We start from the raw sequence: 475,320 nt of genomic DNA, 5'->3' as shown, positions 1-475,320 counted from the left end.
CAGAAAAGGTAGGAAATCATCAGCACACAAATATGATATCAAAACCAGAAATTTTGAGAAGAGGAGAGCACAAATGCAGGATATTGGAAATGCATTTGAAGTTAAGACCAGCAACTTTAAACAATCTTGTTTATATATAGACTGCTATATCAAAACCTCATAGTAACTGCAAACTGAAACTCTACAATAGATACACACACAAAAAAGAAAAAGGAATCCAAACACAACACTAAAGATAGTTATCAAATCACACGAGGAAAAAAAGGGAAAAAATAAAACTTACAAAAACGAATCCAAAACAATTAACAAAATAGCAATAAGAACTTACATATTGATAATTACCTTAAATGTAAACAAATTAAATGCTCCAACCAAAAGACACAGACTGACTGAATGGCTACAAAAACAACACCTATAGATATGTTGTCTACAAGAAACCCACTTCAGATCTCAGGACACAAACAGACTGAAAGTGAGAGGGTGGAAAAGGTATGCTATGCAAATGGAAATCAAAAGAAAGCTGAAGTAGCAATACTTACATCAGGAAAGATAGACTTGAAAATAAAGGCTATTACAAGAGACAAGGAAGGACACTACATAATGATTAAGGGATCAATCCAAGAAGAAGATATAACAATTGTAAATATCTATGCACCCAACATAGGAGCACCACAATATATAAGGCAAATACTAACAGTCATAAAAGGAGAAATCAAAAGTAACACAATAATAGTGGGGGACTTTAACACCACACTTTCATCAATGGACAGATCATCCAGACAGAAAATCATTAAGGAAACACAAGCCTTAAATGACACATTAGATCAGATGGACTTAATTGATATTTATAGAGCATTCCATCCAAAAGCAGCAGAATACACATTCTTCTCAAGTGCACATGGAATATCCTCCAGGATTGATCACATGCTAGGCCACAAAGCAAGCCTCGGTAAATTTAAGAAAATTGGAATCATATCAAGCATCTTTTCTGACCACAATGCTGTGAGATTAGAAATCAACTACAAGAAGAAAAAACTGTAAACAACACAAACACATGGAGGCTAAACAATACACTACTAAACAACCAATGGATCACTGAGGAAATAAAAAAATACCTAGAGACAAATGAAAACAAAAGCACAATGATCCAGAACCTGTGGCATGCAGCAAAAACATTTCTAAGAGGGAAGTCTATAGCAATACAATCTTATCTCAGGAAACAAGAAAAATCTCACAGAAACAACCTAACCTTACACCTAAAGCAACTAGAGAAAGAAGAACAAACAAACCCAAAGTAAGTAGAAGGAAAGAAATCATAACAATCAGAGCAGAAATAAATGAAATAGAGACAAAACAATAGAAAAGATCAATGAAACTAAAAGCTGGTTCTTTGAAAAGATAAACAAAATTGATAAACCTTTAGCCAGATTCATCAAGAAAAAGAGAGAGAGGGCTCAAATCAATAAAATTAGAAATGAAAAAGGAGAAGTTACAATGGACACCACAGAAATACAAAGGATCATAAGAGACTACTACAAGCAACTATATGCCAATCAAATGGACAACCTAGAAGAAATGGACAATTCTTAGAAAGGTAAAATCTCCCAAGACTCAACCAGGAAGAAATAGAAAATATGAACAGACCAATCACAAGTAATGAAATTGAAACTGTGATTAACAAACTCCCAACAAACAAAATTCCAGGACCAGATGACTTGACAGGCGAATTCTATCAAATATTTAGAGACGAGTTAACACCTATCCTTTGGAAACTCTTCCAAAAATCTCAGAGGAAGGAATACTCCCAAACTCATTCTATGAGACCACCTTCACCCTGATACCAAAACCAGACAAAGATACCACAAAAAAATAAAATTACAGGCCAATATCACTGATGAACATAGATGTAAAAATCCTCAACAAAATACTAGCAAACTGAATCCAACACACATTAAAAGGGTCATACACCATGATCAAGTGGGATTTATCCCACGGATGCAAGGATTTTTCAGTATCCACAAATCAGTCAGTGTGATACACCACATCAACAACTGAAGAATAAAAACCATATGATCATCTCAATAGATGCAGAAAAAGCTTTTGACAAAATTCAACACTCACTTATGACAAAAACGCTCCAGAAAGTGGGAATAGAGGGAACATACCTTAGCATAATAAAGGCCATATATGACAAACCTACAGCTAACATCATACTCAACGGTAAAAAGCTGAAAGCATTTCCTCTAAGATAGGAAGAAGACAAGAATGTGCAGTGTCACCACTTTCATTCAACATAGTTTTGGAAGTCCTAGCCATGGCAATCAGAGAAGAAAAAGGAATAAAGGGAATCCAAATTGGAAAAGAAGAAGTAAAACTCTCACTGATTGCAGATGACATGATACTATACATAGAAAATCCTAAAATACTAGAGCTCATCAATGAATTTGGTAAAATTGCAGGATACAAAATAAATACACAGAAATCTGTTGCATTTCTATACACTAACATCAAAAGATCAGAAAGAGAAATTAAGGAACCAATCCCATTTACCACCATATCAAAAAGAATAAAATACGTAGGAATAAACCTACCTAAGGAGGCAAAAGACCTGTACTCAGAAAACTGTAAGATGCTGATGAAAGAAATCAAAGATGACACAGATAGAAAGATACACTGTATTCTTGGATTGGAAGAATAAATATTGTCAAAATAACTATATTACCCAAGGCAATCTACAGATTCAATGCAACCCCTATCAAATTACCAATGGCATTTTTCACAGAGCTATCAATAGAACAAAAAATCTTAAAATTTGTATGGAGACACAAAAGACCCCCAAAAGCCAAGGCAATCTTGAGAAAGAAGAATGGAGCTGAAGGAATTAGGCTCTTTGACTTCAAACTATACTACAAAGATACAGTCATCAAAACAGTATGGTATTGGCACAAAATAGAAATATAGATCACTGGAACAGTATAGTACACCCAGAAATAAACCCATGCACCTATGGTTTAATCTATGACAAAGGAGGCAAGACTATACAATGGAGAAAAGACAGTTTCTTCAATAAATGGTGCTGGGAAAAGTGGACAGCTACATGTAAAAAATGAAATTAGAACATTCTTTAACATTGTTCACAAAAATCAACTCAAAATCAATCAAAGACCTAAATGTAAGACTAGATACTATAAAACTGTTAGAGGAAGACATAGGCAGAACACTCTTTGTCATAAATTGCAGCAATATCTTTTTCAATCTGTCTCCTAGAGTAATGGAAATAAAAACAAAAATAAATAAATGGGACCTAATCAAACTCAAAATCTTTTGCACAGCAAAGGAAACCATAAACCAAATGAAAAGACGACCCACATAATGGGAGAAAATATTTGCAAACAATGCAAAAAAAACAAGCAGCCCAATCAAAAAATGGGCAGAGGACCTAAATAGACATTTCTCCAAAGAAGACATACAGATAGCCAAGAGATACATGAAAAGATGCTCAACATCGCTAATTACTAGAGAAATGCAAATCAGAACTACAGTGAGATATCACAATGAGATACACCAGTCAGAATGGCCATCATCAAAAAGTCTACAAACAAATGTTGGAGAGACAAATATTATATGATATTGCTTATATGCAGGATCTTAAAAAAAATGATACAAATGAACTTATTTACCAAACAGAAACAGACTCACAGACTTAGGGAATGTACTAATGGTTACCAGGAGGGAAGGGTTGGGGGGTAGGGATAGATTGGGAGTTTGGGATTGACATGTACACACTGCTATATTTAAAATAGATAATCAACAAGGACCTACTGTACAGCATAGGAAACTCTGCTCAATACTCTGTAATAACCTAAAGGGGAAAGAATTTGAAAAAGAAAAGATACATGTGTATGTATAACTGAATCACTCTGCCATACACCTGAAACTAACTCAGCGCTGGTTGTTGTATGTATGTATGTATGTATGTATGTATTTATGGCTGCACTGGGTCTTCATTGCCGTGCGCGGGCTTTCTCTAGTTGCAGTGAGCGGGGACTACTCTTTCTTGCGATGTGCAGGCTTCTCATTGTGGTGGCTTCTCTTGTTGCGGAGCACGGGCTCTAGGCGCACAGGTTTCAGTAGTTGTGGCACATGGGCTCAGTAGTTGTGGCTCATGGGCTCTAGAGCGCAGGCTCAGTAGTTGTGGCACACGGGCTTTTGTTGCTCCGTGGCATGTGGAATCTCCCGGACCAGGGATCGTACCTGTGTCCCCTGCACTGGCAGGCAGATTCGTAACCACTGAACCACCAGGGAAGTCCCCTCAACTTTGTTAATCAACTATACTCCAATATAAAATAAAAATTTTTTAAAAATAAATAAAACACACACAAATAATAATGAACTTAAGCAGGGAAAATCAAGAAAGGATAAAACAAACAGAATATGTGATGGAATCTGGTTCACATGAAGTCGCTAGAAGATGCAGTTGACTTCCCTTCATTTTCCCATCAGTCAGTGCGGTGAGCAGCGCTCTCACCCTCCTGATTGGCAGTGTCCTAATGACGCTTTCAAAGTCCATGCTTAGAGGAAACACAATTCTCTCCACCTCTGAGAAAAACTTTTCCCAGAAGCATCAAAGATCCTGTGTAAAGCACTTAACTTTTTCAACAACATTTTATACTACATCACATAGGTTTCATCTTGTATGTCAAAACATCTCAAAAATGACAATGATAGAAAATTAAGTTTTAGGAAAAGTGTTCCATGGTGGTGTCAGAAGGCTGGTTCCTGGTTCATTTCTCCTCCAGATTAATATGAGGATCCAATTTGAGCATCCAGGTTGATGGACAGATTAGAGCACTTCAGGTCTAAGTGTACCATTTCAATCAATTAGTTTCTTTGGTAAATTTCAATGAACCAAGTTATATTCACTGATAATTACTGGAGTGCAATTGTTCTATTTTATCCCTTGCAAGTAGATTAGACCAGCCAACCAGAAGCAGAATTTCATTCTCTGTCAGGAGAAGACTTTGACAAAGCCACAGGCTATGTATAAATTAGCCTTCTACCTGCCCATGGAGGACTAATAGGCAGAGCCTACTAGTGTTGGAAACTAAACACACACACACACACACACACACACACACACACACACACTTAGAAGACTGAAACCTCAGAACTCGATGTTATAAAGCATAGCCTTGGAAAAGTTTGGAGCAGATTACAAAGGCCATGAATCTCTGGATAAAGACCCAAACAAAATAAATATTATTATGTAACAAAGATTAACTGTATGGAAACTATATCCTAGCCTGTAGCTCTCTTGGGCTTCTAGATTTCACAAATCATTAAAGGTACACACACACACAGCATGCATGCATGCTCACATGCAAATAAACATGACAGCCACATACTCTTATTACCTTTCATTGCAAGTTAAAGCCAGGGAAGGTGCCTAAGCATCCAAACATACATGTGCACAGCACACTTACACTCACACACACCTCACACTGGCTCCCACTACCATTTAAACATGTGAAGGTTATTTTCATGAATCCAAAGGGCCAAATTATTTTAGTACCAGAGGATGTCAGTCTTAAGACAAATTCCACAAAGCAAAGTTTCCTTATTTTTCTGAGATGAATTTAAATGATTCGTCACAGACTAACGCAAGTGTTTGGGCCAACATTAAGGAAGGTCTGTCCTAGGTAAGTGAATGAGTGACTTGGCTGGATGGGATTCAATGAATCATTTTCAAGCTCTAGCCATGAAAGAGATCCTGCATTAGACACAAAACACTAAGAACTGACAAATAAGCCTGATTTCTATCCAGAGGTGTAGACATGACACAGATCATCCCACAAATGATATTGAAACTTCACTTCCATCAAGTTCTGTGAATACAAAGTTCCAGGTGTAATGAGAATTCATGACAGGAACACTCCATCTGCTTGGCCCCCTACTGCAGCATACAGATGAGCTGCCCAGCAGCAGGGAGAAGTTCTGCTCTGTTCCTGCCGTAGTTATTTGATCCAGATCAGACCTTCATTCAGTGAGTCAACATAGTTCTTGAGGACCTAGTGTGTTCTTGGGACTTTTCCTGGGTGTTCCAAATGATTTTGATATTCAATGACAACCAGATTAGCCAATGGCATATTTATTATTGCCTCAGTCTTCCCTAATCTCCAGGCTGTGAATCTCCTTTCTTTTTCTCTCTCTCATTAAATGTCTTAGAGAACACTCTCCAGTTCTATCCAGCAGAAATGGCATGACATGGCTTCATCAAAAAAAGAGAGAGTTGCTAGGTTACCCGTACATTCTTAGTTCAAAATGATCCTGTCTCTATTATATGTAGCAGAAAAGCCTCAAAATTATGTAATTTTACTTCCTGTTAGCCTTAATGTAAGTTTACCTGTATTCTTACCGTATTCTGAATCTGTTTTGGTAATATCATCAGGATATGGGAAGTACTGAAAACAAGAGGGGAGGTTAGAGTCTCACGTTGGCTTGACATTATCCAAAATAATTCCACACAAAAAAAATATAGTTAATGGAAACAAAATATTCAGGTTTAAGAATTATAGTTAATGCCTGATTTTAAAATCTTTAAAATTTAAAAGCTCAGGGAACTTCATGAAAGTTCAAATATAGACATAATCCAGTCTTGGGAGGTGAATTTAACGGTCTATTTCTCTTTCTCTCTCTCTCTCTACACAAACACACACCCAGTAAAGAGGATGGTAAATTGAAAAAATGACGTTTTGTTTTTAAGGGATTTGTTTTATGGGGGACTGCTGTCGTTGTGTTATTCCTTATAAAACTGATAAAAGATAAAATATAGAAGTATCCAGTATGCCAAACTATGGTTTGTTTTTCCCAGCTATCTCTTGAATATATATTTTTCTAATTCATTAAGGATGTTTCTTTGCTCACTTCTGCTCACAGTACCACGTCTGGTGTTTTGCAGTTGCCACACCTATGGAATCTAAGCTTTTAATTACAAACTTCACATCCGTCCAACGAGCGTAAGTTCCCATTAGGATTAAGCTTAAATTGTACTTATACTCAAGGCCACTCCTTCCTCTCAATCTTGCCACATACCTTACACCATTGTGAAATGGCTTTCTCCATTTTTGTCCCAGTATGTCCTCTCTCCATAGACTTCCAGCCTAAAGCCATCCTTGGGAAGACCCTGCTATACTTTGGTCACTACAGATCTGGAAGGTTTAATCTCATGGGTAGACCCAGGTCACATTCAATGGCCTGATCATTTGAGATCACCTTTAGTAACTATCTCGACTCTCTGTGTTCTTACATGATCTCCCTTCTTGTTTTGACTACCTCCTTCTTGACCTAGGAAGAAGTCCTACTTTTCATACTATTAACCTCCAGTCATGATCTGCTCAGGGAATGAACTCATCTTCAAAGTTGAATAGAAAATAACCATAAAGTAAGCAGAGGGGAAAAGTCAGAATGTATATACTTTGCCCTTATACCTTTACTTGAGACTGTGTCTGTATTAGCTATTCATTGCTGCGTAACAACTTGCCACAAATATAATGGCTAAACAAACACCCATTTACTATCTTCCAGCTTTTGTGGGTCAGGAATCTAGGCACAGCTCAACTGAATCCCCTGCTTTGGTGTTTCTCAAAAACCTGGCAATCAAGTTGTCAGCCAAGGTCGTGGTCTCATCGGAAGTCTCGACTGGGAAAGAACTGGCTTCTGTGCTCACTTATGTGGCTACCGGCAGGATTCAGTTCCCTTTGGTCTGTTGGGTTGAGGGCCTCAGTTTCTGGCTGGCTGCTAGCTAGGAGTTGCCCTTGCTGTGTGGGCTTCTCCCACATGGCAACTTGCTTCATCAAAGCCAGCAAGAGAAAGCATCTGCTACTAAGATGTAGGTTAGGGACTTCCCTGGAGGTCCAGTGGTTAAGAATCCATCTCGCAATGCAGGGGATGCTGGTTTGATCTCTGGTTGGGGAACTGGGATCCCACATGCCGCAGGGCAACTAAGCCCACATGCCACAACTAGAGAGCCCGAGTGCCGCAACTACAGAGCCCATGCACTCTGGAGCCCGCACGCCAAAACTAGAGAGAAGTCCACGCACTGCAACGAAAGATCTCACATGCCACAACTAAGACCCAACGCAGCCAATAAATAAATAAACAAACAAATAAATAAATATATAACACAAAGTTAATTCAAATTTAAAAAAAGATGTAGGTTACATTATCGTGTGATGTAATCAATTACAGAATGTACTTGGGAAGTGATAAGCCATCACCTTTGCCATATTCTATTGGCTAGAAAATTTCTAGGCCAGTCCACACTCACAAGGAGGGGACCACACAAAGGCTTGTACCTGAAGGCAGGGATCACTGGGGGGGTCACCTTAGAAGCCAACTATTGCAGCATCAGCATAGGAAAAAAAAGTGTCAAAGACTTCCATGCCCACTAACAGCTATGGGAGCTTCGTCCATGGGCAAGTGACTGTTTTCACACAGAATAATATCTGTTTCTATAGAGGCTGCAAGCACAGTCTGGACCTTACCCAAAATGATAATCTTTTATTGGTTTGTCCAGTCTTCCTAAATTGACCTGGCTAAGGCAAGAGTTAGATTTCAGGGAAAACCTTTCCACATAATGGCTTTATAGCTATGTGAAAGGGTAACCATGGGCCTATAATTTATTCTTCCCTCCTCCGGGGTCCCTGAAGAAGTTTGACCCTGACCAGAATTCTTTGCAAATATCGACTGATCGAACATACCAGCTAAAAGATAAATGAGCGTCCTGAAAGGGTTTGCTATGCACTGATTACTGATTTAGAAATGATGTTAGCATTATAACCTGGTCCATCTGGATGGTTTATATTAAATTATCCTGCAAATCATGGGCTGAAGCTGTGCTGAAGCTATACAGAGAACCAGAACAAGGTCGTGTGTCTAGAGAGAGTCGGGAACCCAGCTGTTTCCCTGGTTAACCTGTCACATGTGAAGTCAGTTCTTGACAAACTCCAGAATATGTCCTGATGTGGGAAAGGACACTCAGAAAGTTGTATCTGCAGGTTTGGAGCCTCCCAGATGTTGTGTGTGTTATCTCTTCTGTCTCGTATCCATTGATAAATATGCATAAGCCTAGTGTTGGGGAAGTTGGTAGCATCTTTCTGAAGCAGTGGGGATGACAAAGGTGAAGGCATTGGAGCAATGTGTCTACTTAACAGCTTTCTTGAGATGTAAGTGGCATACAGAAAACTGCGCGTGTTTAAAGTTTTGGCAGATGTATGCACTCTAGAAACCATCCCACAATCAAGATTATGGAAACATCAGATTCGATGCTGACCCGAACCGTGATACATGCCATGATTGGCGGTGCTCCTCAAATCTGGGCTCCCCATGTTATGCTGCTGTCTAGGGATCAAGAAAATCCTCAAGGGTTAGTAAGCTCAATTATTATGCAGGGAATTAAATGGTAGCAAAAATGTTCTTGTTACCCAAGGGAAAGGTGGTACTAAGGGGGAAGATTATAAAGACGAAGAATGAGGTACTAATGGACTTATTCGGCTGGGATTGTTTCATCGCTGTTGAAAAGCAGGATGGGAAAGGAAGAAAGAGACAAGACCATTAGTGGGTGTTGGTGTCATAGTCTTGTGGCTTGAGAGGTGAAAAACCATCTTCATCTCCAGCTATGACAACCACAAACCTTCAGAAGCCCCTTAAAATTCACTGCATATCACCTAACATGGATGAGCACAAATAATCCGATTATGGAGATCACGATTCAGAACAGAAAATACTTAAAGAGGGACTGAATTCCTTCTCTCAGCTAAAACCATAACATTTTTTTTTAACATCTTTATTGGAGTATAATTGCTCTACAATGGTGTGTTAGTTTCTGCTGTATAACAAAGTGAATCAGCTATACAGATATACATATATCCCCATATCTCCTCCCTCTTGCGTCTCCCTCCCACCCTCCCTATCCCACCCTTCTAGGTGGTCACAAAGCACGGAGCTGATCTCCCTGTGCTATGTGGCTTCTTCCCACTAGCTATCTACTTTACATTTGGTAGTGTATATATGTCCATGCCGCTCTCTCACTTCGTCCCAGCTTCCCCTTCCCCTTCCCCCATGTCCTCAAGTCCATTCTCTACATCTGCGTCTTTATTCCTGTCCTGCCCCTAGGTTCTTCAGAACCTTTTGTTTGTTTGTTTTTAGATTCCAAATACATGTGTTAGCGTACGGTATTTGTTTTTCTCTTTCTGACTTACTTTACTCTGTAGGACAGACTCTAGGTCCATCCACCTCACTACAAATAACTCAATTTCATTTCTTTTTATGGCTGAGTAATATTCCATTGTATATATGTGCCACATCTTCTTTATCCATTCACCTGTCGATGGACACTCAGGTTGCTTCCATACCCTGCTTATTGTAAATAGAGCCGCAATGAACATTGTGGTACATGACACTTTTTGAATTAAAAACCATAACAGTTTAAAAATAAATTAACTAAGGGTTTGGGATCTGCTCACCCAACCCTCGGGAGAGTAATCCTAGGAACCAGGAAATGGGGTGGGTGGAATGGCCTCTGGGTAATAATGAAAATACTTGGAAGGTTCGCTCTTGGCACCCAGTGTACCATAATTCCCACGGCGGGTAGAGGAGGCACTTACGGAGCCTCAAGGTAAAACTCAGAGGCTATCAAGATGCTGACAGCTAACACCAATACAAAGGTTCATCCCTAATGTAGAAAACATGACAAGAAAAACTGCTCTCTGGTTGCACTGTCTTTACTGAAATGCATGATTGGGATGGACGCCATGTGTGCATGGAAGATGATGGTCCTACATTCATCAATTACATGTGTTCCATGTCCACCCTCCACCTGGTTTCAGCTGAAATGCTAAATGAGGATCTTTGCAATTCCCAAACCCCCCCCACCCCGCTGTGGAAAATATTAAACAATATAGAATTCCAGGAGTGCAAGAGGAGATTAATGCTTTAGTTAGACCAACGGTTGCAGTAGGGATATTGATCTCCATTAATTCTCTTTTTAACAGCACTTTCAAGCCAAAAGGCAAAGCAGATGATTTACAGATACTGATAGCGAACTTCTGGGAATTTATCTAGGTAGACCCATCAGTCGCCTCAGATGTGCTGTAGATATGTTTAAAAAACAAAAACAAAAACAAAAAACTGCACCAAAAGGCAACGGCCAAAGGAGACTAGTGAGCAAGCAGGGCAGAGTTAGCTCATGCTTTCTTTTCTATTCCTATTTCAGAAGCCAGTCAAGAAGAGTTTGTGTTGATGTGGAACTACCTCTGGGCTATTTTAACTGTTTACACAAGGACATTTAAGTTCACCAGTTCACTGTCACAATCTAGGGTGGCTTCATTTGGTCTTAATAACCATTAAGGGTAAGTTGATAACATCAGTGATACGTTGTTGCCTCCTCCGAGGAAAAAGCACAGGGGTATTTAGAGACTGTGATCATCCAACTTGCCCACAGAACATGGCAGATAAACCCCATTAAAATGCAAGACTTGCCCCAGTCTGAAAATCTGGGGAACAGGCCTGTGAGAGGCCGTCCTCAGAGGGTGAGAAATAATTTATGATCTAATCTCGACCCCACCACTAAACAGCCCAGAGACTGGAAAAACCATCTGAGTTACGTGTGGCCAAATCCCATCTCCCATTTGGGGATATTGTTAGTCCTACTCACAAACTCACCAGAAAGAAATCTAAGATTGAAAGGTGCCCTGACAGAAACAAGCAAATAAAAGATTTATAAAGGGCTGTCAATGGCAGTGTCTCTTGAGCCTCATGACCCCAAAGCACAAATGATTGTAGAAGTGTCAGCAACTAGACCACACACAGACTAGAGCCTTTGGCAGAAATCAATATAGCTCCTCACTGGAGACAGCGGGAATTTTGGACTTGAAAGTGGTCTGATGCAGCTGCTCGATACAGCCCTTTAGAAACGTAATTGTCAGCTCGTTGTTGGGTGTTGGTAGAAATCACTCCTACCGTATGAAATCTTCAGACAATCCTGAAACCACAAACGCCCATCATGACTTGGGTGATGGCTGTCGGAGAAACATTCAAACTGAGGAAGGATCTCCATGAAGCTCACTGATGAATGGAAATGGTATACTCCTGAGGACACTTTAGCTGAGGGTTCAAAAGAAGTTCACTTCATTTATGCACAGATTTTTTCACTGCATTTGGAGCCAATGGTAGAACCCCTTGAGGACCTCTCTGCTGCGATGGCTAGATTGTCTGAACCCTAAAATTCTCCCCTAGCGATGCAAAATGCCTGATGTCTACTGATTGGGTTTCCTAAACTGAAAGTCATGAAGCTGTTTGGAAATCAGTTCTTACATGGTCTACATATGTTGGAAGAAGGGAGAGGCTGAAATGATATTTTGAGAAGTTATCCATTAGGAGGACAAATATTTGCTAATCCAAGTAGGGACACTAGAGGGAGCTCTCTTTCAGGAGACTGGCCAAGGCTGGCAATCAACTTAGAGACATGGCAAAGAAATCTGAGAACAGACGGTCTGTATTACTAGACTCACACATCAATCTTGCCAGCAGTTCTGGGAAAGAGTATCTGCCCTTACTCAGGGGACATGTTAATAACAATGAAATCAGATCTATTAAAGAGACAATGGTGCTAGTGGAAAAATGTCACTAAGACGGGGCAGTCCAATAAGGTAGCTGCAATTGGCTACTGAAATGTGGCTAGACCAAACAAGAGGCGTCATAAGTGTAAGCTACATATGGGATTTCAAAGACGGCACAAAAAAAGAATGTAAAATACCTCATTAATAATTTTATTTTGATTACATGCTGAATAATTATTTTGGATAAATATATTATTAAAATAATTAATTTCAACTTTTTAAAAAGCTTTTTTTAGTGTACCTCCAGAAAATGTAAAATTATATATATGGTGTACATTGTATTTCTTCCCAACAGTACTCTTCTCGTTTGCTTATCGTAAATAACCCTGTAATTTGTGGACTGCAGTTGGGCCGAATAATTGAAGGCACACTTGTAGCTTGGATAGGGCTACAGGAAGATCAAGATGTAATATGTAAACTGACAGACACCCAGGTTTGGCTATTTCCCTGTGATAACTGGTTCTACACATGCTCAGCTCTTGTCACTACAAAACCAAAATATTTACTGATTTGGAAGAGGGGACTTGGAGAGATGTAGCTGTCCGGTCCAGGACCTCCTGGGTAGTGACATGGAGTATGTATGCATTGTATGTGCTTCGTGTCCTTTGTTAGTTACGGTAAATCTTCACACTAAGACAGACATGTTTCCGGTGGATCCAACTGACAATCTGAGCTTTGTATCTGCACAAAGGTTAAAACGATATTTGTTGTTTTTACCATGTTTTTTTAGCAAGGTCTGCAAGACATTACTAATGCTAGGTCTTGGAAGACAGCATTATTAGGCCACCTGAAATCTGTTCATCTTCTGCAGTATTTGAACAATCTACAGAACTACGACATGGGTCTGTACAAAGACCAGCCCTGAATTCATGTGGTTTGTCTGCAGTCACCTCCCAGGACATGACCCAAAATTGTCTACATGACCTCTGATCACACCTCTTCGATCTAGAAACCTAATTCTCCACATAAGGAAACTGTTTTCCATACAAAAGGAGGACAATTTTTTATTAAACAAATACAAATAAATGAGATCTTTTATTAAAATAATAGGACATTTTCTTATGTGGAATAAAAAGTTGATGAAATTATTGTAAAAACTAAAGGATGTCTACACACTATGTTGTGGACCAGGAACTGACATAGGATGGTAGGTCAATTATAGTTCAGAAACAAACTCATAGAAAAACAGATCAGATTTGTGGTTACCAGAGGTGGGGGAGTGAGGAAGCTTTTTAAAAAGTTGAAATTAATTATTTTAATAATATATTTATCCAAATATAACCAAAATAATTATTTAGCATGTAATCAAAATAAAATTATTAATGAGGTATTTTACATTCTTTTTTTGTGCCATCTTTGAAATCCCGTATGTATCTTACACTTATGACGCCTCTTGTTTGGTCTAGCCACATTTCAATAGCCAATTGAAGGTGGGGGGGAATTGGATGAAGTCAGTGGAAAGATACAAACTTCCAGGTGTAAGATAAATAAGTATGAGGCATGTAATGTACAACATGACAGATACAATTAACACTGCTGTACGTTATATATGGAAGTTGTTAAGACAGTAAATTCTAAGAGCTCTTATCACAAGGAAAATTTTTTTCTATTTCTTTAATTTTGTATCTATCTGAGATGGTGGATGTTCACTAAACTTATTGTGACAATTATTTCATGATGTATGTAAGTTAAATCATCCTGCTGTGCACAAACTTCTATTCAATACTGTGCTGTACATCAATTACATCTCAATAAAACTGGAAGAAAAAATAAAAATAAATTAAAACAGGGATATTTCTTTAAAAAAAAAAACAACTGAAGGATTTCTAGATAGGTTTCCTCAGAAGGGCAAGGAGGGAAGGACCTGGCCTGCTTAGAAAAACACAGGCTTTACTCTCACTGTCATAATAGGAAAAGCAGACTTTGAGAATAAATAAAGTGCAAAAAATTGTTTTTTTTTAAGAAGAAAGAATAAATTAGAGGAAGAATAATGTAACTCAGGAGAAACTTTAGACCTTAAAAACCAAGATAGACAGATAGAAAAGGGGAAAAAAGATGTAACTGGGTCCGTATGCTCACAAAAATATGTAATAAAAGTAGAGCATGTCCCATAGTTTCTAACAAAAAAAAAATTCAGGTGGACACAACGGAAATACAACAGAGAAAGGGAGGCTGTCTCAAAAATCAGAGTAGATCAACACCTTCTCGATTAAAGGCCAGAAGCCAAGAAGCCACTGAAAGGAGGTCTCAACTCTATGAAGAGAGAATCTCAAAATATTAGAAAGATTTTAACAAGTGGTTACAGGAACTTTAGACAGATATGAGAGTAAGATCCATATGCAGATATTATTATGTAATGTTAGAGCAATGTATTATTTATCATTAGAGATTGCTATATTACTTGTTCCTAAATATACTCAAGAATTGGTAAATTAGGATTTTGAGAGAAAACACAGCAAAGATGAGACATTTATGGGGTGTCAGCCAGGGCCATCATAGACCCAGTCAAGATTTGTGTTGATGCTGCTCTAACAGGACGTCACTTGGATGGGATTATTTATATCGACAGGATGAAGATGGTCAAGATTTATGGGACTTTATGTCAATTGTAAAAGCTTACTTTGTAGCGCTGGGATTTTTAAATGTCATACCACTATCAAGACTTTATCTAAAGGAAAAAGTCAGGGAAAACTCTGGTCCAGAAAGCAAAGAAAAGAAAGGGAAGAAAGGGACTCAGTTCCAGCAAACGTTATTAGACCTTTATGTAATATTTACTATAAAGAGCAAAATTGGAACACAGGTTGAATTGTTTAGACCAAAACAGCATTCTAGAAAATATTCTTGAAACAGAGAAGGAAGGAAGGAAGGGTGGGGAGGGAGAAAGCAATCCAACCAGGGTGATATTCAAACTATTTAGTAACCAGTTAGAGAGAAACTAGTTTTGATTTCACATTAAGAGTAAGCACTGGCCAAGAAAACAGGCAACACACTCTGACCACAGCAATAAACAAGCCTGTGTCTGTGTAATCAGCTGAGAATAGGCATGCCCTTCAGGTAAAAAATAAACATAATGAAAGTTAGAACAAACTAATAATATTTCTTGAATTAGGACACATACACACACTTACACTGAGATTGATAATTAGAAAAATTTGCAAAACCTAGTCATAAAAAAATGAGGAGATGAAACGCCAAGATGTGAAAAACATTCAAGCCACAAGGGAAAAAAATAAAGAAATTTTACAAGTGTCCAATCATGAAAACTAGGTTAAGTTAATTGAATGCAAATCAGAATGGCTTTAATTTCCTCACTAAAACAGAAGACTTTGGAATAATTGACAGAAACATCAGAGGAGAAGACATGCTAAAGTTATAAATGGATATAATTTCAATGCTAAATCATAATGGAGAGCTAAAATAAATTATTAATTGATGTGTGACTGATTTTAAGGCACATATACTACTTGCTACCTCTGACCAGTGTAATTAGGGAGAATGTAAAAGACGACTTCCAATTTTTATATTTTGCATTTTTTTTTACAATGATTATGTTAGAGAATGCAAGGTAAATATATATGTTGCTCTATAAAAACAACCAAGAACTTGAAATTAAAATAAGAAGAATAATACACCTCACTATAGCATCAAAAGCCACAAAATACTTAGGACTGGATTTAAAATTGGTAAAAGATATGTACTTTGAAAACTAGAAAAAGAACAAAGCATAAAAAAATTAACGGAGATGAAAATAAATGGAGATATATAATGTTCTCATGAATCAGAAGGCTTAGTATTGTTAAGAACTGATTTCTCTATAACTGATCTTTATATTCAGTACAATCCCATACAAAAAACCAGCAGGCTTTTTAATAGAAATTGATGAGCTAATTCTAAAACATATATGGATATTCAAAAGACTTCAAAAGCCAAAAAACACTTTTGAAAAATAAGAACAAAATGAAAGGACTCATACTATCTAATTTCAAGATTTCTTCTAAAGCTAGACTAATTAATATGGTGTAGTATTCGTATGAAGATAGAAAAGTAGATCAATGGAAGAAAACAGAGTGCCTAGTAGACTCATATGTATAACAAGAACAGATTTTCCACGAAGTTGCCAAAGTCAGTCAATGGGGAAAGATTTTCTTTTCAACAAACAATGTCAGAATAACTGGATAATCTATATTAAAAAATAAAAGAACTTTGTCCCTTTCTGGATATGCACAAAATTAAATCAAAATGAATATAGTTGAATACTTACAAGGTGAAATTATGAAACTTTTAGAAAAATATCTTTATAACATTCACAAACTCAATGAATTTTATATAGAACAACCACATTATTAAGACACGATATTGAAAGACATGAATAAACAAATGAATCATAAAATTAAAAATTAAATTTCATCAAAATTTTGTCTTCAATAAGATAATAAAAATCATATAATTGGACTCATATCAAGAACAGATAAATAACCCTAACAACTCAATATCAAGACAAACAAGCTAACTTAAAAATGTGCAAAATATATGAACAAATCATTCACAAGACATAAGTAGTTAATGAATGCATGAAAAATTATCAATATCATTAGTCATCAAGAAAACGCATATTAATATACTAAAAACTCTCTAGGAGAGCTGAAATTTAGAAGGCTGGCAATAGGAAGCTTTTGCAAGCATGTGGGGCAACTGGAAATCTTGTATATTTCCTCCGGGGATACAAAATTGGATAACTATTTTGGAAAACAGTTTGGCTTGCCAGTTCCTTACACATATGCTTACTACGTGCCTCAACGGTTTTATTTCTAGGAATGTACCCAATAAAAATGAAACTTATGTCTACACAAAGACTTCTACATAATTGTTCAGCAGCTTTATTCATAATAGACCAAAACTGGAAACACTTCAAATGTCCTTCAACTAGTAAATGGATAAATAAATTATGGTATATCTATGCATAGAATACTATTCAGCAATACAAAGGAATGGGCAACTGATACATAAAAGAACATGGGTCAATCTCAAAAGCATTATGCTGGAAAAAAGAAGGTACACACAAAAGAAGTCCCTATTTTATTATTCTATGTATATAAAAATGTAGAATAAGATAAACTAACCTATAGTAACAGCAAGAAGATCAGAGCTTGCCTACAGCCAGGAGTTAAGGGGGTGACTTTTAAGTGGCAATAAAAAACATTCTAAGGTGGTAGAAATGTTCCGTATTTTGATTGTGATGATGACTATATGGGTGTATACTTTGTCAAGACTCATCTAACTGTATATTTTAAATTAGTGCATTTCATGTAGACTATGCGTCAATCAACTTAGTTTAAAAATACAGATGGTAAAGGTAGTAGATGCTCTATCAAACGGATTGGATAGAGGAAATAGCTCCCTCCCCCATCCTGCAACACCAAGAGGAAAAGAGACCCTACCTTTAGTGCATAAACTGCTTCAGACCTATCAGTTATTGGAAATATTTGAGAATGAGAATCTGAGGAAATCTTTGACTTTCTGATAATAAGACAAGTGTATCTTTATGCTTAGAGATTTAGAAACTTGCTATAAATCTAATAGCAGATGGAACAGCTTCACCAAATCTTAGTACATTAAGAAATTGTTAATGTCGTAGATGTTTTCTTTTCTCTTACTTGTTAATAGTATGTTTGTTCATAGAAAACATTCTCTGTAAATTGCATTTCAATTTGAACCTGGTGTTTCCTAGGCCAAGTGCATTGGCATTCTGAGGTGAAGCTTCCTGTCTTTTCCCTAGTGGTGCCAAGTTATTTCATGCCTCAGTTCTTTGCATTTGTGTTGCTTTCCGGGCCTGGAATTTTGTTCCCTGCTCTCTGTTGGCTGGCTCCTACTCAATCTTCCAGACCCAATGTAAAAACTACTTCTTAGAATCACCATTCTGTTTCACTGAGGTGTTCTTTTTTAAACTTTCTCATTGCACCACATTCTACTCCTTCAAAGCATTTGGATCTTATGTATTAATAAATAAGATCTTTTGCTTTCTATCTGTTCTCCCTCTATGCTACGTTCTATGACCCCATTCCTTTCAGTACATAGAAATGCTGTTGATTATTGGAATCGTTCAGTGCTTTTGGATCCTAGAGATGATTAAAGCAGAGTCAAGGTTTTCATACAAAGAGAATGTACCATTTTTAAATATGTGCTTTATGTAATCACTTGGTAATGTGACTTAATCTGGAAGTAAACTGGGAGGATTCTGAAGGCAGGACTAATACTGTGAACTTTACATTTCTTGTTCCTAAAAGAGTTCTGGAGAAAACAAACAAACAAACAAAGAACAGTAACAGCAGCAACAAACCATCAAACAAACAAAAATAAAACAACAAAAACTAATTGGTCATCTTTGGCGGATGATAAGGAAACAAGTCTTTTTTTTGGAACAACAATAGAGGCCAATATATGTGAAGAAAAAACTTACGTATTTGAAAAGAGGGGTACTTCAACAATAACAGTTGAAGAAATCAATATCCCCAAATGAATAGAAAAACTAGTCAAATTAAAACTACAATGACATAAAATAACAAATGTTGGCAAGAATGTGGACAAATTAGAATCTTGATATGTTCCTGGTAAAATGTAAAATGGCACCTAGATGTTCTAGAATTAGTAGTGATGGTTGACAGATTTATAAATATGCTTAAAATCACTGAATTGTATACCTTAAAGGGTGACTTTGATGGTAATGTGAATTATATATGCTAATAAAAATGAAGGGAACTAAAAAGTGAATCAAAACCATGATACTTCAGTATTTTTAACTTAAAACTCAAAAAAAAAAAACGTATTTATTACTAATGTTTGCAAAGAGAAATGAGTGAATATAATCCAGCGATCGTCCTTCTGTGTAATTTTCTCACAATCCACACCCATAATGCATCTTTTTAGAAACTTAGTTTGAGGTTATTTCAAATTGAGTGAGAAATTAAACATTTTTTGGATCACTCTGAGGGCAGAATCTGTCTAAATATTTTCCCAGTCTTTTACAGTTACCTCATCAACACCTAATTTGACAGCTATTTTAAAGCTACTCTTCTTTACTGAGTCTTTCTAAAGCCTTTAATTTAGCTCAAATTGAACTCCTAACTTTCTCTACTTTCAACTTATATTTCAACAGATTTTTTTTTTTTTTTGGTATTTCATTAAAACATATAAAGAGAGTAACAGCTACAAGTGACAAAAGTAGTTTTGAAAGGAATATAACTGATTCTTGACAAGCATGCAATTCAGCTGGTATAAACAGAAAGGTGAGGGCAGGCAGAAGTAGCAATGTCATGGCTACAAGCCAACAGGTAGCACAAAATAAACAGTGGAGATTCCAGTTAGTTCCAGGACAATGGTAAGTGGAAATTACCTAAAATAATTTCTACTATATTTAAACATGATATTCCCAATACATGGGAAGGTCATTGCATGCACACGTAGAATAGCAAGGGCAAGAGGATAGACTTTTGGAAACATAAATGAAGAAATTTGACTAGTATTTATACACTCATGCATGAATCTGTGCCCTTAGTTGAAAATATTCTTCAGTCTAGTTTTTAGGACATTTACTGCAAAGAGATGGTGATAACCAAAATTTGATGAATATGAGCATCTTCTCCCATTAGAGTCTCACCTCTCTGTCTTTACTCTGTATGGATTTCTAATTACTGACTTGGAGAAGATTACATGGACGGGGTTCAAATCCTTTTTACTCTCTAGCTTGGGAAATGGCTTTCCTCATCTTTAAAGTGGCTATAATGATGGATGTGTTAGGCAGAACAGTGGGTGCCAAAGTTTCCAACACCCTAATCTCCTATAAACATGGTATCTTACTTTGCAAAAGGGACTTGGCAGATGAGAGTAAGGTTAAGAACTCTGAGATGAAAGATCATCCTGGATTATTAAAATGAACCCAATCTAATCACATGGGTTCCTCAAAGTAGAAGAACAGGCAGATGAGTGTGTCAAAGAGACACAAGATGAGAACTTGACCATCTCTAACTGGCTTTAAAGACAGAGGAAGAGGCCATGAGCCAAAGAATGTGGCAGCCTCTAGAAACAGAGGATGACCCCCAGCCAATAGCCAGCAAGGCAATGGGGACCTCAGTCCCACAACCATATACAACTGAATTCTGCCAATAGTATGAATGTATTAAAAAAAAAAAGAAAACATTCTCCCATAGAGTTTCCAGAGAGAAACACAGTCCAGTAAAACCTGCACTGGACCCCTGAACTATAGAACTATAAAGTAAATGTGTGTTGTTTTAAGCTGCAAAATTTTGTGTTAGTTTGTTATGGCAGCAGTAGAAAACTAATAAGATAGACTCATCCTTATAGAGTTGTGATCAATTTAAAATTAGATAGTCCATATAAAAAGCAAGCTTGGATAGAGCCTATCACTTAGTTGTTAATAGTTTTAGCATCACTATTTTTGTTATCATTAGTATCACAGCACTTATAACACTTGATGAATGTTTTATGGCTATCTTTTTAATAACAGATTGTATGCCTCTTGGTGGCAATAGTCATTCTAATTTATCTTGGAATACTCAATTCTAGCAAGATGCCACACCATGGTGGGTGCTTAACTTCTTTTGTGTGTGTGATATAAAAAGAAAGAAAAAGAATTCAAAGTGCTAGAGTCTGAATTTCAAACACTTTGGAATTAAAATGAAAGTAAACTTATCTGTTGTAACTGAGTCTTAAATAGGCTAGGACATGACCAGTAAAGATTGAGGAATGGAAAACACCCATAAGACTAAATGTTCCGCCCCACTGTTGACTGGGTTTTGACATGGTTGTTGTTAGAGATGATTTGTATGAATGACAAAACATGTGTGGAACCAAAACATAGATCTACATTCATTGCTGATGCGGTTGTGGCATCAGAAGTATTAGGAGTTTTTATTTCCCTCAGATTCTGCTCAATAAGGCTTAGTAGAAAAGATGAACAACCAACAGTAAGAACAGCTCTGTGATCTCCTCTATAAATTTCTGGCCAGTCAGTATTCAAATTGTTCCAAATTGATGCCTGTTTGTGTTACTGCATGCACAGAATACTCATCAGGGATTATACCAAGGGATATTAGAATAGAAAGAGGCTTCAAGAAGTTGAATTTAATTACTAGAAACTCTGTCACCAAGACAGATTTTTTTTCTCCTAAGCTTCTATTCTCCTTGCTCACAATGACATCCCCAGAGCTTCTGGGGCACAATTTTTACTGCTTTGGAAAATGTTGTTGTATTTTCTACGAATCAACTAGGTTTGGATAATTACTTAGTTGAAGTTTACAAACAAAGCTTTTAACATATCAAAAAGAAACATATAAGGCAGGTAAAGACAAGAAAGATATAAAATATCATTGTTTCATGTTAGGTATCACTCTATTCTTAAATGCTTGAGAGTAGGTAGGAGAAACGTAATCTCCCAGGAATGGGAATTATCTTCGTCTCTCTGTGACGGCATGATCCCCACCTCCTGGTACTTATACATCATCTCCTCTCCTTGGATGTGGACCAGACTCGTGACTTCCTTCTAAACTTTAGAATCAGCAAAGGTGACAGGCTATGTCATAAGATTGCAAAAATTGTCTTGCTAGAAGACATTTCCTCCTTTTCAGCCTTTGAGGAAGCCAGCTGCCATGCTGTGAGCTGGCCTATAGGGAACACCATGTGACAAGCACCTGAAGGTGGCCTCTGTCCACTAGCCAGCAAAAATTGCAACCCTCAGTTTGATAACTTGCAAAGGGACTAAATTCTGCCAACAACCACATGAGCTTGAAATGGGATCCTTCCCCAGTTGAGCCTCGGATGAGACTGACACCATGGCTCACAGATTGACTGCGTTTAAATGGAGGAGCCAACTAAGCCATTTCCGGGCTCATAACACGGAAAACATGAGGTAATAAATGTATGTTGTTTTAAGCAATCGCTAACAAATATACCAGGTTGCAAAGCCAACCGTTTACCTGTGAAGGCTGAGAAAAGTTGCCTACTATTAGGTGTTATCTCCTATTTCCTCATTAAATGCTAAACCAGAACACGGTATCTGTTGACTCATTATAATACTACATACATCAAACGGGCTGACAAGTGGAAGCCAGCCTTGAATTCAACTTCAATATCTGCATTATTTAATTTGTTGTAAAGAGTCCTCATCTCTTTCTTCTTATCTTACCTATATCTAATCCCCAAGTCAGGCCAGTTCATGTCCCCAATATTTCTAAAACTCTTCTGGTTCTTTTCATTCATAGTCCCAGGTCCTGATTCAGGTACCAATATCTCCCACCTCTTGAATGTATCAATTTCCTTCTGGTCCAACCACCACCTCACCCTCACTGCTGTTTCCTCCCTTCATTTCACCTGTAGCCTGTGCAATATCTCCTATATAAACATGTGATTATGTCAACTAGATTCTTTAAATCCTTTCCAAAGCCTTTGAACAAAGGCTAAACTCCTCAGTATAATTCATATTATGCCCCAGATTTTATTTATTTTATACACCTAGCTAATAAAGCACATTCTGCTTTCCTAAGGGTAAGATTGTGTGTGTCTTATCATTTTATTCTCAGCTTCCTGCATGCTTGATTCAAGCCTGAAACAAATTTGGCAGTTAATATTTGTTGAAGGAATACATGAAACAATAAATAACATACTTGTAAAAGTTTAGATCTCATGTTAAGTGTTCTTACGCCCCCTCACACACACACACACACACACACACACACACACACATGAAAGCTAAGCAATACAAAAAATCTTTTGGAAGTGATGGTTATGTTTACTACCTTGATTGTAGTGATGGTATAATGAGTATATGTATATACCCAAACTTGTCAAAATGTATATGTTAAATATGTGCAATTTTTTGTACATTAAGTATACTTCATAAGGCTGAAAATAATTTTAAAGGATTAAAAAGTTTAAAAAATTAAAGGTACTTCTTTAAAAACTAGATCTCATACATTTTGTGCATTTCCTGAAATTGGTATTTATTCATTATTAAAACTTTTTCTGCAACAACCAAAAGGCATCTGTGTCTACACAGCTGATACTCAGGTATTTATATATGTGAACTTGTATCTCCTTACATACATGCCCCAATGGGAAGGAGAAGAGGTGAGAGGAAGCAGAGCACAGATACAGCCAGGTAGTATCTACCATTGAGTGAGATAATGATAGTGTCTGTACTCTGTAGGAGTCTGTACTGCATAGTTTGAACTAATAGTTAGCTTCCCAGTGGCCACAGACAATTCAAAAAGCACATGTTTTATACATATATTACCAAGTAAATGCAAAGCTCTGAGAGTTATCTACATAGCTCTCATTTTAACAGAAAACCTTCGGCCAACACAACAGAAAGAGACTGGAGAGCCACCCAATGGCAGTTGACTAACCAATCGTGAATTTGCCACTCCCCATGGTTTGCACTGTTTGTAACTTTGGCCGCAGATAATACATTTACAGACACTGCATGCAGATATGAACACACATGTCTCTTTGGCCGTTTCCATATAGTGAGTGATTAAATTGTACCAAAGAATTTATTCAAACATTTTTGTTCAGACTCTTCCCCGTCTTTCCGCCACTCTGAATGATACACAAAGAAAATGAAATGAACAAGTCACTGATCTGTATGAGAGTAAAAAGAATTTCCAGCAAATGTTAAAAAACAGGGCTTTTTTGCAGGCCACGGATGGAATTTAGGCAGAGAGAACGCTGGCAGAGTGGTGACTCCACATTCCTCATAGCCAGTCTTCATTTAAAGTGATAGGCTCTGTACAACTTTTTCTGCGCTGGTAGTTTGAGAAGACTTGAAAAGCCATTGAGTGATTCTCTCCTGAACCCAACCATCAGTCTCTTAAAGCATGAAAATTGAGAGTATCTGAAAGAAAGTGGTCTCTTTATTTCCTTTCATGGCTCCATTTGTGCTATCCAGTATGGTAGCCTCTGCATTTGTCGACCGAGGGTATGAAATGTGGTTAATCTAAATTAAGATGTACTATAAATGGAAAATACACACTGAATTTTGAACACTTAATGAGTTTAAAAGAATGTAAAATCTCATTAATAAATTTTACATGTTTATTACATATTGAAGTAACACTGTGGATATCTTGGGTTAAATAAAATACAGATGGCCCCTGAATCTGTGGATGTAGAACTTGCAGATACAGAGGGCTGACTATACTATGCCACTTTATGTAAGGGATTTGAGCATCCCTGGATTTGGGCATTGGATTGGGGGGGGCGGTCCTAGGACAAATACCCTACAGATACCAAGGATGACTATATATTATTAAAGTCAGCTGGATGCATCTATCTCACCTGTTTCTTTTTAGTTTAAATGTGGTTACCAAAAATTTTAAATTATATATGTGGCTCACATTGTACTTCTATTGTTCAGGGCTGCTCTATGTAGTACTAACTTCAGTAGTGAAAAGGGAGAAGTGAACAGTGCTTCTCTCAACTTTCTTACATTTCTCATGGACATGGAATCCACCTCCTCTGGACTTCACAAACTCTTATTCAGGCCCAAGGCTATGGAGTGAATGGTGAGCCTTTTTAAGTGCTTCCTAGTTCCTTTAAAAAGTAGTAGTGTATCCCTTTAATTATAATGTTTAGCTCTTTGCTCTAACACTACTATTACTTATCTTGCAAAACACAAGCTGTAGCTAATATTTGTTGGGTCCATTTTCTGATCATTAACTTGCATGTGCAGAAGTCCACTGTGCTATATAGTATCTCGTCATTTTGTTGTTTTATCAATAAAACTTTTTGGTCGCAAACAAAAGAAATCAACTCTGAATAACTTAAGTAGAAAAAGACTGCATTGGAAGGATATGTGCAAACCATGCCTCGGAGGTGGGAGAATAAGGTTCAGTAAACTAGCAGGAACTGAGAAGGGGACAGGAGTGGGAAACACAATCAAGCCCACACCTTGTGTTCTGACACCCCGTCCACTAAATAAATAATTAGTGATGTCAATGTTTCTACTGTCCCTGTACTTATTTATCTTCCTCAAATCTTAGGTGGGAGCATTTGATTGATGGCGCCCAGCAATCCACGCCCGTGCCCTTCCCACCACAAGAGGCTTAACTTGACCTCTTGCATGTTGGGAGGTCCCTCCCCCCCACCAAGACTCACGCACGCAAGGGGGCCTGCCACAAACTTGAGAGAGGTGTTCAGAATCTGGGTAACTGTAAAATGACAACTATCCCCATAAATCCTTCCAGAAAGATCACGTCTGCAGTCTATCACAGCGGATAGTAAGTTTGGCAATAGAGTTGACACAAAAATTTGAACTTTATATTTTTAGTGAAAAAGATGCTAGTGTATTACAAACAGCATGGTCTTAAATGCATCAGTGTATAAAGATACACTTTGTGATGTAACAAAAATTTCCTGTGCTTTCCAAAATTAAATTGGCCCTCTCAATGTGTCTCTAATGAGGATTGAATCTTAGCTTCAGAGCCTTTCAGTTTTTTCTTTTTCAATCTACAGACATGTATTGACCTATTAGTCTTAGTTCAGCCTCTAAGAATGAAGGATCAAGGAGCAGTAGATAATTGCATATAGACATTTCCATTAAATGGGATGAGGCAGGTCTTTTTGCAGTTGTTAATTATCTGCTGACTCTCACTATGAGAGTAACTCTTTATATTCCTGTTTTATATGGAGCTATGCCTACAACTAGCTATTCATAGCTTGGGGTACTCATTTAATTGAAATTATCAAATTAAAAAGTCTCCTTTTATTTACTGAAAAACTTATACCCATTAAAGCAATCCACGTGCATCTAAAAAAAAATAAATAGGACTTACATTGTAAAGCAAAACTCGTCTAACCTGTAATTTCTTGCCCTTAGTCCTGCTGATTTTAACTATTTTTTGTTTCAATTATGGAGGTTTTGTTTCAAATCTGGAGGTTATCCATACAACTTTAAATAAAGTATTCATACTATAATTTAAGTCTGTCATACAGAGGGAAGTAAGTCAGAAAGAGAAAATTACATATCGTACATTAACGCATATACCATATGCGTTAGACACAGATGTAGAGAACAAATGTATGGACACCAAGGGGGGAAAGAGGGGATGGGATGAATAGGGAAATGGGGATTGACATACATGCACTATTGAGACTATGTATAAAATAGATAACTAATGAGAACCTACTGTATAGCACAGAGAACTCTACACAATGCTCTGCGGTGACCTAGATGGGAAGGAAATCCAAAGAAGAGGGGATATATGTACATGTATAGCTGATTCACTTTGCTGTACAGCAGAAACTGACACAACATTGTAAAGCAACTATACTCCAACAAGAATTAAAAAAAAAAATCTATTATTTGTACCCAAGGCACTGAATGACAACATTCCCACTTCTCATTTCACAGTCTATTGATTCCATAACACCACAAACAATTGTAATTGGTAAAGACAGAAAAGGAATTAGAGGACGCACAATGGAAAATAAAATACACTGAACCACAGGTTTCCAGTGACCATATTTGAGACTGGTTTTGCCTTACTGTCTCTTAATGCAAGGGAAAAATTGGGGGTAAATTGTCAAAGATACCTGGGCTTTTATTATGTGAGCCCTCGTATGGGAAGGCAGAGAGCCACGCCCTTCCTCCCAGACACATGATGTGGAGGCCTGAGCTTAGGTGTGGGCGGGGGGGCGGGGGTGTTTTGGGCTCTCCCTGCAAAACCACCCGAGCAAGAACCCCTCTCTCCTCAAACTGGGTATCCTCTGTGTTAGGTGTGTTGATAGCTCAGCAGCCAGAATGCAGCTGCTATTTCCAGCTCTGTTGTTTTCTTTTAACGAACTCAAGCCAAGAGCAAAATATTAAGGAAGCAGAATATTTATTTCTGGCATTTGCTTATTCAGGGCTTTAATGTCATAAGTTAGAAGAATCTGAACATCAGGACATACCAAGCACCATGGTGTGTGTGTCAAAAATCAAAGCAAGGGAGTAGTCATCTGTTATTTGAAGTGAAAACTAGAACTTCTCTAATTCGAATTGCTTTTTCTTGTTGCATGCGTGTGTGCGCATGCGTGCGTGTTTCAATGGCATGCACACACAAATATTATTGGTGGAGATAGTCTTCTAATTAATACGTTTTGTAATACATTGAAAAACTTCATAAATGAATATGGTTTCCACATATTAAACTACCTACATCATTACCTAAGTGATAAAGGGTATAAATTTTACCATTATCCAAGCTTTAACACAAAACCTGGTTTCTTGCAGTATTTCCCATCTTAGTTAATGGTAATTCCATTCTTTCTGTGGCTTGGTCAAAAACTTGTAATTATCCTATAGTTCCCTTTGTTTGTTTTGTAACAAATCACAACAAATCCATCAGTAGAACTGCTCAGCTGTACATTCAGAATATGTTCAGATTCCAATCACTTGTCAGCACTTCCATGACTACCTTCTTGGTCCAACACCATCTGTCACTGATTTTCACAGTAATCTACTAGCTCTTCACCCTCCTTCCACCGAGAATTCTTTAAAATTCCTGGTCTGATAATCTAGCATCCCTGCCATGCCTGATTCTGATATCTGCTTTACGTGTTCAAATTGTGTTTCTGGCCTTTTGGTATGCTTTGTAATTTTTTTTTTTTTTTTGATAGCCAGACATGATGCACCAGGTAAAAGGAACTGCAGGAAATAGGCCTTTAGTAATGTGGTGGTGAGGCGTGAGGGGAGAGGGGTGTTCCATAATCCTGTGATGCAGGGCGCAGTATTTGAGCTGTGCCTCTGGATGTGAACTTCACAACTGTTCCTCTGTGTTTTTCTCCCCGCCTTGGGTGAGACATGATGACTCAGCTGGGCTCGGGTTGCATTTTTCCCTTCTCCCACTTGGAAGGCTAAAGGCAGCTAGAGTTGGCTATTTCTTTCTGAGGTCAGTCAGGCTCTGATAATACCCAGCAGGTTAGGCTCTGGTTAACTAACTTCTCCTGAGGGCAGGCCTTGTTAAGAAGAAAGGAGTGTCTGGGCAGATTTCAAAATGATTCCTCGTCTCTTCCCCTCTCAAAAGCCTGGGGGTATTTCCCCCCTATGTCTACTAGGGGAAACTGGTCGAGTTCCCGGAGGGAAATCTCATAATATTGTGGGTCCCCCACCACCATGAATAGGTCCCCCTGGAGTTTTCACCTCTCAGATTTGTCCACACTGAATCACTGGCAATTCAATCACAGGTCAGGTTTTCCTACCCTAGCACTGGTTCCCGAGGTGGTGTCTGCTCTTGAGTCTCTGCCCTGGGAAACTGCGACCCCCTGTATTTGCCTCTTGGCCTCTACAGTCTTGGGGGCAGAGGTTCGCCCTGTGCCCTGCCCTCTCTTACAGATCCAAGATGAGCTGCTGATTGTAAGGCTGCTTAGCTTGTCACTGACTGTTAGGAGGGAGTGGCAACTTCCAAGCTCCTTACGTGCTGAACTGGAAACCAGAAATCCCCTTGGGCAGGGAAATACATTTAAATTTCATACACTCTCTTTCAGTTGAATGTCCTAAAGCCCATGTGGCACTAAAGCTTTGGTGACAGTTCTGGGCCCTAACTCATGACCTTACCATTCAAACTAGTGCTCATGTATTGATGCTGGAAGAGCTTCCTGTATTTCTTTATTCATTCATTCATTCATTTTTTAAAAAATATTGTGCTTCTCCTAAAGGCCAAATGTTATTCTAAATTCTGGGTGGAAAACATGAATTAAACACGGTTTCTGTTCTCAAACCACACGCAACTGGAGGTAAAGTTCAGGGAAAACATTTCATAATGTAACCAACCCTACCATCTGCTTGGACCCTCTTCTGTACAATGGGGAAGGAGGATTGTGTGGAATTTTTACTACTTAGGAAGGAAAAAAGATGATAGTGGTGAACACAGTGCAGCTCCAATATATTTGCATGTGTTATTTATAATACAGTAAATGTATGACTCCAGACATCTACTTTGGATTTTTTTTTTTTTTGGTCATACATTATATCCTAATGCCAGAAAATAGAAAATATACTTTCTAGGTGCTTAATTGGATTATTTTATGACCACGATGAATGGTTTCTATACGTACAACAGCAAATACAGTCTTTAGCAATTCTAGTTGAATCTTTAGTTAATGTCATAAGACAGTTCCTCCATCCTAGTACATGTCTGGTGGAAGCCCTAAGTTGGTCAGTGAATTTTCTTTTTAAATGGATATTAAATTTAAAATTTCTTAGAATTATTCTTGTATGATGTTTATGTTGGCATATCACATGAGCTTAGAGAAAATTAGCTTGTTATACAAAATAATGCATTTAAGTGTTTGAAAGATTTAATAAATACGGTGTTTTAAATATTCATAAAATCTCATTATAGACTCAAAGTTTTGTAAAGGGAGTAATTTTTCTAAGTAAATATATGATAAAACATTTTTCACAGCACATCAATAGCAGAGTTCAAGGTAAAGAATGTACACTAGATGTGTAATTGCCATCAAACACTACTCCTTCTACTAGACTTCACTCATTCATGCATTCATTCATTCATTCATTCAACAAATTTTCTGGTAGAACCCTCTGTGGGTTAACCGTTACAAAGTGCCCTAAGAACTTAGAGATATGCTTAATAAATATTTTTGAATCAACACTGGATACATGGAGGAACAAGACACAGTACTTTGTCTCTGAGCTCTTCCAGTCCAGAGAAGAGTACAGGTAAGACCCAGTCTTAACATATACTACACTGAAGGTCACAAGATGCTGTGAGGGCCTGGAGGAGGAACCCAGTTTAGGCAGTCAGAGAAATGTTGCTAAAAGAAATTGTCTCTCATATGAGATTTGAAGGATAAGTATTGAAACAGAGTTCATCACTGGCCTGATGTGTGATGGATGATTGGGACATTTTGGGCACTTGCTCCTCCTTGGGGTAAGGGAAGATGTGAAGCGAGAGGGAAGGGGTCATTAATTACTCTCCTAGCACTGTGATTGCAAATGCTCTGCTTGTGGGTTGACTAGTCTCTGTGTCACTGCTCTCTCAGGTGACAATAGGGAGTGTAGGTGATGATAGGGAGTGTAGGTGATGAGGCGGTTACTCTGGGAGACTTTAAGCCACGCTTTGGGGAAAGTTCAACCTCATAGCTCTATGGAGCCACTTGGAAGCTGGTTCTGGGGCTCCTTCAGAGGATGAAAGTTGAAGAGCGAGTTCTCTTGGGTTTTGGGTCCCTCATCTGTTCACTATCTTGTATCTTTTTTTCAACTTAATCATTCCCATCAACATTCCAATGCACTTAATTCTAACTTTACAAGAAATCTTTTAAGTCCACACTCCACCAGTTATCATTCTATCCTCTACTTCCCTTTATTCATAGTTTCTCAAAGAGTTGTCTACACAAACTGGTCTCCATTTTCTCAATGTTCACATCCCACTCCAATCTGGCTGCCAAATTCAGACACCCATTTTGCAAAATCCAATGGGCATGTTTTAGTTCTTATCCTACGAGACATCTCAGAAATATTTGATTCAGTCACCCCCCCAACCTCCTCCTCCAACTTTTCTCCTGTCTTGGCTATTACATTATCACCTTAACCATTGTTTCTGAAACCGAGTCCCCCTAAAACCAAATTCCTCTGTGGAGTTTATGGTGAACCTCTCTATCCAAAACTTTATTCTCTTTCTTGTCCTGCACCTGTTCTCTGTCAAGATTGAGGAGTATCAAAGAAAAGGGGGGGGGGGATTGAAACCAAGCAGGACATTGCAGGTCCCTCCCAGATAAAAAACCCTTTCTGTGTCCTGTGTTTCTTGTTTGTAGGCCTTCCCTGAGTTCCAAAGGGAAGATTCAAACAGTTACTAATTAGGGAAGTGAGGGAATGCAGAAACAAAGGAAGAGCAATCAGGAAACAATAGTGCAGTGATAAAGCAGACTCCTAGTTCCTCCTCAAGGGATGTATATATAAATCCCTTTGATACATATCTCTGAGTTTTTCTGATACATATCTTTGAGTTCTTCTACAGGAACTAAGGCCCCCACCCAGATGGAGGATGGTAACTTCAGGCTGAACACAAGGACTGGACCCCAGACTGGCTGGAACCAGAAGGCTGGTGATTGAGATTCTTGAAACAGCACCCATTTACCTCACCACCAACCAATCAGAAGAAAGGTATACATCCAGAAGCCCTCTCCCCAAAATTTGCCTTTAAAAACTCTTCCTTAAAAACCATTGGGGAGTTTGGGTCTCTTGAGTATAAGCTCCCATACTCCTTGTTTGGGCCTTGTAATAAACCTTTCTTTGCTCCAAACTCCAGAGTTTCAGTTTGTTTGGCCTCACTGTGCATCAGGCACATGAACTTGGGTTCAACAACATTTCTCCTAAAACTGAAATACTTCTGTCTTTGTTTCAATTTTCCCTTTTTATGTGATCTTTTAAATATAGAGTTTTCTTTTAAGACTCAGTCTAAGATCTTCTCTTTCCACTCTTTATTCCATTCCTAGATGACCATGACCATTCCCACTGTTTTAAATACTACTCATATATCAACAGTTCCCAATTTCCATTTCCAGCCCTGATGATCTCCATACTCATTTAGCCAAATGTCTACTCAACAATCAGATATGAATAGTTCACAGGTAGCTCAGAAATAACATGCCCAGAACCCACACCTTCTGACATTCATCTCAATAAAAAGAATTTCCACCCACTCAGTTGTTCAAATTAAGGAAAAAAAAAAAAAAAAAGATTTTGAGTTGCACTTTTTTTTGGAGCAACTGTGGTGATGGTTTCATGAATATTTAACTATCTCCAAACTCAGTAAGTTGTATACATTAAATATGTACAGCTTGTTGTATGTCAACCATACCTCAATAAAGTCGTTCAAAAACAAAAGAAAAAAATCATAGTCAGTCTTCACAGTTCCCTTACTCTCAAGTCCTACACCCAACTAATCAGAAAAACCTTGTAATTGACATCTAAAGTATTTTTCAATCACCTGATTCCTCCCCAATGCAACATTCAATCAAGTTGTCCTCATCTCAACTGTTCTGGCCAGCCATAATGTACTTCATTCCAGTCTATTTTCTCACGTATCACACAGATCAAAATTTTATATGTGAACCAGGTATATCATTCAGCTGCTTAAACCCCATCATAAACATCCTATTCCATCAATGATAGAATGGCTGTATCTCTCATGTATATTCATATGATGCAGTACTACAGAGCAATGAGAGAAAATCAAGTCATGTTATATGTAACAACATGAATACCTCGCAGAAATATCATGTTGAGTGAAACAAACCAAAAATAAAAGAGCCTTTACTTTATAATTCCATTCATTTAATGTTAATAAAAGAAGTAAAGCTGATCAATGGTAGAAGTCAGAATAGAGGTTACACGTGGATGAGTAATCACTGTAAAGAATTAGACTGGAAATGTTCTATGGCAGCTACCTGCATGGCTTCACTTTTGTGAAAATTCACTGAATTGTATAGTTCTAACTTGTGCATTTTTCTTTGTGAACATTATGCCCCAATATAAAGCTTACTTTAAAAACCAAATGAAGAGCGTTTGGGTCTTTCATAGATCAATTTTTTTGATTTACTAACCACTCTGGGTATGTTAAAACTAAGAAATAGAAATGGCAGAATTTTCTGCTGGGTAATTATTGTGTATTTAGAAAAATGCCTAATTATACATTCAACTGACACACTAGAATGATTTCAGAAAGCCTTGGCTAATACGAAAAATATGTGTTCTGAATAAATAATACCCTGTTGTTAGAAAAGTAAACATCCAGGCCTATGATTAAATAATGTTAATACAACTATGGTAAAGAAAGAAATTGAAAAACATAAACAAAGTCTAGAAATACAAAATTACAAGTTCTATTCTCGTTGTTGGGTTGACAGGAATAGAAATACAATTTTTTGAGTGGGGGAAAAAAGACACAGGAGCTATAAGAATCCGTACTTTAGAAATCATATTTAAAACATGACTGCTCCCTTTATAATTGTGAGATTACTTTACAAATACTCAGGGTTGGTATTTTTATCTCAGGTGTCTAGCGGACAGAGCTAGAACACTGATTTCAGTTCTAGAACTTTGGAGTTACTTGTACACATATTTTTTGAGAAATATAATAACAGGCATTCATGAGTAAAAACTATCAAAGCCAGTACATAGGACATAGTCTGTTTGTAATAACACACAGTAATAAATTGGTATTACCTTCTTAGCTTGTAAACTCAAAATCAACTTTCAGAATAAATGCTATCGCTTGAAACTCCTCCATCACAAAGTATATGGTAAAATATTGAAACTGAGCAGGACCCTTTGGGGCCCTCCCAGGTACAAGTCCTTTCTGTATCTCCCATTTCTCATTTGTAGGCTTCATTCAGCCTCCATGACCTTCCCTGAGTTCCAAAGGGCAGATTCTAACAGTTGCTTATCAGAGAAGGGAGGGAATGCAGAAAACAAAGGGGGAGCAGTCAAGAAGCAATAGTGCAGTAATAAAGCAGGGTCCTAGTTCCTCCTCAAGGGATATACATAACAATACCTTTGAGCTCTTCTGCAGGAACTAAGGCCCCCACCCAGGTGGAGGATGGTAACTCCAGGCTGAGCACAAGAGTCCTGGAACTTCGCTCTGTTACCTCACCACTAACCAATCAGAAGAAAGTCTGCACACAGTGGAAGATAACGAAGACTTTGATCCCCTCCCCAAATGGGTAACTGTGATTAATTTCCCCTTTCTCCCTTTAAAACACTTTCATGGTTGAGCAGCATCTTCAGAATTGGTTCTTGGACATGAGTCCACCTTCTCCCCAGGTTGCCATCCTCCAGAATAAAACACCCGTTCCTTTCCCATCAACACATGTCTCTCAAGTATTGGCTTCTAAGCAGCCGAACCTGAGCTTGGTAACAATACAAATCAGAAATAACAACTTAACAAGTAATGTAAATTATAGCATTAATTACGTTCTTTCAAGTTCTTTCAAGTTATGTTTACCTAGGCGAGAAGAAAACGCTGAAGACTAATCCTTTGGATATATGATGTGAAAATTATTAATATGGTTAAGTGGTTCATTTAAAATTTATAAATCATTCACTCCCCCTGAAAACTCAGTTTTCCTAAATCATTAAAAGTTCCATATATTAAAGTTATGGATAATATCACAACCATATATGCTATAGATGTTTTCTGCTTGGTCATCTTTTTATTGGAATGAAAGATGTTAAATTTCTATATTAATGTAGCTTCCCTCTTACCCCTATTTAATTATTTTTCATAAATTTTTATGATCATTTTTGCAGAAAATCAGAATTTTTACCGATTCTCTCTATAGACTTCTTTACACGAATTCACACATATTCTTAAGATATATTTACATACAGTTTTTAATAGGTAAGATTTTGTAATATTTTAATGTTCCCAGTGGGGGGAAAAAAGTCTCTAAAACGAACGGGAGTTTCATTACCAGTCTAAAAACAACTTCATTTTTCTATTCTCAAATGATTAACTCCATTTTACAACATCTGATAAACATCAGACTGAATGGTCTCTTTTGTGCAAGGATGGGGGGCTGGAGAGGGAGTTGGGCAGATGGATGTTGAAGTTAGTCATGAATGGGAGCACGACCCCTTCAAATTCCATTTCACGACTCACTTCATGTTCAGAGCTGAATTTGCATGAAAATCAAATTCATAAATTCAGCCACAGCTTTGATCAGGAACTTTGAGGTTGTTATTGTTCTCTTTGAATTGTTGTAAAAGTCATGGCAGATGGTAATGTTTCTTGAAATGTCTGTTAACACTCGTTTCCTTTCCTCTCCCAGCACAGTACTAGGAAATCTTTAGTACCTTCAAAGGATCAGCCCATCTTAGACCTTGAATGGTCCTTAGATCTCAGTCCCTCATTTCAAAAGCTACAATCTGAAACAGGCCTCTGTCCTCTAACTCTTACCCCGGGGACCTTTCCAACATTCCAGTATGGTTTCCAAGAAAGTGAGCACCAGAATCTGGGAAACATTGTAATTACAAACTCTGCTATAGAAACAATCAAGGGAAAATAAAGCAATCTACATATATATGTACACACACATATATGTATACACATGCAATTGCTATTATGCCTTTATATGGGATATTTATCTATCTATATTTATATTTCTATATATATAAGAAAATTATAAATGGAAATCAATTCACAAATACTTTATATTTCTTCTATATATGATGCATATTTATACATTTACATATGTCCCCATAGATGATATTTATAATGATTAGCTCAAAGAACACATTGATTGAGTAGAGTTTGGAAATCAGTGAACATCTGAATCCCAGATCTGCTGCCTAATAGCTATAGGACTTTGGACATGTTATTTAACATTTTGTAGATTTAAATATATATATACGGGATTGTTGTGTGGATTAGATAAATGAATATATATATATATATATATATATATATATATATATATATATATATATATATATGCTTACCACAATGCCTGACGCATGTCAGTTAAGATGCTTTATTCAAGTTTCAAAGACATTATCTATGTGTGCCTGGAAGTGCACTATCCCATGCCATGTGCCAGGAAATAGGTTAATTGCTTCTCGTGCGTAAGCATGAGCATCAAGCTCTTCCACTTACCATGGAAGGCTGGTATGACTGATACCTTGGTTACAAGTGAGGGCACAAAACTTGGAGGGGTACAGTGGCCTGATCAACATCTGATGATGGTGACGGATGCAGCTCTTCTCTACAATACCGCCACACATAATTTCAACTTAAGCCACACAAAGTTCTAACTCAAGGACTGCAAGTGTGTTGATTTCAATAGCCTAGTCTCTAAAATTAACTTCATTCTCACAATTTTCTGAAGCATTAGAAGACATTTAAAATAAGGCATTTAAAAATTTCTATTCTGATACATTTTGCCCAAATCTGTATAGTATCATCATAAAATTATACAAAAATTTTTCCCTTCTAGTCTGCTTTTTCCTGATCTAAGACATAACCTATAGGTGGATTTAATAACAACAATCACCACCACAAGAAAGAGAAAATAGACACCTGTTCTTTGGAACTCTAACCCCACACTGTGTTGTGATCTGATATCTCAATAACCATTAATAAATTTCTGGGCTAGGACCCAGGACTCTATTTAGTAATAAAATTTTAAAAGCATCTCTTTTGCATTCAACATGTAGGCAATAGGCCAAGAAAGGAAACAAATTATCTTGACTTGTTTGCCAGCTGGTGCTTTAGACCAAATGGCCAACCAGCAAAGAACCAAAGAAACACCATTCCTCCATCACACAGGAAAATGAATTTCTTGCTAAGCATACATACTTTGACTACTGAAAAATTATCCTGAGAAAAAAACGAACTGCCACAGTAAAACTCAATTTCCTCTCACCCGACATGCATCTGGAAACTCAGAGAGAGACAAATATAAAACTGCTGTTAGTAGGGGTTTTGGATTAATACGGCTATTGGTAAATGGCTGTTAATCACCTTTTGTTGAAATTGTTTCAGTATAGTTTCCCATCTCAGTGTAAATATTTTGCTTTTATTTGCTAACACGAATCTTTAAATGGGGAAATCATTATATAGTTGTGTTATATACGCATACATATAACACAACTATATAATGATTCGTGTGTGTGTGTGTATATATATATAATGTTCTAAGCATCTAAAATATATATTGTAAAATAACTTGACAACCCACAATGAATAGTCTCTTTTATGATATTATGCAATCGTAATTAATAATTCCTGGTCATTTTTATTATATCATTTATTAGTGTCAGAGATATTTAGAAACACATGAGACTTGCTATTGAAAACGGAATTTGAGATTGGATTGATGGAGATGAAACACTAAATTTTAGCCATATTCACATGTAAAAAAATGTGAACTGGTTAGCGATTTTCTGGCTACCACTAGTTACCCAATTATCATTTCAAGCATTTAGCACAAATTTTTCTCCAGAAGATACGCCATTTGGAATTTCTTGTCCCTTCCTACTCTCTATATCATTTAACCTGAAGTTTGGAAAGGAGCACAAACATAGCAAATTCCATACCAGCAGATATTTAAAGATGGGTAAAATCTTGTGAGATAGCTTAACAATTTTCAAATGCACTAGTTACTATACAGCATATGGCGCAGCAACATCCCTCCCATGGAAACCTCGTGTCTTATACTCCACTGACTTCTTTGGAATGTCCACTTAACTCTTAAGTAATTACTTGAGCTGTAAAGAGATGCAGCTCCTGAAATTCCACTGCATGATAACACTGTTGGTAAATTCTGCGAGATTACCAAGTAGAAGAAGAGCAATTTGCGAAAATCTTGGTAAGAAAAACATGATCAGAAATTTGAGATTTCTAATGAAAAAAATACAGACACCTGTGTATATTAGGCATAATTTCCTATTTAGGCTTCTTTCCAGGTTACTAATAGGTGTCTGTCAGTTGTTTGTTAAACCTCTATTTTATTCATGTAAAACTGCATAGTTTGGAAGAACGTAACAGAAGTGGCTATGTTAACACTGATTATAACTAAGTCTGACAAGTTCTGCTGACCTACGGAAATAAAATCATAAAACTTCCATTTCTTATGAAAGGAACTGAAACCCTAATTTGAAGAAATGCTCTATTTGCATCTGCATGCAGCTTGATGATTTAGAGAGTTTTCATCTGAAATAGAAAGATGCCTCTTTAGGAGTTATTATATAGTGGAAATGAAATTTCCTAACCTATTTAGATGAACCAGGTTGTGCATTATCTTTCACACTGCTATCTCACTGCCTTCATTTCAATAACTACTCCTGCTATTCTCTGCTTACTCTGGGGAGAAGGAGATAAAAAATACGCTATTCCATGAAAATGGCAAAATATCTGATAGTTATTATATTCAGATAAAAATCTACTTGAAGAATAAGTTAAAAATACATATAATGATTCTATTCCTGAATTATTATGTATTTTGTTGCAATATATAGTGGTGGGGGTAACATTTTATTGACTGCATCCCTTTATATTAGTGATATTTCTATATACAACAACTGAGGACAAAGAAAGAAAAAGAGGATTTTGAAAGTTATGTAATGGGGAGCAAATGCCACCAAGGTTTACCAAGTTTCAAAACAACCGCCTCCTGTATTGATGAGATTCTCTAAGTTACTAAGTGGTCTATTAGTACTTAAAGGTATTCTTGCGATGGCCAACTACTGCACATACAAATATACCATTTGGTGGGTCTTATTTTTTTCTGCATCGTCATTTTAGAGACTTCATTTATCTCTTACAGTGTGATTACAATAAAAGATAACTAGTATGTCCAATGAGAAAACTTTGGAGATGTTATCTTTAATTACTCTAATATAAATCAAAATACGTTTTGATTAATTTTTAAAATTTTGATTTCCAAGCTCCTGTTGAAATTGGAAAATGAAAAATCACTCACACTGGAAAAATCTCTATTTGAGCTGAAACGTCTCCCTGTCATAAATCATAAGGCTGCATGTAGATGCAAATGGAGCATTTCTTCAAATTAGGATTTCAATTCCTTTCACATTATAGCACCTGCCCATGCGTGACCTTCAGAGAGAGGGTTGTTTGTTTTTTTTTTTTCTCAAAAATTTCCAAATGTGACAGGCAGGGTAACATCAAGGAGATGCCGTGCATGTGTATTTTATAGGAATGTGTCAGCCAGAGTGCGTATGATCGTCAAGTTTCAAGGTTAGAAGGGAAGGTAAAACGTATTTAGTTCAACCATATGTTCTGATTCTCGAAGCATCTCCAGACGGAGGCTGACTGAGTTTGACCACCTGGGGTTTAATCCCAGCTCCTCCCTGTCCTAGCTTTTGGCATGAAGTCAGTTACTTAACCTGTTAGTGTCTCATTTTCTTCGTGTGTAAAGTAAGAATAATAGTAATAGAACCTCTCTACAGCATCACCATAAGGACTAGATGAGTTATTGTGCTTGGTACCCACCCAGCCCTCCTCACCTCCCGTAGTGAGTCTCTGCTCTTAGCTGGGTAACCTCCAGGGAGTTTCTTATTTGGGGGCCAACATAGATTGTTGATGGTATATTTCTTGTATTGAGCCCAAATGCATCTGCTTGGAATTTCTTTTCATTGTCCTAATCCCACCCTCCAGAATTATGCAGCAAAAGGCCTCATCTCAACTTCTCTTGAATTATCTTCAAATATGTGAATTCAGCATGGGCTCCAAATTGAGACTGGGTAGGGATGCAGAAATTTACGGCAGCTAGTAACCTAGATCCTGTAATACCATGTTTCCTTGTGGCTTGAGAGAGACAAGAGACAGAGACAGAAGGAGGTGGGGGAGAGAGCGCGCGCGCAAGTACAGTGGTGTAGGGTCAAATGAATATAAGTGCTTAGAATTTAATTTATGGTGATAATGCTAATGACGATGATGATGGTGAAGATGCTGTCTCATACTAGGTCAAATACTAGGTACGCTGGACAAACTGTTTGTTCAGAGCTTCTTTGTATGTCACTGAATACCACAGTTATCACATGATTGCAAAGTTACCGTCATGCCTATAATCCGAATGATCACTGTCGTGGATGAATTCTCTTCTGTAGTTCTGACAATGAAATCATCGTGGTAATATGTTGCACCTATTTCATTGGCCAAAACTGCCCTAGAGTGGTTGCATATCTTATCAAGATCTGAAATTTTCCCTGATACAGAAACACTACAGCCAATTATCTAGAAATTCTGAGTCAAGACCTTTATTTCCTTTAGTTGCAATGCCTGTTAGCCCCCATGCTATATTCCTCAATTCTATTTACTTTTCATATTGAAAAAAGGCATCCTTCCTGTACAAACTTCCTCCAATAGAACCATATTTCTCTCCATTTTAGGCAATTTTTATTCATGTTACGGTTAAATATTTTTCCCTCAATTGTTTATATGGTGTGTTTTCTAAGAAATATTTTAAAAATAAATTTATTTATTTTATTTCTATTTATTTTTGGCTGCACTGGGTCTTCGTTGCTGTGTGCGGGCTTTCTCTAGTTGTGGCGAGCCGGGGCTACTCTTTGTTGCGGTGCGCAGGCTTCTCATCATGGTGGCTTCTCTTGTTGCAGAGCACGGGCTGTAGGCGCGTGGGCTTCAGTAGTTGTGGCTCGCAGGCTTCAGTAGTTGTGGCACACAGGCTCAGTAGTTGTGGCTTGTGGGCTTAGTTGCTCCACTGCATGTGGGATCTTCCCAGACCAGGGCTCGAACCCGTGTCCCCTGCACTGGCAGGCGGATTCTTAACCACTGCGCCACCAGGGAAGCCCTTCTAAGAAATATTAAGGGTGTTTATAAAACAAAGCATCACCTTCCCTCTCACTAAGAGAAGGATGATGGCCTTATAACTACATGTGTGCTTCCCTCATCCTTCTCTTACAATCTCAACACACGGTCAGTCATCTTTCTACGACGTCAATGTTCCCTTCGTTGATTAAAGTCTTCTACTGCACAATATCACCTACAGAATGAGACGTCTTTTCAAGGCATCCAAAGCAAGCCCGCTATTATAGGAGCATTTATTTTCTCACCAAATTCACTGTGTTAAATTTCTTGCATCTCACACCGCCTCTGTAGCACTACCTGGTATTTATCCAATTATTTCATGCTGCTTTGGAGCTTCCTCACAATTATACCTGATGTTCCGGCTACATGGAAATGCTACCACCCACACTTAAACACACACACACACACACTCAAACACACGCACACCACGTACACAGCTGTTTAGCTTAAATGTTTTCTCCTCTTTGAAGTATTTCCCGTTTCCCTTCTTACTGATCCTGCTCTGTAATTTGCATGTGTTACCCTGGATACAATTGTCTGATTTACCTCCCTGTCTCCTCTGCTGTGAGACCTTTAACTTGCAGAATCTATCTTTTGCTCTGTACCTTTGGTCTACTGTAGACCAAAACTTAGAGTGAGCGGCCCACAGCAGCTATACATGCAGAATCCATAGCCAAACTGTGTGAATACAATTCATCTCCCCTGCAGTGCGACTTGGAACAACTTCTAAATCCAGCTTATCAGTATCTGACTCAAAGAATTAATTTGAGGAATACATTAAAATGCTTAGAATAGTTTTTGGCATTTAGTAAATATTCAATTAGTGTCTGTTATTAGGTATTTTTAAATTATGGGGTAGTATATATAGACAGGAATATAATACTAATTAAAACTAAAAGTGAGCTAAGTTCCTGGGCATTAAAATTTTTACGTTAAAAAATTTAAAATAGGAGTAACGTCATTTTATTCCAACCTCATTCCGATTTTCAATGATAAAGGGATAGGGATTTCCCTGGTGGCACAGTGGTTAAGAATCCACCTGCCAAATTCAGGGGACATGGGTTCCAGCCCTGGTCCGGGAAGATTCCACATGCCGCGGAGCAACTAAGCCCGTGCGCCAGAACTACTGAGCCTGCGCTCTAGAGCCCACGAGCCACAACTACTGAGCCCACGAGCCACAAATACTGAAGCCCATGCACCTAGAGCCTATGCTCCGCAACAAGAGAAGCCACTGCAATGAGAAGTCCGTGCACTGCAACAAAGAGTTGCCCCCACTCGCCACAACTAGAGAAAGCCTGTGTGCAATGAAGACCCAATGCAGCCAAAACTAAATAAAATAAATTTTAAAAAATGATAAAAGGATAAAGGATAAATTGTTCATTATGTGAACAATATTTAATATTTAGTAAACAATCAATTAGTAATAATCACCAAGTATTTTAAAATACTGGAGTAACCATTTACATATAAAAATGATAGACAATATTTCTGATATGCAAAAATGAAAAAAAATCAATAAATTTCCAGAGAGAAAAAGTAGCACACATGCAAGTTATGATACCTGAATTCTGTTTTTTCTATTATAACCCTGAGAGTTCTTTACATTTGGGGCTTCAGTTATAAAGTAGTGTGGTTTTTTAAGGACTGAAATTATGTTTTTATATTTTCTTAACTTTAGAATTTATTTTTAAAGTAGTATTTCTTATATTTAAGCATTTGTAAATAACTGAAATTTTCTTAGTTTGTCCTGCTAATTTTTCACTTAAAAATAAATGTTAAGGGCTTCCCTGGTGGCGCAGTGGTTAAGAATCTGCCTACCAATGCAGGGGACAAGGGTTCGAGCCCTGGTCCGGGAAGATCTCACATGCCGCGGAGCAACTAAGCCCGTGTGCCACAACTATTGAGCCTGTGCTCTACAGTCCACGAGCCACAACTACTGAGCCCATGTGCCACAACTACTGAAGCTCACGTGCCTAGAGCCTGTGCTCCACAACAAGAGAAGCCACCGCAATGAGAAGCCCGCGCACTGCAACAAAGAGTAGCCCCCGCTTGCCACAACTAGAGAAAGCCCACACGCAGCAATGAATACCCAATGCAGCCAAAAATAAATAAATTTATAAAAATAAATAAACATATTGTATATATAAACATTAATTTAAAAAGTTACTGAACATAAGTAACTTTATTTGCTTTCTTCTTCCTGGAGCATGAGAATAACATTTTGTGTTGGGAGAAAAAAACCTTTTTGATCACAAATTGTACAGTTTACGTTTTCTATTACTTGTATACATTATTTTTTAATAAAATAATTTCATTTAAAAGTATAGATTTTTAAAATGTACTTTAATAAACCTATCATCTTTCTACCTTTTTATTGATACTTGTAATATGTGCTTTAAAAAGCAACCAGAATGAGTTTCACCAAATGTAAACAATGATTATTTTTGGATGGTCAGATTTAAGAAAACGCTTCATTTTTTGTGTGCTTTGTTGCTTGAATTGAATACATTTATCACTAAAAATAATGGTAGACAATATTCCCTAGATGGAAAATATTAAAATTTTTAGGTTTTTTTTCACATTTGGAGGGAAAGTAGATATTTAAAAACCAACAATATGGAAAAATAGAATGGATCTGCTGATTACACATTAAATCCTTCTAAAGGTCATAAGACTGAAGTTAAGTAAGCAACTCTGTATAATTTTTAGAATTCATACATCCATTTGGCATACATTACAAAAACCCAGAGGGCATTAAAAGGAGGAGGAATTTTCCACATTTTTAATGCCATTATGGTCTCCCTACCATACAAATGAATCAAGAAATAAAAATATTCATTATGTACTGAAAGCATTTATGTAATATATAATTGTGAAGATATTATGGAAATTGCTGTCTAGTCAAATGTAAAAGGAACTGCTGTGTTTGCATGTCTAAAAAAAAAAAATAACTGTACCACATAAGCCTGGGCATTCTTCACACTTTGCCATAGGCAAAAACAATTATGGTAATCCCTTTTATAGGTGCTTACAGTAGAAAATACGTTTTGAAGAATAAAGTAAATTAGCTAAACGCTCCAGAGGCAGAGAATATTGGGGTGATGCTGAGTGGCTCTGATTTGGCTGTCATTTCCAAAACAGGGAAGAGATAACATTATTTTAGTTTTTAATAGCTGGTTAATATTTGGCTCGTGTGAGTTCACAGACAAAAATATCAGCTTCATGTCATCTAACTACATCTGATTTCAGGCAAGGACAGAGGATCGATCCTCTGGATGATGGCAGAATGCTAAATTGGCTCCTCAGAACTGGTTTGCCAACATATTAAACCCTAAATATCTGCTTGCTGGCAGGTGATCTTCATTTCAAGCCCTTTACTAATGCTTCTCTGCCTTTCCTCCATTTCTTCCCCAGAGCATCTGTTACTGCACACATCACAGAATACACAAACAGGGTTTTCCCTTCTCATTCAATAAATAATCGACCAAACAAAAAAACCTAAGCAAAGCTGAAAACAAAGAAGAAACAAAAATAAAAAATTCTAATATTCAACTATTTGCAGGAAAACTATATTATTGGTCTGATTTACCCAGATAATTCCTTACTTTTATTGTACCATAAATGTGTAAATTCTAATCCAGAATTGTCTGATAACCACAGTTGAGAGATGAAAGCAAAGGTGAAATAGAGACACCTAATAAATTTTAAATGCTCTAAGTAATCCACTTGGTAATTTCCTTAAATGTCTAACACATACATGTGTATTCAGCACCAGAGGCAGTAAAACATAAGCCTCTATAAGTGTGTCAAATATGTGCGTTCAACTCACTTCCTAACAGTAAATCCTTGGACACAATACATATTCCCTCTAAAACTGAGTTTTCCTACCTTCAATTTGGACATGATAATAATAGGTAATTATAACAAATAGTAACAGTACCAGTCTCACTGTGATTTTGAGGCTTGAATAACGCATATTGATTTCTAAACAGAGCACCTGGAAGTAAGCGTGTGGTAGAAGTGATAATTATTCATTCCAAATACGTTATATGTAAGCATTCTTTTTAAAGGGGCTCTTCAAAGTCTAAACTTGACCCCCAGAGAAGGCTGAAAGCTGATTAGCGTATTTAAGCACTAATTCCTACAACCCAGGGTCACGGCACCTTAATCATCCCCTTTGATGGATTGACTGAGCTGAGCCTCTGCAATAAGTTTTTAGGCACCAGAACTCCCAGGATTCCTAAGTTTAAATACTTTGTGTCTAAGCTTAAGAAAGAACATGATGAAAGCAAAAAAGGTCAGTATATCCCATGCTCCCTTTAGATGTTAAAGATCCAACAAAAGCTAGTGTTACAAGGACAGTAGCACTAAGACTGTCCCTTGAGATGTCAAGGCAACGAGCTCCCGCCTGAGGACTGTCTGTGCCACTGGAGTGGAGCTTATGGTGGCCGCGACCCTCAGCACCAGTCCCTGCAGTGACTTCAAACTGGCGGCTGCTGTGACAGCTCTCAGTGCCTCTCAGGGCCCAAGTTCTCTGGGGGACCCTCGTGCCCCATGTTTACCCAAAAGTGTCTGGCTTTTAGGAGAATCGATAACTCTCGATTGGCCTGTCAATACCACCTCCCGAGGGCAAGTTAACTAGTATTTCCATGAGTGAAGGCACACTTCTATGCTAGACTTTCTTCCAAAGATGTCCCTTGGAGAAGCTGGTTGATGTTCCAGAGAGCTCCTTTAGAAAACCAAGGTGACGCACTGGTGGAATCACAAAACTAGTTGACGCTGCTCCCATCCTTCTGTGACTTAGGGAAGATGCAGGCTCACTGATCAAGCTAGGCAGGACCACCCCTTCACCACCGCCTTGATGACAGATAAAAGGGACAATCTTATTTGCCTGATCAGAGCTATGTATGTATACATTTCAGTATGTGCTTGCAGGATCACCTCTTTCCCCTTCGGCTGGCTCCCATATTCCCACAGATCCTGAGGTCTTCGCAAAGACGTGTTCAGAATAGGCACTGGGGAAATTTACAACAATGAAAAAGAGAACCGTGAGTGGCTAACTCAGGGAAATACATATAAATGGCAAGACCGTGGTTTTTTGACACCCAAAGTGCCATCAAAGAAGGAACAGAAATCTCTTTAAAGAAATTAGGGGAGGGGCTTCCCTGGAGGTGCAGAGGTTAAGAATCCGCCTGCCAATGCAGGGGACACGGGTTTGAGCCCTGGTCCGGGAAGATCCCACATGCCACAAAGCAACTAAGTCCATGCACCACAGCTACTGAGCCTGTGCTCTAGAGCCGGCGAGCCACAACTACTGAAGCCCGTGCACCTAGAGCCTGTGCTCCGCAACAAGAGTAGCCACCGCAGTGAGAAGCCCATGCACTGCAACAAAGAGTAGCCCCCGCTCGCCGCAACTAGAGAAAGCCCGCACGCAGCAACAAAGACCCAACAAAGCCAAAAATAAATAAATAAATAAATAAACAAAATAAATCTATTTAAAAAAAAAAGATGTTCCTTTAAAAATAAAAGAGAGATTAAGGGGAAAAAAATGTTAGATTTAGGAGAAATAACAGTAACATTTACAGGTGAATCAGATGGCTATATAATGGAAGCTGAATTGGACCTCTGTGCCTGCATTCTTTTAAAATTTGCTTGATGTTAATATAAATAATAAGAATTGATAGTGAATGCTACGTTTTGCCATTTCTAATAAAATTTTTATAATGGAAAAGCCATTATCACCTGCCTAGTGTGTTAATCTATTCTCTTGATTTCCCCACACACAGAAGTAGCCTTTGCCAAATGATTAATAGTTTTTATGGTCACAATTAACTGTTATTGAGGCCATGAAACTCATGAGGAAATGAGAAATCCCTAAAAGGCAGCCTTAAAGCCCATAAAGAGACAGTAACACACTACATATTGAGTCCACTTAGACTCTGAGCGTGCAGATTAAGGCTCATTTTGTGGTCACCATTAAAAATATAATGCTACAGGCATTCACTTTTAAACAAGGTTTAAAGCAGAGGTGTGCTGGAGACAGCCAGCTTGTACCAGCTCACAAGAAAGCCAATTCTGTGAATTTCTTTTCAACTCTTCATTCAGCAATGTCAAGTTGGTATGTTGAAATGGACCATGGTGGGAGTATTTACACCATGGAAATCGGCAAAAGCTACAAATCAGGACTGTGTTCCTCTCTCTGTTTACCAACACATCCCTACTTAAAAGAGCAAATTTTAAATGATCATAGAGTTATTCCCCAAAAGACATTTTGAGATTAAAAAAAGAAAAAGACTGAATAAATAAAACGATTCCCTGAATAAAACACTGCTTCTCATTCCTTAATTTCTTTCTTACTTTATTATTTTATCACCTATAATCTCTGCTTCCTAAAAATTGTATTTTCTCTCAGTCTCATTTCTTAAATTCCCTGTTGTCTACTGCATTTTATACATTTATTACTCTTTTCTGAAATATCCGATTTACCTCTACTGATATTTACTTCTTGCTTTTATTAACAATTATTCATAATCAATTACATTAGATGTAAGTAAGTTCCCCTAAAACAATGTTTCCCATTAAGAGCCTAATGTGGAACAATTTAGCAAGCACACTGTGAATGAGAAAATGAGTAGTGCTGGTAGAAAAAGGAATGAGAGGACTGAGGCATAACAACAATAGTAATAATAGGTACCATATTACCTATCCTATGCCAGACATTGATCTTAAAACTTTTCATTTACTTTGGTATGGATATAATTATTCACCAGCTAAAAGCAGTCCCTCTAAGATCAGGAACCAGACAATGATGTCTATTCTCGCCAACTTTTATTCAGCATAGTTTTGGAAGTCCTAGACAAAACTATGGAATTGCTGTCCTAGCCACAGCGATTGGAGAAGAAAAATAAAAGGAAACCCAAATTGGAAAGAAGTAAAACTGTCACTGTTGGCAGATGACATGATACTCTACATAGAAAAACCTAAAAGCCTAAAGAAAAACCTAAAAACCTAAAGACTCAGTAGCATCTTTACTGAATCAATGAATTCAGTAAAGTTGCAGGATACAAAATTAATATACAGAAATCTGTTGCATTTCTATATACTAACAACAAAATATCAGAAAGAGAAATTAAGGAAACAATCCCATTTACCATCACATCAAAAAGAATAAAATATATAGGAATAAACCTACCTAAGGAGGCAAAAGACCTATACTCCAAAAACTGTATGACACTGATGAAAGAATCTGAAGATGACACAAACAGATGGAAAGATATACTGTGTTCTTGGATTGGAAGAATCAGTATTGTTAAATGGGGTTATAACTTTTTTTTTGAGGTTGAACTTCATTTTTTATTTTTTTAAATTAATTTTTATTGGAGTAGAGTTCCTTTACAATGTTGTGTTAGTTTCTACTGTACATGTGACACAGCAAATGTATGGTCGAACAAAGATTTGAACCCAGCTTTTCTTTATGCTTTCTCCAGTGATTATGATCTCTAGTGATGTGATTGAGCAGATGTGTTATTGCTGAAGGGCATCTCAGTGGATTGTAATACGTGAGAAGAAAGGACATATAAACAGAGAAAGGGTGGTTGACTGCTTTTAAGTGAAGGTAAGATAAATATTTCCTGAACTAACCAGAGGAGAGGAAAAACATGAAAGAGGTGCAGGCATTTTTATAAAAAGATGCACTTTCTAATCTGAGTCCTGGAAGTTATTTCAGACTTTGTGGAGCTTTCCAGCAAAAATGGTTCAATTGCCAGTCTAAAAAAATTGGATTTAGCATTGAGTCAGTGTCAGGAAAAGATGGCTCTGAGAAATTTGGATCCCCATGATAAATCAATTATTTGGATTTTTATTTCACTTATTAAGTGTCTGGGGTTCAGTTACTAGAGAATTATGACCTCACAGAGCTGTTAGAATTGTCTGGAATGAGAAAGCTCTAAGCCAGGATCTAGATTACCCTATGTTCCCTTTCTGTCTCAATTTGGGATCACATCCTCCATGGGGCAACTCCCCAAGCCTGAATTAAATATTTCAGCTATGTGGAATTCCTGAGTCCTAGTACTTATCACACTATTGCTGGGCTCCCTTAAATTATAAGACCCATGAACACAAGAGAGCTATCTGTCTTGCAGATTACTGCATCTGTAGTACCCAGTACAGTGTCTCAATGAACCAATTTTGAATAAATGGATGAATGAATGAATAAATGAGGTTTCTGGTGGCCACAAAGTTACTATCTATTATTGTGCTGCAAAACCCAGTTTGGTTGGTCACACCTAGACCTCCTTATACTGCTAATTTCAATACTATCTACTATTAATCACAAAATTTTGTTAGAGGCAAGTTTAAATAACGAATAGCCTTCTTCAAAAATCAGTTAATTTTATCCTGGCCATTATAGCCATAACATATTTTGGGGGAAACAATGGTATTAAGCATATACCGATCCTCAGTACAATTTCAGCCAGATTAAAAACAGATCAAATATTAGAAAAGAATGAGTGGTTTTAGAAAAAGAACTTTCCCTAATTCCATTCTATTCTTTCTGACCCCAAAACATGGCCTCATCTTAGTTGTCTGGTCTCCAACAAGAGACACTTCATGTAGCATTGTTGATTCACATAAATGCTGCAACATTACTTCCACAGAAAGGCAGCACACTTATTAGGGTATAAAAGTAATCGCTGATATTGATCTATTTTTGGATATACAAAACAAGAAGAAAAATAATATGTTAAAAATCCCCCCCCCAAAAAAAATGAAAAATAAATTTGAGATTTATCAGGAAAAAAAAAATCCCACTAATTTAACAAGGCCTCATTGCAAACCTGTACTTGTCTTCAATCAGCAGATTTGAATCCCCCAAAATGGAGGAACAGATAGTTGGCTAGATGGTGCATAGAGGTAGAGAGAATAATGGCCCCAACAAAGTTGAAAATTAGGAAAAATGATGTACCTGCAAAATTTGGTCCTGGATAATTTAAGCTGGATTGTATGGCCACCACAAAGAAACTCATAAGGCCAGTAATGGTAAACAGTGAAACTGATATAGATAAAAAATTTTCTATTTTGAATCAACCGTGTTGTGTAACTACACAGAAAAGGTCTTAATGAATATACTTTCAGTAAGATATAAATAAAAGGAGAAAAAATGAAATAATTTCACATCACTCCATGGAATATCACTTGGTGAAATAAACTACATTAATGAAAGTAGCTCTAGAAAATATTTTTCTTGACAATTTCTGTCAACACTGGTATAAACTTAATTATTATGATTGTATTTATAAGTATATATGCAAGACTCAGGAACTAAGTGATCACTTCATGCAGAGATGTAGAACAACTGTATTTCTATTCTTAGAAACAACAGGAACTTCATTTTTCATTTTAGTTGATGACAGCAAAATTCTTAACTCTTCTGATCTGTAGTTTGTAAAATAGGCATACATATTAAGTTGGCCAAAAAGTTCGTTCAGGTTTTTAAGATGTTACGGAAAAACCTGAATGAACTTTTTGGCCAAACCAATACTTGGCCAATATGTACTGGGTTATCTGAAAGTATTACTGAGTACTGGTACCCCAGTGTATTATATAATTGATGGGGTAGTTGTGTAAATTCAGAGCCAATTATTTTGTTGAAAGATGATTTAATAACACATGTGGACTTTTCCTCTTTATTGGAAGTAGTAGATTTTGATAGCATCTATCTTTGGTAGATTAACGATAGTGTGAAAGTAACAAGTTGTCCTTGAGGAATCACTCAGATTTGTTGATAAAAGCCCTCAATGGCTCGATCCAGAGATCTAGTATTTCCGAACACATTTTAAAAGTTGAGTTTGTAAATTCACTTAGAGAGTCACGTGGTTGGAGCTCTCCTTGGAGAATCTTAGAAGCCATTTGGTTCTGTGACGTGCTCCTTACAACCTGATTGACCAGCGACTGCCAGTAACATTTTTAACCCACACAAACAACGTCCATGTGAATCACAGTTCATAAATGTAACGCTAGATAACACCTATCAAAAAAGCTTTGAAATAGTTAATCTTATTTTACGAACAAGTGAAATGAAGCAATTTGCCTCAAATCACTTAATTTTTTAATGACAGAACCAACACTGGAATTCAGTTATAGTGACTCTTAGTCATAAACTCACTTCAAGAAAATCAATTACATATTCTAATTTTATAATTTGTTTTTCAATTTTTAATACATTTGCCAGTAACTGTTAACTTATAAGTCAAACTCCATCTTCTTTCATAGCTCACCTCCAGATGATGTCACTACAGAATTCAGAATTGAGTAGGAAACTTGCAAGTGCAAAATATATTTTCAAAAAGGGATAAATCATTGAGAGAGTAATGTATCTACTATACCATCACTATTTGCATTTTGGAAAAAATGGGTCGACCCTTCTTTTGCTTGCTTCTTTTGTTTTCCAAATGAGTTAAAGAAAGAGAGCTTCTCTGAGTGAGGCAGGTCAATTCTATCACGTTGTGGAGACTGAGACTCTGCATCATCAATCACCTTAACACTCCCACCTCCCTGAGTCTTTCAATTTCTCCTTCAAGATGTAAGGGTATTTTTACTTCACTTGTTTGGTAGACTATCGTTTGATCTAGGCTCCATGGCACCATCAAAGAAAATTATTAGGATCAGCTCCAAGTATTTTTACTAAAATGTTAACTCTTCAATTATGAGAGAATTCGTATCGATGAATTCTGTCATATTCAATCTTCTATTGCACACACACAATCAGTCTAAAACTGCTAAAAATCCACTTGATCCGTGTATCCCTGGTTCTGGTTGACATATTAGCAACGTCTGAATCTGAGAAGCTGTGTTGGATCTTTTTTCCCTCAGGAGCAGGGCTCGTACTTTGTCATTCAGGAGATACTAAGAACTGACCCTGGTTACTGACTTGGAGGCAACAAGAGGCAGAAAACCCCTGCAAGGCATCTGCTTCAATAAGGCCTTCACTTGGTCTCCAGGCCAGGGGTAGCTAATCTCCTCTGGCAAAGAGGGACTCAGGGACTCTGAAGACGAAAAGGTCTTGTACTTAAGCACCCATTCCTCCCCAGGCAAGTCTGAGGGACTATTTTTTTCCCTCTATCAGGGCTCCGATTTTGACATAGGAAATCTACGGGGACTGCACATTTAGTTTTGTTTGCAGCTTTGCTATGTTGTCATCAGAGCCTGACTTTCAGCACGTTGTTCCTTGAGGCTGCACGAGGTACCCCTCAAAGCTGCATCTGAGGCCACCTGGCTTCCAGAACATGTCTTAAATTGGCAGTTGACTGCCCGGAAATTGTCACATCTTTCTGTAAGTTCCATCAGAAGCCATGCTACTTCATTATCCTGATGTAGAGCAAGAATGCCTTCATCTTCCAGGGCAGTGCCATGAGCTAGTACCTCCTTCCTGGTAACCCAGCCACTGTGTGCTAGGGATTATTGCCACCCTACTTAATGATTAGTAATATGGTTACCATTACTTTCATTCAGACAAGCAATCCAAATCCTAAAACCCATCTTGAACACCTGTATTTTTAAAATACTTCTAGTACAAACTGTCTTAGTCCATGAGATTTAGTAGAAAATAAAGCCTGAGGAGAGGATTCAAGTGCTAAAACATTATTCGGGTGGTACAAGCCCAGAGAAGAGGAAGGAATGGGAAAGCAAGTGAGGCCGGGGAAGATGTTGTGCACTGAGATGCCTACTGCTTCGCACGGATGCACGGAATGACACAGCAGATCACAGCAATGTTCGTTCACCACTCGGAAATTCTCAAAGTGTTGCAAGGAGGAATCTTATCTTGCGGAATAGAAACGAGGAGGAATCTACCTCCTTGGATCCCTCATGTTTCCCATTTCCTGTTAATTGCTTCCCTTTGGGGAGAGATAATGCCCCCAGACCCTTCAACAGGCACAAAGAAACCCAAGTCTCACACCTTGAAGTGTGATGATTCACCGCACTTCAAGAGTCTGGTGTAGGTGAGATGACAACCAAGAAAGAGAGAAAGAAGAAGGCATGTGTGGGAATCTGAGAAGGTCGATGAAGGCTTTGTCCCCAAAGAGTCCACAGTTACCTCTCATTCACCAACCCACCCATGCCCTCCCATCATCAACAGACCTCACCACACATATGGGACCTCCACTTTGTGCATGAGAAAAACAGATGCAGAAGAGAGACAATTCATGCCATGGGGCTTTAGAATCTGGTTGAAGGGAGTAAAAGAATTAAGTAGGCCTGCAGTTTTAGATGATACATAAAACAGTATAGATAGAGAGTGAAGGGGTCGTGAGAAGTGAGGAGTTTATTAGGGAAAGGTTTATGAATGAAGATTTGATGGGTTTTGGTCTACACTTTTTTTTAATGCAAAACTTACAAATATGCCTCCTGCCTCTTGTATGTCTTGGTCCCTTCACATCCCACTATGTGTGTGACACAATTCTCTCTCATATTGTATCAACATGACCAACCACAGTTCAGCCAGTTAATTCAGCAGAGTCCAGTCATCCCAGCATGATTACACATCTTAAGGGTTGATACAGCTGGAGAAGTCTAACTCATTTTTTTGAAAGCTACGTTATTTAGGTTCTCACTGACTCTTCTAACAGTCTTAAAGAGAGTCAAAGGTATCAATGAATGCAGAGATTTATAGAGAAATTTTTAATGAGAATAAAAACTGCAAGAAAAAAAGGTAATGGACAGAATTGATCATGCCAGGGAAAACATTACCTTCACAATTTATGTAACTGTGAAATACTTCATTCGCATTCAAATCACACTTTTAATTCATAAACACTGAACACAATTTATATAAACTGAATTTATATTAAAATATTATAATGCTATTAATAGACAAATTGGTTCCCAAATGTATTAAGTGCATAAAGACGTTCACTTTCCTAAAGCGGATCCATAACAGATGATGCAAAGATTCTTTATTCCATTGCTTCTTGTAAATTTTTCTCAACAAAATGGGCTTTATTAATGTTTTGAATGTACAATATTTGAAACCTACAACGTGTCATACCCAGATGAAGATCACACACTAATGGAAGATATTTACTATGAACACAGTATAACAATTTATAATCGTTTTGAATAGCAAATATTTTGTGCTTCTATTTTGTATGACTACTCTACACTCATGCATGCACACACACACACACACACCACCCCCTATACATCTGTATGTCATAAATCATGAATTGTGGCTGTGTTTAATAATGCCAACCTGATTGCGGGATACATTTTTTGGATCAGTTAATTCCTCTTCTTTTTGTAAAGACAATTAATATAAATAGAAACAATCACATTTCAATTTAACACTATATGAGTTAAATAATGTGGCCCCAAAGATTACATTTCTATGTGTTCTACATAGTGACTACATGCCAGTTAGGCTAAAACAGGTAATATACATGATACCTTGTATTGTTTAAGATTCCACTCTGATAGTTAAGCTCTCTTTTTCCAATTGATTTTCAAACAGTTGTTGGTCTGACTTTTGCCACTCTGTGCCAAAAAGATTTAAGGATTATTTTGGGACAATTTGGTTAATAGAAATATGTAGGTGCTCTCTAATATGTATGGTTTTAAGCCTTACTTATACTTAAGTGTAAATCTTTATTGGTTTGTAAGTACAGGATATTTATTTCTATCTCTAACCATTTTCTGCTCTCTGCACTGAAATTTCTGAACCTTGATAAGGAACCCTCCTACATTGTTTTGATCAATTTAATTTCTACATTTTAAACAAGATTTTTGTTGTTGAAAACAACTGAATCACTGACAAAGCCTTCCAGCAAATTCATCTAGAGTGGGGGCTCTTGCCCATGCTGGGTCAGCAGACCCCTTAGGCAGACTAGTAAAGTTTGTGGCTTCCAACAGAGAATAATGTTGATATACAGATATCAAAATATTATATAAAAATGTATGTTTATTACATTAAATAACAAGCTTTCATGGCAGGCTAATAACTACTGTAAATTTTAGATAGGAATATAAACTATATTTTGAGATATCTATAACAACTATAATGTCACATGAAAAATAATCTGGTCTCTGTTGGTGCTAATCACAGGGACTGTTGATACTACTTTGGTTAGTGGTCAACAATCAGAATTAACAGAAAAGCTGCATGATTTCAATTAACTCAGCTATAATCCAGTTTGCCTCCATCAGATTCACTAATATATCATGAGAATTTAGTAAGATGTCTCCTGAAATTATGTCTTTCAGTGGAGATTTGGTTTCTCATATTCCACAGGGAATTCTGGAGAATAGAAGACATTCGATGTATTTTTGCATGCCTGTGTTCTGTGGAGGAATTGTTACCTTTCAAACAACTCCAATTTGCAAGTTGTAAAGGCTTTAGGAAGAATATGTGTGATAAGATTACTTCTGCTTTATGCAAACTGTAGCAACATGGTACTTAGAAAACAGGATAAACACTGTTCATGAAACACATAAATACAAGGCTTCTATGACAAAATAAATGTATCCTTCGGTATTAACATAACATAGGTGTAACCACAAAATTATAGGTGTATCTAATATTATTGTGTAATTTTAATAAATACAAGTCAAACTGGCAGTGCTATTTGTCTTTTAAAATAAACATTAACTTTACAGGCTCAATTTCCAAGTTTCCCCAGTACTAGTCCCTAAGTGCTTACATCATAAAAATAATTTGATTTATATAAAAAAAGTAACCATCCAACCAGCTAGTATATCAGTGTTACCCAGCCTGTGAATCACTGAGACATATTTCATTTGAACATACATCCATCAAATTAGCTCCATATGTCAACGCAAGAAGCATTAACTTTCACATGGAGAGAAGATTCTATAAAACCATCACTGACAAGGTAGTTTTACAGCTCTTATTTTTATGTGAAGCTGAAAAGCTAATTTAAATGAATACTAGAGAAGCTTAGTTTTATTGAATATGTGTGATATATAGGACATACGGCTTTAGCCTAACTTCCAGAATGGGTAAAAACAAAAAAAGGGCACTACTTATATTATCCCCATTACTCATAATAATTTTAATTACATGAAATATGTAGTTTTGAACCAAGCAAACTTTCCTAAGAAGCATATTCAACCTTAAAGTGCATGTGTAGTCATGCATGAGTATGTATGAATGCATGTACAGACATATGTTCACAGGTGAGTGCATGTTGGGAGTACACGGAAGTGCAGAGGTCTGTGTCTAATAGTGAGTGCATGTGTGACAGTGGGTGTGTGTAGGTGTCTCCCGGTGGGGATGTGTGATGGAGAAACTTGCAGGAGATACATGAGAGGGAGAGAGGCATGAGGCAGGGGTATTCACGATGGAAACTTCGGAGAGGGATGAGGGAGGGAACTGCGGATTTATGAGGGGGGCATGTGAGAGAGGATTTGAAAACTTGTGAGGGCCACAAGTAATGAATACCTACATGGAAATTGAGGGATGAGGGGGACGGGGAGAAGGGGGGGCAAAAGGTGTGTGTGGGTGAGAAGGTGTATATGGGGGGAGAAGGTGTGTGGGGCGGAGAAGGTGTGTGTGGGGGGAGAAGGTGTGTATGGGGGAGAAGGTGTGTGGGGGGGGAGAAGGTGTGGCGGGGGAGAAGGTGTGTATGGGGGAGAAGGTGTTGGGGGAGAAGGTGTCTATGGGGGGAGAAGGTGTGTGTGTGGGGAGAAGGTGTCTATGGGGGGAGAAGGTGTGTGTGGGGGGGAAGGTGTGTGTGGGGGGAGAAGGTGTGTGTGGGGGAGAAGGTGTTGGGGGAGGGCTGAAGGGCGGTGTGGGAAGGAAGTTGTGGCGGTGCAGAAGGTTTGGGGGAGAAGGTAGGGGGAAGTGTGAGTGCCTGTGTTGTGTTGTGCTTGCATGGGTGTGTGTTGTACACCTGGGCCTGCCTCAGCAGTGATTATTTAATTCTAGTGGAGAGGAATTCCCAGCTTAATTGCCAAGGAAGTTGATGGGAGAGATTGGGATGTAGGGCAAGTACCAAAGAGAGTTTCAGCAGCTTGAAAACTTCATCTGAGCCTGGGTCTCCATCACTCCTCACCTTGAATTTACATGCTTTATCTAGCACCAGCACTAATAACCTGTCCTCTGTTTAAAATCATAAAATATTAAGGATTCAAGGTCATTTACTTCAAATCCTCAGTTTGGCAGTGACGTGAACGAAGTTCAGAGAAGTTTTAGTTTATGACTCAAACTTTACCTTTTCCCTTCAGACTTGGTCGATACTTGTATTCTGTGTGATCTTCATCAGGTACCACTGACCACTGACGACTATGCATTTGTGGGAAGAAAAATAACTGTATCCCAGAGAAAAATTTCTGGAAGATAACCTGCCATAGGAGCTGAATAAACTTCAGATCTGAGAGGGTCACACAGACAGAAGACATAGCCATGGGCTGCAGATAAATAGGGCCCTGTGGGTTTTTCAAGATAGAGAATTAAATCAAGCATATCAGCTCTTTTGACTCTAATCCCTTGCTGTTTTCAACTGACTTCCCTATATTTTGAACTCTTGAATCTTTACTTTTCACCCTAAATTGTCAATCTTGATAATATTTGACTTGTGGACTCTAGGTAGTAAACCAAACCTTAATTAATCTCAATACAACTGCCCTAAATGCAATTTTAGAAATATTTTACCATTTTCCATTTTTTATTTTATGCTTATAAACATATTTATTTACAAGCAACTCATTTTTATTAAGCAATTTGGTGGCTTAACCTATGTCCTTAAAAGGAACAAAAGAAAGCACCCCAGACTCAAACCTCATTTCTTTTTTTATCGACTCTCCTTCCTAGGTGATCTTATCCAGGATCATGGCCTCAACTATCACCTCCTGATTCACGACTCCAAATACTATATCCAGGTTCATGTATCCTCAAACTCAGTCTCTGATATCTCCTACTGAATGTCCAAATGTTATCTCAAACTCGGGCTTACATGTTCAAAGGGAACAAAAGAAACTTGAATAAATAATCATCTGCCTCTCACCCTTCCACTGTCACTCGAGCAAATTTTATCCTTCTGGAAATACATGCATGCAACAGGACACACACACACACACACACACACACACACACACACACACTCACTCACTCACTCACTGTGGTAGGCAGCCTCTATGATGGTCCCAAATGATGCCATCTTCTGATACCCAAAGCCTTTTGTAATTCCCACCACTTGACACTCCTGTTTCTAATAAATGGAACACATCAACTTTAAAGACGCTAACCTGGGTTTTGCTAGCGGACTCTCCCTCTTGCTGGATTTGATGACGCAGAAGGAGAGAAAAGCCATGTGACCAGTAGCTGAGGGCAGTCTGCAGCCAACAGCCAGTGAGCAGCTGAGGCCCTCAGCAACCCTTGAGCAGGTGAATCCTGACAACAGGCTTGTAAGTGAGCTTGGGAGGAGATCCCTCCCCAGTGAAGCCTTCAGTGGAGACCCCAGCCCTATTTGGCATCTTGACTGCAGGCTCGTGAGAGACCCTGAAGCAGAGAATCTGTATCCATATTCCTGACTCACAGAAACAAGCTAGCTGCTTAAAACAACAAGCAAATGTTAACTTTGAGGGTGATTTACTACGTAGCAATAGATAAAAAAGGACACATGTACATGAGTTAGCATAAATTTGAATATATTTTATGTACTGTTCTGTACTTTACTTTCATTTATGTAACATATTTATTGAGGATTAAGTGATAGAAGTGAGAAAAATTACATGAGTTCAAAATAAGTATGCTAGCCACGGTAGCTAACTACGAATAGGTAGCCTCAGTTCTGTTACCACCTCCACTGTCCCCATGACACCTGCTGTACCAATGGTTCCCACAGCTGTCACCATTACTATTGGGTTAGCCAAAAAGTTCATTCGGGTTTTTCCATAACATCTTCCATACAATGGCTGTGCCTACAACCAGAACTTGGTTAGACCCATTCCTGCCTCAGGGCCTTGGCATCTGCTCTTCTATTGCCTGGAATTATCTTATTAGCCCTGGAATTATCTACATGGCATGTTGTCTCATTTTACTCAGATTTCAGTCCAAATATCAACTCTTCAGGGAAGCCTTCTGTCCACCCTATCTACAACAGCACTGTCACTCTAATATCTGTGCCCTGTTTTTTCTTTTTTTTAAATTTCATACTGTATGTCATTCATTAGTGAGAAAGTTAAAAGCAGCCCCTGACTTCCAAGAGCTGGTCTGAATTCACAGCTGGGCCTTGATGATCCCCTGCCCAACATCAACTATCTCACAGGACACCAACCTCACACAAGGCCACCTCGTGACTGTGACAAAATGTGACCATCCCCCCCCCCCAATACTATTTTATAATAGTGCCTAAGCACGGGCAGAAAACACTGCGAACCAAAAAAATCCCCAACTTCCCTCTCTCCCAGCTGAAATCAATGACCCCTGCTGCATTACCGATCCCAGCACTGGCCTCTCTCTGCTCTTCACTCCCAGGCAAGATTAAGATTCACAACCATAGAATTCCCTGCATTTCTTGACAGCATCCAAGCCAGAGCAAAGCCCTGCTTTCTGGAAACTTCCCCCAAATTATCTAACACCAACTCAAATTCTACAGTCCTTTCTGACTTCTTGTTACTGAGACACGTTGTTTCCTTATAGAGTGTGTGTTGTCCTTTGTTGCAACGAGTGATAAATCCAGCTTTACTTAACTAACGGTCTGTTGGTGGTGGTATGTAGTTAGAGGACATTGACATTAGCTAAGGTAGCTATTACACTTAGTTATTATTGGTTAATTGTAAGCTCTGAAAAGGCGGGAACTTTTTGCTTTGTTTTCACTAACACTATCTCCACTACCTAAAACAGAGCCTGACGTGGGTTCAGTGATCAATACCTTTTTGCTCAGCCATTGAAAGAAGTACTCCTCCCCCTAAAACATGGGTTGTGAAAGAATCAGGAATGAACAGAGTTTGGAGGACCCCTTATCTCTTTTGGATAAGGTCCCTTCCCAACTGACTTTGTATTATTTAACTCAGAAATTGAGAAACTAGGGTAGATTTTCTTCTTAGGTATAAATCTATTGTAGGGACACAGAAATTTATCTCTTCTTTAACTTCTCTTTAAAAGACAGTAGAAACAAAAATATCAATACAAAGCAACAGTTTTTGGAAACAAATAATGAGACCTATGGGCAAAAGAGGTACAATTTGCTTCCCAGATAAAACTGAAATAAAGTTATGGATTCTACCATGGATCATGACCTCCTTTCAAACGTGAACAACAAGACTGTAATTATTCTGGGGCTACAAGTTTCAAATAGTTTCTACTAACAGTACTGGCAACCGTGGTAATAGATGGCTTCATGACTCTCAAGGGTTTGGAAGCATCAATAATTCTTTTTCCTTAGTCTATTTCTGATGAAGTCCCATACTTTCCTTCTCAAGATCTTAATTTAGACATCAACCCTACTGTCTTCATTAATATCTTCACTATTGCAAGGCACTTATTTACATCTTATGATATAATTACAGCTGATGTTCTCTTCAGCTTATCTCTTTATTTTTTAAGTTGTTAAGATATTCTATAGGAAATTGAAGTAGCTTTTGATAAATCACAGTACTTTCTTCAACATCAGTTAGATTAGCAAAGAAGAGATTTCACTGAAGAGAAATGGCACCTACAGCTGAGTATTAGTGCCATGAGCAAGGACCCTGTTTAAGTGACGTTCTATCTTCTGGCACTGTCTACTACCCCAGGATCACACTGCCATTACTACACCACACTGCCCTTTACCCTTGTACATGGCACAGTGAGCGTCGGAAAATAGTGGTACAAATAATTGTAGCCATCCAGGACACGTACAAGATGTTTGAATTTTTTCTTGGCATTGAAACCCAAAGTGCTGACCAAAAGACTTGAAAAGCTACTGTATGACATTTCTTAGAAGCTCATTTATTTTCCATTTCATTTGTGGTTGTAAGTGTACTATTGGCATTCATTGTGATAAAAACACACACACACACACAACAATAACAAGCATGCTTACTTTCTTCTGTTTTTGCACTTTAAGTCTGAAAGGCAGATTTTTATGCACCCCCATCAGAAACATTTACCCCCTGCGCTGGGGATGCAATTTCTTGGTTATTATACAGTTTCATCTCCTTTGTTTCCACTGCGGTAACTTCTAGCACACTGAAATCCTAGTTACATATTGCATTGCAGTAACTAGGAGATGCCAGGCTGGAGAGTTTTTAGCGCTACCATTGTTGTCTTGGATTACACCATGAATGCCAGACCATCTGTCAGGGAAGCGCTGCCAAGCGTGGATATTTATCTGGCTTCTCTGTCAATTTAAGAGGACTTAGCAAGTTGGCCACCTGCCAGCAGCTACAGAACCAACCTTCGGAGAGATGGCTGCTGAGGAAATGACTGAAATTGTACAATTTTCATCTCCCTTTTCATTTCTCCTATTTTTCCACGTCTGCACATAATGAAAGGGGAACTGACTCAACAACCCATGCCCTCCCCCTCACCGCCCTGGCTCTTCCACGTTCACTCCTGATTCTCTCTCTTTCCATCACTTTCTTCCTGTCCAAATCCCATCCATCCTTCGAGGCCAGCTGAAATTAAAACCACCAGTGGAATAAAAAATATCTCCTCTACCTTCTGTGTTCTTCTTGGCCTTTGGCCCAACACATTTATCAAGCATCTATCACGTATCATGTTATTGCCAGAAACCTAATAGATTGTGCACAGCAACATATCAGGAATGTAAAGCCTCTGTAACTCACTAATCTTCTAGCAAGTGTCTAGCCCATGATATCCACTAAGTAGTTATTGTAAACAATTGGAATGAAGAGGCAAATCTCTAACCAAATTTAGGGTTAGTAGAAATGCTCGTGAGAAGCACTTGCTGAGATTTTCCGAGCCGACCACCCTTGCAGATATAAAGACAAGTCAGATGCAGGAGATTAAAGTCCAGCATGAGAGTCAGGCAATCCTATCTCAGTGTAGTAGGTTTATTTCCAATGAGCAACAGGGGAAGGTGTGGGAAAACTTCCAAATAAATGATTTGAACTAAGGTGCATAGATGAATTGCTTATTTTTTTCTCACGAAACACACATAGAAAAAAAAAAAAAGTTACCTTTAACTAAAAGCCTCACAAAATGGTCCTAATTTAATTTACTCTAGTGGGCAAAAAATGAGCTACAGTTTGTTTTTCTCTGGGATGTTCCTGCTACCTTTGGTTGAAAAATATGGCTGTAATTTTGGCACAGTGTTTTTGGCAAAAAGACAAAGTTCCAAAAGAAAATGGAAGACAAGAGACATTAGATTTGTTTTTATTATCTTAGGAGAACAGCTTTCCAAATGTCCCCTATTTCACCTGAAAACTTGGAGCCTCTCTCTAGGGTTAGGTAAATGACTGCAGAGGAATAGGAAGGGAGGTCAATCAGTCAGGAGAGGTCAAGGGTTGTCAGAAATTGTAATGGCCACTGCGGGATCCAACTGGCTTGCCTGCTGGCTGCTCAGACAAAGCCCATGTTGTCAGCTTTGCCTGTGGTTCAAGAGATTCTGCATAGGACAGTCACTGTGGCCAGTATCAACAGTGAGGTCATGTGTGTGTATGTGAGTATGAGCGTCCCTAAGAACACGGGCTGCCATACTTGACTGCATGTTGGAATCTCGCAAGGAGTTTTTAAAAATACCAGTTCATGGGTCCCACCCCAGGGATTCTGATTTGATTTTGATTGGTCTAGAGTGCAGCCTAAGCTTTTGGATTTTTAAAAAGATCCACAAAGTTTTAGAAACACTGCCATAAAGATAAAATGACTCGACATAGTATTAGCGACAGCCACAGTAATTGTGAAAACAGATCAGAATAGAGCACAAGTTGGGAATCCCAGGATATCAAATTTGTGTGGAAAATTGAGGTGCAAGAATATACAGTTGTACACAACCCTGTAAAACGACTATACCCCAATTAAAAAAAAAAAGAATATACAGTTGGCAAATAAGTCTCCCTATGGAATTTGTAGAGGACTTTTAAAAGAGGGGGATATGATATTTGTCTTTGTCTGGCTTACTTCACTTAGTATGATGATCTCTAGGTCCATCCATGTTGCTGCAAATAACATTATTTCATTCTTTTTTATGGATGAGTAATATCCCGTTGTATGTACATATATATTACAAATATATAATACATATATACACAAAGACAAATATATGATATCACATGTGGAATCTAAAAAATGATACAAATGAACTTATTTATGAAACAGAAATAAACTCTCAGACATAGAAAACAAACTTATGGTTATCAAAGGGGAAGGGGGTTGGATAAATTGGGAATTTGGGATTAACAGATACACACTGCTATACATACAATAGATAAGCAACAAGGACCTACTGTATAGCACAGGGAACTACAGTCTATATCTTGTAAAAGCCTATAAAGGAAAAGAATCTGAAAAAGAATATATACATATATTATATATATATATATATGGATCACTTTGCTGTATACCTGAATTACTGTAAATCAACTATACTTCACTTTTTTAAAAAAGCAACATAAATAAATAATGATAAAAATAAAATAATTAAGGGGTGGATAAAATACCTAAAAGAGTCATGGTCAATCATGGAGAAAATACAGAAGGTGTGCAAGACCCTGTGGCCAGGAGTTAAGAACCGGAATGAGACTGGTCAAAGATTTAAGAAAGGACAGCTGTGAAGGGCCCTGGGAGAAGTGCACCAGTTCCTCACTGGTAGCAGCATGGGGTCACTACTTTATCAGACTTCAGGAGTATAAATGTATCACACAGGTCTCTCGGCAAATATACCCAGCCATCACCTACCACCGATGTCACTGAGTATTTCTTAGCTAATTACCTGTTAGCTTGTAAAGTCCTAACTTAAATAATTCTTTGAGAACTGTTAAGCCAGATATACCTGAATCTTATACATGGCCAACCTTTGGAAGGTCACGTGAAAAAACCATCCATTCGAGGACTATTATGCTGGTCATACCCAGATGGAAAACACTACACAAATGTCAGGAAATCCTGCCACAGTTTTAGACCACAAGGACAAAGGTCACTTCATGTTAAGACACTGGTTTACCTTTTTCACTCTAGATACGTTTGTAAAAATCTGCACGTTTACCTATGAATTTGAGGCTTCACAAGAGAATGAACATTTGTAAAGATGTCCATCCAGTAATGACCAACAATGAACTAAGACTCCAACTGAAGGAGGTTGAAGCTCTGTAACTGAGACTTGGGTTTAGTTTTGGCAGAAAAAAAAAAATGAAACATATTTTTTTCAAAAACATAAGTGTTTAAATGTCATAAAACGTCAAGACTTTTGCAGCCGTTTGAACCATAACATGCAATTTGCTGAGGAGACTTGCTGTGTTCTGTCTCCCAAGCAGAGAAAATATACGGCAAGAGCAAACAAATAAGCCTACAGCAGAAACTTCCCATCGCGTGAAATGATACACATCCCTCCCAAATTCATTCCACCCAGGGATTTCCAAGATCTAAAATCCCAAGGAGTTTTCGTCCAAATATTTTAACACGTTTAGTTTAAATTTTCTTTCCCCCCATCGGCTGGATTACAAGACCTAGATGTCAATCAGGACTCTGCGCTCCCTCACACAAAGCCTCGTGGGAGAAGGGACAGGGCGTCTCACAAAGGATTTACTTCAATAAAATTCTCTATTTGTGCAGTGTTGACAGGATTCTGATATTTCTTTGTGTTCCCTCCCAACTGGTTGTTCAAAGAACAGTCGTGGGCGTGTACACACTCAGTTTAAAACCTCACTATACAAAACGTGGTCCATGAACCAGCAACACAGGCATCCTTGGCAGCTTGAGAAATGCAAACTCCCAGAGTAAACCTCGGACCGGCTGAATCAAAAAGGGCTTTAACAAGATTCCTGGTGTTCTGCGCCCAGGTTCAAACGGACAATCACGGCTCTAGACAACTTCCCCTTCAGTTTTTCCTGAGCACTTACCATTTGCTGATTTCATATATTTAAAGTTTGTGTTCATTTTTTTTTAAGTCTTCACTTCACCAACACTGATTTTTGGAAAAAAATTCACACTAGGCAAAGCAAACAAACTAATAAATGATTTCCAGCTGTTCTATTTCTGTTTTATCTGCTGGTTATCTCACACAGCTCTCCTACTCCCCTACATACCCTCATATTCCCCTACAGTCTATCATTCTCATGAAAAAATTATCTCCCTTATCACATCGCCATTCTCACCACTCTCAATACCCAGTTTGACATTTAAAACATACTAGGGCTGCCCGGGTGGTGCAGTGGTTAAGAATCTACCTGCCAAAGCAGGGGACACGGGTTCGAGCCCTGGTCTGGGAAGATCCCACATGCCGCGGAGCAACTAAGCTCCTGCACCACAACTACTGAGCCTGTGCTCTGGAGCCCGCGAGCCACAACTACTGAGCCCACGTGCCACAACTACTGAAGCCCGCGCACCTAGAGCCCGTGCTCCGCAACAAGAGAAGCCACTGCAGTGAGAAGCCCGTGCACCGGAACAAAGAGTAGCCCCCGCTTGCCGCAACTAGAGGAAGTCCGAGCGCAGCAATGAAGACCCAACGCAGCCAAAAATAAATAAATAAATTTCCTAAAAATCCCATACTTATTGGATTCTTTCATCATGATTGACTGACAGCAATTAAAAACCAATTGATCTAAAATTATCTTCTGCATTTAAGACGCTTTGGAATAAAAAGAATAATTACAACAAAAGAGCTTCTCATGTGATTCTAATGACCAGAACACTGATAAATTCTGAGCATATTAAACATTTTTTCCCCTCCTTTTGAAATAGGCATCCAAGTTTTTGAAATAAGTTACCATTAGCCTCAATGTGTATTTATGTTACATCTCAACAGATTTCTTTACAACACATTTTAAAATTCTCAGTTGGGTGGAGGTGTTTTTTTCTTGGCAGGTTGCAGGGGGAACCATGTTTTGGCAGGCTAACAAGTACATAGATTTACCCCTAAATTAAAAGTCAGAAGCCCTATAGGTTCTAATTTATGTTACTGAGAATTCCAATTTTCCAAATAACTTTGGAAAACATATTTGGATATTGGACTTTAGCTTCTTTTTTAAAATGATTTTTTAAAAACCTTATTCATTGTGCAAATACATCATGGTAAATAATTTAACTGCTTAATTATAATAAAAAATAAATATTTTGCTACTACACCACTTTGAGAGCATATTTGCCTCCCCAGGTGAAAATCTTTATTTACATTCACATTATTACTACTTGTATTTAATTCCCAGAGACTAAGACATTTTACAGCTCAGAGGATACTCAACTGGATTGAGTATCAGCCTACTCAGCACATTAGGCATTTGCTCATGAACTTCAAAAAGAGTCAGATTATACTTGAAATGAAAGCAGAATGGTACATTATCCCTCTTATTCAACTTCAGAAACAGAGACAGGAGAGAGAAAATGGTGTGCAAAAAAAAAAAAATCACTTAAATCATAGACAAACATGGACCCATGGTTTCTATCCACATCACAAGCCAAAAATGAGTAAGTCCAGTCGCTTACATTTAGAAGAATTAAGTTGAAAATTACCATTGATTTAAAAAATAAAATTAGATGTTAACGTTTTAGCTTTTTCTTTGGTGATATGGTGCAGGGTGGGTACTTGTTTTGCAAACACACATTTAAAGTGTATTCCTTTTCCTGAAATCAATACTGAAATGACTTACTTGTCAATAACTGCAACACGGAATCAGATGAGGTCATATGCAGAGGCTGGGTGGTCTCTGGTTTACTGAGGATGAGAACTCGGGCACTCAACACGCGTCCCCACGGAGATTCGGCTTCACCAACTTCTGGAAGTCGCCAGCTCACCGGGTCTGCTCCCACCTCGGGCTGCGGCTTCTTACGCACAAGCGCAAATCCTTTCCCGGCAGCCCTCCCGACCTGCGTCCGCCGAATAACAAGCAAAGCCTAAGAACAGCTCTCGAGCCATCGCCATCGAGTCTAACGCAGTCTTCTACCAGCTCCGAGATGTTGATTAAAAGTGGAAATTCCTGTTGCTCGCACTTACCAGAATCACGTGACTGGGTCTGGGAAACCACAGCTGAGATGAATTTTATTTCACCCAATGTTGAGAACTACGCCGTCTACTACACAGAGAATGTTGATTGAAGTCACAGACACCCCCAGTGTCCCTATCCTGTTTTGCCAAGCGGTTTGGAAACTGCTTTGGAAAAGATTCTTGGAATTTATGCTTTGACTGTAGTAAAACAATTAATGTTCTCCTATTTACATTAAATATTGCGTGAAAATTATGGCCTATGTATTACTGATGAGTCAGGCAGTTGTCTGGATTCAGGTGAAATGCATAATAATTAACACCTATATAGCACTTAGTATATGCCAAGCTTATGTGTCCTGAGTGCATTTACACAGGTAATATTGAAAGTTACTTGCAGTGTTAGGATTTATAAGACATCTTCCAGGAGGCTGTGGTGAGAAGGCTTTGGAGTATATGTTGTCAAATAAAGTTAATTTGGAAGAGGGAGGCACTTTGAGAATTTAGTAGGCCAAATGAGTCTGCAAAGTTTTTACAATGTATCCTTTAACCATGTCCCTTGGAAAGTAATCTAGCTGCCTTTATGAATTTCCAACAAAGTAGATTTTTAAAGTGTCTTTTATAATTCAGGCAAGTGACTGTAGAAGAAAACATACACAGAGTCCATAAAACACAGAAGCAGATACACACAAGTGCCTAAATGACACAGGCATACATATACATATATACAAACATATATACTATAAATACAAATATTGATATTTTATCTATCTATAAAACACCAAATATATATACGGTGTTTTACATAAATGTTTCCTAGAGGAAAATTTTTGGTCTCTTAAATCACGTTCACAAAATACACTGTACCCTCTGTGACACTGAGGAGGTAGGTGGTCTGTGGGTGTGTGCATCTGCAGCCGGGGAAAGCCTGGGAGGCATGTCTGCAGGGCTCTCTGTGGGGGAAACACTCCCACAGGCCATGACCAGCCTGCGTGAGGATGAAGTAAAAAGCTCTGTGTCAAAACAGACGTTCTTAAAAACAGATTCCGAAACTTCATAGCTCTAGTGTCTGCAGAATAAAATCATAATTATATTTTTGCATCAGTGAGACTCAAAACAAATAAGCACTAACAAAAGGACCAAGAGCCAGAGGATGTAGTGACAAAGATCTCCTCCTCGTCCAGGCTCCTCTGACTAGGGCCCTCTTCTCGACTAGGCCTCATCCCTGTGCTAGAAAGACCTGAACCAGCACTAACAAAGTTTCTAACATCCCGAGGATGGCCCTAGCTTCCCTTAAAGCGCCGGCCTGGAAAAACTCAAGGCTGCCGAAACAGTTTACTGTTTGTTGCAGCCAACACCTGAGGAAAGGAGGGTAGAAGCCTAGCTTCCGTAATTGCCAGCAAGCCTGGCAATGCCTACACTGACTAACCCTTGGTCATTTTTCCCTTCCCTGACTCTACTGAGCCCCTGCTCACCTCCTCCGGCCTCCCCCCCCTCCCCCCTTTAAAATGCCAGTCACCTCCGTACAAATCCAAGTTGAGTTCAGCTAATGCTCGACTCTTCCCTATTTCAATATTTATTACTAACTAAAATCTGTCCTTACTATCTTAACGAGTAACTGACTTTACCTCTGATAACAGCAATATGGACTATTTAAAACAGCCAAGTCAAAGGAGAGATCAGAGGCTTCCTCTTTAGAGAAGAGGGGGAGGGAAATCAGACTTAAATTGAACTGAGCTGTGCTTATAACTGAGGTGTAAAGAAAATGATGTTTCACGTGGAAAATTATGGTTATTTATTTTTGCTCCATTAGGCATTTTCTGCTAGAATTATACAGAAGTTAAGTATTTGTGATTAGTTAAGTATCAGGATCAATACTTTAATTTCTTTGATTTTTTTTTTCTTGACTTCTGACTGGTTGTTTACTTCTGTATTTACTTTCTTTTAATTGAAGTATAGTTGATTTACAATGTTGTGTTAGTTTCAGGTGTACAGCAAAGTGATTCAGCTATACACATACATATATTTTTTCTATTTTCAGATTCTTTTTCCTTATAGGTTATTACAAAATATAGAGTATAGTCCCCTGTGCTATATAGTAGTAGGTCCTTGTTGGTTATCTATTTTATATATAGTAGTGATTTGATCATATGAACCTCTGTGACCATCCATAAGCCTCACCTGGGGGCCGTTACCAAGGAGGCCAAATATAGAACAATCTGAGCAACAAAGCAAACAGTCATGGGACTGGATTATGACCCACTGAATAAAACAAATAAGCATGAGTCCATAGTAACATCAATGAATAATTCAATAAACACTTAAATGGTGGAGAAGCGTAGCTCCTCCTTATGGAAAAATCCAAGTTAATAAACGTGTAAGGAATGAGGGAAATACAAAGCCCCATAAGGCAGACATCACAGCAATAACTGCAGGAGGCAAGATGTGCTAATGGATGCTGAAATCAGTGGGTGAGAGTTTAAGGAGAAACAGGATATCAGCCTAGGCTAAAGGTAACTTTATAAAGGAGAAGGCTGACAGACACCACACTGACCAAGAATCCAGGGTCCACATCACAAGTAATGGGACATACTGACATCATGTACCCCATGATACTATGAACTGAGCAGGACACAACATCACTTCTGCGGTGTACTTGTCAAAAAATGCATACACTCAATTTAATCATGAGAGAGCATCAGGAAAACCAAAATTGAGTGATATTCTACAAAATGATCAGTTATTGTAAGAAATCAGAAGCGTCAAGGTCATGAAAGATTAAAGGCAGACTAAGGAACTGTTCCAGATGGAAGGACATTAAAGAGACACAGCAGCTACCTGCAATCAGGAATCCTGGATTAGATCCTGGAACAAAAATAGGATATTAGGGGGAAAATTGGAAGAATTTGCATAAGAATCTGTAGGTTAATATCCAATGTTAATTTCCTGGTTTTTAATCATTGAAGTATGACTGTGTAAGTTGTTAATATTAGGACGCTGAAGGAAGGGTAAATGTAGACTCTCTGTCCTAGTTTTACAACTTTCCTGGAATTATAAAATTATTTCAAATAAAAAAGTTTTTAAAAAGACAGAAACCTAGCATTTTCATGTTGACCCATCCTTTCTTGCAATATTTCCAAATTAAACCCAAAGTGCTATCGAGACATTTAATTTCCCTCCTGGTACACATTTCTGTTTACTCTTCTGAAAGTTGCTACTGATGTATGAATGGGCACATCCCCCCATGCAAAGTGCCAGGTCTGTTGATCAGTGAAAGTCCAGCTTGATTAGTAATAAAATGCATTTACTATAAATGCAGTCACACTCTTTCAACATTACAATAAGTAAAAGAAAATTACTGATGAATGTAGCGTGCAAAATGAAATGTTAATTGCCCATAAGTGTTACTGTGGGTAAATTGGTATTGAACAAGGGCACCATTTTCAGCACTAATGTATATAATGTGACTCATTTAAAACACATTTCACTACCTCAGAAATACAATTTAGCAAATTTAGGGCATTGAGTAATTGGCTTTCATTAAAGTTTTCTTAATTGGATACTTTTGAAATAGGTTTATTAGTGATCACAAAATGAATCTATAAAGCAACCTGTAAAAATGGAGAATTTACCATGTAATGGACACTGTATTCATGGTTATTACTATCAGGAGAAGGGCATGTGATAGATAAGCTACATTTTGCTTAATGTTTGCTTTGAGGTATTTTATCACTCTAAATAGGTAGTAAATGTCCATTTAAAAAGAAAAACAATAGTCAGCAAGCAGCATAAAAAATAACTGGAGGACTGTCTATGTTTCTACCAGTTTTAATCAAGTAAGTGAAAGCAATCACCCTCAATCATCCTACACGCCAAAGTCACTGGCAAATGAAGCCATGTTGATGCCTGTGTAAGCACAAAAGGGCTGCTGCCATCCAGCCAGTGCACTGAAGCAACTGGAAACATCCAGTCCAATCAAAGAGTATGTGCTTGCTTGCTCTCCTCCGCTCCCACCCCACTCCACTTGGATTTCAAGTGAAACAATTTTCAAACCAAACAGAACTATATTAGAAAATATAATCCACCCAACAAATTACAATATCGAAAATCCCCATTTTCTTCTAATTCAAACACACCATCTAATCTATAATGCTCAAACCATAATCCTTTTCTTTTAAACTAATCCAAATGCTCATAACAGTATGCATATATTATATAGTTGTGAGCACATATTGTATGCATCTTACATAAACTCAACAAAAGAAAGTTATAGATCAGAAAACTGTGGAGAAACTAGCTTTCAATTTTACATAATGGCATGAATAATACTGAACAGAGAGAAGTAAATGATGGACTGTGGCAGCACTCTTTATAAAATATAAAAAAGTGGGCTGGAGGCTAATGTGTTTCATTAAGAGCAAATAAGAGATAGAAGGACTAGACAATGTACGAATTGCAACTTGTAGAGAACAAAGTTTTCAGCGCACAGATTTGTCCTTTATTTGTTTGCTTGTTTGTAAGACAGTAAAAGATTGATTTTAGTAATGCAATATTAACCAAGATGCTGATTAAAGATGCTTTATTGATAAGTCCAGTGGCATGAGGGGTGGGTTAATCTGTTTTGCTAATATTAGAGGCTGCATTTAAACATCACTAGTGGTCTTCAGGTTCTGGAGATAAATTATTTACCTTTGCAACAGTCTTGACTTCTTATGGGGTAGTCACGAGAAATTGACCCTTCAATTATGTCAGTTATATGTATACAGAAAGCAACCAGTGCTCAGTCATTATTTACTTAATCTATATTTATTCAGTTAACTCTATTGGGTGGCTGTTAATCAGGCCCTGGGTTGGTGGTTGGACTGAATGTGAATGAAACACAGGGACACATCTCTTGATCTCATGGTGCTGTGAGTCAGGTGTTTTCAGTAGGAGAATCTGACGCAGCAATGGAGACCACGGAACCTTTGCTGAGAAAATGATGCTCAAAATGATGGAAATGAGTTAACTAATTGATTTGAGGAGAGAAGAATTTACTGCAAAGGAACTGCAAACTCAAAATCTGTGTGATGGGGGCAGGGGATAAATGGAAAATAAATGGAACTGAACTAAAAGAATCTTAGTGTGGGGTATCCGTGTCTGATCTGAAGCTGGGGCCAGATCATGATTATGTTCAGGTCAACCACATAATTTATCATTAGAAATGTAACACTCTTGATAGTGAAATATACATTCATAATTAACCTGGGACACTAAGGGTAACCCATATAGAACATACGATCACCATGACCTTCATCTTCAGAGCAAAGAAAGAGAAACTTCTAAAGACGCACAGTGAACGTGAGATGACATACAGAGAGGTTTGCAGAGTACGGGATGGCCAGGAGGTTCGGGGGTTGTGGTCCTCATATGATAAACTAATTAGGAGGCCACTGCAGTGGACTAGCCAAGTGATGACAGTAGCTTGAGCAGGGTTTCTGAAGAATGAGACAAGAGGATAGGGTTATGATACAGTTAAAGGACAAATGGACACATCTTGGTGATGAATCAAATAGGGAGTGTGAAGAAAAGGGGCTCCTGGTTTGATTTCAACTTTTGGCAGGTAGGTGGATGGTGCTGCTATTCTATAAAACTGGGAACACGGGACGAGGCCAGCGGCAGGGAGATGCAGATCGATGCACAGTTGGGATGAAGTTTAGAGCATGAAAGATGAGGCTAACCTTCACGTTAACCCAGCGGTGACTCCATAGAAGGTACCAGAGAGACTATGTCAAAATCCTCCACCTGGTACTCTGCAAGGATGGATATTCTATACACTAGGAATTCACTGTCAAAACACTTTAACTGTCCTGGCAATGACTTGGAAGCTAGACCCTATTCTGTGCCTGAAGTAAAGGTTTCTACCAAATAATATGAATGTCTTTCATCCTGGGGCAGAACGAAATCCAGTGTCGGCAAGGAACCGCACTTCCCTTTGGGCTGTGGTCTTCATGTTTTGGGAGTGGGAAGGCAATTGTACCACGTTGGGTGGGAGGGCAGCAGTACAGAAGAGGAACTCACTGAAAGGGCAGGATTGGTGGACCCTAGGAACTGTAATAATCGATACCTGATTGAATTCAGTTTTTCTGCTTTGGGAATATTTTATATTATTTCCAAGATGTCCATAATTTTTTTTCTTAAACGTTACTTTCCTCTCTTCTCTGTATTTAGTGAATTAAGCGAAAAGCTTGGAGTACATTCAGAAGCTGGTTGTAAAAAAAGAGAGAGAATCTACTTAGCTTACACTAGACTCTAGTTTGGTCACTAGAGTAATGGTCTCATGTGGGCAGCTGGCTGAGTAACATATAAGGACCAAGACAGGTTTGTAGAATATGACACCATTCCTTCAGGGACTCCAGAAGACCCTGGGGGGAGGAGGTATACACTTAAAAGATTCAACTTCCTACAGTCCTGAGAGAAGAGCTCAAACTATTTTTCCTTGGGTATTCAAGGAAAGGATGATACATGAAGGTCACAGGAACTAGGTGGAGGTCTCGCTTGGTTTCCCTGAGCTGTCTGGAAGCCAGTGGGAGGTTCTAAACCTCTTCCCATACCTACTCCTTCAGTGCAAAAGCAGTCACATGGCAAAAAAATAGTTGCATGTGTGTAACTATAATTTTTTTAGCAATTTAGTAGCGATTTTGTTTGTACAATATTATAACTCAGAAAATATTTCCCTTCAAATTAAGGATTATAAGAGTAGACTGACTCTATGTTTATATTATGATTTATAGCTTAAATTCTACAGCTAAGCTTCAGTTTCATGACAGAAGCCAACAGAAAAGTAGAAATTGCTCAAAGAAAATTTTAGAGGCATTTTATCACCGTATTGATTTCATACATCATGAAATTTCAAACATGATAAGGTCGAAGTGCACTAAATTCCGCTAAGAAAGTCGACAGGAAATATGAGAGATTTTCTTTCCCTTATACAAATTACAGGTAGAAAAAGAATGTGTGGACATGTGACACCATTCAGAAACTATCAGCAGTATTGGCACCACTACAGTTCTTAATAGTTGAAATTAGTTTGGTCAGTGTTTGTTTTAGTTTCTGATTTTTTTTTTTTTCTGGTATGATAAAATGTGGTGTTTTGTTATATTTGGTTTATTTTCCTTCATAGAACTACAATACTGTTCCAGAAAATGTCATTCTACAATAATTTATTTGGTACCATAGACTTCTACTAAGAAAAGTTTGTCAGATATCTTAAGCAAATGAAAAAAATTATTGCAAAGAGTCTCTTAATCATCCTAGTCATTTGTAACCATCGTCTTTTAATATGTATTTTGGAAGAACAGGTCATTTGACCGCTCAATTAAAAAATTAATCTGTTGCTTAGGGAGGATGGGAGGAAGGCTCAGGAGGGAGGGGATATGGGGATATATGTATACTTATAGCTGGTTCACTTTGTTGTATAACAGAAACTGACACAACATTGTAAAGCAATTATATTCCAATAAAGATATAAACAAAAAGAATAAAAACATGAAAAAAAATTAATTTGTTCCTGTTGAAAATATGGAGAAGCACAAATTCATTCACAGAAATGTAATTTATCAGAAAGTTTCTCACATGAACAGCTTGGAAGCAGATATGTTAGTTCAATGGGCACGAAGCCATGTCTAGTATCAGCACATTGAAAAGGAACATTATTTTATTACGAGCAAACACAAATTAGTCTGGCATGACACAAGGAATTATAAGAACTGGTCTTGCTAGTTTGAGGCTTGATAAAATAGATATTACTAATTTAATGACTTTTCGAAAAATAATGGTTAGAGCTCCTAAGAGGCATATGAAGACAATGAGCAAGTCAAATTGTGAGAATTTCCAATCTTTTCTCAGGAGGAGGAGCAGGAAGTTAGAGCCAAGGGAGGAGCCCAGAGTCCACTCGGGCTAGATTCACTATTTGCATTGCATCCATACATGGAAAGTGAGACAAATTCATGCAAAGAAATGGACCAGACATTCTATACCTAACACAGGAAATATGGGGACAGACAGTGCTCTGGTCTCCCAAGCATTTTACACAGAGAGGCATACAGGACACCTGAATACAGGTTTCTCTCTAGAAAAGTTCAAACAAAAAGGATCTGGAGTAAAGGATATTTGGCTAGTTGGATGAAGAAAAATACAGTAAATGGGGGTGTGGTCGGCAAAACAGAAACAGACTCACAGATATAGAAAACAAACTAGTGGTTCCCAGTGGTGAGAGGGAAGGGGGGGTAGGCTTCATTGGGTTCTAGAGGCAGCCTTTTCCACACTGGGGAATAGAACTGTGACCATACATTGGGTAACATGAAAGTCCTCTAGTTTTGAATGGGGCTCAGAGCAAGAAAGGGTTTTACAGTGGGTCTAGACAGTAGACAAGTGGTCCTGCCTGTTGGACCATATAACTCTGTAGACCCTATGCTCTTAGTGGTATCATTGGTTGAAGAAAATGCCATGCAGACTTCACTGGCAGTCACCAATGGGAATAATACACTGCAGAAATTCAAGATTTGGAAGCAATGCCATGTCATCTGCAGCAGAGAAATACCCAACTCTCTAAAAAATCCCCTGGCACGCTACTGAGCCCTGCTAGAGATGAAGTGCCTCACGCTGGGACATTAAATGTGGTCAAAATTGTCCATAGTGATCTGGGTTCTGTCAGAATCACCAAGTCACAACGTTAGCAGGATGGCCAGCGTAACTACAAAATGGTGCATCTGGGATCAAGCATTAGCAGGCACAAGCCATCTGCACAAGGCACTAGCCCAGACCCCCATGTTCTCCACTACTCTTCCCTGGCACGTTTCCCTTGGCTCACACTTAGGGTTGCATGAATGGTCCCTTATTACCAACTGCTGAAGAAGGTAAAACGGTGAACTTGGTGCATGGATGGGATGATTTAGAATGTGGGTGAAGCTGAAATTGAAAGGTAGCACCACTACAGAGTCCCAATCAGGATAGCATAGAAAGACAGTGGCGAGGAGAGACCCACTCAATGAATAGAACTTTTGGATGGTGGCCCCGGTCACTCACTTGGTATGAAAGAAATGGCCCAAGGGTATAATATATATGGACTTACAGACAGTAATTTGGTCAATTTGTCAGGACCTAGGAGATTTGGAAGATCAGAGACAAGGAGGTCTGAGGTAGAAGCATGTGGATGGACCTATGGGTAGGTGGGCATGAAATGTCGAGATATTTGCCCACCAGAAAGCTTATGCTGCTGTGGAATAATCACTAACAACCAAGTAGACAGGAGGACTTAGCCAGTTGGTATCAACCACTCAATCACTGACCACTGAAGTGCTAGTACAATGGGTGTATGAGCAGAGTAGCCACGGAGGTAGGAATGGAAGCAATGCATCCTAAGTAGATTAGCTCCCATCCATCAGGACTGTTGTCACTACTACCACTCCTGAATGTTCAAATGGTCAGCAGCAGAGACCCGTGCTCATTCCCCACAAAGATTCCCCTCTACAAGGACACGAGTTTTGCGGCCAGCTGACTACATCAGATCTTTTCTACCCTGAAATGGACAGAGATTACTTTTGATTAGCATCATTACTTATTTCAGGCATGGGTTGCCTTTACTGCCTGAAAGGCATCAGCCAACACCACCTTTTGAGTGTCTACGCAGACCTTCTGATGGTGTGATATGGAAGGACCAGCATATCCCACAGTATATGCTCACTCTCACACATCCTTTGCTGTAACGCGGATCTTTAGCTAGTGCAGTGTTACGTGGGAGGCTACATCAGGGGGAACTGTCCTGATCAGTTAGTAATAGACAGAGCTGCTGTTACGCTATGGGGGCAGGAAGAATATGTTTGGCATGTAGATACCCCTTTGACCAATTTTAATGGTAAATGCAAAAGTACAGCAGCTACAGCCTGAAAAGGTCATACTAGACAAGGGTTCAAACTCTTTGCAGAGTTGTCAGCTCGCGATATGGGAGTCTGGTATGGGTTGTAGAGGAGGGAGAGAATGAGTCCCAGTTGCAGCCAAGAGACCCCCTGCAGGGGCAGGGTCTGTGGTCTGTTCTACCCTCTTTCCTGTTGTAAGTTTCCCCAGGGCAATGAGGCCCACCAGAGTCCTGAAGGAGCGGCTCTCAGAACTCACAGGAAGCAGGTGGGTCTGAGCTGCACAGGGTAGACCCTCAGGGATGGTACACTGTGCCACCCAGATCCCCCAGATGCTGAGGAGGTCTATCCTCCCTCTTCAGGAACTACCTAAGCTGAAGAGAGCTGTTTGTCCAAGTTCATGCCCTGGTCACCAAGCAGTCAATGCCCAATGCCTGGATGATACAGGAGTAAAAATGCCCGGCCCTCTCACCCCAATTCAGGACATCTTTAATGGGCCACATCAACAGGGTTGGCTGAGTCTCTGTTGTGATTGTACCAACTTCTCCATCTGCCCCATTTTCCCCAACAGATGTTGATCTCTACAATATTCCCTAATAAATTTCCTTCACAATAATCTCTGTCTTAAGACTCTGCTTCCCAGGGAACCCAGCCTGTTACAGCATGTAATTAAGAAACATGGAGATAGCTAAAATGAGACAGCTAAAGGAGCTGAAAGTGATATGGCAGGGGATATGGCAATGGAGAGCTATTTTTCCTTGTAATATTTCTCGTATTGAATACTATTTAAATTTTTAAATATATGTATGTATTTTTTAAATTTAAATATAACATTATAAATAGGGAAACGAATAAAAAAATGATTTCACCTGAGAAGCCATTATAATTGTGGGTCAGGTTGTTTTCCATCCCATTTTATTTGCATTTGCAAATCTTCAAAGCCAGGCTCCAGGGAAGCTACTGATACACCAAAAGTCCAAGTCTCTTACCACATTATATGCAAAATGTTCATATTCCCTTGCTCCTCATGTTGTATTCCTTCTTGTACACGTGCATGTGCTCACGCACACACAATCCTAACACACAGTCGGCTGCTAAACTTTTTCTTCCCTGTTATCACTCTCCATCATCCCAACTTTGGAAAAGCAGAAGACAAGCAGGACTTACTGAATGCATCTGTAAAATTGCATTAATTCGTCATTTAGTTGATACATGGATTGGAAAGTCAAACAATCAACTACACATTTTAATATGAGATGTGTCATCTTCTATCATGAGGAAAACATTTGATGACTCAGTCAGATCTAACTCACGTTGAGTATTTCACAAAGACTATATGTGTTTCGATTAAAATGATCTTTCCTAGAGTCAAGAACCATAAGCCTAATAAATATGTTTTTTTAAAGAAAAATCTGTCAACAGCACGACCTACCAAATAAAGGTTTATGTTCATTTAAAAAAGGATATGGAAAAGATCTAGAACTATAGGTCATTCTGGACCAAAAGGATACCAAGATCCTTTCTACACCACTAAATAATTGTCAGAACTCCAGGTCTTAAAGGCACTAATGATCAGCAAAATGTGGGGTGAAAATGAAATTCTTGTCACAGCTTCGTCGCTTATTACATACGACTACATGTCCCCTTGGGAATCTAACCTCATAGATATGCGTCTCAGACATTTCATCTGTAAAACTGAGCTGTTCACACTAATATATCAGCGATTGCCAGTTGCACGATGGACTGTCGCAAGGCTCTGTTATAGATGAAGGACAGTACCATCTGATGAAAGGTAATTTGGAACGCTTGACTTCTGTCTGGTTGGTTGTCTAGATAAAGCTTCTTCTCTGGTTGTTGTCTTTAACTTACCATCTGAAGAATTTATTAAATTTGCTTTAAAGAGCAAGACTTGGGAAAGGATTTTTAAAAATGGAACTATTTCCTAGAGTGGACATGGTTTCTGCAAAATTAAGATGTCATTTCCCATGCATGACCCTCATTTCCTATGCCACCCTAACTCCACTTTATTTGCATATTGCACATTTGGATTTAATGAGATTTGGGAAATGTTAATTACATATTGTTTTCATTTTTTTTCACTTGAAATCACCAATAAAGAATTTTTAAACTTTTATATTACAGCAGTGTGTGCTATATGCTTACGTATAATCCCGTGCATCTATACAGGGCTCACTGTATAGATGAGCCAAGTTCTTGGCAGAAGTAAAAGGATATCACCCAATTTAAATATAAAATAACCTTTCAGCAAACAACTGCTAACAGTCAAATCATTGTTCTCTGGCAAAACTTAAAATCTAGTTTAACTTCCTTTACTTGTTACAATCAGTAAACATCTTTCTATTTTTTCTTTCATTTCTGAGTCCAGTTAAAAGGAAAAATTATAAATGCAGCTTTTGTTAACAATTCATAATAATCATGGGGTGTACCAAAAGGTTCAAAAAAAAACCACAAACACCAGTAAAGAAGGCATACATCTACGCATCTTTTTACTCTTTTGAGAAAAAAAAAAATCCAGTATAATTCCCTCATTTTAAACTTTTATACAACATCTCAAAATATATTCTGCATTTTACTTCAAAAGTGCATTTTATTAAGAAAAAAGAAGGAACAGATTACAAATCAGGGAATGAAAGTCATGGCATATGACGCATCAGTGCGTTTTGATGTTATAATGTTGAAGTTCCTAGCCGGCAGACCACAGAGTATTGCGAGGCTTTACCATCTATAAACCTGTTTACATTCCAGCTCCCAACCAGGTTAATGCTGCTACTAAATAACAAGAACACGTGTGAAAGATTCAGAGCTGTTACAGTGTTTGTATTCAGCTTTGCATTAAATGAAAACTACCATTTTCATGTTCAATCCTTTGATAGCTACCACAAGCCTTTCAACAACAGCAAAAATGCCATTTATCCATATAGGTCCTTCATAAACTACTGTTAATTCATACCCTTGAGATTTAGTCGGGCATTTACAGAAACATCAAAATGGATATAGTGCTGTGAGAAAAGACAGGCAGGTTTTGTAAGGTGCGTCAAGAGGGAAAATAAAGAAAAATATGTTAAATTTACATATTTCCAAATTGTTCTGGTGTGAACAAACTAAGGAATCCAATTTTTCCTTGGCAGACACCTGGAAAGTGTGAGTGTAAATTCCAAAGTGCCTCTGCTATATAATTGGCTTGTGGAATTCAAAGATAGCTACATGCAAGCATCTTGTTTACATGGCCTCAAAGGTAATTATTGCAAGTTTCATAAAGTTATTGATAATTATTTGAACTTCTGGTATGTATATACCTCCTAATCAAAATGAACTAGTTAGTAAGTTATATTGATTTTTGGTTCTTTTTGAGAAATATACCCCATCATCGTAAATGAGAAGTAACTAGAACGACAGACTTAGAATATGACATGTAGTATGCCATCACCCCTTAGGAGGAGCATTCTTGAATAACTCTACTGGATTTGCAAAAAAGGGGGCATGGCTGCAGCTTATATTTCAAAAAGTACGTCCTGGAGGTCAGTGCACAGCAAAACATATGCCTGAAGGGGGGGATACAGTTTAGAATGAAGAATGGAGCTCTACACTTCAAATTGTCTCCTTTTTCTAATACGTAAGAAGACGCTCCATGGAATACAGTAAAGGGAGATCAAAGAAAAGTGGGTGATAAACTTTAGGAAAACAGAAATAGAAACCTATAAAGAAAACTGACATAAGGTTTGGGGGAAAATATTCTCGGAAGTATATTTCATTTGAGATATTACAGTTGTAAATAAAAACAATTCTTTGAAGTGTTAAGAACTGTGTTTTTTATATCGAGTTTACTTGCCAACATTTCACACTCTTTGGGAAACTGGCATTACCCAGGGTCTTAACTACTGCCGATACCGAACCATGAAAGCAAGTTAAACAGAAGAGTGTTAAAGGCAAGACATCGCATACTGATGACCAATGCACTTTGTAGGTCTTGTAACATATGAATTGCATGTTCAGAGCTGGAGCCTGACACTCAAAACCTAAAGTTTTCAAAATCATCGAGAAGAGTCAAATAGAAAAAGAGCAATACAAACAAATCAGTGACAACAAAACATATTTCGACACTACTGATAAATTGTATTGAATGCAATACAGAGAAAGGCAAAGGGGTTTATATACTTTTGGCCACTGAAGATGCAAACACCAGCCAAACAGGATCTTAGAAGCATTTCCAGGTCTATGAACAACACCATGGGGACACTTAAAGCAAACACAGCATATGTTCTCAAATAAAGCAAGGTCATTATAGTCCAATTTTGACTTTTACCTCTCACACAACTTAGGTATCACTTATGGCTGAGAGGCCAGGGCTACACTTTTCACATTGAAAAACTGTAGCTCTCAAGTGGGTTAAACTTCTGTTTTAGATCATATCAGAACAGTTGGAAATTAACATCAATATCTAAAACTCCTTGTTATATGGAATGACCGCTACGGGAAGTATGTCACTGGATGAGGCCTCCTGGAGCTGTCTCGAGTCTGGACGTGGCAACATGGCAGTGCCGCAAATCCATTGCCTGTACATTCAGTGTAAGAACTTTTTTTTTGTCCCTTGAGAGCCCCTAATCAGACTGCTGTAATTATAAGGTAAATCACTGCTGCCTATCAGAAGAAGTACTCTTTCTGATTTTCACTGACTGCATTTTGTATATTAAGCTCACTTTTCAAAACAGCCTCGGCACTGGCTACATTCTCTGACCTTTTTGCCTCATCTCTTCTGTATAACCTTTTCTGCTGATAAATGCAGACAGCTATGGCAGCGATGCAGAGCAAGATAAAGATCACAACAGCTATCAAACCTAGTGAGAGAAGAGAAAAGAAACACAAAATCAGAATTGTTGTTCAGGTAGAAACTGTAGACTTCACTGTTTAAGAAGTCATGATAAAATGATTTTCTACTGAAATCAAGCATCTAATATATATAAATTGGAAATATCAATTTCAAATCAGTATCAAAACCTTAGGCATTTCTGGATCAAGTAGTATCAAGATATGTTCAGTTTACTTCTGAGTTCTAGCAGTCTTGTAGGTTCACCTTCATTTACTCTGAATGCATATTATACTGGATTTATTCAGTGCATTTATATGTACAATATGTTAATAACACAAGGTATTACCTACATGTCTCTAAGACCATGGGGTCACTTCACATTAATACCCAGACAAGTTTGAATTATTTTGAAATTATAGAGTAATAGTAACGTCATAAAATAATCAAATGTGTTTTTAATACTTAAATATGTAAACATTTTTTATTATTTATTTTATGTTATTATCATTATTATTTTTGGCTGCACCATGCGGCATGTCGGATCTTAGTTCCCCGACCAGGGGTAACCCATGCCCCTGCAGGGGAAGCACAGAGTCTTAACCACTGGACCTCCAGGGAAGTCTCTGCAAACATTTTTTAATTAAAGTATAGTTGATTTACAATGTTGTGTTAGTTTAAGGTGTACAGCACAATGATTCAGTTATACATATATATATACACATATATCTATTTTTTCAGATTATTTTCCCTTATAGGTTATTACAAAATATTGAGTATAGGTCCCTGGGTAAACAGTATGTCCTTGTTGTTTCTCTATTTTATATATCGTAGTGTGTATAGGTTGATCCCAATCTCCTAATTTATCCCCTTAAATGTAAACACTTTAATGAAGTTGATTATCAATAATTTGTTATATTGTTAAATAGCAGGAACAAGTTATGTATATGAATAATCTTGACTAATGAAATATATCGATACTAATACATAGAGTAATTATATCTATATGAGGAATACTGATTTTTTGAAACACCTGATTGTAAATAAAAAATTTAAATACCACAACTGTTAGCTATGTCAAATGGTTACCAATCCTGGCATTATGTTAAGTCAGTCTTCTTCAAAGTGTGATCTATGAATCCCTGGTGGTTCCCGGGACACTTTGAGGGGTCCACAGGGTCAAAACTATTCATAATAACTCTAAGATGCCTTTTTCACTGTGTTGTAATATCCACCGATAGGACAAAACAAGGTTAGGTGAACTTCTTGGTACCTTAGCATGAATTAAGGCAAGGCCACCAAACTTGAAAAGTGGTCACTGAATTCATAAAGCAGAAAGCAGGCATTGCACTACCAGATTCATTTAAGAATATCCTTGATGAAGCACTAAAAATTACGCATTTTACCAAATCGTGACCTTTGGCCGTAAGTCTTTCTAACATTTTGTGTGATGACATGGGAAGTATTTGTAAAGTACTTCTACTGCAGCGTGAGGTATGATGGTTGTCTCCAGGAAGAATGCTAGTGTGAACATCTGAGTTGAGTTGTGAACTGAACTAGCTGCTTTTTCCTTTAAAGAACACTGTTTTTACTTGAAAGGATGACTGACAGATAAACTATGGTTGTTTTAACTGGGATATCTGGCAGACATTTTCTTTAAAATGAAGTAAATCTGTCACTTCAAGAAAAACAGGGCTTCCCTGGGGCGCAGTGGTTAAGAATCTGCCTGCCAATGCAGGGGACACGGGCTCGAGCCCTGGTCCGGGAAGATCCCACCTGCTGCAGAACAACTAAGCCCATGTGCCACAACTACTGAGCCTGTGTGCCACAGCTGTTGAGGCCCATGTGCCTGGAGCCCATGCTCTGTTGGGGGGGGGGCACCGCAATGAGGGGGTCCCCGCACTGCAGTGGGGACTGGCCCCCGCTCACAAGCCCATGCACAGCAATGAAGACCCAATGCAGCCAAAAATAAATAAATAAAATTTTAAAAATTTATTAAAAAGAAAAGAAAAGAAAAACAACTGACAATGTAGGATGCCAATGATAAAAGCCAAGTTTTCAAATGAAAAATAGAATTTGGAAAACTGTTGTCTGTCACCATGAGTTTGAGAGTCCCCGTGTACTTAGACTTTTCTGATGAGATCAGTGGAGGTACTAATATAGTGTTTTCAGGTGAAAATAGGTACAATGAAAACAGTGATGTGGATGGAGTCTCATATCGTAAAACAAGGACTCTTCATCCTAGTTTAAATTAGGTATAAACAACTCTAACAAATCCAACTGAAGCCAAAACTTTGAAGGTCCTCATCAGTCACAATGGATTCCACAGCACATGATCTGACGGGCAGATTCACTACAGCCAATCATAATATTGCCAGGGGCTAAGCCGATTTTTGGCGAGGTCAGCCTTATCTGAGAGGGACAGCAATTCCTTGCTGATAGATCCAACATAAACCTGGTAACTAAATTCTGTACTGTACTTGAAATCTGAAGAATTTACTAATGCATATGGTTTTTCATAATTGGTCATATTAATAAAGAATAATTTAAATCAGAATATCCATTTGATGTTATATATTTTGCCTCTCATCTTAGAAAAGTAATCAGTTGAGTTGCTATAACTACTTCTATTGTCTGGTTATAGGCCTCTAGTTTAAAGAAAGAGATTCTGAACAATTTCAGTGTGGAAAGCTGATGAAGTAGACACAGAGGGCAGGCTACTGCAGGCCCAGGCAGGACGTCCAGACAGTCAAAATCACGGGTGGACTCTGGAAATGGTTTGCTCCATGCGTGTGATTTCCCTTTTAACTGGAGACAGTGTTATGTCAGGGTTTGTCATGTCCACGAAAAACCTTGATCTAACCTGTTATACAAAAAAAAAAAAAAAAAAAAAGGAAGAAAGGAAAAAGGATACTCTAAATGACATATGGCCATCTACAGCACTCTGTGACACTGCCATCTGAAGCTCTGGGTGAATGTGTTTTTTTGAGGAAATTATGTAGCTTTCTGTCTAAATCTGAGAATTCATATCTGTGTATTCTGGCCAGAAACCCTCTATAGTGCCTGAGTCACCAGTTTTAAATATCTTATTAAATCAATTTTCCCATCTCACACTATTTATTTATTTACTGTTTGCAACTGAAGAAAAAGATTACCTAAAATGTAAAACATGGGGGAATTAGCCAATTGGAAACTACTTAAATGGATTAATTATTGTTACACAGTGGGTGCAATTTATGAGTAACGAGAAAACAAATGAAGAACTCTACCACAACGCTAGCAGATGGAGCAACACGCTAGAGAATGGAATTCCGTGATTTAGCCGAGAAACTGCGCGTGACCCCAGGCGAGGCCTCCCGGGCTTAGATGGCCACGATCAGCTGCTCTGATCCTGAAGCTCAGTCTGCAATGATCAAAAGCAGACACTCCTGGATCTGTAGACCCTGGCGAGACCCCGAGCAGCAAATCTTCCATAATTCTTGCTCTGCTCTGTGCATTTGAGTCAAGTGAGAATTTCACAGGTCACCTATTAGTTGTTTCCATTGTGTGTTCCATTCCAACACACAATGACTTACAAACAATATTCTAAAGATTAAATACTTGCTGTAACATTAGCTTGACTATACAATAACTATTTATATCTAAATCTGTATATTTATCTCCCTATATCCTTACTATATATCTATACTAGTTAAATGCACAGAAAAAGCACCATTATGAGACTGAGACAATTTGTTTGACTAGGAATCCCAACAATTTGCAATGTTGAGCACATTTTAAATGCTATAACTTCAAATGAGTTTTTACCATGGATTGTATTAATACTATATTGATATATTTATTTTAGACACGCAGTTATTAACTACTCTTCTAACAGGGTTTTAGTTTTTGTTTTTCACTTGTTACATGACTAAATGAGGAACCTATTTTATGCATCTTTAATTTATACCTCATTAATCTGATAAAAAGTAAAGCAACTGAAAAAGCAATGGGGATGTTAATATTCTCACAAAGATTTGACCAGTACTCTTCTCTGTCTAAATAAAATTCTAAGTTCTTAAAGGAAGTCAGTGTCTACATGAGTAAGGGTGTAAAAATAGAACCAAATGAATCAGGTATAACGCCCACTTAAGTTGCTCAAGTATATGACTAATCACGTTACCTGGCAATATATTGATAATAAAATAATTGTTTACTTTTTATGTCCATATCATATGCAGAGTATGGAGGAAAGGTGAGCCACTTAACATTTCAATAATCTGATTAATAACATTCTTTAAGACCATTAATCAGTAAGGAAAAGGTTTATGTAGGGGGTTGGTTTTGAATAAATTATGTCTCAGAGAATATGTTGTTTTACTGCCAGGAAGATATATTTAAAATTTTTTGTGTTAATTTTGCAATTTAGAATAAGTATTGGGACTTCCCTGGTGGTGCAGTGGTTAAGAATCAGCCTGCCAATGCAGGGGACATGGGTTCGATCCCTGGTCCGGGAAGATCCCACGTGCTGCAGAGCAACTAAGCCCGTGTGCCACAACTACTGAGCCTGTGCTCTAGAGCCCATGAGCCACATCTGTTGAGACCTCGTGCCACAACTACTGAAGCCTGTGTGCCTAGAGCCCGTGCTCCACAACAAGAGAAGCCACCGCAATGAGAAGCCCGCACACTGCAACAGAGTAGCCCCCATTCGCCGCAACTAGAGAAAGCCCGCGTGCAGCAATGAAGACCCAACACAGCCAAAAATAAATACATAAAATAAATAAATTAAAAAAAAATAATAAAGTAAGTATGAACCACCCTTATTCCATTAGTTTTGTATTTGATAAAATGCAAATAAAAATGTAATATTCATTGAGAGGAGCATCTAAACCATGGAAATATCCACCTTTATTAAGCATTAAGGCAACATTAAATATATGCTTCTAATGTTAATCTCAGGTTTTTCCTACTTCTTACATAAACCCTTGCAGAAGCAGTGATGTGTCCAAGAAGGCAAAAAATGACACTTCCTCAAATACAGTCAGAACACCCTAGGGAATGTAGATGGCCATTATCAAGCTAAATGATATTCATTAGTACATAGTTTAACAACTAATCTTTGAGTGTGAGGTTTCAGTGAATTATCAATTATTTACACTGAAACTCTCCAAGGAAGCTGGGAATTCCGGATGACTCTATAAGACAATGAAGTACAGATAATAAAGCACCCCACTGACCTCAGGATTCACTGCCTAACTCTTGGGCCATGTGTAGATTCTGCACAGACAGCTTCTCTAGTGCTAACTACCCCATCATTAGCAATGATAGGAAGAGCTCGCTCATGCTTTCTACTACCTCCAATTACTGCAGAGTCACTCTTGATTGTGTTAGTGACGGGTTCTCTGTCATCTCTTGTTCCAGAATGATCTGCAGTTAAAGGACAGAAAAGGGGGGAGAGGGGGATATCGGTGAGTAAAAAGAAGAAATTTTTAAAAATTCATAAACTTTTAAAACCAGAACAGAATTATAGAGGTCAATGTGGGATGTCTGCAATTTTAACCTTAAGCAATGCCCACATGCAATGGTCCACATGAATAAAGAACTGAGAGTCTAGGAAAGAAATGGGAAAGGACTGAAAATTAAACAAAACCAATTTCAAGAAACCATCTCGAGAACATAGAGTCGCAGCATTAAAAGATTTTAATATCCAATGGACAAGCTGTGTTTGTGACTGGGTAAAGGAAGAGCCATACGCCACCTGCAAAGGAGTGTGTCCTCTCCCTTGACGTGGCATCAGTGCCAGCCTGGGCCACACAGCTGGACTCCGTCACGTGTCCTGAGATGGTGATGGGGGCTGGGCGGCTGTGGTGCAGAGCGGCCTTCAGCGGGACCACGTGGCTGACCTGCACAGCAGAGAGACAGCCCAGGAAGCCCTGGGCACCTGCCAGCGCCGTCTCCTGGTCCACATCACTGTGTTCTGTGAAGCCAAAGAAACACCGCAGTATTGACGACAGCAAAGGTGCAAACGGGCAACGCCACAGTGGAATATTCCAAGTCTTGACAACACAACAGCAATACATACACAGCTGTTAAATTCCTTTTGCTTTTGTCTTTACTACAAGAGATCCATTCAATCTTCCCACAACTACTGGTGAGACATCCCAGGTTAATAAAGACAAGTTTTTAAGTATGGCTAATTAAATATACTGAGAGCTCTCTGGAAATAATGAAAGTCTCTAAAAGAATGGGTCAGATAATGAACTGATCAGGGTTCTCGCAAGATGTTATCATGTTAGAGGTTGTATCTCAAAAGCTTTTAGAGACTCTTAATTCTTCACGTACAGCAGTGAAAACCTTCACACCTCACTGACTTTTCTCCCTGTTTCACTATCCACCTGCCGCTCAGACTGAGATATGTGTGTGCCCCCTATGCATAGACAACCCCTCCCCCCATTTTAACGAGCATTTAGTTAATATGGAACTATTGTGGGACAGAGATTGGTTTGAGTGTCAAAATATTAATTCATAATTTTACAGGGAAGAAGATATTTCATGCTTGGCAAGCATGAAATCTAAACAAGGGGAATTAATTGTAGACTTTTAACGTTCAAATGTTATCAGACTACAATGCACCCACCCATCCTATATGATCATAAAGCAGCAAGACTACTTTCACCTGTGCTGCACATACCGGGACACCAACATTTGCATTTTGGTCTCTTCAAAAACTAATATAATAAATATTGTATTTATTGAATGCTTATTATATGGTAGGCACTATTCTAAGGGATTTGCATGCTTGTGTTTAAACCTTACAGTAGCCATGAGTATCCTATTCTAGTCACACAGACAAGACCCTTTAGGTTCAGAATTTTAGTGATTCGCCTGAGGTTACTCAGCTGTTGGCATTGTGCACTGGACTCCAGGCCTGTTGGACTCCAAAATCATAAGCTTCTTTTGTTTATAACTGACACATTCTTTCCTTCACTCCACTTATATCTTCTGCGGTGCATTTTTTTTTTTTTTTCTGGCTTGAGATCTATTCTTGAAATGACTCTGGGCAACTCCGTTCTGATTGAGGTTGTCTTGTCATATCAAGGTTTTTGAAGAACACTTCCTTCTGCCCCATTTTCATTCACATTTTATATCTTTTTAATAAAAATACTGATTAGATGTTTAGCATCATGAATATCACACTTCAAAAAATCTGAAAATTAGAGAGATTACATCACTTTCCTGTTGTGCTGGGGGATATGGTATTCAGACCCAGGTATCCTAGCTCTGGAGCCTATGTTCTTACCACTAGGCTGTCCTGCCTCGTAGCACAAAGAGCCCTGAGAGGCTATCACTCTGCTGCTCCGTGAGCGCACAGGGAACCCTCAACACCCAGCACCACGCAGTTACATAGGAGGCGCTTCATCAACGTGTATAAAGCAAAGAACTAACTTAGTCCCACCACACAGCAGTCACTCATTTGAATGGATGGAGATACATTCAAATATACGTATTTTTAGAAAAAGACAGCATTCTTGCTTTGGAGTTTTTTGGTTTATTTTATTTTTTTTACTTTAACAAGAAATAAAAAGGAATATACTTTAATAGCAACATAATCAGAACAGTGCTTTTCATATTTCTTCTACAAGGTTAAAATCTTGAATAAAATTTCTATAGACCTTAAAAAAAACTTACCTTTTGAACAACAACAAAAAAAGTAAATAGATAAAATTCACTTCTTTGGTAAAAATCTGATATGAGGCAACTTTTTAAAACCCTACACCTTTAAACTGAAAATATTTACCTGTTATAAAATATTGTAGAAAAAAGCTTTAAATTCTAAAACTTAAACTAGTCTGTCAATTAATATTTGTTTTAAGAGCTAAATATACAGGCAACACATTCCCTGCTGTTTGAGCATCTTACATCCTAGCAGGGGAGACGGACAATAAACATGAAACAGGAATGGATGAAAATTCTGGAGACTGATAATGCTATGAAGAAATAAATTAGAAAATGTGATGGAGTGTATCTGGAACAGAAATTTATCTTGATGGATTAGGGGATTTTTTTGTGTGTCTATTTTAAGGATGACTCTGCCCAGCCCTATTCTCTTAATCGCCTGTAGATATCACTCCAGCATCTTCTGGCTCTATCACTTCTTTCTTAAACTTTGTAAGATTCCCTGTGATTTAGGAATTTTTATCAGATTGTCCCTGCTGTTTATCTTCTCTCATCTATTACGCAAAGACCACGGTGGCCCCTTTTAATCTGCAGACACAAGGTTTTTCTTCAGCTTGGAAAATTTCATATGCTGTGCAAGCAACTACTGTTTCACTTTCATCCTTTTTATCCTTCTGGACTGCCGAGTATTCACATTGGGTCTCCTCTGCATACTCTTGAACTGCTTTTAATCTCCCTCCTGATTTCTATCTTTTAAGGACTTGTTTTTTGTGTGGGTCAAGTGCGTCACTCACTGGCTCTTCCAGGGGATGATTTCAAGTATCCACAAAGATCATTCATTTTTAGTCTGGAAAAATCATACTTTTAGCTCCTCTAGGTCTTTTTGTTGCTTTGCTAGAATTTCCTTACAATGCTCTTACTCAATTTCATTCAGGATGGGCTCTGTCTCCTTGAATAGCTTAATTCTGGTTGTTTTGGTTTCTCTCCCACTTGACTGCTGTTGAATCAAGGGTTGTATATAGGGCTGTTTTTCTCATCTGCTAGTTGATTCTGTCACTGCCTTCCTTAGGTGGCTAACAGAGAAGGTAGACAGCGTAGCAGCTGTCCTTGTCAGTGAAGCTGCCATCCAAATGCCCACCCAGCCTCAGGATAGAGAGGACATGGTCCAAATTTCAGGATTCAGGAAATCCTCACATTCTCTCCTCGGCAAAGAGGGAACACAGAAGCACTGAGTTTTCAATGCTGCCCTTTCCCCATGGGGTCCAGGGCTCTCTGCAAGCCAAGCATTTTCCAGGATCCACACTATTCAGGGTCTCCCTTAAGACTCTTCTAGGCTGGTCCCCAGACTCCCTTCCAACCAGAAGCAGGGAGTCTCACAACACTGTCTCACTGGCAGCCCCCAGGCACCCCCCGCCCCGGCCGCGCTAGACCGTCAACTCCCTTGTTTCAGGAAAGTCAATGGGTCGGAACTAGAATCTGGAGAGAAAGGGAACTATGGGACTTTGCATCCATCTTCCCAGAGGTGAGTCCAGATGAAGTTAACAGCTATATTAAGTTGCTTATAAGCAGTACATAGTATCAGAGAGCTGCACTGACAACCGTGTTCATAAAGCCAGTGAACAAAAACATTTATCTTTCCTATTATCTGACTCCTGAAATGCCAACAACATGTAAGGGTTAGAACAGGACAGGTGGGGGAATTGAAGATAAATGCCTCTTACTTCATTGAAATCCTGATAAGACAATTATGTTTGGGATGTTTCCAGTTAGAAAAATTCTTAACTGACTCAGATTTTGCAGGTGGTCTTGTCTGTTAAAAAGTTAGCCTCAAGTGTATCTTCCAACCAAGGGAATGGCTTCTGCTTTTGCACAGAAATCTACCAAAAGTTCTACAAGAAAACAGAGTAACAAGAAAGTAAAATTCGTACGAAGCGTCTTTCTATTTATTACCCAGAGAGAGGACTGCTTCTGGAAAGGATATGAAGTAAATGAAGAACAATTAAAAGAAGAAGTGCTTCATGAAACTTCCTGTGGCTGTCAAAACAACAACAACAAAGATAAACAAAACAAAACAAATAACTCAAAAGAAACCTAAGTAGTTTGGCCATACCTATGGAAAAGGGGCCACCTTAAAAAAGGATCTCAATACCTTTAATCCATAAAGATAAAGAAAGCTTGCCAGAAAATGGTGCAATGAATCAGAAGAGCAGTGCTAATATCCAGCAGGACATTTCTACCATCATAGGCAATTACAACAAGGATTCAACAACAACAAAAGTTGGTGGAAAAGTCAAATGGCAAAGCGGACAGCAAATACTGTGTGGATAAAGGAGCAGGTTTTTTTATAAACAGTATTTATTTGCCAACCAAGCCTGCTGCTCTGAGATACAACCTTGAGAACCTGATTAATGTACAAACTATTTATAGTGAGGCATCTCGGGGTAACCTGAGCTTCTCTTTTGCTTTCAGCATGACCTGTGTCATCTGAAGTGTCATTTGACTGGACATTTACAAAATCACAGTGTCCTTAAGTAACTGAATTAAACTTTCTTATGTACCCTTTGGCTTTGAAGCAGGTTTTACATAAAATGTCCCTGAGATTGAAGTCCGTTCTTGAAGCTCTTCTGAGGAGATGCCGTTGACATCCTCTTCCCTCTGACCACATACTTTATTTACATCTGGCCTAGATCTCCATTGCAGAAATCTGAGTTACTTCCTGGCTCTGCAGCCTCAGAAGAGATAAATGATCCCGATGTGGTCACTGCCTTTAAATATACCAAAGTTACTGCTCACAATGAGTGAAAACATCTTCAGGCTTTTAGAAAACTCTTCTAACATAAAAAACAATCTGTAAACACAACTCAGAACTTAATCTAATGAGTTTTGGATAAACAAGGCAAATGAAATGCAGCCTATTAATTAGGGAGGAATATGAACCCAGTTTATCTGATGCAACCTGGCTCTTCCCACCATGATGCACCCACCGATTTTTGCTGTCAGTGTTCTTGCACCATTACATACCTGACATAAAAAAGTAATAAATAGTCGTAAACTTCACTCAGCCTCTGAATAGTAATTTTCAGTCATTTTGTAATAGGTTAAATTATATCATTTTTCAAAATGTGGGCACATTTGCTATGAGAGGCTTTATGCAATTTCAAGAGTATGCAATGATCTTAATTGAGATTTTTTTTTCATGTGGTGGAATTGTGACCCAATAAAAGCTTAATGAATTAGCAAAACAACTTTATACCTGCATACCTCCTTTGATTAATTACATAATTACATCGTAGAGAGATGTCTCTTTATATAATCTTTGAGTAAATAGGTCTCTTAAAGGAGCCGATTGAGGAATCATTCACTTTGGCCTCAGTACTTAACACATTTTGAACATGCTTAACAAAGAAATGACATCAGGCTGCCTGCGTCTTCAGAAGGAAGAATAGAAAGAGAGGAATTGCTTTCTCTCTGTCCTCCAGTACTCATTTCTACAAATGAGAATGGACTGTAGGAACACTTTTTGGCTTCAATCATCGTTAACAAGCATTACTGGCAGCTATCAAGCAAGGAGGATAATTTATAGGTAACAATATCTTACTCTGATGACATGGAAACCATCACTAACCCTCTTTTATACTTAACAGACAACACGAGCAGAATTCACATTTCACTGTCTTTCTTCTGACTAGTGCTATAGACCATCATTAGGCTGGCCGGTCCAGTATCTCTTTGCCGTGGCTGTGCCCTCTCTCCACCCCAAAGGTCCTGTATCCGTACCTCCTGTCAATTCCATCCTCTCTCTCTCATCCGTCAACGCCTGGTCTTTAATAAATTCATGCACACAATAATGTAAGTCCCTGATCATGGCTTTATTTTTTACTTATTCCTGGTGCAGGTACATTTTAAAGCACGTCAGTAATCAAAGAAATAAACGATTGCTTTCTCCTTTTTATTTTAGAAATTATTTGAGTTTTATCGTTGTATGAAGGCTTCTAGATTGTGACAGCTGATAAATATATAATTTGGGATTTGTGACTTTGGCTTTTATCATTTAGCATTTTTTGCAGTGTAAGTTGAGCTCTGTTTTACGATGTTTGACGGCCAAGTGAAAGTGATGCAGGTGACATCCTTGTCAAAGGCGTACACTTGCCCGTCCCACCTGGAGCGTGTACTCATGATTATACGTGCCTCTGACAAAATCCCACTGTCTACCTTATCATTTGCTCCATAATTAAAATCAGATAATATGCTTCAGCCTCACGAGTGCTCTTTGCCTTTGGAACATGACACTTCTGATCGATGCTCAGGTATCACGATGAGGAGAAAAGCTGTTTTTAAGTTTCTAGGTATGGCCAATTCAAAATGATACAGCTGACTGTCTGGAAACGATTAAAGCCGCCACAAGGATGAAGTTATGCTAAGTACTGAAGATGGTCTATGACATTTTAATTATTAAAATATTCAAAAATCAACCTGATGAATACAAAAAAGTGATTTTAAGTAGATGCCTTACTTTTCTTGCTCTAAACTATACTTCTCTTTTAAAACGTGCTTTTAAAATAACGCCTCCATTATCTTAAGAGACGTTTCACAATATATTTACAAAATTGCAGTGCCCTTGGGTTACCTGGCTCATGTTTTTTCCTCACGTCTGGGCTCTTAAGTGAGTTTTACATGAACGGTTCCTGACACATTGAGATTGTTCTCAAAGCTCTTCATCGGAGACTGAGTAGATGTCCTTTCCTAGCTGACTACAGACTTTATTTACATCTGGGCTAAACCTCCACTGCACTAATCTGAGTGTACTCCCTGGCTCTATGGCCTCAGAAGAGAGAAATGATCCTTAATGGTCATCAGTCACCTCTAACATACAAAAGCTACTACTCAGGATGAGTGAAAATAATCACCCAGCTTCTACTCAAATAAATCATAAAACGATTCTCACATACAAAAGTATCCAGATGCAGAATCCAAAGTTTAATTTTATAGTGAATTTTAAATATGAAAAGCAAATTTAATGTACTTTATTGAATACAGGAGTATCTAAATTGAGCTGCTTGGCAAACAGCTGGATCATCTCACCCCGGCTCCCAACTACTAATGATTATTAATGCCAAAGTTATTGAGTCTTTAAATATTTTAAGTGTAGTAGGGAGTTAGAGATGGTTTCCATGTCATCATAGTACAGCTTGATATTATTTCTAAAATTTACCCTCCTTTTCAACATCTGCTAGTAATGTTGATTAATAGTGACAATAATCCAAAATTATTCCCATGATTCTTCCTAAGTTTAAGAAATGAGTACTGGAGAAAAGTGAAAGAGGGGAAGAATTTCCTTTATTTCTGGGTTTCCATCTAAAATGGCAGTGGGGGCTTCCCTGGTGGCGCAGTGGTTGAGAATCTGCCTGCCAACAGAGGGGACACAGGTTCGAGCCCTGGTCTGGGAAGATCCCACATGCCGCGGAGCAACTGGGCCCGTGAGCCACAACTACTGAGCCTGTGCATCTGGAGCCTGTGCTCCGCAACAAGAGAGGCCGCGATAGTGAGAGGCCCGCGCACCGCGATGAAGAGTGGCCCCCGCTTGCCGCAACTAGAGAGAGACCTCGCACAGAAACGAAGACCCAACACAGCCAAAAATAAAATAAATAAATTTATAAAATGGCAGTGGATGGTCATATCCTTAAGTCTTTGGTTGAAAATAGGCAAATTATAACTCCAAAAAAAAAAACGGGTCAATGGTTTTTTCTGCTCCCTTAAAAGAAATATTCAGAAATTATAAAACGAAACAAGTATTTAAGTTTTTTTTTTTTTTTTTTTTTGGCTGTGCTGCCCAGCTTGCGGGATCTTAGTTCCCTGACCAGGGATTGAACCCGGGGCCCAGCAGTGAAAGTGCCGAGTCCTAACCACTGAACCTCCAGGGAAGTCCCACAGTATTTTAATTTATTTTAATTTGGAGGATAATTTGGAACTATTTTATCCCAAGCAACATAGGGTACATTACACTCAATTAGATACACAGGAACATTTTGTATAATGATTATCTGTATGCCCACTAACCATAAATTCTGTGAGGGCAGAGGCAGTGTCTGCCTTGCTGAGTGGCATTCTCTGTGTACACAACCGGTGATCACAAAGTATGTGCTAAATGAACAAGGAAGCCAAACAGACTTACAAAAATGAAAAACATAGTTGATAAGTGTGGGCACATGAGAATGTGCCTTGCAGACCTCCAACTAGATGAGAGGAATTGACCAAGGGCCCCAGCTGCTGGGCTCTGAAATCCATCCTCTTACTTGGGCTGGTGCCTTGCTTCCCATGGGCTGTTCCCAGCCAACAGCTGATCATAGCAGGGACTCTAAGGCAGACCCATCCTTGGAAACATGGGACTCCTCTGATGGATGACAGACTCATGGGCTCCCCAAAGACTGTTTAACCTTTGTTGACTGCACGGTAGTCTAGGATGCTTCTGTCTAACTTTCCCTCCCTCTCTCCTTCACTTGAAGGCAGAGCTGCGTGGCATCTGACGGCTCTGCCAGTCTTGGCAAGCTCTCTCCCCACGTTCTCTTTCACAAGTGTCCCCTTAATAAAATCCTCACATGGTTAATTTTGTCTTGGCAATGGCTTCTTGGAGGACCCCGACTAACATAATAAGAAACTTCAAGACGGAGTAACTCTCTGGAAAACTACTGGTTCCATTTTAGCATCTATTTTGCTATAAATTAACATACCATATTACAAGATAATAATATAGTACATAACATTTTGTTGTAAGTTCATATACCACACCATATGACCATAAATTATTAGTCTCCTTTGAATTACAAATGATTTGAATGTAATATTAGTCCTTGGTCAAGATCCACACCTTAGGCACGTACCAAATAAATTCTTACTTTTGAACTTTAATCTTAATTTTCAGCACGAGTGATATGCATTTTAATAATACTCTGTTCTTGAATGAAAACATTAACATCTTTAATTCCTTATTAATCTGCGATATTCGTTATAAAAAGGGAAACAAATATTTATATAATGAATGCTATTATTCTACTGTTTGATTAATATAATCCTCGTCATAAAATGCAGATCAGTTTCCCAATTGTTTTATAATATATTTGACTTATTTCTATTCACACAAAATATTTTCATCAGCAACTCTGGCATTAAATTTGAACATGTTATTTCTTCAAAAATATGATTTTATCAACATTATGCATAATTGTTAGAATTTTCTATCTTGTATTTTACATTTTTATGTAAAATGCTTCATCTCAGACCTTGCTAGACTGAGGAGCTCTTGAAATCGGGATTTGCTATAATTATCTGCTTTTTAATTACTGTAGTTGAATTTATGTAACTTATACTATGAAACTCACTTGGGATATTCCAATTAAGCTTCCAAATATCTAAGTAGTACTTTGCACATATTTTTTATCTCTACTATAGCATACTGGAAGAACAATGCAATTGATATTTCCCCTGCTTGTTTGGAGAATAAGAGCGTACAATACTGGTGCTTATCATAGTACTAGAAAGCCTATAAGTATTTACAAACTTAACTATTAACCTTCTCAAGGGCCAATATTTTGATCATTCACCCATAGGTTTGATCAAACATTCTCAAGATTCTGAGATTATGTACAGGGAATGCAAGAAATGATATATCAAGGTATAAGTAACTGAAAAGGTCAAAAAAATAAAAGATTCCATTTATTATCTTGGACAAAATATTCGAGGTTAGTGTCAAATATCAAACTAGGAATAAGAACCAGACTACAGAAAGTCTCCCACCCCCACTTTTATAACTAAAAAGAAAATCCCTTTTAAAATGTACTGCCCCTCTTTCCATTTAGTCCTTGCTGGCAAGTATAAAAAAAGCGTACATATTTTGATGTTAAAATGGCAAGAGTATGTTTCTACTTCAGTGCTATTATCAGAAGTAACTAGTGGATAGAAATAAGAATTATAAGGCATTTAGATAGACACTGGGTTATACGTCATTGGGTTCTAGCAGGAGTGGCTGACCACTGCATCTCAACAAGGCAAACAGGATCCAGGCCACAACCTAAAGCATATTCACTAAGCAGCAGAAAAGCAATTGCTTTCTCCTCCATTTTTTTTTAGATCTAATCCTAGTTTTATCATTAGATAATGGTTTATATATTTGGCAGCTGACTGATACACAGCCTGTTATTTCTACTTTTATTTGATATTCTTGAAGTGTGAGGGCAATACCGTGTTTCATTATGCTGGACTGATGCATGGCACACGCCAGAGTGGCATAACTATCAAAGTAACATGCTTGCTCATCTTGCAAAATGTCCCTACTCACAATTACATATACCCCTGAGAAAGTACAGCTTCTGCCTTGATTATCATTCACTTCAGAAATGAAATTACGCAAGAGATTTCTTTTGGCATGATGAATTTGCATGTGGCGTGTGTGTGTGTGTGTGTGTGTGTGTGTGTGTGTGTGTGTGTGTGACTCTGGCATACGACTCTTCTGGTCCATGTTTATGCATCATGATTAGGGGAAAGGCCATTCCTTTTACTTACCTAGAATCCTGCCCAGTACAAGGGATCTGACCGCACTGAGTTCTGTACCTGATGCAAGGTGGACTTGTCTCCTCGCTTTCTCGTCAATCTACAAAATTGTTACATGAGATGCAAACATCCAAACGGATGCCGTTGTTGAGAAGAGGCAGGAGGCAAAGGAAGACAAAAGAAAATGATAAAATAGGCAAGAGTTAATATGGCCCCAAAGATTTAGGAAAACAAAGTTTAAAGAGTTAGCCATTTATACAGGTGAATATTATTTTCTAAACTATTTCTATGCACCCTCAGATACCAGTGCACCCCACCTTCTATCCCCTTATATCACTCCATTTTTCTCCACTGTATAAGAAAGCCAAAATGGGGAAAACCAACAAAAAGATACAAGCTATTCTCATCTTGATATTTTTACTTAGCTGGGTATTTTCACTTGAGTCATTCAGCTAAGAAATTTTCCTCTATCTAGAGGGCTGAAACATTAGTGCTTTTCTTCAAAAGCTGGTAGAGTGAATAATTCATCTTTCTCTGCTGTAATTCACATCATTTTAAAATTTATTCTGATGTTGCAATCATTAATTTCTGTGCTAGAATTATGGTTGCATGTACACCCATCTGAAGTAAACTGGTTTCATTAGAGTAGCAATGGTCCTACCAATAGCATATTATGCTAAACTAGAAAGCATTTCCCTCCTGAGTAAAGCAAAACAAATAGGAAAGTTTGGCAATTTTAAGTATCAAATATTAATAATATTTTGGACAGAATCTTATTGCTTAAAAAACCTGAACACGTCTGATGGTCTATGATCTATGCAAAAGCAGCAACTGAAAGGACATCTTTGTTTAATCTATCCATTATCCAATTTCTGCTGTAGGTCCGTCTTGCTGGGGAGCATAATTTTACCCATTGCTTCTGCTGCATTTTCTCTATTACCTCCACAAAGACCACTGCTTCTTCTCTGTTAATCTTTATGTGGTGAAGCTGCCCATCAGCCATGTTTTTGAAATCAAAGTTAACAACGTCGGGTTCTTGATATCTATTTAGCTTGTATCTGATCTGCAAACTTCCTAAAGTAGGGGGGAAAAAGTTATATTTTAGTTAAAATTGTATTTTAAAAACTACTTAAAAAAACTCAAGAATCCTTTTTTGTTATTTATTAATTTCTGGGGGGAAATCCACAGTAGTTCATTTGGATGTACACTTTCCTCATAATCCCTAGAAGTCAGTTTCCATGTGAAAGTGCACTATTTTCAAAATCAAGAGCAAATACGCTGCGAATAAGCAGGCTCTTTCTTGCAAAATTTTAATTTGTCAAATATGTGATTAAGCATTTGCAAATCTCTGTACTAGCCTCTAACTTAAAAAAATAAGATTTCGTATATTATGAAGTGCCAAACTACTGTGGAATATTGCAATAACGTTGTTTCTATAATCTCATCTTTCAAAAAAAATGTATCTACCATTCCTGAAATGCAACTGATGAATGGAATGATTATAAGCAAACACTACTCACTTAATTGCCTGCAAAGATGTCAATAAATTTACTTCACAGGATATCTTCCAGTTTAACAGAGAAAATGTCCTAATATATATAGATAAGCTTCAAGCTCAAAATGTATACAGTGAGGAGAAATATACTTATTGAACAATATTATTTTTATTTTGATGTTCAGTGCCCTTGGGCCATATTTGATTTAGTTGAAATAATATATTCACATGTTTGTATGTTCGTTTGTTTTCCTCACCCAGAGGATTTACTCATAAAATTTTTATCTCTAATCCAGATAAAGGGAAGAGAACAATAACAGTAAGTGGTTTTCTGTAGCACACACGTCCTAAGCCACATACCATTACCCTGCGTCGATGTACTAGCATTTCCCATGACTACTTTATTGCCGAAAATCAGAACCAACAGGTTATTTTGTGGACGTTTTCTTATACATAATGCTAGTTTGTTAACATTCTCTCAAAACTTCTCTACTTTGATTCAAAGGAAATTATTTGTTATGTACAAATAGGCATCCTATTTCAAAATGAACCACAAAACTGATACTGATATTCACATGGAATAGGAAAGTGATCCTAGCAATGATAAAATATAATAAATATTTTATCTACATAAATTAAAAATTCACACTGATTGTGTTAAATTACCAAAATTATAAAGCGATAAAGGCATTTTAAGTATTTTAAATAATCCTTTTAGATTGAGTTGATAGGACAGTACCGAAAAAACAAAACTGAATACACAGGACAGGCACACTTTTCTTCCTGTTTGTAGTTTGAGAAGTGGGAGCATGAGAAGGATTCAGATCGTTCCTGACCTAGTGTTCTAGCCGTTTTCTCTCGTCTGAACAGCACTCACCATTTTTGGCAATGATAACGGAAAGGTATTCTTTATAAAAGGAGTTGACGTAGAGCAGCAAGCTCGGGGTCCGTGTGGTGCGGAAGCTAAACTTGATCGTTTCCCTGCTTAGCCTCATGTCACCATGAAATGAAGCCGCGTGGGAGCTGGAATTTTTACTTAGGGAGTAATTTTCTTGAAAATTGTAAATCACAGATGAGCCAGATCCAAAATAGGCAGAAATCTCTGAAATGATATGCACATTTTACGTTAAAAAATTTAAGAAAAAAGGATGTTGTCTCAGTTATACTGATACTTTTTAAATTAAAAAAATAACTATCTAAACTTTTAGAAATCATTTTACTTACACGAGATTAATATCCTAAATTCACACATAAACACACACCCCCCCCCCCAAATATATTTGTATAAAAGTGAAGAAGATGGTGGGAGAGGTAACTAGCTCGGGATCCCAGAACTCTGCTTTCCCCCATTACTATACAGGGCACTTGTTGAACGTGAGCTTCAGACGATGCTCACGGATAATGTAGCAACATCTCCACTCCTTCAGAGCTTTAGATTTTTGTCTGTTTATTATTTTTACTATCTATAGATACACGTTTTAGATACTACATAACATGTGGATGCAGAATAATATTCCCGATTACACTTAGCAAGATGAACTGGAAATCATTTAGATTCAGAAAATAAAGACATCCTCTTATAAAGACATGAGGATGCAAAGACAGGTCTTAGTTCTAACTTTAAACGTGAGAAGCATAGAATGGTAGCAGCAGTGATTGATTACCACAGGTTGATTTTAAATGATAACTTATTCCTGATAAAAAGTAGATGACTTGAAGAGTGCACTTTGGCCAACTTTCCATTAAATAATCTCAAATGCTTTCATTGCAAATCAGGGACTGCTTCAATTTGCAGCCAGTTTTCGTTAGTAAAGGTTCAGTCGCCCAGAAACACTTAAATAAAGCAACTGAATTAAACCAGTTGACATTTTTCTATGAGGAACTACAGCAAACGTTTGTCTATTCACGGAAGTCTGTTCAGAACGCTGAATACTACACTCAGCTCGTTCCTTCTTCCATGACATGGATCAGTGAACAAGACCAGCTGAAAAAGAGTCCGCTGTTTCACTTCACCAACAGACAGTCGACATTTCACAGAGCAAAACGCCCGAGCATCTCTATTTTGTTACACATCAATACTGAATGCAAACGTTATTTATATTCCTGGAAATAATATTTGTTTGGTAAAACAACAAAGCTTCCTAAATGTCTTTGCATTGTTGACCATCTTCAAAAATAACAACAATGCTTTTAATGATTTGAAAAATGAGAACTGCCCATGGGACTGCTTGTTGACACCCATATTACTTAAGAGCATTAGCTGTAGATAGAAAAGTGCAGACTGAGCAGCCAACACTCTACAACACCTAGAGGCGACGATTAGAGGGTTTACCATCAATAAACACAGTGTTTAAAGAACCGCGGCAAATATTTAAGTAATGAAATGTCATTGGCATAAAATAGGCAATTTGCCAAAAAAAATTCAGAAATGGAAATACTTTTGTTTCAAATAGCTACAGAGAAAAAGAACTGCAGGAGGTTTTATTCACGTTGGATTGTCTTGCTGCTGGGGCACCCGCGTCACACTCACCATCTGAGCAGAACGGCCCTGCGAATGCAGAGGAGGTGCAGTCACAGGAGAACCCGCTGGGCTTTTCCCTGCACTTCCCGCCATTGTGGCACAACCTCCCGTAGCTGCTGCAGTGCCCTCTGCAGCCCGGCTCCACTCCGGGAGTCACCTTGGCTCTTTCTTCCAGGTCCAGGGCCATTCCGTTCAACTGCAGAGACCGAATGCATCCCAGAAAGCCCCTCTGTCGGGTGGCCGTTCCACCTAAAAGGGAAATACTGCAAATGCAAACACGTTCCTAGGTGTTTTGTTCAGGATTTTAACACCAAACAAAACTGAGGCCTCATGGAGGGCGGCCAAAATCATGACCTTAACAGAGAACCGCTGGAGTCTGAAGAGCCAATATACTTTTAGAAGCACGATTTGTGACAAAATAGAAGAATTCAAAAAGATAAAAGATAAAACATTGATTCATTTTTTTCCCCAAAGGTTGAATTTGTTATAGATTTGTTTTCTAAAAGGGTGTTATTAAACTTTAAATTGGAGACTTTTTTTTATCAGTCTCTTTATTTTAAAGAACAACTTAAAGGCTCTTTCATTCAAAATAACAGTGCTATGCATTGATATTCTTATGTAGAAACTAATCTTTTTCTTGCAATTTTAAATAAGCATATATTTGTGGGTAAGTGTGGTTTGTCCTTCACATTGAAACCTGATCCTAATGCCGGGACAGTTTTAATTTAGTGAGAACTATGAAGGAATCCTTGACTTTTTCTAACTTGACTGTGCGTTGATGTGCTCTTTTGGTTGTTATATTTTCATCAAAAACACACAGCATCAGATTGAGCACCAGAGTATTTGCTTCTGTCAGGCATATCTCCCAGTGGATTTTTTCTAAGTGTTGGACCAGTGTTCATTGTTTTAAGCTTGAAAAGATTCTCAACGAAATCGGGAAAGGGGATTAATGAGGACACACAGTGGTGTAACATTTATTGAATAATATATAACAACATGTATTTACCAAGTCACCCTTGAAGAGGTTTACAGTGTTTGGGTAGAATCAGACCCTGCTATTCTAAGGCAGAGGTTCTCAAACTTTACGGAATATGAGTACTACATGGAAAGGCTTCTTAAAATACAGGGTCAGGGGCTTGTCCCAAGAAATACTAATTGTGTGGGCCAGAAAAAAAGGCTGTGAATCTAAACGGTCAACAAGCACACAGGTGAACCTGATTCAGACAGTCACTTAAAGCACTATCTTAAGGGGAATGTAAGCTCTGGGTGCACTTGCACATACATTGGTGCCCAGGAATACCATAAATTAATGCTCAGAAATTGAAGTAGGAAAATAGTGTCCTAATCTAAATAATCTGGGCGATTTACCCAGAGACAATGAGGTGGTCTTGGGGCCTCTGAAAAGGAGCTTCATCTTTGAACAGATGATGCTGCCTCACCTCCAGGATCCTATACCTGCTCTGTACCTGTTCTCTCTTCCCAGAACGTGTTAACTCGCCCTACCCACCCCCCCCCTCCACTTCATTTAGCTAGTTCCTAATCTAGCCTCATTTACCTAAGGTCTCCTATTCTCAGATTAAACAGGTTTTCTGTTATTTTTTTGTATTTCAGAACCAAAATTTGGCCAGAAAGACCCTAAATAAGTAAGTCTTTATCATCATCTAGCAAGCTTTACTTTGTACAATTTTCCTTGTATATTATCAGTGTATCTCCATCAAAATACACATTCAATAAGGGCTGTTTCAATCACACTATATCCCTAGAACGAAGAACAGTGCCTGACACATAACAGCTGTGCAATAACTATGTATAATTATAACTAATTATCAATTAATATTGATCATAACTATTAATTCTCAATTAATTTACTGTTAATAAATAATTAACACACTCATTCACTAAACCGATTGTACCTTAGGAGTAGGAGATGGGAGCTTGGTGCTTCAAAAGTTGAAGAGAGGTACAGCCTTTCCTCACAGGGATGTTTGGGTCCCTGGGACTTAGATTGTCGATAGAACTCAATGACTATTTCTGAATAAATTAATTCTATGTTTTTGGATAATGAAACACCATGAAGAGGACAATAAAAGAATTTCTGAGAATTTTGAACTCATGGTACTAATGCTATTTAGTCATATATTTCAAATGACTGTATTTAAATATCTGTATTCAAATGGCTTCAGTTGACATAATTTGTGCCTTTTCAATGAAGAATATGAAAGTTTTAAGGGTGTGGGTCATATTTTCTATTTATAAATCCAGATGAAGTATGGTATGGAGCCAGACATCTTACAATTCCAGTTTATGTGGGCAAGGAAGAGAGGAGTTGCTTTTATCCCAGAGTTTCAGAATTGCTGACACAATTGTTTCATTCCCGCCTACATTTACTCAATCTCCTGCCATCCTTGAAGTCTCTCTTCTCCCCTTACCTTGAGGACATCTTTTCTCTTCCTTCCACTTCAAAGCTGCTGCTAACTCAACTCAGTAAGAATGTCTAGGGCTCGGTCAAGTTTGTGACAGAGATTCTTTCAGCATCCTTGCTGGAGTTTTCTTTCCTGGGAAAGTAAGGCAGCCTGCAGCCTTGGTTTTAGCTTTGGCCCAGGCACTCTTTGGAGGAGGGCCAAATGCTGTGAAATCTGGATTAGAGGTGTATTCCTGGTGTATTTCACTGGCTTCATGTTACAGTATTTTAAATCACAGTGTAGAGTTTATAGTACACAGTAACATTAAATCATGGCCTGTTATGCATTTGTCACTCTGAAACATCTATAGTCTCTCTGATTTAGGGGTTTGTCTCAGTCTACCAGTGACATAATAATAACTAAATAACCCAGAGTCCAACAACTGAATAATCCATTTTCATTGGTTCCAATTCATTCATTCTTGTTTGTTTTCTGCTGTTTTATTTCAGATGGATGAGGAGCTAGAGGCATAAAAAAGTCCAGGGACTAGCCCATGGGCATAGCTGAGAAATTTTAGAATAAACACATTTAGTCAGAGGCAGAGTTAAGACTAAAATGTACAGTTGGCCTTTTGCTACAAGGACGCCCCTTTCCTCTCCACATAAGAATATGGTCAAAGAAGAAAACTTCCATTTTCTTCTCCTCAGATCACTTTTGGTTTGAATGGCATTTCAGTTCTGCAAGCTTCACTTAGCAGCTCTTTCCTGGACACTGTCTGACTTTGGAGGTACAGAGTTATACGCAACAAATCGTGGTCTCAGAGATCTCACAGTCTAGTAATGGATTTAGACAGAGAGACGTGAGCACAACATGATGTCAGTGGCAGAAATAGATACCCCGTGGAGAGGAAGGTCAGAGGATGGGGATATTAACAGGTGAAAATACACGTGTATACATGTGAAATATATGCCTAAATAGCATTCGTAATAGTGAGACGAAAATCAACACAGTTTTGTAAACAGGACTTAATGCTGTACTTTTAAAGAGTTAATGCTTGCCTAATCAAACAGTTTTAAGCTACATTTTTAAATTACCAAGAAAATGTAATGTCTAATTAGATATAAACATTTGCAGCACACATATACTGAAGATTCTTACTTTACCATTAGGTTTCAAGTTAATAACCTTTTATTTTAAGATGTAACTGTTCAGGAAAACACGACTAATGTAAATAGGATTGGGCTTGAAAGCTTAATTAAAGATTCCAATGACTTTTCCAGGTTAGAGTATGTCCAATTAAAATGAGTTGCAGTTTGATTAATTGATTCTGGATGTTTCTGCTGAGTTATTGTGTTTGGAACTGCCTTCCAATTAATTTTCTATCAATTTATCTGCCATATTGTATCAGATATAATGGATTCCGTAACTTCACAAACACTGAGTATTCTGTGAAACAAATACCCAACGTTTCTATGTGGATGAATATAACTGAATCTGTTCCCTTACATAACAGTATTGGGATACTGCACCTAGATAAGTGCGCAAGGTGCTGAGTAGAGACTGAGCCCAATCCCTTTATCACATTCCACACTCTCAGGAAGTTAGACTAAGTGACAGATGCTATTGTCACAGAGTACAAGCTGGCTCTTTCCTATGCCAATTTTCTACTACTTTTGTGGCAGGAAGACCTTTCATTTTTTAATGGCAAATTATTTATGTGCTGTGCTTGAATATTATTGAGGATTAACTGGGAACAACTGTGTAATTTGCCCAGGGGCCTTAGAGGAAAAAAGAAATCAAGATCCCCACACTTCTCTTTAAAAGCCAAAGTTACAGAAGCTTGTCAGAGTACAAGGGTTCTCTGTGACCAGGGTGCTGTGCAGAGAAAGGCAGGGAAGGCCCCGATCATGGGTCACCTGGGGACAGGGAAGTGACTGGGGCATGAGGGCTGGGCCAGGACCAAGTCAGCGGACTGACGGGAAGAGTGGTCCTCTGTACATCACGCGTTGGACCTTCAGTCCCGTCCTTCCCAGCCATCCCCTAGGTCTGGGGAAGACGCAGCCCTGCAGCAATGATGGTATCAGTTAGTGTAGAAAGCTGTGAGACTGGAAGCCCAGCTATAATTTTGCCATGGAATGTTCCTCACTGAGCAAAGCCCTGGGCGGGCTGGGAAGAGGAGGACTGTTCTCCCTCACGTTTAAAGAACGATCATGGTTGAAAGAGGCAGGTGGTGTAAGCAACCGTGTCACAGGCAGAAAGTTCAGTCACTTTTCCCTGAACCAGAGTCAGTGGTGCGCACACGTCCCAGTGGTAGTGGCAGCAGGGAAAAATGGGTCTACTCAGACTTAAGGCCACAGCAATGTCTGGTTTGACCGTACTAAGGTCTATTCCAAAGAAATGAATGTTGGTGGTATTAGTCATATTCTCCGATTTCAAGAGATCCCATCTGAATTCTGATTTTAGTCAACAGTCACTCAGATTTGCTCGCTAGACACAGAAAAGTACACCGGGAGCTTCTTTGGCTGATCATGAAAAAGACATCTCAAGGAGGGGAGAAGAAAATAATTGAAATAAATGATATGATTACATTAAAGAGAAATGTGACTTTTATTGCACTGCACTTTGGTAACGAGGGAACATATTTACGACTACAAAAGAAAATTAGTCTGTAATAAAAATTTTGCAAACATAAAGTTTTTGGTATTCTCTTCCTGTAACTATATTTTAGTCTATCAAAAACAAACCGAAAGCAAAAAGACAAAAATCTAGAATATATTATAATTAAGAACTTCTGCTCATCAAAAGATACCATTAACAAATGTGAAAATGCAATCCACAGAGAGAAAGGAAAATATCTGTAGTGAATTTATCTGAAAAGGACTCATCCAAAATATATAAAGAATTCTACAATTTGTTTTTAAAAGAGGACAGCCCTGTAGAAAATGGGCAAGAGATCTGAACAGCCACTTCATAAAGGCTGCTGCCCAAATGGCCAACAGAGATTTGGTAGAGTCTCCTGATGCTTGGCATACGCTCATTCCTGTGACCCAGTAACTCCACCCCACGTACACACCCCACAGATATACAAGCATATGTTCACCAAAAGACCAGCACAACGATGTGTTTGTAATATGCAACTTTGAAAGTACACAAATGCCCATCAACAGTAAATAAATATCTTTGTACTGGTACTGCCAGGGTCCCAAAAGCTCCCCAGGCCATATGAGTGTATGACTAGGTTGAAAACCAGCTTTCAGAGCTTCAATATGCTTAGAGTTCAGCATTAACCTTTGAGTATGGCATTTAGAGATTGTTTGCTCTTGATACTTAATAAATATTTGTAGATTTGATGCAGTTCAAATGCAATGCAAACGACTCATGAGTGTACATCAGAAGTCCCTACTTCTCCTTCGGGCCCTGGTCCCAAAGTATCGAAATGAAGTTTGCCCCATTTAAAAACCTGCCAGTGAAAAATTTAGGCTGCAAACAAAAATTTTAGAGCTGGTTGAATGAAAATCAATTCAAGGCTAATTTAAGATGCTTCTAAGAAAAATGCTGAGTTTATAAGCCAAAACAGAAAGTGACCACTGTCACAATTCAGCTTAAAAAAATGACTGATTCTTTTCTCTGCCTCATTTCCGTGGTTGGAGCATGTCTGTGGGTGTAAAATCACAGCAGTGACTCTCAACATTGAGTCCTCAGTGTTTACAACGTCAAGGGCATGTGTTAATTACACCAATCAGCATCATGTTGCTAAACTTCTTTTTTAAGGTAGGGAATAGCACCTCTGAATAGGACTAGTTAACTAAGATATGTCATAAACCACACACATACAAAAAAGGACAAAGTGAGAGAACGTGAAAAGGTCGGTAAAGACCCAGTGCCATAATTTAGAACAAGAATAGAGAAAGATGGGCTACAAATAGGAGGGGAATCATCATTTTTACACCGAAAAGCAATGTAATGGTTGAGATTATTTGGGGGAAGGGAAGATGTTCATTGCATCGTTGTTATTGTTTCTCATCTGACTATCACACTACATTAATGTTAACATTTTCATACAAGGATTTTTGTTCATTACTTTATTACTCCTTCACTTCGCATGCCGTCCTACAGTTTAGATTAGTTGAAGATAGTTGTGCCAATATTGGGAACTGCAGGGATTGTTAAAGTCTTTCTGTTATAATTCTGTGGTGTAGGCTAACACTAGTTGAATCTCCAAAACTACCTATCATTTCCTTATTCCTGTTTCAGTTGCCAATAGTTGTTGCCCAGCTGAATCACGTTTTTAGTCATGCTTTCTATTTATTTTTACTGATTTTGCTCAGAAGTTAAAGCATTAGTCTTGCCTCAGAGTTTCACTCTGAGATGTGAACACACTTTATGATTGGTCTTTAGGGGAGAGAGTGAAGCAAGCAATGGAGAAAATACATTGGATTCTTTCATGTTATCCTATTGCAGCAGTCACTTCTGAGAGACTGCCAAAAACTCTAATCTCAAAAAAAAGTAACATCGACAAATATCATCAACATGGGCCTGGCTATGGTAGCACAGGGAGCTTGAGAAAATAATTTAATTCAAAATTAACATATATTCAAATATCTGTAACGTTCTACTTGTAGGTAAAAGTGTTAAAGATAGTATCTCAAACAAACAAATATCTACATTATCGAAGTTTCTACTGTTTCATATTTGTAGTGCTATAAAATAACTTCATTTAGTATTTGAAATATTCCACAACAGGTTTAATGTTTTGTGCTATATTTGTTTACAAACAAGAAGGTGAATTTTTGGTAAAAGCTGCTAAATGCTGGGGTAATAACATAATCTAACTTTGACAGACTGATACTAACTTGATCTTTCAGTTTTGCCCTGTATTTATAAAAACTGTGTTTCCACAACATTTAAAACATCATCATCATCATCATGTGTCTGAATTTAAACATTTTTATTAGGGAAAAGAAAGTGATGCTGAAAACTGTAGACTTACTCTTTGCAATTATATCTATCTCATTCATTTGTCCTGATACCCAAATACAAATGACAGTCGTTATGCACGGTTGAAAATACTGATTAGTCATAATTATTTTTTAATATGCATGGGTGAGCTACAAATTAAACTCTTGAACCTGTAAGTAAGGGAAATGAAATTGCCCTTTAAAATTTTAACCAGAAAATCAATTATATTGGCTTAAAGCAGAGCCAGTCACCCAAGGATCACTGGCTCTGAGAGCAGACTTAAGTCCAACAATTTGAAGGTATTAATACACGGGGAAACAGTTTCGAAGAGAATGTCCTTCTACATCTGACACGCTGGCACAGAACATACGAACAAAGCAGCCAGGTTTCCTGGTGAGAGTGTGATTATGGGGCGGGTGGAACCTCATTGAAGGAGGGGGGATATTTTCTCTGGACTATGAGGAATAAGCAGGGTCTTTTCCAGCCTGGCACAAGTGTGGTCTGTATTGTATATGTGGGACCGGGGAACAGCTTTAATCATGCTACAAGTTAGGATTAAGGAAGAAAACAAGAAAAGTTAACTTCAGGTGAAATTAAAGACTGAGAAATGATGTGAGTAACGCAAGTATCCTTGCCGAAGGATATTAGCAGGAGTAAAAATAGTGAAACACTAACAGCGATAACCGACTCACTAGCAAGTGCTGTGCATCTCCATGTAAAATATGTCCCAACTCTCTTTATCACCATTTCCCCTTTAGCCCGTGCCACCACGATCTCTCATGGGGACTAATGCTGTGGCCTGATTCTACCCTTTCCTTCCATCCATTTTCCTCACAGCAGTAAGAGAGAACGTGGAAAACGTAAATTAGACCATGCCACTCGTCTGATCCTTTAGAACGAAATCCAAATTCCTCACCATGGCCTTTGCACCATCCTCCTCTCACACCAATTCTCTCCTCAGCCACCACGACTTACTCCTTAACTCCCGAGAAGCTCATTCCCACCGCCTGGAACTCTCTTCCTTCGGATATTCCCAGGGTTCCCTCTTCTGCTTCATCTTGCCTCTGTTCCAATGTAAGGTCCTCAGAGAGGACTTCCATGAACACCCTACTTGACATAGAAGCCCCCCAAACCAAACTGTTGCCTGACACCTTACTTTACTTTTTACTTTATTGTATTTATCATTATCTGAAACTTTATATACACACACACACACACATACAGACATATGTGTGTATGCATGCCTGTGTATATGTAAATTGTTTTTATATATATTTATATACATATTGTTTTTTTATTCTGTCTTAGTTTTTACTCTTTTATTGGCTGCCTCTTGTCTCTTCCACTGAAACATACTCTTACGAAGGCCGAGAACTACTTTTGGTCTCGGTAGTGCTACATTAAACTAGCTGTAATTATTACTAGTTTTTTACTTCTTTTCACCCACTTTGTGCTAATTCAGTATAATCTTTTAATTATAATTTAAATTCTATTGAATCTTCCTACAGGGGAAAGGTATTTTCATCTAGAAATTTAAAAAAATGTTGATTTGTTTGACAGTAATGTTGTAAATTGACAAATTACTATTTTGTCTTGTATGTATTATTCTATTAGCTTGGTTGGGGCCCTTTCCTAAGAGTGGTTCACTCTTGCAGTAGAGGTGAAGATGAAAACAGACCCTTATGTGGCCTCTTGACAGCCAAAAATGTGCCTCTACCTAAGGCTGCAAGCCTTTTTTTTTTTTTAACATGAGTCCGTCTTTAATATTATCACATTAACCACTTCAATTTACTCAGTTACCTATGAGTAGGAAGGAGGGCACTGTATAAAGAGATTTTTATTAATAGATGTAACCTTTTTTTCAGAGATCTTTCTTTCTGCCTTTCCTTTTTAATTTTCAACAACTTTGACTTAAACATAAGATAGATTTCAGTTTTTAAAACTTTCAAGTAACACAATCATCCTTGAATTTAACACATGTAGGAATGTCAAAAGCCTAATCAACTGCCTCCATAAAGATGAAATCTCTTAGATCTTATTAAAATTATAACACATGACTGATGGCAAAAGACTCAAGTCTGTTCGAACACACAGTTGTGTGTCATAATAGTACTTCTATTCATTACAACTACCCGAAACCAAATAAGGCTAGAATTCCCATCAGACACAATATATAGTGACTCCATTTCTATGAAGTTAAAATTCATACGAAGAATGAAAGGTCATGCACAGGCAAACTGCAGCAGATTTCACTGAAAAATTCGAGGACTGTTTCAGCCTTCTCAATTTCTAAGAATAGTAAGGCAATTTCCTAGATCCTGACAGATTTGAAATTGCCATACCTTTTGTTGTGGCCATCTCTTATTTTTTGTAACTCAAGAAATATCTGTGTCAATTTCCTGACTGAGCTCCTAGCATGTTATTAAAAGAAAAGTTATGTATTTCTTTTCATGGTTTCTTCATGATTTCCATACCCTTAAATAAGTTTCATCCTTCGCAGTGAGAGAGAATAAAACAAGGCAGTTAAGCAAGAGAAGATGTAATGGGGACCTGATGAGAATTCTGTCCTAAAACATAACTCTTACAAGTGCTTGAAATATAATTTCTGATAATTTACAATTTATCCTGCTTGACAGCGTTGCTGTGTCCTCATTTACACTAAAATGTATGAAAAGTGATCAAGACATAATTCTTTGAACTTCATGGTCAATAAGTTCTGTTAAGTAATTAGCAGAGATGTAAAATAAAACAAACACACCCAGGAGGATTCTGCTATCAAGTCTCTAAAATAACAAGTGAATGTATTTAGAAAATAAAGGAACAACGTTTGGATATAAATATGAAGTAGGTGGTCACAAGACATGAGAAAAACAGGGAACATAAGGGACGCCAGAAGAACTGGTGAAACTGGTCAATCCTACACACTTTGCTCATGCTTTTTTTTTTTTTTTTTTTTGCCCTGCTATTGGCCTGTTTTACACAGGGGTCACTGGTTGGCATCAGCTGGATTTACAAGGAGGGTTCTTCCACTTCCTGGGGAGAAGAGGTAAACATTTCCAATATTATATTAAAGATATTAATATTAAAGAAAAACTGAAACAAGTCACATAATCTAATAATAAGAATGTTTATGTTAAATTTATACAGTGCTGTATGTCAATTATATCTCAATAAAATGGGAATGGAATAAAAGAATGCAGGTTTAGGAATTAGTCAAACACAAATTTGAATTTCATTTATTAGGTGGATTTCTGAAGACAAGTCATTTCAGCTCCCTGAAACTCAGTTACCTCGTCTGTTAAACAGGGATAATACCCATTTCACAGGTTGGTTACGAGGAAGTAATAAAACACCTGGCGCAGCCTGGAACATAGGTTCTCAATAAACGGTGATTTGGTGGTGGTGTTACCGTTATCTTATAGTTGGTGTTATTTTATTTTGGCCCATCTCTGCACTTACGCCATGCAATTAAAGACAAACTGCCTAAAAGCAGGACTTACCCACAAAGAGCTGACTGTTGAGCTGTAGGAGGACATGCCCATCAGCCGGAGCAGGCTGCGTCCTTGGTGAGAGCTGATCCACTTGAACGGATGCCTCTTTCGTGTTCCTCTCAACCCTAACGTGGTGCCACTGGTTGTCGCTGAAGTGAGTGGGTGACTGCACCGAGATTTCAAAAGGCCCATTCCCCACATCGAATGAAAACGCCACGACTGCAGGAGCTGGAAATGTCAGACATGAAGATTGTTCACGTTAGTCCCCGTGGTGGTCAATACACTCAGGAATAGCACCATAGCATCAACGGTCACTAAACATGAAGACAATGGTTTGATCTCTATGGAAGGAACCATTGATGTCGGCACAGAATAGATGTGGAATGAGACAGTAAAATACATTTGTATTTTGGGGAAAAAATGGATTCTAAGAAATTCATCACCAGAGTTAATTTTTCATGGTGATAAAAATGAAAGCTATTTAGCCAGGGCAAGAAAACTAAATAGCATCTGGCATTTTATATAAAAATAATTTTGACAGTGATTCAAAGTTTATTTAATTTCAAAAGCATGCAATATGCATTTCATATCAAAATACTAATAGTAGTCTAGGAGGATATCAAAACAATACAGCTGGTTGATTTAATTAAGTAATTTTGAAATTAACTGAGAATTTGGATTTTTAAAAATTTTTAATTTTTTGAATTTAAAAGACTTAAGTTGGTTCTAGAGAAGACTAGTAATTTCCCCAAATTATTATATATGTTAAATATCAAATAATTTTCTTGCAAAAACTCTATCTTAATATCATAGTTTTTTTCAAAAGGACACAATGAAAAGATTCAGCTGATAAAGTAGAAACATAGTACTTTAAAAATTAGTTAAAGAATTTACTCCTAAATAGAATCCCAAAGACTTCTAAGGAAAAGAAGACTTACAGCGTAGCTCTATCCGTATAAAATCAGTAATCCCCAGGTTCTCTAAAAATACCCCAGATGAAGCTGTTGTCTTAAAAAAGAAAGATACATCTGCACTAAGTTCTCCGTGGAAAGTAGGAAAATGAAGGTATGAAGCCTCAGTATTGAAGGAAGCTGAATTCCAAAATAACCCTGTTTTTTTTGGAAAGGGAAAGATAAAAAAGGAAAACAAATTCATAAAATAAATGACATAACTATATTTTCTATTTTTTTTTTGCAGTTTTACTCTTAAAATATTGCTAATTTATACAAACATGCTTTTCTTTTGTCTGTTAATTATACAGTATACAAGACATGAAAACATGATTGGAGATTTTACAAGGTTGAAATTGTGGATTCCTTCCAACATAGGAGAGGAAAGATCACTGCAGTAACAGTCTGAAAGTTATATTTCATATAAGAAAAATAACCTGCAGCCTAAATACCAAAGCATTATGATAAGATCTGCCAAACATTAATAGACATTTTTTTTATAACTTGAAAATTTAAACACCTACATTACTTTGAATAACAAAAACTCTACAGAAGCTCAAAGTGTTTTTTGTTCTAATACTTCTAACATACCTTACAGAGTTACACCCCCAACTAACTGTTTTCATTAATGGGCTTTGTGATTTTCTAAACTGAGATTGGCAGTCAAAATATTCTCATCTAATTAAAGATCAAGACACTACTTACTCTGTGCTATGCTGATATTCTCATGAAAATGCTCTTTTCATTCAAAACTATCTTTTATTTTGCTTGTAACAGTGAAGTAGGAAAAGGGTTCTCAAAATTTGTTTAAATGCTCAAAATAAGGAGCAAATGTTTAAAAATTGTAGTATAAAGTAAGACATCTGCAAAAATTATGTGGACTATAAAGTAAATTATAATTTCTGTCCAAATACAACTTCTTATTTTCACCTTCCCATTCATTTTTTTGGTTACATCTACAAGTTTCCACAAGTTTTCTTTTGAAAAAAATATTCTCGGTCTTATAAAAACAAAGCATGGAAAAGAAAATACACATGCAGTGTCATGAAGTGATGGAAGTGAAATCCAACTGGATACGTGTGGTTGATGAGAAGCATTATTGGAGAAATGAACTACGCATTGCCGCTGCCACCAGCAAGTTGTCGACACATCAAAAATAAATAAACATCTTCAGTTTTAAGCAACTGCCATCATATGTACTCACAACACTGAATGAAATTCTACTAAATTACCTTCCTGGAAGAAAGATGTATTGATCCTCTGAAGTAAGAACACAGGAATTTCAAAACAACGTTTTGTTACGTTAGCAGAGAACGGATACCTCGTTAAGTTAAAAGTCACGAACTTGACTTGGCTTCTATTTGTTCCTTAGATTATAATTTATTTTCTATAAATTCTGGATCCAAACAAACAGGGTTTACTTATATCTATTGTATTTTCTCCTGTATTTCCTATGGACCTGATTCAAAAGTCAATCCTCAGCTCATATGTGGACAATTTTAGAGCTGAGTTTATTCAGCTGAGAATATACTTAGAGGGCTTTTTTTTTTTTTTTTTCTACAGCCAAATGAAACTGTATATTTTCTGAGTATGTCAAACTTTGCCCTTATTTCCATTTTGCAGCTATTTCTGTGCCTAGACATTTTGCTCTCTACGAAAGACAGCAAGAAAAGCAAAATATCAAGCCAGGGGTAATAACACATTAGTGTTCTTAAAAGTTTTTACCTGACCTATTTTTAGAAGGAATTAAATGCTTTTCTGTTGAAATGTATGAACATTAAAAATAAAGCTGTAACTTTAAATTATGGAATTTTATTAAACCTTGCTCATTTGGAGTGATTACTAAGAGGAACACTCAGAATTACTTAAAGGTCTAAATTAGATATTATTACTATAAGAACATAATATCCCATTTTTTTCATTTTTATATCACAACTAACCCAATAAAGCATCATACAGAGGGCTTCAGGGAACTGGCTGAAACAGAGGAACAATTCTTTGAATTGCTGCTATTTTTACAATGAATGCTTCTACAGTAATGAAAACAATTTATTACCTTAGGTAGTTTAAACACTCACACACACATAGTACCACATTTATCTAGTTAGCAAACCTTATTTTACAGACTCACAATAGGTAAAAAATGAAGTAAGAACACTTTATTGAATTAAGAAATTGCTGCTAATTCACAACAACTATAAAGACAAGAAAGGCCAATATTTCCAAATGATAGCTCAGCTCTTTACAGACTGTGCCAGGAAGCACCCAGGAGGATCTGGTCTGCCTCTGAGAAAGGAGGGGCAAGAAAGAGGAAGCCGAGCAGAGCCCAGCAGGCAGACACCAGCCAGAAGCGGCAGGTCTTTTAAAGAGAGGATTTCATGGCTGGGGTGGATTAAAAATCCCTAAGCTACACCTGGAGAAGACCAGAATGCAACCACTTACTATATGAACGCTCTTTATCATCCCAACAAAATGCCATTTGCAGCAACATGGATGGACCCTGAGATTATCACACGAAGTGAAGTAAGTCAGACAGAGAAAGACAAATATCATATGATATCACTTACATGTGGAATCTAACAAATGATACAAATGAACTTATTTACAAAATAGAAACAGACTCACAGAAATAGCAAACAAACTTATGGTTACCAAAGGAGAAATGTGGGGCGGGGGAGGATAAATTAGGAGTTTGGGATTAACATATACACACTACTATATATAAAACAGATAATCAACAAGGACCTACTGTATAGCACAGGAAACTCTACTCAGTATTCTGTAATAACCTATATGCGAAAAGAATCTGAAGAAGAATAGCCATATATATATATGTTAAAAAAACCATGATGCATTATTCTAAGTAATTATTACTAATAATTAATAAAAGTAATTAATAATTAATATATTCTCAATTGCATTCAATATAGGGTAGTAGAGATTTGGAAAGATTCCGTCAGGGATGCCACTTACTTATTAACTTTCCAGAATTCAAAAGAAATTGTAATGAATAACGGGATCCATATGGTTTTTTACATAGAAAAGGAAGATGTACTAAGTATTTAATTCCATACATAAAGTAAAAAAGAGCCCGTAGAGGAAAATTAACTTAGTAGAATATTAAGATTACAAGTAATTTTTAAAATACCTGTTTTGCTAAACTTTTATTTATATCATTTATTAATGATAATGATTCTCCTTTTAAAAGTAACAGATTTATAGAGACAGAAAGTAGACTAGTTGGCTGGGAAGATGGAAGGATTGAAAGATGACAAGGGCTAAGAGGTGAAGAGTTCTTTTTAGGGTAATGAAAATGTTCTAAATTGATTACAGTAATGGTTACACAATGTTATGAATAGAAAGCTTAGAGTAATCACTCCCAGTTTGGTTGTATCATATGTATCTCATACATATACTCAAATTCTTTGGTAAACATGTAGAAAGAGGAAGGTAAAGAGGGGAGACCGCAGAGAGAGAAGAAAGAGGAAAAGCAAGAAGAGGAGGGGGTTAAAAGGGTGGAGAAACTTTAAGAAAATTAAATAAAGGAAACCCAAGGAAAGAAAAAAAGAAACATAAGAATTAACATAAAAAGAATTTATTAATGGTGAAGGTTATCAGATATAGTGGAGCTTGCAAAATTATATGATTATCTGTTAAAATGGAATTGATCCTCATTCTTTTTAATGGTTTATATGTAGTCTGCCAAATGGAATAGAACTCTGTCAATGCAAGAGAAATTAACCAAATCACTAGTCAATATTGTTTTCCAGTCTAAGAATACAACTTCTGCAAAGTTATTTATTGCCTACATGCACTTTTGATTATTTAATGCATTCTGGGCAGCTGTGATTTCTCAGACAGCTGAACAAGTCGATGCAGGCAAAATGAAGAAACTAATTTCAGTGACAAGTCTAAGAAAAAGTAACTTAGAACAATCTTTTCTAACCATGTAGGTTTTGAGGGTGCCTTGGTTAGACATAAAATTTCAACACAATGAATTAACTGAGAAGAAATACATTTCATAAAATTGGCTGAAAAATTCAAATGCCAAAGAGTTAAAAATACTACCTTGTCCAGATTAACAAATTGAGAGCAGAAATTTAGATCATGCTTACAATTCTTTAAACCGATTATAAAATGCAGGTATCCATTTTACCACATCACAGCCTATTTCAGGAAAAATTAATACCAGCGCACAAGACTGAGATGCATCCTTGTTAAGTACTGACCTATAAGGATAACTATTCCTTAAATTATTCTGTCAGAAAAAGCAAATCACCTCAAGCTGGAAAAGTCAGTTTGGCCTCAGAACTTCCCACAGCAACATTAAAAACTAGAAGATACAGGAGCACTGTCCACAGATTTCTGAAAGAAAATGTTGCCAGCCTAACTTTTTTTTTAAGCATTAAGGTAACAGGTAGACCTTATCAAATTTGAAAGAATTCTGAGAATAAAGCACATACAAACTCTTTTGGGGAAAAATAAAAATAAAGCATTCCTTCATAATGAAATATAGTCCATCAAAAGATACCTAGAAAAGCTATAAAAGACAAAGTTGACTGCATCTCTTAGTACAGGTAGAGTAGAATATTATGTACAAAGTGGTGAAAAGTCACAAAGTGTGATTCAAAAATACTATACCAGTTTCTAAAAAGGTTAATCATAGGGTTACCTTTTGGTCCAGAAGTTCCACTCCTAGATGTATACTCCTAAGAGTGGAAATATACATGTCCAGAAAAACACACCTATACACAGATGTTCATAGCAGCATTATTCATAACAGGCAAAAAGTGGAACCAACCCAAATGGCCAACAACTGATAAATGGATGAACAAAATGTGATGTATCCATACAATGGAACATTATTTGGTCCTAAAATAATGAATATTTGATACGAGATGCAACATGGATAATCCTTAGCAAAGTGCAGGCTAAGTGAAAGAAGCCAGTCACAGAGATCACAAACTCTGTTTTCATCTATATGAAATGTCCAGAATAGGCAAGTCTGCAGAGATAAAAAGTAGATCCACGGTTGACTAGGGTTGGGGTGGGGTGAGAGGAAAATGGGGAATGTCTGCTAATGGGTACAAGTTTCTTTATGGGGTAGGAAAATGTTCTAAAATTGATTGTGGCGATGGTTGGACACCTCTGTGTAATATGCTAAAATGATTAAATATACTAAAATACCATTAGATTGTATACTTTAAATAGGTGCATCATAGGGCACATGAACTATATCTCAAAAAAGCTGTTACCAAAATATAACATAAGGTTAAACCAGCCAACTTTGTCTTAGAGTTCTGAGCCAACAAATACTCTCAAGCATTTGCCAACTCAGGAAATAGCAACAATCATGGGTCTTTCTGGAGGAAAAAAAAAAAAAACCACAGAAAATATCAATTACCTGACAATGCAATCCAAGAATAAATTTAAAAAAAAATCATTCAGGAATAGAGAGGCTCTGATGATAGGACCTGTGGTTAGCATTCAAAAATAAACAACCATACAAATAATGGCATAACTAACAAAAATTGGGACGTTGGGGGAGAAAAAGATGAGGAAGGGACAGGTGAGTGCTAATTTTCCCATTTTTCAGAATAGATCAATGCTATCTAAAATTTAAAACAACTTGAATATAAAACCAAGTGACTCTATAACCTTTAAAATTTTTATAATTTTTTTAAGTTTAGCAAGATCATACAAGTTGAATATATATTTATTAGATATATAAATAATATAAAGCAATCCCTACAGCTTCAATTTGTTTCTTCTTTCTCTGTCAACTTCAGTTAATAAAGTTTTGCAAATTTATTTCTAAATCTCTTTTTCTATTCTTCTGTCTAGAACAGTGCTTCTCAATCTGGGGCTATTTTGCACCCCAGGGAACATCTGGCAATTTCTGGAGACATATTTGGTTGTCACAACTGGGGAGGGTACTACTGGCACCTAGCAGGTAGGGGCCAGGGATACTGCTAAATGCCCTACAATGCACAGGACGGCCCCCGACCATCACAAGGAATTACTCAGCCCAAGAGTGCCGAGGTTGGGAAACCCTGCACTAGCAATATTTAGAAATGTCTGGAATAATGCTCACTGGTATAAATCATTATTTCTGAGTTGTGTGACTCTTGGTGATTACTGTAGTCTTTTCTTTGACATTTCTGTATATCTTAAAATTTTAGAATGACTTCATATCAATTGTCATTAATATTTAATATTTAAAACAATGAATAGAGATATATACATGTAGAATCTTGTCACAAAAGAATATTATTGTAGTTCTGAGAATTATCAGGATTCCAAGTCTCAAAAAAAATGGAAATCTTTTGAAAGTGTTAGAAAGAATGTTTGTTGCCCCACATTTGGGAAGTTTCTTGAATATCAGTTACTAGCTAGTAATGTAAATCTTTTCAAAAGAATAGAAAACAAAAAGCAAAATAAGTCATAAGATATTTTTCTTTCTTCAAGAAGTAGATAGTATTTCAGTTTTATAAAGACACTGTCTTATTAAAAGAGTGAAAAATCAAAAGTATTAAGTAAAATCATGTGCTTATTTGAAAGCACTTTCACTGCCTCAAGCCCACGTACATGAATGAGAAATGGCTCAGGATGGTACTAAACGTCCTTTGTACTTTGTGATTTTTAAAAATCAGAATAAGTCTTTCAAAATATAAACTCCTTTAATTAAAAGTATATATTTGCATATCATTTAATTGCTTATACAATAAAAAACTTATTCCTGTTCTCTCATGAGTAACTCCAAGCTATAGGTTTCTCGAGCTGTATGAGAGATCATTCTCATTCTTTCATAAGCTGCTATTTATTGATTATCTTTCATGTAACAGGTAATGTACTAGGTGTCAGGAATACAATAATAAATGAGCAATGGACCTGCTCTTGAGAGGTTCAGAAATAATTAAAAGCCAGTATGAGAAGTATATCTTCGTAATTTACTGAACATTCTTTGAAAGTGTAGGTAAAGTCCTCTAGCGACCTGTGGAAGGCTTCATGAAGGAAGGGTGTGAATGTGAGTGTGAATGGTTTCAGTAAAAGGATTGGGGGTGTGTTGCAGATGAAGGAAAGAAAGCAAGTGAAGAGGAAATGGAGCCAGATGCCATCAGTGGTGGATGAATTTTCTCTGTGCTGCAGGACCTACAGAAATAGGGGAAGTTCCGTGTAGGTATCTTCCTGATTGATGACAAAAAAACATTTAACCCTGGGGGTCAATACTACTACGCTTTCTCATTAGTGTGAGGGGAGAGTTCTGAAGATAACACAACTACAATTGGCATGCTCTCCAATAATGTTTAATGCATGCTGAAGTTGAAGAATTACTGGTCTAGAACAGCGGTCCCCAACCTTTTAGGCACCAGGGACTGGTTTCGTGAAAGACAATTCTTCCACGGATGGGCAGTGTGGGGGAGGGACGGTTCAGGTGGTAATGCAAGCGATGGGGAGCGATGGGGAGCGGCAGATGAAGCTTCAATGGCGCGCCTGCCGCTCACCTCCTGCTGCGCGGCCTGGTTCCCAACAGGCTGCGGACCAGTATCAGTCCGCGTCCTGGGAGTTGGGGACCCCTGGTCTAGAAGACTTCTGATGGCACCTCAAAAATGAAGATGGCCCCACTGCTCCCAGGAGAGTGAGCAGAAAGGAAAATATATGTACGAGCCCTCCTAGTTATAATCTATTAACTGTAAACCCAGATGTTTTCCCGTGATTCTTTCCTTTGACCCTTTGTCTCTAAAGTTAGTAAAAGTCAGAAACATATTCAGTAAGATCCTAGGAGTATCCTGGAGAATACCCATGTTACTAAAATCTTTACTAGTCAGTTTCTTTGTTTTATTATTTTTTTACAATTTCAGCCATTCTAATAGTTATATATTGGTATCTCCTTGTGGTATTATTGTACATTTCCCTAATGACTAATGATGTTGCAAATCTTTTTATGTGTTTATTTGGAATCTGTATATTTTATCTGACAAAATGTATGTGCAAATCTTTTGCTCATTTCTTAATCTGAATTTTGTTTTAATTGCACTGTTAGAAAGTTCTTCATATATCCTGGATACTAGCCTTGATCAGATATGCGCTTTGCAAATATTTTCTCCCCATGTGTGGTTCTTCTTTCCATTTTTTAAAAATTAAGTTATATTGGAGTATAGTTGATTTACAATGTTGTGTTAGCTTCTGCTGTGTCGCAAAGTTAATCAGTTATACATATACATATATCCACTCGTTTTTAGATTTGTTTCCCATGTAGGTCATTACAGAATATTGAGTAGAGTTCCTTGTGCTACACAGTAGGTTCTTATTAGTTATCTATTTTATCTATAGTAGTGTGTATATGTCAATCCCAATGTCATTTTAAAAGCAGTTTTTAATTTTGGTGAAACCCAATTTATCATTAAAAAAATTTATGGATCATGCTATCGATGTTGCATCTAAGAAATCTGTGCCTAACCCAAGGTCACTATGATGTTCTTCTATATTTCCTTAGAGAAGTTTTATAGTTTGTGGGTTTACATTTAAGTTTATGATTAATTTGAGTTAATTTTTATATGCAGGTTGAAGTATGGGATGAAATTCTTTTATTGTTTTTGTTTTTGCAAATGGATTCTAATTGTTCCAGCACTGTTCCTTGAAGGGGACTATTCTTTCTCCCTTGAGTTGCCTTATGTGTATATGTATGTGTATACATATATCTATTCTACTCCATTAATTGATTTGTCTATCTTGATATCAATGTATACTGATTTGAATTGTGTAGTTTTGCAACAAGCCTTAAAATCAGATAGTTAAGTCTCCAATTTTGTTTTTATTATTCAAAATGTTTTAGCTAATCTAGTTTCTTTGCTTCCCCCTATACATTTTAGAGTAAGCTTGCCAATTTCTGCAAAAAAAAAAAAAAAAAAAAAAAAATGCCTGCTGGATTTTGATTGAGAGTGTATTAAATCTGTACAACAATTTGGGGAAAACTGACATCTTAACAAAATCAAATCTTTCAATCTATGAGTATTACATTTTTATTTAGTTCTTTAATTATCTCTCATAAATGTTATATGTTTTTGTTATATTTATACCAAATTATTTCATTTTTTTGGTGCTGCTCTAAAAGGTACTTTTAAAATTTCAATTTAAAGTTTTTCATTATTAGCATATAGAGATATAATTTATTTTTTGCATATTGACCTTGCATCTTGTAATCTTGCTAAACTCACTTTTTTTTTTTACAAATTCTTAAGAATTTTCTACCTAGAAAACCATGTCATCAGTAGAGACATTTTATTTCTTCCTTGCTGATCTGTATGACTTGAATTCCTTTTCTTGACATACTACATGTGCTAGGACCAACAGTATGATACTGAATAGGAGAGGTGAGAACAGACATCCTTGTTTTGATCCTGATTTTAGAGAGGAAGCATTAAGTCTGTGACTATTCAGGATAAATAGTCAAATTTTCAGATTTTCACAGATGCCTTTTGAAACACTGAGAAAGTTTTTTTAAGTTCGTAGTTTGCTTAGTTTTTATCATAAGTAGGATGTTGAATTCTGCCGTTTACTTTTCACGTATTTTTCAAAAAAATTATTTCCATATTCATAAATAAATTCTTTAAGGTCAACAATATTTACTAAGTTTTATATCTGCAGCACAACTTTAAAGGGGACTTTATCATTCATATCTTTTGTGCTTTTGGTAAAACACCTAACGGTGTTACCTATGACTTCTGACATTAAGCAATAATAGCAGTAGTAACACAAAATTTTATACCCATCTACATTTTAAAAAATGAAAAGAAAGACCTGGAGTTAGGAGCAAGCTCCTATCTGGTACCTGTAGGTCTCACTCATTTTTATTTGTCCTGCTTTCTCAAGGCTTCTGTCTTCTTTCCTAGAAAAACATGGCTAGATATGAAATTTTCAACATCTCTGGTTTGTGTGATAAATCCAAAATATTATTTTTTTATTTTCATCTTTCCATTTTTCTGTTCAAAGAAAATCTAAAAATTCTGTGTCTCAATGAAGGGTACTAAGCGTTCTTATTGTCTCAACAAACGGTGCTACCTTCTTTACTCAAGTCAGGAAGCTGGAGACCACCCTCACGGCTTTTCACCCTCACTCCTGTCCAAATCATATTGAACTTACCTCCCTAACTGAGCCCCTTATTTAAGCCCCATGACAACTATTGCCTAGTTCAAGCCTTCAACATTTTCCTTGTCTTACGTCAAAGGTCACCTTCCTGCCTTTAGGTTTGTACCTGATCTCCATGCTTTCAGTTGGATCATAAGAATTAAGCTAAGTCTTAAATTATCCCAGTCCTAACTAGTGATCCAGTCCTAATGCCTTCAGGATAACATCCACATATCTTTCCTCTGCTTATAAGGCCCACTGTGCATGATCCCGTATCTAGAAGCCCTACATCTGCCCAGTGTATCTCACTTGGAAAGGAAAAAAACTGTGTCTAGGGCATTGCACCTGCAGAGATACAGTCTGCCCATACAGAGAAAACAGGCGCATTCATTACTCTGCCACCATCATTCCTCAGACTGAGAAAGTTTTTAAAAAGGGCCCTTTATGCAGAAAACGCTCTATGACCTTATGTGGGGATGAGCCTCAACCCTAAAGCAGATATGGGGGACAAGAAGGCCAAGGAAAGCTCTCGGTGATTGTTTCATTAATAAGTCAGACGTTAATCAGCAGGTCTCTAAATACTTCAGGATTCGTAAATCCTTATTCCTAATGTTGTCAGCCTCCTTCTGCATCCCCGTGGTCACAAAAGTTTAATGCTCTAGTCTCCCAACCTTAAGACTATGGACCTTTTGGACCAGATAATTCTTTGTGGTGGAGGGCTGTCTTGTGCACTGTAGGATATTTACAGCATTTCTGGCCTCTCCCTTTAGATGCCGGTAGCATAAAACCCCTCACAGTCGTGACAGCCAAAACTGTCTCCAGACATTGCCAAATGTCCCCTGAGGGAGCAAAATCACCTGGGATGGAGAGTCACTGCCCTAAGGGAAAAGATGCTGTGTGCTTCAGTTCATGACAGGAAGTCTGAAAGAAAGAACCCCTAAGGGACAGAGTTGGGAGTGACCTTAGTCAAAGCAGAACAGTTCCCCAGGGATGGTGGCAAATGGAGGAAGCCGGCCTGAGCCCCTGAAGGGTTAAGATCAGAGCCAGCAGTGAAGAGTGCATGCGATGTACAGAACAATTTCTCTAAAGTCACGCAAAATCATCGCACTCCTTGGGATGCATCCTGCGTTTACAACCTCATCTCTTTGCACATAACTTTTCTCTGCATGAAATATCCTATGTCATCTTTAAGTGACTGTTTAAGGCCTACTGGCAGAACAGGAAGTAGAGATGATAAAGATTAGGGATGGTAGGTATAATGGCAGACCGTTTTTTTTTTTTTACAATGCATATACACATTTTTATAGGCCAGTATCATCTTTGCTTTCTTAACTAAGCAACTTCTGCTATGTATCTCCATAAATCCAATGCATTGTCAGATCATCTCTTCCTCTTTTGATCCCCTAGAATAAAATTTCATTTTAGGATATACTTTTAAGGTAAATAAATATTTCTTCTATTTGCATTTTAAGTTCTGGAAATAACTAAAAGCAAAAATAATTGACGCATCAGTCTCTAACCTAGCTGACTTCAGAGAGGTTATAAATGGACATGTATGCTAATTTCATTCCCTGCTGAAAATATGTATTTTCTATGAAACTATATTTTAACTAAAAAATTCCAGTTTAGAGTGTTAATACATTGAATATACAAAACAGCAGGACCCACTGATTTAGACTAAAAACACACACACACACACAAACTGGAAAAAAAAAATGAGATTAAAAGTTGAAATGTGTTTGATTAAACTAACATTTGATTCTACTGATGTTCTAATTTCACCCCAGGCCCAACAGTATAAAACTCACCATACATTCTTGATAATTTTATGTAGCACTGAGGCCTTCCTTTATAGACAATGGCATGCAGACATTTAGGAATGATGGAATGAGCTTATGAACCAATCAAATAGAGATGCTTTGTGGTTTCTTTCTCTTGGACTCTTAACAAGGTTTGCTGTAACAGCATTTATTGCCGGGCTTTGCACTCTATAGGGGCGCTTTGTTGATTGACTAAAGGAATGATTTCAGACACTGCTTATGAGTTTTCACACGAGAAGTCTGATTAATTATTATAAGATAGAAACATGGTTCTTAAGCGACATCACTTTCCTCAGACATGTTTACGGCACGTCGCCACCACTTACTGTCGCCCCGGCAGAGCAGAGGCCCTAGTTTATAGGCTGCTGCTGAATGTGGTCGACCGGTGTCTGTGATCACAATCTTAGTTACTGGCAGATGTTCTTTATAAGAAAGGAATCCAGTGTCATTGGTCCTAAAAAACAGTAACAACAGCAAGATTCTTAAAATTATTCTGATGAACATAATTATAAAGTAAACAATAGTCCTTATTGCATTTCAAAGCCAAGATGTTCTGAGCTAAATTTGCACACACAGAAGAGTCAGGATCAAATTACTCATCTGAGGATGGAAAAATATGGCAACATTTTAGTGTCCCTTGCAGATGGAATATAGTTGGCGATTTTTAAACTCTGTTGGCCATTTTCTACCTTTTAAATGAGATGGTTAATCCACGGCCATTTAGTGTAATAATTGGTAGTGTGTTTTCAGATCTACCGCTTTGATATTTGTTTCTTATTTTTTTCCCACAGGGTATCTTGTATTTCTGCTCCCCCTTTCATGACTCCTCTTGGTTTACTTCATATTGTTTTGCATTCGATTTTATTTTTCTACTCCCCCTTTAGTTATATGACTGTTTATTGTATTATAATATTTTCTTTATAGATTATAAGACACATCCTTAATCCATCACACTCTACTTATATTTTATGTTGTATTACTTAATATGTCAGAAGCCTACCATGGGATAATTTTTAACATCCTTCCTGACACAAACACCTGTTCTTTGTGCTATGGTTGTAATAATATATTTTAAATGCAGATGTTATAAACTTTATAATTTAATTTACCTAATCAAGAGAAAAATTTAAACACTGGCTTTTACATTTACTGACATATTCATGATTTCCAGTGCCCTTCATTCCTTCCTGAAGATCTGTGTTTTAATCTGGTGTTAGTTCCGTTTAACCTGAAGAATTTCCATCAGTATTTCTTACGGTACAGTTCTGTTGACAACAGATTCTCTGAGCATTTGTTTAATCTGAACAGGAATTTATTTTACTTTCATTTGTGAAATGTATTTTCGTCCTATATAGAATTCTAGGTTGACAGTGCTTCCTCCTTCAGCACACTAAAGGCATCATTCCATTGTCTTCTGACCTGTGCTTCTGATGAGAGGTCAGCCTTCATTTGTATCCTTATTCCCCTGTATGGAATGTCTTCTACCAGATTCACCCAAACTGGCTACTTTGAAGACATTCATCTTTATCACCGGCTTTTAGCAATGTGAACAACAAGCCCAGGTGTGCTTTTCTCTGGTTTTTATTCTGCTTGAGATCTTCTGAGTTTCTGGAATCCATACATTGAAGTTGTACTAGTTATCTACTATGGCATAACAAATTATCCCAAAATGCAGTGACTTAAAACACGACTTTTTATGGTCTGTGATTCTTCTGATTTATGATCCTCTGTCTCAGGGTCTCTCCCAAGGCTATACTCAAAGTGTTGGCAAGGACTGCAATCAGCTCAGTACTTGAGTGGGGAAGGCTCTGTTTCCAAGCTCACCCTGTGGCTGCCGGCAGTACTCTACTCCTTGCTGGCTGTTGGACTGACAGCCTCAGTTATTCACTGGCTGTTGGTTGAAGGCTACCCTCAATTCTTTGTCCACGAGAGCTCATGACATGGCAGACTGCTATATCAAAACAAGAAGGCTAGAAGACGCAGAGAATTTTGAGCAAGTCAGAAGTCACAGTCTTCTGTAACCCAATCTCTGAAGTGACATCTCATCACCTTTACCATATTCTGTTCTTAAAAGCAAGTCACAAGGTCCATGTGACATACAAGAGAAGGAAATTACACAATGGTGTGAATAACAGGCAGTGTGGAAAACTGGGGGTCATCTTGGGGGCTTGCTTCCAGAGATGTTTATTAAGCAAATTTGAGAAATTTTCAGCCATAGTTTCATCAAATATATATATATATTTTGCCTCATTTTATTTCCTGCCCTTCTGGGACTCCAATTTCTTGCCTGTTAAATCATTGATATTTTCCCACAAGCCACAAAGGGTCTGTCAATTTTTCTTTCAATCTTTTTTTTTTTCCTATGTTCTTCAGACTGAATGATTTCTACTTATGTATCTTCAGGTTTACTGAAGATTTCTTTTGCTATTTCCCGTAAGAGTTGATGTCTATCCAGTGAATATTTTACTTCTGATGATGTTGTACTTTCCTGTTCTAAAATCTACATTTGCTTCTTTTTTTCTTTTCTTTTCTTTTTTTTTTTTTTGGCTGCGTTGGGTCTTTGTTGCTGTGCGTGGGCTTTCTCTAGTTGCAGTGAGCAGGGGCTACTCTTCGTTGTGGTGCATGGGCTTCTCATTGTGGTGACTTCTCTTGTTGTGGAGCATGGGCTCTAGGTGCATGGGCTTCAGTGGTTGCAGCACACGGGCCCAGTACATGTGGCACACGGGCCCTAGAGCACACGGGCTTCAGTAGTTGTGGTGTGTGGGCTCAGCAGCTCTGCAGCATGAGGGATCTTCTCAGACCAGGGATCAAACCCATGTCCCCTGCGTTGGCAGGCAGGTTCTTAACCACTGCACCACAAGAGAAGTCCCTACATTTGCTTCTTTAATAAAGTTCTCATTTATCTGCTTAGAATACCCTTTGTTCACTTGTGATTATTTTTACCTTTAATTCTTCATACGTTTTTTAACAGTTGCTTTAAAGTTTTTGCCCGCTAATCAAACACCTGTGTCCCAGGGCCTGTTTCTAAATGGTGCTTTTATTTTCTTGACTTTGGATCAAAGTCTACTCTTTTTTGGAATAAGCAACAATTGTTATAATGTTCTGGATATTATGGGTGATACATTGTAGAGACTCTGGATTCTGTTATCATTCTCTGAAGACTTCTTCTGTTTTCACAAGCAGTTAAATCACAACCTTATCACAATAATGGTGGTTCTACTTCATCAGGGTGGGCCTGTGTCAGTTTCACTTGTAGTTTTCAATCATACTCAGTTTTCGGACATCGACTTTGCTGTAAAGGCAGTGGACCTTCTGTCATTTCTATGCAAAGCTGAGGGCTTTACAAAGCCCATCTCAATTAATGAGACTTAAGCTCTAAATTCTGTCTCCCCTCTGGTGGTTGCTGCTGAAATTCCTGTGTAGCTTGTTCAGTTTCCCAGCTGCATCTCTCTGCTTGGTTCCTAGAAATCTCCCCTGTGCATGTGCAGCTCAAGGGTCAGGGGTCTGAGAGGAGTTGATAGAGTGGTCTCCCCTCAAGTGGTTTTCTCCTTTCTGACACGTCCAGAAATCAATTTCTAGTCATTCTGGCTGCTCTGAACTTTCCTCTGATACCCCCAGCCAAAAAAAATCTAGTATTTTCTCTGAGTTCTAGCCACTCCATGGCAGGTGGTCTGGTGAGTAGCCTCAAGGAAAAGGCACGTAAACATAAATCTCACTCACTTAAGTTCCCTTCTTTTAAGGTTCGAAGGCTCCCAACCCTGGTAGTTTCTGCCTACATTTGGTTATTCTCCACTTGCTACAAGTAGGTGTTTTTAATAAATAGTTTTCCTGGGATTACAAATGTTATCTGGGGTTAGGTTAGTTCTATGCAAGTTACTTAAGCATAAGCAGAATTTAATATGAAAAATTTCAAAATCTTATTTTTAAAAATTATATTTGATGAATAAAATGTCATGCAGACATTGGAGAGTTATTGGTGATTAGATTAGTTTAAAATTTTTTAATTCACATTTTAAAATACATTATTACTGTGTGGGCATTTTCTGTGAAGGCAGTGAGAAAAAAAAAAAAAAGCATCTCCCAAAGGAGTAGAAATTCTGAAAAATTTTGAGTAAGAGAGACAATATTCTTCATATTGAACATATAACAATAAGAGTATAATCATGACTCCATATAGATGCCTCCTTCAGGGTATTCTAAAATAATCTGGTTTTTGATATAACAGTCTTTGATGTTTGACAAATGAATAAATGTAATGTCAAATGAATAAATGGAATATTTCAAGCTCGATTTTCAAATCCCTAAATATTACAGATTTCTTTTTTCAAAATATGATAAACGGAATATTAGTTTTTCATAGCATAGTGAATCCTTTAAGAAAATAAAAGAGCTACATGTTTAAATAATTGTGGGAAATTCTAAGTTTATATATTTAAAGGTTTTATAGGCAGATTATTGAAGAGATGTGTTAGTAATTAGAGGCTGTAAATATATTTTGAGAATAATATAATTCTTAATTATACTTAATTTTAAAGAGAATAACTGACTTAAAATGAAAAGCAGACATGAAACAGATGCCTCTGTTTCATCATATTACAGAAATAAAAGGTGTACAACTCATGATCCATTACCAAAAAATTCAAATAAAAAGATAGTGATCTTACCATTTAGAATTCAGATTGTAACAAATCTCATCAAAACGTACCTTTAATTTCTTCACTGTACTACCTTGTTCAGTATCTGCTTACCTATATATGTTTTGAGTGATTCATTTAAAAAAATAATAAACTTGATTTTGCATAAGGAAATCATATGGAAATCACCATTCATTCCGGTCAGCATCACAGTTGCAGTAATACTGAGAATCAATGCAGTTTCCCTCTAATCCACAAGTACATTTTTGAGGATCAGGTAAAGAACCTCCCCAATAAGTCTGTGTTTCATTGGTTCTTCCAACCCACCAGCTCAGAGGGGTTCCATCTGAAAGACAGAGGTGAGAAATGTGACATCTGCTCTATACCCCAACCCTTCCATCCAGTATAATTCCCTCCTTCCCAAATCATTAAAAAGAATAAATGGAGAAAGACTGATTTGATGTAGTGATATTCGCAACACTGTAATTGATGGCATTTCCTTAAGAAAGTTTTTAAAGAAAATATTTCATTATTTAAGCTTAAATGATTGATATATTTTTCTTTGAGTAGAAGAGAAACCAGCAGTTCCTATTTAATTCAGGCTAAATAGTAAAAAAAAAAAAAAAATGTATTGAGAGCAGATCACATATGCAATTTTGTTAAAAATAATTTTTCGAAACAAGAAGGCATCAAATTATAAACCACAGTAATTAACATATGAGAAACAAAATTGATTTGAGATCATGAAATGCCCATTAAAACATTATGAAATGCTATGTAAAGTTAGTGATTTATCTCAATATATTTATTGGCTAAAAATAAACTAGGTGTTTATTAAACACTAGGCATATTATGGCACTCCCTTGCTATGATTTAAGATATATTTGAAAGTGTGTATTTTTTCTTCCATTTACTGTCTTGGCTACTTATTTGAAGACTACAGAAATAACATTATTTGAAGACTACAGAAATAACACTGAAAGATCTTTAAGCCCGAAGCAGATACTCCACTCAAAAACAAAGTTTCCCTTAACCAAATGCATTTATTTCTATGATGAATGTTCAGCTACCAGCTCCTTCACAGAGCTAAGACTAAACATGACGCCAAGGAACTAGAGCAAAGAATAGACAGAACATTTAGATGCGGCATGCAGGCAATCTGTCTTAGGAAAAACAAGTTAGAGAGGAAAACTCATAGTCACTTGAGAATCACGGCATGAGAGGAAGGTGACATCAAATCAGTCAGCTCCTCAAAGGTACTTGATCATTTTTCCATTGACTTACAAACCTTTTAAGTTGCTGCCATTAGCCCTACTTTTACTAATTTCTCCCTTACTTACAAATGCCAAAGCTCATAAAAACTTATTAAATTGGACCTGTGCTGATGCAAACAGCCTCTCTCCCAGTGTTACTACACATTCCCGTCCACTATGCCGGGAAAACAAGGAGTTGTTGGAAGCTTGTGTTATGCATTAATTAATATCAAGAATCTTCATCTTCTTTAATTGCATGATTAACTGATCAACTGAAGGCGAAACCTACTTGAAGCACTTAGTAGATCTATTTCAACACACTGCTTAAAACATTGTGTTCATAGATTTAAAAAATAAATCATTATTCCTAAATACTGAATAATATTTTCACATCTAAATTTGCTATCTTCCTGGGACTTCCCTGGTGGTCCAGTGGTAAAGAATCTGCCTTCCAATGCAGGGGACGTGGGTTCGATCCCTGGTCAGGGAACTAAGATCCCACATGCTGTGGGGCAACTAAGCCCGTGCGCCACAACTATTGAGCTCGTGCACCTCAACTAGAGAGCCTGTGTGCTGCAAACTACAGAGCCCACGCACTCTGGAACCCACACCACAGCTACAGAGCCCAGGAGCCCTGGAGCCTGCGTTCCACAACTAGAGAGAGAAAACCCGCACACCACCACTAGAGAGAAGCCTGTGTGCTACAACAAAAGAGCCTGCGCCGCAACGAAAGATCCCGCGTGCCTCAACAAAGATCCCGCGTGCTGCAACTAAGACCCGACACAGCCAAAAATAAATTATAAATAAATAAATAAATAAATTTGCTATTTTCCCTACAAAGTAGAAACCACTTAATGTTTTAAAGATACCAAATACCTTCGGTTTCCTTCAAGACTTTTTGAAGTGTCCTAAAGAATTTACCTAAGTATAAGGAAGAATTAAGAAAAGCATGAGAAAATTTTAAAGTTGAAATTAAAATGATGAAGTATCAGAGATCATGGTAGATCACTTCTATTCTCATGGTTAAAATCCCAAATGGCTTGAGTTTCACATTGAGCATCCTTCCAGTGTGCTGAGCTGCAGAGCCACAGGTTGCTGGAAACATTTTCATACACATTTCACTTTATTCATCCACAATCATGGCACCATTATTACTTGAAGCTGCTATATTCTCAAGATCTGAAACTGTAAAGTCAACTTGTCTGACACCACCTTCCTGATCTTCCCCATACATTTCTTACTGTGATCTCGAAATCCAAATTGTTCCCTCTTTTCCACCTCAAATCCATTCTACATGAATTCTAGGGTCACAGACCTGAGGAAATCTGTGTATTTAACAGTTATCCTCATCATCTGTTCTACAGCCTTCTAGAGTTTACTATTCTCTTCACTAGTGGTTCCCAAACACCTGGGGGCCCTGAAGGTAGGGACTCCTTCACACTCCATGTCGTCCCCTTGACTTCGGGTGGTGCTCGCTCACTAACATTCTTGGGGATTCTGTGTTCTGGGTCTTTTAGAGTTTGACTCATTTGTGACTTTGATGATTGTCCTTCCTTTTCTTTCTTCTCTAGTTAAGCAACTCAGTTCATTTTGTTCCATCACATTCATTTACCCTTCTAAAATTATGGTTCTCATTCTTCTTAGAATACACTTCTGTACTTGCTTATCTACTTTTCTTTAGATTCCAATATCAATATTCACTAATAATGAACAATCAGTTGCATACTGAACTGGCAGGTTCACTATAACCACGATGCACTGGAGAGCTGGGAAGAGAGGAGCTCACTTCATGCACTTTGTATGTGTTATGCCACCCAGCCACGACCACGCCCCCCTGAGGTTGGTACGATTGGCCCCAATTCAGTGAAGAGAAGACAAAGACTGAGAAATACTCTTCTAGCCAAGTTCTGTACCTAATCAACAAGAGACCTGGAACTTGAACCCAGATCTCTCCCCACCTCTAAATCCTATGCTCTTTGCACTACAACTATCTGATGGTCAGTCTCAGATGGGATTGAGGTTTCAGGGGGTTAAGATTTGAGGGGATACCAGCAAGATGAGAAGAGTTAGGAGGAGTTAAGAGGCGGAAGGAGAACATTCTGAAAAAGAAGGAGGAGGAAATGGAGGAAGAGGGAGTGGAACTCAGGCATATGGGAGAAAATGATCAGACTGTATTAAGTGGGTGGAAAAGTAAATAAGATTGGGGCTTAACTGGAAACAAAAGATTCAAAGGTCATACCAGGAGTTCAAAGTTTTTCTACATGACCCATATAACACATGATATTCACATATGAAACACATTTTAAAGTTCTTGTCATTCTGTCTGGAACGCCAACCTCTCTTAAGATGACAAATGAGAGGGAACAAAGCAGCTTTATTGTGCAGATGTCTTAGAATCTTCTCTGACTACTGAAGAAAAATACACCTGATTATTGCTGCTAGAAAACAGTGTGCTGGGGAGCGGCATGAAGGTTCATAGGCAAGTGGGTCCAGAATACGCAGCTGAGGTGTCCAGACAGAAGAGTCTGTACTGGACAGAAGAGCTAGGAAGGCACTGGAGCTTCTTAAACAGTAAAGTGTTGTGATGGAAGCAGTGTTTCTTACAGGAGAATTCTCTTCATGAAGATTAATCTTTTGGATGATACAGTGGGTGGGCAGGAGATATGGACTGATGATCAGCTGAGAGGCCAGTAGGAAAGGTCTTGCAGTAACTTCATAAATTAGGTCATTAAAGCCCACACTAAGGCAGAGCTGGTGGGACTCGAGATATTGTCACATAATGAGATGCTCTAAAGGGGGAAAACACAAGACCGGAACCATAATTTAGGAGCAGACTGGTTATTAAAAGTAGAGTAAAAGAAAGAGTTAAACATGGTTTTCTGATTCCTCTTTGAGCTACTTAAAAAAAAAAAACAAACTGTGTTTCTAGCAGACTGTTCTAATTTTCAGTTATACCCAGAGGGTAACTGTCAACAACCCGTGAAAGAGTCACGCAGAATAGTCACTTTCAGAAAACGAATTCATATTTTTATTAGCTCTTTTCCATGGCAAAAAGCAACCGTATGTGTCACTTGCCCTTTATGAGGGATCAATGGTGCGCATTCATCGAGTATCAGAACAAAGTCCTTTTCTGTGCAGTTCTCTGATTAAGGGCAGGCAGAGACTCTAAAGACAATCACGGCTTTGCACAAAGCTCAGCGTGAACTGACCTTGTTCTTTTCTTCAGGCAACAGCATCTCTGTGACTTCCAGACTGTGACACGTTTGCTAAAGACGCAGGGAGCACACACCCTCGGCGGCTCTAGGCCTCCACCTTGGCCGACTTAAAACTCTGCAGGAGCTGGTTAAGTAAAACACACTGTGCGACGTGTGTAGGGGGACAAGTGCCCCAATGTACGTACCTTCTTTATTGACCAGTCGTGACTTCTTACAGTAGTAGGTCAGCTCCTGTTCGCAGTGCTCCGCACGGTTAACTGTGGCCTGGAGCTGCTCCATGCTGGCCACATACTGGAACAACCCAGCGTAGGGGTTCTCCGGATTGGCACTGCGGACTCTTGTTACATCCGAGCCATTGTGCTGGACGATGGCCCACGCAGTTTCTTGTATGCAGAAATGGGGGAAGAAAGAGAGGAGACCATCACTAGTCTGCAAAAGTTAAAATAAATAAAGAAAATCAAAATCACCTTTTATCTGAGTCAAATTTTTCTAGTCATCAAACCTCTCTGAGAGGTAGAATCAACACAAATGGATTCTTAAAACTTTGAAAGTATAGTAAAGTGATTTTTTTCCCTGAAATTTATACGATTGCCACGCATGTGCAGTGTTTTTATTCTACTTTTTCATATAATTCAGCCAGAAATTATTCATGGTGAAAAATATTAAGAAAACTGATTATTAAAATTTGTGGTGCATTTCATCAAATCTGACATTCTGCTTTTAGAAGATGCATCATTATTTTTCTTCAAGAAAGAAAAAAATGATGCTATTATAACTGTAAAACATTGTTGATTGTTGACACACCCTGAATTCAGAGATGTTACAATATGAAAAAAAAATGTATCTTTGAATTTGTAAAATATTTTAAATGACATAATGTAAACAATGATTTTTCTAGTCTTATTGTATGCTGCCAGTAAAAAGAAAGTCAAAATTTTATGGTCTGTATATATACCTCCCTTCAGACAATTTTTAATTATGAGTGTACATCTATTTCTTTTTTACATCAAGTTTTGGATAGAGGATTTTTTCATAACATGGGAAAATGTACAAAATATTTAAGTGGGGAATGCAGGATACAAAACTATATATAATATGATTATGATACATACACAAACACACACATAAATATATATTCATTGGACACAGATGTTAGGAAATTACACCAGAAATACATCTATTTCTTTTAAAATCAAATCTGAAATATTCATCTTGGTATCATGTGATCTGCATAGTTATGCAATGCAAATAGGAAGTTACTTTTTTGAACACGCGATACAGCATCAGCAACTCAACTAACACAAGAAATAATATATCTTTGAGTAGGTACTAGACCTATCACTATTAGCATCTGAATGCCTGTAAACATTTCAATCATACCAATTACCAAAACCATTTAGATGAAACAAAAATCCGACAAGGTTTGTAACAGAAGATGGCATATTGTATCTATCCTTCAACTTTCCCAGCAATAAATTTATTATATTTACTGTGATATACGCAGGCCCAAGAACACATTAATCAAAAGGCCTCCGATTTAATAGGTGAGAAACAGATTGGAAGTTGTCAAAACTCTGCTAAAAATGTGCTGTTAAATCACATAACTCTTCTGTATTAAGAAGAATATTCCAAATTGGAGGAAAAGAGTAGGTAGAAATCCCCGCCAGCCTCTTTTTAGCTAATACATTCACATGGATCAACACAATCAAAACAAGACATTTCAGTCCCACCCGTCTCCTGGTCATCAGAATTTTGAATAGGGAGGCCTGTTAAATAAATGAGACAGGAGGCAAGTTTGACAGCCTTACTCCCCTCCACGCGTGGATCATTATTTTCCTCTGAAACAATAGCTGTTACTTTTATTTCCACCTTGCATTTCAGCTCACTGACGCGCTTTAACAGTAAATTATTTTCCTCAAAGAGGACATGATATATAAGCTCATGAAATTAATTATGGATGACCAGACAGCAGTACAGTGGAGAGGTCATCAGGAGACCTGGGTTGCAGATCTGGCATGTGTCTGCGCCCTTAAGAAAGTCAGGCGAAATCTGAGCCTCCATTTCCAAATTTGGAGAAAAAAAAAAAAAAAAAAAAAAGGCAGACTATAGGAGGCAATATATTAAGTCTGAAATTCTATCATGTTAGCCACACAATCCTGACTATTAGAAATGTAAGATTATTAACCAGGCAGATCTGTTAGCCTAGCCTCTGCTGGACTCTGCTTTTATTATCTGCTTTTATTATTCAGCGGAATGATTCACCTTTTCTTGTGGGGAATCAGTGGCGTGTATGAAGCAGCTCATCTCCGGCTGAGTAGCTGCTGAAAGAGCAGGACGATACACCTCCTTGAGACCTTTGTCTCTTTGCTTTTTGGGTCACCCTGAGAGGGACTTCCCTATCGCTTAGCATCCACTGGGTCATGAAGAACACACTGTGTTCTTGTAAGGTCTCTTAAGGTATTGTAAGCAATCCAAGGCCACAGTGCATGACAGCTGTTAAAGGGCAGCTCATAGAAATGTTTCCTTTTGAAATTCTAAAATTTCCATACTATGATAGTTTCTGTAAGTGATTTCATGTTTCTAATATGAAGTGCTACAAAGGAGGAAGTTACTCGGATGCCGTGCTTATCAGATAATCAAGATGTCCAGGGCAAAGCAGAGACAATAAAAGCATCACAGTGGATTCTGAGCAATGGAAATGAGAGCCCAGCATCCATGCTCCGAATCGCATGTGCTTTACTAACAAGAGGAACGTCTGCAAACTATTATACTGTTCTTTCGGACATGATCGTGTTATCTGATATTTCTACAAATATCTATTTAGAAATTACAACTATAAAAAAAAGTAGACTTCACAATGCGTAATTCAGTATTTTGTGATTTAATCTATCGGTTTTTCCATTATTAGAAGACTGACAGGTTCTGATTTGCTAACTATACTGCTAGGTTCTGATTTGCTAACTATAGTATCTCCAGCACGTAGGCTTGGCACGTGCTGAAAAAGACATTAGTCACTGAAGGAATAAACATGTGAATGAATAAAAACAAAGCCTTGTCCAGACTAGAGCACAGCCTTCCAGGTTATCTGGTTGTGATTCTGTGGTGGCTCTGAGATTTTCATTGCGTTTTAACTATTTTAGAACTTTGTAAATAGGATACATCCGATGCAACTGCAAAATAATGATAAGGCTGAAACTGTGAAGGGTATGAGACATCCCACTTGCAAGCTAACAAGTTATCTTGCCTTCTATACAAATTGCATCTATTTATCTTTAACTCTCTCTCTCTCTCTACATACAGTGAGTGCCAGATGCACCTAAGCCTACTGGAGTTGTACCACGAGAGAGGGACCCCCAAATTACAAGACTTGGAGCTTAGAGAGGATGGCTGGCACATCTCCACCCCCCCAAAGAGTGAGAGAGAAACTCTGGAATTCAACAAATCTCTGAGGAGAGGGTGGTCAAGTTCATAGGTTTTACAATGTAGGTAAATACCTCTGGGGGAGATAAGCTTCAAATCCCTCCAGGGAAATCCACTATCTCTAAGACATATTTACATTAAATTATCCGTTAACACAGACTTCCAGTTTTTTTGCTATTTGTTTTGCTTAGCAAGCAAGGCATTGTTGCCTTACAAGTAATTCTGTCTACAGACCAGCAAATTCAACCTGGTAGAGGTCGATGGGCGCCTCCACTAGGGAAGAAGCCAGTTTTGCCTCCCTCGGCCCAGTCACTTCAGCATTACTGATGTATGGTACGTCTGTTCTTTGAATCCTCTTCGAACTGACTGCAACATCTTACCAGTTTCCTCAGGAATAAGGTTAAACGTTAAACAAGATCTTCAAAACGTGTTTTTTAGCTTTTCTTTTTCTATCTGTGTAAGAGTTGTGATGTTATTTTTTTGAAAATTATCCTTTACCAAGTGCAAAGAGAGTTGTCAAGGTAAGGAAACACAGGGAAATGAGTAAGAAGAGATAGCAGAAAATCTATGAAATTAATATATATACTAAAACATTGAAAGGCAGTTTGGGTCTACTGGTGTCTCTCCCTGAAAGTGATTTCTAACACATAGATTGTATGTAAAGCAACTGAGTGATTAAGAACTTGATTTATCTTGGGCTGACTGCTATTTTCTAGTGTGGTAACAGTGTAAAGAAAAAACATGCTGTTTAAGCAACACAGTTGCAGAGTATGTGTTCCTTCAGGATTAATAGCTGTGGGTGATAGAGGTGATAAAGACTGTAAGAGTGGGTAGGAAGTGCTGTGTTAAGGAAAGCTGGGAGATGAAAGAAAAGCTAGCATCCTGGAGCAAAACTTGATGTAAACAAGGCTGCATTTGAATGACGACAGCGAGTTATTAACTCTCATAGCTATTAAGAAGGTCTTTACTATTGAAATCCCTAAAGTAAAAATAGTTTTGCTTTATGTCTTCTTTTTTTTAATAAATGTATTCATTTATTTTTGGCTGCGTTGGGTCTTTGTTGCTGCGCACGGGCTTTTCTCTAGTTGCGGCGAGTGGGGGCTACTCTGTGTTGCGGCGCGCGGGCTTCTCATTGCGGTGGCCTCTCTTGTTGTGGCTCATGGGCTCTAGAGCGCAGGCTCAGTAGTTGTGGCACATGGGCTTAGTTGCTCCGCGGCATGTGGGATCTTCCCGGACCAAACCTGTGTCCCCTGCACTGGCAGACGGCTTCTTAACCACTGCGCCACCAGGGAAGTCCCGCTATTATATGTCTTAACACTCTCCAGACTTCTCATGAAAGGGTCTCAGGGGCCCCTATCTCAGAATCACATGGGGAGCTTGGATTTAATAGAGTAGACCTTGGTCTCTAAACTTACTGAGTCAGTGAAATTAAATCCAGGAGTCTTGGTAGTGGGGCACTGGGAAAAGGTGACTTTAAACCATAGAATTATTATTTTCACAAAAGTTAAAAAGCCACGGCTATACCTCTCAGCAATTTCTCTGCACTGAAACAACTGTCCTTACAGTATAATATTTGATGCTGAGACATTTCTTGAACATAAAACTATTTCCTTACAGAGAAAGCAATGGCTTTAGTGTATAAGAAGAACAAAAAAGCCCTATACATTTCAACAGCGACAACCACTGGGATTCATATTATCCTAATTATTTAAAAATTATATTTAGAATACTCTGTTTAGAACGAATTTTCAGTTTTTAACATAGTTTAGGAAATTATCCATTCAAAAGGGATTTTCTTTGTATCTTTTAGCTTGTAATGCTTAAAGATATTTAAATCCATGTGGAATCACCTGTTGGACAGCAATTCTAGACTAAGAACTTTTTTTTTTTTTAGTTACACTATTTGCAAGCTGCCAATTCAGCATTTTGTCTTGCCTTCGTAATTGGTATACCTGATTGCTGTACCTTGAGGATATGTCATTGGCTACAAGCAATGAGACATTGGTAGAATGTAGCCTTTTCTAGTGGAAACATTTTCAGGCTGGGAGATGGGACCAAGGTTTGATGTCTTGATCTATCCCTAATGATATTCCTTAGTCTGCCTCTGTCAACCTCCTTGAGTCTTGGTTTCCGCATTTGCAAAACCACATCAGTAAGGAAAGTTTCAAGTTGTAATGTGCATTTTTCACTGGGTTGTTACATTCTGGGACTGTCACTTTTGTTTGAATATATTTCAATATTCCGGAGCTTCTGAAGATACTTCCCTGTTTCCTAACTGGATTATCTGTGTCTCTGTCCTCCACTGCTTGCTCTTCAAATGGCTTTAAGTTTTGTGAATGTCCTCTTTTTCATCAATACTTTTTGATAATTTTGCTAAAGCACCTTTAACCTCTGTGTGTGTATATATACATAAATTTACTTCTTCGAATTGTAGAGTTGAGGTGTGAGACTCAGGTAACTAAAACAGGCATATTAGTAATATGACAAGGTAAATGTTGATTTAATAGAAATGAAATAATTCATTCAATAAAGTGAAATTAATAATTTCCTTACCATTTAGATGGTCATGAAAATGTACATGGCCTATAAATTACTGAATTATTATGCATAATGAACATAATGTAGGCATGCATGTATGTGTATACAGTCAATCTTCATTATCTGCAGATTCTCATCATTTGTGAATTTGCCTACTCACTAAAATTTATATGAATCCCAAAATCAATTCTTGAGGTGCTCTTGTATGTCTAGACACAAAGCAAAAAAACTGAGTTGCCCAATATGAATTTCAGCTGCCCAGCTGAAGTTGAACAGAGCCACGCTCTGACTCCTTGCTTAGCTGTAAACACGTATCCTATTTGTGCCATGTTCTTTGTGCTTGGTGATTTCACTATTTAAAGTGGCCTCCAAGCATAGAGCTGAAGAGCTGTCCAGGGTTCCCAAGCCCAAGAAGGCTGTGACGTGCCTTCTGAGAACACATGTGATACAAAAGCTTCCTTCAGGTAAGAGTTCTGGTGCTATTGGTTGTGAGTTCAATGTTAATGAATCAACAGTATGCATTAAATAAGGTGTGTTTAATCTGAAACACTAGTAAAACAAGGTTATATATTGATCAGTTGATGAGAATACTATGACCAGAGGCATGCAGGAACCTAATCTTACTGTAATTCCCTGGGAGCAATGGTTCTGTATTGACTAATTCAAGTGTCTGGGGTTACTTTACAGAACATTACTATCACAGATAATGAGAACTGTGTGTGTGTGTGTATGTGTGTGTGTGTGATATTACTTAAAGCTTTAAAGATTACAGATACTTAGAGGTATCTAAATCGCAGAATCAAAACTTCATAAAGCATGTGCATATGAATAGTTCAGGGTGCTTTTGTGGGAATGCAGGATTTACAGGCATGCAGTGAGAGACTGTTAAATCTCGCTCACAACACAAACAGAAAAAATCAAAAAGTTATTTGACACTTAAATTCATATCTCTCATTTGCAAAATTTTCCTTTTCTCTCTGTGAAGTCTTCTCACATTTATTATGTTCAATTCTCACATAATAGAGTGGGGTGTTCTCTAAAGTTTGAGAACCACAGGTCGAAAACAGCCAATCCCAAACCTGGGTGCACAAAAGCATCAAATGGGAAGATTTTTAAAAACACTGATTTTATCGTCTCACCCCAACCCTCCTGCCTCAGGGTGCTACCTGGGAGTCTGTACTGTGCAGACTGGGGAATTTCATTGAGGAGATAAACATGTAAGAGTCATCAGATGTCTTAGGTTGCTTTGGCATTTGGAACGGTGCTATGGTCTGAATGTTTGTGTCCCCCACTAAAATTCATATGTTGAATCACTAACCCCCAAAGGTAATGGTTTTAGTAGGTGGCACCTCTGGGAGGTCATGAGGTCAAGAGGGAGGAGCCCTCATGAATGCGATTAGTGCTCTTATAAAAGAGACCCCACAGAGCTCCTTCTATCAGGTGAGGATACAAGAAGGCTGAAATCTGGAAGACAGCCCTCACCTGACAATGGTGGCACCATGACCTAGGACTTCCCATCCTCTAAAACTGTGAGAAATATTTCTATTGTTTATAAGCTACCCAGTCTGTGGCCTTCTGCTATAACACCAAACAGACTAAGACAGATAGCGTTCTCAATGATGGTGACAGCAAACAGGAGCCACCTGGTTGTGTTATATGATAAACCTCTAAGACACATTCTACAGTAATTTTCCCGAATATTTGTGGCCAAGGTTTTACCACTACCCTGCAGTTTTCAGAATTACACATTAATACAAAGGAACTGTTGCTCCACATTCAACTGCCTTCTCAGTATCCCATTTGAATGTGTAACAGACATCTCAAACTCAAAATGTGTAAAACTGAGCTCATTATCTTTCCCTTCAAACCTTCTCTGAGCACATCTCAAATAATGGCAACTTAATCACTCCAACTTGCCCAAGCCAAAAATGTGGTGTTATTTTTTTGGTTCCTTTTGTTTTCTCATTCCTCACACATATTCAGTGAGAAAATTTAATCTCCGTCCACCATCTACATTGTATCATCCAGTACAACCCACCATCTCCAGCTCTTGCCTGGATTCTTGCATTACTTGAACTTGGTCTCCAAACAGACTTCTAAACTCCTATTATACATATACATCTTATCTATATGTATGTACGTATTTGATACACACACACACACACACACACACACACACACACACACACACACATTTTCTAACTCCTTTCTACCCCTGCTCCTAGATAGGCATTTCCCAACACAGGAGCAATCATGATTTTATTAAAGGAAGTCAGATTGCATCTACCATTGCTTAAAACTCTCCAATGTCTTCTCAGCTCGTTCAGGGTAAAAACCAGAGACCTTACACGTTGTAAGGACCCATGACTCTTCCTCTCCTGCCCCCGCCCACTTGATTCCCTCTTGCTCTCCTACTACTCCCAGATTACTCACCATACTCCAGTCACACTTTATCTGCTGCTGTTTTCTGAACACACCTGGTAAGACCACCTCTCTCAGGACTTAGCACTTCCTATTTCCTCTGCCCGGAAGGCTCTTTCCCTAGATATTCACTGCCAGATTTTAAGTAGTAAATCCTCCTCTGCCATGCCTCCTGCTTCAATTTCATATTTCCTTTTTTCTGCTTATTTTGCTCCATGAAATGCTGACTTCCTGACACAGCGCTATCCAATGTAAACTTTTTCCAATGATCGAATAGATGGCTATGGAGCAGTTAAAATGTGGCTAGTGAGACTGAGGAATTGGCTTTTAATTTAATCTTATTTTAATGAATTAATTTAAACTTATTAAATTTGTTTCAAGTCATTTAGTTATATTAATTAATTTTAATTAAATGTGAATCTAAATAGGCATTTGTTGCTAGTGGCCACTACACTGGACTGCACGATTCATCTAGAATCTATTTGTGTTTGATGGTGAAGGGATCAAGAGTCTTTTTTACAATATTTACAGACAGTTTTCCACAGCACCACTTGTTGAAAAGACCATCTTTCCTTCACCGTTCATCAGTGCCACCTTTGCAATGAATCAATTATCCATATATAAGGGAGTCTGTTTATAGATTCTCTATTTTGCTTCATGGGTCTATTTGTTTATCCTTGGGTCAATTACATGCTGTTTTACTTAGCCTATCAATATAATGTCTATATTATATCTGGTAGAGTTGAGTCCTCCAGCTTTACTCTTTAAGACTGATTTGGTTCTTCTTGTCCCTTCAAATTTACTGATAAATTGTAGAATCTGCTTGCCAATTTTCACCAAAAAAATTACACCAACCAACAAACACACTGCTGAAATTTTAATTAAGGTTTGCATTGAATCAATACCTAGTTGGGAAGAACTGACATTTATACCACCATATTGAGTTTTCTAATCAATGAAACTTTCATATTTCTCCACTTATTTAGGATTTAATTTATCTCAAGAGTATTTTACACTTATCTGTATAAAAGTTGTGCACATCTTTCTTTAGATTTATTACCATGTATTTGAGGTTTTTGATGCTACTGAAAATAGAATCTTCTAAAATTTCATTTTAATTGCTGGTATACAAAAATGAAATTAATTTTTACATTAACTTGATATCTAGTGATAATCCTAAATTTTAATAGCTAGTCTGTAGATTGTTGAGAATACTCTCAATACATAACCTGGACATCTACAAATAATGAGAGTCAGAGTTCTTCCTTTCCAGTACATATATCTTTCATTTCTTTCTCTTGCTTTATTGCACTGGCTAGGACCTCCAAAACAATGGTGAACAGAATGATAATAGCAGGCATCTTTGTGTTAATGTTGGTAACAGGGGGAAAGTTTTCAATATTTCACAATAAACTGTGATATGTGCTGTAGGTTTTTTTATGGGTCCTCTTTAACAAATTAAGGAGATTTTCTTCTATTGGTAATTTACTGAGTTTTCATTTTCTCTTTATCATGAATGGATGTTGAATTTAATCAAACACATATTCCAAGACTATTAATTCCTCTTTAAGTTTATGTAAGTAAAGAATTAAAGAATAAAATTCATTTTTGCCCAAATTTAAAAAGTAAATATTTTCAAAGCTTTCACATGTATCAATCTTTTTTCTTTTCTTATTATTATTTAAAATATTTTTCCACTTTATGTTGGCAAAAATTGTATATATTTAAGGTATGTAATGTGATGGTTTCATATGAATATACATTGTGAAATGCTCACCATAATCAAGCTAATTAGCATCCATTACCACACTTGTTACATTTTTCTTTTCTTTTCATCCCCCTACTCCCCTCCCCTTGGGCAACCACCTGTTTGTTCTCTGTATCTGTGAGTCTGTTTCTCTTCTGTTATGTTTGTTCATTTGTTTTGTTTTCTAGATTCTACTTATAAGTGAAATCATATGGTATGTATCAATCTTCTAAGAGGAATACAGTCTATCCTTTTTGTTTTGGGACTTAATAAGATACATTTATTATTAGATGTTCTACACAGATACCATATGCATAGAAAATAATGACATTTTAAATCACTACCATTAAACTATTTTTTAAAGATTTACTTTAAGTTCTTCTACTGAACAATATACATTTTAATCAAGTTGCAAATTATGTCAACCTCTTACTTGTTTCATTTTAATTTTGTGTGTTTAAAATTTAACTATTAAATGAAAATTGATTAACTCACCAGTCATATTGCAATATAGAAGAAATGGTTCCAGGGGACCACTTCCATCTGCATCTATATAGTAAAATCCTGAAGTATTTCCTCTATGCTTATAGGCTTCACATGACTGCTCATAGATAGCTGTAAAAAAAAAAAGGATCATCATAAGTAAAATAGTATAAAATTAATTTCTTTAATTTTAATTTGGACACAGAATACTCCAAGTCTTGAAATTTGTATGTACATTACTGACCAGGAGAAAAGGTAACACACACTTTAAAACAAAACTCATTTTTTTAAATTAATATGGTTGAAAGAAGGTTAGATAGAAAAAAGGAAGAATGAGATTCTATTTTATGGCATTTCTTTTTATCATTAAACGAATATGAGAATGAAATTTTAGTTTATTTTTACATTAGGTAAAACAACAAAAGAGATGGTAGGTGTTTTAAATGTTAAGATCCTTATAAGTATAATGTGACTTCCATTTTGGACATGCATCCAAGTGGATCTTTTGACAACCATTCTGGAATTTCTAATTCTAGTATCACCTTGTAATAACCTAACATGTGAAGCACAATAGTGTAATCTCCTTAAATAATCTGCTGTTATTCAAAAATTATGCAATAGAAAAATTTTAAATAATGCTTTAACTAGTCTCCTTTCTCACATAAAATTATCTATAGATAAAATCCTTTTTTCCATAAAACAAATATGATTTACAAAGCTTCTCGTGAATAATTTAAGAAGTAATTTACATAAGAAACTCTCTCTAATGCTCTGTAATGAGAATTTAAGATAATTAAAATTCAAAGCAGAAGAAATATAAAATATATGCCCTCAAGTGGTCTCAGTGTGTTTTGATCCATAATTGGATGTTTTTAATTACACAATTATATATTTGCCATGTACAAGGTTTGATATTAACAACTGTATATGATGCACTCATCTCATTGAACACTTGGCCAAATGTAATGCTGATTTCCATCAAGCTTTTAATTTTGTGAAATGACAAACAAACCATCCCCTGAATATCATTCCTTGATCTATTCTAAATTTTCAAAATTATGTTTATGAGTTTTTAGACCATATGAAATAATGTAACTAATTTTCTCAATGTTACAGAGATTTCAGATAATCATACATATTTACTTCTCCACTCCTCCACAATTTCTTGGTTTTATTTTATTCCTATTGTATATTACACAGACAGAAGTATAAGATGGATTGGTTTCTAGTCACATTTGTATTTTGTGTAGTGAAGTGGGCATATGAAAATGGTTCATTTATATATTACTATACGTGCATACATGCGTTGATAAATTCTTTGAAAGAGGCTGGGATATAAACATAACTTTGCAGAGAGGGCTGGTATTAGAAAGGACGCACAACTGCATGAGGGTAATTGGGAGTACTTTTGCTTTATGTGTATTACTTGGCTTTTTATAACATGACTGTTTAACATATTATTTTCTAGTAAAACCTTTTAAAAGACCCCCATCACTCACCCTCCCTCAACTCAGGCTAACGATACTGATGGCTTCATTATAATTGGGTTTGTCATCCTGGCCCCATTTCCCAGAATGGTCACTGGCAAAACCCTTCGGCTCCCTTTAGACTACCTGCTCAAGAACCTAATAAATTAACTCAATGATTGGATCAAATTGTGGGCCACAGATGAAAATACGTTATTCACCGTCTGATTTTTTTTGGCTCAGAGATGTTTGTGTTTATATTTAGATTTAGTCATTGATTAACAATTGAAAATAAACAAATAGTCAATTAAAACACATTCTATTAGCTTTCTGTTTTGAGTTAGTTACTATAATTGGGATGATACCGGATATGAAGAATTAAAATACACCATCCCTTTGCTGCTGGTGACCTGGGACAAGTAACTTGGCCCTGGCTTGAGCGACAGCAGGCGTTCTTCCTGTTCTTATGAGGCACTCCAACCCACACAAGCTGATGCCCCAGGAAAGACTGGCTGCGGTGGTGAGGGCATGAGGGTGAGGCCAGAAGGTCCCGCCGCCCCTGCTCACGCCCTCTCCAGCCCTGAGTCAGGACTTCTGAGGGTACCTTGTGGAGCCTCCAGGGCTGGGAGCCCAGGATTCCAATCTCAACTCCAGCAGGAGTACAAAGCAGTGCACAGTGAAGAGACAAGAGTGGTGAGGCTGAGGACTGCACCTAGCGCCCCTGCCTGAAGTCATGGCTACGGGCCAATAGCACTAAGAGTTAAGTTGCCCAGCAGTGTCAGCAACAATATGAAAAAATGGGAAGGAAAAAAATGGGCATTTGGGTCTCCCCATCCCACGTCCTGAACAAGTAGACAAGAAAACGACATGAGTCTTACGACACATGCAAAACTTTTCACCAGGAAAAAAATGAATGGCTTCTAACACAGGAAAAGAGTATTTGGTTGTGGTCCCAGCCTCTGGAGCATAATTGCAAGCGTTCACATTCTCACTGTGCCTCAACTATTTCAGGAGCTTCTGGGCATGGTGATTAATCTCTCTCTGTAACCTAGTAAACTAGGGATAATAACAATGACTACACCCACCTACTAAGGTGGTCATCAGAATTAAATAAGTTGGAACATGTAAAATACTAGAGCAGTACCTGCCATTTAGAAAATACTCAATAAAATTAACTATTATGATTAATTCCATTTCTACCATCCTTATTCTCATCATCCTTATTAATGGAGTTGCAAGAGAACTGAAGGATCACCTATTCTGCACTGTATTTTATGCTTATCCTTAGCTACCTTTGTTTTCTACACATGTTTTCCCCTTGCCAGCTCTCCTACTCTTTTCTGTCTTGCTTTATTTTATGTGCTTCTGTAAGCTACCTTGACTACTTTATGAAAAGAAGTGTGGACTAAAAATAAACTGGAAATCAACTGAATGCTAATAAGATCCAGGGTTGCACACACATGGACATATATACACACAAGAACAACAAAAGAGGGAAATAAATAAGGGAATCAGGACAGAGGCAAGAACCACAGGTGTGTGTGGCTTACAGTTGTGGCAAGTTGCTCCCCTGTATCCAGTGTTTGTACAGTTGCAGTGAAAGGTGTCCCAGGACTGGGAACATTGACCACCGTGTTCGCAATAGTTGGGCAAACACCTAAAAGAAGGTGCAGATACAATTACTACTATTCATTTTGAGAAATCACAAGATACTGACAATTTATACATGATCATGTGAAAGAAGAATGTCAACAGTAACCTAAAGAGTAAATACAGCATGACTAATGGTCATTCCATTTGTCGTTATGGTACCTTAATCACAAAACTAAACCTTAGATCAATAAATTCATCAGGTTTCAACCAATTCTCAGGTAGCTGTGACTGCTTAATTTTCAACATGTCCTACTATATCATAGCCCTTTCTTTTCCCTAGTGACATAACACTAATTCAATATGTTGCCAGAAACATCAATAGTTTACATAAAATAACAACATTTAATCATACTGATTTACTATAGTGAATATTTAAAGGAAGCGGGAATAAAGAAGAGAGAAGGAAAGAAGGAAGTGGGAGGGAGGGACATCTCTATTCACTTGGTGTATACATCCGGAAATGCTGAAGATGTACAGTATAGATGCACAAACTCCAAGCAGTGGGTCAGGGTGCATTAGGATGCTGAATCAAAATCACAGGGGCTCCCAGGATATTTTAAATTTTTAAGAGAAATACAGGCATACTCAACATCTGTCAAGCACTGTGCAACTTATTAGCTTGAGGTAGTTAAATTTCAACATTAGATAGTAATACATTCCACTTAATCATGTCCTATCTTTGAGAAGCTGGAGTCTTAGTAGTTGTTAAAAAGTAACACCATATGAAATCAAGTTGAACAAAAGTAAGGGTAGCAGTGTCTGATCTGATCCCAAGCTTTGAAAGGTTGTACACTACATTAAAAATAAACTTAAAATATTTTTCAAATTTTATATATATAATTAAGATGTATATATAAAAGTAATATATGTATAAATTACTTTTTCAAAGGTTTCTAAATTGTTAGGACAGGGCTTCCCTGGTGGCACAGTGGTTGAGAATCTGCCTGCCAAGGCAGGGGACACGGGTTCGAGCCCTGGTCCGGGAAGATCCTACATGCTGCAGAGCAACTAAGCCCGGGCGCCACAACTACTGAGCCTGCGCTCTACAGCCCGCGAGCCACAACTACTGAAGCCTGCACACAGAGAGCCTGTGCTCTGGAACAAGAGAAGCCATCACAATGAGAAGCCCGTGCACCGCAACTAGAGAAAGCCCACGCACAGCAACGAAGATCCAAAAATAAATAAATTAACTAATTAATTAAAATAAATAAATAAATAAATTGTTAGGACATAAACACTTGTAAAGTTGCCTGGAACTAAGCCACTGTTTAAATGAAAACGTTAGTTATATATTTTGGCTTAGGACACTGTGAAAAAATTACTGAAATATATTAAGGCACCCTGGACAAAAAAGTTGAAGAGCTTCTGGTATCAATTCAAATAGCCCTGATCAAATAACTGATGCCTTTTTAGAATTTAAATTGAAAGTTATATTGAGACCAATGCTCTCATTCACCCCAGAATAAAAAAATAAATAAATTACAAAACCTGTCAAGAATATATTCTTGATGAAGTTTCTGCCACCTCCTTTTTAAAAACTAAGACTGGGAACTTCATGTTTTGCTTTTAGGATTTTCCCAATTTTAACTGAAAATAATGTTACTGTTTTTCCTGATTATAAAAAATAGATATTCACTGTACAGAAATCAAACAATATAGGAAACAATAGAGAAGAAATATAATTTATGATTTTAATATATAAAAATTACCACTATAAACATATATGTGTGTGTGTATAATGTATTATGTTCATAAATGTAATCATAAAGTACACGCTACTTTACAACCTTTTTAAGGATTCAAAAATAAATAATGGGCATCTTTCCATGCCAATTAAATTTATATGTATTTTAGCATTTTTATAGATTCACAGGAATCTATTCAAGGAATATTTAAAGAGGTATTTAATTTTTTAAGCATTTCAAATCAATAACAATCTAGAAGAAAGAGGGAATTTTTAAAATAAAATTTAAACAAAAACAATTCTAATTGGTAATCAGAAAAGAAAAGGACAGAGAAGGCTATTCTTTAACAGACCTTGAACAATGTTTTAAAAGGGGGCAGATATAAGTGACTACACCTAAAATCCTAAAGAATGAATCTATTGTGATACATGTACTATTTCTATTTGATCTGCTGCGAAAGATACTGTGTCCATTTTCCTAGATTCCTGTTAGACTTGACTTTTCATATTTTTTAATTACAGTGTGAAAGACTGGATTGTGGATTTTATTTAAATTCATCATATAGTAGTTCTGTTTGACTACTAGTAACCTATGGCAAATTACATTGTATAGTGAAGTACTGATTGTCACTAAAGGTTTTAAACAATTATCTTTTATACTTTTCTCCCTGAGAGTCATTTTGATACAAAGTAGAACATAAACAAATGAATATATCAACATGCCCCAAACTGAAGTGACGTCTATGATTTTATTTATTTATTTGTTTGTTTGTTTGTTTATTTATTTATTTAATTATGGCTGTTTTGGGTCTTTGTTGCTGTGCCCGGGCTTTCTCTAGTTGCGGTGAGCAGGGGCTACTCTTCGTTGCAGTGCGCGGGCTTCTCTTGTTACGGAGCACGGGCTCTTGGCACGCAGGCTTCCGTAGTTGTGGCATGTGGGCTCAGTAGTTGTGGTGCACGGGCTTAGTTGCTCCATGGCATGTGGGATCTTCCTGGACCAGGGCTCGAACCCTTGTCCCCTGCATTGGCAAGCGGATTCTTAACCACTGCACCACCAGGGAAGCCCTGACATGTATGATTTTGGTTTATCCTGATTTCTAGTCGATTCCAATTTAAATTCTAAAAGACTTTCACACAATGTACAACTTGGCTAGAATTAAAGATACTAAAGTAAAAATCTATACAACATTATCACATTTAGGAAACATAACCAAAATTAGATATGTATGGGTCCTGGGAAAATGGTGACCACCTGAATTCAAATCTCATATCCTTCCTCAAAATATGAAATCAACAAGAACCGGCCCTTTACCCCACAAATAACTTCCTCCCCATGAAATAAACAAGCCACCCCTTCAGTATCACGGGAGACAGAACAACACCATGACCTTCAATCAACCGTCAGCAGAGGAATAAACACAACATGTGAACATAAGGAAGAAGGAACAAGGGGAGGTTTAAAGGGCTCCTCAGAGGAGAGGAGAGGGAGGGTGGGGGACTGGAGGGAAGATGGTGCCATGGGGGCCCAAGCCCAAGGACTGGGTGGTGGGAGTGGACTGGGAGAACGCAATGATGGCGGTCCAAAGGTTGCAGGTTGGGGAAGCCAGGAGGCAGGAGCTGGGCCTCCCGAGGTCGCCATGGTGAACGGTGTCACACGGTGGCCTCTTAAGTCTTGTGAGGAGTCTCTGTCGCCTGGTGTCATGGAGACCAGGGACACACCACACCCTCTGCCTTACTGCACTCGTGAAGGGTAGGTGATGTCAGAGCTGAGATGGACCTTCCCCAATCAGTTAATATTCTTTTTATTTATTTATTTATTTTTGGCTGCCTTGGGTCTTCACTGATGCACACGGGCTTTCTCTAGTTGCGTGAGCGGGGGCTACTCTTCGTTGACGTGCGCGGGCTTCTCATTGCAGTGGCCTCTCCTGTTGCGGAGCACGGGCTCTAGATGTGCAGGCCTCAGTAGTTGTGGCACGCAGGCTCAGCAGTTGTGGCACACAAGCTCTACAGCGCAGGCTCAATAGTTGTGACGCACGGGCTTAGCTGCTCCGTGGCATGTGGGATCTTCCCGGACCGGGGCTCGAACCCATGTCCCCTGCATTGGCAGGCAGATTCTTAACCACTGCGCCACCAGGGAAGCCCCAGTTGATATTCTTAAAAAGTTGATAACAAAAGATTTCCTTAATACTATTGCTTAATAAGTGGTTTAGGTCCAAGCAACTTAATAAATATTTATGTCCTTAACAATTGTCACCCTTACCCCACTCCCACTTGGGTTTCTGCCCCAAGACATGAGGACATGGAGGACAGCTCCCTTTGCAGTTCTGTCCTCACCTCCATCGAGGGACTGATGGCCATCAGCCTCAGTCAGCCCCCACCCAGATTTCCTTGCAGGTCCACAGAGGACAAGGGGAGGGCTTCTAGATGAGTGCGTGTGTGTGTGTGTGTGTGTGTGTGTGTGTGAGACTGTGAGTAAGAAAGGTGTGAGTGTGTAAAGAGTATAGGAATGATCTTATGAGTGTGCAGGTGCATGTGTAAAGATGCTATGGGTCTGTGAGAGTATGTGTGTGACTGTGCTTGTGTATGGATGAATGAGTGGGGAGGTGTGTGTGTGTGTGTCTGTGTGTAGACTGTGTGTGACAAGTGACTTTGAGATATGTGAGTGTATGAGTGTATAGATGTGTGTGGGAGACTTGTACAATGACATTAGTTTACACATAAAGAATGTGTGTAAATGACTGTGTGGGTGTGAGTGTGAGCATGTGTGTAAATTTATGAACACCTTTATGTGTAGGTTTGATCCAACTTAAAGTTAGTTACAGTAAAAAGAGAACTACATTGTTTAAGGTTCTGTCAGATGTTTTTTTTTGGCTGTGCCTCATGGCTTCCAGGATCTTAGTTCCCCGAACAAGGATTGAACCCGGCCCTTCAGCAGTGAAAGCGCGGAGTCCTAACCACTGGACCGCCAGGGAATTCCCTCTGTCAGATTTTTAAATATATTTTTAATGTTCCTGTTTGTTTTAATTGCAATTTATTAAGCCATAAAATTCTGTGTTTAATCTACATAGATAAAGCATGAACCGCAATACATGTTGACGTGCACCCAGGGAAGCGGTACAACACGGCAGGTAGCATGCAGGGGGACTTCCTGGCACCAGGGGGCTTAGATCCGATGCTGGGCTCTGCCTTTAGCCGTGTCCTCTCAGCCAACTTACGTAACCGCTCTGTGCATCTATTTCCATGTTTACAAGAAACAAACACTCTAAGAACAGGTTCTAAGGGTTTTTGTGAAGATTAATTTAAATACATATTAATTAATTTATTTAAAATAAATGTTAGAACAGAGTCATTGCACAAGTCTCTCACACAATGCATAAGCTCACTCACATATCCAAAATCGCCCTACATACTCATACAAGTCCTGACACACACAATCACACAAGTCCTCAAGCATTAACCCATGCATGTGTACACTCACACATGCACACGTTCACACACAGCCACACCATCCCTACACACACACTTGTAAGGTCATTCAGACACATTCCCAGGCCCCTCACTCACTCACATCACCCTACACAAGTCACTCACACACACACACAAACCTAAATACTAATTCATGTTAAGTTAGAATACAATCTAGTAAACAGATTTTTTTTTAAGTCTCTATTTAATAATGCTTTGGAAGCTATGTCAACAGGTATAGTATATAAGACCAAGATAGATGGATACATATTTTCTTCTGACTATAAGAGAATGGAATGAATTTAGAGATGCTTTTGGAAGTTTAAAAGGTATACAAACATAAAAAGTACGTTGGTTTTTGATATTATTTTTAAGATTTCTAGGGTTACCATTAGCCTAAAATTTTCTTTAAAAAATGTATAGTCAAGATCTATCCATAATTTGCTACTTCTGAAAAGCGTTTTTAAGGTGTGGTACCGAAACCATAATTCTCCTATTGTGCTGTATCATGTTCTGTTTTACAAGCGTGCACCTCCAGAAAGCAGACAAGACGGATTCCTTGTATAAAATGGCAGCTTCAGAGAAACCCATGTTGGAGAGGTGTGGGTCTACTTGTACCAAAAGAATGTTCTGCGATCTGAGATGGTCAAAATGACCATCACTCATAGTGTGGATGACCGAACCTCCCCACCCATTGAGGGTGAGGGCTCCCTGCTTCTGTGAGTGAGACCCACCTCAAGAGAGCTGGCCCAGGGACCCTTGCTACAGGGCTTCCCCAAAATCAGGATTAATGTTCCTGAGCTGGCGTGGCTGTAATTACGGAGATGGTCACTGTCATTTATTCCCCAAATCAAGCCAATTGAGGTTTATCGCCTCAATTCTCCCTTTACATATCATCTTTGATTATAGAAAGTATTATTTTATCTACAAATTGAGTTAAATAAACACATATTCATAGAGAGGAAATGATGTCCTTCTAATCCATTGCTAAATAAGATTATAATTATTTTTTTCTACACAGAGAATAATATCTACTAGTGTTCAAAACAGGATCAACAGACATTGATAAACAGTCTTCAGATATAATAGATGTGTGTTTATGTTGATAAAATGTTGCATACAAATAAAAAGTTATTTTTAAAACTCAGAATTTGGGACTTCCCTGGTGGTGCAGTGGTTAAGAATCTGCCTGCCAATGCAGGGGACATGGGTTCGAGCCCCGGTCTGGGAAGATCCCACATGCCACGGAGCAACTAAGCCCGTGCGCCACAGCTACTGAGCCTGCGCTCTAGAGCCCGCGAGCCACAACTACTGAGCCCGCATGCCGCAACTACTGAAGCCTGAGCACCTAGAGCCCATGCTCCGCAACAAAAGAAGCTACTGCAATGAGAAGCCTACACACCGCAACGAAGAGTAGCCCCCGCTCGCCACAACTAGAGAAAGCCCGCGTGCGGCAACGAAGACCCCACGCAGCCAAAAATGAAAAAAAAAAAAATGTTAAAATAACTCAGAATTTATCTGTTTGCTCAAAATATATATTGAACACTACTACACGGTTGGGGTTAAGTTTGTCACATTGCTTAATTTTTTTAAAATCTGGAATGGCCATGACATTTCATTGAACTCAATCATTAAGAATAACTGCCTTGATGACTGGCAAGATTATTTGGTTACAGTTGCCCATGCCTAAAAATACTTTAAAATTATTAACTATCAATTATTATATTAAAAGTTACTTGTCCTCTGCAATGAACGCCCAAAGCTTGCACTAGCATGCCCTGTACTGGAGTTCCTATTGAAGCTACTGGATCATCCTGACACTTTATCAACACTACGGCTCCACACTTTTTCACAGGGAGTTTCCTCTTCATTTTTCCTGCAGAGAAGACAGTAATGGGTTCTTAAAGGTACACATCAGGACCACAGCAACCAGTTAAATTCCTATGCCTCTGAAATATTATTCAGCTGTCAGGGAAGCAAAAGCCAGTTTGATAACCGACCACATAGGTCTCTGATTTACTGGTACCTCATGGTCTAGATTACTGTCAGGGTATCCTAAGCTATTGCGTTTAATGATATATTTTTGATACATTTATACCCCTCTAAAATTATAGCAGCATCAACATCACCTTTTGTGAATTGGTAGCTATTTGTACATATAAATAACATGGTCACGTGTCTTCTAGCTAAATTTTATCACTGGAAATATGAAGTATAAAACTAGAAGAATATTTTCTTATTTCTAATGTGAATATTATCTCTTTCCCGTGGAACAGATGATGGTAAGAAAAAGGAGAGAAAAATGTTTGTTTTCCATACAAATTTCAATCTGCTGCCAAAAGTTTGAAAATGGACAGGTCAAAATAAAGAAGTGAGATTGCCTTTACCTGTCTGTGATTCCACATGAGTCTATCTGAAGGTCACTGAAGTTCCCAAGGGACTCCTGCTGAACTGAAATCAGATCTACCATCTTGTGACTGACAGAAATGAGTCTCATACATCCCTGAAACCCACCAAGTGGACTTTTACATTTGGATCCAAAGCTGTTGTCAGGACAACCTGATAAAATCAAAACAAAACAAAGTTGATCAGGATACATCATAATGAATCAGGACTCAGTATCTTCACTAAAAAAATTTTTAAAATAGGCATTTGATTATGAAATTAAAATGGAGGGGAAAGCCCATCACAGTCATCATTCATTTGATCTAAATTACAAATAGCAATTCATATAAACATACTTCTCCTTATTACCATAGGATTCATAGGAAATTACTACTGTTATAATAATTATGTGCAAGGATACTAACTTGATCTCAACTTTAGAAATATACAGATCAGCTTCAGTATCCTGAACATGTCAGCCAGCAGTATTAAATTATATATAACTCAAACACAGGAACTTAGTCTTTTGGTTTGCAAAAAGAAGAGCATAAAGGATGAAAACACGCACTGTAGATAAGAAAAGATAAATCAATAATGCTGAAATACCTTTGTGTTTAAGGCTATTTGGAAAAGGAGTTACGATGACTTGGAATAAAATTACAACTATTTATGTAATTAAATACTTTTCATATGCATATAAGAGCCACATATACATGCATTTTAATAAATCATAATGGCTAAATGTCAAAACAATTTCATTGTTTGACTTTATTCTCTGCCTCATAAAGGAGTGCTCCATTTATATTGATTTTTTTCCTAACATTTATCTAAGACCTGTTTCTAATTATTTAAATAATAAAGAACTATAATATTAACCATTTTTGTCTGGGGTTTAATGATGTTCTCAGTGTTTCTCTATCCAAGTGAAATAAACAATTTTATGGAGTATGAACACATATATTATACTTATGTATTTTTCATTAATCTTTCTTTGCTGTTATGGTTGTCAACCACTAATACAATTTCAAAGAATAAGAAATGAATCAGCAATTTCCTAATTCCTGTACAATCCATGCTAGTTTTCTACCTGGGAATTTCCATTATAATTAAATATTGTGACTGAGGATGTTTCTCCTTAATGCTTTGTTTTCCGAACAAAATACTTTTACCCAGAAAGGAAAGGCCAGGATTCATACTTAAAACTGTTATCAGGCACATTGAAATATTATATTTTAAGCAATAGAGACTGAAATTTAAAATTTAATATATCAAGAAAAGGGGATGAAAGTTTTTTGAGTATCAGTTAATTGTACATGGTTCTACACACACTTTCAGTGCTTAAAATTCTTCTGTGGTATAGGATACAGTTACCATAATCTGGATGTGTTTTCTAGATGACTTATTAACCAATTAAGAATGTTAAAATAAAAACCGAGAGGATAACAGTTCAATAATATTTGGGGGCAACTACAATATGCCAGGAATATAAACAGCGCTGCTATTCTCCTTTTCTCCAGGTGGTGTTTCCTGACACATTTCAAACTATTTCAGAATAAAATAAATTGTGCGGCATGCCTCTAGGGAACAAAACTAAGCAAACTCACAGTCACAAGGAGAGGTCATGGAACTTTACAGAGAGCACAGCGGTCATATTATGAGGCCCTTCACATTCCTGGCTACAATGTTTAATAAGCAAGAGATTCTAAAGAACAAAGTAGGGTTCAACCCAGGTTAGTCTCATTAGCCTATGATACCAGACATCCACAGGTTAATATAATGCAACAGCAGAGAGAAATTCAGCACTGAACTGGTTTGAGATGAAAGTTCTAAAATATGAAGATTTCTAGGGAATACTTCATGCTGAATTAATGGATGGATCCATTACTAGAGGCAGGCAGCATGTTAAGCACCTCGGAGATGGCAGATAAATGATCACTGCATGTACCAGAAGTAAGATGTCGGGTTTGACTTCAGGGTGGTGTAGCCAGTTCACTGGATGGATAATGTCTGATTTATACACGCGGGAGCGTGAAGATTCTGCACACAGTCTAGTATCTCTAGCTTGTGCTACACGGTGCGCTATTCAATCGCACAAAGATTGCATAGGGGAATACACAGAAGTTAGACTTTCCTCCATCCTCCATCTGGAGAACCCAGATTTAAATTGTATAGTTTATAAATGACAAAAGCTGACCTCAGTAATTTTTTGAAAGGCATACATTTGAGGAGGGAGAAAACGTAAACAATGATGGGCAGAGAGTGGCATGTGGCAGTATATGCAGAACGCCGTGAGTTCCGGGCAGCCCACTCTCTCAGTAGTCACACTCAAGACTGACACAGGAAACAGATACAACCCAGGCTGGTGGGACAGACTGCCCCTTTGCATGGGGGCACTGTAGCCAGCTTATAGGCTAGACTGATTGCTGATAAGATAACTGGAAACTGGCAGTTGAATTTAGAGAGGACCAAAGGGGAATGGATGGGAAGTGTCTCAGAACGTAGGATGTTTATTTACTTGAAGACAAACTGGCTGAAAAATTAACTACCTAAAAAAAGCCCTCCATCTAGATAAAACAGATCCTAGGAATAAAGGGGACTCTCATCCACACAGCGGAGAGGGTTTTCTAGGATGACCAACCGCCAAGTTTGCTCTGGGGGTGGGAAGCAGGGAGGCCGCTCCCAGGACTCCAGGCTTTCAGTGCTAGAACGGGACAGTTGGTGGTGCAGCAAAAATAGAAATGAGACTTCTCTTAAATAAAAATGAGACTTCTCTTCTCTGATAAACAAGGAAAATAAGGAAACAATGAACAGGCTGGAAAACAACATAAACAGGCCTGAAAGAGTTAAGCAGTCTTGGTTATTCTTTAGCTGTTACTACTAACCAACACTTGTAGCTGGGCTTCTCCTTCACAAAGGAGACTGACTCCGTATGAATTACACTCTGCACCTGGCTTTCTTCTCCCCTTACACTCCCTTGTTAGCATTCTTTGTTTCAGAAAGAAGGTCACCGGCCAATAACTTCAGAAAAGACCAACCCCAGTTACCAAGTTGCCTGATGCCAGCTGTGGCTGTTTTGAAATTTTGCAAAAGAAAAAAAAATGCAAGACCTTCATTAAGATATAAAACCTCTCCCTATTCCCGGGGTGGGGGTGGGGGTGGGGTAGCCTGCTGTGTCCTCTCTTTGCCTGGCAAAGAATAAAGCTACTTTTTCTCCTTCCTCCAAAACTCTGCCTCCGTATTTCTTTTCGGCATTGGTGCATGGAGAGCCAAGATTTTGGCATCATTGGTCACCCCATTGCCAGTACCACTCAGACAATGAGCCCCAGAGCCAGTCTGCCCTTTAGGGGACCCTATTCTAACCCTCCTCCAGCCATGATTCTGTCCATGGCACCAGGGGGTCTCACAGGGGAAGGTGATGTGCCCACTTGGAAACTGCTCCCCTCTAGCCCATCCCAGAATCCAGAATTCCCACCCCAGAAGCCCTACTTGGGCTTCCAGAAGGATGGACCTCCTCTACCAGGTCCTGGAGGCGCAAGGCTGGGAGGAGGAGGGAGAAATGTGGCAGCAGGAAGCCTCCTGCTTTCCTTTGGACCCTTGCTCGCAGCCCTGGAAATGACAGGGTGCCCTGGGGCTTGCAGGGTATATACTTAGTGATTAGTAGAATCTCATGACAAGATCAAACATACTCTGGTACTTAAGGATACCAATTGAGAAGATGATTGAATAAACAGAGATGTTGCCTAAGTAAACTTAAGATTGGTTATTTAAATAAAAGCCCTGAAGTTGAAATTTTATTATGGAAGCTTTCACAGTATATTGTTTAGGGACTTAGGAATACCTTAAAAGATGTCAAATCATAAAGAACATGACAGGAGGCATAAAACCCCAATTCAAGACGATGGTTACCTGGGGAGATGAAGAGGTATGATCATGGAGTGACAAATGGATATTGGTAATGTTATCTTTCTTAAGCTGGAAAATGCATGTGTAGATGTGTATTTTAAAAATAATAATTAGTATTCTTTAAATTGTATATATGATGTAAGATGTGAACAATACGAAGTAACTGGGTGTGGGCTATTTGGCAACTCCCAGTGTATCTTTGCAACCCTCTGGTAAATTTAAAACTATTCAAAAATTATTAAGTTCACTTAATTAAAATGGTGTATATCATATGCATCATAATAAAAACAAGCAAAATTACAGACTGCTCATGTGATATATTTCATTACAAAATATTATAGTATGAATAAAAATCAATCAAAATTTTGTACAAAAAATAGGTAGGCATCATTAAATCTGAACATGAAGGGTGTAAAATAATTTAAGAATGATGATTCTATTTTCATTACTTACACTTTTATGCAGTCTGTTATTTTTATCATCTCTTTTTTGCATCATTTAACAAAATGTTTGGGTTTTTTCTTACCTCTTTTGGTGCTTCTAAATCTTTTCCTTTGAAGTGAAAGCTCTTGATTAAGTTGTTCTACACAGATCTTCCTTGACTTACAATGTGGTTACATCTTGATAAACCCATTGTAAGTTGAAAATATCCTAAGTCAAAAATGTGTTTAATATATCCAACCTGCCAAACATCACAGCTTAGCCCAGCCTACCTTAAACATTCTCAGGACACTTACATTAGCCAACAGTTGGGCAAAATCACCTAACACAAACCCTACTTTATAATAAAGTGTTGAATACTCATGTAATTTATTGAATACTGTACTGAAAGTGAAAACAGATTGGTTGTGTGGGAACAGAATGGTTTAAGTGTATCTGTTGTTTACCCTTGGGATTGCGTGGGTGACTGGGAGCTGTGGCTCGCTGCCACTGCCCAGCATCCTGAGAGAGTATTATTCCACATGTCACTAGCCTGGGAAAAGACCAAAATTCAAAGTACGGTTTCTTTTGAATGTGTATTTCTTCGCACCATCATAAAGTTGAAAAGTCCTAAGTCAGGGACTGTTTGTATATCTTACCATGTATTAAAGGAACATGTTCCTATGGACTGCTATAAAATCAATCATATATTCCATAAGGTTTTATAAACCACTTGGTTTATAAATGAACAAATCACCCTAAAGGAAGCAATTATATCTTTTAAGATTGTTGGCATTATTCTGCCTTTCACAGTAATGGATTATGTAGGGGTTTTTTGGTTTGTTTGTTCACTCTTAATATAAGATGAATGATTCACGGTCTGTGTACATACTGTCAATTCTTAGAAAGGAATTTGTATTTTATTGATGAATAATGAAGACTGGGCTTTCAACCAAATTCAAAAGTGATTCTAGACAGAAGTCATGATTACATTTCAAAATAACAAGAAGAAACAACTCAAATCATGATTAAAAATAAGTCTTACTACAAACAGTTTTACAACTTTGCCTTTCTAATTAATGTCAAATATTGTCTTATTTTAATTTTCCAGTGCTAAATATTCATTTCCACTTCCAAGGTTTGCTTTTTGAAGATTTTAGTTCAATCAAACATCCACTGGACAAGTAAACACTTCATTTGTTTTTGTTCTTTAAGAGAGATGGCCTGGTGCTGAAGGCTGATGCCTTCATTTTATCAACTATATCAGTGTATTATTACTTAACATTGAGAAGAGGCTTCTGGGGCTAATTAAGTTAGATTATTTGTCCATTGGCATAATATTGACCTGCACTGAGCAGCAGAAAAGCAATAAGAATGCTCTAGAAAAGCTAAGAGGCATGATCAGGAAACCAGTGCAATGAAATGAGCCCATAAAATCTGAAAAAGACATACATGTAAGGCCATTCAACATTAGGAAAATATAACAAAATTTGAAAGTAAGAAATGAAGAGCATGGCCTACTTGCAAGCAATCTCATTATAGAAATCATAAACATAAGTCAGTCCACCTCAAAGAAATGCATTTTAGGTCATAATTAATCATCATGATCTACTCAACATTTCCATGTTCAAAGAAAGTGAGAAATGATTCCATAATATTGACACTGGTTAAAACACGATGACTTTAAGACACAGGGGTAGTAACTGTGAACATGGTTCAACTGCCCATATGGAGCAACCGTTTCCCTTACCTCCAAAATAATAGGTGCCCCCTGAATAAATCTGCTCAGGCCCCAGGGAAGGAGATGCAGAAGCCACTTGGCCATCCACCGCCACGCTCAGGTAACTCCTTTTGGCAGACAAAGAGATGGAATGCCACTGCCCATCATTTAATCCAACACCTGGGGGAGATAAAATCAGTTAAAAGAGATACCTCTTAACAGTGAACATTGTAAGCAGTTGGTTAGAAATAGCAATGTACACATCACTCAATCAAGGGCAGCACTCACAACTATTAATAAAAGAAAAGAAGGAGGGAGAGAGGAAAGGGAGGTCAGTGGGCGATCAGCACCCTCTACGTGGAAATAATGCATGATTATCTTCCTTTCTTGGGGCCTCAATAGAGAGAACAAAATTCGAACTCAACTTTGGACAATCCTGAATGGTTAAAATCTTTCAGTGGTTCAAATCTTATTTGGCATGGACTAATTTTCAGCTTCCACCATGTAATTTACCTTTTAAAAGGAGGGGTTTGGGAAGAGCACAGATATTTTCCAAAATTCTAGGTTCTACCCAATAAATGATTTATCTGCTATTTTACACTTTGGTGTAGTCATTTTTTGTGAGACTAGAATATTTAGTAAAGTATATGAAGTCAATCATTACAAAAATATTTGAAGAGATTATAATGCATGCTGAAAGCATACTGGTATAATGCAAAGTTAAAAAATAAAGCAGTGTGTAAAACCATATTTACACAGCTGATCATAATAATTTTCAGATTTCATATTTGCAAGTTCAACCAGTTGCCATAATTTATTGGTAGCTGCCAAATCAATACTCAGGGCACTTTTGGGGTCAGGCATAGAAATGCACAGAGCAGAGAAAAATTTGAGTTGACTGACATGCATGCTTCTAGCTGAGGTCAAGTAAGGCAAAACTTATTTCAGCTCTCACATGTAAACCTGTCTTCACATTTTTGTGTTTTTTGTTGGTGATTTTGCTGTTTAAAAGGCCCCCTGGCACAGTGATGAAGGGCTGTCTAGTGTTCTTAAGTGCAAGAATGCCATGATTTGCCTTATGAAGAAAATACATGTGATAGATGAACTTCATTCAGGCATGAGTTATAGTGCTGTTGGCCACGAATTCGATGTTGGTGAATCAATAATAAATACTAAATAACGTGTCTTCAAACACAATCATACATACAAGGTTGTGTTGATAGGTAGACAAAAATGTTGCCACCACAGGCTAACAGGAACCTAACCCTGTATTTCCGCTGGAAACACGGGAAATACCAAATGGTTTAGTATTTGCTAATTCCATGTTCACGGCAACTTCAGAGAACATAACTATTGCAAGTATTGAGAATCGACTCTATACATACAATTCTAATTATATTCCTAATTTTACATAAATATGGGAAAGGGCTGAAAGGAAATATCTCTACATATAAAGAGTAATTTTTGCATAAAAGAAAACTGGTTTTTACTTCTCTTTATAATTTTTCTGTATTTTCCAAGTTTACATATATAATAAAAAATCGCTATAATCAAAAATCAAGGTTTTCTTATCACCTATAGAAACAGTCAGTAGTCCCTCCTAAGGCGGTCCCAGAGTCATGAATCCAGGAGATGGTGGAGCCTTTCCCTCTTAAAGGGAATTAAGTCTACAAAGGTTCTGTTTTGAATACTCAGCAGACAGGTGGAATCTAAGTCTCTCTATTGTAGGTAAACCAGTAAGGTTTACATCCACCGAATACTCAACTCTGTATGATTTTGCAGATCAAATTACTGAGCAAAAATATAAGTACTCTATTAAATCTAAAAGTCATGGGCCTCTTTCCTGATATTACGTGCGATTTCTTTATTTCTCCAGCTATTTTTGACCACAAGCTTTCAGACAGAAAATGCATGGAAGCTCCGTTACATGCTGAAGCTCTTTGCCCTGTACTCATTTAGTATAACACAAATTCCAGCCTGGGCACCAAAGCTTATTTTTAAATTATATCCATGAAGCAAAAAAGATTTCCAAAGACCCAATTCTGATTTGGTTTGTGAAAGATAATGAGAAAGACCTAAAAACTGAAAAATGAAGAATGTAGGCTAGATACTTTTAGACACATTTTCTAAGAGTGGACTCTGAAATAGATGGCTGAATAGAGTTATGTAATCCCTGACGATATGAGACTGGACTAAAATAAATCAAATGTCCCAAATTTGTCATCCTATGCTTCCTTTAAGAGGATACATTTAGAGTGAAAATCCTTGTACTGAGTTTTGCGTCACACGGATGAACACTTCCCACCCTCCTCACCCCACCCTGCGTCTCCCACCATCTCTTCCTCAAAGCTCGGATGTGCCTGGATACAAGGCTCTGCTTCTGTTATCTCATCTTAGGCTTTCCATTGGCCTGGGACGGTGCTAATCAAACTACCTGCGGTTATGGACATTTTCTTTTCTGATCTACTGCAGATTGATACTTTTATAAAATTCAATAAAAATGAATGACTGAAACATTAAAGAAAGAAGATATATAAAATACAAGCCCACTGACCATATGCTTAGAAGTTGCGGCAATACCTTCTTGCTCTAACGGTTTCTAGGAGCTTACTCTCAATTTTTGTACTTATCTTGGTAATAAGTATTTCACTGAACCAGTATATTCCAAGGAGCACGCCCTGAGTAGCAGTGCTCCAGGTAGCTGCTGGGGAGCTGCAGCAGGATAAAGTCAAAGGCTTGGGGACATCTTCTGTCAATACAGAAGCTAATTTAGATTAAGAACACAAGTCTGTCAGGACAGCCATTCTGTGACTTGACACAGTTAAATGCACCCATTTGCCCAGCTTGTGGGTTACGAAGTTGTACTATGTTTGTGGGGGAAACTTCAGAAAGCTATTCTTGAGCCTCATTTGTAATAGACATCGCTTGCTCATGATGAGGAGACTTTTATTACCTGTCAATGGGATTTATTACTCAAATTAAATAATGAAAGACCCATTTAATTCATTTCACCTAACTCTACATAATAAAAAGGATAATTTTTAAATTGGATTCTATTTTACTTTTAAATCTACAGCTCCTTCCACTTTAATGTCTGATGAGAAGTGAGCCCCTTTCCACATCACAGTGAAAGAGGGAAAGAAAAGGAGGAATTGCAGAATTTGTATTTTTTCTGATTCATGGTATAAGGTAACTAAATGCTAATTCTAGTACACGACTCCCACCACTCACAACTTTCGAATGTAGGGGAAGGGATATGTTGTTGGTATAATAATAATAAAATAATAACGGTTTTAGTGACTATTATTCATAACAGGTACTGTGTGCTTTATATGCGTGTCATTTAATCTTCAACATTACTATTGCTATTCTCATTTTAAATATGGAGAAAATAAAGCTCAAGAGGAAAAACAAATCACCCAAGGAAGTATCCAGCTGGTGAGCTGATTCCAAAACCCACACTCTTCTCGGCCTGCACAACAGGGGGTCCCCTTATTGTTTTGCTCATGTTAAACAATTAACTTTGAGAAAGAAAAAAGCAGCCCCTAAGAGCTAGGAGCTAGTGGCCTGGTACTCTCAGGGAGGCCTTGGTGGTGGGAGATGTTGGTGGGCATCCAGAGCTAGGCCCTGGTGTTCTCCCACTGAGCATAAACAAGCTCACAGAACATCAATATTAGACAAGGTCACTCCGTCACTACAATGAAACGGGACCAAAAAAAACCCCCAAAAACAAACCCCAAAAGTACTTTACAAACTGGTTTAAGCACAGACAAAAGCAAGGCTACTGTGCAAACCACAAAAATACCAAGTCCTCTCCTGGATAATATGAATAATAACTGACTTTTTAAATCAATTACAGAGTTAGCCTTATTTTATTCCTCCATCCTTCTAAATAATATTTACAAAGATACTTAAGCACACAGTTACCTTCACCTCCTGGCAGCATTTAATCCCAAGCAATTTTCCATTTCCTTGAAACCTCCACACAAAACAGCTAACTCAACCTAACATCCTATGACAAGTCATCCTTAACACCTTTGTGATGAGACTCTTCCATGGTTCCCCTGGGTGAGGGTTCTCCTTGTTGCAATAAGCAACAAACCCAACCTGGTTGATTGCAGGTATGATCACTGTGGTCTCTGGGTAGAAACCATTGACAGCTCCAGCTGGAAGAACAGAAGAATAAATGGAAAGGTTTGCAAAAGTGCAGGTGGCAGGAGAATGTGGGATCCTTTACAAGAACCTTCTCCCTCTCCCCTTCTTCTCCTTCTCCTCTTTTCTTTTCTCTCTCTCTCTCCTTCTCTCTTTTTCTCTCCCTCTCGGGCCCCAAAACACATAGACACACAAAATATAGGAGGAGGAAAAAGGTTTACCTCTGCTCCTTGTATATAATATCAGGGACCAGTCTTAAACTGCTACAGAAATATTGTGACACTTTAGCTGCCATCACTCTTTCATAAGATTATAACAGTCATCCATGAAGTAGGATGTGTAAAGGGAAAAAAAAAAAAAAAAGCCTGCTATATAGGGTAGATTCTTTGCAAAGAAGCAAAAGGCAATTATACAAAGGCCATTATTCAAGGAGCAACTGAAGGAATTTGCCTGTTCCAAGTAACCTTTAGTGCTCTGAAACTGTGCCAGACATTCCTATATTCATTAACTATAGCCACTAACCAGAATTAAAGATCTGTGACACCAGATTGCTCTTGCCAAGAGGAAAATATGGAGGTCAATGCTGCCAATCACTTTAGGGGAAAGTGGGACTTTCAGGGAAAGTCCAGAATTAAAGATCCATGACACCAGATCTCTCTTGCCAAGAGGAAAATATGGAGGTCAGTGCTGCCAATCACTTTAGGGGAAAGTGGGACTTTCAGGGAGCGATGGGGTTCTAACGTGAAAAGTAGGAATATTCCAACAGTGAAAGGGAAGAAGCGGGAACTTTAAAAATGGCTTATCCTGGGTGAGGCAAATCAAGAGGGCAGTCCCATTGCCAGGGCCACAAGAATCACGAATGCCTAGTAACTGAAACATGCAGAGGCATCTCATAGGCGGAATCAAGATGGCATACTGGGAGGATGTGGAATTCGCGTCTCCTCACAGCTAGGGCACCTGCTAGGTACTGGTGGGGGACCACGGACACCTAAGGGGACGGGAGGAACCCCTAGTGACTGGGTAGGATGTGGGGTGTAGGAGAAGTGAAGGGGGAGGAGAAGTGAAGGCGGGATGGGACTGGCGCCCCTGAGGGGTGGCTGGGGGAGGGGAAGGGATCCCACGTCCGAAGGGGGAAATTGGGGAACCACTGGGAGGGTAGAGGATCAAAAGGGAGCATGGCCAGGTTTACCATGCCCACTTGGGCCCCTGGGAGCCTGCTGAAGACCCAGGCCTGATCCTCTGCCCACCGAGGCCCCCTCCAGCTGCGCAGGTCCTGAGGGAGTGGGAGGGAGGGAAGGCGGAGCAAAAGTAAAGGCCAGACCTCCAGGACCGGCACCCCTGAGGGGTGGCTGGGGGAGGGGAGGAGTTCCTACACCCAGCGGGACCCACCCCGGTTAGGGGGGAGACCCTGGGGGAGAAGGTGGGGGAGGGGTGCGGAGGAATGGAAGGCAACAGGGCCAGTGCGTTCCCTGTCCACTTAGGCACCGGGAAGACTGCTGGGCTCCTGGGCCTGATCCTCTGCCTTCGGAGCCTCCCTCCTGCGTGCAGAGCCCAAGCCCCGCCCTTACACCCCCCACCCAGGGCCCCACCTCTACACTGGGAGACCCGGGCCAACGAGCTGGGCCTAAACCCCACCCACACACCCTCACTAAGGGCCCTACCTCCAAACTCCGGAACCCCACACTCCAGAGGCCCTCCTTTGGATGTGCTGCCTCTCCCCTTCCCCAGGTCCTAAGCAGACGCCCCACCCCACGCTTGAATGTCACCCCACCCCCAGGGACTTTTCCAGCTACATGGGTCCTGAGCCTAGGCCCCGCACCACACTCAAACATCACTCCCCCAACTGCCTAGGTCCCGCCCCATGCTAAACCCCGCCCCTGCCTAACTTCCACCCCCACCTAAACTCCACTGGCATAGACAGGGGTTTTTTTTTTTTTATTTCTTCTGTTGTGGTTGTATTTTACCTTGTTGTAGTTGTTTCAATTATAGTTTTATTTTTCCTAATATATTTTTTATCTTTCTAATTTTATTTTGTTTTTTATTCTTTGATATTGTACTGCTCCTTTTTTTCTTTCTTTCTTCTTTTTTTTTTAACTGCACCATGAAGCTTCTGGGATCTTGGTTCCCAGGTCACAGGTTGGGCCCAAGCTCCTGTGGTGGGAGCTCTGAGTCCAAACCAATGGACTAACGGAGAACCTCAGACCCCAGGGAATATTAATTGGAATGAGGCCTCCCAGAGGTCCTCATCTCAGCACCAAGACCTGACTCTATCAAACTGCCTGCAAACTCCAGTGCTGGACGTCTCAGGCCAAACAACCAGTAAGAAAGGAATACAGCACCACCCATCAAAAAAAAAAAAAAAAAAAAAGAAATGACAAAAAAATATGTTACAGACGAAGGAGCAAGGTAAAAACCTATAAGAACAAATAAACAAAGATGAAATAGGCAACCTACCTGTAAAATAATTCAGAGTTATGATAGTAAAGATGATCCAAAATCTCGGAAACAGAATGGAGAAAATAAAAGAAACATTTAACAAATATCTAGAAGAACTAAAGAGCAAACAAAATGATGAACAACACAATTACTGGAATTAAAAATACTCTAGAAGGAATCAATAGCAGAATAACTGAGGCAAAAGAACGGATAAGTGAGCTGGAAGATAAAATGGTGGAAATAACTGCCAGGGAGCAGAATAAATAAAAAAGAATGAAAAGAATTGAGGACAGTCTCAGAGACCTCTGCGACAACATTAAACACACCAACATTCAGATTATAGGGCTCCCAGAAGAAGAAGAGGAAAAGAAAGGGTCTGAGAAAATACCTGAAGAGATTATAGTCGAAAACTTCCCTAACATGGGAAATGAAATAGTCAATCAAGTCCAGGAAGCACAAAGAGTACCATAAAGGATGAACCCAAAGAGAAACACGCTGAGACACATATTAATCAAACTATCAAAAATTAAATACAAAGAAAAAATATTAAAAGCAGCAAGGGAAAAGCGACAAATAACATGCAAGGGAATCCCCATAAGGTTAACAGCTGATCTTTCAGCAGAAACTCTGCAAGCCAGAAGGGAGTGGCAGGACATATTTTAAGTGATGAAAGGGAAAAACCTACAACCAAGATTACTCTCCCCAGCAAGGATCTCATTCAGATGCGATGGAGAAATTAAAACCTTTACAGACAAGCAAAAGTTAGGAGAATTCAGCACCACCAAACCAGCTTTACAACAAATGCTAAAGGCACTTCTCTAGGCAGGAAACACAAGTGAAGGAAAAGACCTACAAAAACAAACCCAAAACAATTAAGAAAATGGTAATAGGAACATACATATCGATAATTACCTTAAGTGTAAATGAATTAAATGCTCCAACCAAAAGAAATAGACTGGCTGAATGGATACAAAAACAAGACCCGTACATATGCTGTCTACAAGAGACCCACTTCAGACTTCGTGACACATACAGACTGAAAGTGAGGGGATGGAAAAAGATATTCCACGAAAATGGAAATCAAAAGAAAGCTAGAGTAGCAATTCTCATATCAGACAAAATAGATTTTAAAATAAAGACTATTACAAGAGATAAAGAAGGACACTACATAATGATCAGGGATCAATCCAAGAAGAAGATATAACAGTTGTAAATATTTATGCACCCAACATAGGAGCACCTCAATACATAAGGCAAATGCTAACAGCCATAAAAGAGGAAATCGACAGTAACACAATCATAGTAGGGGACTTTAACACCCCACTTTCACCAATGGACAGATCATCCAAAATGAAAATAAATAAGGAAACACAAGCTTTAAATGACACATTAAACAAGATGAACTTAACTGATATTTATAGGACATTCCATCCAAAAATAACAGAATACACTTTCTTCTCAAGTGCTCATGGAACATTCTCCAGGATAGACGATATCTTGGGTCACAAATCAAGCCTTGGTAAATTTAAGAACATTGAAATCGAATCAAGTATCCTTTCCAACCACAATGCTATGAGACTAGATATCAATTACAGGAAAAAAACTGTAAAAAATACAAACACATGGAGGCTACACAATACACAATTTAATAACGAAGTGATCACTGAAAAACTCAAAGAGGAAATCAAAAAATGCCTAGAAACAAATGACAATGAAAACACGATGACGCAAAACCTATGGGATGCAGCAAAAGCAGTTCTAAGAAGAAAGTTTATAGAAATACAATCCTACCTCAAGAAACAAGAAAATTCTCAAATAAACAACCTAACCTTACACCTAAAGCAATTAGAGAAAGAAGAAGAAAAATAATCCAAAGTTAGCAGAAGGAAAGAAATCATAAAGATCAGATCAAAAATAAATGAAAAAGAAATAAAGGAAACAATAGTAAAGATCAATAAAACTAAAAGTTGGTTCTTTGAAAAGATAAACAAAATTGATAAACCATTAGCCAGACTCATCAAGAAAGAAAGGGAGAAGAGTCAACAGAACTAAAAATGAAAAAGGAGAAGTAACAACTGACCCTGCAGAAATACAAAGGATCATGAGAGATTACTACAAGCAACTATATGTCAATAAAATGAACAACCTGGAAGAAATGGACAAATTTCTAGAAAAGCACAACCTTCCGAGAATGAACCAGGAAGAAATAGAAAATATAAACAGATCAATCACAAGCACTGAAATTGAAACTGTGATTAAAAATCTTCCAATGAACAAAAGCCCAGGACCAGATGGCTTCACAGGCAAATTCTATCAAACATTTAGAGAAGAGCTAACACTTATCCTTCTCAGACTCGTCCAAAATATAGCAGAGGGAGGAACACTCCCAAACTCATTCTACTAGGCCACCATCACCCTGATACCAAAACCAGCCAAAGATGTCACAAAGAAAGAAAACTATAGGCCAATATCACGGATGGACATAGATGCAAAAATCCTCAGCAAAATACTAGCATACAGAATCCAACAGCACATTAAAAGGATCATACACCATGATCAAGTGGGGTTTATCCCAGGAATGCAAGGATTCTTCAATATACACAAATCAATCAATGTGATACACCATTTTAAAAAACTGAAGGAAAAAAAACCATATGATAATCTCAATAGATGCAGAACAAGCTTTTGAGAAAATTCAACACTCATTTATGATGAAAACTCTCCAGAAAGTAGGCATAGAGGGAACTTACCTCAACATAAAAAAGACCACATATGACAAACCCACAGACAACATCGTGCTCAATGGTGAAAAACTTAAACCATTTCCACTAAGATCAGGAACAAGACAAGGTTGCCCACTCTCATCACTATTATTCAACATAGTTTTGGAAGTTTTAGCCACAGCAATCAGAGAAGAAAAAGAAATAAAAGGAATCCAAATCGGAAAAGAAGAAGTAAAGCTGTCACTGTTTGCAGATGACATGATAGTATACATAGGGAATCCTAAAGATGCTACCAGAAAACTACTAGAGCTAATCAATGAATTTGGTAAAGTAGCAGGATACAAAATTAATGCACAGAAATCTCTTGCATTCCTATACACTAATAATGAAAAATCTGAAAGAGAAATTAAGGAAACACTCCCATTTATCATTGCATCAAAAAGAATAAAATACCTAGGAATAAACCTACCTAAGGAGACAAAAGACCTGTATGCAGAAAACTATAAGACAATGGTGAAAGAAATTAAAGAAGATACCAACAGATGGAGAGATATACCATGTTTTTGGATTGGAAGAATCAACATTGTGAAAATGACTCTACTACCCAAAGCAATCTACAGATTCAGTGCAATCCCTATCAAACTACCACTGGCATTTTTCACAGGACTAGAACAAAAAATTTCACAATTCGTATGGAAACACAAAAGACCCTAAATAGGCACAGCAATCTTGAGAAAGAAAAACGGAGTTGGAGGAATCAGGCTCCTGGACTTCAGACTATACTACAAAGCTATAGTAATCAAGACAGTATGGTACTGGCACAGAAACAGAATATAGATCAATGGAACAGGATAGAAAGCCCAGAGATAAAGGCATGCACATATGATCACCTTATTTTTGATAAAGGGGGCAAGAATACACAATGAAAAAAAGTTTCTTCAATAAATGGTGCTGGGAAAACTGGACAGATACATGTAAAAGAATGAAATTAGAACACTCCCTAACACCATACATAAAAATAAACTCAAAATGGATTAAAGACCTAAATGTAAGGCCAGACACTACAAAACTCTTAGAGGAAAGCATAGACAGAGCACTCCATGACATAAACTACAGCAAGATCCTTTTTTGACCAGCCTCCTATAGAAATGGAAATAAAAACTAAAATAAACAAATCGGACCTAATGAAACTTAAAAGCTTTTGCATAGCAAAGGAAACCGTAAACAAGACGAAAAGACAACCCACAGAATGGGAGAAAATATTTGCAAATGAAGCAACTGACAAAGGATTAATCTCCAAAATTTACAAGCAGCTCATGCAGCTCAATAAGTAAAAAAACAAACAACCCAATCCAAAAATGGGCAGAAGACCTAAATAGACATTTCTCCAAAGAAGATATACAGATTGCCAACAAACACATGAAAGAATGCTCAACATCATTAATCATTAGAGAAATGCAAATCAAAACTACAATGAGATATCATCTCACACTGGTCAGAATGGCCATCAAAAAATCTACAAACAATAAATGCTGGAGAGGGTGTGGAGAAAAGGGAACCCTCTTGCACTGTTGGTGGGAATGTTAATTGGTACAGCCACTATGGAGAACAGTATGGAGGTTCCTTAAAAAACTACAAATAGAACTACCATACGACCCAGCAATCCCACTACTGGGCATATACCTTGAGAAAACCATAATTCAAAAAGAGTCATGTACCGCAATGTTCATTGCAGCTCTATTTACAATAACCAGGACATGGAAGCAACCTAAGTGTCCATCGACAGATGAATGGATAAAGAAGATGTGGCACATATATACAATGGAATATTACTCAGCCATAAAAAGAAACAAAATTGAGTTATTTGTAGTGAGGTGGATGGACCTAGAGTCTGTCATACAGAGTGAAGTAAGTCAGAAAGAGAAAAACAAATACCATATGCTAACACATATATATGGAAAAAAAAAAAAGCTTATGAAGAACCTAGGGGCAGGACAGGAATAAAGATGCAGACTTACTAGAGAATGGACTTGAGGACACAGGGAGGGGGAAGGGCAAGCTGGGACAAAGTGAGAGAGTGGCATGGACATATATACACTACCAAATGTAAAATAGATAGCTGGTGGGAAGCAGCCGCATAGCACAGGGAGATCAGCTCGGTGCTTTGTGACCACCTAGAGGGGTGGGATAGGGAGGGTGGGAGGGAGTGAGATGCAAGAGGGAAGAGATATGGGGATATATGTATATGTATAGCTGATTTACTTTGTTATAAAGCAGAAACTAACACACCACTGTAAAGTAATTATACTCCAATAAAGATGTTAAAAAACAAACAAATAAATAAATAAATAAAATAAACAGAAAATAAATAAATAAAGAAACTTTATAGTTCTGGGAGGAGAATTTTATATTTAACTTAAAAAAAAAAGACCTAGTGGCAGGACAGGAATAAAGATGCAGAAGTAGAGAATGGACTTGAGGACACAGGGAGGGGGAAAGGTAAGCTGGGACAAAGTGAGAGAGTGGCATGGACATATATACACTACCAAATGTAAAATAGATAGGTAGTGGGAAGCAGCCACAGAGCACAGGGAGATCAGCTTGGTGCTTTGTGCCCACCTAGAGGGGTGGGATAGGGAGGGTGGGAGGGAGACGCAAGAGGGAAGGGATATGGGGATATATGCTTATGTATAGATGATTCACTTTGTTATACAACAGAAACTAACACACCATCGTAAAGCAATTACACTCCAATAAAGATGTTTAAAAAGAAACATCTCAAATACTGTAAGGCTGCATCTGCCAGGCCCTGCCCATGGGAGCAAGAAGCTTGTTTTCAGGCCTGATTTTTACCTTTAGGCAAAAGCAACAGCAGAAATGTAAAACTCATAGCAGAAATCTCAAATTTGACAATAAAGAACTTGTTTTAAATAGGAAAATATAACCGTATTGTTCGTTAGGTTCTTGATCTGAATGATTTTTGCTTCGCCATCTATAAAGGTGACAGAGACTGACAACATTTTATGTCATGAGTGATTTTGTAGTGCTGCTAATATGTTTTATGATTTAGACTATTATAATACCCTTAATATTTCAAAAATGACTGAGGCTGGCATAGTAGTTTTGAACCTTTCCAAATGACGATTTGTAAAACTACATCACATTAAAAATTTAGCCTGATAATTCAAACATCTGCACAATTCCATTCTTCCTCAACATAATATAAATTTTTATTCCATTGTAAAAAACATAAAAACTCTATGTTTCGAAAACTTGTAAGATTAATAATTTATATCTCCAGTAGCAAAGAAAACTTGAGCCATCCTTATATAATGGAATGATTTAGTATATGATACTCACCCACCAATAATAGGTCATCCATTCTCTTCCGAGTCATTATGATACAACCTGACAACTGATTTAATTATCGAGCACTGTACCTGTGAAAGTCTCCTCCTATGAGAGAAACAAATGGACCACCCACCCATACCATTTAAATAGCCCACTATCCAATGCAAAATGTACTTTCCTCACCGAAACTAGCAAAAATTAATACTTTAAAAGAAACTAGAAAGATGGGAATGGGGTAGTTGGTGTGTAAAGTCCTACTTGTGTTATCTGAAATGTAACAATTTTAATATATTGACTTTCATATTTTCTCAAGGATCCTTGTTATTAGCTATGGGCACAATCACACAAAGTCATATGATGTCATAATAGATTACAGTGTACACGGATTTAAACATTAATTTTTAAAATCATTTGGGGTAGTCTAGATAGACTTACACCTAGTATTTTATTAAATTTGTATGCCTGTAAAGTGTTTAGAAATGAACTAGCTTCATGGGGCTCAGTACAATAACACTGTACTGAAGCAGCTTCTTTAAGATGTTGAAAATTAGGCTATGAATATAACCACCCCAGAGGATGTCAAATAACATCACAATAAACTACACATTAATAGCAAGCTTAACATTTTTAGCCCCTCATTTTAGGGAGCCTATTAATTAGTAATATGACACTGATTCATTTATTTCCTTTTGTCAAGCCTGCAAATCTACCACATTTTGAGTATTGCATTAAAAAGTCACAGCACAGTACCTCTTAAAAATGATAATTGATATTGAAGTTTCAGTTCCCACATTTAAACTACAGTGATATACGAACAACAAAAAAGATACACAAAGACTAAGCATATTCATTTGTATACCTGTGTTTCTTATATTTGGTTTCTGACTGTATTTTAACTTTTTTTCCTCTCCCAGTCATATTCTATTAATTTTGGTCATAGTTAACATAGATGAGTAGTACAATGGCATCTTTAAATTGTTTTTAAAGATCATTTATTAACTTGATGTCGCAATTTACCCCAATGTGACCTCTAGTTGCTTGGCTTGAGTATTATTCCATATATATGAAAATGTGATGGAGATCCTTCATCAAGAATTATATAATTTTAATGAAGAGTCAAAAATATCCCTCACCCAAAGCACTGACCTAAATTAGACATCAATTTTCCAGACACTCATACAGTCTCTTTAATTATATTCTAGTCATTAAAATGGTACCATATTGCCTAGAAGTGCAGAGAATTCCATTTGGTTCCTAAATGAGAGACTTTACACAAATCTTCTCCCCAAATATCTGCAACACCACACAAACTACAGCAGCAAGTAAAGTTAATTTGACTAAATATTTAGGTTTTACATTCACACTAATATTGAGATACAGATATAGATTCCAGAAAAACCCCTCCCCATCTCTCAAAGACCAGATAAGACTAATAACTGTGTTACACAAAGACTCATCTTCCGTTGAAGACACCCAGCAAACTTGGGGGCCATTTCAAAGTCTTTCATATTTTTCCCAGAACACACTTCCTCGGGATATATTGATTTACCTGGACTGGGCAAGAGGGTCATGGAAGGAAATTTCTATTGCCCCACAACTATCATTTTGGTTAATAAGAACTGCTCGTGTTGAAGACATATTTAAAAGAAAATCGGAATCGAGTTCCTCTAAGGAAGAGATAATCTTATTAACTCAAGTATTCATTTGTTAAACAAATATTAATTTTGGGGTTAAGCATAAAATTTTATGGAGAAGGGACAGAGAGATAATGAAATCTTTCAAACGCATATACTTTGCCTGCAGGAATACACTTATTACCTGCTGTGATGTCACTGGGTAATTTTCCTGGATGGTAGAGATTCAGCTTAAGTTTTCCATCATTAAGAAAGAGGAGGAGACCCCCTGAAAGCAGCTGAAGCTCACTGAATAGCAGAAGCCCCTCCTTATTCCAGGTTCGAAATTGAAAAGTGGCAGAAACCTCGTCCTCCCCGGAAGAGTCCGGCAGTGCTAAGTAACTCCTGGGGCTCAGAAAAGTCACAGGCACAGACTGTGGTTCTGAACAAGAAAACAACACATTTCCCTGAGAATAAAGTAAAAGAAAAAGCTTTAAGAATGACACTCACATCACCTTAGTGATAAAATCTGAAATACAGAGGCTGTTTATCAGTCTCTAATGACCCCTGATTTAAAACAACAACAAAAATCGCTATCAACATGAATATTCAAATCCTTGCCATACGTCTTAAAGGTTCAAATCCAGGCATACATGGTCAGGCAAATCTTTCCCTGCGTTTTCTGGGTGAAATTATTTCCTCCCCATCTCTCAGTTCACAAAGGCATCTAACTCAATGCAATTGAATTCAATAAAAAATTTATTTAAAACAACTCTTTTTTATGTTTTACTTGGTTTTCTCTTCCCACTTATTTCACCCTTTTGCTGCCTTTGGCTTCTAACCCACCCCATAACATAACCAACATTAATGAGCTACTGGTTTTCCTTCCATGTTTTTTCATAATTCTGTTTCCATTGACATATACAAATATATATATACACATATATATGTATATACATGTTTAAGTTATGTGTTCACTTATATGTACATTCACATACACCTAAATATATGTTTTGAATACATATACCTACACACTAGGCATTATTTGTTTTATTAAAATAGGAGCCATGTTTTATGCTGTTAACTGTATCATGATTTTATCATTAACAAATAACTTATGGAAATCCCTTTGAGTTACCTGGCAGAAGCCTAATTCCTACTTTTATTGATTGCATAATATTTTACTATGTGAACATTCCAATTTTAGTCAACTGTTTCCTTGTTAATGTATATTCACTTTGTTTCCAGGTTTTGCCTCCCTGAACAATGCAAGAATAAATAACTCTGCATGCTTCTCTATGTGCTGGTATTTTCAGTTCTGCAGAAGAGGGTTCTAAATAAAGAACTATTGTATATACATGTTTTAATAAATATTTCCAGCTTCTTCTCTGCTCACCAAAAAAAGTTAAATTCTCCACATTTCCAACAGTAGTATACAAAGATATGCTTTTCCTACATCCTTGACAAAGATATGCTTTTCCCCACATCCTTGACAGCAATAGGTATTACATATCTTTTAAATTTGCATAAGTTCAACAACAAAATGCCAAAGTGATGTATCATTCTTATTTATCTTGCATTTACCTAACAGTATATCTAAGCATTTTTCATGAGTTTGTTGCTCTTCTGGACTCGCTTTCCTCAGAATGGTCTGTTCATACCCTCTGCCTATTTTTCATTTTTTTAGGTTTAACATTGCATAATACAATGTAGTATTTACGTTCTTTTTTGAACCATTTTTGTCTTTTTCTTATCATTATGTGCTTGTCATCAGATTTACATGTATTATTTCTTATCTAATGGTTTTTAGGTAGATCTTCAAGATACATTAGAATTGCATGAACTTTCATTAAAATATTGTACATGAAGGATTATTTTGCTATTAGAGTTAAATACATATTTAAGGATTAAAAAAAACATAAAGGTATGAACTATTTAGAAATAATTAGAATGTTCCTTAACAGGCTTCAGAAATCAAGATAAATGTTTTTATTTTTCCTGAAAATAATCTTCAACAAATTTTCTAAATATAGATTTGAAAAGTCAATGAAATCACTTTATTTAGAAGAATACACATTGGAATTAAACTACTAGTCTTGGTTAAACAAAAACATTTGGCTATACTGTGATTCTGCTAAAAGTGAATTAGCTTTCACTGCAGACAAATACCTTGCCCCAGTGAATGAAATAACAAAAGCAGAAGAGTGAAGTAAACTGACCCATAACGTAAAGGCAATTGTAAGACTAACAAACGTGGTAAAAATGGAAACATTTACCAGCTGCATTTGGACAGCTGTCTGCTACTCTACAAGCAGCAAATCCTCTTGGCAATGAAGAGTGGGTGCTAGCTGCATGAGCAGCTTCTGGAAACTCATTTTGCAATGAAACACATCTATCTCTCTATAATATTTTTATTTTCCATTTAAATTCTTTTCCCTTTAAAAAAAAACTATTTAAAAATCTTGCTGGATGGTGTACTCATATAAATACTATCAATTCACACAGAGAATTAAGAATAAAATGTTTTGTAAGCAATAAATAATCCCATGATGTGCTTTGGGTTTTGCTGACACAACATGAGCTTACATTTACATATTCTGAATTTTGAACAATTAAAGAAATGTATTCAAATGGATAGATGTGTCTGCTTTTCTATCATTAAGCTGGTTAAGCTAGAAACCACGTTTCACAGAATCTCTTTTCTTGTCTTGCTCTGGTTAAAAGTTAGCCAAAAAGGGAGCTTGCATGATATGAGTCAGAAGTGAAAAGGCTGGCCGTTTTCCCCCCAAAGGTTTTCTGTGTGTGATAAAGCCCAGTGAGGGATGATCACAGAGGGGCTGGTTTATTCCAGCTTGTCCTGGCTCTTTCACTCTGTTCCATCTCTTCCTCCAGACAGCTGGGCTCCACTTTCCAGCGCCTCTGATGATTGTTAAGATCCAAGTCCTAAAATAGATCCTTGTTCCTAAACTCATAGTGGTGCTGCTTCCCTGACTGAACCCTGACCCATAACAGTTGTATTTAAATTCTGCTGCATTTCCATAGAATTAGAATATAATGCAGCCTGGCCAGCACTGCTCTTGGGACAGACTGGCAGATGCAATCTTGTAAAAGTCTATTAGTTTCTTTTATTGGTTATAAATGACCATGGCAAAATACAAATTTTTCAAATGCTTCTTTAATATACATGGATGTTTTCTGATTCCAGGAACTTGGTATGCTTCTTCAGAGAGTGTGTCAGGGAGTTATCTTATAAAGGAAATTACAGAGTAAAAGAAATTAGTCTCCTGGGAGTAATAATATCACAACAAAATAAATTATCAGTTGCACCAAAAAAAAAAGCCTGCTTTACTTCATATAAATATAAAATAATCATGCCCTATGAATTTTAAATTTTTAACATAGAATTCATCCCTTACATGCATATTGCCAAGCAGAGAAATGTTTTTAAGGAACAAGAGTAAAGTCTAAAACATCACATCAAGTGGGAATTCAAAATGAAGCAATTTTTTTTGTGTGGAAAAGCCACATAGCTTTCCTCATTTGTTCACATGAAGACTCGAGTCTTACCATAATGATGATCTGTGGGTTCTGTTGCTTGGCCAAATCAATAACATCCACTCCATTATAATAGAGATTTTCTAAACACCCATGAAAATGTTTATGGGGGAATGACACTGATTTTCCAGGTGCTGGAATCCCTCCAAAGCTGATCTTAGAAAGAAAAATGGCATCAATAATATTGTTTAGTGATTTTTTGATAATCTGCTTAAATAATTACGATTAGCAACTAGAGCTGTAATCATCATAGATAGACCGATTTTTCAGTACCCGACACTGCCATATTGTTAATTTCAAATGGAGATTTAAAAAAATTAAGATGCAGATCTTAAAACAAATTTATATGCATTCAGTTTTCACTTACACAAGAGCTTGATTATTTTTACAAGTTGCTAATCACACCTGATTTTAATATTTTTTGGTTGTTGAAGAAAAATACATCTTTATATCCATGGTAAACCTTGACAGCTTTAACAAGGCTACCAATTATAATGACATTTTGTTTTATATACATTTCTGGCACACACTGATATTTGTGCATTTGAATTGATTATTAATAAATCAATTAATCTATTTATTGCTACATTCTCTCCATAAATCTGCACTGTTCAGGAGTGCCCTTTACCCGCCCCTCCCACCACCAATCATGCAACACATTCTGTATTTACTTGTGGTAATGAGATCTCTTCGCGAACATTTCCTACATGTGGCAATTTGTGACTACACATTGCAGGCAAAAAAGATGACATTTCTTTGTAATAATAAATTAACATACTGGGAGAAAGATGAAGCCTCAGTAGTATATGCACAAAATTTGCTACTTGAGTTAGGTCACCTAGAGGAACACTTCTTCGGAACCCTGACTGACTCTGAACATAGGTTTTCTATAGTGTATTTTCTTTCATGTGGCTATACCACATATACATTACAAAGTCTGCATTAATTGAAACGTAACTGTCACACCTCATAATCGAGATGTAGGTAACTGAACTCTCCCTGGGCGTGGAAACGACGCCTGTGCTCATCCACTGTAAAGTTGACTTGTTTGCCCAAGCGTTGGATGAGCACGGAATGCCAGTGCTGGTCGTCCAGCAGGCTGCCCAGGGTGAGACTGATCGGGACGTGGGCGGAGGGCAGCTTAGCTTCACCTTAGAAGAGAAAAAAATAACAGCACCATTATTCTCAGTTTAAAAAAAGAAAAAAAAAGTTTCTTTTGGGGGCACCAGAGTCTCATGATAATTGCAATCTCTTTCCATCCACTCCATCTAAAACGCTAGTCTGAATTTACCTCAAGTTTGAATATCCTCTCAACCTTGTTGTAATTTCTTCCTCTGTTAATTCTCTTTATTAGCATTACCCACCATCACACACTCATTTTCAATGTAAATTTTACCTTTGCTACAACCTCATTATTTTTACTACCTCAGTATTTTTCAATGACCCATCCCTTTCATCATGATGTTTGAAAATAGCTAAGTGGTTCTGTCAGCACTATGACATTGAAAGAGGGTCTTGTACAATTTGCAAATTAGGAACCATTTGTATGCGCAAGTACAATATGGGCATGTATATATATATATGTGTGATATACATATATCACACATATATACATAAACACTTGAATGTGGAAATAAGGCACCTTAATTGCTAAAAAAAGATAAGCTATAAAGGCATAAAGTTACTAAGGTGATACCTAAACGACCAGATTTTTCAAGCACTTTACCCAAATAGTTGTACCTGAATTAATAACTAAAAAGAGTTTTCCTCTTCTTAATTCCAGTGTGATGTGATCTCCATTTTGCCCTTCCCGGTGGAGTAGAATCCCATCACTCTGCATAGTTTTAAATTTCAAAGAAATTATATCCTTTATTGGGCTCAGGGATTTTTGATCAAATCTGTAGAGAAGGCAACTTTTCCCATCAAGATCAACCACTTCTGATCCTAGACAAAGATATTAAAAGTCATTCTAAGGATAAATATGCTTTCATTAAAGCATTGTAAAAGTATATGTATAGAGAGAGCATTACACTTGTACCCATACATGTATATTTCAGCTCCAAGCCAATCAAAATAATGGAAAATAAAACCACCAAATGTCTAATTCCTTCTAATTCCTGGGATTGATTCCATTTTAGTCTTTACTCACCTATTTACAAAATTCATGATCTAGAAATACATTTTGAAATGTATTCCTAATTTTCTCTTATATTAGTAAAGGCTGTTTCTCATTCCATAATAAATTAGGGAAAAGGTTATAATCAATACCCATAAAACCACTTTGCATATTTCATGATCAATATTTTTAATGACATTCCTGAAATGTTGAAGTTAAATGGTTTTTAGCTTCTGAAAAAGTAGTTTTGAAATCTCAAAATTCTTTCTATATGGCATATATAAAAGAGATCGACACATAAATACATACACATACATCGGACTCATCAATGCCACCTCAAGTATATATTAAACTGACCTTTGTGTTTTGTTTTATTTTATTATTTTTGTGGCTAAGTAATAGTATTTAAGAGCAATGCTATTTTCTGTCTTTTCAAGGGCACTGTTGGAAAGATATTCACTTAACGACATTATAAGGGCTGTTCTGCTGCATTTGTGTCATAACTGTGACATTGACAGGTTCTTTCAGCTTTCTGACAGTGTCTTATCTACTCATTGTCAAGATCACTTTTATTCAGTTCATCTGATAAAAGATGTCATGTTATACCAGTAACATAACAGTACATCTGTCAAAATCAGTTGCACCCTGAGCAAAGAACTGATAATACTCAGAAAGCCTTGCAGTGTTTCCTACATTTCACAAGTCAAAGATTTTTTTTTTTAAGGCAATTACCCTTGAGAGTGCATTTATGTAATAAATGAAGAGGTTAGGGAAACCCAATAAAATAGGAAGCTATTTTTCAACTGGTTAGGTGACTTCTCCCAGTCAACAAAACGACATTACAGTTCACTCATCTTGTTTCATTTGACAAAATTATTACATCAACTTGTATGTCCAAATATGCATTTCATTCAGATTATCCATCATATTTAATGGGAACCATTTATATTCACCACCGCCCAAAATTTTTTCCAACTATTTTATGCAGCTATCTTTTGGAAATTCAGAGGTTTGATTTTTCCACGTCTTGTTAATGTTCTTATAAAAGAATTCATTCACCAAGTGCACATGAATAAACATTGCATTCTGTAGAAAGAATAATGTTAACTGAATAATTACTCCTTGTTATATAGCTGAATGAATGTGCATGGCAAAAACATAACTCTGTGTCAAATACAAATAATGTGTTCTATGATAATTAGATTACAGTAAATTAAGAAAAATTCCAATAAGACAGACTTTAAATGCTGACACATTTGGAGCCATGCAGTTATCTCTGAGTTAATGCATCGCTTAAAGGCAACCATCATTATAATGATTTTATTTCAGATAAAGCCTATTTTTGGAATTAGCTACCAAGAGAATATTTTCCCCAATGAAGGTCTAGCCTGTGATACTTCAGCCTTCTATTTCTTTTTTTCTCTCTTCTTCACTATTGTTGTTATTACATTATAATGGTCATATTAGCCTTTCATGGCACCAAGAGCTTTGTGCCTGGAATATCTCCATCAGCAAAATGGGATAGTGAGAAACATATTAGACTATTGATGCCTAAAGCAATGGTATACTGCTTCATCTCTTAAATGGAAGCCACTTGCCATTTTCTCTCTTACCTATTGTGTTCTTACTTCACAGGTATCACAGTAAGTAGTTGGGTCCATTCATGCAATAAATATTTATTTATCCCGTCCAGTTTGAGGCCCTGTGATGGATGCTGAGATAAAAGAGGGATCCACACCAACGTGGCCCTTGTCCTCATGGAACTTACATTCAGTGAAGATGGACAGCAAGTAGCAAGTAAAAAAGTAAGTTCATAAACCATTACAGACCAGAACAGGCATTCGGATCAAGATTAAAAGAAGCCTGGGGTCACTTTAATTAAGGTAGTTGGGAAAGCTCAGTTCTCAGGTCTAGAAACCTGATGCTAAAGCAGATGGTAATCAATAATCTTCTTACTCTTGTCAGTCTTCAAGTCCTAAACTTGTCCCTATAAAATAGAATTACTCTTATTATGCTTAATTTTAAGATAGCTAGACATTCTCCCAACACATTCTCTCATTCACTATCATGAAAGGAAGTTCTGAGGATGCTGAGAAACTCCAGTGGCAGTCAGTAACTCAGCTCTCAGATTTCACATGCAATGTGAACAATACCCTTCGGGACAAAAAAGCTAAATATAATTCAGAATGTAAGTACAATGTCAGTACGGGGAAACTTCAAGTTATATCCGTGTAATATATGTACAAGAATTCCCATAAAACAAAGAAATTCAGGATGGTCCCTAACAGTATTACTTTAGGTAGAAAACTCACTTATAAAAACTATTTATAGAACTTATCTGATACATAAAAAGCATGCGATTTTAAACAATCATCATAAAACGTTGTGCTATGATAAATACAGTTAACGATATAAAAATATGGAACTATCTGAAAAAAAATAATCTTTTGAGAGACAGAGGGAGAGAGAGGAAGAGAGAATCTGAATTTTCTCCAAGGATGCTGGTGGGAGAGACAGGTCTCTCTTGAAACTGATATTACCACTGTTAAGAAAATTGAAAAAGCTGGAAAATAAATCAAAGGAATAACTTCATGTCCTCTCAATGTCATGCTGGAGCTTTTTAAAAGAAGCCCGTCTAATTAATTCTAGGTGAATTCACAAATATCCTATTTTACTATTTATTACTGATGAGGGCCAGTCTCTAAGTTACATGTTAATTTACAGTTGTTGTGTTTTTTTCCCAGTAGAGATGCAAATAACTTCCGTCAGGTAGAAAATATATCCCCAAAGGTTATGGTTTTATTGCCCTGTTGGACGTTAAACATTTGTGTGCTTAACCTAGTGATAGTAATTCAACATTCTTTTTTCCAGCTTTTAGGAACCACGTGCGTTCTTGGCTGTGGCCCCTTCCTTCCTGTATAGGACCAGCATCATAGCATCTTCAGATTTCTCTCTTTCTCATTATCTCTCACGTTTGCATTCACAGTCACATCTCCTTCTCTAACTCTGATCCTGTCACCTCTCTTTTATAAGGACCCCTGTGACTACACTGGGTCCACCTGGATAATCCAGGATAATCTCCCCAACTCAAGATCCTTAACTTAATCACAACTGTAAAGTACCTTTGTCATGTAATGTAACATATTTACAGTTACAGGGCATTATTCTATCACAGCAAGTTACCTGCCCTCTTTGTCCCTGTTCCTTCATTTGTAATGTGGGAATAGTAGTACATTCTTTTTTTTAAGTGATTAATATTATTAACAATATTTTGTTAATAACAGTATATTCTTCATAGGTCTGTTGTATGAATGCATATCTATACAATTTTTGGAAGTTGCTAGCATATAATTACAATTCAATAAATGTTAACTACTATTAATGCTATTACTTATTAGAATATTGGGCAGGGAAAGAGGGATAGCAAAAATAGTTTAATAAATACATTTGGTGTGTTTATTTTTTAAAAGTGGACTCTAAAAAATAATGAATTTCTGAACTGTACAAGAAATGCTCAATTACCAATGTCATTGCCAGGTTATGCAGCAAGAATGATTTTGAGCCATCTGTGGGTTCTGTGGCTTTTTCTCTGTCTGTCAGCAAATGCCTGAGCTGACTCACCATGGTAATTGTCGGTGACCTGAATCCTCCTTAGTGAATACCTCCATCTCAGATCTTCTCATTTATAGCAGGAAGCAAGCAAAGAAGTGGCTCACAAAGATTGCAGGCCCTACTCTCATATCAATTCTCCCTGTGACCCCAGGAAAGAGGTATAGCCTGCTTGATTTGCATGATTCAGAAATATAATCTCCCGTAGAATAAAGAGTTTTCTGAAAGAAAATATCCTATTTCTTTCAGGGAGTTGTGTGAGAAGTGGAATTGCTGAAACACGTATTCTGTGCTCCTTCTGCAGCACATATTTATGGAGACCTTTCTGCGAACACAGTGGGAGACACAGTAATGCATAACACGAAGTGCATTTTTTTTTCCAGGAGCTTACGGGTTAGCGGGGAAGACACACGTTCCTGAGATGTGATTATTCATGCTTCACTGCTGCATCAGGGCTGGGTCCCGAACGATTTCTAACACGTGCAGGAGGAGTTGAACCTCTCAGCCTCAGAGAAGCATGTTAACTAAAGGGCAGAAATGCTTCACCTCCGTGAGCAGCAAACTGCTTTTCTACCTCCGCATGTTTCACATGCAGACACACTGCTCATTGTCATATCTTCCACTTGACCCAGTACCGTTCCCTCGCCCTTGCATCCTATCCCTGCTCCAGAAGTTTGAGGCTTCTCCAATTGTGAGGGGTTGCCATTTGAAAAAGCAATGTCTTCCCCACCCTGTAAGTGAATTACTAAGAAAAACACATCCAAGAGCATGATTTCTCAAATTGGGGTCCATGGTCCCACCACGTGAGAATCACCTAAGGAGAATCTCTTGTGGCCTCCATAAACATTCAACAAACATCCTGCACTCTGCCTGATGTCCGCTAATTTAGAATCTCTGAAAGACAACCCAAGAGTATAGGTTCCTGAGTGATCCTGAGGCAGACGACAGCATGAGGGTTATTTGACAAGAAGAAGAGGCAGCTTACAGAAACCTGTTCTCTGAAAATGAACAACCTCATTGCATACTGAATTGTACCATGGAAAACAAAATTGTTTTATTTATCTATACCATAGGTGGTACTTGCAGAAACTTGTGGAGGTGGTAGTGACTTGTCCCTGAAACATCTTTCAGGGAGAAATGGATTCTGTGAGTTAAACCATGAATCATAGCATTATTGATGAGATCAGTTGACTAAGAAACTTAAAAGAGAAAAATTGGAATAGAAAATGCATGAAATGGAAAACAAATCATTAAAAATAGAAAATTCACTTTATTGAAGGTCATGAAAGAATTCTTGAAAAAGACATGACACTCTTCTAATAATTCTTTGGGAATCACCCCAAAACACAAATAGAAAAAGAGTGCTACCACTAGAGAAAACAGCTATGGACCAAACTCTTCTGGGCTAAATTGAAATCAGTCTTAAACTGATCATACTACCTCTTGATTTAAAAATTACTGCCTATGAATCACTAAACAAACAGAGGTCCAATTTTGACTTCTAAAAAACATTAATCAGACTGAGTCACTGTTAAACTATTATATAGTGAAATATTAAAGCTACAGCATGATGTATAGGCACGTGAGATGTGCATTACAGAATTGTGCTTTTAAAGAGATGGAGAGGAGAGACCAAGCACTCGAGAAATCAACAGGAAATGGGTTGTTCTATTTTTGCATAGTAGCATAAAAGAACATAGAATGATTTAAGGGACTCTTAGGTTTAAAACAACTAAAATTGATATGGTAAAAAGGAAGAAGGCACAGGATCAAATGCTGTACATAACCACAGGGAAAAGGTGACTTTACTATCATGGTTTTAAACAGACGGAGTTAAGGTCAGTGATAACACTCCAGGAGGTTATGGAGCAAACATCATCATGGCCACTTACATATCAATTTAAATTAACCTTTTAAATAGATTTGAAATCGGTAACATCTACTTCATCAAGGACGCTGGAGTGTATCATTGGAGGATGTAAGCTGGATTTCTGTTTCTAATATTTATTTGTTATTTTTGTGATGTCACAGAAATCACTTAAGTGCCAATTCTCAATTTCCTTATCTGGTATATGTGGAGAATAATTCCAACCTTTCATGCTATACCAAAAAAAGCTGTTGGCACCCGAGGGAAATATCAAAATGCCTTGACAGTTATTATTTAGTATGCTATTATTCTCATTTTAATACTAACAACTTTTGAAATTTCATATGTTCATCTCGGAGATATTTCTCTTTTCGTCAGTTGCTACTGCTTGAGTATAATAAATTTGGATGTTTACATATTTATTCATTTTTTGGTTTATATCATGGCTAATCAGATATTTTTCTTAACACCTCCACTTAACAAATAGTTACTGAACGTTTACCGTGCCAAGTTCTACAGTAGGAGCCTGTGTAACGGGGAACACATTCCGTCCTCATGGATCCTCCAATCAGAAGGAAAAGAAAGACATCACGCAACTCATCCCATCTGAACAGATGTTTTTACAAATTGTTAAGTGGAACTTGAAGGAAAAGGACAGGGTAACATCAGAGGTTTGAGCAGAAAGGTCTAAATTAGGTTGTTGATTAGGGACGACATCTCTGAGGAAATGATATTTAAGCTGAGTAGGTCACCACCTATGAGAACATCTAGGGTCAGGAAAGGAAGAGGAGGTGGGGAGGGGCAGAAGAGGGGGAGAAGAGCTGGGAGGGTGGGAGAGTCTGGAGAGGGATGGATGGTGTGGCAGAAACTAAATGGAAGAGGTCCACAGGGAGCTGAATTACTGGCAGATCACCTTGACCCTGTGAAAGCTTGGTTCCAGGATTTTCTTGGACAGGTCTATTTAGGATTTGTCCTTAGTCCCAGGACGTAACAATTGGTCCTCAGTTATGGTCTTTATTCCTAAGGCAATGCCTTTCTGGCTTTTCAGGTAAAAGCCCAAAGTGTTTAACAAGTTTGGCAGAACTTGAACTCCAAAGGTATCCTTCCCAGAACTAGGCAGATGCTGGATGAAGTCCTCAGGACTTGAATCTCCCAGCTCTTGCTTTTGCCCGGTGCATAGTGGGCATGGGCAAGTCAGGAATCAGGCAAGGATTTAAGGGGAATGTGTATGCAGGAGGCAGGGCTCTCCCTCTCTGACACCCTCCTTTTCAGTATTCCACCCTAAATTTCTAATCACTCTGGCAATCTTGAACTCTGACCTCTGTCTCCTCAGCCTAGTAAAATCTGGCTACTTGCTGCTTGAGTATTATGATGTTCTTAGGAAAAAGTCAGTTAAATGTGGATCTCCAGGAGTTTGCTTTCCACCTCTCAAGAGTCAAGTCCTCTCAAGTTGCTGCCTGTTTTGAGCTGAATTTCAAAGCCCTGAAGCATTTTTTTTAAATGTATTTTATCCAGCCACTATAATTGCTGTGGGCAGCAAAATAGTCCAATAAAAGCTACTCTGTTATGACTGGCACCTAAAAGCAAATCTCTCTCTTTTTGTGAAATTTTATAATTATTGACTTGTCCATTAATTTATTTAGGATTGCAAAATGGGCACATACTGATTCTACTATTCCTTGTTTATTTATATAAATATAACTTTAAAGAGAAATCCCCTCTAATCTTCTATTTGATTACCTTGAGGTACAGATTACATAGGAAGAGTAGGATAAATGCTTGATGTTTTCTCTTCATTTATTAGCTTTCAAAATAATGAGTCGATTCCTTAATAGTTCTCCTAGGTGACCAATGAGGGTTTTTCTTTTAGTATTATCATGAACTCATTCACTTAAATATAGTTAATATGTTTCAAAACTGCAGTTACTATCTTTATTGATGCTAAAATATTTCCATCTTTGGTCAGTGAGAGCCCCTTCAGTTGGCTGAGTTCTTTTGACATTATTCTGGGGGGTTTTCACAGTCTCCTCATTTTCTGGCATTCTAAAAGCTAACCTCATTTTAATTTTAATATAACTTCACGTATCATCAAATTAAAATCTTAAGACTATAAACTTTGCAAAGAATTAGAATTTATCCACTTTGATTTTAGGCCAACATGAATCCATCTTCTTTTTAAACTCTGACATAAAATAGGATCCCTCAGCTACAGTATTAGCTGATAAACAGTCTGAGAGCAGGGACTGTATTTAAAGCACCTTGTCAAGATTTTAGCAGTTAACATGTTGGAGCTGCTTAATAAGTAGGTATTGGATTCAATCACAACTATTCTTTAGGATAAATCTAACACATTTCCTGCTTTTCCTTTTTCCCCAACCCAACAAATGATGTGAGAGAGCTGCATCCTGAGTAGAGAGAAGGCTATTACTTAGTTTTCTTTCAGTGTTTTTTCACCCAGATAAACAGTTGCACTTTTCATGTTACATTCTTATATTTCCTATTAATATATTTTCTAAATGGAAATCTACAGATATAAGTAGTTCCAACTTTCAGTATTTTTTACATCATGAAATGCATACTCTTATTTTAAGTTAACATGAGTTTTGTAATTTCTGACTTATTTCCATTTACTAAATAGAATCCATAATTTTCTCTCACACAGTCTGCATTCAAGCAAATAAACATAATAGTGTAACACTTCTGTACATTTCTTCTCTGCCAATCCTCTCACTCAGTTTCCCCTGTGCTCTACGCCTGATCTTTAATGGACTGAATATGACACTGGGATGACGGGAAAAGCCTTCCTGAAGTTCCCCAGACCTGCCCCCATTCATTCATCTATCTGTCCAGAAGACTAATACCTAAAAAGGACCATCCGATTTCAATACAGTATAATGTGTGCATGATGCGATCAGGAGCAGAACAGCTGTTCCAGGAGCAGAACACATCCTCTGACCTAAACAGGAAGTACTAGAGAAGTTGTCAGAAACAGTGATTTCTATGCAGAGAAAAGCCAATGAGTAAAAGAAGTATCTAGGTAGGGGAATGAAGGCTAGATGTGTGGTGATCGCCCTATGCTTCATGAAAAGATCCTAAGACTAGAAAAATCATGAAATCACAGCACTTCAAAGAAACTGTAATTCTTTCGCTACGGCCGGGCAGTTGGATGCTTTTATTCTGCTGAGGATGAGGAAGGAGAGATCGTGGATCGCAAAATGAGAGTGTGTACACAACAGCTAGAGAAAAGAAACTAAGAATTTATACTCAGGACAACTGCTTCAGCAATTCACCCACAATTAAACATTATCTCCTGCGGCTTGATTGCTACTTCTTAAGGACTCCTCAGACACACTCACGTGCACCCAGTTATTTCCCGTTCTTGCCTTTGTTTACCATTGTTTACCCTTTGGGACACACTGAGTAGAGTAGTATTTCTTCATCATCAAACACTGTCTTTTCTTTTTCTTTCTTCCACAAGTTATTTCCTTACCTACACCTCTTGTCTAGATCTGTAAACGTGTTCACAGTGGCTATGGCCAAGACATCTGAAATTTATGCTTTCCCTTTGAACCCATAAAATTTAGCTTCTGCTTCTCTCATTACTCAGGAAACAACGTCAGGTTTACTGACATAAAAGCAGAACATGCCCTTTGATATGGATTTTCCATTCACTTGATGCTCCTTCATAACAAGTTACTGTTCTAACTCAGGGTAATAAAACCATGTGTGATTCTCACAACAGCCACTTTCCCAGCAATATTCACAGCGCCAGCTTGCATCTATAACTTCAGCCAACACACATATTAGGCACAAGTGGCCAGGGGGGTCTGGCATAAAAATGCACACTACCTGAAAAACAGTATAAAGGACCTGTTTTAATTATGACAGAAATGCATTTCTGTTTTTCAAAGACATGAGTAGTTGTACAAACATAGCTTTAAACTTTATACTTTTATTATCAACAGTAAGTGGAAAGGTTATGACTTAATAACTAACGATATTTTATAGGTTTCAATTCTGTAACTTCACCCCAGAGGGTGTGGAGTTCCAATCTTCCGTATTTCACAGTCACTTAAACTCAATGAGTCAGCGATGGAATTAATTCTCTCTCCTGCTCCCTTCCAGAACCTATTTGTTCCCCAGTGGCCCCTCCCAGTAACTGACACTACCTTCCAGACAGTTGTTCAAATCTGATAACTCAGTGTCCCCTCACATACAATCACTAAATTCTCTTGATTCAATAGTAGCCTCAGCATACTGTGAATCTGATTCAAGTCAGGAGAACTCTGTCTCCTCATTGCTGGTCCTCTAGTTTGAGACTCCAGCTGTCACTTGCACAAAGGAGTTCAGAAGCCTCCCAACTGAGCTGCTGCCTCTAATCTGTACCCCTCATTTAGCCCTCCAATCTGTACCCCTCATTTCAGTCTGAATGACCATTCTCAAATACAAACTGATCCCTCCAAGCAATCCTCATTCCTGTTCTTGACTAGAAGACACCCCTTCTCCTATTTGGACCATTCTCCCAGCCTCTCATGTGAAAATATCTGCACCTTAGTTTCAAAACCTATTGCCATAAACTTTCTCATACTAACCTCAATTTATCAATCACGTTGTTCCTAACACCCTACACTAATGCTACCATATTTTGCATTGGGTTTGTGTAATTTTTATGACATTGCACATTCTCATCTTTAAGAAAAAATATATTACTTTAAGTTCCTCCCTATACCAAACAGCTAGTAGATTTCTCTTTCAGCAAGTGTCAAGAGACATTTAAAGGATGAACACATGTATGATTCATCAAGAGTACTGGTTTTGGAAGGTGATGGATCTGATTTTAAATCCTAGGTCTAACATGGGCTGTGTAATCCCAAAGCTCTTAATTTCTCTAAGTCCACTTTCGCCCGTGTCAGGAGACTTGCAGCACCCTGGTATACAACATTCTTGAGTGAGTCACTCAGGCAAAGCCCACCCAAAAGTCATATTAACTTGGTGCAGGCAATGGGAGCACACAAGCTGGCAGGTTGGATGCAATCCTCCAGGCCTTCCTCAAGCTCACAAGAGGCCCACTTCACTGCCGGCACGGACAGGTGTCCTGGGACTGTTATCCGCAAGAACCCTGCTCATGTCGCACCCTCCCACACTTTTCCTGTTCTTAAGGATTGCGGAAGAATGGCCTTGCATATCTGGAGAAAATCCAGTCTGATCTTGGATTTGGGCTACTCAGGAGAGTTGCAGACAAAATCTTGAGCGGGCTTCTTTTGCCGACCTACAGTTCTTCCTTTCGAGGGCAGGGGACACTGGTGGTCTCAGCTATTTCTGTGCCAGACAACCCAGAGCAAGCCACAGGGGTCATTCAGCAGACCACAAAATGGTAATATCCAAGTACCTACTTCACTGTGTTGTTAAAATGGTGAAAAATAGTACCTGGCACATATTAACTGTTCAGTAAATGATGATTAAATAGTATCATGCTTTAGTAAACTAATATTCTGCAAGGCTAATGCTACGCAGAGGTGGAGAATAAGAGTGTTGACTATGGTGTAATTGAGGAATTAAAGTCAATTTGATCAAATACATTCCCATAAAGCATTCACACCCAGCCCATTTTGAGGTTATTTTCGGTCATCTGTGAGAGTATTTTTCCATTAAGTTTATTTTTTTTCTCTTTTATCCAAAATTATCCGACAGCCATTTTACATTGAATCCTGCTGTATCATTCTGCCGTGTGTGTTTATGTTTGAGTTTAAAATGTTGGCTCTCACTATTGACCCTTCAACCGTGGGTCCATGAAAAAAGGAGGTTGACTAAGTGCCCGGATGATGTGCTTACTCCAAGAGAGAGCAGAGGAAGTCACAGCAAAAGGAATGTTTCATGGGGTTGCGGGGCGGGTGGGGGGAATCTGAGTTATCATCCAGCACGTGGCAGCAGAGAACTCAAAGGAGCCTGCACCCCAGCAGTCACTTCATAGGGACGTTACTGTGGGAAAACAGCATCAATAGCCTTGTTAATCTAACGTTGAATTTACATACGAGATCGAATGTGTATTAAGTGTATGCTGCTGGGAAAACTGCTTAATATTTCTAAGACTCCATTAGATGGGTGATTTTTAGGATTAAATTAGAATGTCTATAAAAACTGTTATCTGACGCAGAATAAGTGCTCAGTAACTGTTTGCTATTATTATACAGTGATAAACAAATATTTTGCAAGGTAGACCCTCTGAATCAGTAACTATAAATATGAGTCATTTTGGAGTTTGCTTTGCTGATTGTCCATTGTGTGGCACGGGCTTTATTAAAACTCTACGATCCAAAGACAAATAAGACTGACTGTCCAGATGCTGTGTTCCAGAATCGCAATTTGGGGTGGGACCTTTTTTTTAAGGATGATTTTATTCAAGTGGGATCATTGTAAAGGGAGGAGCTAACACACACCAGGAGCAGCTAAGCTGAACTGCAGAAGCCAAGAAAGCTAGAAGGAAGTCAGGCAGATGATGAGAAGTAAGCTGCCCATGGCTCATCTCTCATTTAACAGCTGGAGGAGGCATGAGAATAAGCTGGGGTTCTGGAGTCTGGCAGGCTTGGCTACAAACCCAGCTCTGTCACTTCCTATCTGGGTGGCTGGAACAAGTCACACAGTCTCAACATCGAACCTCTAAGCTCTAGCTTCCTCATTTGCAAAGTAGGGGAATGGAACAAGTTACCTAATAATATTTATCTGGACTTTGTTTGGAATTATAAACTAACTGGTTAATATGGTATCAGACATATAATAAGCACTCAAGAAAAATCTGTTACTTCTAGAATTATAAAAATTAATCCCACTAACATTAGTGCTATTGCTACTAATACTATTATGACAATTCTGTCAACGTGGTTTCTCTGTCTGACACAGGGTAAACAACTTCAACAAGCTGCCTGCCCTCTTTATGACATGCCTGCCTTTTACATAAATAAAGTGAACCTGAAAAAGTGATGAAATACATGTGAAGAAAGCTTTAGTGGCTAAAAAAATAAAGGTTTACTAGAGGAATAAGGATGCAGTGAATTGAACAGTTATGGGTTCTCTTCTAGATTCTTCTGTGGACTAAGTTGTGAGATGCTGGGCAAATTACTGACTCTCTCCAAACCTCAGACTGCTCGCCTGATAATTGTAGATCACGTTAACTAACGACAGGATGGTGTGGCTTGAGGTGGGCTATCAAGAACTCTCAGGTCTCTGTCCCACAAAAAGACATAATAAAATACTTCATTAAGAGGAGACTAAGTGAAATCTGTGGTTTCTATCTTTTATGTGAAAGTATTTCAAACACATCTTACATTTTGGCAGGGGTCTTTACCTTTTCTATGAATTTATGCACAGGGCATAGCATATTTATAAGTGAGGTTCATGGCATATTATTAGGCTGTAGAGAAAAACATACTTTGGTCTCATAGCAGATGATTGGTTTTACTAAATGGGCCACTGTCTTTTATTAAATTTAGGGTGCCCAAATGAAACATCAGCACATATAGTCTATGGGGGGACGTTCTAATATTTAAAAGTTAAGATCTGGTCAAAAATATCAGATTTGGATAAATGGATTCACGTATGTCTACAAACATGTATCTCTATCTATCTATCTCTGTAACGATTTGTCTATCTGTAAAATGCTTCCACTTCTGATTTAAAATATAAAAGCTGAACACGTAAGTCAATATTGGCATGTATGGGCACAAATAAAGCTTCCCACAGAAACTGCTCCCGTTTTTATGTCTCTTTACATAGCTCTTAAATCAATTTCAGCATACAGTTTGGCTTTTAAAACATCTCCTTTGATATCTATTCCACTGTGTTGGATAAACAAACACTTACTATATGCACATCCAAACACCTCGATTCGCATTCCAATTCTGCCCTTGGGGTTCCACTCTAAAGGGATGAAGCGCAGAAATCTGGCTTTGATAGAAGGCTGTAGTCTATAGTACACAACACTGTCTGCATTTGCATTTCCTGAAAATCCCTAGAAGAAAAGAGAAAAGAAGGAAATCATTGTACCTGGAGAATATCTATTTCCCTTTGTCTCCTACAATGTCAACAGGCAATGTATGATCTGCTTTTTTACTATAAAATGGCAACCTTCTTTAAGAAGATCATATTGTTAACAGTTATGCCATAACGTATCTTCATCCGCATAAGTTACTATTGTCTAAACCTCTTTCTATCTAGCAGTTTAAATTCCATCATCCGCAGCAAGCCAGCTTTCAACTATGAAACCCCCAGTAAAGTTTGTTTCTAGAAGGTGCAGACGTAACATAAAAGTTACTGACATTGTGCACCATGAGGAATATTGAGAACATCTTCCTCCTGTATTCAAAAGCTAGGATCTGATTCAGCATAGAAGTTGCTCACATCATTGATGAATGAGTAAGGTTAAGACTTGTTTGTATTGTTTCACTTTATCTTACTCAGTAACATAAATGAAAGTTATCACCATTCAAGTCAGAGCTACACTCTGAGAATAGGTTGTTAAACTTCATTCACCACAAGGCTGGATACACACCTTAAAAATTGTTGTTGTGTGTCACTTTTATTCAATAAAAAATAATAAAATAAAAGCACCTGTATTTAAAAAATTGTTAAGGGAAATTGGAATCAATAATAATCTGGAAAGACCTGAAATTAGACTTACAGATTCTAGATTTGAAAGCTAGAAAGACCACAGGAATGATGCTGAGCTAGCACCATCAAATTGCAGATGAGGAAATTAAACGTCAGAATGGTGAAAAAAAAATCTCTGGTGTTTGCAAAACTATTATATGGTATGACCAGGAGCTATGCTCCTTCCACAATATCAGGATGCATCTACCTAACACATAGCTCACCTGCAAAACCCACACCTGAACAGCTTTTATTTTCTCCTACATGACATATGGTAAAGCTTCATATGTGAAAAAGTTAGGATGAAGCAGTTGTTCTCAATAATTGACATTTAATTTTTATTTTAGCTTCTCCTCTTCCACCTCTTCCTTCCTTTCCTCTCTCCTTTTCTCCTTCTTGTCTTCCCCTCCTCCTCCTCCTCCTTTTTTTGTTTAACTGTAACAACCAGGATACGTAGGAACGAAATAAAGGATGAAGCTACGACCTATTCAGCCGCATGACAGGTCCCCTTACCGTGACTGGATCAACGAATGAGGTCACCCTCATGTAGATCATACCAAACAAAGCAAATATTTTAGGAACACCAATACCCAGGGAGTTTATTCATTTGCCTACTTTTCTTTCTACTTCACAAATATCTCTTTACCAACATTTACCAAAATATTTTCTAACACAGTAAAAAAAAAAAAAAAAAAGTAAGGTTGGGTTTTTCAGTCACATTAATTTGATTTGATTCCCGTTATCAGTCAACTCTACTTCCTGCCCCCCAATGCCCCCCTCTCCCAGTACCTCATACACCCAATTTTCAGGCTCACACAAAACAGACAGTTCTATGATGGTGCCTCCAAATTATATCCCAAATCTAGGCATCTCCCTTCATCTCAGCTACAACCACCAGGTTCAACAAAGCATTATCTCTCCAGAACTACTTCAATGGCCTCTTCCTCATCTTTTTAGTCTTCTGTTTCCTATCACCATCCCCATCCCCATCCATATCCCTAATCCCTTTCCCTCTGAGCAGTCAGTAAGATTTTTAAAGGTAAGATAAACTATGTTACCCCCACTGCTTCCTTTACCACTTAGAAGAAAATCCAAATTCCTTATCAAACATAACACAGTCTTTGGCAATCTCCTCCATGATGCTTTAAGCACACGGAACCTCCGTGTAGAAGCTAAGCTCAGTCCTGCTGAGGGCCTTGGTGCCAGCTGTTCATTCTGCTCTGAAAGTTCTTCCCTCAAGATCTTTGCACAACCAGCTCCTCTTGTCATCTCAGGCCTTGGTCTGAAGAGCACCACCTAGGACAGGCCCTTTTTGATCACAGCTTCTAAAGGAAGTGTACCTGGCACCCCAGCATCTTACCTTTCTGTTTTATTTTCTTCATATTACTCATTATTTGGGGATCTTTTTTGATTATTTGTTTATCTTATCCCCTTAGAAGACAAGCTCTGTAAAGCAGGGACCTTTACTGCCTTCCTTCCATAGTACCTAGAATATGGCTTGGCTCAAAGTGGTTCTCAACAAAGTATCTGTTGGATGTGTATGTTTGGGAAAGACTGGGCTTAAAAACAAATCAAAGTTCAGCAAGTTTCTTGATTATTGTATCTCTATGAAGACGTCAAATGAGAATGTACAAATGAGCACTGTATCTCCTGAGGGAGGAACAGTTATCCAGCATGTTTCAAACATATTAGGCCCACATTCCTGCTTAATATTTCCCAGAACATAAACAGGAGAACATCGTTTAATCCCACAGACATTTGGACTCTGATAACCAGACACTTCTAGAATGTTCCATGCTATTCCACCAGTTGAAATTTCACACTGAGGATTTGATATAAAAGGTTAACTGTATTCTTTATTGTACTACCTAATCCCCATCCTCACTTCACCTTTAGGGCACCATGGTCTCCATTTCTGTCAAAACCATGAACATTTGCCTGAAAATGTCCATTTATACCAACTTGTTCTTTAGAATGGCTGATGAAGGGCAGTTTCATTTAAGACAGTATTTCCCAAACTTGGACTACACATTAAAACTCCCAGTGCTCAGACCCTGGGCATTGTTGTACGTGTGTGTGTGTGTGTGTGTGTGTGTGTCTGTCTGTCTGTCTGTCTGTCTGTCTGTCTGTCTGTCTGTCTTTACAGGCTCTCCAAGTCAGGGTAATGTGCCTCCAGGGTTGAGGACCTGGTTTAAAGACATTCAATCCTAATCAGACCTTCTTACACTTCTGATTCTGTTTTCCTGGGTACCACTGGCAGGTTAATACAATACCTAATTATGATTTCTTGCAGTGAACACCTGGATGATGAATTAGATAACCCTCCAAAAGATCTCACATTTTTTCAAAATTAATATAAGTTCATAGATTGAGACAGATGGCACTCTGTGATCTCAGCATTTTATGGGATTGGGAGAAAAGATGCAGGTGACAGTGGCAACAGACAGGTAAATGGGAAGAGGACGTCTGTAAATGGAAGCCTTTCACAGTTTATCTGATCAATTTATGAGCTATTTGAATTTTGAGAACATAAAGAAGAAATGTAAATTACTTTGTCTGTATAAGTAATAAGAACATCTGAGCACATTCAAAATTTTAAGTGATTATTTCTGACAAGGGATGAGGGAAATTGTGAGGTGGGGGATATGGGATTTTTTACTTAGCACATTTTAGTCATTTCTGAATTTTTTTAATGAGCATGTATTAATTTTATAATAATTAGCAAAATAAAGTAATGCATAGACATGCAAGTGTATACAGTGACAGAATAGGCAGAAATACCACTTAGTAATGCTCTGGGTACCTTAAATAACATTCCAAGATTAATGTTACTGGGAAAACGTGCACCATTACTACTAGTTAAATATATTTAACTGAACAGTAATATTTGCGTTGTTTTGTTCCACTTGTTGCTAACTTTTAAAACATAAGATAATAAAGATTCTGCTGTGGAATTCAATATCTAACGGGAATTTTTTTAGAATGTCTGTGAATGAGACAGGGAATTGATGCTATTCACTTTATAAATGAAAAGTTCAATGCATACTAAAGTTCCTAACGTAATTCCCTTGCCTAGAAGACTTTTCTCAATTTGCTATGCAGATTTTTTCATATACTCATAATTCATAAAGGAATGCATGAATTTAAATGTCTCATTCTTTTGAAAAAATAATTTTATTATGAGAATGTGTATGTCTTCCCTTATATTATATATTCTGAATTTTAGTGCTTGTCCAAATTACCTGAGGTGCTGTCACGCACTAAATCTGTGAGAGGGGCCTTAGAAATCCGCATTTCAATGCAGGTCAAGCTGATTTGTGCTCTTGGTCTTTGGTCTGCTCTTTGAACATTCTTCAGGCTTGTGGATAAATCGTGCTATTTTTCCCCTCCCTATTTTATCTCAAAACTTTTCAGAGAGGGAAAAGATTTTAGGAGAACAGTTGACTAGGGCTAACCTCCAAAGGGAGAAATAAGTAACAAATGTCTTCTGTGCTATCAATCTGAATGTCTTCAACGTGAAAGCTTGTGTCTCAACATCAGACACAGCAGAAATATATAATATATTATGTAGTTTTAATATTTGCCTCAATCCTGTGAAGTATTTTTGTGCCCACCATAAAACTGAAGATAACAAAAATTATAGAGCTTATGTGCCTAAAACCACACAGCTAGAAAGTGACAGAGTAAGGATTTAATTCTATACTTTTCTGAATCAAAAGCCCATAATTTAGCTAAGCCATCAAAGGCCTCACTCCAACAGAACGTGAAAGCAAACAACTCACCCTAGAGGAAACCTGATATTTTATCTGAGGCTGTTTTTCCCTTTTTCTCATAAATTATATTTAAAATCTTTGACACATCTGAAAGTAATGCAACTTAGATTATTACTGAACTGGGACACAACTCTACCAGTTGACTTTTATAGACAAAAGGATTGTTCTATTAACTTTATATTTTCGCAAAATTACTACAGCTGAATGAAAATAAAAGACAAATTTTCAAACATCAATAGGACTGTTGCGTATAAACGGTAACCTCCTAATAGATGCATAATGTAGAAGAATATGCCATTAGATCATCAAATATATGAAATATCTACAAGTAAAATTAAGGTGATGTGTCTTATGTGATAAAAATCAAAAAGCCTTAATTGTATTTTTCTTTTCTTTGAGACTTGATGATTTTCAAACTCAATGAGATGTTCAAAGATGGTTTAGAAATGTATTCTAACCAAGATAATTTATGGAGTTAATGAATTAAAGTTTTTCACAGGATTTTAAGTATTTTCATAGTGCTTCTAAAGTTTATGAAGAAGTGTAATAGCATTAACTTCTTTTGTAAATAGTAATTGAGCAACTCATCTATGAAAGCCAAGATGCATAAAGGGAGATGGCCATATATGGTAGTTCATAAGGGGCTCCAAAACACTGCTGTAATAAATTAGAAACGTGGGACCAGTTACATGTGGTTATATAGCAGATCTGTAATTACATGTAAATTCGTCCAGCTCCCACCAAAATAAACAGCAACATTAGTAGAAATTCAATACAACAAACAGGCAAATATTAAAATCCTCTGACCTCTCTTATTCATGTGACTTACATATGACCTTTTTCCAAGTACAATTCATTTTGACACTGTCAGCTAATATGCAGAAACTAAATATATCATAGCAACATGCTGTCTAATGGAAATCAGCTCTTTATTTTATGATGTTAGTTATAAATCTTTACTAAGTGTGCCTCCCATGAGATCTTCTGGTCTAGAAAAGCATAAAAGAAAAGAAAAATAAGAACTACCAAAAAATGGGAAATATGCTAACATAAACCCAGATAAGAATAATGTTTAAACATATGTTGAACAAGACATTGTAACTATATCCAACAAAAGTTGATTCTATCTTGAGTGTGAATGGAATTCATTTAATGTAATAGAAAACCAGCAATGAGAGTACAGCAGTCAAATCAGAAAGTTAAGTTTTCCTCTGTATACATAATAACTCAATTTTCAATATAAAAGAGTATAGAATTTTATTAATATTAAATCAGTTTCTACTATCCCTCTCAGAAGATATTCAATATCTTTAAAATATTTATTTGGAGGGGTACCAAATTATTAACAATAGTTCACTGAGGGACCACAAACCAGCCATTATTTTAGAATCTGTGGAGGCACAAAGTTGTAAAATACACTGGTTAGGCCCTTTTAGCATAGAAGGGTTTGAATTCTCAAGACAGAAATATCAAAGGGCAAGAGAGAAAAAGCGCACGAAAGATACAATCTTCACTATAGTCTGTAACTATTGTTGAGACATAGTAATAAATTTTTACATGGCTGATATATGGACAGGTCGTTAAGTCTAAATTTATATTAGGGTGATAACATGTACAATTTTGAGGAAGATTAAAATTTGACTGAGATGCAAAGTAACTTTTAACTAAAAAATAATAATATTATGGTAATGGTAGATTAGGAGATTCTGAACAATGCTCCTGCTAAAAGCTGTACAAAATTAAAAATAGGGACTGAAGCTCTGAAAGACAATAAAATATTAAATGTCCGAGATGTGGGAGAAGAACAGCCAAAGAGACCAGTCCTACCTTTGGGGCCCTTGTTTTCCTCTTTAGGTGACTTAAGGATTTCTGAAGAGGAGAAACTGAGCAGATCCTTTGACAACTTCACAGGGTTAGAGACAAAACTTTAGTGCTAGAGCCCTCAAGGACATGAATATACCATAAGCTTCCACAGGTTTTGTGTCAAAACTTTGAGAGTCTACAACTAAGAATAAATGGTAAGACAGAGAGAGACAACTCCCCACAGGGATGAAAATTCAGCTTCCCATCTTCTCCATCTGTGAAATTATATGACGATGGTCAGAGATGCCTCATGCTTGCCTGCAGAAGCAACTGTAATTATATTCTGTAGGAAGACATCCTTCTAGATCTCAACTTATCGTTCATTTTTTTCATATATAATGTCCTACACACAATAGAAAATAATAAAACATTAGCAGAAATTGTTCTTAAAGGAAATTTATAGTCTTGAACATGCACACATATTAGTAAATAGGAAAGGCATCAGTTCTGTTATTTAAAGAACTCGGAAATCATCACTCTATACAACAAGAAAGAGGGACAAACTTAAAATCAATGAATTTTGTGAGACCCATCAGAAAACTGAGGTTACATGGTGCTATGGACTAAGTTGTGTCCCTCTAAAAACGTATAGGTTGAAGCCCTAACCACTCCCATTGTTATAGTATTTGGAGGTGGGGCTTTGGGAAGTAATTAGGTTTAGATGAAGTCATGAAGGCGGGGCACCCATGATGGGATTAGCATCCTTACAAGATGAGGAAGACAGACCAGAGCTTCCTCTCACTCCGCCAGGTGAGGACACAAGAAGGCTGATGTCTGCAAACCACGAAGGGGCCCTCACCAGGAACCAAATCGGCCAGCACCTTCATCTTAGACTTCCTAACCTCCAGAACTGTGAGAAATAAACACCTGTTGTTTAAGCCACCCTGTCTATGGCATTTTGTTATAGCAGCCTGAGCTGACTAATACACATGGCAAACCACCCCCAGGAGATCTGGAGAGAGAAGGCCACCCAAAGACCGCAGAAATCTGTCCATCCACTGGTGCCATAAAATGATAGGAACTCTCATGGTAATTTTGATGAATTGATGGAGGCCGAGTGTGGACTAGCATGAGTGAGAAACTCCCGAGGGCTGTGGTCTCAGAGGACCCCCACATTGTTGTGGGCTTTTCCTCCAGGAAACTTTCTATGCTCTGTGACGATCAGAAAAAAAGATTTCTTCTTGCCTCTGGCAAGGAGGGGGAAAGGTAATCATTGTGAAATATGCCCAGAGTGATCTCCATAACAAAGACTTTGCCAGAGCCTTATCCCTATGAAGGACCTCCAGAAACACTAGTGAAGGTCACAGATTCAAGACAAAGGCTAAAACACTAACATTTAATTGCAATATTGTAGAATGATCTCATTCCCCCACGTCATACCACCATACCAACAGGACTCCAGTATAATAATACTGGATAACAACTGAGAGAAATGCAAAACCCAGACCATCTCTGAAGAGGATGCCAAAGTCAAAGGAGAGGCAAAAACAAGGATACTAGATGAATTTGAAGCCTCTGGCACCTATACCACCTGCAGCAAACATTAAATACAGCCCAATTTCTAGCCAGATTAATATAAATTCTCACATGAAAGACCTATTTACCTCAGTTCCCACTACTAGATACAATATGTCCAAATTTCAACAAAAAGTTGCAAGTCATGCCAACAGGCAAGAAAAAAACAGTGTCTGCATAGACAAAACAATCATCAGAACTTGGCTCACGTATGTCACAGATGTTTGAATTATCAGACTAGAAACTTTAAAAAACTATGATGAATATGCTAAGGACTCTAATGGGAAAACTGGACAACATGCAAGAACACATGGGGAATGTAAGCAGAGAGATGAAAATCTAAGAAAGAACCAAAGATTCCAAAGTGTTTAGAAATCAAAGACACTGTAACAGAAACGAGGAATGTCTTTCATGGGTACATTGATACATTCAGTGTAGCCAAAGAAAGAACCAGTGAGCTTGAAGAAAATACAAATTTCTCAAATTGTAATGCAAAAAGAAAAAAAGTGGAAGAGAATATCCAAGAACCATGGGATAACTGCAAAAGTTGTAACATTTGCAAAAACGGAACACAAGAAGGTGAGTAAAGAGAGAACGGAGCTGAAGAAATATTTGAAGTCATAATGGCCAATGGATTTCTAAAATTAATGACAGACACCAGACAAGATCCAGGAAGTTCAAAGAGTAAGAAGTAGGTTAGAAATCAAAATAAAAACTATACTTAGTCATACATATTCAAACTGCAGAAAAGAAAAGATAAAGAGAACATTTTGAAAGAAGCCAGAGGAAAACAAATACCTTACCTTTAGAGGTAAAAGGATAAGAATTATATTGGACTTCTCATCAGAAATCATACAAGCAAGTAGAGAGTGGAGTGAAATATTTAAAGTGTTGAAAGAAGTAAAAATAATCTTGGAATTCTATAGCCAGAGAAATTATCCTTCAAAAATAAATGAGAAATAAAGATTTTCTCAGACAAAAACTGATGGAATTCACTGCTAGCAGACCTGTTCTACAAGAAATATTTAAAAGAAGTTCTTCAGACAAAGGAAAACGATAGAGGTCAGAAACCTGGATCTACATAAAGAGAGGAAGAGTAGTTGAGAAGGAATAAAAGAAGGTAAGATAAAATAATTTATTTTTCTTATTCTTAATTACAAAATAACTGTTTAAAAAAACAATAGTAAGAGATAACGCAGAATCATACAAAATGCTCAATTACATTCAAATTAGGCATTAAAAAGGGGGAACAGCAACAACAGGAAGAGGAACAAAAAAACACAAGACAAATACAACAAATAGAAAACAGCTACAAACGTGATAGATATTAATCCAAATATATCAATAAGCACTTTAACAGTGGATCTAAATACACTACTTAAAAAACTACTACTTAAAACACAGAGACCTTCAGAGTATAAAGGAGTATAAAGGATGACCAGACCCAACTATTTGTTATCTACAAGAAATTCATTTTAAATAAAAGACTAAAAATAGATTAAAAGAGATGGGGAAAGATACACTATGTTAGTGTCAAAAATCCAGAAACAGCAAAATTAAAACCACCGGATCAATAAAATAGTAATCAGTAAGAGTTTATTGTGCATTTTAAGAACAGTTTTAGGGACTTCCCTGGTAGTGCAGTGGGTGGGACTCCACGCTCCCAGTGCAGCAGGCCTGGGTTCGATCTCTGGTCAGGGAACTAGGTCCCACATGCACGCCACAGCTAAGAGTTCACATGCCGCAACTAAGGAGCCTGGGAGCTGCAACTAAGAAGCCTGCCTGCCACAACTAAGACCTGGTGCAACCAAATAAATGAATAAATAAATATTTAAAAAAAAAAAAGAAAGAACAGTTTTATAACTGGGAGCTTTCAACCCCAAAACTAATATGAAGCTCAGAGGCACAACGTTACAGAATGGTTTATAAAGTGAAAATGAGGAAGTGGTTTAACCTTTACAATGATTGGTTATTACAATGGGGGTTTACAGACGGCAGGGGATTGATCAAAAGTGATTATTTAATACCGTGTTTAGGAAAATGACTTAAGTTTCTTTTGTGATTATCAGAGGCATTTACAAGAAGTAAACTAAGTTAAGTTTTGCTCCTGTGCATGAAGTAGGCTAGATTTAGTTTTGCTTATGTGGCTTAAATGGTTTGGTCTGCTCAGGGAATTTTCAAGTGTGGTTTTCATTTTATATTTCACTTTTTACGCTAATGCTACATCTAAATAAACCTAGAATAGCTATATTAATTTCAGACAAAGCAGCCTCCAGAAAAAGGAAGATTATCATAGATAAGTAGGCACATTGCATATTGACAAAATGATCAATCTTCCAAGATGGTTTAACAATCCTCTTTGCATATGGACTTAACAGCAGAGTCCAAATACAAGAGGCAAATACTGATAGAACTGTAAGGAGAAATAGGTAAATCTATTATTATAGTTGGAGTAATTGATACATCAAGGAGTCAGAAAAACAGTAAGAATGTAGAAAACCTATATCACTATTAATCAACTGGATCTAATTGACATTTTAGAATATTCCACCCAACAACAGCAGAAACAGTCTTCTCAAGTTCATGAAGCATTCATCAAGATAGACTGCATTATGGGCCCTAAAATATGCCCTCACAAACGTAAAAGAATACAAATCATACAAAGTATGCCCTCAAATCACACTAGAATTAAACTATTAATCAGTAACAGAAAGATAGCGAGAAAGTCACAAAATGTTTGAAAATAACCCAAGAGTTAAAGCAGAAACCCCAAGTGAAATGTTTAAAAACTTATCTAAATGAAAATGAAAGTACAATTTATCAAAATTTGTGGGATACAGCAGCATTTTTAGCATTAAATACATATATTAGAAAAAATAAAGATTGAAATAAATGTTTCCATCTTAGAAAACTAAAGAATGTAGAGCAAGTTAAGTCTAAAATAAGCAGAGGAAAAGAAGTAATAAAAATGTATACCACAACTTATTGGAATTGAAAACAGGAATGCATTAGACAAAACCAAAAGCTGGTTGTTTGAAAAGTTTGCTAAAATTGATAAATCTCTAGTCATGCTGTCCAAGAAAAAAAGAGAGAGAAGACCCAAATTATCAACATCACAAATGGAAGAGAAGTCACTGCTATTGAGCACATGGATGTCGAAAGAAGAAAGGAGAAGATTAATGAGCTGAGGATGAATGAAGACATCAGAAAAAATACAGTAAATTAAAACCAAGGATGAAACAGGAAGTAGATAATAAAGATAATGCTTTGAAGGACATTTCTTTCTTTCTTTATTGAAGTATAGTTGATTTACGACATTGTGCCAATCTCTGCTGTACAGCAAGGTGACTCAGTTATACACATATACACATTCTTTCTTTAGTATTCTTTTCCATTATGGTTTATCACAGGATATTGAGTATAGTTCCCTGTGCTATACATTAGGACCTTGTTGTCTATCCAGTCTAAATGTAAGAGTTTGCATCTACCAGCCCTGAACTCCCAGTCCAAACCTCTCCCTTTCCCCCTCCCCCTTGACAACCACAAGTCTGCCCTCTATGTGTACGAGTCTGTTTGTTTTGTAGATAGGTTCATTTGTGCCACATTTTAGATTCCACATATAGGTGATATCATATGGTATTTGTCTTAAGGCTTTGAGGGACATTTAAATGAATGAAACTCTAGTTAGACTGATCAAGGAAAAGAAAAGCGACACAACCAATATCAGGAATGCAAAAGAGCATCTTACCATGATCTTACACACATTAGAATGATAATAAGAGGATATTTGGAATAATTCTAGGCCAATAATTTTGAAAATTAAGTGAAGTGGACAAATTCTAAACTGCAATTTACCAAAACAGATGAGAAACAGGAAAATCTGAGTTGCCTATATATAGGCGAAATTAAATGTATAATTAAAAAACATTCCCACACAGAAAACTGCAGGCCCTCTGTTTTCCCTAGTGAATTCTTCTAAACATTTAAGGATACAATAATGCGGGTATCATATAAACACCTTCAAAAAAGTAGAAAAACAGAATGCTTCCCAACTTGTTTTGTGAGGCCAGCATAACCTTGATATCAAAATCTGACAAAGAACTTGTAAGGAGGAAAATAAAAGCCAGTCTTATTAAAACATAGATCCAACAATCCTTAAAAGATAGTTGCAAAATTATTCTAGAATATAAAAATAAGGAAAAAGTCTAATAGGTCATAATGCAATCAAGCTTATTCCAGGAATATAAGGATTGCTTAATATTTAAAAACTCTTCAATATAATTAATCAAACTGAAGAAAATATGGTCTTCTAGATAGACGCAGAAAGAGTATTTGATTAAATTCAACATCTAAACAAGATTGAAACTTTTAGCCAAGTAGGGAATTTCTAACTCTGTAAAGGATATCTACAAAATTCTTACAGTAAGCATTGCATGTAGGATGAAATTCTGAGAGCTGTTTTGAGTTTGGGACCCAGACAAGTATGTTGTCTACAGACCTGTCAATTCAACATTAGTATCATATTCTAATTAGTACAACAAGGTAACAAAAGTGTTTAACAGGTAATAAGGATTAGAAAGGAAAAAATAAAACTGCTATTATTCATAGGCTGCATGATTGTGTGTGTAGAAATTTTTCTTTACTCTGTAGAGTGCGTTTAGGCAAATCTGCTGGGTAAAACTCTCTATATAAATATGAACTGAACTTGCACACCTATTAAAGTGGCCAATATCCAGGACACTGATGATACTAAATACCGGCGAGGATGTGGAGCCACGAGAACTCTCATACATCGTTAGTGGAAAGACAAAGGGACAGGAATCACCAAGACACTCTTGAAGAAAAACAAAGTCAGAGGATTTTCTTTACTGAATATGAAGTCTTAAAATGTGAAGAAAAAGAGAGAGAGAGTGTGTGTGTCATATTGGCAGGGAGTGACTCAAACAGACCAATGGAACAGAATAGAGAATTCAGAAACAGACTCAACATATATGGACAGTGAATTTTAACAATGTTTGCAATGCAGAGCCGTTAAAAAAAAGAGACAACAACTTCTTTTAAATGCCTGGTGCTAGACCAATTGAATATCTACTTTGGAAAAAAGAAGAAGAAAAAAAATTTAATGGAAAGTTGGTTGATTACTACTTTAAATCACACGCAGAAGAGAATTCCAGTAGGATTGTAGGCCTATATGTGAAAAGCAAACCAATAAAGCTACTAGAAGATAGCACAGCTGACCATGTTCACAACTTTAAGGAGGGCAAAGACTCCTCAGACATGACTCAAAAGGCACGAACCATAAGAGGAAAGATTGACAAATCCGAATCTATTAAATTTAAGAATGTCTATTCATTTGAAGATGTTAAAACAGTGGAAAGAGAAGCCACAGAACAGGAGAACCTATTTTCCAGTATATTAGTAACCAGAACATGTGGAGGACTACAGAGCAATAAAAAAGAGGAATAAAAGCAATATCTAAATGACTAACAAATCTAAAAAACAGTGTCCAAACTCATTAGTCATAGAAGCATTGCAAATTAAAACCAGTGTGAGAGTTGTGCACATCAACCAGGTTGGCCAAAATTGAGGGAAACATTAAAAAGCTAAAATAAAATAAAACTGACAATATCAAGTGTTGTCAAGAATGTCAAGCAAATGGAATTGTCATGGACTACTGTTGAGAGTGTAAATTAGCACAATCCCCATAAGAAGCCTTTCATATATTCCACTAAAGTTCAACATATACTTATTTGATGAGCCAGCAATTCCACTCTGAAGAAGGCACCCTACATAAAAGCAGACGCTGTGTAACAAAAGACATGCATGTTCCTGAAGTATTATTCAGAAGAGTCCCAAAATACAACTCACATGTCCATTTGTAGAATGGGTAAACAAATTCAGACGCAGTCATATAATGAAAGGTTGTAAAGCAAAGAAAATTAATCAACTATTCCTATACACCATAACATGGATATGTTTAACAAGTATAATGTTAACCCAAGAAGCCAGGAGTAAAAAACATACATATTGCATGGTTCCTTCTGTACATAATTCAAAACTGGCATTAGTAGTCATGATAGTGAAAACTTTGGGAGAAGAGGGAGGCAGTAGTGATCAGGGAAAGGATGAAAGGAGGTGTCGGAGATCCTGTAATATTCTTGGCCTAGGTAATATTTAGACAACTATGTTCACTTTTTGATCATTCAATGAGCTGTACACATACATGCCTTTCACCTTTTTCTGGATGTGTGTTGTCCTTCAATATAAAAATAAATGAAAATAATCTTGGGAACTATGGAAAAGAAATACGTCCTTAATGCTTTAAAAGATAGTTCAGTGAACACAATCAAGATTTAAATTTGCATGTATTTATCTAAGAGCAAAAAAAAAAAAAAAGATTTTGAAGAATACCTCGTTAAAATTGTATTTTTCACTCTTGTGCTTTTTTATATAGATCATTAAGAGCACCATGAGAAGTACCTTTCAACTTCGGATTTTAGATATCATATAATTTATCATGCATTATACCATAATGAGCTCCATTAGCAACTTTCCTTTTACCATTAATATTACAGAGAATAATGGCACTCCTATGACCATTACCATTAAAATAACTATTGTTCAGTGATAAAACTACTGAGTTTTCTGTTAGAGATATTATAAAATTTAAAGTAAAATATTCCTCACTTATCTCTATATTCTATTAATGTTTTTATAGTCCTTCTAATATATTGATTAATCTTCAGAGTACTTCAAAATGGCATTTATTTACCTAATGAATTGCTAATAGACTTCCCAAGTAGAAACTTGAATATGTTTTAGAAAGATCCTAAAAAACCAATCTTTCCAACAGAATAAAATAAAATATCCATTTATTATACTTAATTTGAAAAACTGAAATGTTTAATCAGCCCTTATTGTTCAATCAACCCTTACTGTTCCTTATAGTTTTAGAGTCAATGGCTCTCATTTTTGGCCTCTGAAGCCATTCCTAATTTACTACATATTAAATATATTATATTATTACTGTATATTATATGTGCATTAATGTACACTCTAATGTGAATTGCAATGTAAATTAAATACTATATACTTTATTTAACTGGTGAACACTGTATCTTCACTTAGATCATAACCTAAACCTTCATAGAAGTTTGTCACTCAGAGAAGCTATGTAACCTCTAAGGCGTGCCTAATTGTTAACACTGAGTCTTAGCAAGGTACAAAGATTAATGGCCTCTAAAGTATTCTTTTTAAAGTCGGTGCCAACTTGATATTTAACCAAGTATTTTTAGAACACATAGATGAAACTACAATGCAGTATTATTTTGGGTACCTTGACCTTCAGATTCTGTATAATTTGGTCACAATTAAAGTTTCATTACACAGAAAGTCAAGAGAGAGACTACTTTATTTGGCAATAATGTAATCAGGGAGCAAAAACCTGCAGACTTTCCTATCCCATTCTTCATCAAAGAGACAAACTCACCAGTCCTCTGGGGGCAAAGGGTGAATAAATGCATGCAGCAGACACTGGGTTAGAGGAACTAAAGCAAAAGTGTTTTATTTCAATCAATAATAACACCTGCTTATTTGCATTGCCTTTTGAAACTCTGCCAGATGTAGCAAAATAAGAAAACAAACCAGTAAGTGGCTCACATACCCATGGGTACCTCGACACAGATAAATGGAACAAAGATTACAGAAAACTTAAATGCCTTAATGCATGTGCTACACTTTTAATGCTAGGGTGTCTGAGATTTAGAAAATATTTCCTCTACTCGACAAAGATGACAAAAATTCATTTATTTCTTGCTCAAACAAATATCTCTTTAATCTTTGTAGACAAGTTTTTAAAGCCTCAATAATCATTATTCCAACAACTGAAACATTAATAATGTCTTCACCCCCTCTTCACAGAGAAAAATTAAAGATGTTCATCTAAACCTTTGATCTGGAGACCTTAGTGTGCCCTGGTGAAACAAGACTACTGTGACTCTTAATAGATAGGTAGGTATCTATCACTTAATAGCTGGAGAAACTTCCATGCGATATATTCCTAAACCTAAGTTTCTTCATCTATAAATTGAGAATAGAAATAATTACTTTCAAAGTTTGAAGTATGAATTAAGTAAAATAAAGCAATTAATATCTGCTTGGCTCATAATAAGCTTCGATGAAGTGCAGTTGTGGTTGCTGTGTGGTGTAGCGATCAGGTCCTTGCAGATGGCACACTGTCCCTGACATCTAACTAGTCTGACTGAATAGCATTATTTGGGTTTAATATCTGAGTCTCCCAGCCAACAGCAACTCTTTTGAAGTTGCTATTTCAAAAGAGACATAGCAACTCCTCTACATGTCCTCTGGTCAAAGTGACAATCCCATTTAGGAAATAAAGTGTTCAAATAGATACTTATTTGAATGTAATTGACAATATTTTTAACCTCAAGGCAAAAATTATCAAGAAAATACCTCCCAGAAAAGTTACTTAAACAAAAATAGTTCTCATTTCTTAAATGCAAAGTCTTACTTCTTTTTAAACTCATGTACCTTTGAATATAAATTTTGGAAATTATACTTCAGTCAGGGTAATCATAGCACCACGTAGCAATAAGAGGTCCCTAAATGCCATATTATTTCTGTTTCAATGAAACGGAGATTAGTTGATGAACATTTGAAGAATATTTCAAAAGGATGTAATAAATTTAAACCAGATAACTTTTATAGATATCTGTATGCATCCTTGAAGTCTGTTTATAAAACATATTGCATGTGATTTTAATGATACTCTATAGGTTTTAAAATTCTACTTATTTGAATTTTAAGATACTACATTGTTTTTAATATACAGAATAACCATAAGTATTTCCTTAAGGAACCAGATAAAATGCCTCCTTGCTCTCTATAGATAAAGAAACTAAAATCAATGAATCTGAGGGCAACCCCTCCTAGAATTCCAATGACACAGTATTGGGGCTTATTACTTTACAGTTTAAATATTATTTAATATTTATCTTGACATGACATGTAGTGTAGACCCTACTTTTCTATACCTTCAAATTTTCCTTGAATTCTTCCAGAACAGTCACGAATTCTTAGACCACAAATGTGACACTTAGGAATAAAGAAATGACAGACGCAGTGACCTATTCTGGCTTTGTTCTCAGCTCAGGTATGAAAATCATGGTTCTAAAAGAAGAGGAATGAGCATCTGCTCTGAACACAGACTCCTCCAGCAACTCCTCAGGGACTCAAATCTGGATTGAGTGTCAGTACCGTACAGAGTACACGTGCAGAGAACAGGCTCTGGCAACAACAGCCCTTGATACAAACTTTATTTCTTACTAGATTCTTCTACTTATCATAAGTATATATTTTGAAAGTTGCCTATTGACGGGCAAGAAACAGTTATTTTAATGTATCTAGTCAACTTAAAAGCTCTCAGTACACCACAAAAAAACTGATTTATTTAGTAATCAAGATTGATTACATTTGATAAAATTATTAGTTTCTGTATTATACTCTTCAGTTACGTAAAAAGGTGTAATCTCGGGACCATTTACATGTTATACATCATGTTTCCAAAATAATTTATTTAGACACTGATGATATTGAAAGGTGTCATTCTCCATTTTATTTTGCTCAGCAATTGACCACAGGGAAGGAGCGATTGCTACACTAGTGTGGTTTTATGGTGGTCTCTAGAATAATGTGACCTAATGTTACCTCTTAGAGTGAGGGGTAAAGTGCTCATAGAGAGTAACACTGAAAAAACACAAATCTGTTGATGAGAAGCTCATTAACAATTGCATTCGGGCAATCTACTAATTCTGTGTCATTTTCTATTCAGAATTTAAGACATAAAACTATTTCCTTATTTGAAACACATGTTTTTATCATACATTTATTATAAAGTTTTTACCACAATAGCATTGTCATAAGTTCTGAAGTACTCAAAACATGAGTGTTTATGTAAAGTACTCTTATATTCAATCTTAAATTTCTAACATGTCTATTCCCTGTGCTAAGTGATTTCACATCTGCATTTAATGCTTACAAAAATCTTGACAGGGCCTTATATATAGACACCACATATTGAGCAATGTAAGAATGATTAATCAGTCTTGCCAGACACCCACCTACACTGAGAGAGTCTAACTCAGCCCCTTAGTTAACCTTACTCCAATCTGTTTTGCTTCAGAAGTAGAATGATGTTGTTTTAAGGAAGTGCACTGGAGAAGGGAATCCTGTACGGGTTCTTCCAAAGGTCAGATCTAAAGCATATTCTTTTTTTTTTTTCATTTATTTATTTTTTTAATTTATTTTTGGCTGCATTGAGTCTGCTGCTGCATGTGTGCTTTCTCTAGTTGCGGCGAGCAGGGGCTACTCTTCATTGCGGTGTGAGGGCTTCTCATTGCGGTGGCTTCTCTGGTTGTGGAGCACGGGCTCTAGGCTCATGGGCTTCAGTAGTTGTGGCACACGGGCTCAGTAGTTGTGGCTCATGGGCTCTAGAGCACAGGCTCAGTAGTTGTGGCACACGGGCTTAGTTGCTCCACGGCATATGGGATCTTCCTGGACCAGGGCTCGAACCCGTGTCCCCTGCATTGGCAGGCGGATTCTTAACCACTGAGCCACCAGGGAAGCCCTGAAGCATATTCTTAAACACACAGCCTTGGCTGACTCCTTCATCTCTCACACAGTAATAATACCCGGAACGCCCAGATCACAGCTCTGCTTGAAAGTAATATTACTAAAAGTGTTTGCTCTCTATGGGGCTGTGTAAATACGAGGCATTATTAAACACACTGACTTATATGTGTTAGTATGTCTAAATCCACTGGATTAAAATAATGTGTAATTTATACTACACATTTTTGAAGATACTGAATTACTTTCAAGTCCAGAGCACTAAAATATAATTATCCTGGCACATGCACTTGAGGGAATATTATGAAGCAATTAAAATGGTGATTTTTGCAGACTATTGAAAAATTAGCATGCTCTCTTCTTTACTTAAGGATGAAACATGACTGTGTGAGCAGCATAATTATAAGTTAATTCAAAGTTAAGCAAAATACGAAAAGAATAAAGATGATACATTAAAGTTTTAATAGCAGTCTGTTAAGGGATAAACGTACAGATTTCTTTTTTAACTTCCCCCATTTGGCAATTTTTAATGATATGATTATAATACTTATATATAGAAATGTAAACAAAAAAGGAAAAAGCAAAATACATTATTCTTTTTTCATCTACTGTTAGTCTCTTTCCTTCTCCCAAATCCCCTCATCCTGGACATTATCAATTTCCTGAACATTATCCACTGCAGTTTCTCTTGCTCTCTTACCATGGGTTCCAGTGACCTCAAAAGAATATCCCCTAACTGAATTTCGATTATTGGCAATTTTATAATAACCCAATTTCCTAAACTCTTTATAACTTTGCCTTTTGATAAATCATTTTAAAAATTAAATTCAAGAAAAACAAATACAGAAAACTCCTTGGGGGAGCTTACTACTCTGCAGACCAAGTACGAATCACCTTCCGTGCATTTCTCATTCCACGACCTTGCTGTGACAGAGAGATGTACTTGCTTCTCATTTTACAGATGAGAGAACTGAAACTTAGAAAGGTGAAGTGACATCCAAGATCACACACTTAGCAAGTTGAGGAAAAACAAATACACTGTACAAACAGATGCTCAATACTGTTATTTAAAAAGACAGTAAGAAATAAGATAATACTTTGTGCTTAAAAGGCTGGCATAATTCAGAAAGCTGCATAATAGCGTGTGTTGGCAGGAATGTGGGGATATGGGGCCCTTCGTGTATCGTTGGTGGGAGTGTACACTGATACAACTTCTCTTGAGATCATGCTTGCATTATATAATTCAATCACTGATCAATCACTGATCCGTGTATATCCTATTACCTAGTGACTCAGTTTCTAGTAATATAGCCAAAAGTAATCGTCGCGTAAGTGCATAAAGGGTCATGTGGATGATGCCCTTTGCAGCATGGGAGCTGAAAGCAACCTGAGTGTCTATGGCTGGGAGAGCGGGCATTAAGGAGAAGGAGGTGCCCGGGAGAGCGGGTATTAAGGAGAAGGAGGTGCCCGGTATGCAGTATTACGTGCCAGTTAGTGAGCCCTCTGGATGATTCTGATGCAGGCTAAACAAAGCCTGAGAACCTTCGTACTACGGGAGTCTAAGGTTTGCTGTAGCATAAGCTCTCTCTCTCTCCCTCTGCCTGTGTATGCATTCATATATTCATTTATATCCATTTGTTTATTTATTCATTCGTTTATTTATTCATTCATTCATTTATAATGCTGTGATTATAACCATGAAATTTTATTCATGAAACGACAGAATTTATGAATTGACGATAACACTAGTATTTTATGGTTCAGGCCTTCTTATTTTTGGTTATGTACTGCTACTCTTAGGTATGTAACAGTTGCTATAGGTTCTATTCCTAGAAATGCATAATAATGAAAACAAACCTACCCACCCCCTATCTGATGCTGCTACTGTATGCACGTTCCAAAGCTTCTTTCCTTCTATTGCATGCACAGCCCAACTCTCCTTGGAAAGGGAGGGAGTAAACAGCTACTGCCCCCAATGAGCCCACTTCCGTTAATATTCAACCCTTTACGATTTAATCTCCTTCCCCACAATTCTCCTGACATTAACAGCTCAGTGACCACCCTCATTCTTCTGACCATCATATCTAACAACCTCTTTCCATTCTCGTTCTTCATTTTCCACCATCCCCCACCAACATCATCCGTGGACGCTCTGCCTAGAAACTGCTCCCTGCCTTTGGACCCCTAGTTCAAATACCACCTACTGCATAAATCCTTCCCTCATGCCCACATAGGGTGCACTGTTCCTTCTCCTGTAGGCCCCTGGGTCCCCATTCACTCAGTTACTAAAACAGAAGCTGGAGTATAAAGTCCTGTTTGCGTGTGTGACTGTGACATCCTCTGCAAAAAGGAAAGCGCCTCATCCATGACCGATTCCCCTGCAAGTGTCTCACTGCCTAAGGCACAACACTAAATAAGTATCTGCTGAATAAATGAATGCATATTTGATGCTCAAAGCTTGGTAAACGTTCATTCCCAATACACACAGACGCGCGCACGCACACACACACACACACACACACACACAGACACACCCCACCGCTTGGAATACTCTTTAGTCCCAGGTCAAAAACATTCAGTGACCAATGGAGCACGCCCTTTGCAAGCCTCCTGTTCGAATCCACCCTAGTCTTGCATGCCCAGTCCTTCACTCCTGACTCTCACATACTCTCTCCCCATGCGCTGTCACTCCCGCCAGGCTGCTCTCTGTACTCTCTCGTCTCTTCTCCTCTTTGCCTTTGCTCCCAGTGGACCCGGAATGACTCCCAGACCCCACCCACCCAGGAAACCTCTCTTTGAATTTCTATCACTACTTAAATTACACCCCAAACGCCCCAGTTCCACAAATCTTCCTGGTTCCCCTCAACCCCTTGTGGCTCTGCTTCCTTTGAAACTTCTCATTATTTCTTGTGTGTTTACTTACTGACCTAATTGTGCTTTCACAATAAATAGCTTCAGTTCTTCCCCGAGTGTCCACGGGGAAGCTATAGGACTTCTGAGCGGGGTGGGTGTTTTATGTGTAAATTGGGAAGAATGATACCTCCTGTCCGCACAGGACAGCTTTGAAGAGTGAGTGATTAGTGTGCAGGCCCAGCAGTGCTGACTGATACGTGGTGTGCCTGAGGTGAAGGACAGCGAGAAAGATAAAAGCAGCCCCCGCTGCTGTCAGCTGGGGGCCAGGCCGGCGTTTTACAACTGAACATAAACGACATCACAAGACACCAACATCACACAAGGTTACTCTGTGACTGTGATGGAGTGAGACAAAAATAAGACCACTCTGCCGTCCTGCCTTAAGGCACACCCAAACTAAATAACGACTACACCACAGAAGCATGGTGCCCGCCTCCTGGGCTAGCTCCTGCCACCAATTACAGCTTTAGCCCTGTCCCATTCTCCAACTCGCAGATAAACATTAGGAAACTCAAATATGATCCACCTTCTCCCTTGTTGTAACAGGTAGTAAGCACAACATTGTTTGACCATAAGCCTATTATTACTGGTGGTGTCTGGCTGGTGGGCAGCCGTGGCAGCTATTATTGAAATCAGTTATGTGCTATTTTTGTTGAATTAAACGGCTAGCTATGATGTGGGTTTGAAGGAATGTGAAGTCATTCCTTTTGCTCTTTTAGATATATAAATGCCTAAGAAGTTAGTTTAAGGAAGTAAAATTTATCAGTGAGTTCCATATCATGGAGTCTCTTAAAATATGTCTTACTTTTAGTTGATGTTGAAATTTTTCCTTATTTATTATGATCAAGATGCTTTTATTTTAACCATTGTTCACGTTAATCAAAACCAGAGATCTTTTCAGGGGGCCACAGTGTTACTGGTGCCTGTCACTAGTTTGTGTGACCAAGACAGAACTGCCAAAAGGTTCTCTGTGTACATTTATTTTTCCTGAGGATACTTTCAAAATACCATTTCTCTTTAAATGAAATAATTTATCACACTCTATTTTAGTAACCTTCAGCCTGAAAAAGGAATAGTGAAAGTGGAAAAAAATTAATAATGTCAAGTCCTCTGATGTCCTCTAAGGATCTGATTTGAGCAATTTCAGAAGGTCATGATCGCCCTAAAGCCCAAGCTTACTGCTTCCCAACTGGCTTCCGTTTATCGTCATCACAGACGTTGCTCCAGGAGCTTCACGTGTTGTCATCAGGAAACCATTTTAAACATACAACTGTCTTTGAAAAAGAAAAATGTTTGGTGGCTCTGGTCACACTGATTTGCCTAGTTGTTCTATTAAATCAGCAGAAATTTATTCATCATGTTATCACCTTGGGAGAGGGGAGTAAAGGGGAGTAACTGTGGCCCTAAGTAAAAAGGGCCTATGAAATGTTAGTACTGATTTGGGGAGAAGATATTAAAGTGTGATTTCAACCTTGGGCACTTTCCGTGGTAGGAAGATGTGAATGATGCATCACTCGTCACAGGGGTTGAATTCTCTCTATACTCCTTCTAGGTTTTACACATTCATTCACTGACATTGCCTAGGGCCTCTTTGATAATCATAATGTTTTAACTGAACTAAATCAATACTTAAGTAGACACCAAGAATGTTGAAACTTAAGTTCAATAAAACTTCTATTTCAAAGTATAATTTCTATTTTAAATAGTGAAAACTTTCATTATAAAAGTAATTTAAATATGTTGTTATAGAGTCTGGGGGGAAAGAATAAGGGAAGAAAAAAGTCCTACTCACCATTTCAGCATTTCTAAAAATTAGTGGAAAATTGGGTCATTTCCTCTAGCCATTTGTTGAAAGTAAGAGTCCCAGCCATTAAATTATTTTATAATTGTAATCTGATACCAATAAATATAATCTTTCATTTTTATTACAGCTAATTAGCACTTGGAAGACCTATTTGTTCTTTTCGCACTTTCCAAACACGATAAGGTATGTACATGTGTGCACTTGCAAATCCAACCTTCCCGATTTCAATGACAGTAAAGGACATGGCATCTGTGATTTACAGAATAAACTCCATTTTAATAGACACTATTTAAATAGCTTGCTCGAGGTCAACTTGCAAAACCAACTCTATTCTACCACTAAGATCAGAGCCTCTCATGATGAATGCCAAACGATAAGATGAATTTTTAAAGGCACATATTTTCAGATGTTGTAGAAGTCAGAGCTTGCCACAAAAAATAGGCATAACTTTTCCCCCTGCTCCGTTTGATCTTTTTCTTTGGCTTCTCTGTTCATCCCCGTGAAGATGAACGTATATACATCCATACACCCATATAGCCAGAGGAAAAACAGAGGGGAAATGTTTGACACAGGAAAATGTGCTCACAGTCTAATAGAGTTTGTTTCTGTTAAGAAAAAAATGAAATAAACCATTTGCATTGACTCTCTTTTTCCTCTGACCTCATTTAAGCCCCTAATGTTGAAGTTATTTTATAGCTACTTGATAGACCCAACAGTTCTCTAAAGAGGCATCGAGGACTCCTACATCCTAGCCAGATCTCATGGCACAGAGGGCTGAAGAATCTTCTTAGGGAGGCTGGCTGGGGATGCAGCTCAACACGAAGATGACATGCTTGCAGCATCCGCCAGGCTCTCCCAGTGTGCCCTCCCCTGCCCTGTGGAGCTCTCATTGCTGCCTGAATGTGGCCTCCCCCGACCCTACCACCGCTCTAACTACTCTAACTCTGCAGACGCTTCTCCTCTGTCAAAAATGTCCTCCTCCTCCTCTCACCTAATCCCCATGAGACCCTTGCCTGACCCACTCTCTCTGCTGCATCAGCTGTGATCACTTGGGGGCCCAGAACTCTCAGTCATCTCCATATATCCAGCAGTACAGAACAGGTGCCCAGTGCTTAGTACACTCTGACTGAATGGACATACAAATTCCTGTGTGATAACCCACAGCCATGGGGCTTACTGCCACTGCCGCTGGCATAAATAAGAGTGTGAATACGGGATGTGGTATAAAGTAGGATTGATTTGGAGACACAGCCCCTCCTCATTTTGTGATATGATTAATACTACCTCTGAGCTTTCTTGATCAATGCATCACATGTCCTATCGAGGGCATATTCTGGAGCTTCTTACTGGATATTAAAGTTGTTCTCAATTGTTGAGAATAACCAGAGTAATAGGAATGCATCAGTTCCTAGGGATTTTTTTCTCATGGAAAAAAAGTTGTGAGGTAGAGAGCGAATTTGGTAGAGCCTCTTTGAGCTTGAGCGTGAGGTGTCAGGAACAAAAGGATGACAAAGAGCTTCGTATCAGAGTGAGATTTAGACAATCACGGTTGTTAAGGCCATTTAACAGGCTCAGAGCAATTAAAATCTTTGTGATAAAATTGCTAAGCCTCTTATGCTGAGACACCGTTTCTCGGACTTGGCAAGAAGCAAATGGCAAGGTACAAGCAGAGACGCTGGTCTAAGCACTCTGGCTCCCTCCCGCCCAGCACCGTACCTGCAGCCGCCTGCCCACTGCTGCCTTGACGGGCGCCAGCCGTCACCAAGCGGGAGGCTCAGGGACGTCTGTGCAAAACGAATGGATCTATGCCCAGGTATCCGTGTCCATGTGCAAGCTTTAACAATTCAAATTCCATGTCCATTTGTTATTTCAAATAAGAGTTCTGCCCTAAGGACTCAACACTCAAAAAAATTGTTTTATTTTTTCTTTGTGTTTGACGGAGCCACATTTCCCGAAGGACAATATGTGCCGAGCAGAGCTGGCAGCGTTTGGGAGAAAATAAATCTCTGCCCCATGCACTGAGAGGAGACATTTTTCCCCATTTCCTCAAGGATGTGTTCCAATCATTTTGAGTAGACTTACAGTGTCTTGTTTTTTTAAAAAAAAGTAATGAAGTTGAAAGTAGGTCTGCAGGGTGACTTTCTCTACCCTTCTTTCCCTAGCTGCTATCTTTTTGTAGGACTCACATTATATCTACTTAATATCCTGGTTCATGGTTTTCCAATGAGAGCTTTGATTTCACAGTTAATACTGGTTCTCCTTTTGGGTGAGTGATATTTAGGAATATTTCCTTAACATAACTGTCCATTTACATATATACACTACCAAATGTAAAACAGATAGCTAGTGGGGAGCAGCCGCATGGCACAGGGAGATCAGCTCAGTGCTTTGTGACCACCTAGAGGGGTGGGATAGGGAGGGTGGGAGGGAGGGAGACGCAAGAGGGAAGAGATATGGGAACATATGTATATGTATAACTGATTCACTTTGTTATAAAGCAGAAACTAACACACCATTGTAAAGCAATTATACTCCAATAAAGATGTTAAAAAAAACAAAACAAAAAAAACACAAAACTGTCCATTTAAAATATATTAGGATCCATTTTTGATGGTAACTGTATTGATTAATTTGACATATCTTACTATTTACTGACACTGAAAACACAAGCTAAATCCTGTGGAACAGGGCTATTCAGATTTTAATGTGCATACAAATTTCCTGGGGCTTTTGAGGAAATGCAGATTCTGACTCAGTAGGCCTGGAGTGGTGCCTGAAATTCCGCATGTCTAATGAGCTCCCCTTTTGCATGCTGCTGATGCTGTTGGCCCCGGAACCACACTCGGAGCGGCGAAGCTGTAGAGCTGTGCTACTGGAGCTTGCTGTATCTGACACCACATGGGAGAACTGTTCAGCCATGATGCCTGGGCCGCATTCCCAGAGGTTCTGATTGGGTAGGCTGGCGTGGGCTCTCACATTCTGCATTTCTGACAAGCTCCTAAGTGATGCTGAAGCTGCTGATTAGTAAATCAGACTCTGAATATCATACGAGGTAATCTAGCTGAGCTATAACGTGCCAGCCTGACCCTTACCAGGGCAAGCACGCAGTCTGGTGTAACAGGACATTTTAGACAAAGAAACGTTAGCATGCTTCAGAACACTCCCCCGTTAAAAAGCAATTTCTAAAAGTCAGATACAAATTGCAAAGACTGCTACTGGTGGAAAGAAAACTGGAGGTAGGTTGACTTTTTCAGCCAAAAATAGTAAGAGATGTGGAATAAAGTAATATTTGCGGTCATTTATGTTGGAAATGTTTACCATATCTGATTTTTTCTCATGTGCAAGAGGGCAGTAGTAATCTTTACACTTTGGCCAAAAGTCAGTGTGACTTACTGTTCACATCCATAGACAAAAGCAGTTAATGGGAACTAAAGGAATATCAGACGCTATACTTCCCAAACGTCAGGAAGGTAAACTTCTATAGTTCAACCCAAAAATGGTCAAAAGAGTTCAATTTAGCTAAGAAAGCCAAGGAGGAGCAAGGATGGAATAAAAGTTGACAAAGTGTGGACTTATGATGGTTCATGTTATGTGTCAACTTGACTGGGCCACTGGATGCCCAGATATCTGACTAAGCATTATTTCTGGGCATGTCTGTGAGGGGGTTCTGCAAGAAAGTGGCATTTGAATTGGTGCACTGAGTAAAGCGATGGCCCCTCCCAGTGAGGATGGGCATCATCCAACCCGCTGAGAGCCAATACCTTATCATAAATATCCTTATGTATATATCTAACTGGTTCCCTTTCTCTGGAGAACCCCAACTAATACAGATTTTGGTGCCAGGAGTGGAGTTACAGGGACAACCTTGGTTTCAGGCCACATCCTAGGCTTTTGATTTGTACTGCCCTTGATAATGCATGGATGGGAAGGAACAATGCCTACTTACAACAAGTAGAGTTTTTTGGTACCTATTATTTATGGGGCAGAAGACAGAGAGTTGAACTCCAGTTCGTGAACAGAGCCCCTGCTGTGAAAGCTTACTGAGGCAAGAAACACTGGACTTCTCTTAGAGGAAGTAATCGCACGCTGAGGTTTCAAGGGGGAGGTGAGTCCTGACAAACGGATACAGCCCAGACCCCAGGCTTCAGAGTGTGGTCCAGCCCAACAGGCCTCAAATGCAATGATGAAAAAGAACGTGATGGCTTCAAAAGACTAGCTCCAACAGGTAAGGTAGGAGCACTGCAGCAACAGATGTCAGTAACCCACCGTATACCTGAGGCTTTTGCCATTTCCAGACATGTCTTGCCAAATCCCAGCTTCCGGCATCACGTAAGTTTATCTGAGGGCTTTATCTATCTCCCAGGGAGGAAGGATGAGCCCTCCACCAAAGACCGGCCAGAGAGGGTGGATGACTGACTTGCCCCGTGGGTAATAACACTGAGACAAGTGAAGTACACCAGCTCCTACAATTCCCTGCCAGGATTAAGCTCTAGTTGCCCAAATTGCACTTTTATCAGCTGCTTTCCCTCTCTGCCTCATTTCCCCCCTTCTCCTACTGATTCTTTGGATCAGCTTCCAAATAAATAACTTGCACTCAAAGTGTTGTCTCAGCATCTGCTTCTGGGGGAACCCAAACTAAAACACTTTAGTTCGGGTAGGCATATTAGAAAGAATCAGAATATCGAGCCCAGACTGGTTCACCATTCTGAGGTAATGAGGTTCCCATAAATAGAACCGTTGACGCACCGGATGGAAGAATTGCTGCAAGCAATAATGCAGGAAAAACTCTCATGACATTGATTCGAGGTAAGTTTCAGAAGTAGATACAAACACAAGACAGACTCATTTGATACGTGTTATGTGTCCATGTATGTGTGTCAGGACACATACTTCTATAGGTCTGTACGATACCACTGCATTGCCTGATCCCACCCACACAGAAAGCTTTATCCTGCTCATTGATTTCCTAACATGTGAGTTTTCCCTAGTATCTAGCAATATCCATTTTCTTTCTTTCATCAGTGAAAATATTTTTGTGCAGACTTATATTCTGTTATATACCATACAGTGTGCTCTACATGACACCAATACATAATATTTCAGCTTATATACACATACATAATATTCACTAGGTACATGTAAATTTTTTTCATTTTTTTAGAATTACTTTCCATTTTATTCTAGAATTGCTAGAAGGGCACAGAAGTTCTTATTACATATTATAGTTTAATCACAAAATGAATGATTTTACACTACAAGCAGAACCTGTTGGGACAGGCTTTACTCTGGAGTCATCTACTCCTCAAGCTGCATGACTTGGACAACATTATTTAATTTCTTAGATTTTACTTTCCTGGCATGTACAATGTCAATAAATATTTCTGTTAATGTAAGCTTACCTGAGGAAAACAAATAAATAGTCTAAAATATTTCCCGGCATGGACAGGTAAAAAGTCAATAGATAACATATTTGTCTATCATAGGAAATGATATTATTACACAGGAGATATTATTACAAGTCATGGTATTATACATGAGATAACTATAATTTTAGTACCTTGAGTTTTTCCTTTTATTTTGTGTTCATTTTACCTTGTGCAAATGGATATATTTATGAACATACTAGAACCATATTAATGTCTCCTGCATTTGTTTCAAATCCATTTAATCAATAGTCTACTAAAGGCTTCAGAATCACCTCGTCACTGCCCCCAAATAAGAAAGAATAGTGTTTTGCTGTGTAGAGGAAAGTATTTTTCCTTTTTTAATTATTATACCAATATTTCAAAAATGCTGACTTTCTAGGAGAGTGAATTCCTGGCAGTACACGATGCTGGTGCCTTTCTGAGGATGGATGAAATAAACATAAACAGCACACTACAATGAACTCTCTGGGTAAATGTCTCAGAAATGTTCCTGACACCACAAGATCCTGACTTAGCTAAATCCATGAGGTGGGAATTTGTAAAGTAATTGCTACTCACTTACATATGAGGGAGATCTGTATGCATCTCAAGTCAGTGACATAGTAAAATACAAAACCTCTCACTTTGGGGCCAGGTAGACTGGCAAACACCTCTAATGACTAATATTTACACAGTGTTGGGTTTCAGAACAACTAATGTTTTTTAATGAAATATTTTCACTAGCCTAGAAAAGAAGGAAAGAGGGAGATATAGCTCTACTATGTTTACATAATAATAGCAATGACCTTCTTAACAATAATAGTAACAGCTATACATTTACTGAGCATGGCCTATATATTTGGCAGTACAAATAAGTGCTTTACATCATCCTAGCTCATCCTCATGACAACATAATCATCCTTATCTAAACCTCTATTAAATCACACTGGTTGACAACATGCAATCAAGATTTTGTCCATGTTCAATGGTTTTTAAAACATTAATTTTCATTACTTCTTTGCTAGATTATTTCATGAACATTAATTCTGAAGTTTAAAGGGGCAATTTCTTTTTTTTAGTACTGTGAAGTTGATCTTACCATATTTTATCACAAAACCTGATTTTAAAAATTGTAGAAATAAAGAGGCATTGCTTAGCACATGATTTATAAATATATAAAACAACAATTTATTTCACATGAAAATGACAAAACAGTGAGATAACAAAATCAATTATTTTAGCCCTAAAGCCAGATAGGCCATTGGTTCCAAAGGATTTACAAAATCAATTGATCAATTTCATGAACAGCTGCTAAATTACATACTGAGATCTGAGACTGGGATGAGCTCCTCTCTAAATATCAGTTCCAGTCTTCACCAGGATGTTTGACGTTGATACCTAAATATTCATTGCTCTCTGTCTTCAGGGCTTTTCAAATTTGTGATGTCACTTATTAGACTATAGATACTATTTGGTGAGTGTATTGTCTATGGCATGGCTGTACATCAAATGCCAAAAATTTAGTGGCTTAAAACAACACAAACGTGTTATCTTATAGTTTTGTAGGGCAGAAATCTGACACAGGTCTTACTGGGCCGAAATCAGTAAGATGTCAGCTTCCTTTTAGGAATCTCTACGGGACAGTCCATTTCCCTGCTTTTTCCAGCTGCTAAAGGCTGCCTGCATTCCTTGACTCATAGCCCCTTCCTCCGTCTTCAAAGCCAGCAACAGCAGTTTGAGTCCTTTTCAGACTGAATAACTCTGACCTCCTTCCATAGCCATCTCTCCCTCCCTCTGAATCTCCTCTTCTGCCTCATTGACTTTTAAGGCCCTTGTGATTACATTGGGCTGGTCTGTATAATCCAAGGTAACCTTCCTGTTCCATTCTCAGCCGATTAGCAACTTTAATTCTATCTGCAACCTGAAATTCCCTTTGTCATGTAAGTTAACATATTCACAGGTTCTGAGATTTAGGATGTGAACATCTTTGGAGGGCCATTCTGCTTACCATAACAGGATGCACGTTATTAATGACACACATTCATTTATTTTTGTCTGTATATCTCCTGAGTACCTATTATGTTTCCAGCTCCAAGTGAGGCTCTGGAAAATTAACATAAATAATACAGACATATCTTTGGGAGCTTGCATTTTAGATTTTAGTCTTATTAACTCCTGCAAGTAAACACAGATTGAATTTTTGAAAGGTGTACCCCTGAGAAGGCGAAAGACAGTTTCTAAGAGAAAAAGGTGTGAAAACATACCTGAGCTAGTGACCCATATTGTTTTTTTTAGGTAAATGGTAAGTGACAGCCAGTTCCCATTATTCACAGATTCTGTACTCCTAAACTCACCTACTCGCTACAATGTATTTATAACCTCAAAATCAATATCCGTGGTGCTTTTGTGGTCACTGGCGGACATGCACAGTGTTGAAAACTTTGAGCTGCCCTCGCTGTATGTTTCCAACTGAGTTAAAACAAGGTAATAGTCTGTTTTCCTGTTTCAGTTCTCACCCCCTAAACCAGCATCCTTTTCGTGTTCTATTTAGGGTCACATATTCACATTTTTGTACTATTGTTGGTGATTCTGCTGTTTAAACGACCCCTATGCATTAAGGCTGAAGTGCTGTCTAGTCCCAAGGGCAAGAAGGCTGTGATGTGCCCCATGGAGAAAATACGTGTGACCAACAAGCCTCGCTCAGGCATGAGTTAGAGTGCTGTGGGCCGTGAGTTCAATGTTAATGAATCAATAATACAGGCATACCTCGTTTTATCGCACCTCACAGATACTGTGTTTGTGGCAACCCTGTGTCAAGCAAGTCTGTCAGTGCCATTTTCCCAACAGCATTTGCGCACTTCCTGTCTCTGTCACATTTTGGTCATTCTCGCAACATTTCAAACTTTTTCATTATTATTATCTTTGCTATGGTGACCTGTGATCAGTGATCTTTGATGTTATTACTTGCTGAAGGCTCAGATGCTGGTTAGCACTTTTTAGCGATAAAGTATATTTTAATTAAGGTATGTACATCGTTTTTTAAGACAATGCTATTGCACACTTAATAGGCTACAGCATGGTGTAAACATAACTTTTAAATGCACAAGGAAGTCAAAACATTTGTGTGACTTGCTTTATTCCAATATTTGCTTTCTTGTGGGGGTCTGGAACTGAACCCACGATATCTCTGAGGTGCGCCTGCATACATTAGCATCTTTAAACAGAAACACACATAAAAAAGGTCATGTATTGATGGGTTGATGAAAATGTGACCAGAGGCTCACAGGAACCTAACCCTGTATTTCCCTCAGGAGCAACAGTTTAGTATTGGCTAATTCAGTGTTCAGAGAGAATTTATAAAACATCACTATCGCAAATAATGAGAATTAACTGTACTTATTGTATAACTCTTACTGCTTTAACTGCTGGAAAAATCCATAGTAAGTGTCAAGACAAATCAACAAAATGCATTATATTATAATGTCATAAAAAATTATCTTTAAAGATTTATAATTATGCTCCTAACATATAAATTATTTCATACTTTACAAGTTGCACCTGTCAGGTGTCAGAATAACTCACATGTATATGTCCACTATATGTATGTCTTAGGTTATTTTTCTTTAAAAAAAAAATATTGTAGCTGGTTGAATAGTGACTTTAAATGAAATCACTGATTTTTAAATTTTTAAACGCACACTTCAAATGTAGCTCGGGTACTGAAACATATGTTTTCCCTGTTGTTCCCGTTTTCCAATTTTACTTTATATTAGGTATTTTGAGATGAAAATAGCAGAACTATAAATACAGATGCTAATGAATCATCATAAAAGAAAATCTTTTAAAAATGTGTTATCATGTATGCTTCATACTTTGGGAATGATTTCTAAAAGCCTAGACAAATGTAGATTAGATGATTTTGAGGCTATTACAAAGCTTGGCTAACAGGACCACTTCCTGTCACCTTCCATGAGTGTTCCTGTGAAAGGGGTAAAGGAATCTACCCCGTTGTTAAGGTAGTTCCTGGAGAGGTTAATCCACTCGTCAGCTCCTCTCTGCACCACACTCTCCAAGTGTGGGGAACTGAAAGGCAGGTCAGTTACAGCCAGAGCTATGCTGTAGCTATGTGGCCCCAGGCTCAGGCATCACTTAGCCTGAGGTATGGGGGTGAAAAAACAAGAGAAGACACGGCAACCCTCTCATTTCCTTTTTGCCCCATTTCTCTCCTTTTCCTTCCCTGTGAGATCTGCCTTTCATTCCTCTTCTCTATTTCTCGGTAGCAGCAAGCCTCATCTCTCCCCTCCCCACTCCCAACCCGGCTGCTCCTTTATCAGAATCAGCCTCCCCTGGGTCTGGACCACCTCCTTTCATCCCCGATGGAGACAACCAAATCCACATTAGTCTCAGTACTCTATTCAACTTGGTCCTAATGGTATTCATTATTCTCAGCCTTACTGCAGGTAAAATTATACTGTGTGAGAATGGAAACTTAAACTACTAAAAACTTAAAGAGGAGAAAGCATATATCTGGCATTAAAAGTTTTATTATAGACATTTTCAAACATATACTCAAGTAGGGAGACTAGAACAAAAAAGTCATCTATATCCAGTTTCAAAGACTGCTAACTCATGGCCAGTTTTATTTCACCTCTACCCACACCCCTTCCCACTTCATAACCTTCCCTAATAGATTATTTTAAATCCAGTCTCAGATGTCATATTATTTCATGCATAAGTATCTCAAAATATTTCTTTAACGGATAAGGATTTAATTTCAAAACCTAAAATGTTGACAACAGTTCTGTAATATCATCAACATCCTGTGATGACTGCTTACCTCTTGAAAGTGTATGCGCCTGTGTGCGCATGTATAAGCAATATTGTTCAAATCAGCTTACCCCGAATTTCCATACAGTTGATGTTTGTCTTAAATATCTTTTTACCTATGGATCATCTCCCTTTCATTTTCTCTTAAATTGTTATCAAAAACTGCTGGCCAATTGTCTTATACTTTCCCACAGTTTGCTGATTGCCTCTCTATGGTGTCATATGATATGTCCTATCTAGTCTGTAAACTGGTAGTCAGATTTGGGGGCTTCATTTGACTTAGGTTTGACTTTTTAGCCAGAAGCCTTCAAAAAACACACTGTATACATCTAGCAGGAGATGCATTATACCTGGCTGTCTCTGTTTTTATGATTCTAGAGATCAATGATGTTCTCCAAGTACATTATTTCATTAGAGGTTATAAAACGGTGATATTCTGATTCTATCATCCCTTCCTCAATATCTTATTTAATCTAGAATACTTCTCTAAAGACAAACATCCTCTCATCAAATACCTGGCTACCCTGAGATGCCATTTAATCAGAAAAAGCAGAGAAATCTTGATTATTCCTTTTTTTTGAACCAGTGTTCAGAATAGTGAGTTGATCCTCTAGCAACTTCCAATGATGGTGAATAAGGAAATTTTTGTATTATTATGAATTAATAAATGATTAACTTACTTGGTGTTCCAATACATTTCTGGAATTATTCTTATTGATATTCTAGTTGCAATCCTTCTTGAGTTGCCTCCTGAGTCTTTTTGACATGACCCCAGTAGTCTTTGGTAAAAATCCTAGTTTTCTGGTACTATAAGATATTCTAGATTTATTTTGTATATTTCATGCCTCATATCTGGATTCAGCTATTTTTCACAATGAGTCCTAAATCCTTTCAGAGTATGATATTTGGGATCCACAATCCAGGTGCTAAGGGAGATCACTGTTTTAGGTTCGTGATACCTTCTTGATCAACAAAACTAGGAAATGTTCTATTTTCCTTAGAGAGAAAATATATAAAGTTCATACTGATATATCCAATTCAAATTCAGAATTGCAGGATATTTACTTAACCTCTTCAATTTTATTCTTTTATTATTATTTTTTTTATTTAAAAAGTTTATTATAGAAGTTTAAAAGAGTATACAAAAGTAGAGGGGACTGGATGATGCCCTCCACTTGGATAAACAAATGTCTTTTTTTTTTTTTAAACACCTTTATTGGAGTATACTTGCTTTACAATGCTGTGTTAGTTTCTGCTTTATAACAAAGTGAATCAGCTATACATATACATATATCCCCATATCTCTTCCCTCTTGCAAGTCCCTCCTTCCCACCCTCCCTATCCCACCCCTCTAGGTGGTCACAAAGCACCGAGCTGATCTCCCTGTGCTATGCGGCTGCTTCCCACTAGCTATCAGTTTTACATTTGGTAGTGTATATATGTCCATGCCACTTTCTCACTTCGTCCCAGCTTACCCTTCCCCCTCCCTGTGTCCTCAAGTCCATTCTCTAGTACGTCTGCGTCTTTATTCCCATCCTCCCCCTAGGATCTTCATGACCACTTTTTTTTTTTTTTAGATCCCATATATATGTGTTAGCATATGGTATTTGTTTTTCTCTTTCTCACATACTTCACTCTGTATGACAGACTCTAGGTCCATCCACCTCACTACAAATAACTCAATTTCGTTTCTTTCTATGGCTGAGTAATATGCCATTGTATATATGTGCCACATCTTCTTTATCCATTCACCTGTCGATGGACACTTAGGTTGCTTCCATGTCCTGGCTACAGTAAACAGAGCTGCAATGAACACTGTGGCACATGACTCTTTTTGAATTACGGTTTTCTCAGGGTATATGCCCAGTACTGGGATTGCTGGGTCGTATGGTAGTTCTATTTTTAGTTTTTTAAGGAACCTCCATACTGCTCTCCATAGTGGCTGTATCAATTTACATTCCCACCAACAGTGCAAGAGGGTTCCCTTTTCTCCACACCCTCTCCAGCATTTATTGTTTGTAGATTTTTTGATGATGGCCATTCTGACTGGTGTGAGGTGATACCTCATTGTAGTTTTGATTTGCATTTCTCTAATTATTAGTGATGTTGAGCATCCTTTCATGTGTTTGTTGGCAATCTGTATATCTTCTTTGGAGAAATGTCTATTTAGGTCTTCTGCCCATTTTTGGATTGGGTTGTTTGTTTTCTTGATATTGAGCTGCATGAGCTGCTTGTAAATTTTGGAGATTAATCCTTTGTCAGTTGCTTCATTTGCAAATATTTTATTCCACTCTGAGGGTTGTCTTTTCGTCTTCTTTATGGTTTCCTTTGCTATGCAAAGGCTTTTAAGTTTCATTAGGTCCCATGTGTTTATTTTTCTTTTTATTTCCATTTCTCTAGGAGGTGGGTCAAAAAGGATCTTCCTGTGACTTATGTCATAGAGTGTTCTGCCTATGTTTTCCTCTAAGAATTTTATAGTGTCTGGCATTACATTTAGGTCTTTAATCTATTTTTAGTTTATTTTTGTGTATGATGTTAGGGAGTGTTCTAATTTCATTCTTTTACAAGTAGCTGTCCAGTTTTCCCAGCACCACTTATTGAAGAGGCTGTCTTTTCTCCATTATATATTCTTGCCTCCTTTATCAAAGATAAGGTGACCATATGTGTGTGGGTTTATCTCTGGGCTTTCTATCCTGTTCGATTGATCTATATTTCTGTTTTTGTGCCAGTACCATAGTGTCTTGATTACTGTAGCTTTGTAGTATAGTCTGAAGTTAGGGAGCCTGATTTCTCCAGCTCCGTTTTTCTTTCTCAAGATTGCTTTGGCTATTCGGGGTCTCTTGTGTTTCCATACGAATTGTGAAATTTTTTGTTCTAGTTCTGTGAAAAATGCCATTGGTAGTTTGATAGGGATTGCACTGAATCTGTAGATTGCTTTGGGTAGTAGAGTCATTTTCACAATGTTGATTCTTCCAACCCAAGAACATGGTATATCTCTCCATCTGTTTGTATCATCTTTAATTTCTTTCATCAGCGCCTTATAGTTTTCTGCATACAGGTCTTTTGTCTCCTTAGGTAGGTTTATTCCTAGGTATTTTATTCTTTTGTTGCAATGGTAAATGGGAGTATTTCCTTAATTTCTCTTTCAGATTTTTCAACATTAGTGTATAGGAATGCAAGAGATTTCTGTGCATTAATTTTGTATCCTGCTACTTTACCAAATTCATTGATTAGCTCTAGTAGTTTTCAGGTAGCATCTTTAGGATTCTCTATGTATACTATCATGTCATCTGCAAACAGTGACAGCTTTACTTCTTCTTTTCTGATTTGGATTCCTTTCATTTCTTTTTCTTCTCTGAATCCTGTGGCTAAAACTTCCAAAACTATGTTGAATAATAGCGTTGAGAGTGGGCAACCTTGTCTTGTTCCTGATCTTAGTGGAAATGGTTTCAGTTTTTCACCACTGAGGACAATGTTGGCTGTGGGTTTGTCATATATGGCCTTTATTATGTTGAGATAAGTTCCCTCCACGACTACTTTCTGGAGGGTTTTTATCATAAATTGGTGTTGAATTTTGTCAAAAGCTTTTTCTGCATCTATTGAGATGATCATATGGTTTTTATCCTTCAGTTTGTTAATATGGTGTATCACGTTGATTGATTTACGTATAGAAGAATCCCTGCATTCCTGGGATAAACCCCACTTGATCATGGTGTATAATCCTAATGTGCTGTTGAATTCTGTTAGCTAGTGTTTTGTTGAGGATTTTTGCATCTATGTTGATCAGTGAAATTGGCCTGTAGTTTTCTTTCTTTGTGACATCTTTGTCTGGTTTTGGTATCAGGGTGATGGTGGCCTAGTAGAATGAGTTTGGGAGTGTTCCTCCCTCTGCTATATTTTGGAAGAGTTTGAGAAGGATAGGTGTTAGCTCTTCTCTAAATGTCTGATAGAATTCACCTGTGAAGTCATCTGGTCCTGGGCCTTTGTTGGAAGATTTTTAATCACATTTTCAATGTCAGTGCTTGTGATTGGTCTGTTTATGTTTTCTATTTCTTCCTGGTTCAGTCTCGGAAGGATGTGTTTTTCTAAGAATTTGTCCATTTCTTCCAGGTTGTCCATTTTATTGGCATATAGCTGCTTGTAGTAATCTCTCGTGATCCTTTGTATTTCTGCAGTGTCAGCTGTTACTTCTTTTTCATTTCTAATTCTATTGATTTGAGTCTTCTCCCGTTTTTTCTTGATGAGTCTGGCTAATGGTTTACCAATTTCGTTTATCTTCTCAAAGAACCAGGTTTTACTTTTATTGATCTTTGCTATTGTTTCCTTCCTTTCTTTTTCATTTATTTCTGATCTGATCTTTATGATTTCTTTCCTTCTCTTAACTTTGGGTTAGTTTTGTTCTTCTTTTTCTAATTGCTTTAGGTGCAAGGTTAGCTTGTTTATTTGAGATGTTTCTTCTTTCTTAGGGTAGGATTGTATTGCTATAAACTTCCCTCTTAGAAATGCTTTTGCTGCATCCCATAGATTTTGGGTCGTCGTGTTTTCATTATTATTTGTTTCTAGGTATTTTTTGATTTCCTCTTTGATTTCTTCAGTGACCTCTTCGCTATTAAGTAGTGTATTGTTTAGCCTCCATGTGTTTGTATTTTTTACAGATTTCTTCCTGTAATTGATATCTACTCTCATAGCATTGTGGTCGAAAAAGATACTTGATATGATTTCAATTTTCTTAAATTTACCAAGGCTTGATTTGTGACCCAAGATATGATCTATCCTGGAGAACGTTCCATGAGCACTTGAGAAGAAAGTATATTCTGCTGTTTTTGCATGGAATGTCCTATAAATATCAATTAAGTCCCTCTTGTTTAATGTATCATTTAAAGCTTGTGTTTCCTTATTTATTTTCATTTAGGATGACCTGTCCATTGGTGAAAGTGGGGTGTTAAAGTCCCCTGCTATGATTGTGTTACTGACGATTTCCCCTTTTATAGCTGTTAGCATTTGCCTTATGTATTGAGGTGTTCCTATGTTGGGTGCATAAATATTTACAATTGTTAAATCTTCTTCTTGGATTGATCCCTTGATCATTATGCAGTGTGCTTCTTTGTCTCTTGTAATAGTCTTTATTTTAAAGTCTATTTTGTCTGATATGAGAATTGCTACTCCAGCTTTCTTTTGATTTCCATTTGCATGGAATATCTTTTTCCATCCCCTCACTTTCAGTCTGTATGTGTTCCTAGGTCTGAAGTGGGTCTCCTGTAGACAGAATATGTACAGGTCTTGTTTTTGTATCCATTCAGCCAGTCTATGGCTTTTGGTTGGAGCATTTAATCCATTTACATTTAAGGTAATTATCGATATGTATGTTCCTATTACCATTTTCTTAATTGTTTGGGGTGTGTTATTGTAAGTCTTTTCCTTCTGTTGTGTTTCCTGCCTAGAGAAGTTCCTTTAGCATTTGTTGTAAAGCTGGTTTGGTGGTGCTGAATTCTCCTAACTTTTGCTTCTTTGTAAAGTTTTTAATTTCTCTGTGGAATCTGGATGAGATCCTTGCTGGGTAGAGTAATCTTGGTTGTAGGTTTTTCCCTCTCATCACTTTAAATATGCCCTGCCACTCCCTTCTGGCTTGCAGAGTTTCTGCTGAAAGATCAGCTGTTAACCTTACAGGGATTCCCTTGTATGTTATTTATTGTTTTTCCCTTGCTGCTTTTAATATTTTTTTTTTGTATTCAATTTTTGATAGTTTGATTAATATGTGTCTTGGCATGTTTCTCCTTGGATTTATCTTGTATGGGACTCTCTGTGCTTCCTGGACTTGATTAACTATTTCCTTTCCCATATTAGGGAAGTTTTCAAGTATAATCTCCTCAAATATTTTCTCAGTCCCTTTCTTCTTCTGGAACCCCTATAATTTGAATGTTGGTACATTTAATGTTGTCCCACAGTTCTCTGAGACTGTCCTCAATTCTTTTCATTCTTTGTTCTTTATTTTGCTCTGTGGTAGTTATTTCCAATATTTTATCTTCCAGGTCACCTATCCATTCTTCTGCCTCAGTTATTCTGCTATTGATTCCTACTAGAGAATTTTTGATTTCATTTATTGTGTTGTTCATCATTATTGTTTGCTCTTTAGTTCTTCTAGGTCCTTGTTCAATGTTTCTTGTATTTTCTCCGTTCTATTTCCAAGATTTTGGATCATCTTTAGTATCATTACTCTGAATTCTTTTTCAGGTAGACTGCCTATTTCCTCTTCATTTGTTTGATCTGGTGGGTTTTTACCTTGCTCCTTCATCTGCTGCATATTTCTCTGTCTTCTCAATTTGCTTAACTTACTGCGTTTGGGGTCTCCTTTTCGCAGGCTGCATGTTCATAGTTCCCATTGTTTTTGGTGTCTACCCCCGGTGGCTAAGGTTGGTTCAGTGGGTTGGGTAGGCTTCCTGGTGCAGGGGACTAGTGCCTGTGTTCTGGTGGATGAGGCTGGATCTTGTCTTTCTGGAGGGCAGGTCCACGTCTGGTGGTGTGTTTTGGGGTGTCTGTGACCTTATTATGATTTTAAGCAGTCTCTCTGCTAATGGGTGGCGTTGTGTTCCTGTCTTGCTAGTTGTTTGGCATAGGGTGTCCAGCATTGTAGCTTGCTGGCCGTTGAGTGGAGCTGGGTCTTGGCGTTGAGATGGAGATCTCTGGGAGATTTTCGCCGTTTCATATTATGTGGAGCCGGGAGGTCTCTGGTGGACCAATGTCCTGAACTCGGCTCTCCCACCCCAGAGGCACAGGCCTGATGCCTGGCCGGAGAACCAAGACCCTGTCATCCACACGGAAATAGAGAAAAAGGAAAATATATATATATATATCGTTGCTCCCAAAGTCCACCTCCTCAATTTGGGATGATTCGTTGTCTATTCAGGTATTCAACAGATGCAGGTACATCAAGTTGATTGTGGAGATTTAATCCTCTGCTCCTGAGGCTGCTGGGAGAGATTTCCCTTTCTCTTCTTTGTTCGCACAGCTCCCGGGGTTCAGCTTTGGATTTGGCCCCGCCTCTACGTGTAGGTTGCCGGAGGGCATCTGTTCTTCACTCAGACAGGACGAGGTTAAAGTAGCAGCTGATTAGGGGGCTCTGGCTCACTCAGGCTGGGGGGAGGGAGGGGTATGGATGCGGGGCGAGCCTGTGGCGGCAGAGGCCGGCGTGACGTTGCACCAGCCTAAGGCGCGCCGTGTGTTCTCCCGGGGAAGTTGTCCCTGGATCACGGGACCCTGGCAGTGGCGGGCTGCACAGGCTCCCAGGAGGGGAGGTGTGGAGAGTGACCTGTGCTTGCACACAGGCTTCTTGGTGGCGGCAGCAGCAGCGTTAGCGTCCCATGCCCATCTCTGGGGTCCGCGCTGATAGCCACAGCTCGCACCCATCTCTGGAGCTCGTTTAGGCGGTGTTCTGAATCCCCTCTCCTCGTGCACCCGGAAACAATGGTCTCTTGCCTCTTCGGCAGCTTCAGACTTTTTCCCGGACTCCCTCCCGGCTAGCCATGGCGCCCTAGCCCCTTTCAGGCTATGTTCACACAGCCAACCCCAGTCCACTCGCTGCGATCCGACCGAAGCCTGAGCCTCAGCTCCCAGCCCCCGCCCGCCCCAGCGGGTGAGCAGACAAGCCTCTCGGGCTGGTGAGTGCTGGTCGGCACCGATCCTCTGTGAGGGGATCTCTCCACTTTGCCCTCCGCACCCCAGTGGCTGCGCTCTCCTCGGTGGCTCTGAAGCTTCCCCCCTCTGCCATCCGCAGTCTCCACCCACGAAGGGGCTTCCTAGTGTGTGGAAACCTTTCCTCCTTCACAGCTCCCTCCCACTGGTGCAGGTCCCATCCCTATTCCTTTGTCTCTGTTTTTTCTCTTTTTTTTTGCCCTACCCCGGTATGTGGGGAGTTTCTTGCCTTTTGGGAGGTCTGAGGTCTTCTGCCAGCGTTCAGTAGGTGTTCTGTAGGAGTTGTTCCACATGTAGATGTATTTCTGATGTATTTGTGGGGAGGAAGGTGATCTCCTCGTCTTACTCTTCTGCCATCTTGAAGGTCTCCCCCAACCTCTTCAATTTTAGATTTGTCTCTCTTTTCTCTTTCACTGAAATTTTGATTTCTAACGATATTAAAATGATTGCTTAACTGTTTTATCAAAAGAAATTTTAGAGTCACGATACAATATTTTAAATAAAATGTAATGGGTATCACTAACAAAATATGATTATTGAAAGTAGTTAAAGATTTTTTTGTCAGCGGGTTCTAAAACAATAAAAATACACAACTGCTGTGTTTTTAAGTCACTTAAAATAATTCCTTTGTCTGTGTGTGCCTTTAACTGAACCTACAGGTTTGTTTCATGTTACTGTTGATCTTTAGAAATAACTTCCAAATTTTTCTTTAATATTGGTATACAATTATTAAATTGTGTATATTGCTTTATAGTTAAATCTAAAAAACAAGGCACGTCCAGAAAAGTCTAGCTCCTATCCCTATTCCATCCTTCCCCCTATAGGTTATCACAGAGGTAACATTTTTTTAAATTGGTCTTGCTTATCCTCCCGTTTATTTTAAAACTATGAGCAAATATGTAAATACATGTGTATATTTCCATTCCCTTTATTTAAATAAATGGTAGTATACCCTACCCATTTTCTTCACCTTGTCTTTGTCAAGGTAATTGAACAAATGTGAGAGGTAGAGGTAAGATATGTATTAATCTTTTTAAATGGTCTTCACCCTTGAAGGGTTAGCCAGATGAAAAGTGATGATCCCAGGAAGGGAGGGTAAGTAGAGTCCAGGCCAACCTACAGTAAATTTTGGAGCCTTTTCCAGCCTAATTCCTCAAGTAGCACTGTCCACCTGCATCCTCTTCTCACTCGCATGACATCAGAATTATTACCACGAGTTCTCATGGAGACAGCTGTGCATCTGTCAGAGTCTCTGCTGAGAGAAGACTGGGGGGTGGGGGACAAGGAAGCTACTGTGTCTTGTCTCATGTGTCAGCTTTGGGGACTCACTCCAAACACACGAGTGGCCTCTATCTTAATGTCTCCAGGAGGCACAGAGTTTTGGAGAACGTCAACTTTAAAAAAAAAAAGAGGTACCTTCATTAAAATTGCTAGATTTCAAAATTTAGCCCATCCAATGAAATGCGTTTTGGGGAAGATAGTGTGAAAGTATCTATAAATTCCTGAGAAAGTTTTAGGAAAAAGTAATTGTGGGTAAATGATAATAGGCAATCGAGAAAAGCAGTTATAAGGTACAGAGAAAAACTTGGGAAAGTTGCAAAGCACAGTCGCAGAGGAGAATAACAGGAGAGAAGGTCCAGGGATAGTCAGTAATAATATGGTAATAATTACAGCGGCAGGTATCTAACTGAAAAGAAAGTAACTGCGAGTTCATGATGCAACATAATTTTTTCTTGGCATTCTAAGGTGCACATATTGATGCTTGTGGTGTGGAAGAAGCATCCTATATATATGACTTCCTGAGCACACATTGGCTCTATCCTTGGTAACTGCTGTATCATCGGAACTTTTAAATATTTATGGATGATTCAAGTACACATTGTTCTGTTCCAAGCATTGTCTACTCATAAGAACACAGCTCTTCAGCTATATAGAAGCAGTATTTCTAATAACAAGCAATTGATGAAAGTTTTTAAGAAAAAAAAAAAGTTCCCCTAATCACATTCAGTTTTGAAGTCATCTCTTAGTCCTCTTATTGTTACACTTTGCTTGAGTCTATTCATATAATTGTTTGCATTTTAAAAAATGGGGAAAAGCATAAAAAATACAGACTACAAAATGTACCAATCATTTCCCTTTAAAGTATAGCAACACTAATTTCAAAGTTATCTTGCAATCTGAAGGAACTTAGTTTCTAACGTCCTTTTCATCAGTGAGACCGAGACCAATTACGTGATACAGAGAGGCATGTAGTTTTTCAGAATATGTAAATCCTAGTTCTGTCTGCCCATGCCAGAAACGGTTTGATTCCCTCAGCAATCTGTCACCGTCCTCAACCCCACTGATTTCATTTTGGATGCCACAAACCCTTTAGATATAATATCTTATTTAAATTAAAATAAATAATAGTGTATGTGATCTAGTCCTAAATATATAGGGTCATTTTGAGCACATTTTCCAGCAGAAAATAATGGACCTAATGTCTTGCAAAACTGCAGTAAACCTGAGTTTTAGTTGGTATTTTCCTCAAAAAATATGTAGAACTTTCACTATGAAATTCTGACTTGGGACATCAAGCATTAGAGCAAATGTCATTAAACTAGACAGACAAATACACTCACAGCCAAGGACTTCATACCCCGAGGTCATCAAGACGTACGCCATTTTATAGATATTAAGCATATCTTTTTAAATCTGAACTTAAGCATAGAGAAATCCTTCACATATCATTAGCCCAAGTACGGTACAGGAAGCCAGAATATTCCACAACCATGAATCAATTTAGAGAAAAGATGAGGACCACTGTCCTGGTCAGAACCAGCTAAGATCAGTCAGTAGTGATTGAAACTGATGTGTGTGCACTTAACTACTAAATTAGAAGTAGAATATCAGAAGGCACTCAAAGGATAATGTCACAGCTTGGTTAATCTACAGTTCTATTGGGAGGAAAGGTGTGATTAATAGATGCATCTCACACGAATGATCATCTGAGTAATGAGGGTGTGACCTCTGGCTGCCATGTACAAGGTAGGATGGCAATAATAAGATAAAATCAGTAAGAGGAAGAGTGTCATATTTTGGAATCGACTCAGCTAAAATCAGAAATGGAGAAAGACAGAAAGTAAAACCAATGCCAACTCTAAACTCCAAAGAAAGTTTAAATGATAACATAAATTTTACAAATTAAATTTTTACTGGAAAAGAAACTTATACATAGAATGAGAAATAGGAAAGGAAAACTATCTAACCCCTAGATTGTGGTAAGAGTTTCTGTTAATTTCATTCTTTTTCTGGGTATGTGAACTTCCCCTAGGATGCCTTCCATAGTCACTTCCAAAACTCATGAGCCCTTTGCATTCTTTTCTCCTGTTTCCCATGTCTTTCTGTGAACTGGAATGATCTGTTAAGGACCAGAAAGTAGGGCTGATTTAATTAGATCCTATAATAGCCGAGGAACGATGCAGAGTGAAAGGCATCTGTGATGACTAATTTCATGTGTTAACTGGGCTAAGGGATGCCCAGATAACTGGTAAAACATTATCTCTGGGTGTGTCTGTGAGGGAGCTTCCAAAAGAGATTAGCATATCCCGTGAAATCCAAATTAGCACTTTGGAACCAAAAGTGAATTTTGCTCACTTTTCCCAAATGCTACATGTCCATGGAGTCAGTAAGTTTTTTTACAGATCTTCTGTCAATTCCATATGATTTTTCTTTCTTCCTCATGAAAATAAGCCAGCAAAGGGAAAAAAAAGAAAACTCATTTCTCCTCCTTTAAGAATATCAGCTGGTTACAGCAAATTCTGGCCCTCTCAACTCGGGTCCTCTCCCAAATTAAAGGTCATTTCCTCATCCTCATTGCAAACTTCTCAGCAACTCTCTGCTTCAATACCCTTTGGATGACCTATAAAACATCCTGGACTTAAATGACCTCACGTGCTCCTTTTTAACACATCCCTGCCCATATCTTGGTGCTTAATCATTTCCTGTGATTGCGCCATCTTTGAAATTGTAAATGCTTATAATTCTACTCTTTGATCCCAGACGACTAGACCTTCTAGCTCTCTCAATTCCATTCTCCCACTCTTATTTACTTTTCGGCCTCAAAAACTCCACTGTTCCTTTGACACCTTCCTTCTCTATGACAGTTAATTTTACGTGTCAACTCGACTAGGTCACAGTACCCAGACATTTGGTCAAATATTTTTCTAGATGTTTCTATGAAGGTATTTTTAAGATGAGATTAACATTTAAAGCAGTAGAGTTTCTAATAAAGCAGATTACGCTCCCTAACATGGGTAGGCCTCATCCAATCAGTTGAAGGCCTTCGGAGAAAAAAGCCTGACCTTCCTAGAAGAAGGGAATTCTGCTAGCACATTGCTTAAGACTCGAACTGTAACTCTCCTATGTGTCTCCAGCCTGCCAGCCTACCTTGCAGATTTTGGACTCGCCAAACCTCCACAATCACATCAGCCAATTCCTTAAAATAAATCTATTGTTCAACATCCTATTGGTTCCATTTCTCTGGAGAACCCTGACTAACATAGTCTTCCATCAGCACCCCCGCCCCCGACTTCACTTCCTCCCCTACATGGTGCTAACTCTACACTTTCCTTCTTCTATGCTCTTGCCAGCCCAAATGTGTCCTTGTCCTAGACAAGTCCTCCCATCACAGTATCCCCATAGATTCCAACACTGGGTCAGACTAAGAAACTACACCCTCTGCTCCTGCACGTGGCCAGCTGCCCACAGCTGGAGAAAACCAAACAACAGTGCACACAGGTGCCCTGCGTGTGGTCTCCAGCCTACGCTGGGCTCTCAGTGCAACATCGAGATTCTTTTCCTAGTCAGCACCATTCTCACTTCTCTTTGTTCTCAGTAAACACAGGAACTTTCTGCCCCTTGAGAGACCTTCTACGGACTGAAGTTCAAACCCATCTTTATTTTTTTTCGTCTTTGTTTATAAGAAGATATGTCTCTCTTCAAAACCAACTGGGATCTGGATCCCCTTGCTCCACCCACTACCTCTGAAATCACCCATTCACGTTCAACCTCTGGACCTCCATGGGCTCCCACTCAAGTTCTAACCAAGCTCAAGTCTCTCCACTAACAAGTCCTCTATTTGTCTCTGCATCACTTATCCTGTCTCTTTACCATCGTCCCAATTCCTTTCTCCACACAGCCAAACTACTGGGAATAATATTTGCCATTTCCTCTTCCCTCGTTCTTACCATGGTTCCCTTCCAAAAACCACTGCATTCAGTCAGGCATTTACTTTCACCTCATAGCTGAATTGCTGATAACCTCAGATCTATTGCTAATTTTGCATGAGTTTTTTTTTTTTTAATCACATGGTACTTTTATTTATTTATTTTTTAAAGTCTTAGATACTTAATCTTTTGCAGTTAAGCAGGTATTTCATTTTTGCCTCTAGGGAAAGACACAAAATTCCAAAGCTGCCGCTGAAGAGTTCAGCCCTTCTAGCCCTTATGTAGTTGTGTGCTGAGTACTAAAATGCTTACTATTGAACTCTTTAGAATGGCGTCATTGTCAGCAGATTGAAAATCCACACTATTCTTCACCTGATTCTTTGCCAAGTTCATAAAGGTGTTTATATTTTTTTAAAAACCTTTGGCATGAGTTTTAAATTTTTTTTTATTTGCATTTAATTCTGCAAAGGTTCCTTCCTCCCTCACACACATTCTTTAAGGCGTGTATTATTGCTATGCCCAATTTGCAGACGAGGTAAAAGCAACTTGTCCAAAATCACACAGCTTGTAAGAGATGGTGCCTGTATCTGAAGGCATGCAATGTGGTAACAGAGATGACTTTTTCAACTGGCCTCCATAGCCTGCCATCTCTTCCTTCTTTTGCATGCTATAGCTCTGGTACTTTGAACTGGACCTGATTTGACATCCCAACTATTCAAGTCACTCTGGGTTCAGACTAGAGAAATAGGACCATGGTTTCCAGAAAGCCAACCTAAGCATGGGTACAGAAATTGAGACAGTGTGCTGACGGCGTTTGCTACTTTTGCCCCAGATGATCAGATCCAGTCATATTTATTCTGTTTCCAATCCAGAGCCTGGGGATGGTGAGTTTCAATGGAGGAGAGGAGAGGAGAGATGATTCACAGGGACTTTCCAGGGAGTAAAGTAAGGAGACAGCCATGTTCTATGGTGTGGTCCAATGTGAAAAGTTGTATAGATGCCCATGTTGCAGAAGACTCCAGTACAAAAAGCCCTATGCAATGTTCTGAGCAGACTGTAAATAGAAGTAAACAGAAGGAATATATTTCACGAATATACAGACCTGTTGTAATCACACAAAACGTAGTTCCTTGCGAAAACATCTTTTAAAAAATTGTGCTACAGTCAAGTGTATACAGCTCAGACGAACTAAACGCTCAAAGGCTAAGAATTTAAAAGTACAAACCAAAAAAGTGAGAGAAGCCCATATGGAAATTCAATGTTTGTGTGGTCATGTATCCAAAGAGTTTGATTTTATGGAAAAAAAAAAAGAGAGAGAGAGAGAGATTGAACAGACCAATTTCTTTCTAATTTAGAGCCGTTTTTGTATTTACCTGTCATCTTTGACATGCAAATTTTTTAAGAAAGCATAAATATCACTGTGAGCTTCATTAATTCATGTATTTATTCTAATCTAAGGATCAAAAATCTATTTCCAAAGTGACATATTGAAAAAAGGTTTTTTTACCTTTAAATTTCAGAGTGCAAAAAATGGAACTGCCATTACCATAATAGCTTTGTAGCTCTTGGGACAATTTTCTGCAACTTTTCCACAAACTTGCTAAAATAAATACAAGTGTTTTTTCCTGAAACTTATATTCCCCACTCACCCCCAGCTCATGATGACTCTGACATATTGTAATAAAGCCATTGCTCCCTGAGGATCTCTCTTTTCACTGCTCCAGCAATTTTTCTCTTCTCTCTCTCTCATTGGAAAAGAACCCTATTACTGAGCACTTAAAATGTTCAAGACTCCAAAAGGAAGACAACCTTTCAGTATGAGAGATTAATAATAACAATAAGAAGCACAGAAGGGAATATAGGAGTTCAAAGCCAAATAAAATTTTCATTTGCAGAATACCAATCAAATATGATTTCTTTTGAACTGCATTTCTCTGATTTATATACACAGCTCTGCAGAATATTTCCCAGTATTTTTGCTTCCTGTTTTCCTCCTTTTTTTTTTTTTTAAATGTATTCATTTATTTATTTGGCTGAGTTGGGTCTTTGTTGCTGCGCGTGGGCTTTCTCTAGTTGAGGCGAGTGGGGGCTACTCTTTCTTGCGGTGCGCTGGCTTTCTCACTGCGGTGGCTTCTCTTGTTGTGGAGCATGGGCTCTAGGCATGCGGGCCTCAGTAGTTGAGGCTCACGGGCTCTAGGGCACAGGCTCAGTAGTTGTGGTGCACGAGCTTGGTTGCACCGCGGCATGTGGGATCTTCCCGGAGCAAGGCTTGAACCCGTGTCCCCTGCATTGGCAGGTGGATTATTAACTGCTGCGCCACCAGGGAAGCCCCTGTTTTCCTCCTTTTATCCTCACAGCTACTTCTGGACAAATGCCCTAACACTCTTCTAAAGCACGGCTCTTCTAAATCAAGGATTATTCTTTATGAACATTCTGAAAGGAGTAAGATGTAGGTAACAATACAAAGAGAAAGTCTTAGACAATACCAACTCAGAGGCAGGACTCCTAACGGCAATTGGGAATATGGATGGAAAAAACCAAACGGTTCAAGTCCTGGTTCTTATGGCTAGGAGTTCTTCTTTTACATACTTATACAAAATATCAGATGGATGCCCTCATCTCAGTACACAGACAGACCTCTGTATTATAAACCAGTAGACACATCACCAGTTTACTGTATTTTGGATTTGAAGTAAGTAATCACAAAAGTGTTTCCTTTTACTATTACGTTTTTATTAACATCTATTCTAAACCACATTAGCAAAAAAGTATGGTGGTCCTATCTCCAGTCATGTTTACTATCTCCTTGGAATATCTCCTACCTCCTAGGAATTCAGCACACATAGTATGCATTTTAGCCGGTAGCATTTGGGTATTTCTGTCAAGCATAAAATTTGGAACAAAGGAAAACATGTAAGTAGAGTGAAGGAGAATGAAAAATATATGAATGAGTTTGAAATTCAGTTGATTAAGGTTATACAAACCACGCAAAGTACTCCAGAAACGCTTCTTGGAAATAACACTATGGAGGATGTCATTGGAAGTAAGACTCTAGAGATGAGTTGGTGACTATTGGAGAAGTGATGGGGCAGGCTGGACTACAAAGTAAGTGACTGAAAGGCCCTAAGTTGGAAGGCATGAAGCATGCCTCAGATAAATGAAGAGCATGACCCAGAAGAGAAGTCTGAAAATACAAGAAACCTTGGTGACTGTCCCAAGAGCGGCAATTAAGTGTCTGAAATTGGAGCTGTGGGACATGAGGAAGCCGCCAGTGAAATGTGCCAGATCTGGAGTTGGGTGGGGCCGTCAGGTCTGCCAGCCAAGCAGAAACATTTCAGTAAGACAGCAGCGTGCTGTTTCCGTACAGCAAATGTGTGTAACAGCCCCATCCCAGAGGCAAAAACAAATGTGTATTAATTCAGATACACTCTTGTACCTGGTCCCCTGCAGTGAGCCCTGGACTCATCTGCAAAATGCCTGATGAGAAATAGAGCAATGCTACCTTTCCCACGTAGAAAGCAAAACTATCCCCTGAACTACAATACATATTTTGATAAACAACAAAGGACTGATTCATAATTTATTATTTTTGTTCTCCTGCCTTAGAGTAGATGATGTGTAAAAAATGACACTAAACCAATGATTTAATCTCCACCATGAATTCCTTTCCTTCAGTATATTTTGAAATACTGTTCTTTCCTAACTTTGTATATTCATCAATATTGGCAGGAGGAAAAAGAGCTAAATGTAAGAACTTTATAAATCTGGCTCTAGTTAACATGAACTTAGGTGGGAACTTACTATCTTACATCTCAATTCCTTCAGTATCAGAGTATTATTGATTCACTTTCTTTATGGGTTGATGGAGAAGCATGCAATTTTACTACTGAAAGGAATGAGTGATCACTCAGTAAGTATCAATACCTCAGTCTGTAAGAAAAAGAAGTTCATAGAGGTGAGTTGTCCTTAGGAACATACCTTCTGAGGGCTGTGCTGGTCGTGTGCTTGTTTCACTTAGAACCATGTATCACTGTCTCCCTGCTCTGTTCTGAGACACAGGGGGGCTGAGTGACGGAGGCTGAGAGTCCCAGGCCCCTGTGTTAGCAAGCTTCCTGCTGGGCACCAGAGAGAACTTGAGAGGTGAGGGGAAGGGAGGAGCCAGGATATTCCTCTCTGCTCTTGCTCTGCCGCAGGCAGCTTCTTGGTAGCAGCTGAGCCTCTTACAAGGCTCCTGCTCCCCCCATGGGCACACCCTGCTTCCAGAATCCTCTACTGGGCAGCCTCGCCACGATTCTAGCACTATCTGGCCAATGTCAGCCACAAGCTCTGCAAACACCACCTTCTCACTGTCCCTCCACTCTTAGAGTTACAGCATCTGCTTGCTGTTGCTAGGCTCTGAGTTGCTCACCACATCACGTGATTTACTTTGATCTGCTTTTCCATCACCTGTAACCGATTTCCCAGAATGACTTTGCAGTTTCAGATGCCTGGAGTAATTTCTGACTCTCTGACTGAGTACTGACTCACAAACCAATTTAGTATCAGAACTATGGTGGTTTTCTATTCTATGATAAAAGATTAGATGACATGCTGCACATATAAGTGCCATCCAACCATTATATAAATATAAATGTATATTTAAACTACTAAAAGAAATATTAAAATAATATATGATGCTCTATATTGATAACTCCCATAGGCTCGATACTATCAATAAATGTTACAAGATAATGTCATATAAGTGGGAAATATCCATCATCTGTTTTTCTTAAAAATTCAATAATTGGATCATTTCCTACCCATTCCTCTCTGTTATCCTTTGTTTCTTTCACTCCCAGATTACTTTATCCCTTTTGAAACCTCATATAAATCCAATCTTTACCTGTGTTTTTAATAAATAAATATATATTCCACCCACTGTCCCCATCTCTTCCTCTTCACTCCTTAAGATTTATTCTTTAGTATCAAATGACACTTCAATTCAGAACTTTACATTGGTTTTGGAATTCACACCAGAAATGGCCAGTGTATTTTTACATCATCTGCCTCTGATGGCCATACGGTATTCCACTGTGCAGAGGTACTATAATTTACTTAAGCAAGTGACCTATTGCTGGTGAATTGGATTGACATTACTTTACTGCTAGAGACAATGTTGCAACGAAGATTCTTGCATCCTTTTCTTCTGCACAGTGCAAGTGAACTTGCAGGATAAATCCCTGGTTTGAGTTGGTTTTTGGTGTAGATTATATATTTGGATAGATTTAAAGCATTAGCCAACATTGTTTTGGATTCCCTTCCTTCAACTCACTAAAACATTCATTACCTTCTAAAGAGTTTGTATCTATTTATTCTCCCATCAACAGAGTGTGGGAGTGCCTCTTTCCCCCTGCCTCAGGGCAATGTTTCTCATGCCTTTAATCAGTTGAGTTCTCCTTCCAAATGTTGATTTCACACACATGATACTTGAACATATAGCATAGAGGATACTTAAACCAGATTACTGGGGGTCAAAACCTTGCCCCATCCAGGTGTGTGGCTTTGGGAAAATAATCTCATCATCCCTCAGTTTTCTTATACACACTCTAGGCGTTATCATAGTACCTAAGTCACTGGATTGTGAAAATTAATTGAATATATATATATATATTAGTATAAATCAATATATAATGCATGTAGAATAGTGGAATAGTGCCTGGCATATACTAAGTACTTAATAAGTATTCATTCTTCTTGTTTTTAAAATGCTTCTTTTAAAAATTCACTTTTAGTTTATTCTTGTGTTAAACAGTAGTGTCCACAATATACCATGGAATTGATGTAACAATTTAAAAAATTTTAAGAAAAGTCATTACATTAAATGCATAACTATTAAAATTAAAGAAGATATTATTTTGTTATATACCACAATTTGGAAAATAATGTCTTAAATAACACTGTAGTTCCAAAATTCCCATTTCTTTCACTCTTTTAGGAAGTGTTGCATTTCTTCAATATTAAATTAGGCTGAAGACACTTTTACATATTTATATACCATATTTTCCTTTCTATGAACTACCTGTTTATATTTTTACCTACTTTTTAAAAAAACAAAGCCTTGGTTTTTTTTTTTTTTAATTAGTTTATTTATTTATTTATCTACTTTTGGCTGTGTTGGGTCTTCATTGCTGCACACAGGCTTCCCCTAGTTGCAGCGAGCGGGTACTACTCTTTGTTGCGGTGCGCGGGCTTCATTGCAGTGGCTTCTCTTGTTGCGGAGCACGGACCCTAGGCACGCAGGCTTCGGTAGTTGTGGCACACAGACTCAGTAGTTGTGGCTCATGGGCTCTAGAGCGCAGGCTCAGTAGTTGTGGCGCACAGGCTTAGCTGCTCCGCGGCATGTGGGATCTTCCCTGACCAGGGCTCAAACCCATGTCTCCTGCATTGGCAGGCAGATTCTTAACCACTGCACCACGAGGGAAGTCCCCTAAAGCTTTGTTTTTTGTTACTAATTTTAAAGAATGTTTTGTACCTGTGCTAAAAGAATTTTTCGGTGATGATGGATATGTTTTCTATCTGCACTGTCTAATATAGTAACCACTGGCTTAATATAGCTACTGAGCACTTAAAATGTGGCTAGTATGACTGAAAAACTTTACTTTTAATTTATTTCATTTTAATTAATTTAAATTTAAATAGCCCTATATAGTTAGCGGCTACCATACTGGACAGCATAGCCTTAAATATTAAGGAAATTGGATCTTTCCCATTAGGACAAAGTTAACATCTGGCTTATAGCTTGTTTTTTTTAATTTTTTTTTTTTTTATTGAAGTATAGTTGATTTACAATGTTGTGCCCCAATCTCTGCTGTACAGCAAAGGGACTCAGTTATACACATACGGACATTCTTTTTTTCATATTCTTTTCCATTATGGTTTATCACAGGATACTGAATATAGTTCCCTGTGCTATACAGTAGGACCTTGTTGTTTACCCATCCTATATATAATAGTTTATATTTGCTAATCCCACACTCCCAGTCCCTCCTTCCCCAACCCCGGTTTTTTTTTTTTAACCTAGCCTTGATCTTTAGTCAAATCCTTCTTGCAACACATACTCAAGAAATGTATAGGCGCACACTGGATCTAGGATGAATCAGCATCCTGCTGATTACGTTTTGTATTAAACTAAGAGTATGTACTTGATTGTCCAGTTTGCTTATTGAGTAATCTGATGGTTCCCATACTTTGCAGCAAACTGGAATAACAGGATACTATTTTTTAAATCCCAATACCCGGGTTCCCACCCCCATATATTATTTAATTGGCATGAATACTGCCTGGGCATCAGAATTCAAATGGGCAGTAAAATTTGGGAACCACAGGCATAACTTGTAATCAGTGAGTAACCTGGGAATGATGAGATGCAGATGCACCAGAGAATGGGGCTGACACATATCTTTGAGGAGTTACATCATTAGCAAGGTATAAGAGCTGAAGTGCCCCTGGAGCTGATGGCTGTCCTGGTCTGTGGTGGTCCCACCCACCCACTCAGTCTCCTCCACTGTGACCATGTTTATCCCAGTTCAAGTTGTTGGGATACTTAGAACCTGTTCAGCATAACTGAGCACCCATTATGCTGTTGCTTGTCCTTGATCCTTTTTGAAGCCTAAGTAAACTTGTAGGTGAATGAAGTCCATTCAATCATAGGCAGTCTGAATATCAATCTTAACCCAAGACCACTGCTGCTAATAATCAAAGTGGGAATTGCCATCATTTAGGCTAGAAATATTTTCCAAAAATTTATACTTTTTCTTTTAATGTTGTTTATACTCTTTTTTTTTTCATGCAGCTTTGAACATATTATCCAATTTTTCACCTTTTCCCCTGTGGCATCTGGGTTTGGCTCTCTTGCTTAGAAAGACACACCCTTCCAATATTATATGTGTATCTATACATTGTCCTGTGAGTTCTTTTAATACTTTTGTTTGTGTGTCTGTATTGTTTTTAAATATTCAATTAATCAAGAATCTATTCTGATATAAAAATGTTATTATTTGTTTTTGTAGAAGCTATAGCTTACCAAGTTCCATATTGACTAATTTACATTCCCTCACATATTTTCAATGCTCTGTCGTAGGAAAATCCCTAAATGTATTTGGATTTGCTAATGGATGTTCTATTTTGTTCTTCCACTATGTTTTAATGTGCAAGTATAAACATGTTTTAATTAACACAAATTTGTAAAATTTTCCTAATATGTAGATTCTCCTTACTACTGTTATTTTTGCTAACAGCTATTTTCTCATATTCACTATTTATATATGAAATTCAGAATGATTTCACTTTTTTGAGTTATTTTAGGTAGAATGAATAGCTTCATAATATTGTTTTCTATTTCAAATAGATATGTCCTCACATTTAATCAACTTCTTTTATGTCCTTTAGTAATATTCTAAATATTATTTTCATATATCTCTTATAATTCCTTTAAGCTTTTTCCTTGATATTTATTCATTTCTGGCTCTACTATAAGTGGACTATGTATTTCTTTTATATTGTCTACCTAGTTATTTATATGTAGGAAGATAAATTACTGGTTTTAAAAATTAATTTTATTGTTAGGCACATAATTTATTTATCTTTTTAAAAACAGTAAGATGATTCGCTTAGATTTTTAAGGAATTATTGTATCAATGCCAAATCTTACCTCCTTTCTAGCTTTATATATTTTTCTAGCCTCTGATCTGACTGAATTATGTTTGATAAGTTTGAAAATTAAAAATGTAAAATAGGAAAGAGATACTCATGCATCAGTTTTTTAGAAGACCTAACTGACTGAGTCTTGAAGAGCAATAAAGAAACATTTCAGACTTAATTGATATTTATAGGACATTCCAGCCAAAAGTAACAGAATACACTTTCTTCTCAAGTGCACATGGAACATTCTCCAGGATAGATCATATCTTGGGTCAGAAATCAAGCCTTGGTAAATTGAAGAAACTTAAAACCATATCAAGTATCTTTTCTGACCACAATGCTATGAGACTAGGTATCAATTACAGGAAAAAAATACAAACACGTGGAGGCTAAACAGTACAGGTAAAAAATACAAACACATGGAGGCTAAACAATATGCTACTAAATAACCAAGAGATCACTGAAGAACTCAAAGAGGAAATCAAAAAATACCTAGAAACAAATTACAATGAAAACATAACAACCCAAAACTTAAGGGATGCAGCAAAAGCAGTTTTAAGAGGGAAGTTTATAGCAATACAATCTTACCTCAAGAAACAAAAAAAAATCTCAAATAAACAACCTAAGCTTACACCTAAAGCAATCAGAGAAAGAAGAAGAACAACAACAACAAAAAGTAAGCAGAAGGAAAGAAACCATAAAGATCAGATCAGAAATAAATGAAAAAGAAATGAAGGAAACAATACCAAAGATCAATAAAACTAAAAGCTGGTTCTTTGAGAAGATAAACAAAATTGATAAACCATTAGCCAGACTCATCAGGAAAAAAAGGAGGAAGACTCAAATCAACAGAATTAGAAGTGAAAAAGGAGAAGTAACAACTGACACTGCAGAAATAACGATGAAGAGAGACTACTACAAGCAACTATATGCCAATGAAATGGACAACCTGGAAGAAATGGAAAAATTCTTAGAAAGGTACAACCTTCCAAGACTGAACCAGGAAGAAATAGAAAATATGAACAGACCAATCACAAGCACTGAAATTGAAACTGTAATTAAAAATCTTCCAACAAACAAAAGCCCAGGACCAGATGGCTTCACAGGTGAATTCTATCAAACATTTAGCAAAGAGTTAAAACCTATCCTCCTCAAACTCTTCCAAAATATAGCAGAGGGAAGAACACTCCCAAACTCATTCTATGAGGCCACCCTCACCCTGATACCAAAACCAGACAAAGATGTCACAAAGAAAGAAAACTACAAGCCAGTATCACTGATGAACATACATGCAAAAACACTCAAAATACTAGCAAACAGAATCCAACAGCACATTAAAAGGATCATACACCATGATCAAGTGGGGTTTATCCCAGGAATGCAAGAATTCTTGAATATACACAGATCAATCAATGTGATACACCATATTAAAAAACTGAAGGATAAAAACCAAAGGATAATCTCAATAGACGCAGAAAAAGCTTTCGACAAAATTCAGCACCCATTTATGATAAAAACTCTTCAGAAAGTGGGCATAGAGGGAACCTAACTCAACATAATAAAGGCCGTATATGACAAACCCACAGCCAGCATCATTCTCAATGGTGAAAAACTGAAACCATTTCCTCTAAGATCAGGAAAAAGACAAGGGTGCCCATGCTCACCACTATTATTCAACACAGTTTTGGAAGTTTTAGGCACGGCAATCAGAGAAGAAAAAGAAATAAAAGGAATCCAAATCAGAAAAGAAGTAAAGCTGTCACTGTTTGCAGATGACATGATACTATACATAGAGAATCCTGAAGATGCTGCCAGAAAACTACTAGAGCGAATCAATGAATTTGGTAAAGTAGCAGGATACAAAATTAATGCACAGAAATCTCTTGCATTCCTATACACAAACAACGAAAAATCTGAAAGTGAAATTAAGGAAGCACTCCCATTAACCATTGCAACAAAAATAAAATACCTAGGAATAAACCTACCTAAGGAGACAAAAGACCTGTATGCAGAAAACTATAAGGCGCTGATGAAAGAAATTAAAGATGATACAAACAGATGGAGAGATATACCATGTTCTTGGGTTGGAAGAATCAACATTGTGAAAATGACTCTACTACCCAAAGCAATCTACAGATTCAGTGCAATCCCTATCAAACTACCAATGGCATTTTTCACAGAATGAGAACAAAAAATTTCACAATTTGTATGGAAACACAAGAGACCCCGAATAGCCAAAGCAATCTTGAGAAAGAAAAACCGAGCTGGAGGAATCAGGCTCCCTGACTTCAGACTATACTACAAAGCTGCAGTAATCAAGACAGTATGGTATTGGCACAAAAACAGAAATATAGATCAATGGAACAGGATAGAAAGCCCAGAGATAAACCGACGCACATATGGTCACCTTATCTTTGACAAAGGAGGCAAAAATATAAAATGGAGAAAGACAGCCTCTTCAATAAGTGGTGCTGGGAAAACTGAACAGCTATATGTAAAAGAATGAAATTAGAACACTCCCTAACACCATACACAAAAATAAACTCAAAATGGATTAAAGACCTAAATGTAAGGCCAGACACTATAAAGCTCTTAGAGGAAAACACAGGCAGAACACTCTATGACATAAATCATAGCAAGATCCTTTTTTGACCCACCTCCTAGAGCAATGGAAATAAAAAGAAAATAAACAAATGGGACCTAATGAAACTTAAAAGCTTTTGCACAGCAAAGGAAAACATAAACAAGACGAAAAGACAACCTTCAGAATGGGAGAAAATATTTGCAAATGAAGCAACTGACAATTAAAAAATCGTTAATCATTAGAGAAATGCAAATCAAACCACAATGAGGTATCACCTCACACCCGTCAGAATGGCCATCATCAAAAGATCTACAAACAATAAATGCTGGAGAGGGTGTGGAGAAAAGGGAACCCTCTTGCACTGTTGGTAGGAATGTAAATTGACACTGCCACTATGGAGAACAGTATGGAGGTTCCTTAAAAAACTAAAAATAGAATTACCATATGACCCAGCAATCCCACTACTGGGCATATATCCTAAGAAAACCATAATTCAAAAAGAGACATGTACCACAATGTTCACTGCAGCACTATTTACAATAGCCAGGACATGGAAGCAACCTAAGTGTCCACCGACAGATGAATGGATAAAGAAGATGTGGCACATATATACAATGGCATATTACTCAGCCATTAAAAGAAACGAAATTGAGTTATTTGTAGTGAGGTGGATGGACCTAGGGTGTGTCACACAGAGTGAAGTAAGTCAGAAAGAGAAAAACAAATACCGTATGCTAACACATATATATGGTTCTTAAAAAAAAAAAATGGTTCTGATGAACCTAGGGGCAGGACAGGAATAAAGACGCAGATGTAGAGAATGGACTTGAAGACACGGGGAGGGGGGAAGGGGAAGCTGCGACGAAGTGAGAGAGTAGCACTGACATATATACACTACCAAATGTAAAACAGATAGCTAGTGGGAAGCAGCCGCATAGCACAGGGAGATCAGCTCGGTGCTTTGTGACCACTTAGAGGGGTGGGATACGGAGGGTGGGAGGGAGGCTCAAGAGGGAGGGGATATGGGGATATATGTATGCATATAGTTGATTTACTTTGTTATACAGCAGAAACACAACACTGTAAAGCAATTATACTCCAATAAAGATGTAAAAAAGAAAAGAAAGAAACATTTCGAAAGGACAGAATTGCTTCCCAGAGAGAGGATCTCCATATGTAGCTTCTTGGGACTGGGGAATGAGCAAAGTTAGAAGCAGAAATCTACAACACTGCATCACAGCAAGAAAGGAGAAAAGAGGGTGATGTTTGGTCACTGAACTGTCACATGGTAGAATGTGAGATACAAGTTTTACAGTGCTTTTAAAACATGCCATCCTCTGGTTGATGGTCTGAGAACAATCTGGATGTGACTATGCACTCTGAAAAGGGCACCAAATCAAATCTCCTGCTAACTCTAATCACTCTCTTCAAATTATTTTTATTTTGCTGGCTTAGGGACAGATCAATTGGAAGAATGTGAAGCAACATTACCATTTATCTTATATCACTGTATACATGTTTCCACAGCTCACAGGAGTTCATATATATTTTTGTATATTACATATTGATGTAAAGTTCCAATATACATGTGCCCAAGAAGTTTATGAGAAGGGACTGACATAACATGTTACAGAATGAGCACAGATGCGAGGAGGTGAAGTAAACCATGCTGCTTGATAGAGAAGGCGCCTAGCAAACCGTTCTGATTCATGATTGATGTCACATTAAAAACCCCAATGCAGCCACCTTTAACCATGCACTCCTAGGTTAATCATTTTCAAAAGGGTGGAGAACTTACAGTTAAATAGAAATGTAAACAGGAGACTCCCTGAGGATAAAGACTAATAAAATAGACTTTCAATAAAAACATCTTTTTGGCATTCAAGTAGAGGCAGTGTTGAAAGGCTGAAGCAGCTTAAGGCACTCTCCAGGCATTTGCCCAAGTACTGAGCCAAGAACTGCAAAGTATTATGCTTGATGACTTGACATGTTGACATACACAGCATCAGCACTGTTACACTTTATATCACCACACATGACTTTTGAAGGCTTAGAATACTAGAATAACATAGTAGAAAGGTCAACATAGGGAAAGGTCTAGGAAGGTGCGCCTTACAAGGCGAGGAGTCTACCAGTCTTATCACACACCTCCCACTTGTATTTCTGCCTCCTTGGGTTTCCTATTAAATGCCCTCAGTCACTTATTTATTTGACTGGAGATAAATACATGTTAAAATCTTTGCAGGTGGTGTTTCTGCCCTGTCTGGCGTATGGAGTTGGCAACTCAATCATTCACAGTGATAATAATGCCGTGAATATTTTGTGACAGGTGATGCTTATGTCTAATTGACTATACTTGTCATAGGGGCTCCGTGTCTGTCACCAGCCAAACCCAGAACCACGACACTCAACACTTCTCATTAAAAAATAGTTATACTAACTTTAGAAATATGCTAATATGAAATTATGGGTTTTTTGTTTGAAAAATCAGATACAATTGAAATCCAGAGGGAGGAGATATGGGGATATATGTATATGTATAGCTGATTCACTTTGTTATACAGCAGAAACTAACACACCATTGTAAAGCAATTATACTCCAATAAAGATGTTAAAAAAAATAGCACCTGACACACAAAAAAAGTAAACTATTGTGCACAACAATCATATTTACTTAAATAATTCATAAAATTAGTACCATCCCATTCCTTGCCCTTATAGTCTGCAGTGTAAAAGAAGCTTGAGCATGTATCAGAGAGAATTTGTATAGTTCGGCTGTAAAGTTCCTGCACATGTTGATTTGCTTAAAATAATTTCTAAGATGTTCGTTTCATGAAGTTTCAGCAATTGTTCTTAGATGAGTGAAAATTATACCTTACATTTCCTTTTCCAATCATTTACAATAAACTGGCTGAAAAGTCTTTTGATCATGGATGTTGAGAGGATTTATTTTGTCTTCAATTTGAGAGGAACAATTTCAGTAGCTTGCATTTCTAAGTTTTTGTAAAATATTTATATGCTATCCAGTAGAGTACTTTGTATAAATTACATTTGTGAGCACTGGACTATAAATTTTATTCCAAAGAATAATTTTTTAAAATATCATATATCTCTCAAGTTTACAGTTCTATTAAATATATGCATGGCCACATAGATAACAAAACATTTTGCCTTTCTTTTTAAAGATTATTTGTAAAAAGCAGCAGGGCATTTGATTAATTCTTTCAGGTATATAGAAGTCACTGTTCTCTCTAGTGCTTGAAGAGGGATAAATAAAGGGAGAGTGAGGAATCCTTAAGGCAGCATTTCCATCCATATTGATGGGTTTTATTTTATTTGTCTCTAAACTTGTAACACCTGCCTTTTCTTCCTGTTTCCATCACATACTCATATAATGCCTTAGGTGTTTCCTAACTCTCTTTCACAGATTTATTTGTATCATCTGGAGCAGACTGTGAAGCTCTGAAAGAAAACTGGCAAGTTTTGTATAATTTGGATACATCCCATAATATCTAGAAAAACTGGGCAAAAAAAAAAAAGTTAGGAAACACATTTGTAAAATGTGACAAAGGGTTAAATTCTTTACTATGAACATCAATTAAAAATTGTTCTTTGGCTAAAAAAAAAAAAACAAAAAACAAATTAAAGTGATCTGTGTTATACCAGGTGAAAATGTCAAGAGCCAGGGCACAATTCGCCATGTTTCGTTTTTCCTTCGTTGGCAATTACAGATTCACAGAGAGGGAGCTTCCCTCAGAGTGGGACCTGAGTAACTGTGGGATAAAAATAGAACTATTAGCCTATCTGGGATGAACAGGTAGCATGAGTGTGTGTGTGTGTGTGTGTGTGTGTGTGTGTGTGTGTGTGTGTGTGTCTACATATATCAACAAAGTTTGAAGATTTGAGGCTGTTTTACCTACACCATAACCTTACCCGTTTTATGTGTGGCCATGGCACCAACTGCACCAAGTCTCACTTCTGACCTTGACATTCATCTACTTTCTTTACCATATTCAAAATTATAGTCCAGTCCTTACCAAACTTGATAGTCCATTCTGACCACAGTCTCGCTGGTTACTACATGGGAAACCATATCTCTGGATAATGCCAATGTCCATTCTTCTGTTCACACTTTTCCAGCTTCATGGAATTGCTTCCTTAATCCTTCCATAATCTAAGTTTTAATGCTTTTTTCAACACCCATGCAAGCCCTGCTTTTTTTGACAAATTCATTCTACAGTGATCTCCATATTCTGTCAATTTCCAAAGCTCTAGGAGTCTGTACCACACATTTGCACGCTCCTCTGACTCACTCTTTGGTTTGTTCTGATGTGTTTTAATCTTTTCAACAACATTAACATGAGCTCTTTTTTTTTTAACATCTTTATTGGAGTATAATTGCTTTACAATGGTGTGTTAGTTTCTGCTTTATAACAAAGTGAATCCGTTATACATATACATATATCTCCATATCTCCTCCCTCTTGTGTCTCCCTCCCTCCCACCCTCCCTATCCCACCCTTCTAGGTGGTCACAAAGCACCGAGCTGATCTCCCTGTGCTATGCGGCTGCTTCCCACTAGCTATCTATTTTACATTTGGTAGTGTATATATGTCCATGCCACTCTTCTCACTTTCAGCTCTTTTAATACAGAATTTCGTACAAAGTTAGGCACAGATTAGGAGATCAATGTATTCAAGTCTATTCATTGATTGATTGATTTTTTTTTTCACTAATTTACTCAACAAGTGATGTGCCACACTGGGTGTTGAGTGCTGGAAATGCAAAGATGAGAAAGATAAACCTTTTCCCATGGAAAAAGTTCAAGATGTATAGGGGAGAGAGAAATGTAGCCTTCTAACTCTGAAGTACATTAATCTGGTACAATATAAATGTACTAAAAGGAGGAGCTGATGGGTGGAGGAAGGGGTCACTTTTAGTTGTGTGATCATAAAAGTATCCTACAAGAAAGTGCATTTCATTTACTGGTTCATTCACTCTTTCCCTCATTCATTCATTCATTCAACAAACATTTAGTAATTGCCGGCAGCATGCCGGGTACTGTTAAGACTGGGGACACTGGGATGACAGGTTGGAAGGTAGAGCCTCTATTTCCAGGGTGCTCACGTCCCAGAGGGGAAAACAGTGAGTAAACCAACAAATGATAGCACAGTCTAAAAAACAATGTTACCTAGCCAGGTAACTGTGATCGATGCCGGCTGTCTTTACATTGATTGGTTTGGACTAGTTAAGGATATCATTCACGTCACTATTGCACCCTGAGCACCTCACCTTTACTAAGGAAGTGAAAAAGGCAAATAGCACTATCTAGGTTTGGTCTTCCTCAAGCTTGATCCATGAAAAACAATTAATTGTCATGGTTAAGATTAAAAATTTTTTTTAAATATCAAAAACATACATCTTACTTAACACAGCTAAATATTAGCACGAATTAGCCGCCATTTATCTAGTTTAAAATCCAATGCTTATTTCGAAAAAAACAGTAAAAGATAATCCAAACACCTAGTTAAAATAAATACCTCATTAAGCTTTCATTGCTATTCGTTCATAATTACTGTTTATTTTATCCCTACTTTGAATGGTTTTCATGGAACTAATTCAACCATAATATCCAATTTTTCTCGCTCTTATACAGAACTTCCACTTGCTTTGGATTTTAATGCAGGTTTTCTTAAAAATGCTTATAGAAAACTTCTTCCAGCCTGAGTGTTGTCCTTGCTTGAGGATGAGCAGGGCTACATCTTCTCAATTCAATTTACATCAATAAACATGCACTGGATGACCACCAAGTACTTTAGAGATACAAAGGTGAGAAAATCACAGCCCATTTCTTCAACAACTGTATAATGTATAACGGAGTGCTAGGAAGTTTCAAAAGAGAGGCCATTGACTGATCAAAGAAAATTATCATTATGTGCCCAGATAGGCCTCCAAATTATCTGTGTGCTAAGAATGACGCTTCATTAAGTTACTCATTTTCTCTGGTTCCAGCAGCTCAGTCAGAGGAAAATTAAAAACCAAAAAAAACACAGTTCTTTGATTGCAGTATGTTGTCCCTGGCCCACATAAGATCCAAACCAATACTTTTCTACACTAAAAAAAGAAGTCCTTTCTTCACCACCAAGCAAACTTCCTTTAGCTTCCCTCTTCCATTGGGTGTTTATATACCATCAGTCAACTACAAATACCACCCACTTTATTACAAACGGCCTCCTTGTCAGTCTCCCTTACAGGAGCTGTGCCCTGGCCACAAAACACAGCATCTTACACACTTGAAAAGACTAGAGAATGGTTTATATATAAATCATATATGTGTGTGTATATATAAAATACATATATAAATATTCCAAATATTATACATAAAAACCTCCATATACTAGAGAGATTAATTCATAAATCTCAGTCATCAGAATAAAAGCAATAAATTCTTTTCAACAAACTTAAACAAAGACAATGCAAAACTACTATGTTATTGAACAAAACTTAAAATTTTTTTATATAGGTTTAGTTTCTTTCTTTAACTTCCACACTATTTAGTGCACTAATGAGATTTTTTTTTTTCAATTTCTGAGGACTCTGTGAAATAAGTTTACCTGTAGTATTTTCGTAAATTAAACCATAAAATGTATTAGAAAATGAATAGTAACACATTTTCTCTTGAAAAATGTTTTCTAAGTAATTCTGAAGATTCTGTTTCTAAACTTAGCTTAAGAGAGTCGTAAACAGCATGTAGGGATGACCCTACTTCTCTCTCTGAGAGGCGACGTATTCTGTTAGAGAAACATACCCAGATACTGTCCTCTTGTCGATACTGTTTCCAGTTCCTGCCACTGTCACTGAACATTAGGAGGTAGCTGGTCACCCAGTTGGAGCTCCCATATCCCCCTTGGGTGGCCACAGCGGTGATCTCCATTCTCTCTCCAAGGTCAATCTGCAACCACTGGTATTTGTTTGACACAAGTGGAGACCAGCCACCGGCTCCTTTTGTGAAAAGAGAAAAAGGCGAAGTGAGCAAAGAATTCGTTAAAAATCTGTTCATGAACTAGCAATCCCAGTAGGCCTGTTCCTCTATGGAACTTAAGAAAGTCAAATTTCCAAAGTACAAAACTTTCCATAATGCTAGAAAAATATAGAGAAACAAGAATGTAATGTAAATGGATGGAGCCTATGTTAATTATGTTCATTTCTAGGCATTTCAACCATCTGACACTGGGAGAGTTAACTGAATGAGGTTAAACTCATTGAATGTTTAAACCACTTAATTTGACAGGCAGACATCCACGTCAACACTTGGAACTGGCACGTTTACTGCCCACATGTATGACTGTGTAATGATTTGGCCTTACACCCCTTTGCCCAGAACTTGATTTACCATCACACTATGGTGGAACTAGAAGACTACCTTTGATGTCTGATCATGTTTAGACTCCTTAGAGAAAGAAGTACAGCATTAAGCCCGGGAATACAAACATGGCCAAGGGATAGTTCCTGCCTTCACCATGTTTACGGTCTTATGGGAGGAAAAGACATTGAAAAGCATATTTGAAACACAACATGAAAAGTGTTAATGGTGAGGCAGGTGCAGGGAATAATAACACAGTAAATAATGGAGAGCTCTATCCAGTGATAACTGACTTGCAACAGTGTGTGAGAGACCATTAAATTTTCAGCAATTTTGCAAGATGATTGTTAAAGATAGCCATCTTTGCAATTGGCCATGGTGGGAGTATTTAAACCACAAAAATTGGCCAACTCTGCAAATCAGTACCCACTCCCACCCCAGCCAGTTTACCAACACATCACTAGTTGTATCCTATCTGGGAAGTGGGGTGGTGGGCGAGAGGATAGCGGATAGGAGAGCCATGGTAAATTGTGTTTGAGCACTCAGAAGTGAAAAATAGAAGTCTGTTGTATATTCAAGGAAATATGGATAGAACAGAATTTATCGTGTTTTGTTTTATCCAAATGCACACCAGAAAATTATAGACGTGATTACCTACTGTACGTCTTGTTAAGACGTTTCATTCTTCCAGTTTACTATAATAGTGCTTTATTTGAGGAATTTATTTAAGTAATACTGACATTGCTGCCTGTGTAAGTATTATGTAGTCACTGTAAAAAACATGAAATAGGGTTTATCCCATTTTTGAATCCATAATTATCTACTATTCAATATATATTAAAATGCAGTATCTGTTACAGAATGTACCATGTAAGAATATTAGTACATGTTTTCTTTTCCCCGTTCTTTTGCCATCCACCTTGAGGCTCTGATAATAAGTTCTGACATTTCAGATAGAGATTACCATAAATTTATATACAGTTTTTATTCAAGCATTATTCTTGACATCCATGCCCTGTTTTATAAACCTTGAGTCAGGCACTAATACAAAGAGATGCCCAATTTTACTATTACAGTAAGGCACATACCTTTGTGAGACCTAAAGGGACACATCTGTATTAAAAACTGCTTCAATAAGATTTAAAAACCCTTCTGATGGCAGATACAACACAGTGACACTCTGAGAGATAAAAAGCAGAACTCTGTGTTACTTACAGCTTCAAAGAAGAGAAGACTGCCAGGAAGGGCCGTAGAGGGAAATGCCACCACAGAAAGGGTGGCAAGTTGAAGCCGTAGAGGGCAGCTTACGTATGGCAAGCGGGGTGTGGTTAGCTAAGTTTTGTGAGCTCCAGGGAAGAGGGGCTGTGTCCGGGGGTCTGGGCCTGGCTCCAGGATGATCAGGGTTGATGCACAGTGGCCACAGAGGGTGTGAGCGCAATAAAAGAAGGGGTTGGGTTTGGACATAATCAGCTGCTCAAGAAGGGGACTGACCAGCTTCTAGTCAGGGCCTCAAACTGAGTTAAGACAGCATTTTTTTAAAGTATTATATTCTAACAGTCTCCTTCCTTGACAGTATCACACTAACTCCTGATTGTATTCGGGTATGAGTCCTGAGATTACTTACTACATTGTCTTTACAACTATATAATTTTTTTTCAAATTTCCTTCTTTCTTGGAGGGAATCATTGTTCAAAAGTGTCTTCCACTTTGTACATCAAAAGTACAATGCTCTCCTTCTTGATCCAAAATATTGATATATTGTGCAATTTTTATTGGTGTGTTTTTACTTCTCATTTTCTCTGTATTTGCCCCTGAAGAACCTGTGGTTTTGGCTAGTAACCTGGATGAGTGGAGTTCTCTTGGTCACCAATACCATCTACCATGTTTAGGCTAGAGTGAAAAATGCTTGTATTTTAAGTAAGAGGGCTTGTTGGCCAGACGTGGGCCCTGGCTGCATTTCGGGTGTCTCGGGGTCATTGACCTAGCATGGCTTTGCTGTCCACAAAGGGTGCTGCTCATGCAGCCTGTCTGCAGAGCAACAAGAGGCACAGTGCTCTTAACTAGGACACAGCAGTGTCCCCCATATTGTCATGATATATAAATGGGAATCAGCAGTTCCCAATGGATGTAGAAAAGACAGTAGCAATAGGGGTTGGGGAATCTCAGGATTTGGCTACCTGACAGTAGGGCCAACCTTCCTCTCTACAGTTAACAATAGACCATGTCTTTGAAGTATGGGTACATGATGGGAGTGGTGAATGGGTAAAAACTTCCCTCTACTGTCCTATCTAATTTTACAATTCTGCCTCAGGGCCTATCAAAAGTTTGGAAGTTGAAAGTCTTCCAGGGTCTGATGTTCACCAAGCATCCTTGGTCCATCTGCAGCATAGTTGCATATGTGTTACAACTGCCTATCTCTCTGCATTTTTAGCATTTTTTGCATAGAAAAGTTGGAAAAGAATGAATGAAGTGCCCCCAGCCAGCCATCATCTTTACCTGGAATTTCTATGTTTGGAATTTTATCTACATCACCTTATACCTTTGAGAAAATACTGAGTTATTTTGTTTCTTGCTCTTTCTAGTTAATTTTAATGGTCTAAAGTCAGTAGTGAAGATACATTTTTAATACAGAGTTGTATAATGTTTCTGTGGCACTTTGACATTCCTTTATAGATCAGTATTTAAAACAGGAACACATGAGAGAAGCACAGTGGAAAAAAAAAAAAAGAATCAGCGTGAGTCTAGTGAGTTAAAATTGGATCATCAATTCCCATCAGGAGCAAGAGGAACCTCTCACTGACCGCTCCCTCTTCCCAGCGTCACTCACCATTACAGCTGCTCTAACCAACTTGAAACATCCGCAATTAATTGACCTTGAACATTTCAATTTCTCACCTGTGGCGAAAAGGTACTACTGATATGCTAAATCAAGTGATACCATTAATGAGGTACACCAATTAAGTAATGGAAATTCAGATGCTCCTAGGCTTTACCGAGTAATTTCAGCGAGCTAAGTCAGCCATAGGGAATCCAGAGATTCCTACAGGGTTTTAAACTGTGTGGCTCTGTAGACACACATGGTAAAAGTGTGTGATGGAGTGTTATGATTGTTCTAATTTTAAAACAAATGTTGAATAGTAATACAGAAAACGCAAATATACAGATATAGATAAACAGACATGGATATAGAACTCAGCACACTTTGGTAGTGCCAGCCTATGATGACATGTAGGGACAATAGTGACATGAAATGAAAATGCAGCTGCAGCTGAGGTTAAGCTACCCCAGGCATAGGGTCACCGCCAAACCACCTAGCCTTCTGGAGCCATCCTATTGTCATAGTATCTACTTTTTGAATGGAGAAAATGATGGCTAACTCCAGCAAGTTGTTAACCCTGAATTACTATAAAATAAAATACAGTGAACTTTTAAAATTTACTAACTAAAACTTTCAGCTGGTGGTCAAGTATTATTTGTCCTTAATGATGCTTTTAATATGCCGACAGAGTCAACATCATGGTAGACCAATGTGAGACCAATGACCATCTTTCCATAACCCCATCTATTCCATGGTTATTGACACTTAATCCACAAGACAGAGTCTTATCCCTCCATTTCTTTTCTTCCCCATATTGCAGCCCTCCTTCCCCTATTCCACCCTCCTTTTTCTCCTGCCTTGGCCTCATTACTGAGACTTGGCATAATAAAATGTCATAAATTTATTCAAACAGAAACATTTCTTGCATCTTCATATCACAGCCTGAAAACTCACACTTAAAAGCCCTCTACCCACTGATGAGACTTTTACACTAAGCATTGTAGTACTGCTATGAGATTTAAATTTAAAAAGCATAATAAGTGCCTATTGATTTCTCTCACAGACAGCAAGCACGTGAGTATACGGTAATTGTTACTTTTTGAATTATAAAACAATTATTATTGCTATCGACTCCAAAGAGTTACCATCACAGTAAAGTTGAGCTTTGGAAAAATTTAGTTACTGAACGATCACAAAACACAGCATCTCTTGTATCTGTTGCCTACTACTTTTAAACATCAGCTTCCTCAGGAACTGGCTTCTGTAACACATGTTGCTGTGAACTGTCAGGAAAAAAAAAGCAAACTAAAATTTAGCCGGTGCCTATTGTATGCTAAGTACTCTACTAGAAATTTTATGTACCATATTAAACTTAATTATTAAAATTATCTTGTGAGATAAAATATATTTTAACATCTCTTCTTTTCAAATGAAACTTTTAAAAAAGAGATTCACAGAAGCTAAGTAAATTTTCCCAAATTTTTAGTATAGATGAGAAATTATTTTTTAATGATTTTAATCTGTTAGGATCTCATTTAAGAAATCTCCTCCTTTTTCATTCTTTAACCTTGAAATAATTATACAACTACCATTGCCCCAGAGTGGTATATTTTATCCCAAGAATAAATTCAAATAATAGATTGTGTTATTTAAATATAAATAGGTAGCTGGCTGAATTACATTTAAAACCCTTATATCCTTTCTAGTAGGGAGCACGAATATTTAGTTCTGGACATGGAGGCACATCTTACAATTTCATGGAAGTGAAAGAAAAATTGAAGAAAAAAATACTCTTGGTAGGAGCTTTAAAATATAGAAAAGAATCACTTCTATCCCCTACTAATATTAAAAATGGCATGACTGCCACTGCTGACGGTCACCTGTGAAGGTGATGTGTCACAGAGTTTGTCAACTTTGCAAAGGTTGGAACACACGAAAGGGCAAGCCATATTTCTCAAGATGTAAAGCACAGAAGGACACAGGTGTTCAAGGACACAAAACACAAGTGAACACAGTTCAATGACAGTCCTAGCCATCATTATGGCATCTACATTTCTAGAAAATAACTGGTTTAATTAAAATTGTCCTAGGGAAGTTTCCCTCTGAGATAATTACATTTTTTCACATGTGATTTCATCTAGATTTCCCCACAATTGTAAGTTTGCCTGGATCATTTTGATCTTGACATTGAATTACAATAATGTAAAAGGAAGAGAAAAAACATGGTGCCAGTATTTGCCTGTCTCCCTTAAATGGTTCGCAGTGTCCCGGGGCCACCATTTAGAACCTTATCAAGCTTTGTATTTTTACCAGTGTAGTTCTTTTTGCTGGAAGGAAACATGACTCTATCGATGCTCTGTGTCTGGCTAGTCTTGCCTCGTGTACACTCCTGAAACGTGGCGTTGCTGCCCCTGGTCACAGTGATTATTACAGGTACAGGCAGGTCAGCTGAGCCGAGCCAGCAGGGCAATTCCAGGATTTCATTGAGACTATGAGAGAAAGACCCTCTTTTCTGCTGTGAACGCTGAAAGGATGGGAATTAGGCATCGAGCTGTAGGAGCAACTGTTGTGGAAAACCTGAGTGAAGCAGCAAAGACCCAAGCAGAACTGAGAGACGAGGCGAGACCCAGTTCTGATAGCACAGTCAGCACCCCTGAGTCCAGCTGGGCCTGCAGGGCATCCCTGCGCTTTCCAGGTACGTGAGCCACTGGCCAGCCCCTTCCCCTTTGGCTGAACCCACTCAGGCCACTGCATCAGCAGTTCTCCATTCTCTCCTTCATTATTTTTTTCTCCTTAATGCATCATACCCATTAATGTACATGCATGCTGTAATTTTTCCCCCTTTAAAAGAAAAAAAAAAAAAGCTTCTCTTGACTCCACTCTTATTTCTCCTGCTTTTTATATTAAGGTAATATGTTAATTCAAATAAGATGTCCATGCACACTCTTTCCGATGTTTGTCATTTCATTCTATCTTAGGCCAATTCCAGTTAGACTGTCAGTCCACGCCACTCAATGAAAACTGCTCTTGTCAAGGTTACCAAAGAACTGCATGTTACTAAATCGAATGGTCAGATTTCAGTCTTCCTACCACTTGGCCTGTCAGTGACATCTGATACTTTCAACTACTCCCAATGCCTTGATATTCTTTGTCCACTTAAACTTCCATATAGCTCATTCTCTTCATTTTCTTCTTAGCTTATTAGTTGCTCCTTCTCAATCTCCATTGTTGGTTCCTCCCCTTATCTCTTCCCTCTGAAGGCTGAGATGCTCCAGGGCTCAGTCCTTCGCCCTGCTTATTCTCCATCCCCATCTCCTTGCTGACCTCTCTTGGCCTCATGGACTTAAATATTATTTGCCAATAATTCCCCAGTTTCTATCTCCACCCCCAACCTCTTCCCTGATATTAGACTCTCTACTTGCTATCTTTAACATTTCCCAAACCAAACTCCACTTCTTCCCCCAAATCCTACTCTATTCACATGCTTCCCCAACCCAGTTTATGACAGACAATTCCATTCTTAAAGTTTCTCAGGACAAAAAAAAAAAAAAAGAAAAATAGAGTGTGCTTGACTCCTTTCTTTCTCTCTCACCATACTACCAAACCGACCGAAATACTGCTGGTGCTACTCAACTCTGCAGAATCAGAGGATTTCTCCAACTCCACTGGTGCTCCTTTCTATTCCAGCCTGGATTCTTGCCACAGCAACCTAACAAGTCTCCCTGCTTCCCCCTTTGCTCACTGAGACTCTCTCTGTTCTCTATACAACAGGTTTAAAATATTATTCCTGGGCTCAGAACACTACAATAACTTTCGCTTTCACACGCAGTGAAAGACAAAGTCATTACTATACGGCCTCCATATTCCTTATATGATCTGCCCCCCTTGCACGGCTCCCGCCCCAGGTCTGGCTTCCCAGATCGGTACCCTCCGTCAACGACGGCCTCCTCAAGGTTCTTTGAACAAACACCATTCTCCCATCTCCCATCCCATGCTTTGATAAGCTATCCTTTCTGCCTGGAGTGCTCTTCTCTGAGATAGACTGGGCTAAAATCTTTGCTACCGTCAAGTCTTTGCTCAAATGTGATCGCTCTCATACAAGCATGCCTCTCCTGACCTTCCCTATTAAAATTCCTTCCACCCAGCAATCCTGCTCCCGTTCATCTTAATCCAAACCACTTTTCATTTTTTGTCAGATATTGACATATTTATACATACATTTCTCGTTTAGTATCTTTCTTTATCCTTTATCTTGCCCTATCAGAATAAAAGCTCAATGAGGCCTAGAGTCTTGGCCTGTTTTGTTCAAAGATACATCCTACATGTCTAGCACACTGCCTGACACATAGTAGGTGCTTAATAAATATTTATTAAATAAAGGAATGAAATAAATCTCTTTCCATATGGGTATAATAAGACTGTGTTAATTCATATACCAAATATGAATATATTATACCTAGTGGCAAAAGCTGGAACTAAATAAAATTAATAAAAGCACAAGATACTTCTCTTTGCAAAAGAGAATGAAAAACACATCCTTCTAAAAAAAAAAACCAATTATCTCTTTCAGTACTTTCAGTGAGGTTCTCGAAGAGAAAGTTTAGGCACTTGGCTGAGACACACACACACACAGAGGCATGCACGTACATACACACAATGTCTACCAACCGCTTCAAAGTTCCCTAGTTTAATCACTTGTAAACTAGATGTATTTATTGCTCTACTTTTGGAGTTTTTGATACAATGAAAGAGATGCTTTTTACTTCATTTCCCCAGCAAGGTTCTAAACTAATAATACCTTACTAAATTCTCGTAGGTTTTAGTGTTTTGCTGTTGATCAATTTTTCCTCCCAGCAGACTGGCAGACTGACTTTCAGCCCTGCTTCTTGTATTGCCAGATCAAACGTTTCTGAAGTGTTCAATAATTCAGTGGATTAATCAGTAAATATTTACATCCTTTCTCTGCTTAGGCCTTTTGATTCGTATATTTGATGTGCAAATTTTGGGAAAGCCAAATTTCCTCTAGAAGACTAGAATAAAATTACAAAACCACCAAAATCTGTGCTTTAATTTTTTTCACCACAGCCAGTTTTATTTCATTCAAATTAGTAGCTTTGGAAAAATGACTTTGAGCACATGATGTCTGGAAATTCAGACGGTAATCAGGACTTGCCCGTGTTTTGCTCTAAGACCATTATAATACTTTTCTAAAAGTTTCGATTTAGATCTACTACAGTGAGGCAGGTCATTTCAGTAAATGACCTCATGCATCAGATAGAGCACACTGACAATATCCCAGAGACTGAAAAACCATTTTTTGCTTCCCTACCTTTTTTTTTATCTTCCCCAGCCAGAGAGAGATGATAAGCTGCCATGAGTCAAATGTCCTCATATCACTCCTGGGTTAAGAAACTGAAGTCACTCTTGTACCCAACAGACATTATTTCCACATAATGATTGGAAAAGCCAGCAATACTAGGGCACAGTATATGAAAAAAAGGTAAAAAGTACAAAACCAATTCCAGGCATTTGATTAAATCATTTAATATTTTCCCAATTTGTGAAAATGCTAAAACATTAATACAGCATCACGATCCCAATGAATGAGATATGTTTAACTCTAGGCTTAGATATTTGTTGAATTTAGTCTTGAATACACATACTTTAATTCCACGATTTATTCCTTTTTAAGTATTATTTTATTGTGGAAAATTTTATTTCACAGGCAATGGGAAAAATTATTAGTGATGCTGGTGACCGAGACATCCTTAACATTCATTCGTAACATTCCCCTCATCTTGACTGAACTTCAGACAGGTTTTTTCCCTGACCATAGGCCCCTGACCTCCCTTTTCTCAGAGCATTTAATTGAGGGAAGTTGCAATTGTAAATTATTTCTCTGATCCCTGCAATGTAAATCTTCATCAAGCCTCCTTACGGTTTTACAATCCAAGAATGTCTTTCTCAAGGACCTGAGTCATCCCTCTGAAATGTAATCAAGAAAGAGAGCCCTATCGCCCAGTCTCTGCGGGAGGGCAGGAGCCTAACTCCACAAGCACCAATTAGCAAACACAAATGGCCTAATCACGTTGACCAACTTCCCCCTGAGGTTCTCCAGTACTCTTCCATTAGCTCATCAGCTCAGTGCTTTAAAACTCTCCCACCTTGATTTCAACAGAGCAGAGTTCAATCTCTCTCCCCTACTGCAGAAGTCTTGACCCCCATTGCTATAGTCTTGAATAAAGTCTTTTTGTCTTTTTAATTCAATCCAGTGCAATTTTCTTTGACAAGAGATAACTGGTTTTTTTTTTTATTAGAAGGATGTGTTTTTCATTTTTCTACCTAATGAGTCGTGTTCCCCAGAAACCATTACACAGAGTCTGAGAAGATAAAGAACAATGCTTAGAAATGAATGAGGGTCTGACTAGAGCTAACCAGAGGGGTTCTTCAGGATAGTGACAGTGTCCAAAGACCACTGCCCATCTGTTCTACCTATTAACCAAAAGAATGTCACAGCCAGCTTAGGGGAATCTGAATAGAACAAGAACTGTCATGGGGCCTGGCCAGAAAAGGTGATGGCCTTTGTCAAGAGAACAGTCGTAGGGACCAAATGACCACTAAATTTGGCAGTGTACATCAACAAACATCCAGTGTGTTTGGACCAGTGTTCCAGTGGTCCAGTGGACCAACCAAACCACACTTAGCAGGTATCACTGACCTGGGACACAAGGATCCAATCAATGATCTTGTGGTGGACATCAACACAACAACCGACATATGTCAGGGGAGCCCCCCACCCCAAGTGCCAGGACATCATCTGAGTTCCTCTCATGCCAACTGCCATTTTGGAAAGGAGTGGAAGAAAGATTAGGAAATCAGAAGGTCTGAGCATTTACCTGGAAGAGACTGACACAACCAAAGGAGGTTCCTTTACCCAGCAGAGGCTAGGGGGTTTGAGGTGACTGGGTAAGTGGGCAAAAATGGGAAACAGTCTCTGAACTGAACAGCAAACAGGATCTTCCCCAACTAAAAACAATACACTCAGCTGCTAAAGTTTTGGCAATACTGAAAAATATATGGTGTTTCCATGTTACTTCTCAACTATTAACATAACCTGCAGACTCACAGCCTTGCAACTAGCTTGAGAAAATCAGATCAACCAGTTTTCAGATCTGAATGATGAAAGATACTAGAGTGTCTTTATGAGTGTCTTGGGCGTGTGCTTAACATCCCCAAAGCTGCCGATTATGCATTTTATATAACTTATGATTTTCTAAAACTGTATGTGGATTGGCCAGAACGATGTCATCTGCACGTGTACATGGGTGGTCAACCAGAATCAATATGTCTATCTGGTTCAAAACACATTTTGCCATATGCACAGCATTGATACAGTCAGGTCTACGCTGCTCCAGAGCAGAATCACTCCACATTCATTGGGCATCACACTGATTTTAGGTACAAAGAAGAGAGAAACACACACACACACACACACACACACACACACACACACACACACACAGTCTGCTGGCTTTAACAGAAATAACGTTCTACAATAGCATGTGGAGTGGGATCCAAGTAGGACTGAGTGTGTGAAGCCAACAGGTGAAATACTCCTCCAGCATCGGGCAACCAGCTCCACGCGGCCCTGGGCCCAGGTACAAAGAGCGGAGCACACAAGCGTTAGGGCTTCATAAAAAGAATACAGGGGAAAATACGCTTTTCCAAGATTTAGTTCAAAATGGTGATACCTGACCATTAATTTTGCCAGTGATACACATACATTTAGATTTTTAAAATTATCCTCAATTATTACATGTGTATTCAATGGTTTCTTTACCTCATTATATAAAACAAATCACGTTTCGACATATGAGAGTCTGGTAGAGTTTATTGTGCCAAAATAGTGAAGACTCCAAATAGACGTAAATGGAACAAACCACTGCTGCGTGGTTTTTTCCAATCAAGCCCTTTTATTTATTAATCTGATTTTAGCCTATGGTTATAAACTCGTCATTTTGTCATTGTATCACCTAAACTGAGAGATAAACACCTTCTAAAATTATATGCACCAATTATTCTGTGTTAGAAACAATATCACACATTGCCCTGGCTTCACCAAGAGAAAAACCGTCCTATTTTGAGGGAGTGTGATCGAGTTGGTCAGGATGTGAAAGGTGGGGAAGCACAAGGAGAGGAGGAAAAAACACATCATTTTGCTCTGTTTATCTCTATCTTATTTCTATTTGTAATGTATAATGGAAAGTTCTAAATTGTCCTTTTTGATAAGAAGAAAGTCTCACAAAGGAACCTCATTTCCACTTGAACCAATGAGGCCTTTCACACGATTGTCAGGCCACCTATCATGGTTCATGGTTCCCAGTGTATATTGATCCACTGAGTCATAAAGAAGTGCTTCCAGCTGGGAATGAGAGTTAATGCAAACTCTCTGGATCAGAAAAGATGGACCCCAAAAAGTAGGTCATGCTTCTGCCTGGCCAATTTCAGATTGCTCCTGGAAATACTGTGACTCTAACCCACACCCCTGCGCCTTCCCACATGCCCCGTCACCACACAGGAGAATGCGGCAGCTGAAAACAGCATCCTAGCAGAGGCAGCTCCACGCATGTTCACGGTGACCGCTAGGACAACTATAAGAAAACAAAGACTTTTGATAAGCAAAAGGAAAAGTCAGTTATCAACATGGATCATTCTGTTGCAACTGTTTTTGCTTTTACTATATTCTTTTTCTGAAGAATTAACATAAAGGTTAATTTGTTGGTACTGTTTGGAATGTATCTTCAGAGTTTAGAACTTTGCATTTTAATTTTTTAAGTTACCACCAAATTTTTAAAAAGTTTTTTAAGAAAAATAGAGAGAGAGAGGGAGGGATAGGGTGGAAACTTCTGGAGGTGATGAATAAGTTTAGGGCTGTGATTATGGTGATGGTGTCATGGGCATATACTTATCTCCAAACTCATCAAGTTGTATACATTAAATAGGTACAGCTGTACACATATCAATCATACCTCCATAAAGTAGTTTTTAAAATTAGCAATTCATAATTTTAAGAAATATGAATGTAATATTTCCAGAGTCAGCTGAGCTTGTCAAACATAAATGTCAAGATCTTTATATTTTTATTTAAAGGTATCGATTTTTCCCTTAACAAATCATAACTGAGTAGAAGAGTACTGTGGTGTGTTAATCACCATAAAAAAAAAGTTTTTTGGCAAAATTATATGCAATCTTAGGATTTTAGGCTCCTTTACATAAAACACGGGAGGGACAATATAGTTGCATGGATGTTGTATTTAAGGGGACCTCCCAGATGATCTTCAGACAGAGTTTCAATAGTGAATTCACGATTTACATGATTCTTCAGGGATGATGTTTTCAAAAAAAGAACAACTGCTTTTTGCTTTTGCTATTTTGACATACTGTATCTTTAGAATATCTATCTAGGTCAATAAATGAGCTGCAAATAAAACCATCAGGAAATGTTTCACAACCAAAATTCTGTCACTTAGAGCAAGTCCCTCTTTCTTTAGCTCCAGGTGACACCGCAACTTCCTGGGTTTTTTTCCTCACTCCTCTGGCCAGCCCTTTTCAGCATCCTTCACAGAGCTCCCTTTCTCTACGTTTGTTGAAAAGCTAACACACCTGTCCTCTCTTCTTTTACTTTACATTCTCAGTGGACTACATTTCTCATGCCTCTGGCTGCAATGATTAATTTTTTTTGTTTTTGGATGACGAGGCCTGATCTTTATTTTTAGCTCTGACTTTCCTTTGAAATCTGTATTCCAAATCCTGAATGCTTCCTATATATCTATTCATGGATGCCCTACAGAGATCTCAAACTCGACATGCCTAAAACGGATGTCTTACCTCCTGTCAAAACCAGATGGCCGTATCATTCCCATCTTCAAGTCACTCAGACTAAAATGTGAAAATCATTTCTAATTATTCCCTTTCAATAACAGAAATGTCTACATATGTAGAAATTGCCAGATCTGGTCAACGTCACCTCCAAAATGATTTTCATTGTCCCTTTTGCATTTCGTTATTCCTTAGTTTAAGTCCGTATGTCAACCACTCAGTTAAACTTATTTTCTGTATTTATTTTTAGTTATGGGGGATACAACTTTGAAGCAAGTAAATGAAAGCATGAAAAGACATGAAAGCATTTGAGAGATCCTAGTGAGGCAGAACTGGAAGGCCTTGATGTCCTGTGGATAACCCCTTCGATGTCAGACGCTGGGAGGGCAAGGAGCATGGAGAGGACAAAGTCAAGGATGCCAGCTTGGAAAACTTTCTGGATGCTGGTACTGAGAGTAAAGAGTCATCAACGGAAGGGAAATCTGAAAGACGTAAAATTGAAGGAATGGGAACCCTAAGGAAGTACGAAGGACTCAGAATGCTGTGAGTGATTCATTGTGGAACAGAGGGGCAGGCCTTCTAGGGTGATAAAAGTGAAGGAAGCAAGGCCACTGGGATTTGCATACGTTTACAGGATTTGGAGAGGAAATCAGGAAATTGTTTTCCGAGCCCCGATGGCCTACCCTTCCTAAAAATCTTCAATATGTGCCTTTTAGAAAACCAATCTGTTTTTGCCATCATTCCCAGAGTTGCTTTGGTAAAAGGAGGTTGAATCATTTTTCTCCTGGTTGCAAAAAGCATTCTTTTTGACACAGCATTTAATTCAACTTCAATCTGGCACTGGAGCCTCAGAAAATAGTCTATTTTTCTATGAAGTCTGTTCTCATTCTCCACAATTTCATTTGAATTATACTTATTCCTGTGCCTCTCACTCAGCCAGGACTTTGTTTCTTCCACCTCTCAGCTGCAGCTCAAATACCACCTCTCCCACAGTCTCACTATAAGAACTATGTAATATGAGATAATATAGTTTATTTATGTTTGTTAAATTAATAACTAAGAATCAAGTTTCCTATTAGAATACCACTGTCATATTTGAAACCCACTTGGCAGAAACGTTTGTGTGCTGCTCAGACATGAAAATGAGGCTTGCCATTAGTTGAACTGCTATTGTTCTAATATGGCCAAACTCAGAGCAATTGAAATAGATTAAATAGATTCTGAGATGACTTCAGAAGGTCAAAGGGCTGTGAGAGTTTTGCTTTCTAGTAACAAAGTAAAATGACAGACTTTTTTAATGAGCAAAATCGACATTTCAAAGGATCTTAAACTCTCTTTATGTCATTTCTTTTCTAAGACATGGTTCTGATTAATTCCCATCATTTTTTTTTGGAATATCTGAAATTGTGTCTTGAATTCCAATGAGTAAATGAATATTGGCCAAATATTAATTTAATAAAGTGTCAACATAATTAAGTATCTTAAAATTTAAATGACTATGGTTTGTGTGTAGATTACAAAGTGGTTAGATTTTATATTTTTGAACAATGTAATAAACACTTTTAATAAACTCTTCTCAGACCTTTTCAAAAGTAAGAAGAAGACAGAAATGAGAGGTTAAAAGTTGAATAAAGGAGAAGCTATGAAGTTTAGGATATTTCTAATTCTTAATAAAAATTATTAAGCACAAGAAACTAGAAGGTTATAAAATACCACTTTCTTTAAAGTCCCTAAATGTCATCCCTCATAACAAAGAATATAGAATTTATCTCCCTAATTATATTTACTGGTTATGCTTTTCAGTACTAGATCACACACAAACTTTTCAAACAGAGAAAAATACGGTACACAAGGAATTATCAATATCATTCTAATCACCATCATTAATACCCACAATTTACATCCTAAAAACCTAAACCAAAATGTGATCATTATATCCATCAGCCCATACATAAACAAAAGAAATGCTAGGTATATCCAGGAAAGACAAAAACTCTTGATTTGAAAAGATATATACACCCCAATGTTCACAGCAGCACCATTTACAACAGCTGAGATATGGAAGCAACTTAAGTGTCCATCGACAGATGAATGGATAAAGAAGATGTGGTACATATATACAATGGAATACCACTCAGCCATAAAAGGAATGAAATAGTGTCATTTGCAGCAACATGGATGGACCTAGAGAATGTCATAGTAAGTGAAGTCAGACAGAAAAACAAATATTATATGATACCACTTATATGTAGAATCTAAAAACTAATACAAATGAATTTATTGACAAAACAGAAACAGACTCCCAGACATAGAAAACAAACTTATGGTTACCAAAGGGGAAAGGGGGGATGGGGAGGGATAAATTAAGAACATGGGATGAACAGATACACACTATTATATATAAAATAGAATAGCAACAAGGATTTACTGTATAACACAGAGAACTATATTCAATATCTTATAATAACCTATAATGTACAAGAATATATATATATATATATCCAGATCACTTTGCTGTACCACCTGAAACTAACACAATATTGTAAATCAACTACACTTCAATTTAAAAAAAATGCTAGGAATGATTCTGGATCTGCTAGCTATGAATAGAAATCGCCGATATATTCTACAAGGTACTAAGTACATCACTGTTCTAACTCATTTGATTCTCACAATAAGCCTAAGTGATAGAAACTATTATTTTTCCTATTTTAGCCATGAAGAGACTGAGGCAAGGGGAGGTAAAGTCACTTGTGAAAGGTCACAGAGCTGCAGTAAATCAGGCAAAACCCTGAACACAGTCCTACTTCAGAGCCTATTCTTTGTCACTTAAGATAATGGCTTCCACCTTCATGAACTTTATCTTTTATGAAAGAAGATGACACATCAGCAGGTGATACACATTATATGAGGAACTGAATATACACTAAAGAAGTTTAGGATAGGGCAACTGCTGGCTGAGTGATAAGGGAAACAGAAACATTTCATTCAGGTTCTAGGGTGGGATTTTGAAAGGTCAAAATGAAGGGTTGGAGCCTTCGGAGCAGAGGAATGACTTGAGGGCAGACAGGTGCAAGGCACGTTTTTCAGGATGGCAGTAACGGACTGAAGGGAGTGAGGGGGCATGGAGAGGGCAGTGGTCACTACGGCAAGAAAGGAGAGTGGAACCAGATTGTAGGAAGTCTTTCATTCAAAGCTAAGAAAACAACTGTCAAACTCTCAGCTCCTGAGGACCACCTAGTGTGTGTTTTCTGTTTGGCACATATGTGGATCACCAGTTTTAGATAACTTGACAAATAGAGACCATCCACAATTTTAAAGGTACAGAATAAACAATATGTTAAGCTCACTAATAATAGACATGGTTCTTCATATCCTTTTACAAGAAGACGGTATTTGCAATCTTCTACCAAGCTGTACCCAGCCTGATGGATAGTTTGGTCTGTATGGGCAGCTTCCACAGCGAGTTGCTTTAACTATCACTCTTGATATTTACTAAAGAAAAAAAAAACCTTAACTTATACACCATTGAGAAAAACAGATGTCGTGAATACACAGATTAACATATTTACGGATTTAGTTTTCTGAGCAACAAACAGTCAAGCACTGGGAACATGTCAGACTCTTTTGGTTCATGTCTTCTGCATCAGAGTCCAATTCTAAAAAGAAATTTTTGTATCTTTCCCCCCGACATCATTACACCTTGTCTCACGAGAGGTAAGTCCAGGTAAGTAGTATGCCAGAAAGTGTTTAAAAACTAGTTCTCTGGGGGGAAAAGTCCTGCTTTACAGCATTTGTCAGTTCCTGTGGTGTAAATGCTCCCTCCATGGCAGATTTCAAGCTCCCAACGTGACAATGCTGAGTTGGGAAGAGCCGCTCTCCCAGGCCGGCAGGTTACTGACCATATCTCAGATAAGCTACTTGAGCACAGCAGTTGGAATCATATTAGAGTTATGAATTTCTCAGTTACAGCCTCAGGTTTGAAAAATGCATTTTTTCCTAACTCATTCTAATTTTCTCTCTTGAGCTCCTATTCTGTCCAATGTAGAAAATCAATCTAATCATTTCAGAGGCACTCAGTCCAGTTCATGGATTTCTCAGTCAATTCAGGATTTTATTTCTGTCACCTTCAGCTTCGAAATGCTTGCAGGGATCTGCCTCCCTTCCTGCCGACCCTGGGGGCAGTGGAGACCGGGACCACTCTTTCTCCATGTTTTGCGTGGGCGGTCAAGCAGCTTCCACTCCGCACCTAGGTGACTGGCTGCAGGTTAGTTGGGACATGCCTTTGTCACAACATTCTGATGCTCGTCCTCCCATCCCTGGTGTGACGCTTTGCCCCCACGCACCACTTCACACCCTAACTTCTGCATCCATTCTTGGTGCCCACAGCAGCTCCTGGTTCCCCTCACATGCCATCCGGGGCTGACGTGGGGACTGTCACAGCACCGTCTCTGCAGTGCAGCAGCAGGATGATTTAGTGACTTCTCTTGGGGCGGGCACTCTCCTCTCCAAGCACCCTTCCACATACAGACACCTGAGTGTGAATGAAGGGTTCTGTCAAGTTTCCTACTATGGACTTAGTTTGAGGACAGGACTTCAGGGAAAATGATCCCTCACACTTGCTCTCTCACGTCTCTTCCCTCAGTGGGGTATGGGGAAAAGGGATTCCTTTAGGCTGGTCATTTCCCCTTTCAAATCGTTTATATTTTAGATCTAAAAGGTACCCACTTAACTTTGTTCCCAAGCTGGGCAGTGACCATCCTTTCCCTTAAGCCATGGGTGGCGTGTGCCTATCTGTGCTGAGAGGGGAGACGAAGGACCAGTGGGGAGGTCATGTCTATTTCTGCTCCCCCCATCACCCCACATAGAGAAATAGCCACTGAGGCAATTATTATTGTCATTAAAAGTGCTCATATTTCATCCTTCATTAGAGGAATTTATGCACTCCCCTTTCCCAACATTAACCAGTTTACTTTCATGCAAAAAAAAAAAAAAAACAAAAAAACACAGAAACCACTGCCCACTTTTTTGCACAACACAATAAAAAAAGCCCCCCAACCCCTCATTTCCTAGCAACCTTGGTTTGGTAAGACAGTCACACTGAGATCTGTGACTGTGCGCCCACGCTCCTCTGTGAGCAAGGTTTCTTGCATCCATCCAGGGCCACCTCAGTCCAGTTCCACGGCATCTTCCAATCTGCAACATGCACCAAATGATCCAGAACACAAGGAAAAGTGCTGTCTCCTGCAGTGTGGGTCACCAAGGCTAACCAGATTCAAAGACCGATGAGTCCTTTGCGCTTACATAGGCAGAAGCAAGATTAAAACTCAGAAATCAAAGTGGTTCTTACGTTGAAGAAAGCAGAAGTCGACTAGTATTTTCTCATATTTACTCCTCCACATCCAGAACCACTGAAAAAATCTAGGTTGTGATAGTGTCTTTTGAGAGAGGAATTTTGCAAACAGTGTATTCTACTTTGCTCCCCAAGCATAATATTAGTAATGAGATGGGGTTTTGCTATTAGGAGTGCAACTTTGATGCACATCAAATTCATAACATTCACACTAGAAGACACTAGTTTAGATCCGTTTTACAATCTGTAACTCTTTATTGATAGTCTCTATTTGTTGAGACACCATGTTCCTGGTTTCCTTTGGCTCTTTGAGAGTATTTAAGAGAGACAATTTAAAGTCTTTGCCTAATAAGTCCAATGTCTACCCAGTGGTTTTCTTATTTAGATGCCTGTATGAAATCACCACATTTAAATATGCACATATCCCAACTTCTATGATTTAATCTTTGTACTAAAATCATGGTCACTCCTTATATTTATGATATTGTATATTTATTAGATTTGTAGAAGAAATATAAGTAATAACACACAAATTAAGCAAAGATAGGTTAGTTAGCAGAAACTATACAGACATGCCTCAGAGATACTGGGGAATAAAGACCACCACAATAAAGCAAATATCACAATAAAATGAGACACAAATTTTCTGGTTCCCAGTGCATATAAAAGTTATGTTTACACTATACTGTAGTCTACTAAGTATGCAAGAGCATCACATCTTTTAAAAAATTTACATACTTTAATTTAAAAATGCTTTATTACTAAAAAATGCTATCATCTGAGCCTTCACTGAGTCATAGTATTAACATCAAGATCACTGATCACAAATCACCATAATAAATATGATAATAATGAAAAAGTTAGAAGTATTGTGAGAATTACCAAAATATGACACAGAGACACAAAGTGAGCAAATGCTGTTGGAAAAAATGGTAATAATAGACTTGCTCGACACAAGGCTGCCGCAAACCTTAAATTTATAAAACCACGATTATCTGCAAAGCACAATAAAACAAGGTATGCCTGTACTCTGTTAGTGAATTGCAGACAATTCATATATTCTTACACTTTAATTTGTGAAAAGTTTTTAAGTATTTTTTATTCCTTTTTCCTTGAAACTACCAAATTATCTGCTCAACCACTGCAGAATATTAGCTGGACTTCGGAAAGCACGTTCAGAAACACCTATACATGCAAGGGAGGTAGGACTGAAAGTCTTCAGCAGGCAAAAAACAAGGTCACAACTGTGCTTTAAATTTTATTTTTATTGAGGAAAGCCTCAAAGTTGCATGACTTCAAAACTGCAAGGTTATTAAAATAACCTTGCTTAGAAATCCAAAAACTGCATTAGGGTAGTAGCAATGGAAACCGCCCCCCCCCCCAAAAAAAAAGAGTGTAAGAGAGACAGATTGCAAACCACGAATACACAGGATTTATCATCTTCGGAGGAGGGATCAAGGGAGAAATAAAAGGTGATTCTAAGAATTTTAAGCCATGGTGATTAAGATAACCACCAGGAATCAGAAAAGAAAAATAATTACAAGCAGAAGCTGGTTTAGATGTGATATATTTAACTTAAGACTTATGTTGAGCTTTTTTGTGAAGACATCTAGCAGGCAGCTGGAAAATTCCAGCAGGCAGTTGAAAATACAAGATAGGAGATTGTTAGACATGTTTCTCCTCTAGCACAAATGTGGGAGGTTTCTGCACAGGCCTCCTCCTGAGGCCCTGGCAGTGGACCAGCTCATTCAGGGAGGGCATGCACAATGCCAAGGTCAAAGACAAGGCTTTGGAAAAACCCACATAAACATTGTCATTTTGGCATGGAGTCTCTGATCTTGTTTTTCATTTTTATACAGATATTTTTATATAGTCTATTAAGTCAGTTATATTTTATATGGCCAATTTTAGTCAATTTTATGTGTGTCCCTTTTCTTTTGTTGTTAATATTCATGATATGCCATTTTTTTTTAAAAAGGACTCAAGGGAAAAGGTAAGAGAAGAATAACAAATAATCATCAAATCACTAAAATGTGATTTTAGGGTAGCTTCCTACTTAAATTATTGGAGCTTTAAGGACCTAACAGTTCCCACTGAGGGAGAAAATCTCTGATATTAAGTCCTATTTGAGAAGAAACACAGAGAAGTCCTTCTAAAATCATGTAATTTTTGTACATCTTTTCCCATGGAATTACATCTGAAGGGCAGCCTTCGAAAGGGTTACAGTTAAAAATCAGATGAGATAATTTATGGGAACAGATTTTAATTTGCAGAACTATTAGAGAGACAGACAGACAGACAGACATGTAATACATGAAGTGACGTCAGTAAGATGGCAGAATAGGAAGTCTCCCACTCATATACCCCTTCAGCAACAATAATCTGGCAGCCATCCACGGACAGAAGCCCCTTTGTGGGAGCTTTGGGATCCAGCCGCAGGCCCAGATTAGTCTTGCCCCGCCCAGGGACCCACCAGGAGACACGCCTGACGGTACCCCCTGGAGGTAGGCCCACTGATTTTAATCCAAAAGGAGATTCTGAAACAGTCCTGTAACTAAGCCCCAGCCCTCCCAGCTGCCGTTGAGGGGCTGGGCAGACGCTGGTGTGACTGCAGATCTTGAAGCAGCCGCATCCCCTGGCCCCAGGCCCTCGCAGCTGCGGTTAGGGAGCGGTCTTGCCAGGATACACGTCACCCCTGCCCCCAGAGGTAGGCCCTCAAGCCTTAGTCTGACTATGGATATAGAAGTGGTCCTGGAACCCAGCTCCACACCCTCTCAGCTGCAGACCTGGAACAGTCCTGCCCACTCAGGGACGTGGAGGGAGACACACCCACCCTGAAGTGGCCCTGTGACTGGGCTCCAGCCCTTCCCGGCCACAATCCGAGAGCAGTCCCACCTGCCCTGGGACCTGGTAGGAGACACGTGCCTCCACGCCGCTGAAGGCAGCAGGCCTGCAGACCTTGTCCCAGCTATGGACCCTGAAGCAGCCCCATGAATCAGTTCTGGCTCCTCTCAGACACAGTCTGGGACTAAACCTGCCTGCCCAGGGACCTTCCCAGCGATGCTCCTTCAAATGCACAGACAATAGCGCAAGGCTACTTAGATCACGAAAAATCAGGCAAACATGACACCACCAAAGGACACTAATAAACTTCCAGTAATTGACCCCAAAGAAATGAAGGTCTCTGGCCTAACAATTCAAAATAATCACCTTAAGGAAGCTCAATGAGATACAAGAAAACACAGACAGATAAGTAAACAAAATCAGGAAAACAATGTATGAATAAAATGAGAAGCTTAACATTTCCAAGCAGTCTTTTGATGAGATGCAGCTCAGAACTTTCCCCCTTGAGGACAAAGGTGGAAGATTTTATACATCAGTTCTCACCTTCTGTCGGTCAAGGTAGCCTCATAGGCAGGCAATAGTGCCCATACCCCACCATCAGAATTTATGGTGCCCAGTGGATTCCCTGGAAGCAGATCATCTCTCAGCATCAGGGGAGCCACAGGGCAGGAAGCTACAGGTAAGTGGTACCACCCAATACGAGACCTTGTTACACCTGTGGGAAGTTGAACTTGGTCCTGGTTGGAGAAAGAGGCGGGGCTGAGAAGATGTAAGTGTTGCCTAAGAGGTGTCCAACACACAACAGCACATCTGTAATTATAACAGTCTCTAATATGAGTAAATACAAGAAAGATGGTCTTCTATTGCTGGCTATAGTCACACTTCCGCTCCATCCTCTCCTAGGTAAGATGCTCAGGATACTTATGCAAGAAAGCTCTAGGCCCTGCTTTCACTGTTTCTCTGGTTATGCAACCCACTATGCTTTCAGAACACATGTGCACCCCAGCCGAGAGAGAGCATCTCAGGCGGAGGCCAAGCCTGACCCCCTTCACACATGTATGCTAATATTTTGTTCACGAGAGAGTGGCTTTTTTTTTTTTAACATCTTTATTGGAGTATAATTGCTTTACAATGGTGTGTTAGTTTCTGCTTTATAACAAAGTGAATCAGTTATATGTATACATATGTTCCCATATGAGAGAGTGGCTTTTAATTTTCCTTCCTTGTTTGTCCTTGACAGGGTTTGGTATCAAGGTTATGCTGGTCTCATAGAATGAGTTGGGGAGTATTTTGACTTTTTTTCTGTCCTCTGGAAGAGAATGTGTAAGATTCGAGTTGTAGCTCCCCTAAAAGTATTTGGAAGAATTCACATATGAATTCATTTTAGCCTGGAGTTTTCTGTTGGAGCGTGTGAATTATGGATTTACTACCTTTACCTGACAGAGGAATATTTAAATTTTATTTTATTTCTTGGGCACAATTTCTCAGGCTGCGTTTTTCAAATAATTTGTTCAATTCATTTAAATTTTCACAAGTATTAGCAGGAAGTCTGTTAAAATATCCTCTTATTATATTTTTGTCTTACTGATTGTCTATATCGCATGTTTTCTATTTCATTAATTGATGTACTGTTCTTTTATTCCTTTCCTTTTCCTTACTTTGGGTTTAATCTGTTGTCTTTTTTCTAATTTCTTGAGAAACTGAAGAAGTAGGCAATGGATGGGTTATTAATATTTAGCTTTCCTTCTTCTGTATTATGTGCAGTTAAGGCTACCAATTTGATCTAAGCTGCATCTCACAATTCTGACCTATAGTATTTTGTTATCAGTGAGTTTAAACGTTCCCTAATTTCCACTGAGATTTCTTTTTGAGAAGTGTGTTAATTAAATTCCACACCTTTCTGGGTTTTTAAGTATTTTTTAATTATTGATTTCTAGCTTAATTCAACTGTACTAGGGCACCTACTCTGCATGATATAAATCCTTTGAGATTTGTTGAAACAATTTTTATGGCGTCGAATAAATTTAAGTAAGTATTCTAGGTACTCTGGATAAGAATGTGTATTCTGCAGTATTTGGAGGCAGAGGTTTATATATGCTACTCATTATATAAATATAAATTACATATGTAAATATTTTGTCAAATTTGTTAACTGCTGTTAAAATCTGTATTTCCAGTGATCTTTTCTTTGGCATACTTCTTAAATAAGCTACAGAGACAGAAATATTAAAAACCTCTCACTATGTTTAGTGTTTCAATTTGTAATGTCTATTTCTCCTATTATTTCTGTCCATTTTTCTTTCTGTATTTTGAAGCTCTGTTATTTCGTGTAGAAAATGTCAGACTCACTATATGGTATTTCCTTTTTCTCCAGGATCTTTGACCCTGAAGGCCTGGCTATCTTGATTTTTCTCAGATATCTTCAAGCGGTTCACACTTTCTAGCTGGTTTACTTGTTTATAGAAAGGCAGCTAACTGTTATGGGCTGAGCGTGTCTCCACCCCCACCCCCCAAACTCATACACTGAAGCCATACCCCCCAATGTGATGGTATTTGGTACCTTGCAGAGGTGGTTAGGTTCAGATTAGGTCTTTAGAGTGGGACCCCCCCCGATGGATTAGTGACCTTATAAGAAAAGGAAGACAGATCTTTCTCTCCCTCCCCACATGCAAGCACCAAGGAAAGGCCACGTGAGCACACGGCAGGAAAGAGGCTGCTGCAAGCCAGGACAGGCTCTCACCAGGAACAGAATCTGCTGACACCCTGATCTTGGACTTTCCAGCCTCCAGAACTGTAAGAAAAGAATGTCTGTTGTTTAAGCCACCTCGTTTGTTGTATTTTATTATAATGTCTAAAGCTAGTGTTTAGACTAGAGTTCAGACACTAGCTTTTCTAAATTACTCACACAGCCAGCCACGTTGGTAGTTTCGGTTCCTTGAACGGGAGGTAAGACAAAGCCTTAGGTAAAGTTTTATCATCCAGAGTTTCCTGGGAGATCAGGCTGTGTGTGGGACTTCACTTGAAATCGCTTTCTTCCCCTTGCTAATCCTGCGTCTTACACCCCCTCACTGTTCTCTCCTGGGAACCATCCCCTAATGAGCCTTTTTAGCGCCACAACTGTCGGTCCAGGATGTGCTTCTGGGAGAACTCAACCCAATACATCACCCAATTACTTACTCACTGTTTATTTTCACTGTACCTACATGTGAAATTCTCCTCCTCAACAGAATGAAAAATGTTAGATATACACAAAGAAGTGTAACCTAATATTAATGATAATTTTAAATTTTATGAATGTATTTTAACTGACTAAATTTAAGTTCCTGTATCAATTTCAATAGGTTCATATTTATAACTTGAATTCCTATAGTTTATAACAGTTGAAGACATTTCCTAAGCCAGGCACATTCTGTGTCTTCTAGTTTGAGAGGACTTAGAAGGACAGACTGCCTTAAGATTTTCCCCTTCTTCTTGAAAAGCCATCAGTGTCACTCACTCACATGCTTTGAAAATCTCCATTATTAGAGTGAGTCAAAAGGAAAAGAGATGGTGCCTATAGAATATTACAAATAAAAAGAGTACATTGTCAGACAATTTAGAGATCCCCAAATTCAACCTCATACTTTTACAGGAAAGGAAAAATAGAGAGGAAATGTCTTTTCCCCAAGACCACCTACAGTTTAGTATTATAACCTAGTTTTTGTGATTCGAAAACCAGCATTTTTTATCACTATAAATTACTTAGGATCAGCTACATGGCACATTCACTGGGCTTACATCATCAAACTGATTTAGAGCTGAAGAAAGCATGGTACAGGGCAGACAAGGACGATAAAGGGTAAGACTGAAGGAGGAGCAAGACACTGGCCAGAGATCAGAAGAGAGTCGAACATGTTCTTAAGGAAGAGGGCCCAGAAGGGAGAGCTACATCCAAAGTAAGAGAGAACCAAACATTCAGGAGGACAATCACCTCCGGTGTTAAATCAAATGAACTGACAGAAGAATAGAAGTGATTCTATATTAATCCCAGAAGTGAGAGCAAACTCTCCTATACTTTAATGACTAGAGGATACAGGCATATCAAGAAATAAGATGTAAATATTCACTAATCTTCATTTCACCTTCTCAAAGCCAGTACGCAAAATATAATCTATAAGTACATGTGACACACCACTGACCATAAAACTGATCTGGAACTTCATTTGCCAAACCTTTATTGAAATGTTAGTAAGTTTTTTTTAACTTCATAATCCAATTTCCAATTGCTAAAGAAGTAAAAATATTTTAAATAAAACCACCAGATTACCCTAGGTCACAGACTTTGACTAAGGATATATGAGAACATTTTATCTTTACTTCAAGCTAATAATGAACATATAAAATATAATTCTTTGTCTGGCCCTGAATCAAGGCCAGCAGTTTGGCTGCTGGTTTCAAGCAGGAGCCTAAAGAAGTCTCTTTCTGTGGTCTATTGGCCATTTCAGAACTTTGGAAATGTAATGGTCAATTCATTAGAAAGAAACATCTGTCATTGGTGATAGATACGGGCTAATACTTACTTGTAGCTGATTAATACTGGGATTCCAAAATTTTGAGATCCCTGACTTAACTCATTCATTAGAATTATAATACTGTTAAATCCAATTACTACAAAAAAATTGCTGAGGATCCAAAAACAGTCGGCTGATTCTGAACTGTGAGCTTTCTTTGAATATTGCCCTTTTGTATGTCAGGGCCCTGACTGGTGTATTTTAGACTTCATTCAATTAGGAAACTTATATTTACTATTGGGCTGTAAAATTTTTTGAGTTGTATATTGAACTGTGAAAGTGCATCTATATTATGGACATTGATTGAGAAAGTTACTTTCATAGTAAATGCACCATTTAAATATGGTGATCTTCATTATATGAAAGGCATAATTCTTGCTGGATTTCATTTGCCTGGCAAGATATACAAATATTTGGAAAGTAAAATGTATTTTCTTTAATAGGAAGGGAAGGAAGACTTCCTTGCTCTTTTGAAAGGAAAACTGATTTTTTTCTATTCTGCTTATTAAATATTTTACCAATTTATTAATTATTGTAACAAATGTCTGGTAAAGGATTACTGCCCTTAATATATAAAATTCTTGTGCAGAGTAATTAAAAACTAAAGATAAATGCTCAAAAAAAAAAATTCTTTGACCCTGCTTTGTTCTATAATTAATCAAGAATAAAAGACTCTTCTACCAGAGTTATGAGGATGCCTGAATTTTGAGATTACCTTTGTATAAATTAAAGTATATATTTGGTCCTGTGAGGTTTGCTAAAGTGGGGTTAATTGGCAGGACACACTCTGAAACTGTTTAACATTCTCTTGGGACTGTGCTTTTGTAATTCTTGTGGTTACACCATAGTGCCCGTGATCATTTTCAATAAAGCCAAAACCTCTTCGGTATTATCCCTATTCTTCCAAAAGAAAGCTAGAGAATTAAAGCATAGAGGTTAAGTATTTCTTCCGTCTTTAAAAAAGTAAGGGACAAATGTAAAATACATAGTTAGTGGGAAGCAGCCGGATAGCACAGGGAGATCATCTCGGTGCTTTTTGACCACCTAGAGGGGTGGGATAGGGAGGGTGGGAGGGAGGAGATATGGGGATATATGTATACATATAGCTGATTCACTTTGTTATACAGCAGAAACTAACACAACATTGTAAAGCAATTATACTCCAATAAAGATGTTAAAAAATAAGTAAATAAAATTACTTCCTACTTAAATAAATGAATTTAAAAACGTCTTCCTAAAAATAAATTAATTACTTAAAAAAAAAAAAAAGTAAGGTAGTAATGATTTAAACCCAGGAATGGTGAATTGATCCAGATAAGTCTAACACCAAAGTGTTCACTCTTCACCTAAAATGTCATGATCCACTGGAGAGAGTACAAAGGAGAAAAGCAGAGCAGGTTAACTAAGGTTCAAGTGTGCTGGAGAAGCTTGCATCCTGTGACTACAGGGGTGACTCTCAGGGATCTGACCATTCAGGAATTTTTGTCAGGTCTAAGTGCTCACATCCCAACATTAAGAACTGTACATCTCCTAATCTCAGAGATCAATTAGGGCAAGACAGAAAAATAGGGCAAAGCTAATACAAAGTCGGGTACTTACAGCCTGACTCAGCATGGAGGTGTAAGACCCTTGCAATTCAGGTAATTATTCAGGCCGAGGGCTTACTCAGGCACATTGCATCCTGGGTGTGATGGGAAGCAGTTGATATGGAAGCAAATAAACTGTTGGCATCTTTTGTTCTCTAGCCAACTCTATAAAAAAAGGTGGTCCCCAATGCAGTCAATTCTCTACACTCAGTTCGTAAGGCTCACCTGCCCCATTTCTGGTCCTGGGGACCATCAGGCAAATTTCAGACCTACACCCACCATGCCAATGAGGCTCTCCTTTTCTGAGGCCTGAGTTTTTTCAGTCCTGTACAAAATTCATCTCTTATTCTTTTCCTCATAAAGTACTGGTTATCAAATATATTAATTTTATCATTTTAAATGTGATAAGTATAAACGATTATATGCAATATGTTTAACAGCAAGAAACATTTACCTCATCTATCCTCTTAAGCACTGACATGCACCATGCATACCTTGGGAATTTATCTCTGGGATTTTAATTTAAGCATAATAGTTACATGCAAAGAAGCACAATGATTTAGGGCAGTAATTCTCCCCCTAACCCCTTGCTGGCAATATTTGACATTTCTTGGTTTGTAGCTATATCATTTCAATTTCTGCTTCCATCTTCTCATGGACTTCTTCCCTCTGTCTCCTCTGTCTCTGCGTCTCTGTGTATCTCTTTCCCCTTAAAAGGACACCAGTCACTGGATTTAGGGCCCAGCCTAATCCATTATTACCTCATCCTGATTATACCTGCAAAGACCCTAGATCTAAACAAGGTCACATTCTCAGGTACTAGGTGTTAAGAATTAAATATATCGTTTAGGGGAACACAATTCAACTCACAGAAGTCTACCCTTTGCTCCCCCCAAAATTCATGTCATCATCATGCAAAATACATTCACCCCATCCCAACATCCCCAAAAGTTTTAACCCATTCTAGCATCAACTCTAAGTCCAAAATCTCATCTAAATACAATCAACACAAGAAATCCTAAATCTTATCTTCCAAACCATCTAAATTAGACATAAGTGAGACTCTGGGTATGGTGCATCCTGAGGAAAACCTCCATCTATGGACTGTGAAACTAGAAAACAAATTATCTGCTTTCAAAATACAATAATGGGACAGTCATAGGATAGACATTCCCATTCTCAAAGGGAGAAACTGAAAGGAATAAAGGGGTTATGGGTCCAAAGCAAGTCTGAAACCCAGCAGAGCAAATTCCACTAAGTTTCAAGGCCCGAGTATAATCCTCTGTGGCTTGATGCTCTGCCCTCTGGTCCTGCAGAGGCCCAACTGGCCCCAGACTCAGGACCCATGGAGAACTTGCTGGCCTAGCTTCCGTCTCTTTCAGTCTAGGCAAGTAGTGTTTCTGCTAGGATAAAATTCTCAAAAACTGCCTCCTATGTAATTGACAGAAGCATGTCCTCCACAGATCTTTCTGGATAACCCAATCTATATCCCAGGGTTCAGCTGAGATGATGGACTGCATTCATGAGTCACACTCCTAATCTCTTTAGCAAAATGTGCCCACATCCTTGATGTTCTCTCTAGAGCATTTTTTGCAGTAGAGATAGGCTGAGAAATTTCCAACGCATCAAATTCTGGTTCCTTTTTTGTTTAACAGCTCCTTCCTCCATTTACCCCTTTACCCCTTTCCTCCGGTGTTTTACTATAAGCTGCAAGGAGAAACCAGGGCACATCTTCCATATGCTGCTTGGAAACATTCTGACGTAAATACCAAGTTCATCACTTACAAATTCTCCTTTCCACCCAACACTAGAACACAACTCATCCCACTTTCCCACCACTTTATTACCAGGATTGCCTTCCCTCCAGCGTCTCATAATATGACCCTCTTTTCTTTTGGAGACCTCTCCAGAAGCACTTTATCCTCCACATTTCCACCAACAGCAGTCTCTTCAAGGCAATCTAGGATTTTTCTATCACATACCTGAAAATTCTTCCAACCTCTGCCCATTACCCAATTCCAAAGCCACTTCCATATTTTTAAATATTTGTTTCAGTAGCACTAAACTTACAGTACCAAAGTCTATATTAGTGTCCTAGGGTGGCTGTAACGAAGTATCCAAACTGGCTTAAAGTAACAGAAATTTATTCCCTCACTGTTCTGGAGACCCAAAGTCCAAAATCAAGGTGTCACCAGTCACGCATCCTCTAAAAGATCCTTCTTTGCCTCTTCCCAGCTTCTGGTGGTTGCTGGCAAACCCTGGAATTCCTTGGCTTGTAGCTGCATTACTTGAATTTCTGCTTCTGTCTTCACCTGGCCTTCTTATCTCTGTCTTCTCTGTTCCTGTGTCTCCAAATCTCATTCTCCTTATAAGGCCTTATCTGGAGCCCACCCTAATCCAATATGACCTTATCTTAAGTTGATCACATCTGCAAAGACTCTAGGTCTAAATAAGGTCACATTCATAGGTATCAGGGTTAAGATGTGAACGTATCCTTTTGAAGGACACATTTCAACCCACAATGGAATTAAGTGACAAAATTAAATTAATATACCTCAAAAAAAGTAAACTTTTCTTCTTCCCTACAGGTAGAAATGGAATAATTACATTTAACTGTAGTCTTTTTCTGATTTCCTTTCCCCATTACAGGGCCTAGTCATTATCACAGTGTAACCCAGGGCACTTCTTATCTCATAGATGGAAAGCAGTGGGCTGTTGAGCTTGATTCCTCATTTCTTGCTTGTCTGTTCTTTGGTGCTAAGTTTTCCAGATTCCATAGCAAAAAGGTAACCCTATATGTGTTTCTAGGATACTAGGATCTTTATTTGCTGATTTAGTTTATTTATACATGACCTGCTGACTTAGCTGAACACCCTTCCATAGCCTGATTTAAATACCACAAGGAATGTCAGCATACTAGTATAATATACAGCCTTTAATAAATCTTTCAAAATCTGATACTCTCTTGTGAACACTTCATGTAATTAACAGGTAAAAAAAGAAAAACTAAATAAAAAAGAAAAATGTAATCAAGCAGGTTGACAACCAGCAAAAGATAATTAAAATGATCCTGTTGTGTTTCTCCATTTCATTAACATGCAAATGAGATTCATGAAGTTTAATATTGTGTTTCACCAAGAGCCATAGAAACGAATTAAGAATGAAAATGAGTCCTACTGATAGAGACTCCTGATGAGTATATAAATTAATGAAAAATATGATTTGATCAAATCAATAACATATTATATATACATATAGAGAGAGAGATTTATTGAACCTCAACAAATGAAAATAAAGATAAATAGTTACATTAAATTTTGTATCTCTTCTGATGGGCCAAATCCTATGAAACCTTATTATAACTCAAATGGAGTGGTGGTAAATGCTAAACTCTGCTTTACTTTAAAAAGAAATACAAGATGGAAACTTCATTCTAAGGTCAATGTTGTGATGACAGCATTCCTATGGAAAGGACCATTGGTTCAGGATCTGGACTGACCCCCCATAGGGCTAGGAAATCTCACTTGCCTGTGGTAAGGGATTCAGAATTGAAAATAGGAAGAGATAGTCCAATGTGACAATAACTTTCACTATAAGGCAAATAAATGTAACAGACAAGAATTATCTACACAAATATATTCAAAGCCCACAAAATTCTCCATTTGATACAAGGATCTCAGTTATTACTCTCCAATGATATTCTCACACTAAGAAACACACAAAGTTATGGCAATTATACCTAATTAAAAAAAAAGAAACACACATAGAGGACTGTATCAAAGAATATCAGATAAAATTTTTTAAATAAACTCATGCTACAGAGTTAGATATTTATAACATGGACCATATGGCAAAACACACACACACACACACACACACACACACACAATCTATTTGTTATGTCCAATGTTCAATGTACTCAAACATTAAACAACAGCACAAAGGATAAGATCAAGGAGTAAAATTAGAAGTAGTAGCTGCAGCATGTGAGAAGGGAATAATAAATGAGTGGATCATGGTTTTAATAATATATGATGTCGGTGTCTTTTTTTATGGTTGTTAAAAATATTTTCTTTGTTAGTATTGCTAATCCTCTTTCCATAGAATGCATGAGCAGATGGGTTTTGCCTTAGCATATTATAGAAAGGGATAATAACGATACTTTGTCTTTAAGCGCAGAGAGTTTTGAAATTCTCTTATATCTACAGCAAGTTGTCATTTAATTATCTGCACTTTTCTTTAAACATACTCAAGCAATCAAACACAACCTACCTAAGAGATAGTCAACAATAAGAACTGAGTATTCCTAAAGGAGCATGAAAGCTTATTAACGTCCCATTCCTCAACAGGAGAGAAAGTTATGTCATTCATTTTGAGAATTAAATAAACTTAGGGATGATTACTGTTAAATAACTAGCAACTTTTAAAATCGCTTCTTGCAAACTTCCTTGCTTATCTTGAAATAGAGGGCCAATTAAATTTTCATGGCTACTGTATACATAATGATTGTATATTGTTGTAGAAAAGTATATTTTAGGATCAAGATGGCAGACTAGGAAGACCCTGAACTCACCTCCTCCCACACGCCCACCAAAATAACAACTACTTAGAAAGTAACTATCAGGGCTTCTCTGGTGGCGCAGTGGTTAAGAATCCGCCTGCCAATGCAGGAGACACGGGTTCGAGCCCTGGTCCAGGAAGATCCCACATGCTGTCGAGCAACTAAGCCCATGCGCCACAACTACTGAGCCTGTGCTCTAGAGCCCACGAGCCACAACTACTGAAGTCTGTGTGCCTAGAGCCCGTGCTCTGCAACAAGAGAAGCCACCGCAATGAGGAGCCTGTGCACCACAACGAAGAGTAGCCCCCGCTCGCCGCAACTAGAGAAAGCCCGCACACAGCAACGAAGACCCAATGCAGCTAAAAATAAATAAATAAATAAATTTATTTTAAAAGAGAAAAGAAAGTAACTACCTATGAGAACAACCTGAAGATACGAAAAGATTTTCCACAACTAAAATATAAAGAAAAAGCCACAACAAGACAGGTAGGAGGGACAGAGATGGAGTCTAGTCAGGAACCCCAGCGCAGGATCAGTGACCCACAAACATGAGGGAAATCATAGCAACAGAGGTCCTCCATGAGGGGCATGGTGTCCCAGCCACACATAGGGCTCCCAGCCCAGGGATCCTGCACAGGGAAAATGAGGCCCCAGAAGTCAAGCTTTGAAAACCAGTGGGGCATATGTTTGGAAGAGCCAGAGGGCTATAGAAAACAGAAACTCCACTCTTAAAGGGTGTGCAGAAAATCTCACATACTCCACGTCCCAGTGCAGAGGCAGTAGTTTGAAAGGCACCTGAGTCAGACTCACTTAATGCCCGTGGAGAGCCTCCCAGAGAGACAGGAAGCAGCTGAGACGCCCCTGGGTAATGAGACACTGGTGGTGGCCATTTTTGGAATCTCCGTCTACTGAGCTGATACCAGCACTGGCAAGCGCCATTCTGGAATCCTCTCTCTAGCCTATTAGTGCCAGGAGCCGACAACACCCACCAGTGGGCCCACAACAGCCATGCACCACCAGGTCACGTAGCCAGCCAGGTTGGGGGTCAGCCCCACCTGCCAGCCCACCCACAGTAGTGGGCCCTGCCATAACAAAAGGGCACATGCAGCCCACACAGGGGACACCCCTGGAGCATCTAGCTCTGATGGTCAGAGGGGAGTGTGCTACTGGCCCCAGAGGACATCTCCTATGGAAGACCACTTCAAAAAGACTGGGAGATGTAATGGAACTACCTAATACATAGAAATAAACACAGAGAATTAGGGAAAATGAAGAGACAAAGAAATCTGTTCCAAATGAAAGAACAAGACAAAACCTCAGGAAAAGAACTAAATGAAACAGAGATAAGCAATCTACCCAATAAAGAATTCAAGATAATGATCATAAAGATGTTCACCAATCTTGGGAGAATGGATGAACAGAGTGAGAACTTCAAAAAAGAGTTAGAAATTTTAAAAAGAAATCAGAGCTGGAGAATAAAACAACTGAAGTAAAAAATACACTAGAGGGTATCAACGGTAGATTAGATGATACAGAAGAATGGATGAGTTATCTGGAAGACAGAGTAGTGGAAATCAACCAAACTGAACAGGAAAAAAAAAAAAACGTTTTTAATAAAGGTAATTAAGGGACCTCTGAGACAACATCAAGCATAGGAACATTCACATTATAGGGTCCCAGAGGAAGAAAAGAGAGAAAAAGGACCAGAGAATTTTTGGAAGAAATAACACCCAGAAACTTTCCTAACCTGGGGAAGAAAACAGACATCCACGTCCAGGAAGCACAGAGTCCCAAACAAGATGAACCCAAAGAGGTCCACACCAAGATACATTATAATTAAAATGGGAAAATTACAGATTAAAGTGAGAATCTTAAAAGTAGCAAGAGAAGAGCAACTAGAAGGGAACTCCCATAAGACTATCAGCTGACTTTTCAGCAGAAACTTTGCAGGTCAGAAGGGAGTGCATGACGTATTCAACGTAATGAAAGGAAAAAAACCTACAACCAAGGGACTTCCTTGGCGGTCCAGTGGTTAAGACTTTGCCTTCCAATGCAGGGGGTGCAGGTTCAATCCCTGGTTGGGGAGCTAAGATCCCACATGCCTCACAGCCAAAAAACCAAAACATAAAACAGAAGCAATATTGTAACAAATTCGATAAAGACTTTAAAAATGGTCCACATCAAAAAATCTTAAAACAAAACAAAAACCCTACAACCAAGAATACTCTACCCAGCAAGGTTATCATTCAGATTTGAAGGACAGGTAGAGTTTGGCAGAGACGCAAAAGCTAAGAGTTCAGCACCACTACACTGGCCTTATAAGAAATGTTAAAGGGACTTCTAAGAAGAAAAGAAAAAGCCACAACTAGAAATAAGAGAATTACAAAAGGAAAAAATCTCACTAGTAAAGGTAAACATATAGTAAAGGTAGTGGATCAACCACTTATAAAGCTAGTAGGAAAGTTACAAGACAAAAGTAGTAAAATCATCTGTATCTACAATAAGTATTTAAGGGATACAAAAAATAAAAAGATACAAAACATGATGTCAAAAACGTAAAATGTGGTGGAGGGACTAAAAACATAGAGTTATTAGAATGTGTTCGAGCTTAAGAGATCATCAAATTAAAATAGACACCTATATATAATAAATAATTATATATGAACCTCATAGAACCACAAACTAAAAACCTATAACACATACACATAAAAAAAGAGAAAAAAATCCAAATATAACATTAAAGACAATCATCATATCAGAAGGGAAGAGAACAAGAAAAGAAGAAAGAACAGAGAAGAACTACAAATATAACCAGAAAACAATTAACAAAATGGCAATAAGTACATTCCTATCAATAATTACTTTAAATGTAAAAGGACTAAATGCTCCAGTCAAAAGACATACAGTAGCTGAATAGATTAAAAAAAAAAAAGACCCATATATATGCTGCTTACAAAAGACTCCATTCAAATCTAAAGACACTCACAGATTAAAAGTGAGGTGATGGAAAAAGAAATTCCGTGCAAATGGAAACAAATAGAAAGCTGAGTTAGCAGTAATTATATCAGACAAAACAGACTTTAAAACAAAGATTGTAACAAGAGACAAAGAAGGACATTACAAAATGCTAAAGGGATCAACCCAACAAAGATATAACATTTGTAAATATATATGCACCCAACATAGGAGCACATCAATATATAAAGCAAATATTAACAAACATAAAGGGAGAAATTGACAGTAATACAATAACAATAAAGGATTTTAACACTCCACTTATGTCAATGGACTGATCATCCAAACAGAAACTCAATAAGGAAACACTGACCTTAAATGACACATTAGACCAGATGGATTGATACATACAGAACATCTCATCCCAAAATAACACAATATACATTATCTTCAAGTGCACATGGAACATTCTGCAAGACAGATCACAAGCTAGGCCACAAGAAAAAGTCTCAGTAAATTTAAGAAAACTGAAACCATATCAAGCATCTTTTCTAACCATATAAGTATGAGACTAGAAATTAACTACAAGAAAAAAACTAGAAAAAACATAAACACATGGAGTCTAAACAATATGCTACCAAACAACCAATGGGTCATTGAAGAAATCAAAGAGGAAATTTAAAAATACCCTGAGAAAAATGAAAATGGAAATCTATGGCAATACAGGCTTACCTCAGTAAACAAGAAAAATGTCAAATAGACAACCTGAACTTACACATAAAGGAAGTAGAAAAAGAAGAACAGAGCCCAAAGTTAGCAGAAGGAAATAATAAAGAGCAGAGCAGTAATTAAAACAAACAAACAAACAAAAAAAGAGACCAAGAAAAAAAAGACCAATGAAAAAAAGAACTGAGTTTTTTGACAAGATAAACAAAATTGATAAACCTCTAGCTAGACTCATCAAGAAAAAAGAGAGAACCAAATAAATAAAATCAGAAACGAAAGAGGAAAAGTTACAACCAACACCACAGAAATACACAGGATCGTAAGAGATTACCACAAATAATTATACAACAACAAATTGGATAGCATAGAAAAAAATGGATAAATTTCTAGAAACATACCATCTTTAAGAATGAATCAGGAAGAAATAGAAAATCTGAACAGACCAACTACTAGTAATGAAATTGAATCAGTAATCAAAAAACTCCCAACAAACAAAAGTCCAGGACTAGACAGCTTCACAGGTGAATTCCACCAAACATTTAAAGAAGAGTTAACATCTATCATTCTCAAACTATTCCAAAAAATTGAAGAGGAAGGAATACTTCGAAACTCAGTCTAAAAGGTCAGCATCACCATGATACCAAAATTAGACAAGGACACCACACACACACAAAAAAAAATTACGGGCCAATATCATTGATGAACATGGATGCAAAAATCAAAATATACAATGCATTAAAAAGGATCATACACCATGATCAAGTGGGATTTATCCTAAGGATGCAAACATGGCTCAATACCTGCAAATCAATCAATGTGATAAACCATGTTATATGGTCAATTATTAATGTACAACAAAGAAGGCAAGAATATACAATGGGGAAAAGACAGCCTCTGCAATAAATGGTGTTGGAAAAATCAGACCACATGCAAAAGAATCAAACTGGACTACCTTCTCACACCATATACAAAAATAAACTCAAAATGAATTAAGTACTTCAATGTATGATCTGAAACCATATAACTTCTAGAACAAAACATAGGCAGTATGCCCTTTGACATTGATCTTAGCAATATAATTTTGGATCTCCTCAGGCAAGAGAAACAAAACCAAAAATAAACAAATGAGACCTAATCAAACTAAAAAGCTTCTGCACAGTGAAGAAAACCATCAACAAAGCAAACAGGTAGCCTACTGAATGGGAGAAGATATTTGCAAATGACATATTCGAATAGGGTTTAATATCCAAAATATACAAAGAACTCATACAGCTCAATATCATAAAAACAAACAATTCAATTTAAAAATTGGCAGAGGACCTGAATAGACATTTTTTCAAAGAATACATAGAAATGGCCATCAGACACCTGAAAACAGGCTCAACATCACTCATCACCAGGGAAATGCAAATCAAAACCACAGTGAGATGTATCTCACACCTGTCAGAATGGCTATCATCCAAAAGGCAAGAAATAACAACTGTCTGCGAGGATGTAGAGAAAGAGGAACCCTGGTGCACTGTTGGTGGGATTAATTGGTGCAGCTGCTATGGAAAACAGTATGGAGGTTACTCAAAAAATTAAAAACAGAACTACTATAAGGTCCAGCAATTTCACTTCTGGGTATTTACCCCAAGAAAATAAAAACACTAATTCAAAAAGATATATGCACTCCTATGTTCACTGCAGCATTATTTACAATAGCCAGGATATGGAAGCAACTTAAGTGTCCTTTGTAGATGAATGGATGAAGAAGATGTGGTATATACATATACAGTGGAATGTTTATTTTTCATTAAAAAAATAAAATCTTGCCATTTGTGACAACTTAGATGGATCCAGAGGGTATTATGCTAAGTGAAATAAGTCAGAGAAAGACAAACCCGTATGATTGCACTTTTATCTGGAATCTAAAAAACAAACAAAACAAAATGAAATCAGACTCATAGATACAGAGAACAAAGAGGTGGTTATCAGAGGAGGAGGGCTGAGGGGATGAGTAAAATAGGTGAAGGGAATTAGGAGGTACAAACCTCCAGTTATAAGATAAATAAGTCATGGGATGTAATATACAGCATAAGGAATATGGTTAATAATACTGTAATATCTTTGTATGGTTACTAGACATAACATGGTGATCACTTCACAGTGTATTTAAATGTCAAACCAATATATTGTACACCTAAAACTAAAATTATATAGTACATCAACTATATTTCAATTAAAAAATGAAAATAAAAAAATTCTAAAGAAAAGTTTATTTTATAAGATACATTTAAAAAAATCACCAGATTTAGGGAATTCAATTCTTTGGGCCCTAAAATGATGATACAAGATCTTGGAACAGGTGCATCCCTTTGCCATTCTAGAGCCAATCCTAAATGTCATGTACATCCCATCAGTTTCTGCCATTTGCTTATTAAGAAATTTATTACCTTTTACAATATATCACTTACAATGATTTTACTAAAAGAGAATGGAAGAGGAATGAGATTCATCATGAACCAATCAGAGCAGAAAAAGCAGACTTACCATCTCTTCGATTTAGCCTTGCAAATCCAGGACCATGGCTGCTAGAGAGCTCGGATGAACTGCTGAATGATGCCTGAGACAAGGCAGACACCAGAGGGTCATCACAATCGTCTGCCAAAAGGAAAAATTCCACATTCAGGTTAGTAATGTGCTGACAGCTTACTTGGATTCAACAGATAAAACAAATAAACAAAACAAAACAAAACAATAAATCTAGGATCTCTAACAATATGCCCACTGCTTATATACAGTGTAAGTTCAGTAAGAGAAAAAGAATTTAAAGACAAGAGCATATGGAAATGGAGAAGGAAAACTTCGTAGAAATTGCAAAATAGTATCTTGAGGTAGAAACGGTTTACTTAAACAAGAAACAAAAATACCTAATCAGTATTCCTAATTTACATAAATAAATGTATATTAGGAAAGAATTATAAACTTAACTAGATTAAAACTAAGAACTTAGGGTTGCCAAAAGACATGTGATGTAAAGAGAAACATCACAACATGGAGAAAGTACTCCCCAAACAGTTTACAATTAGTACTGCAAATTAAGGAAAACAAAAAAAAAAATAAGGAGAAACAAAAACTCCTTTTAAATCAGTTAGAAAACACACTAGAAAAAATGACATAAGGCTAGACCAGAGATTTCACAGCACAGAACTGCTATTAAATGATGATCAAACTCAAAGTGTAAATTAACACTACAATTAGATACTATTTTACAAACAGTAGGCCAGCAAGATTTAATAAGTCTGACAACACCAGATGGTCCAGATAATGTGGGCCAAGAGAAACTCCAATATCCTGCTAGTGGGAGTGTAAAGGCGAGCACCTACTTTTAAAAAACAATTTGTCATCAGCTTGCATATTTGAACTTCTGTACCCCATGGTCCATTGATATGTATTTCCCCCTGGGCAGAGCCTCCCTATGATGAACTGCTGGTCTCAAGAAGCTTTGCCTTTTGGGTGTTATACAAATACTAGTATTTATTGTGTGCCATCAGAAAAAAAGTTGAGAAACATTAACCTAGAGCAACTCTTGTATTTGTGCACAGGGAGATGTGTGCAATTTCTAGCAACAATGTTCATGATAGAAAAAATTGATTAACAATCCAAACATTTACTGATCAAAGAAGAGATCAATAAATCATAGTACTTTTCACAATGAAATAACATACAGCAGGAAAAAGAACTACACCAACACACACCAAAAAATAAATAAAATAAAATAAAAAGGTTGGATCTTAGAAATAAAATATTTAATGAAAAAAGTTATAGAAGACCATATAATATATGCTGATAGGTTTGAGAATCTTAAAAACAAGCAAAGCTAAGTAATACATTATTTAGGGACACATGTGACTAGGACAAAAAACTATTTAAAAAAACAAAGAAATGAAAAGCTTAGAATTCAGGATAGTGGTTACTTCTAAAGGAAGGCAGTGTGTGTGTGTGTATACATACACATACCTGTATGTGTATATGAATAGGTATGTAAGGATATATATGAAAGTACATACATGTCTTATCTATCCTATTATGTATATCATATATCCAATAAAAAGTAAGGCACAAAGAGTGAGGAAAAGTATAAGAAGAGTCTCATGTTGACCATCATATCTATACATGCTTATTTTATTCAGCTAATTCTTCATTTCATGCAGTCTTCAGATTTTCATTTTATACGATTATTAAGTTGTTGCCATTTTTGCTCTAATCAGAAAATACTTCTCTTATATTTAGGATTTAACATATGTTGGTAATTAAAAATCATGCAGGATTATTGTCCCAATTTTTAAATTAACAATAAACATTTTAAATAAATCTAGGAATTATCTAGATTCATCTGAAATTTTATGAAGCCTATGCCTCTTGAACATAGGTTTTTATAAAATAGTCACTATCAATTTTACTGCTTAAATATTCAAACTACAATATTTTTCTGCAGTCCTGCCATTTGAAATATGTACTTTTTCTTAAAGTTAAATAAAGGTTTAAAGTATAAGTGGTAAGTAAAAATTTACCAACTTAACATTTGATTGCCTTTCAAAAGAATTTGCTAAAGGTAGCATTTTATTTTTTAAGACTGTCTCATTTTCATTTAAAGTCCCCTTTTGCTTCTTTCACACCTTAAACTCTTTAGCTCAGCGGTCCCCAAACTTTTTGGCACCAGGGACCAGTTTCATGGAAGACAATTTTTCCACAGATGTGGGGGGATGGTTTCAGGTTGATTCAAGTGCATTACATTTACTGTGCACTTTATTTCTATTATTATTACATTGTAATGTAAAATGAAATAATTATACAACTCACCATAATGCTGACAGGAGGTGGAGCTCAGGCGGTAATGCGAGCGATGGGGAGCGGCTGTAGATACAGATGAAGCTACGCTCGTTTGCCCACAGCTCACCTCCTGCTGTGCAGCCTGGTTCCTAACAGACCACAGACTGCTACCAGCCTGTGGCCTGGGGGTTGGGGACCCCTGCTTTAGCTAGCTCTTAAGAAAGACTTGATAACTGGCCCACAGTTCCTGCATGTCTACTGACTGGCTTAAGTACTGACACTCAATCTAGTTGTAATTCAAGTGTTAAGAAGTGTAGACATAAAAAGACATAACAATCCATGAAGTGTTGAAGGAAATTCTGATTACACCCAATCACAAGCAACAACCAAAATGCTTTAGTATGCTGTGGAAGCTATGATGTGTGTGTTAGCGTGCACAAATGAGCACATTATCTATATTGGGGGGGGTGTGCATTTGTGGGTGTGTGTCTACCAAAACTATAATCATTTTTGAATCATTATGAGTATTCAGGTATAAGTGTGACCCAACAAGGCTGTTTAACTGCAATTCACAATCAATTATGCAGATTAAAATCAATGTTTCAGATGTAAAATGCCTCTCTAGTGCAATCACTCTAGAGGGCATTATATTTATTGCACATTTGTTTTTGCCACTATAAACTGAGACTCAATACTGTTTTACTTTTAGCTTAAAAAGAATGGGATTAATCTAAGAGAAGTGGTGCTTATTCCATTTGTGAGAAGAGGGACATGTGATACGGGAAAGAGATCTGCAGGGGACAGGGGTCGGGGGAGGACAGACGGGGACTTCTGGTGTTTGGTAAAGTTCTAGCTGTAGGTCTGAGTGGTGGTTACATGAGTGTATACACTTCCCCCCAATCTGTGGTATGTTTATTCAGCAGCAGAATATTCTAAAGTTATTCTTACATAGAACTAATAATAGTGAACACACATTCAGTGAGCATCCTCTGCTAAGAACTCACAGCCATTCAGCATGTAGTTACCAATCTTTACCACTCCTCTTTGAGGTACTGATATTATTTTACAGATGAGGTAAAATTGAGTCACAGAGTTTGGTTAATTTGCTCATCTCATTGTGATGGGACCATGATGTTTATGAAGTGAGTTGGAGTCCAGAATCTAGTAAGAACACCATGACTATAATCACTATTTCTTTAGGTCTGGAGCACAGGAATTTCATCAGACACCATAATGACATGAATAAAATACCTCTCAAGAAGGTACATGCTCCAATGCCAGGTTTGCCAGGCTATTTGTTTATTACCAATTTGATCTGCAATAGTCTTAACACCAGGGGAGGGGGATCTCAGCAATAATGAGTCTGGAGTGAGTAAAACGGATATTTCCCTCTAGGCATTAATGAAATTGTATTCTGGATTAAGAATCAGTCTCCTGGGACTTCCCTCATGGCACAGTGGTTAAGAATCCGCCTGCCAATGCAGGGGACACGGGTTCGAGCCCTGGTCTGGGAAGATCCCACATGCCACAGAGCAACTAAGCCCGCGAGCCACAACTACTGAAGCCCGCGCGCCTAGAGCCCGTGCTCCCAAGAAGAGAAGCCACTGCAATGAGAAGCCCGCGCACTGTAATGAAGAGTAGAGCCCCCCACTTCCCCGCTCACCACAACCAGAGAAAGCCCATGCGCAGCAACAAAGACTCAATGCAGCCAAAAATTAATTAATTAATTAATTTAAAAAAAAAAAAGAATCAGTCTCCTGTGAATTTCATTCCAGAAAACCAGTTTTCTCTGACTGTACCAGTTAAAGCAGTAAAATGCAGGTTCTGGCCTTGCAAAGCTGAGAACCATAACCGGGGGTGATTTCCCTCCCCCTCCCAGGGAACATTTAGCAATATCTGGAGACACTTTGGTCATCACAACTTGGGGGTACTACTGGAATCCAGTGGGTGGAGGCCAGGGATGCTGCTAAACACTTTACAGTGCCCAGGGTGGCACCCCACAAGCAAAAATAATCCAGGCCCAAATGTCGACAGTGCAGCCATTGAGAAACCCTACCCTACACTCTGGTAAAAGCAGCCCAATCAACTAGTTTTCTCCTGGACTAATCCCCCAGCTAGAACGCTCAACTTCCTCTCAAATTTCAGTGATTGTTAGTTCTACTTTATGGCTTTTCAGAGTGCATATAATCATCATTCAGAGTGTATAAATATACAGGCATTTAAGGCAGGAGCTTTTCAAAGCTGAAATAATATATTATTTCAGCTCAAAACATAATTGTATTTTTTAATTAAATACAATACTGGTCCTTCACCAAGGGACCAGTATATATGTACATATATACTATATTATATGTATATACTACACATATACTATATGTATATACTATACATATATTTATATAATAGTATAATGTATTATATACATACTATATGTATTTGTACAATATTTGTACTTATACATGTATAATGTGTATAATCATATATATGTATAATATATGTATAACAGTATAGTTATACAATATAGTTATACTATACTGTGTTCTACATGTTATACATATATTACATATACAATTATACATATAAATAGGTAATCATATATACAATTAAAATACATATTAATTATATATACAATTATACTACATATGTATACAGGCATGTGCATATGTGTTATAACATACATATATTACAACATACATATGTATAGTATATATATATATATATATATACACACACACACAAGCTGACCCTTGTATAAATGCTAAGTTGGCCATCATAAGTTTAAGTGATGGCATATACTTATATAGTAACCTTATATAAATATGTCTGAACATATTTCTATATACATATTATATGCATTAATAACAATACGTATGATTTTATACATACATATAAATATATTTCACATAATATGAATAATACATATAATACGAATACATTTCTCTTTTTTTTTTTTGGCCACATGGGGCTAGTCTATTGCAGTTAAATACCTCTCTCTCTCTATTATTTTTGTTTTTTGGTCCATTTTTCCATAAAGAAAATGAGAACACACTCACACACCCAAAGGGGAGGAGGGTCCAGAAACAAGAGGTGGGGTGGGACATGGCCTCCCCTGCTTAGGTCCAGGCCCCGGGGATGGCCCCCCAAAGGCTCCCCTCCTTCCCAAAAGCACCCTGTCTCAGTACCTCTAGGGTCCAAGGAGGCAGTGGGATACGGCAGAGCCTCTGTCCTTCTCCCTCTTGTCTCCAGACGAGACCACTACAAGTGCTGGGGCTCAGTGGGGGCCGGGAGAAGGAAGACAGGCAGACGGGGGGCACGGTGGTATATGTAATTTACATATTCACGTATGTAAATATATGGCGTGCAAGCACTGACACCTCTGCACCCACCCCTGCAAGTCTCCAGAGGACTGCCCACCACAGAAGCTGCTGAACAGGGAGAACCTGGGCCAGCTGTGGAGTGGGAACGGTGGGCCTGGACCCTGGATGGCTGCTGCCCCCTTGCCGCACCCTAAACAGATGAGCAGCTGAGGCTGTGTGGCCCTCACCTCACCTCACCTCGCCTCGCCTCACCTCACCTTCAGTTCTCGCCCGGCGCTGTAGCCTGCTCATCTCTCTCCTGCTTCCTGCACATCAGTGGCACATGCGTGCCGCTGGCTCTGGGTCTGTTCAGCTCTTGCTTTGCGTCGGCGTAGAGGGCCTAGCTCCCAGCTTCCCTCGCGCTGCCTCTTGACCCTAAGAAGGAAGGTTCCTAAATTGCAGGGGCCAGGTGGAAATCCTCTGCTGCCTCTCCAACTTTCAGGATGGGCACCTGGGAGACTGAGGCCTTCCTGGCCCCCCGTGCTGCTTACTGTACCTCCCACCACCTGCACACGGGATGGATAGGGCTGTCTACCTCCCAGCAAGAGAGCCCTGGCCTGCATCCCGCTGTCCCCCACCGCGGGAACGGCGCCAGGACCGCTTCGCCCGGGCCTCGGGCTGCCGCATTGCATGCTGGGACTCAGCTCCCACGGCTCCCTCGGTTCAGGTGCTGCGGGCGAACTGCGCTGCCGCAACTCACTCGCAGCCGAACGCGGTGGGAATCGGGTATAGCTTGACAACCTTAGTGAAGAAGGGAATTTGACCGGGAGAAAAAAAGCACATTCTAGGTAAAAGGGGCACAGAAGAGTATGAAAGACTTCAGTCACCAGTGAAATTTAAAAGCACAGTCATCAGGGGGAAAGCTTGTACAATTCAAAAGGGTAGCAAGGCACGTTTGGTTAATTAGTTCTTTCCGAGGAAGAAATGAACATCACTCTTACTACTCTATGCTTTTCCAAAATTATATATTTTACTTTTTATACAACTTTTCATAGTCAGAATTTCCACATTAAACGTGATAATACAGTCGGAAATGTGAAACTATAGTTCTGTCTTTTTTTGTAATTACAAACTTGGGGGGTAATTTTTTAGTATTTTCAGTCTCTTTTGATTTCATGTAAAGAGTGTTAATGAATTATGTTAGACTATACGTATTCCAGGGGAAAAAATTACCTGATTTCTGTTGAGACACTTTCATGTGTGTGTGCATGTGCACACACAGGCAGAAAGAGGCACAAATCTACAGCTTTCAAATCAATATCTCAGAAAAGACATCATTTACTTCTCACTGTGAGAGAAGAACTTACCATTGTCATTAAAAAGACAAGGATAAATTAGACCTCTGGCGAATTGTGTATATGAAAAAACTCAATAGCCTCTTACAAATAAAGATGCAAGCTATATTGAAAGTATTTTAATATAGCTTGATCAAAAGTAATTTAATTTTATTTTACAAAGGGCTTTAATTCATAATTCTCATAAGTAAGTAAAAGCTGTTCCGTTTTTAATAAAAGTAATTCAATTTTCTTAATCTCTGTGCAATACAACCTGTACTAAGATAATACGTCCATATTATTGGCTGCTTATATTCTCAGTGCTTTACATGTATTAAATCCTGACAAATACCTTATACTATTTGCTACTATTAACTCCATTGTACAACTGAGGAGAAAGGGACACAGTGGTTACACGATTTACCCAAAGACACACAGCTGTTGTTCTGAGCCACTGCATTGTTGAAACAGGTACTGGTAATCTAAAATATACCTGACCAAAAATAGGGCTAATTTTCAGTAACATTCAGCTTAGTTGCCACTGAGTAAAACAACCTTCTCTGTTATTTGGAAGAACCTGCCAAAATCAATTGCGTACCTGCTAATGTATCATATTTCCCACGGGAATACTCATTGAAGAAGGATAGGACAGGACAGGATAGGATAGATAGGAAACATGCTTAAAAATCTTCCAAAATTCCCATATACTAGAGGCAGGAGTGGGACTTTTGACAGGGAGCTTTGGAAACATTGGAATCTCAGTCTTTTCAGAAAACAGTTTACTATTTAGACCTAACCCAAATATTCCATTGACAAATTCAGGATTAAGGAATGACCTTCCCTTCAAGAAATCTATTTCCTTAAAGAAAATGTTTTATTCTGATCTATATTATTGAAATTGTCATCCAGTTGAAATTGGAAATCATGGACTAATTTAGGAAAAGTGTGGAATTAGGCTAACATAGATCAGAAATATTGTGTACAAGGCAAGATTTCATCCCCAAAGTGAGAAAACAATATTGTTCTTTAACCATAAGCCAAATCTGAGTTAGTCCTACAGATTATTCAGGTCCAGTTTTAGGATTCCAGGAGGAGTTCCATCTTCCTGCCCTGGCACGACACAGGATCCAGTCCCTGATGACCACTTCTGCCCAATGAGAGACTGAATATACAAACGGACAATGGCCACACTACACACAAAAACAGAACTTCTGACCCATAACGTGCAGCAACCAGGCCAGGAACCAACCTGCTATCCTCGGTAGCCACCTCAGGAAGCCTAACAATAATCCCTTGTAGCAATTGGCCCCATACAGCCAGTACTTGGTAAATATCTTATAGCTTCTCTAATTTGTGCCCCTGCTTCCAACTTAGGACTGGATAAATCTCTGCTAAATACAGAAGAACCCAAATACGCACACCTAATCCATCACATAGGATGACCTGCTTCTGGTTACCCTGCCTACAGCTTCCCCCTGCCAACAGCTTCCAATCAAGGCATACCTGATGCCTTCCCTCTTTTTTTGTCTTTTCACTACAAAGCTTTCCCTTGCCCCCTGCCTGCCTTTGAGTCTCTGCCAAACACAAGTGATGGCGGCTGACTCCCTAGCTATAGCAAACTCTGGATAAAGAGCCTGTGTTTGTTCTCATTTGGGTGGCCGTCGTTGATTTCCACGTCAACGAGCTCTTCCCAACTCTGCAGGCTCATCTTCACAGTTGTAACCACCCTAAGCATTCACTCAGCACATCAAAGAAAAGCCACAGAAGGCCATCCTAAGAATTTGTAGAAGACCCAGGTTATGTTTGAAAAGTAGCATCAGCCTCCTGATAAAATAATATATACACGGATCAGCCTCAGGCTGTCACTTTTATGGAACATGCACCTATAGTGATTCATCCTAGCTACATAGTACAATCACTTGAGGGAGGTTTAAAACTTGCCCATGACTGTGCCCTATTCCAGGTCACTCGGACTTGCTTTGTCTGGGGTGTAGTTTAGCCAGGACCATGGTAATTTGGAAACCACTAAAATAGACTTGCAAATTAATTTCTATCCAATAGAGAGATTTGTTCCTTTTGCAAATCTCTTTATGCTTTTCATACTGTTTCATGAGGCTATTTAAAGATCGGAGAAATGGTTATGGTATCACACACCCCATCCCTTTCTCCCTATGTAACTATATCAACTGACAGTGTGTGGAGGCAGCTACCACACAGTGACATTCTGGTGAGAAAAAAAGAAAAAGAATAAATTTTAAGGAGTAGTGATGATACAACTGGGCTTGAATAAAATATAATTTTTCATAAGCGTAGGTGACAAAATATGGGCCTATCCTGATTTTTCTCTCTCATCATTACCTAAAATAACATTTCAACTCAATTAGATACCACTGAGTATAGATCACTGCTAAATTCTTTAGCTTGAGTAGTGATTTGACTCTGACATGAAAATTAACATTCACTGAGGAGACTAGTTTTAGACATAAGACAAACATGAGCTTCTAACTTTGTCAATCAGTGGTTTAAATCTAAAAAACAACATATTGCTGCAACTCAAAATATATTGCTGAAACTCAAGTAAATATTTATCAGTATTTTTTCTAGGGCTGAGTCAAAGACAAAGATGATTTTCTAGTTGTCAAGAATTCATTTTGGCAGCAGCCTATAAATTTCTATGCATTTTCTCCTACATAAGCCATGGGTGAATTACATATACACACACACCATCCCACATAGATACATATGTGGGTGTGTGTGTGTGTGTATAAATACTCTTTGATGTTAATGGGATAAGGTTTCACTTGGAGGCAAACACTGGCTTACATACCCAAGTTATAGCCTTGGTTTGAATAGCTTTCCCAGTTAATCTTCACAATTAATGGATTAATGGGAAGGCAGTTAACTTTTAATGACAGCACAGCCAGAGGCTGATTGATTTTAGAGGTTTAATAGCAACTATTTAAAGTCCAGATATTAAGACAAAGAGACCTACAAGTCCACCAAACAAAACCAACCAAAGGTGAAGGGGTGGAAGAAATAATTAAAAAGTAAAGACAGGATCAGAGTTCTAGGAATCTGTACACAACACAAGCCTTTACTGACAGATAAATGACCACATGTGACACCATGATGATGTTACCGAGTCTAAGCTCCTACTTCTCGCTGCACGACAGGCCAATAAGTCAAAAGACGAGTTGTTGGGCCAAGGAATAACAACTTTATTTGGAAAGCGGGCGGACCAAGAGGTTGGTGGACTCCTGCCCCAAAGAACCACCTTTCCTGAGTTAGAATTCAGGCTTCTTTTATACTAAAAGGGGAGGGAGTAAAGTCAGACATTTCCTGGTTCTGGTCAGCCTCTGAAGGGATGTGTTAATTTCTTCCTCCCTGCTGTCGTTCACAGGTGGGCCTGGTCAGGATGTTTCCTGTGAGCTAAACAAAAGTATTTTAGCTTAATGCTCATTACCTGGGAGGCAGGGTTCCCAGAGATGGGCCATTATGTATAATTTAAGCTTACAGGTAACATCCCTTTAGTGATTAGCTTGTAATAGAGTACAAAAAGTTCTTCCCTATTACAATGAGTAGATTTAAGACTTGTAACCATATCTCGAATTCATTCCTTTTATGACCAAATCTGAATTTCAGAACTGACTTTTGACTAAAAAAGACTTAAAGAGAGAAGCTTCAAGTAGGTATAAAACTCAAAATCATTCAAATAATAAACTGCAGAATGTACGATGTTTAAAACAGAGATATAAAGGGGCCTCTCATAAATTTTGGATTTTTGTGGAGCGGAGGTGGGGAGAGGTTTAGAACATTAATAGGTGTGTAACTTGGATAAAATAAAATATGCTTCGAATTAAGGAAGAGGAAGGCCAGTCTAAAGAAAATTCTCATGTAAGGTTAGAAATGGATAGTTACAAAAAATGATAATACAAGTAAAAATGATGTTCACCAAACATGAGGTTTATGCTGTTGACAATCTAAACACACAACATACAGTCAAGCAAGAAAAAAGATGAAAGCCATAGAAAGTATCACATATAAATGAATCCAAGGACATTCTGTCTACATTTACTCATACACAGATTGTGGAATGCATACAGTGTGAGCTCAGGCATAGGAGTTTATGTGACTCCTCCTCCATTTATTGCAAACAACACAGATTAACATGCCTTTAAATCTATGATAGAACAACCAAAGTCAAATGGTAATGAAGGTGTGTCTTTAAAAGAAAATAGGTTTAAGTGTATAGAATAAAGAACTTTTCTTCTGTTTTTTTTTTTTCTTTCTTTTTAATAGGTTCATGTAAAAACTCTCGAGTGGGGGCTTCCCTGGTGGTGCAGTGGTTAAGAATCCGCCTGCCAATGCAGGGGACACGGGTTCGAGCCCTGGTCCTGGAAGATCCCACATGCCGTGGAGCAACTAAGCCCGTACTCCACAACTACTGAGCCTGCGCTCTAGAGCCCGTGAGCCACAACTACTGAGCCCATGCTCTGCAACAAGAGAAGCCACCACAACGAGAAGCCAGCGCACCACAACAAAGGGTAGCCCCCGCTCGCCGCAACTAGAGAAAGCCCGCAAACACCCAACACAGCCAAAAATAAATATATAAATAAATAAATTTATTTTTTTTTAAACTCTTTTTTTTAATTTTTGAATTTTATTTTATTTTTTTTATATAGCAGGTCCTTAGTAGTCATCAATTTTATACACATCAGTGTACACATGTCAATCCCAATCGCCCGATTCATCACACCACCACCCCCACCCCCCAGCTGCTTTACCCCCTTGGTGTCCATATGTTTGTTCTCTACAACTGTGTCTCAATTTCTGCCCTGCAAACCGGTTCATCTGTACCATTTTTCTAGGTTCCACATATATGCGTTAATATACGATATTTGTTTTTCTCTTTGACTTACTTCACTCTGTATGACAGTCTCTAGATCCATCCACGTCTCTACAAATGACCCAATTTCATTCCTTTTTATGGCTGAGTAATATTCCATTGTACATATGTACCACATCTTCTTTATCCATTCATCTGTCAATGGACATTTAGGTTGCTTCCATGTCCTGGCTATTGTAAGTAGTGCTGCAATGAACATTGGGGTGCATGTGTCTTTTTGAATTATGGTTTTCTCTGGGTATATGCCCAGTAGTGGGGTTGCTGGATCATATGGTAATTCTATTTTTAGTTTTTTAAGGAACCTCCATACCATTCTTGAATGAATTACTACAGACAACTGCTTGTTTTTCACAGCCCAGGAAGAGTGGCAGAGGATGTAAATGGCTGCTGTATTAGTTTGCTGTTGCTGCTGAAAACAAATGCTCACAAACTTAGTGTCTTAAAGCAACACAAATGTATTATCTTACAGTTCTGGATGTCAGAAGTCCAGAATTAGTTTCACTGGGCTAAAATCAAGGTGTCAGCATGGTGATATTCCTTATGAAACTCTAGGGGAGAGTCCATTTCCTTCCCTTTTCCAGCTTGTAGAGGCCGACTGCCTCATGCACAGCCCTCTGATCTCTGCTTCCACCATCATATCTTCTTCCTGACTCTCCTGCTACCCTCTTTCACGTATTCTTGTGATTACACTGGGCCCATCTGGATAATCCAGGATAAAATCCCCGTCTCAAGAGCCTTAATCTAATCACATCTGCGGAAGTCCCTTTGCCAGTCCCATTGTAACATTCAAAGATTCCAGGGATTAGCACGTGGACATCCCTGGAAGGCCATTGCTCTACCTACCACAATTACCAAACTGTAGGTGTAGAATCAAAAAATAAAATTTTTTTCAGATTCAAATCATTGCCCAGTGATTATTAAAAAGTATTGATAGTTTTGAGTTTGATTTAGTGACACACATATACTGCTTTAATGATGAGACTTTCTATTTTGAGTAAGCCATTAGGGTTAACAATGGAATCCACATGTGTGACTATAATTTCAGAGCAACAAGACTATATCATTCCCAAAGTCACTTGGAAGATTATCCCAATCCTCTCCTCAATGCACAAAGCTGAAAGAGGTTCTTCTCTTCATTTTGAGCACCTGCTTCTTCTCCAAGTCTCAGCTGTATTTCCTGATTCTCTATGAAACCCCTCCTGAACCACCACTCCCATCCCTCACGAAGGTCCCTCCTTAACCTGAACGGGCTTCTATGACAACACCTCTCAGGCGATCTGGGTCTCCACTTGCTGGGATGAAAGTGTCTGGAGGGTCAGCATCATAAGTTACATGTCATCTCACCCAGAAGCCAGAATATAGCATAGCATAGTGATTACAAGTACAGCTTCACAGCCATACTCCAGGAGCTCAAGTCCTGCCTCTGCCATTTACTGAATGACCTTAGGCACTTTATTTAGATGGCCTTCCCCCATCTCTAAATGGGGATAATGATAGTACTAAGGTAAGCAGGGCTTTCTGAGAATTAAATGAGTCAGCATATAAAGAGTACTCGTACCTGGTATATAGTAAGTATTGTATAAGTGCCTGTGATTGCTACCTTAAGTAATTATTATAAATTCAAACATTTCAAGAGTTGGAACTGGATAAAATTTAGCTGGATATCTCTTACAAAAATCTTATTATAAGAATTAACCCTCGAGAAGGGGAAAGAAAGAGAGGGCAGCGTTTAACATGCCCAATCACATTGCTACCTTCTCTCTAAAAAAAGTGGCACAGAATTATTAACCTGAAAAGGAAGTTAAATGTCCTTGGGATGCATTGTTTTTCTATTAAGGAATAATTTTTAATGTTCCAAAAGGCCATATTTTTCTTTATATCTCTTGAATTTTAGAGTTACTTGCTTCATTTACTCCAGAAAAATAGAATTTAAGACTGCAAATGATGCAAAAATTGAGTGGCCATGATTCATAAAGAAAGTGGAAAGGATTCAGAGGACACAGGCATCTCTTCATTTAGACACCTTTGATGATGTAGTTAGAATATTCAGAGCATTCATGCTGTGCCCAGCTACCTCACATGTGCGTGAAGTCACAGCAACGATGACCTCCTAAGTATGTGCTATTTCCATTAACTGATTATTTGCAACCTGAAATTGCCATGTTTTAGACTTTGATTCCTGGAGGGAAAATTGGGTAAGCCTCACTTCAGTTCCTATTCTAGTCATATTAGATGATATTTTGACATTTCTGAACAAATACTCCATTTTATTACCAAATTATTTTGAGAGTTGTTATTTGTATCTCAAAATATCACACTTAAAGATAAAGGCTCAAGTCCTTCATAGTCATAAGAAATTTTTCTGCAGATAAGTGCATTTTAATAGGTGAGTCCACAAAGCTATCTAATAAACAGCTATTTCTAACTAAGGGGACAGGGGAGTGGGGGGCAAGTTAACTAGAAACAATAAGCTTCTCTGAGTTATAACATGAAGTTAGATGGAGGATATTTCCAGTTCATTGGCTAAGATCATTGTGTTTGATGTCATAATTGAACAAGGGATGAGCTTGGCTGGCCTCTGGGATTGATTTCCACTCTGTTTTTGACAACTTAGTTAAAAGCTGGCTAAGCAGGTATAAGTTAGCTCAATGGGACAACAGGCTGATACCAGTTCTGAGTTCTGGAACAACCCCCTTTCCAACAAGGCCACACTCTTACCAGAGAACCACCACTGTTTCAAGGACACTTGGATGTTTCCAGCCCCTGATCTCCTTAAACATAGGTAGCATCATAGCACGGGCCCCACAGCCAGGAGTGCAAGCCACTCAGCAGTCAGAGTTTTAAGATGACCCCAGGATTCCAGCCCCTTGTAGAACTTTGTATAACCTCCTCCCCTTGAGTGCAGGCAAAACCTATGAATGTGATGGGATATCACTCCTGTGATTAGGTTACATTATAAAGTAGAAGAGATTTTGCAGATGTAATTAATTAAGAACTCTAATTTCATTAACTTTAAGTTACTCAAAAGCGAGATTATCCTGGGTGGGCATGACCTAATCGGGGAAGCCCTTCAAAAAGTCTTAAAGGTCAAAGACACAAAGAAATCGGAGAGGACCTGAAACATGAGTAAAACTGTTCCCACTGCCCTTGTAGGAGAAAACTGTCATGTGTTTCTTACCATATAGTGGTCTCTAGGAGCTGAGAACAGCTCCAAACTGACAGCAAGCATGAAATTGAGGGCCTCAGCTGCAAGGTAATTCTGCTGATAAGCATGGGAGTTTGGAGAGGACTCCAAGCCTTAGATGAGACCATAGGATGCATCCTTCATCTCTTTTTAAAATTATTGTAACTCTGCCAACATCCTGATAACATTCCTTTGTAACTAAACCAAATACTGGTAACTCATTTACTTCGTGGTCTTTTAATGTTTATGAGTGTACATATTATTTGCAAATACCACTTTTTAAATAGTTAATTTTATCTTAGATATATGTACTATGTCTTGAATTATATCATAAATTATTTTAAAATGGAAAACACATTTCAATTTTTGCATATCCCACCATGATTTACTTTTGGCCTCAAAACACAACTTCTTAAAAAAAAACTTTGAATATTTGTCTTCCAACTTTAGTTCTTAAAATAATTAGCTTAAAGTAATCCTTAGAGCTTTTAATATGATGATGGTATTACAAGTGGCCATATGTCGTGTTGACTACCATGCTTAAAAACCGATTATTCCCTACAGCAGAAACTAACACAACATTGTAAAGCAACTATACTCCAGTAAAAAAAACAACTGATTACTCGCATAATAAAAGACAAAACCCAAGAGTCTCATTCAAAATTTTTCTCTTTTTTAATGCTAATTTTTTGTATACTTCTACTCTCACTTCTCTGGAATTAGAAAGAATGGTGTATAGTTTCTACTTCGTTTTCGTGTGAATAAGTTATCATTTTCATGTTAATTCCTACAAAATGCTGTTGAGTTGACCAAGTATTTGTTACCTGTTCACACCATCACCACTCCAATATAAAAGACATCCTCTCCTTGACCCATCACTCAGGTACTTCCCTGACATGTCACTGCATCTAATCTACTGCAAAGTGACTTTACATGTAGCAACTAAGGCATTAATAGGATGAACTGATCCATGCCACTGTACCAAGGATGTCTTAACTGGAGGCCTCTAGAGAAAAGTGCTAACAACAATAATAGTTACAGTATTGCATACTATGCCTTAGCCGCGTTAAATCCTTACAACAAACTTGTAAGGAAGATATTATCTCCATTTTCTAGATTGGGAATTGAAGATCAGAGAATGTAAATTTCTTGCTGAAGACTTTGGGCTTTTTTTTCTTCTATCAACATCTTTACTTTAAAGACTATATTATACTACCAGCACAACTCTCCCACTTTATTGCCTGAACTTTTAAAGTTATTTGAGCAAGTACACTGTGTACAGTATCCTAATTGGACATGATGTGGGAGAGGCAAAGTTGTCTATACAATAGACAACAATGGAACATACTTTCCATAGTGAGAGTTCTTTAAATGCATCTTTATATATATATATATATATATTTATTTATTTATTTATTTATTTATGGCTGCATCGGGTCTTCGTTGCTGCGTGCCGGGCTTTTCTCTAGTTGTGGCAAGCGGGGGCTACTCTTTGTTGCTGTGTGCGGGTTTCTCACTGCGGTGGCTTCTCTTGTTGCGGAGCACAGGCTCTAGGAGTGCGGGCTTCAGTAGTTGTGGCACGTGGGCTCAGTAGTTGTGGCTCGTGGGCTCTAGAGCGCAGGCTCAGTAGTTGTGGCGCACAGGCTTAGTTGCTCCGCGGCATGTGGGATCTTCCAGGACCAGGGCTCGAACCCGTGTCCCCTGCATTGGCAGGCAGATTCTTAACCACTGTGCCACCAGGGAAGTCCTAAATGCATCTTTGATATGACAGATATCACCTTCAAAGTATTGGCTAATTTAATTTTTTGAAGATAAAACACTGTAAAAATCGAAATTAAAAATCTCTACCACGTTCTAGAGAACACTGAGTCACAGTCAGGAAAGATGAATCAGTATAGTACAAACTTCACATGACTATTATTTCTGCCCTACCTACTCCTCCTCAATCCATAATCAGTATTAAAAGCCCACCACGCACACTCCTTTGCTTGATAAGAGAAAGTCTGAGGGTCTGCATATCAGATAATGTCCCCATTGATGGGAGTGTGATCCTGGAGATGGTTTACAAGCCAGTTGGCCAATATCCCTGCAGACAACTGGGCCCTTGGAGAGCAAATGGCTACAGCCACCTCATTACTTCCAGGATGTGGTCACTCCACTTACTGGTTTTCTGCCTTAATTTCAGATTCTAATGAATTTCTCCACTTGGTTGGGCGCTAGAACTGAGGCTCTGGCTGCTTCCCAGCACTGGCTCGCTTCCTATTCCCACACACAGTTGAATGGGGTAATCTAAATAATCTAATTGCCATGCATAAAACCTGGAGCGTTTGTTCTAAATTCATTTTCAACTCTGCTTGCCCCCATCCCATCAACCCTTCTTATGAACGCTACAGGACTATTACATTTCGATGATTACATTTTGGTTAAACTCCGCTATTACAGTTTGATTAAACTAGCAGTTCTATTCGGGTTCCACTGCTCTGTGCCACTGCTGAAACCGTCAGCTTGGAACGGCCTCTATACAAGGAGCCATTAGCTGACCTCCTTGGGCTCAACTCTCCTCCTTGTCCTCCTGGCACCCTGTATAAGCCTCTTGCACGGTAAGTAAAACAACACATTGAAATTCTGTGTTCACACGTTTCTTGTCCCCGTCTAAATGCTCAGCCCCAAAGTGTAGTTGAAAAGCCTCTACCTTTCTGGCTGTGACAGTAAAACAAAAGGAAAGGGGTGGATATAGAGATGCTGAAGAAGGAAGAACGAGTAATTTGTGACCACTCGAAGAGATGGGTGAAGGTAGCAGAGAAATAAAAGTGTCTTGAAGGGTCTCTGACTATGGGTTATCAGGAAAAGATAACACATTTGCTCTAAAGAGGACAGACATGATTTCTGGCTTCTAGGTTATTATCTGATTTATCGGGTCTTGTAGTATGAATAATATTTTTAAAAGAAATATTTAAAACAGACATTTTTTGTATGTTGCAAATGCCAAACAAAATCAGAAGTGGCAAGTTATTTGGAGTCTTTGGGTAAAGGGATCTGAAAACAGCATGCTGGAGGATTACATATAACCATTAGCAGAGTAAAATATTATCTATTGTCTGTCTATCTATCTCTCTCTGTCGTAAATTTCTCAGCTTCTTTTTGTTTAGTAAACTTTGACAAATTTAAGGAATAAAAACCAATTATTTCATAGCCTGAGAATATATATTTCAATTAACTTGGAAGAAGTTTTAAGTGATAGATTGGAATCAAGATTTTCCTGTAAAATCACTATCTCATTCGTCAGTACTAAGGATTTAATTTCCATTGTGAAATAACTCATGATATGCATGCACACCTGGAAGAACAGGTCCCTTTTAATTTTTTAAAGGTGCAACATAATAAATGAAATATGTTACTGTGGTTGAGTAAAATATAAATAATCATGATTTATTGTAACTCATTTAATACCTCAAGTTCTTTGCAATGTAGAGCACTAGTATGCGTAGGGCACATTCCTATCTAATAGAATTTTGAATGTATGTTTGCTGGTTTTAAGCAAAATGTAAATTAAATAACAGTGTATTACAAATGCTGAAATATTAAGTGGTCAAGATGAGTTAGCTAAATGGTTATCATCAATTTAAATAGCTTGTTAAAGACCAGTTGCTGATTTTGTTGTACTTGAAATTCTGGTGTTCAAAATACTAAAATATTTTTTTAAAAAGAGCTTTTCTTCTTATTTTTCATAAATCCTCTGAGTTCACTTATAAATTAGAAAAGGTTATTTCTTTACAACTTTGTTGAGTAAAAACCTTCTGGGTTTTTCTTCAGCGCTAGATGTGTCCAGGAGCATGTTTTAAAAATGTAACAGTTGCCACTGGAGAGCAACTGTAAGCCTCAAATGTTTCCTGCCACAGAGTTTTAAATCTCACAAGATTGTGTAACCCTGTAAAACACACTGGCGAATTAAAGCTCTCTAGAGGGGCAATTACCTTAGCTCTTCTCAATGCCTGAGGTATCAAAGATGGTCAGTACCCAATAGCATTCACCTATAGCTTCTGAATCCTTAGATAAAGCAAAAGAAGTGGATTTGAAATTATGAGGCATTTTCAAAAATGGTACAATTAGTACCATTTCTCTCTCTCCTCTCTCCTTCTCTCTCTCTCTCTTCCATTTTTGAGAGCAGAGTCTATACATCTTTATATACTTGTTTTCTAGCACATGCTTCAACATGGAAGGCACTTGGTAAATGTCTGTTCAATTACATTGAAGAGCAAGTTGTAAAATTTTAATCAACTTTTGCTTTTCTATTTTGTCTAGGTCTTCTTTTTACACATCAAGTGACAGATACTTCAACCCAGACTGTATTTGTCCTGAAGCCTTTAAACAACCCAACTAAAGGAATTCAACCTTTTGTCAGAAGGAGCAAGTATTGAATCTCTACTTTCTAAGACATCTGGGTGGGGTGGGGGTAGATATTTGAGTGGGAGACAGGAAAACATAGTTATCAATGATGGGGAAGAACAGTCCACAAAACCTTCAATTCAGGTTATACTCCTGTTCCTGCCAAAAATAAGAGATGTCATTAAAATGTAACAACATGCGATGCCAGAAAGTACTCTGTGTGAGCCTTATTTCAGACAGGTTTTACTCAATATATCACCATGGCATGGATCTTTGTAAAATATCGCATTATATCTCAAAAAATTCAAATATGATCCTTTGTAAACAGAGTGGGGAAGAGAATGGAAAAAAAAAAGGGAAACAAATATAAATGAATTAAAATTCCTTATTCAGAAAGCAGCTACATACAAAAAGCATATTACACTTTTTGGAATATAAACACAGTTATAATAAAGCAAAAGTAAAAGCCAATAACTGGAATTGACTATTCCTCGATCTCACGTATCTCTACATTCAATCAATCATGACATTCTGTCAGTCTTACACGTTCACACGGAACAAGTCTGTCTCCACTGTCACTGTCTCAATTTATAGCTCTTATTACTTCTTACAGGAATTAATTCACCCGCTAAATATCTGATTCTGTGTTCCCAAGACAGACCCTATTCCCCTTCCCTCATCATTCCTTCCTTCATATTGCCAAGAGTTTTACCTTTACAAAAGACAAATCTATGTCACACATGTGTACATATAACACTTCTAACAATAAGATGATCCCCTAGAGAATATCAATACTTAGGTCTTGTTTGTTTGTTTGCTTTTTTATACTGCAGGTTCTTATTAGTCATCAATTTTATACACATCAGTGTATACATGTCAATCCCAATAGCCCAATTCAGCGTACCACCATCCCCACCCCACCGCAGTTTTCCCCCCTTGGTGTCCATATGTCTGTTCTCTACATCTGTGTCTCAAATTCTGCCCTGCAAACCGGCTCATCTGTACCATTTTTCTAGGGATACTTAGGTCTTTGCTTTACATATAAGACTCATGAGCTGGGATGCTTCCTGACTCTTTCTTTAGTTTTATCTGCCGCCAGTCCTCACTTTCAGCCCGTCCTTCTGGACGACTTGTAGTGCCTTCCAATGCTCCACTCTTTGTGAGGTTCCTTCGAACTGGAATGTGCTTCCCCCTACTTCCCCCTCCTGGCTCTTCTATTTGTCCAAGAAATAGCTTTCTCTGGTGTTCTGCCTATAACCAGCCCAGAAGCCTTGTATTCCTCTCTCTCATCATGGCGATCACACTGTGCTGTGCTTTTCTACAGAACTAGAAAGTGGCAATGTTGAGCTTTAAGCCCAGGGTGGGCTAGTTAACAGTTAGCCAAAACAGCAACTGAGCACATTGCGTGTAATAGAACTAACCACCCTGAATAGTACTGTACATTTTCTTGTAAGAAAATCAAAACCTTAGGCATAAAATATGATCTCAAAAGCCTTTATGTATCTGGGAGTCAAAACTTCCATTCTCAATTGTTAGCAAGAAGTTACCGATTCTGACCATTGTAACATTTCAAAACCACTGATGCTGCGGACATGTGTAATGATAGGTAGCACACTGTAGAGGCTTACTAAATATTTGCTGAGTGAATAAATGAATAAAATGAGCAGAGTAAGGTAAAAGCCCAAGAAGCCTCAAAAATTATAAGAGTAAGGAACACTTTAATAGATTGAATGAACAATCACCCCACCCAGTGAAAAGTAATTGTTTGTATGAAACCAAATACATCCAGGCAATGTAAACATTATTTCACTATGAATTTTTATAATATTCTTAGTTAGTATTTCTTCTTTCTTTCTTAGGTATAATTCTCTAAATCATCAGTGCCAACTGAAAAATAACCAGAGTCCCAATGAGTGCAATTATAGGGTTCATTTAATATGGAACATATTCACCCGGTATAATTCATGGGGATAAATTTCCAAACTAATAGTCAGTGAAAAATATAATAACTCATCTTATATCAACTCTAGTAATATTACTGGTCATATACTGATTTTTAAAGGAAATGAGAGGAAACATATAGGTTACCAAATAAATCAGAATGGCATTACATCAGGAATCTAGATTGAAGTGAAGTGTATATCACAGCCTGCTTTTCATTTGAATTACTTTAAGGCATGTCTTTCTGTCTTTCCCAAATGGTTTGGGGTCCCTGAGTGGCAGGGATTTATGATCTTACCCCACTAGCCTGACTAGGAAAAAAACTCACGTGTCATTTTAGCGGTTGAGTAGATGGATGGATAATTTCTTTACCTACCACACTCACCCTCCAAAATATAGAAACTCCAGGGTAACTCTGATATTTCTTTTGCTGTGCATCACACTGGAAGCTCACTTAGAAAATAAGCAGAAGCCCTGCAATGGCAACTGTTAGACAGATAGGTACTTACTCTTTTTATATCTCTTATTTTTAGAAGAATGTAAGGCTTAAGAAATTCTTGCTGGAGAAGAAGGAGATTACTTGAATTAGCTCTATGTGTATTAAATAAATTTAATTAATTAATTTAAAAAAAAAAAAAAGAAAGTCTTGTTGAACATAAAGAGTAAAGACTGATCACAACCTTCAGTTCCAGCCACTCTGCTAAAAATGCTATATTCAGTTCTGGGCATCAGTTGTATCTTTTAATTAAAAAAAAAATAAAAACAGCGCATTCGAGAAGATGCAATAAATTTCAACTCTTGGATTAGCCATTTGCTTGTGGTATTTCACCTCGTATTTGACTAGCAGGTGAAATTAAGTACATTTATTTTCAACAATATCCAATTAGTTCCAAGCATATACCCATAAAACTGTGAAGATATACTTTGTGAAAGGTTGCCTTAAATGCAGAGTCACAGAAGTCCACCTAAAAAAAGTGGATTGTACAAAGTAAGAAGAAATTCATTTTAGAACCAATTAATTAATGCCCTAGGAAATCATTTTCCCTTAATATTTTTTACTTGTGTGATTGGGAAGGTAGAAAGAAAACTAGAAAGCATTCAATGTTGTTATACCTAGAACTAGAAAGCTCATGAATATTGTTATATCAAAGATAATATTGAAGACTTCCCTGGTGGTGCAGTGGTTAAGAATCCGCCTGCCAATGCAGTGGACACAGGTTCGAGCCCTGGTCCGGGAAGATCCCACATGCCACGGAGCAACTAAGTCTGTGCGCCACAACTACTAAGCCTGTGCTCTAGAGCCCAAGAGCCAAAACTATTGAGCCCTCGTGACACAACTACTGAAGCCCACGCGCCTCGAGCCCGTGCTCCGCAACAAGAGAAGCCACTGCAAGGAGAAACCCGCACACTGCAACAAAGAGTAGCCCCCGCTCGCCACAACTAGAAAAAGCCCGCGTGCAGCAACGCAGACCCAATGCAGCCAAAAATAAATAAATAAAATAAATAAATTTAAAAAATAATAATACTGAAATGGTGATCTCATTGATTTTTTTGATAGGGCAAATTTTTAAGGTGTAGTGTATTGCTTGTGCAGAGTAACGAGGAAATATTAAAGAGAGCTGAGCTAGATGAATATGGGTCAGTAGTCAAAGAAAGAGTGAGACCCAAAGTCCTCTTAATGTCTCTGATATTTTTCTTTTTCAGAAAGAGATTGGGATTAATGAACACCATTCAAAGGCATATCAGGTATTTCACAGAATCATATCCACCCTGGGAGACTGGCTCAAGGGGTATTGGTCCTGGTTTAGCTGTGGAAACAGAGTTCTCAATCAAAATTGTAAATCTGAAGTTTCTCTTTTTCACTGTGATCTTCATTATATATAGGTTGCTTTTCCTGATTAAGGAGGGAGTAAAAGTAGGGAGGAATACTAATCTGTTTTGTTGAGATGTTGAAATTTTTCTCAAAAAGATGGAAGAAATTATCATTTTTTTTAGAAGGAAGACAAAACCGGAAGATGCCAGAAGGAAATCAAAATCAGTACCAAGGGAGGTGTGATATGGCAGTTAAGAGGTTCTTCCCATAAACAGTGACTCATGCCTTCTGGAGAAGACACTAGGCTCATGGCTGCAACTGAAAACCTGCACTTGCAGCCACCCATCAGAGGCCATGGGCACCAAGCTCCTGAGAGACACACAGGTAGGGATGACTGGTGATGCTGCTGAGGGCTGTAGAGATGAGACGGCTGTGTGTGTAACTGACAAGACCAATGGATGAGCGAGCAGGTTTCCTGGAGGGTGACAGATGTGCTTCTGCGATCTGTCAAGTGTGGCAATCTCTACCCACCACTTCTGATTCATGTTTGAACAAATGATACCACCAGAAGAGACACAGAACCATCTCTAAGTGTTATAAATTCTTGAGCAGGAAAGGGACGGGTGTAGACAGTTATCGTGTTAAATTTCTCCTTCCAAAATAAATTTAGGTTTTCACTAAAGTGGGGCAAAGACAATGAACACTTCATGACACTGACATGTGTAAATGGCTTAAGATCCTGTGATCTTAGAGAATTACAGGAATATTAAGATAGCCATATATTAGAAACAGACACTGGTAGACTGAGAAACTTTAAAAATAAATCAGTGAACAACCAATTGGTTCTTAATGTTTAAATAAGAGCATATCCACCTGACAAGTTACGAAGAACCATTTAAAAAGACAAAGAATATTTAGCCACAAGAGGAATGCACTGGAGATGATGGAAAAGCATGCATAAGAGAAAACACTGGTGTGAACAGATGCTACATTAAGATTGAGTGAAACAATGTATGGCGAACATCTGTCCCAGTTCCCAATACTAGGAGGGCATTCTACAAATTTTAAATTAGACAAATTTTAAATTGAATTTAAAGAAGTTATTAGAATGATGATTGTTCATTTGTTTTGCCTACGTTGTGTTTGGTTGGTTTTGGCTTGACAAAGAAAGCATCCCAGGGAATAAAGGGAGAATCTGTGTGCTCTGGGTTTTACAGATTAGAAGTGGAAAAGTGCCAGAGGAAACAAACTGCAAAATCAACTTTTGGGAAGGGGACGTGAGAAACACAGGGAGCAAATCACAACACAACTGGACCTCGGTAACATAAAGGAGAAAAGAATTTGGAGGGGGATAGCGGGATGTCAGAAACTCACGGGCAGAGGCAGTTAGAGAGCACCAGGCCCAGATAAAAGGAAAGAGAGAAGGGTCAGGGAGTGCTAGCGCCTGCGGCAACCAGGCGTCGGGGGTTAGTGGAGGAGCGCACTGCACGTGATCCCAGCAGCGCCACTGAGGACGGGGTCCATCGGAAGACAGCTTAAAAAAACTTGTAAGATGACTTCACTCACTTGATAGGTTTCAGTAGGTCAGAGCAATATCTGTCTCAAATACCAAGAGAAGATACGTTTTACTCAGGCAGTTGAAACAGGGAGAGCACTTACTATGGACACCACCCCACCCCTCCCCCAAATTCATACACTGAAATCTTAACCCACCATGGGACTGCGTTTGGAGACAGGGCCTTTCAGGAGGTAATTAAGGTTGAATGAGAGCATAAGGGTGGGGCCCTAATGGAAGAGGGCTGGTGGCCTTATAAGAAGAGGAAGAGACACACCAGAGAGCTCCCTTTCTGACTGATCACACACAGAGGAAAGGCCATGCGAGGACACAGTGAGAAGGTGGCCATCTACAAGCCAGGAAGCGAGGTGTCACCAGGTATCAACCCAGCTGGCACCTTCATCTTTCATTTCCAGCCTCTAGAACTTTGAGAAAATAAACTTCTGTTGTTTAAGCCACCTAGTCTGTGCCATTTTGTTATGACAACCCTAGCAGACTAATACAGCACCCAAAGGGAGCGTATCCCTGAACATGGGGAAGGAGAGTGGTTTCACAGAGGCAAGAAACAAAATTGCAGAGTGCCTTGGTCAGGCACTGTTGCAATCTTGCAGAAAGGAGCTGGGTTTTCTTTGTGATTTGAGCTGTTCCAGCCCCTTGGAACCTGTTCCTGGAACTATCGACTCAAAGAAGGAATTTAGACAGAATGCATAGGTCCTTGGGTATCAGTGAGCAAGGGTAGGGGGTTGTCGGTGGAACTCAGAGGAGAAAAATTTACACTTATATATACACTGGGTGATGTTTGATACTTTACTTCAACTCGTAAGGAAGAGCTTGTTGATAAAATACAAGTGACAGAATCCTTGGAAGAAAACAGGCATATTACCTTATAATTTATCACACCAGGGAGGGAACCCTGAAAACAGGCAAGTGTGGGTTCTAATACTCAGGGGAGGTGATCTTAAAGGCTCACGGAGAAGATGAGTGTATTCCATTTCAAAGAGCAATGCCTTTGGCATCACGAAAGTTGGGTTCAAGTCCGTCCCAGGTTACCCTTCCTTACTCAGTGGCTTTGGAAATACCTCCTACCTCCTAAAGTCCAGTTTCCTAGTTTGTAAAACAGTGATAATAATGTCTGCCCTCCAGGCCTGTGAGGTACACTCCACCACCTTAGAGTCCACAGAGCCCAGTGCAAAAGGAATATTTGTCAATATTAATGATAACATACGTCATGTGTGGAAAGCTATGAACTATAAAATAATAGCAATGAAAGTCCCAAATGTTTACCATGAGGAGGAATAAACATGAGAGGAATCTTTAAAAAATGATGACATTTTACAAGAAAATAATCTTTAAAAATGTGTGCAATTAAAAGAGGAATATACAAGTTCAGAACTCATTAATGTTTGTCAAAATTACTAAAGGCAATGAAAAACGTTTTGCATATATTTATAGACAAAAGAAGACCAAAGAAGCTGCAGGTACACTCTTTATAAAGTTAATGATGAAAAGAAAAAAAGAGAAAACTGATTTTATTTTTCTTCTACCCTCCATAAAGGAGAAAAATCTTCAAATGGGAAAATGTAAAATAAAGGAATTGAAGTGCAAGATAGCTGAAGGAGTTGAAAATTTCTTCTTGAAATGTGGCAAGAACTTTGTGGTCCAACTTTCCAAATTGAAGGTGATGACCTGGGAGGCCCTACAGAAATGAGGAGGCACACTGATGGCCTGCAAGAGGAAAAATGCTGTTCCAAGTTTATGCTTATGATGTATTTTTGGTTTGCCTGTCCATTGAACATCCTCAATCCAAAAATGACCTGATAGGGGCTTCCCTGGTGGCTCAGTGGCTAAGAATCCGCCTGCCAACATGGGGGACATGGGTTCGATCCCTGGTGCCGGAAGATCCCACATGCCGGGGAGCAACTAAGCCCATGCGCCACAACTACTGAGCCTGCGCTCTAGACCCCGAGAGACACAACTACTGAACCCGCGAGCCACGACTACTGAAGCCCATGCGCCTAGAGCCCATGCACCTAGAGCCCATGTGCTGCAACAAAGAGAAGCCACTGCGATGAGAAGCCCGTGCACTGCAACGAAGAGTAGACCCCACTAGCCACAACTAGAGAAAGCCCGCGCGCAGCAACGAAGACGCAACACAGCCAAAAATAAATAAATAAATTTATATTTAAAAAATGACCTGATATAGTGGCCTATCAAATGACATTTGCTGTAAATAAAAAAGGAAGCAGAGAGAGAAAGGGAGACATATTTTCTAAAAAATCAGATTTGATACTCTATGATCAGGAATAGGCGAAAGCTCAAGGTTCTACTGAATTTCTGTTAGAAGAATGAAGAGAGGTGAGGTAGTTTGATCAGGCAAGACTCCACAGAGGAAGGAGGTGAGGCTTGCTTTCAGTAGAAGTTTTCCAGGAGGATTTAGAGGGAGTGATTGAGGGCAATTAGGCAAAGGGAACAGCAGCTGTAAAGACCAGGTGACAGAGGCTAGAGGACACTTGCAGGGGGGCAGGATTGTGAGGGAGAGAAAGCAATTAAGACAGACAAAAGGGGAAAGATAAGCAAATTCAGAGGAGGAAGATATTTGTTTGCTACGCTAATAAGTTTGGACTTAAGATACACCTAACAATGAAATACAGCTGAGACAAGATTCGCTTTCATTTTGATAAAAACCTTAAACATTAATTAAAAACATCAATTCATTATGGCAGACACCTAAAAATATGATATATGTGTAGTATTTAAAAATACTGCATGAGTCACAGGAAGTAGTGAGGGAGGAAGGGGACAGCTGCCTCGCAGGTCTCTCAGCCAAATCAACCCTGGCAATCGCAGAGATGACAGATGCCACAGCCAGATCAGCCTCACATCCAGGAAAGTGATCACGGAAGGCTCAGTTTTGCTAACTCAGAAAAAGAGGGCGCTGCTGGCATCTTCTCTAGAGAATGTGTCAGTGATTAATGATACTACATACATTCTTCTCATACTAATCTGTTTCATGTTGCGATTTATATATATATATATATATATATATATATATATATATATATAATAGAGAGAGAGAAAGAGGGAGAGAGAGAGAAAGGGGGGGGAGAGAGAGAGAGAGACAAGGCAAGCACATATCAAGGCTTTTAAGAGATGAATATGATCATTTACAAGGCCACACCAGCAAACGACTCAGTTTTATGCATCAAGCATAGAAAATTATTGTGATCATGATTTTATTCTTAGTACCCAAAATTCTACATCATATTTTTGGTAGCCTCCTTTTTCTATTTCTGTAGTAGACATTTGACTATGAAATATTTTATCATATTCCATTTTGGGATTAGATCCTATAGGTTGCTATGAATTTAAGAAGCCAAAAGTTATCTTCAGTGTTTGCTCCTTGCTTTCTTACATGTATGCTAGTTCTTTTCCCGAATTTTCTCTCTTTTGTGTGTTTTAGGAAGGACTACACATCTTACGATACTTAAAGTTGTGTTATGACATTTTACAAGGCGCATGATGTTTTCTTAACAGTATTATAATACAGGCTCATGTTAAAGTACAACAGTTCAAATAAGCACAGAAATCATACTCACAATGGAACAAAAGAGCCTAATTGAGCAGCTTTATAACCTTGTACAGAATTCCCTCACCACCACTTTAGATAGAATTGCTTTTATTTTAGCAATGTTCTTTTAATTAAGTCCTAAACACCTAAAACATGGCAAATGTAAATATGTATTATAAATCCTTAATTATGAGGATTGCTAAGCATTCATGCAGCTTTCTGCCTTGGAGATAGTTTCTTTTTGTTCAAAATAAGCCAAAGTTGAGAAATAAAAGTGAATGGATGTGAAAAATGCAAAACTTTGTTTAGAACGCCCTTCTCCTGGTAGCAGTATCACTTCACCACATTGTCTTCAAGAGTTAAATTATGTTTCAATTTATCTAGTGGCTTTTAAGTCAAAACCTCTCCTGCCATTTTCTGCCTTTGTTGCCATATTCAGAAAGACTAGCACCCTGAGACTGACTAGAAGTTGAGTTAACTGGGGATCCTGAGGTCTTCATGGCCTTTGCCTAGAAAATAAAGCACTTTGGGATCAGAAAAGGGCAACACTGTCCCTCTGCTTGGGATGAGTTTAAACTGGATCCAGAAAGCCCTCTTGCTATTTTTAATCCCACATACTGTTTTAAAACTATACAGGAGACTATTCTGGTATAGTAGCAATAAAATAAAAATCTTATTATGTATCCCAACAATACTTAATTGAAAATGTGCCACCTAGGGGATTGTCTTCCATTTCTCTGCCGACATGGCCTGTTTCCCAGTCCCTATCCACAATATCTTCCAACATATGCATGCACGCTCACGCGCGCACACACACACACACACACACACACACTGACAATTTCCTCTCAGCAATTCATTTCGCTCACAGACCACTTTGCATTTAGTTCCCTTCTTCTGTTTGCTTATCTACTGATGAACATATCTTAAAAGACAAACACATGTCAATATCTTTGAAAACTAAAGACAAGTCTTGAAGATCTAAATACATACTCAATCTTTTAGAACAAAGCTGTTAGCCCAGAGAGAAACTGAACTTTCTCAAATTTTCTCAAAAATCTCTCTTTTGGGTCTGATACACAAAGGTAATTTGTTTACATTAACAGGAAAATGCGGGGTTCTCAGCTATGGGCCACAGGGTCAAAAGTCTGTTCATTGCCATCCAAGCATCTCCCAACTCCAAGGCTTGCAACAAATTCCTAGGAGAGTTTATCAATGCCCTTCAATGGACATTCAAAAAATATCTCTCGGGACTTCCCTGGTGGCGCAGTGGTCAAGACTCCACGCCAGTTCAGGGGGCCCAGGTTCGATCCCTGGCCAGGGAACTAGATCCCACATGCATGCCTCAAATAAGAGTTCATGTGCCACAACTAAGGAGCCCAAGTGCCACAACTAAGGAGCCTGCCTGCCACAACCAAGACCCGGCGTGAGCAAATAAATAAATAAATATTTTTTTTAAAAATCTCTCTGTAGGTTATAACTTCAGAGTAAGTCTGAATTAACACAATTACAGGTTGTAGTTTGTCTTAAAACTATACGATAAATGTAATTTAGGAAAGCAGTTGAATTTATATATTCACATGCTGTTTCTAAACTAATATCGACCTGTGACCTCACTTGTAAGTATCATATTTTTCAGTGAGGGAAAAAAAATGGTTACAGAAACAAATATGTTTTTTATAATTTAGAAACACATAACATCTTATTCTAGAGCACTGCCAAGTAAAAAGAAGTACTCAGTAAAAAAAGTAATTAGAGCTGTAGGACAACTGATACATATCACACCCTTTTTTTCCTTTGTGATTTAAAAACCTTAGAGGTAAATTTCTTCACTGTTCTATTAAATACTTATAGCATAAAAAAATTTTATAGTTACTAATTTTATACTACTTAAAATGTCAAATGTTTTTAGGCTGCACTCACTTTTCCAATTATTACATTGGAATGACTCATTAACTGTAACATAAACGGGCTCATTTTTACCTCCTGTTATGCTATTTCTCTGGTTTTATGACCAGAGTACCACTTTTCCGTGAACCATGACGAAAATGCACTGGGAGAAAAAAAAAATGAAGCACATACTCTTCCTCTTCCAAATACCAACTCACCTCAGAAGAACTGAAGTAATAATGACAATTTGTAATGTATTTTGCATGTACATTCTTTACCAGTAAGTAATACCGTAGTTTCAGGTACCATGTATGTGAATACCTTGGCAAAAGACATGCTTGCAAAAAGTTTATCCTCTGAAAGTCAATTGGGAAACAAAAATATCTTTACTTGTGCTAGTAGCATATCAGATATGGTGTTTACCAACACAGAGTCACCAAGACCCTGGAGTGATCAGCACCGTGGAAGGTCTAAATTCATAGATTATAAACAAGGAATGATAGTTCTAGAAGTCAAATAAATAAACATATGTATACATACATGCCTAACTGAAGCACACAGCCAGACAACAACAGTCTTAGAACTCCTTGAAAAAATTCAAATGCTGGAATCTCAGACATCAAAGTTTCTCCCAAAAAGTAACTAAGAAGATAATCCAATGGTCAATGACATCTCGGTTATTTAGAAATGCATTTATTGTAACTTAGTCTTATGGGTAAACTATCCATTATTTCTCAAGAAATTTTAAACTTAAAAAAAAAAACTCAAAGACTTCAAATTACAATATTAATAATGTGGGTGAATTATTCATTTAAGTATATTCAGTTAATTGAGGCTTTTTGATGAGTTCATTCTTCCTTTAAGGACTTCCAGTGATAAACACAAGTTCTTCTAAAGCTCCATAATTTTTGGTCTGCATTTAGTTTAGGGCATTTATTTCTCTTTCTGAGATTTTCCTTTTTATAGGGACCCAAATCAAACTGACCTTAGCATGTGATGCTACAATTCAAGACATGTTTTTAAAGGTCTGTTTGTTAAAGAGTGTTTCTAAAAGTTCCCACCTGAAATACCCATTAAAACAACAATCCATATATTCTATGAGAATTCACCCACCACCACCAAGAACACAGCTCCGTTCACCTCATGATCATGGTTCATCCGTGAAACATCCCCTATTTTAAGCACATATTCTGTGATGGGTCCGTCCTTCCTTACCATACAGTTAACTTGAAAAACTGCAATAATTCTAAATAAATACTAAACAAGTTACTGAGGCCAAGATTTCTGAATCGATAAAAATGAAAACATAATTAAGCTAAGCAATAATGGAAACAGCAGGCCACTTAAAAAAAATCAAACTCTGCATTATTTAATATTTCACCAGAAACAGTCACCTACAAATCTGAATACACATATCTGGGATTTATGTAACAATGCTGGATAAATTCTTATTATTCTTCCTACTGTTTTCAGGGGCTGGGTCATTCTGTAAACTTTCAGTCACAACAGAGGAAAGGAAAAGATTTTTTTAAAAGGACAGAGAAGGACTTCATAAATAACCTGAGTAATCAGTGATATGATTCGTAAGTTGACAACATTAAGGCCCCAATACGATTTATCTGTGGTAAAGGAGATTCAGATTCTAAATACAGTATCAAATTGTGAAAAAGCGGTGTTTGCAAAGCAAGACTGGTATTCTATTGTAAAAAAGTTCAGAACCATGTAATGCGAGTGTCACTATCCTTTATCATCTATTTACCACAGAGAGTCATGAATCCCATCATCATTCTCGTCCACACCCAGAATAAGTCACATTAAGTAAGCTATATGAGACGGTCCTAGGCTGTCTTTGATCTGGAAATTGGTCTTTTGATAAGACAGAAATCTTCATTAGTTCTGCACCATTGTAAACAGTATTATGAAAAATAAATCATTTTAACATATGGCCATTCATTTGCGGGAAAAAATGCTACAGTGAAATTTCAAGGAAAAGAATTTTTAAAATATTATACCGTATCATATTTTTTAACTTAAACTTTAAAAAAAAACACTGTAGTAAACAGTGTAATGTAAATAAAATGAGGCCACTCATCAGTTCTTGGAAATGAAAATTAAATACAATTCCAAATGGACAAGGCATTTACATAAAAATTAATTATCTTGGCATGAGTAGGTAAAAGGCACCTGCTTAATTATTATGAATTCTCAGTGGGCAGTGCTTAAATGAAAATCTATTTTTCAATTTATTCTAGAAAGTTTGCCAATTTCAGAATTTTTAGGAAGCTGCTACTGTAAAAGTCATAGGGACAAGGACATTCTTCCAGTAAGATGATTTACTTCATACAATCAGTGATTTCAAATGCATGTTCCTTATTAGTATGGAGTCGAATAATTTACACTAATGAAAGTATAAAATAACAACAGAATTTTCATTCAAAATATCTAAGCTGCAATTACTTATACACTTTATTGAACTTCTTATACTAAGGGGATTACTTGAGATTGAAAGTGTCTCTTTAGCAGCCAAAACTGCTGAAACTTTGCAAATAGTTATAAATAATTCATACCCATGGAAATAACAAGATTTCTGAAGAATAATGTCTTTAAGAAGACACATATGAAGAAGATGCTAATGAAGGCTTCTTCTGTTATAGCTCCTGGCAATTGTAGCATTACCTTCAGCACTTCAATTCTTCAGGAATGTATTTGCGTACTAAATAAAGACTAAATTTTATCATAGCAGTATATAATTTATCCACTATCCAGGTCACATCATTATATTATATTGTGTCTTATTTAAGTCAAGGGTCAATGAACTTTTTCTATGAAGAGCTAGAGAGTAAAGAATGTTATTTAGGTCCTTGTATAACGAGAGGGAAATCAATTTTAAGATAATTTTATTGATAAAATTAAAAATATAATAATAATTGAGTATAAGTTTTTGCCATACAGGTCTACTAATGAGAAGAATGAACAATTAAGATTTGAATTTCATATAATTGTTTTATGCCACAGAGAATTCTTCATTTAATTTTTTTCAAACATTTCAAAATGCAGTAAATCAACTATACACCAATAAAAATTAATTTTAAAAAATTTGAAAAAAATGTAAAAACCATTCTTAGCTCACAGGCTACTACACAAAACAGGCAGTGGGCTAGATCTGACCCATGGGCCATATTTTACCAACCTCTGAATTAAATATTACATTATCTTACAAGTGACATTATATAATTCTTTTAATTTGTTTTCACTGAAAAGGTAAATTAATTCAATCTTGATACAGAGATTGGCTTCCATAAAGGAATTGTTTACGTATGATACAAATTCTGACATTAATTTTAGAAGACATAAAAATGTTTTTTACTTAGGTTAAGCACTAGGTATCACGTGGAAGTCATGTGTTCGATTCCTTGTTGGCTATGAGCTGTGTTATCTCCATAGCTGGAGGCTGCCCTTATCAGAAATGATTTGGGATGTATACTACCAGGAAAGGAGAGAATGCATCAGATTGATGAAAACAAATCAGTATTGCTGTTAGAAAAGTGAGTCAAAGTTCAGGCTCACCTTTATATCCAGAGGTCAGCTACTTATGTATTGCAACTCATAATTGTATTTTATCAGTACTTTACTGTTTATACTAGTAATTTTTTGCTATGGAAAAGAATTTGGGTGGGAAGGAGGAGGAAAAGAAGAAAGTTTCTAGAAAGAGGTACAAGGCTGAATTTGAACAATTTGAGAATCTGTCCAGTAGCATTTAGGTGGCATCCCAGAGCCCACAAGAACAATCATCTACTCAAGTCATTACCTTCATCTTTTGTTAATTTTAACATATTCTTTAGTGCTTCTTTCAGGGTAGATATCATACAGCCTTTATTCCAATTATGGAAAAGAAAGCACACAGTGAGAAATTAACTTCTAATTGTGTCATTCATAAGCTACTTGTTAAGCATTAAATATTCTCAGAATACCTGAAGCCAGAGAGCTTCCATCACATGATCTGCAAGAGTAAAAATAAAAGCAAAACTCTTAGCTGCCTTACGACTTACACCTTTTCTTCTTTTACAGTGTCCACCCCTCCCCCAACAACGTCTTAATGCTCAGAAGGAAACTGTGGGTTCATAAGAGCAATTTAAAAATAAAGGGACTTCCCTGGTGGCACAGTGGTTAAGACTCCACGCTCCCAAGGCAGGGAGCCCAGATTCGAGCCCTGGTCAGGGAACTAGATGCCACATGCCTGCCGCAGCTAAGAGTTCACATGCCACAACTAAGGAGCCGGTGAGCCAACACTAAGGAGCCCACCAGCCGCAGCTAAGCCCCAGTGCAACCAAAATAAATAAATAAATGAAAACAAATATTTTTTAAAAAATAATTTAACAAAATAAAGAGATGACTCCCTTTTCAGTGCATGTATCTTACTAGCAAGTGAAGAAACCAACAACAGCCTGTGCAGCTTATCAAAGAGCAGCCCTACTAGGAGGATCTGTCTCTAAACTTTCACAGAAGGAACCCTTCAATATAATAACACCTTGACCAGAACAAGGAGGAAAGACCTGGGGCTGGTTCAATGCTTTTGAAATGTCAGGTAGGGTGCTAATAGCCAAAGAATGTGGTCCATTCAACGTTTTCCATCTTTAGTCAGAAGAGGAGTCAGCAGTCACCGAAGATGTATAAGCACATGCATCTAGTGGTTTATGCATCTTTATATAAATATATACATATGTTCACACACACACACACATAGATACACATGAACATGTATGTGTGTGTGTGTTTGCACAGAAACCTTCTAATGTAAGTTACCCTGTTGATTAATTAGATCAACTAACATTCAAATTAAAGTGTACCTAATCCCTGAGCTGTCCCTGGTGTACAGAGTCCTGTCCCATGAAAGCTTTCATACTGGCGGCCTTGGGCAGTCTTGGGCCGACTCAGTGGATAGCAGATTTGCTCCTGGTGAATCAGCTGTAAATAGATAGAGGGAAAATGTCTTTGTATTCACCCGAGAGACTGACCTTTAATTTCCTTTATTTTTATTCAGTTCTCCCTGACTTTAATATTGGTGTTCAAGATTGATTCATGTTTTAATATAAAGTCTTGTCCAAAAGAATTACTGGAGCTATTATAATACTTTAAAAACACTTATGTTGGTTGATGGTCACTTGTCACTACGCTGAATTACAACCTTGCTGGTAAACATATAGACTTGTTCCTCCAAAAAAGATACAACACATGGAGTACCATGACTTGGTAATAAGTACCTTGCTTTCTTTCCCCCCCCCCCCACAAAATACTAATGAAATAAAACTTGGGAAATGAATTTTTTCTTTTATATCTACTGCTGCAAATCATACTGTCAATGTGATAGTAACAAGAAATTACTAAATGCACCTTTAATTATCTGAAGTCATTTAACTGCATTTATGACACTTTAAGAACAGTCAACTCTTAAAACATATGGTAACCAAGAATTCCAACTTTAATACTTAAATGTTCCTAATAATTTAAAATGCTATAGGTTCTTTAATCAAATGTTTAAAAGAGCATTAAACTACTTCCTGAAGAATAAACCAAGGCTGAAAGAATACAGAATCAGGATTGAAATTTTAAGTGTCAGGAGAGGCCCAGCCAGAGCTCAGCACCCATGAATATTCTGCTCTCCTCAGATCTTCTCAGCAGCTCAACTTTCCTTTGAAGAAGATATATTACAAAGAAGCTATTGAATGTCGATCTGCCTTTTACTGGACTTCAAGAAAATAAACAAATGTAAACAACTAATAGCCCAGTCAGTCACATTAATCAATGATAAACTCAAACAGTCAGCGTATTGGAAAGACAAGACTGCCTCTAGGCCAGACTTAAGCTCTGCTTTTCTTAAGGGAAGGATGCTTCAAATGATGTGCTTTACATTGTAAGAGTGACCTCTAGCGCTTCCTTTTTTGTTGAACTTCGGTAGTTGGACGATGAATTACTTATGCGTTTTCTACAAAACTTTCTCTGTGTGTGTGTGGGGGGGGGGGGGTCTGTGTTGTTACTGTTTGTTTGTTGTAGTGTTGGTCAAATGCTACTATTACAGCATTCCAAGATCTTGATTAGGTGAAAATATGCACATTTTATTGACTCATGGGATTCTTACACCCCCAAATTAAAACAGAAGCTAAAACACAGTGCAGCATCCGAGTGAAGTTCTCTTCTTTCAGAGTGATAGATATACCACACCATTAAGTGAGCTAATACTGAATGGAAGCACGGAATCACAGTGGCCATTCAATGTAAATGAGCATTTGGCTTGGGCCAGTAAGGTCATTTATAATGTTCTTCCCACATCAGAGTGCTTTAGTGCACTTAAGCGATGTGCCATAGCAAATGCCTGGTTACTGGCTTATTTGTGTCCCCCAAACCTAAACCTGCTTGAACAGTAGTGACATAAATTCCTGATCAGGCCTCATAGCCCTTTCTTGAAAAGCAGATGAGCTTTTCCTTTAAAGTCCAAGAAAGAGAGAAAAAGTTGTATTTGCCGAGCTTGTTGATCATTCATCAGGGAGGGGGAAATTCTCCCGTTTAGAGATTTTAGGCCAAATGTAACTTTTAAAACTTTTCCTTATCTCTAATAAAAAGTGGATGAAGGGGCCTCTGTCAAATTATTTTGGATGACACTTAAATTAGAAATAAGGTCTTAATAAATCTTCCCTGGGACCATTAACTCAGAATCAGAATATTCAATCACAAATTTATAAAGTTAAAAATTCAAGAATAATACTTTTTAAAAAAGCACCTGAATGTATTTCTTTAAGCAAGATGTAGGAATCAAGCCCCCTCTTTCAGTAGTCTTCAAGTCTCATTCCGGTGGCCGTGAGGGCACAATGCCTAATATTGAGGTTCACCTCTACCAATTCTGCCCCTGAATTCTGCAGTACATTTCAGTTATTATCCTGGCATCATTTTAAAGATGCAGCCAGCTATCAGTCTGCCAAATTGCAAACTTCAGAAATCTAAGCTAATGTAGCATAATGTAAAGTCTGCCAGTTGTTTTCCTGTTAGACATAATTCCAATAAAATTCAGTAAACCTAAAAAAGGGAAGAAACGAAGACATTCACAGGCTATTCCGTGATTAAGATGACGATTTAATGTTTTACTAGAACTTGAGTGTTCTCAATGAATACAGAAAGACAAGAGGACAAGATTCTGCTCATAGACAAAAAGAGAAATGATACTTTGCATATTCTGACCAGACCAAGAGGAAAGACATGTGTAAACCCAGTCGTATTTGCAAGATTTTAAGTGATGCTTCATTTATAGCAATATGCTTTGCAGCAATTCCAGCTGCAAATAATAATCATAAACAACAACAGAATTAAAGTTTTGCAGACAGGCCCCCTTCAAGTTTTAAATCATTTGCTGTATACTTACGGGAATTCCCAGCTAAAACCCTGTTCCAGTTTGGAGTAGATAACAGAAGTAGCGTCTTGAGAACAGCTCCGGTGACAGACCCCATGTTCACATTTATTGGACTCTCCCAAAAGATCTTGAGTGGCTCTCCGAGAGCTCCAGTCCTGCTCTCAGTCTCTCTCCCAGCTCTGTCTGGATTTTCAGCACCTCTGGGTCTCTTGGTCTCTCTTCCTCCTCCTCTTCCTTCCCTCTCTCTCTCTCTCACACACACAAACACACACACCACAGCCCTGACTGCTCACTGAAAAGCGCTCAGCATCTTTCCGAACGAGCATCCACACTGCCGAGGCCACGCCCACTCCTCGCAGCCGTGGTCCCAGAAATTGGCAGCAGCAGCGTCCCTCCTCCAAATTCACAGCAGCGCTCAGAGCTCCGCCGTGTGCTGCGCTGCTGATGAAAGCTGCACTTGGAGGCGAGGCCTGCCGCTCCTGGGCCTCCTCGGGGCTCCCTCCCCTCTCCTCTATTCTTCAATAATCCTTAACCCTTTTCTCCCCTCTGGAGACGTCCGTTGTGGGAGGGGCGAGGCGGTGGAGCCTCCTGATTTTCTGGAGGTCTTGCCTTCAGCAGAGCCAGTCAACATACTGAGCTAATTCCTGATTATCCGGGAGTGCATCCAGGTAAAATTGTGTTTTGTTTCAAAACAAAAGCATAAAATGAGACAGAAATAACTAAGCAGCATTGGTAAATTGTAGCTAAAACTGTCCTTGGGGAAAATACTTGCTGTTGTTTTTCTCTGTTTATATAAAATTATCCTCTTCAGCTATGGTGCCAGGATTTTATTATGGAAATGCCTCACAAGGAAACAGACATTCCTGTTTGGCAGATATTTAAAATCATCTAGTAATAGTCTGCAAGAAATTAACATTTCTTATTTTAGTGCATCAGGAGTACAAATCCACAAACTGAATGCTTTGGATAGATCTATTTTGATGAATGCTTCAGACTGTGAATACACAGTGGCATTCTACAATCAAATTCTTTAATAATAATTCCCAAAAGGCCCAAAAATAAAATTGATGGGATAGTGAAGAAAGGGAACCCCCCCCAAAACACACACACACACACACACACACACACACTCACACACACACTCACACCAAACCTCCTAAACAATATAAAGATGTAATTCAAATGGCCTAAAGGAGAGAGGAGTGAAGTTGAATTCAGAAGATCACCAGCTACAGAAAAATTACTCTTCAAATGGCTGATCCATGGATACTGCCAGTTCTTGAATAGAATATTAAAATATTTAAATAATGGAGCCAGTATCACATAGTGATAAGTGTATAACATGGTGTCATAGAAGGATAAATCAGCTCTTCAAAATAAATGTCAAGATATTTAACTTAGAATGTGCTAAATTTTATAACAATAGGAACACTGAGGGTCTCAAGCACTTCTTGGTGATAACAAGTTAGAAGAAACATAAGCATTCAGCAGCAGCAACCTTGCTATAGAATGAATGAAATAAGGGGGAAATGACAGAAGCATTCACCATAAGAGCTAGCTCTTGCCTACAAACAAAGCAGAATAGATATTTTTAATTTCCCTATTTTGCAGATGAGAAAAGAAGAACAGGGAATTTAAATGATTTGAGGAGATCATAGAGTTAGTAAATAAAGCACTGAGGATTGAACTTTGTTTTTCTGACCCCAGTTTTACTGCTCTCACCCTAGGACTTGCTGCCCTTCACATAAGAGAACAGCTCCTTCCTGACCTCTGTCAAAGGCAGTGAAAACCTGAAGCCCTTAAAAAAAAAAAAAAAAAAAAAAAAAAAAAGCAGAGGAAAAGAAAGGTCCTTGTTCGAGTGTTTACTCTGTATTTCTAGGCCTATATCGTTTTCAAACATAACATGTTAAGCAAAAGCAGATATAAATTGACAATTTCTGTTAAGTAATTATTGAAGGGGATTAAATATTGTTGAACACATATGCCACTTGTTATCTAATTAAATTATTATAGCAATCTTTGAGGGAAATATCATTGTGCCCATTTAACAGACAAATAGATTGAGCCTCAGCAAAGTTAAGCAGTATGTCCAAAGTGCCATGGTGAGTAGGCTCGGTATTCTGGTCTGCAAAGGTCTGCAAGTATTTCCTTCAATGACTCCACACAGAGGGAACGGGTCTCAGGCTCTCCAGAAGAGAAAAGTTGTCTTCCTTTTAAAACTTTATACTTAAAATTGTTCCCATAAAATAAATTAGAGAATGCATTTTAAAAGGATCAGTACACATATCAAAAATGAAAAATAATTGAACCTTTCATGGCAATAATAACTTCTTTAGGACAAAGTGTAAATTTTCATAGCAACCGTTAAAGATGGGTTTTTCCATATCAATGGGCTATGGTAATAGAATGAGTTGGAGGCTGGCAACCTGAGTATTTCATACCTGAAATACCTGAGTATTTCAAGCCATTGCACCACCAGACCCTGCCTAATGGCCACAGAGGAGAGAGCCACATGGACCACATGATGCAGTGGAGAGAGTTTAGACATTATAAACAGAGAAGCCCAGATATGAATTCAGCTTTCACTATGGTTCTGATTAAATGACTCATTTACTCTGGTCTTCGATTTCCTTTCCTTAAAAAGTAAGAGAATAATGACTAAAGAGCCATTGTGATATAATGTGTGACAACCCCCCACTGAGTGCCTAACACTTAGTGGGTCCGCAATTACTCACTGGCTTTAGATATCTGCATTCTGACTGTACAGAGTAGTGGTTTGAGCAGGCAGTGTTGGAGTCTGGTAGCCCAGGTTCAAGGTCTGCTCCAGCGCCACCTCCAACCAGCCTGCCCTTGAGCAAGCTGCATATCATCCCTGATTCTTAGTTTTCTCATCTGTGAACCAAGGACAGGTAGAGTATCACCCTCATGGCTGAGACAATGCTTGTAAAGTGAAAGCCCCTGAGAGTTAGACAATCAATGTTGTTCTTGTAATCATTGTATTATTACAGCTCACTTTGCACAGATGAGAAATCTGAGGAGGAGAGGAATTACGGACTTGCCAGAGGGACATGACTCATTGGTGGCAGAAAAGGGATGGTCACCAAGACCTACTGACTTGTGCTTCTTTTCTTGCTCTCTACCATTAAGAGTGGTGCTTAATGTCAGGGAGGAAAAAAAAAAAAAAGAGTCTGAATGGGAAAAATCAGAGAAGTGTAGAGACCTAATTTTGCACATTACTGTACTGCTGATTCAGACGTCACAAATCATTTCTTCCTGTGTATGCATTTGTGGTTATATTTTCCACCGATTAAGATAAAAACAACTGCTGGTGCTTCAGGTTTGGCATATGCATATTATGGGCCAGACCCTGCCTGAGAAAGCATTATAAATCAAACCAAAATGTTCCATTTTGTAAAATAAGACTTTCAATTTCCTCTTGGTACAACTTGCCAGAGAACTGTATGACCCACCACAGTGTGCATAGAGGCTCCTGGACTGTCCTTTGGATTGGAAAAGGATCATCGGGTCATAGTGGAACAAAGTCACATCAAAAGACTAGAAAGAGATTAAGATGCAACTCCTTTGTTTCTCTTATTCATGTGAATTGTGTTATCTGGTGCCTGAACCTCTTAACTGGTTTCTGGATTTCTTACAAAGGCAACTGGTTTGTGGATGTCTCCCTAGGGGAAGAAGAGGCTGGGCTTCCTATTCTGCAATTTTGTTGATGTTGCTACTCAAAATTTATTCTTTTTGTGATTTATGAGAAATACATTTTGGTCATCTGAATGACCAAATATATTTTTCTTATACATATGCTTGGTCTTCCTCCACAGTTTCTGGCTCAGGACCTCCCCAAACCTTGGAATTTCCTAAGTGTAGACAGTGGTAAAGGTGTCTTGTGATATGTGAATAGGTGACTTTTAGAAGCACCTAAGGATGGGGGCTGGTTGCCAGGAGAACCAATCATGTGGTTAGAGGATTGGAACTTTCAGTCCCACCCCCTGACCTCCAGGGAGAGAAGGGGGCTAGAAGTTGAATCAATCATGCCTATGTAATTAAAGCTTCCATAAACATTCAAAAGGACAGGATTCTGAGAGCTCCTAGGTTGGTGAACACGTGGCGATGCGGGGACAGCGGTGCTCCTGGAGGGGGCATGGAAGCTCCATGGCCGTCCCCATACCTTGCTCTGAAGCATCTCTTCCTTCTGATTGTTCCTGAGTTATATCCTTTTATAATAAACCATTGACCTAGTAAGTAAAATGTTTCTCTGAGTTCTGGGAGCCACTTTAGCAAATTAATTGAACCCTCCTTGGGGACCTTGAACCCTTCATGGGAACCTCTGATTTATAGCTGGTCAGTCAGAAGCACTGGTGAAAAACCTGGACTCGTGACTGGAGTCTGCAGTGGGGACAGGATGACAGTCTTGTAGGCTGAACCCTTAACCTGTGGAATCTGATGCAATCTCTGGACACTCTGCTGGTGTCTGAGAATTGCTTATTGGTGTGGGGGACCCCACACACACTGAAACTAGTCTCAGAAACCTATTTATGAGGTAAGAACATTTTTGCCAAAAGCCCCTTCCCAAATATATTTATATTGGATATAAACAATGGTTTCTTTGCCCTAACAGTCAACATATAAGAATATTCATTGTCACTGTTGGGATTGAAACTTTATCAAGTTAATATTTTATTAATGGCGTTTACTTTTATTTTGTATTACATTTTCAGTTAAGGGACTTGACATTCTGTAACATAAATGCTCTTTTCACGAGTGATCTTTATATTGCCCTAAGTGTTACTATTTTGTTTTCCCTTTTAATCAGTATGTTACAAATAGGGTAAGTGATGACTTCCATAATAACACACATATTGAGTTTTCAAGTTTGCAAACACCCAAAGCTCTAGCAGGTGCACTTTTCCTATTAACATCTCACTTGACACAACTCTTACATAATAAAGACAATTTGCAAATAAAGATACAAATTATAGGCAACACTGGCTACTCTCTTCAGAAGATTATATTGGGTTGGCCAAAAAGTGCCTTCGGTTTTTAAGTAAAAATAAAAGACACATTTTTCATTTTCACCAAGAACTTAATTGAACAGCATATTCACCATTTTGTTCCACTACCTTCTGCCATTTTTCAGGCAACTTCATAATTCCATCTTCCCAAAACTTTTTATCTTTTTGAGCAAAGAACTGTTCCAGGTACCTTTTACAGTCTTTCAGATAATAGAAATTTTCTCCATTAAGGTAATTTTGTAAAGACTGAAATAAATGGAAATCCAAAGGTGCAATGTCTGGTGAATACGGTGGATGAATCAGGACTTTCCAGCCAAGCTGTAACAGTTTTCACCTGGTCATCAAAGAAACATGCAGTCTTGCGTTATCCTGATAGAAGATTGTGTGTTTTCTGTTGACTAATTCTGTATGCTTTTTGTAAAGTGCTGCTTTCAGTTGGTCTAATTGGGAGCAGTACTTGTTGAAATTAATCGTTTAGTTTCCTGGAAGCTTATAATAGAGGACTCCCTTCCAATCCCACAACATCACCTTCTTTGGATGAACACCTGCCTTTGGTGTGGTTGGTGGTGGTTCATTTCACTTGCCCCATGGTCTCTTCCGTTCCAATTATTGTACAGTATGCACTTTTCATCGCCCGTCACAATTTGTTTTAAAAACAGAACATTTTCATTACGTTTAAGTAGAGAATCACATGTGGAAATACCATCACGAAGGTTTTTTTTGCTTAACTTACGTGGAACCCAAACATCAAAGCGATGAACATAACCAAGCTGGTGCAAATGATTTTCAACGCTTAATTTGGATACTTCGAGTATGTCGGCTATCTCCCACGTGGCATAACGTTGATTGTTCTCTATTAATGTCTCGATTTGATCGCTATCAACTTCAGCTGGTCTACCCAACCGTGGAGCATAGTCCAGTGAGAAATCTCTAGCATGAAATTTTGCAAACCACTTCTGACATGTTCGATCAGTCACAGCGCCTTCTCCATACACTGCACAAATCTTTTTTTGCATTTCAGTTGCGTTTTTACCTTTCTCGAACTAATAAAGCATGATATGCCGAAAATGTTGCTTTTTTTCTTCCATCTTCAATATTAAAATGGCTACACAAAAATTCACCAATTTTGATGTCTTTTTTTAAATGCTCACTGATATGACAGCTGTCACGTACAATCTAACAAAATTGTTTTGAATGAAGTTAAAGACAACTAAGTGCTACTAGAGCCATCTTACGGAAAAAACCAAACGAACCTTTTGGCCATCCCAAATACATCTGCATGTCATACATAGTTTGTATAATTCAACAAGATTTAAAATGAGATATAGTTTTCAATAGGAAGTATTAAGGAGTCTCAGATATCATTCTGATTAAAATACTGTACAGTGAGTGTGATGTCATTAATGACTTTTGAAAGTCTCTATTTTTAAATGTTGTTTTTAATATTTTAAATACTTAATTTAAATTTATTATTTTTAATAAAAATAAATTGTAATGTAAAAACTTTTAGATTTATAGAAGAATTACAAAGCTAGTACAGAAAGTTTCCATTTACCCTCCCCTCCACCCCCCGACACACACACAGTTTCTCCTATTATTGATATCTTATATTAGTTTTGGTACAATTGTTATAATTAATGAGTCAACACTGGTATATTATCATTAGCTAAAAGTTCACATCTTACTAAGATACCCTTCATTTTTCCTAATGTACGTTATGCATTCTAGGATCCCATCCAGGATACTACATTACATTTCGTATTTGTGCCTCATTAGGATCCTTTTGGCTATAACTGTTTCTCAGGCTTTCCTTATTTTCCTTATTTTTTAAATTATTTTAACAGTTTTGAGGCATACTGGTCAGCTGTTTTGTACAATGTTCTGTATTGGTATTTGTCTGTTGTTTTTCTCATGATTAAACTGTGATGATGAGTTTTGGGGGGAAAGGCTATGGAGGTAAAGTGCCATTCCCATCACACCATATCAAGAGTATGTACCGTTAATGTGAGTTATCATTGATGACGTTGACCTAGATCACTTGGAGAAGGAAGTGTCTGTTTTCCCCGCTGTCAGGTTACTCTTTTTTTCATCCTTTCTTTGGAAGCAAAGCACCATATGCACACCACATTTAAGGAATGGGGAATTATGTTCCACCTACTTGAGGGCAGAGTATCTATATCTATCTATCTATCTATCTATCTATCTATCTATCTATCTATCTATCTAGTAAAAGTATATACTAATATACTAATAGTATATTTACTAATAGTAACTATATATACTGTATATATTTGGAATTCTTCCACATGACAGATTTGTCTATTCTCCCAATTTATTTATTTAGTCAATCATATGGACTCATGGATACTTTTGATATATGTTAGCTTAAAATCCAATATTATTTTACTTTGTTGCTGAAATTGTTCCATCTTTAGATGAAAAGGCTTCCATCAGTATCCCTTTTAATTGGATCCTGTGTCCTTCTGACATACCTCCATCACTGTGTGTGTCTGTGCTTGTGCACACAAGCACACTTTAGCACTTACTTAATTTCTGGCACTATAATATTCTCTAAGCTTATCTCTTTTTTTTAATTTTAGTTTTTTTTAATAATTAATTTATTTTTATTATTTATTATTATTTATTTATTTTTGGCTGCGTTGGGTCTTCATTGCTACGCCCGGGCTTTCTCTAGTTGCGGCGAGCTGAGGCTGCTCTCCGTTGCAGTGCGCGGGCTTCTCATTGCAGTGGCTTCTCTTGTTGCGGAGGACGGGCTCTAGGCATGCGGGCTTCAGTAGTTGTGTCTTGCGGGGTCTAGAGCGCAGGCTCAGTAGTTGTGGCACATGGGCTTAGTTGCTCCGTGGCATGTGGGATCTTCCCGGACCTGGGCTCGAACCCTTGTCCCCTGCATTGGCAGGCAGATTCTTAACCACTGGACCACCAGGGAAGTCCCTTTCTTTTAGTTTTTGAAAGATTTCATTTTTAGGGCCGTTTTAGGTTATACAACAAAATTGAGGGACTTCCCTGGTGGTCCAGTGGTTAAGACTCCACACTCCCAATGCAGGGGGCCCAGGTGCAATCCCTGGTCAGGGAACTAGATCCCACATGCCACAACTAAGACCCAGCACAGCTAAATAAATAAATAAAATTTTTTTTTAAAGTTGAGAGAAAGGCACAGAGATTTCCCATATACCCTGTACCCCCTTATGCGCATAGCTTCCCCCAGTGTCAACATCAGACACTGGAGGGGTACATTTGTTACAAAAGATGAACCTACACTGACACATCATAATCACGTAAAGTCCACAGTTTACTTTAGAATTCACTCTTGGTCTTGTACATTCTGTGGTTTAGACAAATGTATAATGACATATATCCATCATTATATTATCATACAGAGCATCTTTACTGCCTTAAAAATCCTCTGTGCTCTACCTACTCATTTCTCCCCACCTCACCCCTGGAAACCACTGATCTTTCTAAGCTCATCTTTTATACTTCCTGCCCCAGTCTTAGATTAAACTATTTCTTTAAAGAACAGCTGTTTCCGTTTACTGGAGAAGGGTATCCAAGATCTAGGTGCTAAGTGTGCTTGTTGCTACTGGATATCCTTACTTCTAGGTCCCCTCAGCTGAAAAAGCAAAGAAATATATGTGTACATACTAACCTGTGTATATCCAGATATCTGTAACTATTTGTATGTTTATCCATTAGGATCTATATTAAGCTAAACAGGACTTTGTACTGACGTCTCCAACTCTAACCTGTTACCACCTGGATTATTCCACTCCCTTCTTTTTCTTGTTTGTGAACTGCCATTCCAATAGTCAGAAATTTGACTCCCATTATCCACCATAATTTATTTAATTGTTCATTTCAATGTGCCTTTAGAATAGTATCACAATTTATAATCTTTACCAACTAAAGTATAGTGCTTAGGTACTATTTCTTTAGTCTTACAGACTCCACTCACTTCCAAAGTTACTTAGTTCAGAACCTTTTTCACCCACCCCCTTGAATAAGGTTGTTTCATATGTTTCTAATACAAGTTCTTGTTTTGTCATATTCTACATTCCATCCAGGGAATCCTGCCCTCCTAAATGATATTTTTTCTAATTTGCTCATATTAAGGTTAACTCTTTGTGCTTTATAAGGTTCTATGGGTTCTGTGCCTTATGACAAATACATAGGGTCATGTATCCATAATCATAGTATAGTACAAAATCGTTCTTGGCCTTAAAGAAAAGTCTCCAATCTTTTACCTATTTAACTCTCTCCTACCCTCCCCTAACCCCCTGGTAACCACTGATCTTTTTTACTATCCATATAGTTTTGCCTTTTCAAGAATGTCATATAATTGGACTCATACAGTATGCAGGCTTTTCAGTCTGGCTTCATTTGCTTAGCAATGCACATTGAAGATTCATCCTATGCTTTTCATGGCTTAATAGCTCCTTTCTTTTTCTTGCTTAATAATACTCCATTGTTTGGGTATGCCACTTTTTGTTTATCCACTATTAAAGGTCTTCTTGGTTGCTTCCAGTTTGGGGCAATTATTAATAAAGCTACTATAAACATTCACATGCAGTATTTTGTGTGAACATAATTTTCACTTCATTTGAGCAAATATCTCAGAGTGTGATTGCCAAATCATTAGTAAGATTACGCTTAGCTTTGTAAGAAATTGCCAAATTGTCTTCCAAAGTGGCTGTTCCATTTTACATTCCCACCAGCAGTGAATGAAAGTTCCTGTTGTTCTATATCCTGGACAGCAATTTTATTGTCAGTTTTCTGGACTGTAGCCATTCTAATAAGTTGGTATCTATATTTCGTTGTTGCTCTAACTTGCAATTCTCTAATGACAAATGATCTTGAGCATCTTTTCATATGCTTATTTGCCATCTGTATATCTCCTTTGGTAAGGTGTTCATTTAGATCTTTTGCCCATTTTCTAATTAGGTGTCTTATTTTCTCACTGTTGAGTTTAAGAGTTTTGTATATTTTGGATACAATTTATTAATCAGATATATGTTCTAACAATATCTTGTCCTCAACTGTGGCTTATCTATTCCTTGTCTTAACAGTGTCTCTCATAGAGCAGATTTTTTAAAAATTTTAATAAAGTGTGTCTTTTCACTTATATCTCTCATGGATCTTGTTTTTGATGTTGTATCTATAAACTCAAGGGCTCAAAGATTTTTGCCAAAGGTCTTTAGTTTTATAGTTTTGCTTCTGACATAGGTTAACAATCCATATAGAGTCCATTTTTGTGAAAGTTAAACGTCTGAAAAAACCATACTTTTTCAATTGAATTGCCTTTGTTCCTTTTCAAAGATTAGTTGACTATATTTATGTGGGCGCTTTTCTGGGCTCTCTCTTCTGTTCCATTAATCTGTATGCTATTCTTCCAGCAACAGCATGCTGTCATGATTACTGTAGCTCTACAGTAAATCTTGAAGTTGGATAGTGTCAGTCTCGGACTTTGTTCTTATTTAGTATTGTGTTGGCTATTCTAGGTCTTTTGTCTTTCTGTATAAACTTGAGAATCAGTTTGCCAACATCTGCCAAAGAACCTGATCTGGGATTTATTTGGGATTATGTTACATCTATAGATAAAGATGGGAAGACATGACATCTTAACTATACTGAGTCTTCCAATCCATGAATATGGGTCTATATTTTATAGTTTTCATCAAACTTGCACAACTTTGGCCATTATTTCTTCAAAATTTTTTGCCCTTCATGTTCTTCAGGGACTCCAATTACATGTATATTAAGGAGCTACAAGTTGTCCTATAACTCATAGGTGCTCTTTTCATTTTTAATTTTTGTCTATATTTTATTTTGGATAGCTTATATTTCTATGTCTTCAAGTTCACTAATATCCTGTTCTGCCATATTTAATGTGCAGTTACATCCAGAGTGTTTTTCATCTTAGGCACTGTCACTTTTAGGCCAAGAACTTCAATTTGCATCCTTTTTATTTCTTCCATGACACAACTTTTGGGCATATGAAATACAATTATAATAAGTGTTTTTAATGTCCTTAATGCGCATTATAGCATTTGTTAGATTATAATAATATTATTAGATTATCATTGATAATTTTCCTCATTATGGGTTGTGTCCCCTGCTTCTTTGCATGCCTGGTAAACTTTGACTGGATGACAGGCATTGTGTGGATTTTACCTTGTTCACTACTGGTTATTTCTGTATTCCTTTAAATCTTCTTAGCTTTATTCTGAGATACAGTTAAGTTACTTATAAATAATTTGATTCATTCAGGTCTTGCTTTCATGATTTTTAGGTGGGTCTGGAGTAGTCCTTAGCCTAGGACTAATTATTCCCCACTACTGAGTCATGAATTTCCTGGGTATTCTATACAGTGCCCTGTGAATTATGAGTTTTCTTATCTGGCTGGTAGGCATAGGCATTCTTCCATATCCTGTGAAAGTGCCAAAATCTCTTTCCTCTAATATTTTTGGATGTTTGTTCCTGGTCTCAGATAATTTCTTCACACACATGTGCTGGTTAACATTCTGCTGAATATTCAACTCAAGAGAAACCCACCATAGATGTCTGAGGTTCTCTCTCTGTGCAACCCTTTCCTCTGTGATACTCTCCTCTGTGAATTCTAACTGCTTTGGTCTTCTCAAATTCATAGCTCCATCTTCTCAACTCAGGGAATCTACCAGACTCTGTCTGAGTTTCTCGTCCCTGAACCATGGCCTAGAAACATTCTAGAGGCAATAAACTGAGGCAATTGTAGAGTTCACCTTGTTTGTTTCTCAACTTTCAGAGGTCATTGTCTTTGTCACCTGATATCTAGTATCTTAAAACCAATTATTTTTCATATTTTGTCTATTTATTTTGGTTGTTTTAATTAAGAGGATAAATCTGATCCTGGCCCCTCCACATTGGTTGGAAGTATAAAAAATTGTCATTAAATACCTCTGCTATACGTAAGGTGAACAAGCTATTATATGAAGAATCTTCATTCTAAATTATGTCCCTGACCAAAAGTCAGTTAACTACCCATGAGGAATTGAGAGGTTAGAGGAGGAGAAAACAATGTTTTTAAAAAAGCTCTTTTCTAAACAACTTGCTTGAATTTTTCTTTAAGGTGAGTACTATGTGGATGTGCTCATGTCTAATTTAATATCATTAGGCATCATAACACCATTATTCACTGATCCATTTTCCTTATATGATCTTTCTTGATTAAGATCTTCTTTGATATAGAAAGATTAGGATGACCATGAATCAGGATTAACTTTACACATAAGAACAGTAGGTGTACAAAATTAGAGTGAGGGTTCAGGAGCTAGAAAATAAATCCTTGATTCCATCAAATTGTTTTAAATATATTTAGCATAAGATATGCTAAAAATACTCAATTCCTTAAACAGATATAAAATTGTGCTTAAAATTCAAGTACACTAAAAAGGTAAGATTGTCTTTGATCACCCTCATCTGAATTTCAACCCTTTTCCTAGGAACTGACTGGGATTTAGGAGAGAGCAAAGACCACCAGTTTCAAGAGGGTTGGACGGAAAAGAAAAGGGGGAAAAAAAAAAAGAATAGAGAGTAGATGTGGTAGGGGAAGGGGAGGATGCCGAAAAAGATAATTACGTGTCAAAGATGGATTTGCCTCCTGTACATTTTTGTCTCAGTAAAACCTTGTGACTACAGCATTCAGAGTTTTACTTCTCTGATAGAAAAAGCTTATCCCAGTAGGAATGCATAGCGTTAAGAAATGTCATGCCTAGATTTGTGATATCTTTATAGTGAACTGATTTAAGCATAAGAGAACACAGTTACTGTAGAAAACAAAGAATTCTGTAGATAAGGACTTTGAATATTTTTTATATCCACTACTGTTTGTTTTAGAACTCTAGACTGCCTCATGCAAAGTATCCATTTCTCAGAATAATGAAGCAGAAACAATTTTGGCCTCGGTCAGGTCCAGGAAAATCAAATCCATCCACCACCTAGATCTTCAAATCCACAACACACGGCAGGTTTAGTGCCTAGAAGCCGATGTGTCTTAAAGTGGCTTAAGGGAGCAGTTCTCCAACTCTCAGGCAGAAAACCACTGTTACAGAAGAGTGAGGATAGCTGGGGTTAATCTCCTACAAGTAAAACTGGTCATTACTTTTGCAAACATGGTAATGGTGCCATCTCTACAGTAGCAAGAAAAAGGAAGAGTGCAGTTACAGGGTTCACCTGCTTTCTTAAAGAGACTAGCTCACTTTCTGTGTGCTGTCTGAACAGTGTGGGAGGTCAGCCCTACGAGGGGGACTGGATGCTTGAAGTCATTTCATTTTGACCTGCTGTTCAACATGGTACCCACTAGCCATATTAACATTAGAGTCCATTGTTCTGTTGCACCATGAACATTTCAAGTGCGCAGTAGTGGCTGCTATGTTGGACGATGCAGATACAGGACATTTCCACCAACACAGAAAGTCATCCTGGACAGTGCCACTCTAGATGTTTGCAAAGGCTGGGTAACGTTTTTATAACATGCCTAATTTTAATTAGGTACTAATATAACAGTACCTAATTTTTCCATTAAAAACATTTAAAAGCAATTTTCCTTCCAAACTTACTGAAATCATGTGCATTGAAATTTTGGATTATAAAGTCTCGAAAGAGGAAAAATGTCTCTATGCTTTTTCTGATGAAAAGTGAACTCAGCCTCCTGAAATAACCACCTAGAGTGCTTACAGACAATATTCCTCTGTAATAGTAATAAACAGTCCTCTAATACAAATTAGTGTAATACTCTGGTTCATGTTTTTAAATAAATTAAATAAATAAATAAATAATTTAAAACAAAAATAGTTTGGATATGAGAAAAGAAAGGGAAAAAAAACACTTTAGAAAAACGGCCTAAAAATAGAATAAAACTGATTGCAGTTAAAACTTAGAGAGCACTGTGGCCCAGTTGAACGAAATGGTGAAGGGGATGAGACCAAGAGCAAGACTTTTGAATTTCCACTTCTTTCACCCACTTGAACAAGTCACCAAATCTCTCTAACACTTATTAGTTAAGCCTGCCTCCCAGGTGTGTTGTGAATATTATAGGAAAACAACTAACGCAAATTTTCTAGTTCCCATAAAACAATGAGGGTTTAATAAATGGGTTGAATCATTATTAATATAAAAATAAACACAAGAAAATATATTAAGTTGTGTACATTAAATATAATACAGCTTTATGTATGTCGATTATACCTCAATAAAGTAGTTTTAAAAAAATAAACCCAAGAAACTGCTTTTAAAAAAACTTTCAAAAAACACCTAACGGGGACTTCCCTGGTGGTGCAGTGGTTAAGAATCTGCCTGCCGGGACATGGAAGCAACCTAAGTGTCCATCATCGGATGAATGGATAAAGAAGATGTGGCACATATATACAATGGAATATTACTCAGCCATAAAAAGAAACGAAATTGAGTTATTTGTAGTGAGGTGGATGGAGTTAGAGTCTGTCATACAGAGTGAAGTAAGTCAGAAAGAGAAAAACAAATACAGTATGCTAGCACATATATATGGAATCTAAGGAAAAAAAAAAAAAAGGTCATGAAGAACCTAGTGGCAAGATGGGAATAAAGACACAGACCTACTAGAGAATGGACTTTAGGACATGGGGAGGGGGAAGGGTAAGATGTGACAAAGTGAGAGAGTGGCATGGACATATATACACTACCAAACGTAAAATAGATAGCTAGTGGGAAGCAACCGCATAGCACAGGGAGATCAGCTCTGTGCTTTGTGAACACCTAGAGGGGTGGGATAAGGAGGGTGGGAGGGAGGGAGATGCAAGAGGGAAGAGATATGGGAACATATGTATATGTATAACTGATTCACTTTGTTATAAAGCAGAAACTAACACACCATTGTAAAGCAATTGTACTCCAATAAAGATGTTAAAAAAAAAAGAAAAAAGAAAAAAAAAAAAACAAACGAGAATCTGCCTGCCAATGCAGGGGACACGGGTTCCATCCCTAGTCCGGGAAGATCCCACATGCCACGGAGCACCTAAGCCCGTGCGCCACAACTACTAAGCCTGCACTCTAGAGCCTAGGAGCCACAACTACTGAAGCCCACGCGCCTAGAGCCTGCGCACTGCAACGAGGAGTAGCCCCCGCTCACTGCAACTAGAGAAAGCCCGCGCACAGCAACAGAGACCCAATGCAGCCAAAAATAAATAAATAAATAAACAAATTTATTAAAAACAAAAAACAATTTAAAACACCTAACAATTATAAATGTATTTGACGTCACTATGTGTTTAGCCCAAACCAGAGGTTTAATATACTCACCCTTAAATTTTAACATATATCATAGATATGAAATTTACCAGAGAGCAGTATGGAAGAATGTTAGTTTTGACCCCTTTAAATTCTTGTAGTTAATTGTTGTATAGTCAGGTGATGCTACATCAGATCCATTTTGCAATAAAAAAAAAAAACAGTATTATTGAAATCCATTATATTTATGTTCTCTTTACTTGCAGAAAAAATCTCCGAAGTGATGCGAGCCTTTTTCAGTTACAAAGTCCTTGTGAACTTCTTTTACATCACTGAATGCCCTGACTGAATTAAGAATGTCAAAATTTTCTGGCACAAGGACCACCATTTACATGCCACTGAATGCAGATCCACTGTCAGGTTACAATTATTAATTTTTTAAATGTGTTTGTGCTTTTTCTTAACTCGTGTTTCTTGTAAGTATATGTATATATGTATAGTTATATATAGTTATGTATCTAACAATATTTCAGTGACATCAAATTTTGAGTGTGTAGTTTTATAGGTAACATCTCTTTACTAGACTCGTTTTCAAGAAACTTTCAGTGTCACAGGATCCCCCTGAAAAGGAGGGAGATTTATATATTATTAGCAAATCAGAATGTACACTCTGCTTCTCCTGCAGTGAAGTGAAACGCACCCTCAACATTATTGAACAAAATACGTATTATACAAATTACAATGCTGCACATTCTTGAATACACTGTACCTTTAGCCAATGACCCTTCTAATTTCATTTAAAACATAGAGGGAAATTTTAAGAAACGCATGGATTCCTTTGAAAACATCTCATTACATCATATATTGTCAAAATCATTGGCCTGCTTATTAAACGGCATTTTTTCCTTGAAGATATGAACCAGTATTAGGATGAATATTTTGATCGCTCATAAAAACCTGCCCATTCCTCTTGCCCATTCACTTTCTTTCAGAAATTGAGATTTCTGACAATGACAAAGATTTATTCACTCATGGAATACTATCTGAAGAAAAATATATAAAAATACTATCAATTTTAAAATAACCAATTGTTTATTGTTTTATATGGGCAAGGGCATTGTCTTTAAAAAAAAGTAACAACTATGAAAATATTGCAACTCTTTGCTACTCATTAAAATAATCTAAAACTGAAGCAACTGTTGTATTTTTAGCGAAACTGCTATGTAAAAGCCACCCCAAAATGCAGTGGCTGAAGACAATCATGATTTATTATTCCTCCTATTTCTGATGGTTGGTGGACTAGAAAATCCAAGATGGCCTCTTTTCATGTGTGGTGATTGCATGCCAGAGGGAGCATTTCAGTTCTCCGCCACATGGCTAACTTGGCTTCCTTACATGGGGGTTTCAGGGCAGTGATCAAACAGGATGAGGATGTAAACTGCAAGGTATACTGAAGCCTAATCTCTGGAGGTCACACTATGTCACTTCCAACACGTCCTATTCGTCACAGCAAGTCACAAGTCCAGCTCAGATTTAAGGGGGTGTAGAAGAGATTCCACTTCAGTGCTGGGGGGAGGTGGCACGTCACATTACAGAGAGGTATGAAGTGGGATGGGAAGCATTTGTAGCCATTAAGTAACCTAACTCCTGCTGAGTCTTCTTTTTATTTTGCATTATTTTTTTGACAAAACTGTGTGACCACATGATAAGACGTTGCTTGCGTCTGTCTGACTTTAACAGTATAAACACAAAAAGTGAATTTTGCAAAAATATCTGTGGTCTTCAGTCAATTTTTCCAAGGGCCTTTCTTAATCTTTTGATTTTCAAATCATTATCTTTTGAAATTTGAAATAAATTTGCCTTTAATTTGCTGGGTATATGTAATGTTGACAACACCTTATACTCAACAATGACCTAACCTACAAATGACCTAACACAGTGAGTTAGGGGGGGTCTCTGCTAGTGTTAAACAGAAATGATAACTGAGAAGTCTCTGACTTTATAATCATTTTTTTAATGACTGCTTTGCTATTAAGAGTTTTGTGTCCCTATAAAGCCTTGTAATTGCAGCCCTGGAATCATATTTAGTTAGTAAGGACCTTCTCTCATCTAAATTATTTTTTTCACTCCTTATTTTGTATTAAACATTGCACTAGTTCCAAATATGAATAAACAGAACCGTCCTATGAGTTTCAAACACAGGGAGTTTAACACAGAATTTTCTTAAATTGGAAACAGCTGGGTGTTGAAAGAGCTGTAAGAACAGGAGGAAAGGTTATCCAAAGATTAATAACTGCAGGAAAACACCACCACTCCTGAGGTGGAGAAGCAAAGGACTCGATAACGTCACCCAGGGCACTGTGCCCCTGGGGATGCACAGCTGGAGCTGAGTTGCATGAGGGCATGTCCGGAACCCTGCCTGCCCTCCCAGCCCTGAAGTGATGCTGCAGCCTCGGCTGCTCCTGGCACTTCCCTTGTGGCTCCTCGTGTGAGAAAGTCCAAGAAAGGAGTAGCTTCTCCCCTCTTTCTACCTCTCATTAACTGAACCTAACAGGACCCAGAAATACTAGGAGTCTGGGAAATGTAGCCCACAGGTTCCCACCCTCCTTCAACACAGGCAGAACACCGAGAGGCAAGAATGGCGCTCAGACCAAAACGGCAACTGACCAGCACAGTCAGTAAGACATACTACCGACCTCCACAGGGTCACAATGCAGTGGTGGACGTATATATGAGGAGCCCTAAAACAAGTTCTACTGCCATGAGTACTATGACAAGGTAAAAATGAAAGACGCTTAATACACTGGGAGATCAGAGGAGGTAAAGAAATAAACTGTATTTTAAATGATAGACAGGCGTCTAAGTCATTATCTGGGCAAGAGGGGGAATTTCCAAGTAGAGGATATGATATTTTGGGAGGTTTCTGTTTGTGTTGTTTTAGGTGAGCCTAAGATATAAATTTGAAAGACAGTTGTTTCTTGGATTTGATAGCATTCAAAGTGCTTACTTTTTATTAATAAGAAATATTTTGACAAGAGATTGAGGTTAGATTTAATCTGAGTTTCCTCAAAAGTGGCATCTCTTTACAAATACGTCAATAAAGCGTTTTAAACCTTTTCCCTATGTAAGGATAGGCGAGAATAAGTAAGGACATTTCCCATGTTGTCACACCAATTTTATTCCTTTATATTTTAAATAATCACTAATTTATTTCTCTGTCCTAACTTTTAAATAAAGTTTACCTGAAGCAGCAGAGGGATTGGCTCAGTGGGGAGCAGCTGCTAAATTCCACTGTGACTGCACTTTGTAGAAGCATAATAAATTTGTGGTAGAGCCATCTCCCATGTGAGGAATACACTAGAATATTTGGCATTCACTTTCTCTTTCTCAAATTGCTTCTAAAAGCATTATTCTGTCCAGCATGACAGAAATCCCTCAGGTCACTACAGAAGGACTAGAAACCTCCATGGGATTTAGACACCAGGGGAAGTGACCTTGAATCCGGGCTTGGCTATGAACACTGTAACCTTGGGAACTTTATCTATAGAATAAGATTTGGAATAGGTGATCTCCAATGCTTCTTTCAGCTCTGATAAGGTAAAATATTATGAAAATGCTTTAAAAGATATTTGAGTGAAAGTGCATAGGAGAATGCATCACAAAATTTGCTTTCAGTTTATTGTAAATATTTAAAATGTCAGTGCTGTTGCCTGCATTTTTGTACAGCTATTTTCTTATTTCATTATTTTCAAATGAGGCCAGAAAAATATTAGGGGAAACAAACTTTGTATAAATTAGACTTATGGGTCTTAGAGAACAATGGTGCTAAAGAGTTGCCAGGAATGTACACCTTACATAACTTTGGAACTTTTGTGCAAAGCTCTCTTAAAAAACTACTCTTTTCTATTCCCCTGTTCTTTGTGGCAATGTGGTATGGTGGAAAGATACTGGATTTAAATCCCACTGACTGAATTCAGCTTCTGTACCACTGTATTTGTATGACATCTGACAAATGAACTAACTTCTCTGATCTCTAATTTCTTTTTGATCAGCTACATGGAATGGGATAAATCATAATCTTTGGTTCACAATTCCCTATCACCACAAGTTCACACATGGCTCTCCTTAATTTTATTTTAATTTTAGTCTAGTTCTTAACTTTGAAACAGTAATGAATATAAGAAATACCCATGAACTAACTCTAGTTTTGCTAGTTTTTGAAGATATGAAGAGCCATTTTGCACATAGTCCTTTTATTTTCATTCAATAGGATGTTACAAGAATAATCTATTTTGTCCTATTGCCCTTGGATACTATAGTTCATTCATTTCATTGCTATCTATTGTGTGAATATAGTACAATTTTTTAAAAATTAGTTAGGCCATCTCTGGATTTTTAAAATGACAAACATTGCTGCTATGAATTATCTGCTTTATGTCTCCTGGTGCAAGGTGTAAAATTTCTACTAGATATATCACTAGAGATAGAATTTCTGGGTACATAAATTTTCAAATTTATAAGCTAATATAAAACTAGTTTTCAACATGGTTGTACTTATTTAAATTGCTGCCAGTAATGAATAATAAATTCTATTGATCTACATCCTCTTAAATACTGGGTATTTTCCCTCTTCGTAGTTTCTGCCAGATGAATGAGCACAACAGAGTAGGTCATTCTACATGTTTCTGATTCTAGTGAATTTAAACTTTTCTTCAAATATTTACTTATTGAACATACATGCTTCCTTTCTGAGGAAATGCAAGTTCATATTTTTATCCATAACTTTATTGGCACCACATACGGACTTTGTATGTTATTGTGTTGGTCAGTTTATATACCCCTGTATCAGTGATTGACACTCCATATTAATTACCATGGTTTTAAAAATCTTGACCTCCAAATAAGAAAAATTTCCCCTCATTATCCATCTTCTTGTTCAAACATGCCTTATCTTTTAGGACCACTGAACTTCTCTATAAACTTTAGAATCAGCTTGTCAAGTTTCATGGAAAACCTTTGTACATTTTTACTGGAGAAGTCTCAAGTCTATAAATCAATTTAGAAAGAATAGCCTCAGAAAATAAGTGTTTCCTTCATGAGCATGGAATTTGTAGAGATGTTTGTAGACCTGATCTAAGTTAGACTAAGAAATCCTTAAAGCCTCGTTCAGATCCAAGAAAATGATGAGAAATTATATATATCCATTTATTAAAGTTTTACTTAGTGTATTTCAACAAAATCTTAATAACACCCATGAACAGGCCTTGAAAAACTTTTGTTAGATTTATTTCTAGATCCACTATAATTTTAGTTGTAAATTATATATCTTAGATACACATACACATGTATGTGTGTGTCTTCTAATTGTTTGTTGATGGTGTATTAAAAAAACTATTCACTTTTGTATATTGATCCTATATCCAACCTCATTGCTAGGCTGCTGGTATGAATCATCTACCGTTTGAAAAATAAATCTGAAAATAGAAAATAATATTTATATCCAAATATTGTCTTTCCTTCTACTGCTAAATTTTCTTTCCAACCATGAGAATAATTTTTTTAAAAATCCATATCTTTGTAAAATCAATAAAGAACAACTCCTTCCCATGTATAAACATCTATTTTTAAAAGTCTAATATGGGGTTTTGTACCATATACAGCTTTTAAAATTAATCTTTTCTCCCTTCCTTTGCCTTCTCTTGTATTAGTGAAATGTTAACTAAGTTATCACATTGGATTTAGTCAGTTAAAGCAAAGAACATATTCAAGAACAAAAGTCATGAAGTGATGGCTTCATCATTTAAAAAGATATTATATATATATGTATATATATATATATATATATATATATATATTTTTTTTTTTTTTAAATACCATGAACTATGTAGCACCCCACACAAGAGTAAGAAGTACAGCTGATTTGGAAGATACTGTTGGATACTTCTACTGTTTAGAAGACAGAGGATGACTTAACAATAATTTTCATATGGATGAAAACAAAATCTGTTGCCAAAGAAAAACAAATTCTTAAGATTTAGATTCTCATAAAGGCAGAATTAAATTATTTACTTTATTTCCTACATGAACAGCAACAACAAAAACAGAGTGTTTGGTGCCCCTTTCCCATCTCCCCTAGACAGAAGTCTTTTGTGACTAACTGTACCTAGTAGCCACTTTGATTTGGGTAAACTCTAATGGGAAAGGAAAGAGCCTGAGAAAATCCCATATTGCCTTTTGTATAATTATCTTTATATATTAGTTCAATAACTATGTGTTATTTCAAGCTTTACTAATCAATATTATTAATTCTTATTAATAATATTCAATATAAGTAAGAGTCTCTAAGACATAATTGGAATGCCTGTGGATGACCTCAAAAGGTTTGCTTTCCTTGTCATGGGATTTATTTAACAGGTACTGGTAATTCATTCCCTGGGAGTTTGTAGAGATGTTTGTAGACCTGATCTAAGTTAGACTAAACGATCCTTAAAGCCCCATTCAGATCCAAGAAAATGATGAGAAATTATCTTAAAGGAAATAATATTGTTTTCTCTGGGGTAAAAGTTAAAATGAAGTTGATTTATTTCACACTGTTCCTAGTTTTACCTGATCTTACTTTAATTTAAAATTACCTCAATCTATTTGGATGTGTGGTGCTCACTGAAATAGAAACAACCACTTAAGTTATGTGTAAATGAAAGATTTGCCAAATCCCAACCCATGTTCCTCTTTCAAGATGCCTAACGTTTCAGAATAGCATTCATCAGGATTTCTGGCCAACACAAAGTCCACTTCCAAAAGTGCTGTCAGACATGACAGACATCAATTTAAAGCATTATGTAGTCTCTTCAGATCCAGTGTTCTCACTGTTAAATTTTAAGAACATAATATTACATGATTCAGGAATATTATCTCAGGGATATTTAATTTCTTCAAAAATTAGAAGTGAGTAAATCTTTCATTGTTGGAATCTTTTAAATGATTTTTTTTATATTCACTACATTAATAAAGGAAATTAGTGAAAAAACAACAAAAGCTCACTGAAAAGTTTATAATAAACAACAGCAGTCTCCTACTTTAGCCATCTCCTCTGTTTATTAGCTATGTGACCTAGGTCAAGTTATTTGCTGTATTTCTGCCTCACTTTCTTCATCTGATAAATGAAGACGTTAAAAAGTCTCTGCCCCATAGAATTGTTGTGAACAGATGTGTGAAACAAAGTGCACAATTCCTGGAACGTGGTAAGAGCAAAATAAGTGTTAGTTATTATTACTACCCTTACCTTCCCTGTCCTAATTTTCATGGCAAACACCCTCAATCTTTCCCCTAGCATTTACCTCCATATTTTAAAAAGTGATATACTTTTGTACATTATTTGTTTGCTTTTGACTCTGATAGATGATAGCTTTGTGCGTCCTCACCATCCCCCAATGTCTCTCAAACTCCCCATATATAGTTGTTATTTCATACTTTTGGTTAGCTCGAGACTCATCCATGCTTACATTTTCATTACATCAGTTAGGAATTTCAGATACAAGTAATAGCAAAGCCAACCACAGGGATGCGAACCAGCCGAGGTTCTATTTTTATCTAACAAGCACTTTGGAGGTAGATGGTTGCGCTTCCTCCCTGCTGTCCTCAGTACTTTGCTTTGTATTCTTACAGTTGTCAAATCACGTTACTTGATGCCTGACTCAGCTCCAGGCAACAGGACCACCTTCAAAACAGGAAGCGGGGGCTAGCCAGGGTGGCAAAATCCTTTCATCTCCTATGGACTGCTCTTATTAGGAAGATAAATAACTTTCTAACATGTTACACAGTATAATTTCTCCTGCATCTCATTGACCAACACTGAATCCTAAGGCGACTCCTAACTCCAAGGCAGGCTGGGGCAGTTAGGATCTTACGCAAAAGAATGACATTGCTTTAGTTGGCTTAGACCAAAGGGTCTCAAACTTTCTCAGTTCAAGGCTCCATTAGTGCTTCTGTGATTATTTTTACAGTGCCCCTAGGCAAAAGAAATACCAAATAATCCCCCCTTTTTAAGTAGCTGGGACCAAACAATGTAAGTATGTATCCATATCCCTAGCAACTTAGTAGCCACTTGAGTAAATACTATATTTCAATTGCAAAAAAATAATAGTTTCTAATAAAAGGAAGTGTGTACAACTTTTCAAATTTTAAAATCAGATTAAACATCAACACCCTCAGTCCCTAGTCCACATTAATTTCCATGCAGCACAATCTATGTATCACAGAAATCACTGAAGATCCTTCTTCACAAAGATATGACATCCTGAAAAAGAAGGTAGTCCGAACTAAGGGTGAAACGAAGAAACTGCTTTGAGCTAGCTCAAGAAACTAAACTCCTGTATGTACAGAGAGGAGAAAATTTCCTCTGTGCTCTGTCCACAGAATTTCAGCCAATTTTTTCCTCTTTTCATCCCAGGGCTTGACCCTCATTAAGGGGTAACTGGAAACCCCTGAGTACTAAGCTTCTCGGGGTTCCTCTGGGGCCAATGGTTTGACTATTCCTTCACACAACATTCTGGGCTCAGAATTACTTTGCTTCCTAAATTAGTTACTATCTCTCGGTCACCTTCTGATTCCCAATAAAGCCATTGATATCTTTAGTCAACAGTGGACTGTCAGAACTCCTTTCATTTCCAGATGTGTTGATTATTTTTAAAAATACATTCTTATCATGACAGTGGAATTTGAGAAAGGAAAAAAACAAGGTGGTCAATGCAACATTTTCAACTAAAAGTCCAAGGTGGATTCTGAAAATGACTCAACCTTGGCAAGATGAGAGATAAAGGTGGAGAATTCCAGGGGAGACCCCACGTGAAGGATGTGCTATTATTAGATAACGCATGGTCATCCACCCCCTATACCAAAGACTGTGAGGGACTGTGTATTTTGGACATCACAGAACTCCCTTTGCTGTTCAGGTAACTAAGATTTCAGGTACTAATGCGCTAATGTTCACCTGATCACTACCCGTCCCCACACCAATGCTGCCCTAATCAATGCAGGAATATTGTCTAAAACAAGCCACCTCCTATCCCAACTACCCGTTTGTTCTTTCACAGTGACTAAGTTTTTACTTGGGTATAGTATGAAATTAAGTTTAAAATCAGATATTAATTCCAGGTAATTGACAGTGGCCAACAGATTTATGTTTGGGTTTTATCAACCTCCAGTTCAGCAAATTTTTTGCATTATAAAAAAAGTCTCAAAAGTACCTTTATACTTTAGCCTACTGTCTATTTTTGAATAATATTTTTGAAGACAAAGGTATTTTTTAGTTCTATTAAGGAATAAGATGTGATATGCTAGGGAAGAAAATTATATATATATCCAGATTTAGTTGCAGATTAAACATTATCAGATTCAAAAAGCTCCTATATCATTCCCCTTACTTAGCTCCCTGAAAGACTATGAAACAGTTATTTCTTTGAAGATTGGGCTGCCAGGAATCTTCATACTGGTAAACACATAACTAGGTCTCACTACTGAACCTGGAATCAAAGTTGATAGGTACAACTTGATCTATTTTAGATGAAAGTGTACAGAAACAAACAGTTTGTTTCCCTTTTTATCTTTACATAGGACCTGTGTTAAGTTCAGAGTTTATAAAGGGAGAAATGCCTTAAATATACCTATTTCTTTATATCCGATAAGAAGTTATGCTAGCAGGTAGGTTATGTAGAGTCACCTGTGCACTTGGTTATCAGCACATTTGGAAAATCAACTTCTCAGTATTTTAGCAGCTTCAAAAGACTTGAATTATTAGTATTTAAAATGAGAACTTTTCAATTATGAGAAGGCAAGAGAAAAGATGGATGGATTTTATTTTTATTGGGAAAGTCAGTTATTGTATCTTATTCTTAAAGCTCCCTTTCAAATTATATGTGTTCTCTGGAGATAACAGTTCATGTTAAAAAATAAGTTTCTGGATTGGGTAGCTTTGAGAAAGTCATGCATAGGTTTTTAAACACCCCAAAATATTCACACACACAGAGTTGTTTTTCAAATTTTCCCAAGGAAAGTGGAAAGTTTTTCAAGTTTTCCTACCATGTGTGAGAAGTCCTTGGCACTTTACTGAGTTGCCTCAAAATATGTCCTGTATAATATTTTGGTTTCTTAATATGCATATTAACACTAAGATTATTTTATTACTCGGTACTTACACTTCCCATACCGATTCACCTACTGCTGGAAGTTGTAAATTTTTGGAGGCATAGCCATGATTTTCCACAGTAAATAAAACTGCAACATCTGCACACTACTATAACTTTAGCAAACCCTTAAGAAATATATGCAAAAATATTTTCCAAAATTAGATATCTTGGTTGCAAGCAAAAGAAACTAATACTGGTCACCATAAGCACAAAGGAAATGTAATAGAAAAATAATGCAAATTCATGGGATTCTTCTCAAGGACTTGGGTTAGAAATTGCCCAGAAACCAAGGCAGCCCTAGGAGCTAAGAGCTAGGAACCGTCTCTCCCACGGTCTTGGACTCATCAGCACCTGGCTTGAGTGGGAAGCAAGTAACCAGCCCAATCTCAGATGCATGCCCGCCCACTGACTGCCAGAGAGTCAGTAAGGAGGTGTGACCCACCCTATGGCTTCCATATTGGCAGGAACTCCTCTGCTTCTCACCAGTCAACCCACTGGGTAATGCCCAAAAACCAGGATGGAGGTAAACTTTGAGTAGGCAAAAAATTATAAATTTGCCCAATTACCGCACACATACCTTATCCCACATTACATTTCCAATCAAGAATGTTTCCCTGAATGTAATGGAATATATTTTTTACAAACAAAATTGTGCATATCTGTCCTTCAAGGAAGGCAAAGTCTCATCAGTGCAGAATCACTAGATCATGTCCATTTCTCCTCTAAAATCATTATGTCCAATCTCCATTTTTCTATCATTAAAATGCCACTTAAGTGCACAAGTTAATTACATTTTCCACAAAGGATGATTTATATACCTTAGGTTTCTTCTCTGTTTGATAACTATAGAAACCCAAATTTCTTACTTTATCTGTGTTTCAAATATCTCAACGTTTTAATTCCAAAAAATCCAATATTTGATATAAGTACCCTCTTCTATTAAATTGTTTTTGGTAAATACGTCTTCTAGTAAAAATCCCATTGTGTTACTTTTTAGCAAATGAGAAAAGGAGTGCTTCCAATTTTCTTACCATTGTCTTTTGAATAGGCTCCAAAAAAAAGTAAACATAGCTCTTTAGAAGTTTGGTTCAAAAACAGTAGCTTATAAAGTAACACTTAATAAATAGGCACTATGCTCTTGCATTATTCTTAAATTCTGATTAACAGTTTTTTAAATAAATTTATTTATTTTATTTTATTTTTGGCTGCATTGGGTCTTTATTGCTGCACGCGGGCTTTTCTCTAGTTGCAGTGAGCAGGGTCTACTCTTCATTGTGGTGCGTGGGCTTCTCTTTGAGGTGGTTTCTCTTGGTGCAGAGCATGGGCTGTAGGCACAAGGGCTTCAGTAGTTGTGGCACACAGGCTCAGTAGTTGTGGCTCACGGGCTCTAGAGCGCAGGCTCAGTAGTTGTGGCACACGGGCTTAGTTGCTCTGCGGCATGTGGGATCTTCCCGGACCAGGGCTCGAACCCATGTCCCCTGCATTGGCAGGCGGATCCTTAACCACCGCACCACCAGGGAAGCCCAAATTCTGATTAACTTTAACGGGACCAGAGTGAACTTATTTATGGAAGAACAGGTTCCATTTTCTTATTCTTTATTGCGTTTTCAATACTGTACCATTCTCTGAAGCCATGAATTTACAGACCTTCAACGTTTAGAAAATGATGAATTGAACTGAAATGCCGTACAAAAAAGAAAACGTTTATAAATTCTCCAGAAACTCCTCAGCCTGGAAGGTATCCAAATTCACAACACCGTAGTTATAGTTCCTTAGAACACAAATAATCTTTCCAAAGAATTATTTAAATAGAAAGAAAATCCTCCTATTAAACCCCAATTTAAATGGTACAATATTAGATAACATGAGAATTGCATAAATATCAAATATGATAACTTCAATAAAATTTTATTTCATTAAAAGCCTTTAGGTTAATCTAAAGTCTATTTAGAATCTGTTCTGATGAGTAGAATTTAATTAAATAGTCCCAATCATACAAATTTAAAATTTTGAGTGTCTATCCAATTCTTTTTTCATAATGTATATTCCAGCAGACTTATGTGTATGAGAATAATAAGAGTTATTATAAGGATTGAAGGAAATAATGTATGTAAAGATATTAACACACACAGTTTTAACAATAACAGTGGTAAACAAAAACAAACACGTAGATATAGAGAACAGAATAGTGGTTACCAGACAGGCAGTAGGGGAGGGTGAAATGGGTAACAGGGATCAACCATAGGGTGACCGACAGAGACTAAACTTTTGGTGGTGAGTACGCTGTAGTGTATACAGAAGTTTAAATAGAATGTCTTACACATGGAACATGTAATATTATAAACCAATGTTACCTCAATACATTTTTAATTAAAAATAAATAAGAATAATAATGGTAGTAATAATACTTATATTCCACTCATTGTCTTTAGGAACAAGTAAGCTTTAATTTGAAATTTTCCATCTAAAATCTTGACACACGTTAAGGCTTCTATAACGACCTCTAGTATGAAAGGTTTTAGAGTTTAATAGAGCATGTTCAAACCAGTGCTAAGGCAAGTCCACAAAAGTATTCTTTAAGTTATACCAAATTGAGCAATATGCTTTTTTGTTTATACGTAGCAATCAGAGCAAACACTTTGAACATATGGGGAAAATTTAGCATATGAACTTTTTATCTTAAAAGCTAACAGATTCTCCACATGTAGCAATACATTAACGAAGCTATTATCTGGAAAAGATTAAAGGATAAAGACAAAAATAGATGGAACGTGTGTGTGTATGTGTGTGTGTGAGAGAGAGAGAGAGAGAGAGAAAAGGAGAGAGGGAGGAGGGGGGGAAGTCTTAGAAAATGTGCATAGTGACGTGATGCAGGGGATGAGGAAAATAACTCAAGCAACATCTCACATGAGGCTCTTCACTGCTTATCTAGTCTAGTTATTCTCAAACTTCAAGGTGCCTCATCATAATCACCTGAAGGGCTTGTTAAAACACAGATTGAGGGCCCCACCCCAAGATTCTGATTAGTAGGTTTTAGGGGGCCCCAAATTTTGTATTTCTAACAAGTTCCCATGTGATGCTTTGCTACTGGCTGAGGACCCCACTATGAGAACCTCTGGTCTGGTTTGTAATAGGTTGACAGCTTATTGCTTTGTTCTCCTGCTTGATAAGAAATCCGAAACATGTTTTTATGAACAATATATATGACTGATACTATTCATGTTTTCTCAGATTTTACCAATTATTATGAAGAAAAGTTATTAAAGTTTAATTATTATACGTGTATACATGACGGAAATTATCTCATATCCTGGGAATTGCATGTAATATATAGCTCTATCCAATAAACATATTTTAAAACATTTGAACATAAATTAGATGCAGTAAGCATTTTTGGCCATGGCCAATAAGTAAGGATACAGAACATCGCTTATACTGATACAAATTAAAACAACAATGAAACACCATTTTTCCCTTTCCAGAAAAGCAAAAACTAAAATGCTTTATAATGTTCTACACCCTGTTGATGGAATTTGAAGGTGAGACCACCGAGAAAGGGTGATTCCAGGGTATATCTAGTGGTGAGATTTGGACCTATTGTTTATAGTTTATTATAGTTTCTTGTATTAAAATAAAACTATAAAATGTTATATATGTAGTAAAAAATACATTGTAATGTTTTAAAAACTGGCCTTACTTCAGTGCAAGTTACAGATATGAGTAACATAATTTGTAATTAAACTTTTTTCTTTTGTGAATTCAAAACATCCTTTATCCTATAGTTAAATTCAATAATTTTGTAAACAATGTATTTAATAAATTAATGACTGGCGATGGTAAAGTGGCACAGGAGGAGAAAAAGTCCACACAGACAGACTGCAAAACAACCCGGAGAAAGGACCTGTGGTTGTGTAATCATGATTCCGTCCACTTGGACTGTGTGACTCATACGTCATGACTAGACACCTTCTCCCTACAGAAATATCCGTTAGCTGATTAACTGCTCCCACATGGCTCCAAGTGCCCTGACCACACAGGTTAATAACACTGCTTCTGGGCTAGCTGATGATGCTACATTCTCATATTTTTAAGGAATTATATACTAAGGAAGCACGGGCCAAATAAAGTACATATATTACTTAACAGGGTACACTGAACAAAGGTCCTGCCACATTTGCAGTAATTCCCTTTATTTCCTTGAACAAATATCCTTTATTCACAGGAGAAACTCTTCTACAGCAACACGAAATTTCCTAAATGTCATCAGAGTTTATACAAATATATATATATATATATATATACATATATATATATGTATATATATATATATTTGGAGGTAAAAGAACCAAAAAAAGTATGACCAAAATCAGTATCGAAACCTCTATTGCTATACTGCCTAAAATGTACCAAAGGAATTAACATTTCTGAGAGTTAATTTTCTTGATATGTAAATCAAATAAAAATATGAGATAAACTAATCATGTTTCACGCTAAAGAGGTTAAACAAGGCTGGGAGATAGTAAAGAAATTAATCTACATTTAGGACAAAGTTAACCTGCTTTGGAAGCCTCTGGGAACCACTTAACAGAAACTGCATAATCTTGCATAATAGCAGATCGACTGAATACTCTAGAAGTTTGCTGATTTAGCATTTAATTCTTGAAGAGCAATTATTGGGAAAAGAAGTTCTGTCAGATAATAAAATTAACACTGCTACAGTATTTACAGTTTAAAAATCTCTGGTGAGAAGTTAAATTTCATGGAGACAGACAAAATGTGTGTGTGTGTGTTGCGTATGTATACAACATACACACATGCCTACATACACACACACAAAACACACAATGAGGTATAATAAACCTCATTCTTTAACGATACAAATGTATCTCTTTTTCTGATTCCAGCTGAGTCAACTATGCCATCAAGCACTGACCAACAATAACACGCATGGCTATTTCTTTTTTAATTGGTCCTAAGCTCGTGGAGATTGTTTTTCTATTTTTCTGTTTTCTAATGTCAAAAAACAGATATTCTTTAGTAAAATCTTGATACCCTTCCCCAACACTGGTATGTCTTCTAAGTTGATAATTTTCCCACAATTTTAATAAATTTTTAAAATTTCAAGTGAAAACAATCAACTTATCATACTTACAAAACTAGAACATAAGAAATCAGAATCTCTATTTTTTAGAAACTATTCTTTCTTGCGCTTACATTTTAATGACTTCAGCACTGGTTTGCCCTCCCTTCACATTGACTACTCAGGTTATCTTTCTGAAACCTAGAAAGATGAGAAATTTCAACTGCTCAGAAACTACAGATGATCCCCCTTTGGTTGCAGAATAATATTGGCACTCCTTACCAAGGGCACAACTTGATGCAACTTTTCAGGGCAGCCTCTACTCTCGCTGTACCATTACACATAGCCTTTTCTCATCCCTCAACATCACTGTAATTCCTGTGCTGTTGATCGTCTACACTTCCTTTGCCTTCCCCAGGGATCAATCTCCATCATCATCAGCCCTGAGATCATCTGATTACAATCCTGCCTGGCTTCTCTGATGACCTAGCTATATTCCAGCCTGGAGCTCCAAGAGCACAGATCTTCCTAGGTGAGCAGAGTGCCACCACTTAACAACCTTGTCTTAATTCCTCAGTCCGCCACTGGGAGACAGGCTGAGTAATGAGGAACAGACTTTACTGATAGTTTAGGGAAGTTGAGAAGAAACTACAATATAGCAAATGAAATGTGACTGTTTACAGGAGGGAAAAAGACCAAGCCCTTCTCATGGTGTTGTCCCCCAAAATGACCCCCACTGCTAGTTCTAATTGCCTTTTCCATGATAGTTAATGGTCTGCTACCCCATAGATTAATACCATGTTTTCAAAGCCTGACAGTCTATACCTTCATTCCTCTACAGGAAAATCCACCTCCTACTGACAGGGGTTCATATAATCTCAGTATCTTTCCCCATCCCCACCCGCAACCAGGACAGTCTGGTGAACATAACGGTCCAGTGGCCAGAGTATGTTTCCCAAAGCCTGAGATATGAGTTCAAAAATCACACCACAGTGGGACTAGGGCCAGAAAATGCAGGGTTTGCCTTGGTTCTCCATGTCCTGCAGGGCAGTTCAGAGCAGACTCCAACGCACTACATCATTCTCTTTGAGTTCTTTTCACATGAGAGGGGAAGACAGGACTCTTTCCCTTCAGTACCCCGGCCTCTTCTTGTAAGTTACCCTGCACAGGACACACACACTTGCACATGAACATGAACACGTACATTTGCCAGCACGCATTCATTCAATAGCTATCTTTTGAAACTTCCTATGTTTCAGCAACTGAGATCAGAGGTGTGTTTACAGTGGTGAGCAAAGCCGACTTGGAGCTTACAGTCATGCGAGGCAGACAAGTCACGTCAAGCACAAACTTTAACTGGATGGTGTAATAAGCAGAGCTGAGGAAAATTGTAAAGCAGGCTCAAATTATCCACTCAAGGGTCCTAACCCGGTCTCGGGGGCAGAAGAGGTGTCTCCGAGGAAGTGACTCTGACTTTCTGTCTGAACCATAAATACTGATTGGGTGAAAGAGGAAAACTTGTGACTGACCAGAGGAAGAATCTCTTAAAGCTTACAATTGCACCAGCGTGCACCAAGCTGCTAAGACTGACTCAAGACAAATCCATCACTCCTACAAAACATAATTCCAATAATATACTACTGTGACGGTGCATCAATAAAATCATATTGTGAAGGACTGTAGTTTTTAAGCCCTTATCTGGCTATATTTGGAAGTAAGTATATACATTTATCTTATATTTGAAAAGCTCTTTCTTTCAACATTTAACACCAGCCAATGCTAAAGTTATCTTTGGAACCATTTTCCTTTGATTACACAAGCCTCAATGGCACTTCATCTTCTGGCAGATAATAGACTGATTATATAGATTTGCTTTAACCTTCTGAAATTGCTGGGAAAGAGCATATCTATAAATACACAGTGATAATTGATGGTCAAAATGCCAGCCGGAGTTGGAGCTCATTGAACAATTTTAGGCTCAGGAAAGAGAACAAGTTAAAATTGCTCTAAGCTCATACTGCTTCTAAAGATTCTTTCTTTATGCACCATGATTTCCGAATGGGTTCCAGTGATATTGTTAGTCATAATATGTCTCTCATCTGAGTTATCAAAATACAACCATTATATTCTCTTAGCCTATTAATTCAGTTATGCTTGATTAAATGCATAGTAAAAACGAAAAATTCAAAAAGTAAGTAATCCAAATAGTATAAAAGGCTACCAAGTAAAAAAAAAAAAAGTCTCTCTTTTGACCCCCAGTCCCCAATTTTGCCAGCAGAAGTTTCATACTATAAAAGTTCCCCTACGTTTTCTTCTTTGTCCTTAGCAATACATCTTTTAGCTCTTTCCAAATAAGCACAGGAAGACCTCCACAGACCTCCCCATAGTACGCCACCCTATGGTGGCATTTAACCTACCTATACTGATGGTCATTTAGTTCCTTCTCTTTTGTTTCTGTCACAGACACCATAGTTCTAAACACAAACACTGTTGTAAAGTATACAAAACTTCTGTAAATACATATATCTTGATGTCTGTAGCAGACATACTAACATTCTCCAAATATTTAATTTTCTCCCCTGCATGGTTAGGCAATACCATGTGACTTTTATTTCCAGTGAAATGGCCAGTGAAAGGCCACAATTTGATCCTCCTGCCCTGCCATGGTGTTCCAGAAGTTTCAGCTACAAGATAGTGGAATTTCTATCTGATCAGCTATGGGAGCCAGAACCTTGCTGCAACCACCCAATCCTAACCCACTTTGGACTCCCAGCAGAAGTGAGAAATAACTTACTAACTATCAAGAAAAGTGATCATCTTTGTCATAGCACTTGTTCCATGGATTTGGGTACTCACTCAGTAGACAGCCTGTAAATACAATTGTACCCCTGTATCTTGTGCTTAAAAGCCACCATATAAATTATCTCCCTTTATCTTGCTGAGGAAAATGGATGCTCAGAAATTTAAAATCCCCAAGTCTTTTTCTTTATAAGATTTTTACCAAACAGAATTGTTATTTTATAAAATCTTATAATACATAAATGTTATGTATATGTATACAAATAGGTATGTGTGTGTACTTCAACTGTAGTTCTTATTAGAATGCGTAGATTTGCTGTATAATATCATTCTTTTTCCTTGTTCCAGTCTCCCTACTTTCTTCCAGCCTGTGGATTGATAGTTTAACCTGACCCCCAGTCTTTCTTCATTTTACCTGCAGCCGACTGAGATTGTCAGCCTCCATGGATAACGCAGATCACCTGCCCCTTGATTCCAACTACCTATTCCAATACTCTGTTGGAATTCCATGAGCACCACCATTGACTTAAATGATAATATGACCATTGTTGACATGTGACATATGTACGGTTACGCACAGCACATGTATTATAATTCGCTTCCTTAGCGAAGAGTCTCTACTATAAACCTTGTCTTCAGAGCTCATGTCACAATGGTTAATTTTATATTTGCTTGCACGCTTATTTAATTATTACATGACTACCCTCTACTGTAAGCTTCACGAAGGCAGGGATCCATTTGCTTCATTTCTGTACTTCAGCCCCAAACCCTTGGACTAGCATCTGGCTCATTCAATTTGCTCAACAAACATTTTTAGAATACTTTATTTTGTTTAATTATAATGATGGGTGCTTTTATAATTAACATAATGATATTCGAAGCAAATGTTCAACAAAAAACCTTGGCGCATGAATATATAATTTGAGATCATTATTGTCCCTCTTGATTTTCCTTGACACTGATTGCACTGAAGTTTTATTTCATGTGTTTTGTAAAGTACTTAGATATGTTATGATTTTTGTGTGCTCATATGCACCTGTACACCCTGATAAAGATCCAGTATATATGAGTATGTGTATTACACGCACATATATAAGTGAACTCTGTAAAATATTAATTTAAATCAGTGGTTCTCAGGGGCAATTTTGCCCTCCTCCCCAGGGGATATTTGGTAATGTCTGGAGATATTTTTGGTTGTCACAAACCAGGGACAGAGGCTACTGGCTTCTAGTGGGTAGAGGTGGAATGTTGCTAAGTATCCTCCAATGCACAGGATGGCACCTCCCCCCCCCCAAAAAAGAACTATTCAGCCCAAAATGTTAATAGTGCCGAGACTAAGAAATCCTGACTTAAACCACGACCTTTAAATTTTAATACAGAAAAAAGTGTAATGCATTTTTTCTGAGTTAACATGTGTGATGCATGTCATTATTCAGAGCAAGTAATATATTGGTTCCTTTTGTTGGAAATGAAATGTTTAGCTTCATCAGCTGTTGCAATCCATATAGTCTCAATGTCATCCTTGAAACTGGGAGAAAACGGAGTAAGTTTATATTTATAACATGTCTCTCTGAGCTAGGCTCTTCACGTTGGGGTCTTGCTAAGTTCCAAGCAGGTCTCCTTGGTGTGCAGGACCCTTGCCCGGAGGTGCAGGGTCAGCTGTTAGAAGACAGCGAATGTGAACTAATGCCTAATCCTAAAGTCCCCTCTAGAATCTGCCTCTATAAATCCTCGTTCTCAGTGTGCTTATGTAAGGGCTCACTCATCTTCCGCATTAGCAGCAAGTATAATTCCTTTGTGTGCCCAGAATGGACAATGTGAAAGATAAAATGGTGTTTCCCATTCCCTGGGGGAGATGATCATTTTTATGATGCTCTAAGCTACTCAATTAGTCTTTTACAAGGGAACAAAGTAAGCTGTTCTATGTGTGCCTCAAGCAGAAAATCTTTTAAAACACATTTGCCTGAAACACTTTGAACACTGAATTTGACCATCCTTTCACAGCCTTGGAGGATTTAATAATTTATAGGTCTGCACATTGACCATAGGAATATTTTGTCATTGATGTTTCCATTAAATTATACTTGCTTGAAGTCAGCATGGGGTTGAAATTCTTTCCAGTGAATACTCTGATTTCTTTCACTGGTTTATCAAGGATGCTTATTGACAGTTTACATGGATAGCATCCTGCCTTTCGACATCATTTTTACAACAAACAATCACAACATTATGGAAGATTCTTCATGAAGAAAAAAAAACTTGGACATCAATAAAAACGTGTATTTTTCATCATCACTTCCTTGCTTTTACGCAAGTCGAAAATTTTCTACTTAACTTATCCTTGAATTCAGCATAAACTTTAGAGAAGCAAGAATTCAGATCCCATCTGGTAACTTGCTTCAGTCCCTTGATTGAGACCTAATGACCAGGTTGGGGCCGGGGGTGGCGGGGAGTTTGGGTTTTCTCAAACTCTCTGAACTCAGAGAAGCAGATTACATAAAGGTTATATTTTACATCTTCCTCCTCCCCCAAGTGAAATTATAAGAATATGATGGTAAATTGAAAACAGTGGTTTTCAGCTAGCTGTTTGATCAGAATTTAGAACATTAAACGGATATTTATTGAGCTATACCATGTGTTTAATTATAAACTCCATGGGAGGCTGAGATACAAAAAGGAACATGTTTCAGTGTGAGGAATAAGATGATACATATATAACCGTTATAAATGATAAATTCGTGTTAAGTAGCTCAGTGCTGTAGGAAGGAGGTACCATTTCAGCTGGTCTTGGAACAAGAGAGGCAGGCAGAAATGGAAGGTAACAGTCCTTTTAATAGGGACCAATACAAAGGAGAGGAATACCCTAGGGTACTGGGAAGGGGGAAATCTGACTCTCTAGAGCCTTGCTGACCAATAGAAATTTAATGCATGCCACATACATGATTTTACATTTTCTAGTAACCATATTATATAAAATAAAATAAAATAGATAAAATTCATCGTAATATTTAGCCCAATATATCCAAAATAGTATCATTTAACAAACAATAAATATAAAATTATCAGAGATATTTTATATTATTTTTATATTAAGTTTCTGAAATTCAGTGTATGTTTTTAAATTACAGCACTTCTCAATTTGGACTGGCCACATTTCAAGTGCTCAGTAGTTACATGGTACTAGTGGCTACCATATTGGACAGTGCAGCTCTAGAGTTTTTAACAAAGGCTATGGGAGCCAGGAACAAGCTGAACAATGGAAAGGAGCAACATGCATTTCTCCACTGTGGACTCTTTCTGCACCAGAATGTACAAAATGGGCAAAGGAATGCATGACTGCTTTGTATATTCTTCTGGACTACGTGTCCAGTGGTTCAGCTTGCAGGAAGGCTGCTGGATAATACACTGTACCACCACACCTCTCTTCTGTGAATGGAGTTACACTTAGGCAATAAAAACCTATGCATTCTTATAGCCAGGGGAAAAAGGCCTTGGGGAGGAGGGACTATGTCTTAGCTGTTTCAGTGTTTGGCACTAGAGGCACTCTGGCAAATTTTGGCTCAATAAATTGTGATGAAGATCTATAAGTAGGAAATGGAATTAAGAACATAGAAGATTAAAGACTGGCATGAAATATTTACATTCATGCATTTGTTTGTGTGTTACAGAATTTATATTCAGATATAAGATATGCAACTGATACACAATGGATATAATCATTAATATTTGAAAATTAATAAACACTTGACCAAGACAGCCTTAACATTCTCTTCAGTTTCATTAAACGTTAGACAGATTTCTTCCTGACTATAGGCTCTGACTTCCTTATTCTTAGATGGTTTACTTAGAAAACTTGCAATTGTAAATTCCTCCTCTGCCCCTTTGGAGGTATGTAAATCTTCTCCCAGGCTGTTGTCAGATTTACAACCCAGGGAATGTTTTCTCAGGGTCTTGGGAACCATCTCTTTGAAAGTAAACATCTCAGGAGATAGCACCCCTATTTCGCAGTCTCTGTGGGAGAGTAGGAGACTAACTTTGATGGACACCAATTAGCAAACACAAAGGCTGAATCACAGTGAAAAACACTTGCAAACTCAGGAATAATTCTGATGTGCTCAACATATCCCATTGACCAACCTCCCCCTTAATGTCCTCCGGGACATTTCCACTTACTCACCCCAGCACTTAAAATCCCTCTCACCTTTTGTTTCAGGGGAGTTGAATTCAGTCTCTCTCCTCTATTACAATAGTCTAAATAAAGTCTTCCTTCCAGTACAATCTTTGCTTTGACAACTTATTAATGTTTAATTTTCCTAGTTCCAAAAATAATGTAGGAAATGAAGTAGAGCTAAATAATAAACATGAAATGTAGAATAAAGAGAAAAATAAAGATAGGGGACTTACAATGGAGCCAAGCAAATTGCCTTGGAACATCTAGAAGAGGTGACCCAGAGGGGGAAAAAATCATGTATTCATGGAAAAACATGAGGTAGGATTTAATGAGCTAATCTGTATTTATGTGGGGAAAAATGAATTTACAAATATTCCCTGGAAGTGTACAACCCTATCTATAAATTGAGATGGTCTGGGCATATCAGTCATTTTTATCTGTCTAGCTAAGATGTCTTTCAGTTTCTCATGGAGGTCCTTCATCATATACATTACTCTGTCATCTGGTAAGTGACTTCCTCATTATGTCCCTTTGTACTCTGAGTGCTCTGCATGTTCTTGACTTTCCTGGCTACGTGTGAACTCTTACCTGGACTTTAGAGGTTAACCCCTAAAGTTATCCTGGGCCTCTCATTAAGTCCTGTTTCACGGGTCAGGGTCCATCATCAGCTTTATCTTCTGAATTGTCCTAACAGTCCAGGGAATTTATTCTTGTTCTAGGTATGGGCTACAACAGAAGGATACAAAGGGTATCTCTAAAAGACCTGAAATATATATCACTTATAGGAGTCAGAATACATTTCAGATGAATAGATCATTAGCCTGTGGAGTGTGGCATTTAAAAAAATGTTTTATAGTCAAACATCTGATCAGAATATTTATGAGTAGTGCTCACATAAATCCTTTAGCAAATTATATCTATAAATGCAAACAAAAACATCTTGGAAGCATATTTTCCATCATTAATCATAAATATGTTGTTCCTCACAGTTATGAATTCAGCAAAGCAAGCAGAGTTTTATATAACAACAGATCTTAAAACACTGTTAGGTGAAATATAAGATATGTAAATTAAGATATTTAGCCTAGCCAAACAATAAAGTCATTGGAACTAGCAAAAGCATAAACAGATATCATTAGAAACTAATCTTCTTTTCCAAGTCTTCAGCATCGAAACCTAAGATTATTTATATGAACCAACAATCAGAAAATGTGTATTCCAAAAATCAGCATATATAACAAAAGTTGTGTAATGGGTGTCCGTTTTCTTTTCCTGGAAGTTGGCTCAGTACTTCTCTCGTGCCCTAATATTAAAATAGAAACTAAAGTTTGTAGAGTTAAGAATCTCCAAATTGGTTGTTAATGGATTCTAGAAATTATGGATGGGACAGAATTTTTAAAATCTTTTTACAGATCTTTCATGCTTCTTTCATCAAGTGAGTTCAGAACTTTTCAAATATACCCTAGAATTCTATGAATCACAAGAATAATGGACACAGTCTGGCATTTTATGAAAGGAGAAATATATTCTCTAGCTTTGTGAAAAAACAAATGCTTCTTCTCTGGAACTCATTAGATTTTTGTTTAGAAAACAAAAGAAGAAAGAGATAAGAAAACATGGGATCTTTTTTTCTTTAGTATATATCAACTCTGAGAGTGCCCATATATTTTAAATAAACACTACATATTGAAATATATTTTATGTCTATATTTTACTAGTCCCAACAAAATATTTTCCATGTGCTTGTGGTCATTTTTCCTGTTCCAAATCGGTTCTTTTTTGATGAAACTACCAGATTTAAATGCAAAGTTATAACACAGAGTATTCACCAAGTGAACTATTATTCTTTAAAACTTATCATTTCTAAAATAACCCATCAAATCATGCAAACTAGTAAGAATGGATAGAAAGATAAGTACTTGCCAGTATTTTCAACTGGAAGACTGTTTAAAGAATAAGTTTCTTTAAGTTTTAAGTCAGATCTTTTTTTTTTTTTTTTTAATTTTTGGCTGCGTTGCGTCTTCGTTGCTGTGCATGGGCTTTCTCTAGTTGCGGCGAGTGGGGGCTACTCTTCGTTGCAGCACACAGGCTTCTCATTGCGGTGGCTTCTCTTGTTGCGGAGCACAGGCTCAAGGCACACGGGCTCCAGTAGTTGTGGCACATGGGTTCAGTAGTTGCGGCTCACGGGCTCTAGAGCGCAGGCTCAGTAGTTGTGGCACATGGCCTTAGTTGCTCCGCGGCATGTGGGATCTTCCCAGACCAGGGACTGAACCCGTGTCCCCTGCATTGGCAGGAGGATTCTTAACCACTGTGCCACCAGGGAAGTCCCCTAAGTCAGATCATTTTAAATTTAGAAAATAGACCTATGTGAAAAAATAGTTTATGAAGAGAAATGCAAATTAGAATGACAGAAAAAATAACTTCAATATGAGAGAAGACATTACTTGGGCTCTGAGACAAATACACTTCCTGAATTGACCTCAAATCCTATGTGATTTTTTGCTTAGACTTGTCCTATTATTTCTTCAAGAATTTAATATCCTAGCACTTTAGTTTCTTTCCAAAGTGAGAATTATCTGAAAAGAAGTGGGAGCATTTGACAGAGTGCATTGATTTTTCATTACCTGCACATTTGCTGATTTACTGTATTGGTTTGTAGGAAAAAAAAATAGTTAAATTATTGCAAAGCAGTGATCAGCTTATGAAAAGCTAGAGAGAGGTCCAATCAAAAGCTCAGAGCCATGACATTATTGACTGCATGTCCTGTCTTAATGAACTGTGTAAACCACCCTCCATTACAAATGCTGCTAGTTTAACCTAACTTCACATTGTTTTCTCCTTTAAATGTTTCAAACACTGAAGTCATAGAGTAATCTGAATCTCTATTGATCGGCATCTCCTTGGGATTGCCAAATCCCAAGCCCCACTTGAAGCTGGTCTAAAATGTTTTTACTTTTTACATTTAAATAACAAAGTAGAGGTGGCCAGGAAAGGTGAGAAGTGTTTTACTCTTCCTCAGGTCAAAAAAACAATCATAGAATTCGTTTCACAAAAATTCAGATGTATTTTTCATTTCCAACTAAGAATGAAAAATGTGACTCATGTTGTCTTGGTTAAAGCTGCACTTGGGGCTCATACTTTGCCTTAGTTTCTCAACGATCAGAATATTTTTCACCGAGATGAACTCTAAGTGGATCCAGCATTCAGCACTTTTTGAAAAGCTTTCATCATTCTTCTCAGTGTTAGTCATACCTGTACCCTATGAAAGAAGTCTAACTCAGTGTGCCTTTGAAGGTAAATCTACCTGGAGTAAATTGCCAGATGATACCCTGGATTAAATCAATTATAATGACAACCCGGATTGATTCCTACCCAACTATCCATTCAAAGTCAATTTTAAGCAATTCTTATCCTGCATTATGTTGGTCCTCAGTTCTCTTCTAGGCTCTTGAAGGGCTAATATGCCCGCCCCCTTGAGTGTCTATTATAGAACACAGCAGTTTTAAATACATCTATGCTTCCTAGGCTTGATTAAGTGTGGGCACAGTGAAGCTATTTTACTGAAGTGTTAAAACATATGGAGGTTGCCACTGTGTGCTTAAACACTAGACCATTTCATCAACTAAAAGGTGAAATGTTTGTTTTCACAGGATTAAATGCAATAATGTATTCAAAATCATTGACACATATTATTTGATACATGACATCTATTATTACTCTTGCTGAATTTTTAAATTAGGAAAGTTTAAAATTTTAAAGGTTTTACTGAACTATATACACAGAAAAGTGCTCATCTCATCAATTTACAGTCTAATAAATTCTCAAAGGCTAAAATTTGAACACCAAAGCTCAACATTTCCAAATAAAAGTCTTCTGGTTTACACTACATTTTTTCCAGTTCTTTTTTATTTCCATATAATCTAAAGCCTAAGAAATGTTCAGTTAATACCATAGAATTCAAAGATACAACAATATAAGCTTCAGGGTAGGGTTTTACTACGTATTCGCTGATCTGAGCCTTTGTTCACAAAGCAATATCAACTTGATCGTTTTTCTTAACTGGGCAGTTAAAAACAGATTTTTTTTCTTCTGTGTTTGGGGGGAAGGTGAGTAGGGTATAAAGACTGGAATTAACTTTTATTGAGTACCTGTAAAGAGCCAGGCACTGTGATCGACATTGTCGCATTGGTTTTGCACAGTAGAGATACTGTATACTTACAACATCCCTATGAAGAAACTATTTATTCTTACAGATAAGGAAACTGAGGTACAGATGGGTTGAGTATCCCGCCCAATACCCACACCTTGTAAACAGAACACTAGAATTCCAATTCCAATGTGACCCCATGGTCTTGCTATCAGCCCAGGTTGCCACTGACGCTGAAATTGTATTTCCAAGATCAAATAATCCAATTCCAATAGTTCCTTTTCCAAGACTGCTGCTAATAAGTTTTACCATTACAAATATTACTCCTCATATCAAAAATAGACTTTAAAAAAAACTGTTTCTCAGGTTCAGCTTGACAGAATTCTTTCTCATCCATAGGCCAACAGAACATTCCACCAAAGGCACACACCATCTTTTTTTTGTGCTCAGTCTTACATGTCTATCTTTCACACTATTAGTCAGCATCAGAGAAAGTGAGCCAGAGAGGAATTTAAACCCACCAGCTAAAGAGAGTCAGAATATAAAACTGATTGATGCCCCTGGGTATGTTTCTATTGGGAAAATCAGAATTCTGGCTTTTTGCTTTATTCCATTTCTGCATGACTAATTACCCATTGAAAATTTCTATTTGGAACTTGACATTTATTAATTTTTTTATCCTACAACACCCTGTCTTTGGAATTTTTCTTCCTCATTCTTATTTTCCCCAATCACCTACTATATAAATCCTGGAGAAATGTTTGACTTATCTTTCTTCATTCCCCTGTATCCAATGGGTCAGGGATTTCTGTGGATTCTTCATTTGAATTGTCCCACCTCTCTCTCCTTGCGTTTCTCACTGGACAAAACAATTCTCACTTCCTAATTCCCTCACTAACTTCACATCTCTCAGTCTCCTATTGCTAGTCTGCCTTAAGCTGTTTCAGTTAATGAACCTCTTGCCATGTCCTTCTTCTGCTTGCTTAACTTTTAAAGTAAGTTTCTTCCTGTTTCCCAGTTATTAAAATCTCATGCAAGCTCTCCGTAATCTGCCTCATCCAGCCTTTAAGGCACAGATATTCTCATTCTTCCCTCTGTTGGCCATGTCTCTCCCCACGAATACCCTACACACCCTTCCCCTTCATAGGATTCAACACTATTATTTTAAGAGGCCACAACATGATATTCTAAGCAACTTTATTCAGCACTATGCTGAACTAAGAAGATAACAGGTATGTGAAAATTAAACAGATGAGTGAACTTTATCAATATTTATTAAATGGTGTTCAGGACTTTTTCTTCTTAGAAGAACCAAAATGATATAATTAACTAATATAAGTTATTTGTATTCCCTCTTTTAAAACAACTGTACTTGCACGAAAACCTTGCATTGCCTAAAGGGTATTAATGACTTTTCAATATGAATGACAAAGCAATTGCTTTAATAGTAATTTTTCATTTTTAAAAAACTTATCCTCCATCAACATTTTGTTATATGTATGAAGTTCTTCACTTTGTTATCAACAACCTCATTTTTTCTTTTTCTTTTTAGCGTTCCTTTATTCTTATTATTGATTTTGTACTTCAGGCACCATGCACTACTTTATTTCCACTTAATTAGTATCAGGCGTGCATTAGTGTCCTGTGGCTGCTGTAACAAATTACAAAATAATCTTCTCTTTTTCTTCTTCTTTATTTGTGCTGTACCCCAGTGTTTTGAAGAATTGCCTGACACATTACAAATGCTAATTAATATTTGCCAAATGTATAAATAGGTCTTGTCTTCATTTTTATCGTGATGCACACTTTTTTTTCAAGGGATTATGGATGGCCAACCATTGAATGTACCGTCTTAAAAATGGTGAGCTCCCTCTCTCTAAAAGGACTCATATAAATGCTTAATGATCAACCAAGAGAGAGGTTATCATAGAGTTTCTATATTGAGAATCAATGTGGACCAAACGATTTCTTAACTCACCTCCAAACCTGATCCTACAGTTCTCTAATGTACTGGTGGAACTGGCCTCATTCACATTCATTCATGGAGCATGCATTTTTTAATCTTTTTTTCCACCTATTTCTTAAGGTATGTTTTGGGGCCAAGTGTCATGTGTTTGTTTCCTGTGGCTACAGTCACAAATTGCCATAAATTCAGGGGTTTAAAACTACAAATTAATTCTCTCACAGTTCTGGATGCCAGGAGTCTGAAATCAGTGTCACTAGATTGAAGTCAAGTTGTCTGCTCCCTCCAGCTTCTGGTGGCAGCCAACATTCCTTCACTTGTGGTCACATCACTCCAAGCTCAGCCTCCATGGTCTCAAAGCCTTCTCCTCTGTGTGTCTTTTTCTCTTTTGTCTGTATCAAATCTCCTTCTGTCTCTCTTTTATAAGAACACTTGTGATGGCATTTAGGGCCCACACTGATAATGCAGAATAATCACCCCATCTCAAGATCCTTAACTTAATCACATCTGAAAAGACCTCTTTTCTCGATAGAGTAACATTTATAGGTTCTGGGGAGTAGAATTTGAAAACTTTGGGTGGCAATTAATCAGTCTCCTACAGGCATATAGAATATTATTGTAAGCCATCATTTCTTAACTGTTACTCCAGCTATGTAACAGTTTTGGAGTCAGAAACTTCTATGGAGCTGCAATTAAGTGATAACCAATAGGTGGTATTAAGAGTCAGACTCTCTCAAGCTCTTTTGTACTAAAGAAGGAAGAGTTTTAGAAAATATTTTGCTTATAAAATTTTAATGCTGATGAAAATGGTGATTTAAAATATAATAAAAAAATTTTATAAGTAAAAAGACTACAGGCATCCTCTGTGTAAAGCACTTCATTGATGGGTAGTTTTAGTTAAAGTACTTTTAAAGGGTAGAACATAAAAAGTGGATGTGCGTGAGATACAGAGAACAGATTGGTGGTTGTCAGAGGCTGGGGATGGGGAGATAGGAAGAACAGGTGAAGAGGGTCAAAAGGTACAAACTTCTAGCTAAAAAATAAATAAGTCATGGTGACTACAGTTAATAATCTGTATGGCATATTTCAAAGTTGATAAAGTAGATCTTAAAAGTTCTCATCACAAGAAAAAAATTCTGTAAGAATGTATGGTGATGGATGTTAACAAGACATTGTGGTGATAATTTTGCAATATATACAAATATCGAATCATTGTGTTGTATACCCGAAAATAATATAATGTGATATGTTAATTATACCTATCTACGTGGAGACTATTCATATGTAAAAACTTCACAAATATTTTTTTAAAGTTAAAAAGGAACATGGGAGAAAAACGTACGTTATAAGAACCTGAAAGGGCAGTTTCAGGGTGGAGAAAAATCTTCAATTCTGGGATGGGATGTCATGGAAATATATTAGTAAATGAGTTTTCCTAATTACCTACAAGCAGAAATGGGAAATTCTCATTACACTTTTAGCTAACCTTTTTTAAGAAAGTGTGATATTATTAAAAGTTGTTTCTATGATATTTAAGGAAGTTCACGGTCTCAGATTCTCTGTTTTCTGATGGCTTTTTAACCATCTTTTCCTAAGAGTCTCCTATGAGATTGGCAGTCCTTTCAGTTTGGGGGGATTTTTTTCCTAAACAACTTGGAAGTATTTCAAGAACTGTTTTTAGTAGTAATTCAGTGCTTTATTGGCTGATGTTGATTGAGAGGCATAAAAGGCATAAAAATTTAAAGAACTATTTTAAACTTTAAAACTGTTTCCATTTGATTTTAGTTTGGAAGTTTGAAGTAGCTCCTATTTTATAAGAATTCTTTCACCTACCATCAACTAATATCATAAAAAAGAAGTATTTGCTTACACAGAATTTTATACCTGGAAAAAAGTGAGAAAGACTGAGACAGCACATCTTAAATAGTCAATGTTGTGTTAATATTCAGATACATTACATTAATTCTAATTTTAATAAAAGGATAAATAACCTTGTTTATTGAAGCTATACATATCATTAATCTTGATTGGCTGCAATAATAAAAATTATTCAAATACTTTTTTCCATCTAATAAAAGCTTTAAACTGTTGAAAATGTCACCGTACATACGAATCTCTGATATTTTCTCCTTTTCTGTTATTAGAACTTTAATCCTCAATTACTGGGATTTCTCTGTCCCACACCCCTGTTCCTTCTGCTGCCTACCACTCCATTTCAAAAGTTTAATTCCCCAGTTGGGAAGCACTGCTGTTGGTCAAAATACCGTCAATGTCTTTATTATTGAACAAACACTTTCTAATTATTTATATAGTCATGCATAATTTACTACCTTCCTTCTTTCATGTATTCAGGAAATATCTAATAAACATGTTGCAGGCTTTGGACTTAATGCTGAGGACACAGAGATAAATAAGACAGAGCTACTAGTCGGGGGAAGGTCATAACCTAGTGTCTGGGGCAGAATCATCAACATGGGTCTCCCAACCTCAGCACTCCTGACAGGTGGGACCAGACAATTCTTTGTTGTGGGAGGCTATTCTGAGCATCATAGGACTTTTATCAGTATCCCTGGCCTACACCCAGTGGATGCCAGGAGCATCGCCCCAGTTGTGGCAACCAAAATGTTTCCAGATATTGCCAAATGTCCCCTATGGAGAAAGATGGCCCCCAGCTAAGAACTGTAGTTATACACCAATGTGTCAGATTCAGCAATAACACAAAGGTTGGAGGTTGAGAAAAGATCAGAGAAGGCTATATAGAAAAGGTGGAATTTGAGCCAAATCTTAAAGAAGATGCATCGATTAGCCAGTTTTATACTGTTTCCAGAAAATTCTAAGTAAGGGAAATATTACACACAAAGGCACAGAGGGGAGCTTTTGCATGATTAATGTGCAGACAGACAAGGGAATTACAAAACATGGGTGCTTTGAAAGGTATAAATGTAGCAAATGTCAAGTAGTAAGGCTGAAGTTACAGGGAAATGTCAGATACAAAAGACTTTGGGTAACATGTCAATGCTATGGACTTTATCTTATGAAAAACGAGCAGCTGTTGCAACATGACAGGAGAACTGGATTTTGAATAGATACCTTTTGTATTCCCGTTAGAGTACAAGATCTATAAAGACAAATCGTGTGTGTTTTCAAATATGACACACACACAGCAGAATTATCATACATATTCAACAAATATTTGTTGAATGAATAATAATACTAACGATAATAGCATTAAGCACTGGTATTTATTACACTCTCATTGTGTGTGTGTGTGGTACTCTCTTAACTGTTTACATGAACAACAAAGCTGAGGATCATACCTGTGATGGGAAGGATCTTGGAGGCAAGGAAATGGTTAGAATGTACTGAAATATGATACATTTTAGAAATAATAGGAAAGTAAAAGCAACACTAGCAAATGCTAACGCCAAAGAATATCAAGTGATATCCATCCATCCATTTGGTGTCAAAACTCACACTCGATCTCATGCTAGGTTATTATCTAGTGCTCTTTTTTAATATGATGCTGCCCCTCTTACACCATAGTTTCCCTCTGTTGAGCTCTCTTTCGTTTTTTTTTTTTTTTTTTTTTTTTTTTGGTTAGGTCTTCATTTACTTCTTTAATTTTTCTGTTTATAAAAGTTCAAAATTCAATTAACTATCAAGTTAAGAAGGAAAAAAGGGAATTTTATCCGAGCCAAACTGAGGATTATAGCCCGGGAAGCAGATTCTCAGAAAGCTCTGAGAACTGTTCCACCTGTTAGAAGTTGAAGGCACAGTCATATACATTTTTAAGACAAAGGATCGTACATCAAAATGACATACTGATATTTTACACAAAGGTCACCGAGGATACATAGTCCAGGTAAGCACGTACAAAGTGAGCAACAAGTCACCACGACCCCCTACAGAGCTGGGAAAAAACACTATTCTTTTAAGAAGTTACACTGCTAGTGTCAGAAGAAAGAAAAAAAAAATTGATCTTTACAGTTGTAACAGGCACGCTCATCTGTGAGAGTCTCTGGGTTAATGTATAATGCAGATGTGCACTGCACATTAGGAAGGGAAAAGGCCCAAACAAAGACACAGAGAGAGAGTTTTATGTTTAACTTTTTTCTTGTCCTGCTTTAAAATATAAATTTTATTGCCTCATCAGTATCAATGTTTTTGGCGAGTGTTCTTCCAGACATCTTTCTGTGAGTACCACCACATGGCTTAATAATTATCAGGGAAATGCAAATCAAAACCACAACGAGAGGCTTCCCTGATGGCGCAGTGGTTAAGAATCTGCCTGCCAGTGTAGGGGACACGGGTTGAGTCCTGGTCCGGGAAGACCCCACATGCCACGGAGCAACTAAGCCTGTGCACCACAACTACTGAGCCTGGGCTCTAGAGCCCGCCAGCCACAACTACAGAAGCCCGAGCGCCCAGAGCCCACGCTCCGCAATAAGAGAAGCCACCGCAATGAGAAGCCTGAGCACCGCAACCAAGAGTAGCCCCCACTCGCTGCAACTAGAGAAAGTCCATGCACAGCAATGGAGACCCAACGCAGCCAAAAATAAATAAATAAAATAAATTTAAAAAAAAAAACCACAGTGAGATATCACCTCACACCTGTTAGAATGACTATTATCAAAAAGACAACAAATAACAAATGGTGGTGAGGTTGTGGAGAAAAAGGAACCCTCACATATGCTGGGAATGTAGACTGGTGCAGCCACTATAGAAAACAGCATGGAGGGTCCTCAAAAAATTAAAAATAGAACTACCATAAGATCCAGCAATTCCACACCTGGGTATCGATCTGAAGAAAATGAAAATCCTAGTTCAAAGAGATATATGTCCCCCATGTTCATCACAGCATTATTTACAATAGCCAAGATATGGAAGCAACCTAAATGTTCCTCAGTAGAGACAGATAAAGAACATGTGGTCTGTACATACAGTGGAATACTCCTCAGTCATTAAAAAGAAGAAGAAGAAGAAATCTTGCCATTTGCAACAACATGCATGGATCTAGAGGGTATCATGCCAAGTGAAATAGCTCAGACAGAGAAGACAAATTTCTCTTTTTTAAGCAAACATTAGTATCTACCTTGTCATCCTTACTTAAGTTCTATAATGAGCAAGTGAGATAACCTTTGGAAGTTGTTTAAGCAACATAAATGATCATTAAGACCCGCGGTTAAAATGTACATGGAAATATATGTTCTGCCCAATGTGGCATACACTTATATTCTATCAATTTCCTTCTTAAGAACATTCCCAATGTTCCTGCATACATTAGTTTATTGATTAGGTTTCAGTATAAATACAAGCATACCTCATTGTACTTTGATTTATGGCGCTTCGCAGATATTGCTTTTTTTACAAACTGAAGGTTTGTGGCAACCCTGCATCAAGCCAGTCTGTCAACATCATTTTCCCAACGTCATTTGCTCACTTCATGTGTCTGTGCCACATTTTGGTAATTCTCTCAATATTTCAAACTTTTTCATTATTACTGTATTTGTTATGGTGACCTGTGATCAGAGATCTCTGATGTCACCATCCTAATTGTTTGGGGGCACCATGAGCTGTGCCCATATAAGACAGCAAACCTAACTCATAAATGTTGTGTGTGTTCTGACTGCTCCCCCGACAAGCCATTCCTTGTCTCTCTCCGTGTCCTCAGGCCTCCCTATTCCCTGAAACACAACAACACGAAATCAGGCCAATTAATAACCCTACAGTGACTTCTAAGTGACCAAGTGAAAGGAAGAGTCACATGTCTCTCACTTTAAATCAAAAGCTAGAAATGATTAAGTTTAGTGAGGAACGCATGTTGAAAGCCAATACAGGTCAGAAGCTAGGCCCCTTGTAGCCAAACAGCCAAGTTGTGAATGCAAAGGAAAAGTTCTTGAAGGAAATTAAAAGTGCTACTCCTATGAATACATGAATGATAAGAAATCAAAACAGCTTTATTGACGATATGGAGAAAGTTTTGGTGGTCCAGATAGAAGATCAAACCAGCCACAACATTTTAAGCCAGAGCCTAATCTACAGCAAGGTAGGTCCTAACTCTCCTCAGTTCTATGAAGGCTGAGAGAGGTGAGGAAGCTGCAGAAAAAAAGTCTGAAGCTAGTAGAGGTTGGTTCACGAGGTTTAAGGAGAGAAGCCATCTCTATAACATTAAAGGACAAAGTGAAGCAGCAACTGATGATGCAGAAGCTGCGGGAAGCTATCCAGAAGATCTAGCTAAGATCATTAATGAAGGTAGCTACACTAAAGAACAGACTTTCATAGCTAGAGAAGAGAAGTCAATGCCTGGTTTCAAAGCTCCAAAGGACAGGCTGACTCTCTTGTTAGGGGCCAATGCAGCTGGTGACTTGAAGTTGAAGCCAACACTCATTTATCATTCCAAAAATCGTAGAGCCCTTAAGACTTAGGCTAAATCTACTCTTCCTGTGCTCTGTAAATGGAACAACAAAGCCTAGGTGGCAGCACATCTGTTTACAACATGGTTTACTGAATATTTTAAGCCCCCCATTGAGACCTACTGCTCAGGAATAAAAAGTTCCTTTCAAAATATTACTGCTCAATAACAATGCACCTGGTCACCCAAGAGCTCTGATGGAGATGAACCATGAGATTAATGTTGTTTTCATGGCTGCTCACACTACATCCATTCTGTAGTCCACGGATCATGAGGCAATTTTGACTTTCAAGTCTCATTACGTAAGAAACACATTTTGCAAGGCTATAGCTGCCACAGATAGTGATTCCTCTGACGGATCTGGGCAAAGTCAATTTAAAACCTTCTGAAAAGAATTCATCAATCTAGATGCCATTAAGAACATTCATGATTCATGGGAAGTGGTCAAAATATCAACATTAACAGGAGTTTGGAAGAAGTCCAACCCTCATGGATGACTTTGAGATGTACAAGATTTCAGTGCAGGAAGTGACTGCAGATGGGGTGGAAAGAGCAAGAAAACTAGTATTAGAAGTGGAGCCTGAGGATGTGACTGAATTGCCGCAATCTTATGATAAAACTTGAACGCACGAAGAGTTGCTTCTTATGGACGAGCAAAGAAAGTGGATTCTTGAGATGGAGCCTACTCCTGGTGAAGGTGCTGTGAAGACTGCGGAAATAACAGCAAAGGATTTAGAATATTACATGAACTTGGTTAATAAAACAGCAGCAGGGCTTGAGAGGACTGATCCCAATTTTGAAAAAAAAAAGTGCTAGCGCGGATAAAATGCTATCAGATAACATCGCATGCTACAGAGAAACCATTCATGAAAGGAAGAGTCAATTAATGCGGCAAACTTCATCGCTGTTTCATCTTAAGAAATTGCCAAAGCCACCCCAAACTTAGTAACCATCACCCTGGTCAGTCAGCAGCCATCAACATCAAGGCAAGAGCCTCCACCAGCAAAAAGATTAGGACTCACTGAAAGCTCAAATATTGTTTAGCATTTTTTAGGAATAAAGTGTTTTTAATTAAGGTATATACATTGGTTTTTTTAGACATCATGCGACTGCACACTTAATAGATTACAGTATAGTGTAAATATAACTTTTAACATGCACTGCAAAACCAAAATAACTCGTGTGACTAGCTTTATTGTGATATTTGGTTTATTGCAGTGGGCTAGAACCAAACCTGCAACATCTCCGAGGTATGCCTATAGATGGAATTGAGATCTCATCAAAGTAAATACAGGGTGCACTTGAATACATGAAAAAGCAAGCGTTTGCTATCAAATATTTTAGACATGTAAAGTATCTTTTCTTTCCTTCTCTAAAACAAATGCACAGTAAATGTACTTTTACTTCTTAAAAGTAAGAAGTGCGAATTATCTAAAAAGCTTTGTAAAGTTGTTGAAAATACAGAGATTTTTATCCTCAACAAAACTTAAATAGTTGAAACTTAACTGTGGAGTTTTAAAAGAATTTCATGCACATGGCATTTAGAAGTAAGTCAAGCATGTATAGACTTTATATCAAAAATTTTCATGCTGCCGGTAACAATGTTGTGACCAGGGATTTTGTCCTTTGTCTGTTTACAGCTTTTATGTCTGTTTTTCAGATGAGAAACTTTAATGATGGAAGTGCACAGTCAATGAGCCAACTGTGTCCCTCCTCAGTTTCATTCTATTTTGACAGTTCATTTCATTTCTCCAATTTAAAAAGTAAATTTTGAATCTTATTTCTGTGCTACAGACTGTTATGTCCTCACATCCAACACGATGCCATTTGTGATTTTAATGAGACACATTCCCAATGCCTTCCTTTAAGTCACTGATATCTATTTTAAAATAACACTTGCCCCCTGCTGAACAGTACCAGAAGTTTTTTATTTTACTCTGTTGACAAGTATCTGAACGATAACTTATTGAATAGTTACCTCATACTTCTATGGTGTACAAAGTGCTATAAACTGAACAACAATTTCTGCAAAATAAATTAGTTTTGTTTCTCATCCCTTTTCCAGAACTGCATCTGATCAGTTCCAAGATTCTCAATACCAATGGCGGTATTTATTTTAACAAAAGAAAAAACCTGTTTCAGAGTAAGTTTAGTTGTTATGTTAATGCATCTGGATGAAAAGTTCTCCCACTGACTTAATAAACAGTCCTTCCCTTTGTCTTTTACCTTTTTGTCTGGAATCCTAAATTCCTTTTTATCCAGATTTTCACACCTCCCAGGTTCCAATTACATGCAAACTCTCATGAGCCTGGAGTCTCTGTGGGCATATGCATGAAATGTAACCATCCATGTATTTCTTGTAGTGTTTTTTTGTTATTAAAATGCATTAGTCTTACTTCTTTGTTCAGTTGTTAATTTACATAGCGTGAAATACAAATTCAGGAGGCATTACCAACATTCTGCCTTGAAAAGATAAAATTTTCAATAGAGCATTCATAGAATACCTACTTTTAAGGAAAACAAACTTCTTTTTGAACACTACCACACGAAACTGTCAAAAGTATATTCCCCTGTAACTCAATGATCTAATATATAATGTAACCTAATTAGGCTTTAATTAAATAAATATTACATCATGTGCACAATAAATGACAACTTTGGCATAGCATGGCAAACCATTCTTTAGAATTGCAATTCATTGTCTTTTAAGAGCCCTCCTACTGCAACTTATATTAATCACCTTTTTCGTTTTCTGTATTTCCTGATTCTTTGATATCTGGGGCCTTGCCTACACTGATAGAGACTAGACATTCCTCTGGGATTTACTAATTCCTAGAGATAGCAACAACTCCACCAAAGGCGTGCCTTTCATATGCAAACCAACCACTCCAAAGCCCATCCTCCTCCTTTATCTGGCTCTCACAGGGCACTCACACTGGCTCCAGTATTCCCCTGCCCTAATCACCCCAAGGCCAGGTTACAGACAACTCCAGGTTATAGACAACTCGGAGCAGCCCTCCACCCCAGAGCCTACTGAAGTTATTTAAAATAGACGATCCTAAACTTGCTTACCCTGCCTGACCCATTCCCTCCCGCAGAAACCTAGATAAAGGCTCTTGCCCACATTTTCTCTTTGTTCCCGCTGCCTCTTGATGGACCCTGGTGCTTCCCTGTGTGGTCCTGTGTGGCAGGATGTGTCCTTCCTCTTGGGAACTATGAGTAACAAACTGTTTATTCAATGGCAATTGCCTCCTGATCTGTTTGCCTCATTTTACCTGAATAATAATAAAACCTACATTTTTTAGAAATACCAATTAAAGTTGACATTAACTTTTTTTCCTGGGACAAGCTGTACCTTTTCACAAGACCAATTCAAGATCTTAGATCAGAGGGAAAAAAAGAAAAAAGTTGTTCAATTTTATATTTGAGAATTAATTTGGAATATATTTTATATGTATATGCTACTGTGAAAGGATTTCAATATAAAAAGGAATTAGAGGACATGGAAAGGAGAATCTCACAACGGGCCCTCAAGAAAACAAAATGTAAGAACTAAGAGACTGGACTTCCCTGGTGGCACAATGGTTAGGAATCTACCTGCCAATGCAGGGGACACGGGGCCAATCCCTGGTCTGGGAAGATCCCACACGTGCTGTGGAGCAACTAAGCCCGTGCGCCACAATTACTTAGCCTGCACTCTAGAGCCTGCAAGCCACAACTACTGAGCGCACGCACCACAACTACTGAAGCCTGCGCGCTCTATGGCCCGCATGCTGCAACTACTAAAGCCCGTGCGCCTGGAACCTGTGCTCCGCAACAAGAGAAGCCACAGCAATGAGAAGCCCGCACACCGCAATGAAGAGTAGCCCCCGCTCACCACAACTAGAGAAAGCCCGTGCGCAGCAACGAAGACCCAATATAGCCAAAAAAAAAAAAAAAAGGAACTAAGAGACTGAGTTCCCATAAATTCTTGATTTACAGAAGACCAAAACTTATCTCCTGACCAATAAACACCCACCAAGGATCTCTCCCCATCCTCAAGCCAATGAGCTTACCGCTTAGACTATGACTGGACTTTCCCCTCTTTGAACTCCATGCCCACCCCAAATACAGCCCAACCTGAACCTTCAGCAGACTCACCTGTAGCTTGCTACAGTTTGCATTTGCTAAAACGCTATTCCCAAATAAACTCAAATTCTGGTAATTCAAGCTTGCCTCTGTTTACCTCCTTATTTAGGTTGACTATATATATATAGATATAGATATAGTTAGGTAGATATACATATAGATATAGATTTCATCTCTGCGATATCTTAACATTTTTCCTCACTCTATTTTCTTCTTTTGTCATGTAATTTAAAATAGTTTATCTTTTCTCTAAGGAATTTGTTTAGGGAGATTTTGATTATATAAATTATCCTGGTGACCTCTCCTCCTCTGGGCAATTTTTCTTTATGATCTATATTCTTTTTTCCCCTATATTTTAACTCCTTTTCCCTTTTGATTGGTGGTGGGGTGATTGTGCTCATATCTCATACTGGTTATTTTCTGACTGGTCCTCAGCAGAGCATTTCTCATCCATGTATCTCATGCAGGCATCTGTAACAGATTTGGGTATGCTACTTCAAACACTCTCTCCTCAAATCTGTGATTTCTTCTATCTTTCTGTACATCCCCCTTCAGTTTCAGTATCCATGATGTCAGTGTGATCACAGCAAACACGTTTATATTAATTTTTGACCTGGCAACTGTTACTTACCTTCCCACCTTCTTTAGGTGAAGCATCAACATCCCCCCACCTTAGACTGTAAGCTAAGTTGTAGATTTAAAAAACCAAACAGACAAACAAAAAAGGGCTGCAGCACAGTTTTCCCTTCATCAGTATCTCCTCTGCCATTCTGAGGTGTTGCCGGTTCACATTTATGTATCCCATCTCTCTGAACTAAACAGAAAAGATTTATCTTGGACTCAGTCACAGGCTACCAGGAGCATCTTTAACTTCCCTTATATCTGAAAAGGTATGTTTGGTTTCTCTTATCCTCACTTGTCTCTAAGCATTATTTCACAATACTTAACACATCTTCTTCCCATTTTGGTGTGTTGGAGTGTGATCATTTCCTTGCTTCCATAAAAGTTAGGCTTTTTTCCTCTCTTTTTTCTTGTTTTGCTTTTTTTTCCCCAATGGATTTTGAAGCAGAGGGAAAAAAGAAATTGTCTATTCTCTGCCTTATTCAAGCAGAGGGGACCTGCATATCTTTTTTTTTTTCTTTCATTAGCCTGGAGGAATACGCAAAAGCAATTATAGCAAGATCCATGGTCAAAAACTACAGTCAGTATTGTTGAGTGAATGACTTACCCTAAAAGTTGACACATACATGAGATAAAACAACAGTAATTTCTATATGCATACAGCATGAAATTCGTGGGTTTTTAAAAATCTCATTTAATTTTCACAATAACCTTGTGAATCAGGCAAATCAGGAGTTATTATCTGAATACTATAAATGAATAAGCCTGAAAGCAAATATGTAATTTGCTCTAGTGAGGATTAAAATACTAGTAATTCACATTGTATTGTCATTTCTTATACATATCTCTGTTTCTTTGAGTTTATAATATGCACTAAATGCAGAAGTATATATTAATAACAGGCAGTTGACTTCTAAGGTAAATAAAAAAGCAGAATCATTGTGTCTTAATTAGGATTCTCCTGGATGAAAGTGACAAAATCCCAATTCAAGCCAGCTGAAAATAGATGTGGTAAACTGAATAATGCCCTCCCAAGGATGTCTATGTCCAGATCCCCAGAACCTGCCAATATGTTACCATACATGGCAAAAGAGACTTTTAAAATGTAATTAACTTACGGTTCTTGACATGGAGAAATTATCCAGGATTAAATGGGTAGGCCCACTATATCCCAGGTGTCCTTATAGGAAGGATGCTGGAAGGTTAGGGTTAGTACATGCAGCAGTCAATCCCACTCTGGCCCTGCTTGCAGGGAGGATGGCACTTGGTCCCTGTTCTAACTGATCATACATGTGAGGAACGGAGCTGCATCATTTCTGCCCTTTACATCTTGTTAAAAGAGCATAATAGCCAGGGGCGGCATGAGAATGGGGTTAATCGCAGAACGTCATTTTTCCAAAATGTGTTTTTCAAATAATAAAATTTCCTTTAGTTGATTCTTCAAATCCTTGGTCTGTAAGCCAAAACATAGAATCTGGATCCAGATTTTTCTGTCTCTTAGCTCTGCCTGTTGCCTAGCACCTCAGAACAATGGGCTGCTTTGATGACAGGCTCTCTTGCCTCCTAGCTGAATCTAGTAGTTGGCCTCTGTAAAATGGGTAACTGTTAATCTGTCAGATAAGGAGTCCACAGCAGCAGGTATGCCAGAGAAGCCCAGGGACTCTGGCTTTGGTCAAAAGTTGCCCCATACTAAGGGCTGTGTATAATCTTATTTCTTTTGGTTATCTGAGTTTCTCTCCCCTTGCTTTTATCTCACTAATGAGCATCTGATTTTGAAAAAAATAAAATTACTAAATTCTACACTTGTTCTTTCAATTAAAGATTAAACCACTTCTAAAACTATATTACCTTATCTTATTAATTTACGTAATAATAATATCTTTAACTTGTTATTCAATTCTATTTGAATTCTATTCTATTCAAATAGAATTCTATTTCTATTGAATATGTTAGGCTCACGTTTTAAAACTCAAAACTCTATTAAAATTGGTGGGGGTTTTTAGAGTTCCTGCACATTTTGTTGTCCTATTTTAGGTCTTCATCTCTCTTTTTCTTGCATTATATATGGGGATCAATTCCCGATCCTTTACAGGAATGAAGATGAAATTATTTTGTAGTCATTAAGAATCTGTGCAAATGACATCAACACTTACTTTTCTTATTTATCACAATACCTCTTTAAGCTTTGAACACTTATTCCTTCTTCATAGTTTTGCATGGAAGACAGTAAAATGAAAACAAAGGAGTAACTGCAATAAAATGATAGAGAAAGTTTGGAGAGAGACAGAGAGAGAGAGACGGGTGTGTGTGTGTGTGTGTGTGTGTGTGTGTGTGTGTTTTCTCCCACATTCCCATGCACTGGGCAATCAGAAAACATACATCTTAGTTTTGACAAACATTTGACCAAAGCGTTTAAATCAGAGATTATCACCAAAGTATGGAATTGTCAGATTCTATTTTTATTTCATCAGTGCATTCCATCCACTGTATGTTGCGGATATAGAGCACTCAGGCCCATTTTATGACCTGTGATAAAATGGAATAGAGATTCTGGCCACCCATCAGGTAAAATGCCTCCAACAAGTGTCAGTAAGAGCTGGTTTCTGGATTTCAAACCGTTAATCTTTTGAGTCCCAGCTGGAGGTGATAATGTATTAATTGTTGCTTCATCTGGGGGGACTAACATAAACTATTTCATTAAATCCAAAAACGTTATGAAAATATGATTCTCGTGTGCCCTGTGCTAAAAATCATGTGATGGTACTGAGATCCTCATGGCCTCAACACCTACCCAGAAAACATATTGTGGACCAGAATACTACCTGTGACAGCACCACAGTGTACATCCCTCATCCTCAGTATCTATTCCCGTTGCCGTCATTGACACGTGATTCGAGGAAAGGGTTGATTTCTCAGTTGAAAACCATCAATATATGAGGAAAAAAAACATATAGCTGGGCTTCCCTGGTGGTACAGTGGTTAGGAATCCGCCCGCCAATGCAGGGGACACGGGTTCGAGCCCTGGTCCGGGAAGATCCCACATGCCACGGAACAACTAAGTCCGTGCGCCACAACTGCTGAGCCTGCGCTCTAGAGCCGGCGCTCTGCAACAAGGAAAGCCACCGCAGTGAGAAGCCAGTGCACCGCAGCAAAGAGTAGCCCTCGCTCGCCTCAACTAGAGAAAAGCCCAGGTGCAGCAACAGAGACCCAGTGCAGCCAAAAATAAAAATAAATTAATTAATTAAAAAACAAACAAACAAACAAAAACCAATCCAGAGCCTTTAAAAAAACAACAACAACAACATATAGCTGTGAATATATTTTGTGTGTCAAGCTAGAGCACAAAAAACATGTGCTGTTTTGCATTTAGGATTTGGACCTTGGGAATTTTACCATTTGCACATGAAGGACTCTCATGAGTCCCCATGCTTCTGTCTTTGACACAGACTTCCAGGAACAAAGAGAGCAAAGCGAGAACGTAAGCACAAGAGACACAACAGCACATAGTTGTAATAACATAGAAAATTGAAAATGGGATATGTTTAGATAAAAGAACAGGCTGAAGCATTCTGCATCCAGGCAAATGATGCTTTGTTTCCACAGGACTCTCCAAAGCCTGCCCCCTACACATGAAGAAGGCAGCATTTACTAGAAATAGTGCATTGTTTCCAAGATTCCTCTGCTGAATAATGGTACAAAATGCTCTGGCTACTTCCCCAAGCCACACATTCTCTTGCTGAGCTCTCTGAGGTTTCAAGATGGTGAGCTCATCTGCAAGGAAAGAGCACAGAAGGCAGCCTATTTCCTCTTCCCATATGTGGCCTCCTTCCCTACTCAGAAAGCTGAACTATTTACATTTCTATCAGCCTTTACACTGGGAAGAGGTGCTCTGTGTGATGTTAACATATCAAAGGGAGAGTTTATAGAGAAGAACAGAAAGAAAATACAGTAGTCCCCCTTATCTGCAGGGGATTGTGTTCCAAGACCCCCAGTGGATGCCTGAAACCGTAGATAGTACCTCCCTCTGTGTACAATATGTTTTTTTCCTATACATACATACCTATGATAAAGTTTAATTTATAAATTAGGCACAGCAAGAGATTAGCAACAATAACTAATAATAAAATAGGACAGTTATAACAATATCCTATAATAAAAGTTATATAAATGTGGTCTCTCTCTAGCGCTCTCTCAAGATATCTTATTGTACAAATGTAATGTCTTTTCCATCTTAACTAAGTACTTGCCACTAAGTGTGGCTGTAACTTTTTCAGTTTGAGGCATGACAGCAAAACTAGCATGAATTTCTTTTTTCTTCTTTACAATTTAGAGATAGAAGATTTATTCTTACAATACATCTTAGCAACCTCAGCACAGGATTGTTTTTCTTCCCTTATTAAGTCCCGAACTTTCAACTTTTCACTTAAAGGAAGCACCTTAAGGCTTCTCTTTGGCATGTCCAATTGTCAACATCACTCCTCTTGCAGTTTGGGGCCATTATTAAGTAAAATAAGGGTTATTTGAACACAAGCACTGCAACACCTTGACAGTCAATCTGAAAACCAAGATGAGTACTAAGTGACTAGAGCTAAGGAATGTGATGGACAAAGTGGTGATTCACAGGCGGGTCGGAGCCAGATGGCGCAAGATTGCATCATGCTACTCAGTATGGAGCACAGTTTAAAACTTATGAACTGTTAATTTCCGGAATTTTACATTTAATATTTTCGTACTGCAGTTGACCTCAGGTAAGTGAAACCGTGAGAAGCGAAACCACAGATAAGAGAGGAACTACTGTATATACCCAAAGCCATGGAGATAGGGTGGATTTCCCAAGCAGTACATTTTTATGAAGGAGGAAATCCAATAATGGAAGTAGATGTTGGGGACCCCAACCAGGGCAGAGAGAAGGGAAAAATCATAGTTCGCCCTTGTGGACATAATCTATGCATCACAATATCCTATGCACCTTGTAGCTGTTACATCGTTCAATCCTCATAACAGCCTATGGGCTTAGATCTTTTTTTTTAGTGCCCATTTTACAGGTGAGAAACTGAGTGTTAAGTAACCTGCCTAAGGTCACACTACTTGTAAATGGTGGAGGTCAGATCTGACTGCAGGCAAGCTATCTCTGGAGCCCCGAATGTTAACCTTGTTAGGAGAAAACCACAGGCCCAAAATGGCATCACTCATGCTAAAGCCCATGGAACCAAACCTAGATTTAACACCTGACCTAGTTGCAGTTTCGACCTTCCCCAGGAACATAAGCTTAATCAGCCACTCTGGAATTTTCTGGTCAGTACCAATGAGGTAATCTGGCATATGGGCCTCTTCCTCCACCCACGCCCAATACACACACACACACACACACACACACACACACACACACACACACAGAGGAAGAAGAGGTAATCCACATGAGAGACACTCGCCCTTCCCCCAAAAGAAGGTGACTGGCCTGAAACAATTCTTTCTTTTCTTTTGCTAGTCACTTCCTTGCGCCAACCTCCTCCTACAACCACCCCCACCTCCCCCCCATTTTGAACAACTCCTTAGAGCGACCTTCTGTTTACTAGATGGGATAACGCCTGATTCATGAATTGTTGAATAAAGCCAACTCAATTTTCAAATTTACTCAGTTGAATTTTGTTTTTTAACAACATCTACACTTTTCCTCTTTCTATTTCTACAATATGAGAGATGACATCAGACTCTGCTATCATGGCTTGGGAAATAGGGAGCTCCTTTTTGTCTACACGCAATTTCGGTAGAGGCTAGGAAGAAAGGTTTTCCTGTGTCTATGTCTCAGTTAACGTGCCATGACGGAGCAGCAGATCACACAAAAACCAGGAGTACTCTTGAGGAATTATTTGATGCCGCTTCTGATAGCAAGAAACAGTGATAAATATTAAATTGGGGGCAGTGACTTCATTCCCTGGGATCTGGGTGCAATTTCTTGTAGCATATGTTTTTCACCTTTGCAGCCCTAAAATATTTCTTTCAAAACATTGACTTCACTATGATCAAATGAGGGTAACCCATAAATATGATATTGAATGATTTTTCTATATGGGAAATTGTTTCTAAGACTCTACAGTGAACAGAACATTTGTTTAGATATTGAAATAGGTGGACTTCAAGGGAAGACATGTTTATGAAGTAAATAAAGGAAAAAGCACATAATAAAAGGAACATAATTTTGATTTTTCTCATTTGTGACTTATTTTGTATGGTGGTTTAAAAAATAGTTGTTGAAACAGCATACAATTCAATAACAAAAAAATGAACAACCCAATCAAAAAATGGGAAGAAGACCTAAACAGACATTTCTCCAAAGAAGATATACAGATGGCCAACAGGCACATGAAAAGATGCTCTTCATTGCTAATTAGTAGAGAAATGCAAATCAAAACTACAATAAGGTACAGACGCCACATGGGTCAGAAGGGCCATCACTAAAAAGTCTACAAATAACAAATGCTGGAGAGGGTGTGGAGAAAAGGGAACCCTCCTACACTGTTGGTGGGAATGTAAACTGGTGCAGCCACTATGCAGAACAGTATGGAGGTTCCCCAAAAAACTAAAAATAGAGTTACCATATGATCCAACAATCCCATTCCTGGGCATATATCCGGACAAAACTATAATTCAAAAAGATACACACATCCCTATGTTCGTAGCAGCACTATTCACAACAGCCAAGACATGGAAACAACCTAAATGTCCATTGACAGATGAATGGATAAAAAAGAGGTGGTACATATATACAATGGAATACTACTCGGCCATAAAAAAGAATGAAATAATGCCATTTGCAGCAACATGGATGCAAATAGAGATTATCATACTAAGTGAAGTAAGTCACAAAGAGAACGACAAATACCATATGATATCACTTGTATGTAGAATCTAAAATATGACACAAATGAACTTATCTATGAAATAGAAACAGACTCAGAGACATACAGAACAGACTTGTGGTTGCCAAGGGGGATAGGAGGTGGGGAGGGATGAATTGGGAATTTGAGATTAGCCAATGCAAACTATTATATATAGAATAGATAAACAATAAAGACCTATTATATAGCACAGGGGACTACATTCAATGTCTTGTGATAAACCATAATGGAAAAGAATATGAAAAAGAATGTATATATATCATAACTGAATCACTTTGCTATACACTAGAAAATAACACAACATTCTAAATCAACTATACTTCAATAAAATAAATTTCTTTAACATCTTTGAGTATAATTGCTTTACAATGTTGTGTTAGTTTCTGCTTTATAACAAAGTGAATCACCTATATGTATACATATGTCCCCATATCCCCTCCCTCTTGCGTCTCTCTCCCACCCTCCTTATCTCACCCCTCTAGGTGGTCACAAAGCACCGAGCTGACCTCCCTCTGTGATATAGCTGTTTCCCACTGGCTATCTATTTTACATTTAGTAGTGTATATATGTCAAAGCTACTCTCTCACTTCTTCTCAGCTTACCCTTCCCCATTCCCGTGTCCTCAAGTCCATTCTCTACGTCTGCGTCTTTATTCCTGAAATGCCCCTAGGTTCATCAGAACCATATTTTCTTTTTTTTTTACATTCCATATATATGTGTACGCATATGGTATTTGTTTTCCTCTTTCTGACTTACTTCACTCTGTATACAGACTGTAGTTCCATCTACCTCACTAAAAATAACTCAATTTCGTTTCTTTTTATGGCTGAGTAATATTCCATTGTATATATATGCCACATCTTCTTTATCCATTCATATGTCAGTGGACAACTAGGTTGCTTCCACGTCCTGGCTATTGTAAATGGTGCTGCAATGAACATTATGGTACATGACTCTTTTTGAATTATGGTTTTCTCAGGGTATATGCCCAGTAGCGGGATGGCTGGGTCATATGGTAATTCTATTTTTAGTTTTAAAACAAACCTCCATACTGTTCTCTATAGTGGCTGTATCAATTTACATTCCCACCAACAGTGCAAGAGGGTACCCTTTTCTTCACACCCTCTCCAGCATTTATTGTTTGTAGATTTTTTGATGATGGTCATTCTGGCCAGTGTGGGGTGATACCTCCTTGTAGTTTTGATTTGCATTTCTCTAATGATTAGTGATGTTGACCATCCTTTCATGTGTTTCTTGGCAATCTGTTTATCTTCTTTGGAGAAATCTATTTAGATCTTCTGCCCAATTTGGATTGAGTTGTCTGTTTTTTGATACTGACCTGCATGAACTGCTTATATATTTCAAAGATTAATCCTTTGTCAGTGGCTTCGTTTGCAAATATTTTCTCCCATTCTGAGGGTTGTCTTTTGGTCTTGTTTATGGTTTCCTTTGCTGTGCAAAAGCTTTTAAGTTTCATTAGGTCCCATTTGTTTATTTTGTTTTTATTTCCATTTCTCTAGGAGGTGGGTCAAAAAGGACCTCGCTGTGATTTATGCCAAAGAGTGTTCTGCCTATGTTTTCCTCTAAGAGTTTTATACTGTCTGGCCTTACATTTAGGTCTTTAATCTATTTTTAGTTTATTTTTGTGTATGGTGTTAGGGAGTGTTCTAATTTCATTCTTTTACATGTAGCTGTCCAGTTTTCCCAGCACCACTTATTGAAGAGGCTGTCTTTTCTCCATTGTATATTCCTGCCTCCTTTATCAAAGATAAGGTGACCATATGTGCGTGGGTTTATCTCTGGGCTTTCTATCTTGTTCCATTGATCTATATTTCTGTTTTTGTGCCAGTACCATACTGTCTTGATTACTGTAGCTTTGTAGTATAGTCTGAAGTCAGAGAGCCTGATTCCTCCAGCTCTGTTTTTCTTTCTCAAGATTGCTTTGGCTATTCAGGGTTGTTTGTGTTTCCATACAAATTGTGAAATGTTTTATTCTACTTCTGTGAAAAATGCCATTGGTAGTTTGATTGGAATTGCATTGAATCTGTAGATTGATTTGGGAAGTATCGTCATTTTCACAGTGTTGATTCTTCCAATGCAAGAACATGGTATATCTGTCTATCTGTTTGTATCATCTTTAATTTCTTTCATCAGTGTCTTATTGTTTTCTGCATAAGGTCTTTTGTCTCCTTAGGTAGGTTTGTCCCTAGGTATTTTATTCTTTTTGTTTCAGTGGTAAATGGGAGTGTTTCCTTAATCTCTTTTTCAGATTTTTCATCATTAGTGTATAGGAATAAAAGAGATTTCTGTGCATTAATTTTGTATCCTGCTACTTTACCAAGTTCATTGATTAGCTCTAGTAGTTTTCTGGTAGCATCTTTAGGATTATCTATGTATAGTGTCATGTCATCTGCAAACAGTGACAGCTTTACTTCTTCTTTTCCGATTTGGATTCCATTTATTTCTTTTTCTTCTCTGATGTGGCTAAAACTTCCAGAACTGTGTTGAATAACAGAGGTGAGAGTGGGCATCCTTGTCTTGCTCCTGGTCGTAGAGGAAATGGTTTCAGTTTTTCACCACTGATAATGATGTTGGCTGTGGGTTTGTCATATATGGCCTTTATTATGTTGAGGTAAGCTCCCTCTATGCCTACTTTCTGCAGGGTTTTTTATCAAAAATGGGTGTTGAATTTTGTCAAAAGCTTTTTCTGCATCTATTGGGAATATCATATGGTTTTCATCCTTCAGTGTTAATATGGTGTATCACAGTGATTGATATGTGTATACTGAAGAATCCTTGCATTCCTGGGATAAACCCCACTTGATCATGGTGTATGATCCTTTTAATGTGCTGTTGGATTCTGTTTGCTAGTATTTTGTTGAGGACTTTTGCATCTATGTTCATCAGTGATATTGGCCTGTAGTTTTCTTTCTTTGTGACATCTTTGTCTGGTTTTGGTATCAGGGTGATGGTGGCCTCGTAGAAGGAGTTTGGGAGTGTTCCTCCCTCTGCTATATTTTGGAAGAGTTTGAGAAGGATAGGTGTTAGCTCTTCTCTAAATGGTTGATAGAATTCGCCTGTGAAGCCAACTGGTCCTGGGCTTTTGTTTGTTGGAAGATGTTAAATCACAGTCTCAATTTCAGTGCTTGTGATTGGTTTGTTTATATTTTCTATTTCTTCCTGGTTGAGTATCGGAAGGTTGTGCCTTTCAAAGAATTTGTCCATTTCTTCCAGGTTGTCCATTTTATTGACATATAGTTGTTTGTAGTAATCGCTCATGATTATTTCTCCAGGGTCAGTTGTTACTTCTCCTTTTTCATTTTTAATTCTGTTCATTTGCGTCTTCTCCCTTTTTTCCTTGATGAGTCTGGCTAATGGTTTATCAACTTCGTTTATCTTCTCGAAGAACCAGCTTTTAGTTTTATTGATCTTTGCTATCATTTCCTTCACTTCTTTTTCATTTATTTCTGATCTGATCTTTATGATTTGTTTCTTTCTGCTAACTTTGGGGTTTATTTGTTCTTCTTTCTCTGATTGCTTTAGGTGTAAGGTTACATTGTTTATTTGAGATGTTTCTTGTTTCTTGAGGTAGGATTGTATTGCTATAAACATCCCTCTTAGAACTGCTTTTGCTGCATCCCATAGGTTTTGGGTTGTCGTGTTTTGTCATTTGTTTCCAGGTATTTTTTGATTTCCTCTTTGATTTCTTCAGGGTTCTCTTCGTTATTTAGTAGCATATTGTTTAGCCTCCATGTGTTTGTATTTCTTACAGTTTTTTCCTGTAATTGATACCTAGTCTCATAGCATTCTGGATGGAAAAGTTACTTGATAAAATTTCAATTTTCTTAAATTACCAAGGCTTGATTTGTGAGCCAAGATATGGTCTACCCTGGAGAATGTTCCATGAGCACTTGAGAAGAAAGTGTATTCTGTTGTTTTTGCATGGAATGTCCTATAAGTATCAATTAAGTCCATCTTTTTAAATGTGCATTAAAGCTTGTGTTTCCTTATTTATTTTCATTTTGGATGATCTGTCCATTGGTGAAAGCAGGGTGTTAAAGTCCCCTACTATGATTGTGTTACTCTCGATTTCCCCTTTTAGGGCTGTTAGCATTTGCCTTATGCATTGAGGTGCTCCAATGTTGGGTGCATAAATATTTACAATTGCTATATCTTCTTCTTGGATTGATGCCTTGATCATTATGTAGTGTCCTTCTTTGTCTCTTGTAATAGTCTTTATTTTAAAGTCTATTTTGTCTGATATGAGAATTGCTACTCCAACTTTCTTTTGATTTCCATTTGCATGGAATATCTTTTTCCATCCCCTCACTTTCAGTCTGTATGTGTCCCTAGGTCTGAAGTGGGTCTCTTGTAGACAGCATATATATGGGTCTTGTTTTTGTATCCATTCAGCCAGCCTATGTTTTTTGGTTGGAGCATTTAATCCATTTACATTTAAGGTAATATCGATCTGTTTGTTCCTATTACCATTTTCTTAATTGTTTTTGGTTTGTTTTTGTAGGTCTTTTGCTTCTCTTGTGTTTCCTGCCTAGAGAAGTTCCTTTAGCATGTGTTGTAAAGCTGGTTTGGTGGTGCTGAATTCTCTTAGCTTTTGCTTGTCTGTAAAGGTTTTAATTTCTCTGTCGAATCTGAATGAGATCCTTGCTGGGTAGAGTAATCTTGGTTGTAGGTTTTTCCCTTTCATCACTTTAAGTATGTCCTGCCACTCCCTTCTGGCTTGCAGAGTTTCTGCTGAAGGATCAGTTGTTAACTGTATGGGGATTCCCTTGTATGTTATTTGTTGCTTTTCCCTTGCTGCTTTTAATATTTATTCTTTGTATTTAATTTTTGATAGTTTGAGTAATATGTGTCTTGATGTGTTTCTCCTTGGATTTATCCTGTATGGGACTCTCTGTGCTTCCTGGACTTGATTATTTCCTTTCCCATGTTAGGGAAGTTTTCGTCTATAATCTCTTGAAATATTTTCTCAGACCCTTTCTTTTTCACTTCTTCTTCTGGGACCCCTATAATTCGAATGTTGGTGCAATTAATGTTATCCCAGAGGTCTCTGAAACTGTCGTCAATTCTTTTCATTCTTTTTTCTTTATTCTGCTCTGTGGTAGTTATTTCCAATATTTTATCTTCCAGGTCACTTATCCGTTCTTCTGCATCAGTTATTCTGTTAGTGATTCCTTCTAGAGAATTTTTAATTTCATTTATTGCATTGTTCATCATTGTTTGTTTGCCCTTTAGTTCTTCTAGATCCTTGTTAAACGTTTCTTGTATTTTCTCCATTCTTTTTCCAAGATTTTGGATCATCTTTACTAACACTACTCTGAATTCTTTTTCAGGTAGACTGCCTATTCCCTCTTCATTTGTTTGGTCTGGTGGGTTTTTACCTTGCTCATCATGTGCTGCATATTTCTCTGTCTTCCAATTTTGCTTAACTTACTGTGTTTGGGGTCTCCTTTTCACAGGATTCAGGTTTGTAGTTCTCATTGTTTTTGGTGTCTGCCCCCATTGGGTAAGGTTGGTTCAGTGGCTTGTGTAGGCTTCCTGGTGGAGGGGACTGGTGCCTGTGTTCTGGTGGGTGGGGCTGGATATTGTCTTTCTGGTGTGCAGGGCTGCATCCAGTGGTGTGTTTTGGGGTGTCTGTGACCTTATTATGATTTTAGGCAGCCTCTCTGCTAATGGGTGGGGTTGTGTTCCTGTCTTGCTAGTTGTTTGGCATGGGGCGTCCAGTACTGGAGCTGTTGGCCGTTGGGTGGAGCTGGGTCTTAGTGTTGAGATGGAGATCTCTGGGAGAGTTCTCGCTGATTGATATTACATGGGGCTGGGAGGTCTCTGGTGGTCCAATGTCCTGAACTCAGCTCTCCCACCTTAGATGCTCAGACCTGACACCTGGCTGGAGCTCCAAGACCCTCTCAGCCACATGGCCAGGTACATGGGGACTTTCTTCCCTTTTGGGAAGTCTGAGGTCTTCTGCCAGCATTCAGTAGGTGTTCTGTAGGAGTTGTTCCACATGTAGATGTATTTTTGATGTATTTGTGGGGAGGAAGGTGATCTCCACGTCTTACTCCTCTGCCATCTTGAAGGTATCTAACTGCTTCTTAATCAGTCTATTCTGCTTTAAGTCATTTCTGCCTTGAGTCACGTGTACTGTGTCCAGATGGTCTCAACACCACAGTGCTCTCTCTCTGGGCTGCCTCCTTGAAGTAGCTCCCACCGTGGAAACTCAGCACAGGAGACTATTATCTGAGGTATAAGAAATGCCTTCATGCTCATATGTATTGGATAACATCTCCTTATGTCCAGGACTTTGGGGCTTGAACAGACCAGACTTGTTAAATGAAAATGGACACATTATGGTCTCCAGAGATTACTGAGTTGAAATGACAATTATTAAGAGGAAACCTCCTCAATGGCCCCATTATGTCAGAGACTAAACTTCCAATTTTGATAGATCATGTCCTATCAACTAGTGCTAAAAAAGTACACTGAATTTATTCTTTTAATGACTGAATTTGTAAATCAAAGTGTTCCAAAAATGCAAATTATCGATAAATACCCATTACTAGTAAAAAAATGTATTGAGCACCTGCTTTGTGGTCAAACTTTCCATTTCATTTTGAAAATGCAGAATGAATCATGTATGATCCCTGTTTTCTTATTGCTCAGAGAGGATTGAATTAGTCATCTCTTGATATAGTAAGAACATAATTCCAAGACTATCTTAAATCCTCCTCAATTGCAGGGACTAGTTTCACCTGTGCTTCTACATGGACCAACAATTGAAGGAAGCAATTGCCGTGTGTACTGGACACGTAATAGATTTCAACCGTCTTCTGTTCCAACAGCTGCTGTGACTACCAGCTCTGCCTGAGCCCTGGCTGACTTCTGACAAACATCCTCCTGAGAGCACCTCTACTTCTCTATGGGCCTTCCTTGCTGACTTCTCCAGGAGAATCAATGGGATAAAAGTGTCCATACATGCATCTCCAGAAATGCAAGACCCCACAGGGCGAACCTTTGAACAGAAATGTGATTCATTCAATGAGTGCTTCTCCCTTCTACCGTAAGTTGATTATAAGGCAGTTTATTCAGCTTCTCGGGGGTTTGTTACCATGGGTCAGGCAACCAGTCACACTCAACAAACTTCGTAGCATCAGCATGAAAATGCATCCTCCTCCTTTTTTTTCATCCCTCCCTCTCACTCACTCCTGCTTCCTTTGGTAACAGCACATCCACCCTCTGCCCCAGGCCTTGCTTTCAGAGGAACGCAGAATAGGACTGAGCCAAAGAAGAATTTGTCACGAGTCATGAGGAAACATGGAATGAGTTACAAGTGAAAGAGAAGAAAATAGGCAAGAAATGAAATTCTGTTAGGAAAGATGAAAGGAAATATTAGATAAAGGAAACAAAGTCCAGCTGAAGAACTTGAGAGAAAATATTTTAATCACTCTGAGCAGTGATAAGACTCTGAAGAGCCAGTCATCTGACTCTGAGGTTTCCTCTGTTGTAAATCTTTTTGACTGAAAAGCTCTTGAAAAACAAAACTCATTAGAGAGTTAAGGTAATGGTTCTCCTCCAAAATGTCTCCTGTTCACTTTTATTGCTGTGTTACTGCCAGCAATATTGAGAGTGCTGCGTCACTCCAGCAGGAAATGGGTGGATCAGTGTCTTCCCCAGAGATAAATGAAGCAACAATGTGGTAAAAAGCTCTTGGTTTCAGGAGGTGAACAGTTGGATCTTTAATTACAAAGGACTGAAATCCATTACAACGCGACGGGGAGTGTGTTTAATTTGCAGAAAGAGAGAAATAGCTGGGTTTTGTGACTTAAATGACCTTAACACAAAAACCCAACAGGCCCCACTTCTGAAGGGCAACGTACAGCCTCTACTCTGAACACACAGACAGGCTGTAGGATAAGAAATTTCTTCCTCTTGAAAAATTGAATGAGAAAAGGATGACACATAATCTCACTGTTGTCTGCGAGATTTACTCTCATGAGTTCTGCTTTATAGTTCAGTGAAATGCTTAAACCCTAACTTGTTTGTAGAAATAGAGCTATATTAGAAAGCAAGTGGGTATTGTATGGAATTTGTGGTTTTTTAACTTTGCTTTCTTTTCAAAGTATGTCACATCTCTGTGTTTTTGTTTTGTTGGATTTTCGGGGATTTTTTGAAGAAAGCAATATGGTTTTATCTTAAACAAGTATCAGTAGTTTGCAGAGTCCCCTACCTTATGAAGGACACAAAGAATGCTGTGAAAACATCTAACTCTCTTTACCCCAAGTTCTGAGGATGTCACTGCTACTGTGAGCCTCTGGTAAATAGTATTAGAGCTTTTGCTTCAGCAAAGGTCTTGCTCCTCAGCTGAACAAACAGAAACAGGCTCCCCGTGAGATTCCTAGTATTCAACACCCTCGTTAAATAATTCTAAAGGAATCCAAAATGGCATTCATTTTGCATTGTAATATTTGGTGTTATGAGATCATTGAGAGGTAAGGACAATCATTTCTAATGCTTGCTGTTTCCTTCCACAGGGAAAGTAGAGAGACATCAATTAGTTTAACATTCAGCCCTATGACAACTCCTCATTCACCTTCCCCCAGGAAAAAGGAATGATTAAACATCGTAAGCATGCCTGAGGCTCGACCCCTGCTGCCCTCGTCCTCCCGGGTGCAGACCACTCAGAGGGAGTACCCAGCGTGCTCTATGAGAGCTCAATGGAATTTCATTTTAAGTTGATTCAAGGAAAACTCCATACCACCTCCCTCCAACCACCCCTCTTCTCTTTCAAGGAAATTTTGATCTCGAATATGCTCAAATTTATTTTACGGACAAATCTAAAAACTACTTTTAAATGATGATTCCAAAACACATTTTGTTAAGCATTTTCAAAGAAATTACTGTTTGCCTACCTTGTTTAATTTACAATTTTAAACAAAATAAAGTATTTAAAGTCCACATTGCAAAAGTCCATAGAATTTACATGTGTTATTTCTTAAAAAAGAGAAAGAACACAGAAAAACCTGTAGACAAATGTTCATAGCATTTGTCATTAACTTTATTTGCAATAGCCGAAGACTGAAAACAAACCACATGTTTTCTGATGGATGAATGGTTAAATAAACTGTGGTATATCCATACCATGGAATACTACCCACCAACAAAAAGGAATGAATTATTGATACACAGAACAACTTGGAAATGTCGTCAAGGGAAATGTGCTGAGTGAAAAAAGCCAAACCAAAAGGTTACATATCATATGATTCCATTTATATAATCTTCTTGAAACAACAAACTCACAGAAATGGAGAAGAGAGTAAGGATTGCCTGGGGTTAGGGATGGGAGGAAGGTTGGATGTAGTTATAAAAGGGTAACATGAGGGATCCTTGTGATAATATGACTGTTCTGTATCTTGAATGTAGTGGTAAATACACCAACCTGCACATGTGACAAAACTGCATAAAACTAAACACACACACACATACACATGAGTACAGCTGTCCCATGAACAAATGGGTTTGAACTGCATGGTTTACTTACACCTGGATTATTTGCAATAAATACAGTATGTACTACACGATCAGCAGTTGGTTGAATCCGAGGATGCGGGACCTCCTTGGAGGGTTGACTATAGAACTTGAGAATCCCAGATTTTGGTATCCGTGGTGGGTCCTGGAACCAATCCCCTGCAGATACCAAAGGACAACTGTACATGTAAAAATGGGGAAATCTGAATAAAATCAGTGGATCGTATCCTGGTTATAATATTGTGGTACAATTTTGCAAGTTAGTGCCACTGGCAAAACTGGGTAGAGTACACAGGATCACTTAATGTTATTTCTTACAGCTGCACCCAAATCTAAAATTATCTCAGAGTAAAAAGTTTGATGGGACAAGGAGGAAAAAATAAAATATACTTTTTTCCTCATAGGGCTGATCCATATCATGATCAGATATCAATTTTGGAACCACAGAAAAAGAGGTTTGCAAAAGTGAAGGACAAAGTACATCCAGTTCTGTAGGTAAAGTTCTTTCTCTGTTGCACAGTATATTTTACATATATACAATTATGTTGGTTTGTGGATCTTCTAAGAGAGAGTGGCTTAGACTTTTTAAAAACCTTTCACTTAACAGTTTACAATTCTGATTTTCAAACTATTTCTTTTACGTTTTTATTTTATTTGGAATCAGTTAAATAAAAGCATTTTCATCATTTTACCATGAGAGTCATAATAGTTTTTATTTTCATCTATGATCCTTGTTTAGAGCCACAATGGCATACAGAAAGGTGGAATTCTTTCTTTACCCTATTAAACTGATCTTTCACTCAAATTCTTAAGACAGAGTTATCTCTATTCCCTCATGACACTACCCAAAAATATGTACTTTTCTTTATATTCAGAAAATAACATGGGAGAGACAAGGCATTCCAAGTCCATGGTTTATCTCATGTACCTACCTTGAACACTATGAGACTAGTGAACCAGGATATTTTAATTACTAGAATTGATTTTAAGCAAATTGAGTTGATTTTAAGGAAATTTATTGTAACTTTGAGTTCCCAAAATCCTGTTTCTGAAACTTAAGTAAAAGCAGACTTTTATCTTTAATAGCCAATCCAAGATTATGTACTGAGTCTTTAATACTCAAAATAATCATTCAATTAGTGCATTTTACTTCTTTTATCTACTTGTGATGACTACATCTTTAATTAACTAGAAGGAGGAACAGAACTAAACCCAGGTCAATTATCACGATTTATGTACCTTGATTAGTGTGTGAACAGAAACAGGACTGAAAGCACTCACAGTGATCTAACTTCAAATAATAAGAGACAAATAAGATAATCTAAACAACAGTCTCAACAGGAAACTAGATCTATTAAAAATGTAAGAATAAGACTCAAAATTCTAAACCCAAGGGGCAGTTTAAGTGATCACCATTTTTAAAAGACTGTACTTAATTCTATTTTCTGTTTATCTCTATTTAAAAGAAACTTTTTTTTCCCTGAAAACCAAAGAATGAGGAAAAGAGCATCATGTACATGTCATTTAGGGATGTGAGAAAAGAGAAGATGTATTATTTGCTGAATGATTATATACTGAATCATTCTAAATAATATTCTCAACATTGTGGTGAAGCACTGCCTACTCTTTCTGTCCAGTTCTTTTATGTTTCAGTTGCTGAATTCCTTCTGTGTTTATTATTTATCTCCTCCTGGAATTGTTATTCCTCCAACCTGCAGCCTTAATTGCCTCCATATTGTTTTAAGTTTCTATCTTATTATCAATTTCCTTTTAGTTGATGACTGTTTTACCTACTGGTCAATCCCAATGAAACACCAGCCTATAAGATCCCCCTCTCTTTGTCAGCTGACAAATTAACCTGCAAATCTGATTTCAAAAGCAACAGTTTACAAAACTGATGGACCTTTGCTGTAGACACAAAGATAAATACTTCAAAATCATACATTAATTGGTCATATCGGTTCTTTAATTTTGGTAAAAATATGTATTTCAGCTTTGCTTGTGACAAGTTTAACTGAGATCGCTACACATGTATGTGTGTATCCAATATGGTAGCCACATGTGGCTATTGAGGACTTGATATGTGGCTAGTCCAAATTCATATGTGCTACAGTTATAATACACATGCTAGATTTCAAAGACTTAGTATAAGAAGATGACTAACATATCTCCTTAAAGTTAATAATTTCTTATATTTGTTATAATCTGCTATAATTTATAGAAGAATAAAAATAATCCAGTCTCTAAAACTTAATATCACATTGTATAATATACAAACTATAATTATTAGATACATAAAGAAAATGGAAAGTAAGACCCATACTTAAGAGGAAAGGCATTTAAAGAAGATTGATCCTGTAATATACCATATGTTGGATTTAGCATACAATGTTCTAAGCTATTGCAATTATATAATTATATACAATATATCAAATATTAAAGGGAAATATTAATTTATTAATAAATAGGAAATCCTAGAGTAGAAATATAACTTAAAATATTATAAATTCCAAGACTGAAAAATATAAAATCTGAAAATTTAAAAATCCACTGGATGTTTTTAATAGTGATTAGAGATTGACAGATAGTGAACGTGAAGACAGATAAATAGAAATGATCTAATCTAAAGAGTAAAGATTAAAAATTGTTTTTTTAATTTAATGAGCATAAACTCAGGAAACTATGCAACAATGTAAAAAGTTCTAGCATATGTGTAACTGGGTTCTGATGAGAAGAGAGAAAAGGTAGAGTGAGAACAAAAAATATAAGAAGAAATAATAGCTGAAAATCTTCCCAATTTGGTAAAAGACATAAATTCCAGAAATTCAGCCAATCCAAAGCAAAACAAATGAAAAGAAAATCAGAACGAAGTATATTATAATAAAGATAGTGAAAATCAAACACAAAGAGTAAATTTCAAAAGAGCTACAGAATATGATACACTGCATACACAGGAACAAAAATACAAATAATCATGGGCTTCTACTCAGAAACTTATAGGGGCCAGGTGACATGACATGACATATTTAAAGTGTATTAAAACAGAAAACAAACAAAAACTATCTTCTAAAGTTTAACAGCCAGCAAAGATATCCTTCAAGAATAAGCCAAAACTCTTCATTTTCCAGTTGTTTTATATCAGTATATGGAAATACTTTTATTGATTTTTTTACACTATGGATTTGCTAAATTCATTTATTGGTTCTACTAGTTTATTGTAGATGGCTTAGGATTTTTGTATTTAAAATATTATGGGGTTTGCAAATAAAGACAGCTTAAATATGTTTATTTGCAAACATTTTTCCCTCTCACTTCTTTTACTTGCCTTTTAACATTAGCCAGGATCTCCGAGGCTAAGAATAGAAGATTATGCCTTGCATCTGGACTTAGGCAGAAAGAATTTCATACCTCATCATTAAGTATACATAATGTTAGATGCAGGTTTTTTGGTAGCTGTCCTTTATCTGATGAGCCAGGTTTTATACTCCTTGTTTGCTAAGAGGTCTTATCACAAATTCATGTTGAGATCTGTTCAATGACTATTTTGCATCTATTAACATGATTATATCATTTTCTCTTTTGTTAACGCGGTGACTACCTTGATTGATTTTTAAATGTTAAAACAATATTGCATTCTTTCAAATGCACCCCTCTTGGTCATGATATATTATCTCTCTTTTTTTTAATACATTGCTAGATTAAATTTGGTAATTTCCATCATGGATTTTCATCTATGTTCATGAGACATATTGGTCTTTAGTTTTTTTGTACATGTTTATTTGGTTTTGGTATCAAGGTTATGCTGATTTCTTATGAGGATTTGAGAAATTTTTCCTTCTCTTCTATTTTCTGAAAAAGTTTGTATAAATTGGTTTTAATTCTTCATCATATGTTTAATAGGGTTCTTCAATGAAACCATATGTGACTTCAGTTTTCTTTGAGGGAGGTTTTTGATAATGCATATTCTAATTTCCTACTTTTTTGTCAGTTTTGGTAAGTTATCTTTTTTCAATGTATTTATTCATTTCTCCGAATTGTATTTATCAGCAGACACTTGGACAGATATTCGCTTATCACTCTTTTAATATCGCAGATTCAGTAGTGATGTCACTCTATCATTTTTTATATAGATCATTTTTTCTAAATCAGTTTTTCTGGAGTTTCAATTTTATTAATAATTTTGAAGGATAACTTTTGATTGTTGATTTTCTCTATTGTTTGCCCATTGTCTTTCTTTGGGTTTAATTTTAACTTTTTTCAGATTCTTTACGTGGAAACTGAGATTACTGATTTTGGACAACTGTTCTTTAATAATGTACGTTTTTAAGCTATAACTTTTCCTTTAAACACTCCTTTAGGTACATCACACAAAATATGATATCGCCCTGTGTATCATGTTTTGTTTTAATCCTTTAGTGAGTAATTAAATAATTGATGGATGAAGTATTGCTACTGGAGAATCAGCAATCTGAAATAAGAGAGCTCTTAACAGTTATGCTTTGTTTTGCTTTGTTTTTTCAGTAAAAGTTGTGGTCACACAAAACTAATTCTAAGATTTTCCATTTATTATTAATGAATGGAAAAGCTTTAAGAGTTTCACTGAGAGAAAATCCATGAAAACAAGTACATATGCTCTTCCTGAGACATCATAAAATACATCTGATAATTAAATTCTTTTTTTTCTTTCATCTGGACTTTTATTCATAATTTTATAAATATGCATATAATTTCTATACTATAGTTTTAGAAATTATATATTAAAAAGAGCTGTCATTTGGAAGATTCCATGTACATATGTTTCCATATAACAGAATTTTTTTTTTCTGTTCAGAATGTTCCCTAAAGAAAAAAATTCTATATATTCTACCAGTACATTTGCTTTCTTTATGGAAAAGATACTTCAAGTAATATTTTTTGTTTTGTTTTTTTACTTTCAGACATCGATGGTCTTGTGCATAATCATATATTCTGAATCTGAAAAATGTAAATGAAAATCCTGCCTGTAACTATGTAGTAATTGTTTTTTTATGGTTTCTCCCGTTCAGTGTTTATGTTGTGACCTCTATTTCAGTTGGCATCAAAATCCCATGAATAGCTTACTATTTATATTATTCCTTATACATTGCTACAGTATATATAGCACAGCTAAGTTTTCTTTATTATCCTCACCTTGAGTCTATCTATAAAAGACAGGAATAATAAGGAAAGGGAAAGAGTACTGACATGTAATAAGCTCCTGTTCTCCTCTCGGTGTACATGTAGTACTTTTTATACAGTGACTCAAAATCCCTTTAAAAATTATTATTTTTACTGTTTTATTAATGCTGAGACTGAGGCTTAGAGTTGTAAGAGGACTTGCTTAAGGTTATATAGTTAATAAATGTCAGGGCTGGAAATGTTTGATCAGTGTTTAATAATTTTTACCAATATAGAGAGTTGGTTTTCCCAATCTTTACATAGAAACTCTTGCTTCTGAAAATGCTTTCTCTGCTTTGTGTATCCCTACCAACTAAGACAAATTACTGATTTTCATTTTTAGGTTCTATAACAAAGACTGTTAGTTCATTAAATGTTACTTTTTTAATGTAAATAATCTAAACCTTTTGTCCTAGACATTAATATTTATGCTCTTTCCCCTCTAATTACCCATTCTTTACAACGTACCTTAAGAATTTATGTTATTGAGATTCCAAAACTTAAATTCAGTCCATCTTTGTCAACTTCTCCTATTTCTCTTTTGGTCTGCTGTACAAAATGAATGCCCTTTCCCCATTCAAGGATGAAAAGATGAGTGGTAATCAGTAAGGAACCCACAATAGTAACTGCCAGGCAAGCCAAATGCTCTGCATCCCTCCCCTGCCTGTCCACCATTTGCCACAGGCAGTGAGAAAGAGAGGTGCTTCCCATCTGGCAGGAGAACGGATGTGAGGATGTGGGCCTAGGGAAGGGACTCAAATTTTAGTTAATTAATTAATTAATTTTTAGTGGAGGAAGAGCAAATGAACACAACTTATCATGCACATAAGACAACCACTAGAGATACTGAGAAACAGTAATACTACTTAATATACATTGAGTTCCTACTGGGTTCTAAAGGGTTTTATATATGTACTTAACTCTCATAACAAACATATAATAGGTACTATTACCCTTTTCACAAAAAGTAAAGAAAATTAAGAAGACAGAACTTTTCAGTCATTTCAAGTGGCCTATCAATTTCATACGAATAGTAAATGGTGGAGACAGGCCCATTCAGCTCAAGATGTTTATACCATCTTGATATATATGGTGATATATCACTTAACTTCCCTCCAAATAAACTTGAAAACTTTAATGAAATGGATGGTTATCTAGGAAAATATAATTACAAATATAATATTTAATAATATAATAAAACTACAGTTGACCCCATCAAAAATATATAATATAAACAAATAATAAATGGAAAAACCTATCATTCCCTACTAAAAAATACAAATAAATTAAAAGGCAAAAATTCCAACAGATAATTTCATGAACTGTGTGACTTGTATTTAACATATCTACACTTTTCAAACATTGAAAGCAAAGAAAATATTTGATGATGATAGAGGTAAGAAAAAATTTAAATAAGTCTGAAATTACACTGCACTTACATAAATGTGATAAATAATATTAGACTAAATGATAATAAAAATTAAATATGATAGGTAAGTTCTGACTCACTTATGTCTTCATTAATAATACAACAAGTTTTTTTAATTAACTGGATTATTCAGGGTAATGCTCTCTAGAGCACATCACAATTTTATGTGCATTAGCTGGCTACTCCTGCCCTGCCATATGGTTTCTCACACATCCAGTCTTCTTTCCTGTGCTGCCCACCTTAAAGGACATGAGCAATAGAGACAGGAGAAGGAAAGAGCCTGCATGGGATCACACAAATGATCTCAGGACCAAGGCCTAGAAAAAGTATCCATCACCCCCTGCTATGCTCCACTGTCCAGAACTAGTTGTGTGGCCTCAATCTACCTGCAAGGGACACTGGAATATGCACTCTTCTCACATGTCTAGAAATAGGAAATGTGATTGGGGAACATCTTGCCAGTTTCTGCCACAGTCTGCATTTGTCATATCCAAATACCCACTTGACTCTTCCTCACAAACATGAAAACACTCATGTTCTCTCCAAGGGTATCAACATAATGGCCATTCATTCCATGGATTCAGCTCCCATCCAGGTGATGCACAGTCTTTTCCTCTTATAAAACAGCCAATATTTCCCTGAGCTCATATTTTCCTTGTAATACTTAGCCAACATACATTACTAAGGTTCTTTTTGCCAATCCCTTCCCCTAGAGCTCATTAGAAACATGGTCTGCCTTTCAAGTGTTCCCCAGAACCAATTATTTTACCTAACAACTTTTTGATACTATGCCATCCCCTGACTGAGTAATGTTCAAAGAAATAGAAAGAAAAGAAAATCATGATGCTCTCAGTATTCATGGATAAGGAAGCTGTTGATGATATGAATCACTACATAACACAACGGTCTCTTCATGATGAATTTCCTTCAAGTGGCAGTATTAAGAATTGTGTTTTTCTTATCATCTGATTCTTTTTGTCATAAAGACAGTATGAATCATTTCTATCCTTGCCTTTGCTACTATAAAATCAGGTAAGTTTGTGGTAAACTTTCTAAAATTCAGTTTTAAAACCTGGACTTAGAAACACAGAGCTTGAGAGAATGAATTTAGCAATTAATCTCCTTGGTTTCATCCTTTTTCTTCTTCTATCTATACTGTTCCATTGTTCCTCATTTTTTAAATATGTTTAGTTATATATTTAGTTATAAATTAGTTTAGTTATATATTTGATCAGTTTCTTATCCTCTTAGGATCAAGACTGGAATATAAAAATAAGCAAGCAAATATAGGAAAGAATTAAGGTCATGATGACTTGTAGAATCTCGTGGTTTTGAGCCTCTTTCTCTCTGAAATGTTTAAGTTATGAAATATTAGAAAGTATGGAGGGAAAAGGCTCAGAAATCTTGACTGGTTTTAAAAGTAATGTAGATCTATTATCTAGACTAATATTCTCCTTTAAAAAGTGACCTGTAATGTAGAAGATGCCACTTAAGTTGTTTTTAATTTGCTGATGATTGACAAGGGAGGTCAAAAAGTCTCTCACTTTCTCTCTAGAAGGGACATTAGAACAGATGCTCACACACAGATTAATGGTCCATATATTCCAGTCTCTTGTTGCAGACCAGCTGATAAGGGACATAATTGTCCTTAACAATGGTCATAATTTATTCCTGCCTTAGGTGGCCCTTACCTTATACAATTAAAGCATGGTGACTGCTGGGTCCTGTTATGTTACCCAAGCAATTTAGCTGAATGTGCGTTTCCTACTCATGTCTATATATCATGTCTATACATTGCCAGAAAATTGTGTACTAAATGGTTTCAGCTCAGGAAATGTTTTTCTATTCTCATAGAATTCTAGCAAACATCATAAAATAGATGTTTTACCCCATTTTGATGAAGTACTCTTTCACTATGGAGTTAAAGCACATTTACATATCACTTTGGGGGGAAATATATATTTTTGACATTAGGAAGTCACCAATGCATATACACTTGATATGCAAATTCATCAGCACAAGAAAGTGACATCAGGGGAAGCACTAATATGCAGAGGCATGGACTGTACCATCTGGAATACTCAACCCTGGAAGCATGCCAATGAACCATGAATTTCTAGGGTGTATCCCGGATTGTCCTTCTCATGTGAGAGATGTTAAACCACATGCCTCCTCCATCGTCTTCTAACCCACAGAGCACGTGTCCCATAGCTCTGTGTTTTCCTGATAACTCATGATGGAGTCTTCCATCATCAGATCCTTCCTCCCCACCTTGTGAATGACTTCTAAAGCTTCCCAAAGATATAAACTGTCCCTTAGGTCTCAGAAAATCACAAAGACTGTATTTTTGTTATGTAGGCCAACTCTTAGCAATTGTTCTCAACATATCACAGGAATTAATTCCGTAAGTAAAATACAACTCAAAGAAAAGGAATCTTAGTTTTGAATGCAATATCTTTCAAATTTTCTATTCTTCTTACCATTAGCAATGAACAATAAAAGAAAAATAAGCATGATCCATACCATTTCAATAAACAGACTTTTCTTAATCATAGTAATTACTTAACTCTTACCCTGAAGGGAACCCCAGGAGGCAGTTAATTGATCACTCTACCAACGGTGATCCTTCATTAAGTCATATGGCAAAGATGGTAAGCAGTCTCTACTATATCACAAGATCTCCTGATTTCATAACCTTAAAAAGACCCTATTCTAGTTTATAATTATTCTTAAGATTTCCCATTATTTAACCAGCAGTACTCCTACAGAAATGTTAAGAGTAATAGCATATTAACACTAGACTATTAATCTTATTTATGTATATAATTATGTACATACATAATCATATATATATACATATGATTAGTAGTCTGATGTAAATACATGGAGAGAGAGAAAGAATCAGCAGTTTTCCTGGTTCTTCTTAATGCTCTAAATAACTCAAGTTTATTTTTACTTTTCTTTGTTTAGTTTTTTAAACATCTTTTTGAAGTATAATTTACATGCCATTAAATGTCACCCATTTTAAGTGTACAATTCAATTATTCTTTTAAATTTATACAGTTGTGCAGCCATCACCCCAGTCCACTTTAAGAATATTTCTATCACCCCAAAAAGATTCCTCAGGCCCATCTGCATTCGATCTCTGTTTCCACTCTAGCCCCAGGCAGCCACTAATCTTTGTCTATATAAATTTGCCTTTTCTAGACATTTCACATAAATGGAATCACACAAAAAATAGTCCTTTGGATATTTTTTTCTTAATCAGTTATCATAATACTTTGAGTTTCATTCATGTTTTAGTAGGCAGTGATTATTCATTTTTATGACTGACTAGTATCACACTATATGGGTATACCACATTCTGCTTATCCAGTTTTGAGTGTTCCCCCTTTCTGTCTATTATGAATAATGCTGCTATGAACATTCACAAGTCTTTAGTCAACATACATTTTCATTCCTCTCGGGTAGATACCTAGAATGGAGTTGATGTGTTGTATGATATATTCATATTTAACCTCTTAAAAAACTGTCATACATTTTCCAAAGTAACTGTATCATCATTTTACATTTCACCTGTAGTGTTTGAGGGTTCCATTTTCTCCACATGCTTGCCAATACTAGTATTATCTTTTTTGTTACAACCAATCTAGTGAGTGTGAACTGTTGTTCCATTGTGGTTTTAATTTGCAATTTCCTAATGACTAATGATGCTGAACATCCTTTCATGTGTTTATTAGCCATTTATATATCTTCTTTGGTGAAATGTCTATTTGTATATTTTGACCATTATTAACAGCTTTGTGAAATGTTATTTACATAAGATATGGTTCATCCATTAAAAGTGCACAACTTAATCATTTTTAGTATATTTACAGAGTTATGCAACCATCACCATAACCTAATTTTAGAACATTTCATCATCTCCAAAAGAAAGCTTGTACCCGTTAACAATCACTCCCCATTTTTCTTCTCCCCCAACTTTTAAATTGGGTTATTTGTTTTTTTATTGTTGAGTTGTAAGTGTTCTTTAGATACTCCTGATACAAATCATTTGTCAGATATATCATTTGCAAATATTTTAGCACAGTCTGCTGCTTATCTTTTTATTTCTTAAATGAGTCTTTTGGAGCACAAAGCTCTTAATTTTGAAGTCAGAGTTTGCTATTTATTCCTTTATGGATTGTGCTTTGGATGTCATATCTGAGAACTCTTTGCCTAAAACAAGATCACAAAGATTATGAAAATGCTTGGCCTTATGGGAAAAAAAACTATTATGCTATTCTTGTGGAGAAAATTGAATCTCATAGAGTTAACTAACTTCCTCAGGGTTTACAAATTAATAGCTAAGTTGTTATGTTTTGCTCTTCCATTTTTAGAAAGACATTAATAGGCTCTCTTACCTTACATTTGCTTTAATAAATACTTATTAAATATTGAATATTTAAAATGAAGTCTTAGAATCTAAACTTGTTATCTACATAGCTGCATCAGACAGAAGGCAAGTAGTGCATACAATTATTGCATTTTCAACAGGAAGGGATATTTTTCTATGAACCTTTGCAGAGCTATGTGACTGACTAATTAGTAGTATGCCTAATAATGAGGAGGGAAAAGCATTTGATTTTGTTTAAAGAAATAGAAAGAGATCAACTAGGAAGTTTATAGATTATATAATGTCAGTGCATTCGTTTCTTTTGAATTAACATTTTTTTGCATTTTGTGATAATTTTGAAATTGCTTATTAGAAAAACTTTTAATAACGAAATAAACAACAGAAGTCATATAAAACTGGTATGCTCCATGTGGAAAAAGAAGAAGAAAAAAAATCTCTGTTACTCATTTTCCTTTCTAGACTCTGAAGTAGGTGGTAATAGCAGTTTCTTCTTTTTTGTAATTACAGAGAAAGTAAAGTAAAAATAGAAAACACAGCAACAGAAAAGCACAGTCAAATGTTTCCAATGGGCTCTTTTGCATTCTTAAAGAAATCTGCTATTATAATAGTGATTTTTCACTGTGTCATAGTGGTTTTGCATTAGTAACATTTTTCTATACGTATTCTACAACACTGAAATCTATTGAGATTTTATGGTGATAAATCAGCACTAAGAACCTTTGATAATAATATGATAGGAAAAAATAACATCAAGGATGTCATACATTCATACATTTATCATAATCTTCTGTCATTTTGAGAACATCCAGAACATGTACACTCAGAGTATGATTCTTCATAACCCCTGGCACCTTGATTTTACAATTTTCAGCAACCATCTGTGCCCTTACCTATACTCACACATTGTTTCCATCACTCTTCACAGTTCAGCATCTTTACCTGTCAAACCCAAGAATTATGATGTGAATGAATGAGATCCACAAAGTAATCTATATTATGTTACCAAACTATCTTGGGAGAATTCTAGATCTAGGTAACACTATCCTATAGAAGGCTATGATATTTAGCATTAGGAAGCAAGAATGTAAAGCCCTATCAACACTGATTATTCTGAGTTGGACCTTGGAAAAATCACTCCTAGGTCTAGTTTTCGCAACTGGAAAATGAAAATGAAAACAGTAGGTCATCCTTACCAGAAATGTTATGTGCCGAAATAAAACCGTATGTAGTAGACCTCCCAGCTTGAAGTTGAATTGAAATCACTCCTGTGATGCAGGCATGTCTGTGCAAGGGGAGTATAGATTTCAGAGCCTATGGTAGACAGAATGGCAGGGACAATGGAACACGGGTCAAGAGTACATGGTTTTTGAATGGACAGAGAAGAGAGCAGAAAGCATCAGAGAGGTGGACCAGAGGGAAGCAGAACAGAAACTGAACCGGTCCTGCAGAGACAGTCTCAGGGCTCACAGCGTCATGGGTACATGACACCATCTATATGCCTCTGAGTTTTTGCATAGCCCCTTTCAAACAACCTTCTTCATGAGTTTCAGTAGATTTTTTTTGATAGCTATCACTTTGTTATTTTATGTATCTGTCACCATGAAAAATTCACTTCTTAAACTGATCTACATCAGTTGCTTATAAAGCATCCCTTCAACTAAATGCTCCAGCTTAGTTACTGAGTTTTGATGATGTGTGATTAAACCTTTCTTGAATTCCAGTTGGCCCTCTACCTTTGTGGTCCAATCTAGTTGCATTTCGGTCTATGATACACAATGAAAATAGCTGGTTATAGGAACTATGCATGTTCAATCTTACTTTAAACATGGTAAATGAAAACAGTACATCAGTATGTATAAGACCAGGGGCTTTACAATCAAATCTTGGTTTACATTCTGTTTACATGACCCTTGGCAATATTCATAGTTACTAACCCATAGGTCTGTGGTGAAAATGAAATAAAATGATGCTTGTAGAGTACCTGGCAGAGTGCCTAGCACATAGGATCATTAAAAAATTGCTAGCTATCATTTTAAATTTTCTAAGTTAACACTACAGAACGTCTAGTTCAACTGATTCCTCTGATCAAGTTCCTCAAAACATAATGTACTTCACTAAAAATAAATGAATACATAAGCATATGTTTCATAGTTTACAAAAACTACACCTTTGTGAAATAAGGAGGAACGTATACTTGTTAAACCACTGGATGCTCTACATTTTTGCACTACATTGATTTGCCTTGAACCCACTATACTCTAGGTGGACACCTTGGGGGTTCCTACTGTACTTCCTATAGAGAGTATGTTGTTTTGCTGACTAATTCTAACCTTTTCATTTCTTCTCCCAATCTTATCCTTTCCAACTTTTCATCAAACTTGCTTCATCAATCATGCTTTCTCATATGCATATCCAAATGTTTTCTTTTTATGGATTGCATTCCTTCAACATATAAAAACTCTAGAGAATTCCCCAAATGAAAAACAACATAACATCTTCCTTCCCCCAAACCCCTCACCCTGATTTCCCAACTCATTTTCAATGCATCTAATTCCTCTCCTTTAAAATCCAGTTTCCTGAAATGAGTTCCCATAAGTGCTGGACCACCACATACATACTGAGCAGTGAGCACGGGGCATCAGCAAAGCAAAGGCACAAAATACCAAGGAGTCCATTACAGCGTATTCATGCAGAGCTGTGCAGTTAGATGATGTACAAGAAAGCTATTCCAACTCTAGAATTCATGTGAATTTTAGGTCATTTTGAAAAATGCAATTGTATTGAAAATAATCTTTAAGAGAGTGGGCTCTATTGTCCTTATGCTTATAGGCACTAAAGGTCTTAACCTGATTTGGGCTCAGTTTTCCACTTATTTCCTCTCCTTTCATTTACCTGTCACATCCCTTAATACAGCTTCTAACCCAAAACAAATCTACTGAAACTGCTTTTGTCAGTATCATTGCCTGCCTTATAACTAACACAGTGGCCATGATCCCTTAATTTAACAATAACTCTTCAGAATGTGGCAGTGTTGACCCCCTCTTCTTGAAATCTTCTATTGCCTTGACCTAACACTCTGTATATCACCTATACTGAAGCTCTCTCCGGTCCCTGAAAGAGTTAGATGCTCAGTCTTACTTCCTGCCCTTGGACTTTCACCATTGTGTTTCCAATGCACATCACAGTACCTGTCACATAGTAATGGCAGGTACCCAGGGAAGATGGATGAACTCATTGTTGAGGGCCTGAATCTCATTATCCATGACACTGTAGCTTATATTACCCCGTTTGACTCCCATGTCTCCACTGATTTTCTGTCATAACTCATCTCCTCCCACCTCCCTAACCTGGTCTTTGCAATTTTCTGGTTTTCTTCTCTAGATTCTATGCCTCAAAACATTTTTAAAGTGAAAATGTATATAGACGTGCAAAAGCCAGTTGTGTTTCTATACACTAACAATTACCAATCTGAAAAGGAAGTTAAGAAAACAATCACAATTACAATACCTGTAGCATTGAAGAGAATAAAATGCTTAAGAATAAATTTAACCAAGGAGGAGAAAGACTTACTACACTGAAAACTACAAAACATTGCTGAAAGGCATTAAAGAAGACACATATAAATGGAAAGACATCCCGTGTTCATGGATTAGAAGACAATATTGTTAAAATGTTCATATTGCCAAAGCAATCTATAGATTCAATGCAATGCCTCTTAAAAATCCTAATGGCATTTTTTTTACAGAAATAGAAAAAAACATATAAAATTTATATGGAACCACAAAGGACCTTAAATAGCCAAAACAATCTTGAGAAAAAAGAACAAAACTAATGGCCTCATACTTCCCGATTTCAAAACATATTACAAAGCTGCAATCAAAACAGTATAGTCCTGGTACAAAGGCATATAGACCAATGGAATAGAATAGAGACCCCAGAAATAAACCCACACCTATACAGTCAACTGATCCTTGATAAGGGTGCCAGGAACACACAGTTGGGATAGGAAATTCTCTTCAATAAATTATACTGGGTAAGTTGGATATCCATATGCAAAAGAATGAAATTGGGCGCTCATCTTACACCATATACAAAAATCAACTCAAAATGGATTAAAGAATTAAACATAAGACCTGAAATTAGACAAGCTAGACCACACCAAAGCCAAAAGCTTCTGCACGGCCAAAGAAACAATCAATGGAGTGAATAGGTAACTTACAGAATGGGATAAAATATTTGCAAACCATGTATCTGATAAGGGTTCATTTCCAAAATACATAAGAAACTCCTACTACTTAATGGTAAAACAAAACACAAATAAATAACCCACTTTTAAAAGAGGCAAAGGGCTTGAAAAGACATTTCTCCAAAGAAGACATACAAATGGCCAACAGGAATATGAAAAAATGTTTAATGTCAGTAATCACCAGGAAAATACAAATCAAAATCACAATGATAACAGGAGATTAGAGCTGTGTTAAGGGCAGAAAAAAAGAAGAAAACACCCATTTCGTAGTGGCCTGAATATTGGTCTGATTGGATATTGGATATTAGTTTTTTTCACTACTGCTTTTGACCTGCAATGAATGACTCCAGCCATACTTTTAGAAGCCACCACAGAGACTTAGAAAATAAACTTATGGCGACCAAAGGGAAGCGGAGGGGATAAATTAGGAGTTTGGGATTAATATACACACACTACTATATATAAAATAGATAATAAGAACCTACTGTATAACACAGGGAACTCTATTCAGTACTCTGTAATAATCTATATGGGAAAAGAATCTGAAAAAGAATATGATAAATGTATGTGTATAACTGAATCACTTTGCTGTACACCTGAAACTAACACAACATTGTAAATCAACTATACTCCAATATAAAATAAAAATTTTTTTAAAAAGAAGCAACTACAGAGGAAAACTGTCCCTAAAATAAGTAAAGCCTCATCTTATATTTCGGTGGTGTTATACCAAAACTGTATTAGAAATATTTCTGGAATATTAAGATACTGCTAACTTTGGAGGAAGGAAAATAATGTTGGCTTTATATTAATAACTCATTGTCCTATATCAGTCAACTCCTTGGCATAATATTAAAAATACCAATAAAAATAAACATTTAGTGGGAAAATTGTTAAAATGGCAAATTTTATATTATATATATTTTACCACAACAAAATAATTAAAGCAAAAACTATTTTTTAAAAAATGAGGTATCACCTCATATCTGTTAGAATGGCCTTATCAGAAAAACAGGAAATAACAAGTGTTGGGGAAGATATGGAGAAAGTGAAACCCTTGTGCGTTGTTGATCAGAATGTAAAATGGTGCAGCTACTATGCAAACAGTACGGTGCTTTCCTCAAAAAATCAAAAATAGAGCTATCATGTGATTCAACAATCCCAATTCTGGGTATCTATCTGTTAGGAAAGGTGGTCTCACGCATACAATCTTTTGACACCCACTCAGCCATATGAATGGGCGTGGGCCTGGCACACTTCCTTACCACGAGATAGAGTCCTCACAGCCTGTGCTGAACTTGTCACCTTATGTGGGAAAACGTTTTCCTATTTCAGACTCGATATGTGCTCCTTACATCATTCTGCTTAAGCATGTGCATCATATGGCACCTTGACAACTCCATGACTACATCTGTCCTCTGTAAGAGGTGAGGACAGGGTCCTTCTGCTGGACCACAGAGGGATGCGTGCAGAACAATTAATCTCCGTCAGCTGAAGGGAGGGACCTGCTGGCCACTGGGGACTGATAGCCACCATTGAAGCTGATCTTGCTCTGTCTCTTCTCCATGTGAGTAAAGCATTTTTCCATCCAGTGCTTGACTGCATTATTTTTTGTGGTGACTCCAATACCACGATGCAGTGGTCAGAAGCGCTCAGACTTCTACTCCTGATAATAGGCAACAGATGCCACTTGCTTGACATGATCCAAAAGAATTAAAATCAGGATCTCTAAGAGATATGTGCATGTGCACTCCCATGTTCATTATAGCATTGATTTACCACAGTCAGATTTCATTTGCTAATGGGCAGCCCAATTCTCTGATGTATTTAAATCCATCTGGTGCTTTCCATGTTTCTCTGATGGGAAGACTATAAGCAAAATGCACGTGTTTGTATATTTCTAATATCTGCCTGATGGAGCAGTCACTTAGGGCAGCCAGCAGGAGGTAAAATAAGCCAGAAAAAATCCAGGGCCCACCAATATCAACTATGCCAAATTTTTTAAAGCAAGCATTATTTTGAACTCTCTTAAGATAAGAAAAAGGAAAAGAGAGCATCCCAGAATAACATGTTTGAGTTTCATTTTGAATATGAGAAATATGAAATGACTCATTTTTACAATGAAAAATTAAGTTTTTAAAATCACTGTTATAAAATGAGAATATATAAAAGAGAATGAAGAACAATTAGATGTAGCATAACCCATTCCTGCTTCATCAAATCTGTGATTCAGGCAACAATTAGTAGTCTTTAAAAAATGATTAAAGCATTGATAGGGAAGTACATCTGAGCAAATACTAAGCTCCCCATCCCCCATTAGTTCTAGTATTAAAAAATCTAAAAAAAAAAAATGTGCTTTCTCAAAATTTATCAAGTGGTCATTAATCTGCCACAAAAGCACCAAGGATTTTGTTGGCTCTGTTACAATAGTAAATTGAAGTGTCTGGAACCACCATGCCTTAGGACTAGAGTGGCCCCCTTGTATCCACGGGTTTTACATCTGTGGATACTGACAGCCGACTGTATTATGTCATTTTACACAAGGGACTTAAGCATTAGCGGATTTGGGTATCAGGGAGTTTCTGGAACCAATCCCACACAGATACCCAGGGATGACGGTATTGCTTTCCCATATGAGTGAAAGAGCTGGAAACCAAAGCCTTGTAAAATCAGCTCCAACCTTCTTTTTCTTTTGAAGAACTCCTTCTTTCCACACAAACCCTCTTCTTTGCTCCTATTAATCTGTTGCCCATTCTATTCCTAACTCTGCCATGGCTCTTGCTGATCTCATTTCCTGTAATTTCTTCCACTTAATTTTTGACTCATCCAAATTCTCTTTATTCTTCAACTCTCAGAGCAGTTTCCTATCTTCTATGAACCTTTTCCATTAGTCCATGGAGAAGCCCTTTCCAATGGTCCACCTTGCCCTTTTAAATAAACACTATTTACCTCTTATTTTCTGTTCTTGTTCTTTGATGTGTACTAAAATACCAGAGTGTCTACATTCCTCCAACATTCTTTAAAGCTAGTTTGCACCACCCATCTTATTTTAATTCTTTCTTGCACCCAGTAAATTATACATATACAAGAAGCACTCAGTATTCATTGAAAAATAAAAACAATGAACATGCAAATGAGTGAAAGCAAGTTGAGGCTATTATGTTGACTTTTCTTTGAAGACAGCAAATTAATGTTTACTTCTATTTAGTTACCCATGAAAAGGAGAATTTTTGAAGAATGTAAGTAAAGCAATTACAGCAGAAAAGAGGAAAAATAAATATGGACAACAATTTTGGATACATTTTAGGAAATGATTATGAAGTAAAATGCCACCCAAAGACTAAGTAGAAATAACTTAATATATAAATAAAAATAAAAAGGGAATCCAAGAAAACCACATTTCCAATTATATATCTTTCTTTCCTTTGATTTGAAATGCAAGTAATCTTTAAAATACATACATTTAAACATTTTTTCACACCAGCCAGGGAAGTAAATTTAACAAAGTATAGTAAGTGGTCAGTACATAATTCTAAAAACCATTCAACTTCAATGGCTTCACAGTTCCACTGTCGCCAAGGAATAAAGCAGAAAGAACTCAGCCGCCATTCAAAATATACCTTAATATTACCAATAAGTTGAATATAATTAGAATTACAATTAAATGTTATATCATTTTTAAAAGAAAATTATTTCTTCATCAAGTTTTATAATGGCCTTCGGCATAGTACAGTGAAATTGGACCTAAAAATAGAATCTTAAATGGAAAGCTCAGATTAACTAACAATTTTCATACTTCAGAATTTCCCTGTGTATTTTTCTCCAGTGACCTTTCTGATGACAAAGCCTGAAATGACAGTCAATTAAATTTATATCCCAAGGCACACTATAAATTTGTCAGAAACAAAACAAGTGCACTGTGAATTTCATGAAATCAGCTCTGGGTACCAGGGAGCAGAGGTAGAGAAGAGGTGGTGGGTCAGTCCTTGGTGGTCACATTGACATTGACATAATGATGCTTGAATCTGCATGAGGATGAAGGACCAAGAAAGGCCTTCAAAGCTTCCTAATATCAAGCATTTAATTACCCCAATTTATTTCAGTCCCCACAAGCAGAATGTGGCCCTATTCCTAGTCATGAAGCTCACAAATTCACATGTATGTATCTTCTCCTTGATAATTCAGGTGAAGCACAGGCACTGACAAAACGCTCATTACCTTTTCGATGCAGATGAGTATAGTACAGGATAGAGGATCTCAGTGTGCATTTTCTTTCAGATTATGACACCATGTCTTACTCTTGGCCAGTTCAAACTCTCATTTCAAGTGGACTGTTCTTCTTTTGTATTTTTTCTCCCTAAACGAGAAAAATTATATAAAATAAACAAAAAATTTCCAGTTTGTTTCGATCCTTGTATGAGTGATGTCTAATGAGGCCCTCTGTTATGTAAACCAGGTGAAGGTTGCGCTTCCTCATTATTTTTCAGTTACATGAGAACCATGGAATCATACTCTTCGAAGAACAGATGGGTGCCCATTCTTTTGGGGAACTGTTGCCAGGGGAAAATTTGTCTTGACATCATATGAGTCCTTACATTCTAATATATTTAAGTAACCCTATAATGGATGACCCACATCCCCTGTGTTCACCAACACTCTCTGTGCACTAGGGCAATCCCACCTGTGAATTCTTAAGGTAACAGATCAGCTCCGGACACAAACGGAACTGAAAATTGTTCTCCTCTAGACCTGAAAAGATATTTCTCAAAAGCAGGTGCTTATTCTCTTCTTACTTCCTGTGCTAAACACACATTCATTAGTAATTTTATATCACAAAGGTTTTTAAAAGCAGATTCATTGGCAGTAGGAAAGCATTTTGAGAAGTAAAATACCTTTAGAAACTTAAATTTCTCCTTTCTCTATTTTTTAAAGATTTCTCCCACATTTATGTTCAAAATATATTCTTCTTTTCCATTAACATTAAATATTTATCATGATATGAAAACATGACAGTGTATTAGAATGACTAAGTAAAATTTTAAAACCATTAGAAAAAGCAAAAAGTTTTGGTTGCTGTTTTTATGTAAGCGGGGGTAGAAGGAAGCTCTTTAGAAATTACTAAACTGTTTCAAACATAATCTTTTCAAATACAGCGAAAGAGAGATTTGGTTTCGGCATGAAGCCATATTTTGATTCTGTTTCCTGAAGAAAATAGCTGAGAGTTGTGCGAACTTTTCCTTTCATAATATCTTGACCCATTTAGAGAAACCCATCTGTTAGAATAGCATGACTCTCTCTGCAAGTCACCATCTCAATCAAGCGGAAATATGACAAAGCAATCAGGATGATCAAAAAAACATGAAAGGGATTTCTGGGATTTAATCAGAAGTGAATATAAAAATACTTGTTCAAGTGGGAACTAATTCAAGTCTGACTCATTTGCTCTCCAACAAGGTAATTATTTGATATCCCATTATGGAGCATCCGCTGTTTGCAAAGGACTACTAAGAAAACAAAGACTTAGCTTCGGTCTTTCTTCTCGAGTTTCACTTGGGAAGAAAGACTTTGATAGTGTCACCACAGTGTCAACTGTCATACCGTTATAACAAAGGTAGTACTTAATATAGAAATAGGGAAGAGAGACTGGTAGAACAGAAGGATGGAAAAGGACCATAAAGGAACATGTGCTACCTTGGGTGTATTTAATTAATGTTGATAGATGGCTATGGAAAAAGATGGGCAAGAAAAAAGGCTTTCCAAACAGAGAGAACTATATTAGAAAAAGTAAGTCAGAATGAGGGGCAGGAGATTTTGATTCTTGGCGTGTGTTTAAAGAGGTTGAGTAGGAGAGTGGGACCAACAGGTGTCTCTTTTGAAAAGATAATGTTGGCAGCAATTTAGGGTTATGATCTCCTAAGTGAAATGTGCACACTCTGGATGGATATGGGTAGGGTTCAAGAAAATCAACTAGCATTGATTTATTTTTACTTCATATCTGTAATTTCAAATGTGTTGCAATTTATAATGTTCATACTATTTCAGTACAATAGAACATGTCCATAAATTATAAACATGTATGTATCTGTTTGGTACATACACCTTCCTTTGACTCTTCAATTTCTGCCGAATACCTCAATTCTGATACTAAAAATAATATTAGCATTACCAGTACCAACAACAGCCTTATTTTGTCTTAGTTGAGATCAGAGATAACTGATGTAGAAGATGGCTTGGAAAGGAATAGATGGGATCAGGTTGAGTTACAGAAATGCTACTATTAATCTTAAGCTTTCATTGCTTTGGAGAAGTAGAACTGTAAGATACGGTCAGTAACTACATATAATTAAATACGTGGAGAAGTGGAGTCCTTGAGATGATTTCAAGGCTTAAACATGAATCAAACTGGTATGATATGAATTAATAAACAAAATTCAAAAAAGGAAGAAAATCGAGGGAGAAAATATGAATCACTAAATTAAGACTCTCAAAAAACAAATAATCCATGTATTCTCTAGTCTCTTCATCATGGTGATTTGCAGGACACAGCAAATTTAATTAGCTCAGTGAACAGCATTATGTCTCCATCCAAGGCCCAGCATCTTCTGCTCAAGTAACACAGCTGGATGAAGATAGATAATTCTCAGTGCAATATGTACTGCCAATGGCTTTAACTTTTTCTCATTCCAATTAGTAGATATAGCTGGCAAACAATCGTTTTCTATTAGGAAACGGGGATGGAATCAAAACCCACCCCAAGTTTACTGTGAGAATTAAATGAGTTATTAATGTAAAACATTTAGGCGAGTCCACAATACAGTATATTACTAAGGCTCAATACATGTGAGCAATTGTTATCAATAATTATTCACATCCAAACTATGTATGTTGAAATCCTGGTTTCTCCATTTATAAATTTTTTTACCTTCGATAAGTGGAATCGTTTCTAAAACTCAATTCTCTCGCTGCATAATGAACATAAAAGTATTACCATTTAAAACTTGGAAAGAAGGCAAAAGGATGACTTTGTGTCATTTTACTGCCATACTGGAGCCCTTTTGAATGGGTCTCCACAAGACAATGACTATTAATTCTAAAGGGGAATCTGTCTTTTTTTTTTAAACTATGTATTTATTATTAATTCGAGTCCAGATTCTAGGAAGTTTCATATTAACTTGTAGAGTTGTTTTGTCTGTTAAAGCTGCCAATGATTTTTGTCTAGTAGAAAAGATAGCCCCCAAACTTAAGGTTGTATTGCCTTGTAGGACACTAAACCAATTTTGTACTATTATTTGGTGATCTTATGCCAGCATTTTTTGTTTCTGTGTTTAAATGTACAGTATATCTTGAATTCTTTTTAACCAACTTTAACATTTTGGGTGTTTTTCTGTCATTAATGGACTAAACGAACATTTACCTGTGCTTACTATATATTTGTTTGAGTTATTATATAAAACATTTTGTTATATAAACTTTATTATATAAAACATTTTATAGGGACGTCCCTGGCGGTCCAGTGGTTAATACTTCGCCTTCCAGTGCAGGGGGTGCGGGTTCAATCCCTGGTCAGGGACTAAGATCCCACATGCCTCGGGGCCAAAAAATCAAAACATAAAACAGAAGCAATATTGTAACAAATTCTATAAAGACTTTAAAAATGGTCCACATCAAAAAAAAAAATCTTTAAAAATAAATAAATAAAACATTTTATAGAGTATTCTTTTTAATGGCTAGTATTTATTGAGTACTAATTAAATATTATGTACGATTATTAATTCATTGGTTTCTAAAAACAGCAATATGGAATGGGAAAGAGCATCAGCCATATATTACAGACAAACTCTGTTTTGTGATCACCAGTCATTGACTAAGTAAATGTCAAAGCTATGGGAAGTGTACCCTGCCCTGTGAATTACCATTCTTCAATTACCTCTATCTCTTGACTAAAGGAACTTAGTACATAATACCACAGAGATAAATTATCCTTTTATCCACCAAAACTTTATGGTTAGCATTTACCACTTTTATTCTTTGAGAGTCTTACTTTATGTTTCATTATTTTCTCACTTGATTTCTCTTTATTCTGTATTCTGGGCCTTAATTCAGCTTATACCATCAGTCATTAAGATATAATATTTTGACACTGTCTCAGGATCCACATCCCCAAATTTATAATTTTAAAAATCACAAACAACGATTCACAAAATTCTACAGCTTTTACCTCTACAAAGTGGAAGAAGGTATAAAATAATAGGATATCTAACTTCTGACTCTTCTGCTGTTGCAGTTTCTGACTAAACCTGACTCCCATTTCTCCCCAGTCTGAGGTGTACCCTGAACCAGACATCTCTAACCTCACTGGGACTGGGTATCACTATTGTTGTTGCTGTTGTTGTCGTTGGGTTTGAGGCATTTGGAAGAAAGTTGAAGTAAATAAAAGTACATGCACCCTAAATGTATGTATATTAAATATAATACTATTCACATTTTGCTTATACTTAACTTTTTGCATCTTACAGATCAAACATAATTTGAAATTTAAATGACTGTAACAATGAATAAAAATTAAAATTCAAAAATCTCTTCCTTTACTGCCAGTTGATTGTCTAGCATCCCCTATGTCCCTCCAAGATGAGCACATATCACATAACTCTCTGTTTCTGCCAATATTATATTCGCAAAAGAGGGATCCGATGGACTCACTCTCCTGCTCAACATCTTCACAAACACATGATGCCAAGAGACATAATCTGAATCTTTTGCTTCGTTCCATTGGGTAGTACAGTTTGCTCTGTTGGTAACGCCTCTGATATACCCACCTCTCTTGATATGCCCCTAAGAAAGCCTAAACATTCAAGCAATGAGATATGTTCCAGAGCACCACCTCTTTCGGCAGTAGCTTCTCTCATCCCCTGTTCCAAATCACCTCCCTACTTTAGATTTTTTTTCTATCAGTGCTCCAACACTTTAGATAGCTTACCTTGTGTCATAGGCAGAATATGCCTCCCCCCACCAAAAAAAGAGACACCCACTGTGAATATATCACCTTTCATGGCAAAAGGAACTTTCCAGATATCATTAAGCTAAGGATCTTGAGATGGGAGATCATCCTGGATTATCTGGGGGAGTGGGGGAGTGGGGTCCCGATGTAGTCATAAGGGTCATTATAAGATGGAGGCAGAAGGGTCAGAATCAGAGAATGAGATGTGATGACACAAGCAGAGACAGAGAGATTTGAAGATGTTATGCTGCTGACTTTGAAGACGGAGAAAGGGGCCATGAGCCAGAGAGTGCAGGAGAACTGTAGAATCTAGAAATAGCAAGGAAACAGATTTTTCCCCTAGAGCCTCAAAAAGGAAGAGAGTCCCACCAACCCATTTTATACTTCTGAATTCCAGAACTTTAAGATAATAAGTTTGTGTTGCTTTAAACCATTAAGTTTGTGGCAATTTGTTACAGCAGAAACAGGAAACTAATACATCTTGTATTGACATGATTAAGTCTTCCCCTCCAAATGGGAAGTTCCCAGATGACAGACTATGGCTCAGTCAATTTTGTTTCCCAAGGACTTCTTTAAAAATAATTAGATCCTCAATTAATATTTATAGAATGGATTACTGTTTCAGAGCAAACAATTTAATAAGTCTCTGCTTGAACAGGATATTTATCCCCAATTTGGTTAGCCTAAAGGGACACCATTTATGATCCTGAATAGTTTCTTATACCTTTTGTTAGGCCAAAAGGATAATTGCCGGGCCCGCCTGGTGGCGCAGTGGTTGAGAATCCACCTGCCAATGCAGGGGACACAGGTTCGAGCCCTGGTCCGGGAAGATCCCACATGCCGCGGAGCAACTAAGGCCGTACGCCACAGCTACTGAGCCTGTGCTCTAGAGCCCGCGAGCCACAACTACTGGAGCCCACGTGCCCCAACTACTAAAGCCCGCGTGCCTAAAGTCTGTGTTCTGCAACAAGAGAAGGCACCACAATGAGAAGCCCACACACCACAACAAAGAGTAGCCCCCGCTCGCCGCGACTAGAGAAAGCGTGCGCATAGCAACAAAGACCCAACACAGCCAAAAATAAATAAATAAAACAAATTTATTTAAAAAAAAAATAATTGCCAAATTTATCCCAGTTCTGGACAGTATGTAGGTTTATTTATGGGCCATGGTATTTAGGTACCAAATGGAAAAACAAAACTCCACATGCCTCTCTGTGATTTTTTTTTTTGCAGGAAATAAAATTAAGACATATTTCCACAGTAAATCTAACTGTCTTCTATATTACCAGGTTTAAAAAGGTTATGCACATTAGATATTACATCACTGCTTGAAGTACGTTAGTGCTTTTGAAAACAGCTGCCTACAATCTCCATTCTCATAAAAAGAACAACCACGGTCTGTGCTTTTTCTAATGGCTTTGAAATGTATGTTAACTTAGAAATTCCGATCCACATTAATGTTTGTGTATCATAATAAAGAGCATTAATGGAAAACATAAAGGGGGGAAAGTCTTTACAAAATAGGGCAGAAGGAGAAACTTAGGTTTCTCAAAGTGTTTTTGGTTTCAAAATGCTTTCCCTTTGGCAATGAATATGCTTTTATAAAAGTTTCATGAGGCAAAATTATTAATAAATATGTGTATTTAGCATACAATGAGAGAAGAGAAAGGAGCCATTGATTTGGAGAAACTTTGCTATATGAGAAAAGTTTTGACCTTTGTATATTGAGCTGACTTCTATGACTTCTCACTGTGGTCTGTCCTACTGTTCACAGAAAGTTGGCGGGCACTGGTGGCATGGGCTAAATGTCAGTGTGTTATCTAAACAGGCCAAATATAAGGGCATCTATGGCTTCAAAACTAGCTGTACTCCAGCAACAGTTTTCTGAAATATTGGGTGCACATTTTTTTTCTCAGAAAATGTGATCTCCATCATCCTGGTTCTAACTGGGAACCCTTGTCTGGTTTACAGAGCAGTGAAAATGGAAAACTCATTCTTACAGCAAAGTGCAGATTTATCACTCAAGATACAAGAATGGAAATGTACAGAGAAATGATGATGATGATGATGATGACGACGACTGGTTACTCATTCTTTACTCATTTGGGCAAGGCAAATATGAAGAGAAATTTGATTCCTTGAAATGAAAGGATGAACTGCCCAGCAGCAGGCAGCAAAGAGCAAATTCAGCAAAAGTGTCATTAACATTGCCCTGCATTTTGCCTACATAAAGAGGCAATAAGCATTTCTTAAATGGCTGTTCCTTACCTGAACCAGCAGGGAGAGAACATATACATGCACACCGTGGGCACTTAGTGTCTAGAAATGGGGTTAAGCACTGCATTTGACTTTCTCAAGGCTGAAGAAAATGAAGATTTTATAAAAAAAATAACACATGATGTTGGAGATTGGTGGCTATCTTGATCTTCTGCCCTGCTGCAGAGGTGGGCAGCATAACCTCAGGTTCTGTATGAGTAACAAGGCCCCCTCTCAGCCCACTTGCTGGTCACAAGGAGTATGGTGCATTTGTTCTGTGTGTGACAAGTTCACATTTTACCTTGGGATATAAATTTAATGGACAGCATTCAAGATCTTTGTACATGGAAAGGGTGTCTAGGTAAAATACTAGAAGGAAATTCTGAGCCATGAAAATTGCCTGTTGATCTGAGCTAAGTGGTTTCATAGAACCAACCACAGCCTGGAAGCACCTGCTTTCTGTAGAATATATTATTTTTTGTTGTTGTTTTTTAGTTAACTACATCATTCATTTAAAAATATCAAAATATTTTATTTTTTAAATTAAAATAAAATACTTTTAGAAAGTTGAAAATGACCAGGACTGTAGAGTGGGGCCGGGGTGGGGGCGGGGGGGAAGAGACGAGGAATAAAAGAAAACGGTAAGAATCCAGTAGGAAGAATGGGAAGGCAACCTAGTAAGTGAGACTTAATGCAGTTGGGCTTGTGCTAATGAAATACATTTGCAAACCAGGTTTTCACTGGTCTGGCTAGAGAGTGTTTTAAAATGGTAAAACTGGTGTTTTAGTGGCCTAACATTAGTACTGAATAAGGGAAGTGCGATACAACATCTAAATGTTGTACATCACACTGATGAATACACAGGAACTCAATGTGTGTTTTTTAACAAATAAACGGATGAATGAAAGAATATGCAATTTACATTTCAGTTCATTTGAACAATTTATTATGATACTTGTAGACATTATTTTGTAAGTTACTAGTTTCCAAAGAATTTGAGTTTTTTAGAATATCTGCTGTTTTATGGGGATAGTAAGATAGAATATTTAAGCACAGTATTGTATCAGGTGAGCGTGGCATCTGATAAACAGACCCAGTTAAAAGTCTTGTTTTCCAAAGTAGAACTGGAAATTATTTTACAGACGCATCATTGCAAATGTATCAGGTAAGTCTTCTAGAAATTTTAACTTCTCCTTCTGCTCCTAATTTTTTCAATAATAGTTGAATTAAACTATTATTTACTTTTGTAAAGAAACAGCCTAAAAAATATTTTTAAAATTAAGGTCCTGATGAGTCTTCTCATTATGTTAGTGGGAAATTTTGAAATATAAAGATGTCTTATTACCACATAACCATTATATTTTTGAATTATATCTATCAACCTATCTATCTGCAGTTCCTGGATACGAAACTTTATTCATTTGTGTTCTCTCCTCATAAAGCTATAACAGAGATTCCCTAATACTTTATTAACTGTTCAAAAATTAATTTTACAATTTCCCCAAAATTATCATTAAGAGGTTAAACCTTCCTTGGAATTATCAATATTTTAAAATGAACTTTCTTTTTTTAGTTTGCTTTACCAAATCTTTTAGCAGAAAACTAATAAACAAAAACCTCTTTAATTGTATTTAACATTTTAAAATTCCAGGAAGTTTTCGTGTTGATGGTGTATAGCTAAAATCTACTTCTTTTTTTTTTTTTTTTTCTTTTTTTACTATACTGACATTCTCTAATTTCAAAACTCTTTGGGAGCATTACAGAAAATGAAAGAGGGGAGACCTTCAAGACGGCAGAGGAGTAAGACGTGGAGATCACCTTCCCCCCTACAAATACATCAGAAATACATCTACATGTGGAACAACTCCTACAGAACACCTACTGAACGCTGGCAGAAGACCTCAGACCTCCCAAAAGGCAAAAAACTCCCCACATACCTGGATAGGGCAAAAGAAAAAAGAAAAAACAGAGACAAAAGAATAGGGATGGGACCCGCACCAGTGGGAAGGAGCTGTGATGGAGGAAAGATTTCCACACACTAGGAAGCCCCTTCACGGGTGGAGACGGCGGGAGGCAGAGGGGGGAAGCTTCGGAGCCACGGAGGAAAGCGCAGCCACAGGGGTGCGGAGGGCAAAGCGGAGAGATTCCCGCACAGAGGATCAGTGCCGACCAGCACTCACCAGCCCGAGAGGCTTGTCTGCTCACCCGCGGGGGTGGGCAGGGGCTGGGAGCTGAGGCTCGGGCTTCGGAGGTCGGATCGCAGGGAGAGGACTGCGGTTGGCTGCGTGAACACAGCCTGAAGGGGGCTACTGCACCATAGCTAGTGGGGGGGGAGTCCGGAAAAAAGTCTGGACCTGCCTAAGAGGCAAGAGACCATTGTTTCCGGGTGCGCGAGGAGAGGGGATTCAGAGCACCGCCTAAACAAGCTCCAGAGATGGGCGCAAGCTGTGGCTATCAGTGCGGACCCCAGAGACGGGCATGAGACGCTAAGGCTGCTGCAGCCACCAAGAAGCCTGTGTGCAAGCACAGGTCACTGTTCACGCCTCCCCTCCCAGGAGCCTGTGCAGCCCGCCACTGCCAGGGTCCCATGATCTAGGAACAACTTCCCCAGGAGAACACACAGCATGTCTCATGCTGTTGCAACCTCACACCGGCCTCTGCCACAGCAGGCTCACCCCGCATTCCATACCCCTCCCTCCCCCAAACCTGAGTGAGCAGAGCCCCCTAATCAGCTGCTACTTTAAAGCAGAGGCGGGGCCAAATCCAAAGCTGAACACCAGGAGCTGGGCGAACAAAGAAGAGAAAGGGAAATCTCTCCCAGCAGCCTCAGGAGCAGAGGATTAAATCTCCACAATCAATTTGATGAACCCTGCATCGGTGTAATACCTGAAGAGACAAGAAATCATCCCAAAATTGAGACAGTGGACTTGGGGAGCAACAATATATATATATTTTTTCTTTTTTCTCTTTTTGTGAATGTGTATGTGTATGCTTCTTTGTGTGGTTTTGTCTGCATAGCTTCGCTTTTACCAACTGTCCTAGGGTTCTGTCTGCCTGTTCTTTGTTTCTTTTTTTTTTTTTTTTGTATACTTTTTAATGCTTCTTATCATTAGTGGATTTGTTTTTCTGGTTTGGTTGCTCTCTTCTTTCTTTCTTTCTTTTTTTTTATTTTTCTTTTTTTATTACTTTTTAAATATTTATTTAATTTTTAATAATTATTTTTTTTAATTATTATTATTTTTTAATGCTATTCTTGTCTGCTTACATTCTTTTTTTTATGTATGTATGTATGTATGTATGTATGGCTGTGTTGGGTCTTCGTTTCTGTGTGAGGGCTTTCTCTAGTTGTGGCAAGCGGGGGCCACTCTTCATCGCGGTGCGCAGGCCTCTCACTATCGCGGCCTCTCATTGCCGAGCACAGGCTCCAGACACGCAGGCTCAGTAATTGTGGCTCACGGGCCGAGTTGCTCCGCAGCATGTGGGATCTTCCCAGACCAGGGCTCGAACCCGCGTCCCCTGCATTGGCAGGCAGATTCTCAACCACTGCGCCACCAGGGAAGCCCAATTATTTTTATTTTAATAATTTTATTTAATTTTATTTTACTTTATCTTTCTTTCTTTCTTTCTTTCTGTCTGCCTGCCTTTCTTTCTTTCTTTTTTTCTCCCTTTCCTTCTGAGCCGTGTGGCTGCCAGGGTCTTGGTGCTCCAACCGGGTGTCAGGCCTGTGCCTCTGAGGTGGGAGAGCCCACTTCAGGACATTGGTTCACCAGACACCTCCCGGCTCCATGTAATATCAAACAGGGAAAGCTCTCCCAGAGATCTCCATCTCAACACTAAGACCCAGCTCCACTAAACGACCAGCAAGCTACAGTGCTGGACACCCTATGCCAAACAACTAGCAAGACAGGAACACAACCCCACCCATTAGCAAAAAGGCTGCCTAAAATCATGATAAGGTCACAGAAACCCCAAAACACACCACCGGATGCGGTTCTGCCCACAAAAAAAGACAAGATCCAGTCTAATCCACCAGAACACAGGCACTAGACCCCTCCACCAGGAAGCCTACACAACCCACTGAACCAACCTTAGCCACTGGGGGTAGACACCAAAAACAACTGGAAATATGAACCTGCAGCCTGCGAAAAGGAGACCCCAAACACAGTAAGTTAAGCAAAATGAGGAGACAGAGAAATACACATCAGATGAAGGAGCAAGGTAAAAACCCACCAGACCAAACAAACGAAGATGAAATAGGCAGTCTACCTGAAAAAGAATTCACAGTAAAGATAGTAAAGATGATCCAAAATCTTGGAAATAGAATGGAGAAAATACAAGAAACGTTTAACAAGGACCTAGAAGAACTAAAGAGCAAACAAACAATGATGAACACCACAATAAGCAAAATTAAAAATTCTCTAGAATGAATCAATAGTGGAAGAATGGACAAATGACCTCAAAGATAAAATAGTGGAAATAACTACTGCAGAGCAGAATAAAGAAGAATGAAAAGAATTGAGGACAGTCTCAGAGACCTCTGGGTCAACATTAAACACACCAACATTTGAATTATAGGGGTCCCAGAAGAAGAGAAAAAGAAAGGGACTGAGAAAATATTTGAAGAGATTATAGTTGAAAACTTCTGCAATATGGGAAAGGAAACAGTCAAACAACTCCAGGAAGTGCAGAGAGTCCCATACAGGATAAATCCAAGGAGAAACACGTCAAGACACATATTAACCAAACTATCAAAACTTAAATACAAACAAAAAATATTAAAAGCAGCAAGGGGAAAAAAAACAAATAACATACAAGGGCATCCCCATAGGGTTAACAGCTGATATTTCAGCAGAAGCTCTGCAAGCCAGAAGGGCGTGGCAGGACATACTTAAAGTGATGAAAGGGAAAAACCTACAACCAAGATTACTCTACCCAGCAAGGATCTCATTCAGATTCGACGGAGAAATTAAAACTTTTACAGACAAGCAAAAGCTAAGAGAATTCAGCACCACCAAATAAGCTTTACAACACATGTGAAAGGAACTTCTCTAGGCAGGAAACACAAGAGAAGGAAAAGACCTACAATAACAAACCCAAAACAATCAAGAAAATGGTAATAGGAACATACATATCAATAATTACCTTACATGTAAATGGATTAAATGCTCCAACCAAAAGACAGAGACTGGCTGAATGGATACAAACACAAGACCCATATATATGCTGTCTACAAGAGGCCCACGTCAGACCTAGGGACACATACAGACTGAAAGTGAAGGGATGGAAAAAGATAGTCCATGGAAATGGGAACCAAAAGAAAGCTGAAGTAGCAATTCTCATATCAGACAAAATAGATTTTAAAATAGAGACTATTACAAGAGATAAAGAAGGACACTACATAATGATCAAGGGACCAATCCAAGAAGAAGATATAACAATTGTAAATATTTATACACTCAACACAGGATCACTCAATATATAAGGCAAATGCTAACAGCCATAAAAGGGGAAATCAACAGTAACACAATCATAGTAGGGGACTTTAACACCCCACTTTCACCAATGGACATATCACCCAAAATGAAAATAAATAAGGAAACACAGCTTTAAATGACACTTTAAACTAGATGGACTTATTTGATATTTATAGGACATTCCATCCAAAAACAAGAGAATACACTTTCTTCTCAAGTGCTTGTGGAACATTCTCCAAATCAAACCTTAGTAAATTTAAGAAAACTGAAATTGTATAAAGTATTTTTTCTGACCACACGCTATGAGACTAGACATCATTTAGAGGAAAAAATCTGTAAAAAATACATTCACATGGAGGCTAAACAAAACACTACTTAATAACCAAGAGATCACTGAAGAAATCAAAAAGGAAATCAAAAAATACCTAGAAACAAATGACAATGAAAACAAGATGACCCAAAACCTATGGGATGATGCAGCAAAAGCAGTTCAAAGAGCGAAGTTTATAGCAATACAAGCAATACCTCAAGAAACAAGAAACATCTCAAATAAGCAACCTAAACTTACACCTAAGGAAATTAGAGAAAGAAGAACAAAAGAACCCCAAAAGTTAGCAGAAGGAAAGAAATCATACAGATCAGATCAGAAATAAATGAAAAAGAAATGGAGGAAACGATAGCAAAGATCAATAAAACTAAAAGCTGGTTCTTTGAGAAGATAAACAAAATTGATAAAGCATTGGCCAGACTCCTCAAGAAAAAAAGGGAGAAGACTCAAATCAATAGAATTAGAAATGAAAAAGGAGAAATAACAACTGACACTGAAGAAATACAAAGGATCCTGAGAGATTACTACAAGCAACTATATGCCAATAAAATGAACAACCTGGAAGAAATGGACAAATTCTTAGAAAAGCACAACCTTCCGAGAATGAACCAGGCAGAAATAGAAAATATAAACAGACCAATCACAGGCACTGAAATTGAAACTGTGACTAAAAATCTTCCAACAAACAAAAGCCCAGGACCAGATGGCTTCACAGGTGAATTCTATCAAACATTTAGAGAAGAGCTAACACCTGTCCTTCTCAAACTATTCCAAAACACAGCAGAAGGAGGAACACTCCCAAACTCCTTCTACGAGGCCACCATCACCCTGATACCAAAACCAGCCAAAGATGTCACAAAGAAAGAAAACTACAGGCCAATAACCCTGATGAACATAGATGCAAAAATCCTCAACAAAATACTAGCAAACAGAATCCAACAGCACATTAAAAGGATCATACACCATGATCAAGTGGGGATATCCCAGGAATGCAAGGATTCTTCAATATATGCAAATCAATCAATGTGATAAACCATATTAACAAATTGAAGTAGAAAAACCATATGATCATCTCAATAGATGCAGAAAAAGCTTCTGACAAAATTTAACACCCATTTATGGCAAAAACCCTGTAGAAAGTAGGCATAGAGGGAACTTACCTCAACATAATACAGGCCATATATGACAAACCCACAGCCAATATCATTCTCAATGGTGAAAAACTGAAACCATTTCCACTAAGATCAGGAACAAGACAAGGTTACCCACCTTCACCACTATTATTCAACATAGTTTTGAAAGTTTTAGCCACAGCAATCAGAGAAGAAAAATAAATAAAAGGAATCCAAATCAAAAAAGAAGAAGTAAAGCTGTCACTGTTTGTAGATGACATGATACTATACATAGAGAACCCTAAAGATGCTACCAGAAAACTACTAGAGCTAATCAATGAATTTGGTAAAGTAGCAGGATACAAAATTAATGCACAGAAATCTCTTGCATTCCTATACACTAATGATGAAAAATCTGAAAGAGAAATTAAGGAAACACTCCCTTTTACCATGGCAACAAAAAGAATAAAATACCTAGGATCAACCTACCTAAGGAGACAAAAGACCTGTATGCAGAAAACTATAACACACTGATGAAAGAAATTAAAGATGATACAAACATATGGAGAGATATACCATGTCCTTGGATTGGAAGGTTCAACACTGTGAAAATGACTATACTAGCCAAAGCAATCTACAGATTCAATGCAATCCCTATCAAACTACCAATGGCATTTTTCACAGAACTAGAACAAAAAATTTCACAATTTGTATGGAAACACAAAAGACCCCGAATAGCCAAAGCAATCTTGAGAAAGAAAAACAAAGCTGGAGGAATCATGCTCCCAGACTTCAGAGTATATTACAAAGCTACAGTAATCAAGACAGTGTGGTACTGGCACAAAAACAGAAATATAGATCAATGGAACAGGATAGAAAGCCCAGAGATAAACCCATGCACATATGGTCACCTCAGTTTTGATAAAGGAGGCAAGAATATACAATGGAGAAAAGACAGCCTCTTCAATAAGTGGTGTTGGGAAAACTGGACAGCTACATGTAAGAGAGTGAAATTAGAACACTCCCTAAAACCATACACAAAAATAAACTCAAAATGGATTATAGACCTAAATGTAAGGCCAAAACTATCAAACTCTTAGAGGAAAACATAGGCAGAACACTCTATGACATAAATCACAGCAAGATCCTTTTTGACCCACCTCCTAGAGAAATGGAAATAAAAACAAAAATAAACAAATGGGACCGAATGAAGCTTAAAAGCTTTTGCACAGCAAATGAAACCATAAACAGGACGAAAAGACAAACCTCAGAATGGGAGAAAATATTTGCAAATGAAGCAACGGACAAAGGATTAATCTCCAAAATTTACAACTCAATATGCAACTTATGCATAAGTTGCAAGCTTATGCAACTCAATATCAAAAAAACAAACAACCCAATCCAAAAATGGGCAGAAGACCTAAACAGACATTTCTCCAAAGAAGATACACAGATTGCCAACAAACACATGAAAGAAAACTCAACATCACTAATCATTAGAGAAATGCAAATCAAAACTACAATCAGGTATCACCTTACACCAGTCAGAATGGCCATCATCAAAAAATCTACAAACAATAAATGCTGGAGAGGGTGTGCAGAAAAGGGGACCCTCTTGCAGTGTTGGTGGGAATGTAAATTGATACAGCCACTATGGAGAACTGCATGGAGGTTCCTTAAAAAACTAAAAATAGAACTACCATACGACCTAGCAATCCCACTACTGGGCATATACCCTGAGAAAACCATAATTCAAAAAGAGTCATGTACCACAATGTTCATTGCAGCAATATTTACAATAGCCAGGACATGGAAGCAACCTAAGTGCCCATCGACAGATGAATGGATAAAGAAGATGTGGCATATATATACAATGGAATATTACTCAGCCATAAAAAGAAACGAAATTGAGTTATTTGTAGTGAGGGGGATGGACCTAGAGTCTGTCATACAGAGTGAAGTAAGTCAGAAAGAGAAAAACAAACACCATATGCTAACATATATATATGGAATCTAAAAAAAAAAAAATGGTTATGAAGAACCTAGGGGCAGGACAGGAATAAAGATGCAGACGTAGAGAATGGACTTCAGGACATGGGGAGGCGGAAGGGTAAGCTGGGACGAAGTGAGAGTGTGGCATGTACTTATATATACTACCAAATGTAAAATAGATAGCTAGTGGGAAGCAGCCGCATAGCACAGTGAGATCAGCTCGGTGCTCTGTGACCACCTAGAGGGGTGGGATAGGGAGGGTGGGAGGGAGACACAAGAGGGAGGAGATAGGGGGATATATGTTTATGTATAGCTGATTCACTTTGTTACAAAGCAGAAACTAACAGACCATTGTAAAGCAATTATACTCCAATAAAGATGTTTAAAAAAAAAAAAGGAAAGAAAATGAAAGAAAGTTATCTCTATCAGTTGTCTATTGCTAGCTAACAAAGTACCACAAAATTAGTAGTTAAACATACACATACACAGACTCACACTTATAATCTCACAGTGTCTGTGGGTAAGTTTAGCTGGGACCTCTGCCATTTAGGGTTTCACAAGGAGAAAATCAAGGTATAGCCTGGGATGCACCTTCATCTGGAAGCTAAGATGAAAAAGAATCTACTTGCATTCTCACTCAGATTATAGGCAGAATTAATTTCCTTGTGTGTGTAGAACTGAAGACATGGACTTCTTACAATCTGTGGGCTGGAGGTTGCCTTCTCCTAGAAGCTGCCTACAGTTCCTAGAGGTACCCCCAGTCCTCAGAGACTGCCCACAGATTTTTGCCTTGTGAACTTCATCATATGGTGGCTTCCTTCAGCAAACAGCAAGGGGAGTCTCTAGAGCAGGTGTGTTAGCAAGATGGTCTCACGGAATATAACGTAAGCATGAGAGGGGCATCCTATGTGGGCTCTCACCTTTGTCATATTCTATTGCTTAGAGGCGAGACACAGGTCCTACTCACACTCAAGGGGAGGGGAGCACTGAGACATGAACACTGGGAGGAGGGGTTACGAAGACCCACCTTACAGTATGCTTGCCAAGTTCTCTCTAAAAACAAATTTTAGTGGAGTCTGATTTTCCTCAGTTAAGAATCAGTTAATTCTTAATTTTAAACTTGAAGTGTAATTGAATTTTTAAAAGGAGGTTAAATATATCCACTTTTTAAACCTTTGAAGATAACTTTGAAAGAAAGTTACTACATTACCCTATAGGAGAGCAAATGTATATATATAAATATTTTTAAATATATAAATATATATAATATATAAAAATATATGATATATATAATAAAATATATATGTAAAAGATCTATATAAATATATATATATAATACATAAATATATTTTTAAAAGGAGACATTGAGAAAGTTTTACTTGCTTACAAATGTATATACACATTTTGATATGTAGGCATATTTAAAGTAAAAATGTAAAAAGTAGTTATGTATTTGTTCATTTTTTTAGATTCAAAATGCATTGTTTATCACATCTGCCAATATTTCATTTTTACAGAGGCAAAGTCACCATCCAAATTAATAGCAGTAATTAGCAGTTTGGGTTTCTCACCACAGGCAAATGTCTGACTTTTAGAGTTACAAATGAGCATTTAGGGACTGAAGCAGGAGGCAATACAGTCTCTGGGAACAGAATGATTATTTAACATAATTTTATAAAGAATAAGATATCCATATTAATTCCTACTTAAATATAGACTACATAAATTCTTCATATTCCATTTTATTAAAATTTTATTTAATATTAACTAACGTGATGAGTACTTCTGAAAATTTTTATTTGATAATTTTGCTTGATTTCTATTCTGCTGATATAGAGTTTATGAATCTTACTCCAATGAATTTAGGTGGGAAAGTCTCTTAATTAATTATTATAGTTACTGATTCAGAAACTCACTCTGCTTAACCTGAAAGAGAGCTTTAATATGTTAATTGATTAATTGACACGGTTCCTAATATAAAAAGATTTTAATAACTATCTGTGGATTATATTGATGGATGGAAGAATGAGTGAAAAAATCAATTTGTGGAAATATCTTTGATATTTGATTTATTGCATTGATGAGATTACTTTCGACAATTTACTATAGTGACCCTATTACTAAATTGCAATACCTTGGAGAAATTAATTAGCCTTATTGACCCTCAGTATAACATATTCAGTAATTATTACCTAACAGGGTTGATTTGTAAGGAACTATGATTTGTAATAACTATTCTTATTATAGGGAAGCCTCAAAAACGTTGCCTACTTCATATCTGCCCCTCACCCTCTATCACATATATAAATTAGTTCACAGGAATTAGAAATGTAAGAGCGCAGATCATTATAACTTTTTATTTTGAAATAATTTCAAACACCAGAGAATCTGTAATAATATCACACAGATTGTTTATCATATCAGCTATATGTTTCATATTTACAAAGTGAAACCACCTTCTAAATTAATAGTAGTAGATAGAGCTATCGGAATTCGCCAATTAAAAAAAAACACTCAAACATGAGTTTCAGATAAACAACAAAGAATTTATTCAGAATAATTGTGTCACTGCAATATTTGGAACATATTTATACTAAAAAACATTTTTTCTTTGTTTGAAATTCCAATTTAACTGGGTGCCCTGAATTTTATCTAGCCCCCCTGCATACCCAACAGCCAGATTCCCTAATTGTTAATATTTGCCACATTCCTTTATCAGTCTCTCCATCTCTATTTCTCTTCCTCTTCTGTCTCTGAATATTTACCTATGTGCACAACATAACATACACGTGTGATTTTTTACGCAAACCATTTGAGAGTTTGCACACTCATGCTCCTTTTCCTGTATATATTCCAAGGTCATATTCTAAGAGCAGGGATATTCTCTTACATAATTACAGAAAATTACAAAAATCATGAAATTTAATGTTGAATACATGCTACTGATTAATATGCAGTCCATGTTCTGATTTCACAGTTTGTCACAACGCTGCTTTTTAGATAATTTCTAACCCATCGTTCAATTCAGGATCACAGACTGCTTTTATTTATCAGAATTCTTTATTCACCTGTAACCTTAAACATTCCTCAGCCTTTTTGTGACTCATGGTATTGTAATTTTTGGAGGAATTAAGGCCAGTTGTTTTGTATAATGTCCCTCAACATGGGTTCGTTTGATGTTTCCTTATGACTAGATTAAGGTTATGCATCTGTAGCAGGGATACCACAGAAATGATGCTGTCCTGCTAAATGCAACAGGGCATGAAGCATATAATGTTAGTTTTTCTCTACAGTGATGGTGGTAACTGCGAACACTTGATTAGGGTGATGCCTATCAGATTTCTCACCTGTTGGAAAATTAGCATTTTATTCTCTTTGAAACTGAATGAGCATTTTGTGGAGAGATTTTGAAACCAGGTAAATATCCTGTTTCTCATCTAACTTTCACCCACTAGATTTAGCCTCAACTGATCATAATTGCCTAAATAAATTGTAACTATGATGGCTGCAACCTGGTAACTTTTTTTTAACACTATTACTCTTGCTACATTTATTACAAAGCATTCTACAGTAAGAAAGAATATTTTCTTCTCTCGTTTATAAATGCTTGAACTTAAGAATGCATTTGTGTGCATATATTATAGTGTCTATAATGTTACATACCAATGTTTACTTCTTGACCTCCCATAACATTCATTAACAAGAAGCATCATTCTTTCCTTTGTGCCATTTTGTTCCAAATTATATTTCATCCGAAATTATAATTTATTCCTTATGCTCTTCTGGTTCATATTTTTGGAGAATAATGCATTCCTCTTTAATATAGAATTAATTATATCTGTTTGTAAATTTCTTCTTGTTTTAAAGCACTGTATATCATAAAGTCCATCTGTCACTTTTTTCATATACTAAATTTCCATATGTATTTGGGTCTATTTCATGACTTTTTAAATTTTTTTATTTTTTTAATTTTTTTTCTTAACATCTTCATTGGAGTATAATTGCTTTACAATGGTGTGTTAGTTTCTGTTGTATAACAAAGTGAATCAGCTATAAAAACACATATATCCCCGTATTTCCCCCATCTTGCATCTCCCTCCCACCCTCCCTATCCCACCCCTCTAGGTGGTCACAAAGCACTGAGCTGATCTCCCTGTGCTATGTGGCTGCTTCCCACTAGCTATCTATTTTACATTTGGTAGTGTATATATGGCCATGCCACACTCTCACTTCGTCCCAGCTTACCCTTGCACCTCCACATGTCCTCAAGTCCATTCTCTACATCTGCATTTTTATTCCTGTCCTGCCCCTAGGTTCTTGAGAACCATCTTTTTTTTTTTAGATTCCATATATATGTGTTAGCATACTGTATTTTTTTTCTTTCTGACTTACTTCACTCTGTATGATAGTCTCTAGGTCCATCCCCCTAACTACAAATAACTCAATTTCGTTTCGATTTATGGCTGAGTAATATTCCATTGTATATATGTGCCACATCTTCTTTATCCATTCATCTGTTGATGGACACTTAGGTTGCTTCCATGTCCTGGCTATTATAAATAGAGCTGTAATGAACATTGTGGTACATGACTCTTCTTGAATTATGGTGTACTCAGGGTATATGCCCAGTAGTGGGATGGCTGGGTTGTATGGTAGTTCTATTTTTAGTTTTTTAAGGAACCTCCATACTGTTCTCCATAGTAGCTGTATCAAATTACATTCCCACCAACAGTGCAAGAGGGTTCCCTTTTCTCCACACCCGCTCCAGCATTTATTGTCTGTAGATTTTTGATGGTGGCCATTCTGACCGGTGTGAGGTGATACCTGATTGTAGTTTTGATTTGCATTTCTCTAATGATTTGTGATGTTGAGCATCCTTTCATGGGTTTGTTGGCAATCTGTGTATCTTCTTTGGAGAAATGTCTATTTAGGTCTTCTGCCCATTTTTGGATTGAGTTGTTTGTTTTTTTGATATTGAGCTGCATGAGCTGCTTGTATATTTTGGAGATTAATCCTTTGGCAGTTGCTTCATTTGCAAATATTTTCTCCCATCCTGAGGGTTGTCTTTTCATTTTGTTTATGGTTTCCTTTGCTTTGCAAAAGCTTTTAACTTTCATTAGGTCCCATATTTTTATTTTTATTTTTATTTCCATTTTTCTAGTAGGTGGGTAAAAAAGGATCTTGCTGTGATGTATATCATAGAGTGTTCTGCCTATGTTTTCCTCTAAGAGTTTGATAGTGTCTGGCCTTACATTTAGGTCTTTAATCCATTTTGAGTTTATTTTTGTGTATGGTGTTAGGGAGTGTTCTAATTTCATCTTTTACATGTAGCTGTCCAGTTTTCCCAGCACCACTTATTGAAGAGGCTGTCTTTTCTCCATTGTATATTCTTGCTCCCTTTATCAAAAATAAGGTGACCATATGTGCATGGGTTTATCTCTGGGCTTTCTATCCTGTTCCATTGATCTATATTTCTGTTTTTGTGCCAGTACCACACTGTCTTGATTACTGTAGCTTTGTAGTAGTCTGAAGTCCGGAAGCCTGGTTCCTCCAGCTCTGTTTTTCTTACTCAAGATTGCTTTGGCTATTCGGGGTCTTTTGTGTTTCCATACAAATTGTGAAATTTTTTGTTCTAGTTCTGTGAAAAATGCCATTGGTAGTTTGATAGGGATTGCATTGAATCTGTAGATTGCTTTCGGTAGTATAGTCATTTTCACAGTGTTGATTCTTCCAATCTAAGGACATGGTCCATCTCTCCATCTGTTTGTATCATCTTTAATTTCTTTCATCAGTGTCTTATAGTTTTCTGCATACAGGCCTATTGTCTCCTTAGGTAGGTTTATTCCAACGTATTTTATTCTTTTTGTCGCCATGGTAAATGGGAGTGTTTTCTTAATTTCTCTTTCAGATTTTTCATCATTAGTGTATAAGAATGCAAGAGATTTCTGTGCATTAATTTTGTATCCTGCTACTTTACCAAATTCATTGATTAGCTCTAGTAGTTGTCAGGTAGCATCTTTAGGATTCTTTATGTATCGTATCATGTCATCTGCAAACAGTAGACAGTTTTACTTCTTCTTTTCCGATATGGATTCCTTTTATTTCTTTTTCTTCTCTGATTGCTGTGGCTAAAACTTCCAAAACTATGTTGAATAATAGTGGTGAGAGTGGGCAACCTTGTCTTGTTCCTCATCTTAGAGGAAATGCTTTCAGTTTTTCACCATTGAGAACAATGTTGGCTTGGGTTTGTCATATATGCACTTTATATGTTGAGGTAAGCTCCCTCAATGGCTACCTGCTGGAGGGTTTTTAGCATAAATGGGTGTTGAATTTTGTCAAAAGCTTTTTCTGCGTCCATTGAGATGATCTATGGTTTTTATGCGTCAATTTGTTAATATGGTGTATCACATTGACTGATATTTGTATATTGAAGAATCCTTGCATTCCTGGGATAAACCCCACTTGATCATGGTGTATGATCCTTTTAATGTGCTGTTGGATTCTGTTTGCTAGCATTTTGTTGAGGATTTTAGCATCTATGTTCATCAGTGATATTGGCCTGTAGTTTTCTTTTTTTCTGACATGTTTGTCTGGTTTTGGTATCAGGGTGTTGGTGCCCTCGCAGAATGAGTTTGGGAGTGTTCCTCCCTCTGCTATATTTTGGAAGAGTTTAAGAAAGATAGGTGTTAGCTCTTCTCTAAATGTTTGATTCGCCTGTGAAGCCATCTGGTCCTGGGCTTTTGTTTGTTGGAAGATTTTTAATCACAGTCTCAATTTCAGTGCTTGTGATTGGTCTGTTTATAGTTTCTATCTCTTCCTGGTTCAGTCTCGGAAGGTTGTGAATGTCTAAGAATTTGTCCATTTCTTCCAGGTTGTCCATTTTATTGGCATAAAGTTGCTTGTAGTAATCTCTCAGGATCCTTTGTATTTCTGCAGTGTCAGTTGTTATTTCTCCTTTTTCATTTCTAATTCTATTAATTTCAGTCTTCTCCCTTTTTTTCTTGATGATTCTGGCTAATGGTTTATCAATTGTGTTTATCTTCTCAAAGAACCAGCTTTTAGTTTTATTGATCTTTGCTATTGTTTCCTTCATTTCTTCTTCATTTATTTCTGATCTGATCTTTATGATTTCTTTCCTTCTGCTAACTTTTGGGATTTTTTGTTCTTCTTTCTCTAATTGCTTTAGGTGTAAGGTTAGGTTGTTTATTTGTGATGTTTCTTGTTTCTTGCGGTAGGATTGTATTTCTATAAACTTCCTTCTTAGAAGTGCTTTTGCTGCATCCCATAGGTTTTGGGTTGTCGTGTTTTTATTTTCATTTGTTTCTAGGTATTTTTTGACTTCCTCTTTGATTTCTTCAGTGATCTCTTGGTTATTTTGTAGTGTATTGTTTAGCCTCCATGTGTTTTAATTTTTTACAGATTTTTTCCTGCAATTGATATGAAGACTCATAGCATTGTGGTCAGAATAGGTATTTGATACGATTTCAATTTTTTAAATTTACCATGGCTTGATTTGTGACCCAAGATATGATCTATTCTGGAGAATGTTCCACAAGCACTTGAGAAGAAAGTGTATTCTGTTGGTTTGGGATGGAATGTCCTATAAATATCAATTAAGTCCATCTTGTTTAATGTATCATTTAAAGCTTGTGTTTCCTTATTTATTTTCATTTTGGATGACCTGTCCATTGGTGAAAGTGGGGTGTTAAAGTCCCCTACTATGATTGTGTAACTGTTGATTTCCCCTTTTATGGCTGTTAGCATTTGCCTTATGTATTGAGGTGCTCCTATGTTGGGTGCATAAATATTTACAATTGTTATATCTTCTTCTTGGATTGATTCCTTGATCATTATGTAGTGTCCTTCGTTGTCTCTTGTAATAGTCTTTTTTTAAAGTCTATTATGTCTGATATGAGAATTGCTAATCCAGCTTTCTGTTCATTTCCATTTGCACAGAATATCTTTTTCAATTCCCTTACTTTCAGTCTGTATGTGTCCCTAGGTCTGAAGTGGGTCTCTTGTAGACAGCATATGTACAGGTCTTGTTTTTGTATCCATTCAGCTAGTGGATGTCTTTTGGTTGGAGCATTTAATCCATTTACATTTAAGGTAATTATCAATATATATGCTCCTATTACCATTTTCTTAATTGTCTTGGGTTTGTTATTGTAGGTCTTTTCCTTCTCTTGTGTTTCCTGCATAGAGAAGTTCCTTTAGCATGTGTTGTAAAGCTGGTTTGGTGGTGCTGAACTCTCTTAGCTTTTGCTAGTCTGTAAAGGTTTTAATTTCTCCATTGAATCTGAATGAGATCCTTGCTGGGTAGAGTGATCTTGGTTGTAGGTTTTTCCCTTTCATCACTTTAAATATGTCCTGCCACTCCCTTCTGGCTTGCAGAGTTTCTGCTGAAAGATCAGCTGTTAACCTTATGGGGATTCCCTTGTGTGTTATTTGTTGTTTTTCCCTTGCTGCTTTTAATATTTTTTCTTTGTATTTAATTTTTGATAGTTTGATTAATACGTGTCTTGGCGTGTTTCTCCTTGGATTTATCCTATATGGGACTCTCTGTGCTTCCTGGACTTGATTAACTATTTCCTTTCCCATATTAGGGAAGTTTTCAAGTATAATCTCCTCAAATATTTTCTCAGTCCCTTTCTTTTTCTTTTCTTCTTCTGGGACCCCTATAATTCAAATGTTGGTGCATTTAATGTTGTCCCAGATGTCTCTGAGAGTGCCCTCAATTCTTTTCATTCTTTTTTCTTTATTCTGTTCTGCAGTAGTTATTTCCACTATTTTATCTTCAAGGTCTTTTGTCCGTTCTTCTCCCTCAGTTATTCTGCCGTTGATTCCTTCTAGAGAATTTTTACTTTCATTTATTGTGTTGTTCATCATTGTTTGTTTGCTCTTTAGTTCTTCTAGGTCCTTGTTAAACGCTCCTTGTATTTTCTCCATTCTATTTCCAAGGTTTTGGATCATATTTACTGTCAATTCTCTGAATTCTTTTTCAGGTAGACTGCTTATTTCCTCTTCATTTGTTTGGTCTGGTGGTTTTTTACCTTGCTCTTTTATCTGCTGTTTATTTCTCTGTCTTCTCATTTTGCTTAAGTTACTGTGTGTGGGGTCTCCTTTTCGCAGGCTGCAGGTTCGTAATCCCTGTTGTTTTTGGTGTCCGCCCCCAGTGGGTATGGTTGGTTCAGTGGCTAGTGTAGGCTTCCTGGTGGAGGGGACTGGTGCCTGTGTTCTGGTGCAAGAGGCTGCATCTTTTCTTTCTGGTGGGCAGGACCGCGTCCGGTACTGTGTTTTGGGGTGTGTGTGAACTTATTATGATTTTAGGGAGCCTCTCTGCTAATGAGTGGGTATGTGTTCCTGTCTTGCTAGTTGTTTGGTATAGCGTGTCCAGCACTGTAGCTTGCTGGTCATTGAGTGGAGCTTGGTCTTAGTGGTGAGATGGAGATCTCTGGGAGAGCTTTCACTGTTTAATATTACATGGGGCTGGTAGGTCTCTGGTGGACCAATATTCTGAACTTGGCTCTCCCACCTCAGAGGCTCAGGCCTGACACCCAGCCGGAGCACCACGACCCTGTCAGCCTAACAGCCAGGTTCGAAGGAATTTTCTTGCCTTTGGGAAGTCTGAGGTCTTCTGTCAGCGTTCAGTAGGTGTTCTGTAGGAGTTGTTCCACATGTAGATGCATTTTTGTTGTATTTGTGGGCAGGAATGTGATCTCCATATCTTACTGCTCCACCATCTTAAAGGTCCCCCCTATTTCTTGACTTTTTATTCTATGGCAGAATTCTATTTTTCTCTCCATGAACCATAGGAAACTATTTGAATTTTAGCTAATTTATAGGAATATCTGATACAGATTATTTCCCTATTTTTTTATTATTTTCATTGCTAGTCTTACAATTTCCCTTTTCTATATAAAGTTTAGTGCCCTTAATCTAAGTCCATGAAAAAAATTGCTGTTACTTTTCGTTTTGGTGAGTAGTGAGATGAAATTTAGAAAGTAACTTGGATGGTACTCACATCTTTATAACATTGAGTTACCCTAGGAACAGGTGATGTTTTTCCATTTGTTTGAGTCTACTCTTTTGTCCTTGAGAAATATTTCAAACTTTTCCTCAACCAGTCCTCTATCTGGTTCTATTAATGTTTTTATGTTACTTGCATACCCTCATACCTTACTGAATTTTTTTCTTAATTGATTCTTTTGTTTTTATAAATTTATTTATTTTATTTATTTTTGTCTGCATTGGGTCTTCGTTGAGGCACACTGACTTTTCTAGTTGCAGCAAGCAGGGCTCTTCGTTGCAGTGCATGGCCTTTTCATTGCAGTGGCTTCTCTTGTGGCAGAGCATGGGCTCTAGGTGTGTGGGCTTCAGTAGTTGTAGCAGGTGGGCTCAGTAGTGTGGCTCACAGGCTCTCGCGCGCAGGCTCAGTAGTTGTGTCGTACGGGCTTAGGTGCTTGGCAGCATGTGGGATCTTCCCGGACCAGGGCTCGAACACATGTCCCCTGCATTGGCAGATGGATTCTTAACCACTGTGCCACCAGGGAAGCCCCATTAATTGATTCTTTAGACTCCTTAGAGTTTTCCAGATATACGGCAAAAAAAAAAAAATAGTTTTACTGCTTCTTTATCTGTTTTATCTATTCTTATGCCTCTAAGTCATTTCTCATGATCAATTACTTTGACTAGTATTTGCATTAAAGTGCTGATTAGTGCAGAGATTGTAGGCACAATTGCCTTGTTCTGTTTGGAAATATCACTACTGTTCCTTATTAAATAAGATGATACTGACTTTAGAAGATATGCATGTGTATGCGCATGTGTATATACACACATAATGCACATTGTGAATATGCACATATAACACGTGTGTATATACACATAATATATAATGTGTCTACACAGATATATATGACATTAGTGTACATGTGTATGTGTGTGAGTCAAAATGTGGAAAGTTTTCTTAGAGTTTTAAACACTATTTCCGTTCCACTGTTTTATTCTTCAGTAATTGAAATAACATGAATGTTATTCCTTCCTTTCCTGTCTTCCTTTTCCTCTACTTTCCATTTTATCCTTTTTAATCCTTTTTTAAAATCTCATTTTTATCCTTTGGGTTTTGTTTGTTGTTGTTCATTTCTATTATTAATTTCTGAATTTATGAATAAAGGTGGTTTTTCATATTGTTAAATGCTTTTATGAATATATTTAATTCCATGTTAACTATTATTATACAGTTTACTTCTAATTTATGATTATTGTTTCAAGGAGAATTTCCATCAGTTGGTATATGTTGACTTCCTATTTTTCTTGCTATCTTCACTGTATTGAAGTGTTTTTACAAAATTTCTAGTTTAATGGTGCTCTGTCATTGGTGCAACATCCAGTTACTTAGTGGATGTTCATCTTTGTTTTGGTGGTGTTAATGACAACAAGTTAACAACTTTACATTAAAAAGTTATTTTTCAAATACATATTCATAATGCTTAGTTTTACGTCATTTCAATTCACTCTAAAGATGAAATAATTTTTCTGAATTAGCAATGCTATTAAATTAAAATTTTAATAATTGTAAATTAATACAAACTAAGTAATGAATAGTAAAAGCATCTTTTCTCTTGTTTGTATTTTAAAAAATTGATGTAATGGGAAATAAATCTTTGTTCATTTAATGTTTAAATTAATATCCATTTAAAATTTTACAGATAAGTGCATAAAGCCTGGGAAGAAACTCAAACTGGAATATGGGCTAAAATATAATTTTCTTAAGATAATGTCAAGATTCTGTAACAAAAAAGAGGTGTTTTCCCATTTATTTTGATATATCTTAACAGTAAACCGATGTTAAACTCAGCAGGGTAATTGAGGTGCTCTTTACAAAGATGTGGGAAAATGTTAAGGACAACCAACAGGGCATGGTACTCTGAGGCCAGCCACATAAGAAAGCTATGGTACTCTGCGGCCAGCCACATGAAAAACCTATGCCACCTCTTCTGTAGGGGCAAAGGGCTGGGTGGTTGTCTGAAACCTGAGGAAATTGCTAAATAGAAAGTGACAGTTGGCAGGAGCTGTGGCCATCGATAGAAGGCAACAATCAAACCAGGTGAGTTGGCAAGGATGGAGCCAGGGTAATAAGCACACTCCTCCCCTCTGTCTCACAATGCACGCAATCTGCAGAAAGATTCTGAGTGTTCATTGCAGCCTGGTATTTAATTGATATATTTTTTATTACTGGATAATTTATCTTTTAGTAATTATCAGTATTTCATTTTCCCTTAAAATATCCATCCATGTCATTTTCCTATTTTATTTTATTTTTTTACTGTTTTTTCTCAAGATTTGTATGATATATGCATACTTTAAATATCTCTATATTAACTATTATTCTATAATAAATGTTGTAAAGCTTTTTCTTAGTTTGTCATTTGATCTTTAATTCTTTGCAGTGCCTTTGACGTACAGAAGTTATGTTTTGTAGAGCTAAGTATACTAGGGCTTATTGTATTATTTCTTCTAGGAATTTTTTAAAAATTATAAATACCTTTCTTATCTATTTATTAGCCTAATATATTTGTAGATTTTTTTGTGATATCTACGATTTAAGTATAAGTGTAAGTATAGATGTTTAAAAGAGCTCAGAATATTTTTTCTTGTGATGTTAGATAAGAACTCTAAGGAGTGTATATGTGCATGTGTGTTTGTGTGTGCTTATTTATATAGATAATTAGCCCAATGATTTTTTTAAAATAATCTATTCCTTTTCATTTTATTATATGCATCACATCAGAGTCTCTTTAAAGATAATGTAAATTGTTTAACCGATCTATTTATGCCAGCATCACACTGTTTTAATTATTATACATGAATCATTTTGGGCTTCTGATAAGGCAAGTCACTTTGAAGCCTGTTTCTGCTCAGCGATGCTCATCTTTTACACTGAATCTTTCATTCAGTTCCATCAATCATTTCCCACACAGAGAATGTAAATCCAATAGAGTTCCTGTGTTGAGAAACCTGGGGCGTACAGTAAGAAAATGGAACAATCTGCAGAACACTTTATGCAAACTCAAAAATGTACCTCATCCAATTTGGCAATATAAATCTCTCCACAAATTGCATTTATGTAAATTGGCTAGGGTGATCCAATCACCTGTAAGCCTCTTTAAATTGTCATTCATAAAGCCAAAGTATAAAGTGGCTTTCTATCTATCATAAAGTGTGTGTGAATAATTGTTTAGTTTGATTTCTGTATGTTTCTAATCAATGTAATATAGTTTTGAATTGAGAGTTAAAGGCAACTCAAATGAGGAAGAAAATTATTACCCAGCTTCAGATCTGATTCACATTAAAGCAAAAGTTATTTCCACACTTTTTAAAGTAAGTGCTGAAATGTCCAGAAGCTATGCCTGCTTCCATGATGAACATGTTTTCTTGTTGCACCTTGGGGAACTGGGCTCGTGAATGCACAATGTGCATCAGCTCTCTCATTCTCTGGGCCACCTGCTAATTTGCTGTAAGCAACAGAAGTGATGATGATATTTTTGTGTCTTCACCCACTAAATTACTTTCATGCCCCAAATGTCCTAATTGGTATTCTGTTCCTCAAAGCGTCCATAGTTGACTTTCATAAGGAAATGAAAATGTCGGTGGGGTTGTCCGCCTGAGCTCCCCACAGGTAGATGAGTCTTATGACACACCGGCCACCACCTCCGCTCGGAAGTGATGCCGTGCTCAGTATCACTTGATGGGGCTCCTACATTAAGACTTACAAAACCCTCTGTCTGTCCCCGGGCCTGTGATAGCGCCTCTCCTCCGCGGCCTCCGTCGCGCCGCCATGTACCGGTGCCTGGGTGAAGGGCTGCTGCTGTCCTGTGTCGGGCCCGCAGCCCTAGGTTCGGCGGCGGCCGACTCGGCCAGGCCGGGCCCGCTAGCAGCCCACCGCAGCCGCCGCCGCCCTGCAGCTGGGGCTCATGTCGCCCGGCCGGCGACACTACAGTGAGGCGGCGGCCGACGGCGAGGACAACCCCAACTTCTTCAAGATGGTGGAGGGCCTTCATCGACCGTGGCGCCAGCATCGTGGAGGACAAGCTGGTGGAGGACCTCAAGATCTGGGAGAGCGAAGCAAAGATCTATGAAGGGAGCATCTTGGAGGCGGACTGTGACGTACTGATCCCTGCTGCCAGCGAGAAGCAGCTGACCAAGTCCAATACACCCAGAGTCAAAGCTAAGAAGCCAAGTTTATTGCTGAAGGTGCCAACGGACTGACAACTCCAGAAGCTGATAAGATCTTCCTAGAGAGGAACATCATGGTTATTCCAGATCTCTACTTGAATGCTGGAGGAGTGACAGTATCTTACTTTGAGTGGCTGAAGAATCTAAATCATGTCAGCTATGGCCGTTAGACCTTCAAATATGAAAGAGATTCTAACTACCACTTGCTCATGTCTGTTCAAGAGAGTTTGGAAAGGAAATTTGGAAAGCACGGTGGAACTATTCCCATTGTACCCACAGCAGAGTTCCAAGACAGGATATTGCGTGCCTCTGAGAAAGACATCGTGCACTCTGGCTTAGCTTACACCATTGAGCACTCTGCCAGGCAAATCATGTGCACAGCCATGAAGTATAACCTGGGATTGGACCTGAGAACAGCTGCCTATGTCAGTGCCATCGAGAAAGTCTTCAAGGTGTACAATGAAGCTGGTGTGACCTTCTCATAGACCGGACCGGACTGCGGCTGACTTCTTCACTACCCTCTCCACCTCTTCATCTGCAGACCTATCACAAGTTTACATGTAACCACAGAAATCTCTCTCTCATGACTTAATAGATAATGGACACCATTCTCAACAAGTCAATCCAAATCAGCCCCTTAAGAAAAAAAGTTAGGGGATCATATATAAGCTAATAAGTGATAGTAGAAATTAGCTATGTCAGAGAGCCATTTGGGCATTTTGCCTTTAAATAAAGTCTTTTCCCTCTGCCTGTGCTGCCTTGCTCCATGGCTGTTTCCCAGCACAGTCAGCTGTAGCCCTGGGAAAGCACCTTTTGTCCAAGAGCAGTCAGTCACTTGCCACTTCAGCTCTGGACAGATCTATCAGGTGCTTGGACACATTTAAGAAGCAGGTATATGGCATTTTCAGGAGGTAGCATGGTCCTCAAGTGAGCTATTGGTATTTTAAATCAGCAAAATAACTCAGTTTTACAGGTTACAAACAAAAAAACCATTCTCTTTATGCATTTTATTCTTTTAGAATAAAATAACTACATGCTGCTGTAATAAAATTGCCTTTAATCACTTAACAAGCCTAACCTTGACTCAAGGAGTGAATGCCTGTAAACATAATAAATGAAAAAAGCTAGTATTTTTATAACATAAAACAGTATCATTTATAACTTGTCAATTGCATATTGTCCTCCAGCAAACATAAAAAGCCCGGTAGAGAATTGTTATCTTCATACCTGCAAATGATGGAGGCTATTTTTGTTAAGACTGCCGGAATTTACTGACCACAATTATGACATATAGTCCAAAGAATGCAGTAACCTCCTTAACATGTTAATTAATTGTCCTCTTTTGAAGATCTATTGTGTTGACTAATTGAACAATAATTCAAGTAGAGTGTCCCAGAAAAAAACCACTTGGGCTCCCTCTTTGGAGTCTGGCTGGCGATTCTAAGCATTGCCAATGGCCCCAACTCGCCCTGAATTTATGTCCTCATTTAGAGGCCTCATCTTCCGTACATAGCTTCATTCCCAGTGGGCTGGAAACAACCTGGGGTTGTGTTTTGTTTAGAAGTTGTTTGGCCAGGGCCTTTTGAACAGTAGTCTCCCAATGAAGTACTGGATATTATTTATGTAAGAATGAGCTTTTCTTTTGTTAACAATAATATCCTTTCAGAAATTTCTAACTACGTGGTAACTGCATGACTTAACCGGGTGACAAAAGCAGTTATTAAAAAGACTACCAGGAGACCTACAAGATGGCGGAAGAGTAAGACGTGGAGATCACCTACCTCGCCACAAATACATCAGAAATACATCTACGTGTGGAACACCTCCTACAGAACACCTACTGAATGCTGACAGGAGACCTCACACTTCCCAAAAGGCAAAAAACTCCCCATATACCTGGGTATGGCAAAAGAAAAAACAGAGACAAAAGAATAGGGACGGGACCTGCACCAGTGGGAGGGAGCTGTGAAGGAGGAAAGGTTTCCACACACTAGGAAGCCCCTTCGCGGGCGGAGACTGCGGATGGTGGAGGGGGGAGCTTCGAAGCCGTGGAGGAGAGCACAGCAAGAGGGGTGCAGAGGGCAAAGCGGAGAGATTCCCGCACAGAGGATCGGTGCCGACCAGCACTCACCAGCCCAAGCGGCTTGTCTGCTCACCCGCCGGGGCAGGTGGGGGCTGGGAGCTGAGGCCCGGGCTTCGGTTGGATGCCAGGGAGAGGCCTGGGGTTGGCTGCGTGAACACAGCCTGAAGGGGGCTACTGCGCCACAGCTAGCCGGGAGGGAGTCCAGGAAAATGTCTGGACCTGCCTAAGAGGCAAGAGACCATTGTTTCCAGGTGCGTGAGGAGAGGGGATCCAGAGCACCGCCTGAACGAGCTCCAGAGACGGGCACGAGCCGTGGCTATCAGCGCGGACCCCAGAGACGGGCATGAGACGCTAAGGCTGCTGCTGCAGCCACCAAGAAGCCTGTGTGCAAGCACAGGTCACTATCCACACCTCCCCTCCTGGGAGCCTGTGCAGCCCGCCACTGCCAGGGTCCCGTGATCCAGGGACAACTTCCCCGGGAGAACACACGGCGCGCCTCAGGCTGGTGTAACGTCACGCTGGCCTCTGCCGCCGCAGGCTCACCCCGCATTCCGTACCCCTCCCTCCCCCCAGCCTAAGTGGGCAAGAGCCCCCGAATCAGCTGCTGCTTTAACGCCGTCCTGTCTGAGTGAAGAACAGATGCCCTGAGGAGACCTACACACAGAGGCGGGGCAGAATCCAAAGCTGAACCCCAGGAGCTGTGCAAACAAAGAAGAGAAAGGGAAATCTCTCCCAGCAGCCTCAGGAGCGGCAGATTAAATCTCCACAATCAACTTGATGTTTGTACCCTGCATCTGTGGAATACCTTAAATAGACAATGAATCATCCCAAAATTGAGGCAGTGGACTTTGGGAGCAATGATATATATTTTTTCTTCCTTTTCCTCTTTTTGTGAGTGTGTATGTGTATGCTTCTTTGTGTGATTTTGTCTCTATAGATTTGCTTTTACCATTTGTCCTAGGGTTCTGTCTGCCAGATTTTTTTTTGTTTCCTTTTTTAGTATAGTTTTTAGTCCTTCTTATCATTGGTGGATTTGTTTTTTAGTTTGCTTGCTCTCTTCTTTCTTTCTTTTTTTTATTGCTTTTTAAATTTATTTTTAATAATTATTTTTTATTTTAATAACTTTATTTTATTTTATTTTTTCTTTCTTTCTTTCTTTTTTTCTCACTTTTCTTCTGAGCTGTGTGGCTGCCAGGGTCTTGGTGCTCCGACCGGGTGTCAGGCCTGTGCCCCTGAGGTGGGAGAGCCAAGTTCAGGACACTGGTCCCAGAGACTTCCTGGCTCCACGTAATATCAAACAGGGAAAGCTCTCCTAGAGATCTTCATCTCAACACTAAGACCCAGCTCCACTCAACAACCAGCAAGCTACAGTGCTGGACACCCTATAGCAAACAACTAGCAAGACAGGAACACAACCCCACCCATTAGCAGACACGCAGCCTAAAATCAAAATAACGTCACAGACACCCCAAAACACACCATTGGAACCGGTCCTGCCCACCAGAAGACAACATCCAGCCTCATCCACCAGAACACAGGCACTACACCCCTCCACCAGGAAGCCTACACAACCCACTGAACCAATCTTAGCCACTGGGGGCAGACACCAAAAACAATGAGAACTACAAACCTGCAGGCTGTGAAAAAGAGACCCCAAACACAGTAAGTTAAGCAAAATGAGAAGACAGAGAAACACACAGCAGATGAAGGAGCAAGGTAAAAACCCACCAGACCAAACAAATGAAGAAGAAATAGGCAGTCTACCTGAAAAAGAATTCAGAGTAATGATAGTAAAGATGATCCAAAATCTTGGAACTAGAATGGAGAAAATACAAGAAACGTTTAACAAGGACCTAGAAGAACTAAAGAGCAAACAAACAGAGATGAACAACACAATAAGTGAAATTAAAAATTCTCTAGAAGGAATCAATAACAGAATAACTGAGGCAGAAGAACAGGCAAATGACCTCGAAGATAAAATAGTGGAAGTAAGTACTGCAGAGCAGAATGAAGAAAAAAGAATGAAAAGAATTGAGGACAGTCTCAGAGACCTCTGGGACAACATTAAAAGCACCAACATTTGAAATATAGGGGTCCCAGAAGAAAAAGAGAAAAAGAAAGGGACTGAGAAAATATTTCAGGAGACTATAGTTGAAAACTTCCCTAATATGAGAAAGGAAATAGTTAATCAAGTCCAGGAAGCGCAGAGAGTCCCATACAGGATAAATACAAGAAGAAACACGCAAGACACATATTAATCAAACTATCAAAAATTAAATACAAACAAAAAATATTAAAACCAGCAAGGGAAAAACACAAATAACATACAAGGGAATCCCCATAGGGTTAACAGCTAATCTTTCAGCAGAAACTCTGCAAGCCAGAAGGGAGTGGCAGGACATATTTAAAGTGATGAAAGGGAAAAACCTACAACCAAGATTAATCTACCCAGCAAGGATCTAATTCAGATTCGATGGAGAAATTAAAACCTTTAGAGACAAGCAAAAACTAAGAGAATTCAGCACCATCAAACCAGCTTTACAAGAAATGCTAAAGGAATTTCTCTAGGCAGGAAACACAAGAGAAGGAAAAGACCTACAAAGACAAACCCAAAACAATTAAGAAAATGGTAACAGGAACATACAAATCGATAATTACCTTAACTGTAAATGGATTAAATGCTCCAACCAAAAGACAGACACTGGCTGAATGGATACAAAAACAAGACCTGTACATTTGCTGTCTACAAGAGACCCACTTCAGACCTAGGGACACATACTGACTGAAAGTGAGGGGAAGGAAAAAGATATTCCATGCAAATGGAAATCAAAAGAAAGCTGGAGTAGCAATTCTCATATCAGACAAAATAGACTTTAAAATAAAGACTATTACAAGAGACAACAAAGGACACTACATAATGATCAAGGAATCAATCCAAGAAGAAGATATAACAATTGTAAATATTTATGCACCCAGCATACAAGCACCTCAATACATAAGGCAAATGCTAAGAGCCATAAAAAGGGAAATCGACAGTAACACAATCATAGTAGGGGACTTTAACACCCCACTTTCACCAATGGACAGATCATCCAAAATGAAAATAAATAAGGAAACACAAGCTTTAAATGATACATTAAACAAGATGGACTTAATTGATATTTACAGGACATTCCATCCAAAAACAACAGAATACACTTTTTTCTCAAGTGCTCATGGAACATTCTCCAGGATAGACCATATCTTGGGTCACAAATCAAGCCTTGGTAAATTTAAGAAAATTGAAATCATATCAAATACCTTTTCTGACCACAACGCTATGAGACTAGATATCATTAAAGGAAAAAATCTGTAAAAAATACAAAAACATGGAGGCTAAACATTACACTACAAAATAACCAAGAGATCACTGAAGAAATCAAAGAGGAAATCAAAAAATACTTAGAAACAAATGACAATGAAAACACAATGACCCAAAACCAATGGGATGCAGGAAAAGCACTTCTAAGAGGGAAGTTTATAGCAATACAATCCTACCTCAAGAAACAAGAAACATCTGAAATAAACAACCTAATCTTACACCTAAGGCAATTAGAGAAAGAAGAACAAAAAAACCCAAAAGTTAGCAGAAGGAAAGAAATCATAAAGATCAGATCAGAAATAAATGAAAAAGAAATGAAGGAAACGATAGCAAAGATCAATAAAACTAAAAGCTGGTTCTTTGAGAAGATAAACAAAATTGATAAACCATTAGCCAGACTCAGCAAGAAAAAAAAGGGAGAAGACTCAAATCAATAGAATTAGAAATGAAAAAGGAGAAGTAACAGCTGACACTGCAGAAATACAAAGGATCCTGAGAAATTACTACAAGCAACTATATGCCAATAAAATGGACAACCTGGAAGAAATGGACAAATTCTTAGAAGAGCACAACGTTCTGAGACTGAACCAGGAAGAAATAGAAAATATAAACAGACCAATCACAAGCACTGAAATTGAGACTGTGATTAAAAATCTTCCAACAAACAAAAGCCCAGGACCAGATGGCTTCACAGGCGAATTCTATCAAACATTTAGGGAAGAGCTAACACCTGTCCTTCTCAAACTCTTCCAAAACATAGCAGAGGGAGGAACACTCTCAAACTCATTCTATGAGGCCACCATCGCCCTGATACCAAAACCAGCCAAAGATGTCACAAAGAAAGAAAACTACAGGCCAATATTAGTGATGAACATAGTTGAAAAAATCCTCAACAAAATACTAGCAAACTGAATCCAACATTAAAAGGATCATACACAATGATCAAGTGGGGTTTATCCCAGGAATGCAAGGATTCTTCAATAAACGCAAATCAATCAATGTGATACACCATATTAACAAACTGAAGGATAAACACCATATGATCATCTCAACGGATGCAGAAAAAGCTTTTGACAAAATTCAACACCCATTTATGATAAAAACGCTCCAGAAAGTAGGCATAGAGGGAACTTACCTCAACATAATAAAGGCCATATATGACAAACCCACAGCCAATATCGTTCTCAATGGTGAAAACCTGAAACCACTTCCACTAAGATCAGGAACAAGACAAGGGTGCCCACTCTCACCACTATTATTCAACATAGTTTTGGAAGTTTTAGCCACAGCAATCAGAGAAGAAAAAGAAATAAAAGGAATCCAAATCTGAAAAGAAGAAGTACAACAGTCACTGTTTGCAGATGACATGATACTACTCATAGAGAATCCTAAAGATGCTACCTGACAACTACTAGAGCTAATCAATGAATTTGGTAAAGTAGCAGGATACAAAATTAATGCACAGAAATCTCTTGCATTCCTATACACTAATGATGAAAAATCTGAAAGAGCAATTAAGGAAACACTCCCTTTTACCATGGCAACAAAAAGAATAAAATACCTAGGAATAAACCTACCTAAGGAGACAAAAGACCTGTATGCAGAAAATTATAAGACACTGATGAAAGAAATTAAAGATGATACAAATAGATGGAGAGATATACCATGTTCTTGGATTGCAAGAATCAACATTGTGAAAATGACTATACTACCAAAAGCAATCTACAGATTCAATGCAATCCCTATCAAACTACCAATGGCATTTTTCACAGAACTAGAACAAAATATTTCACAATTTGTATGGAAACACAAAAGACCCCAAATAGCCAAAGCAATCTTGAGAAAGAAAAACAGAGCTAGAGGAATCAGGCTTCTGGACTTCAGACTATACTACAAAGCTACAGTAATCAAGGCAGTGTGGTACTGGCACAAAAACAGAAATATAGATCAATGGAACAGGATAGAAAGCCCAGAGATAAACCCATGCACATATGGTCACCTTATTTTTGATAAAGGAGGCAAGAATATACAATTGGGAAAAGACAGCCTCTTTAGTAAGTGGTGCTGGGAAAACTGGACAGCTACATGTAAAAGAATGAAATTAGAACACTCCCTAATACCATGCACAAAAATAAACTCAAAGTGGATTATAGACCTAAGTGTAAGGCCAGACACTATCAAACTCTTAGAGGAAAACATAGGCAGAACACTCCATGACATAAATCACAGCAAGATCCTTTTTGACCCACCTCCTAGAGAAATGTAAATAAAAACAAAATAAACAAATGGGACCTAATGAAACTTAAAAGCTTTTGCACAGAAAAGGGAACCATAAACAAGACAAAGAGACAACCCTCAGAATGGGAGAAAATATTTGTAAATGAAGCAACTGACAAAGGATTAATCTCCATAATTTACAAGCAACTCATGAAGGTCAATATCAAAAAAAAAACAAACAACCCATCCAAAAATGGGCAGAAGACCTAAATAGACATTTCTCCAAAGAAGATATACAGATTGCCAACAAACATATGATAGGATGCTCAACATCACTAATCATTAGAGAAATGCAAATCAAAACTACAATGAGGTATCACCTCACACTGGTCAGAATGGCCATCATCAAAAAATCTACAAACAGTAAATGCTGAAGAGGGTGTGGAGAAAAGGGAACCCTCTTGCACTGTTGGTGGGAATATAAATTGATGCAGCCACTATGAAGAACAGTATGCAGTTTCCTTAGAAAACTAAAAATAGAACTACCATATGACCCAGCCATCCCACTACTGGGCATATACCCTGAGAAAACCATAATTTTAAAAAGTCATGTATCACAATGTTCATTGCAGCTCTATTTACAACAGCCAGGACATGGAAGCAACTTAAGTGTCCACTGACAGATGAATGGATAAAGAAGATGTAGCACATATATACAATGGAATATTACTCAGTCATAAAAAGAAACGAAATTGAGTTACTTGTAGTGAGGTGGATGGACCCAGAGTCTGTCATACAGAGTGAAGTAAGTCAGAAAGAGAAAAACAAATACCGAATGCTAACACATATACATGGAATCCAAAAAAAAAGGTTATGAAGAACCTAGGGGCAGGACAGGAATAACGATGCCGATGTAGAGAATGGGCTTGAGGACACAGGGACAGGGAAGGGTAAGCTGGGACGAAGTGAGAGAGTGGCATGGATATATATACACTACCAAATGTAAAATAGATAGCTAGTGGGAAGCAGCCGCATAGCACAGGGAGATCAGCTCGGTGCTTTGTGACCACCTAGAGGGGTGGGATAGGTACGGTGGGAGGGAGCCTCAAGAGGGAGGAGATATGGGGATATATGTATACATATAGCTGATTCACTTTGTTATAATGCAGAAACTAACACACCATTGTAAAGCAAGTATACGCCAATAAAGATGTTTAAAAAATAAAATAAAATAAAATACATCTGTTTTACGTAAAAAAAAAAAAAAAAGACTTACCATACCCAATTTAATTTGATTAGCTATCCTTCTGACAACTTGTTAGCCGTCTCTTTCCTTACCCCACCCCACGTGAGAGACCTTTTACAAAGTATCTTATAAATAAATTTGACAATCTATAGCATATGATTTGTCATTCTTATGACACTGACAAAAGCAACTGGATTTGAAGATGAAATTTTGGGCATGAGGAGTGGGAGGAAGGAATGAAAAAGAATGTTTAAGAACGCAGACAAACACGTGCAGACAGCACAGATCAGCTTGGTCGTGCCCGCCACAAGGGCACTGGTTCATATGCTGATTTAGTCAGTGAGGAAAATCTCCTTTAAACCGAGTGGGAAATTATAGTTACCAAATTAATAATTTCTTCTTCAGCATATATATGTTTCATTGCTCTGTTTCCATGATTGCACGGGTCACTTCTGACCTGAGAGCTCTTCACAATTCTTGATTTCATTACTGTAAAAAATATGTCCCCTAAGCACTGACTGGCAGAAAGATCAACTGCATGAACCAAGCAGAGTACCTTCAGGAGCCCCTAAGCTGCTGTGCTATGAACTGGTTCTGCAGACGGCTAATGCTTTGTTGGGAGATCTTTCAACATGAAAACCATTTGATGCATCACCTTAGCAGAAGTAAGAAGTGGGGCATATGCACACTCTAGAAGGGTGAAATGCTAAGGTCTTTCCCTCTGAAGAGGCCAGTGGCCACACCAGGTTCACATTACGTAAGGACATAGCTTCTTCACAAGCTCTGATGGCCTCCACAGCCCATGCTGATCCTCCAGGTTTAAAGCCAGGACATTCTGTGTTATGTGTAACAAACTGAGGACTCTGCCTCACCTGCATTCCCTGCTTCTTCTATACTACTTATTAAAGTATTTTGTAATCCATGATGAGTCTGTGTTCAATGACTGATTACCCAAGTGTTTATGAGCATCTATTACAGAGAACAACTGATGACAGGTGGCAGAATTTAAAGGAGAAACAACATAGTCATTGCCTGGCCTCTGAGCTAAATATCCTGCAAGGGAGACAGGTACATTAAATAAGAAATTACGGTAACCGTTGATAAGAACTGTGATAAGAATTTGAAGGGACTGTAACATGTACCAAGATCAGCTCATCTAGTCAAGGGGGACCAGATAATATATTTGATAAATACTAGTTGGGCATCATTAAATGAATAAGATGACATTTAGGCTGGTGCCTGAAAGATGATTTGGACTTGATTCAGTGGAAAGGTGACAATGTAGGAGTAGGAATGGCGATCAAGACAGGCAGAGGGATGAGTAAGGGAGAGAGCAAGGTGTCTGAGGAACGGAAAGAAGGCCAGGACAGCTGTCATGGGGGATGTGCCTGGGGGATTGATCAAAGCTGGTGCTGGAGAGGGAGGCCATGAGAGGTCTTCCAAGCCAAGTTAAAAAAACTGAAATGTGTCTTTATGGATCCTGATGATTACAGTAGTCATAAGATGCCTACTAAATAAGAGTAGACTTGCTTTTGTATTACTAAAAACAGCAAATTTATAAATTTCTGAGCACTAAATGAAGGTGTCATGTGAAAATGCATGGCACACAGAAGGTACTCAATAAATGTTTAATGACTCTGCAACTGAATGACTTTGCCAAATAGAAATTATCACTTCATCCATTTGTAATGGTTTTGTAATGCACATATGTGCAAATTTCCTTATTTATCATCTTAGCAAATAATATTTTATTTTCAAAAATAATTCTTTAACGTTTGGCAGAAGTTTAATTTCAAAAAACTTAAAGGCACTGAAATAGATGATTGCATATCTCCATTGCAGTGAGATATAATTATAAGCACCTTGAACGGGAGCACTATAAATAAAAATAACTCATCAGATTGCTTTTACAACCTGAGCAACGCAGAGTAATTAAACCAAGAAATTAAATTCTGTAAAATTAAAAATGCAATTCTATACATCAGATTTAGCAATGATTTTCAAGGAACTAATAGATCTCACAGTTCTGAAACAGCTGGTTTGGTTAAATTGTAGTCGATGACTAGTGTGTTTGCTATTTCAAACACTGTCTTCCATAAGCAAATTCACAATTTAAATTTTCAAGTCAACTTGATTTGAATAATCCATATAGCTTAAAAATGTGTGTGTGTGTGTGTGTGTGAGATTCTGGCAAAGGCTTTACAAGAGTGGTTTTCATTAAAGCCATCTCATAGTATGATTTGTACTGTGAAATAGTCTTCATAGTTACAGAAATACAGGCTATTGCTGATGACAAATTATTCATGCTATTCTACTTAAAAATGTTATGGTTAAACCATTATAGACTATGAAACACATATAGAGTATTTTTCTATGTGTACATGTAGAACATGAAAAGAAATATAGAGGGAGTTATGAATTGACTATAATTATCTATGAGAAAATCATAACATTCTTCATAGTATTCCAGGTATTCTGTGAAATATTTTCTTACAGATTTCTTATCATACATCAATAATCAACCCATATTATTTTCTATATATGAATGAATGCTTCAGTGATTTTAGTCTCTTCTCCATGTCTCAGTGTATCTTGAAGAACACACGTTATTTTTTTCAGTATTTTTAAAAAGAGCTAAAAACTGCTGAAAATGTTAGTTTTTGAAAATGCATATACATATGCACACACACAGTTTATTTCTAAGAATAAAATGAGAAGGATTATCTTCCCTCCTCCACTTCCCTTCCAATTAAAAAAGACAGACCTCTGTCACATGGAAGGCTGGGAGCTAAGAAAGGAAGAGGCTCTTTGTCTACAGCTATACTCTGTTGGAACTTGCTCCTTCCCCTGGTACCTTCCAAAGAGTAAAGACTAGAGGAGCTAGAAAGTAAAATCTTCTTATTGCTTCTCGCCCTTATATCTTACACTATCCTTCTGGGTGCCATTAAGTCCTGTCTGCACTTCTATAAATGGTCCCTTAACAAATTCTCCTCAATCACCCCATTTGTGTTCCCTCTGCTCCTTGTGAGAACCTTGGCAGATACAGTAACTGATACAAGAAATGTCCCAGGAAAGAAACTTTCAAATGAGATTCTGAAATGTGTTGCTCGTATTTTTGAGGGATACTCAAAAAGCCACTTTGCTGTGGGACATTGGTACAACGTTAGGCCACAGGATGAGATGGCATCGTGATTATTCAGATTTTTCCTGGTGATGACATGGAATGAGATGCAAGTGGAAGGCAAGATGTGAGAGATCATGTAGCTGCTATCATGGAATTAGTAATAATCATGAAAATGGGGTTACCTGGCTGCTTCTGAGAGCTGATATATATGGATTAAAAATATAAAATGAAAACCTATTTAGAAAACAAGTAGAAAATCAGAAAGTCTTGATGGCAGCTTTGAAGGAACACCTCATCTCCTATTGTCTTGGGTTGGACATGGCTGAACACCAAGCACAGCTGAGGATATGATATTAAGTGTTGAAGAGTGACATCCATCTCCCATCATCCCTGACTTATAGAATCACTTATCCATTACCATTTCATCCCATACAACATTGCCTCAGACCAGGGGAACAACTTTTACAACAAAGGAAGTTCAACAATCAGCTCACTCCCATATAAATCACCGGGCTTATCACAGGATCCTGTCTCCGAAGCCAGTTGAGGGAGAATGCTTTGCAAGGTCAAGTGCATCACAACACAATATGCTATTTCCTGACATAGACTGTGCAGGAATCTATGGGTCCAAAACCAAAAGATGGAGGTAGGAGTGTCCTTGTTATGCTAAGAAATGCACTTAATGAATTCTTCGTTTCTTTGTCTGGCAACACTGTGATTGAAGGAGTTTGAAAGTCCTAGTGTCCAAGGGAACAATGTTTCCACCAAAGAATGTAGTCAAGGACTGATAGAGTTAAATGATATGGCAAGTCTCTGGCCATTTCGAGGTCCTCAGGTGCTGGACAATCAGGGTGAGAAGGGAGCTCAGCAGACTGATTTTATTTCTGAGGGGGAATCGAGTTGATGCTACACAATGGTGGGGAGAGGTATGTACAAATAAAACCATATGTGAAACCTAAGGGACTCAGTGGGGTGCCACTTAGTATACCGTTGTCCAATAGTCAGTGAAAAACTGAGATAAATCCTGAAAAACAGGAACACCAAATATTACGGGGTTTTTTAGAAATGAAGGTTTCACTCACACCTTCAGGAAAAGAATACTGGTGATGGACAGTAAGTGAAACACAAGATAGTAGGAGAATAAAGGTCTAATTATTGACTTTGGCTTTGTGAAGAGCTACATAAATGGGGACTGTACCAATAAATTCCGTTCCTCTTCTTGTTGCTGTTAATTGCTCCCCCCCTTTTCCCCTGCTACCTTAAATAACAGTGGTATAGCAAGTATTTTAGATTTACAGGTAGGAATATGTTTTAACTGGTATTTCCTCAAGATATTACATTATGTAATCAGGCTTGTGAATTTGTGTTGAGTGCACAAATTTTCCACCCATATAAAAACTGAGTGGATGTAAAGACAAAAGCAGTGGGTTATGCTACATGTCTTCTGTTAATCTCTCCAATAGTGGGCACTGACTGCATATCAGAGATAGAAGGAAAGGAAGTTGGTGGCTTTATTCTATTGCTTCCCCCCTGCTGGATCCTCTTCAGTTGGCTCTCTACCAAAGGCCGAACTCTCTTCTACACAGCTACTATCCCTGGGTCTCTCAAGTGCAGGGAAGGTAAAAAGTCCCTCACTCTTACTAGGTCTGAGGCACTGAATTATTCTTTGTTAACTTCCCTAAACCCTGCCCACCCCTTTGTAAATATTCCTTTCATTAACTTTCCTTGTGAGAAATATCTGAGTACAGAATTCTAAATTTTTATTATTCTTTCTTACTCTTTTCTGCCTTTGTCAACAGGAAAAAACTTTAAATGGCTTCCTATATCAAGTCTTTCCAGTGCATTCAATGTGATTTTTATAGAAACAACTCTAATTTTGTATGAAACCATTTTCAACTGGCACAATCTCTAACTAAAATACACAAAATATCATGATGTCCAACTTGCCTAAGCGGGTTTGGGAACAAAAACCACTGACCAAGATAAGCTTGCAACTTTTCTGGTAGGAGAAAAAGTAGCAAATGCAGTCTACCAGGCACAATAGTTCAACATCCCATGACAATAAATGGACATAGTTCACTGAGAATGGCATCCGTGAAGCCAGCACATCGCTAAGCAGAGAGAATCGGCTAAGAGAAATACTATAAGTGCATCCATAGAAGGGGATGAGAGCACCTGGGAAAAAAGTGTAGAGTATGATCGAAAGTGTCTAGGACAGAATCACAAAGAACACCGGCATATAAGAGATGCGTCAAGAGGAGGAGCTGAGAAAGGAGACTAAGGAGAGAACGTCTAAAGTACTGGAGACTTACAAGGAATTTCTTGTTAAATAACAGGGCATCTTCTATACTAATGCAGTTGAATTCACAAATTCTATGGTGTTTTGGAATGAGCACAGAAGTGTAAATTATTCAAAAGATTTTTTTGATGTGGACCATTTTTTTTTAATGCCAGCTATTTATTATGGTCAATGTTATCAAGGAAATCTTTCTCACATCTTCCATATGACACTCATATTTCCTACTCAAGGAGAAGGCTTATCTAATTCCATGGGCTCACACTGATATTCAAACACATCTTTCTTTGAAGTCTTAAATATTTTATCTGAATCAAACAAGTTAGTGCTCGTATACACAATAATTTGTATTATCTTTTAATTGTTTCATGTTTGTAAGCCTTGCTCCTTCTAGCAAGGTGAACTATGGTTTAGGGGTCATATTTTATATTTATTGTGGATTTACCACTGCATTGTACAATATATATAGTCAATATTACTACTATTTCTATTGATTATATTTACCACATATATAATATACATTATACACATTGCTTATATTTACTATTATATATATATATCTATTGCTACTTCAACAAATTATTGCAAACTGGCTTAAAGTAACACAAATATATTATGTAGGTTTGAAGTACAACATGGATCTCACTGGGCTAAATTAAAGGTGTTAGCAGGGCTAACTCTTTTTTGAAAACCATAAGGAAGATCAGTTTCTTTGACTTTTCTAGCTTCCAGGGCCACCTGCATTCCCTGGCTCCTGGACCCCTTTTGCCGTCTTCAAACTTTGGACTGCAGCAGTGGACCAAACCTTTCTGATGTCGTATCACTCTGAGTTAGTAGAACTCATGTTATTAGATTGGGTTCAGCCAATTAATCCAAAATAATCTCCTGACGTGGACCATTTTTAAAGTCTTGATTGACTTTGTTACAATATTGCTTCTGTTTTATGTTTTGGTTTTTTGGCCACGAGGCATGTGGGATCTTAGCTCCCCGACCAGGGATCCAACCTGCACCCCCTGCATTGGAAGGCGAGGTCTTAATCACTGGACCACCAGGGAGGTCCCCCAGAATTGAAAATTAAAGAGTCCTGGCCGTGATTTCTGACTCTGACTCTGATGTGTCACAACGACTCTTTGTCTCTAAGCCCCATTTACTTTAACTGTAAACGTAATAATTATAACTCAGAGAGTGGCCATGGGGATCATGTAAAGTGTCTTGTACAAAACTAACTCTTCACAAGTGCTCAGTAAATGTGCATTTCCTACTTTCCTCTTCGGCACAATATCTCAAGGATACATTCTAAAGTGGTTGAATACTGAGAAGGAATTCCAATTCATTTTTTCACAAAATATGTGTGAATTGCTGCCTCTTGTCTGCCTTATTCTTAATCTGGGCCACTTACTGACAATTTCTCTACACTGAGGGAAAATGTTCTGCTTTATAGCCCAGAATATATGCCTTGTGATTTCCTGATTGATTTTATTGATTTTTATTTCATACTACTCAGGTCTTATTTCTCAATTTAGGTGTTCTCACATACCATGCCATTTCAATAGTTTAGCTGAGACCCTATAGGACTGTGCGATCAAACACAGGTCTCCTGGTTGAGACCTCAATTCTCTTCAGCAAGACATCTTCCGGGGGGGTGGGGGCTGTCCTAGAGCCCACCTAGGTGCCCATAAAAGTATCTGCTATAGAAACAGCACTTCCTCCAAAGGTGCGATGGAAGAACCATTCTCTGGTTAAAATACTGAATGCCATGAGAATAGGTTAAACTATGGAGTTAATGTATTAATAGATAAAACTAATGTAATCCTTTATGTGATCTAACAGTTAACTTTATGCACAAAATATACAAAAGATGTAGAAGATACAAACTGGCAAATTTCTTCCTCTTACATATCATTATAAATCTAGGAATTTAAAACATAAATTTCAAGATGGTCTTAAACCTAAATTTCCCAAAGATAAAATCCAAAAGAATTCCACAGACTCATCTACTCATGATTTGCCCACAGTGTTTCATTGGTCCCCTTGAATCTGCAAGATTCAAACCACTGAATCAGACCAACTTTAGAGACAGCAGTGTGGCAAGATGCAGCTGTAGTTAGAATTGGAAATGCACGTTTAATCCACGTAAAAAGTTCAGGATAGAGTTACTACTCTATCCTGAAATGTACCAGTATAGAGTTCCTATATTCAATTATTGTTCTTAAAGAAAAATTGGTAGAGAGTCCATGATGGTTGTTATTATCATGACAGGTTCTGAGATTTATCAGACTTCAACCTGTTTTGAAATCTGTATTCATTAAAATATCTCCAAATGGACACCTCAAATTCAAATACTTACTTCTGAAGTAATGAATGAGATTATTAAACTCCATGCCCCTCTAACACCCACCTAAGTGGACATTAGAGGTTATCGTTGAAGGGAAATCAAGCGTGTCACTGGAATAATAATATTTTAAATGACATTTTGAAAATTTTTTCAAAATATTAATGACATTTCCATCAGTCAGTGAAATATTTTCACTCTTGTCTTTTAAATTATATTTATTTTGAAAATCCCAAAATAAAGTTGCGTGTGTACACGTGTCTATGTGCATGCCGGTGTGTGCAAAATCTTGTTACTACTGGTCTTTTTTAACGAGAGACATCAAGATGATTCAAGAGCAGGTAAAGTATGTGTATGAGAAAATTTCCTAATCTAAATTTGAATAATCTCATATATCTCACTGACAATTTCTTTTATGAGCACAGATTTTATGCTCTGCGGTTATTTCATCCCACCATAAGCATGAGACCAGACAGATTTAGGGTTTTTTTTAGAAATATGGGGATGGAAATTTTATTTTATTTTTTTAATTTTTTAATTTTTTTGGCTGTGTTGGGTCTTCATTGCTGTGCACGGACTTTCTCTACCTGTGGTGAGCAGGGGCTACTATTTGGTGTGGTGCGCGGCCTTCTCATTGCAGTGGCTTCTCTTGCTGCGGAGCATCAGCTCTAGGCATGCGGGCTTCAGTAGTTGCAGCTCATGTGTTCAGTAGTTGCAGCACGAGGGCCCCAGAGCGCACGGGCTTCAGTAGTTGCGGTGCTGGGTTCAGTAGTTGTGGCTTGCGGGCTTAGTTGCTCTGTGGCATGTGGGATCTTCCTGGACCAGGGACCAAACCCACATCCCCTGCATTGGCAGGCGGATTCCTAACCACTGCGCCACCAGGGAAGTCCCCAGATTCAGTTCTTAACAGCCATCTGGGGTTGGACATCAGTTTGGGGACTAGATACACTGCACACAGTTTTCTACCGTGCAGGTAATTTTGCTTCCATCAAAGAACCTAATCAGAACTCTAAGCAAAGATCACTGTTTTAAAGAATTACTTAATGATGGGTTTCCCTGGTGGCGCAGTGGTTGAGAATCCGCCTGCCAACGTAGGGGACACGGGTTGAGTCCTAGTCCGGGAAGATCCCACATGCCGCGGAGCAACTAAGCCCATGCGCCACAACTACTGAGCCTGCGCTCTAGAGCTCGCGTGCCACGATCACTGAAGCCCGCGCGCCTAGAGCCCGTGCTCCGCAACAAGAGAAGCCACTGCAATGAGAAGCCCATGCACCGCAACGAAGAGTAGCCCCCGCTCGCCACGACCAGAAAAAGCCCGCGCACAGCAACGAAGACCCAATGCAGCCAAAAATAAAAATAAAAAATAAATAAATTTATTTTAAAAAAAAAAGAATTACTTAATGACACTCTAGGTAAACTTCTAAACAAATGCACTAATGAAATGAAAAGTACAACAATTTACAGGTCTATGATTCTGATGGGAATTTTGTTTAGGAGCTGGAAGAATCCCTTACTCAGTCTAGCTAGGTCAGCATTCTTACTCTGCTGGCATCTTAGCTGACTCCATATGCCATTTACACAAACACTTGTTCTTGTGCTTCAGCTTTCACTGATTTGGAACTGTCCCTTTTCTGCACCTCCCCTTTCCTACATTTTCTGCATCCTCCCCTGTAGACTTTACTTCTCTTGCTTCTTTGCTCAGCTCCTGAAATCTACTGTGAATCATGTATTTAAAGGACAATGCATGTACCAACTAGTTCTTTGAGGAGGTCTCTCCAACACAAAATACACGATTTTTTTTCTGATACTATCCAAAATACAGTCTGTGTACTTCTTGAAAGCCCCATCATCTGCACTTTG

General features: G+C 37.7%; 1 protein-coding gene across 2 annotated transcripts; it reads right to left on the bottom strand.

Moving 5' to 3' along the window:
• Window positions 1-79,504: 79,504 nt before the first annotated feature.
• On the bottom strand, window positions 79,505-336,241 carry CNTNAP4 (contactin associated protein family member 4). 2 transcript variants are annotated; one of them, XM_082438970.1, is made up of 24 exons: window positions 335,924-336,240; window positions 298,357-298,467; window positions 259,998-260,191; window positions 195,499-195,646; window positions 181,790-181,993; window positions 181,016-181,200; window positions 180,062-180,205; window positions 176,700-176,961; window positions 162,250-162,399; window positions 156,179-156,350; window positions 148,540-148,646; window positions 145,536-145,655; window positions 135,100-135,297; window positions 130,636-130,792; window positions 126,139-126,266; window positions 113,853-114,023; window positions 112,924-113,142; window positions 102,072-102,311; window positions 100,419-100,643; window positions 98,987-99,120; window positions 98,059-98,146; window positions 87,584-87,802; window positions 87,181-87,252; window positions 79,505-81,877 (listed from the first exon to the last, which is right to left on the bottom strand). In XM_082438970.1, exons 1-24 carry the CDS (start codon window positions 336,006-336,008, stop codon window positions 81,684-81,686), a joined length of 3,927 nt encoding a protein of 1,308 aa, XP_082295096.1. In that variant the 5' UTR covers window positions 336,009-336,240; the 3' UTR covers window positions 79,505-81,683. The 2 variants fall into 2 exon arrangements, with proteins under 2 accessions (XP_082295096.1, XP_082295097.1); XM_082438971.1 differs by lacking the exon at window positions 113,853-114,023 and having other exon boundaries at window positions 335,924-336,241.
• Window positions 336,242-475,320: the final 139,079 nt, after the last annotated feature.

This window comes from Balaenoptera physalus (genome assembly GCF_965194825.1).
Source record: "Balaenoptera physalus genome assembly, chromosome: 19".
In the NCBI taxonomy this organism is placed as follows: domain Eukaryota; kingdom Metazoa; phylum Chordata; class Mammalia; order Artiodactyla; family Balaenopteridae; genus Balaenoptera; species Balaenoptera physalus.
The sequence above is the reverse complement of the archived record's forward strand: the minus strand, read 5'-3'. Positions and strand labels throughout refer to the sequence as shown.

What these genes read in the sequence shown, in the direction of transcription:
- CNTNAP4 (XM_082438970.1), bottom strand. Translation starts at nt 336,008, where the DNA reads ATGGGGTCTGTCACCGGAGCTGTTCTCAAGACGCTACTTCTGTTATCT. An exon ending in GGTGTTTGGATGTGCATATA is followed by an intron (nt 181,994 to 195,498) that starts GTAAGTGTTTGT and finishes ATCTTTGTCTAG; the next exon opens with GATCAGAAGTGGTTGATCTT. An exon ending in CGTTATCATTGCCAAAAATG is followed by an intron (nt 99,121 to 100,418) that starts GTGAGTGCTGTT and finishes CCCCTACTTTAG; the next exon opens with GAAGTTTGCAGATCAGATAC.